This window comes from Malaclemys terrapin, chromosome 1, assembly GCF_027887155.1.
Source record: "Malaclemys terrapin pileata isolate rMalTer1 chromosome 1, rMalTer1.hap1, whole genome shotgun sequence".
Classification (NCBI taxonomy): domain Eukaryota; kingdom Metazoa; phylum Chordata; order Testudines; family Emydidae; genus Malaclemys; species Malaclemys terrapin.
Genome location: NC_071505.1, coordinates 145,866,238 through 146,384,661, shown reverse-complemented (window position 1 = coordinate 146,384,661; position 518,424 = coordinate 145,866,238). Strand labels below are relative to the sequence as shown.

At 45.5% G+C, this 518,424-nt stretch overlaps 5 protein-coding genes across 13 annotated transcripts; 2 read left to right on the top strand and 3 right to left on the bottom strand.

The window, feature by feature from the left end:
- Window positions 1-4,550: 4,550 nt before the first annotated feature.
- On the bottom strand, window positions 4,551-12,503 carry DUSP12 (dual specificity phosphatase 12). The gene is made up of 6 exons (XM_054042674.1): window positions 12,190-12,503; window positions 11,511-11,624; window positions 11,287-11,405; window positions 10,626-10,722; window positions 8,551-8,737; window positions 4,551-5,071 (listed from the first exon to the last, which is right to left on the bottom strand). Exons 1-6 carry the CDS (start codon window positions 12,438-12,440, stop codon window positions 4,910-4,912), a joined length of 930 nt encoding a protein of 309 aa, XP_053898649.1. The 5' UTR covers window positions 12,441-12,503; the 3' UTR covers window positions 4,551-4,909.
- A 32,364-nt stretch (window positions 12,504-44,867) lies between these two features.
- Window positions 44,868-57,377, top strand: TENT5C (terminal nucleotidyltransferase 5C). Its single transcript, XM_054042637.1, has 2 exons — window positions 44,868-44,909; window positions 49,840-57,377. Exon 2 carries the CDS (start codon window positions 49,867-49,869, stop codon window positions 51,037-51,039), a length of 1,173 nt encoding a protein of 390 aa, XP_053898612.1. The 5' UTR covers window positions 44,868-44,909; window positions 49,840-49,866; the 3' UTR covers window positions 51,040-57,377.
- A 49,817-nt stretch (window positions 57,378-107,194) lies between these two features.
- On the bottom strand, window positions 107,195-151,442 carry GDAP2 (ganglioside induced differentiation associated protein 2). Of its 3 annotated transcripts, none has more exons than XM_054042608.1 (14): window positions 151,353-151,442; window positions 147,327-147,573; window positions 144,716-144,855; window positions 137,903-138,056; window positions 135,563-135,651; window positions 131,924-132,000; window positions 126,112-126,271; window positions 124,579-124,729; window positions 123,206-123,282; window positions 121,257-121,333; window positions 120,367-120,506; window positions 119,559-119,613; window positions 110,099-110,242; window positions 107,195-108,063 (listed from the first exon to the last, which is right to left on the bottom strand). In XM_054042608.1, the coding sequence occupies exons 2-14, from the start codon at window positions 147,500-147,502 to the stop codon at window positions 108,016-108,018; spliced, it is 1,488 nt and encodes a 495-aa protein (XP_053898583.1). In that variant the 5' UTR covers window positions 147,503-147,573; window positions 151,353-151,442; the 3' UTR covers window positions 107,195-108,015. The 3 variants fall into 3 exon arrangements, with proteins under 3 accessions (XP_053898583.1, XP_053898593.1, XP_053898601.1); XM_054042618.1 differs by having other exon boundaries at window positions 147,327-147,567; window positions 151,353-151,401; XM_054042626.1 differs by lacking the exon at window positions 151,353-151,442 and adding an exon at window positions 150,418-150,588.
- A 73-nt stretch (window positions 151,443-151,515) lies between these two features.
- WDR3 (WD repeat domain 3) lies at window positions 151,516-186,739 on the top strand. Of its 5 annotated transcripts, none has more exons than XM_054042596.1 (27): window positions 151,516-151,613; window positions 152,611-152,813; window positions 154,219-154,428; window positions 155,154-155,272; window positions 159,698-159,776; window positions 160,615-160,710; window positions 161,506-161,616; window positions 163,285-163,386; window positions 163,520-163,617; window positions 164,976-165,080; window positions 165,730-165,960; window positions 171,070-171,163; window positions 172,576-172,677; window positions 173,558-173,643; window positions 174,741-174,876; window positions 175,809-175,865; window positions 176,361-176,461; window positions 176,974-177,085; window positions 177,188-177,322; window positions 178,886-178,936; window positions 179,722-179,787; window positions 180,753-180,845; window positions 181,402-181,449; window positions 182,968-183,011; window positions 183,645-183,773; window positions 184,681-184,774; window positions 185,487-186,739. In XM_054042596.1, the coding sequence occupies exons 2-27, from the start codon at window positions 152,643-152,645 to the stop codon at window positions 185,640-185,642; spliced, it is 2,826 nt and encodes a 941-aa protein (XP_053898571.1). In that variant the 5' UTR covers window positions 151,516-151,613; window positions 152,611-152,642; the 3' UTR covers window positions 185,643-186,739. The 5 variants fall into 5 exon arrangements, with proteins under 5 accessions (XP_053898571.1, XP_053898537.1, XP_053898547.1 ...); XM_054042562.1 differs by having other exon boundaries at window positions 161,503-161,616; XM_054042572.1 differs by having other exon boundaries at window positions 151,609-151,628; window positions 161,503-161,616.
- Window positions 186,740-194,716: 7,977 nt separating this feature from the next.
- On the bottom strand, window positions 194,717-440,624 carry SPAG17 (sperm associated antigen 17). 3 transcript variants are annotated; one of them, XM_054042535.1, is made up of 46 exons: window positions 440,539-440,624; window positions 440,146-440,205; window positions 396,570-396,701; window positions 394,515-394,719; window positions 388,249-388,443; window positions 386,177-386,358; window positions 378,572-378,706; window positions 375,533-375,614; window positions 346,026-346,144; window positions 343,337-343,474; window positions 343,131-343,244; window positions 335,442-335,592; window positions 333,635-333,865; window positions 312,898-312,959; window positions 310,916-311,020; window positions 305,071-305,225; window positions 300,428-300,618; window positions 300,026-300,111; window positions 295,347-295,589; window positions 288,976-289,087; window positions 288,141-288,278; window positions 282,005-282,118; window positions 264,840-265,054; window positions 252,456-252,576; window positions 250,782-251,050; window positions 244,853-245,006; window positions 243,830-244,053; window positions 243,376-243,520; window positions 242,087-242,241; window positions 241,441-241,626; window positions 236,324-236,451; window positions 235,057-235,187; window positions 231,857-231,984; window positions 230,740-230,922; window positions 224,663-224,776; window positions 221,045-221,090; window positions 219,010-219,112; window positions 213,611-213,713; window positions 213,079-213,196; window positions 211,692-211,790; window positions 210,343-210,494; window positions 208,374-208,543; window positions 201,044-201,104; window positions 197,846-197,990; window positions 196,459-196,596; window positions 194,717-194,856 (listed from the first exon to the last, which is right to left on the bottom strand). In XM_054042535.1, the coding sequence occupies exons 2-45, from the start codon at window positions 440,200-440,202 to the stop codon at window positions 196,460-196,462; spliced, it is 6,234 nt and encodes a 2,077-aa protein (XP_053898510.1). In that variant the 5' UTR covers window positions 440,203-440,205; window positions 440,539-440,624; the 3' UTR covers window positions 194,717-194,856; window position 196,459. The 3 variants fall into 3 exon arrangements, with proteins under 3 accessions (XP_053898510.1, XP_053898526.1, XP_053898519.1); XM_054042551.1 differs by lacking the exon at window positions 295,347-295,589 and adding an exon at window positions 218,488-218,541; XM_054042544.1 differs by lacking the exon at window positions 388,249-388,443 and adding an exon at window positions 218,488-218,541.
- Window positions 440,625-518,424: the final 77,800 nt, after the last annotated feature.

Below are 518,424 nucleotides of genomic sequence, written 5' to 3'. Positions count from 1 at the left end.
GGAGGACCTCCCTCCTAAAACTGCCTTGGCAGACCTAGTTTAACTTCTTCCGAAGCATCTAGCCCTTTCCCTTCGAAAAGCGAATCAGTGCAAATCCAATGGCTACAGGTGAAAGGTTGTCTCTGTATTTTCCTAAAGACAAGATGTAACTAGTGACCTTTACAGCCACCAGCTTGGCCTTTTAGCATCAGAAAACCACACTCCCAGGTTAAGAGTGTGTGTACCCTGTCCTATTAGTCACATGTACCTTTCTGCCTTTGTTTCTATAGCTATGAAATGGGCATAGCGATACTTGCCTTAATATAAGCCATGCAGGTTGATCAGGAGGACCCTGGCTTATTTGGACAACTGATCCCTTCTTAAACAGGGAAACGTGCTGGGTCCATGCATAACAAACTGGGCTCTACTTCTGCAACAGGAGCTTGGCAGCCCATCACATCTCACCTTTCCCAACCCTCATACTATGGAAGCAGTTGTTGGGGCTCTATATTACTAAGCTTTGCACTTAAAGCAGGGAGATTCAGCATGGCTGAAGAATACCCTACCTATAAATGAACCATTTGAAAATTTACATGTAAAGCCATTAGCTAGTATGGGAGTAAAAATTAGTTTATAATGGATCCTTTAAGAAATTATTTGACTTATCCCTCATCTCTCAGCTCAGGCATTCCTACAAATGGGTAGATGAATCTTGTAGATCTGGAGCAATGAATAATTTTTGAAAAATGGGATTATTTTTACTTCAGACACTGAAATGACATCCCCTAAAAAACTGTTCCTTCAAAAATGGCAGCCACCTTTTATTGGTATTCATGCAGGACCTAAGACCAGGACTTTGTTGTGCTCAGTGCTGTCTCCAAGAGCTTACAATTCTGCAAGGGAGTGAGGTCACTAGCTACCCTTCACAAAGATGGTCCTACCACCATTCACTTGTTCCTCTCCCCACAGGGGCCATCTTCTCAAAGGGCAGCTTGGCATCACTTACAATACAGGCAGAGGCCCTCTGCTAAGGGCAACCTTTGGCCATTTTGAGACTATCTTAAAAGTGAGGGCAGATATGGGCTCCCTCCCATTGAACTGTGGGTGATGGTAGATATTGAAAGATGGCAATTTATATTTGACAGCCTTGTACCAATAGCTACTGAAAGAGAAACTTATAAAGAATGACAGACCTTTAAATAGTCATTAGAGCAGGGGGAGGAGTGCCCTCACCAGCAAGCTGTAGAGCAGTGGTCCCCAAATTGTGGGGCATGTCCCATCAAGGGGGATGGGACACAGCAGGCCTAGGCCTGCCCCCCAGAGGGCAGGAAGGGAGCACCTCCCAGCCCCACTCTACCCCCAGTTCTGCCCCAGTCCCAGACACTAAAAGTCCAGTTATCTGCACTAACTGGCCTCTGCCACCAGTAGGTGGGAGGAGCAGCAGCTACTGTTGCTGGTGGAGGAGCACTCAGGAATGGCTCCAGCAAAGGAGGTATCAGCAGCTCCCCCCTCCTGCCCCCAGTGCAATTGCCCCTCCCCTGTCTGCCCCATTCATCCTCCCAAACCCCAGAGTGCAGCTCCCTCTCTCCCACCATGCCCCACTCATCCCGGCTCCCAGGGGCATGCAACTGGGTAAGGGGGAGCACCATTGAAAAAGTTTGAGGAGCACTGCTGTAGAGTCATTTTCACTCTCTTCTGGCCTGATGTTCTACAGTAGAACAGTTTCAAGGAGAGAGACTAAGGGAGACCCACAACAGAATATCCCATAGGCCTGTAGTTATCCCATAGCACCCCCCAGAGAGGATTTGAACAGGGGTCTTCCACCTTTTTCCCCATCAGGCAGATGGGGGAAGTGAACCTGGGTCTCCCAGATAAGTGCATTAACCACTAGGCAAAAAGTTAAGGGAGTGTTGGAATGATTATGCAGGGTATAACAAAGATGCTAATAAAACCATAAAGTCTTTTAAGTCCAAAGGCCTAATGGTATTTTATACAATTGCTCTGAACATGCTTAAAAAGCCTAAATAATAGCAATTTAATACATCCAAACACTAACAAAACATTTATAAGCATTTGATCAAGATACTTACAAACACACCAAACCTAGACCCATATTGGGCAGTTTCAACATGGTCAGGCAGGTATTAGCAAAGCACTCTTTAACTATTACTTTTTATACCCGTTAACAAACAAGTGCTGTCATTGCCAATTACTGACTTCAGTTAAAACCAATTTCAGACCAACTTCTAGTCTTAATTCAGATAAGATTTACAACCTCCTTTCTTTCTAAGGCCTTTCCTCCCTCATTCCTCCCCTCCTTTTTGCTGACCAACAGTTTTTCCCTTTGCACCTGGGTTCATATAGGCTTTAACACTGGTAGGTGGGTTGGGATGGGCCATGTTGGCTCATTTTAAAACATTCTTTTTGTCTTATTTAAAACCATCTGCAATCACTCTTATCAATCATAGGTCTTCTTTTTAGAAACTTCCCATTATCTCATTCTTTGAACCAGACTTCCTCCCTACTTTATTCCTTCTGACCGTAACTCATTATTTTCAAGGCCTTTTCTTCTACTTGGTAGTCAGGCCTATCTACATATATATCTATACACATACCCCTCCTTAATCAAACTTAAGCTAACCTTAATTCTTTAATTTCATACCCTACAGGGATATATCACCACCACCTGCAAGAAACAGCTTAGGTGCCTAGTCCACCTGACACCAGGAGAAGGGGTTCCAGCTATAGATCACAAGCAGAGATGGATAACTAACTCCATGAGAGGAGTGGGGCAGGCCTTAGGACACACCCCTCTCCTCAGCATCCCTTATTGACCAGTTTAGGTAGCTCCCCACCTAGAATCCACAAAAGCCAGCATGATATTTGCAGAAATCCATCTCTCCCCATTCATTGCCTAGACACCTAACTCTGGCTTTGTGGATCCCAATGTTGTTCCAGTGATTTTCTAGGTGCCTAAAAGTTAGGCATTAAGTTCCTTTGTGGATCTGGCCCTTCATCCTCAAAAAAGCAAGAGAAGTTTCTCCTCAATCTCCCTGCTACTGCCCACCCCCACACACACTTTCACCCCAGGGCTGTCACTTCCCTCTTCTACTACCCCCACACACACTGAGCCAACCCCCACCTTCAACCCAGCCTCTCCCCTCCCTCCCTCTCACCATCACACCAACCCCACCTTAACACCCTGCTTCTCCTACACCCCCCACACGGAGTCACCGGCAGCTCCCCCATCGCACCTCAACTTGCCCCACCTCCCCAAAACCGGGCTGCGCCCCCTCCCTGGAGTGCAGGGGGGCAGTTTCTGGGCATTTCCACTGGCAGGGGACACGGCAGCCAGCACTGACAAGCCCCACTGTCACCGCGCCCCCTGCTCCCAGGCACCACAGACAACCACTCCCCACCCTGAAGTGCAGGGTCGAGACAGTGCCCAGGAGCCCCTGGGCATCATGTTCACTGGGGGGCTGCCCCCAGCTCCCCACTGCCCCAGGAGAGTGAGATTCAGGGATGGGGGGAGCCAGGAACTCCAAGAGGGAGGGGAATGCAGCAGGATTAGCCCCAGGAACCCAGTCCCTGCACCAGACCATTTCCTTGCTTGGGGTTTCTTTTAGGTCCGCTCGAACCATTTCAGCTGGGGTGGCTGGTAGCATGGTACGGGGCATTCTGGGACTAGTAGTGCAGCTGGCAGCGCAGGTCCCAGGGCCCCAGCGGAACACAGTGGTGTGCAAACTACAACCCCCAGCACACCCTGCAACACCCAGTCCCTTTTGCACATGCGCACTGCGCTCCCCAGGATGCTGAGCATTTCAACTGGTGCTGGGAAGGTGCTGTCTCTTCACATTGCTGGGCTGTGGCAACCCTTTGTGGGCTCCTTCCAAGTGTGGACCTGGCGCCACCAGAACCATTGTAAACCCAGTACTGCTCTCCCCCTGCTACCTATGAGGCCTGTGAAAAATTGTTCAGTGACTTGTTTAGTTTCCTGTTGCAACGTGGCATTCATAGAACATTGTCTCAACATCCATTTACTAACTTCACTTGAAAGAGTTCTTTGATCTAAATTAAACAAAAGTTGAAGAACCAACCTCAGAAGAGACCATCACCACGACTAAACAGTACATATACAGCACCTTCTATCCAGAGATCTCAAGTGATTTACAAAAAATGATCACCTCCCTTTTCCAGCTGAGGAAACTGGAGAGACTGGGGCAGAGGAGAAGTAGCTTACCACAGCCGCACACACAGTTTACAGAAGAGTGGAACAGAACTCCTCTTCCCCAATGCTGTGTTCTGGTCATAAGCCCATATCATACAGCATGCATTCCCTTTTCAGAACACTTCATAAACATCTGCCTTCACATAGGACCTTTGGAACTGGTCTTACAGAAATACGACTATGAAATGATAGCCCACAAGCAAAAGCCACATGCAGTCGTCTTTCTAAACTAAGGAGCCTTCACACCACCACTCTGGTTTCAAAATTTGCCTTTCTTGCTCTGTATTTACCGATGTCAAATGTGTTCCAACACTTTACCAAATATTTTGCAAGACCATAGGCATGACTAGACGGAGTTTATTAGCACTTCACACTTGCAGGCTATACGATCAGCAATATTTCACCAATGGTTTTTTAAAAAGATGTCAGTGGATTTTTTCTATTAATTCATATGGCTCCCCAAATCTATGAAATACAAGAAGCCCCAAGAAGAGTCATCCAGCTCATCTTAAACAACTCTCTTGCACAGATGCACGTGTTCATAAACACTAGAAGCTTGTGCTACAATTGTATGTTCTGGTAGTGCCAAACTATCCTCATGCTAACAGAAAGAGGTGACTGCTGACCACAGCGATACACTATAACAGGCAACAGTTCTCAGAGAACCTCAGGGGAGTCACTAAAGCCAGCAAGCACCAGCATTCACGTTTTGGCAGTTTGGAATCCACAAACTGGCAGCGCTTTCATTTCATCCACCCGACTCTTGTGAATCTGGAAGGCAGGAGTCACCCAGCGGCCACACGAACACTGTTCACCACGCCAACTGAAGGAGCCCAACTTCGAAGTACATTTGGGGCACAGAAGCTGCAATAAACACAAGCAACCATATATAAGGCTCTTTCAAACAATTCACTTCTCAGACTTCAGGACTAGAACTCCTAGGAAGCAGCTACAGAGCCTGGGGCCACATCAACAGTTTCAGACTCCAAGGCTAGAAGGGACCATTGTGATCATCTAGTCTAATCTCCTGTATAACACAGACCACAGAACTTCCCCAAAATAATTAATAGAGCATATTGTTAAGGAAAACATCCAATATTTATTAAAAATTATCAGGGATGGAGAATCCACCATGACCCTTGGGGTAAGTTGTTCCAATGATTAATTACCCTCACTGTTAAATATTTACACCTTATTTCTAGTCTGAATTTGTCTAGCTTCAACTTCCAGCCAGTGGATCATGTTATAACTTTCTCTGCTAGACCAAAGAGCCCACTATTAAATATTTGTTCCCATGTAGGTACCTTAAATAATACTCCGGCAGCTCAGCACCGGCGCACCTGCCGCGAGGGGGAGGAGGGGAGGGGCTGCACTGCGGGAGCGGGGGAGGCAGGCTGGCGGTGCGGGTGGCGGGAGCACGGAGAACACGGCCGGAGGACTCAGGAGGAGCACCGGGCAGCCATGCAGCCGGCCTGAGAGAAGCGGTGCTTTGAAGGGGAAACCACCACTTCTCTGCAGCTGCCCCTGCTCCTCCTGAGTCCCCTGCCCATGTTCACAGGGCCACATTCCGAAAGGGGCCTGGGGGGAGGGTTCCAGGGGAGTAGTTAGGGGCAGGGGCCGTCAGGGGACAGGGAAGGGGGGTTTGATGGGGTTGGGTCCCGGGGGGCAGTTAGAGACGGGGGGTCCCAGGAGAGGGTGGTCAGGGGACAGGGAGGGTTGGATGGGTCAGGGGTTCTGAGGGGAGCAGTCGGGGGGGAATGGGAGGGGTAGGATAGGGCGGGGGGGGGGGGGGGAGCAGGCTGTTTGGGAGGCACAGCCTTCCCTACCCGGCCCTCCATACTGTTTTGCAACCCCGATGTGGCCCTTGGGCCAAAAAGTTTGCCCACCTCTGCTCTACATAGTAGAATGCAGTTGCATAAATAGAGAAACAAAAATAATTAAGTAAAGGCAAAGCTGGGATTCTAACGGATTTGGGGAGATAGAAGAAGGCTACTCCAGATGGCAGAAGCTACAGCAAAGAAGAATTTTGCATCTGCAAAAGTGAAACTGTTTGAAATGACCAGGAGATGAAGGTCGCATATGAACACTAGTGGGGAGAGAACCTGAGTCCATTAGATAAGTCTGGGAAAGTGCACAGAAAGTTTGGAAGACAATAGGGAAAGTTTTATAAGTGAAATTGATCAGGAGCGCTTTGTGGCTCATTTATTTATTTAGCGTGTGCATAGTCGTCTAGCCAAGCGATGGTCTCTTCAGCGGCGTGATGCAGTTCTTCTAGGCCACCGCTGAACCTAGTCAGCAGGCATTCATCGACAACACACGTCACGGTCTGTGTTGCACCGCAGCTGCACAAAGGGATGGCACAAAGGCCCCAGCGATACCAGATGACTGCAGAGACACCTTGCCTTGTCCGAAAACTGCTCAAAAGGGACCACTGGCAACGGGGCAGGTCAAAACCAAGTGGGCAAATTGTGGGGTTGGTGACGAGGGACTGGCTGGGGATTATAACAGATTCCATTCCTCTTGCCAGAGTGTTTCCGCCCTAACATCCTGGTGCGTCGGATGAGACCATAATGGGCGACGTGACGGCAAATGTGCAGCTGGCGGTTTAAAAAGGTCATTGTGCAGCAGCAGGCTTGAGTTGGCACGTACTTTCTCCAGTAACTTTCCAGTGGCAACTTCTCGTCTGATACGAGGAGGAGCAATATTGCTCAGAACTGGAAGCCATCGGCGTGGAGTCGGACGCAGGGTGCCGGAGATGATACTCGTGGCAGCACGTAACTGCGTATCTGTCAGTCTGGTGTGTGACGATCGACTCCAAACTGGTGCGCAGTATTCTGCCACCGAATACGAGGTGGCAAGAGCTGTTGTCCGCAAAGTTGAGCATGAGAACCCCATGGTGAACCTGCCGGTTTGCTAAGAGTGTTGCGCATCTTAACTTTAGCTGCTGTCTTCTTCGGGTGGGCATGGTAACTCAGTGTGCGGTCTAAGGTCACACCTAGATAGATCAGTTTTATTTCATGCTTCGCCTTCTGACCATTTAGTTCTTGTGTTGCACTGGCGTGATGAAGATGGAACAAACTGGAGACTGTTTATATGACGCTTGGCTGGAGGCACCAAGTCTTACAGTAGTCAGCTAACTTTATCTTGTCCCAGTTTAAGGTGGCATCAAGCTCATGAAACGTCTGGGCCTGGGTACCGCCACAGATGTCATCTGCATAAATGAACTTTTGTGACTCCATTGTTGGCAGGTCACTGATGTAAAGGTTGAACAGGGTTGGAGAAAGCACAGAGCCCTGGGGTAACCCATTGCTCTATCGTCTCCAAGCACCCGTCTTCTCCCTCATGTGGGCTCTGAACTGACTATCGCAGAGGAACAGTTCAACGATACCTGTGACCCAAGGTAGCAAGACCTGTGATACCTTCAGGCGCAGGCCAGTGTACCGTACCGTATGCCACTGCTAGAGCGATGAAAACAGCACCTGTTTTCAAGTTTCTCTGGAAGCCATTTTCAACAAATGTAGAGTAAAGTAATCAAGTTTTTCTGGAATGTGGGAAGAAAGAGGCAGCAGAACTGCACACATGGTGAAGTTACAAGGAGTCTGGTGGCACCTTAAAGACTAACAGATTTATTTGGACATAATCTTTCGTGGGTAAAAACCTCACTTCTTCGGATGCATAGAGTGAAAGTTGGGATTTTTGGTGAAGTTGGGATTTTGGGGAGGGCAGAAGAGAGCTAGGAAGAATCTTCTGGCAGAAGTGGAGCTGAGAAAGCAGCAAACATATAGTTTAACTCAGCTTTGCAGTATTGTCATGAAGACCCACCAGTCCAGGCATCAAATCTACTTACCGGTCCTTAATTTTGGTGATAACGGAAAAAACCTAGATATGCTTGTTCAACAAGACAACACACACTATCTCTAACAGGGTAAGTGAAATTCTGCAAGATTTCTCTAAAAACATCTCTGCTGCATAATCACAATATTACTCAACAGAGCTATTAAAAGGTGTCCTATGGCTTAATAAGCTATTGTCATGGAGGATACCTGAAGCAGAATCCCACTCTGGGTATCATCCTCCATCAGCTAGTGGCTATTTGGTGACCATTGTCATGTGGGAGCCCTAGAGCTGTAAGAAGTGGGAGAAGACGACATTTACAGCTTATTAATGAGCTTCAGAGGTGGTGGAGACTGAAAGGACTGTAGCTGTAACAGCAATGTTGCACGAGCAGTAAAACCAGGAGATTTAAGGAGTTTGGTCAGATGCACAGAATCATTAAAAAAAAGTGAGAACGTCTCTTAAGGGAGTTTCATAGACAAACAATGTGAAGTGCTTGCTCTCCTCACCTGTCCTTCCATCACTCCTAACAATACTGGCTCCATCCACTGTACAGGCTCAATGAAATAAGAGGTACATTTAACTCGACTGTCATTACAAAGCTGAGCAGGATCTGTAATCCTCTTGTGAGCAAACGCTGCTGGTCCACTTCCTTCAGCATGGGCTAAAATGCTCGAACTACGAAATAGGGAACGTCTATTTTTCAGAACAAAAGAGAGAAAGAAAGGCTGAAGATAACTGGACAACAGTGAAGTACAAGGCAATAGTAGCAGCAGCAAATGGATGGGGTTATACAGTATAGATTTTCTTTTTTCATTTGAAGAGGTCAGTGAAGGCTGTCCCTTTTTAGACTGCCTCCCGACCTCAGCAAATCCTATCATGCCTGCAGCCCTGGGCCTCTTTCCCACAGTTACACTTTGTTTCTTATGTAGTTACACCTCTACTCTGATATAATGCGGTCCTTGGGAGACAAAAAAAATCTCATCGCGTTATAGGTGAGACCATGTTATATCGAACTTGCTTTGCCCCCCCCCCCCCCCCCGTTCCCTGACCACCCCCTCCAGAGACCCCTGTCTCTAATCACCCCCAGGACCCACCCCCTAGTCAACCCCCCTGCTACCTGTCCCCTGACTGCTCCAACCCCTATCCACACCCCCTGCCCCCTGATAGGCACTCACCAGCAGCAGAGCAACGTGGCCTCAGCCCGCTCCACTCCACTCCACCACCTCCCAGCCGCATCGCTCTGCTTCCCATCGCCAGTGAGTGCGGGGAGGTTGGGGAAAGAACGCCCCCCGCACTCACCGGCAGCGGGAAGCGGACCGACGCGATCCCAACCCGCTCCACTTTCCTTGCCCCAGTCCCAGCCCCGTTGCTGGGGTGGGGGGGGGGCGGGGAAAGGGGTGATGGGGAAAGGTCCCGCACTCACCTGCGGCAGGAAGCGGAACGCCACAACTGGGAGCTAGCGGAGTGGAGCGGGCTGGGGCCAGGCTGCTCCGCTTCTGCCGCTGCCGGTGAGGATCCCGTCCCCCAAGCAACACAGCTGGGGCTGGGGCGAGGGAAGTGGAGCAGGCTGCTCCCGGTCCCCTGCTAATCCCCCAGGCCACTCTGGGACTGCGGGGCCCCCAAAATTGCCCCCCCCCCCCCCCCCGACAGCTCCTGCCTCCCTAGACCCACCACCTGTAGGGGGGGAGCCCCTGACCGCCCCCGAGACCCTCTGCCCCGGCCCTGCACCCTTAACACGCTGCTCAGAGCAGCATGTCAGAGCTTTACCGTGTTGTATGCGAACCCGTGTTATATCAGGTCGTGTTATATCGGGGTAGAAGTGTACTTTTAGCAAACTCCTAGCTAATGAAACATGAGATCATCTAGGTACATGTGTCTGGGAACTGTACAGCTAGAAAATAGGAATCTCTCCTATTTCCAATGATTAAAAAAAAAAAAGAGGCCGAAACAAGACCAGACAACTGACCTACGGAGTTAAGAGGCTTCTTCGGGAGGAGAAGGGGGGGGGGTGTCAGATTTTGAACAGTTTCAACTTAGTAAACTCAGTTTTAGTTTTGATGTAAGCAGAAGCAACTTAAGTGAAGTTGCACCTACTTACAGAAGATGTACACTTAGCCCCAGAGGTTCAAAAGGACTTCAGAGCCTGAGAGGCATTTTATTCTTCGGGTACATCTACACTACAGGGGGGAGTCGATTTAAGATACGCAAATTCAGCTACGTGAATAGCGTAGCTGAATTTGACGTATCGCAGCCGACTTACCCCGCTGTGAGGACGGCGGCAAAATCAACTTCTGCGGCTTTCTGTCGACGGCGCTTACTCCCACCTCCGCTGGTGGAGTAAGAGCGCCGATTCGAGAGGTCGATTTCTACCCGCCGATTCAGGCGGGTAGTGTAGACCTAGCCTTCATGATCACAAAACAAAGATTAGGCAAAGGAAAGTATCATGCGTACTTTTGATTCAAAGTTTTTCAAAGATTTATTCCTGTTCTGAAAGAGACAAACCCAATAAGCTACAAAGGCTATTTTCCTTACAACAGTTTATTTCAAAGTAACACTTTGTGAGAAATGAAAGGCTCCATACCGGCATTTTCTACACCTGTAGAGAACCTCACTGTTCAGAGTTTGACAAACGCTGGTTGGGTCAACTGCAAAGACTTCTCGTGGCAAGTCTTGCAGCTCTGCAGAGAGTGAATGATACAAATCTGTGAACTGGACTCAAACTTAATGAACTATTTATAATTAAAGCACTATGCCCGTGCCCCAGTCTTCACACTTCCTACCTTCCCCTTCCCTAGGAAGTTCCTAAGAGATGAGCCTCACCACTTAGTGCTTAAAAAGGGGAGTTGCACTGCGCTAATTACAAGAAGCTTTGTAGCTACAGATAGCATGTCTTGATCTTGTCCTGATGTACAGATGGCTCTCAGTGTACAAAACTTTATACACACAACATGCAGAGTTTTCAGACCATCGAGGTTTTTACATGCACAAATCACCATATTTGAGCACTAGCTGCTCTCAATTGCACTAGTATAAATCACTAGATTTGCCAAACCAAGCTAGATTAGAGCTAGCAGTGTGTAACTGAAAGGCTGATTCAGATAGTGCTAATATTTCAGTCCTGGAACTAGTATCTACCCTAGAAGAAATATAATATACCATCCTTCTGCAAGTTCAATAACTCTTAGCTACAATGGCTCTAGCTCCCCTGAATACACAGCACCTCAGACATTATCTTCACTCACCAGGATATTTCTCTGTAACTTTTTGCAAGTGATACTGTTTGTAAATGGCACTGCTCACATCAACTTTACAGCCCATTGTTTCATAGAGTTTCAGCTGCCACTCAAAACCTTCGTTCATTCTGGAACAATAGTGAAAATCAGAGGCACATTTCCTAGGCTATGGCGAACGTACACATTAGTCCGCACAGGGACAGAAAGGAATCTTAACAGGGCAAAGAACTCACTTGGCATCTGATTTGATGGCTTTGATAGTGGCATAAGCCTCTTCGAAGGTGAGATTGTTGGTTTTCATTAAATACGCCGTTACTAAAGCAACACTTCGACTGACTCCAGCATGGCTGAAAGACAAAGAACTCTTTAGAATAAGATCATGAACAAAACTGGGGAAAATACACTAGGGGAATTAATTCACTTCAAGCCTCACTTCCATTTTTAATGATCTGTTTTGGGGGAAATTAATCTTTTTGCTCCGCTTCTGGCTGCGGAGAACGTGAGCACGGCCTGGCAGGGGAGGTGAAAACGGGATCGCCTGTTCCTGAGACCCAGGTCACTGGGGGCAGTGCAGGGGGGGGAGGGGAGGGGAGAAGGGTCCGACCACATCTCACTTCTTCAGGGACGCTGGAAAAATTTGCACAGTGGGGGGAGTTGAGAGCCATTGACCCAAACTGTAAACCCAGTATGTGATGAGAACCACTTCAAGCCAGAGGGTGCAGCCCCCCGCCCCAGTTCCAGCATCACTGCACTTCTCCCCGGACAAAGGACTAAGGCGCTGCCAGCCCCGGTGCTAAGGTCCGTGCAAAGGGGCCTCGGACCAGCCCGGCAGCGACAGCTCAGCCTCCGGCCGCACAGTCCAGGGGTCCGACGCGGCCCTTCGGACATTGGGGGTCCCCCCCCCGGGCTCACCATCGCACCAGGGCGGCACCGCCCCCCGCCCGGGCCGCGCTGAGGAAGGCGGCGCAGGAGTCGAGGTGGCTCAGCAGGTCGGTGCCGGGCTCGTCCCGCGCCGGGATATGCAGGGTCCGGATCCCCGCCACCGGGGGCGGCTCCTCCGCGTCCACCGAGAGCAGCGCCCCCACCCCCGCCGCCTGCAGGGCCCCGGCCGCCGCGCCGGCCTCCGCGCCGCCCACGAACAGGCCAGGGAGCACCGGCACCATCCGGCCTCGCGCCCCGCTGTCAACGCCCGGAGCGCGGCGTGGCCCGGCCACCGGGCTGCCGGCTTCCGGTCTGCCCCTCCCCCCACGGCCACCAGCAACACCGCCTCTTCCGGTCTGAGCCTCCCCACCAGTGCCACCACCAACATGGCGGCTTCCGGACGGCCCCTTCTCCCCACCATTGCTGCCACCACCAACATGGCGACTGCCGACCTGGCCCCTCCCCATCCTTGCCACCGATTCCCACCTCCCAGTGCTTCGTTCAGCGCCGACAGCGAGACGTCCTTGGTTCTAAAGTGGAAACTGCCCCCTTGGTACCTGGGAAGCAGGGCGGGCTCCAGGGTTTTGGCCGCCCCAAGCAGCCAAAACAAAAAACAAAACAAAACAAAAAAGCCGCGATCCCAGGTGGTGTGAGGGACCGTCCGCCGAATTGCCGCTGAATACCTGGATGTGCCGCCCCTCTCCGGAGCAACCGTCCCAAGCACCTGCTTGAGAAGCTGGTGCCTGGCGCTGGCCCTGCTGGGAAGAGCCTCTGTCCCCAGCCATCAATAGGGCAGTTTCCACCTTTTTCTCCTCTGGTTATTGTTCGCGCACACACCTGTGCACTGGGATGGATGTGTACACAGCATGCGCACAAACACCAAAATGCACCCCTGCAGCCAAGTTGTGCGTGTTCACACTGTATGTACAAACACATATAGACAAACACCCAGGGCCGGCTTTAAGCCGATTCAGCCGATTCAGCTGAATTGGGCCCCGCGCCTAAGAGGGCCCCGCAGCTGTTCACTCCGCCCCCAGCTCACTTCCCCCTCCTCCCCTTGTTCCTCCCCCTCCCCTGCTTCCCGTGAATCAGATGTTCGCGGTAAGTCTGAAAAGGGGCAGGCGGCGGCAGCAACAGGTAAGGGGGCGGGGGGCGGCCCAGTCCGGCCCTGGCCGAGCGGCTCCAGCCCGGCACGGGCCCCGGGGCGCCGGCCGCGTCCCCAGCCGAGCGGTGCCGGCCGAGTACCCCGGCCCAGCTCGGGCCCCACGGCTCCGGACCCGTCCGAGCACTCCCGGCCTGGGCCGAGCGACTCCGGCCTGGCCCTGGCCCCAGCGGCTCCGGCCCGGACCCAAACCCCGCGACCCCAGCCTGGCCCTGGCCCCAGCGGCTCCGGCCTGGACCCAAACCCCGCGACCCCAGCCCCGCGACCCCAGCCCTGCCCCCAGGAATCGGGCCCCGCTCTTGCTAAGGCCGGCCCTGCAAACACCAAAGCTGAGCTGTGTGGACACACCATACCTGAGCACACAGGCACACACACCATCTTTGAGACCTGCATATACATACACACAAATGTGTAGACTCAACACCAAAACCAAGCTGCATGAGTGCCCTGCATGGAAACATATGACATAATAGAACAATGATTCTCAACCTTTCCAGACTACTGTACCCCTTTCAGGAGTCTGATTTGTCTTGCGTACCCCAAGTTTCACCTCACTTAAAAACTACTTGCTTACAACATCAGACATCAAAATACAAAGTGTCACAGCGCACTATTACTGAAAAATTACTTCCTTTTTCATTTTGTCCATATGAAATTTTAGTTTGTACTGACTTCGCTAGTGCTTTTTATGTAGCCTGTTGTAAACCTAGGCAAATATCTAGATGAGTTAATGTATCCCCTGGAAGACCTCTGCGTACCCCCAGCGGTACGCGTACCCCTGGTTGAGAACCACTGACATAGAGGGATGCAATAAATTGGAACAGGAAAGGATTGGGGTGGCTGGGCAGGGACAGGGCTCTGAGAAAAAGATTTTGCAAGGTCTGGGACTACACGAAAAAGAGTCAGATTCCAGAACTGAGTCAGTCTGATCTGTATGGGGGATCATGTGGTGGTCACGCCTACACTCTACACAGGAGAAGGAGGAAGACTCTTTCCACCCTTGGAGCTGCCAATAGCTACATGTTCCATGTGGGTCCAAGAAGCAGGAGCGCTCTTGTGTCAATACTAAAGAATCCCTGAAAGTTGTTTTCTTCTAGCACTAAAATGGGATTTTTTTTTTATAATAAGGAAAACAGTATTACCCCTAACATTGCCCTGTCTCCTCTTCAATGCAGAGCATCTGCCTACCTTCCCCATCCGCTTCCTACCTGGCTTCCTGCTGTTTCAAAGCAAGAGTACACAGATCCTTACACCATGGAAATAGGGTGTTCCATCATCTGGGACTGGCTTTGGGAACAGAATGTCCTTTTTTGTTTTCAGGAAGAGTTTTCCTCACCCACTGTGCTCAGAGGTCAGCAACTAAGTTCTGAGGAGGTCTTGGGAGAATAAGAGCACCCAGAGTGCTTGGTCCCCATACTTGCTTTCCAAGCATGCAAATAACAAAAATTTCAGCAGGGGGCAGGCTTGAGCTTGTCTTACTCTGAAAAGAAAATTCAGCCACTTACTGTATTACAGGTTTCAGGGTAGCAGCCGTGTTAGTCTGTATCCTCAAAAAGAACAGGAGTACTTGCATCCGAAGAAGTGGGTTGTAGCCCACGAAAGCTTTTGCTCTAATAAATTTGTTAGTCTCTAAGGTGCCACAAGTACTCCTGTTCTTTTTACTGTATTACAATCTAATAACTGGGTTGGTTAGACCTGAATCAAGCCAAAATAGATCTGCATTAGCAACAAATCAAATGAACCAAGAAAAGACTCCTGTTTTGTTTTTTTTTAAATATATCTCTGCGGGACACCTTTGAAGTTTCCTCACAAATTATCCCTAATTCTTAGCAAAGGCATCTCAGCTAAAACCTTTCTGGGAACCCAGAACTGGTGCTGACAAAATGCATTGTACCTCACCTTTAAAGTAAGTTAACAAGTAAAGTTGTTGGAAGTTCCCAACGCAGCTATCTTTACAAGAAACAGACAACACATTCACTGTTGTATGCAGTGTTGTAGCCGTGTTGATCCCAGGATATTAGAGAAACAAGGTGGGTAAGGTAATATCTTTTATTGGACCCACTTCTGTCTCTCTCAGCAACAGAAGTAGGTCCAATAAAATATCCTACCTCACCCAGCTTGTCTCTCTAACATATTTACTGTCATATTTCACAGTCAGCTGGTCCTGGCTCAGAGTTTTCCCTCCTTATTGCAGGTCACTTTAGCTAGGTATGACGATCAATACCTTGATATGCTGCTGCTTCCCTTTCAGAACCCACCTTAAGGGGCTCTGGGATTTTGTGAAAATTTCTTCCCCGCTTGTATCCAGGCTACCAAAGCAGATCATATGAACATAAGAATGGCCATACTGTCCATCTATCCCAATATCCTGTCTTCTGACGGTGGCCAATGCCAGATGCCCCAGGGAATAAACAGAACAGCTAATCATCAAGTGATCCATCCCCTGTCACACATTCCCAGCTTCTGGAAACAAAGGCTAGGGACACCTATCCTGGCTAACAGCCATTGATGGACCTATCTTCCAGGAACTTATCTGGTTCGTTTTTTAACTCTGTTATAGTCTTGGCCTTCACAACATCCTCTGGCAAGGAATTCCACAGGTTGACTGTGTGTTGTGTGAAAAAATACATCCTTTTGTTTGTTTTAAACCTGCAGCCTATTAATTTCATTTAGTGACCCCTAGTTCTTGTGTTATGAGGTGTAAATAACACTTCCTTATTTACTTTCTCCACACCAGTCATGATTTTATAGACTGCTATCACATCCCCCCTTAGTCATCTCTTTTTCAAGGTGAAAAGTCTCAGTCTTATTAATTGGTCCTCATATGAAAGCCGTTCCATATCCCTAATCATTTTTGTTGCTCTTTTCTGAACCTTTTCCAAGTCCAATATATCTTTTTTTCAGATGGGGCAACCACATCTGTACACAGTATTCAAGATATGGGCATACCATGGATTTATATAGAGGTAATATGATATTTTGTGTCATATTATCTATCCCTTTCTTAATGATTCCCAACATTCTGTTCGCTTTTTTGACTGCCGCTGCACATTGAGTGGATGTTTTCAGAGAACTATCCACAATGACTCTAAGATCTCTTTCTTTAGCGGTAACAGCTAATTTAGACCCCATCACTTTATAAGTATAGTTGGGATTATGTTTTCCAATGTGCATTACTTTGTATTTATCAACATTGAATGTCATCAGCCATTTTGTTGCCCAGTCACCCAGTTTTAAGAGATTCTTTTGTAGCTCTTCGCAGTCTGCTTGGGACTTAACTATCTTGCATACTTTTGTATCATCTCCAAATTTTGCCACCTCACTGTTTATCCCTTTTTCCAGATCATTTATGAATATGTTGAATAGGACTGGTCCCAGTACAGACCCCTGGGGGACACCACTGTTTATCTCTCTCAATTCTGAAAGCTGTCCATTTACTCCTACCACTTGTTTCCTATCTTTTAATTAGTTACCAATCCATGAGAGGATCTTCCCTCTTATCCCATGACAGCTTACTTTGCTTAAAAGCCTTTCATGAGGGACCTTGTCAAAGACTTTCTGAAAATCTAAATACACTATATCCACTGGATCCCCCTTGCCCAAATGCTTGTTGACCCCATCAAAGAATTCTAATTGATTGCTGAGGCATGATTTCCCTTTACAAAAAACATGTTGACTTTTCTCCAACAAATTATGTTAATCTATGTGTCTGACAATTTTGTTCTTCACTATAGTTTCAACCAGTTTGCCTGGTACTGAAGTCAGGCTTACCGGCCTGTAATTGCTGGGATCACTTCTGAAGCCCTTTTTAAAAATTGGTGTCACATTAGCTATACTCCAGTCATTTGATACAGAAGCTGATTTAAATGATAGGCTACAAACTACAGTTAATAGTTCTGCAATTTCACATTTGAGTTCCATCAGAACTCTTGGGTGAATACTGTCTGGTCCTGGTGACTTATTATTGTTTAGTTTATCAATTTGTTCCAAAACCTCCTCTAATGACACCTCAATCTGCGACAGTTCCTCAGATTTGCCACCTAAAAAGAATGGCTCAGGCTCCCTCACATCCTCAGCTGTGAAGGCCGATGCAAATAATTCATTTAGTTTCTCTGCAATGGCCTTATCGTCTTTGAGTGCTCCATTAGCATCTCGATCGTACAGTGGCCCTACTGGTTATAGCAGGCTTCCTGCTTCTGATGTATTTAAAAAAAATTTGCTATTACTTTTTGAGTCTTTGGTTAACTGTTCTTCAAATTCTTTTTAGGCCTTCCTAGTTATATTTTTACACTTCATTTACCAGTGTTCATGCTCCTTTCTATTTTCCTCACTAGGATTTAACTTCCACTTTTCAAAGGATGCCTTTTTGTCTCTCACTGCTTCTTTTACTTTGTTGTTTAACCACGGTGGTACTTTTTTGGTTCTCTTACTATGTTTTTTAATTTGGGGTATAAATTTAAGGTGAGCATCTATTATGATGTCCTTAAAAAGTTTCCATGCAGCTTGCAGAGATTTCACTTTTGGCACTGTACCTATTAATTTCTGTTTAACATCCTCATTTTTTTAAATGCTACAGTGTTGGGCTGCTGTGGTGTTTTCCCTGCCACAAGGATGTTAAATGTAATTATATTATGGTCACTAATTCCTAAAGCCAGAGAGCACAGCAGGCTGGACTACCATGAAGATCTCCAGAGTGGAAAACAGTCAGTTTCCTGAATGGGCAGAGGATTATGGGATTTCTTATGGAAATCTTGGGTGGTTTAGCGAAGCTCTCTTGAAAAACATCCACAATCCCTGAATTATTAGCAGCAGTAGATAAAGCACTACAGGAGTTACTTATAACCAATGCTTCTAAATAGTTACAGAAACAACTGTTTTTAGTGTGGATGTAGAGTTGTTAACTTTCTACTCGCACAAAACTGAACACCCTTGCCCTGTCCCTTCTCCAAGGCCCCGCCCATGCCCCACCCCTTCTCCGAGGCTCCGCTCACTCATCCCCGCTCCCTCTGTCACTCGCTCTCCCCACCCTCACTCACTAGCTCATTTTCACCAGGTTGGCTCAGGGGGCTGGGGTGTGGGAGGGGTTGAGGGCTCCAACTGAGGTCCGGGCTCTGGGGTGGGGCCAGGGATGAGGGTTTGGAGTATTGGAGGGGGCTCTGGGATGAGGCAGGGGGTTGGGGTGTGGGAGAAGGTACAGGCTCTGGGCTGGGGGTGCGGGTTCTGGGGTGGGGCCATGGATGAGGGATTTGGGGTGCAGGAGGGGACTCTGGGCTGGGGCTGAGGGGTTCAGAGTGCGAGAGAAGGCTCTGGACTCGGGCAGGGGGTTGGGGTGCGAGGGGGTGTGAGGACTCTGGCTGGGGGTGCAGATCTGGGGTTGGGCTGGGGATGAGGGGTTTGGGGTGTAAGAGGGTGCTCAGGGCTGGGATCAAGGGGTTTGGAGGGGGGAAAGGGGATTAGGGCTGGGACTGAGGCAGGGGGTTTGGGCCCAGGAGGGGGTCAGTGGTGAAGGCTCCGGGCGGCGCTTACCTCAAGCAGCTCCCGGAAGCAGCAGCATGTCCCCCCTCTGTCTTCTATGCGGAGGTGTGGCCAAGCAGCTCTGTGCACTGCCCCGTCCCCGCAGCTCCCATTGGCCATGGTTCCCAGCCAATGGGAGCTGTGGGGGCGGCACTTGGGGCAATAGCAGTGTGCGGAGCTCCCTGGCTGCCCCTGCATCTAGGAGCCAGAGCGGGGATATGCTTGCTGCTTTCCAGGAGCCGCACGGCACGGAGGCTAGCGGGGAGCCTGCCAGGCCCGCTGCGCAGCACCACCAACCGGGCAGTCAACAGCCTGGTCAGCAGTGCTGACTGGAGCTGCCAGGATCCCTTTTTGACCAGGTGTTCTGGTCTAAAACTGGACACCTGGTCACACTATGTGGATGGGCCCAAAGCTGCATCCACAGCTCCTTCTAGTATAATTTCTTGTATGAATGGTGTTCATCAATCTCTCTCTGTTAATTATGGGTCCCTTCTCCAAGATGAAACAATGCACAGAGTATATGGGGGTAGGACTAGATACTGAAAACAACAAGATTTTGGGACACCGGGAGGATGGTGTATGTCTCTGGAAGGCCTCATTCAGAAGACAATCAAAAAAGCATGGATCAGCATGGCCTCTCCCAGAAGCTGTGTTGTGTCCAGGACTGTGGGTATAAAAAAACACAAAGAGAGCCACAGAGGAGACACAGTATTTGTGGGAGGAGCCATCTGACAGTCACTTTTCCATCAATTTTAGAAAATAAATGTTTCCTTGCCACTGCCTTTGATAGCAGTTATGTAAACAATACTGGTTAGACATCTGTGAGTACATTTCAAATTCTCTTTTTTCATTATACTAAAAACTTCTTTATTTCCATTTCACCTTTTCTATTTTAAATGGGAGATCTCTTCACTGTTCCTTCACTTTCCCTTAGCTCTTTGTTTTAATGCTTTGTTGTTTTACCATGTCTTTCTTGACAAGATAACGCTTTTTTTCTGCATTTATAGAACTCTTTGTGCTCCTGTAGGATGCAGGGTACTGTGTTATTTAGCAGAGTGCCACAGCTCTTCTCTCCAGCTGCCTTCCTTGCAATATTCATCAGGATATAGTAACAGGAGCCTGATGTTTTGGTTTATCAAATGACCTTGGCATTTCTTTCTCTCCTCTTCAGTCTGTGTCTGGGGTGCAGGACATGTGTAGAGTCTAACAAGGATTTTCCACAGATAGTATTTTTCTCTTCTGTCCAAGGATATTTTTGCTTAGGACACAGCCAGAAAACAGTAAAGTTTCTGTACCTGTGGCTAGAACAAAGGAGCTGTGGGGGCAGAAGAAGCAGCAATCTAGCTTGATGTTGCCAACTTTCACAATTTTATCATAAGTTTCACTAAATGTGGTGTTTCTTCTTAAATTCCCAGTTCTTGAAGTCAAGTGATAACCTGAGAAATTTAAACAGTAAAGTATATTTCTAACTCTCCGGGTGGTAGAGAAAATCTTGAAAGCATGACCTTAGTGTATGCTAAAGGCTCAGAACCAAAAGACAAGCAAAAAGAATTCAGTATTTATTACTTTTTAAAATATTGCCATTTTTGAACCAGTTGCATAATTTTTGAGGGCCTGATTCTTTATTTTTAAGTGCTTTGTGTTCAGTGATGAACTGCCAAAATATTAACAACCGGTTCCCTACTCCTCACCCCAGGATGGGGTCGTGCCCCCCCCCCCCCGCTCCCTGGGACTCCTGCCCCATCCAACCCCCCACATTCCTTGATGCCTCCCCCGGGTCCCCTGCCCCATCCACACCCCTTCCCTGTCCCCTGACTGCCCCCTGCTGCCCCATCCAACCCCTCCTCTCATTCCTGATGGCCCCCCGTGACCCCTGCCCCATCCAACCACCCCTTCTCCCTGTCCCCTGACCACCCCCCCGGAACCCCTGTCCCTGACTGCCCCCCACCGCCCCATCCAACCCCTGCTCCTTCCGGACTGCCCCCCGGGACCCTTGCCCCCATTCAAACCCCCTGTTCCCTGTGCTCTGACTGCCCCGACCCCTATCCACCCCTCCCACCCTCCTGAACTCCCCCGCCCTCTTCCAACACCTCCTCCCTGCTCCCTTACCACACTGCCTGGAGGTGGGAGCTGGGCCTGGGGCCGGAGCCGCTCAGCCGAGGCCAGAGCCGCTCGGCCGGGGCCAGGGCCAGGCCGGAGCCGGTCAGCCAGAGCCGGGGCGCTCGGCCGGGGCTGGACCGAAGCCGCTTGGCCGGGGCTGGGACACGCCGCTTGGCCGGGACTGGGCCGGGCTGGAGTCGCTCAGCTAGAGCAGGACTGGGCTGCGCCGCGCCGCGCCTCCCTGGAGCCCTCCTCGCCCCCCCCCCCGCCACTTGTTTCTGAGCCCTCCCAGGCTTCCCGCGCGAACAGCTGATTTGCAGGAAGCAGGGGAGGGGGAGGAGAAGGGGGGCGGAGCGTTCAGGGGAGGAGGCGGAGGTGAGCTGGGGCTGGGGGCAGGGCAGGGAGCTGCCGGAGCTTTACCAGTTGTTAAATTTAAAAGCTCTTTTAGAACCGGTTGTCCTGCGTGGAAAAGACGGTTACTCACCGTTGTAACTGTTGTTCTTCGAGATGTGTTGCTCATATCCATTCCATTAGGTGTGTGCGCGCCGCGTGCACGATCGTCGGAAGATTTTCTACCCTAGCAACACCGGCGGGTCGGCTGTGGAGCCCCCTAGAGTGGCGCCTTCATGGCGCTGAATATATACCCCAGCCGACCCGGCGCCCCCTCAGTTCCTTCTTGCCGGCTACTCCGACAGTGGGGACGGGGGGGCGGGTTTGGAATGGATATGAGCAACACATCTCGAAGAACAACAGTTACAACGGTGAGTAACCGTCTTTTCTTCTTCGAGTGCTTGCTCATATCCATTCCATTAGGTGACTCCCAAGCCCAACTTAGGTGGTGGGGTCGGAGTGAGACATTGCTGTGTGCAAAACCGCTGATCCGAAAGCAGCATCGTCTCTGGACTGCTGCACTAGTGCATAGTGAGCTGTAAATGTGTGGACTGATGACCAAACCGCCGCTCTACAAATGTCCTGGATCGGAACATGTGCCAGGAAAGCAGTCGAGGAAGCTTGGGCCCTCGTGGAGTGAGCGGTGAGGTGCGGTGCTGAGACACCTGCCAGGTCATAGCAAGTCCGGATGCAAGACGTAATCCAGGAGGATAGGCGTTGTGAGGAGACCGGTGAGCCTTTCATTCGGTCGGCCACTGCAACGAAAAGTTGCGTCGTCTTTCTAAAGTGCTTTGTGCGGTCAATATAGAAGGCCAGGGCTCTGCGTACGTCCAGGGAATGCAAACGTTGATCCTGGCGAGTGGCATGTGGTTTAGGATGAAAGACCGGGAGAAATATATCCTGGTTGATATGAAAAGGAGAAACCACCTTAGGGAGAAAGGCAGGATGTGGACGAAGCTGCACTTTATCCTTATGAAAAACTGTGTAAGGGGGCTCAGATGTAAGCGCCCTGAGTTCAGAAACGCGCCTTGCTGAGGTGATGGCTACGAGGAAGGCTGTCTTCCAGGATAGGTACAGAAGTGAACAGATGGCCAGTGGCTCGAATGGAGGACCTGTGAGCTTGGAGAGAACCAGGTTGAGGTCCCACGTCGGGACGGGCTGACGTTGTTGTGGGTACATCCGGTCTAAGCCCTTGAGGAATCTAACGACCATCGGGTTAGAGAATACCGAGGACGCGAGTTCCCCTGGGTGAAAGGCCGATATAGCGGCCAGGTGAACTCTAATTGAAGATATCGCCAACCCCTGCTGTTTTAGGGAGAGGAGATATTCCAAAATGAGAGGAATGGGTGCCTGCAACGGGGACGTGGCTCGTTGTTCGCACCAACAGGAGAACCGCTTCCACTTGGCCAGGTACGTGGTGCGTGTTGAGGGCTTCCTACTGCTCAGCAGAATCTGTTGGACAGAGTGCGAGCATTGCTGCTCTGCTTGGGTGAGCCATGGAGCAGCCACGCCGTGAGGTGGAGTGATTGCAGGTCGGGGTGACGCAGCCGGCCGTGGTCCTGAGAGATGAGATCCGGACATAATGGAAGCGGGATCGGTGTCTGAACCGAGAGCTCCAACAGTGTGGTGTACCAATGTTGTCTCGGCCACGCTGGAGCGATCAGAATTACCTGTGCCTGGTCTCTGCGCAATTTGAGCAGTACCTTGTGGACCAGAGGAAACGGAGGGAAGGCATAAAACAGGTGGTCTTTCCAGGGAAGGAGAAACGCATCCGAGAGGGAGCCCGGAGCTCGACCTTGTAGGGAGCAGAACACGTGGCACTTCCTGTTGCCTCGAGATGCAAACAGGTCTATCTGGGGAAACCCCCACTTCTGGAAAATGGAATGTATGATGTCCGGACGTATAGACCACTCGTGCGTCTGGAAGGACCTGCTGAGTCGGTCCGCTAGAGTGTTCTGGACTCCAGGGAGGAACGATGCCGTGAGATTGATTGAGTGGGCGATGCAGAAGTCCCACAGGCGAATGGCCTCTTGGCATAGAATTGACGAACGTGCTCCTCCTTGCTTGTTGATGTAAAACATGGCCGTGGTGTTGTCGATGAGAACTAACACACAACGGCCACGTAGGAGATTGAGAAATGCCTGGCACGCCAGGCGCACCGCCATCAGTTCCCGAACATTGATGTGCAGGGCTAACTGGGGTGCAGTCCACAGGCCCTGGGTATGGTGTTCGTTGAGATGGGCGCCCCAACCCAGAGATGAAGCGTCTGTGACCAGGTGCAGAGAGGGTTGTGGGGTGTGAAAAGGCATCCCCTCGCAGACCACATTGTGATCTAGCCACCAGGTGAGGGAGGTCAGGACCGAATTCGGGACCGTGACCACCATGTTCAGGCTGTCCCGATGTGGGCGGTATATTGATGACACCCAGGTTTGAAGTGGGCGAAGCCGAAGTCTGGCATGCCTGGTTACGTACGTGCAGGAAGCCATGTGACCCAGCAGGGTGAGGCACGACCTCACCGTGGTAGTTGGGAAGGTCTTGAGCCCTTGAATGAGGTTCTTGATGGTGCCAAAGCGGTTGTCTGGCAGGATGGCTTGTGCACGTCTGGAGTCTAGAACTGCGCCGATGAATTCTATTCTCTGGGTAGGTTCTAGAGTGGATTTGTCCTTGTTGAGTAGGATGCCCAACTCGTTGAATGTGTGCACTATTATGTGGACGTGAGCTTGAACTTGCTCCTTGGTGCGACCGCGTACCAGCCAGTCGTCTAGGTACGGGAACACCTGTATCCCTTGTCGACAAAGATACGCTGCCACGACAGCCATACATTTCGTGAACACTCTTGGGGCCGAGGATAGGCCGAAGGGAAGGACTGCAAATTGGTAGTGCACTCTGCTTACCATGAATCGCAGGAAGCGTCTGTGAGGCGGGTAAATTGCGATATGAAAGTAAGCGTCTTTCATGTCGAGGGCGGCGAACCAGTCTCCAGGATCGAGGGAAGGGATAATGGCCCCCAAAGAGACCATGCGGAACTTCAACTTTACTACGAATTTGTTGAGTCCGCGCAAGTCCAAGATGGGCCGCAGACCTCCTTTGGACTTGGGGATCAGAAAGTAACGGGAATAAAATCCCCTGCCCCTTAACTCTATCGGAACCTCCTCTATGGCCCCCAAGGCCAGGAGCGTAGAAACCTCCTGTATAAGAAGTTGCTCGTGAGAAGGGTCCCTGAAGAGGGACGGGGAAGGGGGGTGGGAGGGGGGGATAGAAGAAAACTGGATAGCGTATCCCCTCTCCACCGTGCGGAGGACCCAACGGTCCGAAGTTATAAGGGACCAAGCACGGTGGAAGTGGGAGAGGCGATCCCGAAAGGAGGGGGCTGGATCCTGGGGGATGACTGGGGCGCCGTCCTCGACCGCACCTTCAAAAGTTCTGCCTGGGGCCTGAAGGTGGTCTAGGTGGTCCCTGGTTCTGGCCGGGTTGAGGGCCGGTCCACCTTCTTCTACCACCTCGCCCTCGCCTCCGGGCCGAGTCCTGTCTCTGGCGAGGCGGGGGGGGGGGTAGAAGCGCTGAGGCTGCGGCCTAAATGGTCTGCGCTGAGGGCCCGCAACATGCATCCCCAGGGAGCGCATGATTGTTCTCGAGTCCTTGAGGCTCTGCAGGCGAGAGTCCGTCTTGTCCGAGAACAATCCATGTCCCTCAAAGGGCAGATCCTGTAGGGTTTGCTGCAGCTCCGGAGGCAAACCCGAAACCTGAAGCCAGGAGATCCTCCGCATAGCGATACCCGAAGCCAGGGTCCTCGCAGCCGAGTCCGCTATGTCCAAGGAGGCCTGCAAGGAGGTCCGAGCCACCTTCTTACCCTCCTCTACCATGGCTCCAAACTCCTCCCTGGACTCTTGGGGAACCAACTCCTTAAACTTCCCCATAGAGTTCCAGGAGTTAAAGTTGTAGCGGCTCAGGAGCGCCTGCTGGTTCGCCGCTCTAAGTTGCAGCCCTCCGGCTGAGTAAACTTTACGGCCAAACAAATCGAGTCGCTTAGCCTCCTTTGATTTAGGCGCTGCAGCCTGCTGACCGTGGCGCTCTCTTGCGTTCACTGATGCCACCACCAGTGAACACGGTTGGGGGTGGGTATACAAGTACCCGTAGTCTTTAGACGGGACAAAGTATTTCCTTTCCACCCCTCTCGCTGTGGGTGGGATAGAGGCGGGAGTTTGCCATATCGTAGCTGCATTGGCCTGTATCGTGCGGATCAGGGGTAACGCCACCCTCGATGGGGCATCCGCTCCGAGGATGTTCACGATAGGGTCCTGCACCTCCACTATCTCCTCCGCCTGCAGGTCCATATTACGGGCCATCCTACGCAGGAGATCCTGGTGAGCCCGAAGATCTATCGGAGGTGGACCTGTACATGATGTGCCCGCCACTGCCTCATCCGGAGAGGAAGAGGAAGATGCCTCCGGTGGTACAGGATCCAAGGGAGGGTCCTGGTCCCCCTGCTCCTGGGCCGGAGCATCACCTGTGCTTGGGTCCATGGTGTCGGGTGGCGTGGACACGGAAGCCTCCATGCCCCCTGGCGGAGGCCGAGAGATGGTGGACTCCGGGGCCCTTCTAACGGAGTGGCCCGAGCGAGAGGTCGAGGGTATCGGAGCCCCTTGCTCCTGGTGGTACGCCCACGGGGTCCAAAACGACCAGTGAGATGGGCCATGAGAATGGTCCTCTGTCATCTCCTGCCAATGGCCCAAGTCCCGTTCCTCGGCTTGCCCTTGAGGGGGGTATGCCGATCTCGACAGGTCTTCTGAGGAGCGAGACACCGATCTTGATGGCCATGGCGGTGCCGAGATAGACGAAACGATCCCCGTGGGCTGCGGTGCCGCACGGTGCCGGTCCGGAGATGATCTATCTCTACGTGGTGCCGGCGAACGGTGCCGGGACCGCGATCAGTGCCGATGACCTCGTCGGTGCCGGGAGTCGGATCTGGACCTCGACGAGGACCTGGAGTATGCCCGGTGCCGGGAGCGGCCTCTCGACGCCGAGCGTCGACCGTAGCGGTGCCGAGAACTACGTCTCGACGTTGATCGGTGCCGACGATCATAGCAGTGCCGAGACGTAGAGCGGTGCCGCGACGAAGATCTTGGCTGCGAGTACGACCGGTGCCGAGGTGATATTCGGTGCCGGGACTGCGAGCGGCGTGGGGACCTGCTTCGGGACCTGGACCGGTGCCGAGGTTCTAGCCCTTGCGATGGAGGGCGCATCAAGGCAGGTTTCCCCCTCGACTGGACCGGGCGAGTCAACGGTGCCGTCGGTGCCGGTGGTTGAGGCGGTGCCGGCTCCGTGAGAGCTATCAAGTCTCTCGCCGCCGCGAAGGTCTCTGGAGTCGACGGGAGTTGTATCACCGCCGGTCTCGGTGGAGACGCTATCTGCACCGGACTCAACGGCCTCGGCGCTGGAGTCGACAGTGCTGGAGGCACCTGTTTTCGGTGCTCCACCGGCGGACTCGGCTCTACCCCCGGCACTGGGGGAGCCGGCGTCTTCGGCACGGAGGCCCCCGTCTTATGGGCTTTTTTATGCCCCCGGGATAATGACCGGCGTCGAGGCACTTGCTGCGCTTGCGGTGCCGACGAGGTCCGGTGCCGGGGAGGCTTGTCCGACGCCACTCGTGTGGTCGGCATGGCCGGTGCTGCCGGGGCACTGCGCACCGAGGCGCTAGGTGCCGGGGCCTGGCTTGTAGAGGGAGTGTCCGGACTAAGTGCCGCCTCCATCAGGAGTTGCCGGAGCCGAAAGTCCCGCTCTTTTTTGGTCCTTGGTCTGAAGGCCTTACAGATCTTGCACTTATCTGTTTGATGGGACTCTCCCAGGCACTTCAGACAGGAATCGTGCGGGTCGCTCGTGGGCATAGGCTTAGCGCAGGAGGCGCACTGCTTGAAGCCGGGAGCGTTGGGCATGAGCCCGGGCCCGCGGCCGGGGGAGAAAGGGGGAGATGACCCCCTTAATCCCCTGGACTACTATAACAACTATAACAACTTTTTTAAAAACTATTTAACTATTTAACTATAAACACTAGAACTATAACTATAACTACAACTGCGAATAACTAACTAAGCTAGGGAGAGTGGAGAACAGCTATGCCGCGCTCCACAGTTCCAACGACCGTCAGGGGCGGTAAGAAGGAACTGAGGGGGCGCCGGGTCGGCTGGGGTATATATTCAGCGCCATGAAGGCGCCACTCTAGGGGGCTCCACAGCCGACCCGCCGGTGTTGCTAGGGTAGAAAATCTTCCGACGATCGTGCACGCGGCGCGCACACACCTAATGGAATGGATATGAGCAAGCACTCGAAGAAGAACAACCGGTTCTAAAAGGGCTTCTAAATTTAACAACCGGTTCCTGCGAACTGGCTCCAGCTCACCACTGTTTGTGTTGGCATCATGGCTACTCAGCCTCAGGAACATGAATTATCTATAAAAAGTTAGGAACCTCTCTAGATAAGATTAAAGGTCATGTTTTCTAGTCAATGTTGAGCTCATCAATTAATCTCTCCTGATTGAGTGTCTGAGATTTGGAGCAGTGCAAGTTCCATTGTATATTACTGTGCACAACGGAATGGGAAGGTGAGCATAGGTGCCACAGACAGACTTAGCCTAAAGGCTCATAATTAAGGCAAGGATTTTTTCATGCATAATTTTAGTAAAAGCCATGGGCAAATCACGGGCAATAAAGAAAAATTCATAGAGCTCAGAGCTCCAGGGTCCCCCGCTGCCCAGGGCTTGGAGATGCAGGGTCCCCCTGCAGCCCCTGGGAGCTGTAGGGTCCCCACCTCATGCAGCAACTGGGAGCTGCAGGGTCCCCACCGCCTGTGGGAGCCAGGAGCTCCAGGGTTCCCCCCCCCCCGTGGCTTAGAGCTCCTAAGGACCCGGGGTGGCCGGGAGTTGTGGGGTACCTCTGCTGCCTGTGGCGGCTCGGAGCTCCCAGGCCCCTGCCACCTGCGGAGGCCAGGAGCTGCAGGGTTCCCCCACTGCCTGCGGTGGCTTGGAGCTCCAGGGGGCCCCCTGCCGCCTCTGGCAGCAGGTGTACCCCGCAGCTCCCAGCCCCCTCAGGTGGTGGGGGGACCTTGCAGCTTCCAGCCACCGTGGGCTGAAGTCACAGAGGTCTCTGGAAGTCACGGATTCCATGACTTCCATCACCTCCGTGATAAAAATCGTAGCCTTACTCATAATTAAGGGTTAGATTTTGCCATCCTTTACTTCTATGAGTAGTCTTATGACCACAGTGGAACCACTCATATAAGTAAAGACTGCTCAACATAAGGATTTATTAAACTAACCTTCTGGTAAAGACTGGGAGCCTAGAGAACCAGTTTGAAAAACCTGAAGATCCAGTACTCATACCCAGACTTGGTTTGAGAGCCACTGGGTTTAGATTAAAACAATTAATTGGAACCCAGAGGATCCTTTTCTCACTGTGTGATATCCATCTGCCTTGCTGGAAATTAGGTACCAACTGGATTTTACACTTGAGCCAAGCTTTCCTAAGGGAATAACCCACCCAGAGAACCTGCTGGGAAATAAGAGTTGATTCTGCCCTAGGATCTATTTCATGAGAGTAAGTGGTAGTTAATAAAGGCAGGGAAAAAATAAAAGTCTAAAAATCTCTCTTTCTAGACTGAAAGTTTTCCACATTTGGGGCCAATCTAAGGAGTGATTTTTTTAATATGTTATATGTTTTTTTATATGTTATAAAATTGGTCCAGCTGCTTTGGCATTCAATTGGGCCTTATTCTCATTCACACTAAGGCCCTGTTATACTTGCCAGTGTAATGGGGCCTTAACATAAATGAGAATCTAGCCCAAATAACTCCTGAGAGGTCTTGTTTGAAACCCCCAAACTGAGTCCCATCGCTGAAGGTCAGTTGTTCTTCTGCTTAATTAAATTGCTGTTGCCGTCCTCTGTCTTATGCTAGTTTCTGTGCAATTGCTAAAGGTGAATAGCAAAATAGAAAATGGCAGTTAAACCTAGATTTCTGTGCTGAATAATCCCTGTTAACCAGACTATGGGTCTCAATCAGCAGTGAAATAAGATACAATCTAGAGACTGGGTTTCTTTAGGGATCATAACTTCTTTGGGTCAGAGGTTTGCAACCTACGATTCTATTTCAAGTTGAGGGGGAAAGCAGAAGCCTTTGTACAAGGACATGCCAGCCATCTCTGCTGCACACCATAACATTCAGAACTTTGCTGTGGCACAAAAAATGGAACTTAAATCGTGTTGCTCAGAAAGCAGTGGCCCTTCCCACCTTAGGTAAGGATAGAACTTAGCAAGCACATGCAAAATCCTTTGTTAACATGCAATTAAGAGTACAAGTGCTAGACATTACCCTGTGCTCCTTGTGCCCTTCAAGAACATGAGAATATAACAGTAAAAACATCATAGGTGTTACAGATCTAGTCAAGCTCCCCCTCTTGGACACTCCCTACACTACTCTGAGGGGATCCAAATGATGAGTCCCCCATGTGCTTTAAACCTCCAGAGTCTGAACAGAGTCCAGACACAAGACACTGCCCCTGGCTGGGGGTCCCTAGGCACACTCTTCGGGGCCAGATCCTCTATCTAGCTCCCCTTTTTGGCAGCTGATACCCCAGGGTCCAACTGCCCAACCCCAGGGCCATCCTTAGGCTTACACAGAATACGCAGCTGCATAGGGCACCACGTAATTTGGGGCACAAAATTTCATGGTGCCCTAGGCAGCGGAATGCTGCACATGTGGCACTGGCACCAACGGCCAGCCCCATCCCCCAGCCAGTCCCCCTGCTCCGCCGCTGCCCTGCCCCCATTCAACCCCTTCCCCCAAGCTCCCACCCCTGCTCCACCCCACCTCTTCCCACCCCTGCTCCGCCCCCACCCCGCCTCAATTCCACCCCTTCCCCAAGGCCCCTCTCCCGAGCGATGCGGTTCGCGGGATTAGCATGGGTACTGGAGCCGGCAGAAGGGGTCGGGCCTGCCCCTGCACTCACCAGCGGTGGCAGCGGGAAGCAGAGCGACCCAGCCATAGCCCACTTCACTCCACCAGCTCCCAGCCGCATTGCTCCGCTTCCCGCCGCCGCTGCTGGTGAGTGCAGGAGTGGGCCTGACCCCTTCCTCCAAGCCCCCTCCCCCAAGCGACAGGGCTGGGAGTTGGGGGAGCAGAGCGGGCTGGGGCTGGGTTGCTCTGCTTCCCACTGCCATCAGTGAGTGCGGGTGGGGGGCGGGCCCAACTCCTGCTGCTGGTGCCAGGCCCCCCGGTAATCCCCCGCACTGCCCTGGGCCTCCCTGCCCTACTGCTGCCCCCCACAGCTCCTGCCCCCGCGGCTCTGCAGCCCTTGAGTGCAGCCCCCCCACAACAGAGGGTTGGCCCCCCCACAGGGGGGTGCAGGTGATCGGGTTGCGTAGGGCACCACCATAGGTAGGTCGGGCCCTGCCCAACCCCTTGGATTAGTGCTGACCCCTCAGTCTCCTGTGTAGTTTATGCACACCCCTTTCCAGAACTCCACCTTTGTGAAAACTTTGGTTTCACAGGTTAACTCTTCAGGGGCATGGCGATAGTGAAAGCAAACAGATACACAGACAGCTTTTGCAGAGGATTCTAAAACACCATTGCTTTTTACTTAACAGCACAAGAGATACTGAAATCTAGACAAAATAATAAACATGTTGTGACATTGCAGTCTATATGATTTTATACAAATATGCTAATGAGTGAATATGATTTAACTGGAATATGCTTCATGCAAAAGGTCTCTTGTAAGGTATCATTACAAAGCTTATAATCTACTGAGTGTGGTCATCCTAGTTGTATAAATGTATCACTCTTGTATCTGAAACTAGAAATATGAAATATAACTCTGAGGGCCTATTGTAATTATGCAAAGTGTGGGCCATTAATGGTTGTTTGGAATCTTGATGGCTCCCATTAACCAGGACAATTGACTGTGGATGGCTCTGTTTGGAGGCAAGCCTTCTTGTGAGTCAGGCTGGGAGGAATGAAGGCTTGGGGTCTTACAGTGGCATGTCACCTGAACTGGAATCCATCTTTAACCTAGTGCTTTTCCATTGAGAAGTGGGGGGTAAGAACCCAGAGGGACAAAGGATTCCAGCCTATGCAAAAGATAGATAAATGGGTGGAACAGAACAAAGGGGAGAGCCGCCATGAAGAATCCCCTAGCTATCACCTGAGCTGGAACAAGAGCTGTACCAGGGGAAAGAATTGTGCCCAGGCCTGGAAGGTGTCCAGTCTGAGGAAAAAACTTACTGAAGCATCTCTAAGGGTGAGATTATCTATATTCAGTTTGATTAGACATAGATTTGCATGTTTTATTTTATTTTGCTTGGTGACTTACTTTGTTCTGTCTGTTACTACTTGGAACCACTTAAATCCTACTTTCTGTATTTAATAAAATCACTTTTTACTTATTAATTAACCCAGAGTATGTATTAATACCTGGGTGGGCAAAGAGCTGTGCATATCTCTCTATCAGTGTTATAGAGGGTGAACAATTTATGAGTTTACCCTGTATAAGCTTTATACAGGGTAAAACGGATTTATTTGGGTTTAGACCCCATTGGGAGTTGGGCATCTGAGTGTTAAAGACAAGAACACTTCTGTTAGCTGCTTTCAGGTAAGCCTATAGCTGTTAGGGGACATGATTCAGACCTGGGTCTGGGTTTGCAGCAGGCTAGCGAGTCGGGCTCAAACCAGGCAGGGCACTGAAGTCCTAAGCTGACGGGGCAGGAAAGCAGGGGCAGAAGTAGTCTTGGCACATTAGGTGGCAGCTCCCAAGGGGGCTTCTGTGATTCAACCCGTCACACATGCCTACACATATTTCCTTGCCTCAGTTTCCTCACCACTCTGGAGAGTTCTTTAGGCTTGGGCATAGCCCTCTGGGATGTGTAGAATCCTTTCCCTGCAGCTCATGTCTACTTTCAGAAACATGGAGCCTCTCTCTAGGTCAGCTAGTTTTCCCTGACTGTGGCTGGGCCGAAGTTAAACAAAGGAACCCCTGCTAAGAAAACCTGATCATTTCTTCCCCTCTCCTGTGCAAAATTTCCTATTCATGTCTCCCAGAGTCTCTGGAGTTTATATATTCCCCTACCAACATCTGGTTCCTTAGTTCTGTTGTTGGTGTTTCATTCTTCTTCACCAGTCCACTGCAGACAAGATAAGAGAAGACTAGTTCTCCTAAGCTCTATCTAACTCACCATCCCAAGGTGTTTCCACCTGAACAAGCAGACTAAGTTCTAACAATCCACTTTTGTATCTGGTCTGTAAAGGACATGACACAGCCCTTGTCCACCAAGGGTGGATTCCACATACACAGAGGCATTCAAAAATACAACAATTTCATCAGAACAACTTCATAGCATCAACCATAATTCACAAATTGTACAGATAGATTCCTCAAATCAACATGTCAGGAAACCAGGAAATGGAGAATTAAAGTGACACTTCCCACACAACACAGCCATAATCTCAACTATGTCCCTTTTCTTTCATATCCCAGTGCCTTACCCTTACCTCAACTTTCTTGTCCAGTCTGATATCTACTAACTAGCTGCAAGCAGAAGATATTGGAAGTGAACTGCTGTCTAGATAAATGGTGTAGGCTGCAGAGTTTTGGTTTTGCGGAACATTGGTCCACCTTCTAAAGGAAAAGGGGAGCTGTACAGTTTGGATGGCCTCCACCTCACTAGACGGGAAACCAAACTCCTTGGGGACAGGCTGGCTAGAGCAGTCAGGAGGCTGTTAAACTAATAACAAAAGGGGTGAGTAAAAAGAGGGAAAATGTAAGCACTCATTAAGCAGAAAACTGAGATGAGAACAAAATTAATCAAAGAACCAAAGGACATGAAGAGAAGACATTCTTTAATTGCGTATACATCAATGATAGGAGCATGGATAACAAACAAGAGGAACTGGATTATGGACATAAATTCGATCTAGCTGGTATTAGTGAAACATGGTGAGTTGATTTACATGATTGGAATGTTAAAATAAATTATTACAACCTATTTAGGGACGATCACATAGACAAAGGAGGAGTGGGAGTGGGCTTCTATGTAATAAATAGTATTACTTGTTTCTGAGTCACTGACAACTCGGAAGAAAATGATCTTGAATATGTACGGAACAATGTACTAACAGATAAAGCACAAGATAGGGTATTAGTTAGTGTCTGCTACCAACCACCAAATCATGATAGGGAACAGGATGCCTGACTCCTTAAACACCTATTTATAATATACTGGAAAAAAAGCTGCGTTATTATGGAGGACTTCAATTTGAGTGACATATGCTGGCGGTCTCATGCTGCCAGTACTAAAACATCCTTGGAATTTCTTAATATTATAAATGAAAATTTCCCAACTCAAAAATTGTTGCATCCAACAGGGGGGAATTCTATATTAGACCGCATCTAGACAGAGAGAGAAACTGATCACATAACTAAAAATTAAATCTAGTCTAGATACAGTGATCATGACTTGATCTCACTGATAATGTGTAAACAGAATAAAGTCCAAATCAATAATATACGTACTTGTTCCTTTAAAAGGGCGGATTTCACAAAGATGAAAACAATTATGAGCCGAGTCAACTGGGAGGAAGAATTTAAACAGAAAAATGTGAATGAAAACTGGGAATTGCTTAAGAACACTATACTAGATACCCAAAAAACCACAATTGAAGAAGAAGGTGTATTGGTTGAAAAATCAACCTGGTTTAGAGGGGAAGTGAAAGCACCTATTAAAAATATAGGTATATAACAAATGGAGGAGAGGGGAAGTTGGCAGGACTGGCTCCAGGCACCAACAAAGGAAGCAGGTGCTTGGGGCGGCCAATGGAAAGGGGCGACATGTCCGGGTCTTTGGCGGCAATTCGGTGGCAGGTCCCTCAGTCCCTCATCACGGCTTTATCTTTTTTTTTTTTTTTTTCCGCTTCGCTGCTTGGGGTGGCAAAAATGCTGGAGCCGGCCCTGGAAGTCGGTAGTAATAAATATAAATCAAAAGCTTGGAACCGAGAAGGGAAGCAAGGGGACACAAGTAGAAATCTATGGCCAGCAGAGTTAGGAACAATAAGAATGTGTTTTTAAGTACATTAGGACCAAAAAGTTTCCTAACAATCATATTCATTCATTACTAGATGGAAATGGTAGAATTATCAATAATAACGCAGAAAAGGCAGAAGTGTTCAATACATTTTTTTGTTCTCTATTTGGGGAAAAAATAGATGAGGTAGTCATGTCATATGATGATAACACTCTTTCCATTCCACTAGTATTTTGGGAGGATGTTAGACAGCAGTTACTACAGTCAGACATTTTTAAACCAGCAGGTCCCAATAACTTACATCCAAGACTTTTTTAAAAAGCTGGCTAAGGCGCATACTGGGCCATTAATATTAATTTTCAATAAGTCTTGGAATACCAGGGAAGTTCCAGAAGACTGGAAGAAAGCTAATGTTGTGCCAATATTTAAAAAGGGGAAATGGGATGACCCAGGTAATTATAGGCCCGTCAGTCTGATATCAGTCCTGGGAAAGATAATGGAGTGGCTAATACTGGACTTAATTAATAAAGAATTAAAGGAGGGTAATATAATTAATGCACACCAACATGTGTTTATGGAAAATAGATCCCATCAAAACTAACCCGATACCTTTTTTGATGCAATTACAAGTTTGGTTGATAAAAGTAATACTGTTGATAGTTGGACTTCTGTAAGGCATTTGATGTTGTGCTGCATGACATTTTGATTAAAATACTAGAACAATATGAAGTTAATATGGTACACATTAAATGGATTAAAAACTGGCTGATAGATCTCAAAATCTAATTGTAAATGGGGAATCATCACTGAGCAGATGTGTTTTGTAGTGTCGTCCTGCATAGATGAGTTCTTGGCCCTATGCATTTTAACATTTAGCATTTTCAAACAATGTATATTTTAATACGGCTAAATGTAAATATATACATCTAGGAACAAAGAATGCAGGCCATACTTACATGATGGAAGACACTATTCTGGGAAGCAGTGACTCTGAAAAAAACTTGGGGGACACGTGGATAATCAGCTGAAAATGAACTCCAAATTTGACACGGTGGTCAAAGGGATAATGTTATCCTTACATGTATAAACAGGAGACTCTCAAGTAGGAATAGAGAGGTTATTTTACCTCTATTTGGCACTGATGCAAATGCTGCTGGAATACTGTGTCCAATTCTCATATCCACAATTCAAGAAAGATGTTGATAAATTGGAGAGCATTAGAGTCATGAGAATGATTAAAGGATTAGAAAATATGCCTTATATTAATAGATTCAAGAAGTTCGATCTATTTAGCTTAACAAAGAGAAGTGTAAGGGATGACTTGCACACAATTTATAAATACCAACATGGGGAATGAATATTTGATAACTGGGGTCTTCAATCTAGCAGAGAAAGGTATAACACAATCCAATGGCTGGAAGTTGAAGCTAGACAAATTCAGACTGGGAATAAGGCATCCATTTTAAACAGCGAGAGTAATTAATCATTGAAACAGTTTATCAAGGATCGTAGTGGATTCTCCATCACTGACAATTTTAAAATCAAGATTGGATATTTTTCCAAAAAGATCTGCTCTAGGAATTATTTGGGGGAAGTTCTTGATAATCACAGTGATTCATACTGGCCTTGGAATCTATGGAAGAACTTCCCAGTGCAATGGTGCTGCACAGATCAAAATGAGGGTTTATGGGAGTGCATGAACAGAAGTGCTGTTTTAGAGTTCTCTTGGGCACAGTCAAAATGACAGATTAGGAAGAGGTAAGGTGCTCTTATGTTCACACTGTTGTATCCTCACACCCACCCTGACACCTTTACACTGAGTAAAAGGGCTGGAGTGGCATAAAGGGATCCTAAAAGCCCTGGTTCATGCCAGGGGAGCATTCCCCTGGTGCAGGTACTGCACAAGATGGCCATAAGTCTGCCCTTCAAAATCCCCTTTGCAAGGCCTGGGATGGTGTCATGTTGGAGGCAGAAGTATTGTATTGGGGGCAGGGCCACAGTATGCAATGTTGTAAAGGTTCCAGGCAGTACCACAGTCCATAGGGCAGCCCAAAAAGGCTGTTATAACTTAGAAACACCCAAAGGACTCTCTAAGTTACACTGGGCTCCTTGGAGCAGATCAGGATTGTAAAGGTGCAAAGGTGACTCAAAGCCACTTTAGGGTCTCCTCTCCCTGGGCTGCGTGTTCTGTGCTGTGCCCCTATTTCCTATTGTTATGGCCACAGGGAATAAACCAAAGGCTTCAATTGTCAATTCAAGACCTTTCACCAATATTTCATTCAATAGTTTAATCAATGATCTGGAAGTAAATATAAAGTCAAAGCTGATTAAATTTGCAGATGGACACAAAGATTGCCAGGGTGGTAAACAGTGATGAGGACAAGGCAAGTCATACACAGCGATCTGGCTCCCTTGGTAGGCTGGGCCCATTCAAATAAAATGTGTTTTTAATACAAATGCAAGGCCCTACAGCTAGGAATGAAGAATGCAGGCCATTCCTAAAGAATGGGGGGGGGGGGGTGTCCTGGAAAACAGTGACTCTGTAAAGAAATGAGGGGTCCTAGTGCACAAACAACTCATGAGTTACCAGTGCAGTGCTGTGGCTAAAAGGGCTAATATGATCCTTGGCTTCATAAACACAGGACTAGTGAGTAGGAGCAGACAAATGGCTTTTCTTCATTACAGCATTGGTGAGATCAATACTAGAATAGTGTGTCCAGTTCTGAGATCTGCATTTTAAAAGTAACGTTGAAAAACTGGAGAGGGGCTATAAAAGAGCCATACAAATTATTCAAGAGCTGAAGAAAATGCCTCATAGTGAGAAGCTCTCGCTGTTTAGCTTACCAAAAAGAAGACTTTAGGTGACCAGATTATGGTATATAAATATCTTCACAGGGCATACAGGAACCAATAGCTGGAAGTTAAAGCCAGAAAAAAAATCAAATCAGAAATAAGAGACACATATTTCTAACAGTGAGAGTGATTAACATTGGAATATACCAAAGGAAGTGCTGGATTCTCCATCTCTGGCTGTCTTCAAATCAAGACCAAACGCCTTTCTGGAAGATATGCTTTAGTCATCTACAGGTTATTTTGGCTCAATGCAGAGTTAACTAGGTGAAATTATATGGCCTATGTTATGCAGGAGGTCAAAGTAGACGATTTAATGGTCCCTTCTGGCCTTAAAATCTATTAATGTACCAGGAGGGGGAACAGCACCAAATTCAACTAAATACAGAACAGAAGAGGAGCAGGCAGGACTCAAGGATTCAGATTCTTGGTAAGGATGGTGGTGTAAGCTTTACAGAGCACTTGACTATACATGCAATATGAAGGAGCCAGTATTTCAGAATGAATATCTATCTTGAGGGGAGAGCATTGAATTCTGTTGGAAGAGCAGGAGGGCAGCCCCCTCTGGAAGAGCTTCACATGGCTGAGGTTGTACATCCAATTGTCTCTCTTTTGCCATTTCTCTGAACTCCCCTTTCACCAGGGTTGCCACCTGCTGCTTTTGCCTAGGGCTTTGTTTCTTAAATTTGCTCATAACCTCCAAAATAGATTAAATGTTTCTCAGTTTCATCCACAATCCCCCTAATACCTCTCCAGTGCTACTGAAATCTTTAACAGTTAGTTCTACCCTCAGTTACAGAAAACGTTGTGACTAATTAAGTAGTTCAAGCAACTAGGGTGCACGGAAAAACAACTGCTACCACTGTCTCCAGTAAATGCATTCCATCTCAGCATACTTCAATCACTATGGTTTCCATTTCATAACTGAAAGAAAAATGTTGGCCTTCTTTGGGCTGTCACAGCAACAACAGGGGTAGAACTGAGATCCTCCTGCTCTAAAGGCACAGGTCTCAGGGACTTGAACTAAGGCATAAGCAACCATTCAGTATTAGCAGTACAGGGCCTATGACATACAGTTGAGCAGTTTTGATTCATTGAGACAGAAGGCAGTGACGCATACACATACGAACCAGTTCATTAGAACATTATACAGATGTGTACCAGGTTTCACATTTTTCTACAGCCATAATACAGGAGAAAGAATGCCTATATCTCCCCAAGGGAGCTTGAAAGCCCTGTAGCAGTTTTTGGTATTAGAGAAAGGAGTCTCCACTTGAGACTCCAAAGGAGGATTTTGTTATGATGGAAGTAGTGGATGGTATTTTTCTATCTGTTCTTTGAGTCTTCTGTATTGTCTACTATGTTTCCACAGAATTATTCCCCAAATGCAGAACTATTTGTCTATCACATAATAGAGTGCCATCTATCTATCTCACACTCACTTCTAGGCTTTTACAGTTGATAAATACCTTCCCTAGATTTATAGCAGGGATCTCAAACATGCGGGCCACATGCGGCTTGCGGAGCTCTTCCCTGTGGCCTGCCAAGCTCCCTGCCCCCCACCCCGTTACTTCCTGTCGCCACCAAACTCCCCTCACCCCTGCCCCCCCCAAGTTATTTTATGTGGCAGCTAAGCTCCCCGGGTGCTGCTCCCCAATGTTTGGGGCCAGGTCTCTCCCCACAAGTGTCCTCCAGCCTCACTTGCTGCCCCCTCACTGCCCAGAGCCTGAAGTTCATGCTGACTCCGCTCCACTCTGCTGGCTTCCGGCATCACCTGCTGCCGCACGGTCCTAGTGCCCCCCTTCACTGCCCTTCTTCCCTAGTCCTGAGCCTCTCCAATGCCCCAAACCCCTCACCCCTGCACCCCTTCCTATCCCCAAACTCCATCCCAGAGCCTGCACCCCCACCCCCTGCCCCAGCCCGGAGCCTGCACCCAGCACCCAAACTCCATCCCAGAGTCTGCACCCCAGACCCGCTCCCGCATCCAAACTCCCTCCCAGAAACTTAGGCAGGTGGGGGCGGGTTCTGGGCACCACCAAAATTTCTACAAACCTGCCACCCCTGGAAGAAGCAGAGCAGAGGTGGAGTGGTGGTGCAGCCCAGTGCAGTGGGGGGGCTTTACTGAGTGTATATATTTTATTAAAACCGCTTGGAGGAGGAGGAGGAGAAGAGGTGGGGCAGGGGCGGGGCCTCATGGAAGGGGTGGAGTGGGGGTGGGGCCGGGGGCAGCGAGGGGGGGTGTCAGTGATGCGGCCCTCAGCCCAATGCACTAGTCCTCATGTGGCCCTCGTGGTCATTTGAGTTTAAGACCTGTGATTTATAGTGACACACTGCATTCAGCTTGCATCCGGTAAGGCAACTAATCTCGTAGTGCCAGATCGTTGACATTTACAAAGGTTTTTAACTGCTTTTCTTCTGCCAAAAATAAATTTGTTGTCCTATTACTGGATTCAAATGGGAAAACAATTTTAATAGAACTTACTAATCTTTAAGCATTTTTAATGTGCTCATAACAAGGTTTCTGGGCACTATGTACAAAAGTAAATTACAAAATATTTTCCCATAAAGGGCATCTAGGCTCCATCATTCAGTGTGACAGTATTACTTTGTGTTTTTCAATGTTTCTTTGTTCCTTCTTTTTTCCCCAGCAAGGTGTATCACCAGAGCATTTTTATACCATCATCCTTGAAGGAAGGGTTGTGTGAAAAGATGAATCTTGCATTGTCCCCTTTCTGAAAGGAAGTCAGCTTTTGTCCTCATTTTCTGGAGCATCTCTGGAGTCAGTCCTGAGGGAAACTAGACCCCAGACCATTAAAAATGAAGACTCTAATCTTGAATTAGATCTGGAACCAAATGGGAACCAGTGGCACATACAGAGTACTGATGTAATGCATGTTCTTCAGTCTTTCTTGCCTCAAAGGTAATTTGCTAGTCATGCTTCCATATGGCCCTATGTGTTGCAATAATCTAACTTGAAGGTGCTAAAATGTGGATCACAAAGGCCAGATCCTCATCAGAGAGGAACTGACATAGTCTCCTATCAGTCAAAGATGGAAGAAGGGATTCCTCTCCACTATTGCAATCTGTGTAATAGAGAGTCCAGTAGCTCCTCATGACTGTGTACCATTCCACCTTAGTGATATGATGACAGATGCCTTCAGTAGAGAATAGGTCACTGTTCCTCCAATTATCTCCCTCATTTTACCAGCATTTGGTGTAAAACAAGGATCTTGTAAACATACATTGTAAAATGTGGGCCTGTTGTAACAAGAATACAATTTTTATATTTGTAGTTTCAGTAAACTCTATACTGTATCTTTTTGCTTTTATTGATATTTAATACATATTGTAAGTAGAAAGTGTTTTTCAGGTTGTAAGAAAATTGCTATTAATCCACAAGAAACCAGAAATGTTGTTGCCAAAAATCATTATTTCCTGCCACAGAATCCAAAAATGCTTGAGGCAGGAGTAGGGTTGAAGATGTAGTATAATTGTAGTTATGACTCAGAAATGAAACTAACTGACAAAACTGAAGGGACTTGCCTTGTTTCTCATCGGAGACCATTCTCTAGCTTACTATAAGCCTCAGTGATGGGAAATTTCTCTTCATAACCACCCTAAATTTTTCTTAAGTCCACCCCATTACTCCCAGGTATGTCCCCTCAGAGCAGACTTTATCATTTCTCTTGCTACTTTATGTTTACATCTTTCAAATACTTGTACATAGTGATTATCATTTAGTCAAACTTTAAATGTTTAGTTCCTTTTATCTGTCCTCACCAACAAGCTCTTCAGCCTTGTATTAATTTCCGTTACTCTTCTCTAAATTCCACTTCTCTTGCTTGTTCTGGTATAGAAGTATCTTCTACTATTTACAGGCTCACAGGTGCAGTCATACCAGAAAGCCTCCCCACTAAGCAGGGACAAGACACTGACCCTACATGGTGTGGAAACTGAGCCTACAGAGTGTGTGGAAAGCAGCTGATTAAATGACTATTTTTTGGCTTCCCCCACCACATTTGCTAAAGATCTTGGTCTTTTCCCCATCTCTGAAGGATGAATTCATCCAATAATGACTGGCATCTTCCCCCAGAGTTTATGGAAACTCACAGTTGTGGTAGAGAAATTCTCAGAAAAGTTTTCCATTGCATAGAAGCACTAGTTTCTGTCCCCCAAGGCTACCAAATTTAGTGAAAGTTCACACTCCCCCAACACACCAAACATAATCTCATAAACGTCTAAAGGTGCAGTGTAAAACTGCGGAAAGCACTATTAATAGATGTGGGGATTTTGATGGGTGTTCCCTGTATGACTTTAAACTGATTGCATTTTGCATGAACATTACAGGCTCTCCTAGATATGAAAAATAGAAATTGTTCCTGCTCTAAGGCTCAGTATAGATTCCAGAATGTTTGCATCAGGTTAAACATTGAATGCATAATATGCCTATGCATCCTGAGTTCTACAATGAAATCTGTAGTGACTCTTAATTTTAACATAGAAATGTAATCACAGTGATTACAAGTCACATCGTGGAGTACAACTCACAATTTTATAATCCAAGTGAGCAAGTAAATGCTGTGCCTCTGGGAAGTGTCTAATTTTTAAGCATGCTCGTAAATCAGCAATGGTGAGATGAGTCCCACTCCCAATTACTCCTTAGTAACATAGCCATGAGCCTGCTTATTTCAGAGCCTTATTTTGCTCCATATCTCGATGTATTGATTCATGCTGATAGTGATTTGGCATTAGTGCGTATGTCATGGCAAACACTTCTCTCCTACCTTAGCAGCCCATTATTCCACATTTTCTTTGATGTTCCTGATGCATTTTTCCTCTATTTAATGTTTCTATTTCAGTTGAGAAAATCAAGTTGAATGTTGCTGACAGCACAGAATGCATATGAACAGCTAAAAAGACAGGACAGAAAAAAACATGTATATGGAGCTTATTCCAGAAAGAGAAATCAATCAAATTATTTGTGATGAGAATCAGATCAGATTTAGTTAATTTATCAGATCTCAAAATTAACTATGCACCAGCCTGGGGGATTTAACCATCCTCTGTCCAAAATTCAGGAAACTGAGATGTGTTTCACACAACATTCTGTTTTTTTAGTAAAATCTCTTTCAGGTTTATGGATTGATGTTTCCAGGATACTAACCAATGGAAGGTGTGTCAGTGAGTGAGGTGACTGTAAAATTCAATCGCATCTATGCTGTGATCCTGAGCTATTGCTATGCTCTCAGCTACACATATATACACAATTAGACAATTAATTTTCCCTATGATCTTTTTCCATTTTTTTAAATGAATGCCTAAAGATGGGCTCCTAAATCTTTGTTTTTGGGTGCCTAAATTAAATGGCCTGATTTTTGAAAGTGCTGACCACCAATCAGCTCCTTACTGAGGTCAGTGCAAATTGCTGGTTATTTCATTTTTGAAAACCAGGCTTCTTACATTTAGATTGAATTTAAAATCTTGGCCTTTCTGTTCCTCCACCTATTCAAAGAAGGAGCATGTCTTTAAAAATAAAATAGTCAAAGCATTTTTATCCCCTAAATATGGAAAACAAAATAAAATCTTGTTACTAGCAACAAATATCAATTTGCCTTAAATGTACTTAAGTTCAGCTAAAAAGGAGGGTCTGTCCTCTAAAGTGGGAAAGAAAGGCTATTTACCTATTAAATGTAGTTACTGGAGATCACTGTTTGTATGGACACCATTGAATGAGGTGCACTACAGTGTACAAGCTTCATATTTTCTAGTCAGCCTCATTCACTAGCGGCACACCTCCCCCACATCTTGACTACATGTATTTGAGCCCAAGAATATAAAAGAAATCATCCCCCAACCTTCATTTAGTTGCTTCCACTAACTCAGGAATCTACAGTAAAGACTTTGAATTGGTGAAGGAGAATGGGGAGTGTGGATCAACTCAAACAATTATCTTAAAGAACCACATCCCCAAGTATCCTTTCTTTAACAGCTCCACAATGGTGATGTAGTACATGCCTAATGGTGTAGTTAATTCAAGACCTGAATTATCTGTTCTCAATCTGAGGAAGAAGAGTTTTTCAGGCCATGCAGATGGCTCTCAGCTTTACTTTCTGACATGGATATGAAACTTTAATTCCTGCAGTTTCCAAGGACCTTGAATCATGGGAACATCAAAATGGACTCTTTAGCCCCTCCTGAAACTTCTGTAACGACCACTGCATTTGTTTCTCAGCCTTTGTTTACCATAGACAGGATCTTGAATATCTTGAGGCATGATTGCCAGCACTTCCATGTTGTTCATTTGTGGCTGATATTCTTTTCTTAGCCAGCTCCACAGCATCTATCTGTATACTTATATGTCCCTCATCACTACAGTATCTTCACAATCATTAACAGATTTACCCTCACAACACCCCAAGAGGAAAGGAAGTGCTATCCCTATTTTTGGGATGGGAAGCTATAGCACATAGCAGATGAGCCAAGGTCACACACAGAACTTGTGGCAGAGCCAGGAACAGAAACCAGATCTCCCAAGTGCCAGCCCAGTGCATTGTTCACCAGACCATCCCTTCTGGGTCTCATTATGTTGCTGGAATGGAAACCATGAGCTGTGTCTAAGCAAATTCAGTACTCTTGTGTCCTTAGGCCTTGCTGGACCACAATCCAGGGGACTAGTGAGGGCAGCACTCAGGAGAGGTTCCACAGGGTGCTCTGTACCCGCAAGGTGCTCCCAAACCGCCAGTGCTCCCGGTGGCATGTGATGGACCAGTTGTGTTAGAGGGTGTGGGTAGGCAAGTGCGCGGGGTGAAAGGCATCCCCATCTGCCCCTGCCAGCCAGGTGGCCTGTTCACTCGGGGATGGTGGCTGTCACACACGGAGCAAGCCCAGACAAGATGCCCTATCCCACCTGGCCTATGTCCCCATCCCTCTCACATGCCCACATCCCCCTCCTGCTCCATCCCCTTGGAGTATCCCAATATACCCCCGCCCGGTCCCTCTTGCGTGCGCTCCGCATCCCCCTCCTGCTCCACCCCATACTCCCGCGCGCCCCCTCCTGTGCCATCCCCCGCATGTCCCCCACCCCCTCCTGCTCCACCCCGCCCTCGCGCGCCCCCTCCTGTGCCATCCCCCTCATGTCCCCCACCCCCTCCTGTGCCATCCCCCGCATGTCCCCCACCCCCTCCTGCTCCACCCCGCCCTCGCGCGCCCCCATCTCCCTGCGGTGTCCCGATGCGCGGCGGGGGGCTACAGGCGGGGAGCGCCCCCGCCCTCCGGCAGAAGAGCGCCCGGCTCGGCCGGTGCCCGTTAGCGTGGCGGCGCGTTCCCGAAACGCGAACCTGGCCGTTCTCGCTGGGGCGCGCTCCCGTAGTCCATCAGCCGCGGTTGCCAGAGCGCCGAGTCTCTCGTGCTAGCTTTGCGTCACACACGATCTATCGAGGCGGCGGCCAATTACAAAGCGGATGCTACCTATAGAGGCGGGGCTCGCGAGTCCGCGTGCAGAATGCAAATAAAGTGGGCGTGGCCCGATGGGGGCGTGACCGCAGCGGGTATAAATAGGGCCGGTGAGGGCAGCTAGACGGAGTGACAGACTTGAGTGGTGGCTGTGGAGGCGCGTGTCGCCGAACTAGCAGGTGAGTGAATGAGAGAGACTCTGCACGGCCGCGTTTAATAAGCGGTGGGCAGCGCGCGAGCCAGTGAGGCCGGGCGCGCGGAGCGGACGGGTCCGGCTACTCCCGGCCGGCGCTGCCCGCCCTGCGGTGCCCTGGCTGCGCGGCAGGCCACGGGCGGGGCTGCCTGTCATGCCCGGGCCCCGGTGCTTTCTTCACCGTCCTGAGGGCAGAGCCTGGCGGTGCCCCGCACAACCCCTTCAGGTTACAGGTGCAGGCAACGCCATAAGCAAAATACACCCTGGGCTTAACTGTTCTCCGGGTAGCTCTTGGCTCAGGGGCGCACTTAAAGCATTGGCTGATTTATCCGAGACCCTATTAGCTTTTGGGCCAGTTGCAGCAGTTATCTTTGCACGCTGATAACTCAATTGCTAATCTGAAAACCTCCTGCTTGCTAAGGAGTCTTGCTTCAGTGAAGACGCAGCACGTATGGCAAAGGGGATTAGACAGTCTGGGGAAACAAGTCTGTTACATGTGAATCGTTAAACAAGATCGCTGCATGGGGGACTAATGGAGACAGTAACTTACCAAAGGTAAAGGGGTGACCTAAAAGTACCTACATGAGGAACAAATATTGAGGGTTGGTGTACAGGAGGATTTTACATTGGCAGTGGTCACTTCTGGCTTTGGCATCTATGAAACACATACACTGGGCATATTTTGGTATTACTTTGTGTGCCTCTATAGTGAGGGAAACACAATACAGAAACACAGACACAAATTTGGTTGCAATAGTAGCCCAACATGCTTGTAGTAATACAATATAGAGTGCAACTCTAAAGTCTGTAACTGTCACTTGCACTATATAGTGCAGCTACTATGTTGAACATAGTGTGAAGAAGTATAATAACTTGTGCATTTAAAATGATCAAGTTTATAGCTGCAACTGTTATGAGTCAACACTTCTACCTATGTCATTGTCTAGTCACTGAAACCAAGTGTAGACCACCAAATGTGATTTCCTTGTATTTTTAAAGATCATATAAGATACAACAAGCTTATTTCTGCACTTCTAATATATCAGGGGTTCTCCAATTGGGGGTTGGGACCCCTCAGGGGGTTGTGAGGTTATTACATGGGGGGGGGTCATGAGCTGTCAACCTCCACCCCCAACCGTGCTTTGTCTCCAGCATTTATAAAGATGTTAAATATATTAAAAACACTTTTTAATATATAAGGGGGGGGGGGTTGCACTCAGAGGTTTGCTATGTGAAAGGGGACACCAGTAAAAAAGTTTGAACCACTGTAATACATATTGCTATTCATCACACTTATTTAATGCCCTAGCATAGCAAATCCATTCTGAGTATACCTGCAGTTAACATGTAAAATGTTTGTCATTATATCAAATAACACTTATTGATGTCTAAGAAATACTCTTTGCTGTAACACTAAGTACTCATAATATGTTTTGTACGAATGGCTATTACAAGCTAATACAAATGGTTCATCGAGCAAATTAAAAATCTCAGCCTGTTGTAACACTCCAGGGAGTCTAAGATAAGTCTAGTTTTCTAAACTAGTTTATCTTGCTTTAGGTCTAGAACCAGGATAGGGTGTAGGCTACTTCTAATATCACATTGCTTTACATAAAGAATTTTACAGTGGAAGTTACTGAAATGTAAACTGTGGCTTAATCATCGCTGATGTCCCAAGTCTATTGGAAACTAGTCTGAGACAGTTAACAGCTCCTCTAATCTGTACATGATTAGAACCAGTGACCTAGATGTGAGAGGCTTCTGATTTTTAACAATCCTAGGGTTTAAATTTCACACAACTGTAGAAATCCCTTTGAGGAAACTGACAGTAGTAGCAGCACTAAATTAACTTTCCAGCTAGAAGTGTCCTGAAAGCAGGAATAGCAGTACCAAAGAGAGAGTTCCCAAAGTTTATTTTGCTAGAATTCTACGTACTATTTTCACATCAGTTGGGTCCAAAAGTGACATTACTTAATGTTACTAGTGTTGACATGGGAGGAGGAAATCTGTCCCAGATGGAGCATCTAAACACTCGTGTGTATGTATATATAATTAGAATGTTGATGACTGATGTAATTATGTAGGTCTAGCAAAATGGGCTGTGAAGATGTTCTTCCTCATCTTTTTGAGGTGGCCAAGGAGATCCAATTCATCCACGCAGTGTTGCCAGAAGGCTTGATATCTTAGTCTGTTTGCCTTGCTCTGACACTGCTGCTCCTGGGTCATCTGGGTCTGAGGAGCTCACTAAATATTCTAGGGCTGATTAGTATATGAGATCCAAAGATGGAATGTCATTAGAGTGCTTGCCAGTGACCCATTTAGACAGTGGTCTTAGCATTTCTGGGGACCCATCATACCCACTGAACTAAATGAGTTCTGTGCATGCATGGGAGGATGTGATCAGGTCTTTGTAGTAAGTTCCACCCAAAGACCTCAGAGCACTTCACAAATGCACTTAGCCTCACAGTGCCCCATGTGTGTTAGGGGTTATCCTCATTCTACAGGGGGAGAGCTGGGACATAGGTGAAATGAGTTGGCCATGGTCACGCTGAGGCTGTAGGACAGTGGGTATGGAACCCTGCAGTTCTGATAGCCACTTCTCTTGCCTGAAAAACAGTCTCCTTCTTGCAGTGTGGTTGCAATGGTTATTTAAGAGGAAGGTACAAGATTAGTAATGCATTTAAACACCTCTTATAAGCAAGAGGGCTTACTATTGAATGAATGCCCTTGCTGCATCCCCTCTTGCAGCTGCATGTGCAAGGGTGGCTGTAGGCACCAGCAAAGCAAGCAGGTGCTTGGGCAGCCCATTTGCAGGGGCGGCAGCATGGGAGCTGAGAACCAACAGGGAGGGGGCCCTGGGAGCTGTAGTTCCTTGTTTAGCTCCCTGCCTATAGAGCCAGCCTTAGAGCAGGGAAAGAATGACATTTCCCAGCATTCCCTAGGCCACTATCAACAGGAAAGGGAGGGGGAGGGAGTATGGTAGCTGAAACCTCATGCTGCAGCTTGCTGTGACTGGAGAACTCACTGCTAGAACGGGGTGGCACTGAACAGGGAACAAGTAAGGAGTAGAAGGCTTTGGCCCAGATATCCCCTTCAGAAGACATCCCCAGCCTGGATTAGGGATACTGGTGTGACCTCACCTTGCAGCCCCCAAAAAAAGAGTTGGGTGGACTAAATGGACAGTGCACCTCTCTATCTGAAGCCTAGCAAGGGAGGTACATGGATCCCCACTAGAATTTAAAATGAAAAGTAAGGGAGGGGAGGCTCTGGACCTGGGCAGCTTTAGATACAGTACCAGGCATGTAGGAGGATTTCCACTTCTGAGCCATGGAAGCAGAAATTGACTTTTCCTTTCCAGATTTAGCTAATATTCAGAAAGGGAATCTAGCACCTGCCTTCCAGATTTGAACACCCTCAAAATTCAGGAGTGCTCAAGCTCAATTTGGGCAGCTGTTACTTCATTTCTCCCAAATCAAATATACTGATCCACTGTAACTTGCTGTAGAAAAAGTAGGATAAAATTGAGCAAGAAATGCTTCCCAGTGGTTATTAGGACTGGAATTGCTATTTTCAACAGCCATTGCCCATTTTTTTAATTTCTTTTCTAGTTTTATTTGTTTAAAAAGAAGTCAGTGATATTGTATTGGCAAATTCCCCATAGAAACAAAGAGTGGAACAAAAGAATAATAAAGGCACCTCAGCTTTTCCTCATTTATGGAGGACAGTCTGTGTGTGTGTTTGTGGGGGGAGCCCAGGGCTGGGGGGGGGGGGGGGAGGCAGCCAAACACTTTTTTGCTTGGGGCGGCAAAAAACCTAGAGCTGGCTCTGTGCATGTGCAGCCTGCTTGAGCATTCCAAGATGGAGCAACAGACCAGGCCTTGATTAGTCTTAAATGACAAAAGCATCTGGCCACAATGGAAACCTAAGGTGTCTGTTTCCCCTGTGCCTTTATATGTAATTTAATATCCATTGGAGTTGAGTACCTCTAGAAAAGATCCATAAGTGTCTGATTACATTTTCAAATAAAGCTATTTAGGCAAATAAGATGTAAGAATCTGTTCAACTTCAACACAACACAGACTTCAAAAGGTCTGGACTAAGACTAGGCATTATCAGACTTGCTGCCTGACATCAAGCTGCTGAGGTTAGAAACCCCTTTGCATAAAACTAGGTGAGATACTGCCATTATATGACCCTTAATATGGCTTAACTGAATTCATGCTAGCTCCTTCACAAGTGAGGCGAAATGTTCATGCAAGCATACTAGTATTTTCAAAAATATGGCTTTAGGTAACTAGTGACTCCTGAGGACCATGGTGAGAATAGAATAACGTTGGGGCTTTAGCTTTTATATGACTGAAGTGTAGTTTCAGCTTGCATTCAGGATCCTGAAATGTCTTAACTTTTAGAGTGGTAAGAATTTGAGTTTGAGCTCAGTGGGGTTGGATTTCTTTAATTGGGGTGTGATAAGGTGCAGACTGAGTTTGCCTTCTGACATCATGGCAATTGGAGGCACAATCTAATTATTTCATCTGTAAATAGAAATATCTTGGATCTGATTTTCAGAAGTGCTGAATTGAGTTGGCACTGTGGATTTACAGTACCTATAAAATTCAGGCCCTTAATCTAAACCCAAGTTCTTGCCATGTGATGCAGCAGCATGTAGGATTGTACTGTAGGTCAGCTGCTAACTAAGAATGTCTTTCACAGCAAAACTGAGCATGAAACTACTTCTGTCTACCACAAGACAGACTAAATATCTGTTCAGAAAAAGAGATCGCTATTGGTGTGTAGGTGAATGGCTTTTCAAGCACTGTGTATAATGAAGATATGAATAGACTGACTTCCTGGATGTATAGTCTGTGCTCTGTTATAACAGTGAAATCTGACTTAAAATGTTTTTATTTCCCCTCCAGTTTCTTTGGAGAAGATCAAACTCTAAAATGGCAGGCAAAGGAAGTAATACTGATTGCATGTCATGCAGTGTACTGAGCTGGGAGCAGGTCAGCCGTCTGCATGAGGTTCTGACAGAGGTGGTTCCAATCCATGGACGGGGCAACTTCCCAACACTGAAAATAACCCTGAAGGACATTGTTCAGACCGTTCGCAACAGGCTGGATGAGGCAGGCATCCAAGTACACGATGTCCGGCTGAATGGCTCTGCAGCTGGTCATGTCTTGGTCAAGGATAATGGACTGGGTTGCAAAGATCTGGACCTAATTTTTCAAGTGTCCCTGCCAACTGAGGCTGAGTTTCAGCTCGTCCGAGATGTGGTGTTGCGGTCCCTCTTAAACTTCTTGCCAGAGGGGGTGAGCAAACTAAAAATCAGCGCAATGACTTTGAAGGAAGCCTACATCCAGAAGCTAGTGAAAGTGTGCACAGAGACGGACCGATGGAGCTTAATATCCCTCTCCAACAAACATGGCAGGAATGTAGAGCTGAAGTTTGTAGATCGCATACGACGACAGTTTGAGTTCAGTGTGGACTCTTTCCAAATAATCATAGATGCCTTGCTTTTTTACTATGACTGCTCAGAAAATCCTATGTCAGAGCACTTCCATCCAACTGTAATTGGAGAGAGTATGTATGGAGACTTTGAGGCAGCCTTTGATCACCTCCGAAACAGACTGATAGCTACCAAGAATCCTGAGGAGATCCGAGGTGGTGGGCTCCTGAAGTACAGCAACCTCTTAGTGCGGGATTTCCGGCCCATGGACAAGGAGGAGATTAAAACTCTAGAGCGCTACATGTGCTCCAGATTCTTCATAGACTTCCCTGACATCCTGGATCAGCAGCGCAAACTAGAGACTTACCTCCAGAACCACTTCTCCAAAGATGAGAGAAGCAAATACGATTATCTCATGATCCTGCGCAGGGTGGTAAATGAGAGCACAGTGTGCCTCATGGGACATGAGCGGAGACAGACTCTCAACCTGATCTCGCTGCTAGCACTCAGAGTGTTGGCGGAACAAAACATCATACCTAATGCCACTAATGTTACCTGTTATTATCAGCCAGCACCCTATGTCAGTGATGGGAACTTCAGCAACTACTATATTGCAAACTCTCCCATCCCCTATAGCCAGTCTTATCCCACCTGGCTGCCTTGTAACTAATTTCCAACTTGAGTGTTTCTTAAATGGAATCTTGTGTGGTGGGAACCATTAATCAGCCAGAGGTTTTCTAAAGGGAATCTGTGGCTTACCTCTGGCTCTGCTGTTTTCCTGGTGTGTGGTGTAATCACACCACTAGGCTCCTGGTTTAAAAAAAAAAAAAAGCCTTTTGGGACCCTCTGTACAAAAGCCACAAGAAGCCTTATTGCCATTATTTTGTTGGGGGAAGGGATCATATGGCCTTATGTTTGTAATTACTGTAGTTAAAAATGTTTGAAGACATGGCTGTTGCACATTTGATTTAGGTACTGTAATACAGCTGCTTATTCACTGAGAGGAAACTGTGCAAGAATAACTTGTACAGAACCAAAGACATTCTGTCCTAGAGCAGCAACAAGATCATTCTGTGTGTTCCTTATTGCCTCCCCTGCTCACTTTACACTCCCTCAATCTCAAGTCCTGGTCAGTTTTTCCATTGGACTGCTCTTGCATAGGGGGAACAGCTTAACAGCTCATGCTGTGCATGAGCATCTTGTACTTTCTGGCTTTACAGAATGGGTCACTGTAGGGACACTACCCTCTTTCATGGAGGGGCTCCAGAATTTATTGGTTCCTGCAGTAGCTGTGTATTGATTTTCTAGAAGAGTTGATAATTGATTTATTGAGGAGTTTGACAGTGGGGCTGGTTGAAATCCTCTTTTGGGTGCCAAGTTTCAGAAGACTTTCTTAGATGACAAATTCCCCAGAATGTGAACTCGTATGTACTAAAGACTGAAGTCCTTAATGCAATTAAAGCTTCAAAAACAATTACAAGTATTGAAACAATGTTTGGGTAGAAAAGTTAATGTCTGAAGCCTGCCCTTCTAAAGGAACTGGAAGCTTTTTTTGACTGGGCAACCCTTCCCAGGATTGTCTTTCACAGTGTTCAATAGGAATAGCTCACCTCCTGTACTAAAGTTCAGCTTAACATCCCCCTTTCTCTGCCTCTTTTCCATCATGTACAGTACTAAGAAGGCATGCTTGTTTCTCCTAAACTGTAGGATGAGATGTGCCTATCTGGCTCACTCCAAACACCCAACCTTTTCTCAAATATATTTTGATATTTACCAAGTGCCTCTTACAAATGCATATATTCCTGTATACCTTTGGACAGGACCTAACCCTTCCCCTTACAGAAAGTATTCTAATAACTTCCTGGCTCAAATTGAAGATGCTCCTTTCAGAGTTCAACAATCGCCCTTTCCACAGGTTCATAGCATCACATAAGTTGTATGGAGACCTATTGAAATTCTCCTCAGTGTCTTCACTACCACTTGAGAAGAGATGTTAACTTCACATGATTGCTAAATGGTGTAGCACAAACATAACTCCCCACAAGAACTGAATAAGGCAGAAATCAGGCCATGCTGTGTTATGAGTAATCTCTGAAGTGGAGACCCCTTTTCTATGAAGGGGAGGATTGCTCTTCAAAGGAGTATGTGTCTTTCAATCTAGTTAAATGGTGGATGCTTAGCTTGCTTGTCTTGAACCTTCTGTAGCGGTTAGGAAGGGTATGTCTACACTGCAGTTAAACACCCATGGAGGGGCTGAAGCTGTGGGGCTGTAAAATTGCAGTGTAGATGTTTGGGCTCCAGCTGGAGCCAAGCCTCAGGAACCATCCTCCCACCTCTGAGTCCCAGAGCTCATGCTCCAGCCGGAGCCCAAACATCTATACTGCAATTTTACAGCCCTGCAGCCTGAGCCAGCTGACACAGTGGGTGTCTAATTGTAGTGTAGACCTAACCAAAGGATAAAAATCCTAAATCTTCCAGAGTTTTCCATAGCAGGGTCAGGAAGCTTATTAGCACATTAACCCATATGATTATTTAGATATCCAGTAGAGAAACATGGATTAAGTACAGTCCAGCAGAGGATGTGGAGGTCTTAGGTTTTCTTTCCCAGAAGTGGAAAGAGGGTAAAATGATAACATACACATGGTAACCTTCAAATAGACTTTGCCAATACTTAAGCATGGCTTTGCATAACTTTTCTTACTATCTTTGGTAAGTTGAAGTTACATCGGTCTTCTCCTGTTTTGAACCTGTGGTGGTATTGCAATTCCAGATATTGAAGTAACTTAACTGTCAAGTATTAAGCACAGGATTCAAACTTCTCTAATAAAGTAGAAAGCAAGATGAGGATCCAAATCTTCAGTACTAAAGGTGAAGGGCAAAATCAGTGGTTGTGCAACACAGGGGTTGTCACAACCATAGAAGGCTGTTTCTTGCTAGAATAAAATTCCTCTAATGCCCCTTTCTTAAAAGGATGAAATTCCCTCCTCCAATAAAAAGCTATCAGTATGTCTGACTCTTAGATGGTAGACTCATAAGGACCACTTCAGCAGGATATATGTAAAATGAGACTATTAGGTTTAGTTATTCAGTTAGCATAAGGAGACCTTGGCTAGGTAGGAGTCTAAAGTAGAGAAGAATAAACTTGAGGCTAACCTGAAGCATTATTTTAAAAATATCAAACAGCCTTCTAAGCAGCTGACTTTCAAAAATGATGAGCACCTAGCAACTTCATTGACTGAACTGGGGGGCTTCTAGGTTCTCAGCACTACTTATGCTGCCAAGTATAAATCAAGACACCTACTCCAAAAAAAAAAAAATCTTGACTTGTGCTTCTGTGTGTGGCATTTCCTTACCATGTTCAGGAAGAAAGATTGAACCCCAGTTTGAAAACTGACTCCTCTTTTTTTCTAAAGTTCATGTGGTTACCAAATCTACTGACTACCTTATTGTATGAAGCCAAAAACTTCATATCCAGGCAAGTAAGCTTACCAAAATTGGTGCACAGGAGCAAGTCAAACACAGGTAGTATTGGGTTCTCCAATGCCACTAACAAGGACCACTAGTAAGGGAGGAGGAGAACTTTCTTAAGAGGATCACAAGAGTAACACTATATCTCAAATTTTCCCTTTTAATGGATAGTTTGTTCAAGACCTGAACTTACCCTTTATAATAACTTTAGTACTAGCCCTTTGCCTGAAAGGGGCATGTTTCTTTCCTTCTCAAAAGATGGGTATGAGTCAAATCTGTTTCTCTTGTAGAATCTAATAGCTAGATCTTTAACAAAACCAAAAACCCACACATCTTTGCTCGTATTTTGGTGCCTGAAGGAAGTAGCCAGATTCTTGTGTACAACTCTCCTCTTCTGAGAGCTGCTGATTGCTGAGATCTCTCAAAAAATCTAGCCCTAAAGTCTTACTAATAGTAATAAATCCTACTACTGCAGATCTGCCTAGGAGGGTAGATGCAGCAATACCAAAAGCAGAAAGGGAGGGGGGGGGGGGATCAAGGCCAGGAATCTGGCTAGTAGGAAGTTACCCAGCAAGGGTAACCTCTGGTAGAAAGATGGAAGACAGCCAGAGGAAAAGGCTGTTATGGATTCCTGTTGAGCCAGGGGTAGCTAAGCTCTAGTTTCATTAAACTTTTCTTGTTCAAAGTGCTCTGGTACAACTTGAGAATTTTTCATCGCTTCCCGGCTCTTTGAGCTCTGGTCAAGTGAAAAATTCTCTAAGTTGTATCAGATTCCTGAGTTGCAGAGAAGCCACATGCTAGATGGCTACCCTGGCTCAGTATCTTCCCAATGGCCAGCTTCCTGGCTTTAATTTTTTTATGTTGAAATACACTCCCCCACCCCCAGTCTGCTTTCCTAAAGTTAAGGTCTTAAAGCCATATCTAGCTCTGTTCCAGACCCACAACTGGCACTGGCAAAAGAGTATTGCTAGAATGTACCTTATTTCCTCTGTGTGCTGCCTCCACAGCAATCCTGGCCTAATGATGTGACAGAGCTGGAGTAATAAACAGCCTTGCATAAGGTGCTACCACTAGCCTAGCTTTTCTCTATTTTAAAATATTCTTGGCAACCTATTCACTGGCTTATTTAATGTTAAGTCCTTTTTTTAGCACGGGGTAACATGAGACTGAGCACGAGTCTAAGAAAGAGTTTAAGTAGCAGCCCTAACCTAAATTTAGGCTGCTCACTTAATTCAAGTTTCACTTAATTCAGTCTCCCTTAGTGGTATTAATGATGCCTTTGTAACTAGGCTTTGTGCTTCCATTGCATGCTTCTGGTTCAAGTACAGGTTGACTATGGGGTAAGAGGCTGAACTGCAATAGTTAATACCTCCTGACCGGACACTGGAAGCAAAACTTCATTTGAATAGAACTCAAATATTGTATTGGCACGATCACCTCTCTCTTGCAGGAGTAGCTTCACAGAAGTCTTCAAAAACACCAGCAATGTAACTTAGTCTAAACAACACTTGAGCCACAGGATAATCTGTTTATCAGTTTTGCTGGGCTAGCCTGATTTGAGACTAAGGGTGTGTCTACACAGCAGTCAGGTGTGACTGCAGCATGTGTGGACATACACATGCTGCAGTCACCCCAATAGCAGTGTAGCCATAACTATAGGCAGTACTATGTGCCCTCTTGAAATCTAATCTCTGCTCCTAAGGCTTGGTCTGTACTACCAACTAATGTCTGTTACTATGTTGCTCAGGGGTGTGGAAAATCCACACCCCTGAGCAACATAGTTATACTGACCTAACCCCTGGTGTTGACAATGCTGTAGCAATCGGAGGGCTTCTCCCATCAGCATAACTACTCCACCTTGGGTGGAGTACCTATGCTGATGGGACGTGCTCTCCCATTGGCGTAGGTAGTGCCTAGTGAAGTGTAGACAAGACTTTCTGTTCTCTCTTCTTTCTCCCCCCACCCCAATTTTTTTTTTTTTTTTTAAGAGGAAGTGGAGCTAGTGTTCTAATGAATTGTTAATGCACATTAGGCAAATGCACCCAAACATTTAGACCACAGCAGGTTTCTTCAGGGTAAATTAACATTCCAGCTTTCCATGAACCAACTCTGTGTAGACAAGTATTGGTGAAATTGCAAGTTGGTACCAAAGTGAAGGCCAGTTTCTACTTGGAATAAAGCTGGTTGCTTTGCTTTTAAAAACTGGTACTCTGAATGACCACCTCTGTGATTGATAGCTACTCTGAACTGGTGTGAGGACAGCAGCATTTTACCTTTATTGCAAATTAAGGGAAGAGCAAATGTTACCGTATTTGTCCTCTACTTATCCAGTTATCAGTTAGACTGGTGGCTAAAGAATACTTTTTAAGGAAGCAGGTGGTGACCCTACCTCTAAATGCCCTATTCACGTCTGATTTTTTTTATACTTGCATTCAAATACTAGCTGCTTTAATTTTAGCCTAAATTTTTACCCCTTAGAACAGAAACTTTATAATGAAAATAACTCCAATTTTCATACCAGAGTGACCTGCTGTTGGAGACAAGCACTTGGTATTTACATATTGCCTATATTTCAGGGGTTTCTATTGCTGACTAATGATGTGGTAACTCTGGACTTCCTGTCCATTGAGAGGTTTGAAAAGGGACTTAGAAGAGAAACAGTCTTATCTTTGAGTTTCCTTTTAATTTAAGCCTTCAGCCCATCCACCAACTTGAAATATTCCCTCTCCTTTACTGAGGGTCATGCCACACTGCATTGGATCAGGGTGTAGGATTTTTGTGTGGCAGGAAATGAGAGTAACGGGAAACCAGTTCCTGTCACAGCTGGCTCAGTCCAGGCCAAGTCTGGGCATTCTGAGAAACATTCTCAGCCTTGGTAATATCTGATGGGAAGACTGTGTTTCCAAGTGCTGAAGTCTTGCTTACCTATTGCTCTTCACAGTAGTTAAAATGTATTTGTCTGTAGCTGGTTTTGATTGTATTAAAGGGCTTTTGAAAGGAAAACTGGGCTGTGTTCATGGACACTAGAAAAATTAAAGGTCAGAACTTCATTCTTTTTTTGTTCTTCATTTGTAAATGGAAGGTGAAACAGCCACTCGAAGCATTTAGAATAGTTCAGTTTTCTTTTTCCTTAACTGACTAAAGTGATGTGATATTCTTGCTTTAGGTTTGGGAGGAACTTGTTCTGTACTTGTCGTTAAGAAGTGGCTTTTTTGTTTTAATAGCAAACTGTTTAAAAGCCAGTTCCAGAAACCTGCCCAGGGTACTTGAGAGAAACTGATTTTATTTTTATTTTTTTTATTTGAGATGGCGTGGGAGAGTTGGCACAGCTTGGCATAGCCTCTAGAAGATTTTCAAACTTATAATGCGCCCCCAGTGCTTAGGGCCTATCTCAGAGTGGTTGGTCACTCTTAACTTGCTCACTCCCATGCACCATGATCTCAAATAGATTTCTTTTTGTCATGTTTAAAATAAAGTTGGATGTTGGACCTTAACTATGACTTTGAGTTTCTTGGACAAATAAAAACTTACGTTAAGGACTCCACTGTCGTATTTAATGCTGCTGCTTGTGTGCTAAGGTCTAGTTATTGGAGTCTGTCCAGTAACAATAAATGGGTATAAAACCAGGCAAATGTATTCCTAATATGTCATGTGGAACAGTGTTAAGTTTATAGCTTAATATATAGCAAAAAGCAACTTCATGTCACTGGTCTGCTCTTGGGTGTAGCAGGTAATGAGTACAAACTGTGTCATGTCCTTAGGGGGAAGAGGCTATACGTCCCTCTCCATCCAGTCACTTGGAAGAGAACCATAATTTAGGAGTGCTAAGATCTTGACAAATTTCTTGCATTACAATGGAGGTGAAATGGATCTGAGCATAGTTGAGGAGAACCAACAGCACTGGAACACAAGTCAGATTATGTTGCCTTCTAATAAGTATATATCTCATGGAGGACACCAGCTTATCCTACTGGCCTCAACAGGGTTTATTTACTTAACAGTTGAAGTAGGCACCTGCCTGGGTCCACTATGGCAGAACTCCTATAGCTGACCTCATTTACGGACTAATCTCCTCCTCTCTCAGCCAGTTAGGCTTCTTGTAAGCTTACTCATTCTACCCAGAGGTAGTAATACTGGTCTGTCTCCAGTCCCTATGCAATGGCCTCATGTGGGCAGGAGGGAAAGGTTAAAGGGGATCGGAGGAAGAAGACAAATGGCTTATACTTCCCTCTCAGGGCAGGTGGTGCATACTAAACAAGTTCCTGTGCTTCAGCTCTCCTGGTGGCCTCAGGAATGGCAAAGAGGAAACTAAACAAGGCTTATACGGAAAAATAAGAGGCATCTTCTTGAGTAGCAGTGAGCTGTTGATGGCATTTTACTGGGCCTACCCCCAACCCTGAGAGAAGCTAAGTTTATGAAGGAAACTAGAGGCAACCCTTCCATGCCAGTCTGTTTGTTCATCCCTTCTCTCTCATTACAGGGGGGAGGGGGGAATCTAAACCAAAAGCCTCAAGTTTCTTTCATCCTCTGAGTGTGAGGAAAATGTCACCTTTCTTAAAGTAATGCTCCACCAGGCACTTCAGTACCAATGAGCTAGGCCTCTTGATCAAGCTTCAAAGGCCCTAGATCAGTTGGTGGTGGTGTCTAAAACTCCTGTAGAATTTCAAGAGGAACAGGACTTCAGCAGTGTGTTCCTTACCTTCTGAAACAAGCTGATTCTTCCCCTAAGGATCTAACCAAGAGACAGCAGAGGCTTGGAAAGAGGCTGTAGGAAAGATGTGTAGCTATGATAGCCCATATAGCCTCTATTGACAAGCTGTTACTCTTTCCCTGGCAGTGAGCTAGTAGATACTAGATCAATGACTCATCCCCATGTTCATTGTTGGAGTCAAGGAGGTAGGGGGTGTAGACTCTACCTTTATAGACACAATCTGAACTGGCACTGGAGAACCTCAGCATAGCTCTTAACTTATTGCATGCTTCTACAGTGTCCCCTTTAGATGCAAGATTGCAAATTATGTAGGCTTTCATTGTCCCTGACCCAGCAGAGTTTTCCTCATTCATCTGTCAAAGATCTAGCATGCTATCAGAAATGCTAGCACATCAAAGTATGGGCCTAGTCTAAAAATAGCACCATGATACACTTCCTATATGGGTTCAGTTATAGCTGCTGACTATTGACTGAACAATTTGACTTGTGTATAAAAGCATTATAAAAGAACTGAAACCTATTATTGTGTGAGTGCACCAGGATGAATATAGCTGCAGGAGCTAGGTTCTCCCCTGACTCATGCAAAAATAAGACTTGTCTTAATTTGTGTGAGCAGGATCTCTATTGTGGATGTGTGAGCCAAAAAGCTTGACTTTCAGATTCCAGGTTGTTTTTAGTGCTGCCAGTTGATGTGACAAGGGAGGAAACCATGTGCATGTTAAGGCTATGGCTCTTCTCTTGCCTCCACTTCCTCCTCCTTACCCTATCACAACTCTTCTTTTTGTTCCTCTAGTCAAGCTCATCTAGGGTGACCAGGTGTCCTGATTTGATAGGGACAGTCCTGGTATTTGGGGCTTTTTCTTATAAGCTCCTATTACACCCTCACCCTCTGTCTTGATTTTTTCACACTTGCTATCTGGTCATCCTCAGATCATCAGATGCAGTATTACTGAGGTGCAAGAGCATTCTTTGCAGTTCTGGCCACTGCCACCCTGAATAATCTCTTATTTCTGCCTCATATTTCATCTCATGTGAAACCTCCCTCTGTCCTCATCTTTATTTCTTGTTATGTATCCACCTCCCTATAACATAGTATGGTATACCAGCCACTCCATTCTTGTTCTTATCTGTAAAACCTTGCAACCACATTGAACTTAATCCATAAGGATCAACATGATTCTGTAAAGGGAAAATCTGCTTGTATGACGAAAAAAAACCTAAAGATTTTATCCTACACTATACAGATGTGAAGTGTTGCTATATAAGATAAAGTAAAATGACTGGGAGTGCTATAGATACCATTCTATAATGAGACACAGATTCTGTGTTATTCCTGTGGAATAGCAGGAGTAGGTCAAACAGCCACTCAACTGATGGTTTTCTCTGTGTCGATTGATCTGTAACTTGCAGGTGGCCTCCAGGGTCAGGTCAAGATATAGTACATGAAAATAACCCATCTTCAATGTAACAAAAGTATATTTCACTCTGGTTAGGTATCTAAATTAGAAAAAGGACTGGTATAGCTTGCTTCATGGGGTACATCAACTAAATCATATAACATTCCTGTCCAGTTATAGTGTGGTGGGGGGTGATATAGTGTGGTGTGTGTGATGGACTATTTGTATGTGCAGGGTGGCTGAAGGAGAGAGGCTGAAGGAGAAATGACAAATTAAAATGCATCTCTTCTTCCTGAAAGCTGCCTTTTCAACAGAAAAATTATTCAAGCTTTACTTGATTGCTTCCACAAATAACATGAGTCTTTATAGCAGATAATTTTCAAAAACAGATTGCTCACTTTCCAACTAGGTCAGCTGGCTAGGACTTGGAGGCTATGGAAAAGGAGGATTTCTTAGCCTCCTCTCTGCACTGCCATGAATCCCTTATGCTTCAATTGAGGGGATTTAGAAAGCTGTTTGCAAAGAACCACATCTGATTACCTTTAATCTGCCACACATGTAATCATAGGAACCTGGGGTGATGGTGAGGACAAAGTGACAGATATTAATGTATTTACAGCAAACGTGTGATTCTGCTAGATCATTGTTACTCTGCTCTTGAGGAGCATCAGCATTACTCTGCTGAGGAGCATTTGCAGGTGGGCATTTTGGAAACTTATAGCACTTCATGGTTTCTAAGAGTACTGGCATAGTTCCTTTGCCTTTGTGATGAAAGGATGAAACAGCCCTAATCTCTGCTAGCAGGAGATGGGCAGGTGAAAGTATGCTTAAACACCTAATGGCAACTCCAGCTACTGATCGTAGTGTGTTAGACACTACCCATGCAGAAGTTGAAGTCCCTGAAACTCCGTCTATGCAACCCAGCCCCTGGTGCCAGCATAGCTCTATTTAATTCTTTGAGGGTTAGTATTATGAGTAGGCTTCTGTCCTACCAGGATGTATTGACCTTGGAACTTGTATACCAATTGTGTGTACTTGAGATTTTATTTGCATTTGAAATCAGGTATGAAAAGTGGGCTTACGCCTTTCTTCTCTAGGTTTGTGTGGTACTGAGAGAGGGCCAAGAGAAGACTGCTAATCTAGTACCAGTTCTACCATCCACCCAGACTCTGGATAGAAAAGCTCCATCCAGTGTCTGATCCAAGAACAGGTTATGGTGTAAATACAAGCAGATTCAGTGCAATATTGAATGCAGAACTCATTTCCTACTCATTCTCTTGCTACCAGCCCTGCCATTTACACAAGCCAGGGAATGGCTCTACAAAGTGAAGTGCTCCAAGCAGGGATGGAGCCAGGCAGTTCTGTGTTCTAATCCTACCTATGCTGCTGACTTGCCTGGTGATCTTGCATAAGGTTCATAAGTATGCTGGGTCTCAATTTCCATGCCTATAAAATGGTGTAATACTCTTCTCCTGGGAAATATGTCCTTATAGTGCCATAAGTAACAAAAAGCTATCACCGGTCTGAGAATTGTTCTTATTGTTACCATGCTGTGCAAGATTATTTTGGGCAATGTTGAAACCTGCAGGTGTCTTGAAATACATTTTAGTAGATACAGGTTTAGTTGTTGCTGAGGCCCAGATGTGAGATTTTGGGAGCAGACATTTATTTTTGCTGCAGCCACCTGGTGCAAATAGAAGAAATATTTAGTATTCTCACTCCATTTAATAGAAAAAGTTCCTAAATCTTAGATTTGCCAAGAACCCCAGGCCTTGAATTTTCTAGCTGGGTGGGTTGAGAACCTACCCATTCCTGCTTTCACCAGCACATTTGCTAGTCATAATAGTACTTGGCCTACATAGTTTACCATTCATCCAAGGATCTCAAAACACTTCACATGGGTGAATCACTCCCAGGACTGATGTAGCTTTTACAGAGCACATGAGTGCACTCCCCCTGCCAGGTGATTTTTCATAAAGCCAGGTGCAGGTTTGTTTTCAGGCTTTTGGTGCTTGATCCTGCCATCCAGCTACACTCAAAACTCTCTCACTCCAGTAGAAGTTCTGCCAGGGGGAGCATAAATCAACTCTTAACAGACTGACAGATACAATCAACCCAGAAGTTGCAGTTATATTGCTCTAAATAATACATCCCCGTGACTCCCATTTAAATGAGTGGTGGCTGTGCATGTGCATCCTTGAACTTAACCCACTGGACCCAATTCATGGAATTGGTCAAGGGATCACTCTGGCCCCAGAGAATAAGGGCATGTCTACTTTGGAGAGCTGGAGCGAAATTATGACCCTGGAGATGAACTCCAGCCAGTGGTGTAGTTGTTTAAAACTGCTAGCTGCCCTCCTTCACAGTGGTGCTTTGAGGGAAAGACCATTTCACAGCCAGAGAAACTGGATCGAAGAGGGGAAGCAACTTTGCCAAGTCCAATACTGTAGAACAAGGAATTTAACCCAGGAGTTAACTCCTAGGGCCTGCTGCTCTAACCACTGTCTGTGCTAACCAGATCTGACAATGGGACACGGTGACCTGTGCAGTTTTAAGATGAAATATTCTGAAACTGTGAGTAAATAAAATAACAGGACAACTCCTTATTGGGTTATCATTTGTTTGGCATCCTAGCAGACTGAGATCCTTCTTCAGCTGGAGTCTGATCTTTCATTTCTACTATCACCTCCATAGTAGAGTTGAGGCAAGTGTCTCTATGGATGTATGAGGTGGGGACAGGATGTTGCCCATTTAACAATTCAGATGGGAGCAGTCTATTTGAATTAATGTCTCCTGTTCTGACTCATGAAATCTTACCCTGATCTGGTGGTCTGGCAAAAGAAGGTTCGATTACACACACTTATCACTTGCAGGATGGTGACAGATTGCACATGTGGCATTCTGAAGGCAAGATGGTGTCACCTAAAGAACCATTTGGATGCCCTCCATATGCTTATGTCCTGCTGTATCCTCCCCTGCCCCCCGGGTTGGTATCCATTGTGGTTCACATGTGGTTGGGGAGGGGCATAGCTCCTTTTTCCTATGGAAGTATCATGACTTCCACCCTCAACCATTGCTAAACACAGGCCTGCTCGCATGAAATATCTTCCCCATCACTAATTGCATTGTCATAACCAGGAAATGCTCACAACATCTGTGTGCATCAAGGAAATGTTATAATCCCCTGTTTGCCGATGGAAAAATGAGTCATGGAAACACAAAGTGAGACGTTTGCACAAGAAGTCTCCAGTCAGTGTCCTAACCATAAGGTCATCCTTCCACCCCCATAACATCCTCCTCTACACTTACTGATAAACACTTGGTCTATACAAACTCTGTGGGGGTGTGTGGCTACCCAGCAACAACTGTGCAATTATTTTTTTCACTCCTATTTCAGAAGCATGAACAGCCCCCAGATGAAATCTGCTTGGCACATATGTTCCGAATGGGGAAGTGATCCTTGATGCTTTCTCAGAACACACAGGTGGGGCTGTCCCACAAGAAGAAATCAGAGGCACAGCAACCCCAGCCCACACCCGCTGTTCAGCTCCTGTTTTCAAAATCCACAAAGGAGGTTCTCTCCATCAGCTGAGAACATGCACATGCAAAGCTTGTCTATTTGTCTTGCTTGGGCAGCAGCATTCCCCCTCCTCTTTGGCTGTTGTGGCGAATGTTCTCCAGGCTGTTTCAATCAATCTACATTCAGCGCTGGCAGTGGTGGCCTTGTGTATGTGAGGAGGGGTGGCATGGGCAGCACTTTAGTAACGTACAGAATCTAGCAAAGGCAAGTCACATTGACACAAATACGGTAGCTAAAGGAGTGACTCTTAAGTTCCTTTGTGTGTCAGTCACACCATGTACAGCACTGGAGTAACCCACGTGCTAGTGAGCAGGGCACCTTTTTATGAAATGTAAAAAACTCAGCTGGGAACCCTCTGAGCCATTAGTCTGGGAATAGGTAGTACAAATAGGGGGTTACAGTGAGCTCAACCATATAGGCAGCCACAAAGAGTTGAGTGGGACAAGGAACTGAATCCACAGATAATGTCTATTCTGTCCATCCTGAAAGCCCTGTGTGTATGACCATGCCTGTGTGTACGTGTTTGCGCATAGGCTTCTGTGACCCGCATATTCCCCAGCTCTATCACCTCCCATGCTTTATGTCCCCCTGCCCCTTTCCGTCTGCTGCATCCTCATGTCTTCTGATGGTCAGTCCTCCCTCTCGGCATATCCAGAACACCTCATCCAGTTCAGGAAGAACATTTCAGCTGGTTCTCTGGGATCCAAAAAACTCAGTTCGACTCCAGCTCATCACGCTGGTTATTTTATTAGGCATGTAACAGCTTTTTGCCTGTGCTGCCCAGGCTCAGATGCAAGGGGTGTAGGTACAGGGTGATACCCCAGTTCCAATTCATGTCACACACTACACAGTTTATATACATCTTTCCTAGCTACTAACTTCTACTGCTTGCATGTCAGGACCAATCACTGCAGATTGTGCAAAGACAATCGCTTTGCAGAGTGTATTAGGACCAATCTTGCCAGTTTGGGGTGTTCCTGCCTACATTGTTCACTATAAACATACCCACAAGAGTTAGTTTGGTTAATTTTTGCCTCCCTTATTTACTATAAACATATTCACAGTATCAGAGAGGTAGCCGTGTTAGTCTGGATCTGTAAAAAGCGACAAAAAGTCCTGTGGCACCTTATAGATGTATTGGAGCATAAGCTTTCGTGGGTGAATACCCATTTCGTCAGACGCATACGAAAGCTTATGCTCCAATACGTCTGTTAGTCTATAAGGTGCCACAGGACTCTTTGTCGATATTCACAGTAGTTAGTTGTTTCAGTAATTTCTTGTTCAGGCTTGTTCAGCAGTTATTTGTTCAGGCTTGTCTTGTCTTAACTGAGGTCTGCTCATGGCAGCTAAGTTAGCCCTAAATAGGATTCTGTATCCCGGTACATGTTCCCTGGCATCCCCCATGAATTCTATATTCCCTGCTGTCCCTCAGTGTATGTGTCTCCCCTCCCTCAGTTTGGGTCCAGTCTCACTAATAGGGGAGCCTGTCTCCCTCCCAGGGGTACCTTCCTCTCTCATAGTTCTCTTTCTCTCCTCCCAAGAGAGCTAGGCTGTTGGCGAGGGGACTCTTCCTCCCCGTTCCTGTGAGCACAGCTGGCAGGTGGAACGAAAAACCCTCCCCCTGCTGTTGGGACTCTCTAGTTCAACCACTAGTGAGATGGTATCTGCCTAACCATATGTAACCCCCACACCTCCTGGGTGCGGTGTTCTGTCCCCTCTAGTGGCACCAAGACCACTTAGTGAGAGTTAAAATGAGTCTGCTTAACAGCCAGTTGGCTTTTAGCTTATGCAGTAGAGGCTCATGCACTAAGCTCCAGAGGTCCCCGGTTCGATCCCGACGAGCAGGGTCTGTCGGTGTTACACATACACCTTTTCTTAGCAGCAGCTGATTTTCCCTTTCTGTCATATGGGTCATGAAATGATTCACAACTAGCCCATCTTCCCTGTGTCATAATAACAGAACACCCAAGAGGCTAGTTCCAGAGAGCATAGTCAAAGGCAGCCTCATCTCCTGATGAAGGAAACAGTTCCATCTTGGCTTAAGTCTGCTGTGAGGCACAGGGACTGTTGCACATCTTATGGTGCTGCAGATCATCAGAGGGCAGTGGGCTCCGGGCTTTTGGACACCACTCCATCAGAAGTCTTGGGCATGAGGGGTGGGGACACTCTTTTCCACTCAAATGAGGCAGATTGTGATGCTGATGCTAGGTTTCGGACTGCAAGGAGGGCTGACTCCTTCATGGGATTTACTAGGAGCTGTGTGACAGCATCATGTGGCTTCTACAGCTTGACAATGCGCTCCCCGTTTAAAGTATAGGTGAGTATTTCTGAGGGAAACTGATAATCGTGATGGGATAAAAGTTAAAGATCTGTATAAATATGAAGACACTATCTCTGTAGCCAGCTGTCCCTCAGACAGAGCTGGGGCAGGTGTAGTGATTTGCTGGCAATATTTTGACAATGGGGTGTCATAAAATTTCCACCTCTTTGGCCTTGATAAACACCAGGGGTTGCATGTATTGCACTATGAGGGTGCTTTGGAATATGATTGTTCTTCCCTTTAACCAGAAATGCTTTCTTATACCATAAGTATTTGGCAAGCTTGTATGGGGGCACAGGAAGGGTGCGCAGCAGAGCAGGCATAAGGTGCATTGGCAGAGATATGAGGCAGGGGAGGCAGGTACTTATCTCAGAACTGAGATGCTTCAGCCAGAGATGACCCAGACCTGCCGATAGAGGGGAGGGGCAGATTGAGGGCAGCAGCTTCAGCAGATGTTACTGAGCATGCTCAGTCCATGTGGGCATGCTCAGTACAAGCCAAGCAGTAAAGCTGTGGGTAGCACGTGATGCGTCACCTCTGGTTTCAGCACATCAGTGGGATGGGGTGCCCAGGACTGGACTAGCGGGGGTTGCTGCAGATCAGCTTAAAGTGCATTGGCAGAGCTGTGTGGGTGAAATTTGCACAGCGTTTGTCCAGGCCCTCAGTTGCTCCTTTTGATGAGCATTACAGTCACTGATACATTTTGAAATGATTATTAAAAGCCAGTTATGGTCAGTCTGTTGGTCTCACTTGACTTTTCTAAGGGGCCCCATGTATCTCCAGTGAGAATAAATCCCCTGCTCTGAGGTCAGTGCTTGGCCAGGTGTGAGAATTTCCCAGCAGCTTCAAGGTGGCATTTTCTGTAAATAGGGGTGTGTGAATTCAGTCAAGCTTCACAAACAAGGATAAGACGGAAACAAACAAGTCATAATCGCTTGCTCAAATATAGAAGTTCAAGGTCCCCAGCGTAACAGAGACACAAGAACAGGTGTCTTGGCCCCTGCGGCTTTCACTTCCCCTCTCCTCAGTTTCTATTCTTTGTCAAAGCCTTTTCAGTAATGAACTCAGCCTTGACCCGTGTGCCCAGGACTGCCAGCTCAGACAGCACGCTCTACAGCTCCAAGCCTAAGGCTGCAGGTCCAGTGCAATTCAGCATGAGATTCTTTCTTCTAGCCCACCCCTTTGCACTGCTCTGAAAATGGCCAGGGCTCATGTGGGTCCCTTATCAGGGGTGGATCTTGAAGCAGTGTAACCCTCTCATAGGCCACCCCCGTCTCTGCCCCAGTGTTGCATGGGGCGTGGTTGGAGTGCTGCTGCACGCCAGCTCTTTTCAGCTGGTGGATGGCTTCTTGTGAGCTGTTACCAGCCTGCAGTTTGAGCAGCCATGAGGTTGGGGTTGACAGTCAAGGAACTGTAACCCACTCCAGCAACCCCTCCCCTGCTTGGTGGTGCCCAGCAGAACATAAGAATGGCCATACTGGGTCAGACCAAAGGTCCATCTAGCCCAATATTCTGTCTTCTGACTGTGGCTAAGGCCAGGTGCTTCAGAGGGAATGAACAGAACAGGTAATCATCAAGTGATCCATTCCCTGTTGCTCATTCCCAGCTTTTGGCAAACAGAGGCTAGGCACACCATCCCTGCCCATCCTGGCTAATAGCCATCGATGGACCTATCCTCCAGAAATGTATCTAGTTCTTTTTTGAACCCTGTTATTGTCTTGGCCAGTTATATCAGAAATGGTCCTCAGCAGAGAATCTAGTCCTCAGTGTGATGAAAGATTGCAGTGCTGGTGAAAGGCGATAGATGACAGCGCTCTGGAGATTGGAGTTCTGTATTTATCCCTGGAACCAGAACAGGCTGGGCAGCAGCAAGGCAAAATTCCCACAAATTGTGCAGCCAGATAATGTGGGGTGAGAGGAGAGTTTGGTCTCCGTGGCCCATCAGTCCTTAACCAGTACGCTAAGGCTGCCAAATAGGAGGTCAGTTAGTGCTACTTGTCATGTGAACACATCTATTGGACCAAATGCACACGAGGGTCCACCCTGGCAGAGATTCCAGGCAGAGAAAAGTTTGCTTGATTGAGACTGCAGTGGTGAAAAGTGGTCCCAACAACCCCGCTGCTGCCCATAGGACACCAGTACTATCCAAAACATGGCAACTTTGGGTGGGAAAGTGGTGTGGCTGGAGCTGATGTAGGGAATCCCCCAGCAGCCTCCTATGGAGAAAGTTAAAGCTCCCTCCTCCCCTCCCCGATCATGTCATGAACCTTAAGAGGGTCATGACAACAACAGTGTCTTTGTCCTCCCTTGGGGTGTAGACCCCTGGAGTGGTGCAAGGAGCTGTAACTTATTCCTCCTGACACCTGTGTAGGTGATTTGGCTCATTACATGCATCCCACCCCCAATGTTAATGCAATATTAGGATTGTCCGGTTATGCCAAATCACCTCTCCCACAGTGAGCTACAGTAAATAACAATGGGATACTTCACAGCTCTCACTTCACGGCTCCGCGTAGCAGCCAGCCTCGCAGCAAGAGCTTGCATGAAGTGCTGGAGAAAAGAAAAGAGCCAGCTGAGAAGCAGGCAGGGCCTGCCAAGGACAGGAGAAGCTCTCCTGAGTCCAGGGTAGAGTTTAGGGAGCTCCTCTGGGTATGTTTATACAGCCCAGCTTGGAGGCTCACTGTTGTGGACTGGGCAGACCAACTAAATCATCCCAGCCAGGGCTTTGTCAAGCCTGACCTTAAAAACCTCTAAGAATGGGGATTCTACCACCTCCCTAGGTAACCCATTCCAGTGCTTCACCACCCTCCTAGTGAAAAAGTTTTTCTTAATATCCAACCTAAACCTCCCCCACTGCAACTTTAAACCGTTACTCCTTGTTCTGTCATCTGATCCCACTGAGAACAGTCTAGATCCATCCTCTTTGGAACTCCCTTTCAGGTAGTTGAAAGGAGCTATCAAATCCCACCTCATTCTTCTCTTCTGCAGACTAAATAATCCCAGTTCCCTCAGCCTCTCCTTGTAAATCATGTGCCCCAGCCCCCTGATCATTTTCGTTGCCCTCCGCTGGACTCTCTCCAATTTGTCCACATCCCTTCTGTAGTGGGTGGACCAAAACTGGACGCAATACTCCAGGTGTGGCCTCACCAGTGCCAAATAAAGGGGAATTCCCTCGATCTGCTGGCAATGCTCCTACTAATACAGCCCAATATGCCGTTGGCCTTCTTGGCAACAAGGGCGCACTGCTGACTCATATCCAACTTCTCGTCCACTATAATCCCCAGGTCCTTTTCTGCAGAACTGCTGCTTAGCCAGTCGGTCCCCAGCCTGTAGCGGTGCATGGGATTCTTCCATCCTAAGTGCAGGACTCTGCACTTGTCCTTGTTGAACCTCATCAGATTTCTTTTGGCCCAATTCTCCAATCTGTCTAGGTCACTCTGGACCCTATCCCTAACCTCCAGTGTATCTACCTCTCCCCTCAGCTTAGTGTCATCTGCGAACTTGCTGAGGGTGCAATTCATCCCATCATTCAGATCATTAATAAATATGTTGAACAAAACTGGCCCCAGGACCAACCCCTGGGGCACTCCGCTTGATACCTGCTGCCAACTAGACATTGAGCCATTGAGCACTACCCATTGAGCCCGACAATCTAGCCAGCTTTCTATCCACCTTATAGTCCATTCATCCAATCCATACTTCTTTAACTTGCTGGCAAGAATACTGTGGGAGACCGTATCAAAAGCTTTGCTAAAGTCAAGATATATCACATCCACTGCTTTCCTCATACCCACAGAGCCAGTTATCTCATCATAGAAGGCAATCAGGTTGGTCAGGCATGACTTGCCCTTGGTGAATCCATGTTGACTGTTCCTGATCACCTTCCTCTCCTCCAAGTGCTTCAGAATGAATTCCTTGAGGACCTGCTCCATGATTTTGCCGGGGACTGAAGTGAGGCTGAACAGTCTTTAGTTCCCCAGGTTCTCTTTCTTCCCTTTTTTTAAATATGGGCACTATATTTGCCTTTTTCCAATCGTCCGGGACCTCCTCCGATCATCGTGAATTTTCAAAGATAATGGCCAATGGCTCTGCAATCACATCAGCCAACTCCCTCAGCACCTCAGATGCATTAGATCTGGACCCATGGACTTGAACATGTCGAGCTTTTCTAAATAGTCCTTAACCTGTTCTTTCATCACTGAGGGCTGCTCACCTCCTCCCCATACTGTGTTGCCCAGTGCAGCAGTCTGGGAGCTGACCTTGTCTGTGAAGACCAAGGCAAAAAAGCATTGAGTACTTCAGCTTTTTCCACATCATCTGTCACTATGTTGCCTCCCCCATTCATTAAGGGTCCCACACTTTCCCTGACCACCTTCTTGTTGCTAACCTTGTGTGATTTCTGATACTAGGCACGAGCCAGCCTGCAGAAGTTTAGGAGCTTGATATCTAGGGAGAACTACAGGGTCTGCCTGTGTCCAGCAGCCTCAGTAAAAAATCTTTTTTTAGAGACATTACAATCAAGTCCGGTTTCTTCTTTACTCTGAGGGACACTACACACATATGGACCAAGGAGACAAACAGCAGATCCGCTCTGTCTAAAGTTTTATACCGCTATGAAGCCGCATAGTATCTGAATATCTTATTTCCCTTATATAAATCCATGGTACGCCCACATCTTGAATACTGCATACAGATGTGGTCTCCTCATCTCAAAAAAGATATACTGGCATTAGAAAATGTTCAGAGAAGGGCAACTAAAATGATTAGGGGTTTGGAACGGGTCCCATATGAGGAGAGATTAAAGAAACTAGGACTTTTCAGGGCTTGGAAAAGAGGAGACTAAGGGGGGATATGATAGAGGTATATAAAATCATGAGTGATGTGGAGAAAGTGAATAAGGAAAAGTTATTTACTTGTTCCCATAATATAAGAACTAGGGGCCACCAAATGAAATTAATGGGCAGGAGGTTTAAAACAAATAAAAGGAAGTTCTTCATACAGCGCACAGTCAACTTGTGGAACTCCTTGCCTGAGGAGGTTGTGAAGGCTAGGACTATAACAGGGTTTAAAAGAGAACCTCCATGAATTTATCCAGTTAAGTCCATTAATGGCTATTAGCCAGGATGGGTACAGAATGGTGTTCCTAGCCTCTGTCTGTCAGAGGGTGGTGATGGATGGTAGGAGAGAGATCACTTGATCATTACCTGTTAGGTTCACTACCTCTGGGGCACCTGGCATTGGCCACTGTCGGCAGACAGGATACTGGGCTAGATGGACCTTTGGTCTGACCCAGTAGGGCCGTTCTTATGTTCTTAATGCCTTACACCTTGCTGAACAAGGTGTTAAACTGGCATTGGAAACTGACTGGGAGCCAATGGAGGGGCTTGAGCACAAGCCTGATGTGCTCACGGCAGCCTGAACCATGGAGAAGGCAGGCAGCTGGATTCTGAACCAACTGGTGCCTGCATATCATCTTCATGTTCAGCTTCAGATTTAGTGAATTACAGAAATACAGCCTTGGAGTGACAAACTCATGGATCACTATGCTCAGCTCCACATCCAGCAAGAAGGAATAAAGTTTCCTAGCGAGCTGGAGGAAAAAGTGGCGTTGTTGGAAACTGATGCTACCTCATCACCCAATCTCAGTGAGAAGTGAGACCGGAGCCCAAGGCTTCACACAGCTGATGAAGGTGGAGACAATGTCTTGGTCAGCTCTTTGATGTGTTTCTCTTTTCCAACCAGCATCACTTCAGTCTTGGCTGGGTTCAGCTTGAGCCAGCTGTTCTTTGTCCTGAAAAATACAGTATGTTCATGACTCTGAATAGCATCTTGCCAGGTGTTTCTTTCTGCTTTAAAACAGGAACTTAGGAAAGGTGCAATGCAGAGCAGCTAAATAGGGGTTCAGCCAGAGCCCCGGGTGCAGCGTGTGTAGAAGCTTTATTAGCATCCCAGGTGCCAGCAACACATTTGGTGGGGAAGGCAGTAAGAAATCAAGCCTCCTTCTACTGCCCGAACAGAAAGACAGAATCAGCTGTATCCTGGCCTGCACTTATCAAAGTGACCAAGAACAAAGGGAGACTGGAAAATGTAGTCTCCCAATTGGCGCAAAACCATGGCATCATGAACTTTTCCAGTGCAGCCCATTTTGACGTTCATAAATTGGCCTCTGTGGTCCATGAGACCTGTATAACAATAGAGCAATACTCTGTTTGGTGTAGGTACTCATGTGCTCCTTGACGAGGGTAAGCTATGGGCACATGAGTTCCATCAATGGCCCTGGTGCAGCTTGGAAACCCCATTCTCTCAAAGCCAGCAGTTACTTCAGGAATATCTTTTTATGCCCGCCTCCTGGAGTTAAATCACACTCCTGATTGCCTCAGAAACCTCCACCCCCACTTTACACACAGTCAACTTTCCATAAGAACATAAGATCTATCCCCGTCATCCACTCCCAGTTTCTGGCAGTGAGAGGTTTTGGGGCACCCAGAGCACAGGGTTGGATCCCTGACCATCTTGGCTAATAGCTATTAATGGACCTATCCTCCATGAACGTATCTAATTCTTTTTTGAACCCCATTACAGTTTTGGCCTTCACAACATTCCCAGCAATGACTTCCATGGGTTGACTGTGCACTGTGTGAAGAAGTACTTCCTTTTGTTTCTTCTAAACCTGCTGCCTATTAATTTCATTGGATGATCCTTAATTCTTGTGTTATGTGAAGGAGTAAATAACCTCCTTATTCACTTTCCAACACCAAACTGGTTGTCAACAGACCTGTAGCAGTCTGGGGTAGCCAGTTTCCAGACGGCTATAGCGACCTGCTTCTGGACCGGCATGGACACCCTAATGCGTGTGTCTTTACCCTGAAGGGTCAGGACAAGCTGCTCACAGAGCTCCAGAAATGTAGCTTTCTTCACATGAAAGTTCTGGACCCATTGCTGGTCATCCTAGGTCTACAAGACAATGTGATCCCATCAGTCTGTGCTTGTGGTCCTGTTGCAGAAGTCCCAGTCTACATAGAGGGCATCAGTGGCTGTATCTAGTGTCATAAGCAGCATCAGCCAGTTTGCATGTCTGCGTCTTCCTCCTCCTCCTCCTGCTCCATTATTAGCTCTGTCAGGTGCCTTCAGTGGGTCAGAAAACGCCACTGAAATGTCCACCAGCAGATCACTGAAGCTCTGCTCATTTCCTAAAACAGGAACCAAAAGTGCAAATGAGAAAAGTTCTTCATTTGGCGCCTCTTCCATGTTGCTGGCTCTGGTAGCTGGGAGCGCACGGACTAGAATGACGGTTTGGCAGGTTGTGTTGGCAGCTGTTCAAATGTCCTGTAACATATGTGGTGGACAGTCAAGTTTTCCTACACTGCACCAAGAACAAAGGGCTAGAGGACACTAGGAAGTCTTAGATATGGTTGGTTGGACTCAAGCCTATGTACTGCAGTGTGGACGCTGGAGCCCTGGGTGCAGGCTCGGGTTAGAAGATTCTTAACCTTGCATCTGAAGAAGTGAGTTGTTTTACCCATGAAAGCTTATGCCCAAATAAATCTGTTAGTCTTTAAGGTGCCACCTGACTCCTTGTTATTTTTGTGGATACAGACTAACATGGCTACCCCCTGATACTTAACCTAGGGTTGACAATCAGTGTAGATGCTCAAGCCTTTGGTTCTCTAACCCAGGGTCTGCTGACTCAAGTTCCACTAACCCTGGGCTCACATTGCAGTGAAGACATACTCACAGAGACTGAGGATCTTGCCTCCACAAGCCTTCCAGGCTCCATGAGCCAAAGGAAAGGGCTGGGGGCAGGGCCACATTCAGCAAGGGGCACTAGGCAGAGGCCCACTTTCCTGTTTTAATATTTTATTAGGAATGTATTAGAATTTTATGGCTCTTTTTCAACCCCTACTCCTCTTCTTCAGTGAGACAGTGTGTCTGATCAGAGTTAAACATCAAGCCCAGTCTGCAGATTGCATCAACCATCCAGCAACTGACTGAACACACTGCCCAGTAACTGTGTGCTATAAATTACTGTATGAACCACCAACTGTATCACCACATTGGAACCAACATTCAGAGCAACTGACTGTACACAACATACCATAAACAGACTATGGATCAGACAGAGTCTAGCTGTATGCTCTGTTCCAGAATTTACTGTCTGCACGGTGACTGTATGCATTCTATAGTAACGGTACGCAGGGTACTGTAACAGAGTAGGCACCGCTATACTCATTGCTCCATGAAGCTGCACACCGTATGCTACAAGTATCAGGGGGTAGCCGTGTTAGTCTGTATCTACAAAAACAACAAGGAGTCTGGTGGCACCTTAAAGACTAACAGATTTATTTGGGCATAAGCTTTCGTGAGTAAAAACCTCACTTCTTCAGATACATACGAAGAAGTGAGGTTTTTACTCATGAAAGCTTATGCCCAAATAAATCTGTTAGTCTTTAAGGTGCCACCAGATTCCTTGTTGTTACAGTATGCTACAGCTGACTGCCTCTGCCCAAATTGACTGTACGTAACAGAGTAACCGAGCGTGTACCCCACTTTGTCCTCCCAGGTTCCTCCCAAATTTAGTATCACCTGTAACTTTTACTAATATACAATTTACAACCTTCTCCAGATCCCTAATGAAGATATTAAATAAAAAAGTATCCAATCTATACACACCCATCCATCATGCCAAGCTGAGGAAATGCAAGTGGCAAAACTATTTTCCTCCTCTGGCCCCTTGGGTAGTTGTTGGGAGAGAGAGAGAGAGAGAGAGAGAGGTGATAGGATCAGAGATCATGTTTGTCCATTACAGAGGAGAGCTCCATAGCTGTGATCAAGTAGCTGAGAAGGGACTGAGAGCATCTCCACTTGTGAGTTTCACCCAGCACTTAGATACTATGGTGAAAGTGGCTGTAGGAAAACCCAAGCTAGCTACCTAGAGGCAGCTCTGATATCCTTGGGGAGCACAGCTGCCATAGTAGGTCAGTCACAGGGACAGACCGTTTCTGAGATATTCATAGTCCAATCCCATTAACAGCTGTGAAGATCAAACTCTGGACTAGTGTTTCTGCTCCCACAAGGCATTTGCTGCCATGTCAATGCAGAGCAATTGTACATAATTCCTGTCTCAGCAAGGGTTTGGGAGGGTTCGTTCAGAAATACCTGGGCAGTTGTCTTGAAGAATTAAAGGGCCATGGAAGAAACAAGTAATATTACTTAGTTGTTTTTCTGCTGAGCTATATTTCCAAGGGAAGAAGATCCTTGCTATAATAAGGCAGGAGTTTTAACACTGATTGGCTACTGTGAAGGGTAACCATGCTGCATCCTGTAACCACATGGCCTTTTATAAGCTCTGAGCTGTATCATGCAGCAGGACAGATCTCCAATGTGTGGCATGGTGTCTGTGTGCAAGAATCCAGAAGCTGCCGCTCTGGGGCAATGCTGTCAGCTTCATAGAAAGATGTGGCTTGTGTTAATGACATGCTGCGATGCTTTAGCTGAGTCACTGTCTAAGAGCTCATAATACAGAATGCCTGAGACTCAGTGACCAAGGCAACACACCACTGAGTTGGAGACATAACTGTGAGACTAGACTAAATGTTAGCTGTTTTCAAGGTTGTTGATATTAAGTTCTGGAGGAAAAGATCCCAAAGTGACCTTGAGGGGAAGGCACGCTCTGTTCCCATCCAGGAGAGCTCCCTTTCCTTAGCATTGACAGTACTAGGTGAACCATCAGAGCCAGTATCATTTCTCTGGCAGCAGTCACTAGGAAAAGCTTCCTCCTGTGTAAGACTTGCTGTTTTCATAGCCTGCTAGTTTACTCCTGAAAGATGGGGGAACGCAAGCAGGGAGAATTCCCACGTTCTCTTGGGTGATTCCATACCTGGTAACAAAGGCAGGAGTAAGAAAAAACACAATGAATCCCTAGGGTTGGTGCTGGTAGTTGAAATTCATTAATTTTTTTTTTTAATTCAGCTAATTTTTGGGTCCCTTTCCTGGGTGAGGCTGTAGAACACAGCTGTCCGAATACACGCTGCTTCCAGGACATTGTGCCTAACATCAAAACAAGTGCCCAGGAACTTGGAAAAGTCTGTTCCCTCTCCATCAGCCCACACTGCAAGCCTTGCTTAGAGCTGAAGAATGTCACTCTTCAGGCCTGAACTTGGAGAAACATTGTTTGAGAAGTGTAGGAGTCACTAATATTTTCTCTGCAAATGGCCATCTTATGCTGCATTGCAAGTCACTTCCAAGAGCATAAACAAAGCTGACAAGACAGAAGAGGGAAACATTAAGAACAACAATTTGGGGCAAGAAGTTGAGATGAAACTAAGAAACGTGTCATTAGACTGGTCTGGGACTCTAGTCTTTAATGTTGGAAGAGCTCAACAACAGCAACACACAGCAGAGAGAAATGAGGAAGCAATTTTGAGGTGCTGGGCAGAAATTGTGTACTATGAAGTAAGGGTGTGTTTTAATAAAAGGTCAGTAGATGGCTCTGGAGATATTTCATCCTTCCTGCGTCGCAGGAATATGAAAAATTTCATGTCAGGATAAATCAGAAATTAAAGAAATAGGAGACTACAATGGCACTGGGAGCACCTACAAGACAGAGTGGTCAGAGATAAAGTGATGTTGCGCTTACTCTGTTTTGTAAAGTGCTTTGAGAGCTACAGATGAACATTGCTATATGAGAGCATTGCTATATGAACATTGCTATATGAGAGAATTTTATCACTATTAATTGTGTCAGCTGGAAGGCAAGTTTCAGTCATTCCCCAAGACAGGTAAAGTTGTGTCTCTTCTGCAACCAAATTTGTATGGCAACTGATCAGATCTTTCAAGGACCATGAGTAATATAAATAAGGCAAACATACATGTTTAATTCTCTCCCTGCTGTACCTTACAATAAATAAGTTTATTTAAAAAAAACCCTCTAGATAGAATTATGTTGGGGTAAGACCAGATCACTGAAGAGACTATTTCTGAAGTGAGCATTATTTAATGTGCTTTCTGAAACGAAGTGACCAGAACAGAACACTGTATTTCAGGTGAAGGCAAACCACTGGTTTATATAATGGTATTATAATATTTTCTGTATTATTCTCCATCCCATTCTCCTCAACCATTAACATTGGTTAACTTTTGTGATCACTGCTGCACCTGCAAGAGAGGACTTCATTGAGCTATCTCTGGTGATGCCCAGCTCTTTTTCCTTCATTGGTACACTTACATTAGAACTCACTATAGTGTGTGAGTAGTTCAAATTATTTCCTCAATGTGCCTTATTTTGCATTTGTTAAAAGTGAATTTTATCTGCCCAATTGCCTAGCTGAAATTCCTTAAAATCTTTTCTGCTCTTGACTATGCTAAATAATTTTGCCATCTGCAAATTTTGACACTTCATTGCTCGCCCCCTTTTTGAGATAATTCATAAACATATTAAATAATACGGATTAAATAACACAGTTTTGTACTGCTGTAAATATATGGGGTTTCTAAAGAGATACAGTTAGCCCCTAGTTTTTAGGCAGTTATACTGGTATGAAGATGCTTATATTAATTCAGCTTATAACTGATAAGTTTTAAGCCAATATAGCTAAAGTGGTACAAAAACTGTGTGTTGGCCAGACATAAATTTCTTTATTATCCTCTTGCCAGGGACATTATCAAAGGCCCTTTGAATGTACAAATAAATGCCAACTAGTTCGTCTTTATCCACTAGTTTATTGACTTATTCAAAAAATTCTAATAGATTAGTGATGAATGATTTTATTTTGCAGAAGGCATATACTGGTTAGACCCTACGATATCATGGCCTTCTAGATGTGATATTTTAATTTTAATTATTATCTCCATCGATTTGCAGATACTGTAATTTACCAGATCTCCCCTTGGCCCTTTTTAAAATATAGGTATAACATTTATTAACAATATTGGTGGCAAATCATTGGGAAAACAGGAACTACTATCTGCCTGTTTTCATTTGTAAAAGCCTTCCTCATTCCCCTGCATAGGAAAAAAATGTGATAACTAAAAAAGACCTACAAAGATTTTTTTCCCCCCTCTTCCTTTTTCACGTTAGAAATCTAGGCTGTGTCTACTCTGTTTTTTCTGGAAGACTCTGTGGATAACTGGAGAACTAAGAGGATACGATATAACCCAAACCAAGAGAGAAAAACCTGAGCAACTGAGAGGAGAAAAGATTTTTAATCAGATTGTTTGAAACAGTTTGTTTTCAGTTGGTTTTCTTAAAAAGGAGCATAGGCGCCGACTCTGTGGATGCTCCGGGTGCTTAGCGCCCACCAGCAGCTATCCCCCCCTCATCCCTCTGGCCTGCTAGCAGCCCCGCCGATCAACTCCTCCCCCCCCCCGCTCCCAGTGCCTCCTGCCCACCACGATCAGCTGTTCTGTGGCACGCAGGAGGAGCTGGGAGGAGGTGGAGGAGCGGGAGGGGACGGAACAGGGTGGGGAGAGGTGGGGCAGGGGAAGAGCAGGGGTGGGAAGAGAGGTGGTGGGGTGGGGCCTTGGGGAAAGGGGTGGAGTGGGGGTGGGGCCTGCGGCTGAGCAGGGGTGGAGTGGGGGCGGGGCCTGCGGCTGAGCAGGGGTTGAGCATCCCTGGGGACAAGAGGAAGCCGGTGCCTGTCACAAGGAGTAGGGAGAATAATTATGGAAGTATTAGTACATAAGATAAATTATGATGTCACAGAGACCTGGTCGGATAAAGCTCATGACTGGAATACTGGTACAGAGGGGCATAGCTTGTTCAGGAAGGACAGGCAGGGGAAAGGGGAGTAGGTGTTGCATTATATGTCAAGAATATATACACAAAAAAGCAGACTTTATCAAACTCAGAGAACTGGTAGGTAAGGTACCATAGGTAGAAAAAACTAAGGGAAATTCAGAAGAGCTGGCAGTTTCTTAAGGAGACAATATTAAGTGCACAACTGCAGACTCTCCCAATGCAAAGGAAAGATAGGAAGAATAGTAAGAGGCCAAAATGGCTCAATCAGGAGCTCTTTAATGACCTGAAAATCAAAAAGGAATCCCACAAAAAGTGGAAATATGGACAAATTGTTAAGGAGGCATACAAAGGAATAAGCATGTAAGAACAAAATTGGCAAGGCTAAGGCACAAAATGAGTTATATCTATCAAGGGACATAAAAGGCAATAAGAAGAGGTTCTTTAAACACATTAGGAACAAGAGAAATATGAAGGAAAGTGTAGGTCCTGAAGACATCAAGAATGCTGAGATGTTTAATGACTGTTTTGCTTCAGTCTTCACTAGATACTCCAGATACTCAACACAATTAATATTAACAACAAGGGAGAGGGAACACAAGCCAAAATAGGCAAAGAATGGGTTAAATAATAGTCAGATAGGGTTTGATTAAATTCATCCTAGGGTACTTAAGAAATTAGCTGAAGCGACCTTGGAACCATTAGCAATGATCTTTGAGAACTCATGGAGTGAGATCCCAGAGGACTGCAGAAGGGCAAATGTAGCATGACCCAAGGACCCTTGGATGCCAACTGGCAGAGGGCACAGGGGTTAACAGGTATCCCTGGGTCAGATATCTGCATAAGGGGTTGTTCATAAATTACGTAACACTTCAGGGGGTTGGTGGGTCCTTAATTTTGCTTGACAGAGAGTTTGCTTCAATGTTACAAGGGGGTGGGGTGCATTCTGAAAATCATCAAATAATGCATTAAGTAATTTATGGACAGCCCATAACAGTTCACCAAAGGGTGGCATGTGAGGTCTCTACCGAGAGCCAGTAAACCACTGGTTTTCATAATCATTGTGAAATGTATATACAGATAACATTTAAGGAGTTGTGTACCTACACTAAAAATTATATTCTTCAGGTCTTGGAGTTAAGGCAGGTCATCAGGAAGTGACATACCTCAAAATAGTCCTTTTAGGCAGGGGTAACAGATACCTAGCTCCCTGTCTGGCCATTTGTGTACTATATGCCTCATGCTGTATGTCTATTTGCATACTGAGCCTGCTGTGAAATGAACATTTGAAAAATCTACAAATGAGAAAACCTACAAGATGAAAAAACAACAGGGCTGGGTCCTGTTATGAATAAAGACAAAGGATTGTTTTGGTATATCTTGGAGTGCAAAGAGACAAACTGAATCCTTCACCTGGGAGGCAAACTGACAGTGTGCTTGTCTCATGAAAGGAAGGCCACAGCCAGCGTGACTGTAAAGCCCTGCAGGGATTTTGGGTGAGCAATACTTTATTAGACAAGAAAGGCTCTTATTTATTAAGTCTGGTCTGTAGAATGCATGTCATGATTTTATTTTATATGCAACCATTTGTATGCAATACTTCTGCTTGCTGCTACTTGAATCTTTGTGGTTTATTAAATAAACGTATACTTGATTTCACTATAAACATATCTGAGTGCTGTGAGATAAGCAGAGCAGTGATCTGAGGTGGGACTTGTAAGCTGGGGTGTGCTGCTTCTATGGAAGAGAGAAGCTGTGAATTCTGTGAGTGGGTAAGGGCTGGACATTTCAGGGAGATGCTCTGAGGGCTCGAGGACTGGAGCATGCCTACTGCTAGCCTGCAGAGTGACAGCAGGGCCTGTGAAGCCTGAAGGGGAGTGCCTGTGTTGCCCATGATGGGAGGAGCTGGGAAGCTGATCCACCGTAGCACAGACAAGCCTGTCTCACACTAAGGGCAGGTGGTAGTGAGGTGCCTTATAGCCATGGCTACCCCTGGGAACCATCACAGATTGTACCTATCTTTGAAAAGGGGAACAAAGAGGACTCAGGTAATTGTAGACCAGTCAGCCTAACTTCAGTACCTGGAAAGATACGGAACAAATTATTAAATAATCAATTTGTAAACACCTACATGATAATAGGGTAATAAGGGCTAGCCAACATGGATTTGCCATGAACAAATTATGCCAAACCAAGCTAATTTCCTGCTTTGACGGGGTTACTGGCCTAGTGGATGGGGGAAAGCTGTAGACATGACATATCTTGATTTTAGTAGGGCTTTTGATACCATCCCACATGACAGTCTCATAAGTAGACTAGTGACATGTGGTCTAGATGAAATTAGCGTAACCCTTCTGCCCGTCTGAGTTGGCAGCAACAAGGGCCAGGTTCAGTATCTAGGGGTTCCATTTCAATAACATAATGCAAAACTGGCTCGAGCCCCCACCCAGTGACCTGGAACAATTACATACCACCCCCTGGGCATCTCTAAGAGGCGATACTTCCCCTCTCGCAAGCACGGAGTCTGAGTGTAGCAAAATCCTTTTAATAAATGCGGCATTATGTTGGGGAAACACCACAAAGAGGATTCATAAAACAAACCATGAGCAAAAGACCCACCCCCAAGTAAGTTTGGCAGTATCCTTTTCCCCTCAGGGTCTTGAGTCCAACAACCCAAAAGTCTCTGTCCCTGGTCAGTGCAGCCCCAGAGTTCAAAGGTTTATCTGCAGAGTTTTACCTCCCAGCGGGGAAGGGGGGACGCACAGCGGTGTTAAGGGGCACCTTACGTGGTGCAAGGCTGACTGCCCCACCTCTCCATGGGGTTCTGCTGCAGCCTTCGCCGCGAGCCATTCCACCTGCCGCTCCACCAGCCATCCCGTGAGCCACTCCATGAACTGCTCTGCTCCGCCAGCCGCTCCGCTCCACCAGCTGTCCCATGACTCCAGTCGTCTCGCAAACTGCTCTGCCAGCCACTCAGCAACATAGCTTCAGGCCCCCCCACAGCACTCAATAATTTCAGCTTGCAGTAGGTGAGCCTCAGTGCTGGTGCACCATTGGCTCAAAGTGAATTCAGCTCAGCAGCCTGTAACTAGACTCCTAATAGAATTAAAATTAGCTCTGATATTCCACTGTAGCGAGAGGAGATGGGGATAGTAGTGCAATTGGCATTTCAGGTCCTCAAAAGCAGCTCATTCCATCAGGTACAAATACCTGTCCCCAATCTCTCTCAATTCACTAAGTTTTGGAACCCATCTCCCTTTGTCTAGTGAGTACTACTTGGTTGATGGCGAGTCCCTCTGTCATAAAAGTTTCATTGTCCTTGATTCACATAATCAGGGTAACAACACTTTATTCTTCCTGCCCCAATAACAGAGAAACTGGGGATCCCACAGCAGCCAAAGTGACCATTTGGGCTGCTGTGGGTTCATGCTAGGTGGGGTGGGTGTGCCTATGCAAACAAGATCATCCCCTGAAGTTCTTTTCCACAACTCGCCACAATTCACCACCAGATGTCAGGGTAGTGCTCATCCTGACTCTGCTTGCATCAGTATAAGGTGGGTGCACAACTGGTTGAAAGCCCATACTCAAAGAGTAGTTATCAATGGTTGGCTGTCAAACTGGGGGGGCGTATCTAGTGGATTCCTGCAAAGGCCAGTCCTGGGTCTGGCACTAGTCAATATGTTCTTTAATTACTTGGATAATGGAGTAGAAAGTATGCTTATAAAATTTGCAGATGACACCAAGCTGGATGGGGTTGCAAGCACGATGGAGGACAGGATTAGAATTCAAAACAACTTCTACAAATTAGAGAATTGGTCTGAAATTTTAACAATGAAATTCAATAAAAATGGGGAATGACTGGGTAGGTAGTAGTATTGCTGAAAGGATCTGAGGGTTATAGTGGATCAAAAATTGAATATGAGCCAACAATGTGATGCAGTTGTGAAAAAAGGCTAATATTCTGGACTGTATTACCAGAAGTGTCATATGTCAGACATGGGAGGTAATTATCCCACTCGACTCAACACTGGTGAGGCCTCAGTTGGAGTAGTGCATCCAGTTCTGGGCACCATGCTTTACGAAAGATGTAGACAAACTGGAGAGAGTCCAGAGAAAAGCAACAAACCTGACCTATGAGGAAAGTTAAAAAAGTTGGGCATTGGGAAGGAACTGCTGAGGCTAGTTACATCATCATCAGTGACATCACCAGAAGGGGTGGAGCCTTTGGGGAGGTTAGTCAAGGTGACAGTCGGAGCGTGGATCTTGAGAGAGGGGGATCTGGGAATGGTGGCAGGGCCATTACTGGAAATGGGGAGGGTCAGATGGAAGGCCTGGCTAGACTGGCCTGGAGAGCTGGGCTACCTGAAGAAGGGTTTATAGAGCCCTGAGGAGGGAACTGGAAGAGGCTGAAGGGAGCTTAGCTTGGTATCTTGGGCCCCAGAAGCTTCTCACATAGGTAGATCCTGGCAGGTTTTGGAGGGGAGAAATTTCTCAGAGAAAGTGAGGGACTCCCAAAGCCAGCCCAGTAATCCACAAGAGGTGGCGCGGAGAGGTGACACCAGACATGGACAGCTCGCAGCACAATACAGATGTATATTTGTAAATAATTATGAAGCTCACAATAAAACTGGTAAGATGAGTGGTTTCTGCATATAAAGCTATTTATTTAATACTTTCAGTTCCATGTTAGATTATATTTGTTCTTAGTGTAGTAAATAAGACACTTTATTTTCACTAACTCTAAGGCTAAGCCTGATATATGCTCCTAAGTTATTAGACTCCTGACTGCTGCTTCTCAAAGTGATGCTACATAATAATTACCACATGCTAGAGAGTATCTCTTGGTTTCCAGTTCCTGGGGAGAAGAGACTAAAACCTTTTAACTCTAAGTCTAAAAGAGATAAGGAGTGAATACTGGAGGGTGGCAGCAGAGGCACGAGATAAAGAAACACCAAGTATATCGGTGTATATGGGGAAGCTGCTTACGGGGGCGAGCAGGTCATCACAGGCATATTGAGTTGTGAGAAAAGATGACTGAGGGGGGACCTGATAACAGTCTTCAAATATGTTAAGGGCTGTTATAAAGAGGATGATGATCAAATGTTCTCCAGGTCCACTGAAGGTAGAAACAAGAAGTAAGTGGCTTAATATACAGCAAGGGAGATTTAGGTTAAATATTAGGGAAAATGTTCTAATTATAAGGGGACTTCAGCTCTGAAATAGGCTTCCAAAAGAGGTTGTTAAACACCTGTCAGGGATGATCTAGGTTTACTTGGCCCTGCCTCAGCACAGGCAACTGAACTTGATGACTTCTCAAGGTCTTTTTCAATCCTATATTCCTATGGACATCTATTTAACTCAAATGTTTGACAAACAGTTGGAAGAAAAGCTCTCTGTGGCAAATTCAGCTGTAAGTTCCCTTCACTCAAGAAATGAGACAGCTTCCATTTGGCTTCTCTGCTCTTTCAAGGAATCCTCCGGCAATAACAGGGAAGATGCTAGAATATTAGGAATATTGGGCAAGATTAAAAAAAAAAAAAAAAAAAAAAAGAACCCAGGACATTTTAAAACCCTTCTAGGCCTTCTTTGTACAACATAAAGAAAAAAAAGACACCCCCCCCCAATCCATTTCCCTCCTTTTTTGCAAGCTGTCTTTATCCTTTTGCCACCATTATCGACTTCTGCTTTTTGTTGCCTCTATAATCTCTCATGGGCCTTATGTGACTGTCACCACAACTTCACTGCTCTACCTCAGCAGCTGTCACTCCACAGCAGTGGGTATTTCTCTACCTTTGGGAGGCCATTTCTTTTTAAGTGTGGTGTTTTATAGCTTGGGGAAGATTGAAAATCTCTTAAAGAAGCTCCTGCCTGTGTAGCCTTTGACTACGCAGAGATCAGCAACACCCTCTCAGGACAACACGCTGGCAGAACTCAGCAATACCCTGTCACTCACAAAGCAGAGCTGAGGTCTTACTGAAGGAGCTGAGTTTGGGTGAGCTTTGAGAAACAATCCATCAAAAGCTTGGCTGCAGGAATAAAGTGTTCCTGCTGCTTCCCACGATTCATCCCCCAGCAAAAGCTAAAACGAAAAGAGCCCAAAAGAGAGACTGACAACAACTCACTGTGCAAGGTTATGGAAGCCATTCAGGTCATTTATATCAGAACCACCTCTTAAAAAGTTTGGCCTCAAGCAGCTGTTTGACTTCTTGTCAGTCTTGGAGCTGGGATTGTTTTGTTTAGAATAAATAGGGTTTATTTGAACGTTTTGGTAAGCAGACCATCTGGTGTTACGGACCAGCTGCTGCGGCCGGTGTGTACCTTTCCATTCTGAGACCACATCACAGCTTCCTTTTAGAGACAGTCTCAAGAAGTTGTCATGCCTGGCTCTAACTGTGGGTACGAACTGAAAGGGAGCCAGAGCAGAAAACAAAAGAAGCAAAGCAAATGTTGAGGGCTCAGAGTATGTTTGGCCACTGAGGGTCTGGCTACACTTTGAGCCTGGCATGCTAAAAATAGAAGTGTAGCCACTGCAGTGTAAGTGGCAGGAGAGGATGAGACGCCTGAGTATGTACATAGCATCTTGGACCCTCCTGCTGCTTGTGCCAACACAGTTACACTCGCTTCTTAGTGCACTAGCTTGATTAGATAGCACAGGTACGTCTCCTTGGGCCGTAACTGACACCTCCAGCTTGAAGTGGAGACATACACTAAGGCTACGTCTACCCTGATGGCGGCGTGTAGAGCACAGGCACTACACTTGTCACTGTAGCTACACGTGGCAGTAAAAGGCTCCGGCAGCGGGGAAAGGCTCTGGCAGCAGGAAGGCAGCAGGGCACTATACTGCTAAAATAGCAGGGTACACATGGGAGGCCGTGCCTGGGCATGTAGAAAGCCATGCAGGATATATACCCTGGGGGCTCAGGCATGTCGTTGCTCTACTCTACTCGCCTAAGCAGTGCCTCACTTTCTACATTGCTGTTTATACTGGTGCTAGCTGGGTGTGCAGTGTCTGTACTCTACATGGCGCTGTTACGTGTAGCAGTCCCTTAAATGACAATGTTACATGCTATTGGGCTGATTTGGCTAAAACAAGAGAAGATTTAAACTTCCCCCTGCTATGTTTTTCATACACAAAAAGAATCTTGATACTGTCAGTGGCCAAGAGAGCACAGTGCCTATCCCGTCTGCTACATGCTACATCAACTCTTCCTCGTAAATGGCAGCTGCTCCTGCAGGCAGCAGATCCTGTCAACATTAAAGGTGCAGTATCAAGAAAATAAAATCAAGAACAGTATCAAAGCTCATAACGACTTTTCAGCTGAGTGCAGCTGGAGTTGGTTAGAGCCTGAACTTGAGAACAAAATGGAGCTGGATGTAGCTTATAAGAAAGAAACACTCTTACTGTTAGCTCAATTCACGTGGTTCTTATTCTATTTTCTGGTTACAATTTGTAACCAGTTAAAGTCGCCATAGTTAATTTTTTTTTTACAATGGCACTTAGGGTCACCAGGCCACAGTTCTATCTGGGGGTCAATTAAACAGCAAGATTGGCTTATGGATCTGGAGACATAAAGAAAATCACTGACGATTTGAAACAGTGAAGTGATCAGTGAAGCAACAGGAAGGAGGCGGTTAAAGGAAAAGAAGAGCAAGTAAGCATAAAGAGAGGTGAAAAAGGCCATTGATGGAGGAAAAAGAAGAAGATGGTTTCTACTTCGATGATGTGGGAGAGGTGTTTGAACTTTCTGTACAAAAGCCATAGTAGTATGTGTATGCCTATGAGACCAAAGACAATGTAAAAGAAAAAAGCTAAATTTTCCTACCCCGGTTAGAAATTAGTTGTTTGCAGTCCTACAAAGACATGGTTTCCTGAAGGTCCAGGTGAGATGGACTCTGAAGGCTTGACTGAAATGTTTAAAAAGCACCTTGGACCCCAAACAAACTTCCTGACTAAGAAAGATAATTTTTCATTAAGAAAACAAAGAGAAGGAGATAATCTTCCAGAAAATACTTTCTGAGCAATCTTAAAAAGCGGCCCGTGACTCGTCACTTTGGTAACAATCTGTGAGAAGCCAGGGTTAAGGAAGGACTGGTTTGAGGGAGCCGCTCACTGGGAAGCCTCCAGGAGGCCATAATGGGAACATTATTGTATCCTAGACCTGGGGGTAGACTGTGCAGAGTATATGTGCTTGCTCTCCGTTGCATCTGCTCAACTGGATAGTGGGTCTCTCAAGTAGATAGTCAGCTGGATTTACAAAATCAGGACAAAACAGGAAGGGACTGACAGGAGGGGTTTATGGTTACCCAACATAGTCTAGGAAAATAACTTGCATGTCCCAGTTTACTATTTCCCATCAGTGGATGGGATGGCTGGAGGCTGATCAAAATGTTGGAGTCACCTTATGAATGCATTGCTCAGAAGCTTGGGGAGGCTGCTTCTTATGAGAGCTAGTTACTCTGCCAAAAGAAGAGAACATTTCTCTCTGTAATATTCATTCTGATGGCTCTATCACATAGAGGTCTGGATTCTTGAATGGCCATCCCCTCTTTGCTCTAGATTTGCCAGCATCAGCAATCCAGTATGTTTAGTGTGTATGGAGTACACATAGCTGGAAATGGAAGTCTCAGGGCAGCATAGCCTTTCAAATCTGCAGTGGTCCAATAGGTATGGTACACAGGGAATGAACAGTGAAGTGGCAAAGTTTGCAGATGATACAAAAATTACTCAAGATACGTAAGTCCAAAGCTGACTGTGAAGAGTTACAGAGCGATCTCACAAAAGTGGGTGACTGGGCAACAAAATGGCAGATGAAATTCAACACTGATAAATGCAAAGTAATGTATATTGGAAAAAATAATCCCAACTACACATACATAATGATGGTTTCTAAATTAGCTGTTACCACTCAAGAAAGAGATCTTGGAGTCATCATTCATCGTTCTATGGAAATTTCAGCTCAATGTGCTGCTGTGGTCAAAAAGGCTAACAGAATGTTAGGAACTATTAGGAAAGGGATAGAAAACAAGACAGAAAATATCATAATGGCACTATATAAAGCCATGGTACACCCACACCTTGAATACAGTGTCCAGTTCTGGTTGCCCCATCTCAAAAAGGATATAGTGGAACTGGAAAAGGTTCAGAGAAGGGCAAAAAAGACGATCAAGGGTATGGAACAGTTTCCATACAAGGAGAGACTAAAAAGATTAGGGCTGTTCAGTTTGGAAAAGAGATGATTGGGGGATATGGTAGAGGTCTATAAAATCATGAGTGGTGGGGAAAAAGTGAATAGAGAAGTGTTTACCTTTTCCCACAATATAAAAACCAGGGTTCACCTGATGAAATCAACAGGCAGCAGGTTTAATACACACAAGAAGTAGTACTTTTTCACACAATGTACAATTATACTTGAAACTCATTGCCATTGGATGTTGTGATGGCCAAAAGTAAAACTGGGTTCAAAAAGAACTACATAAATTCATGGAGGATAGGTCTATCAATCTCTATTAACAAGATGGTCAGGGATTCAACCAGGGTGAAAATAACTTAAAGGACTTACCGGTACGCCGGAGTCCTGAGCGGGGTGTGGCCTCAACCGGAAGAGGCGGGCTGTGGCTGGGAGCCCCAGGGCCTTTAAATCACCCCAAAGCTACCCGCTGCAGAGCCCCAGGCCCTTTAAATTGCCTCTGGAGCCCTGCCACCGCTGGGGTAGCAGCAGCAGGATTCCGGCGGTGATTTAAAGGGCCCAGGTTTCCGGCCGCTGCGGGGAGCCCCAGGCCCTTTAAATCACTGCTGGAGCCTGGCTCCCGGGGCTCCGGCAGCCGGGCTCAGGTGGGGATTTAAAAGGCCCGGTGCTCCTGCCACTGCGGGGAGCCTTGGGCCCTTTAAAGCATCGCTGGATCTCCGGCAGCGGGGCTCAGGCGGCACTTTAAAGGTCCCGGGGCTCCCCGCAGGAGCCAGAGCTCCGGGATCTTTAAATCCCTGCCCGAGCCCGGCTGCTGGAGCTCCGCCAGTGATTTAAAGAGCCTGGGGCTCTCCGCAGCGGCTGGAGCCCTGGGCCCTTTAAATCACTGCTGGAGAAGCCGGTCCAGTGTGGCTTACTTTCACCTCTGGGTTCAAGCCGATGTTCAGGATGACCTTCAACCTCTGACTGCCAAAAACTGGAAGAGGAAGATGGGTGGATCTCCCCAAAATTGGCCTGTTCTGTATGATCTCCCTGAAGCTCTGGTACTGGCCAGTGTCAGAGACAGAACCTGGGCTAGATGGACCATTGGTCTGACTCAGTATGGCTGTTCTTAAGTAAATACATCTTCCATGTTGCCAGTGCTTAGAAACTCACTGCAGTCATTTTCTGGGCATTGTGGAACTTCACACCGTTCACAACAAAAACAAAGCCCTGTATTTCCTTTCCAATATGAGCACAGCTCTATAGTATTCTAGTCAGTGTTTTGGAAGCATATGCCATTGGGTGTTCATCTTGCAGAAGAACACCCCCAAACCAATATGAATTTGTATTGACTCAGATCTAAGGCTCTTTGTTAGCCTCAAAATATTCAGTACCAGTGCTTCTGGGACAACCATTTAATTCCAAAAAGCTTTTCTCTTGCTAATCATCCCCCTGTTATTCTTTATTAAGCAGCATGCTTAATCAAATTGTGACAAATCAGGGATTAATTTGTTTAAGCAAAATTAAATGATTACTAGATCTCTGAACTTCTTTGGGGGTCATTCCATTTGTACAATTCTCTCCATCTTTCTTGGGTCTCATCAAACTCCTTTGTCACTGAGCCCACATCTCATGTAACTACATTAATTCAACCCGATCTGGCATTAATTCCTGTTCAATTTAAGGCTCTTTTTCTTTACCAAGTTGTGAATGTTACTGAGGGCTTGTTTACACGGGGACACTCAGGAGAATGAAGATGAACCAGCCAGAGGTGTGAAGTTTATGGGCACAAGTTAACGTACATTAAACCACTGTGTGGATATTCTATTCAGAAGTCAAGCTTTGGTTTGCTGTAATCCTCCAACTACAGCAGACTAAGGACACTTTACTGATGAATGAGAACACCCACACAGGGGTTTAATGCTTTAAGTTTTCACCTCTAGGTGAACATTACATTACATTACAACAGTACAGCTGTACCACTGCAGCTGTGCCACTGGAAGGTCTCCGCTGTAGCTGCTCTATGCCAATGGGAAATCCAACTATTTATTTAGAAACCATCCCCAAGCAGTGGTGGTAGCTATGTCGGTGGGAGAGCATCTTCCATGACAGTGTTGTCCACATCGGCGCTTCTGTCTGTAAAACTTATGTTGGTCGGGGTGTATTTTTTAACATCCATGACCTACTGGGGCGGGGTGGCGACTCACCAGCACAGCACCTCCTGCTGGTCATCCAGGGAATTAGCTCTTCCAGCACAGAGCACCCTCTGCAGGCCGGTGTCTCACCTGCCACTGGCCCCCAGGTCCCTCCCGGACCCCGGTGCCCCTCTATGTCAAGGTTCTGCCCCCAGCAGTAACCCCCAATCTGGGTCTCCCCACCCAGGGGAACCCTCAACCCCCACCTTGCCTCAGTGGCTACTGCCAGTCACCCTGGAGGCCCTGCTCTCTGGGGCAGACGGCAGTCTATAAACCACTCATCATCGGCAAGGGGGGATTGGACCAGCTGCCTCTGCCTATCTATGGGCTGCCCCTTAGCAGCCCCAGTACCTTTTGTAGGCCTTTGACAAGGCCTGAAGCCTGGAGTTTTGCTAGGCTGGAGCTCCCCAGCTCCCTCTGCCCTTCCCCAGCACTGCTTCACCCTAGGTACCCTTCGCAACTCCCAGGCACTCAAGTTCTTCTCTCTCAAAAGCTAGAGAGAGAGTCTCTATGCTAGCTTCTGGCCCACGGCCCTCTTATAAGGGCCAGCTGGGCCCTGATTAAGCTGGCCACAGCTGTGGCTGCTTTCCCCATCAGCCTACCTTTCCCAGCTGCAGCCCTCTTCAGGGCGGCTTTAACCCCCTTCAGGGCTGGAGCAGGATGACCACCCCGCTACACCGACAAAAGTTTTACTGATAAAAGTGCTAGTGTAGACATAGCCTTAGTTGATCTGCCTTAACTTTCCTGACAGTCCCTTGTAGATAAACCCTTAATTTCTCATTGTGGCATTGACTAAGGGGGGATATGATAGAGGTATATAAAATCATGAGTGATGTGTAGAAAGTAAATAAGGAAAAGTTATTTACTTGTTCCCATAATACAATAACTAGGGACCACCAAATGAAATTAATGGGCAGCAAGTTTAAAACAAATAAAAGGAAATTCTTCTTCACACAGCGCAAAGTCAAACTTGTGGAACTCCTTGCCTGAGGAGGTTGTGAAGGCTAGGACTATAACAGGGTTTAAAAGAGAACTGGATAAATTCATGGAGGGTAAGTCCATTAACGGCTATTAGCCAGGATGGATAAGGAATGGTGTCCCTAGCCTCTGTTTGTCAGAGGGTGGAGATGGATGGCAGGAGAGAGATCACTTGATCATTACCTGTTAGGTTCACTCCCTCTGGGGCACCTGGCATTGGCCACTGTCAGTAGACAGGATACTGGGCTAGATGGACCTTTGGTCTGATCCAGTATGGTCGTTCTTATGATTATTTTTGCCCCAAATCAACCTAGTTATTTCCATGCCATTCAGCTCCTCAAAGATCTGGGACATGATGCTTTGGTATACTTCAGGAGCAGAGGCAATTCTGACAGGATGTCACTTTACTCTTGTGGAGATTCTGTGCCTCTGCGGGAGCTCTGTATTCATATGGCCTGCATTTTTCTGTGCACCCCATGCAGAAAAATGCAAAAAATTCTGCTGGGGGACAAGTGCCTCTTCCCCTGCAGTCCAAGCAGCACGTCTGTTCCAGCGTGCCTGAGCAGCCTCAGAAATGAGGGAGAGGGGCTGGGCATGCGTGCCTGCATGATCACCGTTGCGGGGGGACTGAGCATACGTGGTGCGTGCCAACAAGTTAGAGACTCTGTCCCTCTCCCTTGCTACTGCAGCTCACTGGCGTGGAAGAGTAGGGCTTTTGATTATGCACAAGGCAATTTAGAGGCACAAATGTAGCAGCCCTGCCTGAGTTAATTGAACTCATTCTCTGAGGCAGAAATGTAGCAGCCTGCTAACATTGTTAATGTTCCTATTGTTAGCTAACTGTTCCCATTCTCAGTCAATTCCCACCAGGAGCATAAAAACCTGTGAAAGTTTTAAGGCCCCTACATTGCCAGAGTGATGTAAAGGAGCCTTATTATAAATGACAGTAAGGGAATCCTCACCTAGGAAGATCTATGTGGTTTCTCACTTTTTTTCCTGTGCCGAAGTGGCACAATGGGGTTAGATTTCTGCTCAGGATTTATTTTACTTACCCATTAAAAAAAAAAAGACTTTGAGGGCAAATAAAACATTTACCAAACAGTGAATAAAATGTCAGGACAATCAGAACCAAGCACTTCCCAAAGTCCTCAGCCAGGTCCAGGACAATGATTAGCAAAACTGTATGACTTTCATGTGTGAAAGTTTGAGCAATTTAAAATGACATTCTACTTATTTTTTGTTTTGTTGCTGTTTGGTGCTCTGTAATGTAATTTAAATGAAAATCCAGGATTATAACTGGAATGCAGGGTCTTAGTTACCAAGTGTTTGTAATTTAACTTTCATGTGTTTAGGAAATGCTGAATAGTTATTGTGACTTTTTTCTGTATTGTAGTTTAAATAAATTACCAAAACAATTGAAACTGGTGTGATTATATTGCATTATTTTGACAAATAAAGTATGCAAATTTTTTCAGAATTTTATTTTTTTTGGCTCAGAATCCCCCCAGGAGTAGTCATCTAAACATAGCTACCAAAAGGGGAGTAAACAATCCAGTATTTTGCACTTTTTTTTATTGAGTTGGACCTGCCAAAACACTTGGCTTACATCAAAAACTGAAAGTAGTCTTGCATTTTGAAGTCTAGACACAACCTTCTTTGCTGTTCTCATAGGGTAAAATAGCACTTTTGTTTGATGGTCTTATTCAAATCTTTTGGATCCATAAAATTCCATAACTTGCTTGGTTTAATTACAGTGGCCAGTGTTAACTCAGTCTGCTGGGATCTTTGTTCAATAACATTTAATTTTATCATCTGGTCAATTTCAGTTTTCACTTTATTGTTCAGTGCTAATGGCTTGTGCATGCATTTTTGGCAGCCCATTAGGGTTTATAAAACATGATTATTATAGCCTTCATGCAACCCTGTCCATTAAACACATCATCAAATTCTTTAGTAATGTATTTTCCATCCTGTTCTGTATACAAGTTACGCACCCATTTGATCATCTGCAAGCACACACAGTTCCACTCTTCCTGTTCCACTCTTTCAAACTTGGAGTGGTATCTGTCCCTCATACAGGTAATGGCAGTGTGGCTTGGGCACAAAGACTCATTTTGTCCCCATAACATGTCTGGTATTCAATCTCAAATCTTGGTGGTCACCAGTAATTTTGTTTATAGTTGTAATTACATTGCACTCAGTCCAACTATTTATTTTGAAATTAATTTTTGGTCACTTATTTTCAGTGTCAGAAGCTAACCTTTTAAAGAAACTTGGAGCTAGATCCAGAAAGGGATTTAGGCACCTAACTGCCTATGTGACTCAATCCAAAATGTGGATCCTCAAAACCTTGCTTCAGTGGTTCAGCTAACTCTGTAGGCCCCTACATTCCCTAGGCACTTAACATGTCTGCCAGTGAGCAAGTGCAAAGCTGACTCAGTCTAGGTACACGTGTGCCTATCTCATGCCTAAGCCTCAGCAAAATCCTCAAACTAGGCCTTTCCTTCACTAGCTTGCCTGCAGGGCCTGCTCTGGTAGTCATGCTCAGAAGCTGTCTACCAGATCAGGTTCTACACAAAACAATGCCCAGTGATTAGAGGATATAGGAGACCCAGGCTCAATTTCCCCCTCTGCCTGATGTGGAGAAGGCATTTGACCCTAGATCTCCCCCTTTTCAGGAGAGTGTGCTAACCACTGGGCTAAGGGATAAGTCTGGCTCAGTCTCTCCTGTTGAAGCTGTTCCACTGCGTGTACGTAATTAAATATGCACTGGAGCAGGGGACTGAAACCCACCTCTTCCACATCCCAGCTGAATCCCCTAACCACTGGGATATAGAGTCAATCTCTCTCACTCTCACTGGCCCAATGCATATTTAAGTATGTAGGTATTTCATAAAAAGTGGAACAGCTTTATTATGTATAATCAATTGTCTCACCTAGCCACTGGTTTCTTGTAAAGAAAATGTGCTTTTCCCAAGTGACATCCAAATGCAGATCACACTAATCTTGACATTTCAGACTGACCAGGTCTCGCAGTTTGCAGTCCCCTTAATGCTCTGACTGGAATACAGCTTCAAGGACTTTGGCCGGGCACCTGTGGCAGCTCTCTAGTCTCCACAATGCCATTGAGTTTCAGGAAAATTTGCAAGTGCTAGAACTGCCTCCTGCAGTTCTCTGCCAGCTTCCCTCCCAGGCTCAGGGAATCAAGAGGCTTCATTTGGTCCATTTTTTGCCAAGATTTTGCTTACTTCTGACACCATGTAATAAGGGTCTGACACAACGGAGTGCTGGTAAGAGCTGATCATTACTTGTTGATGTAGTCATCTGCCTCATTGCATGGCTCAGTAATCACAGACTCCAGGGGTACAGGAATCATGTCAGAAACCATGGTACTCATATTATTAAGGTATTTTAGTTTAGGCCTGTACAAGCTGCTGTGGTGTTAAAGGCACAGAGTTTTTAATCAGATTCAAAGTGCATCCGTTATGGGAGCTATTCAGAATAAAAGTGGTTCTTAGTTAAAGTGTCTTGAATTATATTAAAATCGGACATTGATTAGATGTGGAAGATGGAAGATGGTGTAACATGGTGCTATTTGCACATCTATGAGTTAAGCAAAATGGCAAAGACTAAAATCCACCCCTTCTGCTGCCAAAGAATGCGCCCCTGAAGTCTCCTTATTTTCCCCAAGTCAGTGAAAGCAGACAGAGATTAACAATAATAGTCCACATTTCAAGAGTCATAGCTTCCAAGGGTAGTGAACAAAGGTCCCAGGTACTATTGGGCCCATCTAACCACCAATCCTGCCCCTACAGATAAGCTGCCTTGAGTCTCAGACCCCTCGGGCCTGGCAGGGTGTCAGGGGAGAGAAGGCAGCCTTATGAAACCACAGTAGAAAGTTACAGAACCCTCTTACAATCAGAAGCTGCAGCAGCTACAGGGAGAATATACAAGTGACTGCCAATAACAACTGTAGCATATAGGAATAGGGTAGTGTTCCTTTAAATAGTTTGTACGCCCTCTACTGGCACTCACCGTGTTCTGTGTTTTAGACGCCACCAAAATCCAGCCAGAGTAGCAGTGTGTATAGCAGCAAAGCCCTGCATGTTGGCTATTAGCCAGGATGGGCAGGGATGGTGTCCCTAGCCTGTGTTTGCCAGAAGCTGGAAATGGGCGACAGGGGATGATTACCTTGATGATTACCTGTTCTGTTCATTCCCTCTGGGGCACCTGGCATTGGCCACTGTCGGAAGACAGGATACTGGGCTGAATGGGCCTTCGGTCTGATCCAGTATGGCCATTCTTATGTTCATGTTGTGTATATACATTAAACACAGTTATTTGAATCCCACTGTGACCAGGTGTTTCTTTAATATGTTTGTTGTGTGACGAGCAAAAGAGAAGGGCCTGGATAGTTAACCATCATGCATTCCTTCAGCCTCTTGTCCTAATTAGACAGTAACCAATTAAGGGCAACTATGGATACTCAATGGGATGAGACAGCTAATTCTTCTGTCCTATGGCAGAACTCAGAAGTACAGGATTTGCATTCGAGAAGCGTTACAAGATTATTTAAGGTAGCAGCTTGGAAGCATTTGGATCTTTCCCTTGGCCCAGTTTTCAGTTCTCAAGAACTGACGTTTACTGCCTTATTGCAGAACCAGCTGGAATTGTTTTTTCACAACTTTTTGTGGTTATGATAAAATTAAACTGCTGGTGCCAGAGCTGCAATTCTTATCTGTTCCAAAGACACAGCAACAACGCCATTATTCTCAGAATGCAGCCAATGCACATCTATTTTTGCATCAGGACACACTGCAGGAGAGATGCATTTCAGTAGGAAAGTATACCATTGTAATAGCTCTCTTATTTCCCCCACAATATCTCAAGATAGCAGAGAGAGGCGTAGGTAGGGCTTGGGTTTTCTGCCTTAACCAAATTCTGATAAATGTAAAAATAGGAAGTTACAGAGCAACAGCAGTAGTTGAATCCAAGTTACAATAGGTCTTTTTTGTTAACTAGATAAACTAGATTGAACTTCTTTGGTCTTTCCCTAGAAGGCAGGTTTTCCAGCTCTCAAATAATTCTTGTAGCTCTGTTCTGAGTTCTCTCCAGTATTTCCAATGTCTTTTTAAAAGCATGCATGCCTGGCCTGGACACAGTATTCCAGTATAGTCTCACCAATACCGCCTACAGAGGCAACAGGGCCTTCTTCCTCCTGCTCCATGTTCCTCTGTTAATAGATCCAAGGATCGCGTTAGTTCTTTTTGGCACATCACCATAATGAGAGGAAATGTTCAGTTGGGTATCAACAATGACCTCAAGTCCTTATCAGAGTCATTTCTTGCCCGCAAGTATATATTTTTAGTTTTATGACCTTGCATTTGACTGTATTAAAACACGTTTGATTATTCCCCAGTTTACCAAGCGATCCAGATTACTCTGTACCAGAGACCTGTCCTTGTCATTATTTACCACCCAGCAGTCTGTGCCATCTGCAAACTTTATTAGCATTGATTTTATATTTTCTTCTTAGATCATCGATAAAATTATTGAACAAAGCTGGAAAGGGGCTACAGAAACTCCCTAAAAGTGAGGGGGCCACCGGCACCTCAAACGTGACCCCTTCCCCCAAGGCCTCGCTCTCCACTAGCTCCTCTCTGCCCCTTCCTCCCTGTTGCTCACCCTTACGACCGGTAAAAAGGGCTATGCTCTCCCGCTTTTAAAAGCGGTGGGGCTATAGCCAGCTGGCCCTCCTTGTTCCCAGCTCACCTGGAGCTGGGCTAAGTACCAGTCCCTAGAGGATCTCACTAGAAATAGCCTCCCAGTTACAGACTCACCTTTTACAAGAATAATTTGAGATCTATCAGTTACATAGTTTTAATCAAGTCAAGATGTACTATTCGATTTCATATAGTGCTGGTGTTTTAATGACAATGCTACTGGTATTGCTGTTACCATTATAGGAGAATGGTACTAAATCAAACAACTTATATTTTGCAACACAGCAAATTTTCTCAGACTGCTGACCTATCTGAACAATATGAAATTAAATGAGACCTATTTTCCTTTAAACCCTATTAACTGGGATTAATTATATTCCCATCCTTTAACTCTTTATGGATGAAGTCCTGTGGATCAGCTGTCCCACGGCTTTTGCCAGGATGGACGTCTAACTAACCAGCCTAGTTACCTGAGCGATCCTGTTTGTTCTTTTTAAAATACTGATACATTTGCTTTTTTTCCGATCCCCTGGAACTTTACCCATATTCCAACATTTATTAAAAATAAAATCAATAGCTTAGCCAATTTCTTAAAAAGTCAGATTATGCAGACCTGCTCATTTAAAACGTTTCATCTTTAGTAGATGCTGTGTAACATCTTCCTTAGTTACTTTTGGAAAAGAAAGTGTCCGAATTATGATATAGACGCCCCATCCAGCTTGGTTCCAAATATGGAACAGGAATGTTTATTGAACACTTTTGCCTTGTTTGATATTGATGCAATTTTGCCATCTGCATCTAGTAACAGTTCGATATCATTGCTAGGCCTCCTTTTTCCCCCCCATTTATTCAAAAACTTTCATCTTGTTGACTTTAACTCTATTGGCCAGAGCTATTCATTGATTCTATTTGCTTCTGATTTACCTCCCATTGTTTGTATTTGTTGCATTTTTTTGTGTTGCTTTCATGGCCTTCCTTAAGCAAGATTTTTTTTTTTAACTGAGTAGCCTTTTTGTGTCTAATAAGTGTAGGAATTTGGACACCAAGTAAAAAATGTTTAAATGCCTTCCACTTTTTCTTCCTTCTTCTGTGTTCAATTTCTCCTCCCAATCACTTTTGCTCTTAATTATTTTTATCTTTGAGAAATTGCCCCTGCTAGAGCCCCAAGTACATACATTACTGGTTAGAACTGTGTTCTGTAGATTCTTGCATTCCTCTGCCAAAAGAACTTGCGTTACACCACTAAATGGGAAACAGAAGCAGATTTTGATGGTGACGCGGGCAAGAGGCTCTTAAGATCAGGCCAAGTAAAGTGTTTATAAAAGTTGCCTTTTGTTTGAAAGCTTGAGGTAATTCTCTGCCAATTAAAAATGAAGAAAACGCACATGGACTGTAGAGTTCTGCTTTTGTAATAGAGGCTTTGTCCCTGCTTTACCAGCCTGTACTGGAAGCAGTAGACACTGTGCATGCACACTTATTCTTGAACTCGCTAGAGGGAGAAATTGTCATTGTTGGCCTCCAAAGCAGCACAGCTCCCTTTCAAAGGTGAAGAGGCACATCAAGATCTGGAAGAATAATTCCTCCTTCCTGTATTCCCACCCGCAACAGTCCCTTGCCTAAGTGAAGCATACACAGGTTTTAGGTTTGGACCACCTGTTCCAATGAAGAGCCTTGATAGAACTCTGCATTTCAACATCATTCAGTGAGCAACCCCATTCCTCATCCCAAAGATGAAGGAGACATGCCATTAACTAACTGCATAAGAGGATAACAGAATCAAAGCGGAAATCTCATGCCAAAGGTCACAGAGGACGTTTATGGCAGTGCAGAGTACAGAAGCCAGATCTCAGGGACCACACCTACCCTAAAGAAGCTAGGCAGCTTACTATGTTTTGGTTCCCCACATCTTTTAACACACCAGGTCTACACATAAGAACGTGCCCTGCTGCCAACCAATCATCAAATGCCTGAAATGAAATCTAGCAGCGATACCAATTCACCGTAGCCGAGTTCAGGAGTTATGTCTACAATGCTTAAACAGAGTCAGTGCTGCAGTCTGGCCATCCCACTCTGGGGCAATGCATATTTCCCTGCCCCCACCTAGAAGCTCACTTGGAGCTGGTCCTCAGAGATCACTGAGGCAGCTTGGACTTGCTCTTACCAGTTTGTGGTCAAAACTGGACTCAAAAGCAATGCTTCATCTAGCAAACATCCTGAAGGACTATCTCCTCCTATCCCCTCCTTCTCTCCACTCCCCAGGCAGAACAGCCCCACACCTCCCATAGCAAGTGCAGCAGTAAACCCATTGATTGCTGGTTTCACTTGATCTCTGATTGTGCTATGTTACTATTGGAACAGTTTTCATCACCTCACCAAAGCTACCTTGAAACTACTTTTCCTTGCTTGCTGAGCAAACAGCACGAGTGAAGTGGTTAGCCTGAGCTCTGCTTTGAGGAAAGGCTTAGGAAATAGTGCCAGTGCCTAGGAATCACACAAAGTTGTCATAGGCTTATGAGAGTTTGAGCTCTTCTCCCAAACTTTCCTTTGGCTGTCAAATAATAATGCACTGCGTCAGGTTGTTGTGCTGGAAACTGCAGAAGTACCCAGTGGGCAGTGTAACTGCAGTTGTGTAATACAGTGCCAGTGTGGATGCACAGCAAAACGGCACCAGGACCAGCCTGGCTAATGTGGACATACTGCACTTTTAGCACTTATACGGGTTCATTTCTAGGGCACAGATCCAGCCTGAAGGGGTAGAGTTGCGTTACATCCACTAGTCCATTGTGGCTCTCTTGCACATGTCTCAAATCTCAGAATGTAGACAGATCAACTGTAAGATCAGGCTAACACTTACCCTCTCGATGGCTGGCTGACCACACAGCCACTTGTTCTTAAAACAGTTCCAGCTGCATCAGCCTTCTCAACTACTGGGATGGATTTGACACTAGGAGCCTGTATTTGCTGTTCTTGGTGATCTTCATTGTCAATGATGGTGTGGGCATTTGAGCTTTCTCCAGATAGGAGGAGGTGAGTACATAGCACCCCAAATAGCATGCAGGGGAGTGCAAGCACCACACCAGGAGAGAGAGACCATGCACACCTCATGGCAGAGGGAGTGAGCACCCATGCAAAGCAGGTGGTGAGATCTTGCAGCAGATAACCTATGCTTGGAAGCCACCATTGACCTCTCTATGGAAAGGAGACTCTTACTCTTTTCCCCCCAGTGTTTTGGTGAAGTGTCTGAAGTTTGACAGCAGCAAAACCAATAACCCTCCTGTTCTAACTGCAGTCTAATTGCAACCAGTCCTGTCCTCTTGGAATGAGGAATCTGGTTTTCAAAGGACGCCCAGCTGAGAAAGACTTCAAATGGGATCTGATTAGCACATTAAAAACATATGTTCATATGGCAGTCAATTGTGTATCATCTGATACAATCCCCTTCCTCTCCTTTTTGTACACTGTGTTCTTCCAGCTGAGGCCCCCGCCATAGCTCTGTCTTCACGGGATTAGGAATCTTGGCATTTTCAGCAGTTTCACACGTTGTGGATGGTTTATCATTTAAGGATTTTCATACACATTTTACAGTTTGAGTAGCTGAGTTTCTTTTATCAGGAATCCACCTGGTGCTCATAGTAACTGGACTTTGGGTAGTGGAGGGCCTGGGTTCACAGTGAGTTGTAGTGCACTGGATTAACCCTTCCCACCTCTAACAGAAGGAAGAGGAGCCCTCTCGCCTGAAGACTGATGCAAGATTATTCTCCACAGAGACCCCCCATTTTAAGTTTCCCAGGTGACAGAGCTCCCCACTTGGAGACAATTCCACATCCTGATACTTACCAGCATTAGACATCTTTTCGATAGTCCACTTATGTTTAAAGTGGCCTTACCTTCCTGCCCCTCCCCCCCACTCTTAATCCTGTTGCCACTTCCGCCCTGACTCAACAACACAGCTCCACACACCCCACAACCACCCCCTTTCCAAAGGCCTCATCTGACATGGTTGCTGCTGTCCTCCAAGCCTCCTGCGTGCTTTCAGTTACTTATCACACCAGAGCCGCACTGACTCCCTCCACATTATCGATTCCCCAGAGATGTTTTCATGGCAGACCCAAAAGAAAGGCTGAGTGTCAGTCACTCTGGAAGTGTAGGCCAGAGACTAGTAAGGGTGGCTAGTAGCAGCAGGATTCACACTGGGCAAGCATCCTATCTCATTTCATCACTGCTGGAAACCCCTTCCTCCAGCATCTCCCCACCTTCCTCTCTCACCTAGAGAAACTAGTCAGTTCCCTCACGTTCTTTTTCCTAGGAACAAGCCAGTTTCTTAAGGGTTAATGCTATACTACTATATGTTAACAAGTCACTGGGCCTGATTCTGATACCACTGACATCCCTGGGAATCAGGAGTAGGTGCATGGTACTTAATGGAGTTAAAATGATGCAAGTGAACGCCGAATCAAGACTGGTCTCTCTCCAGTGACATTCATGACCAAATGCCGGGGAGAACAGGGAAAGGTGATAACTTGCCGTTCTCTCATTTTCTAGATTAGCAAAGTGGACCAGTTGACCTCAGCTTGTGTCACAGCAGAGCCATCCAAATTAATTTCCAGTAGAGTGCCTGGCCTCACCAGTTGGGTGCTAATCCCTCGTGTGACATTTGCAACATTGCAGACACTTTGGTGCTCAGTCACACATCAGAGCTAAGCCCTAATTTATGATGAAGATAAGGCAAGGGAGACAGACTACAACCAAAGTCTTAGGCTGATGATAAAGGGGAGCAGATGCCAGAAAGGTCAGGTGCTCTGTACTAGATATTTAATGGAGATGAATGTGGAGAACACCAAAAGTCTGAGAATTTAGTTTAAATGACAAATCCGTATTAAAATGCCAAAATTCTAATGTATAGAAGAACATTTTGTTTCTGTCCAGCACCTTCTGGTGTCTGCTGCATCTGAAAGTATCCAGTTAGATCCTGGCAATAAAGGGACTGCACAGAGAAGTGAAATAGCAGTTCTATATTCAGCAATTGCCATGCAGCAAAAGGCATTCAAATTGCTTTGAATAAGAAACACCATATAGTCCAGGACACTTAATCTTTCTGAACAGTGACAGGAGAACTTGATCAAGACACAGGTAGAGAAGAGCCCTGCTCCCCTAACAACCTTCCTAATCAAGGTGTCATGACTGGAATACAGGCCACATCTGGGAATGGAAATTAAAACAATCTTCTGATCCAGGCATGAGAAGTGTCATACAGTGTGCCATACAGATCTATTAGAATGGCCCTCTTACCTAGATATGGCCCTCCAGTGAAATAACAGTGATCGCCAGAGGCTTCTAAGCGAAGTAAACAGTCATGGGATAAGAGGGAAGCTTCCTCTCATGGATCAGTAAGGGGTTAAAAGATAGGGGAAAAAAAGGGTGGGAATAAAGGTCAGTTTCCACAATGGAAAGTAATTAATAATGGGGTCCCCAAGGATCTGTATTGGGACCAGTGCTATTCAACATAAACAAATGATCTGGAAAAGGTAAACAGTGAGGTGGCAAAGTTTGCAGATAATACAAAATTATTCAAGATTGCAGTCAGCTTTGGACTTATCTAAGCCCTGGTCTACACTGGGGGTGGGAAGGGAAATCTAAGTTACACAACTTCAGTTACGTAAATAACGTAGCTGAAGTTGACGTATTTAGATTGACTTACTGTGGTGTCTTCACCGTGGTGAGTTGACTGCTGCCACTCCAGTGCCGCAAGAGGCGCAAGCAGAGTCGACGGGGGAGTACAGGAGTTGATGGGAGAGTACTCGGGGGTCGATTTATCACGTCTATACTAGACACAATAAATCGATCCCCGCTGGATCAATCGCTACCCACTGATCCAGCGGGTAGTGAAGACATATCCTAAGAGTTGCAAAGGGCTCTCACAAAACTGGGTGACTGGGCAACAAAATGGCAGATGAAATTCAATCTTGGTAAGTGCAAAGTAACGTACATTGAAAAACGTGCCAACCATCTTACAAAATCATGGATTCTAAATTAGCTATTACCACTCAAAGAGGAGATCTTGGATAGTTCACTGTGGACAGTTCTCTGAAAACATCTGCTCAGAGTGCAGCAGCAATCAAAAAAGTTAACAGAATGTTAGGAACCATTAAGAAAGGGATAGATCCAAGAAAATCTCATAATGCCACTATATAAATCCATAGTATGTCCACATCTTGAATACTGTGTGCAGTTCTAGATGTATTAGAACTGGAAAAGGTACAGAGAAGGGCAACAAAAAATGATTAGTGGTAGAAAACAGTTTCCATATGAGGAGAGATTAAAAAGATTGGGACTCTTCAGCTTAGAAAACAGATGACTATGGAGGGATAGGAGAGAGGTCTATAAAATCATTTTTCCACACCATTTGTGAATAGGGGAAGTGCTGTCTACCCCTTCACATAACACAAGAACCAGGGGTCATCCAATGAAATTAATAGGTGGCAGCTTTAAAACAAACATAAGGATTCACACAACACAGTCAACCTCATTGACAGGTGATGTTGTGAAGGCCAAACGTATAATTGGGTTAAAAAAGAACTAGATAAGTTCATGGTGGATAGGTCCATCAATGGCTATTAGTCAAGATGATCAGGGACTCAACCCCATGCTTAGTGTCCCTAAACTAGACTGCCAGAAGCTGGGACTAGACAACAGGGGATGGATCACTCAATAATTGCCCTGTTCTGTTCATTCCGCCTGAAGCATCTGATACTGGCCACTGTCAGAGACAGGATATTGAGCTAGATGGACCATTGGTCTGACCTATTATGACCATTCTTATATATTAGGAGTTTCCTTCTGAGAACAGAGCACTGAGGTCTTAAGATACAATAATCAAGGAAATCATATCTACCCAGTTAGGATGGGAAATCTAAATGTGAAAATAAATGTGTAGACAATGGATGATAAACATTTATGAGCAGATCACCATGTACTCTGCGATTTTGTGACTGCAGAATCCACTCCTTGCTACAGAATTGTGCTCCAAAATCTGAGGTTTCATTTAAAATAATTCAGTTTGCAGCTCTTGTTTGTGATAAAAACCTTACAGATATGCTTCAGGTGTAGCTGCCACAATGCTGTCTCCCAAGGGCTTGTCTACAAAGGGAAATTATACTGCTAGAGTTATATAGGGAGCTATACCAGTATAACTATAAGGGTATAATTATGCCAGTAAATTTCCCCATGTAGCCATGCCATGCATCTGCAGAAGGCATAAAACAAGCAGTCAATGAAGTATGAATTTTCTCATTGACTTCAATAGGGCACTGATGCCAAAACTACTTCATTGCTGATAATTTGAAGCAGAAACATCCAACTAATATGCTTATCCCATAATCCTCAACTGCCTCCCCCACCTTCCTCGGTGTCAAAAATTATCTGCCACCTGCCCAGTTTACCCTAGCTCCTGCTCCAGTCCCAGACAGCATCTACAATTAAGATTTTTTTTAGTACAAAAGTGTGTGTGCGTGGAAAATTTAAAACTTGAGGGAAGTGTAAATTTAATATCAAACAACACTGACTACTTTACTGATTGGATTATTCATTAGCATGTTTAATTCAATAAAATAAATCTCCATTTTAAAAGTAGTATCTGAAAATGCCACAATATTTAACCTGCCATGGTAGAGTGCAGTGTTCCTGCTGTGCAATTTAGATCCCGCTTGACCTGGAGTACACAAGGTTGTAGGACTCAAGTAATTTTTTTTTTAAATGAAGTATTTCAAGGGACAAATGCACAAAGAGGTGCATATTACCAAGATCTCCTTTCTGGTTAGCAAATGCTGTGGGGGCAGATTTGAGTTTGGTGGAGCCAGGTCATTTTTTAGATTACTGAACTAGAATTGTAGAGAAACATGCAGATACAGCCTTCAGAACAGTACTCAGGACTACATGACTCCAAGCAGAAGTTGGTCCAATAAAACATATTACCTCACCCACCTTGCCTCTCCAAGCCATCTGTGAGCCAAGAGGATAGGAAAAGTTTTTAAGTTGCTGAAGCAGAAAAAAGTTCTGTTTTCACAACACTTTATGTGAATGAATTACCTTAAATCTGCCTATTAAGCATAGATGAGTTACAGCCTTCCTGAAAGAGATATGGATGTGAAAAACAGCAGATGGTTAACTGGGGTGGAAAAATACACAAATTGTTAGAGACACTGAAAATTCATTGTTGGTTATGAACAGCTGCTGTGTGAGAGCAGCTGTAAAACAGCTGGGGCTAAGAATGGGGTGCATACAGGCAAGAGTAGCTGTGGTGTATCAGAGTACTGGGGGCTAGGTTAGCTGTGGCACTTAGGGTTATGCCATGTTGACCTACATTTAAGTATAGACCAGGCGTAAGTTTCTGCCTATGGGCGTGTACACTGCTGCCTCACTAGGTGTCTCAGATTCATAGATTCTAATGCCAGAAGGGACCATCATGATCATCTACTCTGACTGCCACATTGAGGCCACAGAACCTCACCCACCATTCCTGCAATAGACCCATAACCTCTGGCTGAGTTACTGAAGCCAAATTATGATTTAAAGACTTCAAGTTACACAGAATTCACCATTTACACTAGTTTAAACCTGCAAGTGACCCATGCTGCAGTGGAGGGCAAAAAAGACACGTGTCTGGTCACCTATCTCCTGCCTAAGCCCCAGAACAATTCACAAGCCAGGGGAAGAGAGGAGTTCAGCCATCTGAGTCGCAGGTGGGACCTGATCTGGTAGGTGTACCCAAAGGCCGCCCACTGGATTGGGTCCCATTCAAAATCTGGTGGTGGCATTAGCAGAAGCCCATCTTGTAACTTTTAGCTCAGTGGTTAGAAGCTTCACATGGGATATGGGAAATCCAGGTTCAATTCCCCCCTCTGCTAGAGGAGGAGAAGGGAGACCCCTGTTCAAATCCTCCCTCTCAGGTTCATGCTCTAACCACTGAGCTATTCCGATGTAGGGCTCCCTCAGTCTCTCCTATTGACTCTGCTCCACTGTGGATAAATAATTCAATAACCATCATTGGACCAGAAGTTATAAAGGGGGGCACCACCACTACTTCTATCTCCTCCTCTGGCTGATTTGTGAGACGCGAGGCAGGCACTCATTCCCACAAGAAATGAATTAGGTGCCTAAGCTGCCTGACTGCAGGCAGCAGGGTCCATTCATGGATTGCTAAGTAGAGACAGGTGCCTCTCTGGAGCCTGGACTTAGGTGCCGGTTTCCAAGAGGGGATGGAACTTAGCACACAGCCCTGTTGTCAGCATCTCCCATTGGCTAGTTTATATAGCACCCTGCTTAGCATGCTGGCTTCTGTAGATCACATTGTAATATGCCTATCTCTTCCCATTCATTGTACTGGAGCATAGGCACCTAACTCAGACTTTATGGATTGTAGGGTTGTTCCTGTCATTTTCTAGGAACCTAAAAGCTAGGTTCCACAATGCTCAGCATTGCGATGCTTAAGTCCCTTTGCGGAACCAGGCCTTAATGTTTGTAAAGCACCATCTAAGTGCTATATATTATTACAGAGCTCATTCTGATTCCAAGCAAGGCATGAATGTTCCCAAGTAGGTACCGCTATAAAAATCCCATTTTTCACATATTGCTACATATGCAAAATAGCCATCTCACAGACTAAAATTTTCCATGTCTAGTGGTGAATTTTGGGGGGAGGGAGGGAAGAAAGAGCAGCCTAAGATTCCCCCCCCCCGCCCCACACACTCTCTGGAAGTCCATCTCTGACGCCAAGTAGAAGGTACCACTGGAGGAACTTGAAGGCTGTGATCCTAGTTTGCAGAAGTGACAAACTGAAGATTGTAAAGTAAATCGTGATGTGCAGCCACAGAGACTAAAGGGTCCAAAAGAGATGCGTCAAAATTGATCATAACTACCACAGCCCTATCTACTTCAACTACCATCTCTAACAAGGAAGGTGACTGCAGTCTACCTCTTGCATTAGCTCAACAGTGACAGTTTCATATTTACTCAATGTGCAGAGGAATGTTAGAATGCAGTATAAATAGCTAACCTTCTCATACATTTCACCAGATGATCAAAGTCCCCCACAATTCCTGTGTTTTCTTGAAAGGACAGAGGGTCCAAAAAGACAGGAAGAGGAATCTGTTTTTAATATACAAAATGGTTTTTGCCTGGGAACAGTTACAATTAGGCTTCTTTCCTCTATTCACTGGTGCAAGGAAGGTACTTAAAAGGGAACAGAGAACCACACAGTCTCCCAAAACAAATTTTTGTGCACAAACTACATCAGCAGGGACTCTGTCACAGTGTGCAGTGATTTGGAAGGTGCCATTGCAGCTGTATTTAATGAGACAGCATCTCCCCCCACTTCTGTAACTGTTTCATGGATTGTGCGCGCTATGCTGGACTCCAATCTTATGCCCCTGGGAAATCAACGTTTAAAGCTTTACTTGCCAGAGCTCTCAGAGCTAGTTGATAGTGTCCCTGTTACACTGTGAGAGGGAGTGTAGAGTCTTTTCCCAGAGCCTGATTATTTTCAAGAAAATAGAAGCTGCATCACTGAATCTTTTAATACATACAAGAGTAATTAGGGTGCTGGCTGCAATGTCAAGCAGGTGGCATTTATTTACAACATTTATGCACGTGTCTGTTTGAAAGATGAGAGACCACAACTACCTAGAATTACAGGAGAGATGCAGACATATTTTTCAATTTTATTCTTAATGGGAGAGCAATGGCATCCCAACTTATCACATCTTCCAGGGAAAACAAACAGGAACTAGACCATTTCTGGTACTAAACACCGCCACAGAGTTCGCTTGGCATAGTGCTTTGCTCACTCCATGACACTGATATTCCTGATTCCAGCTACTTTTGCAAGGTCATCACTAGAACAATCAGCACTAAGAGAAGGGAAAAATAATTGGAACTGAAGCATAGACCATAAGATGAGCAACAGTATCAGGCTGTTGCTGTAGATCATTTGTAAAACAGGGTATTCTAAATGGAGCTGGAACCAGACAATATTAAGTAAAAACATGATTAAAGTATCTCTAATGGTTTTCCGGGAGAGCAAAAAAGTCGATTCAGGCATAAAACTCAATACCTTCCAAAAGAAGAAAATAAAATCCACCAAGTGATCCTGAAATCAACTTTTCCTTTGGATAAATAGATCTGAAATAGTAGTACAGTTCACAGTGGCATAAAGTTCTCCGATTGCTTGTGTGCTTGAAAATATCTCATCAGTAAAAAAATATCAGAGCTGGGGGCAAAACCCTTTCTCTGAATTCTGTACATGGACAAATGCACATGGGATCGGCAGGCATCAGGTCATCGGCTCCATGGGAAACCAGCAGTATTGCAGGGCTGCAGATCACAGGTCAGGAGATGAGGGGTAAGAAGAATAGTAAGGCCCATTTTCCTGTGATAAAGGAATGAGAAGTTAACTAAATATGTTTCCAACTCTCAAGTGCATGCAATTGAGGGACGAAAAGGAGGCATAATTAAACAAACATTCTTGACCACCCCTCTTATATCCTAGTACAGTAGCATCCAAACTTCACCCTGCTGAGAATGGCATTGGCAACTTGCTGGGAGCCTGAAAGTTGCATGCTCCTGATTTGAACACAGCAGATCACAGCTGCTTTAGCCTAAAACCAAAGCCGTGGCCTGTCGAGAGTGCAAATGCCAGCATCAAATGTGGCCAGTAGGTCAGCTCAAGATGGCACACTGCCTGCAGAGACATGCAGTGTCTGTTCCTCTGTATTTAAAGAGAGGGCAAATTTGGGTCAGAATGACACTGAGTCACATTTGTCCGGAACTTTGGGGGAGAAGTCCAGGAGGACGAAAGGACTAAGACAGCCAAGAGCTGTTCCTCCTCTTCACTCCCTTTCCCTAATGTGTGTATGTCAGGGGTGGGCAAAATTTTTGGCCCGAGGGCCACATCGGGGAATAGAAATTGTATGGCGGGCCGTGAATGCTCACAAAATTGGGGTTGGGGTGCGGGAGGGGGTGTGGACTCTGCGGTGGGGCTGGAGATGAGGAGTTTGGGGTGTAGAAGGGTGCTCTGGGCTGGGAACGAGGGGTTCGGAGGGCGGAAGGGGGATCAGGGCTGGGGTATGGGAAGGGGTGCAGGTTCCGGCTGGGGGGGTGGGCTTTGGGGTGGGGCTGAGGATGAGAGGTTTGGGGTGCAGAAGGGTGCTCTGGGCTGGGATCGAGGGGTTTGAAGAGCAGGAGAGGGATCAGGGCTGGAGCCTGGGGAGAGGCTTAGGGGGTGCAAGCTCCGAGCGGCGCTTACCTCAAGCGGCTCCCGGAAGCAGTGGCATGTCCCTGTTCCGGCACCTATGCGGAGGCACGGACAGGCGGCTCTGCACACTGCCCCATCTGCAGGCACCGCCCCTGCAGCTCCCATTGGAGCGTGTAGGAGCCGGAGAGGGGCCAAGCTGCGTGGTCCGGCCCCCGACCCAGCGCCCCAGCTGGAGCGGGGCCGAGCTGTGTGGTGTGGCTCGTGGACCGGCTTAAAATGGCTCACGGGCCGGATCCAGCCCACAAGCTGTAGTTTGCCCACCCCTGATATATGTGTTAATTTGGGGCTGGGAAGAGGAAATAAAGTTTGAAGGCCATGAAACAATACAAGACAAATCAAAGCAGCTCCAACAGCATTGGGATGGCAGACAGCAACAGTCCTCTGTGCGTCAGGTTTTAGGTTAGTGAACTTCTCAGAATGTTACTGAAAACTGTTAATAGCACCATATTACTACTCGATAAGCCATGGAAAACAAAGCTTAGTGAGGCTGTCAGGAGATAAGCAAGGTGAGGGAGAGAAGCAAGCAAGCAGAGAGAATAAGAGAGGTGAATACTTCTAAAATCGGATTCTGTTGGGCACCTAGGATTCAAGAAGAGACAGACCAGCCATACCTCTGCTTTCAAGTTAATGGACACAATCTGCTTCATCAAAGGGACTGCTCTCCCCCAAGAAAAGCAGACCATAACGACCCTAATCTTCATTATGGAGGTGCGGGCCCATGAGGACTACAGGTCTGCAATCCAGGCTACTCAGATCAATGTGGAGTACTGAATGCTGCATCTCCATCTAGCTTACTGATTAGGTTGGCTACAATCGTCTTCATTTAATACAAACTTGGTGTGGCCGTTGGCTAGGCAAAGAGTGGTGTCCCTAATTTATACACAAAAATATAAGAGAAGCCTCTACTGGAATAAAGGGCCGTTTCTGGGCCAAACCCTCTCCTCAGAGATTGACGTAGAAAAGACTAACATGGGACAACTGACTGTTTCTATGAAGTTCAAAAAGAGCTATTAGTTTCCCCAGCAATCCATCTAGACTTCCCTTTAAGAGGGTGAAGATGACTTGTTCCAGTCTGCTTCACAAAGCAGTAAGATACTCAACAACTGCACTTGGGAGCACAAACAGATGCTTATCACCTGAAGCCACTTACCCTGGCATCATATTCAAGGACAAAAGGGGGGAAGTCAATCTGTTCTGGGGGTATGGCTGTGAACAATTGCTGAAGGTTTTCCACATAGTGGATTTTGTCCTTTAGCCCTGAGACGGTAAAGGTTGTGAAAAACCACGTTGAGACCTAAACAGAAAAAAAAAAAAAAAAAATTAAACTGATGCCATTTCTGAGTCTTCAAGTTCAACATATTATTCCGTACTCGTATAAACCAATCAAGCTTCAGCATTGTAACTGTGAGCACACAACAATAAAGAATACTCCATCTCAATTGCTAGTCTAGCAAGCTGTTACTTGCACTACAGAATAGTGCTTCAAACTCCAGACTGACATTTTTCTTAATTCTACACCCCCGTATTGCTGCACGGAATTGGTGTCTATTTACTCCTTCCCATTCTGCTATTTCCAAAACTCTGCACTTCCAGATTAGTCAGATCAATCTCTTTCCTTGCCTTAGTTTTAATGCCTGTTAGCACCAGTTTTCCTAGGGCAATTTAGAAAAAAAAGTGACCTTCAGTTTTCCCAAGACCCCACTGATAGATACATCCTCTCTGTTCTGGGTATTTGTTTCCCTCTTTCCTATACACTACATCTGCTCAAATGGCATCAGACCCAACTCACATCTGCTGCCCAAAACCCGTAAGTCTTAATTTTAGGTCCTAACCTTGACTCTCCTTCAGATCTTTTTGTAACAGGACACAATGTAGAGCAGCTAACTCAGCTTTGTCCTCCCCATGTAAATCAGATAGGGAATTACCAGCCAGGTGTTGTTTTGTTAATGCCTATTAGTGTGGGCAACTGGTCTACATATATTGAAATGATTTCTGGGAGGAGAAGAGGATGATTTCAAACCAAATTTTTAGAGCACAATGTAAAACTGGCTTAAACCAGTCTTCCCACTCGGACACCACAGCACATCCCATTCTTCCAACACATACAGTAAGTCCAGTCCCTGTTGACTGGAGGAGACAGATCTGTGTGTATGTACACTACTGAATATGGAAATTTGTTAGTGGTAAAAAAAATTCCCCGTGTCTCAAACTTTTAGTCCAGGGGCTATTTTGTCCCTCACTTTGCAATATCTCAGCCATTCCACTTGCTCAGCTATGCATTGAATATAAAGCATAATTCCCTCTGAACTACAAAACCCACGTAGTAACTATCATTAGAATATATAAGTCAGGGTTACCAATGTGGCAAATGCAGTTTGTTATATGCAGGTAGCAGGGGAAATGATGTGAAGGCACACTGAACAGAACAAATTTGGGAACAATTGAAAGCTTTGCATTTAGAGAAGAGAGCAACTTCTAAGGAGAGTTGGAAGGTGCTAAGGCAAACAAACTTATTGCAGGCCCTGGACTGTTTTCAGCTGTGTTGGGAGTGTGTGGGGGTGGGGAGGAGATGACGGGGAGGAGAGAGAGAAGCCTGAAAATGGTTTTCCTTTCAAATTTTGTTTGTTGAACTATAGCACAGTTTTCGTTTACTGCACTGGCATCCAGCATGTCAACAGAAACATATAGGTGCTGGCACGAGAGAGTTTGTATATTGCTGCTGCAATTTATGGAATGGAAAAATTCTGATAGAATGGTGGATTAAAAATAAAGAGATATTTTGTATGTAAAGGTCAGTCCCAAACAGATCAGCTTTAGTTTGAGCTCAACATTTGAGCTGAAGGAAGCAAATAGCGTCCTTGAAAAGTACAGTGTCCCCATCCTTAAACAGTACAACCAGATTGGGAGGTTGAGTGTGTGCGCATGTGAGATGTAGTGGAAGGGAGAAGCAATTGGAATGAGCAGTGTTTTTAGATTGATATTTTATGATGTACCAAGGCTAGAATCAGAGGGTATACGCTACTAGAAAGTGGAGATGACCAGTTTTCCCACTGACATTCAGATTTGCTATTAGTTCTGATGGTGAGAGACCTCTGACCCTAAAACTGTCACTTGATTCCTCACTCTAGCCAAGTGTTTTTGTCACTGGTCTGAATATAGCAGATTTCAAATTTTGCACCACGGTAATTTTCATTCCCTGACAACAGGAGAGGATGGAGCATTGAAACAATGAAGTTAAGTTCACCACAGACATTCAATATGCAGAAGCATAATTGATTACACGTAATGCAATAAAATATTATCCAGAATACAGTATTTTTGGGGGGATAAATAGAGGACTTTTCTCTCCAGTGCGGTCACCTTCCAGCAGCACCTGACTCCTGCGCAGACCATGGAACGCTCACATCAGAGCAGGAAGAAAGAAAAGGATTAGCTGCCTTTTTGTGTACAATGGATTACTCAGCATTAGCCATTCACACCTTGCTTCAGTTACCCTCTGTTTTGGGGATCACTGCTGTGCTCTCACCTCTGCAGACTTAGTTTAGAGCAGCATGCTCTATAAAAAGCCACTAGCCTTAGAATGCACATAATTTAAAACAGTTTCTCTTCTCAAATAAAACAAAGAATGTTGGCTGGCAGCATAAACCATGTTCATGGCCCCTACAAAACAAGCACAGCTCTGGTCTGCCAAGAGCATGATAAAAATCTCTAGAGCCCAGCAGGCCTACAAATAGTGTACAGAAATACAACAGATGGAAGCCATCAAGTATGCCAGGATTCAGTACAGCAATAACATGGATTATTTACGTTACAGATTTAAGAACTGAAATACAATGCTGAGAGATCTAAGAGGAGGGCACTGGGGGATGGTGGAAAGCTTACAAGCAAAGAGCTCCTGCTCTTGCGCTTGAGAAATACAGGGTCTTACCCTAGGAACACTGAAAAGCAAAGCAGACAGAAACATGCACTTCTGAAGACATCTAAGCAATTTAGATCTTATGGGACTCTCCTGGCTCAGAGACTGCAAAGACATGGCAGCCCTGAAGTGTTCATGTGAGTCAAGCAATCTCCTACTGGCCACTTCCTACTGTGCGTCTCATCTCACACTCCATAAGGAGATACATTCTCCTTCAATAGCCAGCAGCAGGCTCCATGAGCTCTCTCTTGTAAACAAATGCTCTCCTTACAGGAGTAAAGTTGGGGAGGGATAAGGAGATTGGGTAGAAGACAGTGGAGAGAAATAAAAACAGATTACACTTTGAAGCAACCATTCCAAGAGAAACATTTAAGTCATAGACAAGAAGCCCAGAAGATAAGATTAAGGCCAGTGAAAGAGCAGTGTCGTTCTAATGACACCTTCTGCTTGTAGGAATGGCATTTACAGGCTCCAGAGGGAACTTTATCCAGTTATCTTCAGGTGCCTGGCAGGTTGCCTGGATGAAGGGCCTGAAGGCTGGGGTTTCTTGGAGGTCCAGCATAAGAAAAAGTAAAGGGAAAATTGGTGAAGCTATTGGCAAAAAAATGATTAGCATTTCTTTAACATATATCCATGAGAACAGAATCTCCAGAATTCTTGGGACACCAGATTTGAAGCCTCCAGAAAATTCAGCCCTGGCTTGTCTCCATTGTTTTCTCCCTGTTCTCCTTACCTCAGCCCAACTTTACTCCTGTAAGAAGTGGTGTTGGGCTGGTAATTCAATAGGGGGCATTTTCCCTCCAAGTCAGTACAGATTGAAAACCTCTGCACGACGTGGAGGTATTGTCTTTTGCATGACCTGCAAAACTGAGGCTCTGATTATCATTAAAGATCCCACAACATTTTTTCCTTACAGCAATGTTTCTCAACCTTTTCTGGCTGGTGGTCCCTTATTCAAAGCAAAAACTGTCACTACTGTCTCACATTTACTAGAGAGTACTAATGATAACAATAAGTCTATATAATAATATCAACTAACTTTATATGGCACTTTTCATCTGTAGATCTCAAAGCACTTCACAATTATTATTTATTATTACTGTGTGTGAGATTTGAGAGGTTGACTGAGAATAATCTGACCTTTATAGGTAAGGGAGCAAGGGAATGAGATTTTCTCTTTTAGATTGTAACAAAAAACTTTCACTGCCTTGGGGCCCTGGATTGTCTTTTGTGCCCCCTCCCTTTGGGGTTTGTGATCCAATTGTTGAGAAACTCTGCCTTAGAATACTAGCTTGCTCAAATTCCATCTTTGTTTAATTCCATTTTACCGCCCTATATTTCCTCTGCAGTTTCACTTTTATACAGCATTTCCCACTTTTTGTCCTCAATTGTGTCGCTGTATTCCATCCCAGGGGTAGCTAAGTGATTTCTGTTTATACTTTAGTTTGGTGAGTCTGCAAAGCTCTATCAGATGGAAGGCATTTGAGAAATACAAGTTACTGGGTCTCAGTTTACGAGAATACACGTTTCACTCTAAGAGTTAAGTGAGTTTATGAGGCTGACCTGGTAAATCTTACTCTGGCTGAAAGGCCCCTAAAGTAGCACAACTGCATTCTGGAATTTGAAGCAAAGGAGGACACTTGGCTTTTTTCTCTGCATGCTAATCCCCAGTATGTTCTTCCTGCTTGTAGCTATTTCAGAATTCTGCTGCAGTCTTTGACAAGAAACCTAAAGACTTGGGCAGGCTTTTATTTACTTCACAAGCAAGATCTGTGCAGGGCTATCTCCATTTGGAACCTCTAGATTTTTTTTTGTTCTACAAGTAAATTCTGATAGCTCTGAAAGGGAAAGAGGATTGCAGGCCACCACAACATTCACTTCCTTGACGACAGTCTACCACACTGTGCTACAAAGTCACGAGACCGCCTTGGCAACCTTCTCCTGGTGCTGGCCAAGATGGCCAGCTATCTATCCAGGAGGAGGAAGCTGAATGGGAGGGGGCGCTCTGCGGCAGTGGGGTCTATTTCTGTTCCTTTATCCAATCATGCCTCCAAGCAGTTTTCCTCTGGATGGTGTCCACTGACTCCTTACATGCCTTTGAGGAACAGTGGATGCTGTCTAGGACACACAGTTTGGTGACCCCCCTGGATTTTTGACCCCTTTCCCGATCCTGTTTTTCCTTTTTCCATTGTCCTCGTAAATCACTAGTAGCCTGGACTCAGTGGTTCCACTCCCTTAGCTTGGGGGGTGGGGGAAGGTCTACACCCACCCTTCCTGGTACTACTAATAGTACGTATCTTCCAATTTCTGCCTCATGGCAGAAGTCCTACAGACAACAGCCTCCTTTACTACACAACTCTGATTCATCCCTAGAGCAGGTCCATCCTGTGTAGTGATTGAGGCAGGGGTCCTATGGGAAAAATAATGTGATCATGTAATTAAACACAGCATAATGCATATGCACAGGAGGATTTCCTAACTTTTAAGTACTTGACTTAGCAGCCTTAATAATGGTCTTTTAATAGTTTTTTGTGTGCGTGTAATTTTCTAGTTTTTTTAAAAAAGCAATCTGAAAAAATTGAATTCCATCACGTGGAACCATACTGACACTGACATGGTTCATCAGCAGGTTGCACCTTTTACATGCACTGCTCAGAGTTCTGCCACTTGACCTAATAGAGCAACTTATAGCAATAGTAGGACCAGCACTAGAAGGGGAATGAGACACTTTGCCTGGAGAGTTCATACATGACAGAGTAATGTTGAGACTCAGAGATCTTGTGTTCCATTACATGCTTGGGCAGGAAGTGTGCTGTAATATAGTGGTTCTCAACCAGGGATCTGGGGCCCCCTGGGAGGCTGTGAGCAGGTTTCAGGGGTTCTGCCAAGCATGGCCAGTGTTAGAGTCGCTAGTGCCCAGGGCAGAAAGGCAAAGCCCCGCTGTGCGAGACTGCAGTTCAGAGCCCTGAGCCCCACCACCCAGGGCTAAAGCCAAAGCCTGAGCAACTTAGCTTTGCAGTACCCCTTGTGGCATGGGGTCCCAGGCAATTGCCCTGCTTGCTACCCAACGCCGGCCAGTTGTTGTGGCACAGTTGGGCCAGGCAATTTTTATACCATGTTGGCTGGGGCCTCAGAAAGAAAAAGGCTGAGAACCCTTGCAAGGTCACAGACCCCTCTGCCTGTTGACCTGAAGCATGACCCCTTTTATCTCAGTCCTGCCTCTTTGCCACCCCCGGGTTCTTCATTCCAGTCCTGTTTTCTTCACCTCAGGCTACTCAGATCAGTTCCAGTCTCCTTGCCCCAACAAATCTTAGTCTCACCCTCTGGACTCTACATTTCAGTCCCAGTGTCACCAACTCCTTAACTCCTTGTCCTCAGTTTCCTTTGCCCCACCATTCCCAACTGCCCCACCCAAAAAGCACTTCATCTGTTTTATCCCCACAAACCTGGCCTCCACTCAACCCACCACCCACTGTGGCTCCCAGCCCCAATCCGCTGTCCCCAAACTCCTCATCCAATCTCAGCATCCCTCTCCTTCACCACTGATTCTTTGGCCTAGTCTCTTTGCCCAGCCAATCCGAGTTTTCCCTCTGCACCACACATCATCATCAGATCTATCTCCCCTTTGCACTCACCTCCTTCCTCTGCCTCACTAGTTCTTAGTCCCAGTCTGTCTCCTTACCCAGTCAGTCAGTCACTGCTTCGCCTCTCCTGCTTCTCTTCCAGGCTGCCAGTCCCAGTCTCCACCTCCCTGCACTTAGGCTTCTTGTCCCTATCTACTCGCACCAGTTCAGCTTTGGTTCCCCCTGAATTTGATTCAGGCAGCCTCTTCCTCCATGTGGCTTAGGCCCAGCAAGGCTCATTGAAAGCACAGGAAACAGAATTATGTCTCTCTGTTCAGATGCCTGGAACCAGAATGGCCTGCTGTAGCCCAGAGCTGCAACTGCAGGGAGCATGCCCAGTGTGGACAGACACTTCAGGGAATTTAGCTGCTAAAAATCTAAACAAGTCTCTACTGAGCATGTGGAACTTCACTTTTTCAAAGGCCTATGTGGCCAAATTTTCACAGGGACAGCAAAGGTACATCCCTGACACAAAGGCCACCTCCCTGCTCAATTTCAATCCCTGTTCCAAAGCATAAAGTTGCCAGAACTTTTAAAAGAAAAGGTAACCAGAAGTTTTAAATATGGGCCAAACAATGTATTTTTCAAACCTCATTCTCAAACAGTTGAACCATTTTGGGTGAAATTAAAAAAACAAAAAAACAAACAAACCCCCAAACCAACAAACCAACCAAAACACCGAACAAGTCATGAGGCAGACACTGGGCATGGAAAATTTCATTCCAAATGATTTAAGTTTGGCAAAGTTATAAACAACTGGAAACAGGGTTTTTTAAAAGGGAAGTATCAGGCAACCTTAATAGGAGACAGCACTATCAGCCCCACCTATCATAAAATGAGCAGATTAGTCAGCCAGTTTTATTTTTAACATAGATGTCAGGGACGCAGGAACTACAGGTCCAAACATGCAATGCTGCAACTTAATCTGACTGGAATGCTGATGGGCTCAAGATGGGACAATGCATACTGGGACATAGTCTGCTCTGAGCACATCTTCATATTAAAAGACAGGGCACTCGTAGGCCACAGACTGACCATGTCTGCTATAAACCCTAAATCTAACTGTTCATACTGTTCTTATCAGCTGAATATCTGACTGTTGTAGGAAATGGCAACCTATTCAGGATTCACAAACTAAACCATTAATTAGCACAAGCTATGGATTTAACCACCTACCACAATCTTCTGGTCAGCAGGCATCGCCATTGGCCCAATACGCTTTGTGTTACCCAAGTAAGGAAAAAACACAACACTACAAAACCTCAGAGGTTTCAGAATGTTCACTAAGTGATGATCGGAAGGCTGACTATACATGCAATTTGTGGTACAGAAGGGAGGCTATTTCAAAACGTTTGTTCTTTGGGATGGACAACTACCCAAATGGATGAGGGAAGAGAAGGGCTGATGGCTACACTGGTATGGAATTAATAAGTGAATTCTAGTACAGTACTTGACAAGTGTAAAGAACTATATAAATGGTGGTGGTATTAATAAAATGAAATCAAGGAACCACAGTTGTTTGCCCAACTCATAACCTCAGAACAATCACCTACATTCCTCTACCATGTTTCAACTTATTGAAATTGCAGGGAGGCACCCAAACAGAATAAAAAACATTTGCGATGGAATCTGGCCTGGACCCTGGGGACCATACTCCTATCTTACATAAAGTGACAAAGGCTCTCTAATGAAGATGGCAGGTCAGGCCCTTAGTCTGACATCTAATTCAAAAGTGCCAGCATGTAAGATGTTAGTTAGGGCCACTGCTGACACTTTGGGGGTCTTCCAAGCATAATGCCCTGATTACTGTTTTGATCCACAGTTGAGACAAAGGAAGAGAAGCAGCACCACCTTCTGGTCGTCTCTAGAGACCATACAGCAAAGCAGTAACACGTCCTTTTGAAGAGGTTAGAAAAATCCACAGGAAATAAAATGTTGAAGCCTTGCTTAGGCCTCCCCAAAAGGAATTCTTCTTCCCTTTTCCACCTTATTATTTTATATTACAATCTAGGATCCTGACTGAGCCCATTGCTAGCTCATCATTGCTACTTAGTTTCTTGGAAAAGATCAGGACACAGACAGTGGGAGACTCATCTACAGGTTAATGGGTTTGAATCTGACCCAGGCAAGCAAATATGAAGGCTATTTGGTGGCCTATGTGAAATTAATTGTTAGGTCTCTATCAGCTGTGCTGTATGCTCCTGGGCTGACCTAAGGCCAACAAGAGGGGAGGCAGGTAGTCTCAGCGGAGGACAAATAATGGCATGGAAATCAAGTTTTCTCCCTCTGCCTCTTGAATACCCACATCAGATCAGGTTTGAGGCACACTGGCAATGAGGTGCATGTGTGTGAAGCCTGCACTGACGCTGCTTTTGTACCATAACTGTCCTTGGGAGTAAAAAATGCCCACGTGGTAAACCACAAAGAGATAAAGATTCAGGTTTCTGGGTTCACATAGCTGAATGTCACATTTTAAGCCAGAGAGCAGGAGAAAGGACTAATGCCTCTTTTCTTTGAATTAAATGTGGTCTCAAAGCTTTAATTTTGTTAGAGGACACCCCACAGACATGTACCCCAACCACCTGTAACACTGATCAGCTTCATTCTCAGCCTTTCAAGACAACTGTTCCAGTTTATCAAAGTAGGACCTCTGCTATAACAGCTAACGTCTGCCTCCATTCAGTACCTTAATAACGAGGCTCTGTGCCATTGCTCATTCGTGTGCAATGACCAGCAATACAACGTAGGTTAATAGCAACCTGAGAGATGAAGCGTCACTGCAGGTCAGAGCACACAAAGTAAAATGGGATGTGAGCAGTAATGGTGTACAGGGGCCAAGCACAGAGGCTCATCATTAAGGTAGGAAGGGAAAGGCTAGCGTACCAGCCACATAAGCCAGAAATAACAGTACCCAAATGTGAACTAGCTCTTGGAAAACACTTACCTAGCAGCCGTGGCTTAGTGTTTTAAAGTCTCTCTCTCTCTCATGACTTCTCCCCTTATACTACAATTTTATGCCCTATTTTATTTCAGAAGTCTGCATTCTTGGCCTTTGGTACAGTATACTTCACCTTTGAGCGAAATGTTGGGTGGACGAAGTACACTGCCTTCAAGTTTCTCTTGTACCTGGTTTAAAGAGGAAAATGACACTTGTTAAAAAAACAAAAATAATAAAGTAATGAGCTCATCCTATTAAATTCAACCAAAAACACAGCTTAAAGTGTTTGCAGACATTTGCCCACTTGTGCACAAGTGCTTGTGGTGCTAACCCTGACCCACAACATTCAAATCCAGGTCAAAGGACAGCTGCCCTAAGAATAAGCGAGGCAAAGGAAGCAAAAAGTTTCCCTGCATCTCTAGATAAATCCTATCAGATCCTCCAGTCCAAAGAGGGTTACACATTAGTTACACCTGTTAGTGCTGTCTATATGTCTCCTCCAGCAAAATGGATGGAGCACCCCAGTAGATAATACTGTCTTTTGGAAACACAACCTTTACAGGCAGATGGAATGAGCTCACATAACACGCCTGCCTTCATTATTGATCGATGTGCCACAGGCATGGATTGCAGAGACCACTATATGACACAAGCATGCAAGAACTAGAATTAATCTCCTGTTGAACTGAGGCATTCACAAGTTACAAAAAGCATTACAGAAATGCCTAGAAAGTTGTTTAAATGGTCTGATTCAGAGCAGGAAAGGAAACAGGCTTAATCTCTACTGGTTTTGTTAGACACCTGGGTCTATTGGCCCCTGTGAAATTCTTCCCAGCAATCCCTTGGCTATGGACGCAAGCTGGATAAAAGGCCTGTCTTAAAGGCCTGTATGGGGAGAGGAGTAGAGGAGAAGGGTTTCTCTTCCTACTCATGACACTCACTTGATGTCGACGACGTCATACAATTTCTTCAGGAAGTCGGAGTCCAGGTGATTGTAATCGCTAGTGAGCGTGTGGAAGTATACTATGACATACTCCTTCACTGCAATATGGTCCATGACATGGATAAAGTACAAGAGTGCCTGAGGTGGGGAGACATTTATATTTTCAGCAGAAAAATCTGTCACAGTTCCATTCTATGCTAACAGATTTCCTTCTAACACTAATATTATTCAGACCAAAAGCCTTAAGATAAGCTGATATTATATTTCAATTACAAAAACATGATGCAACACTGAAGTCTTAAACACTGGCTCAAAAATATTATCTGGAGATATCTACAGCCAACCTTTACTCTGCTCCATGTGCCTAACCTCCACATACTTTGTCAGGATCCCAGGCATTTTGCATGTGCAAGAAACAAGTTTGCTCATTGCACCTCACTTCTTTAGAGACTCCAGTTACAGAAGCACCTTTACATCTCTTTGGAAGGAAAGAGGGGTCCCTACACTACCCTGCTAAAGAACGGCCATATTGGGTCAGACCAATGGTACATCTAGCCCAGTATCCTGTCTTCCGACAGTGGCCAACGCCAGGCACCAATGCTTCCCTGAAGAGAATCTAGTCACTTCCCTAGAAAAATTTCTACCAGAAAATCTTCATATACAAAGTTTTAGATAGGATATATTTTCATGTTAAAGTATCTATGCAAGCAGTTTGTACATAATCTGCTGTGTAGGAAGATTTCTGCATAGACACACCCCTCTAGAGATATCCTGCTAAAGTTAGTGCTGAGGGTACAGGACGAGATAAGTGCACTTAATAGAAAATGCCTTTCAACCTTAACTAAAGAATCACTGCCACAGCTCTATAATTTTATATGAAGATTTTACCTTTTCCATGTCTATCAGAGTTACAGGAATATTCCTTCCAACTACCACCATCACCGTGCGACCACAATTATCCACACCTACAGAATAAAATGAGAACCACAAGCTTTTATCTTTGAATAACATTCATAAAGTAGTCTGAGTTTTTGGAAGTCTCCCTGTAAATCAGGGGCAGCTAACTACAAGCATTCTACAATGTCATTAACTAGCATTCTTAACAGGAGATGAAGAGTGCAGAGACTACTGCTCCCATTACATAGTACTCATTTTGATCTAAACAGAAGGATGCCTTGCACCTGGAAATGGTAGTTTTTAATACAGAGTTGTACTCCTTGAAGATGGAGGCTGCAATCAATAACCCTGGAGGTTCCAGCAATTTACTGACATAGCACCTACTTATATACTGTTTATAAGGCTACACTTTCAGCTTTATCACTACCAAAAGGGTGTGTTGTTCTGGACATGTAATCTAGAACAGGTACCACACCCTCAAACAACTGCAATCACATTAGCATAAAGGGGCTTCTTATATTTAAGTTCTTATTGACGCAGACATGAGCAACTTCGCTACAGTTGCTTAATTTAGATCGTATGTGTACAATGTGAAATATGGTATTGTTAATTCATTGAAAGGTGTAATATACACTCCCGCCCCGCACAGGTAGCTGAATATATTGTAGATTTCCTTGATGGGATTTCCATGATGTTTAGATATAAATGGGGAAGAAGAGTTATAAAACCAGAGTGTAGGGTGGGGGAAATCAAATGCCATCTTGCCTGTGTGTAAATACAAGCACATTGTAAAATAATTTAGAAAGTTATTTTACAGTAGCTACTAAGATTGGTTTTTTTTTGGTAAGAAGAGTACACTTTGTACCTATAGATGGAGAGGACCTTTTAAAGGAGTTTTACAGGTTAAATATCTGGTATGTGAGACATAATTGACTTAAGCCAATGACTGTACAGATTCAAAACCTCTAATAATGCTGCTAGCAAGAATGTTCCTGTACTTTGAAAAGTGTAATAATTATATTTCATCTGCCACATCCCTGCCAAATACTAACAGGGAATTATTGCTTCCTGTCCCCTAACAATAACATTCAGTCACTGAACCTGTCATCTCAACTCCCTCTTATAGCAGAAATTCTTAGTGGTCCCTCAGTGCATGACCTTGCACTTCGTAGTATTAATTTCATCCCATTTCTATTGCTCTGGTCCTCAAGATCATCCAATTCTTCCTGTATAATACTCCAACCCTCCTCTGCCTTGATGAGACCTTCCAACATTGTCATCAGCAACTTCATTAACACATTCCTACCTTTTGTGGCAAGGTCACTAATGAAAATAGTAATGAAGATTGGCCCCAAGACAAACCTTGAGGCTCTTCACTAGTAACTTCCCTCCAGACTGATCGTTCTCATTTCAGCATAACTTGTTGCCTTCTCCACTTCAGCTAGCTCTTTGCCCACCTTATATTTTTTATATTAAGCCCTCATAATTTCCCTCTCAATTAATAATACCCCAAGAAACACAGCAGATGCCAGCCCTTGAGCTCAGCTTTAGAGATCTTCGCATTTAGGAACCCACTTGAATTTGTAGATGCAGATTTTCTATGACAGATGTCAAATTACTTATGGTTAGAGCCCTGTGTGGATACAAAATTTGTATCTGCATCCAATCCGCAAACATGGCCCCCAGATATCCGCAGATTTTTAGAGCTCTACTTATGGTCCCAGTACATCACATCTCATTCTAGCTTTCATATGCCAGAAGTCTTGCTTGGCTGTGGCCTGCCTGGCACTGAAGTAGGACAGACGTTTTAATCTGTCATTAGATTAAAACACTTGCTCAGGCTTCATCCCATGAGCCTTCCTTCACACAAAGGTGGAAATGGCCATTCCATTTCCTACTGGTAAGTCTATAAGAAACAGCCTTTGGGATCTTGAACTCACCTGTCTGATACAAGGCTTTGAGAGAAGCAACGTCGGATAGGTCTTCACCTCTTGCCTGACACAGCCAGCGATTGTAACTAGAAAAGTCAAACACACACATGGGGTCAGAGCTGTCTCTCTCTTTCATCTGTGTTAGAAAGCATGAAGATCAGCCTGGAAAAATCGGAGGAGCTGGATCTGCTACGCTTAGTGTTATAGAGCAGTCAACGTTGCAATCTTTTGAGTAAGGAAGCTGCTTCTGAAGTGCTTCAATGGGGAGTGTTTGAAAAAAAGGAATATTGACTGTTGTCTAGTTATACTGTTGGTTACTTTGCTTGGGACAATAAATATACACTTAATTGGTTCTCTTTTCTAGCCCTCACACACAAGTGCAATGGTATTGCATTTCAGTTGCAACAAGTCAGTGCTTCAACAAACACAAAGTCATGCCTCATGCCCAAAATATGAGAATCATATCACAGGACTGGCTCCCTAGGAGGAAGTTAAACCTGCCTCTGATATGCAAAGAGCAGGGAAAAAATAGAATTCAGCTGAAAAAATAAGCAGCAACTCAAAATTCTCTCTTCCCTCCAACTTCAAAAGCATAGGAGGAAAAAGGGTTTATTAGGTGCCCAGGATTCAAAAGGGCATGAGTTCTGAAACAGGTGTGCCTGTCTTAGAAAGACAAGACTAGGCTCAAGTATCAGAGGCTCAAGTATCAGTGTTAGTCTGAATCTGTAAAAAGCAACAGAGGGTCCTGTGGCACCTTTAAGACTAACAGAAGAATTGGGAGCATAAGCTTTCGTGGGTAAGAACCTCACTTCTTCAGATGCAAGTAATGGAAATCTCCAGAGGCAGGTATAAATCAGACTAGGCTCAGTTACTGAAAGCTATGATGGAACTGTGCCATCTAGTGGAAAACAGGCAGTACAACTGCTCCAATGTGTCTAAATCAGAGGTCCCCAAAGTGTGGGGCGCCCCCACCACAGCTCGGCTGTGGCTCTGCTTCTGCCCCTGGCCTCGGCCCCGCTCCCAGCCACCCTTTACCACCTCTCCCCCCCAGAGATGCAGCCCCAGCTCCGGGGGACGTGGACATGGGGAAGGGGGCAGGGTGTAACCCTCAAAAGTTTGGGACCCCTGGTCTAGGTCCTGCTGATATGAAAACAATGGGACAAAAACTCCACAAAAAATGAAAACCAACCCTTCCCCTGATCCCATAATTTTAGCAACAAGAGGCTACTCCAGGGATCTAGAATGAAACTAGGCCTTGTCCATGCTTTCCTGCTAACAGATTGCAAGTTTGTGTGACACTGAAAGAGGGCATTAAGGATCTTTCCCAGAGTCACAAGCCTAGCTGAGACATGCATATAGAGAAACAGGCAACATGTTCTCACTTTCTCTGATGCTGTTTCTGCAGTGCTGCCTCCGACAACTGTCCCTGAAGGATGAGGCGCCTCTGCTTATCAACATCTCCCTCCATGCGGGCAAATGCATGGGAACCAATGAATGAAATATCTGCTTCCAGCCCCTCCTCATCCGAGTTATCTGCAATGGAAGCATGGGTGAAGAAGCTGTAAGGAAGCCAGAGCTCAAACTACATACAAGAGAACCACAATAATGAACATGGGAATATTGCCTCATGACAATGCATCAGTAAGACACAACCAAGTCAAAAGGTGACTGCAACCACAACACAAAAAAAAGACACCATGTTACGATGCACAAATTTTCTGTGGTTCCATTTGATAGAGCAATGACCTCTATTGAACTTAGCATGGAGGTAAGAACAAGGAACTCCTGAAACCTAATATTAGCTCTGTTAGCAATTTAGGGTATGTCTTCACTACCCACCGGATCGGTGGGCAGCGATCGATCCAGTGGGGGTCGATTTATCATGTCTGTCTAGACACGATGAATCAATCCCCAAGTGTTCTCCTGTCAACTCCTGTACTCCAGCTCGGCGAGAGGTGCAAGCAGAGTCGATGGCGGAGCGGCAGCAGTCGACTCACCGCAGTGAAGACACCACTGTAAGTCGATCCAAGTACGTCGACTTCAGCTACGTTATTAACATAGCTGAAGTTGCGTAACTTAGATCGATCCCCCCCAATGTAGACCAGGCCTAAGTCTGTGACCTTGGGCAAATCAATCCCACTTGCCCCTAGCCATAACCAGTAGAGTGATAACAATGAACTATTTCCAGTGTTACTCCAATGTTTATAAAGTGCCTTGAAAATACAAATTTGCCTTGTAAATGCTAAAAGTATTCTCTCCAGCTCTTAAACTAGAGGTCAGATTAGATAATAACTTCCTTCTGGGCTTAGCATCTATAAATCTATAAACTGAGTGCCATGGTGACTGCAGACATGCATCCTTGGAACAGATGGATTGGCCTTGTCTACTCTAGGGGAGAACAAAAAAATCAGATCTGTAATTCACCACTAGGTGCAGCTCCAACTAAGACAATGCTGGAAGCTGTATCATAGATGTGGTAACATCCAAACCCTATCACCTAACCCCGATCAGAACAGACTTTCATGAGATGGTGGTAAAAATGCTTGAACTTAGGGGATTTCAAGAGAGAGACTGTTGGTTTCCAGCCCCTCCTCAACCTCCACCCTATCCATTAATTACCAGAAGAGCCGATTTCCCAGGCATCTCAGACTAGTGCAATGCATCAGAATGAGTGGCGTTGGGGAAAATCTGAGCATAGGCCTCCAATCACCTCCCACATACAAAGGGAGAAAGCAGAAGTTACTGCTGTAGAATCCAGGCAGCTGCCTGAGCAGGACATGGGTGAAAATCTCATTCTGAAGATTCTCTCTGTTGGGTACACTCCATCTAAAATATGGGATTCATAATTCTCTGTGCATGCTCTCTGGTTTTCCTTGACTTTTGTGCCAACATTTCAAGGTTGAATTATAACTCACCATCTGGAGCACCTGGTTTTTCACTGATCCTGATCTGTCGCTCTGGTACTACTGGCTCCCCTTCTGAATTGCCAATATCTGCAGGAAGGCATGGTAAGGAATGACATTCTTCTTCCAATGACCTTGGAAAATACAGAGGCAGCAGCTTCTGGTAAGTGGCCTACAAATGACAGAAAGTTTGAAAAGGCCTTGCAGGCATCCCCATTCTTCAGAGACCGCTAGAAACGACTTTTCTATATAGCCACAGAAGAACCTGTAACTCTGTAAAGGGGATAGGGGGATAATGGATCACTCTCCTAGGTACTTTTCAGTGAGTTGCATTACTCTTCCTTTCTTCCACTGAGCTTTTGCCAAAAACAAGAGGATAAAAGGAGCCAGCCTCAGTTTTACAGGGGTTTTAAATAGGGCTGTCAATTAATTGCAGTGAACTCACCCGATTAACTCAAAAAAATTAATCGCGATTAATTGCACTGCTAAATAATAGAATATCAATTGAAATGTATTAAATATTTTGGATATTTTTCTACATTTTCATATATATTATATTGTGTTGTAATTGAAATCAAAGTATATATTATCTTCATTACAAATATTTGCACTGCAAAAATGATAAACAAAAGAAACAGTATTTTTCAATTTACCTCATACAAGTACTGTAATGCAATCTTTGTCTTGAAATTGCAGCTTACAAATGTAGATTGTTTTTGAGTGCAGTCATGTAACAAAACAATGTAAAACTTCAGAGCCTACAAGTCCACTCAGTCCTTCTTGTTCAGCCAATTGCTAAGACAAACAAGTTTGTTTACATTTACAGGAGCTAATGCTGCCCGCTTCTTATTTACGTCACCTGAAAGTGAGAAGAGACGTTCGCATGGCACTTTTGTAGCCAGCATTGCAAAGTCTTTACATGCCAGATATGCTAAACATTCATATGCCCCTTCATGCTTCGGCCACCATTCCAGAGGACATGCTTCCATGCTGATGATGCTTGTTAAAAAAATAATGCGTTAATTAAATTTGAGACTGAACTCCTTGGGGGAGAACTGTATGTCCCCTGTTGTTTTACCCGCATTCTGCCATATTTTCCTTGTAATAACAGTCTTGGATGATGACCCAGCACATGTTATTCATTTTAAGAACACTTTCACTGCAGATTTGACAAAACACAGAGAAGGTACCAATGTGAGATTACCAAAGATAGCTACAGCACTCGACCTAAGGTTTAAGAATCTGAAGTGCCTTCCAAAATCTGAGAGAGATGAGGTGTGGTGCATACTTTCAGAAGTCTTAGAAGAGCAACATTCTGATGCGGAAACTACAGAACCCGAACCATCAAAAAAGAAAATCAACCTTCTGCCGGTGGCATCTGACTCAGATAATGAAAGTGAACATGCGTCAGTCCGCACTGCTTTGGATTGTTATCGAGCAGAACCCATAATCAGCATGGATGCATGTCCTCTGGAATGGTGGTTGAAACATGAAGGGACATATGAATCTTTAGTGCAGCTGGCAAGTAAATATCTTGTGACGCTGCTACAACAGTGCCATGAGAACGCCTGTTCTCACTTTCAGGTGACATTGTAACATTAAGCAGGCAGCATTATCTCCTGCAAATGTAAACAAACTTGTTTGTCTGAGCGATTGGCTGAACAAGAAGTAGGACTGAGTGGACTTGTAGGCTCTAAAGTTTGACATGGTTTTGTTTTTGAGTGCAGGTTTTTTTTGTACATAATGCTACATTTGTAAGTTCAACTTTCATGATAAAGAGATTGCACTACAGTACTTGTATTAGGTGAGTTGAAAAATACTATTTCATTTTTTTTACAGTGAAAATACTTGTAATCAAAAATAAATACAAAGTGAGCACTGTACACTTTGTATTCTGTGTTGTAATTGAAATGAATATATTTGAAAATGTAGAAAACACTGAATTTTTTTTAAATACATGGTATTCTATTATTGTTTACAAGTGCAATTAATCACAATTAATTTTTTAATCACTTGACAGCCCTAGTTTTAAAGAGTCACAGAAGTATTACGTCATATCAATTACACCCTCTTTCCCCACTCCTTCCTTCCCCCCCGAGCCATGTTAAAAAACATAGTAAGAGAACTAAAAAAGAGCCAACATGTCTAAACAACAAAGTAAAAGAAGCACTGAGAGGCAAACAGGCATCCTTTAAAAAATGGAAGTTAAATCCTAATGAGGAAAATAGAAAGGAGCATAAACTTTGGCAAATGAAGTGTAAAAATATAATTAGGATGGCCAAAAAAGAATTTGAAGAACAGCCAGCCAAAGACTCAAAAAGTAATAGCAAAAAATGTTTTAAGTACATCAAAAACAGGAAGTCTGCTAAACAACCACTGGGGCCACTGGATGATCGAGATGCTAAAGGAGCACTCAAGGACGATAAGGCCATGGTGGAGAAACTAAATTAATTCTATGCATTGGTCTTCACGGTTGAGGATGTGAGGGAGACTCCCAAACCTGAGACATTCTTTTTGGGTGACAAATCTGAGGAACTGTCCCAGATTGAGGTGTCATTAGAGGAGGTTTTGGAACAAAACGATAAACTGAACAGTAATAAGTCACCAGGACCAGATGGTATTCACCCAAGAGTTCTGAAGGAACTCAAATGTGAAATTGCAGGACTACTAACTGTCATCTGTAACTTATCATTTAAATCAGCTTCTATACCAAATGACTGGAGGATAGCTAATGTGATGCCGATTTTTTAAAAGGGCTTCAGAGGTGACCCTGGCAATTACAGGCTGATAAGCCTGACTTCAGTATCGGGCAAACTGGTTAAAACTATAGTAAAGAACAAAATTGTCAGACACAGATGAACATAATTTGTTGGGGAATAGTCTACATGGTTTTTGTAAAGGGAAATTATGCCTCACCAATCTACTAGAATCCTTTGAGGGGGCCAACAAGCATGTGGACAAGGAGGATCCAGTGGATATAGTGTATTTAGATTTTCAGAAAGCCTTTGACAAGGTCCCTCAGCAAAGGCTCTTAAACCAAGTACACAGTCATGGGATAAGAGGGAAGGTTCTCTCATGGATTGGTAACTGGTTAAAAGATAGGAAACAAAGGGTAGGAATAAATGGTCAGTTTTCAGAGAGGTAAATAGTGGTGTCCCATAGGGGTCTGTACTGGGCCCAGTCCTAGTCACCATATTCATAAATGATCTGGAAAAAGGGATAAACAGTGACATGGCAAAATCTGCAGATGATACAAAACTACTCAAGATAGTTAAATCCTAGGCAGACTGCGAAGAGCTACAAAAGGATCTCTCAAAATTGGGTGACTGGGCAACAAAATGGCAGACGAAATTCAATGTTGATAAATGCAAAGTAATGCACATTGAAAAAACATAATCCCAACGATACATATAAAATGATGGGGTCTAAATTAACTGTTACCTCTCAAGAAAGAGATCTTGGAGTCATTGTGGATAGTTCTCTGAAAACATCCACTCAATGTGCAGCGGCAGTCAAAAAAAGCGAACAGAATGTTGGGAATCATTAAGAAAGGGATAGATAATAAGACAGAAAATATATTGCCTCTATATAAATCCATGGTATGCCTACATCATGAATACTGTGTGCAGATGTGGTCGCCGCATCTCAAAAAAGACGTATTGGACTTGGAAAAAGTTCAGAAAAGGGCAACAAAAATGATTGGGGGTATGGAAAGACTTCCGTATGAGGAGCGATTAATAAGACCGGGATTTTTCACCTTGAAAAAGATGGCTAAGGGGGGATGTGATAGAGGTCTATAAAATCATGACTAGTGTGGAGAAAGTAAATAAGGAAGTGTTATTTACTCCTTCTCATAACACAAGAACTAGGGGTCACCAAATGAAATTAATAGGCAGCAGATTTAAAACAAACAAAAGGAAGTATTTTTTCACACAACGCACAGTCAACCTGTGGAACTCCTTGTCAGAGGATGTTGTGAAGGCCAAGGCTATAACAGGGTTCAAAAAGGAACTAGATAAATTCATGGAGGATAGGTCTATCAATGGCTATTAGCCAGGATGGGCAGGGAGGGTGTCCCTAGCCTCTGTTTGCCAGAAGCTGGGAATGTGCGACAGGGGATGGATCACTTGATGATTACCTGTTCTGTTCATTCCCTCTGGGGCACCTGGCATTGGCCACTGTCGGAAGACAGGATACTGGGCTAGACGGACCTTTGGTCTGACCCAGTATGGCCATTCTTATGTCAGGGCAGTCTTGTGCCCTGGAGCGTATTTCATTAAAGTTGTGTCTAGACCAGCATCTGGAGAAATGGACTTCCCTCCTGTGAGACAATACCATCATAGCCGGTCACCCCTTCAGTATATCTGTGTCTGATATTATCAGCCTACACTTTCCCTCTCAATTTCAATCCATTATTGCTAGTGATATCTTCCTAAAGAAATCTTCCTCCTTCTCTGTTTAACTCCCTTCACATACTTCAAGATTGCTATACCTTTTAAATCCTCTAACGCTTAGCCAAAGCTTCATGTTTAGTCGATTCTTTCCTTTAAGTTATTATTGTTATCTATGTCTGTATTTCCACAGGTGAAAGCAAAACAGAGGAAACAGAAATATAGTGGGGCCTAAGGAGATAAAAAGCTTCCTAAGGAGATAAAATAAGATTCACCTCGGGCAAATCTAAGCCAGCAAACATTAATTTGATTGGAAGGTAGGAACCCTGAAACCCTAAGTGTTGAGACTTGTTCGCAGGGGCAATCAAATATTGCCAAATCCCATGCCACATTGGCAACTGGCCTAGAGAGGGGGCTGCCTTTAATTTACATCAACTGGGGTAGACTGCAGCCACCCCTTTTCTTGAAATAAAAAAATAGTCTGCAAGGATGACAGATCCTAACAAAGGCTGCTTGGATCAAGCTGGAGGCACTGCACATCATGATCTGTCATTTCTGTAGACTGGACCTCTTCTAAAGAAGAGGGCACTTGCAAGCTATGTTTTGGCCACCCCAGGCCCAAGCAAGGGTAGAGAATGATCTCTGATATAGAAATATGAGGGAAGGGACACACTGTTTTTTCCTTACCGATTAGCAGCTGAACTTGGAGAAAGCCTTTCCATTTAAAAGCCCAGATTGTTCTTAAGATAGTACAAGATATATTCCAGATCCCAGTGCCAAGAACACTGACTGGATTCACTATGTTATACACATATTAGTAGGAGGCGCTCTACACAGATACAGTGCGAAGACATGGAAGAATGTCAATACTCAAACTGGCAAAGGCTTTTTGTCTTGGAAAGAAAACAATGGCTAGCTAATTTCCCCAAGTAATGTCTGAAACAGTCAGTTTCTAGGTGTTTGTGGGAGGATCTGTGGGGATGCTAATCTTGGGAGCAGGGAGGATTTTTAGCAGGAGGGAAGTAAGGTGGGAATTTTGAATGTAGTGACTTGCTCTGCCTTCTTACAGCCGAAAACCATCTTGCACAAGTATCCCATCTAACCCAAGTCCCTCATGCTGGTGCCCAAGTGATGAGTCAGGAACCTGTAAGTGACAAGTGGGGTGGCTTGGAGTGCATCTGCAGCTACCAGTGAGAATATGAGCAGGAAGAAACTTGGAGTGGTGATTTTGGTGAAACATCTGGGAGGAGGCTGAAAGGGATGCAGAGGAACCAACAGTCATGATGAGAGACAGATATAACAACTTGAGGATGGAGAAACTGGTCTTCAGCTTCACAGTACAACATACGGAACAAGAGTCTCCAATGCTCCAGTGCCCTAAGAATTAGAACATACCTCAGAACTTTGACAGGATGAACAATGATGAGAAATACCTGTTCAATCTCAGAGACTGCAAACACCACCTTCTCCAGCGTTTCTCCATGAATCTCCAGGAACCTTCTGACTGTGCCTGTGAGCAAGAGAATTAAATACATTGAGCAAACAGGGAGACAGATTTACAATCTCAGCTACAATCAGGGACACTCACTAGCTATAGGCAAATACGAAAGATGTTTCCCTCCATCTGCAAGTAGGGGAAGGCCCTCACCCGACAGGCAGGACCCTAATGGGTAGCTAAGAGCACCACACACAGTGGAGTGGGCACACACAAAAAAGACAGCTTGCTAGATATTAAGAATATCCATAGTTATAGAATCATAGAAATGTAGGGCGGGGAGGGACTCGCAAAGTCATCAAGTCCAGTCCCCCACGCTGAGGCAGGACCAACTAAACCTAGACCATTTGTCCAAACTGTTTTTAAAAACCTACAGTGATGGACATTCAATCACCTCCCTTGGAAGTCTATTCCAGAGCTGAACTACCCTTATAGTTAGAAAGATTTTCCTAATACCTAACATAAATCTCTCTTGCTGCAGATTAAGACTACCGAAAGACAAAAGTTTTGCCACCGACAAGCGCCGGTGTGAACAGCACTTTGTCACCAGGGGCACTCTCCTGCTGACAAAGCTAATGCCGCTCGTTGAGGGTGGAAGTCTTTTGTTGGCAGGAGAGCTGACAAACAGCAGCTACACTGCATGCCTTTTAGCGGCACGGATGTAGCGACAGAACCATGTCGCTAAAAGCTGCATAGTGTAGACCTAGCCTGAGGCTAGGTCTATACTGAGAGGGGGGGCGACCTAAGATAAGCAACTTCAGCTACGCTAAGTCAGCGTATCTTAGGTCGATTTACCTGGCCGTCAGGACGGCGGCGAGTTGACAGCTGCCGCTCCCCTGTCGACTCCGCTTCCGCCTCTTGCTGCGGTGGAGTTCCGGAGTTGACGGCAGAGTGATCGGGGATCGATTTTATCGCATCTACACTAGACACGATAAATCAATCCCCAATAGATCGATCACTACCCGCCAATCTGGCGGGTAGCGTAGACGTACCCTAAGACTATTCCTTTTTGTCCTACCATCAGTGGACATGGAGAACAACTGATCACAGTTTCTTTATAACAGCCTGAACATATCCGAAGACTTATCATGCTCTCCCTCAGTCTTTTCTTCCCAAAACTAAACATGCCCAGTTTTTTAACCTTTCCTCATAGGTTAGGTTTTCTAATCCTTTTATAATTTTTGTAGTTCTCTTTGAGACTGTCTCCAATTTGCCCACATCTTCCCTAAATTGTGGCGTCCAGAGGTGAATACAGCACTTCAGCTGAGGTCCCACTATACTCAGCCCTGGTGAGACAATAACTTCCTGTGTCTTACATACAACACTCCTGTTAATACACACCAGAATGATATTTGCTACACACTGTTGATGATGTCATTTCTTCCTTCATGTGATCTCTCAAAAGCTGTACTTTTCTCTCAGACCATTTGTCCATGCAGTGACTGCAGTAGCTCAGACAAGAATGTCTGGCTTCTCACCTCCTTCCTTCAAACAATCCACTGAAAGCCTTCTACTGCAACCCTCTGACCATGTCACACTCAGATTCAAATCCCTTCACAGGTAGAGTCTTCATCCAAGTTCATGCTTCTGGAATTTACCTTCAAGGTTCTGCACAAATTTTGCTCCTGCTTAAAATTCTGCTCCCAGTTCTCTCTACTCCCTTTCCCACATCCTTTGTTCTGGTTAAGCCTTCCTCCTCTCCACATCTTTTGGACAGTATACTTGTCCCATTTATCTTTGGATCTTCCCTGCTGCCACTCTTGCTGGAAACAGTCTGCTCCCTAAACGCCGAATGGCCACCCTCTCTCCAGCCAAATCCTTTTCTACACACACCTGCAAGACCCATCAACATTAATCAAGGTGCAAAAAAGCCAACATCTTATTATTTTGAGAACAGACCCTCACCTGATGACTCTGAACTGTATTTTCTCTCATTTAGAATGCAAGTCTCTTGGGGCTGGGAGCTTGTTACTTTCTAGGTATTGGACACTGCACAATGGGGCACTCAACACAGGACGAAAGATCTTCTCTCCATGCAAGCTTCCCTTTATAGTAAACTGGAAATGGGTATGAGAAACAAAAACATTGGCTCTAAAAGTAGGACAACAATCACAAGGTGTCAGCAACTGAATCGGTGAGCACACTGCCTGTGAACTGTAGAGGATCCTGGCAAATTTCCAGAGAGAAGGAGTGGCAGAGATGTGAAATGTGTTCCCAGAGACCCACAAGGCCAACTCAATCCATTCCCTCATGAGCCAAGCTCCATTCTCTGAACTACTTCCAGAAAAATGTTACTAACGTATGTTGAGCAAAAGTCCCAGAACAAGCCAACATGCACTGCAAGTTTCCAGGAAAGCCAGGCACCTCAAGCAACCCCACACTGCACACAAGCTAATCTTCAATAGTAGAGGCTGCTCCAAAGCCAGTTCATCAGCACAAAGCCTCACAAATAAACCAAGACACCACCACAAAGGGCAATGAATTTAGAAATAAGAAACCGCAATGATTTTCTGATGCACCGGAGAAGAGAGACTTATGGTGACATTTGTCACTCACTCTGAGGGGCCTTTCATTGTAGCATCCAATTGTGCACCCCTGCTGGCCTGCTGCAGATGTAAAGTACTGCCGATGCCTTGGAGAAAACTTCAAAAAGCATTTTAAATTAGAAGCGATTCTCTTGTGATTTGGAGATTTTATACTATTGCCTCTCTCCTGCTTTCTTGGACTATCCAAAGCTTTAGCATAATGTGAGGAGGAGGTCAAGTTCCCATCAACACTAACAGTCAGGAGAAAACTGTTTTGTAAACAGGTCCCCAGACTGGGATGTCCTGGTGGTACAGATGGGGCCCTTAGGCTTTGATCTTGTCAGCTCTCACTAGTTAGTCATTTGGACAGGAAGAAACAAAAGGTCAGCACTTCACAGAACATTATTGGATTGTATGGCTGTGCAGAGACTGACAGCAGCAAGGAAGGGGTGTTACTAGTTTGGAGAACAAAATCCAAACAAATTAAATCAATGAAGGACTTTTCAAGCAATAGCAGCAATTTGGAGAAAAAGAGGATGCATTTCCATACATTTCCTGCAGTGAAATTCTCATGTAAATGGGTTAAACCACAGCAAAAATCCTCACAGGAGCCACTGCTGCTGTCAGTCTCTGCACATCCATACAATACAGCACTGTCAGTCATAAGGCCACCTTCCTTTCATAAGTCTCTCCCAGCTCCCCTTTTCACCTTGAAGGCTCTTCTGCATTCACATGCCATCTAGTGTGTACATACAGCTAAAACAGGAAGATTTTCAGACACTGGGCCAGTTTCTACCTCTGGTAGAAATGCAGGCTCCTGGCAAAACAATGCTGACTGAAACACTTAGGCATTTGTCAGGTCTACACCTGAATATACAGCTCTACTGACTTTGACCCAATGGAAGGCACCACTATTTCCCCAACATTCTGCTGCTTAACACCCCCATCCCCAAATGCTCCAACACCATGCTGTTATTTAAGTCTAATGTGCACAACACTGGGCTCCAGCTGGTGTAGTGTTAGGATGCAGTGACCTTCCAAGACCTACTTACGCAGTGCTATGTGGGTTGCATCCTCCAAAGGGTAGCCTCTTTTCACAGAGTTTATGACACAGAATCCCACTGAGGACATTGCCTGCTCCCTGAAGTCAAGAAGAGAAAAGAAACCCAGGCATGAAAACAAGAACCTTATACAGGAGTGAGCTATTAGCAGGAGGTATGGGGGAGACGAGAAGCAGCTCAGTGGGCAGGATAAGGCACTAACACATCCCTCCTCTCTACTTGAGGAACCTCTTCTGGTTTGCAGTAGAGGGATCCCACCTTATGAGCCACAGGAGGTTCACTAGGTGGAGAAGGCAGAGAAACACTACTTGCCCCCAACTTTCTCCCCTGATTTGCTCCTGAATGTCCTTTCCCACTTGGACCACTTCCTCGTATCTCAAACCAAGCTCCCCATAAGCCGCTCCCCCCCCCCCCCCCAGTCCACTGGAAAACTGCTGTCTGCAGGTGGGCTCTGCCAGGAAAAGAAGGGGAGATACAGGGAATGGGTTCTTAGGAGTGGTGGCAGGAGAACAACACTAGCTTTTCCCTGTCTTAGCCACTTGACTAGTCTCCTGTTTGCCAAAAAGGATTTCCACTGCTGCAAATCAGAGGACCAACAGAGGGTTGGTGAAAACAGAGGGAAGGAAACCACGAGAGTATTCTCTCTTTCCTGTGGGGCCTGTTAGGTCTGCTGGAGACTAGAATCCATGGCAAATCTTAGGAAGCTTCTTGGGTCCTCCACACTGCCCTCTGGGTGGAATAATAATAATAAAAAAAAAAAAAAAATAATGGAGATATCCCATCTCCTAGAACTGGAAGGGACCTTGAAAGGTCATCAAGTCCAGCCCCCTGCCTTCACTAGCAGGACCAAGTACTGATTTTGCCCCAGATTCCCAAGTGGCCCCCTCAAGGATTGAACTCACAACCCTGGGTTTAGCAGGCCAATGCTCAAACCACTGAGCTATCCCTCCCCCCATAATTATTTTTGCACTGACAAGTGCTTGTAGTGATCAGTTACATTGTTAGCCCTTTCCCTGCAGCAAGAACAAGCTCAGAGACCTTTTTTAAGAAGTGAAAAGTGCATGTCTCCAGCAACTATTTAATATGCTATACCAAGATCAAAGCTGGTGACTGCCAACTTTACAAAGTCCAAACTTAGTTACTTTTGAAAGGTGACTGCCACCTAACACCATCTAGTAAACTAAGTTTTATTTTTTCCTGCTTTGCTACTTTGTACCAAAATCCATCACTCCCCCAATAATAGAAAAATTAAGTCTTTCTTGAACTCTATTTTCAGGGTGTCATAATTCAGAAACTTCTTGTCCAAATCACTTCAAAGTTTGCAGGAAAATTCTCCTCAGGCCCAGACCTAGCTACCAGTTTTAAGGCACATAAAACTATAGATTTGAGAAGATTGGGGGATTCTGGAAAAAAGTGGCCTTATTATGGAAACTCAGGTGTAAACTTGACTACAAAGCAACTATCACTGCACCGTAACAAACAGATCTTCAAATATCTAGAAAAGTTGTTTCCCCCTCTCCCTAAGAAACCACAAAGCTTCATTCCCAAATGTTGCTCCTTGTTCACTATTTATCACAAGGTGTTGCTAAAATGACAGTAGCAGTCAGAAGAAAATAACTTTGAAGAATTCAAAAGCCCAAAGGTATAAAACATACTTAAATATATTAAGATCAGAAAAACAATCAAAGATAAAAAAGGTAAAAGCCATAAACTAATCATTTATGGATTTAGAAACACCCTGATTCACAGTGTGAAGATTTTATAGGATTTTCTGCAAGGTATAAGTAACACCATAAAAAGGAAGTGCTTCTTCACATTGTAGTCACGCATCACTACAGGAGGCTTAGAGGCACATATTGGACTGAATTATATAATTAGTAATGCCATCACATGTGGCATACTTGCTAAGACAGGCATACTTGCATCTCAGACTTCAGGGGATCAGCTGTTTACCACAGGAGTCAGAATGGATCCTTCCCTCTTCAAATATACAGTACATTCCTGGCCTTCTGCACTGTTTGGAAGGTGGAGTGGGAAGAGAAGTATGCCTTTCCCCCTAGGCAATCAGTATTATCTTTTGGCCAGGCTGGGATATAAATCTTGATGATCTGATACAACGAAGTCAATTCTGCGTGCGTATTCTCCCTTCAAAATGGCAACTCATGCCTCCGGAGCACATAAGTGAGGGAGCAGAGTGGTCCCAGACTCTGCCCAGGTCTGAGAGGGTGTTGATGGGCATTCGTACCCACTTGGACTCTGCCCACACCAGGCAGCCCAGAAGCAGCATGTATTATGGATAACAGACCCTGGCCCAAATTGCCATGTGCTTACTTTGCAAGCTGCAGGACATTGCGGTAGCAGCTATACAGGGAGCTCTCGGCTGCTGTGCGATATCTGCTCTTGTATTTGGGTCCCACAGTGTGAATAATGAATCGTGCAGCCAGGTTAAATCCTTTTGTCAGTTTTGCCTCCCCCGTCCGGCATCCTAAAGAAACATACAAAGGATAACACACTGAAGTCTTGGTAGGGCAAGAAGTAAAGCAACTCACCTCTCTTCATCCCCACATCAAACCCCACCTTGCAGCAAATCACTTCCATTTCATTAGTTTCCCATAGTTCCTGCACCACAAGATGGCAAGCTGCTACAGCCTGAGGACATGCAGTGAGGTGTACTGGCTCCAGTCTGCTTCTCAGAAGCTAAGCACTCAACGAGTAGAACAGAAGCACCAAGTCACTGGAGAGGCTGTGTAACTCGATTGCAGTGCTCGCATGTAGGCCTTAAACCCGTTCCCCCTCACAAAAAAAAGCAGTATATTAACTTGGCGAGACAGTTGCAGTAGAAACGTGCTTTGCAGACAAATACAAACTCAACTCTTCTGAAAGTCTTTGTTTTTAGGAGACTGCTGTTTGATTAAATTTCTTGGTATAGGAGACTGACGTGGTCCTTTTAATCAGCCAACTTGTGGTTGTCAGAGCTATTAGAGATGGACAAAATGGCATGTTTCCTTCACATCACGTTGGAGCATAGTGCATAGTTGTGCCTTGTGGTTTGTTCCACAAGGTTTTTATCAGCCCAGTTTTGAATGTCTCAAGGGATGCCTAACAGATCTCACTGTCCAGAGAGGTTTCTGGGTGGGTATTCTGTCTACGTTTTCTATTGTTTTATTTCATTCCTTTCCTCTTGGACAACTTGTCTCCCACAGACAGCGAAGTGTTTCCTCACATACACGTAGCTTTCTGGGAACCATTTTTCCCCTCACATACTGGTAGCGTTCTGGGGACCATTTATAAGCATCTATTTCACAACCAGTAGTACACTATGTACTTTGCAGAGAGTGATCTGGGCTCAAATCTATTCCAGTGGACCAAACTTCTTGCATCTTTAAAGCAAGATAGAAGAGCCAATGTACTAGCCAGGAGCTACAAGAAGTTTTTTTCCCTCAAGTCTCCCCTTAAGAGTGAAAAATACTCTCAGAATCCACCAGTACAAGACTGGCGTAAACTATTCCAGCCCCATTTAAGGAGAGGAATTTACTCACATTGGTGAGTGAGAGTTATATTAGATATGTATCTTATGACTTTTTAAAACAAACTTAGTGCTTAGATTATCCACAATACAATACCCAGATGTACAGACATTCTTTTCTTAACCTGTGTACTATATAATTTTTTTACATTAGGTTTAATAACATTTTTAAATCTGTTCCTTGCAACTCTAAGAAGAGTATTTTCAGTGTTCTGCACCACAGAACTGAGAAGGAGCATTCACCCCCTCTCAACAATAGTTCCAGCCCACTCCCAGCTGCTCTTTCCCCCACCCTTTGTTGAGTGCTGAAGACACTGAGTAGGGCGATTGCTCCTCCTCCCAATCCAACACACCTCCTTCTGCAGGTTTCTAAATGGAAACCAGTGACAGAATAAGGAGGTAACAGGTTAGAGAATGGAACTTCAAGGGGAGAGATTAAGGGAGATCCACATCAGAATATCCATAACCCAGAGTTTAGAGCACTCTGCTGAGAGGCAGCAGATCCTGACTGAAATTCCCTTCTCATCAGGTAAAGGGGAGAATTGAACCAGGGTCTCTCACTCCCTGGGTGAGTACCCTAACCACCGGGCTGAAGGTTATAAGGGAGTTCCTTATCCTGCCCGTTTTGTGTGGAGCTATGAGGCCTCTGACCATGCCAACTTGATCGGGCCCCACACTTGTGTTAGGTGGAGGAGCACCTATCTTTGTGATTTGTGTATTGCACAGGGTCTTAGGTAGCAGAGAGGAACCCAAATGCCTAGTGAGGCAGCAGTGTGCATGCCCAGAGAAAGAAACAGGTGCCTAGAGAATTTTTAGCGCAATAATTTAAGCACTGAGGAAATTTAGGCACCTACAGGGTTAGGTGGCAGCCAAGTGGGAGTTTCATGGATCTCAATGTTGCCTAAAAACAAGACTTTGGCACTTAAGTACCTTTGTGAATCCCACCTAGAAGTCTCTATTTTCCCCTCATTGTTCTAGACCAGGGGTTCTCAAACATTTTCATGGGATCACTACAGCTGGTGCTAGACTTGCTGGAGCCTAGGCTGAAGCCTGAGTCCCATCAGCCAGGGCTGGCTTCAGCTTTTCCCCTTCCCACTGGGGCTGGGGTGGGCCTGGGCTTTGGTTCCCCCTCCTGTGGTTGTGTAGTAAGTTTTGTTGTCAGAAGGTGGGTTATGGTGCAATGAAGTTTGCGAACCACTGTTCTAGACCCATCCAGGATGTGAGCAGTTTGATGGGGTGAGCAGAAGCAGCCCAGGGAAGAGCTATTCTTCCCCAAACATTTTTTCCTGTGCAAAACTAGAGAAAATCTGACAGGAGCACAGGCTGGGAAATTAAAGCGGGAGAGAAGTAAAAAAAATAACTTGATGTAATAATATTCATCTGTAGCAGCAATCTCATCTTAGTGTACACTTCAGCAGTACATTCCACCCACAGATCTCAATGTGGTGTAGAAGAATGTGACAATTAAGCACATTGAGCAACATTATAGTTTTGGGATAATTGCACCTTTGACCCCCACCCCAGTGGTCTGTGCAAGGACTGCCCTCTCAGGTCTCAAGGTGACCCCCCCAGGTCTCTGGCCAGGGACCCACATCTCTCTTCCTCCTGACTAGGGGTTTAGGGTTTCAGTACCCTTGCACTTCCCTGTGTTTATCCTAGCAGGTCTGACTAAATTCCAGAACCTGCACTTTGCTCTTTCCAAAGGCTATGACCAGTGTATACCAATGGTTGTAAGTAACCAAACAATTCTTTTGAAGCAAACATCTTTATTTAAGGACAAAAACGTACAAAAATCATAGAACAATAAAAAGATCTAAACTTAAGCTTATCAGAGGGACCCCATCAGACCTCATGGGAGTCCCTGATGGGTTCCAAAGCCTTTCAAATTCTTCTCCAAGGCTTTGCTTCTTTTGGTTATCAGACCACAAGAAGTTCCCTTTCAGTCAATTCAAACTCAGGCTTTCTACCAAAAAACCCTCTTTTTGTTCCCAGGCCTCCTGAAATAGTCCCCCTTTCCACCTTGGGTAAGGCTTCAAAGGCTGGGCATCTGAATAGCCAGTCTTGGGATTTTGTATATTAATCACCTCCTTGTGATTCTAGATTCTACAGGGAATCCACTTAGCAAGCCAGGAACACAAATACATATAATGCTTATTGATACAAAGGTCTGAACATTTTGTGGCCCATCACAAAATAATAGTCTGAAGATTTTCATTATTTCAAGGGCTGGCTCAAATAAAAATTTAAGAATACTAACGTTAAATATGGTAATCTCAAGACATGCCCGTGTTTGTCAGATCTGTCACAAGTATTACCCCACTTTACAAATCAGGAGCAAAGCACAGTGGCGAAGTGAGTTGCCCAAGGAAACGGTAACGAGGTGGCAAAATCAGTAACAGAGCCAAGATCTCATTTTACCCAGTCATTGGTCTAGACATTAGACCATCCTCTCCCAAACTTTAGATGGAAAACTCAGATTTTTTCCATCTAAAGAATGTTTTGGAGAGAAACAGAGCCATCTAATAGAGCCTTACAACATTTGGAAGACTGTTACTATACTGCTGTCTAATGCAGTAGACTCAGATGATAAACTGACAGCAATTCATCTAGAAATCTGATCTCCTCCCTGACGTATTTCTGGGTTAGAGGAAGCTGAACAGACTGTTCCCAGGGTCATAGGAGTCAGCTGAGCCATAAAGAAAGCACTTGGTGCCTCTAGGCTTGAGTGGGAGAGGCGTATCACATGCTTTAAGCATGACTCTTTCTCGGAGCTTAGAGAAAGTGGATACAAATGGGTGGAAAGAGCATGTGACAGATAGTTAAACTTCCTGCAATATCTTTGGGAGATGATACTGCATTTAAGTGAATGAATGGTTTATGTATCATTGTGGGCCAGGGACTGCATGCACTCTATGGGGGAAAGTGTTACCACAGCTCCTCCAGGAAGTGAAACCAGTAGGGGATGATGAAGGCAAATCACTCAGGTTATAACACCTCCAGAAAGGTATCACCTTCTGAGGCTCATATATCCTGGTTCAAACCGGATTCTCCAGAGACCACCAGAAAAAGAAAGGACTTTTGGATAAATAGCCCTGAGCTTAAACTGACTCAGAGCCTTTGATCTGGCTCCTGATCTAAAGGCTGACATGAACTTGTAAGAACAGGGAAAACCTTGTTCTCGGGGTTGAAGGACTTACATCTACCAGCCCTATGTTGGAGTTGGGGTGACCTCTAGTAAGCTTTGTGGCATGTGTGTAGGTTTTTATTGGCTCTCTCTATAATGCTTTTACCTTAAGAATAAAAGTGCTTGCTTAGAAGGAGCTGTGTAGTAACTTATAACTGTTGGCCATATATTGGTCATAGCCTTCCCAGAGAAAGCAAAGCACTAACTAAGCAGTCTGGCTTGCTGGGAATATCAGTGTAGATCAGGGAGCTGCGCAGCCTTAAAAAACTCCAGTCAGAAGGGAGTGAGACATATGTCTCTGCCCATGAGAGGTGACAGCTGCGAGGCAGAAACCTATAAGTGGGTGCCCTCGAGGGACAATGGAGGGGGAAATACAGGTGCAGTTACCTTGAAAGGTATAAGGAAAGAACTGAAAGTCATCATTGCTACACTCTCATTCTAGGACATGGGACCACAGCACCACTATCACCTTCTCTCCAAGACCTTTTGCTACATAAAACAGCGTGAGACTGAAAAAGGAAGAAAGTCCGAAGTGAGTACATGTTAAACTTATTAAGTGAACTCAGTCGGTATCTCCTACTTCTCTTGTGTTCGAGTCACTAAAGTGGAAATGCCACTATTTGTGGCACAGCCTTCCTCTCCTCTCAATACTCCAGCAGGGTTTTCTTTAAAGTCTAACAGCTGTGTCAGTTTCTTTTCATCGACGCTGCAGTTCTCTCCTGGAAACCAGCAGCAATCTAGCACCACTGGTCTGAAGGATGTGTTACAGATATATTGGGAGACTATGGATTCCAATTAAATATTGATCCTTCAGGGGTTGAGGATGGCAGACAGCACACCAACCAGTATGGGAAGAGGAAATTGCAGAGAGGCCAGAGGCTAACCCCAATTCTTACAAAGAGTGTCCAGCAGAGCAGAGAGACCTCTCTCCATCCTACTCCAGAGGAAGAAGCAAGTATCTCACATTTACCTTCAAAGGACGAAGAGGTACAACCTGCTGGGATTCAAACTTGCGGTTCCAGGGATCTAGGTCACCCTCCAATATCACCAGACTTCAACTATGCCTGACTACAAAGGACATTCCTTATTGTGCACACTATCCTACCTCTGTCATTTGCAGATTTACTTTCCCTTCCCTTTGATTCTGAGTTACTCAGATGAAAAGTTAAATCAGGAAAATGAGGTGACTATATAAACAGAAGAAACTAATCCCACCTTAATTTAAATGGATGGCATAGTCTGGATTAGGAATATTATGCCTCTTCTTGTGTGTCTTGGAAAACTGACATAACCACCACTTTTCTACTACAGGGCAAAGACCTGGACTCACTGCCTACAGAAGGATCAAGACGATCTTGTGGTTAAGGCACTGTACTGGGTTCAGGAGATCTGTATTCAATTCTCAGCTCTGCCATAACTTCCTGCAGGACTATAGGGAAGTTGCTTAAACTCTGTCTCAGTTACTCAACTGAGAAACAGGAGGGCTGTATGAGGATAACTTGGTTAGCGTGTGCAAGGTGCTCAAATACTAGATAGGTGATACAGAAGTATCCAGATAAAGACAAGTCCATAATTCAAAGAGTATTTCTCTCTAGAAAAACAAAATTGCCAGCCTTCCAATAGGGTTCTTCTTTCAGTATTATTAAACTGGCTTTCACAGATTCTAGGACTGGAAGGGACCTCGAGAGGTCACCGAGTCTAGTCCCCTGCCCTCATGGCAGGGCCAAATACTGTCTAGACCATCCCTGATAGACATTTATCTTACCTACTCTTAAATATCTCCAGAGATGGAGATTCCACAACCTCCCTAGGCTTGTGGAACTATTTTTGATTTAGTACAGGGAAAAATGAAAGAATTGATTAAGAGGTCACTCTGAGGCTCTATTTTGTCATGCAGGGCAGCAACAATTTATCCGTTACTAGACATTGGTTCCTAAAAGATTAGGTTGCATGGCTGCAGGCTAGCAGCACGTACAGAACCTACTCAACATGAATTCTTGTTGAATTTGGATTTTTGTTGGGGTGAACTACAAGACTCCCCAAGCATCTCCTTAAAAAGGGCAGTACAGCAAAATTAGTATTCATACAAGTTCAGTCTCTGCAGCAAGAACTTTTATAACTGTTCTTTTAGATAACTTCAAACTTCAAGCAGCTTCAGATAACAAAGGGGACAACTGTGTCATAGTCTGAAAGTAAGAGCTCAGCAACTTGAACGGTTGCCAGAAGCTTCTAGGGCCAGTATTCTGAATTACAAATGGGGGAAATGGTCTACTATAGGGGGAAGTTTTGGCCAGACTACATTTCACATTAAAACCAGGTAAAGGAAATAAAGGTACGTGTCTTTTCTGCACCTTCCTTGCACTTCAAACCCAGATACTTCTGCTACGTGCTACATGGTGGCAGCTGCATCGCTATAGAGCAGGATTCTCCTTACCTTTGAGTTTCTGGAGTTCATCCCTCAGGTCGGGACCAGCATGCATGAAGATGCTCTCAGATACCGGATTCTTATCTGTGAGAGATTCATTGCTGGTGTTTACTATGGCTGTGCAGTTCAGTAATGCTACATTTCCTTTCCTGAGGAAACAAAGCCATTGAGTGCAGGTTAGGTACATGAGTTTGGCACCACAGAAGTTCTTCTTGACTGCTAAGGGGTTATTATTGCCTTGCTTCATGATACACTATACTCCTCTCTCTCACCCTCCTTGTGAGATATGTTCCATAAACAGAAGCATAGAAGGCTGGTAAAACAAAGCATCCTCACAATGAAATCTTAAAAAACAATGAAAAGTCAAGTTTCCAGGTAATTTCTTAACCATACTCTAATGCCTACGCACCACATATCCACAGACTCAGAATCTTCACAATGAACTTCACTCTACCTCCAACTATTATGGAAACAGACTACACGCAACCCATAATTCTCCCTCACAGTACAACCTTAATTGCAAATTCATGCTTCCCCAATAAACAACAGTGTTCATTTAAGCAGCGAGCTGTAAAGAAGTTCCATGTTAAACAGAGAGAGATTAAATGTGTTGTGTGTAGCATGTTTGATCATCATGTGGAAGTAGAAGTAAGTTCCTTGCAATGATGTGGAGTCTGTCACTGGACATGTGCAGTGTAGGCATTGGGGTAAAGTTTAGAGTGTCCCGTAACTTGGGATTTTCTTGCTTTTGAGGATACATAGAGGAGATATTACACGCACCTAATTTTACTTAATATTTTGCTTATGGAATTTCCTGGATTTTTAATATAGCAATGAGAATCTTATGGGTGGTATGATAAGGGAGCAAGGAATCATTCCTGACTTTCCTGATGGCAAATTGGAATATGGAGGGAACAATTATGTTTGAGGTGGGTAAGGGGGAATATTTGTGAGATTTGGGAGGCCCAGTGGGTCTGTCTCTAGTCTCCCTAATGCCAGTATATTACCACCCCTGTTTCTGGAGCCTGTCAAATGCTGCATCTGATCCAGTGGGCCAGCCTTGGCTCCTCAGAGCAGAGGAGCCTCTTTTGAAACTGTAGAGCTCTGATTTTAAAGAAAGCCTTCTAATCATGAACAGGCTATTACTAAGGGTACATGTACACTACCCACCGGATCGGCGGGTAGCGATTGATCTATCAAATTAAATTAATGGAGATATCCCATCTCTTAGAACTGGAAGGGACCTTGAAAGGTCATCGAGTCCAGCCCCCTGTCTTCACTAGCAGGACCAAGTACTGATTTTGCCCCAGATCCCTAAGTGGCCCCCTCAAGGATTGAACTCACAACCCTGGGTTTAGCAGGCCAATGCTCAAACCACTGACCTATCCCTCCCCCCCATAAATCAATCGGGGATTGATTTATCGCGTGCAGTGTAGACGTGATAAATTGATCCCCGATCACTCTCCCGTCAACTGCTGAACTCCAGCAGTGCGAGAGGCGGAAGCAAAGTCGATGGGGGAGCCGTGGCCGTTGATCCAGCGCTGCGAGGACGTAAAGTAAGTAATTTTAATTCAATCTAAGATACGTCGACTTCAGCTACGCTATTCTCGTAGCTGAAGTTGTGTATCTTAGATAGACCCCCCCCAAGAGTAGACCAGGCCTAATACAGTGCTGTCTCTTAGATACACTTAAGTTGACTGCGTGAAGATTATCTGCTGCTGCTGCTCAGAACACTGAAAAGTTACAGCAGAGTGAAAGATGAGCAGAGTCTGATGAGTTTTCATTGCGACTGTTAAAAAAACCTCTGGGTAACTGTGAAACTGACAAGAATCTGGTCACTTGCACTCTGATGCTTCAAGGGAAAGCTGTAAGTAGAATCAGAGACAGGAACTGAAGGAAGAAACTGAGGCTTAGAGGGAGAAGGATAGAGCAGCAGTGCTCCTACCCACCCCTGCTTGCAACAGCTAGGAGGATCTGGGGAGAACAGGAAGGGATAAAGCCAGAGAGAACGATCCTTCTTCTGTGCAGCAACCAGAAGGGGTTGGAGAAAGGGCTGATCTTCAAATTTACCAGACACCTGCAATCTGGAGGTTCACATGAACGAGAGACCCGAGCAAAGCCAAGAAATCCCAACCCCACTTCTTAGCAGCTGGGGAAAGGGGTTGGCTCTTCACTTTACTCCTGGTCCTGAGGGTTCCCCCACTTTTCATACTCGTCTTCTGCTGATAGGTGTAGTCCTCTGGAAATTATGTGTTGATAAGCGTGAGTGGGCTGGCGAGGGAGAGGAGACGACATAGATGAGGTAAGTTAGCACAGAGACAATGTTGAGATAGACAAATTTTGGAAGAAGAATACGGAGACAGAATACAACATAAAGAAAGCATGTGGAGGCAGAGAGATAGAGAAGAAAAAACAACAACAGACACTAAGGACAGTACAGGAAAAGATACCCCATTATTCTATGATAGGAATGCAGAGAAGAAAGTGAGGCAAAAAGGAGAAAAAAATCCACACCATGTGAAGAGCTTTATTTTGTGGTGATGACCATTTTGTTAGGCACTCTGTCATCACTGCATTCAGTACTGTGGCATCTAAGGAGTCAGAGCGATTTTGAACTTACCACAATATTATTTTTGCATTGATGTCTTTCCTGTATGGAAAAGGTGATCTAGCTTCAAGCTGGGGTTTTTCAACTTGAGTTTTGTGGGAGTCCAGTTGGTCTGCCTCACAGTAGTCATTCCAGGCTGGCAGAGAATCAATATCCACAAATTGGGAAGGAGCACCCAAGGGATCCATGGAATGGAAACAGCAAGTCTTCTTTCCACTATCTCTTCAGCACTCCAAATCTCACTGGAGTCTTTCTGGTGCTTCAGAGGAGAAAAAAATAGGGTCACAGACCTGGATTTTCACTGAGAAAAATTCTGGAAGAGTTACACTTTTCATAATGGAAAGCTGAAGAACAATTAAAGCATTTGCAGGTAGCAATGTAGTTAAGATTCACAGGCTATTTCGTTCCCAACCTATCCTCTGTATGGTTTCATTTTTTGATCTCAAAATGTTTGTGCTTGGTCTCAGTACAAAGGTGAATTGTTTTGGAAAGTCTGAATTAAGATAATTAATCTGTTTTTGAATTATCCAATGGTGAAAAAAAACCCTCATTTTCCTCACTATAAAATGTTCCAATTGGTTTGTGAACTTCACTCTTATAAAATGCTGAATCTATAAACTCCACATTTTGCAGATTTGTAGTTCAGCCTAAGAAAGAAAATTCAAATTTGAAGAAAAACGATTCAGTGTTTTAAGTAAAAAAGGTACAAAATTACACACTTATGTATACATAACAGGACAGACTTTCCTTTTCTGACTACCTTAATACTTAACATATCCAATCCTGCATCCTCCACTGCAAATAAAGCTCCTCTTAGGATCAGGCCCTTAGTGCTTTAGTAACATTTAAACACTTTAAAAACAAAACAGTCAAATTTGCTTGCTCTCTATTTTGCAAAAATCAATAGTGCCTAGTGGACTGTCAGTCACTAATACAAATTGAGATCTATTTCTCCCATGCCCCCTGCAAAGGCTTGGGAAGTTTAGAACTTAAGATACTCTTAAATTAACCCAAAGTTAAAAATTAACTGAACTGGCAACAACTTTGAAAACCTCTGATTTCCCATGTAGTCAAAAAGATGATGCATTTTCCCAGTCCTGCTCTGAATCAGCCTGGACATTCTTTAAAGCCACAAAAATTGATAGCGTGACTTGCAGTTTAGCAGTGCTCCTGGATTCATCACTGACACTAATTTCGAATGATGCTTTCTATCATCTCTGACTGAGTAAGCGAATCTGCCTCATCCTGGCAAATTATGATCTTGCCTCCATTATGCACATCTTTTTCAACTCCTGTCTGGACTACAGTAATGCAATATACCTGGACACAAACCCCTCAGTTAACTCCAAATAGTACAGAAAACTACAGCACATCTCCTCAAGAACCTGCACTACTGCAAACACAAGCAGAATACGAAGATCAAGGTCTTGTTCCTTACCTTCAAGTAAATTAGTCGGGGAGGAATTCTCCACGATTGTGCATGCGCAAAATTTATGTTCCTTACAGATTTCTTTGCTTCCCTGCAGAAAAATGACTTTCTGATGGGGAAGCAAAGGGAAGCCACAAGAGTGGTCATGTGACCCACCCCAAGCAGTATGTTTCAGGTGCCCAGGGCAGCCATCAGACAGATAAATCACTGTGGGGCGGGGAAGACCCGGCTGATGGCTCCTACCCTGTACTGGACTCAGATGCTAGTCCCGGGTGGGCTGGGGAGAATGGGACTTCCTCTTCTCCTGCATGGCATCCAGGGCCATGTCAGACCCACTCCAACATTTCTCCTTCAGCTGCAGGAAGCTCTACAAACTCCTCCTCACCCTGCTTCCTGCGCTCATCACTTCTCAGCTGCAGAGGGAGGGATCACTGTACAGGGAGTTGCTCTCCCATCCGCCCAACCCCTGTGCATCCAGACCCGCTCATACCAAACCCTCCCGCTGAGCCTCACCCCCCCGACGAGCCCCACTCCCACTACATCTGGACCACTCTGACAAGCCACCGGCACCTGGATCTCCCCCCACTGAGCCCCAACCAGCTGCACCTGGACCCCCACCCCACTGACCCCCACTCCTCCAGCATTTGGTCCCACTCACTGAGCTTCCCACACCCAGAAACCCCTGCCAAGCTCTATTGCTCACACCCCCCAGAACCCCCCCGCCGCTCCCCCCGCTGAGTCCCAATCATCTTCACCAGGACCACCCTGCAAAGTGCCACTACTGTTACACCCAGAACCCCTCAACAAGTCCCTGTGCATCAAGATCCCCCCTGCACCGAGAGCCCCCACAGAGCTGCCCACACCCCCAATGCCCCAAACAGAACCCTCTCAACCCACACCTGGATCCCCCCATACCAAGCCCCTCCACACTTGGATTCTGTCTTGCTGAGCCTGCCTGCCCACACCTGGTGCACCTGGCATGGACAGGCAGGGTCCTGGGGTATTTCTGGGGCAGGCCTGGTCCTTGCACTGTGTCAGGGTTGGGTGCAGCTTCACCACTGAATCCGCGTCCCGTGGGGAGGGGAGCTACACAGTGATCTCCCATCTCTGTGCAGCCAGTGGCCTGTGCTCCCCAATGCCATGCTGGAGCCTCCACATTTATTTGACAAATAAAATTTGCAGGATTTTAAAACATAGTAAGCAGAATTTTTAATTTTTGGTGCAGGATGCCCTCAGGAGTAAGTATTTAAAGACCTGAGCCCAGCATACTTAAAGCTATAGGATGAAGGCCACATTTCATAACTCTGCTCCTCAGACACAATGGAACTCTACACAATAAGGGTAAAGCTGACTGTGTAGAAGACAGTTTCTAGTTCCAGACTGTGGAATGAACTAACACAGGAACTAAGGCTCACCCCAAAACATCACCTTCTTCGGCTCCAAGTACACGGTGCACTTCTTTGACCTTGTCTTCTCTAACAGCATGTGCACTAAAATAAAAATCTTAAAGCAAAGCCAAACCAAAACACCAGAGCAACTAGCACCACAGCAGCTACTCGCATGTTGAAACTGAGAGACTGAAACAGGAACCAGTGAGAAAAAACTGTTCAAAACCCCATGAGAAAATAAATAGTACTATACTACGTAGCAGTCTGCCATTGAATTAAGACACACCTGGGATGAAATCTCAAATGCACTGAAGCCCTCAGATACTTGTATCGGTTTCTGACTGAGATCCAAAGTTTGTTCTTTTTGCACAAGTATACATACTTGTTGTGTTACTGAAGCATGTGGTACATTCCACACGAGCAGAAAGATTAGTAAAAACCAGAAGGGATGCAGAAAAAAGGCAACAGAAACACTTACTGGGAAGAGGGGCATATCTGAAAGAAAAGATTGAGAGTTGAAAATATATAGTTGGCAAAACAATAAACATTGGGGTGATGGGTGTGATAACAGTGTGACCAATACAAAGCAAGGTGACACGTGAGGTATAAATAGGAATACTATGGTCATTTCTCTCTTAGGAGAGGCTTGCAAGTGAAGTCAGTGATGTATAAGGTCTCCCGGCCTGAGAGCCCATAGCGGTGTTTCTGTCTGTGCAGCATCACACCTGTGCCTCTGGGGGCATAGAACACAACAACACGCGATGCCTTACACAACGGAACAGCGACCCAGGACCGGAGAACACGGGCTGTGCCCCAGACAAGGGCCCCAGGCCCAGTCCCCCGGCCGGGATCCCGCCCCCCAGGGCCTCGCCGGGCGCAGAGCGCGGGAGCTGTGGCAGTTCCTAGACAAACGTCCGAAGTTTTTCTCAGCGGCCAAAAGCGACAGAGACAGAGACACCCCCGCCCCCCCCCGCGCGCCGGCCGGGACACGCGCCCCGCAACCCAACCGACTCGGAGAGACAGTTACAGGCCGCGCGGCTGCAGCGGGGGGAGGGGGCGACCGGCCCCGCCCGGGCCCCTCAACACAGAACATACACAGCGACCCCACCCTGCCTAGCAACGCCCGCCCGGGGAGCTCCTCCTTAGCAACAGCCCCCAGCGCCACCCCGTGCCCAACCGCTCGCTCGCGCCCGCCCTTCCCGCGGTCCACCCCTCACTCACGGGCCAGCCCCGCTCCCCCCATCTGGCGAGAGGGTCCCAGTGGCAGGAGTCGACTCAGTAACATCACCCCGGAAGTGGGCACTGAGCCTGACCCACCCCCTTCCGGATCAAAGCCGACCAATCCCGCACTGAACAGCCAGGATGAGCTCCTACGTCACTTCCGCCTGACTCTGTACAGCTTCCCCAGCCCGGCCACTTCTTCTTGTGCGGAACGAGAAGCGGTGTGCGCGCGCGAGTGACCCGCGAAGCCACGTGGGGGCGGTGAGCGCGGGGCCGGTGCGTGGCGGGGATTGGGTGTTACAGCGAGCGCGGCACGGCAGCGCCTCCCCCGCCCGCCCCGTCCCCAGCGGGGTCGGTGGCCCCTGCCCGGCGCGCGCTGTCGGGTCTCGGTCCCAGCGGAGCTGGAACTAGGGCGCTGCGCACGCCGGGCTGGAAGTGGTTCCCGGCATGTGCCGGGTTTACAGTTTGGTTCAATAGCGCTCAGCTCCCCCCACTGTGCAAATTGTTCCGGCGCCCCTGCTCCTTGCTGCCCCGGCGCCGGGCCCTGCCGCGACCCGCCATAGCAGCGGCTTAGGAGCGACCCCTCAGCCTAGGGGCGCGGCTTTGGCACCGCGGCGGGTCCGAGTGGCTGCTGTTGATTCCTCTGGGAGGAAAAAGTAATCCGAAGCCCACCGCTACTTACTGGGAAGGAGAAATCAGGACAGTAGCGATGGTGGAGGGGGAAAGGGAACACAAAGTACATGTGACTGTGCAATGCAATAAGGCGGAGGGGAAAAGCGAAGGTAGTGTGGGGCTGTGTGTATAGAGGCATCAGGGAGGAGAGAGCTCAGGTGAGGCCTCATCTAGAATATTGCGTTCGATTCTAGGTTAGGTGAATATGGAAAGATTAAAAACAAAATATCTGTAGCAATGGCGTGATGACAAAGAAGGAGCATGGTAATTCCCTGTAAATACTTGTAGGGTGGAAGGTATAATTTAGGGTGGTCCAAAGTGGCAATAATTAAGAGTAATGGGAGTAATTGTGCAAAGAAAAATGTAGACTGAATAATGGAAAAACTTAGTGCAGTCTGGCACACTGGGGGGTAGTCTCCCAAGGGAAGTGTTGAGAACCCCCTCGCTTTTAATGTTTGTCCGCTCCAGTTTAAATAATACTAGAAAAAGTTCTGTAGAGGAAAAGTGGACTTGATATCATCCAGCCCTAATTTCACTTTATACATGAAATTCTTCTCAGTAATTGCTGTCTTCTCTTTATGTCCAGGTCAGCTCCCACCTGGGTCTGGAAATTGCACCATGGGTCTCACCAAGCAATATCTGCGCTACACAGCTAGTGCATTGTTTGGAGTGATTGCTAGCCAGAAAGGCAACATCGTCTATGTGACCCTGCGGGGCGAAAAGGGCCGCTATGTGGCAGTGCCAGCTTGTGAGCATGTCTTCATCTGGGACACCCGGAAAGGCGAGAAGGTGATGAGCTGTTTTCCCCCACTGTGAACCAGAATGGGATGACACTGCTGTGTTGTACAGCAGTGAGACTAGAAAAGTGTAGCTGCATGAGTTATCTTTGCTGGGAGCTCCCCATGCAAAGAGATCAAATAAACTTAGAAATGGTGGCTTCTAATATGCCAGAAGTGCTCAAAGTGCAGCCAGTGGCCATCAGCTCCTTTAGAGTTCTGTAGTCTTGGCTGGGGGGCACACTCACTGGCATTGAGATGCTATGATGGTGGGGTCATAAGAAGTGCCAGACATAGACTACAGTGGAGAGGAAATTCCAGGTTTCCAGTGTGCAGTGTAGCCAGGCAACTCAGATCAAGACAGAGTCTGGAAGTTATAGTGACCATGGGCTGCATTTCAAATAAGATGAGTGCATCTGCAGTCTCCTTGCTTTTATGCAAGCTACCTGCTGACATAACCTTTAGATTATTGCTATGTCTACACTATGCGGTCGATTTAGTGGTCTAGTGAAGACCTACCAAATCAACAGCAGATCACTCTCCAGTCGACCCCTGTACTCTACCCCCAACAAGAAGAGTAAGGTAAGTCGACAGGAGACTTTCTCCCGTCAACCGTCCCGGGGTGTAGACCCAGCAGTAACTCAACCTAAGGTACGCAGTGTAGCATGGGCCGACTTACCGCGGTAGTGTAGACATAGCCTAAGTTTGTTTGCTTCTGACACAAGTACATGATACACGTACCCTATGTGGGGACCTTTCATACGCAAAACTTAACTGATCCTGATTCTTTCCTTTGATCTTAAATGATTTATTCCGGTGGAAAGGAATATAAGTGTCAGTCTCACTGAGCCATTCTTCCTTGTTACTCCTAGAGTTGAGTATGAGATTTGAAGTTCCACTGTTGACAATGCAGAGCAGTACAAAAGGACATGAAGAGTACTGCTTCAAATGATATATTAGACCCAGAGCTACACTAACACAGTGCTTTAGGGGTCTTTTGGAATTCTGAACTCATGTACACCCTGTGGAAAAAAATACTTCTGTTGTATGCCTCAGAGGAGCTAGAATGGAAAGGAATTGTCCTGTGAAGAAATTTGGGGTGCCTCTTTTACTAGCAAGCAAGAGGAATCACTTTCTAGCTCTTAGACTTCTGGGTTCTAGTCCTCGTTGCACCCTGATTTGCTGTTTGGCCTGGTGACATCAGGTCCCCCCTCCATGCCTCAGTTTCCCCCTTTTTAAAACTGGGATAATGGTACTCCTTCATTTCAGTAGCAGATTGTGAGGAATGAGTTTCTAAAGTACTAGGGGTCCTCAGATGGAAGGCCTGATAGACAAACAAAGGATTCTCTTCCTTCTGTTCCCTGTGGGTGCATCTAGCTCTAACACGTCACAAACACCTTGTCTTCTGAAAATTACAGGTTCTCATCCTTCAGGGTCTCAAGCAGGAGGTCACTTCTCTCTGCCCATCCCCAGATGGGTTGCACTTGGCTGTTGGATATGAGGATGGATCGATCCGTGTCTTCAGCCTCCTAAGTGGTGAAGGGAATGTCACTTTCAATGGACATAAGGCTGCAGTTATGACTCTACAGTATGATCAGCTGGGAGGCAGACTGGTGTCTGGCTCAAAGGTGAGAGCTGGTAGGAGAAGCCAAGTCTGGAGTTCAGTTCTTTCATAAGCAGGGAGGACTAGCTTCTCTGTGGAGATAACTGTGGCTATGTCTACAAGTCAAGTGACCTGGCTGGGAAGGGGTGGATGGTGCACTGGAATAGCTGGAGGAGTGTTAGTGAGAGGATCTGGGTCAGATTCACAGCTGAGTTGCATCACAGATCTTTATGGAAGGGCTGAAGACTGCAATAGGAAGGGGTGCTGTAGATCAGGACTAAAGTGCATTAGCGGACCTGTGCATGGGGGAGTATAGGGCTGGAATGGTGGGGGTACTACAGGCCGGGCATGAAGTACATCAGCAGAACTGTTCATAGAGAGCCAAGGACTGGAATAGCAGGGGGGCTGCAGGGCAGGCCTAAGGGGCACTGGCAGAGCTGTGTGTGGAGCCCAGGACTAGAATAGCAGGGGGGCTGCAGACAGGGACTGAAGTACCCAGGCAGAACTATTGAAGACGGGGTTTGCTAGGTCTGAAACAGCAGGGGGTGCTTCAGGCCAATACTAAGGTGCACTTGTAGAGCTGCATATGTGTGTGCGGGGAGAACAACTCCTGGCTTTATGAGCCCTTCAGTGCGTACTAACACTCAAATTTAGGGGAAAGCAGACTCTGCCTGTCTAATGTAGTGTATTGGTTCTCATGGCAGAAGATTCTGCTGATGTCCATCCTTTGTGATATCTCTTTCCTTTCAGGACACAGACGTCATTGTGTGGGATGTCATCAACGAGAGTGGGTTGTACCGGCTGAGGGGGCACAAGGATGCTGTCACGCAGGCACTCTTCTTGAGAGAGAAGAACCTCCTGGTTACCAGGTACACTGTCTGCCGAGCTTGCTGAATTGAGGGTTCAAGGCTTTACTCGTCTATCGCGTCATGTCAAAACCTATGGACTTAATACAAAGAAATGAAGTTAGATTTCATAAATGGTGCTCTTTTCGCAGAATGAACGTATTCTTAATAAGCTTTTTTAAAAAAGCCTTATCATAACACACTAACCTTAACTGTGAGCCAGAGACTTTTTAAAATACATTTGTTATCTTGATATCTAAATGTTTTTAAAGAATTCCGTTAAGTGGGGAATATCAGCTAATGAGACATTGTCAACTTAAAAATAATTATTCTCTGAATAGTTTTTAAATCTACTGTTAAATATGGTACCTGAGATTACTATAACAGAGGATACATCTATACTGCGTCCCATCGTGGCTGGACAGATGTGCTAGCTCTACTTGAGCTAGCATGCTAAAAAGAGCAATGTAGTGAGCTGGCGGCTTGGGCTAGTCACCTGAGTACGTACCCAGGGGGTCTGGGTGGCTTTGTGCTCCCAGGTGCTCCCAGCTGCAGTGTATGTGTACCATGAGATTAGCAGTATGTTTACAGAATGCATTTGACAGTACTTTGTGTAAAGTCACTTTTGCTTTTTCCCCTGTATAATCAATTGGATTCCCTTTTGCTTGTGAATCTTTCACACAGTAATAGGACAGAAAAATAATTTTTAAAAACAGGGAAGTGATTATAGAACCATGGAAATTGATAGGGAGACATGGGCACATGTAGTACCTGAACTGACTTTTAACCCCTCTTAACATTCACTAGCTTTAAAGATGACTGTGTTGCTTGGCAGGAGAATTTTTTGATTCTTTTAAGAATGTTTTATTTACTAGATTTATGTATCAGTTCAATAGAAAAAGTGTATCACATCAATTTAGGGTAAAATTATGCTGGTATCTTTTATTTTTCAGATTATTGATGAAAGAATAGTGTTTATTTGGGGAGTCCGGTGGCAGCTTAAAGACTAACAGATTTACTTGGGCATAAGCTTTCATGGGTAAAAAACCCACTTCTTCAGATGTACCGCTACCCCTTTGATACTTGTTTATTTGGTGTTAGAGTTAAAACTGTGTTGTGAGGAAATATGCACTTGTTTGGTAGTTTATAAAATGGCTTTATTTTCACAATTTTCTTAATATTACTTTCTTTAGTATTGGTAAATGAAGATAGTTCTTAATTTTAAAATAAATAGGATGGAGGGGTTGCTATATATTTCTATGGAGATGCTTGGGCCAGATATGCTCTATTCCTCATAACAAAGAGGAATATCAGCCTTGAACATAGTTATGACTCCTTATTTAAGGCTGATTTTTGTTTTTCCACCGGAGATTTGACCTCTTTGTTATGAAAACTACAGCATATTCTTACCCGGTCATTCAGCGTTTACTGAGTACAGCATTTTCTTAACCATTTACATGTACACTTAACTCATTCAATAGCTTGTGTTGAAACTAATTTCAAAACAAGTCCTTTAAGAAATTTAGTGCTTGGAGTCTGACATTTTTCCTCCTGTCGTTGCTCTGAAAGATTCTGTGATTGCATTTGGGCGTCAGGGCTTGAACGGCTCCCCATAACGCTCTATCCGTGGCCCTACTGCATACTGAGGCAGGAACACGCGGGTGTCGTTAAAGTGCAGACACGTTGGGACACAAGGGAGTGGGCTCCCTGCATCCTCTCTCTGCACAATGCTGGTCTCTAACAGCACTCTTCTTCTCCATCCAGCCTGTGCACATCCCCTCATATATGGCCATTTCCCCAGTCCTCTTGGCTCCCTATGTTGGTGTTTTCTGGTATTGGAGGAGCTCTGTGGGGGGAGAGGGAGAAGAAAGTGGAGATGTGGGGGCAGGGAGAAGCAAGGTCCCAATGTCTTTGCTTATGTATCAGCTCCCCTGCTCGTGCTGGCTCAGTGTGCAGTGGAGCTTAAGGTATGTCTACGTTGCTGACTGTGTACCCAGGCTTCTTGTCAGGCTTGTACGTGTGTTGCTGCCTCTTCCTGGCACCTAAGTTACCAAGTCATCATTACAGCTGTTACTTACAGGTATACCTACCCATGCTACAATCACACTGCTTGCAGTGTAGAGGTGCCCTGAGGCAGCCATGCCAAGGGAGAACTTTTAATGTGCTGGTGTTTTGACAAAAAAAAACCCGTTGATATTAGTGGAAACAAAATTGGGCATGGAATTAGACAAAGTAATTGCTAATAACTTTTTACTTTATTACAACTAGGGCTTTTGAGTAATTGCAGTTAACTCATGCGATTAACTCAAAAATTAATCGCGATTAATCGCACTGTTAAGCAATAGAATACCAACTGAAATTACAACGCAAAATACAAAGTATACAGTGCTCACTTTATTTTTTATTACAAATATTTGCACTGTAAAAAAGATAAAAGAAATAGTATTTTTCAATTCTCCTCATACAAGTACTGTAGTGCAATATCTTTATCATGAAAGTGCAGCTTACAAATGTAGGTTTTTTTTGTTACATAACTGCACTAAAAAATAAAACAATGTAAAACTTTAGAGCTTACAAGTCCACTCATCCTACTCCTTGTTCAGCCAATTGCTAAGAGAAATACATTTGTTTACATTTATGTGAGATACTGCTGCCCACTTCTTAATTACAATGTCACCTGAAAGTGAGAACAGGCATTCGCATGACACTGTTGTAGCTGGCATCGCAAGATATTTATGTGCCAGATGTGCTAAAGATTCATATGCCTCTTCATGCTTCGGCCATTGTTCCAGAGGACATGCTTCCATGCTGATGATGCTTGTTTAAAAAATAATGCGTTAATTAAATTTGTGACTGAACTCCTTGGGGGAGAATTGTATGTCTCCTGCTCTGTTTTACCAGCATTATGCCATATATTTCATGTTATAGCCGTCTCAGATGAGACCCAGCACATGTTCATTTTAAGAACACTTTCGCTGCAGATTTGACAAAATGCAAAGAAGAAACCAATATGAAATTTCTAAAGAGAGCTACAGCACTTGACCTAAGATTTAAGAATCTGACGTGCCGTCCAGAATCAGAGGGATGAGGTGTGGAGCATGCTTTCAGAAGTCTTAAAAGAGCAACACTCTCACGTGGAAACTACAGAACCCAAACCACCAAAAAATAAATTCAACCTTCTGCTGGTGACATCTGACTCATGCTGATGAAAATGAACATGGGTCCGTTTACACTGCTTTGGATGGTTATCAAGCAGAAACCATCATCAGCATGGACACATGTCCCCTGGAATAGTAGTTGAAGCATAGAAGGACATATGAATCTTTAGTGCATCTGGCATGTAAATATCTTGTGACATTAGCTACAACAGTGCCATGCAAATGCTTGTTCTCACTTTCAGGTGACGTAAACAAGAAGCAGGCAGCATTATCTTCTGCAAATGTAAACAGACTTGTTTGTCTGAGCAACTGGCTGAACAAGAAGTAGGACTGATTGGACTTGTAGGCTCTAAAATTTTACATTGTTTTATTTTTGAATGCAGGTTTTTTTTGTACCTAATTCTACATTTGTAAGTTCAACTTTCATGATAAGAGATTGCACTACAGTACTTGTATTAGGTGAATTGAAAAGTACTATTTTTTTTTGTTTTTTACAGTGCAAATATTTGTAATAAAAAATGAAGTGAGCACTGTACACTTTGTATTCTGTGTTGTAATTGAAATCAATATAATTGAAAATGTCCGAAAATATTTAAATAAATGGAATTCTATTATTAACAGCGCGATTAATCACATGATTAATTTTTTTAATCACTTGACAGCCCTAATTACAACCTGTTATTGCACCCTGTTTCCTTCAAGTAAACCAGGAAACATGACTCCTCAAGGAGATTTAATTATCTGGGGAATGTAAAGGGGATAGTAACAAGCTGTATTTGATTCTTTGAGCACCTTGCAAATGGAAAAGTCCTAAAACCTCTGATAAGCTAAAATGCAGCTCTGTCTGGTGCATTGAATTTGACACAGATCATTGCACGGTTCATTAGGACAGGCAATGAAGAATATTGTATCAACTGAAAATACAGGGAGAATTTAGGGAGACCCAGTGTTGAAATTTGGCCAGCGCACCAGGCCTGACACCCTTGCCCTTAAAGAAAGCAGAATGGTTTCTCCATTACACTAGGCTGGGGTTTCAGTGATGACTCTAGGAGGTGCCTCCTAATGAATCACCAGCTCATATTTCTGTATTGCCTGTGTTTTGCTTGATCTCTTATCCTGACTCTGCTTCGCTTGGGAGATCTGCTGAGATCCTAGCCTAAATAAGTCTGACCTCTGACATCTTGCAGCATGCTTTACCTTTTGTGTTTCTTACTCTCTTCAAAGCGCACAGTTTTGGCTGAACTCTGGGGACCTTGCCTAATGTCTGGGTGATGTCATTTGTTTTTTTCAGTGGTAAAGACACCTTTGTGAAGTGGTGGGACTTGGATACGCAGCACTGCTTCAAAACACTGGTTGGACACCGTACTGAGGTAAATAAAATTAAAGCTGGAGAGAGGGAGTTAGTTCAGTACAAGTATCACAGCACACGGGCTGCAAGGTAGCTTCCATTGTTACATCCACACTGCTCAGGATTGGATTTTTTTTAGGTTGTAAACACAGCCCCTATGAAATATTTGTGGTTGGCTGTTGTGAAGAGGGGACAGGTGAGAAGCCTTGTCTGTTGAAGAGGCTTGTACCACTCTTGCTGGGAGTGATATTTCCAAACTAGATGTCCTTGTGCAGTATCCTACATAGCAGGGGCTTGGGCTCTCTGTTCTCATTTTCCCTTTTAAATTAAAAAAAAAAACAAAAAAACCCAAAGAAATTCAGTGCAAGAATCCTGTTACATACAGCATTAATGAGGAGACTGAAATCCATCGACATGATGAATTCCTTGGCCAAAGCCCTAGTAGTAGTGTTAACTTTGTCCTTTGTATATCGGCATCTTAGGGCAGGAACATTGCAGGCTATTGTTTGTTGTACTGTCTTCAGGAGCTACTGTCTTTCAGCTGAAAGGTTAACTGCAAAAAGGAAAAATCTGTTTTCTTTTTTTTTTTTTTAAATGGGTATATAAAGAAACCGTATTTTCCCCCGTCAGCCCCCCCCCCCCCCAACACCCTCTCCAAGCAAACAAAACCCCAAGCAAACCAAAACACAAAACAAACAAAATCCCCGAGACCCCTTCAAGGGGATAACACTAAATCTCTATCCTGGAGGGATGTTGTATGGCTAAATTCATTAATGTTGTTGGGGCGTGCTGATACTGTGGTGGTGGGAGACCATATACCTAGACATAAAAGATGCTTCTTGGTGTTTTCTCCTTGGCAGGTGTGGGGACTAGCCTTTGTGTCACAAGAGAAGCGTCTCATCACTGGTGCTGCAGACAGTGAGCTCAGGGTGTGGAACATCACCTACATCCAGGAGGTAAGAACTGAATGCATCATCTCGGTCGCTTTGCTCTGGAGTGGATTGAACTGGAACACAGCAGGACTGAGTGGCTTTCTGAGATGTGGTCAGTATCCATCCAGGACACTCTCAATGTAAAGCAAATGTTGTTTGATGGCTTTAACTGTATGTTTCTACTGGCTCCCAGCTCTGTTGTAGTTCTGTGCAAACTGCCTTTGTACGGGCACTTCTTACTACAGGATCAGGCAGAGTGAGAAGCTGGAGGAAATTCTTATCTGGGGACATGCATGGTGGCTGCAGACCACTCCTTCTCTTTGTTTAAATTGGAGTTAGCCAAAAAAGCATGAAATGACTGGTGGCCACCCTCCTCTTCACTGTATGGGTGTGACTTGTGGAGAGGACAGGTTTTGACATCCAGTGCTTCACTTTGGTCTCGGGAGAAGGCCACTTGGATTGGGGTGGTGCAACGTGTGCTGGAACTGATGGTCTGCAGCTGGCTTCATTTCCTGCCAAGTACATGCAGCCCTCGGTGTCCCAGTCAGCTGCTGATGGGGACCTCGGCTGGGCAATATTTGGGAACCCTGTTTTAGGCTGCATTGTGGAAGCTCTTCTGTAATGGGCTGGTTCCATTTGATTACCATCTACACTCTTAGGGCTTCATTTCATAGAGCATCTTTCATCCTGATTGTTCTCCTGAGTAGTTCAGAATGAAAGCTGTGACAGTGTTAAATGGCTGGAGGGGATCGAGGTATAGGTGGGAGGGAAGCCAGGGTGTGCTAAGTGTATTTTTTTTTCTTTGTCTGCCACAAGCAGGCAACAGACCCTAATGAGCCAGAATCCAAGAAAAGCAGAGAGTCTCTAGCTAAAGCAGAAAAGACTTCTGAAGTGGATGAGATCTCAGACCTGGATGAGACGCCGGAGGAGGTAACCTTTTTCCCCACTCTGGCTAAGTGGTGCAGGTTCACAGGGTGTTTGTTGTGCTGTCAGTGAGGGTAGATACACAGCTCAAATAACTAAATGGGGGTTTGGGGACAGACCTGGTTATCTTGCTGACACTTGCCTCGCTCTGTTAGCTTTGTGCCCTGGGGATGATCTCTAGCGCTTCTAGAGAAGACACCCCGACCCATAAGCAAGGAATCACACCAGTGTGTTCTACCTTCCTCAGGAACAATCTCTCACACTTCCCCAAATACCCACAAAATAGCAGCAGCAGCCTGTGCCTGTATTTGCTGGTAACCTGTGCCAAAGAAGTCCCCAATGTAAGCATATTGGCAGGTCTCTAGAAAGGCTTGGCGGTGCTAGCAGAGCTCTTTCCTTGTAGGAAAGAAACTACAATAAAATGGTCACTTTCCACCTGCCTCTGTTCAGTGCTGAAACTGATTCACCTAGGACTTATTAACAGTACCCTATGTCATAACCAGGGATCCTAGTTTTCTCTGATTTTAAAAAACCCACAAAAATCCCCGTTTCCCCACAATTAAAATGGAATGCTGAACTTTAGTTTCCCTAGCCACGATATATATATTAGGTATCAGTTTAACACAGTGTTTTATTAATATACAATAGAACCCTGTTTATCCAAGCCTCCGGTATCTGGCTCTCTGTATTAACTGAACTATCAGCCGTCTGGGGCTGACTGCGGTGGGGCTCCCGTGGTCAGTGCTGTGTGGCTGAGTGCCCGAGCCCCACCTTAAAATAAGGGATAGAAAGCCAATCTTTGCCGATCCTCCTGATTATCTCAATTTTTGATTATCTGGTTCCAGTCCCAATTAGATCAGATACATCGGGTTCCACTGTAAATTGAAAGCACATTCAAAAATCAACTACAAGAGCGGGAGGTTGCAGGCATTGAATAAGTGGCACTAGTACTTTCAGTAACATTTAGTTAATAGTTAATACATGTTTTTATTTTTTCACAAAATTTAAAAACTAAAGGTTCTCTGTAAAAACACAAATTTCACATTTTTCCGGGATAAATGGATTTCGAAGAATCCTGGTCATGAGAGTCTCAGAGAGTGGTGCTGCCATGTTTAGAATCAGCTCCTATTGTGGGAAGCCTCTTCCACTTAGGTCAATCAGCACCTGACAACCTTTCACTAAATTCCTCCTCTCTGGATCACTCACTCACCTGTTGGCACTTCCAGAATCCTTTGAAGATTTCAGCTTCACTCATTCAATTATAGCTAGACACGCAGCCTTAACAACTGTTCCTTCCTTCCTTCCTCCAGGAAGTTTCTCTGTCTCTATTTTTAAGCAGGTAATTAAATGCTCTCTCTCCCCCACCTTTCTCATCTCTTTCCTGCAACAGGAACTAAAAGCTGGTGCCTTACTTTTATAAAAGTTCAGATAAATTCCCTTCCAGTTAGTGACATGCATGTTTCAGTCCATGAAAGAATGTTGGTTCTCAGATACAATGCAAGAAACATAAGTTAAATTTGTGCCTGACACAAATGTTTGTTTGCTGTTAGTTCCCACCTCTTCCTTGTCTCTTTTGAATGCTAGTCGGATGTTGTAGACTCTGCCCTTTCATTGTTGTATCTAAAGACTTGACCTTTCAGACTACAATTGTTTTGCCTTTCTGTATCCTTGTAGCGCCTCCTGAGGTGCAACAAAGCTGGCTCCATCATGCGGGAAGGAAGAGACCGAGTAGTTACTCTCGCCACTGACCGGACAGGCAGGATCCTAGCCTGCCATGTAAGTAATATGCTTTGGGGCCTTTTGCTAATGGACTACAGAGGGGGTTCTGTTGTGGGTCTCAGGGACTCTCCACTGCAGCAGCTTCTTAGGCAACTTGCTGCTAGTATTAACTCTCTGAATTTGTCTCCAGGGAGCAGACTCTGTTCTGGAAGTATTTTGTGTCCTTACTGAGGATGAAATTTGCAAGAAAATAGAAAAGAAAATGAGAAAAGCAAAGAAAAAAGCCAAGTAAGCTCTGTTTTTGTAAGTTGATGATGTCCACATGGTGAGAATTGACAAAAGGCCCATCCAGGGAGAGGGTGCAATGAATGAATCATGAACCATTTGCAGTTAGTCTGCTGTTAACATGTTTGTCTGTTCCTGGCTTGTTGGTGCTGGTGTGAGCCAGGTTGTTCTCTGCTCCCAGTAATTGTGAGAAAATCACCTTCCATCTGATTCTCTTGCAAGAAGTGAATGGGATGAGGGGATGGACAGAACGCTCCTGGTAAAGCCCCAGTTGTACATCACCATCTATGACTCAGGAGAGTTGCACAAAGTAAATACACTTCCCAGTGCGAAAGCTGGTGGTGCTAGGCTGAATAACCAGTGTCACTTTGACATCTACAGATTGTGAGCCTTGAGGTGGTATGTGCCAGGTTCAGATTGGGGCAAATTGTCTTTTAGTGGACAGCCTTTTATTATAAGTCTATTTTCTGCTTCTCCAGTGTCCATCGTTCATACATCCCCTAGTGTCTAACAGGTGCCTCACAGTAGCCCTGGGAGGTAGGTGAATGATAGCTCGCTTCATGGGAAATCTGAGGCACATGGAGGATACATCTGTTTATATTTTGGTAGTGCCTAAGGGCCAGAATTAGGAATCAGGACCCCATTTTTCTGAGCTATGTACAGACATGGAACAAAACAATGATCCCTGCCCCTGAGAGCTGTTGGCTTGTCTACGCTTGAATGTTAATTTGGATTAAGGCAGGGTATGAATTTAAAGCACAGAAGCCATTCTTGAATAACTCCATGCGTGGACAAGCCCTAAGTACATGGGTAGGGAGGGATGCAATTAAGTTGGTGTCTTGAACAAATTTCAACAGTGATATCTACTTCCTGCCTCCCTAAATTGCTCTGGTGGTTTCAGTTTGATAGAGTATTCTCTTGCACTTCCTGTCCTAAACCTGTGGCTTGTTGCTGTGCTCCGATAAACAATTTCACCTTACTGGAGTAGGTGGATTCTCCTCACTGAATAGTTCTCATAGCAGGGTGTGGTTTGATAGCCATCTTAATAAGATGGTCTAGGATCATTATTCTCTAACTTTGCAACAAGAGTCCTGGGATCTCTTAAGTTCTTCAGGATTGCCAGCAGCGTTGTTGGCCATCAAGGTCTGCACTGAAGAGCATTGCACCTCCACTAGAACGGCACCTGTGTCAACGCTGGATAAGGGTCCAGCTAGTTTAATTCGTAGAGGAGTTGCAGTTAGTTTGTTAATTTTTTGGGGCTGGGGGGTGAATGTGTCTGTACATTTCTGTCCCATGTTAGCCTATGACTGGACTGGCAGTGCCTGGTAACCTGATTCCCAATGGTTATCTGACTTTTCTAGACCGAAGTCTGAGGAGGAGGAAGAGGAGCCTGAAGGAAGCGTTGAGATGAGTCTGCAAGAAGAGATTCAGCGAGTCACTAGCATCAAAGCTTCTGCTAAAATCAAGTGAGTGCAAAACCCTGTTCTGGGGTCATTGCTGCAGCTCAAGCACCCATTGAGGGGGCCATGACTTGGGGAGAGTTTGTATTTTACAAAGGTGGATCATCTGAAAAGATGAGAAGCTGAGACTCCATAGAACTTAGAGCTGTGGAAAGGCCTGCAGCTCCACCCCCATATCCCTACAGTGTCTTCACAGCCCTTCCATCAAGATTGTTCCCTGCAAGGGATTCTCTAGGGCAGTGGTTCTTAAACTTTTGTACTGGTGACCCCTTTAACATAGCAAGCCTCTGAGTGCGATTTCTTTCCTCCCCCCTTCCCCCAATTAAAAACACTTTTAAATATATTTAACACCATTATAAATGCTGGAGGCAAAGTGGTGTTTGGGGTGGAGGCTGACCGCTCGCGACCCCCCATGTAATAACCTCTTGACCTCCTGAGGGGTCCCAACCCCCAGTTTGAGAACCCCTGCTCGAGGGGCTTGCCTCATCTAGTTTTAAATGACCAGTCTGATGGGGCTTCTACTGCTGCCTTTGTTAGACTATTCCACTGCTGACTGCCTCCCCTATCAAGAAGTTGTTCTTGGTGTTTTCCTTTAGTTTATATCATCTTGTTTCTTCTAGTTATGACCCTGACTTCTCTTTGTCCATTTAAACAGGTCGTTTGACTTGATTCTGTCTCCGAAAGGAGAGCTGAAGACCACCTTACTGCTCCAGAACAACACCATCGAGTCATACATCCTGATCCCATCAGCACAGGTCCCCCAAGTTGTCCGTGCATCCAAGATAACCATTGGAGGTCACCGCAGTGATGTCAGGACACTGGCTTTTAGCTCTGACAACATTGCTGTCCTCTCAGCTGCTGCTGAATCTGTTAAGATCTGGAACAGGTGTGTGTTCTGATTCTGTAAATTCTTCTTCATCTGCCAAGAGTCCTTCTCCCAAAGGTTGGGGCTGTTCAGGTTAGAGGGGAGAATGGGAAATGGAGAGGGAAATGATCCCACGGAATACAAAGTGATGAATGGAATAGAGAAGGTGGATGAGGCACTCTGTTTACTCTTTCTCATTATACAAGGACAAGGGGATGCTTCTTTCGTGAAACTGAAAGGCAAGAAATTAAAAATGCACTACTAACCAAGGGAACTCATTACCGCTAGATATCATTGAGGCTAAGAGTTTAATGGGGTATATAAAAGGACAGCTCTCTGGATATTGAGGATATCCACAGTCATGGAATCAAAGATTTGTAGGGCTAGAAGTCACCTCAAGAGGTCATCAAATCCAGCTCCTTGCATTGAGTCAGGACCAAGTAAACCTAGACCATCCCTGACAAGTGTTTGTCCAGCCTGTTCCTGAAAACCTCCAGTGATGAGGATTCCACAATCTCCCTTGCAAGCTTATTCCAGAACCTACTGACCTTTATCGTTAGAAAGTTGTTGTTGATTTTTAATATTTAACCTAAATCTCCCTTTCCTTATAGGTCAGGTCTAAACCTTTTATCGTTTTCATTGCTATCCTCTGGACTTTTTCCAATTTATCCACATCTTTCCTGAAGTGTGATGCCCAGAACTAGACAGAGCACTTTAGCTGAGGCCTCACCGGTGTCGAGTAGAGGGGACAGTTAGCTCCCATGTCTTATGTACGACACTCCTGTTAATACAGCCCAGAATGGTATTAGTCTTTTTCGCATCTGCATCACATTGTTGGCTCATATTTAATTTGTGAACCACTATAAGCCTCAGATCCTTTTCAACCGTACTACCACCTAGCCAGTTATTCCCCATTTTGATTTTTCCTTACTACGTGTAGTATTTTGTACTTTATTGAATTTCATCTTGTTGATTTCAGACCAATTCTTTAATTTAACGTTTTGAATTCTAATCCTGTCCTCCAAAGTGCTTGCAAACCCTCCCAGTTTAGTGTCATCTGCAAATTGTATAGGTGTTCACTCCACTCCATTATCCAAGTCATTAATGAAAATGTTGAATAGGAGTGACCCTTGTGGGACTCCACTATATACTCTCTCAGTCTGAAAGCCAACTATTGGTAACTATTTTGAGTACGGTTTTTCCGATTTTTCTTAGTGTATGCACAACAAGCCTCATGTGGCACATGACCAGGATCCATCACCGAATTTGGTCTGTTGGTTGGATCATTAGCTTCCCTGGCCCAATCAGTTTTGCACCCACCTTATACTAATTTCATCTAGACCACATGTCACTAGTCTGCTTGTGAGAATGTCATGTGGGACTGTATCAAAGACATTACTAAAATCCAGTTTTGTCATGTCTATAGCTTTCCCCTATCCACTAGGCCAGTAACCCTGTCAGGGAAGGAAATTAGGGTGGTTTGGAATGATTTATTCTTGATAAATCCATGCTGGCTATTCTCTATAACCCTATTATTCTGTAAGTGCTTACAAATTCTCATCTCTGTCCTTCAACAGGAACTAAAAGCTGGTGCCTTACTTTTATAAAAGTTCAGATAAATTCCCTTCCAGTTAGTGACATGCATGTTTCAGTCCATGAAAGAATGTTGGTTCTCAGATACAATTGTTTAATAATTCGTTCTAGTATCTTTCCAGGTATCAAACTTAGGCTGATTGGTCTATAATTCTCTGGATCCCCTTTTAAATATAAGTACTATATTGGCCCTTCTCCAGTACTCTGGGACCTCATCCTTCCATCCTCCATGAGTTCTCAGAGATAACTGCTAACAGTTCTGAGATTGCTTCAGCTAGTTCCATAAGTATCCTACGTTAAATTTCATCAGGCACTGTTGACTTGAATACATCTTACTTCTCTAAAATAGCATACTGGGTTAGATGGACCATTGGTCTAACCCATAAGGCCATTCTTATGTTCTAAATATTTTTAACGTATTCTTTTCCTATTTTGGTTTGCGTTCCTTTCCCCTTGTTAATATTTATTGTGTTGAGAATCTGGTCCCCATTAATCTTTATAGTGAAGTGTGAAGCAAAACAGGCATTAAACACCTCAGTCTTTTTAATGCCATCAGTTATTAGTTCTCCTGCCCTGCTAAGTAGGGGACCTAAACTTTCTTTCCTCTTGTTCCTAACGTATTTAAGGAACATCCTCTTATTGTCTTTTATGTCCCTTGCTAGGTGTAACTCATTTTGTTCCTTAGACTTTCTGATTTTGTCCCTATGTGCTTGTGCCATTCTTTTTGTACTACTCCTTGTCAATTCATCCATATTTCCATATTTTGTAGGATTCCTTTTTGATATTTAGGTCATTGATGGAGCCATATTGGCCTCTTACTATTCTTCCTGTCTATCCTTTGCATTGGGAGAGTTTGCAGTTGTGCCTTTAATATTGTTTCCTTGAGAAACTGCTAGCTCTCCCGAACTCTGTTATCATTTAGATTTTCTTCCCATTGCATCTTACCTACCTGTTCTCTGAGGCTGTTCAAGTCCACTTTGTCCTTATTCTGCTTCCCTCACTTATTCCTTGCCTTGGAATGATATAATCTATTATTTCATGATCACTTTCACTGAAACTGGCTTCCATCTTCAGATTTGCAACCAATTCCTCCCTGTTGGTCAGAATCAAGTCTAAAATGGCTGTCCTTCTGGTTACTACTTCCATTTTCTGAAACAAAAAGTTGCTCCCTATACGTTCCATGTAGTGTTTGGAAATTTTGTGTTTTGTCATATTACTTCTCCAAGAGATGTCTGGGTAGTTAAAGTCCCCCATTACTACCAGATCTTGTGTTTTGGATATTTCTGTTTGTTCTAGAAATACCTCATCCACTTCTTCCAGATTTGATGGTCTAAAGTAGAGCCCTTTATGTCACCCTTATTTTTTTCCCCCCTTTATCTCTACCCAGAGACATTGCCTCTCACCTTCTTCTGGACCTTAGAACATGTATGTATGTATATATATATATATATATATATATATATATTCTTGATGTATAATTAACATCCTCTTCCCTTTTTTCCCCCATCTGTCCTTCCTGAACAAGTTGTACTCTTCTATACCAATATTACAGTGATAAGATTTATCCCAGAATTAAGTCATAATTTAGCTAATGTATTAATACTTCCAGTTCTTCCTGTTTATTCCCCATAGTCCTTGCATTTGTGTAAGGACATCTAAGATGTTGAGCAGATTCCCCCACTGATTTCCCTCTTGTTGCTCCTATGACTCTATTGTAATTTTTCATGTCTCCCCCCACAACATCTAACCCTCTTAAGGTTGCCCTTCTTTATGCTCACCTGTGGGCTGTTGTCATCTGCCCCCTTTGAACCTAGTTTAAAGGCTTCCTTACTAGGTTGGTGAATCAGCATGCGGAGATACTCCCCCCTTCTTGGGTCAGGTGGACCCCATCTCTTCCCAGCAGTCCTTCTCCCCGGAACAGCATCCAATGGCAAAGGAAGCCGAAGCCCTCCCCTCAACACAATCTGCATAGCCATGCATTCATCTCCAGACTGTGCATGTCCAGGCCTGGGTCTTTATCCTCAACTGGGAGGAAGGACAGGAACAACACCTGGCACCCCATCTCCTTCACCCTTGCTCCCAAAGCCCTGTAATCACAGTTGATCTGCTCAGTATCATTAGGGCCCAGATGGATGAGCAGCATGGGGTAGTGGTCAGAGGGACGGATGAGTCTCAGCAGTCTTTCTGTTGCATTTCGGATGTGGGCTCAATTAGTCTCCTTCCTGCAGAGTAGCCAGTTCTCTTTCCTCCTCTGGCGTGCTGTAGTTATCTGAGGTTGACTAGCATCCTCCATCCTGGATGTTTCCGTGTGCATCCTGTCGATTGAAGTCCTTGCCATTCCTGCAGCTCTTTTACCAGCTTCCTGAGGGATTCCACCAACAGACACTTCTCTTACCAGGTGGTTCTCCCTGCCTGGATTTCTTTGGTGGGGATATTCAGGCTGCATTCCCAGCAAGTCAAGACCAGAACCTATGTGGAAGTCTCCGGGGTCAGGATGCCTGTCTCGTGGAGTGTTCCAAGAGGTGCAGGCACAGGAAGAGCTAGCAGTGGTGTTGCTGACGTGCCGTTTTCCTCCCATTGTGGGCTCTTTCTTGTAGAGTACCTGCCAGTTGTGGGGTGAAAAAAATCACACATGCTGATTATTTTTCCATGTGGGATTCTAATCCTGTGTTTTCTGACATAAACCAACCACTAACAGCGTGGGCCTAGGGAGAAACTTCATCCATGGACATAGCTTTGGGTTTTCCTGTACCTTCTCTGAAGCATCTGATGCCAGCCACTGTTGGAGATAGGAGGTTGGACTGGTTGGGTCACTGTTCTAACCCACGATGCTATCGCAGAGCTCCCTCACCGTCACTGACTCCTCAAGCGCTACTCCCCCAGGACATTGCTATCCTCTGAGAACTCCTCCTGCCCTGCTCCCTCCTCCTCTCTGAACCAGCTGTTTTCAGTTATTTTGTGAGGGAGAGGTAGCAGCTTCCCTGTTCTCTCTCTCTCTGATGTAGGGAGCAGGTTTGGGGATCCCGTAGATTTTCTGTTAGGATCTAGCATCTTAGAGGTTCTTGGGTGGGCAATTAACCTTCCTGTGGGCTAAACTGTGCACTGAGGCTTTGATTCTAGGTGGCACTTGTCCTACCCCAGCCAATGCAATCTCTCACAAGCCTGCTGGACTTAGCATTTGCCCTGCCAAGCTCATAATACCCCACAGTGTGATAGTCCTAGCTGGCTGAAGTACTCCGTTGCTGCCATGGGCTGCTCTCCGTCCCTCTTGACAAGAATGAGCCGGGGGCTGACTGTGTGTTCAGTTGGCTTTCAGGGAAACCTTTTCAGTGCAGTTCTGGGGTAGCAGCATTTGAGCTGGAGGGCCAGGCTCTGAGATGGATTTGTCCCCCTGGATGGTGCTGTAATCTCTGGCCTCCTGTACAATGCATGAGAGAGAGGCCAGTTGCTGTGAAAGGCCTTTTAGCAACACAGCTCATTTAAAGGGGCAAGGTCTATACTCAATGATGGAATCTCGCATGCTGCTTGTGCCCACAGGTCGACCCTGCAGTGTATCCGGACTATGGCGTGCGAGTATGCGCTCTGCTCACTCTTTGTTCCGGGAGATCGGCAGGTCATCATAGGAACTAAGGTAACTGGTGGTTTTCAAACTGTGGGTCACGACCCAGTACTGGGTCACGGGATGTAAGGCACTGGGTCGTGGTGGCTCTGATTAGCACCACTGACCAGGCCATTAAAAGACCCGGTCAGTGATTCTGCCCAGCTAAGGCAGGCTAGTCCCTACCTGTTCTGACACCGCACTGCGCCCTGGAAGCAGGCAGCAGTAGGTCCAGCTCCTATGTGGGGGGGCCACGGGGCTTTGTGCGCTGCCCCCGCCCCGAGCACCAGCTCTGCACTCCTATTGGCTGGTTCCCGGAAGGAAGCTTGCCCTATCACCCCCGTGGCACCGTTGACCGGGAGCTGCCTGAGGTAAGACCACACCCCAACCCTGCGTCCCAGTCCCCTGCCCCAGCCCTGAGCCCCTCCCAAACGCGGAGCCCCTTCCTGCACCCCAAACCCCTCCCTGACCCCTCCCTCACTCCAACCCCCCTCCCCACACCTGAGCCCCCTCCCGCACCCCAAACCCCTCATCCCCGCAGCCCACACCCCCACAACCCAACCCTCTGCCCCGGTCCTGAGCCCCTCCCACACCCCTCATCCCCAGCTCTGTTGGGCGCTGGGCATCAACAATTTTCTTCAACTTGGTCACCAGAAAAAAAGTTTGAAAACTGCTGGGCTAGGGAACCTTCCTAAAAACTTCCACCATTGCTAGTACTGGTTCAGCTCCACTTGTGTTAGCAACACTGGCAGCCTTAATGAAAATGGGCAGTCCCTGGTGATCACCACTGCTCTGGAGCCCTCTTCAGAGCATGTCTGATTGGCTTAGTGCTGAAAGTGCCTGTGGCAGCTGGTGCCCTTTCTACCCTAGGTGTAGCTCGTGTGGGTTGAGCTGGCTGGTGTTAGCAATGGTGGGATGTTTTTGAAAATGTGATTGGCTGTGTCTAGTGGCCATCGAATGCTTTGAGGGCCAGAGACGGGTGCAGCAGGTCAGGAGTGAGGTGTATCAGTGGAGCTGCATGTAGAGATTCCAGGCCAGGGGCAGCTGGGGATGCTGCAGGCCAGCAATGTATCCTCTGTGCTGAGTCCATGGACAGAGCTGGTGCCTTCCTCCTGGCTGCCAGTAGGATTCTGCCTTGGCACCAAGATGCTCCTCTCACACTTCATTTTGTTCTGAGAACTGCCATGTTCCCCCTCCCAGTTATGTCTCTTTAACTTAGCTGAGCTCCGCTGCTGCTGGCTGTCTTGTTCCCCACTGGGATCCCTGCTCCTTTATCACAAATCCTTCTGTCTCTGGGACTCTGTGCTTCAAGTTATCACACCCTGTTTGCGGCTCAGGCCTGCAGCCTGGGCTTTGGAGCTGTTCACTGCATCTCAAGCTGTCTTGGCATGTACTGGAGACAGAATAAAGTTGCTAACTTTCTCTCGGTCAATTTGTCTCCCCAGACAGGGAAGCTGCAGCTGTATGATTTGGCCTCTGGGAGTCTGCTAGAGACACTTGCAGCGCACGATGGGGCCCTGTGGTCCATCTCCCTTTCACCAGACCAGGTAACTTTCTTTTAGTGGTAGGTCTGCACTGCTCTCAGGAAGCCTGTGTCTAAGGGGTGGCTTTGGGGATGCAGAAGTTGGCATAGTAGGGTTTTGATGTGGGAGGTGTTCATCACCTTTGCACTTTTGTTTGGCATTATAAAACCTGCTGCTGTTCAGTTCTGCACACCTGAACCTGTCTTGGTAGTACACCAATAGCCCTCTGCTGTTATAATCTGGGATGTCATTTTCTGTGTTATCAAAACAGTGACAGCTCATTGCCTTTCTGGAACACTTCTCACCTGTAGATCCTAGAGCACTAGGAAGACTTTATACCTGATCCCAGTAGTGTAACTATGCCCCCTGGAAATGCGATTCTACAAGCAGACCATTTCTGTGTGGTTGATGCGGTGTTCTAGGTGCAATGATACGGTCACATGGGTTTTATCTACACAGCGAGCGTACACACACCCACTATCTACAGCAGATCAGTCAAGTTGACCCTTGTTGCTCCAGAAGGTTGTCAATATACCAGACAACCTGCTGGTACAGGCTATATCTTGATTTATCCTGCCCACTCCACCATCTTAAGTTCATTCCTCCTGAAAAAATCCTGTCTGCCAAAGCCTTTGAAATCCAAATGTGTTTGTGTCTTCTGCACAATAAATAAAAGTTCTGTGTTCCTACTGAACCAATGGTCAGTGTGACCTGCCCTTAGCCTTCATGCTGTAGGAACTTAAGATCTAGGCTGGGTCTTAAGGTCTTATGAACTTAAGTTCTTGTCTGGAACTTAAGAGCTAAAGGCTTCTCAAGTATGGACCTTGCTTTGGGTGTATTATTCTTCCTGAGTGCAGTGAAAGTGCTCTTGCTTGCTTTAATTTTAAACTTCTTTCTCCTTCAGCGTGGCTTTGTAACAGGAGGTGCTGATAAATGTGTCAAGTTTTGGGATTTTGAGCTGGTGAAGGATGAGAATGGCACACAAAAGAGGTGAGAAAAAAGTCTCTCTGGAGGCAGCATTCCATCTCTGCATTCCTTCTCCCTGCTTGATGGTTTGGCCATAGTTGGGGGGGAGGAGAGAGAGAGAGAGAGAGAGAGTGTGTGTGTGTGTATACACACAAAGGTCTGAGCCCACATACTGCTGGCAGTTAATGCAGCTGAATGCAGGATTCTCACCACAGCTCTAGTGCCTCCCAGCTAGAATTGAGCAACGTTTGTTGACTAAACTGAAATGTTTGGCGGAAACAAATATCTGTTCTGACAAACTTCTTCATTGGGAAGGTTTCTCAGTTCAGGATGGTACTGAGTGACACAGCATCTGAGTGATTCACTCTGCACCCTAGGGTTTAGAGCACTCTCACCTGGCATGTGGGAGATCCAGGTTTGTATTACCGAACCGCTAAGTTATAGAGTGAGTCACTCAAAGTCCCTGCTCCAAATCAGGCAGAGCAAGATCTGACCCTGGGTTTCCCACATCCCAGTGCCCTGACCAGGCGATCAGGTGTTCTGAGGAGGGGTCTCTCATTTGTTCAGGAGAAATTTTGCACATTCTTGTTTTCATTCTGCGTCGGAGTGAAACCAAATTTTTGAAAGCCCAAAACTTTTTGTGAAGCAGAATTGTTGTTTTCCGGCCAGCTCTGATTCCATTCTCTTTGCAGTCTTGTGTTGCTGAGGATTTGTGGATTTGTTGAGTCCTACTCACGATCTCTCGTGGGATTCCCCAGCCCTCCTCCACATTTTAATTGCTTCATTTCATTGCACCTTACTCTCTTAATTTCCCAAAGTGAGACTGAGTGGCCTTGTGCTGCTTGCTGCATTCTGTGAATCTATTCCCTGCCATGCTGAATTCAAGTCACTTTTGGGTCACTGGTTTCAATTCTTCTTCAGTCAGATTCTCCCTATAGATGAGTGATAGATTGGTCAGTGAAATCCATATGTGCACAGCTCCCGGCTCATTTCAGTCCTGCTTCATTCCAAGAGCCACAGAAGGTGGCTGTGCGTTGGAATAAGCTTGTGAGTTTGTGTTTACACCCTTGGTGCTCTGCGTACAAGGACAATGATGCTATTTTCCTCTTGGCTGTTGCCAGGCTCTCCATGAAGCAGACACGCATCTTGCAGCTGGATGAGGACGTTCTCTGTGTGCGTTACAGCCCCAACCAGAAGCTGCTGGCCATCTCCTTATTGGATTGCACTGTGAAAATCTTCTACACAGACACGCTCAAGGTGGCCTCTTGCCTGGGCTGGATGGAGGGGTTGGGGTGAGAGTTGGTGTGGGGGGCAGTGAGGAGAGGGGGCTGACGGGACCGGTGTGGGTTGGTTGCTGGAGCAGAGCTGCTGGCTTACCTGGTGCAGTCGCTGTTGTTGTATGGGAATGGTGCCTGAAGCAGTAATGTAAGGCTGGGGAGAATTGGAGGGGCATTTATTAATTAGCTGGCCAATAATAACAAATGGGGAAGTCTGCTGACTTCTGGTTCTGCTCCCTATTTACTGACCAGAATCCCACCAAACACTGGCCAGAATTCAGTGGGAAATCTGCATTTAAACTGGAAAAAATAAATAAATCAGGCCCTCCCCTGGCTACAAGTGTCCTGCTGCACTGGAGGACAAGGCCAGTGGTGGTGGTGCCCTCCCCACTCAGTGCAGGAGCCTTGTGGGACCCCTTCCCATCTTTCTCTTGCTCCTCCTCCCTATGTCTGTGAAGAGATTTGGGGGTGGGGCTAGAGCACCTCTTTGACAGCTCTCCTCCAGTTAACACACAGGCACCAAACTCTGAAGCCAATGCCAGAGAGAGAGCCTCCCTGCATGTGAGAGCAGGCCCCCTTCCTGTGAATAGTGCCTGACAGTCAGATGGTCCTTGGACTAGTCAGTGAAACAGACCAGCATATGATGCTTAGGAGCTGCACATAAAATGCTGACAGATGCACAAAGAAAGCCTTGTCTCCTCTCTAATCTGTCAGTGATCTTGGGTATTGTTCCTAACAGTATCAGCTGCCTGCCGTCTTCCCTGTAATCATAGGCCAGCTGCTAACCTTCACTGTGAAGGTGTTTGGAAGCGCAGGCACCTCTGAATGTAGGGGATTTCAGGACAGAGCAGCAGGCTTTCAAAGTGCTGTGCCCAGCATTTCTAACTAGATCCATTTCCTATTTCTTTCCAGTTTTTCCTGTCTCTGTATGGACACAAGCTGCCGGTGCTCTGTATGGATATCTCCTATGTGAGTGAAGTGGGGTCTGCTCACAAAAGATCTTCAGGAAATCTGCCGATGTTTGTGGCCTTAAAAACTGACCACAGCCTTGCTTGGGAATAGAGCTAGGCAGGGCCCTCTAGAATGGTGATTCCTAAGTGGACTTAAAAATCACCCAACTACCCACCTGAACTTGATAGGACCCAAACTAATCCTCACCCATTCCATAGTCCTTTGCTAGCTGCAAAGGATTGTGGGATTAGGTCATGACAAGAACTCGCAAGTGAATTTTGGGTGGAGGAAAGTTTCTGTAGAGTTCGCCCCAACATTTCCCAGCCCCCCCATTGGCTGCTTTGGGATGTAATACAGCTGTACGTCCTGAGCTGGTGGATGGAGACTAGTTTCTTTGGCCCTTGCTCATTAGTCATGTACTGTTCAGTCCTAGCAGCCAGCTGAGAGGTTATTGTAATCCCTTCCGGGTCAGTCAGTCAGTCATGTCCCTTCTCTCTGCCTTGCTTGGTGTAGGACGGGGCCTTAATTGCAACTGGCTCTGCTGATAGGAATGTGAAGATCTGGGGCTTGGACTTCGGCGACTGTCACCGGTCTCTCTTTGCTCACGATGACAGGTAAGCCCTGGTGTGTGGGCTGCAGACCCCTCACCCACAGAAGTGGGATCCACTGATCTTTGCCCTGGCGGTGAATTTTCTCCAGTGCTCCTGTGGGGGTGGAATGTGGGCCCCTGGCCTCCTGTGTGTGGCACTGCGTAGGCACCAGAGTGGACAGGCACATCTTCCTGAGCAGTGGTTCTGAAGCACTGGTCTGTGGCACAAATGGTGGTGCCCCTGGCTCCCTCTGCTTCCTCAGCGCATTGTTCAGTGCTCATGCCCTGCTATGGAGCTCGGCTGAGCTCCGCTGGGGTAGAGCATGCAGGAGAGCGGAAGGCAGCAGAGGCTGGTACAGTTGATGTCGTAGTCTGGTAAATCTCTTCCTCTTACCTCCTGGAGTCCCTGCAATGCCCAGGGAGTGCTGCCGTGGGGCAGGCAGAGAGGATGCTGCTGTAGAAAGGGTGTTGGCTTCAGATATTTCACTGTCTCCTTTCCTGCCTGTGTGATGGTGATCCCTTTCTCTCACTCTCCAGTGTGATGACCCTCCAGTTTGTGCACAAGTCCCATCTCTTCTTCACGGCCGGGAAGGACCACAAGATTAAGCAGTGGGATGCGGATAAGTTTGAGCACATCCAGACCCTGGAGGTAAAGGGTTTCAGAGAGTGACTCAGGCCTGGGCAGCTATTTCCCCTAATGACTGGGAGCATTGGTGGTGGTCATGTCTCACCTCTTCCCTCTGACCTGTAGGGACACCACCAGGAGGTGTGGTGCTTGGCACTCAGTCCAAGCGGAGACTACATCGTGTCTTCATCGCATGATAAATCCCTCCGCCTTTGGGAAAGGACAAGGGAGCCACTCATCCTGGAAGAGGAGAGGGAGATGGTAAGAGCATTAGCCTTTCCTTGTGGTCTCCTACAAGAGACAATTCCACCCCAGTTTCTCCTCAGCCACTAAATGCCCCTTCTTAATCTTCAGAGGATCTTACACAGCACCTAAGAGATCTCTGCTCACTATTTACCTGTGTCTGGGAGTAAGATGCCCAGAGGTGACGGGAGGATTCCAGGGGGATTGCTAATACTGCAGAGAGAGGCACAGTTGCCTCCAGCATTATCTTCAGGTGGCTCAAGATTGCGTTGACCATCTTTTCTTTTCTCTTTCCCTGCTATGTTGCATTGCAAACTCCTGGCTAACACGCTCTCTGCTATGCTGCTCCCCAGGTTTCCCTCCAAATAGATAATTTGTTTTCCCCAGGAGTACTGGCTGCATCTTCTCCTTTTGTTTTTTCCCTTCAGGTCTTTCTAAGGTCTGCAGGCCCCTCTTAACTTTCTGCCCTCCGTGTTTGGGGGACTTTCCATCAGTGACAGCAATGGGGAGTTTGTTAATTAGCTGTAGTGTGCACAGGTTGCTCTGTTCCTTAGTGTGAGAGGCCCATGCAACCTCTCCACCTGGGCCTGCCCTGGTTGCTGTGGTCATCACTACAACTAACAGACCCAGGACTGAGAGAGTTGAGGGCAGCACCTTCTCAATAGTAGGCCCATGGCTCAGGGGAGCTGGCAGAGGCCTACCTTGCCTCTTGAACTTGTGCTTCAGGGTTCACCTCTTCATCAAAGCACTCCCCAAAGAGCCAGTGCAGGAGAGCATGCCTGGCAGCATTTGCAGAGGAGGAAACCTAAGAGTCGGTGATGTCTGGCCTGACTCTTCTGTGGGGATTTTGCTGTGACCCTTAGACAGCACCTCGATACCCCCGGACTGGCCCATTAGAAATGCTGGTGGCTGTAGGATGATAGATAAGCCTGCCAGAGGGAGGTAGATGCCTTTTTCTTAGGGGAGCTTATCATACATCTCTTCCATGCGCTCAAGAGCAATGAGTTGGCCCTTTCATGGGGAAGCCACAGCTCTGGACACCAGAGGATGAATTAAACAGTGCTAGGGCCATGCTACTGTGAGAGGTGCCAGTCAGGCCCTGCTGGGACTGCTCTTTCCTGAAGGATGGGCTGATGTCAGGACCTTCCCAGTCTTGTTCGTGCTGGGCTGTGTCTCAGGAGGGAGCAGCTGTATCTGGATTGTCTTCATTTTGGTTTGACTAGCTGATGCTAGTGATCTCTTTGGGCTGCCCCTGTGTGCACAGCCTGCAGACGTGTTCCCCCACCTGCCTAGCAGATGCCGGAGCTGTCACTCAGGCAGCCCTGCGGTGGTGAGCACTGGTGTGATAGTGCAAGTCAAACCCATGGTGTTGGCCTCCTGAGCTCATGCTGGGCCATTGGAGGAAAACAATCTGGGAACCTGCATTGGGCACCCTGCCAGGGGTGTTCCAGTTTTGAGATTGGGCGGCAAGGTTCACACGAGGCCACAGCTTTCCTGGGAGGAAGTTGAACACTTTCATTCTCACTGTTTTACCCCGTGCTACCTGCCTATGTTAACGTATTGCTTTCTCCTTCGCTGCAGCAAAGGGAAGCTGAATACGAGGAGAGCGTGGCTAAGGAAGAGCAGCCTGTGGTGAGTAGAACTGCCTGACCAGCAGAATATTAAGCAGACTGTAAAATGCTCATAAGCTAGTCTGGATCTGTACTTATGAGAGACTCATAAGGAACGCTGGGAGGGGATCTAGTTCACTGGTACTGGCCCAGTATAGAGCTCAGGGGAGCATGCCACTGGAGATGCTGGCTTATAGGAGACGGAAGCCAAGGCACTCATTAAGGAGTTCTGGGTCCTTTTTGCAAGAGCAAGAGGTCCTGGTCTTATTCCAATATAGTAACTACAGTCTGTGAATCCCAATCCCTGCCTTCTCTCCATTTCGTACATCACCAGTTCAAATCCATGCTGGGTCAGCAGTGTCCAAGGGTTGGCTCTTTAGTGCCTTTGTTACGTGAGATGGGTGGGAAGCAACGTGTTTAGTGCCTAGGGCAGGAGGCTTGAGTTCTTTTGCAGACTTTGTCACAGCCTCACTGTGCGATCTTGGTTAGCTCCCTCTTCACCTGTCTTTCCCTATCCAGAAAGTCACCTGCCTCACGGGACCATGGGGGTTAATACTAGTATGGTGCTTTGGGAGTCGGGGGGGTGAAAGCAGTTTATTTCTATATCAATCCATTACCAGTGTAAAGCAACAATACAGGGAACTTGATGGAAAGCCAAGAACATGAGAGGCAGGGGAAGGCATTGAGCTTTAATATGCAGCAGGGATGTTGACTGTGGAAGAGGTTTGAGCTGCCTGGTGGCTGCGTTAGCCGCTTTGGTGCCTAGTGGGAAGGACTGTAGCTTGAGACATGTCTTGTGTCTTGTAGGTGGCTGGCGAGACCCAGGGAGAGACTGGATTAGCAGGAAAGAAGACCATTGAAACTGTCAAAGCGGTAAGTTGGTGTGAGTGTTGCTAGTTCTTTTCTTGGTGCTCCAGTGTTACTGATTAGGCCAGCAGACTCCCTGGAAGGGCTCATGCTTTGAGGAGTAGACATCTGAGATGTAGGGCATAGAAGCAGACTTTCCCTAATCAAGCAGAGCAGTGTCGTCACCTCAGCTCGGTGAAGGAGTTTGAGTCCGTCCAGAAACGTGCCAGGTTGGTGCCTCCCGGGGAAGTACTGAGGCCATTTCTCTTTCTGGGACATACCCCACCAGCCAGCTGGCGCCAGGGATGAATGGATTCATTTCCTTTTTGTAAACACAGAATTAAAAGCTTTGCATACTCTTTTGTTTAAGCCAGTTGGCTCCATAGGCATGCCCCTGTGGTAATGGGATGCTCCACCAGAAGTGTAGATTTTTGCTATGCGTTAACAGGGTGTGTAGGTCTAGCTAGTCGGGCATCATGCTCCTGGCCAATCCCCGATACTTCAGAAGAAGGTGGAAATGTCTCATAATGCCCCTTGGCAATTGTACAGTGTTGTGGGAGGGTGGGGTCCTGGGGATCCCCCCAACCCCTGCAGCAATCAGCCTGAGGCTTGGCTACTCTTACCTTAGCAAGTAAAACTACAGAATTTAATGGTCAAAACTGACCAGCCCAGTATTCTTCTTGAAGAGAGAGTGCTTTGAGGAGTTATTCCTGACCAGCAGGCTGGAATTGCCTGTAGATGTCAGAGGAGCACCTTGAGAGAAACACAGCACCTCAGCAAGCTGGGGAATCCTGAATGTTGATTAATTGGCTAGTGCAGGTCACATGGTTTCTACATACTAACTAGTCAGTGGTGCCATGTTTGGAATCTCATGGAATGCTCGTAAGCTGATAAATAAGAGCTCCCCCACCTCAGCATCCCCTCCCCCTGGTCCTCGCAATCAGAATGAGCTCTGCTTTCAGTGACTGATGTGCTGCTTTTGTCCTGCACAGGCTGAGCGAATCATGGAAGCTATCGAGCTGTACAGAGAAGAGACTGCAAAACTGAAGGAGCACCAGGCCATATGTAAAGCTGCTGGGAAAGAGGTGAAGAGACGTGGGCATGGATATACCCAGTGGAATGTGAATATCTCCAGCCAGCTCCATTACTTCAGGGAAGAAGCTAAGCAGGCAAATAGAGTTGTGGCAGCTAGCGATGGTCAGTGAAATCCATCTCCTGGCAGAAGGGCAGCATCATTCCCTAGTGCACAATTAGCAGTGCATTTTCTGTTCTGGTTTTTAATGTCCCAGACTGCACTGGGGCTTCTGCCTCTTCCCTTGGGGAGATTATTCTATTGCCTAATAGAAATCTCTGCCAGGAGGTTTTTCCTATCATCCAGCCTAGCTGTTTGTTCTGACCTTCATCCCATTATTGCTAGTTATATGGGAGGCTGCTGGCTGGGAAAGAATGAAGATGTGTAAGACAAAATGCCCTGTGTGTTCTGAGAATTATACTGCTCTGGCTACAGAAAACTGCCTCTCTGCGTGAGGGTAGCTGGAGGAGTTCCAGGTAAAGGCCTGACAGTGTCTCTTACTGGAAACTGTGTGTGTGTGTGTGCGTGTGTATGTACCTGCCTTATTCTAACCCGTTCTCTTTCTCCAGGTTCCCCTTCCTGTCAACCCCATCCTTCAGGCCTATGGAAATATTTCAGTAAGTGGGATTCCCAATTCATGGGATGTGCAGTCTGCTCTTGGAAGTCTGGGTCATGGGGTGTCCATTCACGCTCATGAGTTCAAGAAGCAAAAATATGTTTTGCTGGCAAGCTCTGAATCTGGGCCCAGACTTTCGACTCTGAGCACTTGACAGGTCAGATCATGCCCAGAAATGCTCTATGGGTTTGGCAGGTGCAGTATCTGCTCTCTGTCGAAGAGTTGTTGTTGTTTACTGGAGACCTATCTGCTGTGTTGCTGTGACCCATGTAGCAGTAGCTGGAAGCCAGTTTTTCTTTAGGAGACCATGGAAGTTCCAGTTCCTACAGCCGCATTTCTGCTCTTGCCATGGTGGGGTGGCCCTGAGTGGAATGCAGAGCTCTGCCTTAGACAGACTCATTTTGGTAGGATTGGTGGGACTCAAATTGTGGAATTTTTGTTTAGGCTTCTCAAGATATTTTAATTGAAATTCCACATAGGTATAAAATGTCACTATTACAGCATTTGATGTGCTCGTGTAACCCACTGGGTTACGCCAGCTCAGAGCCATTTTCACTTTTAGATACTAGAAAGTGTGTATAATAGTACATAGAAATGAAACATTCTGAACTTGTGTGTACATTTATATTCCAGTTGTTATGACATTGCCAGATTTGTTCCTCCTGTATTAAACAAGTCTATAAAGTCTCTACATACTGCTAATGCATTTTTTAGGCACCCTTTAGAAATCCTTGTCACTCCTTCATTCTCTCTGTACAATGAATGGTGCTTGAATCTCTCTCTTAGATGGAGCTGCCTTTTTTCCTGCTACTTCCCAGCAGGAGGCCTAATCTGCTGCGCAATTTGTGACACAGGAAGTGCTGTTCAGCAGATGAATGAGAGAAGCTGGGACTAGTAACACTTTTTCGGTAACTAGTTTTTGTGAGTTTTTTATATAATTTAACAGCTTAAGTGTAAATGGTGTTAATCCATATTGCACAGAACTTGTTCCACTGAATTTCAGAATGTGTATAAAATGGATAAACACTTTATATTCAACCTGCTAAATTACTACAAAAATCTCATCAGTACTAGAGTTTTCTGAAAGCAGCTTGTTTCATTCATCTCCTGAGCAGCCCTTTGTGTCCCAAGCTGTCAGCGGATGGGAGGTGCGGTGGTTTTCTGTTTCTTTTCATTTTGATTGTATTTAACAACTCTTAAAAGCATGTTCCTGTGTTTTTATAACTAACATGCTTTGAGATTTATTTAATCTAGTGCAGTGGTTTTCAAACTGGGGTACGCAAGCTCTCATCAGGGGGGTATGGAAGAATAAGCCTGTAATGGCGGACAATGCCATGAAGACTTGTAAGAAAGACTTGGTAATCTAATCGTAGGTATATTATGATCCTATCTCAGATGGGGGTATGCGGTAGACTACATTATGTGGAAAGGGCCTAAAAAGTTTGAAAACCACTGATCTAGTGCTCCCCTCGGGGCACTTCCTGACATGCCAAGCTGATGCTGTTTCCTTCTGTTACAGCCCTCAGCATATGTGCTAGAAGTTTTCAAGAAAGTCAAATCAAGGTGAGTCTCATGAGGCTTTTTGCTGAGCAGGGCTTCCTATTGAGCAGTGAAGCCTGGTTCTGGTTGGAGTTTTGGATTGGCCACTTATATTGGAGGTGGGCAATGGAAGAAAGATTGGTGTGAATGTCACTGGTAGACTTTAAGTCATTTCATGTATTCCATGGGTAATTCTAATACGAAAGCCACCTCTTTGGGAATGAGTGCACACTGCGGCTGTAGAGTGTCTGCAAGTGGGGAATAAAAATCATTCTCTCCGTGGTGAGAGCTCTTTTACTCGGTGGAATGGAAGGAAGCCAGTGGGCTGTTCTGGGTAGGCAGAGCTGTCTAGCATCTTTTCCACAGGGCAAGATTGTCTGTCTCCCACCCAAATGCTGTCTGCCTGCTCCCTGCCCTGGGCGATGTCCAAGAAACCATATTCCATCCAAATGGGCCTGGCTTTCTTCAGTCAGTCTTCCCAGTCTCCTTCCTCAGGGAGGGGAGCTGCCAGGTTGGACCGTGCCAAGGCTGAGCGGCTTTGCACAGCATGTCCTGCCTCGTCCAGGGCCCATTCTGCAGCAGGGCAGCGACTGTTGGTGCAGTGTGTTTTGTCCATGGCTGCTGTCAGTCATCCCTGTCTCTGCACTCTCTCCTCAGTGAGCTGGAGGAGTCTCTGCTGGTGCTGCCCTTCTCGTATGTGCCTGACCTGCTTGTGCTCTTTAATGAGCATGTCCAGTGGGGCTCGGAGGTGGAACTCCTCTGCCGTGCGCTCCTCTTTCTGCTCAGGTGAGTCAGGAAGGTTGCTTCGTCCTCTCACCTCACTCACTAGTTTGAATCCAGCTGGGTGGTGTGTAGACAGCCAGACCCACTGCTCCTTGCCTGCTCTGTAGCTGGTGAGGAGCCTTTAATCTCCTGGGCTATGAGCCAGCACTTCCCCCAGCTGTGCTCACCTGAATGCCTATTGTCCCTTCTCCTTGTGTAGCAGGGGCTGCATTACTTTCCCTGGGCACCTGCCATGCTGGGAAGGGACATGTGGGCATGCAGAGTAACTAGGTGACTCTGTGAGGTACTGCAGGATGAAGTGTATCTTACTTGGGCCTGTGGAGAATGTGCTTGAGCTTTCTCTTCTGCCCCTAGAATCCTGCCTGGCAGAGTTGGTCCTGTGTCCCCTATATTTTGGGGGAAAGGTCCCATCATCCACAATGTATGTGACGGGGCTATTGTCAGGACTGTGTGCGCAGCCAGGCTGGGTCAGGACAGGGAACATGGGTCTGGCTAGTATGGCCCAAATGGGGCTGCCAGCTATAGTGTCAGCGTTTGAGATTTCAGAGCTTGGAAGTGCTGATGAAGCTGGGAATGACATCCCTCCTGCCAGCATGGGCTGATGGCCCATCTCACATCCAGCTCACCCAGAGCAGCCACCTAGGTCTTTAGCCACTGTGCTGTAAAAAGAAACTTTATGAAATAGCCCCCGTTTCTTTTCCAGTCCACCTCTGTTGTAATATTGATCTCATTTGTTTGCACTCTGATCCGTCTCCTGGGCCCAGCTCAGTGGGATCTGCACCATGGAAATATAATTAAGAAAAGCCCTCACTTTGTCCTCCTACTGAAGTCCCTTGGCCTATCGCACTGTCACTCTGCAAGGGACGCTGCATCTAACTGGGGCGCTTTCTCTGCCTGGCTTGTTCTTCAGGATACACTTTGGGCGCATCACGAGCAATCAGCTGCTCGTGACAGTGATAGAGAATCTGAAGAAAACCACCATTTCCAAAGTCAGTGAGGTCAGGGTGAGTATCTGCAGCGACCCCCTGCCCAGACTCGGGCATAGTGACTGTACTAATGGTTACAGAATGCATCGCTTTTGTCTCAAAGGGAATGCTAAGTCCAGTGTCCCCATCTGACTCTTCCCAGCCTCCCAGTAGCCTGGCCCTTTGTCATGTTTCTGCTGCATGTGGGGGCAGCAGGCTGGTTCCTGGCTATAACACACAATGGCTCCATCCCCTTTTAATTTTGCTGTGTGGTTTGTTCAGACTTGACTCTCCAGTATGAATATAATTTGTGCACAGGACACACAAAGCTCTCATGAAAGGGAAACCGTCTTCACCTTGCTGTGGGCTGATGTGATTCACAAGTAACCTGGAGTGGGGGAGGTGGTATCCTACCAAGGTTGAGTCAGCTAATTGCTAACTAACTTTCAGAAAATGGGTTGTAGCTCCCCTCCTCTTTAATACAGAGAAGTGGAGAACAGAGACTCCAACTCCCAGAATGCAGTGCTCCCTCTTGTTTTGAGCAGTGGCTGGGGTCTGGCCCTTCTTCTATGTCGATGAAGTTGGCTGTAGGCTGCACTGTGTAAATCTGTGGGGCTGCATCTTACCAGGAGATGGTGAAAGCATTAGTATCTATTTGGGCCAGGGAGCAGGGGTCCTAGGGGATGCTGACTCCCAGCCACTAGCAAGGTCGAGGTTTACCCAGAAATGCACTGACCATCTGTCTCTGCAGAATGTGCTGGGCTTCAATATGGCTGGGCTGCAGTTCCTGAAGAGAGAGGTTGAGGCCAAGGACGAGGTGACTTTCTTTGCTGATGCAACCGACCGTTTTGAGGAGAAGAGGAGGAAGAGGAAGAAAAAAGAGAAGCTGGTTCTCGCGATGGTTTAGCTTTTGCTGTCCATAATGCAGGGCAGAGCATGCAGCCTCCATGTGTGTGAGGGAGCCTTTCTGAGGGCTAGTGGGCCCTGAAAGTCTCTGATTCAGTGACTGAAGTGAACTCCAGCAGGTCTGCTCCCACTCTTGCATGCACAGAGGGTGTGTTAATTCCCTCCACGGCATGTCACAAACCCAGGGTGGAGTGAGTCCCATTCCCTGGCTTGGATGGAACTTCCTGTACTCTGATGGATAGGTTTACATTTGAATCCTGAACCTGAGGCCGGTCTCAAAGCTGCAGCCCATCCCTTAGACCAGCAGCCATTAGAAACGGCTTGATTTTTTCCTTTATAGATATGACTTGCTCTCAGTGTTTTAACTGGGGACTTGTCTACACTGACAATTTACAGCGCTGCAACTTTCTCACTCAGGGGTGTGAAAAAATACCCCCTGAGCGCAGCAGGTTTCAGCGCTGTAAAGCACCAGTGTAAACTGCGCCAGTGCTGGGAGCCGCGCTGGGAGCTACGCCTCTCGTGGAAGTGGTTTTTTTAGTGCCGTGACTACACAAGCCACGTTAAAGCGCTGCCAGTGTAGACTAGCCCTGAGTGTAGTTTGCAAAGTGCTCCTATAACCATGCCGATGTGCAAAGGGGCAGGTGGCAGGACTTTGTGCTGATGTTGCAACAGGGAGTGGCTTACGGGGACACAGGCTGTGTAGTCAGACTGCATTCCCATGGGCTGATACAAGGCCTGGCCCTCTCCGTCCCTGTCCCTTTGAAGTGTTACAAAGACACATAACAGTTCCTTAAGGTCAGAACAGCTCCTTGGAGCTCTGTCAGCCAGTGTGTTTTCTCTCCTCGTGACTTCCTTGGTGCCAGCTATTAAGGCCTCTTTCTGGCGGACAGAGGATTGGAGTAGAGGCCCTGCAGTGTGCTGTCGAGTTATCAGGTTCAGTTAGCATGTGGAGACCACACTGCGTCCCAGATAATCCCAGCTGCATTAGCTCCAATTGTTCATTAGGAATTTACCACTGCCAAGAATTGATGCCATTTTTGTACTTGTCATATACTGGATAAATCACTGCTTGTTGCTGAAATAAACCAAAGTGATGAATTCGTTGTTGCTGTCAGGATGTCTGTGAAGTCTGGAGTAGGTGGGATCCTTTCCATAAAACAGGCTATCAGGGGGCTCCAGTCACACTGAGCTGCACTGTTTTCTGTGTACTTTGGTGAAAAAAGCAATGCTGCTTCAGGCTTGTAGAACCAATGCTGCACTGGGGTCCAGAGCTGGCTCCCTTTCGGCTCAAGCAACAACTGGATTTTTAATTAGTTCCAATTGTGGAGCCCTTTATTAGCTCCATTGTCTTTACATGATGCTCAGTTATTCCTAAACCAGCCTACTGAAGGCAACAAGGTACCTGAGGGCAGCATTTGGCCTGCAGAACTTATTACTGGTGGTTACGCATGTCGGAAAGAAGCCTGCTTAAGTCTCAGATTCCAGGCTGAATTTGCAGAGCAGTTAGAGAACCATTCTTTCTGTATGTAAACTGAGCATACGTGCTTTGGAGTTGGTGGGAGGGTAAATGTGGAATTGTACATTGGTCACTTTTCAGAGTGGAATCTTTCCAGGGGTCTTAGCCTGACCCCCATTTCTGCCAAATACAGAACACCTGTAGTGTGTGCGCCCAAGTGACCGTGTGAGCAAATAACTAGCATTGTGCATACAAATACTAGATTTGCACATGCATATGACTTTCTGAAAATAGAAACACCGCAGTTACCAAATCAGACTAGTGGTCTGTCTTGTCTAGTATCCGTTCTCTGACAATCACCCTGGATCCCCATGGAATCTCCTGGGTGGTCAGTACTTAAAATCAGGTGCCTAAGGATTTATGGGACTAACTTCAGGGGGTCCTAGTTTTGAAAATCTTGGCCAGGGACCTCTCAGAGCTAAATATCCATTATTTGTTTTAAGACACAGAATATCTTTTATAAACTAGGTTGAAATATATAATCCCTGCACTGCCAACCTGAAATACACTGCTTGTTCTTTGGGCAGCCATACCACAAGTTCAGAATATAGTGTTATAGAGTCATAGATTCCAGGTCCAGGTGGGATGGTTGTGGTCATTTAGTCTGATCTCCTGTATAACACAGGCCAAAGGACTTTCCCAGAAGAATCCCTTTTGAACTAGAGCTTATCTTAAAAAAAAAAAAAAAAAAAAAAAAGGTTTAAAAATTGCCAGCTATGGAGAATCCACCATAGGTAAATTGTTCCAGTGGTTAATTACTTTCATTGTTAAAAATGTACGCCTTATTTCTAGTCTGAATTTGTCTAGCTTCAATTTCCAGTCACTGGATCATGTATCTTTGTCGGCGAGACAGAAGTCTGTTATATCTTAACTTTGGATACTGTCTTGCATGACTTTCTCCTAAACAAACTAGGGAAATAGAGCCTAGATGGAGCTACTAAAAGGTATAATAGGTATATCTCCATATTATATATATATATATATATATATAATATCTCATAGAACTGGAAGGGACCCTGAAAGGTCATCGAGTCCAGCCCCCCGCCATCACTAGCAGGACCAAATACTGATTTTGCCCCAGATCCCTAAATGGCCCCCTCAAGGATTGAACTCACAACCCTGAGGCCAATGCTCAAACCACTGAGCTATCCCTGCCCGTTAAGGTAGGTGCAGAACTGATTGGAAAAACGTACTCCAAGAGCTTACAATCAAGCTGGACAGGCATATCCAGTGGGGTCTGCAGGGATCTGTCCTGGGTCTGGTTATAACCAAGATCTTCATAAATAATTTGGATAATGTCAGAGAGTACATTTATAAAGTTTGTGGATGATTCCAAGATGGGAGGGGTTGCAAGTTCTTTGGAGGATAGGATTATAATTCAAAATTATCTGGACAAACTGGAGAAATGGTCTGAAATAAATAGGATGAAATTCAATAAGGACTGATGAAAAGTACGGCACTTAGGATGGAATAACCAAATTGCACAAATACAAAACAGGAAATGACTGCCTAGGAAGGAGTACTGCAGAAAAGGATCTGGGGGTTCTGGTGGATCACAAACTAAATATGAGTCAGCAGCATAATGTTGCAAAAAAAGCAAATGTCATTTTGGGATGTATTAGCAGGAGTGTTGGAAGCAGGAGAAGTAGTTCTTCCACTCTGATAAGGCCTTAACTGGAGTATTGTTCAGTTTTGAGCACCACACGTGAAATGTGGACAAATTGGAGAAAGTCCAGAGGAGAGGGGCAAAAATGACTAAAGGTCTGGAAAACATGACCTATGAGGAAAGATTGAAAAAAAAAAAATGGGTTTGTTTAGTCTGGACAAGAGAAGTGAGGGGAAACGTAACACTCTTCTGGTACATGAAAGGTTATAAAGAGGGGGATAAGGAGAATAATTTAATTGCTGAGGACAAGACAAGAAGTAATGAACTTAAATCACAGCCAGGGAGATTTAGGTTAGACAGTAGGAAAAACTTCCTGTCAGGGTAATTAAGCTCTGGAACAAATTACTTAGAGAGGTGGTGGAATCTCTGGTTTTGGAGATTTTTAAGGACAGGTTAGACAAACACCTGTCAGGGATGGTGTAGATAATCCTTAGTCCTGCCTCAGTGCAGGGGACTGGACTAGGTTACCTATTGAGGTCCCTTCCAGTCCTACGTTTCTGTGATTATCAAATATTTGTTCCCTATAGGTACTTAGGTAATCCAATCATCCCTTTACCTTCTCTTTGAGCTTCTTGAATCTCACTCTAAGGCAGGTTTTCTAATCCTTTAATCATTCTTGTGGCTTTTCTCTTGAATCCTCTCCAATTTATCAACCTCCTTCTTCAATTGTGTCCAGTTCTGGCTTACAAAGTATTCTAGCAGCAGTTGCACCAGTGCCAAATACAGAGGTAAAATAACTCATACTCTTACTAGAGATTCCACTGCTTATGCATTCAAGGACTGCCTTAGTTCTTTTGGCCACAGCGTTGCATTGGGAACACACGTTCAACAAATTTTTTCCTTTCCCCCCCACATCTCAAAATCTCTTTGTCATTGCTTTCCAAGATAGAGCCCCCCACATCTTATGGCCTAATTCTTTATTTCTAGATGTACAACTTTACAGATGGCCTTTGTAAAATGTATATTGTTCACTTGTACCCAGTTTAACAAGTGCGGCAGAATAGATAAAACGGTTACTCACCTTCTTGTAACTGTTCTTCGAGATGTGTTGTTCATGTCTATTCCAATCAGGTGTGTGTGCTCCACGTGCATGACAGTTGGAAGATTTTTCCCTTAGCAGTATCCGTAGGGTCAGCCTGGGTACCCCCTGGAGTCACATCCTCATGGCGCCCAATATAGGGCCCTGCCGACCTGACCCCTTCCCCCCCCCACTCAGTTCCATTTTGCCGGCTACTCCAACAGAGGGGTAGGAGGGAGGGTATTGGAATGGACATGAACAACACCTCTCGAAGAACAGCAGTTACAAGAAGGTGAGTAACCGTTTTTCTTCTTTGAGTGCTTGTTCGTCAATTCCAATCAGGTGACTCCCAAGCCAAGTTCAGGAGGCAGGGTTGGAGTTGTCCACTGATTGGAGCATGGCTCTATCAAAAGCCGCATCATCTCTGGCCTGCTGGGTGATTGCATAGTGCATGGTGAAAGTGTGTATGGAGGACCATGTCGCTGCTCTGCAAATTTCCTGGATAGGAATCTGTGCCAGGAACACCACTGAGGAGACTGGTGCCCTGGTCGAATGCCCAGTAATCGGAGGGGCAGCCACCTCTGCCAGGTTATAGCACTCATGTATGCAGGACGTGATCCATGATGAAATCCGCTGAGAAGAGACAGGAAGACCTTTCATTCTGTCCGCCACGGCCATTAATAGTTGGATGGATTTTTGGAACGGCTTCATTCTTTCGATGTAAAAGGCTAGCGCTTTGCGGACATCCAGTGAGTGGAGCCTCTGCTTCCTACCGCTCGAGTGCGGCTTAGGACAGAACACCGGGAGGAAGATATCCTGGTTGATGTGAAATTGGGAGACAACCTTCGGGAGGAAAGCCAGGTGAAGCCTGAGCTGAACCTTGTCCTTATAGAACACAGTGTAAGGGGGTTCTGATGTTAAGGCTTTGAGCTCAGATACCCTCCTGGCTGAGGTTATCGCTACCAGAAACACCATCTTGTACGAGAGAGAGAGCAGGGAGCATGTCACCAGTAGTTCAAAGGGCGGACCCATCAGTTTGGAAAGGACCAAGTTAAGGTCCCAAGGTGGGATCGGCTGCCTGACATGTGGATATAGCCTGTCAAGATCTTTAAAAATTGACTGACCATAGGGTTGGCGAAGACCGACTGTCCCTCTGCACTTGGATGGAATGCTGAAATGGCAGACAGGTGAACCCTTATTGATGACATGGACAGGCCCTGCTGTTTAAGATGAAGGAGGTAGCCCAATATAAGCGGGATAGTGGCGAGCGTCGGGGAAGAATGATGCTGCGCCATCCAGATTGAAAATCTCTTCCACTTGGCCAGGTACGTAGTCCTAGTGGAGGGTTTTCTACTGCCAAGGAGGACTTATCTAACCGGGTCTTAGCCCCACTTTGGCTTTTAGTATTAGAAAATACCAGGAATAAAAGTCCCTGCCCCTGTAGTCCTGAGGAACCTCTTCCGTTGCTCTTAGTGAGAGGAGCAATTGCACCTCCTGGATAATGAGTTGCTCATGAGAGGGGTCCCTGAAGAGGGACGGGGAAGTGGGGTGGAAAGGCGGGAGGGCCGAGACTTGGAGTAAATATCCCCTTTCTACCGTGCGGAGCATCCAACGGTCCGATGTAATACGGGCCCACGCAGAGTAGAAAGGGGATAGATGGGACAAAAAGGTAAGACAGGGAGGATCCAGTCTCTGAGCCGGTGCGTTGCCCCCGAGTGCACCGTCAAAGGCCTGCCTCTGGCCTGAGGAAGGTTTCAACTGGCCAGAGTCCTGGCCCGAGTAAGGATGAGGTCTCTTTCTTGAGTTCCTGTTCCTCCTATGTGACCCTTCCTGTCTGCCTCAGCTGAGGCTGATAATTCCTCGAGGGTGGGGGAGGCCTGAAATGCCTCCTCTGGGTCGCAGGCGTGTGAAGGCCCAAGGACTTCAGGGTGGCCCAAGCATCCTTGAGGCTGTGCAAACAGTGATTGACCCTCAAAGGGGAGATTCTGAATCATCTGCTGCACTTCGAATGGCAGGCCCAAGACCTGCAGCTAAGAACTCCTTCTCAATGGCCACTCCCATAGCCATCGTATGGGAGGCTGGGTCCGCTACGTCCAAGGCCACCTGCAGGGATGCACGGGAGATCAATTTGCCCTCTGCATGAGAGTCAGACGGCAGAAGTTCAGTGAACTTTTGCATAGTCCTACAGGCGTTATAATTGTATCTGCTAACCACCGCCTGATGGTGAGCGATACGTAGCTGCAAACCCCCAGTTAAGTATTTTTATTTCTCCCCAAAAGGTCCAATTTCTTGCCCTCACCGTTCTTGGGAGCGGGCCCCTGGTAGCTCTGTCACTCATGCTGGTTAGCAGCGTCCTCTACCAGGGAGTCCAGCTGGGGGTGGGTGTACAAATGTTCATACCCACGCAAAGGAACAAAGTACCTCCACTCGTATCTCTTGGCGGTAGGTGGCAGTGAGGACAGGGTCTGCCACAGTGTCTTGGTGGCATCACTAATCATTTTGATCAGTGGTCAGTTCTGTTCCGCAGTAGACACCGGGATTGGAGCTGCGGTCGACACCAGGGTCGGTGCTGGGAACGGTGCCGAGGATGGTGCAGCAGCCGGCGCTATTGTCGGAGTGCCCCAGACTGAGACCACCGATGCTGACGTGGAACCCTGGCTTTGATGATAGGCCCAGGGTGTCCAGAAGGGCCACTGGCCCTGCCAGAGTGCCGGGTAGGGATGACTGTCGGGGCGGGAGTGGGATCTTCTGCTCCGGCTGGAGCGAGAGGACTCCTGACTCTGAGGTCTCTGTGATGACCAGGGAGGAGCGGAGCCTCTTAGTGCCAGGGATTGATGCCAGCTTGGAGACCAGAGTGGTTCCCCCGCAGAAACCCCTGGTGCCAGTGGTTGATGTAATGGGGATGGCCTTATGGTGGACATCATTGCCGGCTTGCCCACAGAATATACCGGGCCTGGGATAGGTGCCGGCGACTTCTCCCTCTTAGGAGGTGAGGGCGGCCCCCTGCGTGACAATAGGTCCTCTGCAGCCTTGAACGCCTCCGCCATGGAGGGGAGTTATGTCCTCGTGGTGGCCGCCCAGTGAGCGGCGCAGGTCCTGGGGCAGGAGTGGATGGGGTCCTAGCTGATTGAGCGCTTGATGGGGGTTTGCTCATTATGTGGTCCTTAGACCTAGCTGGGGAGCACCCTGTGTCAGCCGCCGCCGCCTTATGGGGCACCAGGCGGTGAGAGCCATGCCTCACTGAGGCCTGCCCATGGGTGGAGCTGTGGTGGTGCAGAGGATCTCTGAGTCCTTCCTCAGCACTGGTTAGCGCGTTGATGGTGCTGGCGCGCCGAGGATGTGGCGCTTGAGGCCGGGTCAGGCACGGCGTGTTTGGACTGGGGCTGAAGAGTCGTCTCCATAAGTAGGACTTGGAGGTGCTGCTCTCTGTCCTTAAGGGTCCTGGGGCGAAAACCCTTACAGTGGTCTCTGAGATGCCCCTCACCCAGACACTTAAGGTCACTCCTTGGCATAAACCTGCCACAGTCCAAACATGGTTTAAAGCCTGGGGACCGAGGCATAGCCTGGTGCCAGAGAAAAACATCAAGGGGAAGACCCCTCCCCCCTCAAGGAAACCTATAAGAAAAACTACACTAACTATAACTACTATGCTAACTATGTACAGGGGGATCGAGTGGTAGGGAGTTCCAGCTAGCTGTTATAGGCGATAAGAAGGAATGGAGTCAGGGTTGGGTTGGCAGGGCCCTATGTTAGGTGCCATGAGGGCACGACTCCAGGGGGTGGCCAGGCTGACCTATCAGATACTGCTAAGGGAAAATCTTCCAGCTGTTGTGCATGCAGTCGTGCACAAGGGCTGTCCTTAGGCATGCGCAGCTGCATAGGGCACCCAAAAAGTTGGGGCACTACCGGGCTGCGGGGCCTTGGCCTTGGCCTGTTCCACTTGTGCTACGCTCGGACTCTGCTGTCCCTACCCATGGGCAGGCTGCCCGGGGTTGCTTGTGTGCAGTTTGCACCCGGCGTTTTCCTCGCTGCACCTGTGCAGAGTGAATCAGGACAACCAATTTAAAAAAAAAAAAGGGGGCAGGGGAGAGTAGAATAAGCCCTCTGGCTCCTCCCCATCACCCACTGCTCACTCCCTTCAGTCCACCTGTTGGGCAGAGGGCTTCTCTCCACCCCCTGGGAGCTCAACAAAGTAGGAGCTGGCGGGGGGCTGTGGGTGTTAGGAGGGAGCCATGTGCTTTGGAGAGCGGCATCTCCTCTCAAAGCTGGGTGTGTGTGGGGCCCCTAGCCAGAGCTTCCATCACCCCCCCCCCATGCAGATTAATATACAGGCCAGCAGGGCATGTGCCCAGAAAAATGGGCATCTAAGCAGACAGCCCGAACCGAGCTCGCCTGAGTGCCCCAGCAGAAGCTGCACAGCTGCTCAGTCGGCAGAGGGAAGCCCAAAGCCCCAGCAGAAGCCGTGCTAGTTAGTGGAGGGAATCCCCAAGTATGAGCAGAAGGTGGGTGGGCGGTGGAGGGATTCCTAGGGGTCCATGGGCGGGGATGGTGACTGTGCCCCCTTGACACATGGGTCAGCGGTGCCGGCTGGGGATTGCCTTCAGTGGAATCCTCGCCATCCCCTCCCTCAATAGCCCTCCTCAGGTAACTTGCGTAGGGGTCCATAAATCCTAAGGACGGTCCTGGTGCGCACACCTGATTGCAATTGACATGAACAAGCACTGAAAGAAGAACATTCTGTTCCAGTCATCTGACCTCTTCAGTATTTAACACCGCTCCATGAGAGGTGTGAGAAGCTCATCAAAAATGTGATAGGGGTCAGACAATTAAGTTACAGGCATGTGACAAATGAGCCTAAAGTGAGGATGGTGAGAGGAAACAATCATTTAATAATCAAGTTGGTGTGAATTGATTTGGTCAGTACATTTACTGGGATAATATTTATACAATAATGCTGGACTAAAATCTCAGTCTTTCACTTCTGCTGCTTTTGCTGTCGCCCCTCCTGGACTGATCTGTAATGAAAGAGAAAAGAAAATGAACAAGAATAAAGAGAAGCAAAAAGAAATCTGCCCTTGTTGCAATAGAAGCACTTAATTGTCTCCAGCCATCTTGCAAACTGTGCTACCAGCACTGCAGCAGCTCCTGCCAACTGTGGGGGGCTGTGCTGTGTTACTGCTATTGGAAGGGAACATTGGCATGCAATGGGCTTTTCACATGCATAAACTTCACAAAGATCTTTAAAAATAATAAATGAAGGTGGACATGGCATAAAAGATATGAGCTTAGATTTGGGGTGGTCACACTGAATGCTCAAAGCTTTTCACCCAAACAATCACATACAGTAGTTGCATGTGTCACATGTTGGAGAGAAATTATTTAAGCTCTGTACCAATGTGGACACAAGAACAAATGGATATAAACTGGCCATCAGGAAGTTTAGACTTAAAATTAGACGAAGATTTCTAACCATCAGAGGAGTGAAGTTCTGGAACAGCCTCCAAGGGGAGCAGTTGGGGCAAAAGACATCTAGCTTCAAGACTAAGCTTGATAAGTTTATGGAGGGGATGGTATGATGGGATAGCCTAATTTTGGCAATTAATTGATCTTTGACTATTAGCGGTAAATATGCCCAATGGTCTGTGATGGGATGTTAGATGGGTTGGGATCTGAGTTACTATAGAGAATTCTTTCCTGGCTGGTGAATCTTGCCCACGTGCTCAGGGTTTAGCTGATCGCCATATTTGGGGTCGGGAAGGAATTTTCCTCCAGGGCAGATTGGCAGAGGCCCTGGGGGTTTTTCGCCTTCCTCTGCAGCGTGGGGCACGGGTCACTTGCTGGAGGATTATTCTCTGCACCTTGAAGTCTTTAAACCACAATTTGAGGACTTCAATAGCTCAGACATAGGTATGGGGTTTGTTACAGGAGTGGGTGGGTGGGTGAGATTCTGTGGCCTGCATTATGCAGGAGGTCAGACTAGACGATCATAATGGCCCTTTTGACCTTAAAGTCTATGATTCTATGAAACTTTGAGAAATATTTTTGGTATTCAGAAAGGAAATAGTGCGACTATATTTTTGGCAGAGTGAAAGGAGGCCCGATGCTAAACTCAATGGAGTTTGTCTGTATAACGTCTGAACACTGCTTCTGATCAATTACTGAATTTCATGGAATGGTCTTGGCATGAACAGGCAGAGCCCTATTGACTCGGGTGAGACTCAGAACACCAAAAAAGCCATTTGCACCTAAAAAGCTGCTACTTGCTGAAAGCCACCTTATTGCTGTGGAGGTGGATGTGCAGTGAATGGGGGAGCCAGTGGGAGAGGAGAGTGTAGCTGCCAAGGGGTTTATGTGGAGACGATAAGCAAAGACTGTGCCTCTCTGCTGGGAATGACTTCTTTGGGACTGCGTAATTGGGAAAACCTGTACATCTCTAGCAGCCAAGTCCTTTCATTACCGTCACCCAATTGCTTCCCTTTAATACATGAGCACTCAGCTGTGTCTGGCTCCTGCTGTGGGTGGTGCAGGACTTGATCCTGGGCTGGATGAGTTGCCAAGACAAGGCTCAGCTAATACTCTTCAGCTAGAAATTGCAATGATTCATCTGCGGCACTTACGTTATCCAGGAAGTTTGTGGGGTAGTATAATCCTGAACCTGGGGATGGGACTTGTAGAAACCAGCCGGACCGTGGCTGCCTGGCCCCCGTCAGGGTAGCCCTGCGGCCTGTGCTCATAAATATCACCTGTTAACACTGGTGAGATACTTGTTAAGGGTGTAAACTCTTTTTTTTTTTTTTTTTAACAAATCTGGGGGCGTGGAGTCCTGAACACACTCTGGAGATGAGAGGCCTTCACAAGGACCTGAGTCCAAACCATTGACCCAGCTCAAACACCAAAGTGAGCTATGGGGGTTGGGGAAAATAGAAAACATGGGAAGAGGGGAAAGCCATGGGTGGGGGTGGGAATAAGTCACAAACAGGTGACTGGGAGTTGAATAAGGAGGCTTTCGCTGCTCGGGCACTAGCCCTTGTCCAGCCCAGCTCCATAACTGATAGGATTTGCCAGCACAGAGCATTTTGGATCAATGTCAATTAGCTGAGGATGGTCTCAGTCTAGCTGCCACAGGACAGGGGTCCACAATCTAGGAAGCACCACCCTAACTGGCAGTAACTGCCCCCTTGTCACCTTAGAAGAGCCAGCATCCTTTCTCCAACCTGGGAGGGATGGGGTCTCTTCAGTTTAGGAGCACAAGTCACTAACATGCTGCTAGGAGAGCTGTGCACGTAGCCTTGCATTGTTCCTCCTCCTACCGACTCTTTCCCTACCAGCCCTGGCAATCCTTCCCCTTTACCAGCAGTACATTTGCTTCAAAGCCAAACACCCTCCCTCCTGCCCAAATACTCCCCCCTGTGAAAACCAGCCTGTCATTCAGTGTGAACAGAACATTTCTGAGGCTTGAGACAAAGGGGACTAATGCCTCTTAAAGTTGCTCTTCCCTGTCACCAGACCGGTAGTCCCAATTAAACACCAAAAGGAAAAAAAAATGCCAAGCAACAAAACGTAACCAAGCAAACTGGCTCAATTCATCTGCTTGTGTGGTTATAGCCCTGCCCCCAATTCTGTGTCTGCCTTCACGCTATGAGCCTGCTGAGCGAGGGATGGTCCCTATCTATGTGCTCAGCGTCCAGCCAGTGGGGCCCAGCTCCTGAAATACCATCTACATATTTAATAAGGATTTTGAGCCTCTGACTGGGGTGTGTGTGTCCTCCTGTCCCTCTTTCCAATCATTCCCCAAAAGCCACATCTTGGGGCTGCCTTCCTGGTCTCATTCCTCCCCTCCAGTGTGTCCGCTCTTCCCATCCTGCGCAACTGACATCACTTGCAGTTGGGGTCCGTCCCTCAGCTTGGCTGTGTGCCTCAGAAAGGAGGCCTGAGTACAGCTGTGGATGGTCTCCAGGCCTGAGGCTACCTGGGCTGTCTATACTGTAAGGCAGCAAAGGATATTTGCCTCCACAGGCAGGAACAGAGTCTCCCTCTCTGTTAAAATTTCAATACGGTGGGAAATTTCTCCAGAACCCTCGGTACCTTCTACTCCAATTGCCATGGCATAAATCTCGATCTCCAGTTCAGCCTGCAACCCGGCTGCTACCTGGAAGAAAGACAGAGCCACCCAGAGGCAGTCATGTTAGAGGTATAAAATTGGGCATGTACCTTACAAGTGACACAAAAAAATATACAAGGAAAGGGGGATCTTAGGTCCACCGATGGAGAAATCCATCCCACTCCTGCCAAACTCCTTGTCCCCCTTCCCATTCATCTCTATTTGTGCTTTCTGGGTCACAACTCTTCCTTTGCAGCAAGACAACTGCTGTCTGTTGGCTCTAGTTCAGCCACGCCCAGAAGCTTATTCCTGGTGTGAAGGGCTGTTTAGCAGGTGACTTTTCAGACTGGTGAGGTCTGTGCAGAATGCGTTCGTTTGCCTTTACATCCATCAGAACTTGAAGTGAATTTATCCTTTGGAAAATACATAGAGACTATGCCCCAAGGAGTAGGTGCAGCAGGCACAGAGTTACCAGAAGAGCTGTAATTGGGGTGGTGAGTAGTTTGTTTTTAGACTGCCAGCCTGTCTTGTCTAGTCTCTGTTGCTCCATTCAGACATGGAATGGAGCAAAGTGAATTTACTTTTGCCCAGTGTTTTGGTGGCATCCCAGGCTCAGTGAGGAAGGAAAGGGAATCGTCCCTTCACCCCAGTCTCAATCCTAATATTCTGCACTTTCCCTCTCTCACACCCTTCTCCCCCACCCCATCTGACTCCAGGCCCTTAGAGAACAGGAGCCTTTCAGAATGGGCTGGAGGGAGGAGCAGGAGAATTTTGCCAATAGTTGGGAACTAAACCATGGTAAAACAAGGCCTAACAATGGCAAAATGTTATCTCTTGTAACTAACCCGTATTACATTAAAACCCTTCATTCTCTCCCTTGTGTTTATTGTTCCTTTTTCTATTTCCATTTTTTGTTCTTTACCACTTACCGGAGAAGAAGGAAACACAGAAGGGCATTTTTTTTTGTCTCTTTCAAGTGTCTAATTTCTCTTCCTCAAGCATCCTCTCCCTCTTTCCTCCCTTCCTTGCTTTCCTCTTCCCCATTAACCTTCCCTTTAGTCTTAGCAGAAGGAAAGGAGAACCAGCATGCTACAGCTGGGGGAGAACTAGAGATAGGAATGGAGAAGTAGGGGGAAAGGAGGACTGTACAGAAGGAAAGAGGGAGAGTATTTTTTCCAAGCCCTTTAAGGTCAGTCATTGGTTTGAAGGAACCTTGAGGTTAGGGCACTGAACTGGAACTCAAGAGATCTAGATTCGGCTCCAAGATCTGTCACTGACCCATTGGGCAAATCACTTCACTGCTCCAGACTGGGCCTGCTGCTTTCTGCTGCTACTTGTGTTTGAATTCATTATGGTGACAGTGGCGGATTTAGAGTTAATGGGGCCCTGTGCTCAGCTTCATTTTTGGGACCCCTCCTTGTGACCCGGCCAAGAAAAAGAACATTCACTCTTATTTACACCCTCGGTTTTCATTCTTTTTTTCTTCATTCTCTTCCTATAAGTAATAGGAAGTAAATGAAAATAAAGTGAGGTACCTTGATTGTTTTTGTAGTCTAACTTATTTTTCCACAGATCACTTGAAAATCGCTGAGGGTCTCGGTGGACCACTTAATGATCTTTCCAAATATTGTCTGTACCGTTAACTATTGTAAAGTGCTTTGGCTAAGAGCGCTTTATAAAAAAAAATGTAAAAATTGTTGGGGTGCAGGGTCTGGCCAGGACTTAGGGTGTGGGAGGGGGCTCAGGGCTGGGGATGCAGGGTCTGAGAGGAAGTTATGGTGCAGGAGCAGGCTGGGGGTTGGGGTGCAGAGTCTGTCCAGGAGTTGGGGTGTGGGAGGGGGCTCAGGGCTGGGGATGGGGGTTGGAGTGAGGAGTGCTTACCTGGGGCAGCTCCCGTTTGGTGCGAGGGGTGCAGGTGGGGATATGTGGGGGTGTGTGCAGGAGTCAGGGTGGGCAGGGGGCTCAGGTTGTGTGAGAGGGGTGCAGGAGTCAGGGCTGGGGGTGCAGGGTCTGGGAGGAAGTTAAGGGGTAGGAGTGGGCTGGGGGTTGGGGTGCAGGAGGGGGCTCAGGGCTGGGCCAGGGGATTGGAGTGTGGAGCGCTTACCTGGGGCAGCTCCTATTTGGTGCAAGGGGTGCAGGTGGGACTGTGGGAGGGGATGCAGGAGCTCCCATTTGGTGCTTAGGGTGGGGGTGGGGATGTGGGGGGTGCAGGAGTCAGGAAGGGCAGGGGGCTGGAGGTGTGTGAGGGGGGGGCCGGAGTCAAGGCAGGGGGTTGGGAACACCCCCCCCCCGACCCCAGCCCACCCAACCCCGCTCTCTGCCCTGAGCGGCTCACAGCAAGGGGCTGGGGGAGGGGGGTATGTGTAGGGGGTATGCGGGGGCCCCGCTTTTGCTCCACCCTGCCCCGATTCCACTCCATTCCCCAAGGCCCCACCCCTGCCTCTTCTCTGCCTCCTCCCCCGAGCACTCTGTGGCCCCGTTCCTCCCCCTCCCTCCCGGAGCAGCCTGAGCACCAACAAACAGCTGTTTGGTGGCAGAAGAAGCGCTGGGATGGAGAGGGAGGGGTGGGAACACGGCATGCTCTGGGGAGGAGGCAGGGAAGAGGTGGGGGAGGGGGGAGCTTGTCTGCCGGTGGGTGCGGAGCCTGCAGCAGGAGCCCCAAGAGCTGGCAGGACCAAGCTTCTGCCCCCGCAACTGCCCAGCCCTGGGGCTCCCTATTGTTGGGGGGCCCTGTGCCAGGGCACCCTGTGTTTCACTGTAAATACACCTTTGCATGGTGACTACTCTATGTGTTATGGAGCATGATCTGATACTTGCCAAAGAGCATCTCACAACAACTTCTACATTCAAACACAGGAGGTAGCCTAGGTCACCCAGGCTCCCATGCGCCATGTCTCTCTCCTGCTCATTTCTTCACCAGTGGGCTGCAAGAATCTGCATATACAGAGAGTTTTCACTTCTGGGCCCCTGCCAGCCCATCCCCCAAAGTGATGCTAGAGGCATTTGCTGGGAAATTTCCTGGGAGCCTTGAGGGCCAGTCTGAAGTTGCCTGAAAACAAAGTACATTCTGCCCCACAATACACATGCTCCACATGACTTACAGGCCCTGGTGTGTAAATCACTCTCAGTCCTGTGCTGGGAGGTGGCTGCTTCACCCGAAACCTGCCAGGGAAAAAATACAATCAGTCTGCCACCTGGAACAACTCAGGGTAGGTGGGGCCAATGGAAAGGAAAGTGGAGAATCCACAGTTCCTAAATGTGGAAATATTTCTGAGCTTCCTGCCCAAGCTCCATTCACACAGTTCTTAACAGAAACAAAGAAAATCAAATCATCGTAGTAATGGACCAAAGGTACCTAACTCCCAACAGAGCTCATTAGCCACTGCCTACTGCCTTCGATAAAAAAATAAAGTAAATGCTCGTCCACGCTTTGTGGATACAGGAACAGGTTTTTGAATGTAACTAGTTTTTCTGACATAAATGCTCTTGTGTCAAAACACACACAAATCTTTTTTTTCCATTTATGTGGTTTCTTATACCACTGTAATTTGGCTCACCTTGCTGTACAGGGAGAGGCAGGCCGACCCACCTTAATATCGGTCACCAGAATGCAAAGATCCAGAAGCAGCTACTGAAGTAAATGTGGATCAAGGGGCACTCCCAGGACATGGCTCAGTGCCATGCCGTTGTTCCAGCAGAATTATAATCATAGAATATCAGGGCTGGAAGGGACCTCAGGAGGTCATCTAATCCAACCCCCTGCTCAAAGCAGGACCAATCCCCTGACAGATTTTTACCCCAGTTCCCTAAATGGCTTCCTCAGGGACTGAGCTCACAACCCTGGGTTTAGCAGGCCAATGCCAAAACCACTGAGCTATCCCTCTCCACAATAACTCTACAGACAAAAACAAGTCCTCCTGTTCCCACTGCCTGCATCTGGACTGGATCTTTGCCACTGAATCCACTACGGTACCCTTTGTTGTTGTGGACAGTTTGGAAGGCACCTCGCTGACCAGGGACCCTGGTGTGATGCCTTTCAAACTGTCCACCCCACATTAATATTGGTGAGCCTGCCACATTTGTCAACCAGGCTTTGCAGCACTGTGGCGAGATACCCTTTTTGTTGTAGCAATTGGAGTTGGCGAATTTCCAGATGTCGATGCTCACCCTGTTCTCCATGCTGAGGGGAATGCGCATGGTGGTGGTCTGCTGCAGCAGCACCAGAGTGAGCTCTGCACAGACCTCTAGAAAATTAGTCTTCCTCAACCTGAAGATCATCCCAGGTCTGCATCACTAGCCTGTCCTGTAGGTGTTGGCTGGCCGAACCCAGAGGGGCACTCCACCACAAAAAGCCTCACCAGGGAAATCTCATGCAGACATTAGCTGAAGAAACTGCTCCGCCGCTTCAACAATATCCCCATGGTGCATGACTGCCAATACAGGTGGAGCAGCCTGTTTGTATTAATGAATGAAAGGCTTGTGGAGCTCAGCAATCTTTGCTCCATGCTAATTGACAGCAGTTTGAAAATGGTGCTGGTTCACAAAAGCCAGATGAATTATGGGATACCACAAAAGGAGTCATGAGAGTTTGTTAGTTTGAGCCCACGTCCCAGCCGTCCAGTAGGTGTCATACAATGCATTTTGAGAAAAATCCCAGCATGCACAGAGCTCAGTGGAGGAACAAAGTAGCTTTGGATATCCGCGTAGAATGCAGTGTGGTCATTTCAAACAAGAGCTGCACTGCGCTGTGTAGATACAGTGGTTCATAGAGGAAGTAGTTTAATCTGGCATAAACAAAGCAGTGTGGACATACTCTTTTGATATAATTATACCGGTATAATTATGGCAGAAAAACATGTACTGAAAAAACTTTCCTGTCTAGACAAGAGCTTATAAAAGAAAATCCTCTCCCAGACCCAACCACTGTTCATTTTCTGAAGCAAATCAAAATGTAGGAATTAATTCAGTTATTGAATGAAGCTAAACTGATTTAAGAGAGGTTCACAGTGGTTCAAGTGCATTTACATTAAGGGTGAGCACTGTGTAAGTAAAGCAGTTCAATATTGGTTTAGTTACACTGGTGCAACTTTGCTAATATAGACCAGGCCTAAAATACAGTGGTGTCAACGTCCTACTGAGAAACAGTGATTTGCCACTGGGGGTTGGGAGTGAGGAAAGCTTCAATAGTGCTTCCTGCATTGAGGCGGAGTCGGGAAGGAGTGCTTCAATAGCACAGTGATGAGCACAATTTAAAAACCAGTTACTTATCTGGTCTATAACAGGTGTTCTTCCAGATGTGTCCAGTCCACATTAGGGGTGTGCGTGCACAGAAGCCAGAGATTTTCCCCACAGTGGTACCCATCAAAAAATGAGTACCATTAACTAGCTAAGGCTAATAACTAATTATAAAAGAATACATTAGCTTCAGAGCAAAGGGAATAATGTGTAACTGCATACAGCATGCTTGAACTACTGACTACGGGCAGACAGAAGGAACTGGGCCATTGGGGCAGCTTCGCCCTTTTTAATCCTCAGTGAGTCGCACAAGATGATGCACGGTGCATGCACTGCCCTGATGGGTACTGCTATGGCAAACATCTCCAGCTTCAGCACACTGGGTGCACACATCCCTAATGAGGAATGGACATGTGCAAGTCCTCGAAGATGAGATGTTGACACAGATTGACTGGGAAGCCCATGGATCCATTATGGTCTGTGGCACAATAAACTAAAATACACACACACAGAATTTCTCTCTTGTTTGGGCTGTGGTTTTGCAGCACTCTCCCGCTGTCTAGGTTGTCAGACCATGCTTGTCACCTTGGTAACACTGTCAGACTGGAAATTCTACAGCAGATTCAGGTCAATTTTTTCTAGGGGGGGAAAGTTTCCATGGGGTGGAGCATTGAGGAGGATCGCCTGGCAATTGACTTTGAGCAGCCAGATACCAGGGCTATTAGAGGGGCTCAATGGGGGGGCTATTTGAATCAGGGAGGCTCTAAAGCAGCAGTTTGACAGTGACCCCCAGTAATATGTGTTTCTGTAATGCATTCAGCCAGGCATTGTTTATTTGCCACCTTGAATGACCCTTGTAATGATTGGTCTGCAAATGTGCTGATTGCCATTGTGTATGAATTCCAGCAGCAATCACCATGTGTAGGACACAAATAAAGATTCATTTTATTTTAAAGAGTAAACTTTTATTACACAGGAATACATAGATTTCCATTTCCTACAAGGGGCATGTCACAGAGGAGCACTCACTGAATTGACGCTCTCACAGCTGTGTGTCAGTCCAGCTGTCATTCTGAAACCTTTCATGGTGACAGGTTTCAGAGTGGTAGCCGTGTTAGCCTGTATCAGCAAAAACAACGAGGAGTCCTTGTGGCACCTTAGAGACGAAAGCTTATGCCCAAATGAATTTGTTAGTCTCTAAGGTGCCACAAGGACTCCTCATTGTTTTGATTCTGAAACCTGTTCCTCGGGGTGGAGTGCAAGGGGTACTGTGACAGGTTGGGAACTTGCAAGGAATATGTGTGGGGAATTTGGGAAGGGCATGGAACGTGGTTCTGTATGGGCTGCAGAGGAAGTCGAGAATGCTTGTGTTCTGATGACAGTGCAATCAGGGACCTCAGCATCTCTGTTTGGTCCTCCATCAGCTTGATCATCCGTTCCTGCCCGTTTCCTCTCCTGGCTATCCATTTTTAATTTTTCATTAATTGTCTCTCTTCACGCCCTGTAATCATGATCTACAGCATCAGATGATTACAGCACTTCTTTAAACATGTCCTCCTTACTCCTCCTGATTCACCTCCTTAGCTGGCAGAGGTGCTCCCCCTGTGTGTAGGAGGTACCCCACAAGGGCACATCTGCAGAAGCACAAGAAATGATAAATAGAGGCAGTATTGTGAGTGCACTCACAGCCTTGAATCACAACAGTCAAATACACCTCTTTCTCACTGTCCCTTGGCAAGCACGCAGCTTGGTGAGTGCCCTAAACATGGTGATTCGATGGGGAAAAGGGTCTGGGTGGTTAACAAAGGGGATCACTACAAGCACCTAGGGGTACTATTGTAAATTATGGCATCATTTTCCACTGGCAGGGGTGATCAAAGCTGATATCTCACTTCTCAGGGTAACCAAGGATGCAAGGGTGCATCTCCTGCATGCGTGCAGCTTCAGACCTGGTCCGTATGCTGTTCACTTTGGTTCCTGCAGCAGTAATTACCAATTGGTGCAGCAAAGTTTCCTACAGCGGGGGGAAGGAACAAAGCAGCTCTGCCAAGGAACCTTCGGCAGAGAATTGCAGAGTACCTGCAGGAAAGTTTCCTAGAGCTCACTATAGAGGATTCCCATGAAATCCTGATCTGCATTAACCAAATTTTCTGCAGGGCCCCCACTGCATAGCTGCATAGAAGAATGGGAAGCAGACAGAAACAGTGCTAGTCTTGTTCATTTCTATCCCTTATCCCACTTCTAACATATCACAAAATAAAGGACAGCTCTACCTCATGGCACTGTGCAGTATCAAATCAAAATGAGTACTTACCAGAGCTTCCTTCTCCTGCATCAGGCACCAACTGCTGGAGTGCTGTGACTGGGTAGACCCCTCCAGTCAAAAAGAGGTCCTGGCTCACCACACTACTAGACAATCTTGTCGCCTGTCCCACATCCTCCTCCAACTCCACTTCCTTGCCCAGCACTTCGCCCTCAGGGTTGACTCTGCTGTCTGCTGCCTCCAGCGCCCTAGAAGTATCCCTGGAGCTCTTGGGGATGGAAATGGGGTTGCCACCAAGGATGGCAGGTCTTTGGCACCAGAGTGACAGTTTGCCTCCCTTGCCTTCTGGTATGACTTTCTCAGCTCCTTGATCTTAGCACAGCACTGATGCGTGTCCCTTTCGTGCCCCTTCTCCAACAATCTGCCCATAAGTATCAAAGTTCCTACGGCTGGAGTGGAGCTGGGATTGCACAGCCTCTTCTCCCCACAGACCTAGCAGATCCAACAACCCCGGAGTACTTCAGGGGGGGAACACATTTACTGCGGGGAGCTGGCATGGTCAGCTGGGAAGATGTGATGTGAGTTGTCCATGCTGAGCAAACAGGAAGTGGAATTTCAAAAATTCCCAGGCCTTTAAAGGGGAAGTGGTGCATGCCTGTGTACTTGGCTTCAGAGCAGTGGAGTTCAAACCGCTGACCAGAGCTGTCACGATGGGCATTGTGGAACACCTCCTGGAGGTCACTTAGGGTGACATAAGCAATTGTGAGGTTCACACTGTGTCGCTCTAATTTTGTTGCAAAATCTGTGCATCTCGTCCAAGTGGTTTTATTATGTTGGCATATCAGGAGAGTTAAATCGGCAGGAGGAGAATGTAATGTGTACACCTCCACTGTTTTGCTGATGAAAGCTGACTTTTGTCAACAAAACTATTAGTGTACACAAGGCCTTAAACTGTAATCTTTAGCTTTCAGCATTAACACATCATGGAGATGAATGGGGCAGTTCACACCTCTTAGAGCTATTGTTTTAGGCCCTCTGCCGACTCAGGAAGCCAACACAGCATCATTTATACTCAGGTTACATTTTGAACGTTTTCTTTACAACCATAAGGACCAGAACATGTAGTTTAAAAAAAAAAAAGTTCAGTTGTGGAGTTCAAATCCACTGCAGGGAAGTGGATAATGCAGCAAATTCTGTGGTTCTGTATTATGACTATGCCACACACATCAGCAGATAGGGCAGCTGCTGCAAGCCTCAAACAGGCATGTTGCGGGGTGGCTGCCACCCAAGCTCCAAGCCAGTTTGCTACAGGGCAGTTGCCATATGCTGTGTGTATGACTTTGCTTTTAAAATGTAAGATGAAAACTTTCCCCCTTTTTGGAGCAAAATACATTACTACACCCAACCACAGCCGCTGAGCTGCTGCCTTTCTGGAAAGAGCAGCCCCACTAACACTGAAAGCAGAGAGAGCGGCAGAGCACAGACCCAGCTAGGAAATATTGTCTACCACCTGTCTAAAGCCTGGTGCTAGTTGCTCTGAAGTGCTAAATCTACTTATGTGTTAGGAATCTGCTGTCATTCCTCTACGTACTCTGTGCTACTGCCCTCACTCTCTTGCCTAGAATTAGTTACATTTTAATCCTATTATTTCTATGATTGTGTTTTCTGTAGCCAGATGTTTTAGAATATCATTCCAATATGGAGGTGTGACGTTATTGATATAATCTGGGACCATATAGATCATTGGTGCAACCAAGGTCCTGTAGTGGCACCAAATCTTGTATAAAGGGGGTCAAATGAGGTGTCTAAGACAAGGTTATGGTTTGCTGGTTATGATTATGCTGTCTATATGTGTGTATCAATTTTGTAGTTGAAGTTATGAATATTGGCTCTATACTGTCTGTATTTCAAACTTATGCTATGCTTCTGGGAGACATCCCAGACAAGTTGGTGTTAGCTCTGCCTAGCTTGCTTGATGGCCCATTAAGGACCGTCAGCTATACAATTGACCCATTGAGAGAAGGCAGATACGCCTTGTAACTCAGCAAAGTGTGCAGGAACTTGCTCATGTGACTCCAGACTCCATTTTGCTGTAATTTTCCACAGTAAGAACAAAGAGGTGTTCTTACACCTGGAAAAGACTATAAAAGGCTGATGCCTCATCTCCATCTTGTCTTCAATCCTGCTTCATACCTCTGGAGGAACTTTGCTACAAATTGAAGCTCTGAACAAAGGACTGAATGACCCATCCCAGCTGTGGATGTACTCCAGAGACTTGATTTGAACCTGCAGTTTCTATCTACTTCTATGCTGAACCAAGAACTTTGCCATTACTGTATGTAATTGATTCCATTTAACCAATTCTAACTCTCATCTCTATCTTTTTCCTTTTATGAATAAACCTTTAAATTTTAGATTCTAAAGGATTGGCAACAGCGTGATTTGTGGGTAAGATCTGATTTGTATATTAACCTGGGTCTGGGGCTTGATTCTTTGGAATCGAGAGAACCTTTTTTTTGCTTTTATTGGGGTTTGGTTTTCATAACCATTTGTCCCCATAACGAGTAGCACTGGTGGTGATACTGGGAAACTGGAGTGTCTAAGGAAATTGCTTGCATGACTTGTGGTTAGCCAGTGGGGTGAGACCAAAGTCCTCTTTGTCTGGCTGGTTTGGTTTGCCTTAGAGGTTGAAAAACCCCAGTCTTGGGCTGTGACTGCCCTGTTTTAGCAATTTGTCCTGAATTGGCACTCTCAGTTGGGTCCCGCCAGAACCAGCATTGTTACAGCAGGATTCCAAATACAAATGCCACCTGGAGTCTGATTAGCCTAGTGACACTATCAAAGAGTTTACAGCTGAGAGGAGGTGCACATTTGGCCTGCAGATGGAGTTAGGTGATGGTTTTAAAACAGATTTAAAGACAGTTTGATCTCACCTTATGAAATCCACTCCAACATTTTTCAGAGTGACTGTGACGGCATAAGTATAACCCTCCTTCAGCACCCCAAATATCACTTTAGGTGGGATGAGATGGAATCCACAAAGATGCTGAGTTGCTGTTGCAACAGAAGATGTGTTGACTTTTCCCCCAACCAGATCTTCTACCTTTGCAAACAAGATCAATACATTACATGGGCAATAGGGGAGGGAATTAAAAACTAAACCACATAGAAGACTGTAAGTGGCAACAAAGAACTTATCCCAAGATAACAGGAAGTTGCTTATTACTAAAAGGACAGAAACTATAGCTCCCCTCCTATAACAGTGCTGACTGCCAAGTTTAATGATGCCAACTTCTGTTAATGGCTTATCTGTTATTGTCCAAATACTGACACAAGACAGTTTCTCATACAGTAACTCCTCACTTAACGTTATAGTTATGTTCCTGAAAAATGCGATTTTATGCGAAATGATGTTAAGCGAATCCAATTTCCCCATAAGAATTAATGTAAATGGGGCGGTTAGGTTCCAGGGAAATTTTTTTTGCCAGACAGAAGACATTATATACATATACAGTATAAGTTTTAAACAATTTTAAACAAACAATTTAATATTGTAAACAGCAATGAATGATTGTGAAGCTTGGTTGAGGTGGAGGAGTCAGATGGTGGGATATTTCCCAGGGAATGCCTTGCTGCTAAATGATGACTGGCACTCGGCTGAGTCCTCAAGGGTTAATACGCTGTTGTAAATGTAGCCTCACATTCTACAAGGCACAAGGCAGCATGGACTGAGGCAGGAGGGAGGAAACACAATAGATGCAGGGCAAACACTTCACTGCAAAAACTGAACATGATGATGAGCTATCCAGCTGGAGTGCACCACTCCCTCCTCCTGACAGCACATGCATGGCTGCACAGGTGCTGACTTTCCAAAGTGCTGGGGGGTGCGTGCATGAGTGAGAGAGAGAGACGTGCATTGCCCTTTAAGTACGCTGACCCCACTTCAAGTACGTTGCCCTTTTAAGCAGATAAGCTAGTTCAGCCAGGAAGCAACAGCTTCCAGCAAGCTCCCTCCTTTCTGTCCCTCTCCTCCGCTTTGTGGAGAAGGGGTATAGGGCGGGGTGCAGGAGCAGGGGGACATCCTGATATCAGCACCCCTCTCCCCCTCCTCCCCCAGCAAGCAGGAAGCTCCCGGGAGCAGCTCCAAGGCAGAGGGCAGGGCAGGAGCAGCACGGCAGTGGGGGGAGGGACCCACATACCTCACAAGGAATTTAGGGGAGCTGATGGGGAGGGGGGCTGCTGTCCCCCCCCCCCCGGTTCTAATCCCCACAAGGAGGGGCTGCTCTTCCAGAGAATCCTGCAAACAGTGTACAAAGCAGGCAGCTGCCAAACGACTGCAACTTTAAACAAGTTTGTTCCCTAATAGGTCAGCAAAGTAACAACGAAACAACATTAACCGGGACCACTTTAAGTGAGGAGTTACTGTACTTTTAAGGGGGAGAAAAAGAAAGGAAAAGCAAATGGCTAAATGCAAATGATTGGGCAGCTAAGACTGTTAAAGACTAAGGCCAACATTTTCACATCTGGGATCCTAAAGTAAAGTAGGCCACCTGTATTCATATTTAGGAATTTAGATAAAAATGGCCCTATTTTCAGAGGTATTGAGCCATTCAAGCCAGTGGGAATTGAGGGCACTCAGCACTCCTAAAAATCAGGGTACTTTTATTTACGTGCCTAAATATGGATCTAGGTGCTTAACTTTAGGCACCCAAGTTTGTGGCCTAATAATTCAGGGAGAAGTTGTTTCTGGGACAGTCAGCCCCAGATAAATTGCAAGTGCTATTGCTTCAGTAAAGAGAAATTCCAAAAAGTGACCAGTGTTGCTGCAGAGTGACTTAACAACGGTGTGCAAAAGAGGTGTGCAAAGGGAGATTAACATTAGCCAAGAAAATTTTATTTTACCTTTTCATTGGGTACAGATTCTGGCTTGCACCCCTGGATTGATAATGGTAATTTCACCTTCTCTTTTCTTGGCTGCTCCGCAGCATCCACCAGCAAGCTCTGGGCGTGAGACTGGAAGGGTATCCCAGATGTGCACACAGCTGTTCCCACTTCTATTCAGAAGCCAAGATTTCAAAGAGTGACATTGAATTTTGCACAAAGGGAGCCCAATTCTGCAGTTCTTGTGCAAACAGAACTCCTACTAACTTCCATAGGAGTTTGGTCTGCATAATGTCTGTAGGATCAGGCTCAGTATTTTTATTTAATAGAGCAATGTAAGAGTGGAAAGGCCATTTTTAAAATCTACTAACAGGAAACAAATATCCTGGGGCCACTGGAGAGAAAAGGGATTTCTGTCTCTTGGTCCTACTGACTTTTCTTTTTAAAAATATTGAGGAGAAAAAGAATAGATAACAGTCTTGCCAGCACAACAACTTGTGTTTGCATTTTGACTCTGGCAAGCTTTAAGAGTAAATTACTATGGTTGAGAATATCTGGTGCAAAGCCTCTGTTCCTTGCTTTACATGTCATGTGGCCTTTAACTCTGGGGGAATCTGCATAAGCAACAGGGAAAGCTTGGGAGGTTCAGCGCTGGCTTCCGGGCTTAGGGCAGTTGAACTTGTACTTGGATCTCCGATATCAGAGCGGAGGGTCCTAAGCATTGGTCTACAGAGTCATTCTCACACTCTCTCTCTCTGGCCCAATGACTATTCATTTATACACAGCACTATAGCTATATCAGCAAAACTTTTAAGTTGTAGACAAGGTTTCAGAGGCACAGAACAAAACTTGCAGCCCAGGGATATGGGATCAAGGTGGATTTAGCTCCCCTTTGAACCCTGCTGATTCTGGTCTGTGGTGAGAGTCAGTGTAGCCCCCAGAACAACATAGGCAGTTCTCCAGCATTGTCTAAGTTATTGCAGCAGCTTTGCCCGGAATCCTAGCAGTGCTATGCACGGAGGTCTCACCCCTTTTGCCTTCAACACACCATTCCTGCTCTTGCCCCTGCCCCCAGCAAGTCCCCTATGCCAGGTCTTGGGTTGGGGGCCTTGTAGGGCAGTGTAAGTTACCTTGTGCAAAGCATGTGCCGGGGGAAGTCTTCTGTGATCAAATCCACAGCCCTAATGGCTCTTTTATGTTGCTGCAGGAATTTTCAAGGACCATAGCAGAGGAGAGAATCCCTCCCATTATTTTCCCTGCAGTGTTAATGTATTACTACCACAGCAGACTTACATTCGGCTCCTATTCCTCTCTCCACCAGTCTTCAACCTATACCTGTACCTAGATGCCAAACTGGAATGCTCCTTTACCTGCTCTGTTGGAAACTTCAGTCTGTGCTGAAGGACAGTGTGTCCGAGGATTCAGTGAGTGTGGGGAATCACTGGTTGGGACAAACAGACCTGTAGGTTCTGCAGAAAAACAGATGAGTATATTGACAAAATGCCAGTTATATCAACACACTACATTTCTATACAGAGGGTATTAAGCATCTCGATTAGGGAGGCCATATACTCTCTGAAGTACTGCCAGGCCTACTAATGAGTGCTGTGTGTTGCCATGTGAATGCAGCCACCAGCAACTTGCTCCATGGGGCAGCAGGGAGCAGAAATGCTGCACAGGGAGTGTGGTGAGTCATAGCCAGGAGAGCTTTGCAGCAGAATGGCTGATTCAGCAGTGAGCTGAGAAGCTCTGCCAAGCAATCCAGTCCAGTTCTCCAGATAGCTGCAATATAGGAGGCTTGAGGGAGTGCAAAATGGGGAAATATGAGAATGATCAGGGCTCTGATAGGGACCCATGGAAGATTGTTCTGACAACGTGTTCTTTGGTGTGTGATGAACAGTACAGCACAATGCCTTTCATCCTGATGGGCCAGTTCAATGCTTGCCAGGGCTGCTCTCTAAACAAAGGATCAAAGTACTCCTGTCAGCGGTGTAAACCTCTCAAATCCAAGCTGCTTAAAATGCTTTGTTCACTGCCCACCCCTCCTTTGTTCTCTGCTACTCCCACACTGCTCAGTGCTCCCTGTGTGTGTCCTCCAAGTTGTCTCCACCCAACGTCACTCAAATTCCTATGCTACATACCCCTTCTTCCACCCCTGGTCTCCAAACTGCCACTCCACCTTACCCCTTCCTCCCACTTCACTTCAAGATCCTCCCTGTCTCCCAGCTCCTTCTCAACACTCACCCACCGTTTCCCCAGCCTTCGCCCCCTTATTGCCTTCTTATCCATTCCTGCTCACTCTTGCCCCCAGTTAAGTTTGCCCGGTTGCTGTTCCACCTCCTCCCAGCCTCTAATGCCATCTGATAACCCCTAGCTTTTCATTTTTGCACCCAGACCCCACAGTTTTTCCAGTTCTTTTATGTCTGCAAAGACCCTTAAATGCATCTCACAAAGCAGTCTTATAATGTTCCCAAGCAGTTCAAGTGTCAAACAGATCTGGGAGATGTGGTGTTGAATAATAAGGTTCAGAACTGAAAATCCTTTCAAGTATTATTTGTAGCATTCACACTGGTATCAATTATTCCATATTCATTGTTCAACTCATTCAGCTAGTTGGTATCAGAAACTAATGGAGACTTTTTTTCAGTCCTTTGCAGAAACTGTAACAGCCCCAAGGCCCTCGTGGATTTAAGTGCAATAGGAGTATGAGCAACTCAACAAGCCAATGGAGAATTTTGCTCCATATTGAAAAGTTACCTGCACTGAGCTCAGACGTACTCCTAAAAAACTCTTTGACTGTCTCCAAAGACGGCTTCTCTCTCTCTTTCTTTGGAAACGGAGGAAGTTCTTTAGAAAGTGAATCCACATCAGGGAACTTTTAAATAAAAATGACAAGAAGTGCTCATGTCTCCTAACCATATTTTATATATATAGATATAGATATAGATATCTACTATGAAAGAGGGCATAAAGAAATAAGCAGAACTAAACCGGTAACAATTAAACTGACAGTATAAAATAAATATAGCTGTATTCTAGAATACACTTCCTTCTATATACGTTATAAAAAAGCACTTCAGCCTACTTATAAAGCAAGATTATAAAGGTATGGTCTGCACTTGACACATGTACATAACATCCATTAATGCTAACTGTGTCCAGTCATTCAAAAGTGCCTTCTACAAGATGATAACTAAGACGATAAAAAACAATCTAAGATGCTTTGATGACTGAGACAGAGCTTCTTTGCACTAATACCATCTCATTCAGCGTCTCTGAGCTCCATTACCTTTTTCAGGAGAAATTCCTTGCCGAGTTCAGATTCAAAATAGGGTGGAATTATTCTGTTTCTTATTCCTATTAGGCACTTCCTTCCTTCATCAAGTTCCTGCCTACATAGTAAGGAAAAGAAAGAAGAAGATATTACAAGTGATGCCCCTGACATTTTTTTTGCTAACCAAATCTACTAATGTCATTCTTATAATCCACTGACTTTTTTCTTAAAGTTATCAAATTGCCAAGAAACAGAGGGATCAGCTACAGAGCCCCATGCTACAGATCTGGGATTCAGATAGCAATTTGAAGTTTGTATGAATGGTTGCTGATCTGTTGCCTTCATGTATACCCACCATCTCCTCATTACATATACTCTAACAGCCCAATCCTATTCTCACAGAAATCAGCAGACAATAATATGAATTTACTGTAAATATATTTATGCAAACCAGAGGAATCCTCTAGACCAGAGATTGATGAGTTAACCACATCCAGAAAGCACCAGAAGCAGCTCAGACTTTCAGCTCTCCTTAGATGAATCCTGGAGCTGCATCGCAGCCCCAGTTGAGATACTCCCAAAGCTTTAAACTGTAGAAAACTACACACATACAAGGGTGGAACAAGTTCCAGTTTAGACAATCTCTCTACTTTGAGAAAGCATATATGCAGTAAATGCAAACTGTGTATTCACATACACCAAGGGAATTCTCAAGTCTGGAGACTGACTGATCAGAGAAAGCAAGTAATCCAACGAGAAAAAGAGATGGGGAAGAACAGAATGAAAGGAGAAGATGGACCAAGGAAGAATGAGAGATTAAAAGACCTGACATCCAAAGACAGCATCTTCATCAGAGGCTGATCTACTTGAAGTATCTGATCAAAATATGTAGAGATTGCCAGGTGGCTGCTCTGTAGATCTCTTCAAAACATGCTCTAATTCTTCCTGCCCTAGATTTAGATGCAGTCCTTGGTGAACATGTGCTGAGACTTGAAGGTGTCTTTCCAGCTTTCAAATCAATAGATCTGACTCATCTGAAGATGATAAGGTGGGTTAGGTAATATTCTTTATAGGACCTCATCCAGTACACTAAATGCCCCAATAACAACTGAAATCAGACAGTCACTACACTCTCGAATGAATTCACACAGGAAAATGATCAAAGACAAAAAAAACCCTATCGCTTGTGGGTGAACACTTTTCACAAAGTGATCACTCTGTATCTGACCTCTCAGTTCTCATCCTCAAAGGAAACCTGCTCAACACCTCCAAAAGACAAGCCCAGGAGCTTAAATTTGTAACTTTGCTAGATACTAAATCATGGATTGAATAGAGACATTGGATTTATGGCTTATTACAACAATCTATAACCCACCCAACCTCCCTTGTCTCCCTGCCCCCAAGCTTTTTTCCTTTCTCTGCTATGACTGGAGAGGTGTTAACAGGTCACTTCACCTTGAATGGTCCCTTGAAATATATGTTAACTACTGTGATGGGGCAAGGCCAGATGGCTACAGTAAAGTAGTGAGGAACAGGTATGTTAGCCCCAGGCTAAACAAATCCCTGGTACCATGGTAACCAAATGGCAGTTGCTCCAGGTTAATCAAGACACCTGGGGCCAATTAAGATCCTTCTAGAAGGCAGTGGAGATAGCTACATTGATTGGGACACCTGAAGCCAATCAAGGGCTGGCTGGAACTAGTTAAAAGCCTCCCAATTAGTTAGTGAGTGTGTGAGGAGCTGGGAGCAAGAGGTGTAAGGAGCTGAGAGGGTGTGGGTGTGCTGCTGGAGGACTGAGGAGCACAAGCATTATCAGACACCAGGAGGAAGGTCCTGTGGTGAGGATAAAGAAGGTGTTTGGAGGAGGCCATGGGGAAGTAGCCCAGGGAGTTGTAGCTGTCATGCAGCTGTTACATGAGGCACTATAAACAGCTGCAATCCACAGGGCCCTGGGCTGGAACCTGGAGTAGAGGGTGGGCCTGGGTTCCTCCCAACTCCTGATCAGACACAGGAGGAGTTGACCCAGACTGTGGGTTCCACCAGAGGGGAAGATCACTGAGGGGAACAAATCTGCCAATAAGCGCAGGACCCACCAAGGTAGAGGAGGAACTTTGCCACACTACACATGCTAAACAATCTGTTCCACTTTGTATTATGCTGAGTGTCACAGCTAATGTCTACACTGCAATTAGACACCTGTGTCTGGCTCATGCCAGCTGACTTGGGCTAAGGGGTTGTTTAATAGTGGTGTAGATGTTCAGGCTGCAGCCCAAGCTCTGGGACCCTCCCCCCTCACAGGGTCCTAGAGCCCAGGCTCCAGTCCGAGCCTGATTGTTTACACCACAATTAAACAGCCCCTTAGCCCAAGTCAGCTGGCACGGGCCAGACACAGGTTTTTAATTGCAGTGTAGACATACCCTCAGAATACATTTCCCACACCTGAAGAAGAGCTTTATATAAACCGGAAAGCTAGTTTCTTTCACCAATAGAAATTGGTCCAATAAAAGCTATTACCTCACCCACCTTGTCTCTCTAATATTCTGGGACTAACAAAATGGATAAAACACTGTATACAATCATCTGAAGATGGTCATTTTAGATGCTTTGAGACCTTGCTCTTGCCAGAATAGAAGATGAAAATGACATTTGACTGCCTGAAGGGCTTTGTCCTACACAAGACAAAACTGATGGCTCTGCAGACATCCAGATAGAGCTATTTGAACCCATGAAGATGAGAAGGTTTAGCAGAATGCTGTCTTAATCATTGTTAAGCCAACACAGCTCTCATACATTTTGGGCATGATTTCCAGTCATTGAAACCAGCTTTATACCACTAAAAAGAACAGGAGTACTTGTGGCACCTTAGAGACTAACAAATTTATTAGAGCATAAGCTTTCGTAGTCCACGAAAGCTTATGCTCTAATAAATTTGTTAGTCTCTAAGGTGCCACAAGTACTCCTGTTCTTTTTGCGGATACAGACTAACACGGCTGCTACTCTGAAACCTGTCTTTATACCACTGTAATTTCATTGAGTCCAAGGGAGTTACTTCTCCTTATTGCAAATGAGTAGAAAATTAGGCATGAAACCCTGGCTACTTTGAAGCCAATGAGTTTTGTCATTGATTTTAAGGGAGTCAGAATTTCATCCCAGGTTTTTAGTGACAGATGCCATAATACATCCATTTTAAGCAGAGTTGATTTTAAGTAGATTTAGATTTTTATTGATAAATATTGGTAAACGCCAATTTCACTATATATACACAAACTGACAAAAATATTTCCATCAATAATAACTGAACTTTGCAGATAGGCAAAGTAAGAAAAATGCTGCTTGTGAATGTATTAGAGTTTATTTAAGGTTATTTACTTTGTATATTTTGACGTGATGCTGACAATCTGTGGTTTATCGGTTTATAAAGTTTTAACTTTTTGAAACTTAACATCTACTGTATTAGATACTTATTGTCTGATCCCCTATTGTCTGCTGCCCCCATAATTTCCTGCAACTGTGAAAATTTTGCTTGATAAATAAAAAAAATTGTTTATACCTCATAATTTTGCGTAACTGAGAAAATTTAAATCAATAAAAATTTTAAAAAATCCTAATAATAAACATTGATATGATCTGTTGAAATTATAAAAAAATAAAAACCGAATTCTACCAAGCCTAATTTTAAGTTACTTTTTACATAATATGTAATGAGAGATAAGGTGTTGCCATCATGTGGCACTAAGGCAATCCAACTTCAATCTGGAATTAAAGCATTTTATGTTTTCAAACAAGTCAGTTACAAAGTCGAGAGCATTAGCTTAGCTCTAATGCCACGCAGGAGATCCTAGCTCAGTTACTATTTTCAGTCTTTCACAAAAACAAATTAGGAAAAGCACAAGTTTCTCATCACAAGATTATTTCATCCACACTGTATATTCTTCTGTACATCAAGACAAACACTGAACAGTTTAAATAGTAACCCTCAATGTTATTTATGTTCATTGTTGGTGCATGCATGTTCCTGTGAGAGAACCTTCACTTTTGTGTTTCCCATTCATACTTTAAGTTTTCATACTTGACATTCATTTAATGTAGATTTTTTTCATTATTTGGATTTGGACAGTCATTTTATACAACACCATCAAATACAGCACTCTGTCAGATTCATAAAAATCTTACTTTCTAGAATCTTGCAATTGCTGGATTTTTTTTTTAGAAATTTAAGTGGAAGTGAAATAAGGGGGTTAGAATTAAAGCTGAGTTTCAGCTGAATTATAGTTCTCACTGCTGCTTAGCCTATTATACTTTCTCCTTCCATAGCACTTTTAATCTGAAGATCTTAATGTGCTTATCAACATTAATTAAAGATTTCTTACAACCCCTGTGTGAGGGAGATAAATATTTTCCAAATAGAAAAATGGAGGATAGGGAGATTTAGGGTCAAAATGTTCAAATTAGGCATCAAAGGGACCTGATTTTCATGGGAACTGAGCAGATGCTCATCACCTCTGAAATCAGGCCACCTCTGTTAAGTGTCTATCATGGGGATTTAAGAACCAGAATTTGAAAACACTGACCTAAATTACTTTCCTAACTGCTGTTGGAGCCAGGAATAGAAACTAGGTTTTCTGACTCCTAGCCCCTGTTCTAAATTGTCTGTAATAGACACTGCCCCCTCCATTCCTATGCTTTGATCTGTCATTTGCAAAAGTATCAGAAGTGCAGTCAAACTATTCATTCAGCATTTCTATTAGAGCTAATGCTCCAACAGCATTGTTTTGCTACTGTATCACATTAAGGGCCCGATCCAAAACCCAATGAAAGCAGTAGGAGTCTTTCCATTGACTTCAGTGGGTCTTGGATCAGGCCCTAACTTTCAGTCCTAATAACACCATTACCTGGACTGCTCTAATTTTGTTTGCCAGTGAGATACCTGCGTTAATCTGTCCTTGCTGCATGAGGGGGAAAGGAGAAAAATAATGAAAATTAGATAAATAGCACAGTATTTTATAAGCATGAATGGTTCACAAAATAACTCATGAAAGGAAGTATTTCTCTTATTAAACCATGCTATGTTAATGTGTCTGATGACTTCTGACCTGGACTGATTACGAGCATAGTTTGCAACACGCATTGGTCAACCATGTTAGTAATTACATTTTGCTCTTTTATAGCACTGTGCATCTAAAAAACTCAATCTTCATAGCACCCTTGTGAGATAGGTAAGCGTTGTTAGCCCCATTTTACAGAAGGGGAAACTGAGGCAGAGACAAAGTGTTCAGAGGGAGAGTCAGACAGTGCTTGAACTGTTCCTTTCCCCTCCCATGCGCTAACCACTAAAGCATACTGTGTCTCATTTCTGCTTCTCACTATCCTTTGTATGATTTATGACAACAGCAGGTCTTATTGGATTGTTCTACCTGAAACTCTGCCAGTAGTCTTCAGTTTGCTTTGATACTGTCTTCCTTGGTGGACTTTGGAGCTGAGAATCCACAGCCTGCTCATATAACTCAACTATCTGAGCTGCAAGATAAGGGGAGGTTATTTAACTACTGATGTAAATTCAGTATTAAACACTGCAAAGTGTTCATTAATTAAGAATAGTTAAAAGAAGCAGCAAATATTTCTTTAATGCATCATGTCACCCAATTAAAAGTTGCTGTTTAAAAATGGTTCCTCTTAACTTATTTGATTCCTGTGAGTCAGATCTCCTTATTGTTACTCATACAAACAGTTTCATCTGCATAGCATAGGAGGTTGAGCTGGATTCTTTTCTGCCTTATGCATCATTGGAAAACTGTCAGCCAGGCCTGAATATAGAACTTTATCACTGATTATGATGTAAGAAGAACTGATGGATTTCTTCATCCCAGGTTCAAGTTTAGAGTATCAGCAGTTAGGAAATTCATCTTTCCGGAGGTAGAGATCACTGATACAGAATAAACATGTATTCCTTCTGTGTATCACTTTAAATGATTTGTTTCTTTAAGGAACATATAAGCAAATATCTGTGAGCAGGAAAAGTTGCTGATGTTCAGCTAGTGTCTGACTGGTTAGCAATACTTCAGCTCCCAAGGGATCTTCTTTAGTTTCACTATATTTAATGGCTGCTGTAAAACTGCCATAATCAAAATTCTTATGGAAGTAACTATTGTTTCAATATGTATTACGGAGAAAAGCTAAGACTGTGCTAATGTTTTTGTTTTTTTAGTGAAGTGTTTTTCTTTCCTGTAAATTCTATAAATGTACTATCTAGTTTAAGTTATACTTTTGAACTTTGGGTCCAAAGGAAATTTTTTATTGTAAAATTCAGGAGGATTTGACCATCTGTTTTGGAGAGAAGAGTTTTAAAAAAGCCATTGACTGGTTTGTTTTCAGAAGTCTCCAGGGGGTAGTTTTCCAAAGGGACTAGGCCTTGCAACACTGGTAGGTGCCCTAATGGCCAGTGGAATTCACAGCCCAAAGTTAGGCACTCAGGCACCCCATTCATTTTATGGGGAGAGTTAGACACCTACAAAAGAGATTCTCAGAAGCCAGCAAACTGAGCCGGGAGCCACTTAATCCAGCTAGGAGTGAAATGCAGGGGAAAGGGGCAACGTTTAAGGCCCAGATTCACAAAGGTGCTTAACCCGCACTGATCTAGGCCTTAGGTTCTTGACTCAAAGGCTGGAGAGAAGCACCTGGCTCTGCCTGAGATTGTCAGCTGTGAACCATCTCCTGGCATTAGGTGCCTAAGTCAGCTCAGCTTTCTTCTGGGGGGAAGAGACAGAGGTAGGGCACCACTCCTACCTGGGATGTAGGAGACTTAAGTTCAAGTCCCCGCTTCAAATCATGCAGGTTGGGAATTCAAATATGGGTCTCCCACATCTATTAGGCATAATGGAATATGCACAATAATCCACCCCCCAAAATTCCTGACCTGCTTGCAGATTTAATTTAATGGTGTCTAGTTTAGTTTAATTAGGCTTGAATAAAGACTGGGAGTGGATGGGTCATTACACAAAGTAAAACTGTTTTCCCATGGCTAATTTCCCCCCGCCCCCACTGTTACTCACACCTTCTTGTCAACGGTTGGAAATGGGCCATCCTGATTATCACTAAACGAGTTTTTCTTCTGCTGATAATAGCTCACCTAATAGCTCACCTTAATTAATTACCCGCGTTACAGTTGGTATGGCAACACCCATTTTTCATGTTCTCTGTGTATATATATTTTCCTACTGTATCTTCCACTGCATGCATCCGATGAAGTGGGTTTTAGCCCATGAAAGCTTATGCTCAAATAAAGTTGTTAGTCTCTAAGGTGCCACAAGTACTCCTCATTCTTTTTAGAAGTAAAAAAGGGATCAAAAACCAGAGGAAACAGACTAATGTGCATAGCATTTAAAAGGATCACTTCACCAATGTTTAAAAATCATGGGAGCATTTAAAATACAGAGCTTTATTTGTTCATACCTCTAGTGTTGAGATCTTCAGATGATTTCTCCAAGTTAGGGAAAGACTGCAATGAAGACAGAATAATTATGGATATGTAACAAACAAGACCTTGCACAACAGTACCTACCCTTTGAGAGAGTTTTTATCCCCAAACAAGCGTTCTGTCAATCTGAGGCTACAAATGGGGTCCCCTCAGCATGCCTGGAAATGTGAGCTAGGAAACAAAATATCTCTAAAGTACAGAGCAATGGGAGTCAAGGAATGGGGCGTGGGGGGGGGGGTGCGTATGCAGTAGACACAGCCACATGAAAATGAGATGGGACCTCTAGGGCCCTTGGCAATGTGCGCAAGAGAGTAGGAGATGAAATGTATACAAACCTGAGAGTCACTAATGGAGAGTGAATTTAATCTGATTCTCATGTGTGATGAGTTAATTCCTCAGAATACTTTGTTTCAGAATTTGTTAATGAGTTTGCAGTGTACAGAGAATTAAAAGTGATAGGACTGCATTTGCCTTATGGTCTGTTTCTGCTAGGTAAGGGTGGCTTTGCAGAGACAGAGGTGCATATATGTGTTGGTTGCACCATTTGACCTTGCAATGGCACAGCATATCCATACTGAAAACCAGTCTGTGGCACTCACTTCATTTGCAGTGTACTGTGGGACCTCCCATGGAATCTCCCTCACATTTTCCAGCACAGTTCTCCAAAGTAGATTATTAAAAAAATTAGAAAAGTATAATAGGATTCTAATCATATTCTGCCGTTTATGCATTAAATTACATCACAAGTCCCACTCCCTACCAACCCATTATTCCAAACTGGTATGTTAAGGAGCCACCGGACTCCTTGTTGTTTTTTAAGGAGAGGGAGAGGGGTGCTTTGGCCACTTAAAGGAGCATAAAGGCAGCGCACTGCAATATGCATGTGCATGAATACTCAAGCAGAACTGGCCCTCGTATTAGAAACAGATTGAAATAAACAATTGGGACTTTCAGTAGAATCCAACATAAGTGGAAAGTCTCAGGCAAAAAAATCCTTATCTGATCAGATAAGGATTTTTTTGCCTGAGACTTTCCACTTATGTTGGATTCTACTGAAAGTCCCAATTGTTTATTTCAATCTGTTTCTAATACGAGGGCCAGTTCTGCTTGAGTATTCATGCACATGCATATTGCAGTGCGCTGCCTTTATGCTCCTTTAAGTGGCCAAAGCACCCCTCTCCCTCTCCTTAAAAAACAACAAGGAGTCCGGTGGCTCCTTAAAGACTAACAGATTTATTTGGGCATAAGCTTTTGTGGGTAAAAAAAATGCACTTCTTCAGGTGTATCTCCTCTCCTTGCCGATCTCTAGTCCTGGCGTCCTGGGATGTAGTATGATGATCATTACCACATCTAGATGGAGGTATGTCACTTCTTCGTTACACTGAATATTTCTAAGTTGTATTCTTTCATGTGATGCAGGCCAACACTTATGCTGATGTTCTATTTAGTGAAATCCCATTGGCTGCTGCAAAAATGTGAAGCCTTGAGCCCTATATTTGATCTGAACTAACAGTTCCTTTCCATCTCTTGTGCCTTTCCCCACAGGCATCATTTTAGAAAAATTGTGGAGGAGTGGCACAGTTGTGTCAGCATACAGAACATGATATATGATTATATTATATCTTGCAAAATTTTGGGGGGAAGAGCAAAGCAAGGTTGGGGGAGGCAACTAGCTCCTTTGCCCCATAGTAAAGGACGTCCCTGTCTTTCCCCTAGGATTCTGAGATAACCATGCTCTGAGCAGAATCTGGAGGAGCAGGTCGCTCTTGAATACTTCCTCTGCCTCAGTCAATTCCCTATGTTCCCCACTGGAAAAACTGCACCAGTTGTACCCACAGTGCCTGCATATGATGTAAGCACCTCCAGGGCAATGGGGGAAGACAAGTGTCTGGAACACCACAATATGCTATGTTTGAGAGTTGAGATGTATTTGGCCGTGTGAGGTGTTTTACTTAGTTGTACTTATGTTCTGTGGCAGTTTGGGGATATGTCTGTGTCAATTTAGGAATTTCATTTTGGTTTTGTGATTGCCTGTTGTAATTTCTACCTCTTTTTTTTAAATGTAATCTTTCATATGAGTATTTCTTTAGCAGGAACCTGGCACTAAAGCAGAGATTATGTTTTGGAAGCTATGACAGAGCAATGAAATGGCTATGAAAATTGAAAGGCTTTATCCCAGGGGTAGCAGACCCACTGACTTTGAAAGAACACTCTTCATAGAAACCTGTGTGTCTGGGAGAAGGGGGCTGGAATCCCCCAGTCTAAATACACAGCTGGGAGAACTGTAGTTTCTCTGCTTGACCACCTCACCCAGAGGTGACAGCGACTGCTTTGAAAGGCAGCTGCTTTTTCTAAGCTAAGGAAACAATTCCATTGCCAGAAACAGAAGACCCTGAAGGAGAGAGTAGAGGGGACTTTGCCTCCCCTCAAGGACTCGGACAAAACCCAGTATTCACAAGAGGTGGTGAGGACACAGAGGGATTGTGTTCAGTAGTTTGTTGTTTTCCACAGATCTCTCACTCTCTTGTGCTTTTTAAGAACAAAGTGTGTGTATAAGAAATTCCTTTCCTAAGCCTGCGTTTCCTTGCATTACTGCCTCACTATTCCCGAAAAGGTTAACTACAAACCAGAGCTCCCACAGCCAGATAGTCTCTGGAGGAAATGTATCTAACCAATGGGGGTCAGGGGTGGGCCAGGGAGGGGCTTGGGAAGGCTGAGCCACTGGTTCCAGGGTCCAAGCTGTAGGGTCCCATTGTTTAAGACCGGTGTCAGGCATAGAAGTCTGCATCTGGTAGTGCACCAGAGTTACCCAGAACTAAGGATAGTGACCAGTCACTACCCAGGCTCAGGGAGCTACGCAGCATATGGGAGTCAGTCATTGGATCCTATCACAACAGACAGTGTCAGCTCAGAGGGCAGGATTGGACCTCCTCTAGATTACAAACTATTCTGGGTGTGGCGCTCTCAATCTCTCCTGTTGAAACTACTCCACTTTATAAATATAAATAATGAAATATTCATTGGAGCAGGGTCCAGAAATATAACAGGCACCATCATCACAAGCAGCAGCCATTGCTGCTGTTTTGTGAGTCTAGTCCCAAATTTTTGTGTTCCGGCCAAAAGTATTTGGTGAATTCATGTCAAATTCACAAATAGTTTCAGCCCAACCAACCCTACATTTTTCATCTGAAAATTTTTGCCCAGCTTTGCTCAGGAATTCTATGCTCAAATGATATCAGATGTGGAAAACTAACAGTACTAACCAGCACTACTAACCAGCACCCCCTTGAAGTACAGAAAATTTCAAGACAGTCTGAGTAAGCACGTGGATTTTAAGAGCGCTTGGAAGAGTCAACTTTTAAACAGAAAGTGCTGCTCAACCTGAACTATAGTAGAGCTGGTGTTCTGCTATATTACATCCTAAGATTTTGTTTGTTATTTTGTGAATGGATATGATGTATTTTAGAGGCACGGCAAGCACCTGGCATGGTTGCTAACAGAAGTGACAATGCCATATTGTTCCTGGTGTAAATAGAGCCTGAGTTTCATTAATTGGTATTGAAAAAAAACAATTCAAAATGAAGTTCTCTCACCATAACCAGTTTGAGGAGGTCAGCAGCATTACCCTTCTCTTCCTCTGTTCTTGGTTCTTTAATGGTCATCTCTTGCATCTCATCTTCCTGCTTCAGGATGTAATCTATGTATTCCTAGTGGAGCAGTGAATAAAGGATATGGGAGATGCAACTGTTTGTTTTACAGAAGTAAACATAATGGACATTCATATGGAGGAGAGTTTACTTACCAGTAAGTGAGGTATATATTGCCTCTGAGGATTCACACTGTCAGGGTCAAGAAATTATGGTGGAGCTCTATTTGTCTATTTAAGCTTACAAGCTCAGTTAGATGGAAAAGTAGGGACCATAGGTAGGGCTAGGCTCACATCCCTATCCAGATGGCAAGCTACATGCAAGGATTCATGAACAGGCATTCTTCCATACGTCTTTGAATTCCAAAGAAATGGGGAAGGAGAAGAGAAAGCTTGTGCCCTCTCCTCTAGCTCTTGGCTAGGTTCTGACCAAGTAAGTCTCTAGCTTAAAAATTCTTCTATAACAAAAGAAGTTTTCTTCTAACGTAAGTAGTTTCAATCTACCTTCTCATGACTGACAATGGGGATCTACAGAGGCAACTTTCTAAGGAGAAATATTGTCTTTGCAATTGTACTTAGGATCATGTTCTCTGCTCTACTCCACAAATGCAGTTCTGTTATGTCTGTGAAGTCATGCAAAGAATTAGTGGCTATTAGTGGTATCAGTTCTGTCTGTCTTCATCTTTCTCTACTGATCATTGTAAGTCACTTATTCCTGGAATAGCCAGAGAACTGGTATTCCATGGACAGAGTTACATTTCTGGTTAATATAATCATTACAAAGGTCTCTGGAATGCCCATAATTGCACTGCTTCTTTCTAGGGGTTCCTTCTTATTCTGAGGGCCATTTGCAGACCTAATTTATAATCTTTTAAATGCAGAGACCTAACCTGGGAATTTGGCATAAGAAGTTCAAAAATTTGCCCCCTTCTAAAAGACCAATATGTAAATCAGTATATGTATGTAATGCAAATGAGTAAAACTGAGTCCTGCTAGAATGATGTCTCAAATGTGTAAGAGATGTAAGCAGTCAGTGTATCTCTATTGCAACAAGACCTTTTTTCAAATATACTATAAAAATCAAGTGACTACATTAGGGTACTTCCTCTACACATAGCACATATTGCCATATCTCCAAACTTTCAAACCTACCATTGTGTAAACCAGTCACATAAAATGTGTGACAAATGACTGAAATGTGAATCACCTGTGTTTTGTTATGCATTGTACCATAATTGACAGATGATAATGTTTTTTAATTATAAAATCTATTTTAAGGATGTTTTCACTGTGTAAATTAAATAAACTAATTATTTAAAAAAGAAAACTGAGAAACCAAAATTTTAAACCCCGATATATGGAGATATACCTATCTCATAGAACTGGAAGGGACCCTGAAAGGTCATTGAGTCCAGCCCCCTGCCTTCACTAGCAGAACCAAGTACTGATTTTGCCCCAGATCCCTAAGCAGCTCCCTCAAGGACTGCACTCACAACCCTGGGTTTAGCAGGCCAATGCTCAAACCACTGAGCTATCCCTCCCCCTAGGGTCAACAGGGGGTTGATATGGGTCAACAGCAGGGTTTGAACCTTGGATTTTCAGATCTCCAGCTAAGAACACTAAGACTTGAAAGATAACTTACATCTTTTTATAGACCACTCACTTAAGAGGGATGTGACACATTTTGCCAGAGGGTTCCAGAACTATTTGATAGAGAGCAGTAGAATGATGAAGATCAGGAATTCTGGGTTCTATTTCTAGCTCTGGGGAGTGTGTGTGTGGGGGGAGTGTGATCTAGCGGTTTGAGTGGTGGTTACAGTCAGGAAGGCCAATCACATAGATTTGGCACATTAATTGTGACAGGCAGGATCATATTACATACCTGCATTCTATTCCCACCTCTGACTACAGTAATCCTCTGCTACCTCCCCAGTTAGCTTATTTATCAAATGAGTGGAATGAAGTGCGTGGAAATATAAAGAGCAGTCAGCAGAGGAGAGACTAGATCTCCTGATCGCCTAGCTTTCATTTCAGTGGATTTTCCCCTACGTTAAAGGGAATTTTAATAGGCAGCTCTCTCATATCTGTGGAGCATCACCTGATGCAGCTGAAATGCAGAATGCCCTTCCAAGTCTGGTGCACTTGAGAGTTCTGTATAGTGTGGGAGAGCCTGCTGTTCTAAAACAGAGTATCGTGAAAATGTACCAAGTAGGAAATGAAGAAATACACATTTTGGACTAAGTTTCTTTTTCTCTGTGTCAGAAACAAAAATATAAAGCTTATTTTTCTCCTACATTTTTTCTCAATGTTTAGTGCTTTTTTGCTGAGTAGTTAAGTGATGACACTAGGCTTAGTATTGTAAAATAATCCCAAGAAACACATTTAATCTGTATAAAATGAAACAGACTAAAGCTGTCCTATTTTCATCTGGGAGATGCAACCTGTGATGGACATGGAATTGCTATGTATTGATATATGAATACTGATGTTTAACAATGCTATGAATACAGTAAATGAACCACTCAGTGAGGTAAAGTTACAGTATAACTATGGAGGGTTATTAAAATTTCCTCTATGACTGCACTGATTTAACTTAATAAGGGGCTTTGGGAAGAGCAAACGAGAAAGCAACACAACAGTTCTAGAGAATGACAATCCAGCATGCACTTGAAAGACAATGAGCCAAGCTGTTAGCTTCAAGTATCCTGTCTCCAAGGAAGATGCAAACTTATTTTGTCAGCCTGGGAACTTGATTCTGAGAAGAACACTAAAATGTAAAAAGTACTTCTCATGGGGATGAGGGGGCATTGCCATTTGTCAGTAGGAAGTTTCTAGGGAGCCAGGTTGACAGAGTGTGAAAGCCTCTGTGGAAGGAGTCTAAAGAAGTAGGGAAGTCCCAGAGCCAGGGATTGGTAAGTCTTAGAAACAAGCTAGATAGGCACACAGTCTGTTTTATTGTTTAAAAATATGTTTTCTCTGAAATGCTTTTGTTTTAAATAAAAAATACTTTGTTTTAAGGAAGCTGGTTGGTCACTGCTTACCACTGTCACTGCCTTAAGAAGGTATGGATTTAAATTAGACCTGCTGAGGTAAATCAGGATTGATACACAGGGGACTGCAACCCAGAGCCTAGTCTGAGAGTGGGAGAATCGCATGATTCCACCTGGCGAGACAGGTGGGAGAACACTTCAACCTCTCTAACCACTCGGTGACAGACTTGAGGGTGACAATTTTGCAACAAAAAAACTTCAAAAACAGACTCCAAAGAGAGACTGCTGAACTTGAATTAATATGCAAATTAGATACAATTAACTTAGATTTAAACAGAGACTGGGAATGGTTGTGTCATTACACTGAATTTTTTCCCCCATGTTAAGTTCTCCTCACACCTTCTATGGGTCATCTCGATTATCACTTCAAAGGTTTTTTTTTTCTTCTGCTGCTGATAGCTCATCTCAATTGATTGTCCCCTTACAGTTGGTATGCATACTTCCACCTTTTCATGTTCTCTGTATGTATAAATATCTTCTGTCTGTGTGTTCCAGTCTATGCATCCGAAGAAGTGAGCTGTAGCCCACAAAAGCTTATGCTGAAATAAATTTGTTAGTCTCTAAGGTGCCACAAGTACTCCTGTTCTTTTTGCGGATACAGACTAACACGGCTGCTACTTTGAAAGGTGATGACTAGAGACCTGAGACGGAGAGGGGTTGCGCTTGGAGAACCGAGGAGGTGTCAGAGGTGCAGTTAGCCCTGGTAACTGTGACACGACACATAGAAACTAAAGGCGCAGAGTGGATCTTTCAGGTCAGTCTATAAATGGGCTGCCCCTCACTCATAAAGATGACCAATAGGTTGCATTTCAGAACTCTATGGGTCACTTTTGACCCATGGTCTGCACTTCAGACAACTTGGATTATCTGATGAGATTAAGGGCACCTATTCTATATTAGCTCAGTTCATAGTGTAATGAGGTGTGACAATTTGGGGAACTGGTCATTCCATAATTAATAATTTCTGGCTGATGTTGTGAAGTTGTTATTATGAAATTGTTGAATCATGGAATACCTCTGTATGGAGCTGGAATCCACCATTTGCTGATGTCTGTGCCAGGCCAGGGACAACAAGCATTAAACCTTAAATGGTTGCCTATTCAGGTTCAAACACCCTTGGACAATGGGTTGGCTGAGGTTAGGAGAAGCTAGTCTGTCCAAGGCCTCTGAAAGGAGGGGAAGTGGAAAATCCAAAGCAGGAGCAGAACAAAGGAACCAGGTATTGATAGGGGGACATATAAATTCAAGAGTTTCACTGAGACAGTAGCAGGAAGCTTTAGGAGAGAGGAAGAGATGGACAGCCTATCTTAGCAGGGGGGTTCAGTTTAACTGTGGGACCAGCCAAGGGCAGGGAAAGTTAGCTGACCTAGAGAAAGCACCATGATTCTGAAGAGAAACCATGAACTGCAGAAGGATCCCAGATACCCCAGAGGACTTGACTCAAGCCCAGAGCAGTGAGGAGCTCTGTGTATTTCTTGAGTTACCTAAGTAAAGAATATGGTGTTTTAGAATCCTGTGCAAAGTCTGTCTGTATGTCTGCTGGCTTTCACTATTGCATGCTCCTGAAGAGGTAAACAGTAAAACTGATGGCTCACACCTTTGGTGGGACTTCTGCAGAACATGCTGCTGCAGAAGCTTGGGGGAAATGGCATTAGTTCCAGGGCCTAGGTAATTGGACTATGTGGCCCGCACTGCCAAGAGGCATCAGACATGAGGTCTGCACCTGAAGAGTCTCCAAGTCAGGGATATTGCCTAAACTGTGCTCAGCCCTTGGAAGCTGAGGCCACATGGGATTCAGTGTTTTTGATCCCCTCAAAGCAGTCTGGTTAGTGTCCAGGGAAGAGCTCAACCAGATCTGTGACATAAGACACCTTTAATTAATATCTGAAATAAAAATTGATCACATGAAATGTAAACTTCTCTAAGATTATTTAACCTATTCTTTGAGGTCTATTTTTACACCAAGAGACATGCAAGAGTCTAATTAACAGAGATGGGGAGTTCAGCCCATACATTTGGGGTAAGAAGAGGCCCTGGGTATAGGATTTTGTTTTATTTGTTAAAGGGGCTGCACTGTGGACATATCCTTGGTCCAAAATGTAAATTTTGTAAGTGGAAAACAAATTAAAGAATGAAAAACCCCCCGATATGAATAGAATTTTAAAATATTCCAATTAAAAATGTTTGTTTTGGCATTCACACATTCCTCTTTGATATTGTGAATAAAAATGACAACAATTTGTGCACCTAGAAAGTGAGTATAAATGAAAGTGAAACAGGCCAGTCTAGTTCTGCTGCTGAAGCTGAGTGAAATGTGAAAAGTTATGAAATAGTCTAAACAATTATTTGATTTTCAGCATTGTGTCAATGGCAATACATGCTATTAATAATAGAGGGAAGACTGTTTTTAAATGAATTTTATGTGGTTTCCTTTAAGTGATTTTTTCCTAGTAGAAAGCGTTGTCTGAATGACAGCCATACAGACTGTTTATCCCCAGAAAAAGTACAGCACAGGCACTGGCAGAAAAACTCCCACAACACACCTTGCGTCAATGTGGCTCAGCCCTGACACAGCCTTATCTTCACTACTAAAAAAAAAAAAAATGTGTTTTACAATTGGAATAACTAATGTGAGTGAGCTATACCGAGGAAAAGAATAGTGAAAACAAGGCACTTTAGTTTTATTGTGAAATAAACTAGGCAAGGTCAGCATCCTACCCTATCTGGGGTTTATATATTTTATGTAACATATATATAATATTGATGTATTTTATATTTATATAAATTTAACGTATATTAAAATGTTTATATACATATATTAAATATTTATGTAAATTTATATATTTGTACAAGGATTATTGGATTCCAAGTAACTGACAGCTCTTGTCTCAGGGGTGTGTGAGAAATATACACTACTTGATTTGTCAGCAAATTTCTGTTTACTGAGAGAATGAAGTTACTATGACTGCATTACCTTGAGGGACAGCTGCAGCTTCAGTCTCAGCTCATCACTGATTGGCTCATACTGGATCAGCTGACGGATTTGTAGCACATTAGGGCATTTTAGTACAGGTGCTGGAGAGCCAGTCAGCTCTTTGGATCCTATGCACAGACCTTTCCAAATATGTGTGCCAAATGGTGGACCTGGAATCTTCCTCTGAACACAATCAACAACGAGCAAACAGAGCAGGAGATTATTTATTATACTGACATGGAAGGTTCTCAACAAGTCAGAAAGCAAGGTTATAGAGATACTTACATGAAAATGCATCCTGCTCACATAGCAAGAACTGCAACTTGGGCTAGATAAACTCAGAGACTGAATTTCAGGCTAGGGTGTTTCTTAGCCCAGGATCTATAGTTATGACCAAGTTCACAGGGCATCCTCTCAAGTTGTTATGCTGAAATGTAGAAACGTGTCCCAAGACATGAAGTTTGGATCCCTCAAAGTCAGTGGTGTTTGGATTTCAGAGTTTTATTTTACAAAGGTGAGAGTAGGTGCAAAGTTTGGATCCAAATCTGATTTACCCTAATCTAATTATGAATGTAACCAGTGAAGTTAGGGGACAGTGAATTCCTGCATGTCGCATGCTTATTACATTAACACATCCTAATCTAATGGAACCTAATCTAATCAATATTTTCTGATGAGGATGCCCTCTGGATTGTCTTAAAGAGACAGCATGGTTTTGTGGCTAAAACATGGGACTGATGAGATTAGAGTTCTGTTTCTGGCTCTGGGCTAGACTCAATGTGTGATTTTAGTCAACTCAACTAACATCTTTGTGCTTCAGATTTCCATCTATAAATTGGGAATAATAATATTTACCCATCTCACACAGATGTTGTGAGGTTTAATTAATTTAAGTACATAAAGTGCTTGGAAATTCTCAAATAGAAATTGATAGAGTGATGTCCTGTGTTATGCAGAGGTTAGACCACATGATCACAATGGTTTCTTATGGCTTTATAATCTATGAATCCAATCTACAAGTGCTATGTACAAATAATAAATATAATAGTTAATAATAGAGTAACATCAATGCCTAATAGCAAAACATGGAGAAAAAAGAGTTTTGAAAGATTTATACCTCAAATGGAGGAAATGTATCCCAGTTCCTGGACTGGAGGCTAGGAGGAACAATATTGGATGATTCTCTCTTCATTACCCAGGGAGAAGTTTCAGTCAATGGACGGAGAACAGTAATACTTAGAACACCTGGGTCAAAAACATTTCAATAGAAGTAATTTTGCATCCAAATTGGATGGAGAATTTGATGAAGGGTTTTGAAATCTTCAGATGAAAGAACATATGTAAATGTAAAGCATATTATTACTGGGCTGTGAAAATGAATGCAAGAATGTAATACTGATGGTTGGAGACAATACTGGATCACAATGTGGCTGCAAGATAGGTAAGTATTGGATTAGGATCACCCAACTTTGCCAAACCACAGATTGCATTTGCAACTTGCCAGGAGTCTGAGGGATACATCTAATTTGCATATTATGGAGTGCATGACCTCATCTTGAGTAAGGAGCTGCAGACCATGAAAAAACTACAGCATTGCACCATCTTGAGCAGCATATGGAACTCTTACTTAGGCTACACTTCCATATTCAATGTAAGCATTGTTGTGAGCTGCATTTTATCCTATTTTACATTTCACTTTCAGACCACAGGTAATTAATTACTTGTAATTATTACTCTCTGATGAACTCTAGCTTTTTTTAAAAAAAACAACAACAACAACCTACAGGTGTCTTAATTATCAAGTCTTCAAGAGTGATGCAGTTTTCAGATCTTTCTTAAAGTTTTCCTCTCCTACCAGACCAAAAAATCCACTTAGCCCTATATTCTGCCTCATACACTACATAAGAAATTTACATCACTGTGAGTTGTTCTGTCACAATGATACAGTGTTCCATAAGCATATAAAAGCAGAAAAGCCCCCACTGTCAATATAGCAAAAATAGCCAAGTTAGTGGTGGGAAGGCCCTAAAAGTTTGAAGTCTGAAGAAGCATCCTAAAATCTGGATTCTTATCTGAACCTATAGAGGCCACCACATACCTAACTGTAGCCATCTTTTTAGGGGGAAGCCCAATGGTTTGCCACTCTCAGACAGAATGCTGAGGGTGATTAGCAGGCCTGCTTGCTCGTCTGGCAGTTTCATGGAACATATCCTGTCTCCCCTCCTGAACTTCCCACTTCTGCCCTCCTGATTCTTTTGTTGTGTTCCCCTTCCTCTTTCCAGTGCCAGTGGCAGTTTTACTGAAGTTATTCAATTTATCTGCTGGGAAGCCATTTATTTTTGGTGGAAGCAACACTTCAAATTGTGTAAAACCTGATAGGGTGAATAGTGGGATGGTTGTTCTCAATTCCTCCCTAGATCAGCCATTGGGAGAATTGTACCCTTATTGTACTACTTCAGGGGTTGGCAACCTACAGCACGCGTGCCAAACACGGCATGCAAGCCGATTTTGAGCAGCACACTGCTGCCTGCCCTGTGAGAGGAGGAGGAGGAGGGGAGGAGGGTCCCCAGCCCCATTCAGCCCCCCTGCCCACCACTCTCCCCTGCGGGGGCAGGAGGCAGAAGCTTGGTCCTGCGGCAGCCAAGCTTCCCCCTCCCCCTGCTTCTTCCCCCAGCGTGGTGCTTTCCTGCCCCTCCTTCTTCCCCTCCCTCTCCCTGTGCCGATCAGCTGATGGCCCTTGCGAGCGGGAGGGGGAGCGAAGCAGAGCTGAGCCGCAGCGTGCTCCCTGCTCCATAGAGGAGGCAGAGAAGAGGTAGGGACGGGGCCTTGGGGAAGGGGGTGGAACAGGGCATATCCCTTCCAGCCCCCTGCCATGAGCCGCTCAGGGCAGGGGGCTGGGAGCACCCTCATGAGCCGAGCACCCCAGCCCTCTGCCCTGAACCCCCACACACACCCAGCCTTCTGCCCTGCACCCCCCATGCCCCCCAGCCCTCTGCCCTGACCCCTGAACACCCCACACACACCCAGCCTTCTGCCCTGAACCTCCCACATCCCCACTGCCCTCTGCCCTGACCCCTGAACGCCCCCACACACAGCCTTCTGCCCTGCACCGCCCACACACCCCAGCCCTCTGCCCTGACCCCTGAACCCACCCCCTGGTTTGAGGTCCCGGCTGCCAACCCCTTGCCAGCCGGGGTCCTGGCTGCAGGCCCCGCTCAGCCTGCGCCGGCCTAGGTGAACAGAACCCCAGGCTGGAAGCGGGCTGAGCAGTCTGGCGGTGTAAGATCAGCATTTTAATTTAATTTTAAATGAAGCTTCTTAAAACATTTTGAAAACCTTGTTTACTTTACACACAACAATAGTTTAGTTATATAATATAGACTTATAGAGAGAAACCTTCTAAAAAACGTTAAAATGTATTACCGGCACGTGAAACCTTAAATTAAAGTGAATAAATGAAGACTCGGCACACCACTTCTGAAAGGTTGCCTACCCCTGTACTACTTAAAGCAGCCATTTTGTCATCGTATTCTCCACATTAAGGGGATACTATATATGTTTCTCTATTTGGCTTGTTTACAATTTATTTCTTTAGTGAAGGTCTGTCCCCTTCAGACACTTCCCATAGCTCGTTCACTAGGACTGGCACTGAGTCCTGGTAATTCATTTCACACAAGTCACTCCAAGCCTTCAGAGTGTAGCCACTTTCAGTTACTACCATGGACCTACAGGTAGAAGGCCCCATATGCTATTAATAATCCCTGTCTAAGTTATATCTTTCAATGTCCTTAACACCAAATGCATAGAGGGTGCTTTCCAAATAGCAAAGAGCCACCATTCATAGTGATCATTTTACTTCACACATAGATATAGTTGGATGGTTAAACTAACAAGAGACATTTGGTGATTTCCCCTACCCCACAATAAATTCACAGTATCGATGTATTTAGTAGTTATTTCCATTTTCATGTATATAAAAGGATAAAAGTGTACCAAATGTGTGTTAACTTCCCCCTTAATCAATCAGTCATTCAATTGATTTACTACATTCCACAGTCTTTCTATAAGTTCTTTCTTCCACATTCCCTGCCACTTTCACGTCCTGTGGAGTAGAAGCCCATGTACACTGCTACCATTGGTCAGAAATAGGATGCAGTCATCACTATGGGACTGGCGGGGTGGCAAATTTGGAGCATGAGCACAGTGGAGAACATCACTTTCATTTTTCCTACCTAAGTAAAAGTTTTGTTTGTCCTGCTCCAACTATTTTAATTATTTCTAAACTGAGTTGGCAAAAAGGAAATGAAATATCCCTACCTGGACATTCTTGTACTGGCTCCTGCAAGACTGCAGTAGCTGGATCACCATATGCCAAAGCAAGGTATTCTTCTATGTCACTGTTCCGAAGGAGTTCAGTCCCTGAACCATCAGCGTAGACAATGAAGAACCTAAACAATCACCCGTACAAATCTGATTAGTTCCAGATTAGTTCCAGATTACATTAGAATCACACACCTTTTTCTAGAAAAGAACATTGTGATGGCATAATGAGAAAGTGGAAGTTCAAGATAGTGGCATCAAATAATAAGGAAAATGCGAGCCTACAGATTCATAGAGTCTAAGGCCAAAAGGGACCATTATGATCATCTAGTCTGACTTCCAGTGCAGTACAGTCCATAAAATGTCCCCAAGATAATTCCTAGACCATACGATTTAGAACAACATTCAATTTTGATTTAACAATTGTCAGCAATGGAGAATCCACTATGACCCTTGGTGAATTTTTCTGTTGATTAATAACTCACCATTAAAAATGTAATCCTTATTTCCTAGCTTTAGAATTTGTTTAGCATCAACTTCTAGCCTTTGGTTATACTTTTCTCTGCTAGACTGAAGAGCCCATTATTAAATATTTGTTCCCCTTGTACAGACTTACAGACTGTAATTAAATCACCCTTTAACTTTCCCTTTTTTAATAGATTGAGCTCCTTCAGTTTATCACTATAAGGTATGTTATCTAATCCTTTAATCATTCTCATAGATCTTCTCTGAACCCTCTCCAATTTATCAACATCCTTCTTGAATTGAAGACGCTAGAACTGAATACATAGCCCAAAAGGGGTCGCACCAGTGTCAAATACAGAGGTAAAATAACCTCTCTACTCCTACTTGAGATTCCCCTATTTATGCATCACAGGATCGCATTAGCTCTTTGGCCACAGCCTCACACTGGGATCTCATCTTCAGCTGGTTATCATCACTCCCAAATCTTTTTCAGAGTCACTGCTTCCCAGGATAGAGTCCCCCATCCTGTAAATATGGCCTACATTCTTTTGTTCCTAGATATATTCATTTACATATAGCTGTATTAAAACACACATTGTTTGCTTGTGCCCAGTTTACCAAACTATCTAGATCGTTCTGAATCAGTGACCTGTCCTCTTCATTATTTACCACTCACCCAATTTTTGTGTCATCTGCAAACTTTATCAGTGATGATTTTATTTTTCTTCCAGATCAGGGATAAAGATGTTAAATAGCATAGGGCCAAGAACCAATCTCCTGTGTGGTATGTTTGGTTTACCTGGGGGCATGTTCACCATATGTGACAGGAGTATGAACTTCTTTTGGTATTGGTACTAAGTATCCATCTTCCTCACCATCAGAATCAATGCTGGGAATGAACACAGATGTGCTGCCATCAGCCATGACCTATGATGGGAAACACAGAAAATCATTTGGGTTATGAAATCTTTTAAAAACAGGAATTTGCTACTAAGTCCAGATGCGAGGTAGCACAATTACAGTTACAGCCAAGTCATTATTTTGTGCTGGGCAGCTAAATGTCCAGGATAATAGGAGTAGGAGTGGCAGAGTTAAACAAAATAAATGTTTTTGGCTAAGTATGCTATGTCAAGAATCCTAATCCTAAGAGCCAGTGCATAAATAATACTCAGGGATTTTAAAGTAGACATTTGTGGGCAAATTTTCAAAGAAAAGTGTTTAAGTTCCATCTTTACAATATGCAATTGCACATACAAATGGGTACCTGCATACAAAGAATACATTTGCAGGTCAAACCAGCTAACTGCATACTTACACAAGTACTGATACACTCATGCTATTATTTATTTTACTCCTGAGGGCCTTCTGCACCAAAAAATAAAAATGTTGCGCCAAAAAAATAAAAATGATGCGCACAATATTTTAAAATTCTTCAAATGTTCTTTGTCAAATAAATGTGGAGGCTCCAGCATGGCATTGGGGAGCACAGGCCACTGGTTGCACAGAGATGGGAGATCACTGTGCAGCTCCCCCCTGGAACACGGACTCAGTAGTGAGGCTGTACCCAACCTTGGCACAGCACAAGGACTGGGCCTGTCCCAGAAACACCCCAGGGCTCTGCCCCTCCATGCTAGGTTCATCAAGTGTGGGCAGGCAGGCTCAGTAAGGCAGGATCCAAGTGTGGAGGGGCTTGGTGTGGAGGGATCCAGGTGTGAGTTGAGAGGGTTCTGTGTGGGGCAATCTGGGGGATCCAGGTACGGGAAGGATCTGGATGCATAGGGGTTTGGTGGAGGGTTCTTGGTGCTACAGTAATGGGACTCTGCAGGGGGGTCCAGGTGAAGGTGGTTGGGGCTCAGTGGAGAGGTCTGCATATGTGGGGGATAGAGCTCGGTAGAGAGGGTCTGGGTGTGTGTGGCTCTGTGGGGGGTCCAGATGCTAAGGGAGTGGGGCTCAGTGGGGTGAGGATCCAGGTGTGGGTGGCTCATCGAGGTGGACCAGGTGCAGGGGGAATGGGGCTCATCGGGGGAGTTCTGAGTGCCTGGGCGGGGAGGGTCTGGATGCATGCAGGTTGGGCGGATGGGGGAGCAGCTCTCTGTACAGGGATCCCTCCCCCTGCAGCTGAGGAGTGATGGGTACAGGACACGTGCGTGTGTGTGTGTAGATTGCAGAGCTTTCTGCAGTTGGGGGAGAAATCTGGGGATTGGTCTGACCCAGTCCCTGATGCCATGCAGGGGCAGAGGAAGTCTCATCCTCCCCAGCCCAGCTGGGACTAGCAGCTGAGCCTGGCGCAGGGTAGGAGCCATCATTAAGGTCTTCCCCAGTCCCATCCCCTGCCCCACAATGATTTACCTCTCTGCTGGCTGTCCTGCGCACCCGAAACATACTGCTGGGGAGAGTTGCATGACCACTCTTGAGACTTCCCTTTGCTTCCCCATCAGAAAGTCATTTTTCTGCAGGGAAGCAAGCAAAGAAATCTGCAGGGGACATAAATTCTGCGCATGCGCAGTGGCACAGAATTCCCCCAGGAGTATTATTTGCATTTTCATGAAAATATATAGTGAGCATAATGTAGACATCTACTTTCCAAAATGTAGTTCCTGATAACCCCATGATAATAATGATTAGGATTTATAATTAAATTATTAAATAATTAAAACATACATGCAGTAAATAAGTGCTGGGGCCACACATTGAACTATGAAAATAAAATAAATTATTGCATAGCTGCTCATTTAATGAGCACAGTCCAGCTTGTGCATTGAATGAGCCTGTTAAAAAAACAATATGTGATCATGTAATTAAAGACTGTACCATAATGCATACACCCATGGGTGATTGTGATGGAGTACAAACCTTGCACTGGAAAGGAAGGGATTAAAGCACTACTCTTGAGCCAGGCAGCCCCACCCACAGCACCTGCAAAACCTGCACAGGCTGGAGGAGGAGCTTAAAAGGGGGAGCAGAGTAGCTCAGTGGGAGGCAGATAGTAGAAGTGAGTTGACCTGCATTCTGAGCTTCTGGGATTGCCAGCAGATCGAGGAACGTGATCGTTCCCCTTTATTCGACATTGGTGAGGCCTCATCTGGAATACTGTGTCCAGTTTTGGGCCCCACACCACAAGAAGGATGTGGAAAAATTGGAAAGAGTCCAGCGGAGGGCAACAAAAATGATTAGGGGTCTGGAGCACATGACTTATGAGGAGAGGCTGAGGGAACTGGGATTGTTTAGTCTCCAGAAGAGAAGAATGAGGGGGGATTTGATAGCAGCCTTCAACTACCTGAAGGGGGGTTCCAAAGAGGATGGAGCTCGGCTGTTCTCAGTGGTGGCAGATGACAGAACAAGGAGCAATGGTCTCAAGTTGCAGTGGGGGAGGTCCAGGTTGGATATCAGGAAAAACTATTTCACTAGGAGGGTGGTGAAACACTGGAATGCGTTACCTAGGGAGGTGGTGGAGTCTCCTTCCTTGGAGGTTTTTAAGGCCCGGCTTGACAAAGCCCTGGCTGGGATGATTTAGCTGGGAATTGGTCCTGCTTTGAGCAGAGGGTTGGACTAGATGACCTCTTGAGGTCCCTTCCAACTCTGATATTCTATGATTCTATGATCACAGGAGTTCTTGCTGTCTGAGGCTGACTACAGAGACCTGACCAAGTCTACAAAGAAGGGACCAGTGACTCTATGAAGGTTGAGACTGTATCTTTGTGTTTAAGTTATTTACTTTACCCTGGGGGAAGAGAGGGGACTGGCAGGAAGTGATCCAGAGAGTAAGCCATATAGTCTCCCAAGGTGCAGGACTTAGCTGCCTACCATTGAGCCCTGGATCACAGCCCAGTGATGAGGGTGGGCCTGAGCTCCCCTACCAACCCCTAAAGAGAGACAACCCTAGGCAGGGAACCTAGATGTAGGGAGACCCTGAAAGTATGAAGGTCTTGACCACAAGACCCTGACCCCAGGGGAAAGCCCTGAATCCCTTGCTGAGTTCTGAAAACTTCCCCATTATCAGACTCTTTATATGTACTTGAAAGTGAGACCTGGCTGGAGGGCTGTGTCATGGAGAGGACAGACCACCACGGGCAGAGCAGTAGTAAGAAAGTGGAACACCTGGGAGGAAGACAACTTGCCACATCCCTGCCTGAGTCCTAGGCAGCACTGGCAGTGAGTCTTCCCCTTCAGAAGGTTGAATTAAGCTAGCAAAGGAACCTGGGAAAATGAAAGCTGGTTGCAAACCTAACTACAGGAACTCCTCACTTAAAGTCGTCCTGGTTAACGTTGTTTCGTTGTTACGTTGCTGATCAATTAGGGAACATGCTCGTTTAAAGTTGTGCAATGCTCCCTTCTAACGTCGTTTGGCAGCCGCCTGCTTTGTCTACTGCTTGCAGTAAGAGCAGCCCCTTGCAGCTAGCTGGTGGGGGCTTGGAACCAAGGTGGACTGACAGCCCCCTATCAGCTCCCCGCTCCCCTAAGTTCCCTGTGCAGCAGCTGCCTGCAGTTCAGCTCTGTCCCTCCCCCCACTGCCATGTGCTGCTCCTGCCCTCTGCCTTGGAGCTGCTCCCCAAGACTCCTGCTTGCTGTGCCTGGGGGGGGTGAGGGAAGGAAGAGGGGGGCTAATGTCAGGGTGTCCCCCTCCCCCTGCACTCCGCTTACCCCATCTTCCATAGAGCAGGGCTCAGGACGGAGGGAGCTTGCAGCAGCTGCTCTCTGAACAAGCTGATCTAATTAACAAGGCAGTGTACTTAAGGGAAATGCGCATATTTCCCTCCATTCCTGCTGCCTTGCAGAGTGAGAGAGTTAACCCCTGAGGGCTCAGCCAATTGCTAGTTCATCATTTAGCAGTAAGGGAAATATCCCACCCTCTGACTCCTCCACCTCAACCAAGCTTCACAACCATCATCACTGTGTACCAGTATTAAATTGTTTGTTTAAAACTTATACTGTGTGTGTTTGTGTTTATATATATAATAGCTTTTGTCTGGTGAAAAAAATTTCCCTGGAACCTAACCCCCTCATTTACATTAATTCTTATGGGGAAATTGGATTCGCTTAAACATTGTTTCGCTTGAAGTTGCATTTTTCAGGAACAGAACTACTATGTTAAGTGAGGAGTTACTGTATAAAGAAGTTATGACAAGAAAGAGATTACATGTGGAAACCCACCACCACTTAGCACCACACTGGGAGCACAATACTGAGTCAGAAAAAAACACCTCCTGATTAGTAACCAGTGTGACTTCCTACCCCCTAGATGCTGCTTCATGGACTCACATCTAAGTACTAACCTAGCTCAAACTCATCTAGCTTTTAAGATCAGAAAGGACTTGCATCTGAAGAAGTGAGGTTCTTACCCATGAAAGCTTATGCTCCCAATACTTCTGTTAGTCTTAAAGGTGCCACAGGACCCTCTGTTGCTTTTTACAGATTCAGACTAACACGGCTACCCCTCTGATACTTGACACAAAACAGTGTGACTCTGGAGACTGAATCTCACCTTTTACATCTAGTTTTGCTTTATTGAGTAGTTTAGGTTTAAATATTTTGGTGGGGTTTTGTAAGAAAATGCTCAGTATCCTTTCCCTTCCTCAAATCCCAACTCTTATAGCTACTTGCTTTGCTTAGAATAGTACAAGTCACATTAATCAATTAATTAATCTACAGATGTGATGCAGCTGCATACCAAGGGTCTCATTTTGTGTGACACTTCTTACTTACCTCTAAAGGTGAGGGAGCTCCAAAAGTCACTTCCAGACTGAAGTCCACTCTATTCTGAGGTACCATATCCAGTGCCCGGCTGCTTGACATTTGGTTGGCTAAGCTGCCCACCCACAATATTAATACTACAGGGCTACAAAGCTCTCCATTTACAAAGTGGGTAAAACTACTTAACACAAAATACAAGCTCTCACTTCCCACTTTGTATTTTACCTTGAAAAGGTTTCCTTCAGGATCCAGCACCTCACAGATAACATTGGAGGTGTGTTTCATAACGTATCTCCCTGCTCGTTTCTCCTCACGCTCACAGAGAAGCTGAGTTTTATTGAAAATCTCATGGGAATAAACTGCTGAACAATCGTCATCAATGAAAAGGCAGCCGGTACTGGAGGGTAACACCTGCCATAACAAGAGGAGAGGAGGTTCAGCTGCCAATGGTTGACTCTTGAGTTTAGAAGCAATATGAAAATGAGCAACTGTTGAATTCAGGAAGAAAAATCCAATCCAGACCTTTAATATTTAATTATCCTGTTTGGAGGGAGTGGAGGGGGAAACAGAGAAAGACAAAGCCCATGACGTAGGCTGATGTTAGTCTGTGCAATATTTTAAACATTAATATTTTTAATATGAGAGCAATTTTGAACTGGCTTCTGAAGTAAAGGGGAATCCACAAAGTTGTGGAGTTTGAGTATAGGTGGAGTGGCCACATTCTGCACATTTGGAATCTGGATAGGATGTGGAAAGGCCATAGAAAAGGGAGTTATGATAGCTAGGGTAAGAGGAGACAAAGGCAGGGATGAGAAGTTCAGATCACATAAACACATACATTATACTATTATAATCTTAGACTAATGCTCACCTGATACGTTCCCTGTGGCTTTGCTATAATAGATGTCCCATCTCCAAAGATGATACAACAGGTGCTGTCTTCACAGTTTGTTATAACCGTAGCAAAGTCAGGATTCTCCACGCGTATGCATTTTACTTTCCTTCTGATGGTTTGTGGGGATTCACCTAGTAATGAACACAGGTTAGCCACACCAAACAGGAGGACATGAACTGTGGGAAAATCTATGTCTCAGTTTTCTTTATCGCTAATAGGGCTGGTCCTTCAGCTCTTGCACAGGGCACCTTGATGAACTCTTCTCCATAAAAATTCCTTTCATTGAAGGCACCTGCTCTTATATTCTCAAAGCAATCTGTAGGCCTGGGATTCTCTTAGACTCTGCACTGTATTTGGACATCCAAGTAGCCACAATAGCAGAAAATCCTCACTACCATATATGACTTGTCAGAAGATTATGTGTAGTAGACCTAGCTAAAATAATCCATGCATTTGTAACATGTAGGTTGTAGTATTGAAATTCTTTATATCTGGGAAGGAAGCCCCATGCTGTGAGGAAATGCATCAGCCCACCTGTTCAGCAACACAGGTCACAGAGAACACATCATCCTCATATGCTATTCTCTGGACTGGTTCCCCTTTGAACACATAATCCAGTTCAAAGTCCTACATAGTCCTGTCTACCTGAGCAACCATCTCTCCCTTCATGACCAGAACCTCCCAATACATTCCACTAGAACAATGTCATTGTCAGCCAATAGGGGTTGGCACCTGACCCTGAGAGACAGAACCTGCGTAGCAACTGGACCAAAGGGACATAGTGCCAGAAGGAATATGAATGACCATTAGCCTCACTGCATTCGGAGACAAATGTAAAACGCACCTCTTTGCACCCAGGCTTTCTCACAATAGTACCGACATTCTCACAGATTCAGTAATTTAAAAATCAAACACCCTCTGTCTGCTTGTTGGTGACAGGAAAGAAAGAGAGAGATTTTTTTTTAAAGTAATGAGAAATATGTGGCTACTACCACAGTGATGAGGGTCAAATAAGTACCTGGATGGATGGATGGATGGATGGATTAAAGACCTGCTTGTTACCTCTCTTTTGCCACAATGAAGTCTATTATAACAACTCCCAAAGAAAGAAAGTTCTCCAAAGAAGCCCATCTTAGACCAACTGAGATCAGATTTGTTGTGTAGGCTATACATATAAAACTTTGGTTGGAAAATCTATTGTTTATGTTGAAATATTACAGTTTTACAAGATACAGGAGTGGGAATTGCTCCCTTTTTGATTTTACCTATTTCTTCATTATCCTCAGATACAAAAGGTTCCTCATAATCTTGATAAAACGTGGTGATTCTAGTACCATCAGCATGATCCACTATCTTGGTATCATCCATTTTCTGAACCATTAGCACCTTGTCTTCTCGCATTATCATAACCTGGAAGGGTAAAAGAATACTGGTTTCCACTGGCTCTCAGATAACACTGTAACAGCAGTATCAATAATATATTAGATAGATAAGATAAGATACTGCACATTTGACAAAGCTAAACAACACAATTTTATATTGCTCAGTGGTTTGAAAGTTCAGAGGTTTTTCCGAATCTAATACCCATGTATCTTTAAGAGTACTGTATAATATTAGAGATCTGAGGAAACATATCCAATGAACAAATTCTGTAACAAATGCTATCAGCCAGATCTTTAAACTCTGTAGGATAGAACTATGATATTAGAATAGCAGTACCATTCCATTAACTGGGTCAGTTGCCTGATAAGTTAACAGTGGCTTCAGGTCCATTCTGTTTGCTCCCTTGGTGCCCACTTGGATGCCTGATGGGGTGGTTGTTATCCAGGTGCCTAACTGGTTGTCTACGGGTTGTAGAAGAGTAGGCAGGAGTTCCTGAACAACAGATTCAGACAACTCATACTTGGCTGCTGGTGCTGTGTTACCTTTGTGGCCACCCTTTCCTGTAAGAACAGAAACAAACACCTATTGGTCTACGTCAGTGTAATATGTAGCACAGAGCTTCAAAAGATGTCAGTAAACTATAAACTTTCCTGGAATATCAAAACATGACATTGCAAAATAAAAACCACAGCTTGCTGTAATGTGTAAAGTGTGGCTGGATGCCCAACTGAGATCAAGAAATCCTGAAATGTGTTCTCACTTGCCTTCTCTCTCTCTCTGCAGGATGAAATCAAAGTTGATTTTCTACAGGTTTTTACTGATGATGGGCTCAGTCACCAATTTCTATTCATGAGCTAAGGCCCCAGGAAAGTACAAGTTAATGTTATGATTATGGGTAATTATTTTGAGCTGTACTCTGAGATCCTTACTCAGTTGTTACTCAGCCCTTACTTAGCCAAACACGCATTGACTTCAACAGGAGTGTCCCTCAATAAGGACAGAGTAAAAGGTGAATAAGGTCTTGGGGATTTGGTATTACCAAAGGTCTGAGGATTTACTTTAATATACTTTGTATTGGTTCACTCTGCTATTGGTGAACTCATGTATATATATTTTCATTTGTGTGTTTTCTTCCACATTAGAAGAAAAAGAAAGGGCCGGAGAGAAAGAGGAGACGTTAATGCCTATAAAGGTGACAAACTTGAGAAGTATCACAACACTAAAGTGCAGGTAAAATGGCATATTCTCAACACTGGCAGAACTTTAAGGCTGCAGAAAAACTTTTTCTGCTGAGTATGACCTTGCTAAGATGCCATAATTCCAGCTGAAGCACTTGTAGATTAACACTGAAAATGCTACCTTTTTTAGTGCTGATCTCAGTAGAAGGCTCTGGTTTTGGCAATGGTTGGGTCTGTAGGCTATTCTCAACAATGGATGATCGTGTACTAACTGCAGGTGATGGTGTTAGAACAGAATCGGGACTCTTGATCACCGTGCCATCAGGAAAAAGAACCTAGGGAGAAAACAAAGCAGTTTCTTTATGTTAAAATAATTTCAGATAACAAAAAGAACATAAAGCAGAGAAAATGTTCAAATGAAAGTAGCAGACAGTGGAGAAGGAAAGAAGCCCTCAGAGTGAGTGCAGGAGATAAAGATCACTAATCAGAAAAAGGTGGGATCAATAATTGTAACAGCACAAGCTTCTAATAAACAGTGATTCTATTTAATTACATGGTGATATTATAAACATAAAAAATAATGACCATTTTATTTAAATTGTTGATATTTCCTGAGTTTTTTGTATGTCACTTTTTACAGACCTGCTAGCTCATTTGTCTCACTGTATTGGTCGTTGTTCAGGGATGGGTCATTTCCAGTACTGGAGTATCTAGCTTTTGCCATGATAGTGGCTCATAGAGGAAGAAAGTTACATATTCACAGTAAATGTGGTTTTTCTTGACATGTTGTCCACATATCCTCCACTCTTGGTACATGTCACAGGGTGGCAGGCCTCTTTACAAGGAAATGGGCCCAGTCCACTTAACTTGCCTCTCCAGGTGGAAAGAATGAAGATTGTCATGTGACAGGTGGGTCATGTCACTATATCAGGCCTCTGGAGTATAGATAAGAGGGGCTTCATGAAGGCAGTCAAGCCAGAGGAGAGAGTCACAGGGCAGACAGAGGCCTGCCCAGAAACAAGAGGTCTTTGATCCCTTTCTGGGAGAAAAGAAGGACTTCAGGTAGCAAGCCCTGCAAGTTGCTGCTTGAGAAGGAGAAGGGTAGGGTTGCCACCCATCTGGTTTTCACCCAGACAATCTGGGTTTCAGCTTGTGTGTCTGGGTGCCGTTTAACAAGCCCTGATGTCCATTTTTTTTGATCTGTAGAAAAGATGGCAACCCTAAGCAGAAGGAAGGAGGCAGTGCTGCAGACGCTGCCTCTGGGGCCAAGCTGCTACACGTGGCCCTGTGCAGCGCACAGGTGGTGGACAAGGCAGCCTCGGCTGTACTGGTAAAGATCCTGCAAGCGACGGGATCAGGGCCATGGGGAGAAGAGGTGTAGCAGGGAGCAGGGCCTCAGGCAACTGGCCAACGGGAACTGGAGGGGTGAGGTGTGGTGCCTGTGGGCGAGAGTTGTGCGCCTCCGCCTAGGAGCCAGACCTGTTGCTGGCTGTTTCCAGGGCGCATCGCGGTGCACCCCGGCTGTGCTGCTGACCGGGCGCCATGGGAGGAAAGTCCGCGCCCCAACCCTGAGCCTCAGTCCTCTGCCCCAGCCCTGAGCCTCCCCAAACCTGGAACACCTTCCTGAACTCCAAACCCCTCATCCCCAGCCCCACCCCAGAGCCTGCACCTCCATCCCAGAGCCCTGACCCCCTCCCGCACCCCAACCCCCTGCCCCAGCCCAGAGCCCCCTCCCACACCCTGAACCCCTCATTCCCAGCCCCACCCCACAGCCCTCACCCCACACCCCAACCCTCTGCCCCAGCCCTGAGCCCCTCCCACACCCCAAACCCCTCATCCCCAGCTCCGTTGGGTCATGGACATCAACAATTTTCTTCAACTGGGTCCCCAGGAAAAATGTTTGAAAACCACTGCACTACAGTGTGCCACAAAGCTTTGGCTGGCTGCAAGAAGGCATCATTAATTAGGAAGGTAACCATTCCTGGGTTTGTTGCCTAGAGGATGTCCACCAATTTGTGACTATTTTCCTGTACTAGTTCAGCTTGAGTATAAGAGCTGCAGCCATTCTCCTGAGCAATTCCTGGTAGGATATGAAATCATCTGGGACAGGAGAAGCTGAACTCAGGGCCACTGCATCATCCAGAGAGGATGAGGATGGGATCATTGGAGCCACAGGTGTTTCCTGGGGCATGAGCTGTTCCTCTGGCAAAGAGTCCTCCAAAGGAGGTGGGTCAGGAGGATGGATGTTATCCTGTGCTTGTGTCATAGGCTACTCTGAAGTTTGGGCCTCCTCCGGGTAAGGGGTTTATACCGCACCTGTGCGGAGATCTGCATCTGTGGGAATGAAAAGCACCCAGAGATCCCTATGGGGCCACTGAGACATAAGGTATGGCATAGGAGGCCAGTATACAGTGGGCCAGGATGATTTGTCTTTACTACGAGAATGACTCTGCTCTCAGTACCAATGTTTACCCCACATGGGTGTCTTGATCTCTTTAGTCAAGGCAGGATTAGAGAAGAGCTGAAGGACTCCAACCTGGAGTGTGATGTGCTGTTTGAATAATCAGTGGGCATCAGATGTACTATCATGATGGGGCCAAGGATAACCTGTCTTGTCCACTGCCCAGTGGGGTAAGGTTAATGTCAGTATCATAAGCAGAACCATGGTTGGCACTGCAAAGGCACCTTGAGAGGGTTTTGCAGCAGGAACTGGTACTGGGGATGGGTGTGCTATTGGTGCCGAGGCGAGGAACTATTTGTTTCCCACCCTGAGATACCCACCGATACTGAGAATGCTGATGCCAAACTTGATGATGTAGACAGTGCTGAGGGCAGAGAGTGCATCAGTACCAGTCCAGTCAGCAGAGATACCATGGATGGTGCCTGCTTCCTTCATTGGTACCGGAGCTGAGGGCAATCTTTGTCCTGAAGCAGAAGAGGACAAAAGGTTTGAACTAGCCTGAGGCACTGGCCCTGCCCGGACGTTCTGAGTTAATGGGGATGCCTGGATAAACAGACAAAGTAAGTCTGATGCTGCCATGTAAACTTGTAGGGTCAACAGCACCAACAGCAATAGAGCAGCAGTCATGTCCATAGGTGCTGAATTCAATGGCTGTTCCACAGATGGTTCCAGAGTTGACAGTACAGTACTGGGATCCTCCCACTTGGTACCGGGGAGACATGGGTTGATGCCCTGGCTCTATCCTGGGTACCTGAGTTTTGCTGAGGCTGAGGCCCTGTTCTCAATGAAGAGGAGGATGACTCCCTCTTCAGTCTTGGATGGCGCCAGTCTGTTTTATGAGTCCTCTTATGAAGGACATGTGGAGATGGTGAATGACCCCTTTCCTTTATCAAAGGGAGATCAGAGTTCTGGGGTCTGTCCAGAACTAGCGCAGAGGCAGAGGACATCTGAGGACCGTTGATCAAGCAATCTAAAAAAGGTCCAGGTGCCGAGGCAGGCCTCATTGCCTGTGATGTTGCTTCAGGCGAAAGTCTATAGTGATCTACATACTTTTCTTTAGTAAGGCCTTCGCCAAGGCATAATAGGCAGAGTGTGTGAGTGTCACTATGAGAGATAGAAACCAAACATGACAGGCAATTTTTGAAGCCCTGGGAATACTGCATAGCCTACAGTGCTGAGCAGAATAAACTACACTACACTAAACTACAGGTACTAGCTATGTACAGTATGAAGGTCTCAGATACAAACTGTTGATGCAGTAGAAAAACTGAGGAGAAAACCTGCATGGGGAACTCAGACTCAGGTTGCAGATGGTAAGAAGGAAATGTGTGCTGCCAGCCTCAGGAGGGTGTGGTGTTCTGTACCTCGTGGGAACACCCTTCCTACACCCCCATGTTCATCTTTATAAAATAATTGTGTGGTGTCTAATGCAAAGTTTGTCATGTTGGGTGTCTTTGGAAGGCTCATGATGCACTGATCCTGGCTGTTATAGTGATGTTACAGTAATTGTTGTTACAGCAATGTTACAGTAAGGTTATAGGTTGTAATTTCATGTATGTAGTTATGAGGCTGAAAATGTATCCTCATGGCTTAAAATAAACCCAGGCAAAAACTCTCCAAGAGCAGAGAGGCAGTTCACACCTCATCAGGGCATGTATGGGACAAACCCAGCTCAGCCTCACAGGAACAAAGGGCACTGGCCTAGGCAGCAACAAAAGGATTTGTTGGACTCTCGAGTGAGTCACTCCCCTTCCTTTGGTCAGTTTGGGACTGCAATGATGTAATGTTCACTTGACTCTGAAGGGGGGGGGCAAAGCCAAGAGGGAAGAAAGAACATGATAAAAGGGAGAGACGTTTGCCATGCTCTTCCTCTCTCTTCCAGCTACATCTACACACACCACACCAAGCGACTGAAGTGCTGAGCAAAGGGGAGAGCCTGGCTGAAGAGCAACCAGCCAGCCTGTGGTGAGAAGCATCTAAGTTTGTAAGGGCACTGGAAGTGTTAAGATCAGCTTAGAATGTGTTTTGCTTTTATTTCATTTGACCAAATCTGACTTGTTATGTTTTGACTTATAATCACCTAAAATCTACCTTTGTAGTTAATAAATCTGTTTATTCTACCTGAAGCAGTGCCATTGGTTTGAAGCGTGTCATAGACTCCCCTTGGGATAACAAGCCTGGTACATATCAATTTGTTAGTTAAATTGACAAACTCATATAAGCTTGCAGCGTCCAGCGGGCGTAACTGGACACTGCAAGACAGAGGTTCCTAGGGTTATGTCTGGGACCGGAGATATTGGCTAGTGTCATTCGGTTGCACAATCCAAGGAGCAGCTTACATGCCAGAGGCTGTGCATGAACAGCCCACGAGCGGGGGCTCTCACAGCAGTGCAGGCTGGCTCCCAGAGTCAAGGAGTGACCTAGCAGATCACCAGTCCGGATAACACCAGAGGGGAACATCACAGAGGGTCACAAGGAGGTGTATGGCATGAGCACTGCCCCAACGGATACTGCTGCAGGAAAAAAAACCCTCTGGCTCTTGGTATGCTAGGTGCCAACACACTCAAGTGGAATACGCCTCTGCAACTACTCAAAGAAGAGATTATAGATAGGCAGAATATATCGAACTTATATGGCTCCCATTACTGAAGTATCTGAACACCTCACCATCTTTAATGCGTTATCCTCACAATGCTCCTGTGAGGTAGGGAAATACTATTAGCCTCATTTTACAGATGGGAAATGGAGGTACAGGAAGACTAAGTGACCTGCCCAAGGTCACACAGGAAGTCTGTGGTGGACTAGAGAATTCAACCCAGGTTCCCACCACCTAGGCTAGCCCTCAAGCCACTGGAAAATCCAACATGGCATCTGGACAGGAAAGAAGCACTGTACTATTACTATTACAAAAATATCAAAAGCAGTAGTCTTGAAATGACATTGTAAAAAGAGTCTCTGTGGGGCACCTCCCTCACCATACCCAGTTTCCACCACTGGGATGGCCCTTGTGGGCCTGCTCACTTTCCTTCTGGGTAAGGGAAAAGCAAAAGTTCAGGTCAACACAATCCAAGCCCCTTGAGGAGTCAACAAAAAGGCAAAAAAGCCTTACCTCAGGGGTGCCTGAGTAGCAGTTTTGTTGGAGTCCTTATGGCTGGCTAGCTGAGTCAGTTGCTCCCTATCAGGCTTGCCCTGGGGTTTGCTGGACTCCTTGCAGAGCTGGGAGCAGTTCTGGCATGAGAGTTCCTCCTGCTATTTCAGGAGCCACTCTAGTCACCCCCTTCTCAGGGTTTCCCATCTTGCGTACTGCAGCTTCCTCCATTCAAAGCCCTCAACCTTACCTAGCATGATTGGCAGGGCTGGCGGGACAAGGCTACCTTAGCACACAGAGCCTCCCAAGCCCCGTCCGTGTCAGTGCGGGATTTATATACCCCATCACAGACATCTAGCCTCAAACAACACAGGCTGGCCAACTCTGTATTGTCATTCCAAAAGGACTATTCTTCTGGCTGTGGTCTTTCCAGGAATTATGTAAAAACATATCTTTTCCCAAAAGTGCAGACTGCCTATAGGCAGAAACTGTAGGCCAGGACTATCTGGCCTGCCCAGGAAACCAAGTTGAACCCATTTCTAATCAAACTCTTTACTATACCTGGGTGGATCCATCAATCATGTACTTTACGACAGTTCCTTGGCTGGTAATGACTCTAGACACTTCCTGTTCTACTGGTTTCTTCACTGCTTTGTACAGATGGGAGTGTTTCACCCTTAAGGGATAACTCTGCCTAACTAGGATTTCCAGAGTAGGTTGCTTGGCTTTTTCTGCCTTGGCCTCATCTTCCTTGGCCTCATCTGCCTTGGTTTCACTTTTGTTGGCTTCATCTGCCTTAGCTTCAGCTTCCTTAGACCCAGCTTTCAAATCTGAAATTAAAGTCTATATTAATTAACAGTACCACAGTAGCCATTGTCATCTAAGCAATTCTAAGGAGCCCATCATTGCTGTATCTTAGCATCAATATTGGTGAAAATTATTATTTAGTGAGTGCCATCACATTGGTTGATGCTTTACAAACATAGAAGTAGACAGTCTCTGCAAATAAATTCTTTGGGTCAATCTTAGACACAGACAGTAGAGCTCATTATATACCGAGTGTAGTGGACAATTGTGTAGACAGGCTGTACACCTATAGGAGATTAGTACCACCAATTGAAACTCCTGTACTGTACACTATTTGTTTTGACATCTAATACTGAGTCTCTACCCTCTGCACTGTATATAATGCTAAACTAATCTAACCTCACATACCTTGAACAGACAAATATTTTGACATGGGAGTGGGATGGAGGCCTGAAGGTAAAAGATGATTATTCTGGTAATTCAGGGTTATGTGACCAGTAATCTAGGTTCTCCCGCTTTGTTAGAGTTGCTGGGCAGGCCGGCTCAGGCAGTAGCAGATACAGGCTGGAGCAGGGGCTAGATAGTGTGGAAACAGGCACAGGTAGTGCAGGAACAGAAGCAAGGGCCAGCTGGAGCAGGCACAGGGGCTGACTGGAGCAGCAGCAACGAGAGGAGCAGACTGGAGCAGGTGCAGGAGCAACGGCAGTATGTTGAAACTACTGGGAATGGGAATGCGCTGGCCAGGTAGTGACATTGAGCAGATTGGACAGACTGCTTTTCTTAGAAGCCTAAAATCCTACCTTGGGATGACCTCAGTTGATTCTTGCCTGTGGATTGGCTGAACCGTGGTAGAATGGTGTGAGGCCTATCACAAGACCTGCAGGCAATTGCCTCTGGTGACTCGTCATACTCTCTTGCTCAGGGATGACTCATAAGGTTTAGGCAGGCTCAGGCTCAGAGGTATCAAACTCTCTCCCATAATGATAAGCCTTTGTGCTGAGGCTCTATGAACCACCAATATCCATCTTCTAGTCACTTATATACACTACAAGTCATAATGAAGATGAAACTGCTCCAAATCTCAATCTTATGATTACTAGCAACCCAAGTGTCACTGCAGTCTACCATGTGCAGTTGAACAGTTGTGCAAATGTCCAAAAACAGTGGCAAGTTGAATCACTGCAGTAGCCTAATAGGCCAGACACAGAAAGTGGGTCATGAACTGCCCTGAGCCTTGCTCAGCTACACAGAAAGAAATTCATACAGTTGTTTTCTATAACAATGTTTAGGGAATTGTTTTCAATATTAGATGTCAGAACTTTCCTGTAACTATGTTTAAATCCATCTCTGCATCCAAAAAAAAAAATCTTTTGTGATTTTAACTTTATGAAGAATACTCCTGTCTCCATAGTGATTCACAAAACTAACCTATAGAATTTTGACCAACGAAAGTCAATACCAGCCCATTGGGGCAGGAGGCATTCAAAGTCTGGAAAACAGGGACATCTGGCACCACTTGTGTTTCAGGTGTTGGTGGTTCTATTTCTACCTAGAGAACAGAACAGATTAGTTTTATTACACATTTCAAAAAGCATTTTATAAAGTTTAGTTTTGTTACATGCTCTGGTAGAGCTAGTATCTAAAGGTCTGATTCTGCTACCTACCTTATTAATGTTGAGTTATAATTTAATCCATAATCAGTCCCACCATAGGTGCCGACTCCATGGAGGCTCAGAGGCTCAAGCAGCCACGGAAAAAAAATAGGGGGTGCTCAACACCTACCTGCCACAGTGGTTCTGCGGCCCTGGGGCTGGCTGCGGATCAGCTGTTCGGCGGGTCCCAGGGCTGGCCGCCGATCAGCTGTTTGGCGGTTCCCAGGGTGGCCAGCGGAGCTGTGAGTGGCTGGCAGGAAGCGCTTGGGGGAGGTGGAGAGGAGCGAGTGACGGGCGGGGTGGGCATTGGGGGAGGAGGTGTGACATTGCACTCCATATGATTTTATGAAAATATGCTAATGAGTGTGAATATAATGTAACTGGAATATGCTTCATGCAAAAGGTCTCTTGTAAGGTATCATTACAAAGCTTATAATCTACTGAGTGTGGTCATCCTATTTGTATAAATGTATCATTCTTGTATCTGAAACTAGGAATATAAAATATAACTCTGAAGTCCTATTGTAGTTATGCAAAGTGTGGGCCATTAATGGTGGTTTAGAATCTTGATGGCTCCCATCAACTAGGACAATTGACTGCAAATGGTTCTGTTTGCTTGCAAGCCTTCCTGTGAGTCAGGCCAGGAAGAATGAAGGCTTGGGGTCTCACAGGACATGTGACCATGTCACCTGGTACTGGAATCCATCTTAAAACTGGTGCTTTTCCAGTTAGGAGGGGTGGGGACCCAGAGAGAGAAAAGATTCCCGCCTTGTGCCAAAGGTATAAAAGGGGGTGGAACAGAACAAAAGGGGCTGCAGTCATGAGAAGTCCCCTAGCTACCACCTGAGCTGGAACAAGGACTGTACTGGGGAAAGGATTGGGGTCAGACTAGAAAGGAGTCTAGTCTGTGAAAGAAGCTTATTGGAACATCTCTAAGGATGACATTTACCTGTATTCAGTTTCTTAAATGTATTAAGCTTAAACTTGTGTGGTTTTGTTTTATTTTGCTTGGTAACTTACTTCGTTCTGTCTGTTATTACTTTGAACCAATTAAATCCTACTTTTTCTATTTAATAAAATCACTTTTTGCTTATTAATTAACCCAGAGCAAGTAATTAATTCCTGGGGGAGCAAACAGCTGTGCAAATCTCTCTATCATCGTTATAGAGGGTGAACTATTTATGAGTTTACCCTGTATAAGCTTTATATGGAGTGAAACAGATTTATTTGAGGTTTGGATCCCATTGGGGGAGCTGGGTGTCTGGGTGCTAGAGACAGGAGCACTTCCTAAACTGTTTTCAGTTAAGTTTGCAGCTTTGGGGTGCGTGGTTCAGACCCCGGGTCTGTGTTGGAGCAGACTGGCGTGTCTGGCTCAACAAGGCAGGGTTCTGAAGTCCCAAGCTGCTAGGGAAAACGGGCTCAGAGGTAGTCCCAGCACATCAGATGGCAGTCCCATGGGGGTCTCTGTGACCCAACTCGTCACAGTGGCATAGTCAGCAGGATCTGTGCACAGCTGATTGCTTTGAAATGCTGGTAGTGATTTTAAGTGAGTTTTAAGTGTGCTGGCTGGAGAACAGACAAAGTGGTTACTGGTTTATTATTTTCTATTTGCTTATTTCGGATAAGGGAAATAGGGACAGAAAAGTAAGCAAAATAAATAAGAGTGAAGATCAGAAGAAGCTAGGGCAGGGGACTGGACTCGATGACCTCTCGAGGTCCCTTCCAGTCCTATAATCTATGAATCTAGAACTGCACAAGTTGCAAATTGCCCAGAAAGGCTGAACACTGGGCGCTGAAAAAGTCTCCGTTAACTAAGAAGCCCCTGAGCTGAGTGAATCTCAGTTTCAGTGAACTGAAGAGGGTTGTGGCCCAACCTCTGGTCTCTACTGAAGCTGATTGGAGTGTCTAACTCAGCAAGACAGGAGTGGAGAGGCACCTGTTCTGGCAGGAGGGGGTTCTCTGTGGTATCCCAGCTCATCGAGGGAAAGACAAATGGAAATTGATGCACAATTTGCCTGGGAAAAGGCTGCCCACCAGCAAACCGTGGACTTAAAAGACAAAGCAACTGAGGCCCAGAGACAAGCACAAATTGAGACCCAGAAGCAGGAACTTGCTGTAATGAAGTGGAAGAGGTGCACAGAGACATGTATCCTGGAGGTGGAAGTTGGGGTCCTGGTGACTGCAGCGATAGGAACAGACCCCAAGGACTCTGTAGCTGGAAGCAAGCCCAACCTGAGTGAAGGGGGGCAGATTTTGCTGGCCAGTGAAGGGTCTGCCACAGCTGGATCAGGGTCACCTTCCCTTTTGGGGGACACAGGAGTGTCTGCCCCAGAGGAGAACCCAAAGAGGAATTTAAGGTATACTGCCTCCGCCATGGACAATGTCCAAGTCTCTGGCAGTAAGTTCAGGAGGAGGGTGTGATGTTGCACTCCATATGATTTTATGAAAATATGCTAATGAGTGTGAATATAATGTAACTGGAATATGCTTCATGCAAAAGGTCTCTTGTAAGGTATCATTACAAAGCTTATAATCTACTGAGTGTGTTCATCCTATTTGTATGAATGTATCATTCTTGTATCTGAAAATAGGAATATAAAATATAACTCTGAGGTCTTATTGTAGTTATGCAAAGTGTGGGCCATTAATAGTGGTTTAGAATCTTGATGGCTCCCATCAACTAGGACAATTGACTGTAAATGGCTCTGTTTACTTGCAAGCCTTCCTGTGAGTCAGGCCAGGAAGAGTGAAGGCTGGGATCTCACAGGAAGGCTTGCAAGTAAACAGAGCCATTTACAGTCAATTTTCCTAGCTGATGGGAGCCATCAAAATTCTAAACCACCATTAATATTTTCATAAAATCATGTGGAGTGCAATGTCACACCCTCCTCCTGAACTTACTGCCAGAGTCTTGGACACTGTCCATGGCAGAGGCAGTACATGTAAAATCCCTGTTTGTCTCCGGTCACACACCCTCCCAGTACCTTTAAACCCTATGATGTCATTCATAGGTGTCCTAGCAAAGTTCTGGGTTCCTGGTCTCAAGGTGCCTGAAAACATGTTGGGGTGCAGTATTGATAACAGTATTCTGATAGTAACATCGGTTAAAGTGTAGGAGTCTTGGCATTTAGCCACCAATGCCATGAGGCGGTGTGCCAGTTTCCCCTGCCACACAGCAGCGCAGGCCTGTTATACTTTTGCTGCTGTGCCAAGCTTCCAGCCTGTTTACAGGTATAAGCTGAAAAGCAACATGCTTGTGGGACTGTCTTGTCACCATCCCTAGCATGTACAAATGTTTTTTCCATAAATCAGGTATGTCACACATCTTTAAAGGGTTTACCATTAGTATTAACTCCTTTGTCTTGACCCATAGATGAAGTAGCAAAAGACACAAGATTAACAGCAAATTTACGGTAGACAGGCTTTGTTCACACAATTTAGTTTGTTTAGTATCTATTGCATTTCCCAATTGCTTTGTGTACCATGGTAGGTGCTCTGATACAGATTCTCCTGCCTCTTTGGAGAAGGCTTTCAATTCAGGCATGTGTTTGAGGCTTTGGCAGGGAAAGGGTGCACTGCAACCATGCCTGCCCTCAGCCCCTCCCTCTGGAATTTCTTTGGGTTGGACCCCACCCCTTTGTGAAGCTTCCCAAATGCAAAGTTTTTCTCCTTGCAGCCTTGAAGAGACAGTGTTATCTTTTACAAGGGTAGCCAGAATAACATTCTTTAATGGAATGCTTTGGATTGGTAAGATTCCCTGGGTTACCCCACTCTCTGTTCCTAATAGGTCAGCTGGGTAGCCTCTCCCCTCCAGGACATCTGACTCCCAGTCTTCCCCCTTAAAACCTGATTCACAGAAGAGGGGTCTGGCATTTTAGATGCAGATTTTTCACCCTCCTCTTGGGGAAAAGCCTCCCTACAAAAGCTGGGCAGACCCTCCTGACCCCCTCACCTTCTGTTGGGATTTCCCTCTCTGGGCTCCCCTCTGGGTCAGTGAGGCGGGGTGGTCACCTGCTCTGGCCCAGAGGGGCTTAAAACAGCCCAGGAGAGGGCTGTTGCTGGAGTAAGTAGCTCCCATGCTGATTGGGGAAGCAGCCTCAGCTGTGGCCACACCCCAATCAGGGCTCAGTTGGCCCTTATAAGAGGGCAGAGGGCTAGCAGAGCCCCAGGCCAAGGTGAGGGACCACAAAAGGGTACTAGGGCTGTAGAGGGGCAGTCAAGGCTTAGGCAGAGGCCGCTTGTCTGACCTCCCTTGCCGATGATGCGTGGTACAGACTGCAGTCTGCCCCAGGGAGCAGGGGCTAGAGGATGACTGACAGTTGCCACTGAGGCAAGGGAGGGATAGGGGGTGGGGGTTCCCTGGGGAGGGGAGATCCAGACTAAAGGGTACTGCCAGGGGGCAGAACCCTCATCTAGAAGGGCACCAGGGTCCGGGGGGACATGGGGCCAGCGGCAGACGAGATGGCAGCCGGCAGAGGGTGCTCCTGGCTGAAAAGAGCTAATTTCCTGGACAACCAGCAGGAGGCGCCACACCGGTGAGTCATCGTCCTGCCACAAGTGGTGGAGAATGCAGGCAGAAGTGGTCCGCCCCTGATATAAGGGGCAAGGGCGAGGACTGTGGGACTATTGCCTGGACTTGAGTGACACTGGAGAGGCAAATGGGACGATGGATCCCGGATACACAGGGGCGTTCTTTGTGCTACCCCTAGTTGGGGGCAGGGGCCAGTGCCCTGGCGAAAGGGGACTGGTGACTCCCAAGAACTACGGGAGGTTCAGTGGGCCCTCCACGAGCAGGTGGGCCAGCTGTCGAGGGAGCAGCGGGCCCTAGTCCAACTCCTCCAGCAGGAGTTTTGGAGGAGCCGTCAGCAGGACGGGAAGTGGAGCGCCAAGCCCAGGAGGCCTGTGGATGGGTGCAGTACTTGCTATGCCTGCGGACGGGTGGGGCATTTAATACGAGACTGTCCCTATCGGGGTGGGGGCAGGGCGCCGCAGCCCCAGCAGGGACAAGGAGAGGTCCCGAGGACAGCTTGTTGGGTGAAGAAATCCAGGCGGCGGCTGACTTGTTGGGCCTGTGAGCGATCGGGCCACGTGTGTAGGATATGCCCAGGCCCAACGCAAGAGGTTCACATCAGTCCTGGCAAGGGGATGGGACCCCAGTTGGACCACAGGAAGTCCCGGCAGCCCAGAGGCAGGAAGCCTGCTAGGGCTGCCAGGAACAGGGCGATCTAAAGAGGCACTGCCCCCTCAGAAGGACTGAGGGGTGACAGGAGGAGGTGCCTTTAGGCCCGGTGGGACCAAACGTGGAAGAGGTGGTGACTGGGACGGAGCGGACCCTTCAAGAGGCTGGGATCCAGACTGTCGCTGAGCCAGTTACTGGGAGAGAGACCCAGATGGAGGGGGCCCAGCAGGAGGCCGGGACCCAGACGGTGGTGGAGACAGTAGTTATGGCATGGGGTCGGCAACCTTTCAGAAGTGGTGTGCTGAGTCTTCATTTATTCACTCTAATTTAAGGTTTCGTGTGCCGGTAATACATTTTAATGTTTTTTAGAAGGTCTCCCTCTCTATAAGTCTATATATTATATAGCTAAACTAGTGTTGTATTGTAAAATAAACAAGGTTTTCAAAATGTTTAAGAAGCTTCATTTAAAATTAAATTAAAAATGTTGATCGTATGCCGCCGGCCCACTCAGCCCGCTGCTGGTCTGGGTTTCTGTTCACCTAGGCCGGCAGCAGGCAGAGTGGGGCCTGCAGCCGGGACCCCGGCTGGCCAGGGTCCGGCAGCCAGAACCCCGGACCAGCAACAGGCTGTGTGGGGCTGGCGGCCGGGACCCCAGACTGGCAGTGGGCTGAGCGGCTCAGCCCACTGCCGCTCAGGGATTCCATCCACCGGCTCCTGCCAGCCGGGATCCCAGCTGCCAGATCCGCTCAGCCCGCTGCCAGTCTGGGGTCCCGGCCCTGCCCACGTACAGTGGGTACCTACCTTCTCCCTGGTTCTGGCCCATTCTCTTCCTCTCTCTGCACTGAGCTGAGAGTGGGAGTGCACTGAGCACAGGGCTGGGGGTGAAGGGTCTGGCCAGGAGCTAGAATGAGGGAGGGGGCTCAGGGTAGGAGGTTTGGGTGTGAGGCACTTACCTGGGCAGCTCCCATTTGATGCGAGGGGTGCAGGCGGGAATGTGGGGTTTGTGTGCAGGAGCTCCCGTTTGGTGCTCAGGGTGGGGGTGGGGATATGGGGGGTGCATAGGGTGTGGGGGGGGCTGGGGATGTGGGGGGTGCAAGAGTCAGGGCGGAGGGCTGGGGGCATGTGAGACAGGTGCAAGTGTCAGGGCAGAGGGGGGGCTGGGTATGTATGGGGGTGCCAGAGTCAGGGCTGGGGTCATGGGGTGGTGGTGAAGGAGTCAAGCAGAGGGCTGAGTGTGCATGAGGGAGGTACAGGGCTCAGGTCAGGGGCCTAGGGTGTGTGCGGGGCTCAGGACAGAGGGCTGGGTGACTGCCCCCCTCAGAACCCCCAACCCCCCCACTCCTTGTTCCCTGCCCACCCCGTCCTGGGACCCTTGCCCCTAACTGCCCCCCAGGACCCCACCCCCTATCTAAGCCTCCCTGCTCCTTGTCCCCTGACTGCCCCCCAGGAAACTACCCCATACCTGTCCCCTGATTGCCCCAACCCTTATCCACACCCCCATCCCCCAACAGACCCCCGGGACTCCCATGCCTATCCAACTGCTCCCCGCCCCCTGACAGGACCCCCAGAACTCTCGACCCATCCAATCCCCCTGCTCCCTGCCTGCCCCAACCCCTCTCCACACCCTTGCCTCCTGACAGCCCCCCCCCAGAACTCTCGACTCATCCACCCCCCCACCCTCAGCTCCTTGTCCCCTCCAGAGACCCCCTACCCTAACTGCCCTCCCTGGACCATTCTTGCTCCCTGTCCCCTGACTATCCTGACCCCTATTCACCCTCCGCCCCCTGACAGACCTGAGGACTCCCATGCCCCATCCAACCCCCCCTGCTCCCTGACTGCCCCCTCCAGAGACCCCCCCACCCCTAACCACCCCGCCCGAGATCCCACCCTTTATCGAATGCCCCTAGCCCCGGACCCCTTACCATGAGGCTCCAAGCAGAGTACGCAGCCCCGCCCCTCAGAGCGCTGCGCACATGGCAGCACTGCTCCGGTTAGCGGGAACCGTGTCTGCCTCCCTGCGGAGCAAAACACTGCCCCATGGGAGTGCGCAGCCCCGGCCCCCAGAGCTCTGCGTGCGCGGCGACGGGACTCCAGGGGAGGGGGGGAAAGCAGGGGAGGGGCCGGTGGCTTGCTGCGCTCGGCCAGGCGCTCTGGCCCGGGAGCGCGGACCCCGCGGTTTGCCGTGCCGGGAGAGTGGGGCCATTTGCCCACCCCGTGCACACACCTATGCTTCTGCTCTCTGCCCCCACAGGGGGAGCGGAGGGCAGAGGAGAGCGGGCTGGGCTGGGCAGGATTTTTAATGGCTTGCTGGAGTCCCGGCAGGCAGCAGCATGCCATTAAAAATCAACTTGCATGCCGTCTTTGGGAACCCAGACCTGAGTTATGGGAACCCAGACCTGGAGGGAAGAGAGTCTGGGGGAACCTGGATCTACGGGCTCGGCTCGAAGTGGCACAGCAGGCCTTCCGGCAGGCAGAGGCACGTACCTGGGAGATGGCCCGCAGCTGGGACGCTGCGGAGCGGAAGTGTGTGAGCCTGGAGGGGCAACTCTGGAGAGCAACTTTCGGGGAGCCCCGGCCATGAGGCCCCCCCCAATCCAAGGGTGGGGATTTTGAGGGTGTGTGTGTGTGTGTGTGTGTGTAGCAGGGTGGTCACCCACTCCAGCCCAGAAAGGCTTAAAATAGCCCAGGAGAGGGCTGTTGCTGGAGTAAGTAGCTCCCATGCTGATTGGGGAAGCAGCCTCAGCTGGCCCTTATAAGAGGGCAGTGGGCTAGGAGCACAAACACTCCCTCTCTAGCCTTTGGAGAGGGAGGGACCAGGCTGCTTGAGGACCTGAGAAAGGTACTGAGGGTGGAGCAGTGCTGGGGAAGGGCCAGGGAGCTGGGGAGCTTCAGCCTAGCAGAGCTCCAGGCTTCAGGCCAAAGAAAGGGCCCAGTAGAGGGTACTAGGGCTGCAGAGGGACAGCTTCGCTATAGGTAGAGGCAGCAAGTCCAAACCCCGATTGCCTGTGATGAGTGGCTTATACTGCAGTCTGCCCCAGGGAGTGGGGGCTAGTTGGTGACTGGCAGTAGCCTACAACTGAGGTGAGGCGGGGATAGTGGGTGGGGCCTCCCCAGGAGGCGAGACCCTGAGACTGAAGGGTGTATGGCCAGGGGGCTGTACTCCAGCGCGCAAGGGGCACCAGGTCCAGGAGGGAAATGGGGCCAGGCAAAGCGGGACACCGGCCTGCAGGGGGCGCTCTGATGGCTGGAGAGCTAATTCCCGGAAAGTAGCAGCAGGAGGTGCCACAGGAGTGAGTCCCATTCGGTTACAGACACTCCTGTGTCCCCCAAAAGGGAAGGTGTCCCAGATCCAGCTGTAAGCTTACAGCTACCGGCTATGACAAACCCTTCACTGGCCAGCAAAATCCCCCCCCTTCTCAGGTTGGGCTTGCTTCCAGCTACAGAGACCTTGGGGTCCATTCCCACCGCAGCGGTCACGCGGGTTATCTGGGTGCTAGAGACAGGAGCACTTCTTAAGTTGTTTTCAATTAAATATTGGAGCAGACTGGCGTGTCTGGCTCAACAAGGCAGGGTTCTGAAGTCCCAAGCTGCCAGGGAAAATGGTCTCAGAGGTAGTCTCAGCACATCAGGTGGCAGTTCCAAGGGGGTCTCTGTGACCCAACCTGTCACAGGGGGCATAGTGGGGGCAGGAAGAAGCAGAGCAAAGGCAGGGCCTTAGGGAAAGAGGGAGTGGGAACAGGGCCTCAGGGGAGCACCCCCCGGGGAAAAAAAGTCAGCACCTGTGAGTCCTACAGATTTTGAAGTTGGAGAAAGTTTCTGTTTCTTTTATCAATATTAAATTATTTTAAATGTATTGTTATACATAGAATCATAGAATATCAAGGTTGGAAGAGACCTCAGGAGGTCATCTAGTCCAACCCCCTGCTCAAAGCAGGACCAACACTAACTAAAACATCCCAGCCAGGGCTTTGTCAAGCTGGGCCTTAAAATCCTCTAAGGATGGAGATTCCACCCCCTCCCTAGGTAACCCATTCCAGTGCTTCACCACCCTCCTAGTGAAATAGCGTTTCCTAATATCCAACCTAGACCTCCCTCACTGCAACTTGAGAGCACTGCTCCTTGTTCTGTCATGTGCCACCACTGAGAACAACAGAACTCCATCCTCTTCCCCCTTCAGGTAGTTGAAGGCTGCTATCAAATCTCCCCCTCACTCTTCTCTTCTGCAGACTAAACAAGCCCAGTTCCCTCAGCCTCTCCTTGTAAGTCATGTGCCCCAGCCCCCTGATCATTTTTTGTTGCCCTCCTTTGGACTCCCTCCAATTTGTCCACATCCCTTCTGTAGTGGGGGGCCCAAAACTGGACACAATACTCCAGATGTGGCCTCATCAGTGCTGAATAGAGGGGAATAATCACTTCCCTCAATCTGCTGGCAATGCTCCTACTAATGCAGCCCAATATGCTGTTAGCCTTCTTGGCAACAAGGGCACACTGCTGACTCCTATCCAGCTTCTCATCCACTGTAATCCCCAGGTCCTTTTCTGCAGAACTGCTTCTTAGCCAGTCGGTCCCCAGCCTGTAGCGGTGCATGGGATTCTTCCATCCTAAGTATAGGACTCTGCACCTGTCCTTGTCCACTCTGGACCCTATCCCTACCCTCCAGCATATCTACTTCCAGCTTAGTGTCCTCTTCGAACTTGCTGAAGGTGCAGTTCATCCCATCATCCAGATCATTAATATCCATCATCCAGTTGAACAAAACTGGCCCCAGGACTGACCCCTGGGGCACTCCGCTTGATACTGGCTGCCCCACTAGACATCGAGCCATTGATCACTGACCATACTGACGGAGGAAAAGTCATGGATAATTCTTTTCTTTTGATGGATTATTCCACCAGTTTACATCAGGTGTCAGAGATTGTCGGATTTCAGACCCACATAGAAACTGTGAGTAAAAACAATAATATGAAGCAGAACATGGGGAAATGGTTGGTAGAGTACCATCAACAATTCTAGCTGCAGCACTCCATATAGTAGCAGCAACACCAACAGCTGAAGGCATTGGTGGAGTGGCTACAGTAACAAGACCAACAGATGATCATGGAGGGGATAAGAGAGAGAGCTCTGTAGTCCAAGAATGTGCTCCTTCTGTCAGAAGATGACCCTGAGGCCATTATGACACCCTTTCATCCCCTTATTCACCACTGTCATGTAATTAGGACATGTTTTGCACAAAGTATGCCTTGTGAGCTATCATTCTAAAAGTCTTGATCTGCTAGACATTAATATTGCATTGGATTGTATGTGCTATCGTCATATGTGAAGTTATGAAGTTTGGCTATGTATGTGTTACTGAAACATATTTTGAGGTTGAAAACACCCACAAGCAGCCTTTCAGGTACAACAGTAAAAAGGCCAAATATGTTAATGGCTTATTGAAGAAATGCACACAAGTACAAGGATTACCCCAGGAATTGTGTACAATAGAAACCTCTCAGAGATAGCACTACACAATGGGAACTGTTTGACTCAGATCAGAAAGAGCTTTCCGGCAAGTGGGAAGAAGATATAAAAGGGGGAAACGACATCATGATGGTTCTGAGGTACAACACCTGAGGAACAAAGACTGAACTGGGGGAAGTGATGGTCCCAGGCTAGATATTTCTAGCCTGTGTATGGGGAAAAAAAGCTTGTGCCTTAAGAATATGCCAGCCTGTTTATCATTCGGGGTGAGAATTTGCTACTTCATATCCTACCTATCTAATATGTTAAGCTTGGTTTGCATTTTTGTTTATTTATTAGGTAATCTGCTTTGACTGTTTGCAATCACTTATAATCACTTAAAATCTATCTTTTCATAGTTAATAAACTTATTTTATGTTTTAATCCAAACTAGTGTGTGTTTGACTAAGGTATCTGGGGAAAATCTCAGCTTGGTTACCACAAGTGTGCATGGTCCTCTTCACATTGAGGGAGAGGTCCCACCCCCCTCTGGGCAGCATTTGTCCTCCCCACTTCTGTGTTCCTTGGCCGTATTTCCTGGGTAGGCCTCAGGGTAGGCCTATGGTTGATTCTCCACCAAACAAAAGGGAAATAGTACCATAAACACAAACAAAGGGTGATACTTTCCCCTGCCTCCCCGCTGGGGCTGGGTGTCGCCCTGTAGTCTGCCCCAGGGTGTCAGTCCTTCCCCTAGCAGGCACTTAGGCTTGTTTGCTTCCCCTATTTGGAGGAGTGCAGTCTCCCTTCTTGGAGAAGTTTACTTCCCTGCTGTCGCTGGCCTGGTAGCAGCTTGTCTCTTTCTCCCTCCCTTTCTCTCACTGGAGGAGAGGTTTTAAAAGATCTCAGGCAGCCTTTAACTGGATCCCGGTGTTCCTAATTGACCTGAAGTAACCCCTTCTCCTCTTATAGGGAAGAGGGCCTTTAACATTCTAGGGCTAACATATCTGCCTTCCCACACCCTCTTGCAGCCGTCCAGCCTCACTTTGTCACATGAGGCAAATGCATATTAGACTGACAGGTGCCCACTCTGTCAACCAATTTATGGTTACAGGTAGACATTTGAAAAAAAATTGTGAACATTTCCCCCCATTTTTAAACCAATTATAGAGCTGATAGAAGATTTTTGAATTTTGAAATTCTGAGAAAATTTAGAATAATCTTTACTCTATTTTTTCCTTTTTTTTTTTTTTTTAACCAACTCTAATTATGTTGTCAATAAATGGCCAAGCCTCTGAAATCATAGCAGACATTACAAAAAGTTATCTTTCCCTGTGGTCTCAGATCGTGACTCAGATAGCTCAGCTAACATTTCTGACCAAGTTAATTGATTTCACTTTGTTTTAAACACTGACATTTGAAAGAATAACCTTGCTGACTGCGACTGTCTTTTCTGCTGAGTCATTCTACCCATTTAGACCTATTTGTGACTTATGATTACACTAGGGGGTAAATTTAGTACTTATTGGGGAAATATTCTCTCACCTTTTTCTCTTCTTGCTTTGGAGACTCTTCCGGTGGTGGAGTGATTAACTTGATATGGCTCCCTTTGGCAGACTGCAGAGATTTTGCTGATTTTTGTTTCAGTGACTTGTTGCTTTTTCCTGAAGAAGTGGAAGCAGCAATAGGAGCAGGAGCAACAGTTGGAATATGTACGGAGGGGATATTCAGAATTGTTGCTAAATTAGGGTCTGTATCATCTGGGGGGGAGGGTAGAGAGAAAAAGCAACATTTTTATGCAATAGACTGAAGTCACATACATGCATGTATCAGGCTTTGTTTGACAAAACTTCAGTTACCAAGTTTTGTCTTTTAAAAGACAAAACCCCCAGAGACCTCAGGTCCAGGGGCTGGGTGCATGACAACAAATGCAAACCCCTTCTATGGCCTACTCTAACCATAAAGAGGGTTAAGACTAGTGTGTTCCATAGCTTCTGAGATGTCTCTAGGTCAGAGTCTATCATGTATGGGAAAGACAATCTTTCCACTTTCCTTCACCCAAGAAATATTCATATAGCTGGACATGTTCCGAATCTAGTATCTGGGAAAATATAGACGTTGTTACACTTCATCATGGACTGTCCATTAACTCCAGTAGTTTGGAGTTATAATGCTTTTATTCTGCCATGGCAAAGGATCTGTTCTGATGGTCTGTCCTTTTTACTTAAAAACACCTGATAGATTTAATAGAATCATAGAAATGTAGGACTGGAAGGGACCTCAAGAGTTCATCTAGTCCATCCACCCATGCTGAGGCAGGATTAACATAACTAGACCTTTCCTGACAAGTGTTTGGCTAGCCTGGTCTTAAAAACCTCCAGTGATGGGGATTCCACAACCTTCCTGTTGTGGTAACCTGTTCCAGTGCTTAACTATCTTTATAGTTAGAAAGTTTTTCCTAATATAAATCCTAAATTATCTTTGCTCCAGATTAAACCCATTACTTCTTGTCCTACCTTCAATGGATATGAAGAACAACTGATCACACTTCTCTTTATAACACCCTTTTATATATTTGAAGACTGTTATCAAGTCCCCTTCAGCTTTCTTCTCTGTAGACTAAACATGCTCAATTCTTTCAACATTTCCTCATAGATCAGGTTTTCTAAACCTCTTATCATTTTAGTTGCTCTCCTCCTCTCTTCAATTTGCCCACATCTTTCTTAAAATGGGGTGCCCAAAACTGGTTTCGGTGCTCCAGCAGAGACTTCACAAGCATCAACTAGAGTGGAACAATTACCTCCCATGTCCTACATATGACACTCCTGTGTCCTCTTAATACATCCTGAAATGACATTTGCCTTTTTTGCAACAGCATAATACGAAAAAATTTGAATCTCTATTCCTGTTGTACACCCTACAACCACATATACGGAGCATGTATTTGGGGAGTTTTTCTCACCCAGACAATTCAAGTAATCTTCATGCTAGTCTTTTTATGGACAACTTACCTCAGATAGAGCAACACTTGAATCCCAATGTCTTGACCAATACTTTTTATAGCAAGGTCTGACTTACACTGTAGTACAACAACACAAAGAACCAGTCCTCAGAAAATGGCCATGGTTAGGCTTTTTTTTTTTAAACTGCTCTAGCTGCATAACAGTAGCTAGCAGAAACACAACCCTCACAAACGTGTCTTTAGGTGGCTTCACAACAATCATTTTGGATTTGGCTAAGTTATAGTGGTTCCAAAACCTATTTTGCACATATACCACTTTTGGCTATATGATAAACTAACAATCTGCTAATGTTCTACTGGCACTGCACATATATGGGAATTGAAATGGAGTGGAATTTTCTATTTAACAATTTTAATATTTGTTGGGCAACCTTAACTCTGCTCCCTTGCGCATACACATGATAATACAGTATTTAATTACATCACTACACACTATTTTTTGTGCAGGACCACTGACTTATTAATTGTGCAGGTTGGACAGTGCAGAGCAGTGTAGTTAATAAAACTAGGGCAAAGGGGATCCTGGCTTTTTTCAGTGCAGATGGTAGATAGTGTGTGGTAAATAAAGCAGAGATTCACAGTATTTCTTACTCATTCAGTTCAGGCTTTGAAAGGTGTGAAGTGCATGAGACATGAGGCTACATATATGATGAGCAAATACTGAACAGCTGCCTCATTCAGTGAACAGGGTTCAACTTGTGTAATGGGCAAGGCAAAAGAATAGTATGTGATCATAGATTTGTATATTTTAAGGAAAAAATGGACCATTAGGATTTTCTAGTCTAACCTCCTGCAAAACACAGGCCTAATAATTCCTGCATCAAGTCCATTATGTCTGAGCTACAGTGAATCTTTTAGAAATTTAAGATTAAAAGGCTGTCCTTGATGCTCTTTTTTTATTTACTGCTGAAACAACCAAGGAACCCAGGAAAGGATGTGTGTAGAAACGTTCAATTTCCCAGAAGGGAATGTGGTATCTCCACTTGGTTCTCTTGGCTGTTGGCAACAAAGATGATGGCGTTTGCCACAATATCTGTGTAAGCAGGGTCTGAATGAGCTCTCCCCTGACAATAGCTGGGGAGGGGAAAAGACTTCAGGTACAGATGTATTTACATGAGCACACCTACTCTGCATAGGTATCCAGCAGACAGCTGTGTTGCCCAAAGTGATCAACTTTGGTTGGTGTTGGGTTACAAATCACTTTAGTACTGAATGCAGGGATAGTGAAATGTTATCTTTATTTTATGAGTAAAGGGCAGCAGAACTGTGCTTAGCTGTCCTGATTGAGCAGGTCATCCTCAACTGAAATGAATTTGCTATGCTGGGGGCTTGGATGCAGACCACAGTGAAAGTAAGAGAGGGTGGGGACAGGTGTCCCTCCCAGGAGGTGTGGGCTCTGTCTCAGACCCCCAGGCATGGTTTAAACCTACCCCTTCCCACTGCTCAAAGCTGAGACCTGGTCTACACTACGAGTTTAGGTCGACTTTAGCAGCGTTAAATCGAATTAAGCCTGGACACGTTCACACGACGAAGCCCTTTCTTTCGACTTAAAGGGCCCTTTAAACCGGTTTCTTTACACCACCTTCGACGAGGGGATTAGCGATAAAATCGGCCTTTGCGGGTCGGAATTGGGGTAGTGTGGATGGAATTCGACGTTATTGGCCTCCGGGAGCTATCCCACAGTGCTTCATTGTGACCGCTCTGGACAGCACTCTCAACTCAGATGCACTGACCAGGTAGACAGGAAAAGACCCGCGAACGTTTGAATTTCATTTCCTGTTTGCCCAGCATGGAGAGCACAGGTAACCACACAGAGCTCATCAGCACAGGTAACTGTGATGGAGTCCCAGGATCGCAAAAGAGCTCCAGCATGGACCGAACGGGAGGTACGGGATCTGCTCGCCATATGGGGAGATGAATCAGTGCTAGCTGAACTCCGTAAAAGAAAATGGCAAAGTATTAGAAAAGGTCTCCAAGGCCATGAAGGACCGAGGCCATAACAGGGACACACAGCAGTGCCGCGTGAAAATTAAGGAGCTACGGCAAGCCTACCACAAAGCCAGAGAAGCAAATGGAAGGTCCAGGGCAGAGCCGCAAACTTGCCGCTTCTACGCGGAGCTGCATGCCATTCTAGGGGGTGCAGCCACCACTACCCCAACCGTGTGCTATGACTGTCAATGGAGAAACACACAGGGAAGAGGGTTCGGAGAATGAGGAAGATGAGGATGGAGGTAATGTAGGTAGCTCATAGCAGCAAGGAAGCGGAGAAACTGGTTTCCCCAACAGCCAGGATATGTTTGTCACCCTGGACCTGGAACCAGTAACCCCCGAACTCACCCAAGACCCTCAGGGCACACAGGAGACCTCTGGTGAGTGTACCTTTGTAAATATTACACATGGTTTAAAAGCAAGCGTGTTTAATGATTAATTTGCCCTGGCAATCGCGGCCAGTACAGCTACTGGAAAAGTCTGTTAACGTGTATCGGGATGGAGCGGAAATCCTCCAGGGACATCTCCAGAAAGCTCTCCTTGATGTACTCCCAAAGCCTTTGCAAAAGGTTTCTGGGGAGGGCTGCCTTATCCCGTCCGCCATGGTAGGACACTTTACCACGCCAGGCCAGTAGCACGTAGTCTGGAATCATTGCATAACAAAGCATGGCAGCGTATGGACCCGGTGTTTGCTGGCATGCAAACAACATCCATTCCTTATCTCTCTTTGTTATCCTCAGGAGAGTGATATCATTCACGGTCACCTGGTTGAAATGGGGTGATTTTATTAAGGGGACATTCAGAGGTGCCCGTTCCTGCTCTTCTGAACAGAAATGTTCCCCGCTGTTAGCCACGTGGTGGGGGGAGGGGTGAAGTGATCATCCCAGAGAATTGGGTGTGGGGGGGTGGTTTAGTTGGGTTTGTGCTGCATGTTAACCCGGAAACCGCAGCCCCTCCTTTTACATTGAAAACCCATTTTAAATGGCCAACCCAATTCATCTTTGATATGGGAAATGAGGGCGCTGCTGTTTGAAACCATTCCTACATGTTACCATGGCTGCCTGCAAGCCGAAATCTGTTGCCTGGCACTGTGTGAGTGATCTCTCATACCAAACCGGCAGGCCCTCACTATAAGAGGAAAAATGCGACCTTGTAATGAAAGAGTGTACCCATTGTTCTCTAAAATGTGTCTTTTTTTTTTAACCACCTCTCCCTTCTTCTCCACCAGCTGCAAATGTTTCTCCTTCACAGAGGCTAGTGAACATTAGAAAGAGAAAATGGAGGACGCGGGACGATATGTTCATGGAACTCCAGATGTCCTCCCACGCTGATAGAGCACAGCAGAATGCGTGGAGGCAGTCAATGTCAGACATGAGAAAAGCACAATATGAACGAGAGGAGAGGTGGCAGGCTAAATCGCGGGATGAAAAGAGCATGTGGCGGGCTGAAGATGATAGGTGGCGTCAGCTTGCAGATAGAAGGCAAGAGTCAATGCTCTGTCTGCTGGAGCATCAAACTGATATGCTCCAGCGTATGGTTGAGCTGCAGGAAAGGCAGCAGGAGCAGAGACCCCCCCTACAGCCCCTGTGTAACCAACAGCCCTCCTCCCCAAGTTCCACAGCCTCCTCACCCAGACGCCCAAGAACACGGGGGGGGGGGGGCCTCCGGCCACCCAGTCACTCCACCCCAGATGATTGCCCAAGCATCAGAAGGCTGGCCTTCAATAAGAGTTAAAGTTTTAAAATGCAGTGTGTCCTTTTCCATCCCTCCTCCCCCACCCATCCCAGGCTACCTTGGCAATTATCCCCCTACTTGTGTGAGGAATTAATAAAGAATGCATGAATGTGAAATAACAATGACTTTATTGCCTCTGCAAGCGGTGCTCGAAGTGGGGAGGGGAGGGGAGGGTGGTTGGTTTACAGGGAAGTAGAGTGAACCGGGTGGGGCGGGGCAGAGGGTTCATCAAGGAGAAACAAACAAGTTTTACACTGTAGCCTGGCCAGTCACAAAACTCGTTTTCAAAGCTTCTCTGATGCGCACCGCGCCCTGCTGTGCTCCTCTAACCGCCCTGGTGTCTGGCTGCGCGTAATCAGCGGCCAGGCGAGTTGCCTCAACCTCCCACCCCGCCATAAATGTCTCCCTCTTACTCTCACAGATATTGTGGAGCGCACAGCAAGCAGCAATAACAATGGGGATATTCTTTTCGCTGAGGTCTGAGCGAGTCAGTAAGCTGCGCCAGCGCGCTTTTAAACGTCCAAATGCACATTCCACCACCATTCGGCACTTGCTCAGCCTATAGTTGAACAGGTCCTGACTCCTGTCCAGGCTGCCTGTGTACGGCTTCATGAGCCATGGCATTAAGGGGTAGGCTGGGTCCCCAAGGATCACGATAGGCATTTCAACATCCCCAACGGTTACTTTCTGGTCCGGGAAGAAAGTCCCTTCCTCCAGCTTTCGAAACAGACCAGAGTGCCTGAAGACGCGAGCATCATGTACCTTTCCTGGCCATCCCACGTTGATGTTGGTGAAACGTCCCTTGTGATCCACCAGGGCTTGCAGCAGCATTGAAAAGTACCCCTTGCGGTTTATGTACTCGGTGGCTTAGTGCTCCGGTGCCAAGATAGGGATATGGGTTCCGTCTATGGCCCCACCACAGTTTGGGAATCCCATTGCAGCAAAGCCATCCACTATGACCTGCACGTTGCCCAGAGTCACTACCCTTGATATCACCAGGTCTTTCACTGCCCTGGCAACTTGGATCACAGCAGCCCCCAGAGTAGGTTTGCCCACTCCAAATTGATTCCTGACTGACCGGTAGCTGTCTGGTGTTGCAAGCTTCCACAGGGCTATCGCCACTCGCTTCTCAACTGTGAGGGCTGCTCTCATCCTGGTATTCTGGCGCTTCAGGGCAGGGGAAAGCAAGTCACAAAGTTCCATGAAAGTGCCCTTACACATGCGAAAGTTTCGCAGCCACTGGGAATCATCCCACACCTGCAGCACGATGCGGTCCCACCAGTCTGTGCTTGTTTCCCGTGCCCAGAATCGGCGTTCCACGCCATGAACCTGCCCCAGTAACACCATGATTTCCACATTGCTGGGGCCTGTGCCTTGTGAGAGGTCTATGTCCATGTCAATTTCCTCATCACTCTCTTCGCCGCGCTGCAATCGCCTCCTCGGCTGGTCCGGGTTTCGCCTTGGCATGTCCTGGCTCTGCATATACTCCAGGACAATGCGCGTGGTGTTCATAGTGCTCATAATTGCCGCGGTGATCTGAGCGGGCTCCATGATCCCAGTGCTAGCTATGGCGCCTGGTCTGAAAAAAGGCGCGAAACTAGTATCTGACGGACCAGGGGAAGGAGGGAGGGCCGAGTGACGACATGACGTACAGGTACAGGGAATTAAAATCAAGAAAGGTGGCTGTGCATCAGGGAGAAACACAAACAGCTGTCACACAGAATGGTCCTCCCAAAGATTAAACTGAAAAGCCTGGGTTTAGCAGGCCGTTGATTTGACGGAGGGAGGGGGAAGCAAATGAATACAGAACAAATCTATTTTTTACATCTTAAGACGACGGTGCAGCATGACTGATAGCCCTCGGCATCTTCTGGGTCCTTGGCAGCAAATACTGGGCGCTTGGCAGTTAGTGTACTAAGACTGATAGCCACATTTTTCCTGTATGATGACGATGGCCTTCACGCCTATTGCACGATCTGCTGCTCAGGGAAGACTCTGCTAATGTGCGATGATCCAACTTGTAATAGGACGGTTACCAGTCGTAATACACCATCTACTGCCAAAAGGCAAAAGGCAAGGGGCTGGTGCAATGCAGCCCTACGGCTGCCAGCCCCACAGCTGCCAGCACCCAGATCGCCGATGAAGGCTACCAGTCATGCTGCACCGTCTACCGCCAAAAGGCAGTTAGCTGCTGCTGCTGTGTAGCAATGCAGTCCCACGTCTGCCGGCACCCAGAGGACATATGCTTGCCATGGTATGTTGTCTGCACAGGTAACCCAGGTAAAAAGGCGCGAATCTATTGTCTGCTGTTGCTCTGACGGAGGGGGAGGGGCCTGACGACATGTACCCAGAAGCTCCCGCGACACTGTTTTGCATCATTCGGGCATTGGGATCTCAACCCAGAATTCCAATGGGCGGCGGAGACTGCGGGAACTGTGGGATAGCTTCCCATAGTGCAATGCTCCGGAAGTCGACGCTAGCCTCGGTACTGTGGACGCGGTCCGCCGACTAGAGCACTTAGAGCATTTTATGTGGGGACACACACAATCGGCTGTATACAACCGATTTCTATAAAACCGGCTTCTATTAATTCGACCTAATTTCGTAGTGTAGACATACCCTCAGCTAAGGAGGGCTCCATTAGGAGTCTTTTGTTAAGTGCTCTTTAGAGCTGAAATCACTTGTTGTGGGACAGTGTTGCTGCCCAGCCTGCTTCAGCAATGAAGTTTCCTCACTAAGAGCTGACAGTCACTGAGAGCTGAAAATCACTAAGAGTTGCAGAGGAACCTCAGAGACTGACCTGCAGAGGTCACAGCAGTGAAGCAAGAGGCAGCAGAAAGTGATTGTGTGCTGCACAGAGACTGGTGGGGCAGCCAGCAGCGCAGAGCAGTGGCTGACAGGGCAGCCAGAAGAGCAGAGCAGTGACTGGCGGGGCAGCCAGTGGGGCAGCACAGCAATTGGCAGGGTGACCAGCGGGGCGGAACAGCGGCTGGCAGGGTGGCCAGCGGGGCGGAACAGCGGCTGGCAGGGTGGCCAGCGGGGCGGAACAGCGGCTGGCAGGGTGGCTAGCGGGGTGGAACAGCGGCTGGCAGGGTGGCCAGCGGGGCGGAACAGCGGCTGGCAGGGTGGCTAGCGGGGCGGAACAGCGGCTGGTGGGGTGGCCAGCAGGGCAGAGCAGTGGCTGGTGGGGCAGCCAGCCAGAGGAAGTGCTCAATGGTGGAGCGAGCAAGGTGCCTTCTTCTCCCACTTCCTTCCCCCCAGGTGAGACGTGAACTCACATTGATGTATCTCTGAACCCTGGGTCCTCACTGACCAAGGACAACCACTGTGAGTGGGGTGTAGTGAGGGAGCAGAGAGGGGCATTTTAAAGGAACTTTTAGTTGCTTGACTTAATAATCTCAGGCAAAAGGACGCTTGACTAACGTACTCTGGGGTGGGTCTTTTGCTGATGGTTTTATGTTTATGAATCCTGCTTGCAGCATTTTCCCAAACTAATGCTGGATTTCTTCCCTCCTTTTATTAAAAGATTCTTTGCTACACCCAGACTCTGTGCTTGTGAGCGGGGAAGTATTGCCTCTTAGAGGCTTCCAAGGAGTGGTGTATAATTGTTCCAGGTTACTGTGTGGGGGTTCAAGCTGGTTTTCATAGATTCATAGATTCTAGGACTGGAAGGGACCTCAAGAGGTCATCGAGTCCAGTCCCTTGCCCGCATGGCAGGACCAAATACTGTCTAGACCATCCCTGATAGACATTTATCTAACCTACTCTTAAATATCTCCAGAGATGGAGATTCCACAACCTCCCTAGGCAATTTATTCCAGTGTTTAACCACCCTGACAGTTAGGAACTCTTTCCTAATGTCCAACCTAGACCTCCCTTGCTGCAGTTTAAGCCCATTGCTTCTTGTTCTATCCTTAGAGGCTAAGGTGAACAAGTTTTCTCCCTCCTCCTTATGACACCCTTTTAGATACCGGAAAACTGCTATCATGTCCCCTCTCAGTCTTCTCTTTTCCAAACTAAACAAACCCAATTCTTTCAGCCTTCCTTCATAGGTCATGTTCTCAAGACCTTTAATCATTCTTGTTGCTCTTCTCTGGACCCTTTCCAATTTCTCCACATCTTTCTTGAAATGTGGTGCCCAGAACTGGACACAATACTCCAGCTGAGGCCTAACCAGAGCAGAGTAGAGCGGAAGAATGACTTCTTGTGTCTTGCTCACATCACACCTGTTAATACATCCCAGAATCATGTTTGCTTTTTTTGCAACAGTATCACACTGTTGACTCATATTTAGCTTGTGGTCCACTATAACCCCTAGATCCCTTTCTGCCGTACTCCTTCCTAGACAGTCTCTTCCCATTCTGTATGTGTGAAACTGATTTTTTTTCCCTAAGTGGAGCACTTTGCATTTGTCTTTGTTAAACTTCATCCTGTTTAACTCAGACCATTTCTCCAATTTGTCCAGATCATTTGAACTATGACCCTGTCCTCCAAAGCAGTTGCAATCCCTCCCAGTTTGGTATCACCCGCAAACTTAATAAGCGTACTTTCTATGCCAATATCTAAGTCGTTAATGAAGATATTGAACAGAGCCAGTCCCAAAACAGACCCCTGCGGAACCCCACTTGTTATGCCTTTCCAGCAGGATTGGGAACCATTAATAACAACTCTCTGAGTACGGTTATCCAGCCAGTTATGCACCAACCTTATAGTAGCCCCATCTAAATTGTATTTGCCTAGTTTATCGATAAGAATATAATGCGAGACCGTATCAAATGCCTTACTAAAGTCTAGGTATACCTAGGTATGCTAAAGTCTAGGTATACATTAACAGCTTCTCCCTTATCCACAAGACTCATTATCCTATCAAAGAAGGCTATCAGATTGGTTTGACATGATTTGTTCTTTACAAATCCATGCTGGCTGTTCCCTATCACCTTACCACCTTCCAAGTGTTTGCAGATGATTTCCTTAATTACTTGCTCCATTATCTTCCCTGGCACAGAAGTTAAACTAACTGGTCTGTAGTTTCCTCGGTTGTTTTTATTTCCCTTTTTATAGATGGGCACTATATTTGCCCTTTTCCAGTTTTCTGGAATCTCTCCCATCTCCCATGATTTTCCAAAGATAATAGCTAGAGGCTCAGATACCTCCTCTATTAGCTCCTTGAGTATTCTAGGATGCATTTCATCAGGCCCTGGTGACTTGCAGGCATCTAACTTTTCTAAGTGATTTTTAACTTGTTCTTTTTTTATTTTATCTGCTAAACCTACCCCCTTCCCATTAGCATTCACTAGGTTAGACATTCCTTCAGACTTCTCGGTGAAGACCGAAACAAAGAAGTCATTAAGCATCTCTGCCATTTCCAAGTTTCCTGTTACTGTTTCTCCCTCTTCACTAAGCAGTGGGCCTACCCTGTCTTTGGTCTTCCTCTTGCTTCTAATGTATTGATAAAAAGTCTTCTTGTTTCCCTTTATTCCCGTAGCTAGTTTGAGCTCATTTTGTACCTTTGCCTTTCTAATCTTGCCCCTGCATTCCTGTGTTGTTTGCCTATATTCATCCTTTGTAATCTGTCCTAGTTTCCATTTTTTATATGACTCCTTTTTATTTTTTAGATCGTGCAAGATCTCGTGGTTAAGCCAAGGTGGTCTTTTGCCACATTTTCTATCTTTCCTAACCAGCGGAATAGCTTGCTTTTGGGCCCTTAATAGTGTCCCTTTGAAAAACTGCCAACCCTCCTCAGTTGTTTTTCCCCTCAGTCTTGATTCCCATGGGACCTTACCTATCAGCTCTCTGAGCTTACCAAAATCTGCCTTCCTGAAATCCACTGTCTCTATTTTGCTGTTCTCCCTTCTATCCTTCCTTAGAATTGCAAACTCTATGATTTCATGATCACTTTCACCCAAGCTGCCTTCTACTTTCAAATTCTCAACAAGTTCCTCCCTATTTGTTAATATCAAGTCTAGAACAGCTTCCCCCCAGTAGCTTTTTCAACCTTCTGAAATAAAAAGTTGTCTGCAATGCAGTCCAAGAATTTGTTGGATTGTCTGTGCCCTGCTGTGTTATTTTCCCAACATATATCCGGATAGTTGAAGTCCCCCATCACCACCAAATCTTGGGCTTTGGATGATTTTGTTATTTGTTTAAAAAAAGCCTCATCCACCTCTTCCACCTGGTTAGGTGGCCTGTAGTAGACTCCTAGCATGACATCACCCTTGTTTTGTACCCCTTTTAGCCTAACCCAGAGACTCTCAACACTTCCGTCTCCTATGTCCATGTCTACCTCAGTCCAAGTGTGTACATTTTTAATATATAAGGCAACACCTCCTCCCTTTTCCCCCTGTCTACCCTTCCTGAGCAAGCTGTATCCATCCACACCAACATTCCAATCATGTGTATTATCCCACCAAGTTTCAGTGATGCCAACAATGTCATAGTTGTATTTATTTATTAGCACTTCCAGTTCTTCCTGCTTATTACCCATACTTCTCGCATTTGTATATAGGCATAATAATAATAATAATAAATGGAGATATCCCATCTCCTAGAACTGGAAGGGACCTTGAAAGGTCATCAAGTCCAGCCCCCTGCCTTCACTAGCAGGACCAAGTACTGATTTTGCCCCAGATAGCCCCCTCAAGGATTGAACTCACAACCCTGGGTTTAGCAGGCCAATGCTCAAACCACTGAGCTATCCCTCCCCCCTGCATCTAAGATAGTGGTTTGATCTTTCCTCTCAGTTTTGTCCTGACCCTCCTTTCTCTCTGCCAATATAGCCCACACTCCCTCTCGTTTCCGACCCATCTCCCAGGTCTCTATGTTCCCCACTTACCTGCGGGCTTTGCTCACCTGTCCCCATCCCCGTTTTGTGTTGTATTGTTGAAAAGGAACCCCTAGATATTGAACCCAGCCCTTGTTGCTGCCAACTATGACTGGCAGAAGCGTTACACCTGCATGGGCTCCAATATGGCCTCATTTATAGGGCAAAGCCACACGAGAAGATCCTGCTGATCCCAATATGTCCATCAGCCTCTATGAGGACTCTTGCACCCCCTCAACTGGATGTCCAGAGAGGAAGCAAAACTCTTTAACTGGTCCTGGTATGCCCTGTCACCTTGAAGAGGGGAGGACACTCCAGACATCACCACCTCATTTGGTGATGATGAAAAGGAACACGAAGGGGGCTGAGATGAAGTCTCTTCAACGTCTTTTGTGGAAGGATCTTGCAGATAAGGTTAGTCGCATTTGGTACTGATATCAGTACTGGGGGTAATCTTCAGAGTCTTTTCCCGACTGCTGTGCTGACATCTGCTTGGGGATCAGGAGGGAGGAGGAACCGGGGAGGACCTAGCAGTGGGAGGAAATGCTCATGGGTTCCAATATGGCCATTGGTAGGGCATGGAGGCTCAACCTCTATCGGCCCATGGATCCAGGTCTCTGGAGCTCCGTGGAACTTCTTCTGGGTCCCAGGAGTACATTCCGCTCGATGAAGGTGAGAGATCCCTTGTATCCCAGCAAGGGGCATAGGAACCTAATTCTGACTCAGAGAAAAAGCCTGAGTTCCTTGACAGGGAGGCATGGTACCATGTGGTGTTGAGGACCGGCTATGTGTCTCCAGAGATGTAGGCACCAGAGACAGCATGCTGGACTTGCCGCTAGATGGCACTGGGCAAGGAGACACTGGATGGGTTGGCCATGGTACTAGGGACTGAATGGTATTCGCAGTTAAGACTGACGAAGACTGTGTTTCAACTGGTACCAGACCAGTTTTCTGAACTGCTGAAGAATCTGGTACCAAGAAGTATAGGAAATCCTGCACCCCAGCATATGCCTCCGGCATCGTCGGTACCCATGGAGTCCCCTGATGCTGCTGTTTTTACATCAAAGGGGTTGGTACCACAGCGGGGGTCTGCCTCAATGGTGCAGGCATCTGAGTTGATAACCCTGTGCGAGATGTTGGTGCCAGGGAGTGTCTTTTGTTCAAGGACACTCTCCCCTGTTCTCCAGTCTGTTTGCTGGAACATGGAATTGGGGACCTTGATCTCCTGGATGAAGCTGCTCCTTAAAAGATTGGTGCTTATGCTTCTTCCTTGGTACCAGGGGAGGTAAGTGCCACTCAGTCTCTGCAATGTCTGGAGGGATGCTTCTGACCTAGGTAGAAGTGCTCAGTACTCAGTCTGGGCAGGAAGGCTCTGAGGGTGAACACAAGGCTATGTCCATGAGGAGCTGATGCAGTCTCACCTCTCTGTTCTTCTTAATCTGGAGCTTGAAGTCTCTACAGACCTGACATCTTCTTGGATGTGATCCTCCCCAAGGCATCCCAAAAACCTGGATTGAGAGTCACTCCTTGGCATTGACTTCTTGCAGCCAGTGCATGCCTTGAAGTCCAAAGACTGAGGCATGCCCCAGTACTGGGAGTCAGTACCCAGAATATGTGGGAACCAACACTTTAAGTAAGAAATGGAACTTACTGCTGTAAAGTTTTACTAACTAACTAACTATGATGAATACACTAACTATATACAAAAAAAGGGAGAACATTTGCTAAGTAAGTCAACATGCTTACAACTACCGATCATGAGCAGTAAGAAGGAACTGAGGGAGGCTGGGAGCAGCTCTGCCCTTTATGTCATTACACAGTAGCATGAGGCAGCAGAGGGTGCATGCACCACTCCAGCAGGTGCCACTAAGGGAAAAATCTCCCACTCTGGTGCACACAGCTGAAGTGGAAGTGACTTGTGCAATCACTAGAAGAATGGATTCTGACAGAGAAAAGTAGCTATTGGAGAGACCAGGTGGGTGAGGTAATATCTTTTATTAGACCAACTTCTGTTGGTGAAAGAGACAAACTTTTTAGTTCCACAAAGGTCTTCTTCAGGTCTGGGAAAGGTGATCAGAGTGTGACAGCTAAATACAATGTGGAACAGATGGTTTAGCCTAAGTAATTAACATATATTTTAAGTAAAGCAATGTTTTTATTTCAGGTATTTTCAGTAAAAGTCATGGACAGGTCATGGGTAGTAAACAAAAATTCACGGCGCATTACCTGTCCATGACTTGTACTATATACCCCTAGCTAAAACTTGGGCTAGGGGACTGCAGGTGCTCTGAGGGGGTGGTCGGGGGGTGCCACAGGTGCTGTTGGGGGGTGGCCCGGGACCCCCGCTGGTGCTGGGGGGCAGGACCTGGTGGCGGTGCGTGGCCAGGGACCCCTGCTGGTGTGGGGAATGAAGGGTTGGCAGGGCTGGCAGGCTGCCTACCATGCTCCGTGCAGCTCCCCGGAGGTGGCTAGCATGTCCCTGCAGCTTCTAGGGGCAGGGGAGGCCAGGCGGGCTCCGTGCGCTGCCCCCACCATGAGCTCTGGCTCAGTTCCCATTGGCCGGGAACGGTAGCCAATGGGAACTCCAGGCAAGGAGGCAGTGCCTCCAGGCAGGGACAGCGCACAGAGCCCCCTGGCCCCTCCGCCTAGGAACTCTAGGGACATGCCAGCCGCTTCCGGGGTATTCCCCCACAGGGGTGAAAGTAACAAAGACGACTTACTGGAACGGGGACGCAACTCCAGGTCCCTGGAAGGGGCGGGGCCTTGGGTGGGAGGGGGTGGGGGTGGGGGTCAGCCTCCCCCAGCCAGCCTATCCGCACTGCTGGGCTCATGCCGCCAGGGGCTCTGGTGGCGATTTAAAAGGGCCCAGGGCTCCGGCTGCTGCTGCGGTAGCTGTGGCGGTGGCTGGGAGCCCCAGGCCCTTTTAAATTGCTGGGCCCCAGGGCAGCTGCCCCTTCAGCTGCGTATGTGCTGGTACTGGTGGCCACTTCTTACCGGTACACTGTACCAGCCTACTTTCACCCCTGACTCCCCACCAGGTAAGCGCCACCCTGCATCCCAACCCCCAGCCCTGAGCCCCCTCCCACACCCAAACTGCCCCAGCAGCAGCCAGCACGACTGGCCCAGGGGCTGCCTGATCTGCTCAGGCAGCCCCACAGCCATCTTCACCGGCTGCTGCAGATGTTAGACATGGAACCTTAATTGTAAGAAACCATTCCAGGTGATGTGGCCAGTTAACACCTCTGCAGTCACAGGACAAAAAAGGGGGAGTTAGTGGGTTACTGGTTGTTGTAATAAGCTCCCAGGTTTGTCTTTTGAAGGTGTTGTGTATGTTTCCTTTGAGGATGAGGATTGAGAGGTGATATATGGATTGATCGTATTATGAAAAATAGTCACCCACGGGTGATATTGTGTTTTGTCTTTTATAATTTTTCTGTGTGAGTTCATTCAAGGGTGTAATGATTGCCTGGTTTCACTCACACAGTTGTTATTGGGGCATTTAGTGCACTGGGTGAGGTATAACACATGTTGTGATAGGCATGTGTAGGACCCATTGATCTTGAAAGGTGTGTGGTGGGGGATATTGCTCATTGTAGGAGTGGAGATATGTCTGCAGGTCTGTTGTTCTGGCAGGCTCTGGTGCCACTTTGAGTTGGTGTGTCCTGGTCTGTGGGGAACTTGCTTCTGATGATGAGGTGTTGGGGGAGGGGAGTTGTTTGAAGGGCAGAAAAGGGGGCTTGGGAAGACTCCTCCACTTTCAGACAATTCACAGTTCTGAGTCGTGTTAAAGAACAGCCCCTTCAACTTCACCTTTGTCTTTTCTGCATCCTTAACCACACACTATATAAGGACCTGATCTTGCTGCTATTGAGGTCAATGGTAAAACTCTTACTAACTTCAGTGGGAACATGATTAGGCAAGAAAATAGTAGTTCTCAACCTCTAGAGCAACCATACCAGTGTACTAGGCTAAAGCATCAGATGAGCCAGGCTAATGACCAGATGTGTTTTCCAGTGCCCTACCTCCCATTACAATATTCTGCTGCGCACACTCTATCCTGATATGGATAGAGCTTGGGATGCTCTTGTGATTGTTAGACTGGGGTATTGGTCAGCCCAAGTTCCACTGATGAAAGGAAGGCAGACAACAGTGGCTTATTGAGACTCAGCAGGGAGGCTTATCATTAAGGTAGAGTGGGGGAACTTAGAGTATGTGTCGCAGAAGCCTGAACACCAGAAATGGCATGCAGACCTATGGTTGGGAATGGCTGCTGTAACACAGTCAAAATTACCATCATGTATACAAAAGAATATGTAATTGTTTAATAAGATGCTTCTCTGTTTTTTAAAGATGTAATGTGAGTTTTCACAGTCCACTACAGTATGGATACTATTTTAGCACAAGATAAGAAGTACATTTTTAGCAATTCATGGGAAAAATGTCTCAGAAGAACTGAAACTGAATGTACAGTCAGACAAATGGCTTACCACAACCCACACGGAGAAACATCTGATTAAATGTTTTCATAGTTTAAGGGATGAAAAATGCTGAAATTATTTTCTGATCAGAGGAGGGTTTCACTTTCAGGTGTATGATATTTTCAGTGACCTCTTAAATGTAGCAGAGCCAAAAAGATTTTCTTATTAGCTCTTGGTGTTTTCTTTGTGGATTATGAAGCAATTACTTCCAGTTAGTGAATATATTTATTGAAAGTCTGACAGAAATTCCTCAATATGTGTACTCATGGCCTGACACAAAATGAGAATTTCCATAATCACCTATGTAAATTAACAAAAATATTATTTCTTGGAAAACCAAGAAGATTCCTTAGCAAATCACATTTTCTTTGGCTCAAACTAATTTTCTGGTTTTGCTAAGCAGGTTAATAAAAATACTTGGGATTTTCTTACTATACTGGTCTGTTTTCACATAAGTAAAAAAGTGCAGAGACCTCCTTTGATTTTGAAATTTGAATCATAAGATATATTTGACAATGTAACCTCAGCTCAAATCCTGGTGAAAATTCCCCACTGTGTTAAAAAAGTTATGGCTGGATGCAACAGATTATTGAGCTAAGGGATGTATGAAAGCAATAAGAACTCCCACTGTGGGCTCTCAAATATCCTCTTCTGTCTGTTGCTTTACCTGCTGCTTTTCCTGTAGCTCCATAGTAGCTCAAGGATAGCTGGATTCCATTTTCCAAAGTGGCTGAAAAAGATCCAAACTTGCTCACAGCTTTCTTTTGATTTATTAATTTTCCTAAAAAAAAGAAGAAAAATGTGGATTTAAAGAGAAAAAAATACATATATATGAATTGCTGAACTGTAATCTATTGGCTACTATGTGCACTACTACCTACTAGTGGTTGGACTGTGTAAACCCCCTACTAATAGTGACAACCAGTCTCTTTGTGTTACTGGAGCCAAACATCGTTGGTTCCTTCCCCTATTCTGCATATGCAGCTTAGCTGCCAGCCACGTCATTTTTATATGTGCAAGCATGGATTTGCTACCTCACGAATGGCGTAACATGCAGAGCACCTCAGGGATCAACCTCACAAAACTTTTCCAAATCCTTCATTAACCTACATCCTATCATACAGGATCCTTTTGTAAACAGTTTAGGGCCAAATTCTACCCTTATATATATCAGGATAAGTAAGGAGCAGCTCCACTGACTTCAATGAGTCTTTTTCCTGAATAAATAAAAAGTAAGGACTTGCTGTCCTTAGTTGCACTACTGGATGAGACCATTGGTTCATCTATTCCATTATCTAAGCATAGCTTATACTTGATGGTTTAAAGAAAAACAAAACAAAACAAGATCAAAATACTTCTAGTTAGATGCAAAATACTGTATATTAATGATAGGATTTTTTTCTGATCCCCGAAGCAACTAGCTGAAGCACCGAAGCCTTGTCCCCATTTACACACTCCCATCATCCTCTTCTTAAAATTCTGGAAAAACAGATAAGCAATCACTGAAGATCAACAGACCCAAGTTCTGTCAAACCAAGGGAGGAGAAAAACAGAATCAAGAACTCCACCTTTCCAGCAACCTCCTCCTGTCCAACCCATTAACCTGCTAGCTTAAACATATCAGCTGATCTTAATTGCTGTGTTCACATGGGAGAGAGGTAACTGATGGTTACCAAACAATTTAGGGCCTTTTATGTCAAAAACCATCACCTTGTATTACAACCAGAAAAGAAAAGGAAAAGGAAACCAGAGATTGTTATAGGAGGAGCTGACAGCGCCACCTATAAAGTTGCCCAATGCTTCCCATTATAAGACCCTGTTTTCAGTTGCTTATAACTCTGTCAAACTTTAACTGTTTGGAATGAAATTTTCCATTCTGAGTGTCTGACTCAGGCTGAATTTCTTTGGAAAATTTCAGCCAAAACAGTTCAGCTGGTTTAGAGAGTGAGGCTACGGAAAAATGCAGCTTTTTTTGCCCATGTTAAAAAATTCTGGTGACCTTTTCGTTGAGAAGCTCTTATGTTCCCATGCTCTGGAGCAAGGACTTGAAAACTGGGGCAGGCGTTGACTATACCACACCACACATAGATACATTATTTTCTTTGTAAATCAAATGCACGAGAGATAATCTGTCTTTCATCCCAGATTAGAAACTGCACCTTTGTTTACCTTGTGAGTCAGATCTACATCCTTCTGTATGTGGAAAACATCTCTTGTTCTATTATAAATTCTAAATACTGTGAAATGCTTATATATAATTAAAGAATATATAGAGTATGTCCTCCAAATTTAGAAGATTGTATTGATTTTGTTTGCTTTCATTGTAAATAATTGTTGCACTCTAGAAGTAATAGGAATTGTCTAGCACAAGGAAGAATAAATGTTAAAAGATATAAACCAGGGTATAACTTTGGGATATTAAGAGATATTGCAAGTTGATAGTAGGAGCCAATAATGATATTCAATCCTTGAAATGAACCAAATTTAAAAAGCTGCGCATAAGAAAAGGATTAAAGAAATTTGTTATACACAAATGCCATCTACTGGATACCAATGGAAGCAGCAAAGAAATGGAAAGAGCTAAAACTAAGCACTCACTTGGCATGGGTCCAATAGGAATATATGGTTGGCTCTCTCCTACGAGCCCTAAAACTAGGGTATATAAACTGAAGACACCATGAGATGAAGAGAACTGACTGAACCCAACACAAGAAAGTGAGTCCTAAGTGCAACCGACCGAAGCCCATTCCAGATGCATGGAAAGGACTCTCCCGCATCCCAGGGTTAAGAGGGTAACAAGAAGTGGTGAGATTTCATTTCAATGATTGTATTTCCCTTTCTGTTCATTGACATAAAGAACTGTACTTATCTTGCTGAGTCTATACTCTAGTGAGACCTCAAGTAACCATATTTTAGATTCTAACTCCTTTATAAGTCCAAACAAAATGGCCTAAGAGAGATTGAAAACAATTACTTTAAGTAATAGCTTTTAATATTCTAAACCTGTCCCTTTTGGACCAATCCATTCAAATTTACTAATCCCACGCTTCAAAGTGTCTTAAAGATAAGTACATCCTTGGAAGTATGATAAATATGTTAAGTACTAAAGAACTGAGAATTAATTATCATAAGTAAATGTAATAAGAAATCTTGGTAATTTGCCTTGTTCTTGGATATAACTGCTGAACCTCAACTTTAGTCTGTAATAATCATTTGTGAGAATGTATTGTGTGTGTAGTACACACAACTGGTTTAGTCTACATTTGTGTGGTCAACTGTTTGTTCTGGATGAATTAATACATTGTTATTTAGTAAAGAATAAGCAAGTGTCCTGATCTGAGAAATACGGTTCAAGTTAAAATTTGACGGTCCAAGAACCCAGCGTTCAACTAATAAGCCAACGCTCCCTGGACTCAATAAAAAAGGATTATCCCATTTGATTCCATTATATATTGGTAAACCTAGTTTGTTAGAGTTCAGCTTTAAAATCTAACTGGCACCATGCATGGCAAATTCACAAATTGTCTTGCCTTTCAATCTTACAACTCCCAGCTACACCTGAAGTCAATGGGAGCTGTGCTTCGGAAATATAAAGTGCTATATAATGCTAAGTACTCCGAAAAATCAGGTTCTAGGTGTCTCTAATTGAGTACTCCAAATTAGTGGGTATTTCTGAGCTTGATCTCTCTGTGCCTCAGTTTCTCATCTGTAAAATGAGGATAATACCCCACCCCCTATCTAACAGGAGCACTGTGAACATAAATTCATTAATATTTGTGAAATACTGATACTATAACAATAAGTGTAATAGAAAATGCCATTAGGAAATTAATAATTCTGTTTTCAGAGCAGGGTTTGAATAGTAAATAAGGCCTGGGGCCACACAATGAAAAATAAGTAGAAAACAAAATACTGAACAGCTGCTCATTAATGAACACTGTTCATCTTGTGCACCGAATGAAGCAGCAGCAACCTTAATTCTGGCATTTCCTAATTTTTCAGTGTTTAATAATGTTCTCAGTAATGTTCTTTTAATGTATTTTTGTATGTGTAATAAATATATAAAGTGAATGTTTACATATTGATATTGTCATTAACCAAATGCATGAACTGAAAGGTTAAAAGAATACTTATTCAAAATACCTTAAATGATCTTTCCCATGCTTTCTAGTGGTTAGGGTTTTTTATGGGTTATGATCATGTTATGGTGTACCTATAATTATAATAATCGTTGGATCAATCAAATCTATAAAGTAATAGTATTGTGTGGGACAGTTCCTTGGTTACATAGATGTGAGTTGAAATTTATGTAACTCGCACACACAGGCATCATCTACACTTGTGGCATATAGGTACATGCAGCCACACACCACAGTGAAAAACAGGCTGCATCCACATTGAAGTGTGTAGCTACATAGAGCAGTGAAAGGCTCCGGCAGGGGGGAGCTGTAATCTATTAGTTCATGCACATGGCCACTGGGTGGAGGCACTGACTGCAAATCCCAGGGCTCTTTGGTCCTAAATTGGGTCACTGAGCTCCCAACAAGAGTGGAGTAAGGGGATCTCCATTGGGGATTACAAGTGCCAGAGGAGGGGGCTACATTTAGATACTATTGCAGAGTTGTAGGCTTCTGTATGGTTTCATTTGCACAACTATCTGAGCAACCCAGACCAAAGGAGAAATATAAAACTTCTCATGCCCCACTGATCATGAGACTTCTCCTAGTATGTCCTCCTCTTATTTTCCCCTTAACTCTCTCCCAGTGTCCCTACCCTTTAGCTCCTCTCTGTCTGTTGACACTACCTCTGTTTCTCTTCCCACTCTCTGGGTGCCTCCTTTCCCCTCCACCCTGCAGCAGAAACTATAGTATGGGTTACAATTAGGGCTGTCAATTAATCACAGTTAACTCATGCAATTAACTCAAAAAATTAATTGCGATTAATTGGAGTTTCAATCGCATTGTTAAACAACAGAATACCAATTGAAATTTATTAAATATTTTTGGATGTTTTTCTACATTTTCAAATATATTGATTTGAATTACAGCACAGAATACCAAGTGTACACTGCTCTCTTTATATTATTATGTTTTATTACAAATATTTGCACTGTGAAAATGATAAATAAAAGAAATAGTATTTTTCAATTCACCTCATACAAGTACTGTAGAGCAGTGGCTCTCAAAGCTAGTCCGCCACTTGTTCAGGGAAAGCCCCTGGCGGGCCGGGCCGGTTTGTTTACTTGCCACGTCCGCAGATTCGGCCGATCGCGGCTCCCACTGGCTGCGGTTCGCCGCTCCAGGCCAATGGGGGCTGCGAGAAGGGCGGCTAGCACATCCCTCGGCCCGCGCTGCTTCCCGCAGCCCCCATTGGCCTGGAGCAGTGAACCGTGGCCAGTGGGAGCCACGATCGGCTGAACCTGCGGACGCGGCAGGTAAACAACCGGCCCGGCCCGCCAGGGGCTTTCCCTGAACAAGCAGCGGACTGGCTTTGAGAACCACTGCTGTAGAGCAATCTCTTTATCATGAAAGTGCAACTTACAAAAAAAAAAACCTACTTTTGTGTTACATAACTGCACTCAAAAACAAAACAATGTAAAACTTCAGAGCCTACAAGTCTACCCAGTCCTATTTCTTGTTCAGCCAATCACTAAGATAAACAAGTTTGTTTACATTTACAGGAGGTAATGCTGGCCTCTTCTTATTTACAATGTCACCAGAAAGTGAGAACAGGCATTTGCATGGCACTTTTGTAGCCGGTATTGCAAGGTATTTACATGCCAGATATGCTAAACATTCGTATGCCTCTTCATGCTTCACGATAAAGAGGTGAATTGAAAAATACTATTTCTTTTGTTTTTTACAGTGCAAATATTTGTAATAAAAAATAAATATAAAGTGAGCACTGTAAACTTTGTATTCTGTGTTATAATTGAAATCAATATATTTGAAAATGTAGAAAACATCCAAAAATATTTCAATACATCGTATTCTATTATTAATAGTTTGATTAATCACACGATTAATAACGATTAATTTTTTTAATTGTGCAATTAATCATAATTATTTTTGTTAATCGCTTGACAGCCCTAGTTACAATTATTTCCCACAACATCTTCCCTGCCCCTGTGCACAACAAAGTAGGTAGTGATCAAGCCAGCAAACTGGCCCTGTGGTTAGTCATGCCCAGATCCTCAAGTGTGCCAGAGCTCTGATCTGAACACCTGAGGGGGTGAGGGAAGGTTGCTGCATACCACCTTTGTGTTCCTCTGAATCCCACAGCTGCCAGGAGCGCTTCAGCCTGTAAGAAAACTTAGGGCTGCTCTACTTTAGGCCAGTTTTTAATGGCCACCTAAAGTGAGGACCACTGAAGAGCACCCCTACAGCTTCTTTGGGCTCCAAATGGGACGTAGCGTAGCATCCAATAGTCCAATGACGTTTCAAGCAAAGTACTAGTCAGAATAATAATAGCTACAACATAGCACATTCACTCTACTTATTCTGTTGCATTTGATGAATGGCAATGATAGCAAGTAAATTATTCAGCATCTTACAGAAAGTGAAGCTAGACTTTCACTCAGGCTTTGATTTCCTTCCAGTCTTCGCAAATAATGTCCAGTAAAGTGAGTTCATCCTCCCATTCTTCAGTAGAGCACATTTATCTGTTTTCAGCTAAACTAAATTTATTTACCTGGTATTATAAATAAGAATTCTTTCATTACTTGCTACTTGTCATGCCTTGCATCTAATTACTGGACTATTTTAGATTATTACTCTTTATAGCAGTGATGGTGACCCACTGACCTGGCTCACTCTGCTGCCCTTCCAAACAGTTGCTCATTTCTTGTCCTTCACTTTCTTTCAAGCTTTTCTTGGGGTCTGTGATATGAATGAAGAAACTGTGGCGATCCTTTACCACCTTCATTTTTACCAGAGTTATCCCTGAAAACAACGAAATACAACCATTTGTAAATGGCTTGCTTTTGTGCCTGCAGTTACAGATTGGTGATGCCAACAAGTCAAACAGAGAAATTAGTTAAGGTGTGCCAAATTGCTTAGTAGGAGTAATAGGACAAAATTAAGAATAGGAAAATTTAGATTGAAAAATCTTCCTGACAGTCAGTTCTATTAGGATGTGAAATAATCTTCCAAAGGAGGTTGTAGAAGCCCCATTTCTTGGGACATTTAAATCCAGATTGGACAAATCACTGGAGCATGTAATGTAGGGAACAACCATGTACTGGTTGCTAAAGGATGGACTAAATAGGACCTAGTTGGTCTCCAGTTCTAATTTTCAGGTTCTCTGGTTATCCACCAACTGTTAAAATATAATAACAAAATATCAACGTTATGATAATACAGAAATACAGTGCAATTAGAAACTATTCTCCAAGTTGCCTAAGAAATCATTAATTTAATACAGAGATGTGAAAAGAACTTTATTATCACTGAAAGTAGTCTTAGAATACTGATATTGAAGAGCAGTGATCTAATCAGTTCTACAAGCATAACAATTATAAAAAGTTCTCAAGTAATAGCCTTTAAACAGTGTCCTATTTCACGAATACTGTTTTCAATTGCACATGCACCCCATCAATCAACAATAAAATGAATGAAATATAAAGAATGGAAGACTCACCCTTTTCAAATTTTATCTTTTCTGCTTGGATCTGTCCTCCATCAGTGGGGAAAAGATATTGACTGGTCCCTGAGACTTGAATGAGATCCTCCCCCACATTGTAGCCAAGAAACTGGAAAAAGAAATGTCGGACTATGCATGGATTGGAAAGGCAGAAGGCATGAAGAAGGCAGATGGAAGACAAGCAAGATTGCTCTCTTCTGTTTGTTGTTGTTGTTGTTCAGCCATTCAATGCTATTATACAGTGATTAACATGTAGAATTGTTAGATACTGGCATAGGAAATAGTAGCTTATTTATGCTGATATCACTTTCAAAATACTTTAACAAACTATGGGGCAAATTATTTTCTATTACACCAATACACAACCCTATTATTATTAATGGGGGTATCTGGTTACAAGGGAAAGCAGAATTTGGTCCTATATGAACATATAACATCACTGCTTCACTGATATGCAACCATCCCTGGGGTTAGAGAGTGGTAAATAGGTTGTTTGCTCACCATGTAACAGGGAGGAAGGAGAAATTCTGGCCAAGCACATTGAGAAAAACTATTACTCAGATGAAAAGAGCCATAGGATCTTTAAGATCCAGATGAAGCAGACAGAACTTTGGTTTTCAAGGTCTTACCCAAAATATACATGAATACTAAATGGCATGGAGCTTGACTTATCCACAGTGGAAGGCCTAAATTGACTTAAAGGGATTTAAGCCTATGCCTGCAGGAGCTCTAGACCTTTAACATCTGATACTTAGGGTATGTCTACACAGCATAGTAAGCTTGGTCTGTATGACCTGCACCTGTGGACTCAATGTTTCCAAGCTCTCACTTCAGCGTCCACATTGCATTGGAAACCCAGGCCTCACAAAAGTGCTGGCATGTCCATGTTCCACTATGCAGACCAAACTCATAACTTCAGCTTCTTTGGGCTTATGCCATCATATCCCAGGCTCCTAGCACCCTTGACAGCTGTAGCTGCTCTAGGACTTGGTTCATAGTTGCTTATGGGAGAACTTATCTGTCCCGTGGGAGCTGACTGTGTTTTGGGGGGTAAACCATTTTGTGTCTGCACACTCCCAGCAGATGGAGCCATCAACACTTCTCCTACTCACTTTGTCAGTCCTATTTTGGAAATGAGGCAGAGCATCTCCAAAATGCAGGTGGACATTTAAGTGGCAGTTTTTGACCTGCAAAAGGCACCTCTCAGAGGCATGTATTGACATGCCAGCCATGACTCAGTGGAAGCTGTTCATCCCCGTTGCCTTAGCTGCACATTTCACATATGTAGCCTGGTGCTTCCAGAGCAGGGCCAAAAGCAGACTGGTGGGATCACATTGTCATGCGCACCTGGGATGACCAGTAGTGGCTACACAACTTTTGCATGAAGAGGCAGATGTTCCTGGAGTTTGTGTTCACTTGCCCCGACCTTCCACCATCGTGACACCCATGTGAGGGATGCCGTACCAGCCCAGAAGTGGGTAACTATAGCCATCTAGAAGTTGGTTATCCCAGACTGCTACAGGGTCCATGGCTAACCAGTTTGAAGTTGGCAAATAAACTGTGGGGGTTGTGGCAGAGGTTTGTAAGGCCATCAGGAATGTGATGTACCCAAAGATGGTGGGCATTACAAATGTTCCTGAAATAATTGCTGGCTTTGAGGGATTGGGATTTTCAAACTGCACTGGGTCACTGATGGGACTCATGTGCCTACAGTTTGCCTTCTGCAAAGAGCATGCATACTTAATTGCAAAGGGTACTATTCCACCATTATGCAGGTCCTGGTCAACCACAGGGGCAGATTCATGGACACTGGCAGAGTGTATGATGTCAGGGAGTTCCAGAGATCAGGACTTTTACCTTCATGGAGACGCTGGAACATTATTCCCACTAAATGACATTGCTTTAAATAGAGTCACTGTCCCTACTGTTATTCTAGGGGATGCTGCTTACCCTCTGTTGCCATGACTTATGAAACCTTATCCTGATTTCAGAGGACCTGGCAAAAGAAGTTTCAACTACACACTCAGTCGCTGTAGGATGGTGGTGGAATATGCATTTGGTAGATTTTGTTGATGGTGCCTTCCAGGGCCGGCTCTAGGTTTTTTGCCACCCCAAGCAAAAAATAAAAATAAAAAAATCATCAACCTCCGAGAGTGCCACTGCTGAAGCAAAAAGGAAAAAAAAACAAAAAAACCCCACCCCTCACTGGAATGCCCCTCCTAGAATTGTGCCGCCCCAAGCACGTGCTTGGTTTGCTGGTGCCTAGAGCCGGTTCTGGTGCCTTCAAAACCATTTGGATGCCAGTGTCATCAATGAAGTCCACATTATTGGGGCCTGCTGTGTTCTGCATAATGTCTGCAAGGACAAGGGGGAATCTTTTAGCCAGCAGTGGGCTCAAGAAACTGATGTGTTTCAAAATTAGTACACACCGCTATATAGTGCACCTGTCATGACTGGTGATGGATCCAGATGCGCCATGGAAATCAGAGATGTTTTGTTCGCCTGCATAATAGGTTTGCAAAGTCCCATGCATGAGGGGGAATGAAATGATATTTGAAAAATGTTTATTATTAAATGTATTGAGAATGAGCATGTGATGACATTTATTAGTTTGTGCACTTTTAACATTACATATAATAAAACTTGTTACCGTAGCCTTGTGTGAAAATTCAAAACTTTATTTTACACATCTATTTACATACCAGTATAAAAACCAGAAAGGCAGACCAGCTGCAATCAAAACGTACCATGCAAGAACCAAACTCATTGCCAAAACACTGAAAGGTGTATGTTACCAAATGACATGGACAGCTATTTCTGGGTATTCTCTGTCCCTCTGTTCTCCTTCGCCTTTCTGGTGCATTTTACACGTGAGGGCTGCAACTGGACTGGAGTGGATGAATGCACAGGGTATAATGTCTGTTCCATGTGCTACTGTTCACTGCCTGTGAGATGGTCCAGGCAACCACTGAACTGTTCCTAGTCTGCAGCACACAATACCATGGAGAGGATTCACAGTGTGTGGCTGGTGCAGGAGTTATAAGTGGCAGGGGAGCCTGCAGTCTGGTAGCCATAAGCGCAAGTAATCGCTTGAACAGCTCCTCCTGCTACTCCTGTCTTCCCCTCTCAGTCTGGGATCATGCTCCATGAATCTCTCCACTAATCTCTCCTCACGCTGTGCAACATCTTTCTTTCCACCCTTCTTGCATCCTTATTCTTCTGATACTCCATCTGGAAATTTATCTGGTGATTTATTTTATCTGGCTTTTCATCAACTCATCTCAGACTCTCTTTCTCCTTGCCTGCAGAAGGTGGGTATACTTCCCCAGGCTCTTGGTGCCACGTTTGTCCTGCGGTGGTGGAAGGGCCTTGAAAAAAAATAGAATGTCACATTATTGGCTGCTTTAATTCAAGGTAAAAAAGATACTTTTTATCAATGGGCTTTATTTTATTCACAGAAAAAAACTAGCCAGTTCAGATGTCTTTTGGAGCAGCCCAGAAAGCCATTGCAAATCACGGTAAGATACACATACAAAATTCAGATGAAATGATTTCTATAGCCTCTTCATTTTTTTGGTGGTGTTTCAAAATTGGTACACACCTGTGTGGGGGACTTTATAAGGGGTCTAATCACTAGCTATGGTTTTTCAATCCTTTCAGGCAGGGCAAGCTCTGGAGACCATTGATATTTGGGAGGTCCCTGAGTGGAAGCGTGAACTTCTGTCGCAGGCCAGCGGAGGACAGCCATCTGTCTATGCTAAGGAGATACTTAGGCATCTAGTGACTGACCAGCACATTTTGGAATGGAGGGGGCTCATAAGTTACAGAGATGGCCCTAATAAGTATGCCCTGCTCCAGAACATTACCAGCCATCTAGAGCTCCACCTTTGTGAGAAGTTTGCTTTCATCACCAGCCATCAATCGGTGAAAATTTGTGGTAAAATCAACAAGATGCTGAATTAGCATGGAGACACAGTACAGCCTCCTGACAAGCACCATGCATCCATGCACATGCCTGACTGAATGCCAGCCATGGGGACTCCTGTAACACAGCCAGCCAGCCACCTTCTGCTGTAATTTGGGCTCCTATATTTAAGCCAGCTATAAGAGCCAGGCTTTCTGGGTCTCAGTTTACAGGCAGTTTGGGACAGTGCAGCCATGGCTGATTTATAAGGTGCATTGTATTAGACCAGAGAGGTATGTGAGGAGTATTGGGGAGCTCCCAACCAATACTTATAACTATCATTGCGCAACTAGTAAAAACTTTCATGATAACTGCTTGTTTAACATTTTTTCTCATTTTGTAGTGTGCATTTTGAATTCCATGTGGTGTTGGGGGAAAGAGGGGCAAATACTGCAGAAATGATGTGGGTTCCACCTTAAATGGAAGCATACCAAAATCTTGGCTTGCATTAATAACTTAAAAGGGCCATAAGCCAGAAATCCCTCCCATCCATACATTAGTAACAACAAACATGGGGCAGAAACTTACCAGGCTCTGCACTTGCTCTGATGCCAGTTCTGCAGCAGGTTGCTACCCAGGGCTGTCCCCAAACAGCTCCTCCAAGTATAGACCCAGGATGTGCTGTAGCTGCTCCAGCAGTATGAACTCTTTGGTTACCAGCCTCAACACCAGGATAACTTCTTGCCTTTCACCTGGTGGCTGGCTTTCCTCTGGTAATGCCTGTGATTGGAGGGGCGGGGGGGTTATGAGGGTGCCATCACTGCTCAGCAGATTGTCTTGCACCACAGTGACCTCAGTGTAAAAGAGGCAGGAAGACCGTGAGTTCCCAGAGATGCTGTTAGAATCTTTGACCTTGAGGTAGTCTGTCTTCAGCTGCTTGATTTGCTTTCTGCATTGTTTAGCTGTGTGGTTGAGATCCAACACTGTCAGCTGCTTGGATGTAGCTTTCTAGACATCTCTTGTGTTCTTGCTGAAGTTGAATGTCTTGCTTGCCTTGGATCAGAGGTTAACCAGAATCCATCTGTGTTCCTCTGGACAGCTAGAAGCACACAATGCAGAACTTCTTCTTAGTGCTGGTCATAGTTAATTCATATGAGGGTTAACTGTATTTCCAGCTAAGCATTCCACATGGAAGTGAAGGGTTAAACACTGAGCAGCTGCATTTCAACCAGGAGTTTTCTTTGAGCTCCTTGGAAGTGAGCGAGAAGTTTTGGGATAGAAGAGTTGGGAAACACAGCCCTTGAAGATTGCTACAGTTGGAGGACTCTCCAGACCTGCGTCTGGTGACCTGGTTTGAACTGTGTCCAAACTGCAAAATGCCTGGGCTTTGACCCACGTCACAGGTGCTCTGACCCACCACCACCCTTGCAGAGACCATGGGCCTGAGTCCAGAGGGATTCCTGGCCCAAATCAGACTGATTTCTGTGTGGATGGAAATGCTGCTTGGGCTTAAACCTGAGTCAGGGTGTACTGTGTAGACATACTATCAGAGTGTTAAACCATTCCATTCAGATGCTCAGCCATAAATCGCGAAGAATTAGAATAGGGATCTCAAGCAAATTCAGACTGAGATATTATATATTTCTGAAGTACTGTTTTGTGGCTCTGCAGTTCCATTACTCAGGTGGTGACATAAATAGAATTGTCACCCTCCAAGAATCAAGGGAGTCAAATTCTGCAGGCAGAAGCAGTACATGGGGGCTTTAAACTGCCTGGAGTTAACTGGTGGAGCATTGCCTATTTGCAAGAGAATTCTCTGCCAGTGTATGCAGCAGGAGGATATGTGTAAGGAATTCTGAGGACAGGTCAGCATTGAGACCGGTAGGAAGAGACATAGTGAAACTCCTCTATGCCCTATCCTGCACTGTGGAGTAAGTGCTGTAAGTTAGGGCTACAGCCCAAACTTGTGTGAGGTCCAGGCAGCCCTGAATCAGGGAGCTGCAATGGGCTTTCTGTGGGTCCCTTCTTACCACTCTGTCACATCAAGGCCTAGATCTTTGAAGGGGGAATCCTTCCAATACTCATGTTCATTTCACATGTAGAAAAAATCCAAGCAATGCAAGAAAAAAGAACAGTTCAGTTGTAAAAAGATGATCATGGCCTGTTGGTCCACTCCCTCTGGGGCACCTGGCATTGGCCACTGTCGGTAGACAGGATACTGGGCTAGATGGACCTTTGGTCTGACCCGGTACGGCTGTTCTTATGTTCTTATGAGATGTCCAAACAGTACAAAGAACTCTGTCAGAAAAGGGTCAGCTGCTTAAATGATGAAGTTAAACAAGACACAATTGGGGTTAACTTGTCCCTGACTCCAGTTTCACACTTGGACGATAGCTCTAATGGAGTCTTGACAGTTTAAATACCTAACCCTTTTCTAATATGATGCTGTAATGTGACTTCTCACCTCATAAACTTTCTCAGAGGGTAGTGCTGGGGTACTATGCTCCTCAAGTTCAGGGGTTTTTGCTGTCTCATCTTTAGACTTCTCCTTGGAAGATTTTGTCTTGGACCCCTTGCTGTCATCAGGCACTGGTATCTCCTTGCTCTGTCCTTTCTTTTTACCACCTGACTTATCTTTCTTCTCGGCTTTCTTTTCTTCCCTTAGTCGTTCTTCCTCTAGTAGTCGATCATGCTCTTCCTTCCAAGCCTATTACAAAAAGTTAAGAATTCAGGTAACTATGGTCTTGTTTTTAATCAAAAGATGCTTACTGTCCTATAAAAAACTCTCCATTTGCAACTTTAATTCAGCCTCCTGAAATGGCTATGAATGGTGATACAGAGTAAAATTTTGAAAAACACCTAGGTAACTTGAAAGTCAATGGGATTCTTCAGAATATTTTGCATTTTTATAGCACTTAGTATGTTCAAAGCACAACTCTCAAATTCGGCTGCAGTTGTGAGTGCTCATAACTTCTGCAAATTATGCATCGGGTTACTCAAGTTGGGCACCAAGAAAATGAGTTAACTAGTTAATGTTTGTAGTTCATATGACACTGCATTGATGGTCATCTTGCAGATAGTACATGACTTCAGGGAACTCAAAAGCATGCTGAAGAAGAAGAATGTCCAAGCGATCTTGTCTGAGATCCTTTGTGACTCATGAGAAAAGGAAGGCAGAAGATTCTGGAAGTGAAATGCTGGCTAGATGAGTGGTGTAGGGTTTTGGTTTTTAACATTGGTCAGCCTTCTGTGGAAAGAGGGACCTGTATATTTTGGATGGCTTCCACCTCAGTAGAAGAGGGATCAATCTCCTCAGGGGCAGGCTGGCTAGAGTAGTCAGGAGAGCATTAAACTAACAACAAAAGGGGAGGGTAAAAAGGGAAGATATAAGTGTTAAGTTAGCACAAAATTGGGATGTTGGGAACAAAATTAGTCAAGGAACCCAAAGAAATGTAGAGAAGAAATTCTTCAGTTGCCTATACACGAATGGTAGGGGTCAAAAATAAGAGGAATTGAAATTCCTCATTTATGAGCATAAATTTGATCTAGTTGGTATTACTGAAACCTGTTGGGATTTCTCCCATGATTGGAACGTTAAAATCAATGGTAATAACCTACTTAAGAAGGAGCAAGCATGCAAAAGGGAACGGGAAGTGACACTGTTTTGACAATAGAGTCAGAGTCACTGATCACTTGGAAGAAAATGATCTTGAATGCTCATGAATCAACATGCTAACATATAAAACACAAAATGGGGTATTAGTTGGCGTCTGCTATAGACCACCAAATCACACTAGGGAACAGAATAGTCAGCTCCTTATGCACCTATCTATAATGTGTAGGAAAAAATGCTGCGTGATCATGGGGGATTCAATTTGAGTGACAATGTGCTAGAAGTTTCATCCTTGGAAGACATCCAAGGAATTTCTAAATAGTATAGATGATAATTTCCTAACTTAAAAAGTGTTGAATTCAACAAGGGAGAATTCTATATTAGACTTTGTTTTAATAGATAAAGAGGAACTGATCACAGAACTAAAAATTAATGGTAACTGAGGTACAAGTTTTCATGACTTGATTAGATTTATAATGTGCAAACAGAATAAAGTCCGGACCAATAATGTATATACTCAGTGCTTTAACAGGGCCAGTTTCACAAAGCTGAAAACAATTATGAGCCAAATCAGCTAGGAGGAAGATTATAATCAGAAAAAATGTGAGTGGTAATTGGGAATTGTTTAAGAACACTTTACTAGGTGCCCAAAAAGCCACAATCCCATAACTGAAGAAGATGTCTGTACTGGTTAAAAAAACCAACCTGGTTTAGAAGCGAAATGAAGGCAGCTGTAAAAAAAAAATAAAGAAAATAAATAAAAAAATTAACATATAACAAATGGAAGAAAAGGGAAGCGGATAGTAATGAATATAAATCAGAAGCTAGGAATTGTAGAAAATTGAGAACGGAAGCAAAGGGACATAGGAAATCCATGCATGTAGAATTAAGGACTATAAAAATGAGTTTATTAAGTACTTTAGGGGAAAAAAGAATCCTAAAAATGGTATTGGTTCATTACTAGATAGAAATGATAGACATCGATCCCAGGCAAGATAATGGAGTGGCTGATACAGGACTTAATTAATAAAGAATTAAAGGAGAGTAATATAATTAATGCAAATTAACATAGTTTGATATCTTGTTTTGATGAGATTACAAGTTTGGTTGATAAAGGTAAAAGTGTGGATGTAATATATTTAGACTTCTGTAAGGTAATTGATTGGTACTGTACCACATTTTGATTAAAAAAACTAGAAATTTACAAAATTAACATGGCACACATCAGATGGATTAAAAACTGGCTAAATGATAGGTCTCAAAATGTAATTGTAAATGGGGAATCATCATCAAACAGGTTTGTTTCGAGTGGGGTTCTGCAGGGATTGGTCGTTGGCCCTACACTATTTAACACTGCTATTAATGACCTGGAAGAAAACATAAGATCATCAGTGATAAAATTTGCAGATGACACAAAATTGGGGGAGTGGTAGATAATGAAGAGTATAGGTCACTGATATGAATTGCTCGGTAAATTGGGCGTGAACAATGTACATTTTAACTGGCTAAACGTAAATGTATATAACAAAGAATGTAGGCCATATCTTGAGAAATAGTGACTCTGAAAAATATTGGGGGGTCATGATGGATAATCAGCTGAACATGAGTTCCAAATGTGATACTGTGGCCAAATGGGCTAATGCAAACCTTAGATGCGTAAACAGGAGAATCTTGAATAAGAGTAAAGAGGTTATTTTGCTTTAGTATTTGACACTGGTGTGACCGCTGCTAGAATACTGTGTCCAGTTCTGGTGCCCACAATTCAAGAATAATGTTGATAAACTGGAGAGAAACCCTCCAGAGAAGAGCAACAAGAATAATTAAAGGATTAGAAAACATTTTTTATAGTGATAAATTAAATATATTGAGCTCTTTGAGTCTAACAAAGAGAAGGTTAAGGTGTGACTTGATTACAGGCTATAGCAATCGTTCCCAAACTGGAGTTCATGAACCCCTGGGGGTTCGCAAAATGTTACAGGGGGTTCTTGAGAAAAAATTCCTTACTAGCAGACAGAGCTGTCCCTAGGGACTCCGGGCAACATGGGACCAGCAGCCTGGAGCCTTGGGGACTTCCAAGAGCTAAGCAGATCAAAGCAAGCCTATCTATCACACTGAGGAGATTTAAACTTCAAGACTCCTCATAAGAAATGGAAAGGGAGGTGGATATTTTTTGCTGTTTTTAAAATTAAATAGGTTGCTAGTGTTGTTTTTAAAATTATTATGAAGAACACTTTTAAGCTTTGTTATAATGTGCATTGTTTGCCTGGACTGCTCAAGACCTGAATGCTTGTGTAAGAGGAACTCTTTGAGTTGGCTTCTTAGATACCTTCATGCTGTTTCACATCTGATACTTCTTGATGAAACATAGGAGCCTTGTCTTATAACAAGCTTATTCAAAGTGATACAAGCTACAAAAGTGAGATCTTGGAAGAGTGTTGCCGTTTTCATGTAATAAAAATACTGTAATGATAAATAATAATTAATAATAAATAGTGTGCAATAAGCATGTCATAAAGACAAATTTTATATTTCCAAGATCACTGCTTTTATAATTTATACTCAGGTAAAGGAGAAAATCCCTGGAAATATTCTTTTTTAGGAGGGGGTTCACGAGACTTGACATTTTGGTGACAGCGGTTCACAGTTTGTTAAAGTTTGGGAACTACTGGTCTATAGGTATCTATGTGGGGAACAAATATTTAACAATGAACTCTTCAGCCTAGCAGAGAAAGGCATAACATGGTCCAATGGCTGGAAGTTGAAGCTAGACAGATTCAGACTGGAAATAAGGCAATATTTAACAGTGAGAGTAATTAACCATTGGAACAACTTACCAAGGGTTGTGGTGGATTTTCCATCACTGACTATTTTTAAATTAAGATTTTATGTTTTTCTAACAGATCTGTTCTATGAATTATTTTGGGAAAATTCTGTGGCCTGTGTTATACAGGAGGTCAGACTAGATGATTAGGGCTTGTCTTGATCCGCACTAAGCCTAGCCCTGGCTGCTGCTTTCTATCTGGCCAGTGGGGAGAGGAGGGCAGTGATTACAATATGTGGTGATTAGGAGCCCCAGCCTACCTCCCCACAGTGGCCCCTGGCAGGCTCAAGGAAGCCATCGCAGCACTGCCTGGTGAGGAGCTGACATTGGGATCTGCCATTTGGAGCATTAGCAGGTATGTGTGTGTGTGGGGATGACGAAGACACCCCTGTCCTCGTGGGGGAAAGGGGAAGGAATCAAGGCTGAAGGGGCCCAGCCCCAGCAGGGGGATTTGGGAGAGACCAGGATCCACAGCTTGAAGCATGAGAAGATGTTTGTGGGGCAGTCTATCCCATCCCCACAGACAGGGAGGGCCCCCTCACACACTGTGATCCCCCTGCCGCCACACACGACCCAATCCCCCCCGCCTGCTGGGCCAGGGTCCTCTCATCCACCCTGATCCCTCCTGCCATCTGGGCCAGGACCCCCTCACACATCCCAATCCACCAACTGGGGAAGGACTATTGGACTTTTGCTTTTCTTGTCTCACCTTGAGGGAGCCTTCTCTGACAAAAGGATTTTTTTCTGGAAGTTCCGGTGTAACCTCTGCTTTACTGTCCGGTCTTGATGTACTGCCTTTGAGAAATGAGAGGGGAACAATAAATATGTTGCCAAAATAAAATAAAATAAGTCTGGCTCAGTGCAAAGTCCAGGATGGATTCTCTGTTTAAAATCCTTGTTTCTCTGGTCAGAAGGTTAGAAGGGCAGATACACTGGTGTTTCACAATTATTATTTAATTGTATTACAATTCAATGGCAAAACCCTATGCTAACGCACAGTTAAGGTTGTTTGGTGGTATGTTGTTCCCTTGCAGAATGGTGAGTTGAGCAAAACTCAAACTTTTGAGGGTTGGGAATCAGTTTTCTGGGATAAATATGGAAAGACACCAACTTTTTGTTTTGTTAGGAGATGCAGCTTTTTTGCTAGTGGAGGCACAAGGTTTATCTTCAGGAGGTCTCTCTGTCATGCCTTTAGCTAGTTTAAGGCTCTCCAGTTCCTTAGCCATTTTTTCTTCCTGATATTTGGTTTCTTCTTTTGTCACCCAGTCTTCAATTGAGTTGGCCACCAGCTCCAGATAGTTTCTGAAAAGAAACATATTACTTCTATTAACAGTGAAAATACTGTATTAATTAATATGATATTGGATCAAACAATATCTTTTTCATTCTACCTTTCACTAGAGATGGTCTTGTTTTTTTAGCTGCTATCTGAACATTTTACCATAATCTTTAAGAGTCGGGTAGAGTTTACCAGGTTTTTTTTTCTGTATGGGAATTTTTATCTTTGTCTTATTGATCTTTGCTCACTACATTTTATGTTTAACATTTGAGTTAAAAGCATCATTTGCCAAAAAAAAAAAAAAAAAAAAAAAAAAAAAAATTCAGCTAGCCATAAATCACCATTAATTAATTTAACTTAACAAGGGTCAGTAAGAAGATTCAAAATCTTGATTCTCCCCTCTTAGTGGTTTACAACCACTGTAATTCTATTGACTTCACTAGAGTTACTCCTGATTTATACTTGCCCTTAGCATTTGTTCACTTAACCACCCTCTGTATATATGAAGCACCAAATTCTAATCAAACTTACACAGACACATAAAAGATAGAACTAAATTGCTGTAAGATAAATGGAAAATTTACACAGCACACCTCATCCTGAGGATGGTGGCACAGTCTTGCTGACTTGTGGGGTCATGTAAGGCAGGTTTGAAATAAGATCACTCAATATACAAAACTTCTCAAGGAAGGTGTCCAATCTTGCCCCTATACATTCTATCAATTTAGTAAAGGTGAGAGTATATTTGTCTCAACCGATCTTGAAGCCAAGTCAGGAAAACATCTGGAGAACCATGTGAACATCTCTGGTGACCTGTTGTGATGTGTGCCCCCAAATCAATCAGTCATCAACATATGTGGACAATTGAAGGCCTTGTCTCTTCAGATGAACTGCTACCACTGAGAGTCATTTGGTAAACACTTTTGGCGCTTTTGAGAGACCAAATGGTAGGACTTTGAATTGGTACTGAAGGCCATTGACCATAAAATGTAGATATTTCCTGTGGGCTGGATAGATTGACACGTGCAAGCATCCTGCAAATCAAATGTTGTGAATGACATCATGGGATCTAGAGAGAGGATTATTGTCTAAAGAGTCAAATTTGAAGTGATGGATGAATTTGTTGAGATGTCTTTGAGATCTAATATAAGATGCCAACCCCCTTTCTTCTTCAGAATGAGGAAGTAGTGGGAATTGAATACCTGGCTGCAGAATGCTGGAGGCACCATCTTTATTACACCCCATTGAAGAAGAGTCTGTCTCCATACAAGACAGGCTCCCATGCAAAGAGTTCATGAAAAGGGATTGGGTAGGGTGTGTGGAGTGGCCTAGATTGCAATTATACTGAATATCGTTGCTGGATATTCTAAGACACACTGGTTGGTAGTAATTGCAATCCATGAATCTGCAGAAAAAGGAAGGAGGTTGCCAAACGCAGGGGAAAAGATGTACGGACCTTCACAAACTGGTCCAAGACTCTTAACTGCAGCATCAAACCTGCAACCTTTGCCCGATGATGAGTATGCAGTAACAGTAAATGAAGGAGAGCCACTTTTCTTTTGGAAATATGGTCCTTTCTTGTAAAATTCAGGAGCCTTTTGTTGGCATGAATACAAGGATGATGGAGGCCCTTCACTCAAGAAGGACTGAGGTCTACTTTGCTTCCTCTTCTGGAATGGGGTATGTAGGCCTAGAAACCGAAGTGTTGCCCTGAAGTCTTTTAAAAGAATAAAGCATCTCTTAAGTCTTTGATTTTAAAAAACACAGCCCTCAAAAGGAAGGTACTCAGTTATGGCTTGGTCTACTTCTGGATGAAGTCTGTAGTCATGATGTTCTGTGCACAGTGACTGCAGTAGCCATTGATCCTGACACAGTGTCAGAAACATCCAAAAAGGCCTGTTATACGATTTTCACCACCAACTGGCCCTCCAAACCCTGATGCTTAGATTTTTCTAAATCAAAGGAGATATCCCATCTCCTAGAACTGGAAGGGACCTTGAAAGGTCATCGAGTCCAGCCCCCTACCTTCACTAGCAGGACCATGTACTGATTTTGCCCCAGATCCCTAGTGGCCTCCTCAAGGATTGAACTCACAACCTGGGTTTAGTAGGCCAATGCTCAAACCACTGAGCTATCCCTCCCCCCCTTCATGATCCACCACTACAACTAAAGATCCAGGGATGTTTTTGTTAAAAAAGTACTCATACTCTGTAGGAGAAAATTGTTATCTCCAACCTGCTCTTGTTGATGTAACAGAAATGGATGCATGAGTTTGCCACAAATCCTTGACTGGTTCAAGGATACCCTAATTTATAGGAATGGTCAAGTGACCCTGAGAGACCAGATGCAGAATATCAAATAACTTGTCTGACCTTTCCTGGATATCTCCAGAGTATCCGCCATTTTTTTAAGAAGGTCCTAAAATCCTTAAAGTCATTAACTGTGGAAGAAGTAGATGGTGCCACAACTTTATCTGGTTATGAAGAAGAAACATTCAAAGGGATAGGTTGCTCCCCATACTCCTTCACAAGATCTCCCTACTCAGTATGAGGTTCTTGCTGAAATTCCTGATGGAGCACTTTGCTTGAGGACTGCGGTATCTTAGATGACTCCTTAGAAGGAAGTGACCTATTTCTAGATTTGGATCTAGATGAATAAGGAGCAGAAAATAAGAGAATAAGGAACAGGATCCACTGACTGATCTGAAGAGAAGGTTCAATAAGTTTCTGAGAAGCACAAGGTCTCTTAGAGCTGGATGACCTCTTAGCTCCTGGCAGAGTATCTCTAGTAGCTGAAGCACTGACAGAAACTGGTTTTGAAGCAGCAGCAGCAGCAGACTGCCTTCAAAGAGGGAACTCAGAGTCAGAGACATATTTCACTGATCTTTCCATTAAAAATAATTTCTGACGGGCATCATGAGCTTTTTGTATGCACTTAGAGAAAGATTTGCAAAATGAATGTTTGCTGGGGATCTATGATGTATTAGTCCATTGTTTGCAGGCATTGCTGCCCAGCAGGCAGAACAGATTTTAAAGCCTGGAGACAACATCTCATCCATCAGATCTTTGGTACCAAGTGGAAACTCAAAACAAATTAAAAGTCTCTCTTTTTTGTCAATGGGCTTGAATGAAACTTACTAGTTACGAAGAATTACAAAAAAAAAAAAAGATCACACTGCTAACCTCTAAACATAATGTAACAGGCTATGGGGAAGCAGATAGACACTGTACCTCTTCAACATGCTGCCATGGGTGGTAGGAAAGAACTGAGTAGCGGTTGGGGCTTCTCCATCCTTTATGCCTCAAGAGAAGGAACCTGAGGGTGTGCAGGATGCATATGCAGCCTTAACAGATACTGCTGGCTAAAACATTCTGAGTTCATGCACATGGGGCACACACACCTACAACAGGATCCGTGCGAAGAAATGTTTGAAGAACACTCATTCCATTGGATGATCTGTTCCTGACTAACACAGAGCAAGTTTTGCTTGGTATAGTGATATAATGTGAACAAACATTTTGTAGTTATAAAAAAAAATTAACTGCTAGAATGAAAAATTATGACATTTCAGCTATTTCAAAAGATGCTCCAAGGATAGTGAGACATCATATGAAACAGAGACTCTTCTTGAAAAACCAGGACAAATGGACATATTTTATTTTATTTCAATAGCTGCTACTCCTTTTGCTTGTTTCCTTAAAGAAATACATGTTGGGCTGGGACAGAAAATTCACACTTTTTCTGTATAAGCACGGAGTACCTCCTACCCCACTTATAGTATGGTTATCTTTACAAGACTCCACAAATCCTTGCAAACCATGCCACAGAGAATCTCACATTTTTCACTGACTACTCTGTTGTTTGGATTACCCCTGAACCACAGTACCAAAATCAGGTGTTGTGGAAACTAATTAGGGACAAAGAATAGACCCTTTGTTTGTATTCTCTATGACTTGGTGTTCCAAGAAGAAATTGTTTAAGGTATTGTGAAATTGCTTCTGTAAACCTTGTTCTGTTTTGACACTTGACCAGTTCATATATGGGTAGTTGAAGGAACTGATTTGTTTAATTAGATTTAGCTGGCTCTTTGATCTCCCTCAAAATAGTGCCCCCAATATTGTTTTTCCTGATATGGAGGCCAGTATATAACCCTATTAACATATTTGTATTCTTATGACTTGTGATTTATAAGCATACAAATTCTATGGGGTGGCTCTATTCACTCAGAATTTTTTACCTCAGTACTGTCTGTCGTATATTTTAGATAAAGTGATATTACTATGCCCCCAATCCCTGCCCCCTAATGACTTAGTAATTTCTTCTTGAACCGTTTATTGCCAGGTATTACAGTTAACCCATTGATTTTTCTGATGCCACCATATTTCATAAGTGCTTGTTATGTCAAGGTCCTTTTCCATTGCCAGGCTTTCAGCTAAAATGCCTGTTTGAAGATAACATCTAAAAAAATGTATTACCTGAATCCAACATCAGAGTGCATTGCAATATCCCAGGATTCCTTGCACTGACGGTGTTGGTTCATTGGATTGTGAAGGACTATAAGCAGAGAGTTATCTTGGGTGTGGTAATAGGAATCAATACACCTGTATTGTTGGGTTGCATTGTGTAAAACCTGAAAATGAAAAGAAATTAATACTTAAGACACATCCTCCATATAGACAAATGGCACCCCCAACTCCTACAAGAGGGCTTGATTGTGCCTTGTAGGGATGTCGCATAGTAAGGGATGGCACAGAGCCTCACTACACCAGAAGCACCAAAAGGCATTCTGCCTCCAGCAGACAGAAGGTCTTTCTAGAGTCCCCGGTCATGTAGAAGCTGTATTCCCACAACCACATGCATTTAAGGAGTGCCACTAGCTATACCAGGGGTAGGCAACCTATGGCATGTGTGCTGAAGGCGGCACGCGAGCTGATTTTCAGTGGTACTCACACTGCCCGGGTCCTGGCCACCAGTCCGGCAGGCTCTGCATTTTAATTTAATTTTAAATGAAGCTTCTTAAACATTTTAAAAACCTTATTTACTTTACATACAACAATAGTTTAGTTGTATATTATAGACTTAGAGAAAGAGACCTTCTAAAAACGTTAAAATGTATGACTGGCACGCGAAACCTTAAATTAGAGTGAATAAATGAAGACTCGGCACACCACTTCTGAAAGGTTGCCGACCCCTGAGCTATACCCATGCAGTCAATCAACCCCACTAGCAAATTCATAGGAACCATAACTTGATCTTCTCCTACCCCCCACCCCCATCTCTTTGGGATGCAACCTGAATGCAATATTTCAGGTGTGGCTGGAGCTGTACAGAAAAGAAGTATCATCCCCTTGCCTACAAATATGCAGATAGAAAATAAATTTACTTCTTTTATGGCTATATCACATTATAAGTTCATATTGTATCAAATTCACTGTGCTATCACTGCTGGTGTTCTCCAGATTTACTGCTTTCCAGTAAATTTTTCTAGCCCATTCTGTGTTGTGCATCCTTTTTTAATGCATGTACTGGCTCTATGTTGAATGTAATTTTATCTCATTTTATATGCTATCATTTTTGCAGAATGCTAGAGCTGAAATGGAACTGAAATTCATTCATATATCAAATTATTGGGTTGAATCTATTTTATGAAATAAATTCTAGTTAACTGAATATTCAGTTTACAAAAGAAAACTAATTAACAGCAATATGCAAAAGGATATATAAAGGTGTGGCAGAGAGTATATTGCTTTCCATATAGAAAATGAAATGTTATGTGCCAATTTTAATGAAGAAATTTAATTACTAGAGCTGATGAGAAAAAGGAAAAGTTTTTACAAGACTTCCATTTTGTGTTGAAATTTTGTTTTCATGGACATTTTATAACCATCTTTATTAATTACTACCAGTGGTATAGATACTAAGGTCCATTGCATTAGTAGGATTTCCCATGTACTGTAATTTAGGACCAGATTCTATCTGGTCTTTACATGTGTGGTCAGTGTAGTGGGAAGAGTACAAAAAGCTAAGCAGAACTACAGTCTCTGTAATTCAACAGAGCACAGGGTCTGCTCCATCTCTACTCCCCCTGGGGTTCATGGCAGAATACCTCCTCATACCCTCTGGGTTAGTACAACTCTGGGATATTCCTAACAGGCACAATCCTAGGGTACATTGAGGAAAGAACAGACCACAATGTATTTGCAGTACTACACTCTGATTAATCTTTTACAGTTCTTGTTTTGTCTTTCCTTTAAGATAAATATCAGTCATTATCCTATTTCTATTATGGGTCTCTCATATCCATGGGAGTACTGCACATGGAGAACTTGAAGGACAGGACCCTTTGTTCTTGCTGACAGTCATGAACACTAAAGTCTTCCATTTATTCATAAAATGGATGCAGGGAAGCGTTCCTAACCCTTGCAGCCAATGTCATTGTTGCCACGGAAAAGCCAATCCTAGGGATAAAAAGAAAGTCCCTTCTATCACATGTTCAGTCTGGGCTCCAATGCTAAAATGGACAATTGCAATGCTGTTTTTGAGTCATGAACAAAATTACAAAATAGATTAAAATGACAAACTCATTTAGTAAAAGTCACCAAAAAGCAGCTGAAGAATAATGGCTTTTGGTAACCATTTATCAGGGCCAAATCTGAATCAGTGTCCTATCAGTAAAATAAGAATATAAGAACAGCCATACTGGGTCAGACCAAAGGTCCATCAATCCCAGTATCCTGTCATCTGACAGTGGCCAATGGCAGGTGCCCCAAAGAGAATGAACAGACAGGTTATCATCAAGTGATCCATGCCCTGTCACCCAATCCCAGCTTCTGGCAAACAGAGGCTAGGGACACTATTCCTGTCCATCCTGGCTAATAGCCATTGTTGGACCTTCCATGAATCTATCTAGCTGACTTTTGAACCCCGTTATAATATTAGCCTTCATAATACCCTCCGGCAAGGAGTTCCAGAGGTTGATAGTGTGTTGCATGAAAAAATACTTCCTTGTGTTTGTTTTAAACCTGCTACCTATTAATTTCATTTGGTGACCCTTGGTTCTTGTATTATGAGAAGGAATAAATAACATTTCCTTATTTACTTTCTCTATACCACTCATGATTTTATAGACCTCTATCATATCCCCCCTTAGTCGCCTCTTTTCCAAGCTGAAAAGTCCCAGTCTTATTAATCTCGCCTCACACAGAAGCCTTTCTATACCCCTAATAATTTTTGTTGCCCTTTTCTGAACCTTTTCCAATTCCAATATTTCTTTTTTGAGATCAAGTGACCACATCTGCACGCAGTATTCAAGATGTGGGCATACCACGGATTTAAATAGAGGCTATATGATATTTTCTGTCTTATTATCTATCCCTTTCTTGATGATTCCCAACATTCTGTTCGCTTTTTTGACTGCCGCTGCACATTGAGTGGATGATTTCAGAGAACCATCCATAATGACTCCAAGATCTCTTTCTTGAGTGGTAACAGCTAATTTAGACCCCATTATTATATATGTATAGTTAGGATTATGTTTTCCAATGTGCATTACTTTGCATTTATCGACATTAAATTTCATCTGCCATTTTGTTGCCCAATCACCCAGTTTTGTGAGATCCTTTTGTAGCTCTTTGCAGTCTGCCTGGGACTTAACTATCTTGAGTAGTTTTGTATCATCTGCAAATTTTGCCACCTCACTGTTTACCCCTTTTTCCAGATCATTTATGAATATGTTAAATAGTACTAGGCCCAGTACAGACCCCTGGAAATGAGAGAGAAGAGCATTTCTAGCATTTATTCCTAGCCTTTGTTTTCTATCTTTTAACCAGTTACCAATCCATGAGAGAACCTTCCCATGACTGCTTATTTTACTTATGAGCCTTTGATGAGGGACCTTGTCAAAGGCTTTCTGAAAATCTAAATACACTATATCTACTGGATCTCCTTTGTTCGCATGCTTGTTGACCCCCTCAAAGAATTCTAGTGGACTGGTGAGGCATGATTTCCCTTTACAAAAAACATGTTGACTATTTCCCAACAAGTTATGTTCATCTATGTGTCTGACAATTTTGTACTTTACGATAGTTTCAACCAATTTGCCCGGTACTGAAGTGAGGCTTACTGGCCTGTAGTTGCTAGGGTCACCTCTGGAGCCATTTTTAAAAATTGGCGTCACATTAGCTATCCTCCAGTCATTTGGTACAGAAGCTGATTTAAATGATAGGTTACAGATGACAGTTAGTTGTCCTGCAAATTCACATTTGAGTTCCTTCAGAATTCTTGGGTGAATACCATCAGGTCCTGGAGACTTATTACTGTTTAGTTTTTCAATTTGTTCCAAAACCTCCTTTAATGACACCTCAATTTGGGACAGTTCCTCAGATCTGTCACCCAAAAAGAATGTCTCAGGTTTGGGAATCTCCCTCACAACCTCAACAGTGAAGACCAATGCAAAGAATTAATTTAGTTTCTCCACAATGGCCTTATCATCTTTGAGTGCTCCTTTAGCATCTTGATCGTCCAGTGGCCCCACTGGATGTTTAGCAGGCTTTCCGCTTCTGATGTATTTTAAAAAAAATTGCTATTACTTTTGGAGTCTTTGGCTAGCTGTTCTTCAAATTCTTTTTTGGTCTTTCTAATTATATTTTTACACTTCATTTGCCAGAGTTTATGCTCTTTTCTATTTTCCTCATTAGGATTTGTCTTCCACTTTTTAAAGGATGCCTTTTTGCCTCTCACTGCTTCTTTTACTTTGTTGTTTAACCACTGTGGCTCTTTTTTGGTTCTCTTACTATGTTTTTTAAATTGGGGTATACGTTTAAGTTGAGCCTCTATTATGGTTCTTCAAAAAGTTTCCACACCGCTTGCAGGGATTTTACTTTTGGTACTGTACTTTTTAATTTCTGTTTCACTATCCTCCTCATTTTTGTGTAGTTCCCCTTTCTGAAATTAAATGCTACAGTGTTGGGCCGCTGTGGAGTTTTTCCTGCCACAGGGATGTTAAATTTAATTATATTATGGTCACTATTACCAAGCGGTCCAGCTATATTCACCTCTTGGACCTGATCCTGTGCTCCACTTAGGACTAAATTAAGAATTGCCTCTCCTCTTGTGGGTTCCAGGACCAGCTGTTCCAAGAAGCAGTCATTTAAGGTGTCAAGAAACTTTATCTCAGCATCCCTTTCTGAGGTGATATGTACCCAGTCAACATGGGGATAATTGAAATCCCCCATTATTATTATTGATATTTTTTATTTTAATAGCCTCTCTAATCTCCCTGAGTATTTCAGAGTCACTAACACCATCCTGGTCAGATGGTCTGTAATATAGCCCTACTGCTATATTCTTATTTTTTAAGCATGGAATTACTATCCATAGAGATTCTATAATACAAATTAGTTCATTTAAAATTTTTTCTTCATTTGATTCTATGCTTTCTTTCACATATAGTGCCACTCCCCCACCAGCACGACCTGTTCTGTCCTTCCGATATATTTTGTTCCCTGCTATTACTGTGTCCCATTGATTATCCTCATTCCACCTGGTTTCTGTGATGCCTAGTATATCAATATCCTCATTTAATACTAGGCACTCTAGTTCACCCATCTTATTATTTAGACTTCTAGCATTGGTATATAAGCATTTTAAAAACCTGTCATTTTTTGGCTGTCCCCTATTGCATGACGTAATTGAATGGGACTTTTTTTCATTTGACTTTTTCTCATCAGATCCTCCCTGTATTTTATCATTTTCCATCCTCTCCTCCTTATTAGGACATAGGGAATCTCAATTTATAGATCTTCCCCAAGGGATGTCCGAATCACATGCTCCTCCGCACCTGTTGGATTTCCCCAGCCCTTAGTTTAAAAACTGTTCTACCACCTTTTTAATTTTAAGCGCCAGCAATCTGGTTCTGTTTTGGTTTAGGTGGAGCCCATCCTTCCTGTATAGGCTCCCCCTCTCCCAAAAGCTTCCCCAGTTCCTAATAAACCTAAATCCCTCCTCCCTACACCACAGTCTCATCCACACATTGAGACCCTGCAGTTCTGCCTAACTGGCCCGGCATGTGGAACTGGAAGCATTTCAGAGAATGCTACCATGGAGGTCCTGGACTTCAATCTCTTACCTAGCAGCCTAAATTTGGCCTCCAGGATCTCCCTCCTATCCTTCCCCATGTCGTTGGTACCTATGTGTACCACGACCACCAGATCCTCCCCAGCACTACACATAATACACAAAATGCTCTGTATCCTGTTACTAGCACTCTATGCACCAGACTCCAGACCTATTGTGCCTATGAGAATCACAGCTCATAAATACCTGAAGAAGAAGACGTGGCTCATAATGTTCAGCAAAACTCCAGTCTGTCAAATGCCGCTGCTGAGTCTTTTGTATTTCCACTAAATCTGTCTCCGGGCCATACCTCTGTTGTTTAACCACAAAGTACATCAAAACAATAACAAATCAGTATTTTAGTATTTAGTTGTTTTAAACTGAATGTAATTCTGTTGACTTAACTACAGTGAGGAGCACGAGGTAGAATAGAATATAGAACAGACAGCGCCCAGTGCAGCATCATAGTTAACTGCATAAAGCTGCACATGTGTACATCTACATGGCAATGTTTTAGTTTAGAATAAAAATTGACAAAAAGATTTTGCCTTTGACTGCTTTATAGTCAATATAATCTAAATATTTCTATTGTTAGGTTATATGCTTCTGAGTGCTGTAAGCAATTACAGACTTACAGACAGGTCTTGTGAAGTCACTTTAACATGGCTTTACTTATCTAGGGCTAAACGGCAGACAGATGTTTGTGAAGATGCCAAACCACACAGTCTGTTGGTGAGATTACAGTTTGGCAATCTCTCTTAAGCTCTTACTCTAAAATTAATCTCTTGCACTCAATAAGTAGCACAGCATTGGCATGAGAAGGCCCTCTCCACCGTGTTTCTTGGATAGTGCAGAATTGCAAGGGGCTGATTTTACAGTACTTTAAAGCAACTGGACTTTTGGGTATTATCCCAAAATATAATAAAATTAGGGCTGTCAATTAATTGCAGTTAACTCACATGATTAACTAAAAAAAATTAATCGTGATTAGTCGCACTGTTACACAATAGAATACCAATGACATTTATTAAATGTTTTTGGATGTTTTTCTACATTTTCAAATATATTGATTTCTATTACAACACAGAATACAAGGTGTACACTGCTCACTTTATATTATTTTTATTACAAATATTTGCACTGTAAAATGATAAACAAAAGAAATAGTATTTTTCAATTCACCTCATACAAGTACTGTAGAGCAATCTCTTTATCATGAAAGTGCAACTTACAAATGTAGAATTTTTTTGTTACATAACTGCTCTCAAAAACAAAACAATGTAAAGCTTTAGAGCCTACAAGTCCACTCAGTCCTACTTCTTTTTCAGCCAATCACTAAGACAAACAAGTTTGTTTACATTTACAGGAGATGCTGCTGCCTGCTTCTTATTTACATCACCTGAAAGTGAGAACAGGCGTTCGCATGACATTTCTGTAGCCGGCGTTGCAAGGTATTTATGTGCCAGATACGCTAAACATTTGTATGCCCCTTCACGCTTTGGCCACCATTCCAGAGGACATGCTTCCATGATGATGATGCTCATTAAAAAATAATGCGTTAATTAAATTTGTGACTGAACTCCTTGGGGGAGACTGTATGTCTTTGGCTTGGGCTTTGTTTTACCCTCATTCTGCCATATATTTCATGTTATAGTGGTCTCGGATGATGACCCAGCATGTTTGCTTTAAGAACACTTTCACAGCAGATTTGACAAAACGCAAAGAAGATACCAATGTGAGATTTCTAAAAATAGCTACAGCACTTGATCCAAGGTTTAAGAATCAGAAGTGCCTTCCAAAATCTGAGAGGGACGAGGTGTGGAGCATGCTTTTGGTTTTTTACAGTGAAAATATTTGTAATAAAAAATAAATATAAAGTGACCACTATACACTTTCTATTCTGTGTTGTAATTGAAATCAGTATATTGGAAAATGTAGAAAACATCCAAAAATATTTAAATAAATGGTATTCCGTTATTGTTTAACAATGCAATTAATCGTGATTAATTTTTTTAATTGCTTGATAGCCCTAAATAAAATTAACACGCACATGGAGATTCATGAAGAATCCCCAGCAAGAGGAATTCACTTTGTACAGTCCTTAATATTCCTTCAAGCCACACGATAGAACATACTTTATTCCATTCATTATACTATTCATCTCTGAAGTGAAGAAACTAATTTCTTACTTTGTTTACAAGAGGATCAGTCAGACCGTCTCCTCCACATTTCTCATTCTTTTCTATATGCACTGGAAATTGAACAGAGAAGAAACATGCTAGAGTTCCAGATATTTCAGAATTTGTGATTCTGTTGTTTACTTTATTCCTCTTTGTTATTCACATGTTGTGGGCACATTCTATCTCAACCTCCAGAAAGCTACATATATACCTTCAAGCTTTGCCTTATCAGTATGGAAAGGGCCCTGCTTCGATGATGATAAAGTACCCAATCACATTCTTGACCCTACAGAAAATCATAAGAACACAGGACTTCCATCGATTCATCAAGTCCAGAATCACATCACCAGAAGAGATTACTATCTGATTCTTTACAGAAAGGAGGAAAATACCTATCCTGTATTTTAGCAACCGCATAATGCTGGACGAAGGGAGAGTAGAGTTAATGCTTTCCCAACTCTGCGGTAGTTAGTTTCCACCCAGAAGCATAAGGTTTGATTAGCCTTATTTCAGCACGTACGCTGTAAGCAACATTATTATTCTGTTATGGTAATAAAATTATCCAAACCTTTAAAACAATTTTTTATTGAAATTAATGGTGATGAAAGGTGCCAAGCTGGCAGCTCTGTAGACATGACACCCTCTATTTGTGCACAGACTAGGTAGAGCACGGGTAGAAGTGGAAGCTTCTCCATCCTGCTTTCCTAGTGTGCTCAGCCCTGAACATGAGGGCCCCACCTCTAGGAGTAAGAGGGTATTCAGTTTCCTTGGCCCATTTGTTGTTCACCTTCTCTGCTGAGATTGCTAACTAAAGGGCCAATTAGTGACAATTGTGGTGGTGATTTCATGATTTGACACTTGTTCACTAAAGACTTTACTCAGGCTACCATATTCATTTCACATAGGCCACTAAGTAACAATCAGATGGCAACACCTTTTTGGACACTACAAGAAGCAACTAGAAATTAGAGCTTTCATAACTATGTTATCATTAGATCACAGTAAGAGAGGCTACTTCTCAGTACAGTAACTGGAGTTCTTTGAAATGTGTTGTCTATGTATATATTCCACTGCTGGTAGTGCACATGTGCATGGTTTTTTGGCCAGTAGTTTCTGTTGGGGCTGTGTGTGTGCCTTGAGTGTCCTTGTGCTCTGCACTGAGAGCATAAAGAATGGAGCGGCCCAGCCGCCACTCAGTTCCTTCTCTATTGCAGTATCCAAATGTCATAGGACTAATGCTCAGTAAACTTTTTCAGACAGAACATTTTTTCCTCAAAAAATCCCTGAAGAAACTGTGTCTGACCAAGTCCTTGACCTCCCATCCGTGGTTGGATGAAAAATGTTTGCTCAGCCTGTCTGCCAAGATATTCTACAGACCTGGGAAGCGAACCACAGTAAGGGATATCTGATAACGGAAACATCAGTTCCATCGTCAAACTTCCTCCTGACACAACAAAGATGACCTTGCACTTCCCTGTCTGTTTATATAGAACATGGCAGTCGTGTTGTCCGTCATGATTTGACTTTGATTGACCTTGAATACATAGAAGGAATACTGAGCAGGCTCTGTGAACTGCTCTGACCTGCAACACATATATATGCAGTTGATTTTTGTCTGGAATCCAAAGACCTTGCACTCTGCAATGATCCATGTGTGCCTCCCAGAGGGAAGCATCTGTCACTATGGTTCTGGATGGAAGGTGTGGTGCAAACATTAGCCTCTTTCACACACATTTGGAATCTTCCCACCAATCTAGGGAAATTAGTACATTTCGTGGTACTAAAAGAGGCATAGCTAATCAATGCCTGCTCCGAACATAAACTGATTTTAGCCAAACCTGCATGCAAGGAAGGTACCATAAGTCCACGAAGACTTGGGGAAGTCATCACTTTGGTGTTTGGATTTGACTGAATCTGCAATATGACACTGGACATGTTCTTGAATATGTCCTGAGGCAGATATGCTCTGGCTGTTATAGAATCTATAACAGCTCTAGAATCTATAACAGCTCCTGTAAATTCTATTCTTTGTATTGGTGTCAGTCTGGACTTTTCTTTGTTGATTTTTAGTTCAAACTGGATAGAGTATCTGACTGATACTATTTCTAGTACCCAATGGTCTGGTGTAATTGAAGTCCATATATTTTGGAAGAAGTTTGGCTGATTTCTGAAAGAAAGGATGCAAAAGTCTAGATCCTGAAAAGTGGCACTGCAATTCTTGAGCAATCTGTCAAAATGGTTGTTTATGAGTTGATGTAATCTGAGAGTATGGGTTGCTAATGTAGAAAGTCTCTTTTTCTGAAAATGCTGCCTCTCTCTGGGAGGCCCTACACCTCTTTGGTGATAGAATGCACTTGGCACAGATTTTTAATAAGTAGGTGATTGTCACGGAGTCACCAGGGCGATGCTCTCGAACTACTCCCTAAGAAGCCAGTCAGGACACTGGGGGAGCACATGGACCACCTCCATCTCATAATCCTGGAAGGACAGACTACATCTCAGGAGCTTGGCATTGGCCCTCTCATCTGGTGCAGCGACGGCAGGGCGAGTGGTCCAGGTACACAGTGAAGTGCCGCCCAAATAGATCCAGCTGCAGCCTTTTAAGAGCCTGGGTCCTTGACCTTCTTCAGCATGCAGAGAGCCCTCTGGCACTGCTCAGTCCAGACCAGCTTGTCTAGCTTACCCTTCTTGCATAGCTCAGTGATGGGAGCTGACACAGAGCTAAAGTGGGGCACAAACCTCCGGTAGTGCCTCACCATCCCAATAAAGGCCTGGGCCTGTTTCTTAGTCTGGGGAGAAGGCCAGTCTCTGATTGCCCCCACCTTGGCTGGCTCTGGCTTTAGACAGCCGCTCCCCACCTTGTGGCCCAGGTACGACACCTCTCCCATCCCCACCTTGCACATTCCAGCTTTTAGTCAGGCCTGCATCCTGGAGGCGACTCAGCCTTGTTTTCACCTGGGACACATGGTCCTCCCAGGTCTGGCTAATGGCACAAATATCATCAATGTATGCTAGGGCAGAATTCTCCATCCCCCTCAGTAACTGATCCACCTGGCGTTGGTAAGTGACCGGCACCTCCTTGAGCCTGAAAGGTAGGACCAAGGACTTGTACAACCCCAAAGGGGTGACAAAAGCAGGTTTCAACCTGGCATCTGGATCTAAAGGCATCTGCCAGTAGCCTTTGGTGAGATCCCTAGTCATGGGGTATCGAGACCGCCCCCAACTTGTCTAGGATCTCATCAGGCCTAGGTATGGGCAGGCACCATACATTGAGATTCTGTTAGGCCACACAGAATCAGATTGACCCATCTTTCCTGGAGACCAGCACCACGGGAGGGGCCCCCGGGGCTGGTGGATGGCTGGATCATCCCGAAAGCCAGCATAGCCTCTCCCTCCAGGGCCTGGGCTGCGTTCCCAGTTACTCTGAATGGGGAACACCTGATGGGAGGGCCGGCTCCTGTCTCCACCCAGTGGACAGCTCGGTTAGTGAGCCCAGGCCGGTTGGAAAACAGCTATTGGTACGAATGCAGCACCTCTCTGATCTCTGCCTGCTTGGCAGGGGCTAGCTGGTCAGAAAGGGGAATTTATTCCAGCAAGGGGCCGGCTCCTGTCTCAGGAAGAGACCCACCAGGGGATCTTCCCCTTTCTCCCACTGGCCACACATGGCCAGTACCAGCCTCTCCCGTCACAGTATGGCTCCATGTTGACTTGCTCCCCTGTGAGTCTGGTTGGGCAGTTCCACCACATCATTCTCCTCATTCAACTGCTTGTTCACCTTGAAGGGCCTGTCCCAGGCAGCTTGCAGCTTATTTTTCCTCACCAGCATGAGAACCCTCACCTGGTCCCCGGTGCCATAGGCTGAGCAGTTGTACCAGACCTTCTGCCTCCCTTGGGCCCTGGCTAGGTTCTCCCTGGCCAGACCCATGAGCACAACGAACTTTTCCAGGAAAGTCAGTACATACTCCAGCACTGATTCTCCATCAGGGGAAGTCTTCCCCTCCCATTCGTCCCTCACCAAGTCCAGGGCCACCTTCTGAAAAGGCTCCTCTATGACAGGCAGGTGTCTGAAGGCTGCTTTGTCCTTGTCCTGGACCTTTTGCACCTCTGGACAAGGCAGCCCTGGTTAGTAGGTGTCTTGCCCTGGCTGTGGTTCCCCACACTTAGCTGGGGTCTCTAATCCTCCTGGGCTCAGCTTTGCCCCTGCTGTGCCAGTGAGGGCAGGCAGCGAGCCCACTGCTTTGCTCATAGCATCAGAGCCACCATGAGCCACCTCCCCCATGTGCAGGGGGGTAGGAAGTATCTCTCTGTCTCACTCAGCTCCAGGGCTCTGGTTACAGACAAGCAGGTATCCCGAGTTTAGCAGCTCCTCCCCCTGCCAGCCAGGTCATTTGCATTTTCACTGACCGCTTCAGTCTCAGCCAATTGGTTCCCTGGATTCAAATTCAAATCCTCGGCTGTTACAGGAGCAGGCCCTGGATCCTGTCCCAAAGAGAGACAGTCATCCCCCAACAGGAAGTCACTGCCGATATCTTGGAGAACCCCAATTACCAGCCAGCCCAACCCCTCCTATGTCTGTGTAACACCGATAGACCCCAGTCATCAGCGGGCGGGATCGAACCGGGGACCTCTAGAGCTTAGTGCATGAGCCTCTACCGCATGAGCTAAAAGCCAACTGACTGTTAGCTAAGGTTCCTTGTGGAATTGACACCCCAGGGTCCATCCCCACTCACCCCTGGGTAGGTCCTTCTGCCTCTCAGCTCAGCCATCACCAGTACATGGTGCCTCTGTCTCTCCTGCTGTTCTGCTTCATGCCTTCCCTGTCTCTCATGGTCCTCTGACTCCTTCGATCTCAGATCTAATTCCATCCATCTCAGATCCACCGACGGGGAACCCAGTGGAGACCCCCTGCTGGTTGGGGACATGGGTCTCCGGGACACCCGGCTGCTCCCTGCCTCTCTTGCGGCTCCAGCTGGGTCAGGAGCTGATGCGGGCCCTGGGGCTGCCTGGCTGCTCCCAGCCTCTCTCGTGGCCCCAGCTGGGTCAGGAATCGGCTCCTTAGAGCAATCCTCCTCTTCCAACTGAGCAATCAGCTGTGCCTTAGTGAGCTTTTCAAGGCACAGCCCTCTCTCTCTGCACAGCTCTACAATGTCCTTCTTAAGGAGATGGTTATAGGCCATCTCCACACTGTTCCCAAGTGGTCATGGACTCATAGACCTGTGCTGTCTCAGCTCCCCACGACCCCTGGGAGGAACCTCTTCAGTGCGACAGCCCTTCTCGGGGGTCCACTCTCTCTTGGGGTTAAGCCATAAGCTCCTCCACCTCCTGGAACTGCACCTCTTGGAGCCTTCAGCATGCCCATCTCTCGCTAATCCCCCTTCGTTTTACTGCTCCCCAGTCACGTACTGCAGGTTGCTCTGTCCACGGGGTGCAGTTTATCCCACTTCTCCCACCAGTTGTCACGGAATCACCCTTCCGAGCATGTCCTTTCCTCCTGGCCTAACCATTGAGCAGCCACGCCATGAGGTGGAGTGCCGCTAGGTTGCGGTGGAGGAGGCGGCTCTGGTCCTGGGAGAGCAGGTCCAGGCGGGATGGCAATGGCGGGGCGACTGCCAGGCTTGTGAGAGTCCCATACTAATGTTGCCTGGGCCATGCCAGGGCAACCAGGAAGACCCGGGCCCTGTCCGTTTTTATCTTCTCTAAGACCTTGCCAATCAACGGGATCGGGGGGAAGGCATAGAGAAGCTGGCCTGACCAGGATAGGAGGAAGGCATCGGAGATGACGCCCACACCCAAACCCCCCTGGAGCAGAAGTGGGGAGACCGGCGGTTCTGCTGAGTCATGAACAGGTCCACCTGGGGAGTTCCCCACTCTTGGAAAATCCTGTGCACCATCTCTGGGTGTAGTGACCACTCATACTGAGAGGAGAAGTCTTGGCTCAGGCGATCCGCCTGCGAGTTCCGGGCGCCTGGTAAGTGGTGGGCTTGTAGGCAAATGTCGTGGGCTACACAGAAGTCCCACAGCCTGAGGGCTTCCTGGCAGAGGACAGAGGAGCAGGCCCTGCCTTGCCTGTTGATGTAAAACATCAAGGCCGTGTTGTCCATGAGAACCCTGACCACTCTGCGCTCCAGGTGCGAGTGGAAGACCAGGCATGCCAGACGGACTGCCTTGAACTCCTTGACGTTTATATGCAGGGCAAGGTCCTGCGCAGACCACAGACCTTCGGTCTGAACGTTCCCCACATGGGCTCCCCACCCATGGTCCAATGCGTCAGACACCAGCTCCACTGATGGGGGCTTGCCCCTGAATGGAACCCCATGGAGCATGTTCCCTGGGGAGGACCACCACTGTAGGGAGATGATCACCGGTTCGGGCACAGTGAGGACTTTGTCCATCCTGTCTCTGGACTGGGAGAACACTGAGGCTAACCAGAACTGGAGGGGCCTCATCCTGAGTCTGGAGTGGCGAACCACATATGTGCACGCCGACATGTGACCCAGGAGCTGGAGGCATGCTCTGGCTGTGGTCACGGGGAACCTTGTGACTGTGTTGATTGAATCCTTTTAGGGTCTCCAATCTGTCCGGTGGGAGGGAGGCCCTGACCGATGTTGCATCCAGGATTGCCCTGATAAACTCTATGCGCTGCACTGGGACTAACATGGACTTGGTGTGGTTTACCAACGGGCCCAGGGTGGCACAAGTGGACAGGAGGAGCACCACGTGATCCCGCACCTGCGACCTGGAGCTGCCCTTCACCAGCCAGTCGTTGAGATAGGGGAAGATCTGAACCCCAAGATGTCTGAGGTAGGCCGCCATCACAGACATGCACTTTGTGAACACCCTGGGAGCAGTGGACAGGCCAAACGGGAGGACCGTAAATTGGTAGTGTTCCTGCCCAACCATGAAATGGAGGAAAGACCTGTGCCCCTCGAATAAATGAATGTGGAAGTAGGTGTCCTGCAGATCAAGGGCGGCAAACCAGTCCCCGGGATCCAGGGAGGGGATGACGGAGGCCAGAGAGACCATGTGAAACTTGAGCTTTACCATGTACTGATTCAGGCCTCGCAGGTCCAAGATGGGCCTGAAGCCCCCCTTTGGCCTTCAAGATAAGGAAATAACGGGAGTAGTATCCCTTGTGTCTGAACTCTGCTGGCACCACTTCCACACTCATAGGCCAAGGAGCCACCCCATCTCCTGCTCAAGCAGGGCCTCGTGAGGGGGGTCCCCCAGGAGGGACAGGGACGGAGGGTGATTGGGTGGTGTAGACGTAAACTGGAGGGTGTAGCCCTGGGAGACGGTGTTGAGGATCCAACGGTCCAAGGTCAGCCACGACCACTCCGGGAGAAAAGTACACAACTGGTTGGAGAAGGGAAGCTTTATTGCGGATGGATCCCTGGTATGAACTGGTAAGTCGCCCCTCGGCATCCCGTCAAAACTGACGTTTTCCGCCTGTTTGCCCTTGGAAGGCCCAGGCTGGGGGGCAGACCAGGACAGCCTCTGCGGGTGTTTCTTATAGTCCCATGACTTTTTACAAGGGGGCTCGTATTTAGAGTGGGTGGCCTGGGTGGGAGCCTGCTGAGGCTTAAACTTGGTCTTGGCTGGAGCTGGGACATAGAGGCGAAGTGTCTTAAGAGTTGTGCGGGAATCTTTCAGGCTGTGCAATTTCACGTCCATCTGTTCTGCAAAGAGGGCCTTGCCATCGAATAGAAGGTCCTGCAAGGAGTTCTGTGCCTTGCCGGACAGCACAACAGGAGCCACAACGCCTTCCTCATGGACACCGCAGAGACCACAAACCTTGAAGCCGTATCTGCGGCATCCGACGCTGCCTGCAGGGTCGCCCTGGCAGCCGCTGTACCCTCCTCCACTAGAGCTTTGAACTCCTTCTTGTCATGCTCCTGGAGGTAGTCCTCGAATTTGGACAGAGAGTCCCACAAATTGAACTCCTTTGTGGAGTGGGAGGGCCACCCTGCCCAGTGCTGAGGCTGAGAGGACACTGAAGAGGGAGTCTGAGGGTTCCTCCACATTCTCAGCTTGAAGGTTGAGGCTCGATGCCACCCTTTTCAACAGTTCCTGGTGGGCCTTAGAGTCCTCCTGCGGAACAGGTGGAGGAGGCGCCATAATTGCCTCATCTGGGGAGGATGAGGATGGTCGTGTGGTACTCTGCGTACCCACCAGTGCCAGAGGTCCCACCACTTGGGGTGCGGAACTGGAGATAAACGCTCCACCGACTCCTTTCTGGGAGGCTGAGCTAGAAGGGCCAACAGTCTCTTCGAGGCTCTGGCCACCAAGTGAGCCACCACCGGGTGCTGTGTCGGGGGTCACGAGGCCCATTGGTACCACGGTGCTGGCCAAGGAGCCTGGTGCCACTGCACCTGCTGTGGCACCAGCAAAGCGGGCTGTTCAGCCTGACTAGCCTGTCCCATCGACTGACGACTATGGAGGGAGGCCGAGCTGGCGTACGACCTGCCGCTGTTCTGGGACCGGGAGAAACAGTGGCATCGGGAACAGTGCCAACCACGAGACCGTGAGCCCGGCACGAAGGAGCGGGAGTACCGCCGGTAGCTGCTGCTCTGCGATCAGCCCCACATTGAGCTCTTCTTATAGCCCTTGTGTCTGGCTGTTCAAACTCAGCAGACAGCCACTCCACCTCCGCGCTCCACCCCAGCAGCAATTTCCCCCCCTTTGCTTCACAGATATTATGCAGGACACAGTAGGCAGCTATAACCATTGGGATTTGTTTTCACTGAGATCCAGTCTTGTAAGTAGACAATGCCAGCATCCCTTCAATCTACCAAAAGCACATTCAACTGTCATTCTTCACCTGCTGAGCTGGTAGTTAAATCGTTTCTTGGTGCTGTCAAGGTGGCCAGTGTACAGCTTCATGAGCCAGGGGAGAAAGGGGTAGGCTGGGTCACCCAGGATCACAACTGGCATTTCAATATTCCCAATGGCAAGAGGGGGTTACTTACTATAACTGGAGGTTCTTTGAGATGTGTGGTCCCTATCCGTATTCCACTGAGGGTTTACGCATGCGCACCATGAATCCGGAGCTGGAGATTTTTCAAGTAGTAATGTCCGTTGGTCCGCACATGCACCCTTGGCTTACCTCATGGTTTCATCAGAGGTGCTAAAGGGTGGGGTGGACTGACCACATCTCCAGTTCCTATTCCACTGCAAATCCAAGAGATCTGCAGCCGAGAGCAAGGAGGGCAGGAAGTGGAATACAGATAGGGAACATACATCTTGAAGAACCTCGAGTTACTGGTAAGTAATCTCCTCTTCTTCAAGTGATGATCCCTATTGTATTCTACTGAGGGCGATTAACAAGCAGTACCTAAGTTGGAGGAGGGTGAAAAAGGTGAGGATGGAATGGTTGAGTGGAGGACAGCTGCACCAAATGCATCCATCACAGAGTCCTTCAACAAGGCATAATGCCTTGCAAAGATATATACTGCACTCCACATGGCCGCTCTACGTATGTCCCAAAACAGCACATCATGGAGAGTGGCTGCAGTTGAAGCCTGGGCTCTCATGAAATGGGCCCTCACTCCAGGGGATGGAGGCACTCCCAACAACTAATAGCGAAGTGTATCTCCCCCATTGAAGATTCTTTGTAGAGATTGCCTGCCCCTTAACCCTCTTGGATATTGTGATAAACAATCTAGGAGATTTCCTGACCAGTCTTGTCCTCTGCAAGTAGAAGGCCAAGGCCCAACAGCTGTCGAGGGAGTGAAGTTGTCACTCTTATTCCAAGGCGTGAGGTTTCAGAAAGAAAATGGGTAAGTGGATGGTTTGATTGTTATAAAACTGGGATATGACCTTTGGCAGAAACTTGGGACGCAGGGAGACTTTATCCTTATGGAAAGTGGTGAAAGGTGGGTCTGCCATCATGGCCCCAGGTTCACCTACCCTTCTTGCCAAACTGGTAGCCACAAGGAAGGTGACTTTCATGGAAAGGAGGGACATATAGCAGGAAGCTAGCAGCTCAAAGACCTGTTTCATTAGTGCCAGCAGAATTAGGTTAAGGTCCCATTGGGGGGCAACAGGTTGTACTGGTGGGAAGGTTCTGATGAGGCCCTTCCAAAACCTAGCAGTCAATGGGTGTGCAAATGTGAAGTGTCCTTCCATTGGAGGTGGGGTGGAAAGTGTTAACTGCTGCTAGATGGTCCTTGAAAGAGTTAAGGGTGAGACCCGATGCCTTCAAGGACAGGAGGTCATTCAAAAGAAGGGGAATCTCCACCTGTTCTGGGGAAAGCCCTTTCTGTTGGGCCCAGGAGGCAAAGCAGTTCCACTTGGCCTGGTCAGAATGCCGAATGGACTCCTTCCTGCTGCTCGAGAGGATGTCTTGCACTTCTGATAAACACGCCTGTTGTAGAGAAGATGCCCATCCAAATACCATGCTCTGAGGTGAAGTGTCTGTGGATCAGAATGTTTAATCTTGCTGCTGTGTTGAGTCAGTAGCTCAGGGAAAGTGGGGATGGGAAGTGGAGGGTAAGCTGATATGTGGAGAAGTTGGGAAACCAGAACTGTCTGCGTCCGAGTGTGCAATCAGGATGACTGTTGCTCTATCCCACCTGATCTTGTGGAGTACTCATGGCAGGAGTGGTAGAGGGCAGAAGGTGTAGCTGATCTTGTCTGACCAATGGAGAATGAATGCACCACCTTGTGAGTGGGGACCAATACCTCCCCTGGAGCAGTACGTGCTGCACTTGTTGATGGGGGAGGTGAAGAGTCCCTGGTTGGAGTCCCCCATTGGTTGAAGATGTTGCTTACTGTGCTGTCATGGAATTCCCACTCATGATCGGTCACGAATCGTCGGCTGAGTGAGTCTGCAATTATGTTCTAAGTCCCCTGAAGATAGGCTGCAGATAACAGGATCTTGTGGGCAATGCACCAATTCCATAGATTGACCGCCTCCACAGACAAAGCAGTTGACTTCGTGCCCCCTTGTTTGTTGATGTAGTAAATGGTGGTGGCATTCTCCGACATGATAAGAACATGATGGGAGCGAATGGATGGGAGAAATGCTTGGCATGCCTTCTTTACAGTCCTGAGTTCCAGAATGTTGATGTGCATCCTGGATTCCCAAGGGGTTCATGCTATCTCCCATGTGTGCTCCCCATCCTATGAGGGACACATCGGTGATCACTGTCTTGTCTGAGGAGGATGGGAGAAAGGGGACCCCCAAACACACTTGTTGTGGGTCCGTCCAACACTGGAGGAAAGAGAATACCTCAGGAAGAACTGTCAGAACCAGGTATATGGCATGGCACACTGTTGAGTAAACTCTCTGGAGCCACATCTGGAGGTAGTGAAGGCGGAAATGAGTGAAGGTGGTGACGTATATGCACAAGGCCACATGGCCAAGGAGGGATAGGCAAGTCCTAGCCTGAACAGGACTGTTACTGCTCAGTGAAGTGGTTATGTGGTTGTCCCTCCCTATCAGGCTTGGAGGGAGGCCACTCTACCTTACTATGCCAAACAGAAAGCAGACAATTAGCAGGCTAGCGCTCTGGCCCTCTGGTCAGGGTACAGCAGGCAGTAACCTGAGTGGGGCAGGCAGTCTGTAGCTCTGGCCCTCTGAGTAGGGCAGAGTAACAGGGAGTCTTTAGCTGAAGCCTCCTGGATGGGGCAGACAGCAATTGACACAGTCTGGGGGCTCTGACCCTCGGGCAGGGCAGAGCAAGGAGCAGTCTTTAGCTTCAGCTTTCGGGCAGGAGCAGACAGCAATTACAGTCTCGGGGCCCGCAGCTTCCTGGCTGGGGCAAGCCACAAAACAAGGCACAGGCCTGCTGGCCTAGGGTAAGTAATCCACCTTCCCAGGGAGGGGTTGGTGACAGGAGGGCAGGGTTCCCTGGCTCAGGCCAACCCTACTCCACCATGTCCCTGCCCCAGGCCCTAGCAGTGGTGGGTGGTCCCGCCAAGGGGTCAGTGGGGAAGTCAACAAAACATGATGACTCATTTCCTAGCAACACAACCGGCCTAATGTCTGCTTCCCCTGGACTACTTCCTACCACCCTTCCTTGGCATGGCTCCGTAGTTTATGGGTCCTCAATCTCTTCAGGATAAACAGCGGACAGCAGTCCCAGCAACACCTCTACACAGCTGGTCTCCTCTGGGGACATGGCGCTGCACCGCTTGGTCACTGGGCGGGAGTTCGGCAAGAAGGCAGGGACATATGCCTCCTTCCCTGGCTCTGGCTCAACTGAGCTGGAGGGCCTGCCTTTTATACTTCCTGTCCTGCCCCTCTGCTTCTGGCTAGCTTGGCTCCATCCATTGGGAGGGGATGAGGTATGGGGGGAGGGATAGCTCAGTGGTTTGAGCATTGGCCTGCTAAACCCAGGGTTCTGAGTTCAATCCTTGAGGGGGCCATTTAGGGATATGGGGCAAAAATCTGTTGGATGATTTAATTGGGGATTGGTCCTGCTTTAAACAGGGGGTTGGACTAGATGATCTCCTGAGGTCCCTTCCAACCCTGATATTCTATGATATCTATGGGGCCATTCCTCTCCATCAGGCTAAGAGGGAGGCCACTCTGCCTCACTATACTCAGGCTACAAGTTCTGGCAGAGACTGGAATCTGCTCATGCTGTGACTGAGTTGATGGAGGCCCCTATAAAGTCTAGGAACCGTGTGGGGTCCAAAGTTGATTTTTTGACATTGATACTGACTCTGAGGGAGGAAAGGAGTCTGAGCAACATGGAGGTTGAAATACAGGCTTTTTCTCTGGACTGCACTACCAGGAGCCAGTTGTCAAGATAGGGGAATACAAGGACCCCATTACGCTTGAGGTAGGCTGCCATGACAGAGAAAACTTTGGTAAAGGGAGCAGTGGTGAGTCCAAATGGCAGGACCCTGTATTGAAAGTGCTGAGGGCCTATTTTAAACCTCAGGAACCATCTGTGGGCCGGATGGACGTCTATGTGAAAATAAGCATCCTGCATATCAAAAGCCATGTGCCTTCTTCTAATGATGGCTGCTAAGGTGACCATATGAAACGGGTTTGCAGATGAAGCGATTGAGACAATGGAGATCCAGGATTGGTCTCCACCCACCTTTCATTTTGGGTATCAGGAAGTAAGCTGAATTGAACCCCATCCCTTGATAGTCTGGAGGAACCCACTCTATCACACCTCTTTGTAGTAAGGAATCCACCTCCAGGGCGAGGATGCTGTTGTGAGAGTGGTCCCTGAGGAGGGATCAGGGAGAGGGTTGTGGATGAGGTAGCATAATGAACTCAATCATATAGCCATAGTGGATGACATTTACCACTGATTTGTCTTTTGTTATTGGACTCCAAGCTGGTAAGAAGAGTGCTAGACAGCCCCCGAAGTGGGTGGGGTGGTTGTGTGGCAGCAGGCAAGGTGGTTGACAGCACGCTAGGGTTCCTCAGAAATACCTCTTCTGGTGGGGAGTTGCATTTGGGAGGAGAAAGACTTTGAGGGTGGTCCTGGAGGATGTGATCTTTGAGTCATCTGACACTTTCTTGATGGTTCATAAGGCTGCTGATGGAAAAAATGGGAGGTTCTGTAATGCTGTGTGGGCTGCAGGCAGTAGAACTTATGTTTTGGTGCCAGTGTGTAAATACCCAAGGAAGAGTGTAGCTCTCGAATCCTTGAGGGTGTGGAGGGAATAGTCCGTTTTCTGGTTGAAAAGACAGGATTCATCAAATGGGAGGTCTTCGATGGTATTTTGTACCTCCCTGGGAAAACCAGTGGAATGGAGCCACAACTGCCTCCTTATGACAATGCCTGTGGCCACTGGGCACGATGAGTTTCTGTTGTGAGGGCATAACTACCAGCTTCCCCTCCTCAGTTATTCACTGGAAGCGGGCCCGGTCCAATTGCATCAGTTTCTCGACAAGTCCTCCAATTTGCTGTAATTCAGGAAATCGGATCCAGCAAATAATGCCTGATAATGCAAAATCCTGAATTGAAGGTTGGCTGAAGAAAAGATTTTGCAGCCTAAAAGGTCCAGTCCTTTTTGCAGCCCTTTTGCAGCCTAAAAGCTCCTTGCCCTCCCTGTCAGGTGGGGTGAAGTGTGGCTACTGTTGCCTCACCTGTTCCATTGCTGCCTGGGCCACAAGTGAATTGGGAAGTGAGAGTGAGAGTACTATGTACTCAGAGTCCTTGGCTGATACATAGTATCTTTTTTCTGCCCCTTTGATGTAAGTGTACATGTGGCCAACATATGCCAAACTGTGTGAGCTGGCTCGATGATGGCATAGTTGGTTGGGAGAGCGACTGTGGTTGGCCTCAGTGAGTGAAGTATTCCAGCAGCTTTTGCTGAGTGTCTTGGATCTTCTCCAGGGGAATGTGAAGTTCTCCAGGCAGTCTATGCAAGAGATCCTGGAATTGGCGGTAGTCATCAGGAGATGGGGGGGATGTTGAAGCTACTGCCACATCAGGAGAGGATGATGGTTATCTCTCCTGTTCCGGTGGTATTGTTCGATCCGGTCTGAGTGGCTCATCTTCCATTACTGGTTCAGAGTGTCTCCTTGAAGGCACCCAAGATTGTGAAACAGGTGAAACCTCCTTTATAGAATGGATGGGTTCTGAGGGAGAGTATTGGGGCCAGGATCCCCAATAGGGCCAGGATCCCCAATAGGGCCAGCAGGATGGATCTGATGGGTGCTGAGGAGGCCCCATGGCACAGGAAATCAGTGGCTCTGCAGCAGCTGGAATGGAGGATACTGCCATGATGTAGAAGGCCTCTGTTGGTACTCATAGTGGCAGGAAAGGATGGATGGTTCCTGATCCTCATCTGAGTCCTCCAAAGATGAAAACTCAGAGACCTGTTCCATCAGCAGTACTGCTGGAGCCAGTGGAAGTGTGTATACTGCCAGAGTGGGAGTGAAGAGTGCTTCAGATGTGGCGTGTCTGGTGTTGTATATAGGGTCTTCCTGGAAGTAAAAGGCCCTAGAAGTTGTGGGGACCATGGCTTTCCCAGGCAAACACTTCCTGGGGTTATAGTGCTTTTCCTGACCTCCCCAGAATCAAGGGAAATTTCTCAGTCCCCGGAAGCGGAGCGGTGATCTTTCCCAGAATGGATGACTCTCTGGTTCTGAGGGATGACGATGTTGACTGTGTGTGCAAATCTGCACTCAGTACTGGCGGATCCATCGATTTATGAAATTCTTTTTGTGTTTGTGCGCTTTAGGATCTGCTTCATCCCCATGACTGGAACTCATGGAAGGGGTCTCTCCCTTCTTAGCTTAGTGGAAGCCTTACTGCCATGCTTATGTGTGTGCTTCTTTACTTCCCGACTAGGCCCTGACGCAAGGTCCATAGAGGTGATACTGCCGATGGTGGCCTTGGACTGCACCAACTATGCATGCGCAAAAGCGAAATGACTGTGGCATCTTCATGCTGACATACCTTGCGATGGCTAAAGTTTGTAGTTTAGACATACCCTGAGTCTAATTGATCTAATTTACAATACTTCACACATCACCTCTGATTTTGGCTTTCACTCTCTGGTCACTATTAAAGCTGCTAAGACTGAACAGGAATTGGACTTCATGGGAGCCTGATTCAGCAAGGTAATTGTGCATGTGCATTGACTTTACTGGAACTACTTGAATTCTAAAGTTAGGCACATGCTTAAGTACTTTGCTCAATCAGGGCTAGAGTTCACTATTCCAGTTGAGCAGTGGAAGCCTTTCCTGATTGATCTGTACAGATGTTCTGAAAATGGTTACACCAATAACCAATGCAGACTGGGTTAAATGCTAATCCCACTGACATCAGTGGGATTAGGATTTAGTCCAGTCTGTATTGGTTATTGGCAGGGCCATCCCTAGGTAAAAACACTCCTTGCCAGAGGGTGTTGTGAAGGCCAATACTATATCGGGGTTCAAAGGGGAGCTAGATAGATACATGGAAGATAGGTCCATCAATGGCTATTTGCCAGGATGGGCAGGTATGGTGTCCCTAGCCTCTGTTTGCCATAAGATAGGATTGGGTGACAGGGCATGGATCACTTGATGATAACCTGTCTGTTCATTCCCTTTGGGGCACCTGCCATTGGCCACTGTCAGAGGACAGGATACTGGGCTTGATGGACCTTTGGTCTGACCCAGTATGGCCGTTCTTATGTTCTAGGTATACACAGTATACGCAGCTGCATAGGACATCTGGAAATTTGGGGCACCACTGGGTCTTAGTGTCCACTCTCCTGGCTATTCCTATCCCTGTTCTGACCCTTCCTGCAGGCTCCCACAGCTAGCTGCTGCAGCCTGGTGACTCTTATTCCGGAGGAGATCTAGTAACTTAAAAGTGAAAAAGCCTTCCAGCCTGCCAGACCTATTAGCACAACATTGAAACTGTTAAAGAGCCATTCAAGTGGTAATGAAGCCATTTGCCAACCCCCAGGTATAAACTGTCAGTTTCTGAATTTACTGACAAAAACAACAGGAGTACTTGTGGCACCTTAGAGATTAACAAATTTATTAGAGCATAAGCTTTCGTGGATTACAGCCCACTTCTTCAGATGCATATAGAGTGGAATACATATTGAGGAGATATATATACACACATACAGAGAGCATGAACAGGTGGGAGTTGTCTTACCAACTCTGAGAGGCTAATTGAGTAAGAGAAAAAAAAACTTTTGAAGTGATAATCAAGATAGCCCAGTACAGACAGTTTGATAAGAAGTGTGAGAATACTTACAAGGGGAGATAGATTCAATGTTTGTAATGGCTCAGCCATTCCCAGTCCTTATTCAATCCTGAGTTGATTGTGTCTAGTTTGCATATCAATTCCAGCTCAGCAGTCTCTTGTTGGAGTCTGTTTTTGAAGTTTTTCTGTTGTAAGATAGCCACCCGCAGGTCTGACATTGAATGGCCAGACAGGTTAAAGTGTTCTCCCACTGGTTTTTGAGTATTATGATTCCTGATGTCAGATTTGTGTCCATTAATTCTTTTGCGTAGAGACTGTCTGGTTTGGCCAATGTACATGGCAGAGGGGCATTGCTGGCACATGATGGCATATATCACATTGGTAGATGTGCAGGTGAACGAGCCCCTGATGGTATGGCTGATGTGATTAGGCCCTATTATGTATCCGAAGAAGTGGGCTATAGTCCACGAAAGCTTATGCTCTAATAAATTTGTTAGTCTCTAAGGTGCCACAAGTACTCCTGTTCTTTTTGAGAGTAAAGGATCATCTTTCAGGATAGGTTGTAGATCTCTGATGATGCGCTGGAGAGGTTTTAGTTGGGGGCTGAAGGTGACAGCTTGTGGTGTTCTGTTATTTTCTTTGTTGGGCCTGTCTTGTAGGAGGTGACTTCTGGGTACTTGTCTGGCTCTGTCAATCTGTTTTTTCACTTCAGCAGGTGGGTATTGTAGTTTTAAGAATGCTTGATAGAGATCTTGTAGGTGCTTGTCTCTATCTGAGGGATTGGAGCAAATGCGGTTATATCTTAGAGCTTGGCTGTAGACAATGGATCGTGTGGTGTATCCTGGATGGAAGCTGGAGGCATGTAGGTAAGTGTAGCGGTCAGTAGGTTTCCGGTATAGGGTGGTATTTATGTGACCATCGCTTATTAACACAGTAGTGTCCAGGAAATGGACCGCTTGTGTGGATTGATCTAGGCTGAGGTTGATGGTCGGATGGAAATTATTGAAATCATGGTGGAATTCCTCAAGGGCTTCTTTTCCATGGGTCCAGATGATGAAGATGTCATCAATGTAGCACAAGTAAAGTAGGGGCGTTAGGGGACGAGAGCTAAGGAAGCGTTGTTCTAAGTCATCCATAAAAATGTTGGCATACTGTGGGGCCATGCGGGTACCCATAGCAGTGTCGCTGACTTGAAGGTATATATTGTCCCCAAATGTGAAATAGTTGTGGGTGAGGACAAAGTCACAAAGTTCAGTCACCAGGTTAGCTGTGACATTATAGAGGATACTGTTCCTGATAGCTTGTAGTCCATCTTTGTGTGGAATATTGGTGTAGAGGGCTTCTACGTCCATAGTGGCCAGGATGGTGTTTTCTGGAAGATCACCGATGGATTGATTATCACTTCAAAAGTTTTTTTTCTCTTACTCAATTGGCCTCTCAGAGTTGGTAAGACAACTCCCACCTGTTCATGCTCTCTGTATGTGTGTACATATATCTCCTCGATATTTATTCCACTCTATATGCATCCGAAGAAGTGGGCTGTAGTCCACGAAAGCTTATGCTCTAATAAATTTGTTAGTCTCTAAGGTGCCACAAGTACTCCTGTTCTTTTTGCGTATACAGACTAACACGGCTGCTACTCTGAAACCTGACAAAAACAGTTGTGCATTACTGTAATATTTACTCAGAACATGTTAGTCTACAGGACCTTAGTTTAAAATTTGCTTTAAAAATATTTCATTAGTGAGTTGGTGAAGATTATAAAATCACATCTCTAAAAAATCCTTGCACAGATTTTTAGATGAACAATCATCTTTAGCCTTAAATGCTTGGATCTTCAGACATATAGTTTTTTAAATAAATCCTTCAAAAGACCACCATTATCTAAAATATACCTTTTAATTTTAATTACTATAGTAAAAAAAACTTGCTTCCATAGTCTACCTGTCCTTTCTGTTCATCCCTTTCTCCCTTCACCCCCTGTTGAAGAGAACCCTTAAAGGGACAACACCCCTTTCCTGCCAGATAGCTGGACACAGAGTTTCCCATTCTTTACTTCTGACTATCTGATGAACTAATTTTAAGAGAACCCTCCAGCAAAATCAGAACCTAGTAAGATATAAAATCCTTTGTTATGCCTAAAATCTTTCGATACATATTTTTTTAAGTTGGTGAAATTTCATAAACATGTCTTTTGTTATGGAGATCACACAAAGTAAATCAGTGTTCCCTTTTTCTAAAAGCAATGGACATGGTTATGAACACACTAAACCTCTGTGACTGATTAATTTAAAATAATATCTTTGTTTCAGTGAGTTAAATATGTAATAATCTGGAATGATTACTTTATGAAGGCTTAAGAGTACATTTAAAATATAAAATCAGCTTAGAAATACTGATTAAGAGAATGTAAAACAGAGAAGAGCTGCATCATGTATTCCATAATATTTAATGTTGTATTCAGCAAGACAACTGACTCGCCCTTACTACAAAGTTTTTGCAAATAAATCTCTGACAAACTTCAGGGCATATAAAAAAACCTGTGACTGACATTTTTTATTCCCAAGTTTAGTGCTTCTGATTAGGTACCTTCTGCATGTCAAGTCTTCACCATCTGGCATGCAGTGGAAAACATGCTCCATTTTCTTTAGAAAGAAATTGCAGAAGAGTGTTTTTTTCAAATGTCATTTGCTTCATTTGAGATCAGGGATTTGGCTGGAAGGCGGTGAGCAAGGTGGGGGAGGGAAGAGAGGAGGAAGACAGTGGGAAAGGAAGGGGCCTGTGGTGGGGCAGGAGTAGAGGATGGGTAGGGCTACAGGCAGAAGAGGTGGGCTGGGGAGCCACTTCACTCACTGCCCATGACAGCAAGTAAGAACGGGTTGGCTTCCGCACACACAGTGTGCACTGCAGTCTCCTTAGGCAGGGACCGTATTCATAGAGCTGAATGCGCTGGCACTGCACATTCTGCATGAAGGAGAGGGTATGGGGGTCTCTGCGGGGAATTGTGACTCTCCACCGCCGTGAGGCGGGCTGGGGGTCTCGGTATCTTTTGCTGCCTCGTCCCTCCTCCCCCACGGGCTGCGAGCCCAGATTGCCATCAGGCATAGGGGCACCAGTTTAATAATAGTGCATAGGACCCCATAAATCCTAAGGATGGCCCTGGTTATTGGCATAAACCAGCACTTCTCAAACTGTGGGTCGGCAAGTGGCTTAGACTCGCTGGGGCCCAGGGACAGATTACAGGCCCCCTGCCTGGGGCTGAAGCCCTTGGGCTTCGGCTTTGGCTCCCTGGCCTGGGGCAGTGGGGCTTTGGTCCCTCCCACCCCTACCAGGGTGGCGGGACTTGGGTGGGCTCAGGCTTTGGTCCCCCCTCCTGAGGTCCTGTAGTAATTTTTATTATCAGAAGGAGGTCCCCGTGCAATGAAGTTTGAGAACCTCTGGCATAAACATACTTCAATGAGGTTAAGATTTGGCCCATTGTCAGAAATTGCAGAGAGACTATTGTATCTAAAATGTAATCTGTCCATATTCAGTTACAAGTAGTAAATTACATTCTTTTCATTGTATTGCTTATAATCATTTGCATATACCCACTACTATTATCAAAGTTTCAAAATTACTATTTTAGTTACATATCAAGATAAAAGGCAGTGTTTTATATACTTTATGAATAGTATTTCTGAAACACTTAAGAAGAGTGAAACTTTGAAATAGTTGCCAAATTCTATATTATATTGTGTTGTATAAATATGTTTAAAACAACTGTTTAATGGTATGATTTCAATGTTTAATTTCTCTAAAATACACTTTTATATCAGAAGCTATACAATAGTTTTCTAATATCTGCTATGCAGAGCTGTTTTACAGTGATACTACTTTTAAAGACTTGTTTAAATAAACTATTTAATTGTCATACAAAATGCCCAGTTTATGTCATTATCCAGCATTCCTACTTGATGAATGGATGAATGGAATGTAGAGTACTTGATGACCAAATGGTTCCTAAAACAAGAGAATAATCACATCCCAGTAATAATAAATAATTCTGAACTAATGTAAAAGAAAAGGACTCTAGTGAATAGCATGTTTAAATTCTTTAGATATAATGCTGATAGATGCCCTGTTACCTGAGCCATTGGGAGTTTTCTCATCAAACAGGTTTTCCACCATCGATAGATGTCTCAGATGTCTTGCAAACCTGGCCGGATTATCCCATGGAATATAAGATACTTCATAATCACCTCCAAGCATCAACCCTGAGCCCTCCAGGAGGCCAGAATCATCCACCCCAGCCAGCCGCAGGCTTTCAAAAGTAAACACTTTGAAGGCTCTTTCTACTTCAGCCCAACTCAAGAGTTCTGGAAGAGAATTAAAACCATCCATAGAAATTGTCCTTACATTCCAGTGAAAGGTAAATAGAAGACTGACCAGGTATATTGTCCTTGGCATTGCTATTAAGGCTGCCAACAAGGGGGCTAACGGTGATGGTAATTTCAGTAATGATCGATGGACCGATCAGATGGTGGTCAGACATGTGTCTGATGACTACGACTCTACCAAATTCACAGCCATGAAAAATGCATCACAGACCGTGAAATCTGGTCTATCTCTGTGAAATCTGGTCTTTTGTGTGCTTTTACCATATACTAGACAGATTTCACAGGGGAGACAAGAGTTTCTCAAATCGGGGGTCCTGACCCAAAAGAGAGTGGCAGGAGGGTCACGAGGTTATTTTAGGGGGGATTGTGGTATTGTGCAGATGTAAGGTTAGGAATACCATACCATGCCACCCTTGCTTCTGCTCTGCAGCCTTCAGAGCTGGGCGACCAGAGAGTGGTGTCTGCTGACTGAGGGCCCAGCTCTGGAGGCAGCAGCGCAGAAGTAAGGGTGGCAATATCATACCATGCCATCCTCTTCTGTGGTGCTGCTGACAGAGACTCTCCAGCTTTCCCGCTCTGAAGGCAGCCGCCGCCTGCAGCAGCGCAGAAATAAAGGTAGCAGTACCACAACCTCCCCTACAATAACCTTGCAATCCCGCCTCCCTGAACTCCTTTTAGGGTCAGGACCACTACAATTATAACACCACGAAATTTTAGATTTAAATAGCTGAAATCATGAAATTTACTATTTTAAAAATCCTATGAGCGTTAAATTGACCAGAATGGACCATGAATTTGGTAGGGCCCTACTTATGACAGTAAAGAAGGAATTGAAGGGGTTTGGATGCTCATTACTAACTGTACCCTTAGACTGAACATTCAGACTCACTAGAAAGCATTTATGTAGCCCTTCTAACTGTTTTACAGTGTGAACCAACTAGGTACACACATTACAAGAATGAGGATTGCAGAGACAATTCTTGATGGAGACATGACCTTGTCATGACAACCAGAAAATGTGACTATTGTAGATACAACAGTACTATTAATATGGGCAGCTCAAAGAAAACACAATGAGAAAACCATGTTTTTTTCCCCAATCCTTTCAATCCAAGACAAATCTCTTTTCTCAATCAAAAGGTTCTTTGTAAACAAATACATTATATATCTCAGTGGTTCCCAATATTTGTTCTGTGCACTAGAACCAGAACTAGTAATTTGTGTAACTGATATTCTTGTCCCAACTTAATACCGAGTTTATGTGCTTGGGTGAGTCCTGACATGCTGCTAATGCATAGTTGTCAATCTCACAGTCTCTAACATGCAGTGTAACCTAGTCTGCTCATAACCATGAAATTGTGGTTTGGTGTTAGGCCAAACTCCATGATAGGTTAGGATGGACACAAGTATATGAAAGGTGGTAAATACTGGCTGATACAGTGAAGGTCTTAGTTGGATAAATTGAGACAGTGGCCCCCCAAAAGTGGGTTCCAACTATATCATAGAAGTTTGTCAACAAAGAATGCAATAATATTAATAAAAAAAATCAATTTACCACTGGTACAATAATGCATGAGCTCATGAACTCTGGCCAAGCGTTTAGTGTTGTTTCCAGGTGGAGGAAGGGGGAATTGAAGAAGTTCCACCAGTGGCAGCTTGTCCATCATATTCTGTTCAATCTTTTCTGGGTTTAAGCCCCCTTGGACCTGAAGCAAAGAGCAATAAGGAGAACAGCTAAGTAAACTTTCACAAAAAAGGGATTTTTCATTTAAATAACTAAGGCTCCAGTTCAGCACACAATTCCCCCCTCCCCAACCCCCCTCTCCCTCCCCCACACATATGCTTTACTTTACTTTGAAGTCAATGAAATTTAAGCATATGCTTAAAATTGAGCATATACTCAGAGTGCTTTGCTGAATCAGTGTCTTTATGGGAAAGATGAAATCAGTTATTGTTTACTTTCCTCACTGGGGGAGAGTGAATATATACCAGAAGAAAAAGAGAATAATTTAAGAAGGCACAATTCACTGATATTTGCTAAAGATCACAAAATTATTTGCCATTTAGCCAGAATCTGAAAATTTCACGGAATATAGAAAATATGTATTGATTTAGTCTGTTAGGCCTGGTCTACACTAGGCGTTTATGTCGAAGTTAGCGCCGTTACATCGAATTAACCCTGCACCCGTCCACACCGCGAAGGTATTTAGTTCGATATAGAGGTCTCTTTAATTCGACTTCTGTACTCCTCCCCGACGAGGGGAGTAGCGCTAAATTCGACATGGCCATGTCGAATTAGGCTAGGTGTGGATGGAAATCGACGCTAATAGCTCCGGGAGCTATCCCACAGTGCACCACTCTGTTGACGCTCTGGACAGCAGTACGAGCTCGGATGCTCTGAACAGCCACACAGGAAAAGCCCCGGGAAAATTTGAATTTGAATTCCTTTTCCTGTCTGGCCAGTTTGAATCTCATTTCCTGTCTGGACATTGTGGCGAGCTCAGCAGCACTGGCAATGATGCAGAGCTCTCCAGCAGTGATGGCCGTGCAATCTCAGAATAGAAAGAGGGCCCCAGCATGGACTGATCGGGAAGTCTTGGATCTCATCGCTGTGTGGGGCGATGAGTCCGTGCTTTCCGAGCTGCGCTCCAAGAAACGGAATGCAAAGATCTACGAGAAGATCTCTAAAGACATGTCAGAGAGAGGATACAGCCGGGATGCAACGCAGTGCCGCGTGAAAATCAAGGAGCTGAGACAAGGCTACCAGAAGACCAAAGAGGCAAACGGACGCTCCGGATCCCATCCCCAGACATCCCGTTTCTACGAGGCACTGCATTCCATCCTAGGTGCGGCTGCCACCACTACCCCACCAGTGACCGTGGACTCTGAGGATGGGATATTGTCCACGGCCGGATCCTCGGACATGTTAGCGGACGGGGAAGATGAGGAAGGAGAAGAGGTGGACGAGGCAGTCGACAGCACTCACAACGCTGATTTCCCCGACAGCCAGGATCTCTTCATCACCCTTACAGAGATCCCCTACCAACCGTCCCCAGCCGTTACCCCGGACACAGAATCTGGGGAAGGATCAGCCAGTAAGTGTTGTAAACATCTAAACATTTATTTTTAACAGAACAGGAATATTAACAATTAAAAAAATGGGTTTCTCATGATTAGTTTGCCCTAGGCGCTTAACGGTTCAGTCATGGGCAGTGCAACTATTGAAAAAAAAATCTAGCAATGTCCAGTTTTGCATGATTGTCCTGCCCAAGCCGCTCTACTGTTTAGTCACTGCTACAGCAGCTAGAGTAAAATGCGGTCTATATGTCCGGGGATGGAGCAGAAATCCTCCTGTGACATCTCGAGGAAGCTCTCCTGGAGGTAATTGGAAATCCGTTGCATTAGGTTCCTGGGGAGAGCGGCCTTATTGGGTCCTCCGTAGTACGACACGTTGCCGCGCCACGAGACAAGCAAGTACTCGGGAATCATTGCTCTGCACAGCAGGGCGGCATACGGCCCTGGTCTTTGGAGGCTTTCCCGGAGCATTCTCTCTTTCTCGCTGTCAGAGATCCTCATGAGGGTGATGTCGCTCATGGTGACCTGCTTTGAATGAGGTAGGGGAATGTTAGTGTTGGGACTGCTTTACCGTTCCTTTACAGAACTGTAACCGCTGGTTTGCAGCCACGCGGTGGAGGCGGGAGAGGGGCAGCCGAAAGGGATCGTTCCCGGGGACAGCCGCGAGGGTGTGGGACAGGAGCAGAGTTCCTGCTTGCCGGATTGCTGGCAGCAGGGACCGACATTGATTTCAATGTGAAATGAGGCCATTGCTAATATTAAAGTTTTAAGCTGCCACGAGTCTACGGCTTACCATGTCTGCCTGCAACAGAAATTCCGTTGTCCTGACACGCTTCTCAAATGTGCTGTGCAAGACCCCAGGCACTGAATGCGAAGGCCGAGAATTCGACCTTGTGCTGAGTGCGCATGTGATAGGTGCTGTGCATGGTCTTGTTCACAGAGAAAGACTGTTCTTTGTTCACAACTACATTTATCTTTCTGAGGAATTCACTCCCTTTTTCCCATTCCCACAGCCCCATCTGCGACTGTCTCACAACCTAGCCTGGCATCACACTCCCAGAGGCTAGCGAGGATTAGGCATAGGAAGAAGAGGACACGGGAGGACATGTTCTCAGAGCTTATGGCCTGCTCCCGAGCCCAGGCAGCACAGCAGACCCAGTGGCGGGAGAACTTGTCCCAAATGCAGCAAGCAAACATGGATCGGGAGGAGAGGTGGCGGCAGGAAGACCAGCAGGCGACTCAAACCCTGCTTGGACTACTGAGGGAGCAAACGGACACGCTCCGGCGCCTTGTGGATGTTCTGCAGGAACGGAGGCAGGAGGACAGAGCCCCACTGCAGTCCATCTCTAACCGCCCTCCCCCGCCACCAAGTCCCATACCCCCCTCACCCAAAGTGCACAGAAGGAGAGGCGGCAGAGTCCACGCAAACTCTCACTCCACCCCTGCAGAGAGCTCTAGTAGCAGAAGGCTCTCATTCCCCAAAATTTGACAAGTTCTTTCCTTCCCGCCTGACACAAGCCCCCGTCCAAGTTTCACCTCCCAGTTCCATGTGTAGTTGATAATAAAAAATATGTTTCTGTTAACTAACGTTTCCATCATGTTCTTTTGGAGGAGGGGGGGAAAGGGGGATGGTAATTGGACAGGACAGTCACCTTTGGCAGGGTACATAGGCGGGGGCAGGTACAGCAGCAGGGCACATACACAGTGCAGTGACTAGTTGCCCTGGTCAGTCTGGGAGGTGGTTTTCATGTTCTGTAGTGGGGGGTGGGTTGCTCTGTGACTTTGTGGCGGGGGAGGGCAGTTACAGATCTTAAGCGGCGGTCCTTATGCAGGATCACAGAGCCACACAGCAGGAGATCTGTAACCGTCCTCCCCCTGCCACAAAGTCACATAGCCCCCCCATACACACAGTCCCGATCAGGAGGGGTGACAGGCTCCGTTGAAAGAACCAGCCCACCACAGCGGAGCCTGTCAATCCTTGAGTTTAGAAGCTTTCTTTGCGTCACTACACTACACCCGCTCCGCACCACAATCCGCGTCCCAGTTTTAAAAAATTCCCGCAAAAACAGTAGTAAAGAAAACGGTGTTCATTAACAAAGTAGAACTGATTTTATTTCGAAACGTGTGTTGGAAGGGGGGGAGAAGGGGGTATATAACTGGAGAGGATAGTCAACATTAACTGGGTAAAGAAACGGGGGCAGGTTCGGCTTCTCTGTACACAAACTTTACAGTCACAGGTTACCCTGCTCACTCAGGAACCTAGCTTTCAAAGCCTCCCGGATGCACAGCGCGTCCCGCTGGTCTCTTCTAATCGCCCGGCTGTCTGGCTGTGCGTAATCAGAAGCCAGGCTATTTTCCTCAACCTCCCACCCCGCCATAAAGGTCTCCCCCTTGCTCTCACAGAGATTGTGGAGCACACAGCAAGCTGCTATAACAATGGGGATATTGGTTTCGCTGAGATCACAGCGAGTCAGCAAGCTTCTCCATCTCCCCTTGAGACGGCCAAAAGCACACTCCACCACCATTCTGCACTTGCTCAGCCGGTAGTTGAAGAGTTCTTTTTCACTGTCCAGGGCGCCAGTATAGGGCTTCATGAGCCAGGGCATTAGCGGGTAGGCTGGGTCCCCGAGGATGACTATAGGCATCTCCACATCCCCAACAGTTATTTTGTGGTCCGGGAAGTAAATACCTTGCTGCAGCCGTCTAAACAGACCAGAGTTCCTGAAAACACGAGCGTCATGAACCTTGCCCGGCCATCCGACGTAGATGTTGGTAAAACGTCCCCTGTGGTCCACCAGTGCTTGCAGCACCATGGAAAAGTAGCCCTTTCTGTTAATGTACTGGCTGGCCTGGTGGTCCGGTGCCAGGATAGGGATGTGAGTTCCATCTATGGCCCCACCGCAGTTTGGGAATCCCATCGCTGCGAAGCCATCTATGATCGCCTCCACGTTTCCCAGAGTCACTACCTTTGGCAGCAGTACATCAACGATTGCCTTGGCTACTTGCATCACAACAACCCCCACAGTAGATTTGCCCACCCCAAACTGGTTCGCGACTGACCGGTAGCTGTCTGGCGTTGCAAGCTTCCAGAGGGCTATGGCCACTCGCTTCTGGACAGTCAGGGCTACTCGCATCCGGGTGTCATTGCGCTTCAGGGCAGGGGACAGCAACTCACAAAGTTCCAGGAAAGTTCCCTTCCGCATGCGAAAGTTTCGCAGCCACTGGGATTCATCCCAGACCTGCAGCACTATGCGGTCCCACCACTCAGTGCTTGTTTTCCGTGCCCAGAATCGCCGTTCCACGGCATCAACATGACCCATTGCGACCGTGATGTCCTCGGTGCTGGGTCCCCTGCTTTCTGAGAGGTCTGTGCTACTCTCAGACTTCAGGCCATCACCGCGGTGACGTAGCCTCCTCGCCTGACTTATCTGCATCTGCCTCAGGGAAAGGTGTATGATAAGCTGCGAGGCGTTGAGAGCGGCCACAACTGCAGCGATGGTCGCAGTGTGCTCCATGCTCGCAGTGCTGTGGCGTCCGCGCTGTCACTGACTAGAAAAGTGCGCGAACTGATTTCCCGCCGGCGCTTTCAGGGAGGGAGGGCGGGAGTGATGGACGGATGACGACAGTTACCCAAAAGCACCCTGGACACATTTTTTTTACCCAGAAGGCATTTGCGGCTCCACCCAGAATTCCAATGGGCAGCAGGGACTCCGGGAACTGTGGGATAGCTGCCCACAGTGCACAGCTTCCAATGTCGACGCTTTCCCCGTTAGTGTGGACTCACAAAGTCGAATTACTGTCCTTAGTGTGGACACACACGTTCGACTTTGCAATATCGATTCCAAAAATTTGATTTAAGTAAAATCGAACTACTCTCGTAGTGTAGACAAGGCCTTAGACTGCAAAGGATGCTTTTGGATTAGCCTTTCCCTTCCGCATTGTGATGGGTTCGGTCACAGAGACCCCCTTGGGACGGTCACCTGATGTGCTGAGACTACCTCTGAGCCCATTTTCTCTGCCAGTTTGGGCCTCATAAACCTGTCTTGTTGAGCCAGATATGCTAATCTGCTGCAACACAGACCCAGGGACTGACCCATTCCTCCAAAGCTGCAGACTTAACTGAAAATGGCTTAGCAAGTGCTCCTGTCTCTAACACCCAGACACCCAGTTCCCAATGGGATCCAAACCCCAAATGAATCCGTTTTACTCTGTATAAAGCATATACAGGGTAAACTCATAAATTGTCTGCCCTCTATAACACTGGTAGAGAGATATGCATAGCTGTTTTCTCCCCCAGGTATTAATTACTTTCTGTGTTAATTAATAAGCAAAAGTGATTTTATTAAATATAAAAAGTAGGATTTAAGTGGTTTCAAGTAATAACAGACAGAACAAAGTAAGTTACCAAGCAAAATAAAACAAAACACACAAGTCTAAGCCTAATACATTAAGAAACTGAATACAGGTAAATCTCATGCTCAGAGATGTTCCAATAAACTTCTTTCACAGACTAGACTCCTTCCTAGTCTGGGCCCAATCCTTTCCCCTGATCCAGACTTTGTTAGTTCCAGCAGGCATCTTAGGTGAAATTCCCCTGGAGTCAGGGGATTCCACATGACTGGGACCGCCCTTGTCCTGCTCCACCCCCTTTTGCAGCTTTGGCACAAGGCGAGAATCCTTTGTCTCTCTGGGTTCTCACCCCTCCTTCTAAATGGAAAAGCACCAGGTTTAAGACGGATTCCAGTACCAAGTGACATGGTGACATGTCCTGTGAAACCCCTACTCTCCATTCTATCGGGCCTGACTCACAGGAACACAGGAAGTCTTACACATAAACAGAGGCATTTACAACCAATTGTCTTGGTTAATGGGAGCCATCAAGATTCCAAGCCACCATTAATGGCCCACACTTTGCATAGTTACAATAGTTCAGAGTAATACTTCATATTTCTAGCTTCAGATACAAGAATGATACATTCATACAAATAGGATGAACATACTCAGTAGATTATAAGCTATGTAATGATACCTTACAAGAGACCTTTTGCATAAAGCATATTCCAGTTACATTATATTTACACTCATAAGCATATTTCCATAAACATATGGAGTGCAACATCTCACACATATTCTTAGTTGGTCTATATTATTGTCCATAGTCATTATAATCAAGAAATCATACAACTCACTGATGGTTTTTGACAGCAGTATTATGATGGATTTAAAGAACTGTACTGGCTTGAGGTTTCTTTACTTTGTTCAGTTTTGCTTTTTCTTATTTTTATTATTACAGTCCCTGTCTTCTGTGTTACTTTTATTACATTTTTCCTCTATCATATCTCCCAAACCTGTTCCTTCTTCTTTCATCCCTAATCCCTACATTTTTCATGCCTTGGTCAACTCCTGCATTAACTAGTGCAACTTCCTCCTCTCTAACCTCCTGAAATCTAGATGGCTGCCCAAAAGTCTATCCAACATGCTTCTGTTAAAAGCATCTTCCCGACCCACCACTCAACCATGTCATCCTCCTTCTACTTGAAACCCTTTATTGCCTTACAAGTTTCATCTGCATCGAACTTTTTACTCTAATCTTACTCTACACTTCTGCCTACATCATGTCTAGATAACTCTTGCTGCCTTACATGAGCGCTATACTCTGCACACCTTGATGCACTCTGGTGTTCTTCTCCCATAAACAGCTCTGTGCTTTCTTCTGCACTGCCCCCTGTGTCTGTCCCAACCTCTCTAATCTATTCCATTTTAGTTGCTACACCACACTCATCATTTAGAAACTCTAGTTTCTTCAGAATAATAATCCCCTAGCTCAGTGGTGGTCCAAAGTGAAGCCCACAGAGTTCTACAATGTATCCCATGTCATCATTTATATGGAAATGCAGTCATGAAAGCAAAATGTCCACATAAGCACTGTGGCCAGGCCACTCAGATCAATATGGGACATTGCATGCTGGGACCTGTAGTCTCCATGGGTGGCTGCAATCTGCTCCATTTTAAGCAAATTAAGTACAGCCTTTGGATTCCTGGCAAGTGGCTAATGTGACCATGAGGTGGGCAAAGTTTGGGTTCTCCTAGTCTACCTTCTAAAAGAAGCATTCTAAGTTAATGTCCTCTCTGTAGATTTTAAGACTGTTGATATAAGACAGTATTGTACCTTTAGCAGGTGTAGCCTCTGAGACAAAATATCATGATAGTTTAATAGAAGAGGCCATTTGGGGACCACAGTCTTTTCTTCATTGTCATTAGGGAAAAAGGAGTTGTAGAGATTCTATTAAACAAGAAAAGAGCACATGCATTAAAAATTAATACACAGATTTATTTAGCAATCAAGGCAGTCTGAAGGGAAAAGACAATGCAAACCTTTTTTTCACTCTCAGAGAGGGAAAGAGAGGGAAGGATTGAGACTATATGCTCTGCAAGGCTATGATCCAGCCCATCTGCTCGTGGTTCTGGGACCACCAGACTTGGTGGTGTAAGACCTTCTTCAGTTGCAACGACCTACCAAACAGAAAACATGTTAGATGTCATTATAGCATTGATTTGTAGTTAGCTTAAGATAAAGTTGTATCAGAGAAACAAACTTGGTTACAATTTGCAGGAGATAATGCTGCCCACGTATTGTTTACAATGTCACTTGAAAGTGAGAACAGGTATTTGCATGGCACTTTTGTAGCTGGTATCGCAAGATATTTACGTGCCAGATGCGCTAAAGATTCATATGTTCCTTCATCTTCAACCACCATTTCATAGGACATGCATCTATGCTGATGATGGGTTCTGCTCGATAACAATCTAAACCAGAGCAGATCGATGCATGTTCATTTTCATCATCTGAGTCAGATGCCAGAAGAAGGTTGATTTTCTTTTTTGGTGGTTCGGGTTCTGTAGTTTCCACATTGGAGTTTAAGATTTCTGAAAGCATGCTCCACACCTCATCCCTCTCAGATTTTGGAAGGCACTTCTGATTCTTAAACATTGAGTTGAGTGCTGTAGCTATTTTTAGAAATCTCAGATTGGTATCTTCTTTGCATTTTGTCAAATCTGCTGTGAAAGTGTTCTTAAAATGACCAATATGTGCTGGGTCATCATCCGAGACTGCTATGACATGAAATATGGCAGAATGCGGGTAAAACAGAGCCAAAGACATACAGTTCTCCCCCAAGGAGTTAAGTCACAAATTTAATTAACGCATTATTTTTTAACGAGCATCATCAGCATGGAAGCATATCCTCTGGAATGGTGGCCGAAGCATGAAGGGGCATACGAATATTTAGCATATCTGGCACATAAATACCTTGCAATGCCAGCTACAAAAGTGCCATGCAAATGCCTGTTCTCACTTTCAGGTGACATTGTAAATAAGAAGCAGGCAGCAGCATCTCCTGTAAATGTAAAGAAACTTGTTTGTCTTAGCGATTGGCTGAACAAGAAGTAGGACTGAGTGGACTTGTAGGCTCTAAAGTTTTACATTATTTTGTTTTTGAGAGCAGTTATGTAACAAAAAAAATCTACATTTGTAAGTTGCACTTTCATGATAAAGAGATTGCTCTACAGTACTTGTACGAGATGAATAGAAAAATACTATTTCTTTTGTCATTTTTACAGTGCAAATATTTATAACAAAAATAATAATATAAAGTGAGCATTGTACACTTTGTATTCTGTGTTTTAATAGAGATCAATATATTTGAAAGCCAATTTTTTTGAGTTAATCGTGTGAGTTAACTGCGATTAACTGACAGCCCTATTTACAACCTCCACAATTTTTGTATCTTTTGCAAACTTGATCAGTGATGATTTTATATTTTTTTCCAGGTCATTCCTGTAGGATCCAACTGGAAACGCACCCACTTGGTGACAATTCCCCACTTACAATTACATTTTAAGACCTATTAGCTAGCCAGTTTTTAATTAATTTAATGTGTGACACGTTAATTATATATTATTCTAGTTTCTTAATCAAAACGTTGTGGGGTACTAAGTCATATGCCTTGGAAAGTCTAAGTATATTACGTCAACCCTTTATCAACCAAACTTGTAATCTCATCAAAAAGAGATATTCTGGTCTTAAAAACGTATGAATCTAAGTGCCTCAGGGAGAAGTGGAGGCCAACCAACAATCAAGTGGCTCAGTCTGGAAACCCAAGTCAAAAATTTAGCACATATCCAGCTAAATTAAAGCCCAACTGCAGCAGAAATTTAACTTTTAGATGTTTTCGTTAGCTTAGAAAAAATTTTGATCCACCAATTCTAAAGTTCTGCAGCAAGGAGGACTGTACATCTTGTTTCTTGCTGTGGAAACAGAACAAAATCTGCAATCTCTTCACTGGGAGAAATATCGATGAGCCAGTGATGGGCAGGTCTGAGTTCTGTCCTCAAAGCTGCAGACTGAAGACCTATTGTAGGTTGTCTGGATACACTCCCTAAAAGCTAAAGAGCTACAAACCAATTCTGGGACCCACGTGCAATGACCCAGTATAGCCATTCTTGTGGAAGATCTCCTGTCCCACACTGAGAAAAGTTGACAAGCATATAGTATTAGTGATCATTCGCACTTGTATTATATATGCTTAGTTTTGACAACCCTGAGAGAAAACACTTGCTAGCAGTTATTGTAGGCTAGATTAACCCTAGCCTTTACTCAACCATGCAAGGAAGGAAGGAGGAGCAAGGACCTCCTTGCTAGAAAATGGCAAAAAAGGCAGAGACTCCGTACCCTAATACTCTTTTCTGTGAGAAAGTGGATGGGGAGGGGGCATAGAGGGCTGGAGAGTAGTAGTAGGAGCTTTGGAATAGATCACCGGGCACATACTGGGAGTGAGTTGCACCTTGAAAAGGAATGAAAAAACCTAACTCCTCCCCTCCATAATGCAAGGCAAAGTAGGGGATCCCCTCTGAGTCCTTCCCTACTGATCCTCCTTAGGTAGTGCAGCTATGTATGTTCTCTTATTTTGGGATGAACCTGATTGATTTGTCTCTCACTGATCAATTCACTATCACACTGCTCAGCCTGAATGATGGGTATAAATTAATATGAAAATACACTCACCTGTTCCAACATGCAGTTCATTATTAAAGGAGCAGAAATGAATTCTTCAGGAATCTGACTTAGCAGATCATTGTAATACCTCATGTCCACATAAGGAGGCAGAAAAGAAACTTCTTCCTCTATTGTAGAAAGCAGAAATAACATATTGAGACCATCTAGCTGGATCTGTTGGTTTTCCTTTGACTTTGGTAGAAATGGTTAGTAAGAATTTTCTAATTTAACTCCTTGAACCTCTCCTATGTTCCTGAATTAGGGCTGTGACAGTGTTGTAAGAAAATATAAGGAAAGGACCTAATTCTTAAAGCCTCTACTGCTTAGCCCTGGTCTACACTACGAGTTTAGGTCGAATTTAGCAGCGTTAGATCGATTTAACCATGCACCCGTCCACACGACGAAGCCATTTTTATCGACTTAAAGGGCTCTTAAAATCAATTTCTGTACTTCTCCCCGACGAGGGGATTAGTGCTGAAATCGACCTTGCTGGGTCGAATTTGGGGTAGTGTGGACACAATTCAACGGTATTGGCCTCCGGGAGCTATCCCAGAGTGCTCCATTGTGACCACTCTGGACAGTACTCTTAACTCAGATGCACTGGCCAGGTAGACAGGAAAAGCCCAGCGAACTTTTGAATTTAATTTCTTGTTTGGCCAGCGTGGCGAGCTCATCAGCACAGGTGACCAGCCAGAATCACAAAAGAGCTCCAGCATGGACAGAATGGGAGGTACTGGATCTGATCGCTGTATAGGGAGAGGAATCCATGCTATCAGAACTCCGTTCCAAAAGATGAAATGCCCAAATATCTGAAAAAACTCCAAGAGCATGAAGGACAGAGGCTATAACAGGGACCCGCAGCAGTGCCGCATGAAATTTAAGGAGCTCAGGCAAGCCTACCAAAGAACCAGAGAGGTAAACGGCTGCTCCGGGTCAGAGCCCCAGACATGCCACTTCTATGAAGAGCTGCATGCTATTCTAGGGGGTGGCCCTACAACTACCCCACCCCTGTGTGTGGATTCCGTCAATGGACTCTCACGCAACAGGGATGTGGATTTTGGGGACGAGGAAGATGATGATGAGGAGGAGGTTGAAGATAGTGCACAGCAAGCAAGCAGAGAAACCGTTTTCCCCAACAGCCAGGAACTGTTTATCACCCTGGAGCCAGTATCCTCCCACCCAAGGTGGGCTCCTGGACTTTGAAGGCAAAGAAGGGATCTCTGGTGAGTGTACCTTTGTAAATATAATACATGGTTTAAAAGCAAGTGTGTTTAATGATTAATTTGCCCTGAAGACTTGAGATGCATTTGCGGCCAGTACAGCTACTGGAAAAGTCTGTTAATGTGTATTGGGATGGAGCGGAAATCCTCCAGGGACATCTCAATGAAGCTCTCCTGTACTCCCAAAGCCTTTGCAAAAGGTTTCTGGGGAGGGCAGCCTTATTCCGTCCTCCATGATAGGACACTTTACCATGCCGGGCCAGTAGCACGTAGTCTGGAATCATTGCATAACAAAGCATGGCAGCATATGGTCCCGGTGTTTTCTGGCATTCAAGCAACATCCGTTCTTTATCTCTCTGTGTTATCCTCAGAAGAGTGATATCATTCATGGTCACCTGGTTGAAATAGGGGAATTTTATTAAGGGGACATTCAGAGGTGGCCGTTCCTGCTGGGCTGTTTGCCTGTGGCTGAACAGAAATCATCCCCGCTGTTAGCCACGCAGTGGGGGGAGGGGTGAAGCAATCATCCCAGAGAATTGGGTGTATGTGAGGGGGTGGTTTAGTTGGGTTTGTGCTGCACGTTAACCCGAAAACCACAACTCCTCCTTTTAAATGGCCAACACATTTTAAATGGCCAACCCAACGGGTGCTTGGTATGGGAAATGAGGGCATAGCTGTTTGAAACCATTCCCACATGTTATGAAGGTTAAAGAAGCCAAAAGACTGTTGCTTACCATGTCTGCCTGCAAGCCGAATTCTGTTGCCCACCGGCCCTGCGTGTGTGATCTCTCACATCAAACCGGCAGGCCCTCAATATAGGAGGCAAAATGCGACCTTGTAAAGAAAGCACACATGCTATGTAATGTTAACAGCTTGGTTCACTGTGAAAGAGTCTGCCCATTGTTCTCTAAAATGTGTCTTTTTAAATACTACTCTCCCTTTTTTCCTCCCGCAGCTGCAAATGTTTCAAAGCTCCTCGTATCATCTCCATCCCAGAGGCTAGCGAAGATTAGAAGGTGAAAAAAATACACTTGCGATGAAATGTTCTCTGGGCTCATGCAGTCCTCCCACACTGAAAGAGCCCAGTAGAATGCGTGGAGGCAGACACTGTCAGAGTGCAGGAAAGCACAAAATGAACATGAGGACAGGTGGCAGGATCAAGATGATAGGTGGCATCAGCGTGATGAGAGGAGGCAGGAAGCGATGCTCAGGCTACTGGAGGATCAAACTGATATTCTCCGGCGTATTGTTGAGGTGCAGGAAAGGCAGCAGGAGCACATACCACCGCTGCAGCCCCTGTGTAACCAATCGCCCTCCTCCCCAAGTTCCATATCCTCCTCACCCAGATGCCCAAGAACAGTGGGGGGGCCTCCGGGCACCCAACCACTCCACCCCAGAGGACTGCTCAAGCAACAGAAAGCTGGCATTCAATAATTTCTGAAGTGCAGTGTGGCCTTCTCCTTCCCTCCTCCCCTCCTCCACCAGCTTCCCAAATGTGGGGATAACTGCAAAGGTAGCCCGGTGCTTCTCTCCTTCCCCACCCCTCCCGGGCTACCTTTGCAGTCATCCTCCCATTTGTGCGACGAATTAATAAAGAATGCATGAATTTGAAACAACAATGACTTTATTGCCTCTGCAAGCGGTGATCAAAGGGGGGAGAGGAGGGTGGTTGGCTTACAGGGAAGTAGAGTGAACCAAGGGGGTGGGTTTTCATCAAGGAGAAACAAACAGAACTTTCACACTGTAACATGGCCAGTCATGAAAATGGTTTTCAAAGCTTCTCTGATGCGTAGTGCGCCCTGCTGTGCTCTTCTAACCGCCCTGGTGTCTGGCTATGCGTAATCAGCGGCCAGGCGATTTGTCTCAACCTCCCACCCCGCCATAAACATCTCCCCCTTACTCTCACAGATATTGTGGAGCACACAGCAAGCAGTAATAACTATGGGAATACTGGTTTCGCTGAGGTCTAACCGAGTCAGTAAACAGCGCCAGCACGCTTTTAAACGTCCAAATGCACATTCTGCACTTGCTCAGTCTATAGTTGAACAGCTCCTGATTACTGTCCAAGGTGTCTGTGTATGGCTTCATGAGCCATGGCATTAAGGGGTAGGCTGGGTCCCTAAGGATAACTATAGGCATTTCAACATCCCCAACAGTTATTTTCTGGTCTGGAAAGTAAGTCCCTTGCTGCAGCCGTTCACACAGACCAGAGTTCCTAAAGATGCGAGCGTCATGTACCTTTCCCGGTCATCCCACGGTGCTGTTGGTGAAACGTCCCTTGTGATCCACCAGTGCTTGCAGCACCATTGAAAAGTACCCCTTGCGGTTTATGTACTGGCTGCCTTGGTGCTCCGGTCCCAAGACAAGGATATGCGTTCCGTCTATCGCCCCACCACAGTTAGGGAATCCCATTGCAGCAAAGCCATCCACTATGACCTGCACATTTCCCAGAGTCACTACCCTTGATAGCAGCAGCTCAGTGATCGCGTTGGCTACTTGGATCACAGCAGCCCCCACAGTAGATTTGCCCACTCCAAATCGATTCCCGGCTGACTGGTAGCTCTCTGGCATTGCAAGTTTCCAGAGGGCTATCGCCACTCGCTTGTGAACTGTGAGGGTTGTCCTCATCTTGGTATTCTTGCGCTTCAGGGCAGGGGAAAGCAAGTCACAAAGTTCCATGAAAGTGCCCTTACACATGTGAAAGTTTTGCAGCCACTGGGAATCATCCCAGATCTGCAACACTATGCGGTCCCACCAGTCTGTGCTTGTTTCCCAGGCCCAGAATTGGAGTTCCACGGCATGAACCTGTCCCATTACCACCATGATGTCCAAATTGCCAGGGCCCGTGCTTTGAGAGAAGTCTGTGTCCATGTCCTCATCACTCTCATCACCGCGCTGCCATCGCCTCCTGGCCTGCTGTTGAAGTTTCTGGTGCTGCATATACTGCAGAATAATGCGCGGGGTGTTTACAGTGCTCATAACTGCCACAGTGATCTGAGTGGGCTCCATGCTTGCCGTGGTACGGCATCTGCACGTAAAAAAGGCACGAAACGATTGTCTGCCATTGCTCTCATGGAGGGAGGGGCAACTGACGACATGGCTTACAGGGTTAGCTAACAGGGAATTAAAATCAACAAAGGGAGCAGGTTTTCATCAAGGAGAAGCACACACAACTGTCACACCAAAGCCTGGCCAGTGATGAAACTGGTTTTCAAAGCCTCTGTGATGCGCAGCGCGCCTTGCTGTGCTCTTCTAATCACAAACAGCCTAGTCAGCAAACAGCGCCAGAGAGCTTTTAAATGTCCAAAGGCACATTCTACTACCATTCTGCACTTGCTCAGCCTATAGTTGAACTGCTCCTTACTACTGTCCAGGCTTCATGAACCATGGGAGCAAGGGGTAGGCTGGGGTAGGTGCGATCACACAGTGCTGCAGGCTGGGAGAGCAGCCTGAGGCAAAAGCCTCCAGCTCTCATGATATTCCAGCCAGGACTGAATCTCCATTAGACGAAACTTAAAGAAGAGAATGACCTGGAATCACTCCCATTTATGTCCAGGCGCCCCCAACCGACCTCACCAAGGTTGGCCAGGAGCACTTATGTCTGCCCAGGTGCCCCCAACCGACCTCACCGAGGTTGGCCAGGAGCACCCATGTCTGCCCAGGCGCCCCCGACCGATCTCACCGAGGTTGGCCAGGAGCACCCACGAGATGATGACGATGGTTAACAGTCGTACTGCACCAACTGCCGCCAACAAGGCAAGGCAAGGTAAGGAGCTGCTGCTGTGTAGCAATGCAGTACTGCATCTGCCAGCAGCACCCAGGAGACATACGGTGACAGTGATCTGAGCGGGCTCCATGCTTGCCGTGGTATGTCGTCTGCATGGGTAACCCAGGAAAAAAGGTGAGAAACGATTGTTTGCCGTTGCTTTCACAGAGGGAGGGAGGGAGGCCTGACGACATGTACCCAGAACCACCCGCGACAATATTTTTGTCCCATCAGGCATTGGGAGCTCAACCCAGAATTCCAATGGGTGGTGGAGACTGCGGGAACTGTGGGATAGCTACCCACAGTGCAACGCTCCTAAAGTCGATGCTAGCCTCGGTACTGTGGACACACTCCGCTGACTAAATGTGCTTAGTGGGGACACACACAATCGACTGTATCAAATCAATTTCTAAAAAATCGACTTCTATTAAATCGACCTAATTTCATAGTGTAGACATACCCTTAGTCTGCACAGCGATGAACTTCTGCTCTTGACATATCTCCTTCCCATATGTTCATTTATTTTTAATAAAATACAAGTATTTTAATAATAAAAGAAGGATTATATGCAAAATTTAGGAGATTCAGAGTTAAGGTTCCACAGAAACATATCACATATTAACCTATATAAAATGCAGCCGTGCGTCTCTAAACTTATTTAAAAAAATGCAGTGTAAACATAAATCAGTAGTACATGGTTCAGCTAATTTATACAATCTTACTCAAGAAGCAGTATTAAAACTCACACACGATGAAAGAAAATCCTATATGCTATGGGCTCAGTCACAAGCTGCTTCTCTACCCGTGCAGGGGAGTAAGGATGTGTATGGTATTAGTCCTCTGTGTGACTAATTTTCAGTTTGCATGCAGGGTGGAGAACAGTTGCTGTGAAGTTGCTACTGGCCCCCCTGCATATATTGGTGTGGAGGTTTTGCTCCCTACTTCCAGTACACCCAGGGCCGGCTTTACCAAGAGCGGGGCCCGATTCCTGGGGGCGGGGCTTGCTGCAAGCCCCGCCCCCAGGACCCGAGCTGCGCCGCCGGGGGGACCCGAGCCGCACCGCCGGGGGGGCCGGGGCCGGGGGGACCCGAGCCGCGCCACGGGGGCCGCGCCGGGGGTGTGGGGGGGTCCCAGCCGCGCCGCAGAAGCCGCGCCGGGGGTGGGTGGGGGGATCCCAGCCGCGCCGCTGAAGCCGCGCCGGGGGTGGGGTGGGGGGCCGAGCTGCGCTGCGCCGCCGGGAGGCCGGGGGGCCGGGGAGCTGCGAGCCGCGCCGTGCCGCCGGGGGGCCGGGGACGGGGGGACCCGAGCCGCGCCGCAGGAGCCGCGCTGGGGGGAATCCCAGCCGTGCCGCGGGAGCCGCGCCTGGGGTGGGGGGGGACCCGAGCCACGCCGCGCCGCGTAAGCCGTGCCGGGGGGGGGGACCCAAGCCGCGCCGCGGGGGGGCCGGGGGAACCCGAGCCGCGCCGCGGGGGCCGCGCCGGGGGGACCCGAGCCGCGCCAGGGGTGGGGGGGGCCCGAGCCGCACCGCGCCGCCGGGGGGCCGGGGGGGACCCGAGCCGCGCCGCGGGAGCCGCGCCGGGGGTGGGGGGGGATCCCAGCCGCGCCGCGGAAGCCGCGCTGGGGGGGAGGGGGACCCGAGCCGAGCCGCGCCACCGGGGGGCCGGGGACGGGGGGACCTGAGCCGCGCCCCGGGAGCCGCGCCGGGGGGAATCCCAGCCGCGCCGCGGAAGCCGCGCTGGGGGGGGGGGACCCTAGCCGCGCCGCGGGGAGGACGGGGGGCCCCGCGCCGCGGGGACTGGGCCGGGCTGGAGCCAAGCCGGGCCAGAGCCGCTGGGGCCTGCGGGATGGGCGCGCCTCCCTGGAGCCCTTCTCCCGCCCCAGCTTACCTCGTGCTGCTGGCCCGCCCCTGCTTCGTCTCAGACTTCCCGCGAATCTCTGATTCGCGGGAAGCAGGGGAGGGGGCGGGGCGTTCAGGGGAGGGGAGGGGAGGAGGGGCCGGGGAAGTGAGCTGGGGGCGGGGCGGGGTTGATAGCTGCAGCGCGGGGCCCTCTTGGCGCGGGGCCCAATTCAGCCGAATCGGCTGAATCGGCCTAAAGCCGGCCCTGAGTACACCGGTTACCACAGTTCAACCAATAGAAACCTGCATCAGATATAGGACTGGAGCAACTTACTCACCCTTGGAACAAGGAGTAAACAGGTACTGATTTGTGACTCTGAATAACTATTTAATCCCTGGTCTGCTCCTGGGGCAGTGCAAATAGGTGCTGTTCTTTACTCAGTGAACATATTTGACCTTAATCCCTCTGTGCTTCAACTCCACATCTATAAAGTGGGGATAATACCACCCCCTCACCTCACATGGTATTGTGAAAATAAATTAATTAGTTTGTGAAACACTCAGATACTATAGCACCATAGAAAACCCCATGAGAAAATTAATGATTTTGTATTCAGAGCAGGGTTTTGAATAGTGTGCAGTAAATAAGGCATGGGGTCACAGATTGAGGATAACACAAAATATTGCATAGCTGCTCTTTTAGTGACACCCTCCATCTTGTGCACTGAATAAGTCAGGGATCCTGTGGAAAAATAGTATGTGACCATGTAAGTAAAGATTGTATCATAATGTATAACCAGTGGCAAAACACTATGTAAACACAGAGTTAAGGCTGCTTAGTGGATGTCTCTCCTTTGCAAAACGTTGATCAAAACTCAAACTTCTGAAAACAAGGAAATGCACAGTTAAGCTTGCCCATGCAATCTTCACTATGCCTTCTTTCAGCAGTGCCCCAATATGCCCCATTAACACATATACCTTCTCTCTGCCAACCCCATAGTTGCTGAAATGTACAAGCTCTTTACTTCCTTTCACAATCCATTCCTTCTTACCCACAGGATCTAACACTATTAAAAGGCAAAAAGGGAGATAAAAAAGGTTGCTTGCCCCATCTTCCCTCTGTTTCCCTCGTGCTGGCAGTAGCCAATGGGAATTATTTGCATATGCTCCCAATGCAGTCAGTGTGTTAGGTGAACCTACACTACATGGTAGAGCAATAGTTGAGCCTGCTTGGTTAAGGTGTGTTTGTTGATATGAGGACATGTGTGGATTACTTTGAGGTGTGTGCAATGGAGCTGTGATGATATAATGAAATCTATGTTTTGCACATTCTGATATTATGCAAGCAAAGGGAAGAGCTGCATGTGTCTCTTCGTGACCCAGTACACATCATTTCAATACAGAATTGTGTATGTTATATAATTAGCATGACCCAGGGTTTTACTACAAAGGACATTGTCAGTAGTGAGCTGGGATATGAGAGCACAGTTGCAGAAAACATCTGGAGACGGCATCCCAAGCAACGGGGAAAATGAGTATGGAAGTGTTGGAGGCCAAACTGGAATGAACAACATCTCAAACCGGTTATTAAGGGAAGGCAAAAAGCCTACAAGGAATGGAAGAAGGGAAGGATCAGCAAGGAAAGCTACCTCTTGGAAGTCAAAAAGTGTAGGGATAAAGTGAGAACTGCCAAAAGAAAAGCAGAACTGGACCTTCCAAAGGAAATTAAAACCAATAGTAAAAGGCCTATATAAAGAAAAAGAAAACAAGAAAAGAAGAAGCAGGACCATGAAGCACTGAGGATGGGGTGGAGGTTAAAGATAACCTAGATATGGCCCAACATGTAAACAAATACTTTGCCTCAGTTTTTAGTAAGGATAATGAGGAGCTTGGGAGCAGTGGCAGTATGGCTAATGGAAACAAGGATATGGAAGTACAAATTACCTCATCCGAGGTGGAAGCCAAACTCAAACAGCTTAATGGGACTAAAGGGGTGTGTGTGAATTATCTCCATTCAAGAATATTAAAGGACCTGGCACATGAAATTGCAAGCCCATTAGCAAGGATTTTTAATGACTCCATAAAATTGGGGGTTGTACCCTGTCACTGGAGAATTGCAAATATAGTACCTATTTTTAAGAAAGGGGGAAAAAAGCCATCTGGGAAACTACAGGCCTGTTAGTTTGACCAATTGAATGTCAGGTCTTAGAACAAATGTTCAAAGACAGAGTAATTAAAGACAAAGAGGTAAAGGGTACTTGGGATAAAATACAACATGGTTTTACAAAAGGTAGATCGTGTCAGACGAACTTGATCTCTTTCTTTGAGAAGACAAATGATTTTTTAGACAAAGGAAATGCAGTAGATCTAATTCACCTGGATTTCAGTATGACACAGTTCCATATGGAAAATTATTAGTTAAACTTGAGAAGATGGGGATTAATATGAGAATCAAAAGGTGGGTAAGGAACTGGTTAAAAGAGAGATACAAGGGGTCATGCTGAAAGATGAATTGTCAGGCTGGAGGGAGGTTATTAGTGGAGTTCCTCAAGGATCAATTTTCAGACCAATCTTATTTAATATTTTCATTAATGACCTTGGCACAAAAATTGGGAGATTGTTAATAAAATGTATGGATGACACAAAATTGGGAGGTATTACCAATACGGAGGAGGACTGGGAATATCATACAAGGAAATTTGGACAACCTTGAAAGCTGGAGTAATAGAAATGGAATGAAATTTAATAGTGCAAAGTGCAAGGTCATGCACTTAGGGACTAACAACATCTGGAATGTTGTGTTCAATTCTGGTCTCCCATGTTTAAGAAAGATGAGTTCAAACTGGAACAAGTACAGAGAAGGATACTAGGATGATCAGAGGAATGTCTCAGGAGAGGAGACTTAAGGAGCTTGGCTTGTTTAGCCTAACAAAATGAAGGCTGAGGGGAGATATGATTGCTCTCTATAAATACATCAGAGGGACAAACACCAGGGAGGGAGAAGAATTATTTAAGTTAAGAGCCAATGTTGGCACAAGAACAAATCAATATAAACTCTCTATCAACAAGTTTAGGCTTGAAATTAGATGAAGGTTTCTAACCACTAGAAAAGTGAATTTCTGAAACAGTCTTCCAAGGGGAGCAGTGGGGGCAAAAAATGTAACTTGTTTCATGACTGAGCTTGATAAGTTTATGAAGGGGATGGTATGATAAGGTTGCTGACAATAGCATATGGACCATACTCACCTTTGTAACTGTTGTTCTTCGAGATGTGTTGCTCATATCCATTCCAATTAGGTGTGCGCGTGCCGCGTGCACAATTGTCGGAAGATTTTTACCCTAGTAACACTCGGTGGGTCGTATGAGGCACCTCCTGGAGTGGCGACCTTATGGCGCCGGATATATATCCCTGCCGACCCAGCGCTCCCTCAGTTCCTTCTTGCTGGCTACTCCGACGGAGGGAAGGAGGGCGAGTTTGGAATGGATATGAGCAACACATCTCGAAGAACAACAGTTACAAAGGTGAGTAACTCTCTTTTTTCTTCTTCAAGTGCTTGCTCATATCGATTCCAATTAGGTGCCCCCCAAGCCTTACCTAGGCGGTGGGGTCGGAGTTAGAAGTCGCGGAATGGAGGACCCCTGAACCGAATGCAGCATCGCCCCTGGACTGCTGCACTATGGCATAGTGGGAAGTGAAGGTATGTACTGATGACCAAGTCGCTGCCCTACAGATCTCCTGTATGGGCACATGAGCCAGGAAGGCGGAGGACAAAGCTTGAGCCTGAGTAGAGTGGGCAGTGAGGTGCATAGTTGGGACACCAGCAAGTCATAGCACACACGGATGCATGATGTAATCCAGGATGAGATGCACTGTGTGGAGACCGGGAGGCCCTTCATCCGGTCTGCCACTGCTACGAACAGCTGGGTCGTCCTCCTAAAAGGTTTTGTTCGTTCGATGTAAAAGGCGAGAGCCCTACGAACATCTAGGGAATGCAACTGTTGCTCTTGTCGCGAAGCGTGTGGCTTCGGAAAGAAGACCAGAAGGAAGATGTCTTGGTTGACATGGAAGGCAGACACCACCTTAAGGAGGAAGGCGTGGTGTGGTTGCAGCTGTACCTTGTCCTTATGAAATACCGTATATGGTGGGTCTGAAGTGAGGGCTTGAAGGTCCGACACATGTCTCACCGAGGTCATAGCGACAAGGAAGGCTGTCTTCCAGGAAAGGTACAGAAGTGAGCAGGTGGCCATCGGCTCAAACAGGGCACACATGAGTCTGGATAGGACCAGATTGAGGTCCCACATAGGGGCCAGATGTCTAATTTGTGGGTACAGACATTCCAATCCCTCAAGGAACCTGCTGACCATGGGATTGGAGAAAACCGAGTGCCCATTTTCGCCCCGGTGGAAGGTTGAAATCGCTGCTAGGTGTACTCTGATGGATGAGACAGCCAGGCCTTGCTGTTTCAGGGACAAGAGATAATCCAGGATGGTAGGTACTGGCACCTCCAGAGGAGCAGTATTGTTCAGGGCACACCAGCAGGAGAAGCGCTTCCATTTGGCCAGGTATGTGGACCTAGTAGAGGGCTTTCTGCTACTCAAGAGTACTTGCTACACTGAGCGAGAGCAACGCCGCTCAGATTGAGTTAGCCATGCAGCATCGATGCTGTGAGATGGAGGGACTGCAGATCCGGATGACATAATCTGCTGTGCTCCTGAGTGATCAGGTCCGGCCACAGCGGTAGAAGAATTGGTTTGGTCACCAACAGATCGAGGAGTGTGGTGTACCAATGTTGCCTGGGCCATGCCGGGGCAATTAAGATTAAGCGGGCCTTGTTTCTTCGCAATTTGAGAAGGACCTTGTGAACTAATGGGAATGGAGGAAAGGCATAGAACAGATGGTCTTTCCACAGCATCAGGAAGGTGTCCGATAGGGAGCCCGGGGAGCGTCCCTGGAGAGAACAGAACACCTGGTACTTCCGGTTCTTGCGAGAGGCGAAAAGATCTACATGGGGAAACCCCCACTTCTGGAAAACAGAATGGATAACTGTGACGGGTTGGATCACAGAAACCCCCTTGGGAGCTGCCACCCGATGTGCAAAGACTACCCCTGCTCCTGTTTTCCCTGCCAGCTCAGGACTCCAGCACCCTGTCTTGCTGAGCCAGACACTCCTGTTTGGCTCCAGACACAGATCCAGGGTCTGAATCACTTGTCCCAAAGCTGCAAGTTTACCTGAAAACAGCTCACAGTAGTGTGCTTGTCTTTCGCACTCAGATGCCCAACTCCCAGTGGGGTCTAAACCCAGATAAATCCGTTTTACCCTGCATAAAGCTTATGCAGGGCAAACTCATAAATTGTTCGCCCTCTATAACACTGATAGAGAGATATGCACAGCTGTTTGCTCCCCCAGGTATTAATACATACTCTGAGTAAATTACTAAATAGAAAGTGATTTTATTAAATACAGACAGTAGGATTTAAGTGGTTCAAAGTAGTAACAGACAGAACAAAGTAAGTCACCAAGCAAAATAAAATAAAATGCGCAGATCTATGCCTAATCAAACTGAATACAGATAATTTCCTCACCAGTTCCAGAGTGCTCCCTTTTACAGGCTAATCTCCTTTTAGCCTGGGTCCAGCAATCACTCACACCCCCTGTAGTTACTGTCCTTTGTTTCAGTCTCCTTCAAGTATCCTGGGGGGGGGTGGAGAGGCTCCTTCTTTAGCCAGCTGAAGACAAAATGGAGGGGTCTCCCACAGGTTTAAGTAGACTCTCTCTTGTGGGTGGAGACCCCCCTCCTCCCTCCTATGCAAAGTCCAGCTCCAAGATGGAGTTTTGGAGTCACCTGGGCAAGTCACATGCCCCTGCATGACTCAGTCTTTGCAGGCCGACGCCATTGTCCACATGGCATCTTGCATGTCTCCAGGAAGACTTCTCATGTGGATTGGAGCATTCCAAGATGCATTGTTCCCTAAGTGTCTCCTGATCAGGTACTTAACCTGGCGAATTCCTTCCTAAAGAAGCTGACCAAATGCCTCACAAAGCTTACTTAGAAATCAGGCAAGCATACAGCCCATATTCTTAACCTCGAGTAGAAAATGATATATATGTACAAATAGGATGAATAGATATAGTAGATCATAACCCTTACGGAGATATGTTACATGGCACAGGCAGCACAAAACATATTCCAGTTATGTCATACATACATTTATAAGCACCCCCTCCCCATAAAGCCTTATGGGGTACACTGTCACAATAACGTTCAGATGAATCGACCACTCGTGGGCCAGGAAGGACCTGCTGAGGCGATCGGCCAAGGTGTTCTGGACTCCCGGGAGAAACGACGCCACCAGGTCGATCGAGTGGGCTATGCAGAATTCCCACAGGTGAATGGCTTCCTGACAGAGGGGGGATGATCGCGCTCCCCCATGCTTGTTGATGTAAAACATGGCCGTTGTGTTGTCTGTGAAGATTGCGACACAACGGCCCTGAAGGTGTTCGCAGAATACCTGACACGCCAGGCGTACCGCTCTCAGTTCCCGTACGTTGATGTGCAGGGTTATCTCTTGTGGACCAAAGGCCTTGTGTGCGAAGGTCTGCGAGGTGAGCGCCCCAGCCCAGAGATGATGCGTCTGTGGTCAGGATTAGAGAGGGCTGCGGGGCATGGAACGGCATCCCCCCTCATACGAAGCTGGGGTTCAGCCACCAACCCAGAGAGGATAAGACCTCCGTCGGCACCGTGAGTACTGTATCCAAATTGTCTCGGCCTGGACGGTACACTGACAAGAGCCAGGCCTGATGCGGATGGAGGCGTAGTCAGGCATGTCTGGTCACGAAGGTGCACGATGCCATGTGGCCCAGTAGACTGAGGCACGTGTGTGCTGTCAAGGTCGGGAAGCTTTAGAGGCCGTGGATAATGGTCACCATGGACTAGAAGTGGGCCTGCGGTAGGCACGCCCTGGCGAGATTCGAGTCCAGGATCGCTCCAATGAAGTCTATTCCTTGGGTTAGCTGCAAAGTGGACTTTTTGGTGTTGAGCAGCAGGCCCAGCTGTCTGAATAAGCTCATGACGAACCAAACATGAGATTGCACCTGGAGCTCAGAGCGACCTCGAATGAGCCAGTCGTCAAGGTATGGAAACACTTGGATCCGATGTCGATGGAGCAAGGCAGCTACGACAGCCATGCACTGTGTAAAGACCCTTGGCACTGTGGACAGGCCGAAGGGAAAGACGGTAAATTGGAAATGCTATTGGTTGACCGCAAAGCGAAGGAAGCGCCTGTGCGGCGGGTAAATCGCTATGTGGAAGTACGCGTCCTTCATGTCAAGGGCGGCGTACCAGTCTCCAGGATCCAGGAAAGGGATAATGGTTCTCAGGGAAACCATGCGGAACTTCAACTTTACAATGAATTTGTTGAGTCCGCAAAGGTCCAGAATGGGTTGTAGTCCCCCCTTTGATTTGGGGATTAGGAAGTAATGGAAGTAAAATCCCCTGTCCCTCAGATCCCTTGAGACCTCTTCTATCGCTCCAACAGCCAGGCGCGCCTGTACCTCCTGTAGGAGGAGTTGCTCGTGAGAGGGGTCCCTGAAGAGGGACGGGGAAGGAGGGTGGGAAGGGGGGCGTGAAACAAACTGAAGACGGTATCCACTTTCCACCGTGCGTAGGACCCAGCGGTCTGACGTTATGCGGGACCACGCAGGGAGGAAATAGGAGAGGCGGTTGAAGAAAGGCGGGGAAGGATCCTGCAATGAGAGTGGTGCTCTGCCCTTGGGCGCACCTTCAAAAGTTTTGCTTGGGCCCCGCTGATGGTTTTGGGGGGCCCTGATTCTGGCCCGACTGAGGACCAGATTGTCTCCTCCTACAACCGTGGCCACGCCTCCTGGAGATATGAACCTTGAACAGAATAGTTTGCACTTCCTGTTGGCGATGGTGGAAAAGAGATCCACCTCTGGAAATCTCCAAGTCAGAAACATATGACTGAGAATCTGTAAGTCTAACTTCCATTCATAATCTTGGGAGAAGTGCCTGCTGAGATCATCGGCCAGAGTGTGTCATATCCCTGGAAGATAGGTGGCTGAAATAAGGATATGATTTGCTATATCCTTACAAAGTTCCATAGCTTTATTGCTTTGGCACAAAGAGAAGTGGATCCCTCCCCTCAGCCCTGATGGTTGATGTAGAAGATGCAGAACATGACCTTGATGGATTTCCCCCTGATTAATGGGAGGAAGTGAATGCAGGCATTCCTTACTGCTCGGAGTTCCAGAAGACTGATGTGTAAAAGAGCTTCTTGCATGCACCATTTGCTTCAAATGGTGTGCATCCCTTAGTGCTCCTCCAACCCAATGATATGGTGATGATCGAGCGAGGTAGAATGAATAGGACACTTGCAGAGATGTTCTGAGGGTCCTTCCACCAATTGAGTGAGTCGTGTACCTGGCAAGGGATACATACCAGCTTGTTCAGACAGTGTTTGGAGTATAAACTGACCTGAGCCATCCCTGGGAACAGTGAAGGCATAATACGGTAGGTTTTGTCACAAAGGTACAAGCTACCATGTGACTCAGCAACTGAACGCAATTTCTTGTCGATGTCTGTGCACTCATTTGAATTCTTGAAATGAGGTTTGCTAGTGTTGTGAACTTTTTGATACTGAGCTGAAAATGTAGCCTGTGGAACAGGTACATTGTTGTCTTTATGCTGGAGATCAACCCTTGAGCAGCTAGTCATTGAGATATGGAAAAACTATCATTCCCAGTCGATGAATACAGTGGGCAACTACGGCCATCATCTTTGAGAACATTTTTGGGGTTGAGGAAAGGCTGAAAGGAAGCATTCAATACTGGAAATGATCCTGACCAACTAAGAACTAAAAAACCTCTTCTGAGATGGGTAAATTGCAACATGAAAGTATGTGTTCTGAAGCTCGAGGGATGAGAACCAATCCCGTGAATTCAACAATGGAATTATAGCCGCGAGACTCACCATCCTGAATTTGAATTTTTATGATTATGTAGATTTAGAATTGGTCTCCATCCTATTCTTTTTTGGGACAAGAAAATACTTGGAATACAATCCCTTCCCCCTGATTGGAGCTGGAACAGGGTCTATGGCATAGAAAGGAGATGATTTCCTGTCTCAGCAAATGGGTCCCTGAACAGAATGGGGAAGGGAAGGGAAGGGAAGTGGGGTGGAGGGAAGGAGGTGAAATAGATGTAGTAACCCGATCTTATAACACCCAAAACCCATTTGCCTGATGTAATTTGTTCTCATGCAGATTGAAAATAGGAGAGAGAGTCTCCAAAGGTGAGGAGCTGGGTATATTGGTGCAGTCACAGATTCATGATGTGGTGTTGTTCCAGACCCACAACCAATATATCAAAATTGCCATTTTGATGATCATAGAATCATAGAATATCAGGGTTGGAAGGGACCTCAGGAGGTCATCTAGTCCAACCCCCTGCTCAAAGCAGAACCAATTCCCAACTAAATCATCCCAGCCAGGGCTTTGTCAAGCCGGGCCTTAAAAACCTCCAAGGAAGGAGACTCCACCATCTCCCTAGGTAATGCATTCCAGTGCTTCACCACCCTCCTAGTGAAATAGTGTTTCCTAATATCCAACCTAGACCTCCCCCACTGCATCTTGAGACCATTGCTCCTTGTTCTGTCATCTGCCACCACTGAGAACAGCCGAGCTCCATCCTCTTTGGAACCCCCCCTCAGGTAGTTGAAAGCAGCTATCAAATCCCCCCCTCATTCTTCTCTTCTGGAGACTAAACAATCCCAGTTCCCTCAGCCTCTCCTCATAAGTCATGTGCTCCAGACCCCTAAATCATTTTTGTTGCCCTCCGCTGGACTCTTTCCAATTTTTCCACATTCTTCTTGTAGCATGGAGCCCAAAACTGGACACAGTACTCCAGATGAGGCCTCACCAATGTCGAATAAAGGGGAACGATCACGTTCCTCGATCTGCTGGCCCCTACTTATACAGCCCAAAATGCCGTTAGCCTTCTTGACAACAAGAGCACACTGTTGACTCATATCCAGCTTCTCATCCACTGTGACCCCTAGGTCCTTTTCTGCAGAACTGCTACCTAGCCATTCAGTCCCTAGTCTGTAGCAGTGCATGGGATTCTTCCGTCCTAAGTGCAGGACTCTGCACTTGTCCTTGTTGAACCTTATCAGGTTTTTTTGGCCCAATCCTCTAATTTGTCTAGGTGCCTCTGTATCCGATCCCTACCCTCTAGTGTATCTACCACTCCTCCCAGCTTAGTGTCATCTGCAAACTTGCTGAGAGTGCAGTCCACACCATCCTCCAGATCATTAATAAAGATATTAAACAAAACCGGCCCCAGGACCGACCCTTGGGGCACTCCGCTTGAAACCGGCTGCCAACTAGACATGGAGCCATTGATCATTACCCGTTGAGGCCGATGATCTAGCCAGCTTTCTATCCACCTTACAGTCCATTCCTCCAGCCCATACTTCTTTAACTTGGGGCAAGAATACTGTGGGAGACCGTATCAAAAGCTTTGCTAAAGTCAAGGAATAACACATCCACTGCTTTCCCCTCATCCACAGAGCCAGTTATCTCATCATAGAAGGCAATTAGGTTAGTCAGGCACGACTTCCCCTTGGTGAATCCATGCTGACTGTTCCTGATCACTTTCCTCTCCTCTAAGTGTTTCATAATTGATTCCTTGAGGACCTGCTCCATGATTTTTCCAGGGACTGAGGTGAGGCTGACTGGCCTGTAGTTCCCCGGATCCTCCTTCTTCCCTTTTTTAAAGATGGGCACTACATTAGCCTTTTTCCAGTCATCCGGGACCTCCCCCCAATCGCCATGCGTTTTCAAAAATAATGGCCAATGGCTCTGCAATCTCATCCGCCAACTCCTTTAGCACCCTCGGATGCAGCGCATCCGGCCCCATGGACTTGTGCACGTCCAGTTTTTCTAAATCGTCCCAAACCACTTCTTTCTCCACAGAGGGCTGGTCACCTTCTCCCCATACTGTGCTGCCCAGTGATGAGGATAGTTGAATGATAGATGTAGTTGAAGTAGGTGGTCTTTTCCTTTGGAATCTTTGTTTCTTTCTGAATGGCTCAGTAGATCTTTGAAATCCATAAAACTGGATGGGATCAGGGACGGATTAACGTAGGGGCTTTAGGGGCTGCAGGCCAGGGCCCTGGGCTAAGTGGGGACCTGGCGCAGCAGAGCTCAGGCAGGCTGCCTGCATACCGTGGCCTCACGCCACTCCCGGAAGCGGCTGGCTGCTGCCACGTCTCTGCGATCCCTTGTGGGGGGAGGTGGTTCCGTGCGCTGCCCCCGCCCCCAGTGCTCCCCACCCCCACAGCTCCCATTGGCTTGTTCCCAGCCAATGGGCGCTGCAGGCGGGGGCAGCATGTGAAGCTGCCTCCCCCATCCCCTCAAGGGGTCACAGAGACGTGCCAGCAGCCGGCTGCTTCCGGGAGCGGTGTGGGGCCACAGTATGCAGACAGCCTGCCTGAACCCTGCTGCGCTGCTGGCTGGGAGCCACCTATGGTAAGTGCCTCCTGGCCGGAGCCTACGCCTCTCACCCCCTCCTGCACCCCAACCCCCTGCCCCAGGTCAGAATCCCCTCCTGAACCAAACTCCTTCCCAGAGCCCACACTCCTCACCCTCTCCTGCACCCCAACACTCTGCCCCAGTCTGGAGCCCCCTCCTGCACACAAACTCCCTTCCAGAAAGAAACTAATATAACAGCTATTCTAAGGTAAGACGTAGGCTATTTTGAATTAACTTAACTATATTCTACACATTTTAAGACTGAATTGTAACCACAGAATGGCTTTATGTTAATTAAAAGGCAAGTTTAGTATGGCATTAATAACCTCGATGCCATAATTGTGATAATTTTGTTTAAAATTAGGAAAAAGACTTGTATACAGGGGCCCCACAAAACCTAATAGCCCCGGGCCCACAGGAGAGTTAATCCGGCCCTGCATGGGATGGGATCTCTGCACCATATGGAATCTATTAAACTTTTGTTTACTTGCAGGTGTATAAACCCACGGAATCTTAAGGTGGCCTTGGAATCCTGCTGGGTGTGCAGTGACTCATCAGTGGATTCAGCTAAGAGTTTTGATCTATCAAAAGGGAAGTACTTTGGAACTGTCTGGGGAACCTAGAAAGCTGAAGCCAGGATGCCCAATGGATGGTGACTGCTGTGGAAACAGAACAAGCTGCAATGTCAGGTAGGTTTAAGGAGGCCTGCAATGAGGTTCTAGCTAGTAGCTGATCTTCAGTAATAATAGCCTGGAATTGCTTGTAATGTTCTGCTGGAAGGTGCTTGTAGCGGGGTGGTTACCCCGCTCCTGCCCTGAAGGGCTTAAAACAGTCCTGGGAGAGGGCTGTGGCAGGGGAAAGGCTGGGCTGATTGGGGAAGCGGCTGCAGCTGGGCCATGCCCCAATCAGGCCACAGCTGGCCTGTATAAAAAAGCTGTGAGCCAGCGGCCCAGGAAGAGTCTCTCTCTGGGCTGGGAGAGAGCAGGGCCTGGCTGCTTGTAGAAAGGGTATTGGGAGTGAAGCAGGGCTGGGGAGGGCCAGAGGAGCAGGAGAGCTCCAGGCTGGCAACTCCCCAGGCTGCAGGACCTGGTCCAAGGCCAATAGAGGTACTGGAAGGCAGCAGGTCCGAACCCCCTTGCCTATGATGAGTGGCTTTTACACTGCAGTCTGCCCCACTGAGTGGGTCCTAGATGGTGACTGGCAGTAGCCCATGACTGAGGCAAGGTGGGGATAGAGGGTTGGGGGTTCCCCTGAGTGGGGAGACCCTGAGACTGCGGGGGGTATTGCCAGGGGGCAGCACCCAAAGACAAGGGGCACCAAGTCCTGAGAGGGACATGGGGGCCAGTGGCAGCGGGACACCAGTCTGCAGAGGGTGCTCTGGAGGCTGGCTGAGCTAATTCCCTGAGAGACCAGCAGGAGGTGCCGCAGGGGTGAGTCCCGCACCGTCACAGTGCTCAATAAAGGTGGTGAACTTAGAATAATTGGTGTGGTTATATTTTGTCATAAGAGCTTGGTAATTTGCAATCCTAAACCGAAGGGTTGCAGATGAGTAGCTCTTACAGCCAAAAAGGTCAAAGTATTTGTGGTCCTTATCATATGATGTTGATTTAGTGTGGTGCTGTCAATCACATTCATTTACAGCTTCCACAACTAGAAATGTAGGTGAAGGATGTGAAAACAAAAATTCAGAATTTGTGACTGGGACATAATACTTTTTATCAGCACATTTGCATGTTGGTGGAATCATTGCTAGGGTCTACCAGACGGTCTTGGAGGGATCTGAGAAGGCCTCATTTATTGATAAGGCCACTTGAGCAGAGGGTGTCCATTGCAGGATATTTAGAAGATTATGCTGTGACTCTTGGGCCTCTTCTAAGGGGATCTGTAAGAAGTCTGTAATATGTTTAATTACTTGAAATGGTTTAAAATCAGCTGCTAGAGAAGGTGGAGGGTGACATAACCTCCTCATCTGGAGAAGATGAGGAGATATTAGTTTATGGAGTAGCCTCCTGTTCTAGTCTTTGTTCTTCAAAAGATGCCTGTGATTGAGATGTTGGAGGACGAGTAGATGGAATAGGAGATTATCTCCCTCGGTGGTTCCCCTGAGAAAAACTATGGGCTTGAGGAAAACTGCTGTCAATAGGCATCCCAAGGATCCCAATATGGCCACTGAGGAGGTCCATAGGGCATAGGAGGTGGTATCCAATGTGGCTCATGCCAATGAGAAGGGGCACAAGATTGCCTCACTTGTAGCTCCTCTCTTTCCATGAAGGTGCCAGTGAGGGTGTCCTTCTGTTGGCAAGAACCCTGCGCTGTGATTTGGGAATCTGAAGAGAACTCCTCATCATCTAAAGGAGGAGCCCTGCCAAACTCAGAGGTTGCTAAAAAATCAAGTGGTACTGGGGAAAGGTCCAGTCTCAGTCACCGTGCCAATCTCAGTACTGACAGAAGCCTAGAACCCCTTAAAAGAGGAGACTCTAATTTGTCTGAGACAAATAAGTTTTTTGAGTATCTAAATTCTTGTGGTACCAGATGGATTTGAGCTGAAACAGAGCAGGGTTCCACAGTTGGTACTGAGCGCAGTCTGTTTAGGTGGATCCTGTCTGATGCAGGTCACCAGTACCAAAGAAGATGACTGCTTGGGGGACACCCAGATGCCAGTTTCCTTGCCAGTATCGAGGGAATCTGAGTGAGTTGTTTAATTACCAGACATTGAGAAGGGGCTGTAGGTACTACCTCCTTAGAGGTAGAGCATTTAGACGCTTTCACAGCATGATCATGCTTTTACAGTACCAAAGATGTTTTCTGTACCGCAGCATGTTTGATATTATGACCCTTAAAAGAGCTCAGAGCCCTAATGCAGAAATGGTACCAGCAAAGCCTGGAGCCTTCGCAGTACCTAGACCAGGATCTGAGGTCTCCAACTCTGTCTTATCTTGAGAAGGAGGCTTTTTTTTGAAGTAGGCTCCTTGTGAGGAGAATTATTCCTCTTCTTATGAGTCTTCCCAGTATCCTCTGATGATCTGTCCCATGAATCACAGAATCATAGAAGATTAGGGTTGGAAGAGACCTCAGGAGGTCATCTAGTCCAATCCCCTGCTCAAAGCAGGACCAACACCAACTAAATCATCCCAGCCAGGGCTTTGTCAAGCCAGGCCTTAAAAACCTCTAAGGATGGAGATTCCACCACCTCCCTAGGTAACCCATTCCAGTGCTTCACCACCCTCCTAGTGAAATAGTTTTTCCTAATATCCAACTTAGATCTCCCCCACTGCAACTTGAGACCACTGCTCCTTGTTCTGTCATCCTCCACCACTGAGAACAGCCTAGCTCCATCCTCTTTGGAACCCCCCTTCAGGGAGTTGAAGGCTGCTATCAAATCCCCCCCCCCCCCACACTCTTCTCTTCTGCAGCCTAAACAAGCCCAGTTCCCTCAGCCTCTCCTTGTAAGCCATGTGCCCCAGCTCCCTGATAATTTTCGTTGCCCTCTGCGGGACTCTCTCCAATTTGTCCACATCCTTTTTGTAGTGAGGGGCCCAAAACTGGACGCATTAATCCAGATGTGGCCTCAGCAGTGCCGAACAGAGGGGAATAATCACTTCCCTAGATCTGCTGGCAATGTTCCTACTAATACAGCCCAATATGCTGTTAGCCTGCTTGGCAACAAGGGGACACTGCTGACTCATATCCAGCTTCTTGTCCACTGTAATCTCCAGGTCCTTTTCTACAGAACTGCTGCTTAGCCAGTCAGTCCCCAGCCTGTAGCGGTTCATGGGATTCTGTGAAGGTCTAGATGAATGTGATGCAGATGTTGCTGGGGCACTATGCTCACTCAGAAGCTGATGTATAAGGAGGGGTCTCCTGGCCTGGTTCCAAGGCCAGATAAAGAAATGTTCCATCATCAGGAGCTTGAGTCTTATCTCCCGGTTCTTCCTAGCTCTAATTTTAAATACTGAACAGATGTATACTTTTTAGGACTACGTGTATCCCCCAAACAGTGAATACACCAGGAAACCAGGATTGTCCGCCACTGAGCAGGCTAGAGTGCAGGCAGGTGAGGCAATGTTTGAATCCTGCAGAACCTTGCATACCCCAGAGATGAGGGGGATCCCGAGAGTGGGCCACTCTTGAGGGGAGAGAAGTATAAAACAAGCCTATTACACAAAATAAAACATATAAAATAAAGATGTAAAAACTGCACTAATTAAATTAAAAAGTAGACGCTAAACTTGAATGATAGAAGCAGGCAGGCAACACTCACTGTCTCAGGCCGAGGCGGTTGAGAAGGAACTGAGGGTGGTTCGCTCATACAGCACTACATATTCTTGGTATGGGGCATGTATGGGCTGAACTGGCACTGCTACCAAAAATCTCCAAGCAAAGGCACATGAGGCACATAGGTACATGAAGTGAAGCACCCACAGGGACACTACTCAAGGAAGTAGTTTGGGTTTTGCTCAACTCAGTGTTCTGCAAGGGGGTGATATACCACCCAGCAACCTTAATTCTGCATCAGTATAGTTTTTTGCCGTTGAACTTCCTAGTTTTTTTTTTTTTAAACAGGAAAATATATGTTGTGGTAGGGGTTAGTAATCAGTTAGACAGTTATACATATCATGTCCTGCATTTAGTATACTGAGCCAGCCTGCCCCCTCCCATCAGTTGCGCTCCACTAGCCCTGCATTGGCACACTTCTCCAGCCATGCCACTGACTCATTCCTTGCACTCCCCTCTCCAACGTGGACACTCCCCACTAACGTACCTAAGCAACAGAGTGTCCTGTGGCACCTTTAAGACTAACAGAAGTATTGGGAGCATAAGCTTTCATGGATAAGAACCTCACTTCTTGCATCTGAAGAAGTGAGGTTCTTACCCATGAAAGCTTATGCTCCCAATACTTCTGTTAGTCTTAAAGGTGCCACAGGACCCTCTGTTGCTTTTTAGAGATTCAGACTAACACGGCTACCTCTCTGATACTTGACCTAATGTACCTAAGACTCCCCATTGCAAGCAGGGAACGCTTCTTCCTGAAGTCTTCACTCCCTGACATTCAAACATGTCTATAGCCATTACTTCCCATTCCTATAACCCAGCTCACATGAAGTGCCTGGAGCAAAGGACAACTACGTTACAATGGAACAGTGTTCCTGGTTGTGTTGCACAATGTGTGGAGTGTGCAGTTTGTGGTAGGCCAGCAAGAGAAATTACAGGTAGGATTTCTGTTCCAAGATCCTGACAGTTTTATCTTTGAGGGAAAGATCATCTGACCCCATCCAATACATGTACCCCATCTTCAAGAAACACTGAAGTGACAGAGGTTGTAATGTTTCTATGCCATACAGTGCACATTTTCCAGTCAGCTATGAACCCTCCAATGTCCCAATTAATGTTCTTCCAACACTTATTAACAGCTTTCATGCAGTGTTGTGGTGCACTGGCAGAGCTGGGGGGTGCAAGAAGGCAAGGATGCAGGGTATCTGGGGTGCACAGGCAGAGCTGGGGGTGCACTGGAAGAGCAGTGGAGTGCAGGTAATCTGGGGTACAGGGTGGCTGGGATGCACTGGTAGAGCTGGGGCTACAGAATGATTGAGTGCAGGAAGGTTGGGGTGCCTGGCAGAACTGTGGAGTATATGGGAGTTGGAATGGGCTGGCAGAGCTGGGGGAGTCGTACCTCCCTCACCTGAACTCCCAACCTCTCTCCCCTCCCCTACCATCCAATACACATTTTTACCTCTCCCAATAACCCCATGCTGAAGTCCCAAATGCCCCCTCCCTATTCCCCCACTTCTGTGCTCTCTAATCTCCCCCCCCGGAAGCAGTCACATGTTTAATTTTTCTCCCAAAGACTTTGATTATATTCCCCTCAAAGTGAAATTGCCTCCCATGACTCAAAAATTGTAGCAACCTCTAGCCATGGAATTCAAGACTCCTTCTGTCTGAATTGGGGGCTCGTCATTAATTTATCCTTAGTTATGTTAATCGAAGGCTAAGTTCACAGCCATAAAAAGGTCTGTGATTCATCTAGTCATTAGTACCCCTCAATTTAACAGTACAAGACAGCCAAAAGAAACCATTATTTTGTGACAGAGAGGGCCGTGTAACTCGGGAATTCCTTGGTCAAATTTCCCTAAATTTGGATCATCAGTCCAACCCACATCCTCCATGAGGAACGCCTAATTTCAAAGCAATACAAGTAACCATTCAGATTTTAGGGCACTTATAAGAGTCAAGTTTGTAGCATATAAAATGGCAGGAATGGAAACCCTGTAGACATTTTTTAATTGGCACATGCACAGTGTAAAACTGTACATATTCTTAAACACTGTTGTCAGTTTAGGTCCCCCAAAGATTTACTGGATGCCATGCATTACCTGGGGTAAAACTTGACAGATTAAGACAATTTTGGCCTGTAGCTCATCAATGGTATGATCTCTAGCTTTCAGTAAAACACACACACACACAACCTTTTTTAAAAAATGGCTATTTTGAGGGGGGCGGGTTATATCTCCAGAACACCACACTCAAATCACTCCAAATTTGGGTTACTAACCCTACTCCAGACTCTCCTGAGGCATACCATATGTCAAAGAAATCTAAATAAACGTGTCCATTTTAGAGGTCTTAGAAAGGTCAACCTTTAAACAGATGTGATGCTGTGTCACTATAATACACAAGGGGGCCAAATTAAGGTTGTACAGACATCCTTAATTCTGACATTTCCCAACTTCTGAGTGCCTGACTTTGCAACCTTAATGTTTTTTAACATAGTTTTTTGTGTCTAATATGTATCTATGGTTAAAAAGGGCAGTTTCCCCCCATTATATCCAGAATATAATTTAAAGGTACTTTTTATTTTAATACAATAAAATAATAATAATAATACCTAACTCTTATATAGTGCTTTTAATCAGTAGATCTCAAAGTTCTTAATGAGGTAACAACCATATATGCTGGACTAGATCAATTCCAAGGCCAGATCTGAGGTATTTAAAACAAATAAACAAACGTCAAGACCAAAGGATTGGTAATATATTAAATTCAATTAAGGCACTTAACCATCCCTACCCATCCTTAATGGACTGATAGAGAATATTATATCACATCTTATAACTGAATTGGATTAGTTACCAAAGTGTCATGTTATTCAAGGCTGCATGATCATGTCATAAAAAATTCTACCATTAGTATAACAGAAGAACAGAGTTGATGTGAGAATTTTAACTTTTAATTTCCTTATCAATTTCTGACAGTGAAACAATGAAAACTGCAATCTTTTTCATCTTTGTTGGAAACTTTCCTCTCTGAAGGCATCTGATCACAGTTATTATGCCTTTGTTACTTCCAAACTGGATTGCTGTAATGTGCCCTACTTAAGGCTACTTTTTAAGACCATTCAGCAGTTGCCACTAGTGCAGATTAGCCTGCTCCTAACTCCTTTTAACTGTGACTGGTGGACAGTAATTCCTATGCTCCATACTTTGCACTGGCTTACTATACAGTTCCAGGTATGATTCAAGGTGCCTGTTACCCTCTCAAAGGCCTTGAAAGATCTGAGAATTGACTATCTCTGACTGTGTCCACACTTAAATTGTTCTTTAAGGGTGATATTTTCCAAAGAGGTAAGCATTGGCCTAGCTCCATTCTCACTGAAATCAATGGAAGTTTTACCATTAACTTCAATGGGAACAGAGTTAGGAAAACACTGATTGCTTTTGAAAATCTTACCCTAATTTCCAAGTATTGCTGCGCTGCTGGTGTAGCTCCACTATGTTTTTCCTATGCACCAATGTATCATTTGTGTTCAACCAGAATCTCTTGCTGATGTCCCCAGGACTGAACTCCACAGGTAGCAGAACATTGTCAGTGAAGCATACAGGCTCTGAAATTTGCTACCCATTGTGTTCTGGAGCACAAACTAGTAGTTTTTAGGAAGTGGTGCAATACATATTTATCATCACTGGCTTAGTTAAAGGACATTTATCCCCTCAATGGAGGTATATATATACAGTTTACATTAGCTGAGGGTCTGGTCAAAGGACTGTGTCAATAGTGTGATTTGTGCAGATTGTTGGCAATGGTTGTTCTTTTTAATGTTTGTAATATACTTAGACAACACAATGATATAAATAAATAAATTACATTAAAACTACCAAGTATAACCACTGTGCAGCCAGGCAATACACCAGTTATATAAATTTATTCACAGCAGCCATGGTTGTTACACATGTAAGCAGAGTCAGGATGAGCTCTACCCTGACATCTGGTGGTGAATTATGGTGGAAAAGAACTCCAGGGGCTGATCTTGTTTGCATAGGCACACCCACTCACCTGGCATGCAACCACAGCAACTCAAAGTGGTTACTTTGGCTGGTGTGGGATCCCCAGTTTCTCTGTTATTGGGGCAGGAAGAATAAAGTTTTGTTACCCTGATTCTGTGAATCAAGGCCAGTGGAACTGTTGTATGACAGAAGGACTGAGTGAGTCATTCACCATTACCTAAGTAGCATTTGCTTGTCAAGGGGCATGGGTTACAAAACCCAGTGAATTGAGAGAGGATGGGGACAGGTATTTGTACCTGATGGTATGGCCCCCTCCCTGAGGGGGGGGTTGAAACACCAATTGCACTACCTCCTCTCTCCACTGTTGAATGTCAGAGCTAACTTTGATTCCCTTAGGAGTCTAGTTGCAGACTGCTGAGCTGAGTTCACTTTGGGCCAGTAGTGCACCAGCACTGGGGCTCCCCTACTACTAGCTGAAATCACTAAGAGCTGAAATCACAAAAGAGCTAAAGCTATTTAAGAGCTGAGATCACTGAGGTTGTGTTAACTAGTGGGGGAGCCTGAAGCTATATTGCTAAGCTAACTTAGCTTAGCGGAGCGGCTCACAGGTCGGTGAGCGGAGCGGCTGGAGGAGCAGCTAGCAGAGCAGAGCCTTGTGGGAGCGGCCCAAGGGACGGCTGGAGCGGAGCGGAGTAGCTCACAGGTCGGTGAGCGGAGCGGAGCGGAGCGGCGCGGCTTACAGGTCGGTGAGCGGAGCGGAGCGGAGCAGCTGCCAGAGCAGTTCGTGGGACGGCAGGAGTGGGACTGCGGGTGGAGTGGAGCAGTTCGTGGTGAAGGCTGCGGTGGAACCCCACGGAGAAGCAGCCGGTTGGCCTCGGATCACGTAAGGTGCCCCTTAACACCCTGCTCACCCCCCCCCTTTGAACTCTGGGGCTGCACTGATCATGGACAGAGACTTTGGGGGGTTGTTGGACTTTTGGGACTTTGGTGATTCTTGGGTCGCTGGTTTCAAGAACCAACGGGAGAGGACACGGCCCAATTTGCTGGGTTGGGTCTTCGCTCATGGTTTGGTCTAAGAACTCTAGTTGTGGTGTTTTTCCAATTTAATGCTGATGTTGTTTACCTCATGTTATTAAACATTTTCTGTTACACTCAGACTCCGTGCTTGCGAGAGGGGAAGTATTGCCTCTTAGAGGTGCCCAGGGGGTGGTATGTAATTGTCCCAGGTCACTGGGTGGGGGCTCGAGCCGGTTTTGCATTGTGTTATTGAAACGGAACCCCTAGATACAGAACCCGGCCCTTGTTGCTTCCAACTTAGATGGGCAGAAGGGTTACACACAGAAGCAACAAATCTAAGCTAATAAATAATTACACACAAAGGTATGTTGAAAGAACATAAAGTTTGCAAAATCAAGCACTAAAAAATAGGAAATGATAGAATTAAGGTTACCCATGCAACCTTAATTGAACCTCCTTGTGCGTATGCATTATAACACCATCTTTAATTATGTGATCACATACTATTTTTTCTACTAGGAGTTGTAATTGCAGGGAAAATCCTGCTAAAGGGCCCTGGGCTACAGCATGCTCCGTGAAGATGGAGTCTTAGGGTTTGTGTTCACTGCAACAATTAACTAGGACTAGGGGTTCTAACAACAAATTTTTGGTGGCCTCATAACATGGCCACCAACTCTTGCTGGTGGCCACGTTGTCAAACCAGTTTTTCTCCTTGCCTCCCCTGGCTCTTTAGTGAGAGGGCGCGCCAGGGAAGATAGGTCAGGAACTGTCTGCCTGGGGAGTCCCAGGCTCCCCATGCCTTGACTGGGCAGGAATAGGGGAGCTGCCCAGGAAGCTCTGATTGACTGAAGGTTGCAGCTACCTCCACTAACAAGAGCCGCCTTCAGCACCACACACATCGGTGCCACGTGTCTTCAGAGGCGCTGCCCGGAGCCCCTCAGGAGGCTGCGTGGTGCAAGGCACCGATCCCTGCTGGTGGTGCCAGCACAAATACGAACATGGCACATCTTGCTGCCTTGGGTAACAGCTATTCAGGAGCAACAGCTGGGCGCTGCTGGGAGGAGCCGCTTCTTCCCACTCACCGAATCTCTGCCCATGCTTTGGAGGCTGTTGTGGCCACAAAAAATCCATTGGTGGCCTCATGTGGCTATGGTGCCACGTTTGAGAAATGCTGCATCTGCACTTGAGCTAGCCTAGCTTGATGGAGAGCGACCACACTTCAAACAACACTGGAGTTACACAGACTGATTTGAATGCTAACACAGAGTTGGATTAGCAGCACAGAGTGATTAGACTAGCTGTTGGTGAGCTGTTGTAACTCAAGCTGTTGTACCCTCACTGCATTATTAGATCAAACATCATCACTCCAGCTTAGTTCAAACCATTCCCTTGGGCATGTCTACACTGCACAGTAAACCTCCCCTCTGTGGGACCCATGCCTGCAGGCGCATTCTTTCGAAGCTTATGCTAGTGTGTCCACACTGCACTGCTACAGGAGTCTCATACCCATGCCAACACGTCCACACTGCACTACACAGACACAAGTCGGACATGGTTGATTCTGGGGGTATATCCCAGGGTTTGTAGTGCCCTTGCTTGGTAGCATGGCAGGAATATTCAAACCAATAAAGCCATTCTCTGAAGAATTCAATCGCTACTGCTGCAATTGCAGTGTATTGCAACTTAGATAATTTATTTGCCCCAGGAAGTACTTCTATAACATCAATTTCAATCTTTTAGTTTGTTGCACAATTAACTTCAAGACTGTGTAAACAGAAGCATGGATGACAAGAGAGAAAATTGCTCAAGGAATTAGATATTCATTCTAGTTTTAATCCTTCACACATACCCTGTGGTAGAATTGCTGGTACTAGAATTTCTTCTGTTTGTACTTTCTTCTTTGAAGGGATAGTGGGAGAAGCTGGATGTGCCTAAAGGAACAAAAATATGGATCAAACAAACACAGAAAGGTGTAGCCAGGTTAGGTTTGCTACTTGTGAACACTGAGGTCCAGATCCATAAAGAGATTAAACTCTGAGTTGCAACATTAACTTTTAGGCAGACAGAGAATCACTGGAAGAACACTGGGATCCACAAAGCCTAAATCAGTTGCCTGGGCTCCCTATACAATGAATTGGGAGAGAGAGGCACCTTAGAATGATATCCATAAAAGCCAGCACGCTAGGCAGGGAGCTGCCTAAGCTAGCAAGTGAGAGATGATGATGACAGGGGTGTCCTAAACTCTGTCCCTCTCATGAAGCTAGGTGCCTAAATCCAAGCCAGAGAGAGTAAGTGAGGACTCTATAGCCCAGTGGTTAGGGCACCCACCTGGGAAATGGGAGACCCAGCATCCAATCCCCCAGCTCCAGTGATTTTTTAATTACCTAAAGTGGAACAACTTCAACAGAAAAGATTGAGGGAACCACTCTCACAAGTCCACCCTCATGGGTGTTTGGCCATTTTCCTCTCCTGAGATAGAACTCTACAATTCTCCCACTCAGACCAGGCTCTGGGCTACATACCCTGTGTATCAACGGTTCTTACCCAGGAAGTTTGACTGAGTTTGGACACCTACAGTTGTTCCCTTTGGGAGTCTGTGATTAGTGGATAACACAGTAGCAAAACAGCCTTTAAAAATCAAAGTATTGCTTACTTTAACAGTAGGAATAAAGCATTTAGAGAAAAAGGATTTTAAAACAACGATCAGTCTAGATGTATGATCTTCCTAAAGGCTTTGATGATAACCAGGCATGTCTAACTTCTTCAGACATTCCAACGGATGGCTGGTTCCTCTGAACAACATCTCCCTCTCATAAGAGAGAGACCCTTTTTAAACTGCCAGAGTTCATGTTTTGTGTTCCTGGGCTTTGGCCTGCTGGACAGAACTAGTTTGTAGGCTGGTTGGTCCTACTGCAAATATCCCCTCCTGCTGCTCCCCCACACTCTCCCCACGCAGAGCCTGACCCCTTCTGCCTTTGGCCCTCCATCTGGTCCTTGTCCCAAACCCAATTCCTCCCATCATATACACACTTGACTCCCTTCTCTGCTCCACGTCCCACTGGGGGGGGGGGGGGGGAGGGAGAAGCTGGCTGCTGGTGGGTGCTAAGCACCTACTAATTTTTTTCTGTGGGTGCCTATGCCACAGGCAGTACAGTATTTGCTGTATTTTTCCTCCCCTGCGTCCTGATTGATTACTGGTTCCACATGGTGTCCAGTTGACAGTTAAGTCCATAACTCTGGTGTTTGTATCTTTGAGGTTCCTACTATATAATTTTCTTATTTTTCATATTGTAATGTTTGCAAAGTAAAAAATAATAAACATCTTAATGAAAAAAGAAAGACCCCAGCCTCTTTCTGAGAAATGGTTGAACCATCTTTGCTGACATTTTCCAAAAAATTCAGTCTGAGGCAGACCCCTAAGCGTGGGAAATTTCAACCCAACAGTAGTTTGGCAAAGTCAAAAGCAACTAAAAACCAGGATCTTATAACGGAGTGATGGGCAATGTTAACTAAAGACATTACTATATGACCCACCTATAATTAGCAGACACTTTCTAAATTCATTTTCAGGCGCACATTGCTTTCTAGGTAAAAACCAGTATCCTGGGGCTTAAATTTCTTGGTTTTTGGTGGCTTTTTTTTGCAGCCCAGAGGTGAATTTTTTTTCTTTATGGACAAAGATTTTTGGCAATTCTGACTTCTCCAAGTTGGGAAAAGAGAGGAGTGGGAATGGAGATAAGGAAGTTTCATGCTTTAAGACATTATTATCAAATTTTCCATACAACTCAAAATTATCATTTAAAAATATTAATTTTGGCACCTCTTCAGGTTTGCCTGTGTTTTAAAAAATTTAGTTGAAAAATAAACAAATTAGAAATTACTTAAATTAGATTCCCTTTTCCTAACTGAGGGAGTTGGAACATCAAAGGGATGAAGGACCGTCCAGAGACACATGAACACAAACTATACTGTAGTTGGCTATCATATCTGTCCATTGAAAAAATGCAATTTCCTTTATCTCAATGATGTTTATGCATATATATATATGAATATCAAAGCAGACATGTAAAATAAGTTTTATTAAAAAGAGTTTAATTTTTCACTTCAGATATCAAAGACTTTCAAGTATGCAATAAAAGCTTAGGCTAAAATTTTCAAAGATTCTTGGTTCCTCAATTTTTGAAAGGCAAACATCCAAAAGTAGTGGACATTTCTGAATATTTATATCTTACTTTGTAAATGAACTGATCTGGCAAATTACTCCATGCAAGATGACCTCTGGGCATGCAGAATCCCTGTGATGGGGTGCACTCACCCGCACTCGATGGGGAAGGTTAATTCCTCACTTGGGCTGAGCAAGCCATGCCCCCACTGGCCATGCTCCAGGTGCAGCACTAGTATAAAAGGGAGCAGCCCAGCTCAGTCTGGGCTGACAGCTGAGGAAGAACACTCCTTGCTGGCTTCAGCCCAGGAGCAGATGGACCCTCTTACTGCGGAAGCTGGAGGCGCCGAGACCCAGGCAGATGCCCAAGTACATGCAGACACCTGAGAGGGATCAGCATTGCTAGGAACCCCATGCACTGAGAGGCCTGGGGACCCTGATGACGTTTTGACAGCAACTCCAGGAGACATGGTAGGAAGTGGCCTGATTCTCAAGCTGGTGGTGGTTTTTTGTTTTGTTTTGGGTTTGTTGTTTTGAGGATTTAACACTTAAGACAAAAGGCCTGATTCTCATTTACACAAGGTCACATAAGTAGTAAATGGCCTGGTTTGATTTTTTTGAATGCAGTAGTTAAAACATGCAGTTTCACTTAAATTAGTACCTAATTACTGCGCATAACCATGACCTATTGCAAAGCGTCCTTTCATAAGTTGCAGAAGGCTGTACCTGTTTGTTCTTTGTTATTACAGGGACATTAATAAAGTTGGTGTTTTCCAAGTAGTGCTGATGTTGTCTTTTCCAGTCCAGACAGTCATACATCAAACAAGCAATGCTTTCAAATAGCACAGTTCCAAATGAAAGCTATGAGAAAAGAGAAACAGATATGACGGATCAAGTTTATATACAAAACAACACAGTGGAACTCAACCACCAACTAGCAACTCTCTAAGCAACAAACCTACCATCCTTTTAAAATGTTTTCCCTTATTAATTCAAAATGCTAATTTGTAATGTGAGTCTATGAAAACAGAGCTTCTTGTTGGGGGTGATGAGGGCGAAGAATTTTTTCAAGATCTCTCTCATCTTTCCTTTTTATTCTCCCAACTATCACATCACAGTCTGTAACATATTGAATGGTGTATATGTGTAACACTGCCTATAGTGGCAGGAGTTCTACAGAAGATTAAAATGGTACTATTAATGTCAGTTAAAGCCAATTCATCTTTAGATATATGGCATGTGTCTATGGGCTAAATGCACAAAAGTAAGAAGGGAATGCCTAATTCCTAGTCCTAGTTAGGTTCCCAGGCTTTCTATATAATGCATGGGGAGAATCAGGCACCCGAGGAAGGATCCTCAGAAGTGAGCAAGCTAAATGGGGACCTAAGGCAGATAGGAGTGAAATGTAGAGGAATGGTGCAGGACTTAGACCTAGAACCTCAAAGGTATTTAGGTACTTAACTGCCATTCATCTAGGCCTCTAGGCACCTGACTGACAGGGTGAAGTGGGGTGCCTATCTCTGTTCAGGATTCTCAGTTGTGAATCATCTCCTGGAGTTAGGTGCCTAAGCCAGCTCAGCCATTTAGGCAGCTCATACCCTAGCAGATGAAAAACCAGAAAAAATTCTCCTAATAGCCAGGGAACTCACCTCGGATGTGAGAGACCTGGATTCAAGTCTCTTCTCTGCCTCTTTTTGGAGCCAGGACTTGAACAGCTCCAACAGGTCTCATACATCCCATGTGATGGCCCTCACCAATGGGCTATATGCTATTCTTTGTAGATCCCTTTTTCAATCTTTCCTGTCTGAGCTGTTCCATTTTTGTTCTGTTTGTACAGTGCTTAGCATTAGGTATTCTAGGCACTGCAGTATTAGAAATAATAAATATTCATTGGAGCAGGCATTTGAAACTGGGTTGCCTACATCCCAGGTGAGTGCCCTAACCACTGGGCTATTGGGTATTCTGGATTCACATTCACATATGTACCCATCCACTGTGTGCCATGCCCCATCCTGTAGGTGTGTTCTGAGGATGTCCATGGGATTGAACCCCAGGTGAGATAGATAGTGGGAACGCCTACTTTGACAATCCCACTTCAGTGCTCGTTAGCTGTGGGGAAGTGTCAGGATTTAGGTGGCTTTACACATGCCTACTGGCAGAAATTTAGTCACTTAGGGGACTTAGGCAGCAGCTGAGTTGTGAGAATGTCAGTGAAGCCTAAAGGTGAATCAAGGCACCTAAGGAGGAATTAGGTGCCTAAGTACCTTTTTTAGATTTAGGCCGATGTTCTTTTTTTGTAACAGAAGGTACTGTATTCTCTCCCTCATATCAAATGTGCAGGTTTAATTGGTGCAGCTGTAATTGCATGCAGCTGTATATTGCTACAAGTGACCACACTCCGTCCATCCAAGGAAGGCAGGACAAGCCTCCTTACAGAATTCAATGTCATTCTACAATACTCCTACTGTTTGCTGTCCGGGGGTGGGGCGGTGGGAGAAGACCTCAGGACCTGAACTCTGATTCCACAGGTGGAAGCAGTATGATGCCACTAGACCACATAAAGGCCAAAAGTACATTTGAATGAAGCTGTAAGTTGGAGGGTGGAAGCTTCTGATGTGTTTTGCTGTGGATTTTACTAAACACTGAATGATGTAGTGGAAAGAGTAAAACAACTGAGACAGGATTTGCCATCACCATGAGACTGACATCACATGGGGCCAGATATCCAATTCCAACCTGAGGCAAACTCAAGCTTCACTTGGTATTAGCTGGCTTGGCCATATTCTTCTGTGTATGCTAGGCATCACAAAAATGATGCAACAGATTTTTAGAATTGACTCTTCATTTAATTTTTTCCTGGGCAAAACAAAAATAGTCTTTTTTTTTTTTTGGATGAAATTTTAATAGTTTTGTCTGTCAAGACAGTGTGTGTAAAGTCAAGTGACATTAACCCTTTGAGAGTCATCTGTCTTTCCTGTACTGGGTTTCCCTGTTCTGAATGGTATTAATGTATGAGTGTATGCTGTATGAATATAGTGTGAAAGATAGATCTTTCTTTCCCTCCCAGAAAACTAGGATTAGGACAAATAGGCAAATGGGTGTATGTAAAAAGTTAATCTGAGTGGCTGCTGATGACTGGAACAGTCAGATTATCTAAACCCTGCTGGAGTCATGGGTGCAACAGGTTAGCAAATAGGAACCAGAATCATAGGAGACAGGACAAAAAAAATGAAACTTGAGGAGAAAGGGGGTTAGTCAGAGAAGCTCTGGCTCAGAGCTGGCAAGTTAGTCTAATGTTATCTTTGGCTGAGACCTTATAAAGTTGTTTATGGTAACCTCTGATGTGTTTTGTTGATTTTGGTTCCTTTCCTCATACTTGGGAGAATGAATACATTCAGTTTTCTTTGCTCTGACTAGTTTGGTGCACCCGTTTTGTATGTAAGCTGAGTCAGTCACTTGGGTCAAAAATTTAAAAAAATAAAAAATTATAGTAATTATTATAATGATTTTACAAGGCTGTTTTAGGTTCCCAAACTTGAGACATGTTGAAGGAACCTGATTTTACGTAAGTGCTAAGCACACACTTTTTGAAAATCAGGGTTCTTTAAGGTGTCTCAAGTTAGACACCCAAATTCACCAATCACTTTTGATATTATTTGTTTTTATGACAGGATACTTCAAGATTAGTAAGGCAAGTCATTTTGTCATTTTTGAATAACAGGAATTTTGAAAAGTTAGTGTTTTTTATTTTTTAAAAAGTCTGAACTTCTTTTCTTTTTCCCAACCCAAAACATCTGTCAAAAATGGTTGATATAGAAACCTCCTCATGTTTGTTTCTATTATTCATAAGTGGTTACTAGGACACTGGAACATTTTAATTAAGGCTTGCTGAAATGTTTTGAACGTGCAAGCATTATAAACAAAATGAGAAATTCTACAGACATTACAAGCAACATGAACTGCCAATGTTTAACAAGACCAACAGCTAGGATAAGATGAGAGTTTCTAATATCAATTCCCCACCATGTCTCCTCCCAGCACACACATACTTTGTCAAAAAACTCACACCCTGTTTTCCATCTAAAACTTGCCACCTGTACTTTTTGGGCACGGGAGGGTGTTTTGGGAAAGTCTGATATTTGTGGCAAGGCACATTTTCAAAATATGCAAACCTGAATAAAGGTAATTTACTTGTATTATACATCACTCTCTTCTTTCAGATAGCATGTCTGGCAGTCCTTCATTTGAGTCCTCCCCATGCATGTTCTGGAGGCAGTTCAGAGCTGTATTTAACCTCAGTAAAGACTTTGCAGAGGGAATCCACCAAAATAGACTTACTGCATCCGTTCACTGTATACTATGATATGGTTCTATGTTCTTTGGTATCCCTTCTATATGTATTTCTTTAAAGCCCTACAAACACCCTCCCCCCCCCCCACACTTCTTTAGAGTCTATATTGGTCTCTGAGAAATTGAGAAATGTAAATTGAGAATTTCAATCTATTCAAAGAACTCTAGTACACGTAACTTTTCTCTCCCTTTTCAGTATTGACAGTAAAGATTCTTACTGTTGGGATATTCATAAGCAACAGACTCACAAAAGAGATGAGAATGAGAGGATTTTAACCGAATGACTGAAGAATTGCTCTCCCAAAATTAACATTGAATCTGAAGGTCAGGTGAAGAAAGTAATGCCATGTGGGCTGAACTTCAAGTAGCAGTTCTACATGTTTCCACAAATGAGGCATTTCCAAGGCATGCCTTAGAAGCCACTGCGGAATTAGCCAAATGCAATCTGATCCCTTCAGTTTTGAAGGACCTGATAGTTCACCGATTGTTTATATGCAGAATTTAATCCACTAATATAAGTGTTGGGAGGAAATAGTCTGTCCCATAACACTATTACTATAAACCACAAATAAACTGGAAGAAATTATGGAATGTGTTATGGTAGTTGTGACGCTGTACCCCATAATTCTTTATGGGAATATGACTATTCATCCTATTTGTACACATATATCATTTTTGTACTTGAAGTTAAGAATATTGGCTGTATACTTGCTTGATTTCTAAGTAAGCTTTGTAAGGCATTTGGTCAGCTTCTTTAGAAAGGAATTTGCAAAGTTAAGTGCCCAATCAAGAAGCACTTAAGGAACAATGGATCTTGGAATGCTCCAATCCACATAAGAAGTCTACTTGAGGACGTTCAAGGTAGCATGTGAACCATGGCTGCTACCTGTAGTTCTGAGTCATGCATGGACATGTGACTTGCCCATGTGACTCCAAAACTCCATCTTGGAGCTGGACTTTGCATAGGAGAGAGGAGGGGGTCTCCACCCACAAGAGAGTCTATTTAAATGCCAGGAGACCCCTCCATTTGTTTTTTTTCAGCTGGCTAAAGAGAACCTCTCCACCCCCAAAGGATACCTGAAAGGAACTGGAACAAAGGACAGTAACTACAGGGGGTATGAGTGATTGATGGATCCAGACTAGAAGGAGACTAGTCTGTAAAAGGAAGCTTACTGGGTGAGATTTTATTTGTATTCAGTTTCTTAGACATAGACTTGCGTGTTCTATTTTATTTTACTTGGTAATTCACTTTGTTCTGTCTGTTACTACTTGGAATCACTTAAATCCTACTTTCTGTATTTAATAAAATCATTTTTACGTATTATTTAACCCAGAGTATGTATTAATACCGAGGGGGGGGGGCAAACAGCTGTGCATATCTCTCTATCAGTGTTATAGAAGGCAAACAATTCATGAGTTTACCCTGTATAAGCTTTATACAGATTTATTTGGGTTTAGACTCCACTGGGAGTTGAGCATCTGAGTGTTAAAGACAAGAATACTTCTATAAGCTGCTTTCAGTTAAGTCTGCAGCTTTGGAGCAAGTAATTCAGACCCTGGGTCTTTGTTGGAGCAGATGGGCCTGTCTGGCTCAGCAAGACAGGGTGCTGGGGTGCCGAACTAGCAGAGAAAGCAGGGGCAGAAGTAGTCTTGGCACATCAGTTGGCAGTCCCCAAGGGAGTTTCTGAGATCCAACCGGTCACAGTAGTTTAGGATTTTTTCCCCTCATCTAATGTGAACAGGGAGACACTGGATCCCTTGCTATGGTAAAGATCTGGAGTAGGAACACCTAGTGCCTGCTTGGGCTTTCTCTGCCACTTCCTGGACACACTGATCCTTACTAAGAAGGAGTGGGGTACAAAACTACTTTTTAGCAGAGGGCTGTCCTTCCTTTGTTTGCACTGCAGCTATGCTGAATTCTGCTGTATTTGAAGCAGTACTGTGGGGAGGGAGATCCTCCATGTGGTACCAGATTGAGTGACCCTGTTGAACAGAGCCAATGATGCTCTGAGAGGAAATGGAAGAGAAGAAAAAAAGCTCACATGGGAAGATGAGCTGCGGATACGGGCGGAAAGGAATTCTTAGAAAAGAAGAACAGAAAAATTGGATGAATGGACTATAAGGTGGATAGAAAATTGGCTAGATTGTCGGGCTCAGTGAGTAGTGATCAACGGCTCGATGTCTAGTTGGCAGCTGGTATCAATCTAAGGGGTCGATCCTGGGGCCGGTTTTGTTCAACATCTTTATTAATGATCTGGATGATGGGATTAATTGCACCCTCAGCAAGTTCGCAGATGACACTAAGCTTGGGGGAGAGGTAGATACGCTGGAGGCTAGTGATAAGATCCAGAGTGACCTAGACAAATTGGAGGATTGGACCAAAAGAAATCTGAGGTTCAACAAGGACAAGTGCAGAGTTCTGCACTTAGGAAAGAAGAATCCTATGCACTGCTACAGGCTGGGGACCAACTGGCTAAGCAGCAGTTCTGCAGAAAAGGACCTGAGGATTACAGTGGATGAGAAGCTGGATATGAGTCCAGTGTGGATATGAGTAGTGTGCCCTTATTGTAAAGAAGGCCAATGGCATATTGGGCTGTATTAATAGGAGCACTGCCAGCAGATTGAGGGAAGTGATTATTCCCCTCTATTTGGCACTGGTGAGGCCACACCTGGAGTATTGCGTCCAGTTTTGGTCCCCCCACTACAGAAGGGATGCGGACAAATTGGAGATAGTCCAGCGGAGGGCAATGAAAATAATTAGGGGGCTGGGGCACATGACTTACGAGGAGAGGCTGAGGGAACTGGGGTTATTTAGTCTGCAGAAGAGAAGAGTGAGGTGGGATTTGATAGCAGCCTTCAAATACCTGAAGGGGGGTTCCAAAGAGGTTGGAGCTAGGCTGTTCTCAGTGGTGGCAGATGACAGAACAAGAAGCAATGGTCTCAAGTTGCAGTGGGGGAGGTCTAGATTGGATATTTAGTTGGGGATTGGTCTTGCTTTGAGCAGGGGGTTGGACTAGATGACCTCCTGAGGTCCGTTCCAACCCTGATATTCTATGATATTAGGAAACACTATTTCACTAGGAGGGTGGTGAAGCACTGGAATGGGTTACCTAGGGAGGTGGTATAATCTCTATCGTTAGAGGTTTTTAAGGCCCGGCTTGACAAAGCCATGGCTGGGATGATTTAGTTGGTGTTGGTCCTTCTTTGAGCAGGGGATTGGACTAGATGACCTCCTGAGGTCTCTTCCAACCCTAATATTCTATGAAAAAGAGAATTCAATCTGCACAAGAATAAAGACAAAAAACGTGGGGGAAGAGTTCTGAGCTGGGGCACCTCTGCAGATGAAAGAAGTGCTGGTTGGCTTCTACTGGGTGATTAGTCTTTAAGAAAAAGGGTTGGTGGCCATAATTGTGTACTGCATTTGAAGCATGCTTTGGGGCTGACCCCCCAAAGGCAACGTGGGATGTGCATTAGAACATCATATCTCAACAATGGCTTGCACAGAAATTCCACATTTTTTTTTATTATTCCTTTATTTTCATTTGCCCTCAATGAGATCTAGGACACAGATCTATTGTTAAAGGGCTGGCAATATAATTTTGGAGTTATTCAATACCAATGTTTGAACCTCTAATGAGGAGTGTGTGGACGCTATGAATTTGTTTAGTATTATACTTCAAAGAGATTACAAACTCTGCAACCCTGGCCCACGGTTTAGAAACTCACTGTGTAAAACATTGGCTCAAAGAACATAGAAGCCCTATAGATACACCCAGCAAGTTTATAAGGTGTGGAAAATAAATGGCTTTCATTCAAGGAGATAACAATCTTCATAGGCATAGTTTGTATGCTCTGTAAACAAATTAGTCTGGTTCAAAGTTTTACAGACACACACAGCTCAAATTCCCACTGTACTTAAATTGGTGTTATATGCTATAAAAACTAAATGGGCAGCTCATTGTGAAAGAGGAAACTACTAACCATCATGTCACTATTAGTCCAGTCTGGGGGAAAGGTATTTTCCTTTACTATGTGATGAAGTCTGGCAACATCAAAGAGAGTTGATCCATGTTTCCCACTGTTCAGAATTGGCTCCAAGTATTTCCAGAACATTTCCAAATCTTTGATAGCTTTAGCTTTCTTCCTTTTTTCAGCTTCTACAACTATAAATGCATTGTTATTAGATAAATTATAGCATATTTGTATCCCAATATCTCCCTTTTACATGGGAATAGTGAGTCTGAGACATATTTCTGGAATATTGAGAAGGAAACATGAATTGCAGGTTGGTCTACTCTACTCAAAGTGTTCTTCAAAAAATTCCTATTCTTAAACAAATTCCCAGAAAAATATTTGAGGTCAAGCCCAACTTAAGGTTGTAAATACAAAACAAAAATGTAAGGAGGGAAAAACTTCATAGGATGTTGCACTTGAAGAAACAACAAATAAATGCCTGAAATCCAAAATCTAAGGTTATACTTATCAAAATGCCTTGGGCCTAAACTAGTAACTGTTCTTCAAATGTGAGGTAGATAAGTGTTGTTATCCCCATTTTAGAGATGTTGAAACTAAGACAAAGAGATTAAAGTACATTTCATCGGTGAAATGTGATTGTAGAAACATCAGTGCAGGTTTCCATGTTTATTGTATTGTAATGATCAAATTTCCTCATTATCTGGGTACAAAAATGTTTTTTCTAAATGCCAGCCCTGCAAACTCACTCTGGGATTATGGCCTGACTGTTGTAGCTGCTGAGAATCTGCAGCTGCAAATGCCTTGATTTCATTTGGAGTTCTGGATGCTCAGCACTTCTAAAAATCAGGCCTGGGGCTAAATTTATCCTTGGTATAACTCCAATGATCCAGAGGTGTCTAAAGTTGATAACCCCAAAAATACGGCAGTGGACTGTTCTGAAACGTTTGGCCTATGTAACTTTCCCAAGGCCATACAAGGATTCTGTGGCAGTCATGAAGAGAACCCTGGACTATCCTTCCTCAACTAAGGCACTTCCATCTACTGATGTTGCTCAAGGGTTGTTATCAAAGGAATGTGAATTGGAAAATTATGTCTGAGTATCTGGTACAGATGTTTATATGTTGAATATGATACAGTGCAGTGGGAGTATGTCAAACCAACCCGATAGCTTTCTTTGACAGGGTAACAAGCCTTGTGGATGGGGGGGAAGTGGTAGACGTGGTATATCTTGACTTTAGTAAAGCTTTTGATATTGTCTCGTGTGACCTTCTCATAAACAAATTAGGGAAATGCAACCTAGATGGAGCTACTATAAGGTAGGCACAAAACTGGTTGGAAAACTGTTCCCAGAGAGTAGTTATCAGTGGTTCACAGTCATGCTGAAAGGCCATAACAAATAAACTGACAATTCATGACACTTTAATTCTGCTGAATGAATCCAGTTAGAGGATTTATTCTTTGATTTCACCAATTGATTCTTTGACTCCATCAGTCTTAAAGAACTTGAGATGCATCTTCAGTTCCTGTAACTGATAAATGTTTTAAGAGGCTTGACAGACAATGTACTCAAAATCTGGAGTCCTTTCATTGAAATTTTTGACGTTTCATTTATACTAATACTATACCAATTTTTCCAAAGTGACAGGTGGGCTAGATGCCACTAGTTAATTATTCTTCAATGTAAGATCTAGAAAACTGGGAAAAGAAGGGAGTGAGGAAGAATATTAAGAGGAGAAAAATATTGTTGAATCTCTTCTTCTGTAAATATTGGACAAGAAAATTTCCCATCTCTAATAGTTGTGATATCATAATACATCTCATGGGGATTACAAGGCAAAGCAAGTACCAGCACTAGTGACAAGTGTCAAAGAAGCTAACTGGCTGATTCCTAATATTACAATAATAATACAAATATTCAGCTCATTTCCTCCTGTAGGCCTAGATATTTAAAACATTTTAAAAAGAGAGCACAGGCACTCAGATAACACAATGCTAAGCATGGATAAGAATTTAAATAGCATTTTAAAAATAGAATATTTAGGATTTTATAAAGGATATTTGTCCTATCACTAGCTTACCTTCAGGTGTAAGTAATGATGATTCTTGCAGTTTAGCTGCTCCCAAATATGTCTGCAATGGCTCGTAATTTTCAGAAGAAATCTTAATTACATTAGAGATACTGACCCCAAGCTCAGACAGAACAGGTAGTAACTGAGGGTTGTGGAAACCCCAAATTATGAAGTAATATTGGGCACCATCATCTGGTTCATCATCTGTTCAAAATATCGAAATCACCAGTCACATTACAAAAGGAGAGCAGATTAGAATAGATCATTTCAGCTGCTATATTAAAGTATATTGTAGCTCAATTGCATAGCAACAGCTATATTTAAGGTTGCACAAATATTTCTATTGTAACTCCTTTTGTTCTGATGCACACAATTTTCTGAACTTTCATCTTTTAGACTGAAATTTTCCAACTGGTTTCAGTAGCAACCTTCATGGAACTTGTAGGGAGGAGCACAGCTTGCAGAAGCGAAGAATTTGGAGGAGGCACCAGGAAGCCAGTATGTCTGCACGTGGCAAGAGTGCTAGCTACAGATGCAGCATCTCTGTAAATAGCTCTCTTAATAGAGAGCCAATTTAATTTCAGAAACATGGAGTGCTATCATGTTCTTACCGAGCATATGGTACAATTACTGTCCAACAGTGAATTTTTTAGGTAAGTATGTACAAAAATAGTTGAAAGAACAGGAGTACTTGTGGCACCTTAGAGACCAACACATTTATTAGAGCATAAGCTTTCGTGGACTACAGCCCACTTCTTCAGATGCATATATATGAGCATTGCCGCATCCGAAGAAGTGGGCTGTAGTCCACGAAAGCTTATGCTCTAATAAATGTGTTAGGCTCTAAGGTGCCACAAGTACTCCTGTTCTTTTTGCGGACACAGACTAATATGGCTGCTACTCTGAAAAAAATAGTTGAGCTGGTTTTGAGAGTGAGGGAAATGGAAAAGGAACATTTTCCACATCATAAAAAGTCTGACTTTGATTTAGCACCTAAGTGCATAAGGGTAAGAAGCTGAAATGTGGCAGGATGAGTCCTGTGGGAGGATAGGCACTTTTCAGTGTTCTGGTGAAAAAGGAATTTTTGATTTGCCCAAGTTCTTTCGGTTTGTCAATTATAGTTTGAACATGTGCAGGAGTGTGTTTTTACACAGCTAAAATGCTTTTTAATAATCTCCAAGTGTCCTAAATGAAAGAAGGCGGCAGTTCTCATGCATGCATAGCAGAGTTTACTACTTGGGGGAAAATGAAGTGAATATATGTACTGAATGAGGCAGAGCTTTCTAGACACCATCTTGATTCACTAGTAAACTGGAAAACAGTACAGCAGAATCTCAGTTACGAACACCTGGGGAATGGAGGTTATTTGCAACTCTGAACAAAACATTATGATTGTTCTTTCAAAAGTTTACAACTGAATATTGACTTAATACAGCTTTGAAACTTTACTGTGCAGAAGAAAAATGCTGCTTTCCCTTTATTTTTTCAGTAGCTTACTTTTAACACAGTACTATACTGTATTTGATTTTTTTTTTTTTTGGTCTCTGTTGCTGCCTGATTGCATACTTCTGGTTCCAAATGAGGTATGTGGTTGACTGGTGGTTCTACTATAAGTTGTACGAAACAAAGTGCAATATACAGTGAGCCTTGTCTCATAAAGGGCTCAATTCTGCACAGTGCTGAGCACTCTGGCCCAATCTAGTAAAGCACTTAAATACATGATGTAATTGGGACTATTACATGCTTAAACTTAAACATGTACTTAAATGCTTTGCTGGATTGGACCAGAGCTTTCAGCAACTTGCAGGATCAAACCCTCCCTCTGCACCTTAATGTGTACTGCTGCACTTTACAATATTGAATAGCAAATATAGCGCTGTGCTAGTTGCCTCTTACAGGTTGCACACACTTCTTACAGCACTTTAGAGCTACCGTGCAGTGTATGACAAAAGGCTATTTATTACTGTAAGTCTGTGCTAACTCTGAAGCTCTATGAAAGTGCTCTCTGCTGCCATCTATTGATAAACTGGAGGAAGAGAGACTGAGTAGACCTTATTTGCATGTTACCCACCCTCCCAGTATGAACATTTTGGTTGTTCTGATTAAAATTCCATTACATTTTGGGTGTGGGGTAATGAAATATAATCATTGCTATGCAACAGAAAAATGAAGTCACCCTAAACAAAAGTATCTCTCTGGCACTGCCAGGGAATGGAACTTGGATTTAAGCCAGACCGAGAGGGAACAGCTCATTTGTAGTAAGAAGCAAGTCATTGGTGGCAAGCACTCTAATCAATGCTCCTATATGCCACGTGAGAGATGATGCAGAGTCAGCATTGAGGCTAGAGGCAGTGACAGGGTTTCTCTTCATGGAAACCAGGCAGCATTTCCCACTGGAATGGTGGAGAGGGACCAGACTTTTGGACATCACTAAACACTGCCAACAAACTGAGTGGGGTGCACAGAAAGGGAAGTGGGGCAAGTGGTATGGGAAAGGGACATTTGACAATCACATCAGAAGGTGGGAAAACAAAGGACTACTGCCAAAGATACTGTGAGGGTGGGTGTTTTACTTATTACTTGTATAAAAAGACGGTTGAGTTATTTTCCCAAATTAATGCTGTGTTCCTTTCCCTCTTAATAAAAATGTATTTAACACACAGATTCAGTACTTGCAAACAGGGACCTCATTCCATTCTCAACTCATTCAAGACTCCAGGGCACAAGGAGCCAGAGGCTGTGGTTAATAAGACAACAGCATTTAGAGTCACTACCCTGTAAGAGCAAAAGGGGAGAGGACAATTTTTCTGCTGCAGTTGTGGCCAGGATGTACATATTGCTGTCAAGTATCAGAATGAAGAGAATCCCACCTTAGTATACCAGATGCTGAGGATGAGTTGGGGGGAATTGAGAAACTGGCAAGGGGCTTCAGAAGGGAGACACTCAGGCTCTCAGAACTTAAAGCAGGGGTTCCCAAACTTTTGCTGGCACAACCCCATTTGAATGAACTATTTACTCCGGGACCCCAGACAGCATGGAGGATGCCATTTTGAAGAGAAAATCACACTCTTCCCACAGTGTGACCTTATACCATATGGAATAGGCCATTTTGCTCTACAAAGTGGTGTCCTCCACACAGCGTGACCTCATATGTATGGTGCATGCAAGGTCATGCTGTGCAGAGGATGTCATTTTGTAGAAGCAAAGTGGCATCCTCCATGCACCATGACCTCACATGCACTGCATGGAAGTCATGCTGTGCAGAGCAAAATGGTGTCCTCTGTACACTAGGGATCGCTGCAACCCCATCTGCTGATGGCCTGGCCCCATTTGGGGTCACGACTTACAGTTTGGGAACCTCTGACTTAAAGGCTCCCATGGAAAGATTCTCCAAGCCTAAATACCACCATGACTAATAGAAGCTCAAGCAGAGGTCACTGTAAAGGCTGAAGCGACAGAATGTATAACTTACTTGATACTGGATCCCAAGGGACTATTTCAGTTTTTCTACCAACAGTTGCTTAGGAATTGACAGTAAAGCCACTGACTGGACTTAGTATGGATGAATACCCTTACCAAGGGAACATCATAGTGGTCCTGGAATTTTCAGAGGAGGTTGTCAGGAAAAGAGAAGAAGTGGACACAGCAGCAGTGATATGTTTTGGTGTCTGATGTGTCTGTTCTCATAGAGACCAACTCTAGACTTTTGAGGTACTCCCCAACTACTGCAGATGAGTTGGGGAGCAATACCTAAACACCCTTAGCCAGGGACCTGACCTTCCCTCCCCATCCCACCTCCCCATGTGAATCCAGGCTCCACCAGTAGACCCTGAAAGATTCTGAGGAAGAAATTTTGTGAAAGATCCAGGGTGTTCTTGCTACACAAGTGGGTCATGGGACACATGTAGGCAGAAGATCATATCATCACACTACAAGACTCATGTCCTTTCAGAGCATGTTCTAGGAAGATTGCTCTCTCCAAGATGGAGGACCTGCAACACCATCTTCAGGAACTGCTTGCAAACGGCATCACTGCAGAATCATGAAGCCCATATATCTCTTTTATAGTGGGAGTACAGAAGTTGAATGGGAACATAAGGATATATAGAGAGAGACAACCAAGTGCTAAAAAGATGCACTGTGGTAGATCAGTACATCATGCCTCAAGTACAAGATACTTTGGCCTGTTTGCTAGGGTTCTCAGTGGTGGATTTTTGCAGTGAATATTGCCAGATCCTGCTGGGACAAAAAGACACCATTCATCTGCTCTTTGGGTTTCCTACCAGTTTGAACTCATGCCCAAGGTCAATCTCATAAAACAGGTATGATTTGGTGAGTTGCCTGAGATGCAGTTCTGGTTCCTGGTTTTCCGGTACTTGGTCTTGAACTGCTTAATTTGCTCCCTGCACTGGTCACCAGTCTGATAAATTTCCAGTGCTGCCAGCTTCTTTGCTATTTGCTGGTATGCATGGTCATTCCTGGTACTCTTACTAGAATCCACTGTTTAGCTGGTCTCCCATCAGAGATTAACCAAAATCTGGGTGTGCTCCCCGACCATGAAGCAGCACTTTTTGCAAAGGACTTCCGGATTTGCACTGCAAATTCAGAGTGTTAGGTTCTCTGAAGGTGTGTTTTCAGCTCAGAGGTCAGAATAAAATGGAAGGGTTAAATGCTGACTCTTTGAACTGCTGTACTAGAACAAGGGGAGTTGCTTCTGTTTCCTTGGAGTCAATTGACAATTCTTGGGGGAGAGAGGACAAAGAAATTTGACGGATTCCCAGGACCCAAATCGGGACCAGTTGTGTCTATACTGCAAAGCAATAGGGCTTTAACCTTGTGTCCCAGCTTAACTGGGGCTTGAGGTGTCCACCCTCATGGGGTCCTAGGACCCTGGATCTGAGCCTGAGAGATTAATGTATGGACAGAAGGGAGGTTCCGACTCAAGCCTGAGTCTGAGACTGGGCATGCATTGCAATGTAGACATACCCTATATGCCTTAAGCCTAGCTATGAAGAGCTCTGTGAGAGTATGAGACACATAACAGTGGTCTGCTAGAGTTGGAAGATGGGAGATTAAACTTGCTCTGTAGTTACAAACCCTGGCTCCACGCTAAGTATGTCACTAGTCTAGAGGTGCAGAGCTTTGTAAATTTCTCAACATTTTTGCAAAAAGAACAGGAGTACTTGTGGCACCTTAGAGACTAACAAATTTATTAGAGCATAAGCTTTCGTGGACTACAGCCCACTTCTTCGGATGCATATAGAGTGGAATAAATATCGGGGAGATATATATACACACATACAGAGAGCATAAACAGGTGGGAGTTGTCTTACCAACTCTGAGAGGTCAATTAAGTAAGAGAAAAAAAACTTCTGAAGTGATAATCAAGCTAGCCCAGTACAGACAGTTTGATAAGAAGTGTGAGAATACTTACAAGGGGAGATAAATTCAATGTTTGTAATGGCTCAGCCATTCCCAGTCCTTATTCAGTCCTAAATTGATTGTATCTAGTTTGCATATCAATTCCAGCTCAGCAGTCTCTGGTTGGAGTCTGTTTTTGAAGTTTTTCTGTTGTAAAATAGCCACCCACAGGTCTGTCATTGAATGACCAGACAGATTAAAGTGTTCTCTCACTGGTTTTTTGAGTATTATGATTCCTGATGTCAGATTTGTGTCCATTAATTCTTTTGCGTAGAGACTGTCCGATTTGGCCAATGTACATGGCAGAGGGGCATTGCTGGCACATGATGGCATATATCACATTGGTAGATGTGCTCATTCACCATGCTCTCTGTATTTGTGTATATATATCTCCTCAATATATGTTCCATTCTATATGCATCCGAAGAAGTGGGCTGTAGTCCACGAAAGCTTATGCTCTAATAAATTTGTTAGTCTCTAAGGTGCCACAAGTACTCCTGTTCTTTTTGCAGATACAGACTAACACGGCTGCTACTCTGAAACCTGTCAACATTTTTGGCTTCCTTTAGTGGATGTTTGTAGCCATGTCCATCCACTATGGTTTAGGAATACGATTTTTCTCAGAACTGGTTAGCACATTATTAACTTGTACAGCTTTTGATATTTTATAACACAAGGAGAAGATTGTCTCATTGATATGGAGGTAAATGTAATTATTTTCTTTCTTGACTTATAACGAGTTTCAATCTTTCTAAAGGGAATACATCAGAGTCTTGAATCAGCAGGTAGGTTTCAAGACTTTTAAATGCTCTTTGGGTGAGTTGATCAGCAGTCTATCTGCATGCCTTACATACCCAAATATTTGTCATCCTCCTCCTCTTCTCCACGTCGCTTTAGTGTGGTGTCCTTTTTAATAGTAGTTGCTGTTGGTACTGCTTCAGCTTTCTTTCCCTTCCCTCCTTTTCCTGCAGATTTGGTACTGGGTGGCTTTTCCTTCTTGCCAGGAGGTTTAGCTTTCCCTTTGTCTTTTTCTTTCTCCTTCTCTCGCTCTTCTGCTGCCTGGTAAAATTAACAAACTAATCTCACATATTAGTCTAAGCATGAACAGAACAAATGGTTGACTGTAGTAAAACTTTACTGTTTGAATATATTTATTTGAATATTTTTCCCTCTTACCCTTCAGGATTTTGTTTTGGTGCAGCTGTCTTGAGCTCCACCCTTTCTCCTTTCTCACACTCTTCAGTTTATTATATTCCTATTAAATAGCAGTGCCAAGACCTCATGCTAAAAGAATAGGGTATATATGAAAAAATAACTATGATTTTTAAAAATGAGTGAAATTGGTGCTGGTGAAAGGTGGATTGATACAGCCCTGGAAACTAATGCCTTCTGATGCTTTAAGCTTCAGAGCAGGTACAGTACTTGCATCAGCAGTGCAAACTTCCCTGTGGACCAGGAAGGAACTGTGGCTGATCAAAAAGTTCAGACTCTAAGGCTGGTTCAGTCCTTAGCGTCTCTATTGAAACTGCCAACTATGGAATCAATTGGTGCCAACTCTGTCGGTCTTTTCTTTGATATGAACATCTATCCACTATGAACTGGGACTGAGAGCACTACATTCATTTCATACAGGACACTAATGAATCATTAGATAATTCCCAGACAAAAACTATATTAAAATAGAGCTAAGGTGGACAGTATATATATATATATATATATATATATATATATATATATATATATATATAAAATTGCAGGGATGGTGTCACCTGTAGTGACACCATGCCATAATTATAAATGGATTAAATGGATTTTTTAAAAGGTACATTCAATTTTTCTCTTCTTTTTTTGCCCCCTTATGGTGTCATGTTAAAGGGCGTACAAGCAGCAAGGAAAGCTCTCAGCACTCTGTTTAACTGGTATGATTTACCATACTCAGTTGTTTTGCTGGATGCTGTAGAAGTAGTAGCCTTTCTGGCTGTAGCTGTTGTCTTTTAGTTCAGATTAGAAACCAGAGATTCTGCCTTCTTTTGCTCTCTTCCCTCTGTCTGGTGCTAAGCACCCTCACATGTGCTCCTTTTAAACTATTCAGACCTGTCTCCAAGAGACTCAAAGCTATCTAGTGGATTTGTGGATTCCAACCAGTTTTCTTCATCTCATTTCAAATTTATTCCACTTCAGACTTTTGTAAACCCCATCTTTTTGTGCTACAGCTTTGTGTTCCTAACCCGATGAACACATAGAGTCAGATTACATAATTGTCAGTTCTAGAATGTTCACAAAACACTGCCTTATTTATTGTATCTGGGTCATTTCCTAGAATTAAGTGCTGAACATAGTAGACACTGAACTTGTCTGGTTTTGACCAAAGAGCTCTAGATGTTTTCAACACCTTCAGAGTCCTTTGCTACTATTTTTTTCCAGTTTAATATTTCCTTACATTCTGTAGTCTCATTTGCTTATTCTTTAACCTTTTACATATACTGCAGCACCTAGCTGTCCTGCATTTGTATCCCATTTGTTTCTTCTGATGTCTTCCCCTATAATTCCTATCTTCTTTATAATTACTAAGCAGTTATTTCCTTCTCATTCCTCTTAAAGGGACTTTTGTATTAACTTTGTTCCCTTTCTGTTTTTCTTTCTCCTGTCCCACCTTCTGCATCTCAGTACTCAGGAATGAATATTTAAGGAGTTAACTATTTTAAAGACTCAATAAAAAAAGAATATTCTATTTGGTTTGTTTTTAGCTTCTCCTCAGTTATAAATGCATTTACTGGATAATATTTTCTAATAGTAGGAGGGACAGAAGTTGAATTTACTTGGGCAACACTTGACTGTGTGATCTGGAGGGAATGGAATTGCCTTCATAAAGTTGGGTGGAACATCCTCCTTACAGCACACAAGAGTACCTTCTTTTCAGCTGCTCTTCTCTGCAGGTCCTTCTGTTTGATGCAAAGCAGCTGAAATTTCAATAGTTTTCCAATCAGTGTTACAGGAAGCTGCTCTCCACTATCCAGAATGGCTTTGGCTGCCTCTATCACCTGCAGAGAGGTGAAGAAAGAGTTATTATTAATACAGTTTCAATATAAAATTTGGCATACACTGTGTGTGCTGACAGGGTCGACTGATATTTCACATTTTAAAGTATGTGGCTCACAATAATATGGCCATCCTAAGTCATACTTTCAAAAAATGACCCAATCCCAGTAACAGCCTATCCCCACTCCTTGGCTCTCAGGTCCTTCTTGCTAATCAGCTGGAGTGCTGCTCACTGTCACACTACACACAAGCTGAGATGGAGGCAACAGTCTACATTTCATTTTAGGAGTATACAGATATCCAGTTAATGTTGTAAAAAACATCCACTATTAGGTTTTAAATAGTGGAGTGATATTAACAGCAACTTAGAGAGTTATACATTAAATAGCATTGAATAGATACCAAACCAACTGGGATAGCCTGGGCTACTGTTTATAAAATGGCTAGTGTCTGAGTTACTAACCCTGACTGAAAGATACAAACTGCTTGTTGGCAATTTGAGCGGGGCTATACTGGTGCAAAGACACCCTCTCTTTGTTTAATGTTGATTTGGCTGGTACTATGTAGCCTAATTAATGTGAAATAAGGCTATTGAGTTTTCCTCAGGTGATGACAGCAGCAGGAACATACAGCTGCATTGTCCAGATGTGTGACACTGACAGGCTGTTTTATGATGGTTTTTTACAGCCTGCTGCCACTAAATTTCATACAACTCACTAACATCTGGGCTGTTTTCCTTGGAGCCTCATAACCACTTTATTTAGTGCAAAAAAAAAAAATAGCACAAAACACCATAAAAATTTGTTACATGTTTCTTTTCACTTCTGTTTTCTCTCTAATAAAGTTCACCTATGTAGGAAGCACTGCTGAAGAGGAATCCAGGCATAATATTTTCCTACTTTTGTTTCTAAGCAAGCATCAGATTTATGTATAACCTTGGGCTGAATTAGGTGTTACTCAAATGTTCTGACATGTTCTCCCCCCCGCCCCCGGAGCAATTACACTTGGGTACATATGGTGTCTATTTTACTTGCTCAGATTCAGACAATGAAGGTGCATGCTGCATCTTGCTGAATTGTGTCTTGTCTGACAGACAACACCACTGGCCTTGTGCTTTCATGGTTTCTTGTTCAGTTTCTTAGGAGTTTCCTCTGCCAAGTGAAAGAGGGGAGAAAGAAAATTCTGCCTCTTACTATGAATGACTCGATAGATCAAACTAAGCCAAAATGTAACTGAAGCTGAAATGAACCAAACTACCGTTTAACACCATAGGAGGAGGAACAAGGTAGAGCTTTGCAAACTGACCTGAACCCTATAGGACACTGCTGAGGTTGAGGTCAAGTCAGATCTGAAAACAGCCCACCCTCTCGGGCTTGGGTTGGGTCATCTCCAATCACTTCCTCCATCCCATAGAGTCGGCATGGCAATGGCTACTTCTGCCAGCCACCGCCACTTCATTGTGCTGCGTGTACTGTGGAGTGTGCCGAAAAGTCAGTGCTTTTCCCTCAGCAGCACACCCAGTAGACTGAGGTAGTATCATCCAGCAGTAGCAGGGTACACAGCCACCACTGTGCTGCCCCCAAAAGCAGAAAGTGGCTGGAGATGGGTTGCGGATGGGGGACAAGCAGGAAGCCTCCACCAGACCACACCCAAAGATGAGGCAGTGGTACTGATGCAGGTTTGGTGTGAAGTGTTGGGTTTAGGTCAAGTGGGTTCTGAAAACTATTTGAAGCTCTCAGGTCAGGTTCAAGTCCAGGTTGGGCTTTAGAATTAGACCCAAGCAGACCTCTAGAACATAGTCCAGTTTTTCTGGAACTCAGAAGAGGGAGACAAAACCACAGAAACACTTACTTACATAACAAACAAAAACCCAACACCGGTAAATCTGACATTATCCTTACTGCATGAATAGAAAAATAAGTGACAGCGACCGTCAATTTTGCTTTGCATGGCATAATATACCTTTGCCAGAGTACCTCTTGACCACTGTCTCAGTTAGGGCCCAATCCAACTCTGATTACAAACATTGGAAAGGCTTCTTATGACTTCTGAGATAGATTAGGACCTCAGTAAGTAACAGATTATGGAAGGATTTAGAGAACTGCAGGTGGGACGGGTACCCTAAAATTTATTGGTCAATTGTAATGAATAATATTCAGCTAGAGCTAGCCCAAGCAGGGAATGTCAGTTCAGAGAGAGAGAGAGAGAGAGAGAGAGAGTTTGGCAGAAGCAGCATACTCATCTCCTTGACTGAGGGAGAGAGATCCTAGTGTTTCTCTTCACTGACTCCTTCTGACAAATGCAGACGTGGTGTTAACAGTCTTCGGGAGACACATCCCGACTGTCTAACTAGAAGGCTAGGGCATGCAAAGCAGAGTCCTTGAAACATTGCAGAGGGGAAATGGGGAAATCCTGGAAGGCTTCCCAAAAACTACTGTGACAGACCCAGACCAGTGGGGTACAGGAGTCTGGTAGAGGGCAAATATACTGGTCACTGGATGAGTAGTTTTCTGTTCCCTGAGTGACCAGAGCAGGGGCTGCACTAGAGTAATCAGGAACCTGCTAGAACCAGTTAAGGCAGGCAGGCTAATTAGGACACCTGGAGCCAATTAAGAAGAAGCTTCTAGAATCAATTAAGGCAGGCTAATCAGGGCACCTGGGTTTTAAAAAGGAGCTCACTTCAGTTTGTGGTGTGAGTGTGAGGAGCTGGGAGCAAGAGGCGCAAGGAGCCTAGAGTGAGAGGGTGTGCTGCTGGAGGACTGAGGAGCACAAGCGTTATTAGACACCAGGAGGAAGGTCCTGTGATGAGAATAAGGAAGGTGTTTGGAGGAGGCCATGGGGAAGTAGCCCAGGGAGTTGTAGCTGTGATGCAGCTGTTACAGGAGGCATTATAGACAGCTGCAGTCCACAGGGCCCTGGGCTGGAACCTGGAGTAGAGGGTGGGCCCAGGTTCCCCCCAAACCTCCCAATTGACCTGGACTGTGGGTTCTTCCAGAGGGGAAGGTCTCTGGGCTGTTCCCCAACCCACATGCTGAATCTCTGAGGCAAGAAAATCCGCCAATAAGCGCAGGACCCACAAAGATAGAGGAGGAACTTTGTCACACTACATAAAGTAACCGGCCTAATGACAGTTGCTGTTTTATTAATAGTTAAAATAGATGTGCGGCAATTCTCAAAGGGTCACATTTTTGGAGTTTACTGTACTTCCCCCTTTCCCCCCTCCCCCCACACCATATATCATTTGAATGTTTATTTTATGTATGTTTAGATCAGGTATGATGTGGAGTTGTCAAGCAGTGTCATTTTTTTGCACAGTACCCGAAACATTGCAACATGACTATAACTACAGTTTTTACTGTTTACATTTAATTTCAACACCTTAATGTGGTGTTTATTGGTCAAAGCTAACAAACAAAAATGTATTAGAAGATTTTTTACTGGTTTTGCATGGGCAAGTGTTTTTTCCCCCCAGAAATGACGAAACTGTTTAGCATGTGGCAAATATGGTGAATATCAACTTTGGCAACATACTAATATGAAATGTCTGGGATTGAAAGTATTACAGAGAAGCTGCACAGGGGCCCTGGCCTTAAATCTTTTCCTTAGTAATCTAAATTTAACTTCTAGTACTTCTCTCCTACACCATTGCTACCAAAATGTACCACGACCACAGACTCTTGCCCAGCACTCATAAGAAGTTTGTCTGGATGTACCCACCACCTTTGAACCAGGCAGGCAAGTCACTGTATGGTTCTCGTTGTCACCATTTCTAATGATCAAATTCACTGCAGTGTGTCTGTATCTCACAACTGTGATCTCTCTGTGTGAGGAATGCTCAGCCTCCTCTACCTTTCATGGAAGGTGGGTCCCATACAAGGAAGTTTGTCCCTCCATCTCACTCCTTTGAGAAAATCTGTCCTTAAATATCAATTCAGTATATAGCCTAGTACAGAGCATTTCAAAGAACTGCTGAACAGGGAGCCACTTAAAGAGGAAGCAAACATCAAGATCTTCTTCTGTCTCCTGGATATCAACACAGACACCCCAACTAAGGAAGAGATCATTCAAGCCATCAAATCCTTAAAAAATGGGAAAGCTCCAGGCAAGGATAACTTCAATGCAGAATTGTTCAAGGTAAATCCTAAATTAGCAGCATCTATCCTGGTCCCTTATTTACATTAGTCTGGGAAAAGGAAAAAGTGCCAGATAAGTGGACCAATGGGGTTATAGTGAAGATACCAAAGAAAGGAACTCTCAGTGATTGTAATAACTGGCGTGGTATCACACTTTTATCTGTGCCAAGCAAAGTGTTGTGTAAGATCATAGTCCAGCATATATCAGAGGCAGTTGATAGCGTTCTCAGAAAAGAGCAAGCTGGTTTTCGGAAAGGGCGAGGTTGCACAGAGCAGATCTTCACGCTACGAAACATAATAGAACAGTGCTTAGAATGGCAATAGCAATTCTACATAAATTTCATGGACTTTGAGAAGACTTCTGATAGCATTCACAGAACCAGCCTATGGCGCATTCTGCGGGCATATGGAATATCTTTCCATATCATCAACGTAATCAAAAGCTTCTATTTCAACTTTACATGCAGTATTGATCACAGTGAGCTCAGTTTTTAAGTCAAAACAGGAGTACGTCGGGGTGTGTCATGTCTGCAATCCTCTTCAACATTGCCATCGACTGGGTAATGTGGCGTACAACAGAATACATGCCAGGAGGCCTTAAATGGACACTCTTCTCATCCCTTAAAGACCTGGACTTCGCAGATGATGTTGCTCTCCTATTACATATCCAACACCATATACAAGAAAAAACAACTCAACTCAACGCATTCAGCCAGCAAATTGGACTGAAAATCAACCGCAATAAGACAGATTCATGACCTTTAATATTGCCTCACCATCACCAGTACGGAGAGAGGATTATGTTCTCACCAATGTAGAAACATTCACGTACTTGGGCAGCACCATCAGCCAGGACGGTGGAACAAGTCAGGACACCCGGAACAAAATCAATAAAGCCAGGAACACCTTCAGGAGCTTAAATACAGTCTGGAAATCATCAAAATATGACACCAAAAATAACTCAAGATTTATCAGAGCCGCATACTTTCAACACCACTTTATAGTGCAGAATGCTGGGGTATGAGAGAGTATGGCATGTCCAAACAGTCTTTATTCCACACAACCTGCCTCAGAAAAATCCTCAATATCTTTTGGCCCAGAACAATCTCAAACCAAGATCTACTGACATAGTGCAGCCAAGAGGATCTGAGCACCGTCATTGCCAGGAGACATTAGAGATGGATTGGTCATGTGCTTCGGCTGGAAACTGATTCCATCACCAGAATAAATAAATTAATGGAGATATCCTATCTCCTAGAACTGGAAGGGACCTTGAAAGGTCATCGAGTCCAGCCCCCTGCCTTCACTAGCAGGACCAAGTACTGATTTTGCCCCAGATCCCTAAGTGGCCCCCTCAAGGATTGAACTCACAACCCTGGGTTTAGCAGGCCAATGCTCAAACCACTGAGCTATCCCTCCCCCCATAATAAATGGAGATATCCCATCTCCTAGAACTGGAAGGGACCTTGAAAGATCATTGAGCCCAGCCCCCTGCCTTCACTAGCAGAACCAAGTACTGATTTTACCCCAGATCCCCAAGTGGCCCCCTCAAAGACTGAACTCACAACCCTGGGTTTAGCAGGCCAATGCTCAAACCACTAAGCTATCCCTCCCCCCTATAGCAATAAGATGGACATCTGAAGGCAAGCAAAAATGAGGCTGCCCGAAAACAACACAGGATCATAGAATATTAGGGTTGGAAGAGACTTTGGGAGGTCATCTAAGTCCAATCCCCTGCTCAAAGCAGGACCAACACCAACTAAATCATCCCAGCCAGGGCTCTGTCAAGCCAGGCCTTAAAAACCCCTAAGGATGGAGATTCCACCACCTCCCTAGGTAACCCATTTCAGTGCTTCACCACCTTCTTAGTGAAATAGTGTTTCCTAATATCCAACCTAGACCTCCCCCACTGCCAGTTGAGACCACTGCTTCTTGTTCTGTCATCTGCACCATTGAGAACACCCTAGCTCCATCCTCTTTGGAATCCCCCTTCAGGTAGTTGAAGGCGAAGAGCTGTGGAAAACCTGTGGCACAGCTGGGGAACCATTGAAAGATTTGTCAGAAAGGGACAGGAGTGGAGGAGCTTCATCACTGCCCTAAACACCAGAGGCATAATAGGAATGTGATGATGATAACGATGATGACATAGCCTAGGAATTCTTTTGGAATCCTATGTGTTTGTGCACATTCAAGTGGCTCTGGTTGCCAAAAACAGCTTTTTCTGTCTCCAGCTGGCAAAAAGGCCCTGTCCCTTACTGATGGACAATGAACATGGCCACACAGACTCTCACCTTTTGTGATTTGCAGGCTGTGCTACTGTACTGTAGCCCACGAAAGCTTATGCTCAAATACATTTGTTAGTCTCTAAGGTGCCACAAATACTCCTGTACTTGGGAATGAATGCACTGATTTTAAAAAGGTAAACACAGCAGCCTGCTTTCTGAGCAATACTGGCTACTGGAGGCCACTGATTTCCTATAGAACACTGGGTTAATTTCAAGAAAGCAGAATTTACTTTGGCCCAAGCTACTTAAAAAGAACATCTGTGGCCCAAAGGTCATGACCTCCAGTTACACTTATGATGGAATTATGAAATTTTCAACATTGAAGATCAAATTCATGAGAGTTGGGACATACAGCTTTCTTGGAAACTGACTCAAGACTTTGGAATTCCCTTTCAGAAGTGGTGATGGACATGTGCAAGCACTTGAAGAATTAAAAAGTTACTAGCCTTTTTATAACTGTTGTTCTTCGAGATGTGTTGCGCATGTCCATTCCACAAACTGCTCTCCTTCCCTTCTCAATCAGAGTATGTCCAGAGACAGCTCCACCCTTTATACTCAAGCTGCCCCAACAGATACTGCTTAGGGAAAAAAAATCTCTGACAATCGTGTGCTGGGCGCGCTCTATAGTGGAACAGGCATGCACAAAACATCTTGGTTAGTCTCTAAGGTGCCACAAGTACTCCTGTTCTTTTTACAAAAGGGTTAGTAACTGCTTTTCTTGTTACATTCACCTCCAGTTAGTTCTTTATTTTTTAAATTATGTATTATTATATTTATTATTTGACTATAAGTCAGTATAATTTGAGGGAACAGCATCTTTGAAGTAAAAGTGGGAGGGCTAACCCAAAAAAACCTGAGTCTTAAGGAAGGAGTTGAAGGAGGAGAATTAAGCTTGCATGGCTCACAGAATCAGGCAAAGGGAGAAGAACGAAAGAGGGTACAGAGTTACTGGTGGGAGAAGATCAGGGGTATGACAAGTCATGTTGAGCTTTTAGAGCACAGGACAAAAGCAGGCACTGAGGTTGTGTTTTTATGTTTTTAATTTCTATAGCGTTCTAAAAAGAGCTGCTTATTTCATTTTGGTAACACTGTCACTGCTTTGTCTAATTTCATTTCAAAAGAGATTAAGTAGTCCCAAAGGTGTGTGACATCTATAAAGATCTAGATACCAGATGAACAACTGAAAAGTATACAGATGTCACCTACTGCGACTATTCTTTAGACCTGAGTGGAGGGCAAAATTCCATTTTCCTGAAGATTGAGAATTTGAAATTTGGTTTAATACCAGTTAGAAACCAATGAGTATTTTGAAATTCGCAGAAAAGAAAATTGAAAAAAAAAATTCAGGTCAACTGAAATGTTTTATTTTGATGTATTGTATTTTATTATACCCCTAACCCAGACTGTTGTATGGCTCAGAAGAGTCTCTTCAGAGGAACACTATTGAGTCAGAGTGCAATAGGTTTTGGGGATTGCTTTTAGGTGGCACCAAAATACCTGTACATTGTGTCACACATCTCTGCACAATGAAGGACAGTAGCTCAGTGTCTTTCACTAGTGAAGTCTGGGGAGAAGAAGTTTGCCTTCAGGTGCAGCTTCCCCACACAAAGGTGTCCTCAGGAAGCCTACTGCTGCAGTGCAAGATACCATCATGTAAATCAAGGTTCAGAAGCATTCATAGCATGTAGCCAGCACAGAGGATCATGCTTTATCACCACTTTATCAACAGGTACTAACAGAGTCTGACGACATGTCTTTAAATTTTATGATGTTCTCCCAGAGGGTGAAGTCATAGCAGCTCAGGAGTGCTTGCTGGTTTGCAATCCTGAGTTGAAAACTCCCTGTAGAATAAAGCTGTTGCCCAAACAAGTCCAGCCTCTTCGCTTTTTGCCATTCAGCATCGATGCTTGGTGACCTTGTCTCTCCTGTTCATTAACAGCTGCCACCACCAAGAAACCCAGGGGAGGGTGGGAATACAAATATTTATATCCCTTAGAGGGAATGTATTACCTACTTTCAGCTCAGTTTGCTGTGGGAGGTAAGAAGGACGGCATCTGCCATAGCACCTTGACGGGTTCCATAATGGTTTTGTTAATCGGCAGTACCACCCTGGCAAGGCCCGCCAATTCCAAGATGTCCACCAACTTGTGGGAGCTTTCATGCATCTCCTCTGCCTGAATATCAAGAACACAGGCCACCCTTCTCAATAAGTTTTGGTGAGCCCTGGGGTCCTCTGGTAGTGGTGAATTGCTTGCTTCCTCAACTACTTCATGTGGTGACAAGGAAGAGGATTCCACAGAATTCTGATGTGGTGGCTGCTCCATGACTGGCCAGGGATAAACTACCTGAATTGGATCTGGATGCTTGATACCGATGTCAATATCGGGTACCAGAGAGTGATGTCCTCATTGCCGATGCGCCTGGAGAAGTTTCAATGACCCAGAGCAAAACAGCTGCAGGGAATACCTAGGGGGAAGGAGAGCAACCCATAATGTCCAGGATAGCCACTGATATGGGTCTGGGATCCAACCTTGACAGGGCTATTGCCCCTTGGAAGAAGGCCAGTCTTGAGACTGCTGCATTGCCCACAGTTCCCAAGTCTGTAATGAAGGATATGTCCTCTGCCTTGTATGAAACACCAATGAATGTACCTCCGAGTCTGAAGATGTAGTGTCTGATCTGTCCAACATCGGGGGTCGGGGAAAGAACCAGTCGGTATCAGGGACAGGTACCCCGAGTCCAGGAAAAGAGTAACCGTGGAAATCATTGGAGGCTTGCCCTTAGACTGCACCTGCCTTTGCAGAGGTTTGGTAGGCAATGGCATCGGTACTGACTGTGAACCTTCTTGAACTGCTGGGGATACTGGTACTGAGAGACTAAGTAGGTCTCTTGTAGCTGCATATGGCTCCAGGGTGATTGAAAGCAGCAGTGGCTGATGGCTCTGTCTCAGAGACCCTTCAGAGATGCACTCAACAGACCTGGCACAGGCTTCAAAGGAAGCAATCTCTTCTTTTTAGATGAAGCTTGCTCCAATGAAAGACTTTTCCCAGCATGTTTCTTAGGGTATGTCTACACTGCATTTAAATAACCATAACTGGCCTGTACCAGCTGATATGGGCTCATGTGGCTTGGGCTAAGGGTCTATTTGATTGCAGTGCAGACTCTTGGACTTGGTGAGGCAGGAGGGTAAAGTTAGGTGTGCCGGGTTCAGTCCAGAGACCCTCTTGGGACTGTCACCGGATGTGCTGGAATTACCTCTGAGATTAGATCTTGTCTCTATCAAGCATTCTTAAAACTACAATACCCACCTGCTGAAGTGAAAAAACAGATTGACAGAGCCAGACGAGTACCCAGAAGTCACCTCCTACAAGACAGGCCCAACAAAGAAAACAACAGAACACCACTAGCTGTCACCTTCAGCCCCCAACTAAAACCTCTCCAACGCATCATCAGAGATCTACAACCTATCCTGAAAGATGATCCTTTACTCTCACAGATCTTGGGAGACAGACCTGTCCTCGCTTACAGACAACCCCCCACCCTAAAGCAAATACTCACCAGCAACCACACATCACTGAACAAAATCACTGACCCAGGAACCTATCCTTGTAACAAAGCCCGATGCCAACTCTGTCCACATATCTATTCAAGTGACATCATCATAGGACCTAATCACATCAGCCATACCATCAGGGGCTCGTTCACCTGCACATCTACCAATGTGATATATGCCATCATGTGCCAGCAATGCCCCTCTGCCATGTACATTGGCCAAACCGGACAGTCTCTACGCAAAAGAATTAATGGACACAAATCTGACATCAGGAATCATAATACTCAAAAACCAGTGGGAGAACACTTTAACCTGTCTGGTCATTCAATGTCAGACCTGCGGGTGGCTATCTTACAACAGAAAAACTTCAAAAACAGACTCCAACCAGAGACTGCTGAGCTGGAATTGATATGCAAACTTATTCAATCCTGAGTTGATTGTGTCTAGGGCTGGGAATGGCTGAGCCATTACAAACATTGAATCTATCTCCCCTTGTAAGTATTCTCACACTTCTTATCAAACTGTCTGTACTGGGCTATCTTGATTATCACTTCAAAAGTTTTTTTTCTCTTACTTAATTGGCCTCTCAGAGTTGGTAAGACAACTCCCACCTGTTTATGCTCTCTGTATGTGTGTACATATATCTCCTCAATATTTATTCCACTCTATATGCATCCGAAGAAGTGGGCTGTAGTCCACGAAAGCTTATGCTCTAATAAATTTGTTAGTCTCTAAGGTGCCACAAGTACTCCTGTTCTTTTTGCGGATACAGACTAACACGGCTGCTACTCTGAAACCTCTCCAACCCAGGAGGACACACCTGTGACTAAAGTGAGTGCTGGTTGTGGGAGAGCAAAGGAGACCCCTATACAACCTTTCAAAGGGTCTGTCCATCAGTCCAGAGAGGATAAGATTAGCATTGGTACTCGACCCACCATGTCTAGATGATGATGACTCAGAAAATACAACAAAGCTAACCATCCTTGTCGGTTTCTGAGGTGCAACATGGAGTGCTGCTCTACATAGGTACATGACGCCATGTGCCTCTGGAGCCTGAAGCAACTGCATACTGTATGACAGGATGTGCTTTTAGTTCCAGAACTAAGCCTCACAGAGTTTTGAATCTTAATTGTGGTAGAAAAGTTTGACTTCCATAGAGTCCAGGATTGCTCTGATAAATTCTATTCTTTGTACACGTTTCAGAACGGATTTGTCCACATTCACTAGAAGCCCCACAGCACCAAAGGTGGACTAGATAATGGCTGCGCTGGTCAATACCTGAAACTTGGACTGACTTCTCACCAGCCAGTCATCCAGGTAAGGGAACACGTGGATCCCTGACTTTTGAAGGTGCGCTGCTACCACCAATGTGCACTTTATGAAAATGAAAGGAGCTGCCAACAGACTACATGCAAGCACTGTAAATTGGTAGAGGATTCCATTTACCAAGAACTTGAGAAACTTCCAGTGGGGTTTTGGGGGATTGCCAATTGGAAGTAAATATCTTTTAAGTCAAGGGCAGCATACCAGTCCCCTTGGTCCACGAACAGAATAATGGAAGCTAGGGTAACCATGCAGAATTTTACTTATATCTAAGGCCTGGTCTACACTATGAGTTTAGGTCGAATTTAGCAGCGATAAATCGAATTAAGCCTGCACCCCTCCACACAAAGAAGCCATTTACTTTGACGTAAAGGGCTCTTAAAATCGATTTCTGTACTCCTCCCCGACGAGGGGAGTAGCGCTGAAATCGACATTGCCGGTTCGAATTACGGTTAGTGTGGACGCAATTCGATGGTATTGGCCTCCGGGAGCTATCCCACAGTGCACCATTGTGACCACTCTGGACAGCAATCTGAACTCGGATGCACTAGCCAGGTAGACAGGAAAAGCCCAGCAAACTTTTGAATTTCATTTCCTGTTTGCCCAGCGTGGAGAGCTGATCAGCACAGGTGACCATGCAGTCCGAGAATCGAAAAAGAGCCCCAGCATGGACCGTACGGGAGGTACTGGATCTGATCGCTGTATGGGGAGATGATTCCGTGCTAGCAGAACTATGTTCCAAAAGACAAAACGCCAAAACATTTGAAAAAAATCTCCAAGGGCATGATGGAGAGAGGCCACAATAAGGACTCACTACAGTGCCGCGTGAAAGTTAAGGAGCTCAGACAAGCGTACCAGAAAACCAAAGAAGCAAACGGACGGTCCGGGGCAGAGCTGCATGCAATTCTAGGGAGGGCCGCCACCACTACCCCACCCCTGACCGTGGATTCCGATGAGGGGTTACTGTCAGCGATGCCTGAGGATTTTGCGGACGGGGAAGATGATGAGGAGGACGAGCTTGCGGAGAGCACACAGCACACGGTTCTCCCCAACAACCAGGATCTTTTTCTCACCTGACTGAAGTACCCTTCCAACCCTCCCAAGGTGGTATCCCGGACCATGAAGCCGTAGAAGGGACCTCTGGTGAGTGTACCTTTGTAAATATAAAACATGGTTTAAAAGCAAGCGTTTTTTAATGATTAATTTGCCGTGAGGACTTGGGATGCATTCGCGGCCTGTATAGCTACTGGAAAAGTCTGTTAACGTGTTGGGGATGGAGAGGAAATCCTCCAGGGAGAGCTCCATGAAGCTCTCCTGGAGGTATTGCAAAAGCCTTTGCAGAAGGCTTCTGGGGAGGGCAGCCTTATTCCGTCCTCCATGGTAGGACACTTTACCACGCCATGCTAGTAGCAAGTAATCTGGTATCATTGCATGACAAAGCCTGGCAGCATATGTTCCCGGTGTTTACTGGCATTCAAGCAACATCCGTTCTTTATCTCGCTGTGTTATCCTCAGGAGAGTGATATCGTTCATGGTAACCTGGTTGAAATACGGGAATTTAATTAAGAGGGCAGAGGTGGCTGTTCCCACTGGGCTGTTTGCCTGTGGCTGAAAAGAAATCCTTCCCTGTAGTTAGCCAAGTGGTGGGGGGCGGGGGGCATTGGCGTTGAGCTTTTCGCGTTTGGCTAGCAGGGATCTTTCCTGATACCAGCCACGCGGTGGGGGGAGGGGTAAAGCGATCATCCCAGAGAATTGGATGGGGGGTGGGGTTAGTTTGGTTTCTGCTGCTGCACGTTAACACGAAAACCGCAACACTCAATGGGCTGTGCTTGGTATGGGAAAGGAGGGCGCTGCTTTTATGAAGGTTGCAGAAGCTGAAAGACAATGGATTACCATGGCCGCATGCAAGCCGAACACTGTTGCCCAGCCTTGCGTCTGTGATCTCTAACACCAAAGCCGCAGGCACTCAATATTAAGATGCAAAATACGACCTTGTATCGAAATCACATGTGCTATGTAATGTGAATAGTGTTATTCACCGTGAAAGAGTATACATTTTACAGAACAATGGGTATCTTTTTAAATACTTCTCTTTCTTTTTTCCCTCCCACAGCCTGCAAATTTTTCAAGCCTCTCTCCTCCGTCCAGAAGGCTATCTCAGATAAGGCAGTGAAAAAAATGCACATGAGATTAAATGTTCTCTGAGATCATGCAGTCAACCCGCAATGAAAGAGCTCATCTGAATGAGTGGAAGGACACAGTATCACAGTACAGGAAAGCGGCCAATGAACGTGAGGACAGGAGGGATGAATGTGAAGACAGGAGGGACGAACATGAGGAGAGGAGGGATGCTCGAGATGAGAGGTGGCAGCAAGAAGATCAGAGGAGGCAGGATGCAACGCTGGGGCTACTGCGGGATCAAACAGATATGCTCTGACGTCTGGTGGAGCTTCAGGAATGGCAGCAGGATCACAGAGTGCCACTGAAACCCCTGTTTAACCGCCCTCCCCCCTCCCCAAGTTCCATAGCCTCCTCACCCAGATGCCCAAGAATGTGGTGGAGGGAAGGCTTCGTGCACCCTGCCACTCCACCCCAGTGGACAGCCCAAGCAGAAGGCTGTCATTCAACAAGTTTTGAAGTGGACTTTTCCTTCCCTCCTCCTGACCTACCTTGTCAGTTCTCTCTCTATTTTTATAATTAATTAATAAAGAATATATGGTTTTTTAATGATAGTGACTTTATTTCCTTTTAAAGCAAGCTGTGATCGAAGGGGGGAGAGTGGGTGGCTTACAGGGAATGAGTCAATCAAGAGAGCAAGAACTGTCACACCATAGCCTGGCCAGTCATGAAACTGGTTTTCAAAACTTCTCTGATGTGCAGTGCTTCCTGGTGTGCTCTTCTAATCGCCTGGTGTCTGGCTGCGCGTAATCATCGGCCAGGCGATTTGCCTCAACCTTCCACCCCGCCATAAACGTCTCCCCCTTACTCTCACAGAGATTGTGAAGCACACAGCAAGCAGCAATAACAATGAGAATATTGGTTTGGCTGAGGTCTGAGCAAGTCAGTAAAGTGCGCCAGCGACCCTTTAAACGTCCAAATGCACATTCTACCACCATTCTGCACTTGCTCAGCCTATAGTTGAACAGCTCCTGACTACTGTCCAGGGTGCCTGTGTCTGGCTTCATGAGCCATGGCATTAAGGGGTAGGCTGGGTCCCCAAGGATAACTATAAGCATGTCAACATCTCCAACTGTTATTTTCTGGTCTGGGAAGTAAATCCCTTGCTGCAGCCGTTTAAACAGACTAGTGTTCCTGAAGACGCGAGCATCATGAACCCTTCCCGGCCATCCCACGTTGATGTTGGTGAAACGTTCCTTGTGATCCACCAGTGCTTGCAGCACCATTGAAAAGTACCCCTTGCGGTTTATGTACTGGCTGCCCTGGTGGTCCGGTACCAAGATAGGGATATGGGTTCCATCTATCGCCCCACCACAGTTAGGGAATCCCATTGCAGCAAAGCCATCTACTATGACCTGCATATTTCCCAGAGTCACTACCTTTGGTAGCAGCAGCTCAGTGATTGTTTTGGCTACTTGGATCACAGCAACCCCCACAGTAGATTTGCCCACTCCAAATTGATTCCCGACTGACCAGTAGCAGTCTGGCATTGCAAGCTTCCACATGGCTATCGCCACTCGCTTCTCAACTGTGAGGGCTGCTCTCTTCTTGGCATTCTTGTGCTTCAGGGCAGGGGAAAGCAAGTCACAAAGTTCCATGAAAGTGCCCTTTCGCATGCGAAAGTTTCGCAGCCACTGGGAATCGTCCTGCAACACTATGTGGTCCCACCAGTCTGTGCTTGTTTCCCGGGCCCAGAATCGGTGTTCCACGGCATGTACCTGCCCCATTAACACCATGATCTCCAAAGCGCCGGGGCCCGTGGTTTGAGAGAATTCTGTGTCCATGTCCTCATCACTCTTGTCGCCGCACTGCCATGGCCGCCTCCTCCTCACCTGGTTTTGCAGGTTCTGGTTCAGCATAAACCGCACGATAATGTGCGAGGTGTTTACAATGTTCATGACTGCTATGTTGAGCTGAGCGGGCTCCATGCTTGCCATGGTATGGCGTCTGCACAGGTAACCCAGGAAAAAAAAGGCGTGAAACGGTTGTCTGCCATTGCTTTCACAGAGGGAAGGAGGGAGGGGGGGCCTGACGACATGTACCCCTTACCACCCGTGACAATGTTTTTTGCCCCATCAGGCATTGGGATCTCAACCCAGAATTCCAATGGGTGGGGGAGACTGTGGGAACTGTGGGATAACTATGGGATAGCTACTCACAGTGCAACATTCCAGAAGTCGACGCTCGCCTCGGTACTATGGATGCACACTGTCGAATTAATGTGCTTAGTGTGGCCGCATGCACTCGACTTTATACAATCTGTTGCCAAAAATCGAATTCTGTAAAATTGGAGTAATCCTGTAGTGTAGACATACCCTAAGATAGGCCTGGGACTGCTTTTTGCTTTTGGAATAAGAAAGAAGTGGGAACAAAAGTCCGTCCCCCTGAGGAACAAAATAACTTGGAGGAGAGATTGTACCTCCTGCTCAAGGAGAGCCTTGTGAGAGTGATCCCTGAAAAGGGACAGGGAAGGGGGGCTGGAAGGGAAATAGAAAAACTGAAGGGTGTATCCCAGATCCACTGATCTCAGGTGATGTGGGACCAAGGACTTGGGAGTGGGCTAAATGATTGGTAAACAAACAGGAACAGAAGGGTGGCACTCTGGGAACTGGAACTCTGTCCTCAAACAACCCACCAAAAAGCTTGTTTGGATGAAGCTGTTGGATGAGAGGAACCTGGAACTGTAGAATAGGAGGATGGTGATTGTTGCCTCCTGTAATTTTTGTCCCTTTTTCTCGACCGGTCCTGGGATATCCCAGATATCTGTGGATCTGCTGTGGCTAGAACTGCTTTCTTTTCGTTATCTGCATATAGATTCTAAGTGACTTCAGCATTGCCCTAAAATCCTTAAGGCTATAGAGCATATCATCTGTCTTGTTCAAAAAATGGGAGGTCTTGGATGATCTGCAGCCATGAACACTGTTTCATAGTTATGGTAGATGCCATGGCTTGAGTTGCTCAGTCATCTGCGTCCAAGCTGGCCTGAAGGGCTGTTCTGGACATTAGCTTGCCTTCCTCCACCATCACAGTGAATTCCTTTCTGCTATTGTCTGGTAACCTGCCCTGGAACTTGAATATGTTATCCCACAAGGTAAATTCATACAGACCAAGGAGTGCCTGTTGTTTTGCAATCCTAAATTGCAGACTCTTTGTAGAATAAAGTTTTCAATCAAAGAGAGCCAGCTTCTTTGAGTCCTTTCCTTTTGGTGTTGATGCCTGGTATCCCTACCTCTCCTGCTCATTAACTGCAGCAGCTACTGAGGAATCCAGTGGGAGATGTGTGGACAGGTGCTGTGGCAGGAACGGAAGATGGAGTCTTCCACAACACCTTGACTGGGTTCATAACATCTCATTGATCAGGAGAGGCACCCTGGTTTGTCCTGCTGAATCCAAAATATCCACCAGCTTGTGGAATTTCTCACAGACCTTCTCTGCATGGATATCCAGGTCTGTGGCTACCGTTTTCAGTAAGTCCTGGTGGGCTGTATAATCATCTGGTGGGGGAGAACCACACACTGCTTCAACCACTGCATCTGGTAACGAGGAAGAAGCAGCACGTGGATATTAAAATAGAGTTTACTCTATCTCCTCTCCTGAAGGAATCACCAGGGAGGCTTCCACCTGCCAGTACCGGTCCCAGTGCCAATGACAGGAAGATGTTGTCTCTGGTGCCGATGCTCCTAATGGGTACCTGAGAAGAGAGACTGAGGAGGATAAGGGGATGACATGGCAGATGGGGGAAATCCCACAGGGTCCAGAAAGCCCAAAGACATGGTCCTGGGACCTATTCCTGACCAGGCCATTGCCTCTTATCTGGTGGTCACTGCCGAAGCTGCTGTGGGAACCATGGGACATAAGCCTCCGACTGAGGATGTTTCTCCTGTCTAGGCTGAGACACATAGGACCCAAACGCTGAGTCTGAAGAAGCTGAAGAATCTGAGTCTTCCAATAATGGGGAAGCAGAACTCATTGGTATCGGAATGAGACAGCCAGAACCCAGACATGGTATTACCAGAGAAATTGTAGCTGGCTTCCCTCTCAATGGTACTGTCTTCCAAGGTAAGGAAAACGTAGGTGGCATCAGCACCTCACACTTTGGAGGAGCTGAAGTAGGGTTCCTAGGTCCTAGTACTGGATTCAGTCCTTCCTGCACTGCTGGGGAAACCAGTACCAAGACATTAAGTAGCTCTCTAGCAGTTGCATATGCCTCTGATGTACTGGTAATGCCTTTTGGCTTTGAGATACCAGGAGACAGACCTGAAGCAGCAGGAGTGGGAACTTCAGGGGTTGGTCTCAACGGACCTGCCAGAAGCTCCGGAGTCAACAACCCCTTCTTAGTTGAATAGTATTCTGGGCAGTGAGTACTTTCAGCATTCCTCTCAGAATTTTTGCACCTACAAGGCTTAGGTACCATGGGTCTTATCCTGTGAGGGAGGTAGTGAGTCCCTGGAGGTCTTTTGTGCCTCTGACTTTGCACTGGTGACAAAAATCAGGAACTCAACCCAGATAATTACAGGGGAACACTTTAAACTGATGGTGATGTACTGGTGCCTGCTCCAAAATGTACAGCTTCGAGGGAGGAGAGAGCACTGCCTCCATAACAGTACACTTATGCTGAGCTGTTCTGTCCTTTTTAGAGCAAAGCTTAAATCCCTTACAAAGGTCATATTTATCATTCACATGGGAGTCCACCAAGTATTTAAGGCAGCTGGGGTGTGGGTCGCTCACTGGCATTGGTTTGCTGCATGAGTGGTATAATTTAAACCCCAAAGATTGAGGCATGGCTCATGATACTGGTACCGTTACTGAAAATAAAACTGGTCAGCATAAAACCCTCTGAAACTTATATCTAACTAATCACTATCTTAACTATAATCTATCTAGCTAACTATGAAACTACTCTAAGTAAAAACAGGTATATGTACAAGGAATAAGGGATGAACTTGCAGTAACAAGGCTGTAATCGCTCCAAAAATCATCACAGGTGGTAAGAATGCACTGAGGGGGGTCGATGGTGGCTCTGCCCTTTATACCTTCACACAGTGGCATGCAGTAGCAGAGAGTGCTCAAGCAACCAAGGGGAACCACTGAGGGAAAAAAATCTCCAACAACCATGTGCTGGGTGTACACATCTACAGTGAGATAGACATGTGCAATCATTCAAAAAAGAACATGTACTGATCTCACGCTCGTATAGCTAGAGTTGGGCAAATAATATGTAACAAATAATTTATTTGATCAATTTTACCTCTTGTTTTGTTCATGAATAGTCTTGAACTGATCATGATTTAATCTAATTTATTCATTTGTAAACAATTATTTCCCTAGCATTTTCTGCAAATAATTCATTTGTAACTCATCTGCAAACTGTTAATATTTGAAATTCAAGTCGGTTTGATTGGACACATAGGCCATATAATATTGTTTCTGTTCTAAGATTGGATGGGCATAATTCTTGGAATAAGGCTTCTAATGTGAGTACTCATGAACACAAATTTGAAATTTGCCTTCTAACAATATTCTGCAATTAAAATTCGCTGAAAATTCATGTGTTAGACTGTTTGAGGGGGTTAGTTATAAGGAGCATGAACACAGCTGAAGAGAATTAGTTGAATAGTTGTAATTAATATTTGCAGAAATGGTTCTGCAATATCCACTTTGCTCTTGTCTAAGCCGCTGTCTTCTCTACAACTCCCATTTCCCCGCTTGATCCCCAGCTGTGATGTTATGTATAATTCAGGACCTGATTCTGCAAACATATTCACATGCTTAACTTTAGGCATATGACTAGCCCCATGGAGGTCAACATGACTAGTCATATGCTTAAAGTTAAGGATATATTTAAAGTTTTTAGGTTCTAGGCCTTAGACTGTAAAATCCCTGGAGTCAAGAACCTATCATTTTTGGTTCTGTCTATAAGGTGTTATGCAAGATTATGGCCCTAAAAATACAAATAAATACATTAAAAGAATAAAAGAAAAACTGGACTCAGAAGAAAAATTTATCGAGGCTTCAAGGAAATACAAAGGCTGATTGCTCTGATACAATCCTACACTATTTAAAATATGATAAATTATTTTTTAGGGTAGAACACTATGCACATCCAATGCAAATCTGTCAAAAAGCACGTACATTACATTCCTTTATTTGCATTTCTCCTTGGAGTGAGAAAACATGTGTTTCCCCTCTAAAGCTTGTAATACATGTGTCTCCCCTCCAAAGCCAATAAAACACTTTCTTCTGCTGACATGAATATAAAAGATCTATGGGCATAAAAGGCTATTAATGTAGCTTTTGTTTTCCTTGCCAAATTTGAGGTGAATCAGAAAGGCATGATAAAGGTAAGAGAGCTACGAAGATAAGCAGTTTTTCACTTTTAAAAAAAGACTTCTAATTTTTTGGAACATATCTCAAAAGTATCATGGCCTAGAAACTTCACATTTATTTTATCCATCTTTCCACAATGGCAATTAGGGTATCTAAGTATTTTTAGAAAGTCTGTTAGTCTTAATTCATCATTTAATGAACAGCAGGAAAATTGTCTATGATCCACAGTTTTGTGTTCTTCATAATCACCCTGCACTGTTGAACTTATCACTTACTGAGAACTCAAACTGAATTTAAGGAAAAAAAGAACAGGAGTACTTGTGGCACCTTAGAGACTAACAAATTTATTAGAGCATAAGCTTTCGTGGGCTACAGCCCACTTCTTCTGATGCATATAGAGTGGAACATATACTGAGGAGATATATATACACACATACAGAGAGCATAAACAGGTGGGAGTTGTCTTACCAACTCTGAGAGGCCAATTAAGTAAGAGAAAAAAACTTTTGAAGTGATAATCAAGCTAGCCCAGTACAGACAGTTTGATAAGAAGTGTGAGAATACTTACAAGGGGAGATAGATTCAATGTTTGTAATGGCTCAGCCATTCCCAGTCCTTATTCAAACCGGAGTTGATTGTGTCTAGTTTGCATATCAATTCCAGCTCAGCAGTCTCTGGTTGGAGTCTGTTTTTGAAGTTTTTCTGTTGTAAAATAGCCACCCGCAGGTCTGTCATTGAATGACCAGACAGATTAAAGTGTTCTCTCACGGTTTTTTGAGTATTATGATTCCTGATGTCAGATTTGTGTCCATTAATTCTTTTGCGTAGAGACTGTCCGGTTTGGCCAATGTACATGGCAGAGGGGCATTGCTGGCACATGATGGCATATATCACATTGGTAGATGTGCTCATTCACCATGCTCTCTGTATTAGTCTCTAAGGTGCCACAAGTACTCCTGTTCTTTTTGCGGATACAGACTAACACGGCTGCTACTCTGAAACCTGAATTTAAGGAGTTGTGTAAGTTATTAATTCATTTTGCCATGTTAAAGGACTGCTTGTGGAGCTTATTAACTTGCAAGGTCTCCTGTGGAACTTGTAAATTAAGCCATACCAATTAAATGACAACTTGAAACCTAGACAGTTTTAAAAAATGAATTAAAAGCAGTTTTGGTTGCTACACCTGCTCCTGGGTCCCCTGCCAACTTTTGTAGTTTTACAAGTTATAGCTTCCTATTTTTTAAACATTTTCCTCTCCCCTGTTGTTCTGCAAATAAATAAATAAATAAAATAAATAAATAAAAACCACCACAAAAAGAAGCCAGGAATCTGACTATAAAATGCATAAAGAAATCAAAGAGACAAGGTGGGTGAGGTAATCTCTCTTATTGGACCAACTTCTGTCTACCCTACAGAGTTTTGTCGACAAAACAATGAATGCATACACACTGCGATGCGACTTTTGTCGGTAAAAATGCCCTGTTTCACCGACAAAATAAAACCACCCCGACAAGACACATAAGGCTTTCTGCGCAAAATTTTTGTCGACACCACACTTGAATTTATTGCTCTGCTTGGTCTCCAAGAGGTGTCCCACAATGCTCAATCTGACTGATCTGGTCAGCAATTTGAACTGCACTGCCCCGCAACCAGGTAAATAGCCATGCTCCCCTCCCTCTTAGAAGCCGCAGGAATTTTTGAAATTCCATTTCCTGTTGGCTCAGCGTGGAGAGGTCTCATCGCATCTTCCCAGTTGACTATAGGGGTTATTGCAGCAAACGCTCTCTCGCTTGGACCACTGTGGAGCTGCTGGATCTGATCAGTATATGGGGAGAGGAGACTGCAGTCCCAGCTATGCTTGAGCTGTAGAAATTTTGATACCTATGGGCAGATGTGTCGAGGCTTGTACGAAAAGGGCTATGATCGGAACACACTGCAGTGCAGAGCGAAGATAAAGGAGCTGAGGCAGGCATACTGTCAGGTGAGGAAGGCAAACTGTCACTCTGGTGCTGCACCTTAGACCTGATGGTTCTAAGGGGACTGTCCTCGGTGGTGACCCCACCTTCACCGCCAAGAGCCCCGTGGATACTTCGGCGGGCCTGGAGATGGCAGAAAGAGGACCTAACTCAGAGAACAAAGTCACTGATGAAGAGTTGGGTTAGACAATGATGTGGAGCTCCCAGCAGGGTCACCCGGTGAGGCACTCCAGAGTTGTCTAGCCAGTCTCAGCAGTTGCTCTCCGGTGAGCAAGAACCAGGAGAGGAGACGCCTGCTAAGTGGCTGTGGTTTGTGTAGCGTGGAGGTGGGTTAAGGGCATAGAAACGTACAAGGCTGGCTGTGTTTCTGTGTGCTGGACATTTGCCCGTGAAGCTAATTATTACAGCAGAACAGGCACCCACATTTGAAAATTGTGGCCTTCCCTTAACTTACTTTTATGTTTAGGTTATTTTTAACTGTAATATTCCTTACTATACAGACATAACCGCAACTTCAACTTAAGTTATGCATGTTTTTGCTTATTAATATTGTGTCTAAATTTTCCAATGAAAAACATGAAACAGCAAGAACAGAATTGGAAACCAATATCTGAGTGCAATATGGCCTGCTTTTGAACTTCCTGATTGAAAATTTATACATACATAAATCTCAGTGTTATTTATTTAATAGTTTTTTCATTTAATTTCCTTCATTAAAAGGAAACACATACCTAGCTGCCAAATCTTTCTGAACCTCCTCCATTTAGAATCATAGAATATCAGGGTTGGAAGGGACCTCAGGAGGTCATCTAGTCCAACCCCCTGCTCAAAGCAGGATCAATCCCCAGACAGATTTTTGCCCTAGATCCCTAAATGGCCCCCTCAAGGATTGAACTCACAACCCTGGGTTTAGCACGCCAATGCTCAAACCACTGAGCTATCCCTCCCTCTCATTTAGTGATGGCTCCTCACCCCAGCCAGCTGCCAAACCTTCACAAGCCCCTCAACTTCCTTCAGTGAAAATACCTGACCCTTTTGTGGTTACTAAATTCTCATCTTCATGCAATGACCACACCCAAGCCCTTTTGGCTGTCAAGACCTACCAAATCACACCCCAGTGGTAGCACCTGCCTCTCTTCCTGGGTACTTTAAACCCTCCCAATTAGAGCTGACTGGAAAATGACAATTCTGTTTCACAATAACTTTCAAGGTTTGGAAATTTTGTTTCCATTCCACAGTGGAAGAAAACCAAAACCTTTTGAACATTTTTGCAAAACAGAATTGTTGTAAAAACATCCATTTTTAGATTGAAAAGGCCAGAGTTTTGATTCAACTCTCTCACCCTCTCTCTCCAACTGACTGGAGAGACCACTCTAGACTTCAGAAACCTTCCCATCAAAATGTTTCCATGAAACATTTCAGCTTAACAGCATTTTTCAACAACAAAAATTATGTCAAAATTGTTCCAACCAGCTCTACTCCTGACCTTCATTTCCGCAGTGACATACCTGGCCTCCTTTTGACTGCTAAACACTCCCTCGTTTTCTCTCAATGAGAGAATCCAACTCCATCCTAGATGCCAAACACTGTCAAACTCACCTTTCAATGAAAGCAACCAACCTCAACACCTGGCTTGAAAACACTCCCTACCTCAAAAGCAATATCATCACTGTTAATTACGTTGTGCTTTTCCATCAAGATAGCTAACGCAGGATGGCTATACTCTTCACCTGGGGTTTACTACCATTAGTTGTATCAAGGTAATCTTGTCCCCACTGGGATTTTACATGCTGCAATAGCTAACTCATGATATCTATCTCGATGTAAAACAACAAACTGTTTTTGTTGACAATGAAGACATAGCAAGAGACAGAGAGAAAGACAGCATCAGATGAACACAGGATTTATTGGAGGGAGAAGTAAAGAGACACAAGGTATTTAAGTCTGGCTGGAGAAAGACCATGAAAGATATTTAAAAAAAAAAAAAAAAAAAAAAAAATAATGGAGATATCCCATCTCCTAGAACTGGAAGGGACCTTGAAAGGTCATCGAGTCCAGCCCCCTGCCTTCACTAGCAGGACCAAGTACTGATTTTGCCCCAGATCCCTAAGTGGCCCCCTCAAGGATTGAACTCACAACCCTGGGTTTAGCAGGCCAATGCTCAAACCACTGAGCTATCCCTCCCCCCAAGTAGAAGTGCTATTTTTAACTGGTTTGTTAAGTGAAAAAGGTGCCAGTGGGGTGTGTGAGGATTGGAGTGATGTAGCTGTACATACTTTCATATACATTCAGAGGACAATAACAGCATCTGTCAGTAGAAGTACATGATCTGTTCCAGTGTAAAACCAATGTCCTCTGACAGAAGTATCCCTTGTATCACAGGCACTTTGAAAGGCCTATTAACCCTAGACAGAATCCCTAGGTTACTAGCCCTAACCTATTAAATCTACTTTCAAGACAGACCTAGCAAACTGCTAGTTGAAAGAAATGCTTGGTCTTCTAAAGGAAGACTACTTGAAAATCACTTATTTTCTGGCAAAGTTCATTGCATATTTTCCACTTGGGCTGTTTTATTGCTGTGTTTTACTACTCTGTGGAAACCCTCAATATCTTAAATATTGTTTTTTGCCTTGGAAGTGACAGGAGGAAAATCTGTTGTGTGTGTGACTAGTAAACGCAAAGATCCCGCTGCCCCTGCCAGAGCACGTTATTAGTGCTTGCAGAGAAATGTACGTGACTTGCTGCAGACAGCACACAATTTGCCTGATGGTTTCTCAAAGCATAAGCCCAAAAAAAAAAAAAAAAAAAAAAACCAACTTCAATACCACCACAGCTAGAGTTACAAAACACATGGAAGTTTTTGTTTTTAAGAGAATATATTCTCATTTCTCAGGGTGAGCTAGATACACAGGTAAAACATTAACCAGTGTTTATATGCTGCTTTTCTTAATAAAAGGTTGGAAGAGAAACAATTGTTAGGGAAAGGCTAAAATGAGACAATCTTAATAAAATACCAAGTATGCATTGATATTTTATAGAACATAAAGAGGGTTGGTGTTAGCATTGGCAGCCGTAATACGACAGCCACTATCTGTCTGAAGAGTAGACAACTCTTCTGCTAAGTAACCTCTGCTGTTTAAAAAACCCCAAATGGTTGAGGGTCCTTATTTTGATTTTATACTTGTTTCTATAGTGTCTGCCTCTATGGCAGCTCAGGAATGATGGCAAATTTAGAGCTAGAGAATGAGGCTGATTTTCAAGAGTGTCTAGGGACTTTAGCCACCCAAATCCCATTAGAATTAATCCACATTATATGGCTAAACCCTCTTGTCAGCTACAAGGTCCTCTATTTATCCACCAAGCAAATACTGACCCATCCTCTCCCTCCCCCTGCCATGAGGATTGGCTCAATGGGAAGAGAGGAATTCAGTCTCCAAAGCCTTTTCTGGTGAAACTGCTAACAAGGGGTTAAATACCACCTCTGATGGTGGTTTTGAGATTGTGGACACTTGTCCACTATGGACTAGACTAAGACTGAATTTATTTTACAAACATAACCAAACTAGCAATGAATTTGGGTTACTAGCAATAACCAGGACCCCTTTTCTCTCACTAAAGAATATGAATAACTCCCATTCAAATAATAGCAGTTTTTTGTAGCTTACAAAGGAAAAAGTAGTTACTGACCTCCTGTAACTGTTGTTCTTCAAGACGTGTTGCATACATCCTTTCCACTCTTGGTGTGCAAGCAGCTCAGACCTGGTCTACACTACGATTTTAGGTCGAATTTAGCAGCGTTACCTTGATTTAACCTTGCACCCGTCCACACGACGAAGCCCTTTTTTTCCCCTTAAAGGGCTCTTAAAATCGATTTCTTTACTCCACCTCCGACAAGGGGATTAGTGCTGAAATTGGCCTTGCCGGGTTGAATTTGGGGTAGTGTGGACGCAATTGGACAGTATTGGCCTCCGGAAGCTATCCCAGAGTGTTCCATTGTGACCGCTCTGGACAGCACACTCAACTCAGATGCACTGGCCAGGTAGACAGGAAAAGTCCCATGAACTTTTGAATTTCATTTCCTGTTTGGCCATGTAGACGTCCGGGGTGGGGCTCGTCCCTCGCAGGGGCGACTGGGAGCCAGGCCGCCTCACTACACGAGGCTGGGGAACAGATCAGTCTCGCAGGTCCAAGCCCTAAGTCGGGGCTGGGCCGCGAGCAACCAGTAGTCCCGGGCTCAGGCCCTCAGGCAGGGGCTGAGCAAATAAACAGTAGGTCAGGGGCTCAGGCCCTCGGGCAGGTGCTGAGCAAACAAACAGTAATTCAGGGGCTCAGGCCCTCGGCCAGGTGCTGAGCAAACAAACAGTAATTCAGGGGCTCAGGCCCTCGGGCAGGTGCTGAGCATTGGCTTGAGGGTAGGGGAGGAGGAGGAAACTGCCACCCAGGGTGGTGTGGCAGGGGGGAACACAGGCCCACCCACTCCACTGTGTTCCAGCCCGGGGTCCTGTCAACAGCAATCTGTCTGCTGCTGGGTCAGTGAGGATCCTGACCGCAACACACTGACATGGGTTCGGGGTCTGCAATCCCCGGGCCACTTCCCATCATCTCCTCCTCCATGGGTACCTGCACGTCCTCAGCCTCGTCCACCGTGTCCCAGATCATGGGCTCCTCAGGACAGCTAGCGCTGGGTAGGTTGGGCGGCTCTTCCGGACCCTCGGTGAGGGAAGTTCAGTCCACTCCTCAGGATACCAGGCTCAGGGCAGGCTCCGCCAGTCCTCCTCAGGATACCAGGCTCGGGGCAGGCTCGGCCAGTCCTCCTCAGGATACCGGGCTCGGGGCAGGCTCGGCCCAGCAGGAGCTCGGACACCAACGTCTGTCCTCTCCCGCGGTCGGACGGCAACTGAGCGCTGGGGCTGGGCCTTTATACTTCCTGTCCCGCCCCTTGACTTCCGGGGGGGCTGGGACAGGCGGCGGTGACTCTGCCCACTCTGGCGGCTGTTCTGGCTCGTCCCTCGCAGGGGTGACTAGGAGCCAGGCCGCCTCACTACACGGCCCTCCCCCCCTCAAGGCTGGCTCCCGGGTACCGGGGCCAGACCCTTCCATACCCCCCCAGGCGGGAAAGGAAGTCGGCGTTCGCGTGGTCTCTCCCAGCCCGAAGGCGAACGGTGAAGCCATAGGGCTGCAGCGCCAAGTACCACCGCTGCAGCCGCATATTATGGTCCTTCATGCAGGCCAACCACTGGAGGGCAGAGTGGTCGGTGACCAAGATGAACGGGGCTCCTAGGAGGTAGTAGCGCAGGACATCACAAGCCCACTTCGCGGCTAGGGCTTCCTTCTCCACCACCGCATAGTTTTTCTCTCGGGGGAACAGCTTCCGACTGATGTAGAGGACCGGATGCTCTTCCCCGCCAACCTCTTGGGAGAGGACCGCCCCGAGTCCCACCTCCGAAGCGTCCATTTGCAGGACAAAGGTCTGGTTAAAATTGGGGCTATACAAGACTGGCTCTTGGCAGAGGCTTGTCTTGAGGGTTTGGAAAGCCTCGTCACACTCGCGAGTCCAGACCACTTGCCGCGGGCTGTCCTTAGTCAAGAGCCCTGTTAAGGGGGCGGCAATCGCCACGAATTTGGGAATGAAGCGTCGATAATACCCTGCCAACCCCAGAAACTGGCATACCTGCCGTTTCGTGGCGGGCGGGGGGCAGGTTGCAATGGTCTGAACCTTGTCCACCAGCGGTTTTACCTGTCCATGTCCGATAGCATATCCCAGATACGTGGTTTCTTGTGGGCCGATGCAGCACTTCTTCGGGTTGGCCGTTAACCCGGCTGCCCGCAGGGACCTCAGGACGGTTGCGACCCTTTCTAGATGGTTCTCCCACTGAGGGCTGTAAATGACCACGTCATCCAAATAGGCCGCAGCGTAGTCTTGGTGGGGTCGGAGGAGGCAGTCCATCAGGCGCTGAAACGTGGCCAGGGCCCCGTGGAGGCCAAAGGGCATTCAGGTAAACTGGTAGAGGCCCGTAGGGGTAGCAAACACAGTCTTTTCCCTGGAGGCAGGTTCCAGGGGGATCTGCCAATACCCCTTGCTAAGGTCAAGGGTTGTGATGTAGCGGGCCCCTCCTAACCGGGCCAACAGCTCAGCTATCCAGGGCATGGGATAGGCATCGAACTTGGAGATGGTATTCACGTGCCTGAAGTCGATGCAGAACCGTTGGGAGCCGTCGGGCATCGGTACCAGCACGACTGGGCTACGCCACTCGCTGTGCGAGGGTTCAATCACCCTCAAGTCCAGCATCGCCTGTACCTCCTCATCCATGACCCGTCTCCAGTGATACGGCAAGGGCCTGGTCGCGCCCCGAATCACCACCCCCGGCTCAGTCTGGATCCTATGGTATACGAGGGTGGTGGATCCTGGTTGGGCCGTGAAGGTGAGGGGAAGGCTCATAGGAGGCACCGGGTCTGCTTGAGTTGGTCCTCCGTAAGGGTCTCTCCAAGTTGGGGTTCCTCAGGGTCCTCAATATGGGTTATCTGGGGCCCTAGCTCGGGTTCTGGCGGGTAGGGGTTAATCAGAAGCCCTTCCCGTTCTCGCCAGGGCTTGAGAAGGTTGACGTGGTACCGCTGTATCCTCTTCTTCTGATCGGGCTGGTCGATCTCATATGTAACTGGGCCCACCTTCCGGACCACCTCATATGGCCCTTGCCAGCGAGCCAGAATCTTCGACTCACTGGAGGGGAGGAGGAGTAATACCCGGTCTCCGGGTTGAAAATCCCGAGTTTGTGCGTCCCGGTTATATGTCTGGGCTTGCGCCTTTTGGGCAGCTTTCAAATTCTCTCGTGCCCGGGCCCCAGCCTGCTTAAGATGCTCCTGGAGCAGAAGCACGTACTTTAAGAGGCCCTGGGCCGGTGATGGGGTTTGCTCCCAAGTTTCCCTCATTAGGTCCAATAGGCCCTGGGGTCGACGGCCGTACAGCAGTTCGAATGGCGAGAACTTCGTCGACGACTGAGGAACCTCTCGGACCGCCAGAAGCAAGGGTGGGAGTAACCTCCTCAACCTGGATCCCCAAACTTGAGGCGACCCTCTTCAGTAGCTCTTGGTGAGCCTCATAATCACTGGGAAGGGGTGAGGCACATCCTGAGGAAACTGCCTTGTCAGAAGAGGAGGATAAACAAGCCAGCACAGGGTGAGGCAGTTCCTCCTCCACTAGCTGTCCAACAGAGTCTTCCTGAATTGCCTCTTCCTGCTCAGCACCAGGTCTGGTACCAGGCTTAGGAACAGGTGGCACCTGGTGAATAGACTTCCCACACCTCTCCAAGGACACAGAGCAGGATCACCTTTGTATGACATAGAAATCAGAGGAATCCCCACAGGTTCCAAAAGGGCCACTGGACCAGTGGTGGGCCCCAGTGACTTCCTGGTCACATGTCTGATCCTATTTCAGCCAGAGGATCTTGAGGCGACTCAGGGTAATAATACCTAGGTGAGGAGTAGCATAACTGGCTCTGAAGCTGGGAAACATAAAAGCCAATCTCTGATTCAGAGGAGGAAGAATCACTTTCTGCTGACCAAGGGGGTGGGGAGATCTGTCCCCAACAGTGCCGGAGACCAGTGCCAAGTCAGTGAAGAGTGTAGAGCAGCCAACATTGCAGAATTTCCCTTTGACAGTACTGAAGGAAATGAAGTGTGAGGCAACAGAGGTTGTCTCTGTACCAAGTACTGCACTGATGATACTGTCATTCCTCTGCTGGTACCAGGGGCACAGTCTCCTGCACAGTACTTCTGAGGGGATTCTGCACCACTGCGCATGCACAGAATTTATGTCTCCTGCAGATTTCTTTGCTTCCCTGCAGAAAAATGGCTCTCTGATGGGGAAGCAAAGTGAAGTCACAAGAGTGGTCATGTGATCCTCCCCAGTAGTATGTTTTGGATGTGCCGGGCAGCTGGCAGAGAGGTAAATCACTGTGGTACATGGGGTGGGACTGGGGGAGACCCAGCTGGTGGCTCCTACCCTGTGCCGGGCTCAGCTGCTAGTCCCGGCTGGGCTGGGGAGGACAGGACTTCCTCTTCCCCCGCACAGCATCCAGGACTGGGTCAGACCCACCCCCAGATTTCTCCCCCAGCTGCAGGAAGCTCTGCAAATCCCCCCTCTCCTCCCTGCTTACTGCACCCATTGCTCCTCAGCTGCAGGGGAAGGGAATCTCTGTACAGGGAGCTGCTCCCACATCTGCCCAACCCCCATGCATCCAGACACCTCATACTCAGACGCTCCTGCTAAGCCTAACCCCCGCACTCAGATGCCCATGATGAGCCCCACTCCCCCAGCACCTGGAGTACCCTGATGAGTCACCCGCACCCAGATACCCACCCCACTGAGCCGCAACCAGGTGCACCTGGATCCCCACCCCACTGAGCCCCACTCTCCCAGCATCTGCCCCCCACACACCCAGAGCCCCCTGCTGAGATCTATCCCCTCCAGACCCCACCCTGCTGAGTCCCAAACACCTTCACCTGGACCCCCCTGCAGAGTCAGATTACTGTTGCACTCAGAACCCCCGCAACAAGCCCCTGTGCATCCAGATCCTCCTTGAACCTGGATCCCCCTCTGACCCACCAGTATCCAGATTGCTCCACATAGAACCCTCTCAACCCACACCTGGATCCCCTCACACTAAGCCCCTCCACATTTGGATCCTGCCTTGCTGAGCCTGCCTGCCCACACCTAGTGCACCTGGCACTGAGGGACAGAGCCTTGGGGTGTTTCTGTGGCAGGCCCGGTCCTTGCACTGTCTCAGGGTTGGGTCCAGCCTCACCGCTGAGTCTGAGTTCCGGGGAGGGAGGGGGAAGCTGCACAGTGATCTCCCATCTCTGTGCAGCCAGTGGCCTGTGCTCCCCAATGCCATGCTGGATCCTCCACATTTATTTGACAAATAAAATTTGCAGAATTTTAAAATATTGTGTGCAAAATTTTTATTTGTTTGGTGCAGAATGCCCTCAGGAGTAGCACAGCTGGGGATACCAGTGCTGATCTGCTGAGCCTCTCTCTCACTGCTACAAATGCCTCTGGCATGGTCAGTACCAAGATGGTCTTGGGTTGCTATGGTACTGTAGATGTAAAAGGCGCTCCTTCGGGCACTAGACTCTACAGTACCTGCCTTGGTGCCAGCGTCAACGGTGCCAGTTTCTGCACTACCAGTGAAGGGGAGTGTGTTGGTCTTGGCTGCACTCTAGTCTTCTCCCTATGCTTAAAGGATTTTGATGCCAGTGACCTTCCTCTCTCGGTGGTCTTATGCCTCTTCTTAGGCACTGGAGAGGGTTAGCAGTGCTGGCTTTTGGGCAACATAGGAGGCGCACTCCTAACTGATGCTGAAGCAGTTGGTGCTGACTCAGAACAGCTAGGGTCTGATCATGAGCGGCAGGTATAATAGGCAAGGGGAGGCGTTTCCTCCCCTAGCACAGTTGTCCTTGCCACCCACACCTGGGCTGTGGTGCCCCTCCCCCACCTCCTTCCCTCCCTGCTCTGACCCTTTCCGGAGGCTCCCACGGCTTGCTGCTGCTGCCTGGAGTCTTCCTTCTCTCCTCCACCCCACCCCCCTCCCCCGCCCCCCACAGCTGCCGTCGCATCTCTCCTCACCCCACCCTCCCCACGGGGTGGTGTGTGTGTGAGAGAATGAATGCAAGTGGGGAGTCAGTGGCAGATGGGGAGGGAGGGTGAGGAGGCAAGCGGAGGAGATTCCTGAGTAACTTTACACAGGCCTTGGCTACACTGGCAATTCACAGCGCTGCACTTGCTGCGCTCAGGGGTGTGAACCCCCCCCCCCCCCCCCCCCGAGCGCAGCGAGTGCAGCGCTGTAAAGCGCCAGTGTAATCAGCGCCTGCAGCGCTGCACGCTCGCTCGCAGCGCTGCAAGCTATTCCCCTCGGAGAGGTGGAGTACTTGCAGCGCTGCGAGAGAGCGCTCACAGCGCTGGCGGCACGACTACACTCGCGCTTCACAGCGCTGCGAATCCGCGAGTGTAGCCAAGGTGAAAAAGCCTTCTAGAGACCTAATAGCAGAGATCACTGAAACTGTTAAAGAGTCATTAAAGTGGTAATGAAGCCATTTAACAGCCATTTGCCAATGCCCAGGAAGCCTTTGGCCACATTCAGCTGGATTTTATATTGTAGGAAAATGTGTTATTGGGGTTAAAAACAGTTTCCAAATGACGACTCTTCAGTTATTCTCTGTACCCAGAAGTAAAAACTGCTAACCTGGCTCAAGGAGGAGCTGATATGGCCAGTGAGTTTATTTCTTGATCTAGTCGTTTTATTCAAACCCAGTTTAAGTAAACGAGTCTGGCAGGGAATTCTGTGTAACAGTACCGGGTTTACAATGGCGCCAGTGGAGCCATGGTACCGGGCCCACACTCTAAAGGGGCCCTGGCCCAGCCCAGTCCACTTGCGCTGCGCCCTGAGCTGCTGGCTCCTCTCCCTTCTGGCTCCCCACCGCTCGCTCTTCTCATCCTGGTGGCCGACCAACTGGCTGAGTGCTCCTCTCCACCCCTATCACTGGCAGAGAGAAGTCCTCAGGTGCTCCCACTCCGGGCCGGGCCAGGCCGGTGACTGTCTGCTTCAAGCTCCCCAGGGGCGGGGCCCCCCTTTCCCTCCCACTCTGCAGAAGCAGCAGGCTGGGGAAGTCGCTTCCTGCACCGCGGGCACCAGCGCCAGGCGGGCAGGGTGGGACCCCAGGGGACGGGGCCTCTCTGCTCCAGAGCTTCAGCTGTCCTGCTCCCTAGCACTGTGCTTAGATGGGGGATCCCTGCTCTGCGGTGGCTCAGCAGGGCCAGTGAGTACGCCCAGGGGGCAAGGCATGGGAGAGTGGATCGGGGGGGGGGGTGCTGGGCTGTGAGGGGCGGGGGCGCTGGGCAGCGTGAGAGGTTTGTGTGTTTTGGGATGCTAGGCACTAGGAGGTCTGTTGGGGGGCACTGGGCAGTGGAGAAGGTCTGTGTATGTTGGGATGCTGGGCATTGGGAGGTCTGTGTGGGACACTGTGTAGTTGTGGTGGGCGGGGCTGTGGGGAAGAACACTGGCCAATGGCGAGTGGGGGAGATCTGTGTGTGTTGGGGTACTAGGGAGTGGGGGTTCTGTGTGAGGTGCAGGGCAGTTGTGGTGTGGCTGTGGGCAGGAGGGTGCTGGGCAGGGGTGGTGATGTGCAGAGTGCTGTGAGTTTGTGGTGGGGGGGGTTGTGGGTGGTGGCACTGGGCATAGCAGGTCCAGAGGGGCTCTGACCATAGGGAGTTGGGGGGGGGTCTTGGGCAGGAAGGGCGGCTGTGTGGCGCAGCATGGGACTGCCATCCCATGCCCCATTGCCCCTGGTTGGCCCTTTGCTCCACGGACCAGCCTCCCCGTGCCATGCTCCATTGCCCCCAGAGGGGCCCACAAATATGTTTAGTGCTGGGCCTACAAAAGGTTAATTCAGTCCTGCTGTGTAAGAAAAGTGATTAAACTACTGCCTTAATGCAGGCTGTCAATGACAAGCACTTTTCAAACTGAGAGATTAGGCTTCAGTTTGGCACAGGTAGCCTGGCTTTTCATCTCTCTGTATACAGTATACACCGAGCTCCCTGCCATGCAGAGGAGAATCTATCTGGCACCTGAGCTATAGCTGTTGCCTGTTCAGTTCCCTTGGGGTGCTTTAAGGTGAAAAGGGGAGAGGGTGTCACGGGGGGGGGGGGTGGCAGCAGGGTGAGGAGGTGAGCCGCGAGCCAGCTGCACAGTAGGTGGTGGTGGTGGGGTCTCAAGTGGGGAAAGGGTCGGGGGAGTGAGGAGGCGAGCAGCAGATGGGCGAACGGCAGGCGGGCATGGGAGGAGGTGAGTTAGAGGGGGGTATATCTGGGCGGTGAAGAGGTGAGTGGCAAGTCAGCGGTAGGTGGGGCTTGTGGCAGAGCAGAGGTGCAGTGTGAGTGGGGCTGTGGGTGGAAGAGACAGGACAAGGAGCTCGCCTCCCCCAGGGGAAGTTTCACCCACTACCCATGGATCTGATGGAGATCTCAGAGCTGCCTCCATTACTAAAAATTTTAGCCTGACTGTGGTTTAAAGTCTTTTGCAAATTTGGCAATGATCCGAAATATGCGCTTCCCTTACATACTTTGAGCAGCTTGAGTGTGGGTCACTCACAGGCATTGGCCTAGTGCACACAGCGTTTGAAGCCCCAGTGACTGAGGCATTCCTCAGTATTGAGAAACAGAAACCCCAAAACTGGGGAGTGAAAATGAAATGAATCCTATCTACACCATTAACTAAGTACTAATCAATTACAACACTAAAATATTTATAATACATTTACAAGGAGCACTCTTAGAGCACTTGCTAAGGCAAGCCAAGCAATTCCAACCACTGTCACGGATGGTAAGAAGGAACTGAGGGGGCTCTGGGATGACTGGGCCCTTTATAACAGCATGCACTGGCACATGATGGCAGAGGGCGCTCATGCTGCCCTGATGGGTATCACTGATGGAAAAGTTTCCAATGACTGTGTGAGTGGTGCATAAAAACCAAGAGTGGAAGACACATGTGCAATCATTTGAAAAAGAATAGTTCCCCTAGGCTGGATTTAAACCAGTTACATAAAATTGAAATGAACACTCTCTCACCACCAAAGCTATTCAGTCTGCTGTCCTTTGCTTGCCAATGAGCTCTTCACTCATCCTACATTAAGAATGCTAATTAAAACACATTAGAACTGCACAACATGTAAAATTTGTGCAGCAAAAACCAGAGACATTAGCTAACACAGATATATTGCTAAAGGAGCGAAAATACAAACAAATAGACCAATGGACTTTTAGAGGAATAAAGAAAGGTTTAAACACAGACCAGAAGGGGGTGGAAGGGCAGAAACATAAACCACATACAAGAAGAAGAGAAAATAACAGACAAAGTCTGAAAGCAATTCAACAGTAGCAGAGAAAATGCAGCTCAGGAGTAACAGACAAATATAAAGCAATAAGACAAGATAAAACAATAAAGGAAAATATAGAAAAAGTATACAATTAAGCTAATACTAATGCTTCAGAAGCATGCTAGCCACAGCTCCTGCTAAAGAACATAAAACATCAAAGAGAATAGCAACAGAAAGCAAGTTTATGTCCTCAATTTTACGAATCTTTATTCTGTAGAAGGGAAGAACACCCTTTTTTCAACTTGTTTTTCTGCCAAAAGTTAAAATTTATTATTGTATTTAAAAAGACATTACAGTTTTTATCTGACAGTGTTTATGGACAGTGGTAATATAGTGATGGCTACATACATGCTTCCATAATAACCACCATTTTCATTTGTTCATAAGAACTTTCTCAAAAATTATTTTTGGGTTGAAACTTTCTATATTGCGCCTCAGCACAAGTTCAATTTTAGAGGAAGATGGGTGCAAAAATCTATTGCACTGCTTTTCAACTAGAAAAGGCTCATTTCCATTTTAAAAACATTTTTTTCCACACAGAATGCCTATAAGCTGATATGATAAAAAGATGAACCTTTCAATATGTGATTACTTATTTTGAGGAAAGGCCTCTTGGCCCAGAGCCTTGTGCAGTAAAACCCCACAGGAGGGAGAGAGACAAATTCCAAAAGTTCAGATTGCAAAGTCATTATCAAATGTTCCCCTCGGGAGGAGGGATCTATGCTGCAGCAAAGGAAGCAGGCTGTGTACCCACAACTATCTATCATCAAGAAACGGAGCCATGAACTTTGTCCTGGATCCAATACAATTAGGGTGCAGAGTAGCATCACTAAGGAAGTTGACACCCTCCCTGCCCAGTGTATAGCTTTGGGGCCCAGAAGGCAGATACACTCCACAGCTGCTTGATGATTCCTTCTGAGACCACCAGATGTTTCACAAGTCCAGAAGTCCCTGGCAATTGATCATCAAATGTAGAAGGCAAGGAAGCTGCAACTTAGTCCCTAACCTGAACTGTTGAAGCTCAAATGCATTCCCTCAGTCCCTCGTGGTGAATGATGTGGAGGTATCCTCTTTCTGCCAAGGCCTACAATGAAGGTTGGGAGACAGACCCAGGTACATAATGCAAAAGAAAGGAAGGCTAAGGAAAGGGGAGAGAATGATCCTAAGAAGACATTGAGAAGGAACAGATGGGTGAAAAGAGGAAGAAAGGGCGAAAAAAGGAGAGCATTGGCTGCTAAACCCAGGGTTCTGAGTTCAATCCTTGAGGGGGCCACTTAGGGATCTGGGGCAAAATCAGTACTTGGACCTGCTAGTGAAGGCAGGGGGCTGGACTCGATGACCTTTCGGGGTCCCTTCCAGTTCTATGAGATAGGCATATCTCCATATATTAAAAAAAAAAAAGTAACGTTTCAAAAAGAAGAAGAAAGGAGAAAAGTTAATTGGGGGGAAAACAGACACTGAGGAAAAGAGACAACTAAACAGTGAAGTGGAAAAGTAACAAAGAAAGAGATAGGAAAAATGCGGGATTGACTTCGTCCTCAGCTGCACTGAAGCAGATCACAACCATTACTCCATCCCAACCCTATCTCCTTGAGGCTGGCTGAACCCCAGCACCCACCGACCCAGAATTGATCAGTTCCACTTTGAAGAAACTAGGACTAAAGTGGTGTCTTCCCTCTCCCACAGCCATGTGGCCTTGGGAAAAAAATGAAGAGAGGACCTAGCCAGATACTCCAGCTAATAGGAGAAGCTGCAGAAGCAGCCAAAGCAGGAACATTTGGACATCCAGAGAACTTTCTACAGTTCTGACTGGACTTTCTCTACCCCATGGTGATGAGCTGTTTGCTCCCTCCCTACCTCACAGTCTCTCATCTCAGCTTCACTCCATACTGGCCCCTCTTACCCTCTCCTCCCTTGTCCTGTCCCCCCAGCCCCTTTCCGTCAATGTTCCCTCTCCCTTCACTCTCCTTTCCATTTAGCTGATCACCTCCTAACTAACCCTCCCCCCTCCAAAAATCCCACCCTGAGGAACTAACATGTTGTTTGCTGTCATAATGTAGTCCACGCTGCTGGGGTGTTATACCCCTCTCCTCATCCTGTACCTGCCTTGACTATTTAGACTGTAAGCTCTTCAGGGCAGGGACTGTGTGCTACTGTGTGTATGTGTTGAGCACAGTGCTGAGCACAATGAGGCACCATTCTTATTGATCCCTGGACACTACCATAATACACAGATTAATAAATAAAAAAACTAAGGTCTGCTCCAACTTGTACTAGCTTATAATGGCACTCAGGGGGACATTTTACCAGCAAGGATTGTGGGAGTACAATGCACTTCATTCCTGTCTCCTCCAGCCCCTTCCCATCTCCAAAATGCAACCTATGCTGGGGGGTGGAAGGAAGGGTGGAAGGAGCATATTGCTGGTTGCACTGACTTTATGCCAGCCAATGATTCCGCTCTGACTGGAGAACCTTCAGCTGCTCATTTACAGCAGATTTATGGTCCCTATGCACTGCTCTGGCAGCATAAAGTTCGGGCATGGGCCAGGATATGGCCCCTGATTTGGTAGTATTTTACAACCAGTTTGCATGGGTATAAGTAACTACACAATGAGATAGGCAGTGTTCTTTTATTGCACACACAAAACTACATTAAAAGAACATTAAGGTTGCATTCTGGTACTCAAATATTGGGAAATGCCCATTTTTCCACAGGATGCCTACCTCATTCAGTGCATATGATGGACCTTCTCTGGGAATTAATCAGGGCTAAGTAGTTAATGAGGCTGTTGTCTGTAGGACCCCTGCCTCATTTGTTGTAGAAATTGGAAAGTGTGTAGGGAATGAGGCAGAGGCTCTGGGCTCCTCATCTAATTTCAATTGCCATCACCCCTACCCCCCCGCCCGCTCCTCATATATGTCTCTCCCTTCCTGGCTCCTTGTTTCTGTCCTAGTCTCCTTACCCAGCCAGTCCCAATTCCCTCCCCACTAACCTGTTTCCTTCACTCTCTCCCAATCCCAGTCTCCCCACCCCAGCCAAATCTAATTTCCCCATCTCCTGTTCCAGTCTTCACCCCCTTCTCCAGGTTCCTTGTCTCAGTCTACTTGTCATGCTACCTCCCCCAGATCTGGCTTCTGTCCCTTCTGCATTTGTGTCAGGACTTCCTTCTCCATACTACTTAGGCACTAGCAGGAGAAGCATTGCCAGCAAAAGAGAGAGTCTCCCTGCTCCCAGTTTGGGTTCCTGGCCTCGCTCTGGTCCACCACAGCCAGAAGCAGCAATTGCAGGGAAATTCATTCTCAGCCCTGGGTTGAAGCATGCTCAGTGCAGATGGAATCTTGTAGAATTTAACTGCAAAGCTCTAACAAGTCTCTACTGAGCATGTGCAAATTGAGATTTTTTTTTTTGAAGTGGCCTGATTTCGGCAGATTTTCACAAAGATGGCAAAAGGCAAAGGCCATCCCCCTGCCAAATTTCAAGTCCCCACTCCAAAGCATGTGGTCTTTTCAAAGAGAACGTCACCAGAATTTTTAACATGATCATAACGCATGTTTTCCCTAATCCCGTTCTTGGAACCAGCTGAACCATTTTTGCTGGAGCTTTCAAAATAAATAAATAAATAAATAAATAAATAAATAAAAATTAAGCCTGAGGCAGACACGTAACAGGGGTTTGACAAAGCTGTAAGTGTCTTATACTGGAAGTGTTGGATAACTTTAATTACATGTGACATTACCAGCTATGCCTATAACAGAAAGCTGCCAAAATATTCCAATAAAATAGATATGTGAATAATAATACATATACAACATACATACATTTTATATACTGTTTGGTGGGAAACATTACAGGACAGATTAATCTGACTTGTTATGTCTGTTGTCATTTTAAACCCATATAAAAGGAAAAAGTCATTATTTCTCTATCTGTCATGTTTAGGAGGGACATGTTCTAATGCACATTTAGTTTATTGCTGGAATGAGCAAAGGACTAGAAATCAGGCCACCTGGTTTCTAATCCCAGTTCTACTATTGATTCATTTTGTGACCCTGGATCTGTCATTTAGGACTAGATCCACAAAGGTGTATAAGTACCTTACTGCCTCTTTAAGTGCCTAAATCCTCCATTTCCACACCACTGACATTCACAAAACTACCACTCAGCAGCTGCCTAACCCTATAGACTCCTAAATTTCTGATAGTGGGCATATGCAAAGCCACCTAAGCCCTGACCTTGCACTACACTGACAATGTGCTCACAGCCCTCGCTGTAGTCAAATCTCTAGAGGCTCCGAAGCAGAATTCTGAAACTAGGTATTCCCTTGCCTATCTCATTGGCAGGGCCCATTCCTGTAGACATTCTCAGAGCACACCTAGAGCAGCAGTTCTCAAGCTTCTTTGCACTGTGACCCCCTTCTGACAATAAAAATTACTACACAACACCAGGAGGGGGGACTGAAGCCTGAGTCCATCCGAGCCCTGCCACTCTGGGTGAGAGGCCAAAGTCCTGCCGCCGCAGGTGCATGTGTGTGTGTGTGGGGGGGGGAAGCCTAAGGGCTTCAACCCCGAGCAGAGGGTCTGTAACCTGAGCCCCGACACCCAGGGCTGAAGCCCTCGGGCTTCGGCTTCAGCCCGGGCCCCAGCAAGTCTAATGCCAGCCCTGGAGACCCCATTAAAATGGGGTCGCGACCCACTTTGGGGTCCTGACCCAGAGTTTGAGAACCACTGACCTAGAGGATCGGGCTGCTGCTTCACACACCAGGTAGCTGAGTGTGTCCAAAACACCTCACAGCCCAGTGGTGAGGGCACTCACCTGGGATGTACGGACCCATGCTCCAGAACAGGGACTTGAACCCATGTCTCTCACATCACATCCCAGGGATTGCCTTAACTACCAGGCTTTTGGGTAGAGCTCTTTCTTTACTCTCTGTCTGCTAGGGCATGGATTACCAAAATGGCTGACCTGGCTTAGGCACCTCACTCCAGGAGAGGGTTCACAGCTGACAATTCCAAGCAGAGATAGACATCTTCCTCTGGCCTGTAAGTCAAGTGCCTAAGACCCAAAACACCAGGAAGTAAGCATCCAAATACCTTTGTAGATCTGGGCTGACACCCCACCCCTTTCCTATGCATTTCACTGCTGGCTGAATTAGGTGGCTCCTTGCTCAGCTTTCTGGCTTCTGAAGATCTCTTTCTTAAGCACCTAGCCCTCCCCATGCTTTGTATGGGGACCTTAGGTACCTACTCAAGATTCCATTAGGTCGCTAGGAGCCTAGGAATTAGGTGTAGCAACTATGAACCTTTGTAGATTTAACCTTTGCACTCTTTGTGCTGTAGCCTATAGGGCTAGCTTGTCTTTACTATATTCACTGCCTTGCCTTTATTCTGCCTTTATTATATTCAGGGAACCTACAGGCTTATATCCTGTAAGACATTGACGTCAGCTGTTAGCATGAGGCTTAAGGCCTATGGACTTTGGTATAGATAAATGGTCCAACGGTAACCTCTATGTTTTGGGGAACTGGAAGTAGAGTGTAAGGTGCAATTTTGCCCATAATGACATCAGCCAACCACAGAAACATGAGCTAACACCAGCTTTTGGAAAGTTTTGGAGAGAACATCCAACAACAAAAGTGCCATGGCAACGAATTGAGGTATATGATAATGAGTTGAAATCATGAATCTACTAACATATAGAAGGGGTAGCCGTGTTAGTCTGAATCTGTAAAAAGCAACAGAGTCTCCTGTGGCACCTTTAAGACTAACAGAAGTATTGGGAGCATAAGCTTTCGTGGGTAAGAACCTCACTTCTTCAGATGCATCTGAATTGCTTTTAACTTATCAAAGAAGAGTTTCAGAGTAGCAGCCGTGTTAGTCTGTATCCGCAAAAAGAACAGGAGTACTTGTGGCACCTTAGTCTCTAAGGTGCCACAAGTACTCCTGTTCTTTATATAGAAGAAGGACATCTCAACATTAGTAAGGGGAGGAAATACAAATAAGGAAGAAGGGAAATACCCCTACTGAATATGCATTAGACATGGTAGCATCAGCATAACATATTATAAAAGTAGCATCCCAGCCTGTGGGCAGGAGGAGAGAGAGATGTAGCCCTTGGGAGGTGACAGAATGATGGCCACTGGTAAAGAGGAGGAAGGAGACACTGATGAGGAAGATAATGACTAACATTGCAGGTTGTTCTGCAATCTACCTTACTGAGTTAGAGTGTTTGAGAGTGTGCTAAATGTATTAATAAATTATATGTAAATATAGTCATATTCCTATAGTGTGAATGTTGCAACTGTGCACATTGGGGTTCCCAACCTATATAATAATTTTAATAATACTGGGCCTGATCTTGGGACAAGAACCTGTCAACCCTCAAAGTGATAACTGGGAATTTTTATCCATAATCTATAGATCAGGCTATAGTGCTTCTGTCTTCCAATCTGTAAAATGAGAATAATACTTACATAATACAAGCACAAGAAGATATTTAATGAAACAGAGGCAGAAAATTTAAAACTGATCCAAGGAAACATTTTTTAAACACAACACATAATTACCTTCTGGAACTCATTGCCACAAGATATCATTGAGACCACAAGCTTAATCTTCCTGAGTTAAAGCAGGCACTGTAGACTGCTGCACTGAAGTGGATAAAGGGAAATTCCATTCTACTGAAGCAGTTTGTATCAAGGCCAGCACTATCAGTAGCATCAATACCTGTACTGTTTGCCTCAATAAGGCAATAAGCACAGGTTCCATTATATTGTAGCTGTTCAAAAATCATTAAAGCTTTAGGAGTTCACACCTGCATTCTCACTGGAAGCGGAGACAAAAGTGTAGAAATCTTAGCATGATGAATAATGTACTTCCTTCTGTACTCATTCTGTACTTGTTTATCATTACTGTCAATGAGAATTTTGAATGCAGAATCTGCAGTAGAATCCTCAATGAATATTGTAGAGCAAAATTCTGCCCGTAGCTGGCAGAATTTATGCTTGTGGCAGCTTGATCAATCTTTTAATTTGCTACAGCCAGACCGGAAACAGGATCCAGGCAAAAGGTCAGAACAGGCATTTTATATTCTCCATTTTAAAAAAATAGAGCAATAAAGTAAGGAGCTAATGAGACACAGCATTGACAGCTGAAATTCATAAGTATCCAGTCCACAAGTAAACTGCTCCTACTAATTAAATACAGGTATCATGAAAAGGTTCTGCTTAGGGCCAAACTTTAAAATCCTTCTATCAGAAGGACTGAAAGGGTTTTACATCCCAGATAGTATAGAATAAGATTTCCTGGGAGGCTAGTCCAGAATGGAGAGGGTTAATTCCATAAAATTCACAGTCATGTCAATTGTAAATAATTCCAATGGGACTTGTTCAGATAGTAATGCAGCATTACTGAAAAACATGCTACAACTAAAACGACCTGTTATAAAATCCACCAAAACCTAAGACATATAAAAAGTTTATTAGTCATCACTGAGTTAAAATGTAAACAAGTTCTTTTTAGAGGAATCCAAAAATCTTTATGTCCAAGGTCTGCAGGGCCATAAAACTGGCTGAGAAAATTTTAAAATCTTTTAATTAATCACAGGATTTTATAGGCTCTCACAAACTGTAAATTAAACATTTACAAGGTAGAGTAAAAGTAAGTCCTCTTTGTACTAAGCAAGCTTACTAACCGTTCAGATATACCCCACTGGGTCAACCAACTTAGAACTTTACAACAAGTAGCTGTTACACAAACACTAAGCTCCGTCTAGACTCTAGAGCATCAATGTTGCATTCTAGAGTTCTATTTTCTCATTGATGAAGGAGGGTTTAAGCATGTCAACTGCTGCGAACACAGAATCATAGGACTGGAAGGGACCTCGTCATCTAGTCCAGTCCTCTGCACTCATGGCAGGACTAAGTATTATCTAGACCATTCCTGACAGGTGTTTGTCCAACCTGCTCTTAAAAATCTCCAATGATAGAGATTCCACAGCCTCCCAAGGCAATTTATTCCAGTGCTTAATCATCCTGACAGTTAGGAAGTTTTTCCTAATGTCCAACCTAAACCTCCCTTGCTCCAATTTAAGCCCATTGTTTCTTGTCCTAGCCTCAGAGCTTAAGAAGAACAATTCTTCTCTCTCCTCCTTGTAACTACCTTTTATGTACTTGAAAACATTTGGGAGAATAGATCCCAGCTCTATATCTCTATAATTAATGGAAACACCATTAAAATATACCCAAAGAATATATTACAAGCATCATAAAGAAATCCATGTCCCAGAAGGTACCTTGCTCCTCATTTGCTTTCTCTACAAATAGTTCATATGGACTGATTAAGATGCAACAAAAAGGAAGCAGTTTTGGCATCTTGGCAACAGAAATGTTTTTAAAAGCTGTATCCAGTGGACAAGAGTCATTTTTTACTCAAAAAGAAGAACAGGAGTACTTGTGGCACCTTAGAGACTAACAAATTTATTAGAGCATAAGCTTTCGTGGACTACAGCCCACTTCTTCGGATGCATGTAGTCCACGAAAGCTTATGCTCTAATAAATTTGTTAGTCTCTAAGGTGCCACAAGTACTCCTGTTCTTCTTTTTGCGGATACAGACTAACACGGCTGTTACTCTGAAACCTGTCATTTTTTACTCAGATATACAAAACATAACTAATTAGAGGTATTTAGCTCAATTATTTAAAAAAAGCAATAAAAACTTTGCCTCTGCAATAAGTGCTTTAACCTACCTCGTAATACATAGGCACCTCTTTAACCTTTTTTCCCTTTTGATTTCCAGCTTCCATGATCTGTAAGAAAAGCATAATGCAGTATTGTGTTTATTATCTTCATAATTTTTTTCTTGATTACCCTCAGACTTCCTGACAGTAAGATACATTAGACTGTGGCATAATCTTCTAAGGGATGTGGTGAAAACTCCATCACTTTGGACATTTAAAACTAGTCTGGACAAAGCCCTGGACTATAGTGCATTGACACAGGATGGACTAGCTTACCTAATAGGGTTGTTTTCTTATTTAAACTAATCTATTAATTTTAAATTAACACAGCAGCACTTGTGACTAAGGAGAAAGAGGCTACCAAGTCTTCAAGAGGTTTTAATAATAAACCATTTTAAATACCTGTCCCAAAATTCCTTCCCACGATACCTCACTGAAGAGCTTCCGCTGTGGCACCTGCACAGCAAGAGACAAGGCTTGTGTGTGGACTTCATCCTCGATTTTGTTCCCAACAACAAAAGCAATGCTAGGCTTCCAATTATCCTGTGATTTTCCAAAATAAAAAATAAATGCATTTAAAAAGTCTTATTTTTGAGTTTTAAGAAACAAGCTTATACAAATTACTTCTTTACCAAAGGCAGCTGGTGAAGTCCATAATGTGTACCTTGTATGCCACACTTTGGAATACAGGATATAAAATTTTAATAAGCATAAACACATGATGGCCTACTTCTTTTCTCCCATCAGGTGGCAGCATTGTGCTATATAAAACAAAACACTTTCATAACACAATGTAACAATTTCTTTATTGGTGAATGCTCCATTAGCACAATGTGAGGAATATTTTAGGATGACATTTGCAGACATGCCAGCCTTTAGAATTGAAAAAGAAGCTGAATTTTGTTTGTTGTTGAAAAAAAGAAAAGAAAAAAAGTTCCAAGTTCCTAGCCTGAAGAATTACAAAATACCAAATGTAACTTCCTGAAATTTAGAGCATTAAGATATTTAAAAACAAAACTTTTATGAACAAAAAGGAATATTACTATTATTTACCTAGAATTCTGTATTAGAATATATATGATAAGGGCAAGTTATGTTCTGTTAAAATACCAACAAATGAGCACAAAAACGACCAGGCTGCAAACGTGTTGACATATTTCCTAGCAGAATGCATGCATAATGATATGAAAAAAAGAATCCAAACTCAATACTGCAGAAATACAAAACAAAAACAAATTACACCGTATGGTTGTTCTTTGGGGATATCTCCATAACAAGAGTATCAAACTACGCGGGAGACCTTGTAAGGGAGACAAGTATCAGGGGGTAGCCGTGGTTAGTCTAGATCTACAAAAACAACAAGGAGTCTGGTGGAGTCTGTTAGTCTTTAAGGTGCCACCAGACTCATTGTTGTTTTTGTAAGGGAGACAGTTACTCTCCCTGTCTTCTGAGCATCTTTTCCTTGAACTCCTTCCTTCTGGGAACCCTGCCTCTTGCCAGGTCCCTTCCATGGTCCGGGACCATCTTCCCCAGCACCTCTATGCCCATCTCCAGGGCTCCCAGTAGAAGAACCAGAAGCAGTGGAATTAGAAGCATTTCGGCTGGGGTTCACACTGTGTGGAAGTTTGAAAATCTCCCACCCACATGCTCCAATTGCAAAGCTTACAGTAAAGATGCATAAGGCCTTGTCTATACCACAGGGGGAGATCAATCTAAGTTATGCAACTTCAGCTACGTGAACAACATAGCTGAAGTCGACGTACTTAGATCTACTTAAAGTGGGGTCCACACAATGCAATGTCAATTGGAGATGCTCTCCCGTCAACTCCCCTTGTGCTTCTCGTTCAGGTGAAGTACAGGAGTCGACAGGAGAGTGATCTGCGGTCGATTTAGCAGGTCTTCACTAGACCCACTAAATCAACCGCTGATGCATCGATTGCCGCACATTTAACCCCCAGTAAGTGTAAACAAGGCCTAAGTAAGGTGTCTCAGTGGTCAACATAGTAACAGGAGGCTGGTCGGTAGCCAATGCCAGAGAGCCATCATTTGTAGGCATCATGAGAACAGCAGGTTTTGAGGAATTTAAAAAAGAATAAAGTGGTGGCTTTATGAAATGTTATGGAGAATTCTTCCAATTCACAAGGGATGGTATGCAGGAATGTATGAATGTGTTTGTGGGAAAAAATGATGTAATCAAGCCCAGCATTGTTGGCAGAGCAAAGGCAGGGGTCAACTTTGCATAAAGAAATTACATTTGACAGGTAGGGTAAGTGGAGGGCTCCCTTCCTGACCTTCCAATCTTATTCACCCTTCACCTCTCCATTTGGTCCTACCAACTCCTTAAACTGTTTTAGGAGGAAAATAATTAAACACGTACAGCTTGGCTAATTGATGACTGGGAATGAGAAAAAAATATATGTAACCATCTAAAAATATTTCACAGTGTAAGCATTTAGGATGGAGGGAGGGAAATGGTTCATTGTAGTCCAAGATGGCATGACTACAAGTAATGGAATGAAAGAATGAAAAAGAAAACTTAGACTTTGTCTACACTTGCAGAGGTGTGTAGGGTACGTGTAGCTACACACTGCAGTGAAAGTTTCTGGCAGGGGGGAGGCAGCAGGGAAAGCTCTGGCAGCCCTTTCCTTTTCCCTGCTGCCTCCTCCCTCCCAGAGCCCTTCCCGGCTGTCAGAGCCTTTCATCATAGTGAGGAACAGCTCTGGCAGCAGGACATTATACTGCTGCAAATAGCAGTGTGGTCATGGGAGGCACTGCTTGGGCGTGTGGAGAGCCACGTAGGGTATATACCAGGGGAGCCAAACTACGGCTCTTTTACAGTCAGGGTGAAGATTGTGGAGCCCCCTACACCTGCCCATTCTTTGCCTACCAGACTGAGAGGGGGGAGTTCGGGGCTTCTGCCCTGCGGTGGTGAGGCTAGGGGCTTCTGCCAGAGATGACTGTACCTGCTGAGAGTGTGGGCACAATTTAAAAGGTTCACTCCCCTCCCAGTAGCCTAGGTCACACCCAGGGTGCCATTTCAGATTTTGGTGGAGTGGGGGCAACTTTAACCATGATTCCAGAGGCTACTTGGGCAATTTTGAAAACGTTTGTTTTTTTTGCAGATAATAACTTGGATACAGTGCTCCTGTTAGATAATACTTTCTAATTCCTATTTAATTTTCTTTCTTTATATAAGTGTTAGACCCACTCAGCTCTAATACTAACATGTTCTGACATTTTGTGTAAAAAGGGACACTGATTAGGTTTAAACATTTAATGTATATTCTTACTTTGTTACTAACTCTTGAATACAATGATTGAAACAATTGTAGAAAAATCTAGATTACTCTCTCTTACTTTTTTGCTGTTCATAAAGCTTGGAATAGATCATTTAACTTTTGGAAACATCCTACTAGGGCAAGGCCCTATGAGTTATACCGCTTCTGCCTGGGGCTCTAGGGATGTTACCCCACTACAAATAATAGACTAGAAACCGACTTTAAACAGGAGTGAAATGGACAATTTCAAGTCACTTTCATAGTATTTCCAACCCCATATGTTCAAAAATCATGAATCAGGCTCACCAAAAAATCATGAGATTGGCTTTAAGATTATGTAAAAATAATATATTTGGTGTTCTTTTTATTTACATTCTGCTTTTTGAGACTTTAGGGTGCACTGGGGTCACATTTTGAAGCTTTCGCCAGAGCTACAAGGGCTAGAAACTTCATTTTTCTTTAAGACTGAAGGCTGAAATCATCACATATCACTTGACTCCAGGAGCTGGAGCTTTAAGAAAACAATAATTATCATGACTCTCATAACAAAATCACTGCTTCTGTTTAAAGGCTAGCTATTTTCCAGAAGGGTCTTAAACACAACACTACAGTGATTGAGTTGCAGTTTCCACAGGAGAATATTTTAAATTAAACACCAAGAAAATTCCACGTTTTAAAGTTGAGAAAAAAATGGAGACTTCTGAGGTATATCAGGGCCACTGCAGGCAGGAAAGGAAAATAAACAGGCACAGGAGCTCTGGGCAGCTCTTCCTCTTGAAAAAAAGTTAGAGGGTCAAATCTTCTAGTCCTTAATCAAGTAAAACTATTGCCATCAGTGCCTCCACTCATAGATATTAACATCACAATGAAGATATGATAACATGTGTGGTCAATAACTATACACTTCATACTTAAATATCTGAGCCATCTAATCCAGAGTTACACCTCTTATATGTATAGAACTACAGGAACTACATATTCAGGTTCATCAAAGGCTTCCAGATCCTTAATTTAATTACCAGCCCTTTCTTATCTAAGACCTTGGCTGCACTTGGCAATTCACAGCACTGTGAAGCGCGAGTGTAGTCGCGCTGTCAGCGCTGCGAGAGCTCTCTCGCAGCGCTGTAAGTACTCCACCTCTCCGAGGGGAGTAGCTTGCAGCGCTGCGAACAAGCGTGCAGCACTGATTACAGTGGCACTTTACTATGCTGCACCCGGGGTGGGGGGGGGGGGCGTTTTCACACACCTGAGCACAGCAAGTTGCAGCGCTGTACAGCGCCAGTATAGCCAAGGCCTTAATTACCCTGCCTCCATTTGTAGACAAAACACCAACTCCCTGCCCCAGGGGCACAAGCTGGGAGAAGCACCTCTCTGAGGAACTCACATTCCACACTAAGGCCCCGTCTACACTGGCAAGTTTCTGCGCAGTAAAGCGGCTTTCTGCACTGTAACTCCTAAGATGTACACACTGCCAAGCCACTTAGTGTGCAGAAACTACGCAGTTGTAGCGTGCTAAAAAAACCACCCCGATGAGAGGCATAGAGCTTTCTGCGCCGGGGCTAAAGCGCTGCAGTGCCAGTGTAGACACCATGGCGGTTACAGTGCTGCGATTGGCCTCCAGGAGGTGTCCCACAATGCCTGCTCTCACCTCTCGGGCCATCAGTTTGAACTCTACTGCCCTGCCCTCAGGTGACCATCATCCTCACCCCACACATTCCTTTGCAAATTTGAAAGTCCTCTTCCTCTTTACTCAGTGATGTGTGCAGTGGTCTCAGCGCATCTTTCCAGGTGGCCATGCCTGCTCCATGCACCAGAAGATCCCCCGCTTAGAGCAATGCCGAGCTTTAATAATATAATATTTTAATATATGGAGATATACCTATCTCATAGAACTGTAAGGGACCCCGAAAGGTCATCGAGTCCAGCCCCCTGCCTTCACTAGGAGGACCAAGTACTGATTTTGCCCCAGATACCTAAGTGACCCCCTCAAGAATTGAACTCACAACCCTGGGTTTAGTAGGCCAATGCTCAAACCACTGAGCTATCCCTCCCCCTAAGCTGCTGGACCTCATCGGCATTTGAGAGGAAGCTGTGACGTCCCAGCTGCAATCCAGCCATAGGAATTATGATACCTAGGGCCAGATTTCACAATGCATGATAGAAAGGGGCCATGACCGGGACACATTGCAGTGCAGGGTCAAAGTGAAGACGCTGTGGAACACCTACTTACCACAAGGCGTGGGAGGCAAACTGCCGCTCTGGTGCTGCGTCCACCAGCTGCCAGTTCTACACAGAGCTGGACGCGATACTCGGTGGCGACCCCATCTCCTGCGAAGGCCCCTGTGGATACTTCGTTGGCTCACATGCCAGTGGAGAGTGGACCGAGCCAGGAGGAGGAAATTTTAGATGAAGAGGGGGAGGGGACCCAGAGGATGGCTCGGAGGCCAGAGATGCATGCAGTCGGGAGCTCTTTTCTACCCCAGAGGAGCCTAGCCAGTCACAGCAGTCGGATCTTGGCAAAGCACAAAGAGGAGAGGAGGCCCCTGGTAAGTAGATCTGATTTGGGGAATTGCTGAAGCGATTTGTTGGGGGCAGGAGGGATGCAGAAAGCAGGCTTGTCTCCCACAGCATGCCTATTCTGAGCAGCGGAACAGGCTGTTGATAGACTCCCTCACTTCATGGGAATCTCCCTCAGAGAGCTCCAGGAAACTCTCATAGAGATACTGGGCAATCTGCTGCCACAGGTTCCTCAGCAGAGCTGCTTTGTTTCTTGCCGCATTAACGGTAACTTTCCCGTTCCACTGTGCCGTCACCAGGGGCGGTGGGACCATTGCTGCACACAGGTGAGCTGCATAGTGGCCAGGGCAGATGCCGCAGGCTTGGAGAAGACCCTCCCTTGACTCCCTGCTCATCCTCAGCAGTGAGAAATCTTCCATAGTGATCACATCGTGTGGGAAGTGTGGGGACAGGAATGATTATCAAGCCCTCCTTACAATGCTCTCTCCCCCCCAAGAGCCACGTGCCCAGTGTACAGCAGGGTCCAGGAAGAGTGATTCATCCTGGCCCTGCGGCTACTCACCATTTTGGGGGTCTTGTGGCTCAAGTGTGCTTGCCTGGGGTCAGCCAGTTAGTGACAGGTGTGTTTTAAAGTTAGTTTTAAAGCCAGTTAGAGTACTGGCTGTGTTTTAAAGCACGGAATCAGTGTTGTCTGTGTTGCAAACAATAGTGTAAAATGTTGCATTTAAACTTCACAGAGATGACCTTGGGAGGCCAGCCTCCCTTAGCAGCGGCAGAACGGCTGCGCAGAATTAGAAAACGGCCACGAAGAACTAAGGAGGACTTTCTCTGTGAGGTTATGATGCACTCCACCACCGAGAAACAGGAATTGAAGGAGTGGCGGGACAGCAAGAAGAGAGACTGAAAGGAGATCGCGGCACACCAGAAAGGAGCCACAGAGCGGCTCTTAAATGTTATGGAGCACCAAGTGGACACGCTCCAGGCGATACTAGCTCTTCAAACCGAGCAGCCTTGCACCCGCCTTCCCCTGCAGCCGCTGTCACAAAACTCTTTCCCATGTGCCCCCCCACACACCACCAACACACAGTTATCAACCTCCTTGCTCCACTCTCTACCCACAGCATTCTACTCCTCCCTCCTCACAGCCCAGCAGTGTGGATTCCCACTACCCACTGCACTCAACACCAATCCCTCTGCAGTTTGGCCCTGCTGAAGTACAGTACCCGCTGCATTGTACTCCAAAGGAGAAGGTTGGGAATGATCCCTGGACATACCCAAGTCTGTAGCCATTTCGGGACCCCTTCTCCTCTGGACACCTTCCGTTCCCCCATCCCTCTCCCTGCTGATGTATTTTTGCCAATTGATTCTCTCCTCTGGTTGTTGTCTATTAATAAAAGAACTGTGTTGGTTTGAAAGCAATCTTTATTCTATTAAATGAAAGCAAAAAGAGCACTGCAAAGCAACATGCAATTATTTTAAACCCCCTTATTGCATCATGTGCACCAGTCACCTTCTAGCATTACAAGCACTGCAACCCCAAGCATAGCAGCAAATATTAATGGCTTTCAGATTCAAACTGCTGCCTCAAGGCATCCCTGATCCTTATGGCCCCGCCTGTGCCGCTCCAATAGCCCTGGTCTCTGGCTGTTCAAACTCAGCCTCCAGGTGCTGAGCCTCTGCAGTCCAGCCCTGAGTGAAGCTTTCACCTTCCCCTTCACAAATATTATGAAGCGTACAGCACACAGCTATAAGCATAGGAATATTGTCATCGGCCATGTCCGGCTTCCCATACAGGCATCGCCAGCGGGCTTTTAAACGGTCAAATGCACACTCAACAGTCATTCTGCACTTACTCAGCCTGTTGTTGAACCACTCCTTGCTGCTGTCAAGTTGCCCTGTGAATGGCTTCATAAGCCATGGCATTAAGGGGTAGGAGGGGTCCCCCAGGATCACAATGGGCATTTCAACTTCCCCTATGGTGATCTTCTGGTCCGGGAAGAAAGTCCCTGCTTGCAGCTTCTTGAACAGGCCAGTGTTCTAAAAGATGTGTGCGTCATGCACCTTTCTGGACCAGCCCGCGTTAATGTCCACGAAACGCCCACGGTACAGCGACCGATCGGTAGCAGTTTGGAATAGCCAGCTTCCACAGTGCAATTGCCACGCGCTTCTCCAATGACAGGGCAGCTCTCATTCTCGTGTCTTTGCGCTGCAGGGCTGGGGTAAGCTCATCACATAGTCCCATCCGAAAGTTCTGCAGCCACTGCTCATCATCCCAGATGTGCATCACGATGTGATCCCACCACTCAGTGCTTATTTCCCAAGCCCAAAAGCGGTGTTCCACTGTGGTCAGTACCTCAGTTAATGCCACAAGCAATCTCATGTCATAGCTACTACGCGTGGCGAGATCAACGTCACACTCCTCTTGCCTTTGTAATTTAAGGAATAACTCCACTGCCACTCGTGATGTGTTGGTAAGAGCGAGCAGCATACTGATCAGCAGTTCAGAATCCATTCCTGCAACCTGAAAGAGGCAGGGCCTGCAGAACACAAACCATTGAAAGATGGTGCCAAACGCAGACGGAAGCACATGGATTGATGGGATGCAAAGCAATGCATCACGGGGCATTGGGACGGACCCAGAATGCCCCGCGACCCCCTCCGCCTTACCACAAGTCTTAACGGCAAAAGAGAAAGAAGTGCTCTGTGGGATAGCTACCCAGAGTGCACCGCTCCAAATAGCGCTGCAAGTGATGCAAGTGTGAACAAGCTATTGCGCAGGCAGCTGTCAGTGTGAACACACAACAGCGGTTTTCTTTCTGCGCTTTCTGAGCGGCGCTGTAACTTTGCCAGTGTAGACGTGCCCTTATTCTGTGCAGTTAAGAGCTTTGTCTGGGAGCACACCTCCTGTATGAAACTCGTGGGGAAGGAGGGAGGGCTGCCCTCCCTAATTGGTACCCTTGGTCACACACCCCCAGGCATACCCCCCCACACTTTTACCCTCAGTGGCCTCTCCCTGCAGCTCCCAGCTATTTGCTGCTGCCTCTCCACACAGCCACAGCTCCCAGCTTGCCAGCTCCAGCAGCTGCGGGACTCTGCGACACTATGTGACCGAGCATGGCCAGCAAACTCTGGCAAAAAGCTGGGGGGAGGGAAGGAGAAAGCCACATGCCCCCCCATGCATCGCCTCTGGCTTCTGCCCAGCAGGGAGGGGGGTCTTGGGGCTTCAGCCTGGCGGGGCATGCCTGCTGGGGCTGAAGCCTCAAGACACCCCTCCCCACCTGGCCGAAGTCCCGAGCCCCAGCAGGTGTGTCCCAGTTCTCAAACTTCTGAAGATTGTCGTATGTGGCTTGGAGGGTGAATAAGTTTGGCCACTCCTGGTATATACCCTAGAGTTCAGGTGTGTACAGTACTCCACTTTACCCTATTCCCCTAAGTCATGCCATACTGTCTACAATGCTTATACCCATGCCAAGTGGGCATGCAATGTCTGTACTCTACATGCCACTGCAAATGTAAATGTACTTTTAGACTGAATATCAGGTAACATCTCTTAATTAGACTTTAGAATAATCTCCTTCAGGAAGTGGTGGAGTCCCCATATAAAGGCATTATACAAATCAATATTATGCCCTCACCTGGAATACTGTATTCAGTTTTTGTCATCTTATCTCAAAAATGATATACCAGTAATAGAGGGTATTACACAAAGATAAGAATCATTAGAAACCTGGAAAAACTTCCATGTGAAGAGAGTTTGAAAAGATTAGGACTTAAAAGATTAGATTGCCTTAGAGAGAAGAAGATACACCTGGAGGAATTCTGTACCAAAACATTAAAAATTCTGTGTACAATATTTTAAAATTCTGCATAATTCTGCTTATTTTATTTGTCAAAATAACACTATATAACCATGCCAGTTTCAATTATTTAGGTAATTTATTTGAAAATAGCTGTCAGCAACTATGTATGTAACAACAGAGACAACAAAAATAATTTCCCCAGGAGTAGAGAGTTAAAGAAATCACTATGACAACCCACTTCCTGCTTCTCCACTCCCTAACCCTCAGAGCCCAGCCGGGGGGCCAGATACCCACATCCCTTCCCTCCAGAATCCAGCCGCAGGGCCCCCCAACCCAGACATCCACACCCCCTACCCCCCAGAGCCCAGCCACAGGGCAGCCCCCAGCTCATACATCTGCACCCCTTCTCCCAACAGAGCCCATCCATGGAGCACTCCCCCAAACCCAGACACCCGCATCCCCTACTCCCAGAACCCAGCCACGGGGAGCTCCCTAGCCCAGACACCCACACCCCCTGCCCCGCCAAGAGCCCAGGGATCCAGAGGGAGAAACAGCCTGATGCTGGGTCCCGAGGTTGTATGGAGTTTCCTGCAGACCACCTCGTTCCTTCAAGGCATGCTGGGAACTGCAGCTGCTGGGAATCCTTCAGCTCTTCCTCTCCCTCTCCCTCCCCTCCCCCCCGCCCCCAGCAGTCTCTTCTATTTGCGAGCTGGGCTTTGCCTGGACCAGCAGTCCCTAGCGGCAGCCCGCAGTTCTGCAGCCCATTTCTGCGAGGGAAAAAGGAAATGGTCCTCAAAACATTAATTCTGTTCAAATTCTGCACTGCGTGGTGTAGAATTCCCCCAGGAGTAAGAAGAGTAGGCAGGGACACAATGAAGATATATAAAATGAAGAAATGGTATAGTGAAGGAAGATCAGGAATTTCTGTACATCCTTCTCAAGGTTCAAGACCAAGGGAACATTCAATGAAACTGAACAGGAGCAAACTTAAAACTGATAAAAAAAAATACCTTTTCACACAATTTACAATCAGCCCGTAGAACTCATTAACACTAAGAGGCCTAGAGCTTAACAGAGTGGAAGTGCAGGTAACTCTGAACAACCCCACCAGATTTATTTAATATCTACACTAGCATATTGCCCTACATTAGGAAGCAAATTCTAGCTTTCCAGAATTTGTCAATTATGTACTGCCCTAAACCATACCACAGTGATCAAGAGAAATAATGAGCCATAATGATGAGTAAATAAACAATTTAATTCAAAAGATAGAGCAAAGATTTTGAATAATACAGAAAGGAAGAAATATGGTTATTATAGGGGTAATAGCAGTGACGTGTATATTGAAGTTAAGAGGCAGCGTGGGTCTAGTGGATAAGTCCCAGTTCTATTCCTAGCTCTGCCACTGATTTGCTATGTTAGCTTGGGCAACTCACTTCATTTCTCTGTGCGTGTCTGTTCCCACTCCTATCATTTATCTGTCTTTTTAGAATTGAAGATTCTTGAGGCAGGGATTGTCTTTTACTATGCGTCTGTACAGTGCCTAGCACAAACGGGCCCTGATCTTAGGTGGGCCCTTTAGGCCTACCATAAAACAAATAATAATTACACACACAAAAACTACATTAAAAGAATGTTAAGGTTGCAAAGTAAGGCACTCTAAAATTTAAAAATGCCAGTATTAAGGTTGTCCATGCAACCTTAATTTCCCCCCTTCTGTGTATGCACTATTATAGTTGTTAATTACAGGTCACATACTATTTTTTCCCCAAGAGCGCTGCCTCAATTGGTGCACAGGATGAACTGTGCTCCCTGAATGAGCAGCTATGCAATATTTCGTGTTATCCCTATTGTTCAATGTATGACCTTATGCCTTATGTACTTCATACTATTCAAACCCTGCTCTGAAGAGAGAATAATTAATTTCCTCAAGGGATTTGCTATGGTGCTCATCACTATAGTATCCGAGTGCTTCACAAACATAAATTAATTTATTTTCACAACACTTCTGTGAGGTGAAGGGGTATTATTATCCTCATTGTAAAGACAAGGAACTGAGGCACAGAGGGATTAAGGCAGAAAGTATCCACTGATTTTGGATGCCCAATTTCAGATGCCCGTGGTCTGATTTTTCATTAATTTGCATTTCACATATTCAAAGCTCAGCTCCTATTGACTTCAGCTGAAGATTTGAGTGTTCAATTCTTCGACAATTCATTTCCCACAGTATCAAGCTGGGCACCCAAAAAGGAGGAATACACAATCAGTGACCACCTGTGAAAAGTTTGGTTTAAGTGACTTTCCCAGCATCACAGAAGTATTCTGTGGTTAAAAATCCAGTTCTCCAGGGCAGCATTCAACTGCCTAATCTAAGGGACCCTCTTTCCCCTTCCTGCAATCCTCTGCCTCATTCATTACACTCCTTCCAACTTCTGCAACAAATAAGGCAGGAGTCTTACAACCCATGGCTTAATTTATTACACAATCCTGATTCACCCCCAGGACATGGTTCATCCCTGTGCATATAATGAGGCACGGGTTTTATGGAAAAAAAATAATAAGGGATTATATAATTAAAGAGAGTATCATAACAGGAAAACCAGTAACTATAGTCTTCAGCCTCTGTTTTCCCCAAGCCTGAACCCTTCTGCCCTGTCCATTCCAGACTCTTACAATCCTGTCTCCTCCTTGAATGCCTCTGCCTGGCTTCTCTTTCCAGTCCCAGTTTCCATGCTTTCAGGCTCCTTCTCCTAATCTCCTTGCCCAATCAAGTCCAGTTCCATCCCACCTCCTGGCTTCTGTCTGATCTCAGTCTCTCTCACACACTGGCTTCCAATTCTCCCTACCCTAGTTCCCCCCCAGTTCTCAGCCTGTCTCCTTTCCCAGCTAGTCCCAGTTTTACCAACCATAATCTCTGTCAGTTGCCAGTCCCAGTCCACCCCATCACCAGATTCCTTGTCCCAATAAACTAGGGTTACCATTCGTCCGGATTCCCCCGGACATGTCCGGCTTTTTTCAGTTAAAAATAGCGTCCGGGGGGAATTTGTCAATGTCCGGACTTCCCCCCATGCAGAGCGCGCGGGGCTTACAGGGCAGCCGGCCGGATGGTGCCACTCGCACAGGCTCCGGCAGCCAGGGCCGGCTTTAGCAAGAGCAGGGCCCGATTCCTGGGGGCGGGGCTTGCTGCAAGCCCTGCCCCCAGGACCCGAGCCGCGCCGCGGGGGGGGGGGGACCCGAGCCGCGCCACGGGGGGGGACGGGGACACCCGAGCCACGCCGCGACGGGGACGAGGACACCCGAGCCGCGCCGCGACGGGGACGAGGACACCCGAGCCGCGCCACGGGGAGGGGACGGGGGGGGACACCCGAGCCGCGCCACGGGGGGGACAGGGATGGGGGGACCCGCGCCGTGCCGCGGGGGGGGGACGGGGAGACCCGCACCGCGCCGCGGGGGGGGGGGACCCAAGCCGCGGGGGGGGACGGGGGGACCCGAGCCGCGGGGACCGGGCCGGGCCGGAGCCGGGCTGCGGGGCCCGGGCTGGAGCCAAGCCGGGCCAGAGCCGCTGGGGCCTGCGGGAACAGGCCGCGCCTCCCTGGAGCCCTCCTCCCGCCCCCACCACCCCAGCTTACCTTGTGCTGCCGGCCCACCCCTGCTTCTTTTCAGACTTCCCGCGAATCTCTGATTCGCGGGAAGCAGGGGAGGGGGCGGAGCGTTCAGGGGAGGGGAGGAGGGGGAAGTGAGCTGGGGGCGGGGTGGACAGCTGCAGCGCGGAGCCCTCTTGGCACGGGGCCCAATTCAGCCGAATCGGCTGAATCGGCCTAAAGCCGGCCCTGCCGGCAGCCAGAGCCCTTCCTTCACTTCTCCCCTCCTCTCCCCTGCAACTTGACACCACTCTCCTCCTCTCCCTCCCTCCCCCCGCCCTGCATTCACAGATCACCGGCCGTCGCCTCGGCCTCGGCCTCCGGCAGTCTGGAGCTCCGACCCTGCTCCCCTCCCCCGCTGTCGAGCGCGCTGCTCTGCAGCACAGTAAGGGGGCCGGGGGTCAGAGAAGCGGCAGGGAGGTTCGGGGGAGGGGATAGTCAAGAGACAGGGAGCAGGGGGAGGGTTGGATGGGTCAGGAGTTCAGGGGAGGGCTGTCTGGGGGTTGGGGGTGTAAGGTTTTGGACAGTCAGAGTACAGGTGGGGGGGGTCTCAGGAGGGGGCAGTTAGGGGACAAAGCACAGGGAAGCTTAGGTAGCGGGTGGGGTTCTGGAGGGCAGTTAGGATCAGGGGTCCCAGGAGGGGGCAGTCAGGGGACAAAGAGCGAGGGGGTGTTTGGGAGTTCTGGGGGGGGCTGTCAGGGGGCAGGAGTGGGGAGAGGGATCGGAGCAGTCAGGGGACAGGGAGCAGAGGGGTTTAGATGGGTCGGGAGTTTTGGGGGGGGGGGGGCTGTCAGGGGGTGGGGAGTGGTTGGATGGGGCGTGGGAGTCCCAGGGGTCTGTCTGGGGGTGGGGGTGTGGATAAGGGTTGGGGCAGTCAGGGGACAGGTAGGGGGTAGAGTCCTAGGGGGCCAGTTAGGATGTGGGGAAGGTCTCAGGAGGGGGCAGTCAGGGGACAAGGCGTGGGGGGGAGGGTTGGGGGTTCTGAGGGGTCAGGAAGTGGGAGGGAGTGGAAGGGGCAGGGGCAGGGCTAGGGCAGGACAGGGGCGGGGCTCCTCCCGTCTTCTTTTTTATTGTTGAAATATGGTAACCCTAAATAAACTCCCTCCACTGCTTCCTCTCCCCTTCAAGTCCAATTCTTTCCCCCTTTGCATTTGGGACAGGTATCTTGGGCACTAGCAAGGGAGTATTAAGAACACACGCACAAAAACAGATCTTCAGAGAATGTAGCTGACAAACTCTAATAAGTCTGTAGTGAGCATATGCAATCTGAGATTTTTCAAAAGTTTATAATGGGGCCAAATTTGGGCATTTTTCATTGGCACAGCAGAAGGTACATCCCTGACACCAGGGCAACTCTCTCTCTACCTTTCAAGTGCTTGCTTCAATGAAAGGAAATGCTGCCTCTTCTCAATAAAACAGTTATAAGCAGGCCCACCGACGGGGCGGGGGGGAGCAAAGGGGGCAATTGCCATGGGGCCCAGGAGATTTAAAAGGGCCAGGGGGGCCCCAGCCACAGCAGCTGGGAGCCCGGGCCCTTTTAAATAGCCTGGGTGGGCCGCAGGGTTCCTAGGTGCGTGCGACTGCTCTGGGACCTGTACTTTGGGGGGCCTTGGGGGCCGGCGTGGTAAATCCCAGAAGTAACGGCATCCCGGTAGTGACAAATCATCACTTCCACGCCCCCCCCCCCCACGGCCCTGGGGCCCAGAATTGCTCTCAGGGAGCCTGATTATAAGGACATTTTTAATATGGTCAAAACAATGTATTTTACAGTAATCTCATTCTTGGGAAAAAACAGCTATTTTTACTGAAACAATTTTTGATGGGGGGAAAAAAAAAGCCTGCAGCAGAGACCTGGCATGGAAAATTTCAGCCCAGATGGTTAAAGCTTGGCAAAATTATATGCAACTGAAAACAGGATCTTATAGTGGGAAGAGTCTGGCAACTATAAGTATAGGTGTCCCCAACAGCTCTAACTGTAATAATAAGAATAATGATGCCTAACACTTATAAAAGATTCATGGGTCACTTTTTGTTTGTTTGTTTTGTTTTGTTAGGAGCTCCAACTCCATGGTTTGCAGAAGGACGTTGAAATTTGGATAGTCCTAGGATCAGAGAGGGTTTTTTGGCTCCATGAAAATCTGTTCAAATTTAGGCAAATTATATGCTGTTGAAAATTGCCATTTGTTTTTTGTTTTCATCAGAACAGCTTGTTTTTGACGGCGTACAAAAAAACCCTCCACTTTCTATAGCACTGCACATCCTGCTCCAGTATCACATTTCAGCATTTCACAAACTCAAACTGCAGATACAACATAAACAAACTGGATGCTCCTGATCATGCTCCATAGAATACCCTTTGGCCTAAGAGAAAGTGCACAGCTCTAGAAATATGTCTACACTGCATCTGGGAGCAAGCCTCTCAGCCCAGGTCCACAGACTTGTGTTAGTGGGGCTACCACTAGCTCGTTAAAACTAGCTGGGTAGGCATTACTTTGATGTTGCAGCTTGGGCTGGAGTTTGGGGGGTGGACTTGAGAGCCAGAGCACAACATCAAAACAGCATCTACACAGCTATTTTTAGCACAAGCCTCACTGACACAAGTTTGTGGACCCGGGCTGGGAGTCTCACTCCTAAATGCAGTGTAGACATATCTTAGGAGTCCAGCAACTGTGAGTTCTAGACTTACTTATATTGACTGTTGTGTACAATTCTAGAATTATTCAAAGCCCTTGTTATTAAGCAGTTCCTCTACTTAGATATTTGGTTACCACTTACTCAGTACTCTGACAAAGTACATTCACCTGCAAAAAACTCTGCACACCTTTCCAATTTTTTTGAATATTAAAATTTGATAGCAATGCCTGGCTTGATAAATATATACGTAATCAGAAATTTCACTCAATTTACACTCACCAGAAACAAAACATCCTGGGTAGTGTAAAGAGGCTCATTCTCCATTATAGGAACACTCTGTTAAATAGAGAGATTTGATTATTATATTAATGTAGACTGTTTCTCTAAATGCAAGCATACTGTTGTAATAATTATCATTTTGTCTCTGATATTTACATGTTAGTATTTGTAAACCTGTTAAAACGTCCTGAATACATAAACAGATAAAAAACATACAAACAAACAAAAACAGTTCCTCACACACAACTAAGAGTTTACACAAACTAGAAGAAGAATCCAGATCACTACTATTCCCAAGTCCCATTCATTTAACCACCCTGCCTATCAGAAACTGCCTGCCATCTTTGTCCTTAGTTATACTGTCTGTAAAATGAGGCTGCTCATTCATCTGTAACCCACTGTTTCAGTGTGAGATGGGTCCTCTTTTAGTGGCTGATTCACACACAATACCAGACTTCTCTTGCTGCCAGCTAATACGCTAAGTCCTGTAAATCAAGCAGTAGAAGTCTATGCTGCAGTTCTGCATAATAATATTTATCTTTACCTCTTTCCTTTAAAAAACCCTAGGAAACTATATTAAAATACGCATAAGAACGCGATTAAGCTTGCAAGTCAAACACTTGAAAGTCTGAAAATCCCTAAATTAAGGCTGTTCATCCATATGCATTATGATACAGTTTTTAACTGCATAATTACATACTGTTTTTTCCACAGCACCCCATCTCATTCTGTCTGCAAGGTGGAAAGTGCTCAGGGAATTAATTAAGACTGTATTGTAAAAGAGGCTTTTGTTTGTAGGGGCCCTGCCTCATTCCTTGTAGGTATGTAGTGAATGAGGCAAGGGCCTGCAGGCAGAGAAAGAAAGGTCTTGTCGTTAAGAGTTGAAATATAATGGGACAAATAATGGAAAGGCTGACAAGGATTTGATCAATAAAGAATTAAAGAATGGTAATATACTAAATGCCAATTTAACGTGGTTTAATGGAAAATAGGTCTTGTCAAATGAACTTGATAGCATTTTTTGATGAAATCACAAGTTTTGTTGACAAAAGTAACTGTTGACATAATACACATGGACTTCCATAAGGCAGTTGAGTTAGTACAGTATGACAATATGATGAAAAGTATCAAACAAATTTAATATTGCACATATTAAGTGGAATACTAACAGATCTCAAAATGTAATTATAATGGAGAATCATTATTTAATAGAGTGTTTTTAGTGGGGTCCTATAAGGACTGGTTTTCAGCTATTTATCAATGCTTTTTAATATTTCTATTAATGATCTGGAAGAAAATATAAAATCATTGCTGATAAAGTTTGCAGATCACACAAAAACTGGAGGACTGGTAAATAATGAAGAGGACAGATCACTGGATCCAGTTCTATTCAATATCTTCATAAATGATTTGGATAATGGCATAGAGAGCACACTTATAAGGCCTCTGTGATGGGCTGGATCACAGAAATCCCCTTAGGAGCTGCCACCTGATGTACCAAGACTACCCCTGATCCTGTTTTCCCTGCCAGCTCAGGACTCCAGCACCCTGTCTTGCTGAGCCAGACGCTCCTGTCTGCTCCAACACAGACCCAGGATCTGAATTACTTGCCCAAAGCAGCAGGTTTACCTGAAAACAGCTCACAGAAGTATGCTTGTCTTTAGCACTCAGATGCCCAACTCCCAATAGGGTCTAAACCCAGATAAATCCGTTTTCCCCTGTATAAAGCTTATACAGGGTAAACTCATAAATTGTTTGCCGTCTATAACACTGATAGAGAGATATGCACAGTTGTTTGCTCCCCCAGGTATTAATACATACTCTGAGTTAATTACTAAGTAGAAAGTGATTTTATTAAATACAGAAAGTAGGATTTAAGTGGTTCCAAGTAGTAACAGACAGAACAAAGTAAGTCACCAAACAAAATAAAATAAAATGCGCAAATCTATGTCTAATCAAACTGAATACAGATAATCTCACCCTCAGAGATGCTTCAGTAAGCTTTTTTTCAGACTGGACACCTTCCAGGCCTGGGCACAATTCTTTCCCCTGGTACAGCTCTTGTTGCAGCTCAGGTGATAGCTAAGGGATTCTTCATGATGGCTCCTCCCCCTCCTTGTTCTCTTCCACCCCTTTATACATCTTTTGCATAAGGCGGGAACCCTTTGTCCCTCTTGGTTTTCACCCCCCACCCACTGGAAAAGCACCAGGTTAAAGATGGATTCCAGTTCAGGTGACATGATCACATGTCACTGCAAGACTTCATTACCCACTTGCCAGCACACACATATACAGGAAGACTAACAGATAAACACAGCCATCTGCAGACAATGGTCCTGGTTAATGGGAGTCATCAAGATTCCAAACCACTATTAATGGCCCACACTTTGCATAATTACAATAGGCCCTCAGAGTTATATTTCATATTTCTAGTTTTAGATACAAGAGTGGTACATTTATACAAATAGGATGATCATACTCAGTAGATTATAAGCTTTGTAATGATACCTTACAAGAGACCTTTTGCATGAAGCATATTCCAGTTACATTATATTCACTTATTATGTTTTTATAAAACCATATCGACTGCACAACGTCACAGCTTCAACTGGACCACTGTGTCTAGTTTTGATGCCAACAATTTAAGGATATTGATAAATTGGAAAGAGTTCAGAGAAGAGCCATGAGAATAATTAAAGGATTAGAAAACATGCCTTATAGCAACAGACTGAATTCCTTGAGTCTATTTAGCTTAACAAAGAGGGTTAAAGGAGAGACTTGATTACAATCTGTAAGTACCTATATGGAGAAGAAATATTTAATAATGGGCTCTTCAATCTAGCAAAGAAAGGTATAACACAATCCAATGGTTGGAAGTTGAAACTAGATAAATTCAGACTGGAAATAAGGTGTAAAATTTTAACAGTGAGAGTAATTAACCATTGGACAATTTACCAAAGATTGTGGTGGATTCTCCATCAGTAAAAACTTTTAAATTAAAATTGCATGTTTTTGTAAAAGATATGCTCTAGGAATTATTTTGGGGAAGTTTTATGGCCTGTGTCATACAGGAGGTCAGACTATATGATCACAATGGTCCCTTCCGGCCTTGGAATCTATTGAAGTTTGCAGATGACACAAAGACTGGTCAGGTGGTAATAATAAATAATAATAAGGACAGGTCGCTATTGCAGAGTCATTTGGATTGCTTGATAAGCTGGGTATGATCCAGCAACATGCATTTCAACATGGCTAAAGGAAAAGCCATACATCTAGGCAAAAAGAATGCTTAAAGCAGTGGTTTTCAACCTGTTTACCACTGTGGGCCACATATGCGGCCCACAATGTGTTATGTGGGCCACATCCAATACTACCTGTATGGCCCTGAGGATGTCACATGGGTCACAGTTGTGTGCTGATTGGGCTGCAAGCAGCCCGTGGGCCACAGGTTGAGAACCACTCGCTTAAAGAATGGGGGACTGTACCCTGGAAATAAGTGACTCTGAAAAGGACCTAGGGTCATGCTGGATAACCAAATGAACATGAGCTCTCACTCTACTGTAATACTGTGGCCAAAAGGACTAATGTGATCCTTGGATGTATAAACAGAGGACCGTGGAGCAGGAAGGTTACATTACCTTTGAATATGGCACTTGGTGAGACCACTACTAGAATAGTGTGTCCACTTCTGGTGTCCACACTCCAAACAGAAAAAAACCCCCACACAATAAGAATTTGAGGCCTGAAAATATGCCTTACAGTAAAAAATTAAAAGACTTGGGGCAGGAATGGAACTGGAGGGAAGGCATACAGCAGACCTTTTGACCAGGGTACGAGGAAAGCATTTACCAGTGAACCTCTGCTGTGATCCACTCAGGAACAAAAAAGATGACATTTTTTGTTTGCTCTTGTTGCATACAGGTCCACCGGGGGAGTTCCTCACCACTAGAAAATGGACCTGGACACATCTGGGAGAAGAGACAACTTGTGGTGGCCTGCAAACAACCTGCTCACAACCTGCTCAGGTGGTCTGCCAGAGCGTTTTGAACTCCTGGAAGGTAAGCAGCTCTCACGGTGATGGAACTGGTGATGCAGAAATTCCAAAGGAAGATCACCTCCTGGCATAATTTTGTCAAACAGGCCCTGTCTGGTTTGTTTACATACAACATGGCTGCTGTGTTGTCTGTGAGTACCAACAAACTCTGCCCCTTGATATGTGGAAGGAACGCCATGCAAGCTAAACTGATGGCCTGAAGCTCCCAGATATTTATATGGAGACTTAGTTCTTGAGGAGACCAAAGGCCCTGAGTCTTGGGGATCCAAGTGAGCTCTCTAACCTAGATCTGATTAATCTGTGACTAAAGTCAGAAACTGTTGTGGAGGGACAAAGGCAATTCCCTTGCAAACATCTGCAGGTTGTACCCACCAGTCCAGGGAGGACAAGACCTGAGTAGGTGCTTGAACCATCATCTCCATGTGATGCTGGTCTGGTGGAAACACCAAGCCTAGCCAACCCTGTTGTTTTCTGAAGTACAGTATGGCATGCTGCATCACGTAAGTGCACACTGCCATGTGTCCTATAAGTTTGAGGCAGTTCTGAACCATACTGATAGGATGGGTCTTTAGGTCTAGAGCAATGACCCACATTGTTTGGAACCTCTGCTCCAGCAGAAAAGCCCTAGCCTTTGTAGAGTCCAGGACTGCCCTAATTAGGTCTATTCTTTGAAGAGGAGTCAGGATAGATTTCTCTGTATTCATTAGGAGCCCTTGTGCACTGAAAATGGACTGAATAGCAGCTACATTGGAGAGTACCTGTGACCTGGATTGGCTCCTCACTAGCCAGTCATTCAGGTAAAGGAACACATGGATTCCTGAGCTTTGCAGGAATGCTACTACTACGGCCATGCATTTCATGAATACGTGATGGGCTGCTGACGGGCTGAAAGGCAGTACTGTGAACAGATAGTGGGATCCATTGACCGTGAATCTGAGAAACTTTCAGTGGTTCTGGTGAATCACCATGTAAAAACAGGTGTCCTTTAAGTTGAGCACAGCATACCAGTCCCTAAGGGATAATAGAGGCTAGAGTAAACTTCTGGAATTATGTTTTCTTTAGGCATTTGTTTAATTGTCTTAGACCTAAAGTAGGCCTGAGACCCCCTTTGTCTTCGGAATTAAAAAGTAATGGGAATAAAATCCCTTCCCGCTGAACAATATAGGAACTTCCTGTAGGCCCCAAGAATGAGGAGAGACTGAAGTAGCATACTCTCTAGAGTAATCCATGAAGAGGAATGAGGAAGGAGGGGCGAGAAGGGGAAATAGCAATAAATTGAAGAGTGTATCCCAGTTCCACCATGTTTAAGACCCACTGATCCATGGTAATGTGTGTCCAAGAACTGAGGTAGTGGGATAGGTGTTTGGCAAAAATTTGGGTGGAGAAAGACTAAAATCCTCTCCTATGCCTAGAAACTATTCTTTCATGTCATGGTTGAGGAACAGTTGTGGAAACGCAGTGTATGTAGGAAGGTTGCACTGTGTCCTGAGTTGTACCTCTTCTGGAGACAAATAGAGAATGTCAACTTACAGAGCTGGCAAGCCACCACTAACTTCTCTTAAAGCAGTAACTACTTAGATGGCTAACCACGTTCTAAAATGGTTGTTTTCCTAAAACATATTTATGTGGACTGTCCCATCCCCCTTCCCTCCGGCTTCTCTATACCAGTGTTTCTCAACAACCAGTCCATGGACCAGCGCCTGTCCTTGAGATCTGCCTGACATAGTTTAGGAAGGCAACAAGCCAGTCACTGCTATCAAAAAGGTTGAGAAACACTGTTCTACACCACAATTTGGAGCTTTTTCCTATGTAAAATATTTTGGCACAGATATACTGTTCAGATGTTGCTGTGGCAGACAAGAAATGGAGAGCGAAGGGATAGATGTGTATCTGTCATTCGTTTAAAGTAAAAATTTCTAAATTCTATTTGCATTGAAATAGTGTACTGTAAATTTAGGAAGTCTCTCTGATTCTGACATGAACCCTGCATGTTTTAAGAATAATAGGAAGGCACTTTGAATATTCTTACACAGTCACTGGGTCTGGAATGAAAGAAAGCAATCTAGCTGGAGTGACTACAAATTTAGAAAAGACTGTAGAAGACATTAAAATAGAGAAGAATATTTAGAACCTCCTCTCCCCTCACCCAAGTTTATTTAAACTCCTTTAAATAAAACCAAACCAATTCCCTTCCCCAGAGTCTAAATACCCCTAAGTCAGGCACACTAACGTGTTGTGAGGGACTATGAAAAAGGTTCTCACAAACATCTTGCTTAATCACAACTGCTCTGCAGCTCCTGGAGACAAATTTGTCTTTTCCTGCCCTTGTCATTGGAGGGTCTGGTAAACCAGCAATCTACAGCAGAAATTTGGACAAGCCAGGCAAGTTGGCCATTTTCAGACTGCTGTATCCTAGAGAGCTTTGGTGGGAGGAACACCATGACAATCTATTTTATTTCCCTTTCCTGGCAATGTGATTGTCTGGCTCCTTGTAGTACTGCTTATTCTTGTGGTATTTGGTGTTTTTCTTAAAGCTCCAACTCCTAGCGTCATGTGCTTACATTAAAATCTCAGCTATGTTACTAGTCCTAATGGTTACAGAGAAAATCTTGAAAATGTGAAGTCCAAAGGTTCAAACACCAAAAGAAAAACATTTTTATTTCAAATTTCCTAATTGTTAAGACAATCTCATGATTTTTGAAGTCTGACTCGTGATTTTTTGAAACTTAGGATAGGCAGTACTGCCCCTGGCTCTCTTTGCTGCCAACAAGGAGAGAATTGGTAAAGTCAGGCTACTTATCACAGTTTTTGCAAACTCATGAAGTTGCTGCATGGGATACAATTGTAAAGGAATCTCAGTTCCCATTTTCATTAGCTCTTGAATGACACATGCTGACATTATCACTGGATTCTAGTTTCCAGCAACCTTAGTTATTGGTGGATATGCTCACATTCTAATATAATCCATATTTCACTGGCGGAGTATAATCAATGCAGAATATATAATACAGAGCAATTATTCCTTTAACATGGTCAGAATTCACCTTCACTTAGCAAATATTTTCCTAGAAGGTAGCCATCTTGGTGGACATGTAAAGGCCAGCATTCCTTCTAGTTTTATATTCATTAATATAATATATTAAAAATAAAAATGCAAACGATGTGAGATTTTGAAAAATCCACATTCCCTTTTTACGTTTCCCATGTAGTCTCTTTGACTCTTACTAAAATAAACTTGCATAAATTTACTATTATTTGGTTAATAGATACCAATAAAATTATATTTCAGTTAGCGTAGCTAGTCAATGCTAGTGGTGAAATGACTTCCTTTCAGACATTAAACTTCTTGTTTTACTAAAAAAATATAGTAAGTAAATCTTAAACACACATTGAAATATCGCTGCTTACACTAACTAGTACAATATAAAACAAGTTCTTATTGCTTCCAGCATATTCTTCTTTCACTATCAAAAAACAAAATGTATTCCCCAGTTTGATAAAGTTGAAAGATCTTTAAATCCATTATCAGTCAATTATTAGAAAAGATATTTATTTGATACTTTCTTTCATCTCAATATTGTACACCATACACTATACAAGTCTAACTATTTTGGAGAGCTAATTACAAGGGGCACAGGTAGTGACACCTGTGACTAAGATTGCCTGACACTCATTATAAGATCCTACTTTCAGTTGCTTATAACTTTGCCAAACTTTAAACTTTTGGTTGAAGTTTTCCATGCCTCAGGCTGAATTTTTATTAGAAAATTTCAGAAAAAAATGTTTCAGCTGTTTCTCAGAACATGGCTTGGAGAAAATATGTGATTTTGCCAATGTTAAAAAATTCTTATAACTGTTTCATTGAGAAGTTCTAGCACCTCCATGCTTTGAAGAAAGGAACCAAAATTTGGCATGGGGTCATCCTTTATTGTCAGGAATGTGCCTGTGTGTTCCCATGGGGGAAAAAAAAGTCCTAAATTTGGCTAAATTATAATCCTCTGCAAAATCGCAAGCTCAGTAGAGATCTGTTAGTTTGATAGCTAAATTCCATCTACACTGAGCATTCTCCAGCCCAAGATAGCAGGGACTTAGCAGAACTTTCCCTACAATTGCTTTTTGTGGCTGTTGCGGGTTGCTATAACACCAAGCACTGAAATTGAGAGCTAGGAGAGAATTTCTCCTGTGCTCTCATAGTTCCCCCTGCTACTGCCCAGGAGTGAGTAGGAAAAGGAGGAAGTAGCCTGATTAGAATGCAGAGACATGAGGAGCCAGGCCTGAGGGTTAGTAAGAGGGGAGACTGGGATGAGGAGTTGGGTGGGGGAATTGGACAAAGAGTAGGGTGCAGGGCAGAGGATTGGGATGGGGATATGGAACCAAAAGGGGCAAGGGATTGTGAGGAGGAGCAGGGCTAAGGGACTTGGACATGGAGTCAGAGTGGATTTGATTGGGACAAGGAGCCAAAAGAGAGCTGTGGGTACTGGGACTGGGGACAAAGACCCAAGAAGGTGCAGGAAGACCAGGACTGGTAATAAGTCCAGTAGACCAGACTCCCCTCAGAACTTGGAATACAACCCAGATTCCTGAGTCTCAGCATTCTTTTGCTATCAGCTAACATCTGTGAAGCCCACTGGCAAAGCATATCTCAGATCCTCTAATGCTGGTCTACACTGATGACTAAACTCCTCCGGTCAGTTATAGTCCATTAGTCCAAGTGACAGAGATCTGTGTTCTCTGTACATATATCTATATAGATATATAGATTTATATAGATATATAGATATCTTCCTACTGTATTTTCCACTCCATGCATCTGATGAAGTGAGTTTTAGCCCACGAAAGCTTATGCCCAAATAAATTTGTTAGTCTCCAAGATGCTACAAGTACTCCTCATTCTTTTAACCCTGTTAATGACCCCCATGGGTGTTGTCATCATGGTGACACGATGGATTTTTTTCCTCCATTTTGCTTTTTTTTTAAACCAAGGAAATTATATTAAAAAAACTACGTTAAAAGAACATTAAGTTTGCAAAGTGGAAGATTATCATAATGAACACACACAAGGGTGCCAGTGCATGGGCAACCTTAATTCTAGTATTTCCTAACTTTTGAGTGCTTGACTTTTCAATTGTAATGTTCCTTTAATGTAGTTTTTGTATATAATAAAACAAATAGATCAAGGATATTAGAAGGAGATTAATAGAATTTGGAGCATATTATTATGGCCAGTTCAAATGCAAAACAGGTCAGTAGTGACCAAAAGCTGTTGCCAATGTGATGGCTGTTGGCCTTCTGTGAAACAAGTTGATGGTCATGGTCCAATTTCCAGTGGACAATGTCTACATCACAAAAGCCATCACCGTAAGTAGAACTAATTGACATTTCACTGTCTCGTTAGCAATCTCAGGGCCAACAACTGAACAGGCAATGGAGACTGACTTTCCCTCTCACTCTTAAAAATAAGGATTTAAATTCATTAGTTGGAGAAAAATGGGGGATTTCAGTCTTTAGAGTTGTTGAGCAGCACTTACTTAAAAAAACAATTATGTTTGATTGTGAATTAAACTCCCGATATCTGGCTATTACTGACCCAATATTAAAAGCAGTCTTTTCACGTAAATATATAAAAGAAAACTTGGCATCAGTACATTAAATGGTAAATTGCTCAACCAATTTTTAAAGCAGCCTGCTTTATTTAAAAGTCCTTATCTGCTTAAATACAGGTCACCCCGATTCCTGGAGGGGGCACAGCAGTGACCCAATAAACAGAAAGGTCATGGAAGCCATTTGTCTCACTTGCAAAAGCAGTGCTAGAAAAACATATGCTACATAAATATTATTGTTTGCTAAACTGCTACACTATTTTGAAATCAAATTCTTTCTAGCAAGTTAAGATTTATTAGAATTACATTATTTACATAGGACCTGGAAACCTAAATATGCTTTTAGATCCTCACACACCATAAAAAAGGGTCTTTTAGCTACACACACGCTCAAGTAGGAAAATTATAGCTTCACATTTTCAACGCTACAGTTAATGCTGTGTCAGCACCTCCATCAAACCTAGTTGTTCAGCAGCTTATAAAAGTTCACTCTGAACTGAAACTTGGCATCCAGTCTCAGAAAGAAAAGTCTCAAAAAGAAAGAGAGAAAATCTGTTTGGCTGCTTTTTCTTTATACAGTGTGCAAAGTGCACAGCGGAAGGTTATCTTTTTAAATTTGTTCTTCTACTACTGTGTAACTTAAGGATGGGTGACCTGGAGAGCCCACTATATTACACAAATATTTTAGCACCACTAATATAAATTCTTGAACTAGTTTACCCTCAAAAGAAATAAGTAAACACAATAATTTACTCAATGGAAAAAAGTTACTTTTATTCTTGTCCTCAGAAGGTATACTTTGAGGAGGGCCAAGCTTACTGAGAATATACAGTAGCCCAGGGATTGGCACCCTTTGGCATGCGGCCCACCAGGGTAAGCCCCTGGCGGGCCGGGCCAGTTTGTTTACCTGCCACGTCCACAGGTTCGGCCAATCACGGCTCCCTCTGGCTGCGGTTCACCATCCCAGGCTAATGGAGGCTGCGGGAAGCGGCGAAGGCTGAGGGATGTGGCAGATAAACAAACCATCCTGGCCTGCCAGGGTGGTTACCCTGGCGGGCCGCGTGCCGAAGGTTGCCGATCCCTGCAGTAGCCTCCAGTGCAGGGGTCAGCAACCTTTCAGAAGTGGTGTGCCGAGTCTTCATTTATTCACTCTAATTTAAGGTTTCACATGCCAGTAATACATTTTAATGTTTTTAGAAGGTTTCTTTCTATAAGCCTATGATATATAACTAAACTATTGTTGTATGTAAAGTAAATAAGGTTTTTAAAATGTTTAAGCAGCTTATTTAAAATTAAATTAAAATGCAGGGCCCCCCAGACCGGTGGCCAGGACCAGAGCAATGTGAGTGCCACTGAAAATCAGCTTGCGTGCCATAGGTTGCCTACCCCTGCTTTAGTGCCTCCAACCATCAGTTCATGTTTGAAGGGAATGATCAACATACTGTAGTATACATATCCCCATCTCCAAAGGTAAAGTGAGTGAGTATGATGTTTGCTAATTACACAACTGCTGTGAACCAGAAAATCAGGTAATTTTCTTGTCTCCAGTGATGAGTTTTATAATAAATTCTCTACTCCTGGAGACAAAAAGAGCCCCAGGGGTGTCTTTATATGTAGTAAAAAAAATAAGGTCTTTATGATAAAAATAATAGTTATGTATAATTATAAATTAGTATAGTTTATATGATACATAGCAATGGTATTTAGTTATTACATCGAAAAGGTGTATATATGTACTTGTAGCAACATAGATCTTCATGTCTATAAGTATAAGGTTGCACTGGGCCCCCTCACTCTTTAGCCCCCACTGTACCACGCCCCCTCCCGGCTTCTCCTATCGCCCCCTTCATCCCCACTTGCTCCCCTCTCGCGAGGCCCCACTATGCCCCACCCTTCCCCCCCTTTAATCCCCACCTTACCTAAGGTTGCCAACCCTCCAGGATTGTCCTGGAGTCTCCAGGAATTAAAGATTATGCCATGTGAGGAAACCTCCAGGGATACGTCCAACCAAAATTCGCCTCCCTAACCGTGCCCCATCTTGCCTCCTTAACCCCCACTTGCCCCTCTACCCCGAGACCTCGCTGTGCCCCGCCCCCTTTTCACCTCCATCAGGCGGGCGGACACCAGCCCGGCCTCCCAGCTCTTGGCAGGGGCTCCGGCGGCCCCGGGGGAGCTGCCTCCGCTCTTAGGCCGCTTCGGCCCCATGGGCGCTCGGAGTCTCGCCCGGCTCAGTTCGGACCGCGACCGGGTCCTCACACCGTATCCATAGCAATCCTACTCCTCCCGCCCGCGCGACGGGGCGCCTTCCGGGCACGCCCACCACGCTGTCTCCATAGCAACCGAGCTCAACGCCGGCGAGGCGGAGGGGTAGCGGGCGCAGATAATACTGCCCCTCCCACGTGTCTCCGTGCGCGCGCGCCCGCCCGCCCACAGCACGGTGTGCACGTGACGGTGACTCCTCTCTGCCTGTCCCCGCCCAGTCGCGGTGAGCGCGTGCCCAGGGATCGGGGCGTGGGGAGCTCACTGCCTGGGAGAGCCTCGCGCCCCCGGGGCCCCGTGCGGTAGATAGGGGCAAGCCATGCTGAGATTGCCCGAGTCTGACCCGGACCCCGTCACCAGCGGTGCCTAGCGCCTAACTCTGGGCCAAGTGACTGCACCACTGGTGTGCGTGCAGCCCCCCAAAATTCCCAGGGCCAGGTAGGGTGACCAGACAGCAAGTGTGAAAAATCGGGACAGGGGATGGGGGGTAATAGGAGCCTATAAAAGATAAAGACCCAAAAATCGGGACTGTCCCTATAAAATCGGGACATCTGGTCACCCTAGGGCCAGGGCTGGGTCCAACGTTCATGTAGCAGCAGCTGCGGCCAGTCTGACTGGAGACCGGCGGCCCCACCACGGATTGCGCCGCATGTAGTCAGGCTGCTGCCGGGGATTTCATCTCTGGGCTGGTGCAGAGGAGACGGGCTTTGCATCCCCCATATGCAAGGGCGAGGGGGCAGGAGCAAGTTGCAGCCACTTGAAGGTTAATTATTGTATTTAATGTCATTCCCAAAGTGATTCCGAGGTCAACACCCTTGTAAACCGTGTTCTCAAGTACCCCACTAGGTCTGTTCTGCACCATGACTTGTGTGACTCCTGGACCATCTTCATGCAGGGCTAGCCCAAGAGTCTCTGTTTCATCTGGGCTCTTTCTGCCCTGTTCGTTGGGGCTAGGAGGAGGTAGTGGGTCCTCTCTGAGCCCCTCCATACTGAAATTAGCCTGGAGGAGACCACATGGCCTACCTTGGTCCCTCTGCAGTGAGACTCAGGGATGAAAGAGGGCTGCATGGTCCACCTGGGTACTTTATTTGCACAGACACTAGGATGGGGGAGAGGGTGTGTTTCCCATAGGTATTTCCCTGTGGATGCCAAAGGCTAGAAGGAGCTTGTCCCACCCTGGACACAGGAGGGAGAGTTTCTTGTCTTACTGGTCTCAGTATGCAGGCAGTATGCAGGCAGTCATCTGCAGCTTTGTCTCCTCATCTTTAGTGTACTGAAATATCTTTATTAACAGAGATTCAACATATAGAGGTTATATTTTCACCTTTCCATATTGTTATGGGCAGCTCAGAAGGAAAGACTGGGGTGGTCTCCTATATCAGGTACCCTCCTATTAGAAGTACCTGGGGACTGCCAGCTTTGGGCTTTTTCCCCAGAGCATCCTAAAATGAGTGCTGGGCTGGGGCTAAATTTGGAGGATTTAGCCCCGTCAGAGGGGAAGAATGAAAGGCAATGCATTCTAATGTGACTAACATGAAATTTCAAATCCAAACAAGCATGCTGGCAGCCTTGGCATGTCTGAGTGAGTTCACACAATGGTGCTGGAGCGTGACCTCAGCCTGGATGCCTGCTGCGTGGTGACTCAGAGGTCTGCAGCATAGGTGTGGGCAGCTAAGCCCACTCCCATGCCTAAATCACACTACAAATATTACCATATGTTCCTGTACTGGGACTAAAAGGGGAGAGGGAGGCACAGCTGGGAGAAAGCAGGAGAGCTGCCAAGATAAAGAATTCATTACAGAGGAATCATGTTGTGATCTCACACTGGAGACAAGTGAAATATTTTGTGTGATTTAACATTCTGTGAAAATATCCCAAACCACATGCTCCCTCTCCCCCAACCCCACTATACCCATCTGAGTTGCTCTGAACATACAATCTTTATTTTAATTTCATAGAAGCTTTGAAACCCTGCTGTTCAGTGCATTATTGATTTAGTCTGAACTTCATTCTAGGAGGATACTGACCTATTATGTACTCTCTGAAAGGCCTATAATTATGCACTCATAAGGGAGAAGTGGGAACTCAGGCTTATGGGTTATGTGAGAGACAGCGAGTCTTCTAGTATCCTATCTTCACATTGTATAGAATCACCTTTCCCTGTGTCTGCAGAAATATGTAGTTTATAGCCCCTCTTGAAGCAGGGAGAGATGCCCACTGTTTTTGCCAAGACACATTAACATTTTCTTCACCCCATTCCTTGGCAGGAGGCCACTTTACTTTTCTGAGGTTTTTCATTTGGTGCCAGAAACAGAAAAGTCAGACACCAGTTGCTGGCAGAAATGTAGGGGTATGACATTCCCCTATCTTGACTACAGTCCTGTATATAGAGGCTATGTTTGTACCTGGTGTGTCAGGAGTGAGGTGCAGTGGCAGAATATTGGGGAAGAGAAGTGGGATTGGAATAACATATGATGCAGCAGGCCAGGACTAAAATGCCATATATAATGTAGTTTTGCAGCTGTGCAAGTTGTCACATAATACCCTTACTTTGAACTGTTTCTGAATCCAGGCCTTTATTATGATTTTTTTTAAAAATCTCTAGCCTTTATGATTATGAAGTAAACCTTCACAAAGTCAAATGAGTATAACCATTGCACAGATGGCCTGAGTCTACAAACAGCTTGAAACGATGTCCCTGAGAGGTGTGAACTGGCCCATTTGTACCCTTTACATATTAATACTGAAGCATAACTATTCTTATTTGAACTAAAACATAGTTAACTATTTTACTGCTAATCATTTTAGCAACTACATTCAGCTACAGTGCTAACTATGATTGTTGGATGTATAGGCAGATACTGAGGCAAGCTGAAGTAGGACAGCTGGTGTTGAATTCATTCCCTTCCCCAAATGTAAAATCACCTCCATTGTTTCTCCAAAGAGGGAGGAAAAGAGGAAATTTATCTAATCCAGTGGTTCTCAACCTATTTATCATTGTGGGGCAGGAGCAGAGCCGCGGGCGCAGAGCAGGTTGCAGGAACCCCGCACCCCACTGTGCAGGGCCGGGCAGCAGCTTCAACCCCGGAACCTGCTGGGCGAAGCCGGGTGGCAGGGCAGCTATGCAACAGCCCCAACAGTGGACCCCGCCGGCAGCCCCAACCCTGGACCTGCCATATGGGCTGTGTGGTAGCCCCAGACCCCACTGTGTGGCAGTCCTGATCCCGGACCCTGCCATGCGGGGCTGGGCAGGAGCCTGACTGCATCCTGGTGCGCGGGGTCGGGCTGGGTGGCTGGGCAGCCCCGACCCTGGACACCTCCAAGCTGGGACTCCAGACCCCACTGTGCGGGCTGGGAGGCCTTTAACATACAGCTGGGCTGCAGCTGCAAGCTAATTGAGCTGCAGGTTGAGAACCACTGATCTAGTCCTAGAAACCTCAGCTTCCCCTTGGATCCCAAAACAATAGACAGTCTCCCATATCTCAGATACCAAAGCTACAATTGTCTCCTAGTCACTTGAAAAACCTTCCACTTAACTCTGATAACTCTAATAGGCAGTTTTTGAAATCTTAGAATTTGGAGACAGCATTACATTAATTGACTTTAATATAAGATAAATAAAGAGTTACTATACTGATTGGATTAGACTGGAATGAGGGAAGTGGAGAAATTAAGGGGGGACAGTACTTGGGAGGGCTCTGCCACATAATTCAGGGGTACAAGTTGCTAGTGATGAATACCCTCAACAAATTCCTATAGCCTCTGCTGTTATCATTGACAGACTAATTATGTACAGCTGCCTGAATTTTCTTTTTTATAGGAATAAATGTAATTTTTAAAAAAAAAGTCTGTATCTATTTTGTATTACTGAAAAATAAGTACACGGACATCCAATTTAATTTCTGAAGCCTTCAGTTTATAGTCCAATTCCTTGCACGTGCACACACACATAATGTTTTTTCCTCTATATTGCCAATGACATTAGAATATCTGGCAAAACCCAAAATGTAATCCATTATCACCTGTCAGTAAATTGGCTTCTAAATTCCAGCTGGATGCAGTGGAACTGTCTGTTCAACTCCATGGAAGAGAAAAGAAGCCTCCCTCTGGCATTTGGTTTTGTATTCCTACTCCTCCCTCTGGCTCATGGGGTGTTGGAAGCATTTCAGCCCAGCCAGTCAGTAGAAAGGTCCAGCTTCTGACTTCTGTAAGTGCTGACCAGCTTTACATCTGCCCATTTCAAATCAAAGCAGAGGGTTTATCCTAATCCCTTACACAAAGAAATCAGAACAAATCATTTTTTTTCTTTTGGAAAGGGTTTTCCACAGCCTTAATGCTTCCCTCTTTCCTATGCTTTCATCTCCTATTTCATGGCCTTCTTCCTACGGAGGAATAAATTCCCTTTCAACGGTCATTTCAGCCACACAGTCATCCACAGAGATCCACTGTTTAACTGCCTGAGAAGATTTCTCAGAAAATCCTGCTTCCATAGACTCCCATCTCCTACCATCCTGGGCAGCAAGAAATCATGAAAGACCACCTAAACAAAGCAAATTCTGAAATTTAAATAGTATACTATCAGAAGAAAAATAAAACTACTGGGCTGCTTCTGGTTCATAAAAAACAAACCCCACGGTGGGATGGTGGGCAGGGCTAAAACCCAACCATACCCAGGCCATGCAATAAAAAAATATTGATGATGATAATAAGGGAAAATAAGAGGTGGAAAATGACCACAAATACTAAAATGCTTTGGTCATAATTGTATGGTTAATGCATAGAATCACTAAAGAGCAAAGTGAAGCTTGTTTGGGTGCCTTAATTGCGTATTTCCATACCTTAATGTGGTTGAATGTCTTTTAGGTGTAACTGTGAATTTCCTGATCTTATAATGCTTAGTTTGGGGATAATTACATCAACATAGTATATTTTACTATTAAATTCCTTATGTGTACTCTCAACATTAACTCGGTTCCCTTAATCTCTACTCTTTCCTTTCCCCCACATTCCCTTGCACAAACATACCCCAGTTTCCCTCTCCCTTCTGCCCTCTCTGTTGAATAGATCTGGTGCAATGGGTAGCATTTGAAAATAAATATTTAAAATTAATTGCAATTTTCTCCCAATTATTTTTCATATTTTTCATTATTCTCTCAGCATAGGCTGGTGCTTAAAATCTTCTCTTTCAGAGAAACTCACTAAAAAAATAACAGACATAATTTCTCAGAAAATTCATTCTTTACTCAAAGAGTAAATGCTGTAATTGTAGGGAGGACACACAATTTTCCTACATAACAAACAGTCTGAATTCCTACTTTCAATGTAAAACTCAACTCAAACTATGGAGCTGGAACTGGCATCTCTGTAATATAATAATTAGAAACCATCATTAAAAAGTTATCTTAATTACAACTGAATTTCTTCAAGTGTAGCCTACATAAAATTTCAGTGAGCTTGAACTATATGAAAAGTCTGAAGGGTTTATGTTATTTCGTTACTGAAAACAGGACTGAAGTGGTCTGAAAATGAATACATTTCTTATTGACTTTAATAGTTACTCCTGGTTATACCAGCTAGAAAGTAAAATCAGGCTCTTTGCGTCTCAGGGTTCATCATTAATTCTGCCAAAGCAATGCTTTTATTGTGCTTCTACACTGTGTAGCCAGCTATACCAGATGCTCTTTCTATGATGCTCAGACTCATCAATGTGAAAAGGCACAACACTTAGCTACATTATGCCATTTTTCTCACTCCAAAAATAGGAACATGAAGGCCTGAATTAAGGCATGGGCACTATAGCTTCATACATAGGATCATACTCCTCATGTCATTTGATTATGTCAAAATCTCCACTTACATTTTTGATTTTTTTTTAAAAAAAGGAAGTCTCTGCCCTCATAGTTGTGAAGAAAAGTTTGAAAATGTGACCCAAGTGTAACCAATGTATCAACATCTGTCGGAGTCTGCAGACAGCCTGAAACAGTAGCTTTAAGAGGAATTAATTGCTCCAGGACTCTCAATGGGGGCTTAATTCAAAGAGCTACTGCTTAAGAAGCCCTGCCAACATCGTTCCAGCAGAGGACTCTGAGTGTAGCAGGAGAAGAAGAGTGCAGTGGGCCTGGCCCACCCACCCAAGTAGATACTTACCCCAGCAGCTGGGGTGTATTTGGGGACACCTGCTGCCATTCTGATCTTCTGGAGTAGTGGCGCAGTTGCTGCCACTCTTGGTGAGAAGGGGCAAGGGCAGTAGCATGGAGTCCCCTCTGAGAGGGGAGCTGGCCCCCCTACCATTTCAAGTGGGAGACAGGGCCCTGGCACAGGGGTGGAGCCACAAAGATCCCATGTTGTGGTGTGCCAAGAACCCTGAATATGTGTGACTTCCTTGTTATAGACAACTGGAAAACCCTATTCAGAGGACATACTCATACTGAGATGGTGTTCTTTTCTTGGTTTTGCAGTTCCTATGATACAGTTTCCCTCACTGACAAAGACAAATCTTTGTCTCTGTTTTATGGGATCCACATCCCTTTGAGATTTATTTTATGCACAAAAGCAACCATCACCTCCCAAAAATATAATAAAAGCTGCACTAGGAACATTTCAGTTTCAAAGCAGCCTTTCATAACATTCAAGCTCTCAAATTTCTTCATGCTATACTTCGGTCTTTCCATATACTATAGTATTGTCCAAATCATACTAGGCCAGAAACTGGCCTTTCAAGATCAGTCCAGTAATCTCTTCTGGAAAGCACTAGAGGCAGATGCAAACCCAGTAGGTACATAGCAAAACCAAAAATAACCTTTGTGAATGCCAGATTTTGCCTGTAAAAACACTTGATGAGATGCACTCTGCAGATCCAAGGAAGTGGAAATCTCACTATCTCACTATCTTTGTTCAAAGGTATGCTGGTCTGTGGATCATAGGTGCTCCATGCAAGGTCCAAGAATTAGATCTGCAAGAATACAGAATGCACAATGCAACACATCATCTGATCTCTGGGCTGAGGAAAGGGGCACTATTATACTGGGTTCCTAAGCTAACACGCCCCCCCCCCCCTCAAAAAAAACCCCCATCTGTACCGGGGGTGAAATGGGAGGGGGTGGGGGCCCAAGTTTAGTCAATTTGTTCATGAAATTCAACAGGATATAGTCCAAATCAGAGGCTCAGAGATCTCTGCTGGTTGCCAGGATGGCGTCGCTAGTGGAAAGTGCTATACAATTCCATGTTAGTTAATAAATACATGGCAAAATAGTAAAGCTTGTGGCAGCCTGAATCCAAATTCCTTGTCTGAATCTTCCTGGGTAAAGATTACTATTGGTACAAACAGACATTTTGAAACAGTTCCAATAGAATGTAGCTATACCGTTGATATAATTGGCAAATGGCCAGAAGAAATAGCTTTAACTTTCCAGGTTACTTCCGTAAGAATAAAGAAATTCTTGTTAATAATTTAAATCGTGAAGGGAATGTAAGAGTGCTAGTGTGGAGAATGTGGGAAAATTCTGTGTTTTTATTGAAGTATGTGTGACTAAGTTTCTCCACTCACTTTGTATTGTTACCCACTGGGTGTGAAGGAGTTAATTTCTTCGCGGGAGAAATGATAAGTTGTGAAGTTCTGAAGGGGGTGGTGGAGGAAGGGGTGAGTCATGATGTCTATCAAGGACTGAATGGAGCTACTTTGGATCTACAATGGAAGACCGTGGACCAGACTATTAATTTTTCATGGCTTTTGCTCAAGGGAGGTAGGACATGTGAAAATAGTGTGATTGGAGCTTGAGACAAAGAACTGAGGGGTGAGCAGAGTGCAATAAGAACCTGCGGTACCAGGGTAAAGGGGTGAATGCAGGACATTTGAGCAAGGCAGACCGTTGTACTGCAAGCATGCCAGGGATGTAAACTTTGCTTTACCATTCTAATCTAATGTACCTAAATATTGTATTCCGGTTGACTAATAAATGATCCTTGTTTTGAAAGGGCTGTCCTGTGTCGCTGCAAATATCTCCTGGTTGTGTAGCTCCCACAAGATAAATCTCAGCAGGGATCTAATCTCTTTGGGACTTGTTTAAGGAGCCCTGGTGAGAAACAGATGCTGAGGCCAAGGAATCTGTCTCCAAGTAATGGAGTCACAGCTTTTCCCATTGTAAGAAGTGGAGGCCAGGGCCTAGCACTAAGAGGGTCAGATACATAGGACACCCTGTGGATCCATAACAGCTAGCACTGGACAACCACTTCCACTCATATATTTGGAATTTTTGAAGGAGAGAAATAGGCATAGAAATTCTTCTATTTACTAGGTTCAGGCCAATGGGAAAATAGAATGTTTTAATGTTTTGAAAGACTGCAAACTTGACCTAGAAAGGAAGCCTTGGAAATAATTTGCAATGGATTTTGTAAAGAACTACTGATCAATCCAATATATGATAAGCCATGCGTGTCCTTCAGAATTGCTTCCTGGGGAATTGATGCAAATTAGATTAAATCTTTATGTTCTCTAAAAGCCTAATTCTTACTCAAATTACAGGACAATTCAGCACAACAACATTTACAAGACATAATTTGAAGAAAGCAAGATAAAAAAACAATATTATCTATATTTTCAGTATGGTTCTTTTGTATGAATTTGTAAATGTGGTACTGTAGAAATCAAATTAGTTAACTTTGGTGATCCAGTTCACAATGTGAAACAAAAAGGCCTGTCCCCTCTAAGTTAGCAGATTGGAAAATGTTGAATGATATACACCTTTCAGCCATAAGAGCAGAGCATCCAGATATTCAGCCACTGCAGTATTGGAGATCATATAAATACTTACATATCATAGACAGATAGGTTCCTGATTCCCTCAGTTGAATGGACTATGGTGTATTGTTTACTTGCTATGTACATCTATCCCCCAGTAAAGTAAAACTGAACATTAGAACATGGTCACTCAAGTGGACCAGAGAGTATTGTAATCAGAGTATAAATTGCTGATCAACTCTGGCTTTTAGTGTATTCATGTTATTTCAGCGGTACTATGATGTTAAAATATTTAAAATGTTATTTTGGTGAACTCACATTTATACTTATGACTTAGACCCCTGATAAAAATTAAGAGTTATTATGGAATTCTATTACAGTATGTCTGGTAAAAGCTGTGCACATTACAAAGAGGTATGTGATGGTGTGAGATACTCTGGGAACTGGCTAGGTGGCACTAGCTCATACTCATGTAATGCTTCTACTGTGACAGCCTTTGATTAGAGCCTGGTGAAATTTTTCAGATGCAACTTTTTTCCAGCTGAAAAATGTAGATTTAGGTCAACCAAAGCCTTTTGTGAATTCATGTCAATTTCATAAAATTGTTTTTGAAATGGAACAAACTACTCTACCTATGATATTGGTTAAAAGTTTCTGATTTCAAGAACCTGTTCAGCTCTGTACTGCTGCTGTTTTTTGCTCTCTTAATTATAGTGAATACCAGCATCTACCTTAGTGACATTCAATTGAACAAAATTAAAGGAACACTCTGCTATATGTCTGTGTATTTATTTCAAATTCAGATAAAACTGTACCAAATACAATAGCATTGGCTCTTTTTAAGATTAACATTATAATTAACATTTTAAAAGATAAAAAGTTGCAGGTAACACTGGCCTCCAACCATGTGGGTAGTAATATAGTTGAGTAACACAATTCAACCTCAGTAATGGGGCTATAGGGTACATGGCATGAACTGCATCTTTGCACACACATATTGAGAGGCTTTAGTGTTTGGATGCATGGCATGTTAAGGTCATGCTAGGAGAAACACATGCTATTAGAACATAAAACTTCCTGTGTAGACAAGGCCTATGACACACAACTGTTCATTTCCTTCTAACATAGGACTAGAAGGAATCCTCTAGGGTCATTGAGTCCAGTTCCCTGCTATCGCAGGCAATCTTATGATGTAGTCCCGTTCATAAATTCATCAAGATCCATTTTAAAAACCTCCTTTTAATTTCTAGCCTAAATTTATTCAAGGCCAGTATAAACCCATTTATTCTTGTACCAATTGTGTCCTTTAGTGTAAATAGCTCTTCTCCCTCTGTGGTGTTTACCCCCCTGAGCAGAGCTGGATGAATAACTGATTTGTATTTCAGTGGCTGAACTGAAAAATCCAAAAATATTTTTGTTTCAGTTCGACCCACAATTACAATTTTTTTTCTTGCTAACCTCCCCTACCAAAACTAATTTTGTTGTTTCATTTGCATTTTTTCAGTTTTTGTCGTGTGTGTGTGTGTTTATGTGTATAAAAGCTAGCTAAAGTTCTAAACAAAATATTTAGACATTTTCAGAAACTTTTCCCCCATTTTCTTTCGGCCAAAACTATTCGACAAATTCAACACGAATTTGCGAACAGTTTTAGTTGACCCGAAACTGAATTTTTTGGTGAATAAGCCATTAGCTGAATTTTTTTTGCCCAGTTCTACCCCGATGCATTTATAGAGAGCAGTCATATACCCCCTTAGCCATCATTTTACTAAGCTAAGCAAGCCAAGCTCTTTTCAGATAAGCTCTCCATTCTCCTGATTATCCTTGTTGCCGACTCTGCACCTGTTTCAGTCTGAATTCATCTTTTTCAACATGAGTGACCAGAGTTATACACAGTATTCCAGATGAGGTTTTACCAGTGCCTAGTACAATGGCATTAATACTTCCCCGTCTCTAATGGAAATACCTTGCCTGACACATCCTAGAATCACATTTGCCTTTCTCCTGGCTGCATCACATTGGTGGCTCATAGTCATACTCTGATCAAATAATACATCCAGCTCTTTCTCCTCCACTGTTGTTTTCAGCTGATGAGCTCCCAGCTTATAGCAGAAATTCTTATTAGTCCCTCACTGCATGATCTTGCACTTGGTAGTATTAAATTTAATCCCATTTCTATTTGTCTAGTCCTCAAGGTCATCCAACTCTTCCTGTATAATATTACAACCCTCTGTATTGGCGATGCTTCCCAACTTTGTCAGCAGCAAATTTCATTAGCACGCTCCTACTTTTGGTGCCAGGTCATTAATGAAAATTTTAAATAAGATTGGTCCCAAGACCGATCCTTGAGGATCTCCACTAGTAACCTCCTTCCAGTCTGACAGCAGAACCCTTTGTCATTTCCCTTTTAGCCAGTTCCTTACACATCTTTCAGTTCTTGTACTAATCCCCAGCTTCTCCAGTTTAGCTACTAATTTTCCATGTGGTACTGTATCAAATGCTTTACTGAAGTCCAGATAGATTAGATTTATTGCATTTCCCTGAACTAAAAAAATGTTAGTTCTCTCTATTGACTCAGCCGCCCCATCACCACCAATATGTCCCAATGCCTGAAAGAGATTGTTAGATGGATGAAGAGCAGCTGGCTCAAGTTCACCCTGGAAAAACAGATGTGATGCTGGTAAGAAGGGAAAATATTTTGGTGAACTGGTCAGTACTGTAATCTCAGCAACAACTGAGCGCACCAGAACAGAGATCATCAAGATGCTTCAGAGCCATGCTGGGCTCATTTCTGTTCCTGGACACACGGATTGAACACAGTGCAATGGCATAGGAATGCTTTCTGCTCTTATCAGCTGTCCAGGAAACTGTACCTCTCTTCTCTCAGCCAAGGACCTAGCCAAAGTGATCCACATTTTCATCTTCTCCCAGCTAAACACTGCCACTTCCTCTACCTGGGGATGAACCCAGTCTCCCCAGAAAGAAGGAAATGACAGCATGAAGCAGCTCACCTCATAAGCAAGAAAGGCCAAGATGAGGTCAAGATTCACACTTCTTTTTTGTGAATGTCACTGGTTCCTCCTTTACTTCAAAACATAACAGAAAACAATGGGCTACAAAGCCTGATAGTTAAATGGTGAAATGTTGTGCCTAAGTGGGAGGAGATACAGTAGGCCAGGGGTTCTCAAACTGGGGATCGGGACCCCTCAGGAGGTCATGAGGTTATTTCATGGGGGGTTGTGAGCTGTCAACCTCCACCCCAAATCCCGCTTTGCTCCAACATTTATATTGGTGTTAAATATATTAAAAAGTGTTTTTAATTTATAAGGGGGGGTCGCACTCAGAGGCTTGCTAAATGAAAGGGATCACCAGTAAAAAAGTTTGAGAGCCACTGCAGTAGGCAGAGAAAGGGCAAGAACAGGCCTTGTGCAACCCTGTAAAGGAGTAGTCTGGAGTCCAAGGTATAATCACTGCAGAAGGCAAAAAGAGCGTTCAGAGACAGCAGTTAAACTAGGTGAGGTGGCAGCCAAATCCTAACAGTGTAATGTTTGAGGTGCTCAAGGAAGTTGATGCAGTCAATGCTGTCAAAGGCTGAAGGATACAGAAAAGTGAGAGAGCTGTGATTTTCAGAACAGAGGGAGCTACTGATCACATAGGAGATTAGTTTCAATAAAATGGATCATGGTTGCTGTGTGTGGTGATGTGGTTAGAGTGATGAACTATCAGTTTATTTTTTTTAGGCATTTTTCCAGGCCACAGTACCTGGAGATGACTTCCTCTTGTATTTTGCTGAGATAGGGTAAGCAGAATATGGAACTTTAAATGGAGAGATGAAACCTTGAGATGTCCAGGTTCACATTATAGTTGCAACGTCTGAGGCTTCTGAAATCCAGGAGGATGTGGGAAGGTGAAAGCATGTGCCTCCATGATCCAAGTTAGGAGGAAAGGGTCCGTGAAGCCTCTGAGATCAGATTAATGAGAAATGAAAGGCCAAGGCCTCTGATACTGGAGTCAGAGGGTGGGGGAGGGAAGAAATATGTGAAAGCCTGAGACTTCTGGGATCAGGACAGAGGGATGATAAAAGCCTGAGATGTTTGTGATTGGGGTAGGGTGAAAGGCTGAGATTTCTAGTATCAGGAGGCAGAAAAGTGAAAGCCCAAGGCATCTAGGATCAGGATATAGAAGAATGAGAGCCTCTAGGAGGAGGGTTGGTTTGTCTGGAATGTGGGGAGTTAAGTCTGAGGATCAGGTTTGGGTCAGGGAAGCCTGAGGACTGTAGGATTTGATCAACCTACCCTGCTGCCTCCTTTTCTTTGATCCATTGTTCCCAATGCTGTGTATTGCCCCTCATGTAGTTGATGACTCCTTCCCCACTCCCCCCAGCAGCAGCAGCTGCCATCAGCCCGCTGCCATGCCTTGCCACCTGTTGGTAGATGAACTCTCACACAGTCTCAAACCCAGAGAGATTAGACACATTCATATCTGAAATGATTGAGGGGAGAGGGTGAAAGCAAAACCGTTAAAATGGCTCTAACCCCTCCATGCTGCTCCCCCCATGAACTCTGCAAACCTTCTGCGCAGCTGCCCCCTCCCCTCCCGAAACCCCTCCAGATCCCTTCTGAGCAGCTGCTGTTCATCTGGCTGCCCTAGCCTCCTTGTCAGCTGTTTGATGTCACACATCAATCTCCCATCTTTGCTACAAATCTCTGATGATCAAGTTTCACATTTCCAGGACTCTGGCCGTAAAGCTCCTTTCACTGGTATAATTAGTAATTAGAGGAAAAATGTTAGCAAACTCCTCTCAGCATAAACAGACACTCAATCCCATCTGTCATGTCAGGAAATTCACATTAGGGCGAAGGTCCGACACAGATTTTTTTATCTAGTGTGACTGACCGCACACGCTCTGTACTTCTTAATTAACCTTCCTTGATGAAAATGAGAGAGATCTATTTACAAGTGACCATTTTGCTTATAAAACTACAAGGACTGAGGAATTCTCAGCATTCTAAAATGATCATTTCTCTCTCTCTTTATTAAAATAACCCCATGGAATTTAATTGAAATTTGTCCCCTCAACATTTTGTTCTTATGCTCTCTGCTGACACCTAGCTAAGTGGAGTATTGCATATGGTTGCTACTTGATGCGCACTCTATTGTAGTGTTATACCATCAGGACCAATAAATATTTGCTCACTCAGATCATTTCAGGTGAGGGATTCTTAGAACTTAGGCTCTTCAATCTAGGAAACAAAAGTAAAACGATCTAGTGGCTGGAAGTTGAAGCTAGAGAAATTCAGAATGGAAATAAGCCACACATTTTTAACAGTGAGATTAATTAACCATTGGAACAAAGGAACAAGGATTATGATGGATTCTCCATCACGGGCAATTTTAAAATAAAGATTAGATGTTTTTCTACAATAGAGACTCTAGTTCTGACGGTAGCTTATTCAGAGAAGTCTTGCAGACTGTATTGTGCAGGAGGGCAGACTAGATGGTCACAATTGCCCCTTCTGACTTAAGATCTATAAATTACAGGCGTTAGAGATGGAATCCACCATCTGCTGAAAGGAGTGTAGACCAGGCAGGGCCGGCTCTAGGTTTTTTGCTGCCCCAAGCAAAAAAATTTTTGGCTGCTCCCCACCCAAGGGCTCTCCTCCTCCCCCCCCCCCCCGCCAAACTGCACCCTCCTGCCACCCCAGCCCTGGGTCACTGGTAACTTGCTCCCAGGGCGGGTCATTCAGCAGGAATTTTGGATGTGCATAGAACACAGACAGGATTAATTCCCATATGGTTACAGAACTGCCGTAAAGTGGAACAATTTTCAGCTTGCGTGACTGGAGGATATCTGGATGCATATTATAAGACTGTCCTACATAAATGAGGAAAAGTTGAGGTGCCTTTATTATTCTTTTGTTCCATTCTTTGTTTCTATGGGGAATGCACTATCACAGTCTTCCTTTTAAACAAATAAAACTAAAACTTAAAAAAGCAATGGCTGTTGAAAATAGCAATTCCAGTCCTAATAACCACTGGGAAGCATTTCTTGCTCAATTTATTCTACTTTTTCTACAGCAAGTTACAGAGTATCAGTATATTTGATTTGGGGGAAATGAAGTAACAGCTGCCCAAATTGAGCTTGAGCACTCCTGAATTTTAAGGCTGTTCAAATCTGGAAGGCAGGTGCTAAATTCCCTTTCTGAATATTAGCTATATCTGGAAAGGAAAAGTCAATTTCTGCTTCCATGGCTCAGAAGTGGAAATCCTCCTAAGTGCCTGGTACTGTATCTAAAGCTGCCCAGGTCCAGAGCCTCCCCTCCCTTACTTTTCATTTTAAATTCTAGTGGGATCCACATACCTCCCTTGCTAGGCTTCAGATAGAGAGGTGCACCGTCCATTTAGTCCCCCCAATTCCTTCTTTGGGGGAGAGTCCAGGGCTGGGGTGGCAGGAGGTGCGGGTGCGGGGGAAGAGCCCAGGGCTGGGGTAGCAGGGGAGTGCAGGTGGGGGCCAGAGCTGGGGCAGCAGGGGGTGTGGGTGGAGGAGAGTCCAGGGCTGGGGCAATACAGGGGTGCGGGGGGAGCCCAGGGCGGGGGCAGCAAAAAACCTAGAGCTGGCTCTGTTCCTACCATTCACAGCAAGCTGCAGATTTCAGTTCCATACTCCTTCCCCGACCCTTTTCTGTTGCTAGTGGCCAAGGGAATGCTGGGAAATGTAGTTCTTTCCCTGCTCCAGGGCTGGCTCTATAGGCAGGGAGTTAACCAAGGAACTACAGCTCCCAGGGCCCCCTGTTGGTTCTCAGCTCCCATGCTGGATTCTTGCGCCCCTTGCAAATCTGCCGCCCCAAGCAACTGCTTGCTTTGCTGGTGCCTAGAGCCGGTCCTGTGACCAGGGGCACTGGAAGTTTGTTAAACCTGGATGGCTCACTCAAATAGGAACACCTTAGTAGAATGGGGTGGCCACATCATAGGTGAAACCAGTATTCTCCAACTTCTTTGCAGGAAGCTGGGTTTTGGAGAGTGGAAAATCCCCAAAGGGGAAAACAAAGAGGTCAGATGTTAGTACTGGCCCTTAAAAATCCATAGAGTATGAGAGACTTGAAGGGAAACTCAAAGGGACACAGAGACAGAAAAAGCTTAGGCAGAAGAGAGGAACAGAGGGGCATGCTTTTGTAGCAGAGGGGTTCTTTCTAACTGCAAGACCAACTGAGCTGAAGAAGAAAGAAGCTAGCTGCAAAGGAGAAGGGGAGAGTCTATGGTTCAGAGGGGAAGCCTTCTCAAACTGAGAAGCTGGGGTGGGGGTGGGGATCCTGGAGGCCTTAGACAGAAGACTCAAAGAATGCTCAAGTGTGATGAGGAAACTGAAGCCCAAAGAATGCTCAAGTGTGATGAGGAAACTGAAGCAGGGAAATGTGAAGTCCCACTTCCGTGGAGGGGTAACAGGCAGAACCTGGGCCCAAGAAGTGTGCCAGAGAGGCCATGAAAAGAGACAGTGCTGGAGCCTACCCAGACCAAGGGAAGCTTAAGAGCACAGAGGTCTATCATGTTGGGAACCAAACACAGCAACCTGGTAATTGTCCAGCTACCTCTGGAAATAGATAACCTCTCCACTCTTCATGAAGTTACATGAGGGCGGGATGGGGTGCTCAAGGCACTCTCTCCTTGTTGCAACCATTCCCACTCAGACTGTACAGTCTGGCTCAGGGCCTGAAAAATCAAATTCACTCCTGAATCCCATATCACATGCAAAAACATTCATTAATGCAACATCACATCAACATTAGAAAAGTCAGAGTTAAATTTCTCATAGCAGCATTATCTCTGCCTCTTTGTCCCTTAATTCTGGCACTATTTAACTTTTGAAAGATCAGCTTTGCAACCTTGTTTTTTCCTTGAATGTACTTTTTGGGTGTGTAATTTCCTAGATTTTTTTAAAAAACAAACTAAACAGAAAATCCATCATATGTCATCATATTGACAACCACATGGTTCAGCAGGAGGATTGGAAGCTTTAGATCCATTACACAAACCTCTGTCACTTGACCTAATGGAGTAATCCATAGCAGTAACTGGCTGTCATCCTCTCTGTGGACTGGCACTATAAGGGGATGAAACACACTGTGGATTTCACAGACATTTGCTAAGAACAGAGGAATGGTGAGACTTAGGAATTGTGGGTTCTATTGCACGTTCTGGAGGGGAGTGTACTCTAGTGGTTTCAAAGCATTCGGCCTGTTCGGCCCCAACCTGTAAGCTTGACTCCATCTGCCACACACCCTTCAATTTGTTCTTGTCACAGTACTGTCTAATTCCCACGCCTGGCTGCTTGTCCCAGTGTCCAACTCCCAGTCTCCTTGCCAAGCCAGTAATAGCCTCCCAGTCCCCCTGCATCCTCCTTACTCGTTAGCCAATCTGTTTATCTCCACAAGCCCCATGCTCCCCATTCTGTCTTCCAGTCTCCGTTCCTGGACTCCTCATCCAACCTCAGTCTCCAAACCTTTTCCCCTGCTCTTGTCCCAGACTCTGCTTAGCTAGTCCCAGTTGTCCCTCCACATCCCAGCTCTTTGTCAGATCTGTTTCCTCTTGCCCCGCTCCTCATTCTTCCCCCCACGATTGGTAGCCAGTCCCAATCTCCCTTCACTTCCTCATCCAGTCTCAATCTTTCTTCACCACCACTGGTTCCCAGTCCCCATATCCATCCCCCTTTTCCCATCTGGCTCTCAATCCCAGTCTCCCTGCCCAGCCAGTCCCAGTCTTCCCTTCCCCAACTTCCAATCTCCGTTTCTCTCCCCCTGCAACTCCCACCCCCAGTCTCCACACCAATCTACTCCCACTGCCCTCCCCCATTTTGATTCTTACCCCTCTTCTCCTCCATGTTTCCTGGATGCTCCCAATACTTCTGTTAGTCTTAAAGGTGCAACAGGACCCTCTGTTGCTTTTTACAGATTCAGACTAACACGGCTACCCCTCTGATACTTGACAGCACAGGAGAGACAGTCAGGGGGACTGCTTGCAGCTGCAGTGCAAGCCTAGCCAGTAGCAGACCAGAGCATCAAGGAAAGTCCTGCATGGGTCCTGGAGCCTTGGGCTGGAGTATGTTCAGTGCACACAGAATCTTTGGTGAAGATAACTCTGAAACTCCAACATCTCTACTGAGCATATGCAAACTGAGAGATTTGAAAGGCATACAACTTGGCCAACTTTGGGTGTTTTCATCAGGACAGCAAAAGGCATATTCCTGGCACAAAGTCTACCTCGCTTCCAAATTTCAATTTTCTTCTCCAAAGCAAGGGGGCATTAGAACTTCTCAAAGAAAAGGTCACCAGAAGTTTTTTTAAAAAATATGATAAAGCATACTTTCTTGATCTTAAAAAACAGCTGAGCCATGTTAGCTGAAACTTTAAAAAAAATTCAGATGGAGCCAGAAGCAGACACCTGCTATGGAAATTTTCAGTTGAAAATCATTACGTTTTGACAAAATTATAAGCAACTGAAAACAGTGTCTTATTATGGGAAGCGTTGGGCAACCTTAATAAAAGGCAGGGCTACTAGTTCCACCAGTAGGAAGGTTATGTCATTATAAGCCCTCTTTTCATATGCTTAATATGCTTAGCATATTGGGGCTAAGCATAAGCTTAATTATATGCCCTGTTTTCATATGCTCGTAACTTTCTGAAAAATTATCCCTTGAGGCTGAAAGCTACTTGGAGCTAGCCCAGAGGGAAAGATTTTTGGAAAAAAATTATGAAAATCCCATGATCTAAGATGGCCCTGCCCTCTAGAGCGTTACTGATGCAGGATGGCCAGCATTAGTAGATATATACAGTAACTCCTCACTTAACGTTGTAGTTATGTTCCTGAAAAATGCAACTTTAAATGAAACGATTTTAAACTAATCCAGTTTTCCCATAAGATTTAATATAAATGCGGGGGGTTAGGTTCCAAGGAAATTTTTGGGGGGGCAGACAAAAGGTATTATATACTGTACAGTACTGTACTGTGGGTGGGAAGTGCCCCTGGCTTACCCCGCATAGGCACAGCCAGCTGCAGGCAAGGACGCTAGGAAGCACCTTTGCAGCAGCAGCAGCAGCTTCCCTGGAGAAGAACAGGCTTGGACTTTGCCAGGAATGCTCCAGGCCTGCATCTTCCTGTCCTCGCTCCACTCCAGGCCCACCTCTTCCCACCTCCATTCCACCTCCTCTCTGGAGCATGCCACATCCCTCCCCTCTCCTAAAGTCCTAAGCGCCACCAAACAGCTGTTTGGCGGTGCTTAGGACTTTCTGGGAGGGAGGGGGAGGAGCAAAGACGCAGCGCTTCCCCGATCCTGCCCCTCCCTCCCAGAAAGTCCTAGGCGTGAAGTGCTAGGAGGGAGGGGCAGGAGCGGGGAAGCGCGGCATCTCCGCTCCTCCCCTTCCCTCCCAGAAAATCTTAAATGCTGCTAAAAAACTGTTTGGGGGAAGGAGGGAGACACGGCGCTTCCCTGCTCCTCCCCCTCCCTCTCAGAAAGTCCTAAGCTGTTTGGCGGTGGGGGAAGCGCTAGGAAGGAGGGGAGGAGGCGGAGAAGAGGAACTTGTGCAATGCTCCCTTGTAAAGTCACTGCTTTTCCACAGAATCTTACAAGCAGGCAGCCAAACGATGTTATAAGAGAGCATTGCACAACTTTAAACGAGCATGTTCCCTAATTGAGCAGCGAGGTAACATTGAAACAACGTTAACCAGGACAACGTTAAATGAGGAGTTACTGTACACTGTGTTGTTTTAAAGGTATAAGAATTCTATGATTCTTTGATTGCTTCTTAGTGCTCCCTCCTTAGCACCCCTGAAGGCACTATCTCTCTGCCACACATCTGATCATTCTCCCCCTGTTGGAAGCCCACCTGATTGTTGTGGGGGAATCCCAGCCTCTGCATCCTCCAGAGTCTTCACAGACCCCAGGCACTGTCCCAGTTTTGGGGTCTATAAACTCATTCCCTGAATGCAGACCCTCTGTCTAACATCCTCTCCTGAAAGCTGCAACCACAGAGCCTAGACCGTGGAACCAGCGCTGAATCCTCAGCTCCCTCTGTAACTTAAGCATACCATCTCCCAGAATCCCACTGAAAGGGTGAGCCTTCTGGGTTACAGTTTCACTCTGTTGGGAGCACATGTAGTTTGTTACACAGGCTGTGCACAGAGCTTGAACATAGCTTTGCTCTTAAACAGCATAACAATTACACAGATCTATACAAAAATAATAACCCCTATGCACATTTTCCCTCTCCAGCTCACCCTTCCCTGGGGAATCCTTGGGGGACCATTTGTGTTCAGATAGGTAGGTAGGCAGGCTTCCCCCACCCCGTCCGGGTGCTGCAGCAGTTTCCCTCATCTTAAACTGGTGAAAAATGGCAGAGAGAGACCAAATAGAGCAGCCTCTGCCCTTTATCACCTTCCAGTCTCCCCAGTCAAGTGACTCCATCAGCCTCAGCAGGTGACCACAGAGTCCTATTAGATGACTTCATTGCCATCTTCATTGTAACCTCTCCTCTGATAAACCATTTCTCCTGGGTAGGAGCCAGCCTTTTGTCTAAGGTGCCTCCCTCTTGAATAGATCTGTTGTCAGGACATTGCCAGTCACCTGTAGAATTCCAGTCCAACATGGAGGTGATAGGACTACAGAGAAGGCAAAGGGCTGCATATTCAGAATAGAGTTTGCAACGTGGTAATGATAAACACAGAAGGTTCATGATCTCACACAGAATTCATAAACTGTACAGACAGATTACCCAAATTATCTCTGCTACCAATACTGATTAGACACTGAGTGCTGATGGAAACATGGTGATGAGTAGGGCCCTACCAAATTCACAGTCCATTTTGGTCAATTTCACGGTCATAGGATTTAAAAAATCATAAATTTCATGATTTCAGCTATTTAAATCTGAAATTTCATGGTGTTGTATTTGTAAGGGTCCTGACCCAAAAAGGAGTTGTGGGGGTTGCGGTACTGCTACCCTTACTTCTGTGCTGCTGCTGGTGGCAGCTCTGCCTTCAGAGCTGGGCTCCCGGCCAGCAGCTGCTGCTCGCCAGTTGCCCAGCTCTGAAGGCAGAGCCACTGCCAGCAGCAGTGCAGAAGGAAGGATGGCATGGTATGGTATTGCCATCCTTACTTCTGTGCTGCTGCCTTCAGAGCTGGCCCTCAGTCAGGAGCTGCCACTCTCCGGCCACCCAGCTCTGAAGGCAGCACAAAAATAAGGGTGGCAATACTGTGACCCCCCGCCCCCAAATAACCTTGTGACTCCTCTGCAACTCCCTTTTGGGTCAGGCCCCCCTATTTGAGAAACACTGGTCTCCCCGGTGAAATCTGTATAGTATAAGGTAAAACCACACAAAAGACCAGATTTCATGGGGGAAGACCAGATTTCACGGTCTGTGATGTGTTTTTCATGGCCATGAATTTGGTAGGGCCCTAAGTAATGAGGAAGGGAAAGTGAGTGAGGGTGAGTGTTACAATGAGGTGAGGGTATGGAAACAGCAGTAATGGTAGAAGGGAAAGGGAGAGGTGGTGAGTGTGACAGTGAGGGGAGATGGAAGGGAAGGTGAGTGGGGAGAGTGTGACAGGAGGCCATGGATGGAGCAAACTATTAGGAATGTACTTCATTCTAGTAACTTCTAAGCAGCAATATGGATTTAGTCCATATATTGTAGTCTTCTAAGTATGCTGCCATACCAGCCAGATAATTCCAATCACCAGACATTTCCCTCTTTCTGAAACAGAAATGTATGTGATCAGATTTAGGTGTTTAGAAATCAGTATATTGCTTGTATTTCTCATGCTTGCCATGCAACAATTCTGCATGAATCACCTAGTTTATTGTTTAACATTGGATTGCTTGTTAATTCTGTAAGGAAACTTTTGGCACTGATTTAATAGAATATCAGGGATCTCATCTAGTCCAACCCCCTGCTCAAAGCAAGGCCAATTCCCAGACAGATTTTTGCCCCCAATCCCTAAATGGCCCCCTGAGAGATTGAACTCACAACCCTGGGTTTAACAGGCTAATCCTCAAACCACTGAGCTATCTCTATCAGCTATTTTCAGACAATCTTTCAAAACACAATTAAAACATGCTATTTCCCCTCCCCACTCTGTGGCAGTCTAGTCCCTGCCTACTTCATTCCCTCCCTCCTTCACTTCCTAATCCCCTCCATCTTTATTCTTCAGTTCTCTTCCTGCTCCATCTCTTTACAGTCTGCTGCCACCTCACTCTCTTGACTCCTTTCTTCTCCTTCTGTTAATCCTCTCCTAATCTTCCTTCTGCTTCTTCTCGTCACCTCCTGCCATCATATTCTCCTTGTCCCCAACCTTTTCTATGTCCTCCTAAACACACTGATGGAATAAATACTGTGAAAAAGAAAAAAATCACATAACTATCAGGGCCAGACTCCATTTGTGCATGTGTGTTTTTGTGCATATACTAGGGTTACCATATTTCAGCAAGCAAAAAAGAGGACAGGAGGAGACCCGCCCTAGCCCCGCCCCTGTCCTGCCCTAGCCCCGCCCCTGCCCCTCCCACTTCCCGCCCCCCTCAGAACTCCCAACCCTCCTCCCGCTCCTTGTCCCCTGACTGACCCCTCCTGGGACCCCTGCCCCTAACTGCCCCCCAGGACTCCACCCCCTACCTAAGCCTCCCTGCCTCTTCTCCCCTGACTGCCCCCTCCTGAAACCCTCCCCCCATCCTAACTGGCCCCCTAGGACCCTACCCCCTACCTGTACCCTGATTGCCCAAAACCTTATACTCACACCCCCAGAAAGTCCCCACCACACTCCCAACCCCCCCCGCTCCCTGTCTCTTGACTGCCCCCTCCAGAACCTCCCTGCCCCTTCTCCGACCCTCTGGCCCCCTTACCCTGCCGCTCAGACCAGCGTGCTGGGGAGGAGGAGCAGGGGGAGGAGCTCCAGACTGCTGGTGCGAATGGCCGGCTAGTGATCTGCGAATGCAGGGAGGGAGGGAGGGAGTGCTCTCAGCTGCAGGGGAGAGGAGAGGGAAGTGGAGGAGGGGCTCTCTCTGGCTGTCAGAGCCCCATGTAAGTGGCACCATCCGGCCAGCTGCCCTGTCAGCCGCGCGCGCTCTGCATGGGTGGGGGGGAGAAGTCCGGACATTTACAAATTCCCCCTGGACGCTATTTTTAACTCTAAAAGCCGGACATGTCTGGGGGAATCCGGACGAATGGTAACCCTAGCATATACCCTGTTGTTGCCCTAAAATCTGTGCATGCACATGACATATTCTAACCCTTTCTTGTGCAGAATTTTCATACAGCAAACATATTCTTGAATCACTTGTCTCCTTACAGACCCTCTCAAACCCACCTTAAGCTTCTGGATCTCTCTGAAAAAGAATATTAAAAATAACACTTGAGCAAATCATAGGCTGGAATTCATTTTTAGTTTGACTCCACTTTTTCCATTTCAAAAGCAGCATGGGACTTCACTCTGTCCCAGGCTGTCGCCCCCTAGCTATCTTTTCTTTCCCTCGCTTCATCTCCATTCTACCATACTTCCATGCTCTTCTGTGTATACTTCAGAAAATGTCTGGTTTGTCTGTGATTGAAAGCCCCAGGCTGCTTAGTGGTAACACCTGTCCAACCAGACAAAGAGGCTGCGGATATGGGCTAACGGAGGCCTTGAGGGGAGGCAGAGGCAGCTTTCTCCATTCAACATGACACTGTGGGTTAATAGAAGGAAAATATTGACATTTTATTAAATTACTCCTATAGGTCGGATCATGTAACATGTCCAAGATCTAAACAATGATCCTGTTCGGGAGGAATGTGAGGTTGAGACTGATGAGATAAACCTTTTGCTGGAATATCTCTCCAAACTCACTAAATTGCTTCCTTTATTTAATTACAAATTAATTGGAAACACTCCTAGTCCAACACAACAATACTTAGAACCTGATTTGTTGATAATATACTAATCCCTGTGTAATATTCCTGTAGACTGTACCATGATTATGTCATCAGTTTTACACTTTTAGAACCTTGACACATCTGGCTATACAGGTCTCATTAACATGAATGAGAAAAATGTGTATAGCCATGAAATACACAAACCATTATTGACCCCAGCCAGGACAGTGCTGACATACATAATAAAGAGGTTCACTGCAGCTGGTGCAATGTTGGAAACATATGAACTAACAGAGGAAAGAAGAGGAGGGCGTGTCTGTATTGGCAAACAGAATAAAGTGATGCTAGTGAAGGAAGCATAAAATCTATGCAGAAAAAGGACTGATTATGGAATTGTGTAAATTAGATTAAAAGATCTAGAAGGTCACATCTCATCAGCCTACCGCAGCTCCCACCTGCAGCCAGTTCTCCTCACTACACTCTCCAATGCTTTCTTCAGTCCTCCTTTTCTTTTTTTTGTGATTAATTTTTTATTAATTTTCAAAAAGAAATAAACAAAACTACAAAAACAAAAGTGATTTATAGCTTGTATATGTCACCAAATAGCTCACATTTCACAGGATAGCCAATAAAATCATGCAATTATGCAACTTTACAACTTGTCAAAGCTGCAAGACCAGACAACACAAAATCTAACGGTATTACACAGACAAAACATGTTAGACCAGGGTAATAATAATATAAAAAAAGGCATACACAAATGGGCAAAAAAAGCAAAGAGGAGATGGTGTGGGAAGAGAAAGGGAAAAAGCAGAGAGGTCAGGTGGAATGGAAGTCTGGCATTATTGGGCAAGCTCAGTATTCTTTATCCAAATGTATCAAGAAATAGGGTCCAATTCTTTCCACAGCTACCTGGCTGTTGAACAGCTTGTCATGGTGTATGCGCACTCCATCCCCCTTTTGGGGGTGTATCAGTGTTGTGAGGGCACCATGGTTGCTGTCTACCAGACTGTCTTTGAACTCAAGATAGTGTGCCTCAAAGTCCAGAGTCAATATGTCTGCCCTTGGATTCAGGGCTGTGTGGTCTAATGGCCAGAGTCAACATAGCCACCCTTGGGTTCTGGGCAGCACAGCCTAATGGCCAAAGTCAATATGGCTGCCCTTGGGTTCAACGCTGTACGGCCTAATGGCCAGAATCAATGTGGCTGTTCTCAGGTACAGGGCTGCGTGGCCTAATGGCCAGAGTCAATATGACTGCCCTTGGGTTCAGGGCTGCATGGCCTAATGGTCAGATCTGGAGGCCGCCACCAAAGGGGTGGTGGTGGCCACAGGGTAGGGGGACCCGGGCCCATCCAACTCCACCAGCTCCCAGCCCAGGACCCTGTCAGCAGTGAGTGTGTTCACCACCCAGTCAGCAGGGATCCTACTGCAACACACTGACCTTACATGGGTGGGAGATACCACTTACTCTGCCTCCCTGGGCCACTTCTTACCATGTTTCCTGAAGCTGTAGTCCATATATCGTCGGGGTTTCTCGGTTCCTTGGTTTACGTAGCTCCCTGGAACTCTGACTCCCACTGATTGACTGGTCTCCAGTCTGGTCCCTGGGATCTCTGGTTCCCACAGTCAGGGGCTATAGTGGGTCTTGGCCTGGAATAGAATATTTTGATATATCAGGCATAGCCTGAGATCCACAGAAGCATTTTTAACATTCTGAAATAGGCTCTGCCATTGGTGTTCCTTTAAGAGCTGTGATAACTCCCCTTCACAACAAACTCCAGACCAATAGAATTCATCATCATTGGTGAAGTATACATAGTTGACATGGGCCTGGGGCATTTATGAAGCATTTTCAAGGTTCCCAGTAATGCTGGACCCTCTGGCAATTCCAAGGCATCTGGATCAAACTGATATGTCAGCAAGTATTTTAGTTAAGTACTGCCACTCTCCTAAGAGTGGCAGGTCATATCATTGCTTTAAAGTTAAAAAAGAGACAAAGCTTTAAAGTTAAAAAAGAGACTCACCCTTGAGTAGTTGAGAAATCCATATGATGCCCTTGCTCTGTCAGTTCTTCCCAATTATATTTTTTTCCGCCAGTTTGTAAATCTGGGTTACCCCAGGTATGTCTTTTGCATGGAGGTAAGGATGAAATTGGTACCTCTTAGCTAGGATAGCCCAGACCTTTCATGTTGCTCCCACTGTAGGCACCTTATTTTTCTCCATCAGATAAAAAGAGGAACCAAGCAGATCCGCAGGGGGAATAGGAAACATCAATACCCATTCAACTACCACTCTACCACACCACTTCTAAATGTTCTAAGTGATGGGGAGACATTTCTACAGCCTAATGCATCTCATTGTCAGGAAGTTTATCCTGAGATTCAGTTAAGTTTTCCTCTGTATTAATTTGATCCCATTACTCCTGTTATACCACCTTAAATAACTCCTCTCTCTTATTGATATTTACTGCCCTCAAATAACATCTAACATCCTTCAAACAGAATCTACACTGCCAAGTAGATACAGAATCTGTCACGACCTACTCTGACGTTCACTTGGACTTGATGCCAACTACCCCTGTTTAGTAGGGCATATTAAGTACAGTTCTGCTTCCATTTAGTCATACAATAAGGATAGAAACATTTCCTTATCCCTGCATCCAAAACTTAAATTAATTTTAATCCCAAACAGCCAAATTGATCACTTTGGCCAAGCGGGTATGTCTGTTGATCATCTAGCCAAAGTAGGTGTGTCTATGCAAATATGGTCAGCTATTATGGTCTTTTCCCCCAGTTCATAGATGGCAGGGAAGAGCTCATTAAGACCATTACCTTACATATAAAATCTGGATAATGATATGTATTTGTCCATATGAAATGCTTTGATATCTGCAGATGAAAAGTGTTATGTACATGCTAAGTATCAGTACTATTGTCTGCTTGTTATCTGTAATCTTCAATGCTAGTTAATCTATAGAAAATGTATACAATACTGTGTATCTAGCTATGTGTTTATACCACCTTAATCACCGTAGTATCTTGAATGGCTTAAACATTATAAAAGTAAATTCAATAAAATATCTCTGTATTTTTGTCTCCAGTTTATTTTTACTAATTTAGATTTTAACAATAATAAAAATGCAAACAGAAGCTCTGAGAGCCCAAATAATAATTAAACTTACAAGAACAATGATAACCACCCAGCAGCATTAAATACTAATATACAAATATAGTAAATCCACTAGCCGGCAGCCGTATATGTTCAAATCAGATAACAATTTATGCCAGTCAGCAAATAACTAAAGAGCCCGCAAAAGCTCCTTACTTCCATCCGTACCAGGAACTTGCCCTCTTCAAATGGTTTTTCTACTGTGCCTGGAAAGTCATCAGGTTCAGGCTACTTTGAGGGGAGCAAGTCCAGAGACCCGCACCTTGGCTGAGAATTACCTGCTGTCAGGCTCTTCTCTTTTATAATGAGGGGGATTCAATTTGAGTGCCCCTGCTGGCTGCAGCTGGAGACGTATGGCACAGGAAGAGAGGTGATCCATCAAGTAGGTCAGTCTCAAGCTATTATGGGTCTTACAGGTCATGATCAACATCTTAAACTTCACCCAGAGACCAATGTGGAGTCAGTACAGATCCCAGAGCTTAGGTGTCATGTGCGCCCAAGCTGAGGACTTGGACATTGCTGCAGCTTCTTAACTGATGTCTGCCACGTTATACTGTCTAACCAGACTACTGATGCAGATGTTGATTACCAAGTTAAGGCAGCAGAGTTATGTGGAAAAAAAATTGATTTTTTGCCAGATGATGGCTCTGAGAAATATGACCCAGTGCAAGAGTACAAAATGAGGCCTAGAGAAAGACAGATCCCTGCTTGGTTTCAAGATCCTATCAATATACTCCAAGACAGCCATCATTTGAAGAGTTCTATGAATCCAAAGTCTGGAAAGTACTCGCAGTTATGGTGCAGGAGATGGATCTGGCTTATAAGGAAATGAAAAAATATATTATTTCAGTTATCACATGCCTGAAAGATCTTGACACAACAAAATGTGAAAGCTTCACTCAGGCATTTTGTTTTTGCAAAATGCAACCTGAACAGTTGGTAATGGAATGGACTTTGTTCAAAGCTGATGTCAAGAAAAAATTTGAAAGAAGTTTATATATTAGGTTCGATAAACTAATGAGACATTCATCTGGGGTCAAAAAGGGACTCCCAAACCGGTGGGCTGCATTTGAAGTGGCAAAGACAATCCCTGTAACTTCTACAAAAGGAGAATGAATCTTTAGCAAGATGAAACTGGTCAAAATGATGCTGAGATCTACCAGGGGTGATGACTGATTTGATTTTTTGATCTTTCTTGCTTGTGAAAAAGAGATAGTCAACTGCCTGAACACTCAGAAAATCAACCAAAAAGCGTAGTGAAATGAAATCGAGGAAAATTTCCCTTGATTAACAGTTTATCAGTCAATGCATTTAACGTAATTATTACAGTACTTTCTAGTTTTGTCATTTCTTCGTAGGTAGCAGAATTGCTGTTTTAAAAAGCTTGCAAAGCTGATACTATTTGTTAAAATTTCGGGAAATGTTTGGTAAATTTTTTAGACTTTGCCCTGGTGCTTCAGACTCCAAGTGGTACCCCTGGTTGCCTCCTCCTCCTTCTCCTTTGGCTGCCACCCAGAGTGATTCTGAGCCTGTAGATCCTGTTCCAATGGTCCCCTAAGTGACTCTAAATGACAACGCTGAGCCAGTAGGAGTCTTGGAACAACCACTATCACCATGTCTGGTGTAGCCAACTTCCACAAGGCAATAGCAATCTGCTTCTGAACTGGTATGGCTTCCTTGTGGCACTGGAGGGTTGGTGCAAGCTCCATGTTTCCTTATTCGAAAGTTCTGAAGCCACTGCTGGTCATCTCAGGTTTTCAAAAATGATGTTATCCCACCACACCATGCTGGTTCTGTTGCACCAGAAGCGATGGTCAACCAAAGGGCATACTGTGACAATACCAGCATTCACCATATCTATACAGTGTGGTCTGAATTAATTGTCATTGACTCTCAAGGTCAGGCATCTTTGATGAGTCAGACAGTGCTGCCCAAATTCCATCCAGCATCTCACCGATTTCCTGCTCCACTGCATAACTATTCGTCCTGCAATAAGGAGCAGGAGCAGAACCAGGTCATTATCCAATTGCTCCATGCCTTCCACCCAGTTTTGCAGGAACTAACAGTGAGGGGGCAACGTGACCAGGAACAGCCATCAGCAAAGGTTTCAAGGCTAGGGATGGTACCAACAAACATAACAAAACAGTTCCTAGTGTGTTTCACTGTGATGCATAGAACCCTGGGTACTGCCCAAAATAGTAGTGCTAACATCATGTACCTAAAGTGGCAGTGTGGATGCATGTAGATGCGTGTAGACAGTGTAATACCTGTGTCCACCACACCATGGACTATTGAGCATGGGTATGGAAAGTGTACACAAGCATGAATGTCACGTGTAAGGACCCACAGCTAGCCTGCTTACCTGTTAGCTTAACTCCCAGGCAGTTTAACAAGTGCAGCTGGGTCCCAACTGAGCCACCTGATTGGCCAGACAGCTCCATTGGCTGAGGGGATTAGCAGACCAGCTCGTAAGACCAGCAGCAGTATCAGGGCACTAGCTCCTTAAAGCATTCGCCTGCATTAGCTTCTGCCCTGTCTTGTTCCAGTCCTGTCCCAGCCTCACTCCTGCTTCTAACCCTGACGTGTTCCCCTCCCACCTTCCCTGACTCCAGGTATCCCAGTTCTGATCCTTGGCTCTGTTTTCCTGCTCCTGACACCTGCTCCAACCACTACGACAGACCACCCACATCCAGCTAACAGTCTGAGCAGCCAACCAAAATGAATGCATCAGGAGAAAAGGGGCCCAGTTCCCTGCTGGCATGGATCCTACCAAGACAAGTGTCTCCCTGTTGGAGATAGTGGGTGCCGTATGGAACATGCAGGCTCAGGTTGCTGCCATGCAGGTACAGAATGCAGTCCTGCAAGTGCAAGCCACATCCCCTGCAGCTCCGACCCTGGCTTCCTGTGAACTGAATATTCCGTTGCTAGATAAGATGAATGGAAACCACTGCAAATTCTGCAGATTCCTGAATCAATGTTGACTTCTTTTTCTGTTGTGACCGAGAATATTCCCCACCAACTAACCCTGAGTAGGACTTATCATCAGCTTGCTGACTGGGGTGGCACTGGCCCGGGCTTCCCTACTCCTGGAGAAATCTAGCTCTCTCCTAGTTTGAAAACTTTGTGGAAGTAATGGTTGTAATCTCTGATGACACAAACAGCATGTGCACAGTAGAAGTCATGCTCCAAACATTGCAGCATTTTGTAGTTATCTACCTTGATGATATCCTAATTTTTTTGAAAGATCAGCCCCTTCACAATCATCATGTACACTGCATCCTAGAGAGACTCCTCTGAACCATCTGTATGGTGTGCCTGAGAAGTGCAAATTTAACCAAAATACAATTGAATTCCCGGGGTATATCTTCTCTCCCAAAGGGCGAACCATGGACCCACGCAAGGTGGCCACATCTGCCTGTCCAGCAGGTACAGCAATTCCTGGGCTTCACCAATTTTTACTGGTGATTTATCAAGGCGTTTTCTAGCTTAGACACTCCTATGACTGCACTTCTGCATAAGGAAGCTTGGTTCACCTGGTCCTCAGAAGACCAATCTGCCTTCTAGTAACTAAAAGAGAGATTCATCACAGTGCCCACTGTGACCCATCTAGACTCCACAAAACCATTTACAGTAGAGATTAACGCATCAAAATTCACTCTGGGTAGAGTGTAGTCCCAGCCAGTGGGCCCCCTCAGCCAACTGCACCCCTGTACCTTTTATTCACGTAAGCTAACCCAGGCAGAGAGAAACTGTGATATATTGGACAAGAAGCTGTAAGCCATTAAGATAGTCTGAGGAATGGCACCATCTACTAGAGAGGACCAGGTTCCCAGTCCAGGTCCTCACAGATCACAGGGGCAAGAAAAAGAAAGGTCAAGGCCCTGTCTCATAAAGAGGAGTATCTGGATGCTGGCAGAGGGACTCCTTCCACAGTTTTTAAGGTGTCCAATTTTGTTAATGGGACAATAGTCAGCAATCTGATGTCTTCCATCTGTTCCTTGTTGCTTGATAACCCATTCATTGCTCAGATCTGGCAGGCCTTGGATGCTGCCAGTATCCAACCTGTCACCGAGTTTTGATTACAGGGTAACAGCCTGTACCACAAAGGCTATATTTATGTTGTGGAGGGACAGATTAGGGTTCAAGTCCTGTATTTATGCCATGATACACCACTCACTGGTCACTTCTGCCACTTCAAGACCTGGAACTTGGTGTCAAGGATTTTCTGATGGCTGGGCCTGTACACCTCTGTCAAAAAGTATATAAGATCCTTCCATCTCTATGCACTTGAAACTACTCTGTCTTCTCCAACCCCTGTCTGTCCCATCTTAGCAATTGGTTACCTTGTCTATGAACTTCATTGTGAAGCTGCCTTGCTCTAAAGATGGCACACTTTGTCCCAGGCCACACCATCCCTATTGTCCTGGAAATGGCTCACCTTTTCCTGATAACATTTTTCATTATCATGGATTGCCAACAGGCATCATATCAGACTGGTGGGGTCTCAGTTTGTCTCCCGTTTCTGGTGGGAGTTTCTGAGGCTTCGTTCCCTCATCTCATCTACATGCCACCTGGACACCAATGGGCAAACCGAATGGGTCAAGCAGATGCTTGAGCAATACCTTCACTGCTTTTTGAACTATCACCAAGCTTACTGGGTTTCCCTGCTTTCCTATGTTGAATTTGCATATAATAATGCCACACATGACTCCACCCAACAAAGCCCCTTCTCTATTAACAAAGGGTTTCATCCTCATTTTCACTTAGACATCCCCACATAGTCTCTGGTACCCAATACCACATATTTGACTTCCCACCTCCGCCAAGTACACCAAGAATTGAAGGAATACCAGACATCAGCTAAGGAGGCTTACACATACCATGGCAATGAGGGCCTCCAGGCTACTCCCAACCTTGCTGTAGGGGAAAAGGTTTGACTATCCACCCAGGATATTAGATTAACATGCCAGTTAACTAAAACAAAACACCATTATCTGGGTCTATTTGCTTATTTTTCTTTTTTTCTTATTCTGAAATGGGACAATCTAGTGGCATTCAGGTTACAGATTCCCTCATGGTCCACCATGATCCATGTCTCCCTCCTGAAGCCTTGCATCCAGATCTCATTTCTGTCCTGGTCCCTGCTACCATTCCCGCCTATCATAATCCTGGGGCAGGAAGAGTATTTGGTTTGATAAATCTTTGACTCCCAATGTGTTAGGGGGAAACTCAGGTACATAGTGGACTGGGAGGATTATGGTCCAGATGGATGATCCTGGTGTGATCCTGGGATCCCCTCAGTGGCAGATGGCAGAAGGCCCTCCATTTGTAACTCACATCAGGCCTGACACACTCATTCTCACAACACTCTGTTGTCATAATATATATCTCAAAGGTGTCATGTAAGCCAAGTTATCATATCATAAGTCCCAAACATCATTGCTAGACAAAGGATTTTGTATTTACTTCTCTGACCAGCCTAATTGCAATCAAAGGACAATGGAAGTACCTTTATGTATAAGGTAAACAAAGCCATCAAACTAAACAAGTCGGGGAGAAGACCATTTAACAATCATGCTGCAGGACAGAATCTGCATCCCAGGAAGCCTTTCTGGCTCTTGAAGCAGAGACAATGAGCTCTGGATAATATAAGGGGAGCAAAAAGAACTTTTAGTTATCTATCACTGAGGGGACATATGGTACAGCATCCTTTGAGCCTGTGAAAATCTGATCCCCTCGTCTGGAGGGTTAGGGATGCTGGTAACTTAATGTAAGCAATAAAAATGCTTTGGCAAAGACTGTAATTTATTAAAATTAAGTTTTAGTCACTAGAAAGTGATTTTTGTTTTATTTGGAACTATACCTGTCTCTTTTATTCTTGCTTAGCATCACTTAAATCTCTGTTCTTTGTTAATAAACATTTTCTTAGTTTTATTACAAAGCATCTCAGTGCTGTCATATTGCAGGAAGTGTGAGTCTTCAGCAAACCCAACAGACTGATGTGTATGCTGTCTCTTTGGAGGGAGTAAACTTAATAATTTCTGTGAGTGTCCAGTGAGAGAAACTGGACACTGAATGGAGATCTGTCAGGGTAACTTGGGAACTGGGGTCCACTGATTATTACCTACAAGGCACAGTTTAGACTGGCAGAGTCTTGAAGAGTTTGCTGGCAAGGCAGACAGGCTGGTGGGCCAGGGAGCAGACACACAGCTTAGCAGCAGAAAAGTTCTCACTCTTGTTAAGGCAGTAGGTAACACAGTGGCTCACAGTTTTGGGTGTCCAGAGCATGATGTCACACCTGGGAACCAGTGAAAAATATTCATACCCCAGATCTGCTGCAGGAGTTTCATGAAACCTATTCTGTCAAGCCTGACCCTGTGGCCCCTGGAAGGCACCCTCAGAGGAGTGGGTACTGTCGAGACCAAGGACCCAGAGACAGTCTTCCTACCTGCTATTTTAACCCCTAGGCAGTCTAACGAGTGCAGCTGGGATCCAAATGAGCTGCCTAATTGGCCAGAGCACCCAACTGGCTGAGGAGATCAGCAGACTTGCTGGCTGCTCAAAGCATTTGGATATGGCTACATTAGCTTCTGCTCCTGTGTTGTTCCAGTCCCACTTTGTTCCAGCCCTGTTCCAGCTTTGCTGCTGCCTTGGACCCAGTTCTGCTCCCACCTTTCCTGACTTCAGGTGACCCGGCTCCAATTCCTGGCACTGACTCTGGCTTGTCCTTTGGCTCTAGCATTTGACCTCTGATTCCTGTTCTGACATTCAGTTCTGACTCTGGGGCTGGACCCTTGGCTCTGGCATCTGGCCTCTGACTCTGGTCCTGACCCTTGGCTGTTTCTCCACTCCTGATGCCTGCTCCAACCACTAGGCATGATTCCCGCTCTGACCATTAGGCAAAACTGCCCACATCCCAGGCTTTAACAGTGAATACAATCTGCTACTCATATATGCATGCAAGTGTGGATGTAGCCTAACAGTAAGCAATGGCCCCAAGATTTCAGAGTAACAGAGAATGCAGCGCTGAGTCTGGACAATGGCTCTGGGGGCTTAGAGGTCAGAGAGAATGCAACAGTGGTTCCAGGCAGTGGCCCTGAGGATCTGGGGTCAATAGAAAATGCAGCGCTGAGTATAAGCAAGGGGCCTTCAAAGGTTGTTTTAACATGTAGTGAGTAGATACCTAAAAGTCTGTGTGGGTATTTCTAATGTCACTGCACAATCTGTCCTAACTGTACATTTCTTAAGGCTGCAGTCAGCAGCCACTTTCCTTACTGTTTTCATAGGCTTGGGTCCCCTGTAATAAAAACTGAAAGAAGATTCTTTTTCTATTGTTACCAGGAGTGGTGGGGATGTAAGAGAGTGAGGAACCCAAAAGTCATAAATTAGTCAGGCCAGAGAGGGAGGAAAATGTTCACAAAGTGCTGACAAGATTAATATGCAGTTGATGGGAAGCGCTTTCACACCAGGGTGCCAACAAATAAACGCAATTCAAAAATATCATCCCCACGGCAGCGGATAAGGGTGGATTCTCAGAGTCAGAGAGTGAGAGGCCAGTTTACCCTGTGAGTCTGGCATGCCCAGAATTCTGCAAGCGGAACCTGATGGCAGGGAGTGGGCTAGCCAGGCTGCAGTGTTAGAGTTTTTCACATAAAAACAGGGAAAGCAGGGAAGGGGAGGCTTGAGGACTGTGTGTGAAAACCTGAAGATCGGCTGTACACAGCTGCTCTGTGGCTGGGAGCTTCCACCTGCTGCGAGTACTAAGCTAGCTGCAAAAATGCTGCAAGGCCTCCAACGCCCAGAGACAAACAAGGGGTCACAGTCATCTCTCTGCACAATATGTGGCTATGATTTAGTCTCTGATATAAACAACCCTAGGTGGAAAAAATATAGTGGGTGCTCAGCATCCACTAGCAGCCCTGCCCATCAGCTCCTCCTCCTTACCGCCAGCACCTCCCACCCACCAGTGAGCAGCTCTTCAGTGGTGTGCAGGAGGCACTGGGGAGTGGGGGAGGACCGGAGGCAGGAAGAGGCCGGGTGGAGGGTTGGAGAAAGGGGTGGAGTGGGGGCAGGGCCTGGGGCGGAACAGGGGTCAAGCAATTCAGGAAGTTGGCGCCTCTGTAAACAACTCAAAGATTCTTTGCTAATGAAGGTTTCCTGGTGAGGGACAGCAAATACGGGGAGGGGATACAGGAACAGGGGTGAGAGTGCCCTCCACAGCTGGAGAACATGCTGCAGTCTGACCTAGCTTCTGTTTATGAAAAAACAGAACCTGATGCTGGTTCCTTCCCTTTCCCCCATCTTCTCTTCCACATTTCATTTCTTACTCCCATTCCTCCTCTCTTCAGCAAAGTTTGACTGAGAGCCGCCAGGGCTCTGAGTGACACTGGATTATAGGGTCCCATATATTACTAGAGAAAGTTTAGTGAAATTTATCACTAATGAAATCACAGCTTAAAGATTTTACTTCCCTTCAGAGAAAATGTGACAATAGGAGCCCATCCATTCATATTGTGACAGAGAAGTTATTAATGTAACTGAATTGTAAATACATGATGCTGGAGACCCAGGGTGAAATCCCCAGTCGTTTACCCATCGAGTTCAGCCTCTATGTGCTTAAAAGCATAGATTCCTTAATTCTATCCTGCTGCTGTCCATGCTATTGCAACCTTAGTTAGGACTTCTATTCAGCTCTGCCCAATGCACCTCAGTCCTGACCCACAGCACTCCCTGTCTTTCTAACAGTGCTGTGAGTTTGGAGCAGACTCTCAAATCCAACAAACTGTGTGGCAGTTTTGTGGTGTGCACAAATGGGACTGGGAGGGAAAGACTATCAGACTCATTCACAGATTTTTATCATAAGGGAGGATTTAAACCTGAGTCTCCTGAAGGGAAAGGCACTAGCCTACTCTACCACATACACCCACTCCTCACTTTGTCTTGTCCTGCCCCAGCCTTTCTAATTTTTGGAGATTCAGATGGACTGTTCCTCTTCCTCAACAGATTCAATTGGTCTTCCAAGCAGTCTGTCCCCATGTCAGCATGACAACTCTTTCTGTGTAACAGCTAATGCCTCTCAATTGACCTTCAGGGTCAAGGGCGTTGTGTTGATCTGGGGATGACAGTAATAGTTCTGTTGACAGATGCATTTCACCAGCTGTACAGCAGCTCCGCGGAACTCACAGTTAACCCTTCTTGTGCCACCTGACATCCTTGGGACAAATGAGTCATTCATGAGGCAGATAGAGATGATCTGTGCTCGGCCCTCTCACCTTAGAAATAGCATAAATCTCTCCAAAATAGAAACACTTTGTCATTCAAATGTGGAAAGAATTATGTAACCTGTAAATTCCAGGCCCGCCCTTCATTCCTGTCTCTTAGCTACATAGTCTCTCACAGAAACCCTTCCCCATCATACAGCCCCACCTCTGCCAACTGTATCCCTGTTACCTGTCCTTCCTTTCTGCTCCCTCCTCAATGTCTGCTCAATATCTAAAACATTCTCTTTGACATCATGGCCTCTTCTGCTTCCTCCACTCTCTCATTCTCATTGAAACCTAGCCCTTTGCTGATGCCAAAGCCATCTGAGCTCCTGCACTTCCCTCAAACTCCCTTTATGGCATTGGGCTTCTCTTCTCACCTTCCTCCACTCTCCCACCTTTCAAGGTCCACTTTGTCTGATTTTTCTCCTTATGGATGTCTCTTCTTTTCTGAACCTTCTATCGTCTTTCCCCCTAAACTTTTATTCCTATTTCTTTTTCTTCCTCACACCTCAGTCCCTGACTCTCGTGCTGAGTGGCTTCAGTGCTCAGATCAATGACCCCTCTAATTTCAGTGCCTTCAATTTCATTTTGCTATCTTCCTCTTCTGATCTGGGTCAGATGCCCCATTCACCATATTGGTAGCTCTGGGAACATAATTTTTACCAAGCCCTGCTCTCTTTCTTATCTTTCTATCTCCTGAGTCCAAACCTACCCCAAGTCCACCCCAGCCCTGGACATGTGCAGAAGGGCTGCTAAACCCCCATTTAGAATTGCAATTCTACAGCCTTGAAGGATGCAGGATCATCCCTTCAATTTCAAGACCTTCTCACGAAAATCAAGGTGGGTGATAACCATACATCTAGGGAAAAGTCTGGTGTTGGTGTTGTCGTCTTCCAGTTTAAGTTATTTTCTTGCTGCTTAGCTCTGCTCTCTTCTTTGCTAAGCAGATTTACTGCTCCCTAATCCACTCTTACATTGCCAACACCCTAACCCTTCCCTATCTTCACTGTCTTTCTTAAATTCTTTCCCCAGCCCCATCTTTCTCTGCATCCTTCTCTCCCCAGAATCTAGCCAACTTCTTCAAAACAAAACTGACAACATCCAGCAAGACCTGCCAGCAATTCCACTCCCTTTTCCCTTTGCATCTTTTTTGATGTTGCAATGTCTTTTACTTTCTGTTTCTAATCCTTCATTTTACTCACTTTACTCATCCTTTTCTGTTACCTATTATCCCTGGATCCTTTTCTCTTGCTCTCCCTGTCTCTTATCTTGAAGGTTAAAAACTCCTATAGAACAAAAAACGTCTGTGTCGACCTTTCAATGATACTGCTGTGACCGGCTCCAGCATGACAAAATGTAACAAGTGGGTAACAGATAATGGGAGGGAAGAGAGAGATTATGCAGTTAAATATTCTGGCAAACCATGTTTTAAATTTTGCTATATATATATTTTAATTGCTGTTTATTTCTAGTTTTTAAATTCTCTGTTTCTTTTTATTTATTTTTCCTTTAACCTTTTGAACTATTCAGAAACCTTTACCAAATGAGTTGGCAGATTTTAGTCCAGGTTCTAGTGGACACTTAGATAATATGTCAAAACCCACTGCCATCACCACCCACCAGTCACCTATTTGGCCATGTCAGCACAGGAACTGAACAGTTTCATAGACACTGCAGTCCCTTCTCATTCACTGCATTTTTGTGGAGGCTGGTATACAATTTGGGAGATGCTGGAACTGCCACTATTTAAGTTCTGTGGATAAACAGAGTTTAGGTCTTCAGTGCAAAACAAGAAACTTTATTAGACTGCGGCAAAGAGATTTATCCCTAAAGTTACTTTCCATAGGTACTGTGGAGCTTCTCTCTAGAACCTTCCTCAGTCCCCTACTGCTTGGCTTCCTGCTACCAATGTAAAGAAACAGCGCACACATATTCTCCTAGCCCTCTTTTAGCCATAGTCACTGCATGTAGAGAATGTCATTTTCCTTAAGGACCTAAGTATGCGATTCTAGCACTATCTGTCTAATCACTCAGGATTTTATATGCCACAATCATCATCATTATAGTATCTGTCTCTCATGAGTAAAAATGATGACAATAATTTTTCTCTCTTCTTTGCCTGGCATTGCAAGGCAGATTTAAGTTTTGTTTTTTAAATGAATCCATGTGAAAGAGGGTACAGTTACAAGAAAGCCTTGCCAAAGAAGTGGGTTTTGCATTGGGCTCCGAAAGTGGTGAGGTGAATAGTCATTTTTTTTTATTAGGCAGCAAAATTCCACAGTCTGAGTCTGGTTCCTGTGAAGCAGGAGCCTCCCTCTGTTGACTGAGAGTTGTATTGCTCCAGTGAAATAAGCTATTTTGCATTTTTGTAAGTAATTCACATATTCCAGTTATTTAGAGCTGGTAAAGGCTGGAGAATGAAATTCGCTGATAGGGTGACAGGAGGACAAGTTTCTCACATGTATCACCCTGCCACCTTGCCTTAGCCTGATCTGGAGATGTTCTTCTAGGGTAACAGGGATAGTTCAGTATCCTTGGCCCATGCAGAGGTCTATTCCTAACTACATTATCTGTAAAATGAGGAAAATGATAGTTGCCTGCCTCATGGGCAGGAAGGATTAGGGAATATGAGGCTTTGGTCAAAATAAGGGTTGAATGGACATAAAATATTAATAGCAGTTAGTGGAAAAGGTGAAATCTGAATGCATGGTTTCCTGGTTCTCAGCTCAATGTACCTTCTCAAGGGTACAGAATATCTTGTGGGGAAGGAAGTCTCTTTGGATGAATGCTGAAAAATTGGGATTTTGGCCCTTCCAAAGTTCAGTGGGACGGGATAGTTTCCTGAATTTAGGATCTTTTCTGCGAAAATTCAAGGGGCAGCTGGCAACTCTAAGGGATATATAGAACACATATACTCTGAGTGATTAATAACTACTGATTCCTTCTGGTCCTCAAAAATTAGAAAAACTAACCACCTCTGTTTATCTCAAAATAGGATCCACGCAGGAAGCTTTAAAATCTAACTGGTGCCTTCCCCCCCTTCATTTCCGAAGATAATCCTACGAGGGATTGGGATACTGCTTTCAGACCTTTCAGCAGCATAATTGAACAGATCCCAGAATCCAGAGAGCTGAATAGTAGGAGGCCTGAATGGGCTGTTGGGAACTCATGGGCAATAGCCCTCTGAGGCTCTTATGAGGATAATAAGGGAGAAACAAACTGCCCCAGACACAGGGGATTTGCCTTACTGAGAGCTCACCAGCAGAGCTTCTTCTGGCTGAAGTGACTTCTGCCCTTGCTTCTCAGATGTGGCGCACCTGGCATGCCGCTGCATGTTATATCTGAAAAGGTTTGTCGTACCACAGCACTCTAGCGACCCTATGTAGGGCTAATTACACTGAATTATTTCAGCATGCATGTTACCAAGTGTCCACGTGCAAGAATAATAGAAAGTTGGACCTGTCAGGTTTAGTACTTTTGGGCAGCCGACACAGTCTTGGCTGTACAAACTGATTTGTTATTCAAGGGCCACCAGAAAGAACTGGGCTAAATATACTGCCTGTTATGGCATGGTTGCTCAGAAATGGCAGACTGTACACTGATTTGTAAGGGTGATTGTTCGTCAAGGCTAAATAAGTAAATGGGGGAAAATACTTTAGTTAAAAGGTGTGCCACGACTTTTTCTTTTAACAAGGTTGTCGGGAAATTATGAAAAAGTCAGATAGCATTTATTTACAATAAAATGTTTCAAATGGTTTAATTCTATTTAATTTAAAAATGTATACTCCACTGCACTGAACAATTAGAGAGTCAAATTTGTACAAAATAGTGGAGCACCCTTGCTGAGTTGTGAGCTGGCTTGGGTGACAAAGACCGTGGGTCAGATCCTTATCTGGTGTAAATCAGCTTAGTGCCATTAACTTTTATAGCGCTATGACAAACAATATCGACAGAAGGTCTGACCCTATATGACTTCTTATGAAGAAACAAAAACCAAACCAAACCGACAGCTCTGGCCTTGGCAAACAGATTGCTTTACTGATTTGTTATGATACGTTAGAGTTGCCTCAGGTGAACTGGGCCATAACACACTGATTTGTTAATTTTGAGTTGCTTAGGAAGGCTGAGACATAGATGCAGACTTTTTTTTGTAGGGTTACTCACAGGGTGCTGTTGGGGAAGGTGAAGTGAGAAAACAGATAGTGAGAGAACTAAGGGAAGGAGAGGTATGTTTGAATGGGTTTCTGGATCTGAGCGGCTACTGCTGGGTGACTAATTGAAAAAAGTGCTTGCTGAATATTTATTATTAAACCTCCACAAAATTTGTCAAATCATTTATTTGATTAACATTATTTGACCATCTGTAGTGGGAGCCACACTGGAGTGTTTGCAATGAAAGGTTTTGGAATCTGATCAGCATTAATGTGCCTGTGATACCTGGATAATTCTATCCTATTATACTCCTTTCTGTGAGTAACTGTAACTATGGTCTTGCTTGATTGCTGTGATGATGATAGCTTTGAATTCTCTCTCTCCTTTGGCCTTTCCCCTTTGGCAGTTCTAGCGAAGCTGAGCCTTGATTAGAACCGCAGGATGTTATTTGATCTTCAGATGTCTATAAAAGGTTCTGAGCATGTGAACTCTGTCTAACTTCTGTTACAACTGGATGATGATACATACCTTACATTGCCATACACTTGGCACCACTTCAGCAAAACTCACAATATTTCCTTCCAGAATTGCAACATAACACTAGAAACAGCAGCAATTCCATTAAATCCCCCTTTAAACTGTCAAATACAGCATAAGCTTTAAAACAAAACAGACTTTATGTTATTAAGGGAGAAGCACTGTTTCCTTGTTTGAAACTGCAGCTTGTTGCCATAAGGTGTGATATGAACTAAGAATGTTCCTTTATGACTTTTTCTGTTGTCATTGCTTGGACTGGTGCTGTAGGCTGCAGCCTTACTCCAGCTTTTAAAGGGAACTAATATTTTCCCTGTGAGTTTTGTTCTTTGCCCATTCACAAACTGTTTTTGTAATTTCTCAGCAATAGGTGAATTTTAGCAAAGTCCAGATATTCAGAAGCAAAGGGGAGTGTGTTTCCCATCAGGTTATAACAATTTCAATATAGGAAAAAATGTAGGCCTAATATAAATTTATAGAAATGTAGGACTGGATGGGACCTCAAGAGGTTATCTAGTCCAGCCCCCTGCACTGAGGCAGGACCAAGTATACCTAGACCATCCCTGACAGGTGTTTGTCTAACAACCTGTTCTGGAAAACCTCCAATGATGAGGATTCCACGACTTCCCTTGGAAGCCTGTTCCAGAGCTTAACTATCCTTATAGTTAGAAAGCTTTTCCTAATATCTAACCTAAATCTGCCTTGCTGCAGATTAAGCTGCTTACTTCTTGTCCTACCTTCATTGCATATAGAGAACAATTGATCACCATCCTTTTGATAACAGAGCTTACCATATTTGAAGACTGTTATCAGGTCCTCCCTCAGTCTTCTTTTCTCAAGACTAAACATGCCCAGTTTTTTAACCTTTCCTCAGAGGTCAGGTTTTCTAATCCTTTGATCATTTTTGTGGCTCTCTTCTGAAATCTCTCCAGTTTGTCCACATCTTTCTTAAAGTGGGGACATAGTACTCCAGCTGAGGCTGCACCGGTGCTGAGTAGAACACAACTATTACCTCCCGTGTCTTAATATACCCTAGAATGATATTAGCCTTTTCCACAACTGCATCATATTGTTGGCTCATAGTCAATTTGTGATCCACTATAACCCCCAAATCCTCTTCAGCAGTACTACCACCTACTCAGCTATTCTACATTTTGTAGTTGTGCATTTGATTTTTTTCTTCTTAAGTGTAGGACTTCGCACTTGTCTTTACTGAATTTCATCTTGTTGATTTCAAGCCAATTCTCTAATTTGACAAGGTTGTTTTGAATTCTAATCCTGCTCTCCAAAGTGTAAGGAATCCCAGCTTTATGTTATTACTTGCTTGGTGTCATCTGCAAATTTAATAAGCATACTCTTCACTCCATTATCCAAATTATTAATGAAAATATTGAATAGTATCGGTCCCAGAACAGACCCCTGTGGGATCCCACTAGATACAGCCTCTCAGTTTGACAGCCAACCATTGATAACGACTCTGAGTAGGGTCTTTCAACCTGTTGTGCATTCACATTATAATAATTTAATCTAGACCAAATTTCCCTATTTTGATATGAGTATGTCATGTGGGACTGTACCAAAAGCCTTACTAAATATCAAGATATATCACATTTATAGCTTATCCCCATCCACGAGGCCAGAAGCCCTGTCAAAAAAGGAAATTAGGGTGGTCTGTCAAATTTATTCTTGACAAATCCATATTGGCTAGTCCTTATTACCCTATTATCCTCTAGGTGCTTACAAACTGATTGTTTAATAATTTTTCCCAATATCTTTCCAGGTAATGAAGTTAGGCTTACTGGTCTATAATTCCCTGGGCCCTCTTTGTTATCCTTTTAAAATATAGTTACAATACTTGCCCTTCTCCAGTCCTCTGGGGCCTCACCTGTCCTCCATGAGTTCTCAAAGATAAACACTAACAGTTCTGAGATTTAATTACCCTAGGGTGAATTTTGTCTGGCCATGCTGATTTGAATACATCTAACTTACCTAAGTATTCTTTAACCCATTCTTTCCCTATTTTGGCTTGCATTCCTTCCTTCCTTCCTCCTTTTTGTTAATATTGTGTTGAGTATCTGACAACTATTAATCTTTTTAGTAAAGACTGAAGAAAAATAGACATCCCCCACTTAATAACTTTAACTCTTGTGTGATTTCAGCTCAGAGTAGGGGAGCCCCAGTGCTGGTGCACCATTGGCCCAAAGTGAATTCAGCTCAGCAGCCTGCAACTAGACTCCTAATGGAATCAAAGTTAGCTCTTACATTCAACAGTGGAGAGAGGAGGTGGTGCAATTGGTGTTTCAACCCTCGGGGGGGGGGGGGGGGGCATACCATCAGGTACAAATACCTGTCCCCATCCTCTCTCAATTCACTGGCTTTTGTAACCCATGCCCCTTGTCAAGCAAGTGCTACTTAGGTAATGGTGAAGGACTCACTCAGTCCTTCTGTCATACAACAGTTCTACTGGCCTTGATTCACAGAATCAGGGTAACAAAACTTTCTTCTTTCTGCCCCAATAACAAAGAAACTGGGGATCCCACACCAGCCAAAGTAACCACTTTCAGTTGCTGTTGTTTCATGCCAGGCGGGTGGATGTGCCTATGCAAACAAGATCAGCCCCTGGAGTTCTTTTCCACACTCGCCATAATTCACCACCAGATGTCAGGGTAGAGCTCATCCTGACTCTGCTTACATACTCATCCCTAGCAATTTGTCCATGATTCCACTTTTTATAAGATTTTCTTTTGATTTTCAGGGCATTTGGCCTCTTATTATTCTTCTTCTCTTCCCTTTGCATCGGGATACTTTACTGTTGCACTGCTAATATTGTTTCTTTAAGAAACTGTCAACTCTCCTGAACTCCCTTTTCCCTCAGATTTTCTTCCCATGGGACCTTAACTACAAGGTCTCTGAGTTTGTTAAAGTCTTCTTTTTTGAAGTCCACAGTCCTTGTTCTGCTGCTCTCACTCCTTTTCCTTAGAATCATAAATACTATCATTTCATGATCACTGTCACCCAAATTGCCTTCAACCTTCGCAACCATTTCTTCCCAGTTAGTCAGAATCAATTCTAAAATGGCTGTTCCCCGTTACTTCCTCCACTTTCTGAAACAAAAAGTTGTCCCCAATACATTGCAAGAATTTACCGAACATTTTGTCTCTTTCCATATTACTTTTCCAACAGATTTCTGGGTAATTAAAGCCATTGCTCCTAGGTCTTGTGTTTTGGATATTTCTGTTATTAGTTCTAGAAATGCCTCCTCCGCCTCCTGATTTCATGGTCTATAGTAGACCTCTACCATGACATTGCCCCTTCCCCACACCCTTTTATATGCACTGAAAGATTTTCAAGTGGTCTGCCTCTCACCTCCTTCTGGCCCTCAGAACAAGTGTATATATTCTTCATGTATAATGCAACTTGTCCTTGCTTTTTCATCTGCCTGTCCTTCTTGATGTACCCTCTTTACTAATATTCCAGTCATGAGATTTATCCAACCAAGTCTTTGTGTTGCCAATTAAGTAATAATTTAACTTATGTATTAATATTTACAGTTCTTCCTTTTTACTCCCCATACTCCTTGCACTGTGTACAGAAATCTAAGATCTGAGCATATTCCCCCATTGTTATCCGTCTTGTTGCGCCTATGACCCTATTATAATTTTCCATTTCCCTTCCAACATCTAGCCCTCTGCTAAGATCAATACAGTTGTTTTAAATATAACCCACAGACAGATATTGCCTCTGTTCATTCATGAGTCTCTTCAGAATATCATTGCCCCTTCTTCTGAAATGAAGTTCCATTCTGAATCCAGAGTCATCTCTATGTGCAGGGCCAGCTTTAGGCCAATTCCCCCATTCCCCCGAACTGGGCCCCGTGCCTAAGAGGGCCCAGTGCCCCACGCCTAAGAGGGCCCCGCACCCAGCCAGAGCGCAGCACGCCCACGACCCCGCTCCCCTGGCCGGAGCGTGGCAAGTCCGCGGCCCCGCGCGCCCAGCCAGAGAGCGGCAAGCCCGTGGCCCCACTCCCCAGGCCAAAGCACTAGCCGGAGCGCAGCAAGCCCCGTGGCCCCCCTCCCTCAGCTGGAGCACTGCAAGCCCTGTGGCCCCCCCTTCCCCGGCCGGAGCGCTGCAAGCCCCACGGCCCCCTGCCCCAGTCAGAGTGCAGCAATCTGAAGTGCCGCTGAAGACTTGGAGCCCAGCCCAGGGCCGCTGAGAGGGGGTTCGGGCCCCAGTGAAAAAAATTTTTCGGGCCCCCCAGCAACATCAGACCGGCTAAACAGGGCCGATGCGGGGGAGAAGCTGGACCCCGAGCCCCCTTCCGGACCGCTGGGCCCCGGTAATTTGTACCAGCTTCTCCCCGCCCTCGTCGGCCCTGGCGCCGCCTGGTGAGTACAGGCCCCTCGAATCGGGCCCCGCACTTGCTAAAGCCAGCCCTGTCTATGTGAGGTGGTATCAAATATCTGGGGCCTTGCTGATTGGCTTCCCAGTGGAGGAGATAGCAGTGACACAGAATCTGGGTATATTCTAAATATAACTTGTTTTATTTACATATATAAACCAGTTCTGGAACAGAGGTTGTCAAATAGCATGCAGGGCCGTCCAGTATCTGCATGTATCTCAGAGTGAAATCCCATGATTCACCCCACATTTAAACTGGGTCTCCAGGTTACAGCCCCCTGTTTACCAACTGTGTTTCCTTAGCATGTCCAACTGGGTTTGGTGCCTGCCAGAAACTTTCCTTCGGGAACTGTGAACACTAGTTAAATGCAGCGACATCTAATGGCTTCTTCAAAACAAATTATTATTTATTTATCCATAGGAACATACCAATCAGTCAGAATAGGGTTAAAACAACAAAAGGCTTACATAACAGCTTGGTAGGCCTAGCTTACTCCAGCCACCCCAACATCTGTGAATGGAGTCCAATTTGCTTCTCTTCAGATTCTGTCTCCCTATCTCATTCAGAGCCCCTGCCTGAAGGACCTTGGCCCTGTCCTAAGCTGTCCTAAGTATGTCAGGGTTTTCACTCCTAAGGTCTGAGTTTAGAAACTGCCATTATGCACACTACAGAAAACACCATGGACCAAATTTTCAAAAGAGCTCTGCATCCAATGTACTGAGCTGTGTTTGTAAATCTGACTACGTGGACCCCTATTCAGCAAATCACTCAAAGCACTGCTTCACTATTCCTTAAGCATGGAGTTAATTTTTAGCACATGCTTAAGGTCCACTGAAGTCAAAAGGATTTAAGCACATATTTAAAGTAAAGCATGTGCTTAAGTGTTTTGCTGAATTGGGGCATTGGTGCCTAAATGAGAGCTGAGCTCTTTTAAAAATCAGGCTGCTTGGGTCTTTCTGTAGTATGCCTCATGACAGTATGTAAACTCTTCCCAGGTATAATAAATCAGCTTGGAGAAGTCTCTGGTGGAGTTCAAGGAGTTTCCTGCCCATTTCCCCACCCTCAGTAAAGCGTCTCTACTTGGAGATCAATATGTTTTTTTTTAAATAACCTCCATACTAGTTATCCTTTGTCAAAAAGGAGAGTTTTGCAGTATGCCCTGAAAATAGTGAGACTCTAAATTTCTCTGACCTCCTTGGGAAGTTCGGTCTATACCTGAAGCCCGTTGACTGAGGCATGGTCCACACTACAAAGTTAGGTTGGCTTAGCTACATCGCTCAGAGCTGTGAAAAATGTCATGTCCTGTGCAATATAGTTAAACCGACCTAGTCCCAGGTGTAGACATCACTAGGGTGACAGAAGAAGTGGATTTCCTACAGTAATGGAGGCAGGGCCGGCTCTAGGCACCAGCGCTCCAAGCACGTGCTTGGGGCGGCACTTTCCAAGGGGCAGCACTCTGGCCCCCCCTTTATTTATTTGTTTGGGGCAGCAGAAAGATGGGAGCTGGCCCTGGCCAGAGCTCTGCCGCTGGAGAACAAAAGCATTGTTCTCTGGAGCCGAGCCCAAGCTGCGGCGGCGATAGGGGCTCCCGGAGTGTGTGAGGAGCGGGGGAAGGAGGGAAGCAGGGACCGGGATGCAGGGATGGAGGAGGGGTCCTGCTGCCACTGCCACCAGCGCTGCTGCTCTAAGTCTCCCCAGGGCGACGCGGCGTTTCCCCACCCAAGTGGGCTGTGCAGGGCGCCACTGGGCTGGGCAGTGGCAGTGATCCTGGCTCGCACGCTGATGGGGTAAGTGGCTGGGCAGCCCAAGCTGCCAGGGTGCTGCCCCCGGACCCAGCCCGCCATGCACCTCCCCCACCTCAGCCCCGCCCTGCTTGCCTCGGGCCCCCACAGGGCCAGGGGTGGGGAGAGGCAGAGCCCGGCTCCAAGCAGGGCAGCGGGGACCCCCACGGCTTGGGCACCTGGGGGTCAGTGTCCGTCTTCTCGGCTCTGCCTGCACGGGGCTGGGGAAGCAGCTGTCAGCGCCTGCCCCTCTCAGCCCTTGCACCCCCCATTCCGCTCGCAGCCTCTTCACTTGTACCTCCCCCCATCGCTCCTTCGCCGCACCCCTTCCCCTTGTACTCGCTCTTCACCCGCACCTCTCCCCTTGTACACTCCCCCAGCCCTCTCCTCCCGCACCTCCCCCTTCCCCTGCACCTCTTCTCCCGCAACCCTTCTGATACCCCCTCTCCTCCTCCACCCTCCTCCATGAATACATCACATCTCGCTTCTCTGCCAGTGTAAAGCCCCCGAGCACCCCCACACCTGCTCCTCTGCCTGAACCCTCTTTACTAGATCCCCATCCCTTTCCGGGTACAAGGGTTGAGGGTTAGTCCCTATGCCTTCCATGTGCATTTGGAGCACTAAAGATGGGGGGCTGGGAGGGCAGCGACATTTATACTAAAGTGAAATAAAAATAGGAGAAACGGTTTGATCCCCACTGCAAGTGTAAATGGGGATTGCTGTGGTGAACGAGGAGGTCACGTTTGGGGGGGGGACCAAGGCTGGGGCGGCAGGGGGTGCAGGTGGGGGGGGGAAGAGAGAGCCCAGGGCTGGGGCGGCAGGGGATGCGGGTGGGGAGGGAAGAGAGAGCCCAGGGCTGGGGAAGCAGGAGGTGCGGGGGGGGGGAGAGAGCCCAGCGCTGGGGCGGCAGGGGGTGCGGGTGGGGGAGGGCACTGGTGCGGGGGGGAAGCCCAGGGCTGGGGTGGGGGGCAGCCAAGAATGTTTTTGCTTGGGGCGGCAAAAAACCTAGGGCCGGCCCCGAATGGAGGAACCCCTTCTTTTGCTGTAGTAAGTGTCTGTTTTAAAGTGATGCAGCTGCAGCACTGCAGCTATGCTGCTGTAGTGTTTCTAGTGTAGAAATACCTACAGAATGACATCTCCGACCCTTAAATGTTTAATTGCTGGCTTTTTGAGCTGCACTGACTCAAAATCCATACAACTGTCTTGGCTGGTAGCAGAAGGAGATCTTGACACTGATGTAGGTTGGTCCTGACCAAATGATTGCACTGTAGATCAGAACCAATGATTTAAACTGGCAATGGATGTGATTAGCAGACAGAGGAGGGATTGAAGCACAGGAGTAATGCACAGTGCCTGCTCATTAAAAAGTTAGGTGGCTGCATTCTGCACAAGTTGGAACCTCTGCATTTATCATAGAATCATAGAATATCAGGGTTGGAAGGGACCTCAGGAGGTCATCTAATCCAACCCCTTGCTCAAAGCAGGACCAATCCCCAACTAAATCATCCCAGCCAGGGCTTTGTCAAGCCTGACCTTAAAAACCTCTAAGGAAGGAGATTCCACCACCTCCCTCGGTCACCCTCCTAGTGAAAAAGTTTTTCCTAATATCCAACCTAAACCTCCCCCACTGCAACTTGAGACCATTACTCCTTGTTCTGTCATCTGATACCACTGAGAACAGTCTAGATCCATCCTCTTTGAAACCCCCTTTCAGGTAGTTGAAAGCAGCTATCAAATACCAGCTATTTATACCCATATTCAGTCCCCAAAAGAGTGAGTTACATTAATCCAGACCAGAGATGATGCCTGTACAGACCAGTGTAGCCAGAATTTCATCTAGGAGGAAGGGACAGCGGTTCTTGGCAGGGTGCAGGTGGGAGAAAGCATTTTTGTTACTGACTCTAAAACATTAACTATTCTGTTCTGTCAAGTCCTTATATGGCCCTCATCACCATAGTACTGGAGTGGCTTCTAGTACTGCATTAGATGAAGTAGCTAGCATGTGTCATATCTGAGTTTGTTCTTTTTCTGATCCTCTCCTCAGAGGGTGAAATGTGTGTTCACTGGAAAGTTTTCTTTTTGTTGTTGTTTTTTGTTTGTTTATAGATTCAATGTATTTATATTAGAGAAGGCAGGTTGAAGAAATGCATACCTTGTACTTGAAGTAGAAGGTGAGGAGATATGTGATGGTCCTAAGTTCCTGTGGGAGTTTGTTCCACACTCTTGGATTGGCCCCCAAGAAAGCTCTGTCTCCTGCATAGGTGAGCTTTATCCTTACTGTGGATAGCTCCATTGTGCCTGAGGAGAGGAATTATCAACCATAGTCCACGTTCCAGTGAGAATGCAGTCTCCTAGCCATCCATAGATTCTAGAAAGTGTTACTCATGTATGCTGCTGTATGAGACCTTTGCATTGGTGAGGAATCCAGGAGCAACCCCAATGTACAAATTGAATTGACCAAATTGAGGGTTTGTACCTTCAATACAAGGAGACCGCAGTACCGCACCATGGCGAGAAACTCTTCAAAGTGTTTTTTTTCTGCCCAGCAGTGTCACCTCCATCTTGCTTGGGTTCAGTTTCAGTCAGCTATCCTTCATCCATGAACTGATCTCTTCCAAGCACTGGGCCAGCTTGGTGACAGTGGTGGTGTTGTATGTGGTGAAGGGTACAGCTGTGTCTCATCTGCATATTTCTGGCGCTTCAGTCCATGTGGTCTTACTAGTGTTCTAGTAGTTGTATGTAGATGTTGTTAGGGCTGGAGAGCACATTGATCCTTGAGGGATGAGTTAAAAAAGACCCCAAAGCTTTGCATCATATGGATGAACGGAGGTTGATGCTTGAGTGGAAGAGGAAGACAGAGAGCTGGTTAGTGCTTCAAAGTGTTTCCCCATTGTGATGAAGAAAGGTGTGATATACCTTTATCATTAATGGGGTCAGTATAAGTAACCTCATAAGCTTTGTCTTCACTCGGTGAAAACGGGGTATTTAGCTAATGTGCTCCTTTCAACTGAACCACAACTACTGAGGAGAGTCTCATAAAATACAAAGATGAAGTTGGGATGGTGTTAAATGAAAATGGTAATTTTAAAATACAAATATTTAAAAAAATTGGACAAAGCACTTGAAACATAATATAGGGGAAAATCCTATGCTGGCTGAGGTAAATGAATTATTCATTGATTTGTATTTTAAAATGTATCTATCCACTGTTCAAGATAGATGCACAATACAAATTGACTCAGAGTCAACATACAAGACTTTTCTCAGCCCACAAAATCAAGCCCTTCCTTATTATTTCCTTTC

Coding starts and splice junctions, on each gene's coding strand:
- DUSP12 (XM_054042674.1), bottom strand. CDS start 12,440: ATGGTGCCGGTGCTCCCTGGCCTGTTCGTGGGCGGCGCGGAGGCCGGC. Junction 11,625..12,189: donor GGTGCCGCCCTGGTGCGATG/GTGAGCCCGGGG, acceptor TTTGTCTTTCAG/CCATGCTGGAGTCAGTCGAA. Junction 8,738..10,625: donor TACAGGTGTAGAAAATGCCG/GTATGGAGCCTT, acceptor TCTGAAAAATAG/ACGTTCCCTATTTCGTAGTT.
- TENT5C (XM_054042637.1), top strand. CDS start 49,867: ATGGCAGGCAAAGGAAGTAATACTGATTGCATGTCATGCAGTGTACTG.
- GDAP2 (XM_054042608.1), bottom strand. CDS start 147,502: ATGGATCCCTTGGGTGCTCCTTCCCAATTTGTGGATATTGATTCTCTG. Junction 132,001..135,562: donor TGCAACCCACATAGCACTGC/GTAAGTAGGTCT, acceptor TCTTGCTCACAG/GCACAGTCAGAAGGTTCCTG. Junction 121,334..123,205: donor CAAAGCCTTGTATCAGACAG/GTGAGTTCAAGA, acceptor TTTATTCTGTAG/GTGTGGATAATTGTGGTCGC.
- WDR3 (XM_054042562.1), top strand. CDS start 152,643: ATGGGTCTCACCAAGCAATATCTGCGCTACACAGCTAGTGCATTGTTT. Junction 177,086..177,187: donor AGCACATCCAGACCCTGGAG/GTAAAGGGTTTC, acceptor TCTGACCTGTAG/GGACACCACCAGGAGGTGTG. Junction 178,937..179,721: donor CTAAGGAAGAGCAGCCTGTG/GTGAGTAGAACT, acceptor TGTGTCTTGTAG/GTGGCTGGCGAGACCCAGGG.
- SPAG17 (XM_054042535.1), bottom strand. CDS start 440,202: ATGGAAGCTGGAAATCAAAAGGGAAAAAAGGTTAAAGAGGTGCCTATG. Junction 333,866..335,441: donor CATGCATTATTGTACCAGTG/GTAAATTGATTT, acceptor ATTCTCTTCCAG/AACTCTTGAGTTGGGCTGAA. Junction 288,279..288,975: donor AAAGATAAAATTTGAAAAGG/GTGAGTCTTCCA, acceptor CGTTGTTTTCAG/GGATAACTCTGGTAAAAATG.